Below are 419,120 nucleotides of genomic sequence, written 5' to 3'. Positions count from 1 at the left end.
ACATATACTCTGTACGTTGTCCCCTCCCTGACAAAACTCCCAAGTCCTTCCTTAGAGGGTCATCTACTCACTTTTCCCTCTTTCTATCCTCTCTTCTCCCGTCCACTTCCAGTTGAGAAGTATTGCAATAACCATAGCCACGTTGTTACTGTTATTGATAGGAATGTGGTCTGAGCAGAAAGATTTGTTGTTTGTGGGTGCTATGCACAGTAAGCTGTACTTTTTATTTAATTCTGTCAGTTACCCCCGAAAGACAGATAAAGATGGGGAAGCATAGCTTCAGAGAGAAGTAATTTCACCAAGGTCACAAGCTAGTCACTGGTATGGCTGGAATCTGAGCCCAGGTCCTCCTGGCTAGGAAATCAGTGCTCTTTCCAGCAAGCCATGCTGCTTCATTCCAAAAAAGAAAAAAAAAAAAAAAAGTTAAAAATAGACTTGTTAATTTCTCCAATACTGTACTTTAAATCTTTTAGTTACAATATTAAGAAAAAAGGTGCAAAAGATGTGTTGATTTATCAAGCAATTTTTCACCACAAAAATATGTATGCAGATGGTGTGTAGAGATGCAGAAAGCTTGCCTTATCTTAGCCTTTTTTTAAAATTCTTAATTTTTATTAGAGGGGCGGGGAGAAGGGTAGAGAGAGAGGGAGAAAGAGGGAGAGAATCCCAAGCCCCAGCACAGGGCTCAAACTCATGAACCACGAGATCATGACCTGAGCCAAAGTCAGATGCTTAATGGACTGAGCCACCCAGGTGCCCCATCAGCCTTATTTTTGACTGCAGGTTTGGGCTGAGAGTAATTATACCAGTTGCCCTACACCTGTGGGTAATAGAAACAAGCACTGCTTGAGTCTCAAATCTCCTTTGGTTTCAAACATCACTAACCAGGATTCTTTAAATTCTGCTATCAACTCTTCTGTAGTCTCTTCTTTTTCTTTCTGTGAGTCTTCAATCCTCCTCCTTTCCATTGTTTATTTAGAAGTTTTCTTTTTTTTCCTTTCATACTTTTGTTCCCTGTAAGGGAGGGCTTTTTTTTTTAAGTACTGCCAGTTCTATTTAAAATAATTTAGAAGATGGAAAAATGAGAGAGGAATCCAATCTCCAAGAAAGTAGCAATTAGTCCTGGCAGAAGAGACATGAAATAGCAAGGGAATGGGAAGTAGGAGAACTTCTTTTTAGTCTGGAAGATTCCATTGAATTGATAGTTAACAGTGTTTGTCCAGAGAAAAATCATTGCCTGAGGGAGTCATGAGTGATTTTTTTTTTTTTTTTTAAAGGAGCATGCTTTAGGCCTGGGAGTGCTGGTGAGTGCAGAGTTCTTGTGCAACTTGTGCCTCTTGCTTAGCAATCGCTGTATCCCGTGACACCTTCGCTGATTGGCAGCAGAGAACCGAGTGCAATAGGCTGGTACTGTGAGCAAGGTTTGAGGCATGTGTGGGTGAGAATAACATGAAAAAGGAAAAGAAAATGTACAGGGGTAGTTACAGAATGTATCAGTTTAGCAGCAGATGATTAAATCTCACTGCAGAATCTTTCCTCATTTTCTACCTCAGCAGCTCTCAGAGTTAGTTTTTCAAGGGTGACTCACAGTACAAAATAACATTTTCTACATCCTAATCAGCATACATATCCTTTAATACATAATTGTTCAGGAAACAATACTTAATCATTACTTCATATAGTACTCTCTGACATTCTTCTATTTTTTTAATGCTTATTTATTATTTTAATGCTTATTTTTGAGAGAGAGTGGGAGCAGGGGAGGGACAGAGAGAGAGAGAGGGACACAGAATCTGAAGCAGGCTCCAGGCTCTGAGCTGTCAACACAGAGCCCAACGGGAGGGGGATCAAACTCACGAGCTGTTGAGGTCGTGACCTGAGCCGAAGTCCGATGCTCAACCGACTGAGCCACACAGGCGCCCCTATTTATTTTTTAGAGAGAATGGAGGAGGGGCAGAGAGAGAGAGGGAGGATCTGTGCTGACAGCAGAGAGCCTGATGCAGAGCTTGAATTCACAAACTGTGAGATTATGACCTGAGCTGAAGTCGTACCTTTAACCAACCTGAGCCACCCAGGTGCCCCTATTCTTTTTTTTTTTTTTTTAGGTTGGTTTGTTTGTTTATTTATTTTCATGTTTATTTATTTTTGAGAGGGAGGGAGAGGGAGAGAGGGAGACAGTCTGAAGCAGGCTCCAGACTGAGCTGTCAGCACAGAGCCTGATTCAGTGCTTGAATCACAGACTGTGAGATCATGACCTGAGCCAAAGTCAGATACCTAACCGACTGAGCCATGCAGGCACCGCTAGAAGGAGAGTGCAAGAGTGAGAGAAAGAATGTGAGCACAAGTGGGGGAGAGGCAGTGAGAGAGCGTGTGCGAGAGAATCCCAAGCAGGCTCTACATTGCTAATGTGGAGCCCGAGGTGGGGATCATGACCTGAGCTGAAATCAAGTCTGATGCTCAACTGACTGAGGTATCCTGGTGCCCCACTTATTTATTTTTAAAAAGAAATGTTGGTCACAAGCCGCCAAATTGATTTCATGAACTGTGAATATGTTCTGACTCAGTTTGGAAAACTGTTCAGACTTACATATTTTAAGTAAAAATTAATGTGTTCTGAATCACTGTTTAAAAAATATATATTTTTATAGATAAAAAGCATATTTTTATAGATAAGCATATTTTCTATGCTATTTAAAAAGCATAATGTATTGTAACTAAGTTTTTCTTATCTACAACTGAAGTAAGCTTTGCTCTTAGGCCTAAGTTAAATACATTATTTTTAACGTAACACCTGCTACTTTTGACTATTGTAGACATATCCCCTGAGGAAAGTCAATTCATTGGGTAGTTCTTAAATTTCAGATCTTTGACCTGTTTCAGTAACACAGTAGCATCACACTTGGAGAAAAAGATTGTAAGAAAGTAGCCCAGGAATGGTATGTCAGCATGGTTAGTGCTGGGTTGTGGGATGTGTGTGATTTCTGTTTAATTTTTTCTATACTTTTCAATGTTTATACATTAAACCTGTATTAGTTTCATAATAAGAGAAAACTTAAACCTACAAATAATAAGTGATAGGTAATACTTGGGCTCTTGCTACACCAGGCAACTTTTAGAACACTCTACCTGCATTCACTCATTAAATGTTCCCAATAATGTTATGAGGTCAGTACTCTCATCCTCATTTTACAGATGAGGAAACTGAGGCAGAGAGATTTAAAAACTCAAATTCTGGCAAACTGGCTACTAATCTGAGGGTGAATTGATCCTTGGCTCTTCTAATTACAAACTTTTTTTTCCCCCTGATTTCCTGTTATTTTATGTTTTCTTGATTATCTGCTTTGGCTGATGCTACACTGATTTCTTTTGATTTCAGTTTATTTGTATTTGTGTTTGTCCATGTTATAATTTTTATGCCTTGTGTTATGTGTTAAACTTTCTCTTGTTTACCGTAGGGAATTTAAAACATTTGCATGGTCCTAACTGGCTTTATTTTTAGTTGATTTTCTTCTGTGAGGTTTTATGCTTTCTTATTTTGGTTTCTATTTTTGGTTTTCCTTTGTGGGCAATAATTCTTTGGTTTTATCCTCAGTAATGATTTGGAAGGCATGTATCTTTGTTTTTTTCCTTCTCTCAAACATAACAAACTAAAATTACTTTTGTAAATGTAAAGACTATTTAAAAATCTTTTGAAATAGTCTCATTTATAAAAATGGTATCAAATTTATAAGCAAGTACAGTATGAAGATCCTTTTTTCCCATGAACTATTTTAAGATTTATTTATTTATTTTGAGAGGCAGAGAGAGCATGCATGTGTGAACACATGCATACGGGAGAGGGTCAGAGAGAGAGGGAGAATCTCAAACAGACTCTGTGCTGTCAGAGCCCGACTCTGAGTTCTATCTCATGAACCGTGAGATCTTGACCTGAGCTGAGACCAAGAGTCAGATGCTTAACTGACTGAGCCACTGAACTGCCATTATAGTCCCTCATCTCATTCCCAAAACTTTCAGTGTGAGGGGTGCCTGGCTGGCTCAGTCAGTAGAGCCTGCAACTCCTGATCTTGGGATCATGAGTTTGAGCCCCACCTTGGCTGTAGAGATTACTTAAAAAAACAAAACAAAAAAAACCTTTCAGTATTTCAGGGTCAAACAAGGACATTGTCCTATGTAACCACAGTACTGCCATCAAAATCAGGAAAATAACATTGATAAATGACTAGTATCTAATCCTCAAACTGTTTAAATTTTGCCAGTTGTACCAATAGTGTTTCAGAGCAAAATGATCCAGTCCAGACTCATGGATTGCATTTAATTGTATTATCTCTTTAGTTTCCTCCAATCTGGAAGTTCTCAGTCTTTACTGAGAAAGGTTATGCATCTTTGGCAGAAATTGCCACTGAAGTCATGCTGTGTTCTAGTTGTAACTTAACAGTTCACACATGATTTGTATTTCCCAATAGTTTGATCACATTTTCTGCCAGGCTTCAATATAAAGTTACTGTTTTCCCTTTTGTAATTAATAATTTGTGGGGACATACTTGGAAATTGAAAATATCTTGTTCCTTATCAAACTTTCTATTTGTCTTTTTCAGTATGGACTTGGGGATTTTATTTTAAAGAACTTTATTAAGGTATAATTTACTGTAAAATTCACTGATTATGGATATACAATTCAGTTATTTTTAGGGAATTTAGAGAGTTGTGCAACCAACCATCAGTATAATCCAGTTTTAGAACATTTCAGTTATTCCCCCAAATTCTGTCTTTCCTTTGTAGTTAATCTCCCTTCACAACCTTAGATGTAGGTGTTAGTAGGAAAGTAGCTGTCTACTTTCTATATAAATTTGTTTTTTGGGATATTTCATACAAATGGAATTGTACAATCTATTGTCTTTTGAGCCTGACTTAGAGTGTTTTTGAGGTTCAACCATGTTATATAGCATATATTAGTAGTTCCTTTTTTATTACTGAATAATATTTGATTGTATGGATATATCACATTTTTTTTAATCTGTTCACCATTTTATGGACATTGTAGTTTACAGTTTTAGCTATTATAAATATTGCTGTGAACACTCGTATATAAGTCTTTGTGTGGACATATGTTTACATTTCTCTGAGTTAGATTTGTAGGGGGTGTGATTATTTGGTTATGTGATCAGTTTATGTTTTTTTTTTTTTTAAGTTCATTTTTTTTCAGTAATCTCTGCATACAACATGGAGCTCAAACTCAAAACCCTGAGAGCAAGAATTACTTGCCCTACTGACTGAGCCAGCAACATGCTTCTAGATGATCTCAATACAAGTCTTATCTGATTATATGATTTACAGGTTCTTCCCCCATTTGTATTTTATCTTTTTTTTCTTTATGGTCTTTTTTTTTTTTTTTTTTTTAATTGGGGTAGAGTACATATAACCTTTGCCACTCTAACCATTTTAGTTTTTAAGTAATCTCCACCCACAATATGGGGCTTGAACTTACAACCCCCAAGATCAAGAGCCACATGTTCTACCTACTGAGCCAGCGAGGCACCCTTTTTTTATGGTGTCTTTTAGTATATGTGCTGCCGAAGCGAGCACTATGGTGTCTTTTGAAGAGTAAAAGTTTTTAATTTTGATGAGATCTAGTATATCACTTTTTTCTTTTATGGATTATGATTTTGGTATTATATCTAAGGACTTTTTGTATAACCCCAAATCACAAAGATTTTTCTCCTATGTTTTCTTCCAGAAATTTCAGTTTTAGCTCTTTTATCTGGGCCATTTCAGTTAATTTCTGTGCATGGTGTGTGTGAGTAAAGGGTGTAAATCTTTTTTTGGCATGTGGACATTTCGTAGTCCCAGCACTACATGTTGAAAAGACCTCTCCATTCCCTATTGATTTGCCTGGGTGTGTCTTAAAAAAAAAAAAAAATCAGTGGACCTTAAATGTAAGGGTTTATTTCTGGATTCTCAGTTCCATTCCTTTGATCTCTTTTTCTGCCAGTACCACACTGTCTTGATTACTTTCACTTTTTAGTAAGTTTTGAAACTGGGTCCTGCAACTTGTTCAAAATTGTTTTGGCTATTCTAAGTCTTTTGTATTTCCATATAAATTTTAGGAATGGTTTATCAGTTTCTACAAAAAATCTTGCTGGGGTTAAGTATTTTTGAAGGAACAGTATCTAATATGTTTAAATATTTCAAGCATGTTCTATGCATGATGTTCCTGTGTCATTTGGAATTTATTGTGAAATCTAAGGCAAATTTGATACTTATTCTTTTGTAGGAGTCTTGTTTCTTGTTTTTCTGCTTTAATCTTGTTGGGATGTTCATTACACATGGACCACATACCTTTCAGTGTGGATCTGGGAAAGATTTTGTTTGCTTGTTTCTTTTTCTTTTCTTTTCTTTTTTTTAGTTTTTCTTTTTAATGTTTACTTACTTTTGAAAGAGAGAGAGAGAGACAGAGCAGGCAAGGGGCAGAGAGAGGGAGACACAGAATCCAAAGTAGGCTCCAGACTCCGAGCTGTCAGCACAGAGCCTGATGCAGGGCTCGAACCCATGAACCAGGAGATCATGACCTGAGCCAAAGTTGGATGCTTAACCAACTGAGCCACCCAGGTGCCTCTCTTTTTTCTTGTAAATTATATTGATGATTATTATTTCTGTTCTATTTGGCCAAATATATTTTATTTTTCTTTCTGTGCATTGTTTCTTTTCTGATTACTTTCATGTTTGTCTCAATCTGCCTGTTTTGTTGTTGTTGTCTGTTTTATCTTTCTCCTGTAATTTTCAATATGATAGTAAATGTAATATATTTTCTTTTGTGTGTGATTTAAATAAGATTAAACAAGTCAAATGCTCTAAACACTAACTCTTTTCACCTATAACCCTAAAAGTTATATTAAGGTTAGCTTTCATCTTGTCTTTAAAGAGCATCACTGTGCCAGTTGGGTTGAGAATTCCCATGGAGTCAGTGAACTCCTCAAGTGTCAGGCACCTTGTTTCAGCTATCTTTCTATCCCTAATGACTGGCATTGTAAATACTCAAGACATATTTCTTGAATTAATAGTTTCTTATTGTTCTTTTTGTCATTTTTATCTGCCTTTATGCTTTTACTATTTCTTAATGGTTTGCAACATTTTAAGTTTTTTAAAAAATGTTTATTTTTGAGAGAGAGAGAGAGTGCAAGCGAGCGCACAAGCAACGGAGGGGCAGAGAGAGGGGAGGACAGAGGATCCAAAGTGGCTCTGTGCAGACAGCAGAGAACCCAGTGTGGGGCTTGAGCTCACAAATCATAAGATCATGACCTGAGCTGAAGTCAGAGGCTTAACTGACAGAACCACCCAGGTACCCCAGTGGTTTGCAACATCTTAATAACTTGAAATAGATTATATTCATTTTCATTCTTTGAGTTGAAAATAAAGGATTTCATTAGCCTTTTAACTATGTCCATCTTCTACATTTAGTCTTCTACATTTAATAGTGACATTATTATTTGGATAGTTATTTAGTCTTTTTAAAATTTTTTAAGTTTATTTATTTTGAGGGAGAGAGAGAAAGTCATGCATGAGCTTGAGCAGGGGAGGGGCAGAGAGAGAGAATTCCAAGCAGTCTCAGCCTCATGTGAGGCTTTAACCCCTGAACAGTGACATCATGACCTCAGCTGAAATCAAGAGTCAGATGTTTAACTGACTGAGCCACCAGGCACCCCTGAATTTTTTTTTTAAGTTTATTTAAATCTTTACATCCAATGTGGGGCTTGAAATCACAACCCAGATATCAAGAGTTGGATGCTCTTCCGACTGAGCCATCCAGGCACCTCTCTTTAATTATATTCTTTACCCTGATGAGAAGTGTGCTTTGAATACACCTAAACTATTCAATCTTTGTTTGAAACATGTCCCTGGGCTCATTTTCCAGTCAAGTCAGTTCATCTCTAAATCTTTTGAATGTATTCTTTTAACAATTGTGCTTCTGGTTTTGTTAATCTTGACACTCTTCTATGCTTTATTGAGAGGATTAGCAATTTTATATCAGCTACCAAATCCTGCTGGTGTTATTGTTGTGTTCCTGTTTTCGTTTTTTAGTTTTTATGATAGCTGATTTTATTCTTTTATTTTTTTTTTCCTTCTATGTAATCAGGTGGCATGAGGGTAAATTCATGACTCATAGGCATTATCTTTTTGTCTGGGGAGATAATTTGCTTTATTAGTCATGTCCTTCCAGCATTGAGGGAATTTTTCACTGGAGTAGATGGTGGTAAATCATAGTGTTTACCTATGGGCCCAAATTATGATTTTTATAAATATGTATCTAACAATGGCTTGATAATCTTGATGTTGAGTGGTTTGTACTTATGTAACTTTTTGAATTTTTTTTGGTTGAAGTATTTCCTTCTATCTCTTATTTTTTCTTTTAGTAGCTAAACATACAACTTATACTTACTAAAAATGTCTTCCTGCCATTTGTAACAATGTGGATGGAACTGGGGGTATTACGCTAAGTGAAATAAGTCAGTCAGAGAAAGGCAGATATCCTATGTTTTTTCACTCATATGTGGAACTTGAGAAATTTAACAGAATACGGGGATGGGAAGGAGAAAAATAGTTTCAAACAGAGAGAGGCAAACCATAAAAGACTCTTAAATACAGAGAACAAACTGAGGGTTGATGGGGGCAGGGATGGGTGATGGGTATTGAAGAGGGCATTTGTTGGGATGAGCACTGGGATGTAGGAGATGTATCACGGCAATCTACCTCCAAAACCAAGAGCACACTATATACACTGTATGTTAGTTAACTTGACAATAAATTATATTTAAAAAAATGTCTTATTTGACAACTGACTTCTGTTTGTTTTTTTGTTTTTTTTTTTTTTTTTTTTTTTTTTACTAATTATTCCATTGGTTCCATTGGGTTGGCTTTTAGTTCTCTGTCCTTTTTATCTTCTTTTAGCATTTTACCTTCTCCTTTTTTTATTCAGCATTTTGGGGGCATTTCCTAACTTTATTCATCATTTAATTTTTTGCAATATCACATAGCTTTTTCTGTCCTTATAGCACATGGGTTTAATTTTCTGTACCAATTATCATTGCAGGTTTTACTATAGTTTTTTCTTTTGTGTTTTGGTGCATCCATCTTGCTACTTCTGTCTCTTGTTAACGTGAAAATAAAGAGCCACAGTAAAAGGCAAACTAATGTTTATTTGGAATCAGAGAATTGTAATTTGAGGAATACAGAATCAGGTAGAAAACCCAAATAGTATCCTGCTTCTAGGGTGAAATTAAGAGGCTTATAAGGAAAAAGAAGGCAGGGGGCAGTTACATGAGTTGAAAGGGGAAAAAAAGGCTAAACTCTTGGCTATACATTGATTTACTACAGACTCTATCTTTGGAAAGTCCATAACCTTCTGAACTTGTGATCAGGGTACCTGTTCTGCTGGCTTCTCAAGTAGTTGCTTAAAACATTTGCTGTTTTGCCTAGTCCAAAGGTTTTGGTTGAGTTCAAACAGACACGGATAAGGCAATTTCTCTGCAGTGGTTGCTTGCCTCCCTTTTAAAATGGCTCCATTCATGTCAATTTTTCACATTCTTCTTCACAAACTGCTCTCAGTTATAATGTAGTGCAGTATTTTTAATTAAAACCCACCTCTGAACTTTGAGAGAGAGCAAGTGGAAAACCCCCAAAGCATAGCAACTATCACATGGTCTCACTTTATCTTCCTTGTTTAGACTTGGAGTTACTTTGGTATTTTCAAGAACTTTCTTCAGTGGCACACTTTCCACACATACAGCCTTTGAAGCAATAGTGGTGTGTTTATTCTCTTTGGTTCTTTAGCATAGACTTGGGCATGTTTTAGCAGGAAGTGAAAGGAGTCTGCTCTTAAACCTTGCTGCTGTCTCACAAGTGGAGCCTTTTAACCACTGCCAAAATGTTTAGGCAAATTTAAAGTTGAATATAAGACAACTTCTGGTTTTGTTTTGTTTTTTAATTTTTAAATTTAACCTGCCTATTGAAAATCATGCCTTTTGGCATATGTATAGTATTTTCTTTTTGAGAGAGTGATTTGACTTTGGTAAAACCAAAATTAGATATTAATATTGAGGATTATTTATCTTTATATAAAATGTTTTTAGATTTTTTCTTAGACATTTTTAAAGATGTTTATTTATTTTGAGAGAGAGAGAGCACATGCATAATCAGGATAGGGGGGAGAGAGAATCCCAAGCAGGCTCCACATTGATTGTGGAGCCCCACACAGGGCTTGATCTCAGGACTGTGAGATCATGACTGGAGCCAGAATCGAGAATGGGATGCCTAACTGACTGAGCCACCCAGGAGCACCTTCGTAGGCATTTCTATATTGATTTATTCTTGGTCACTTACACAAAATGTCTGTTTTAATAATTAAATGTGCGATACTTGTTACAATAGCTTTGGAAAAGTTTGATGTGCTACAAAATGCTGCTAATGAGATGTATATCATTTGCTGCTATCATTTAGCAACCCCTAGCAACTCAAGAAATGTAAGAAACTTGGGGTGCCTGGGTGGCTCAGTCCCAACTCTTGATTTCAGCTCAGGTCATGATCTTACATTTGTGCGACAGCACAGAGTCTGCTTGGGATTCTCTCTCTCCCTCTTTCTCTACCCCTTCCCTATTCACACACACTCTCTCAAAATAAATAAACTTAAAAAAAAAATAAGAAATTTGCTTGAAATATATATCAGTAATGGATTTGATTATAACAGCTGTTAATTTTTTTTTTCTTAATACTGTCTTAAAGGTTTTGTTGTTGTTCTTCCATTAATTTTTGTCCAGATGACAGAAAATAATTTTGGGTTGAAGAAGATAGAAATTAGTGTTTCAGAAGCAGAAAAGCGAACTGGAAGAAATGCCATGAACATGCAAGAAACATATACTGCTTACCTCATTGAAACAAGGTGAGTGATGAGAATTAGGCCTAGATTTAGTTAGAAAAAGCTTTGTTTGGTAGCTGTTGATGCAAATTATGTTGTATAATGGAATTGTTTACAGGTCATTGTCTTTTTAGGTATTTGGTTTTTGTTTCTTTTTAACAGATAAAGTAAATAGGTATGTCTTTTACTATAGTCCACTTGGCAGCTATATACATATATATATGCATATATATATATATATTTTTTTTTTTTTTAAAGTTTATTACTTAGAGCGGGAGACAGAGGATCTGAAGTGGACTCTGTACTGACAGCAGAGAACCTGCAGGGCTTGAAGTGAGAGCATGACCTGAGCCAAAGTCAGATGCTTAACCAACTGAGCCACGCAGGCGCCCCAGTATCTATATTTTAATGTACTTATGTTGGAGGTAAAGAGCAGGTTATGGAATACTTGTGGGACCTGGAATGTTATTTGACATATGCTTTGGTGGAGTTTTTGGTGTTACTCATAATAATTCCCACGCACTTTTGAGAAAGGAGACCAGGTTCCCAGGGGTGTATGAAGTAGACTTAGGTAAATAAGAGAGGTATAGGAAGAGAGAATATGGTTTGAGTCAGTAAAAAGTTAACAGAATTGATTGAGACTAGAGCTTTAGACTTTGGGGTAAATTGAACAGATAAGAGTAAATCATGGAGTAAGAAATCAAAACTCACCAGAAAAATGTTCTTCTACCTCATAAGGAAAAGGTTAAAGGGATTAGACTATTTTGTCTAGAGAAAGACAAGGCAAGACTCTATTTTGCCAATTACAAACAATTTATATAAAGACAAAATACTGACCAGTTCTTTTCTCTCTGCAGAGACTGAGCAGAAGTGCTTTCAGTTAAAATAAAGATGGTGCGAGGGGCACCTGGGTGGCTCAGTCAGTTAAGCATCCAACTTCAGCCCGGGTCATGATCTTGCAGATTTATGGGTTTGGTCCCTGCCTCGGGCTCTGTGCTGACAGCTCAGAGCCTGGAGCCTGCTTTGGATTCTGTGTCTGCCTTTCTCTCTCTGCCCCTCCCCTGCTGATGCTCTGTCTCTCTCTGTCTCTCAAAAATAAATAAACGGTAAAGAAAAATTTTTTTAAAATAAAGATGTGGGAGATTTTTTGATAGTAAGTAAAATAAAATAATAGAACTACCAGACCTAGTTGATAAAGGGTTATAACCATATTTTAATGTGAATACATTTTTAAGGAAAAAACATTTTAACCCTTGCATTTTCATAGGTTTACCGAAAGTCACTGAGCTTGCCTTAAGGCTGAACCCTGTGACTTTTCAAGACTTCTCCAGGTCTGTGGTTCTACCCAAAATAAAAGTTAAAATCTTGGTAAATGTTGTTTAATGTATAGGCAATTCTGAAACCTTCTTTGTAAGTATAGTTTTCTTTCTTCCACCAAAAAGAGAAAAAAAGAAAAAAAAAAGAATCTTCCCCAAACCAGAGAAAATTTACATTACAGTAGGAACTTTAGGAACAGAAAGAGGTAAGGTTGGTCTTTTTAAAATAAGGTCATTTTGCTTTTGTTTTTGTTTTCTGTGTGTGTGTGTTTTAAGTTTTTATTTTAATTCCAGTTAGTAACAGAGTGTTGTATTAGTTTCAGATGTACCATGTAGTAATTCAACACTCCTATATATCACCCTGTTGCTCATCATGATAAGTGCACTCCTTAATCACCTATTTAACCCATCTCCCCACCAAAATTAGGTAATTTTGTGACCTGCATATCTACATATGTGTATCACAGAGATTTTTAAAACTTAGGTTCATTAGGCTTTACGCCCAATGTGGGGCTTGAACTCAGAACCCTGGGATCAAGAGTTGAATACCAACTGAGCCAGCCACGCACCCCTCACAGAGATTTTTAAAGTCATTAAAAAAAATATGGTCCCATCAGAGGGTTTTATTTCTGTTTTTTTTTTTAAGTTAGATCAGTGACTTAAAAAAATCATACTTTAGAAATTAGTGTTAACTGTAGCTTACCTTTACTTAAATTATTTTTTCCTGTGTTCTTGTTTTTTTTTTTTTTTTTTTTTTAATTTTTTTTTCAACGTTTTTATTTATTTTTGGGACAGAGAGAGACAGAGCATGAACGGGGGAGGGGCAGAGAGAGAGGGAGACACAGAACCAGAAACAGGCTCCAGGCTCTGAGCCATCAGCCCAGAGCCTGACGCGGGGCTCGAACTCACGGACCGCGAGATCGTGACCTGGCTGAAGTCGGACGCTTAACCGACTGCGCCACCCAGGCGCCCCTCCTGTGTTCTTGTTTTTGAGGTATAATGACCTATAACATCATATTAACTTCAGATATTGTAACGTTATGTTGCAATATTTGTATGTATTGTGAAGTGATTACAAGTCTGATTAACATCTGTCACTATACAGTTAACAAAATTTTTTTCTTTTAATGAGAACTTTTAAGATTTACTCTCTTAACAACTTTCAAGTATGCAGTACAGTATTAACCGTAGTCACTGTTGTAAATTCTTAAATTGAAAACTAAAAAGTATATTTTTATTTTTAGTATGTGAGTATTTTATCACTCAGTTGAGCAATGAAATTAACTGTTGATTACTTTTACTGCTAGAAGAGAATCTTGATTTGAATAATCTGGAATAATTTATAGTTTTTTATTTTTCTTTTTTTCTCTAAATTTTTTAAATTTTTAAAAATTTATTTTATTTTATTTTAGTGTTTAATTTGAAAGAGAGAGTGCGAGTGGGGAAGGGGCAGAGAGAGAGAGAGAGAGAGAGAGAGAGAGAGAGAGAGAGAATCCTAAGCAGGATCTGCGCTGTCAGCACAGAGCCTGATGCATGGCTTGATCCCACAAACTGAGATCATGACCTGAGCTGACATCAAGAGTTGGACACTTAACCGACTGAGCCACGCAGGTGCCCCATAGTTGTTTACTTTTGAGTTTGAACTGAATACAGTATCATAATATGAAACTAGGAGTTAAAATTGACCATACTTGAGTAAGGTAGCTATACTCTGAATAAATATTTAAGTGGATCATCATCAAATGTGCGGTACACAAAAGGATTATTGAGTTGACTTTCACAATTGTATTTTAATATAAATGTGTATTTATTTATCTACCCTAGTATTTTTCATGGACCTGTAAGTTTAATTTAAAACAGTGTTTCTTAGGTGGGAATGCAAGCTGGTGCAGCCACTCTGGAAAACAGTATGGAGGTTCCTCAAAAAACTAAAAATAGAACCACCCTACGACCCAGCAATTGCACTACTAGGCATTTATCCATGGGATACAGGAGTGCTGTTTCAAAAGGACACATGCACCCCCATGTTTATAGCAACACTATCAACAATAGCCAAAGTATGGAAAGAGCCCAAATGTCACATCAATGGATGAATGGATAAAGAAAATGTGGTGTATATATATACAATGGAGTATTTCTCGGCAATCAAAAAGAATGAAATCTTGCCATTTGCAACTACATGGATGGAACTGGAGGGTATTATGCTAAGTGAAATTAGTCAGAGAAAGACAAAAATCATATGAATTCATTCATATGAGGACTTTAAGACACAAAACAGATGAACATAAGGGAAGGGAAACAAAAATAATATAAAAACAGGGAGGGGAACAAAACAGAAGAGACTCGTAAATATGGAGAATGAACTGAGGGTTGCTGGAGGGGTTGTGGGAGGGGGGATGGGCTAAATGGGTAAGGGGCATTAAGGAATCTACTGAAATCATTGCTTCACTATATGCTAACTAATTTGGATGTAAATTTTAAAAAATAAAAAAGTTAAAAAAAATAAATGGATTTTACAATTAAAAACAAAACAAAACAGTGGTTCTTAGGGGTTCCTGGCTGGTTCAATTGGTGGAGCATGTGACTGTTGATCTCAAGGTTGTAAATTCAATCCCACATTGGGTGTAAAGATTACTTAAAAATAAAATCATAAAAAAAAAAAAAAAACACATACAAAAGAAAACCGCATGGTTTTTAAACTTTAAAGTACATAGGAATCACTTGCTACAGGGTTTTGGGTGAGGTCCAGGAATTTACATTTTTTTAAGCAAAGCTTCAGGTGTTTTTTTTGTTTTTGTTTTTTTAATTATTTTTAAATTTATATCCAAGTTAGCATATAGTGCAACAATGATTTCAGGAGTAGATTCCTTAATGCCCCTTACCCATTTAGCCCATCCCCCCTCCCTCAATCCCTCTAGCAACCCTCTGTTTGTTCTCTATATTAGAGTCTGTTATGTTTTGTCCCCCTCTGTTTTTGTATTATTTTTGCTTCCCTTCCCTTATGTTTGTTTCGTATCTTCAAGTCCTCATATGAGTGAAGTCGTATGATATTTGTCTTTCTCTGACTAATATCGCTTAGCATAATACCCTCTAGTTCCATCTACGTTGTTGCAAGTGGCAAGATTTCATTCCTTTTGTTTGCCAAATAATATTCCATTGTATATATATATATATATACACACACCACATCTTTTTTATGCATTCATCCATTGATGGACATTTGGGTTCTTTCATTCTTAGGCTATTGTCGATAGTGCTGCTATAAACATTGGAGTGCTGTGCTGCTTCGAAACAGCACACCTGTATCCTTTGGGTAAATACCTAGTAGTGCAATTGCTGGGTCATAGGGTAGTTTTATTTTTAATTTTTTGAGGAGCCTCCATACTGCTTTCCAGAGTGGCTACACCAGTTTGCATGCCCACCAGCAGTGCAAAAGGGTTCCTCTTTCTCTGCATCCTCGTCAACTTCTGTTGTTGACTGAGTTGTTGACTCAGTTGTTAATTTTAGCTATTCTGAAGGGTGTGAGGTAGTATCTCATTGTGGTCTTGATTTGTATTTCCTGATGATGAGTGATGTTGAGCATCTTTTCATGTGTCGGTTTGCCATCTGGATGTCTTCTTTGGAGAAGTGTCTATTCATGTCTCTTGCCCATTTCTTCACTGGATTATTTGTTTTTTGGGTGTTGAGTTTGATAAGTTCTTTATAAATTTTAGATACTAACTGTTTACCTGATGTGTCGTTTGCAAATATCTTTTCCCATTCTATTGGTTGCCTTTTAATTTTGCTGATTGTTTCCTTTGCTGTGCAGAAGCTTTTTATTTTGATGAGGTCCCAATAGTTTATTTTTGCTTTTGTTTCCCTTGCCTCTGGAGACATGTCCAGTAAGAAGTTGCTGCGGCCAAGGTCAAAGAGGTTTTTGCCTGCTTTCTCCTCTAGGATTTTGATGGCTTCCTGTCTTATGTTTAGGTCTTTCATCCATTTTGAGTTTGTGTACGGTGTAAGAAAGTGGTCCAGGTTCATTTTTCTGCATGTCACTGTCCAGTTTTCCCAATAACCATTTGCTGAAGAGACTGTCTTTATTCCATTGGTTTGTCAAAGATTAGGTGGCCATATGTTTGTGGGTCCATTTCTGGTTCTCTATTCTGTTCCACTGATCTGAGTGTCTGTTCTTGTGCCAGTACCATACTGTCTTGATTACAGCTTTGTAATACAGCTTGAAGTCCGGGATTGTGATGCTTCCAGCTTTGGTTTTCTTTTTCAGGATTGCTTTGGCTATTCGGGGTCTTTTCTGGTTTTGTACAAATTTTAGGATTGTTCTAGCTTTGTGAAGAATGCTGGTGTTATTATGATAGGGATTGCTAATCCAGATATATATATATATATTTTTTTTTAATACTGTTCTTTTTTTTAAGATTTTTTTTGTTTATTTATTATTTATTTATTTATTTATTTATTTTTTAAACGTTTATTTATTTTAGAGACAGAGACAGAGCATGAACGGGGGAGGGTCAGAGAGAGAGAGGGAGACACAGAATTGGAAACAGGCTCCAGGCTCTGAGCTGTCAGCACAGAGCCCGACGTGAGGCTTGAACTCATGAACTGCAAGATCATGACCTGAGCCAAAGTCGGACGCTTAACCGACTGAGCCACCCAGGCGCCCCAGATAGATATATTTTTGAATTTATTTTTTAAATTTATATCCAAGTTAGTTAGCATATTGTGCAACAGTGATTTCAGGGCTAGATTCCTTAGTGCCCTTTACCCATTTAGCCCATCCCCCTTCCCACAACCCCTCCAGTAGTTCTCTGTTTGTTCTCCATATTTAAGAGTCTCTTATGTTTTGTTCCCCTGTTTTTATATTATTTTTGCTTCCCTTCCCTTATGTTCATCTGTTTTGTATCTTAGTGTCCTCATTTGAGTGAAGTCGTATGATATTTGTCTTTCTCTGACTAATTTTGCTTAGCATAATACCCTCCAGTTTCATCCACGTAGTTGTAAATGACAAGATTTCATTCTTTTTGATTGCCGAGTAGCACTCCATTGTATATATGTACACCACATTTTCTTTATCCATTCATCCATTGATGGAAATTTGGGCTGTATTTGTATTTTTAATAAGTAATAGAGATCTTATTCTGTTCCTTTTCAGGTCAGTTGAACATACTGATGGTCAAAGTGTCCTAACAGATTCACTATGGAGGCGGTATAGTGAATTTGAATTGTTGAGAAACTACCTTTTAGTTTACTATCCACATATTGTTGTGCCACCTCTACCAGAGAAAAGGGTAAGAAATGAAACAGCAGTACAGTTCAAATTTATTTAGCATTGAGATTATGCTTCATGATTGTTTTGTTTACCTAGGCAGAATTTGTTTGGCATAAACTCTCTGCTGACAACATGGACCCGGATTTTGTGGAAAGACGACGGATTGGTTTAGAAAACTTTCTTTTGAGAGTTGCCTCACATCCCATCCTTTGTAGAGACAAAATCTTCTATTTGTTTTTAACACAGGTATTTTTCTTTAAGTCTTCAAAAAAAAAATTCATTTTATCTTTTTCTTTTAAACTGTAGAATGCTTATGCTTAAGAATCTTTTTGGAGCAGCTTTCTTAATATACATTCATTTAATTGTGTTTTTAAATTTGTTTTGATTTCAAAATTATTGGGTTATATCACTCTTTTGGCTAACATTTTTATACTTAAGGATACTAAAGATGGTACTTTCTGGCATCACTTAAATGATATCAAAGTTAGTGTTTAGTTTTTTGAGGCCCAGATCTATAAAATCTTGGGTCCATCTTTTGGTAATCTTTTGAAATCTGGATTGTATATTTAACTTAGAAATGAATTCTTTTTTTTAACCCTTCTCTGGTCTCCCCTGAAAGAATAACAGAATAGTAGATGCTTAATCTATTTTATTTGGAGTGTTCCTTACGTTTTTGTTTTTGTTTTTGTTTTTGTTTTTTTGCAATGATTTCTAAAATTAACTTTAATTTTTAGGAAGGTAACTGGAAGGAGACCGTGAATGAAACTGGGTTTCAACTGAAGGTAAGAAAATTTGTATGAAATAATTTGACAAGTTCCTTTACAATTCCTAGCATAGTGCCTTGCACTTCGTGCGTACTTGGTATTTATTGAATGAACGAATGTTGGAAATTGGCTTTGCATCTAATATCATTGGTAAGGTTTTCAAAGAAACACTGCGAATTCACTTTGGATTTGTGTAATTTTAGTTACTAGTAAGATTATAGAGGGCATATTTATGAATTTCATTCTATTGGGAAGGAGTATTTTGAAGCAGTAATTGAGACACACACTGTAGATTTTTCCTGCAGTATACTCATACACTTTGCATCTTTTTTTTTTTTTTTTAACTCCCGCTGTCTTTACCACTGCCACTCCAATTCTTGTGCACACACTTGCTCATTCTTTATCAGATATGAAAGACAGTTCTGAAGAATTGAGCTTGGGTTTCCCAGTCAGAGCAGACTAGAAGATGAGCCATGCGTCGTGCTGCTTCTGTCTGCTGGGATGTGGTGGTCATCTTTGAGCATAGGAGTCATTTTGAATTGGTATCCGTTAGTGACACAGCTTTTCAAATTTAGTAATTATAATTAGTGTTTGGGAATGAAATTGTTATCTAAAAGTTGAAAAATAAGGTATGGTGAGATGGCCACCCTAATTCCTGTCTACTCTCCCTGTCGTCCCCCAAAGTAATGTAATATTGGCAAATTTTTAAAGTTTTCATCTCTTCTGTAAACTGAATAGGTAAGTAGAAAAATGTAATGTAAATTTATATAATCTATAAATTTATAAAACAATTCATATGATAGTACAGTAACAAAAGTTCAGTAGGTCTTGGCAACAAGAACAAAATGTCTTTATAGTAGTTTTGAAAACACCCCTGGAGATTTATGTATTGGCACATAGGTATTTGAAATTTAGCACAAAAAACTAGAAAGAGAAAAATTTGTTTCTGCATGGAAAATATAATCAAGTATCTAATTCTGTCATAAGCTGATTCTAATTTATAAACATTTTGTTGGCAGGTTGCATGAAAACATTAGAATCATCTTGGCTATAATTCATTACTTTATGGCACTCAGAATACTTGAATTTAAAAAATTTTTTTTTTCAACGTTTATTTATTTTTTGGGGGACAGAGAGAGACAGAGCATGAACGGGGGAGGGGCAGAGAGAGAGGGAGACACAGAATCGGAAACAGGCTCCAGGCTCTGAGCCATCAGCCCAGAGCCTGACGCGGGGCTCGAACTCACAGACCGCGAGATGTGACCTGGCTGAAGTCGGACGCTTAACCGACTGCGCCACCCAGGTGCCCCCAGAATACTTGAATTTTAATTTAGAGTTGGATTTGAAATAACTCAAAACTTTGAAAAATATTTATATTTTGATAGGGTTTTCTGAGAACTAGTCCAAGATGTTAGCATCTGATATTAAGGAAAAGAGAAAAGTAAAACATAGTTGTTTTGGTGACTTCTCTTTATGTAATAGTCAAGATTTAGTCACTAGTTTAGAAATCAGCAATCATTTGTCCTTGCACCTAGGTTTTGGCCATGACTTTGGTGACCTTGAAAAAGCTCTGGAGTTTCTTCCATCTATATAGACTAAGCTGTTTACTGAGTGCATTGAATCTTGTGTATAGGTGTTATTTAAAATGTTTCATGTTTGGGTTGCCTTATGGTATAACCTCAGTTTCACTTTTAGAAAGTCTTTGAAAGGTAATACTTAATGTGCAGTATTAATAATTTGAAATCAGGCTTTTAAATGGAGCAGAAAATAAGATGTTATGAGGAGAGTTTAGAAATCCTTACATCCTGCTGTATTCCTTATTTTGTTGTGACTGTTTCTTATTTTAAGTTTTGTTGTAAGAGAATGTTTTTAGACCACCTCACACATATGTGTACGTGCGTACATGCATATACACAAACATGTATGTGAGGTTTGTATATATATATGTGTGTGTGTGCGTGTGTGTGTGTGTTATCCCATGTTACCTCTGTGTTTGGTTATAAATTTTGTAATTATGTAAAATTGGTTGGTAAAGGAAGTATTGGAAACTATTTCTGTGAAAAAAAGATTGTTCTGAATCAGACCAAATATTTATATTTTAACCTTGGCCTTTGGATTGTCATTCTCAGATTGAAATGTCACCTTACTTTAGTTTTCCTTTTCTCACACACGTTTAATTTAATATATAGTTTTGGCCTACTAGATTAATATTTTCTTAAAAATATTTAATTATTTTACCCAGCAAGATAATTATAAAAATCTACTGCCTTTTTATCAGTGCTGTATTTAATACAAACATGAGCACTAACTCTTCATCACTGCTCTGTGTTGGTGTTCTTTCTTTGTCTTGTGTATTTATATAAATATTCATGTTAACCAATTCAGTAAAAGGAGAGCAAAGAGTTTAGAGTAATGAACATATAAACTAGTTGATTTAGAATAAGGTGATATTGTTTTAACTCCATTAACTCAGTAAGTTACTGTCATGAAAGTGTCATCCATATGCCCAGATCTTAAATGAATTTAGGTTAACTCAGAAGAATCCAGGACCCTGTCTGTTGCTTGGAGTAGAGACTGCCAATGCCCATAGTCCAGACTTCGAAAATTTCTGCTAGAGGCACCTGGGTGGTTCAGTTGGTTGAGGCCTAGGTCCTGATCTCACAGTTGTGGGATTGAGCCCCTGCGTTGGGCTCCCTGCTGAGCGTGGAGCTGGCTTGAGATTCTCTTTTCTATCTGTTTCTCTCTCTCACCCTCCCTCCCCCTTTGCCCCTCTCCCCTGCTTGCTCGCTCACTGTCTCAAAATAAATAAACTTTAAAATTTCTGCTAATCTGTATATTGCACAGAAATTCTCAGAGAGCCACTGTGGCTGGGTGCCTACAGAGTGTCAGGTGCTCTTCTAGGTGCTGTGGAAACAGTAGTGAATGAGCTGAAAACATAAACTCCCTTATTCTTATCGAGCTTATATTGTAGTAGAGACATTAAATTAATGTTTAAATCAATAAGATACTTTAAAGGGTGTTGTTAAAGGGTATGATGGTACAGAATTTTTGTTTTCAAGGATTTTTTTGAGATAGGTGACCATAAGATTTATTATTCTAATGGGACTCTTTTGAGAGTAAAAAGGGGTCCTATTAATAATGAATTTAGGACAACAAGCATAAACCAGGACTTTCCTGGGTAAACTGGGTCACATGGTTGAAGAGATAACATTTGAGCTGAGACAGGAATAAAGAACCTTGCGGTGGAGTCAACTTGGGTGCCAGGGAAGAGGAACATTACAGAGGCCCAAGCTGGGTAGTGGCTTACTAGGCAAGGTGTGGGGGAAGAGAAGAATCAGAAAATGAAATAACAAAGGGAAGACAAGATCCAGCATAAGGAAAGTAAAATATTTAATAGGAACTGGAAAAGAAGAAGTGGGACTAACAGAGAACATGGGAAGGAAGATAGCCGGAGCTGTAGAATAGTTGGGGTTATTTTTTATTCAGTCGATACCTCCTGCATGATGGTCTTGTGTCACGCTTTGTGAGGCACTGGGATATAGCAATGAACAAAGCAGATTAAATAACGTATTGCCATGGCAGCCATTGTATAACTCCAGGAGCACCATTCATGTTGTGCTTTCTTACGGCTCTTCCAGTGGGCAGCTAAGAAACAAGTAAACAACTAAGGTGATTTCAAGTAGTACTGTTTTAAAGGAGATACAGTAAGGTGGAGTGAAACTGGGGCACCTAGGTGGTTCAGTCAGTTGAGTGTCTGATTCTTGATTTCAGCCTAGGTCATGATCCCAGGGTTGTGGGATTGAGCCCCATGTTGGACTCTGCACTGAATGCGGAGCCTACTTGGGATTCGCTCCCTCTCCCTCTGCCCCTCTCCCTTGCTCACGTTCTCTCTTAAAAAAAAATGGGGGCACCTGGGTGGCTCAGTCGGTTAAGCATCTGACTTTGGCTCAGGTCATGATCTCATGGCTCATGGGTTCATGCCTCGCATTGGGCTCTGTGCTGACAGCTCAGAGCCTGGAACCTGGTTCAGATTCTGTGTCTCCCTCTCTCTCTGCCTCTCTCTCTCTCTCTCTCTCTCTCTCTCTCTCTCTCTCTCTCTCTTAAAAATAAATAAAACGTTAAAAAAATTGATTCCTGATTGAACCACTTTTTATGTAGTTTCTGTGCCTGGTCAGAAACATAATTTAGTGTTTTTTTCTCCTTTTTCTTTTCTTTTCTTTTCTTTTCTTTTCTTTTCTTTTCTTTTCTTTTCTTTTCTTTTCTTTCTGTGTGTGTGTGTGTGTGTGTGTGTGAAGTTTGGCTATGACTTGGATATATTAAGTATAAATTTTATAGAATGCAATTATTATTTAGTGCTGATCCCTCTGTTCCTCCTTTGAGAGCAATTATCTAGAGTAAGTAAAGATAGTTAAAAAGTTTAAAAAAATAGTTAAAAAGTTGTGTTTTCTTGGGGTGCCTGGGTGGCTCAGTCAGTTAAGCGTCCGACTTGGGCTCAAGTCATGGTCTCACAGTTCGTGGGTTCGAGCCCTGCATCAGGCTCTGCACTGACAGCTCAGAGCCTGGAGCCTGCTATGGATTCTGTATCTCTGGCTCTTTCTGCCCCTCTCCCACTCATGTTCTGTCCCTCTCAAAAATAAACATTTAAAAAAATTTTTAAAAAAGGTTGTGTTGTAACATTTTCTGTCAGCTAGAAAGTAATTTGATTTCATCTCACATGTTTTACTTTATTTAGTATGTAGTATTTAGTATAGGCATTTCCATAGTTCTTTTGTTTAAAAACATTTTTTTTTTTATGTTTATTTATTTTTGAGAGAGCATGAGCAGGGGAGGGGCAGAGAGAGAGGGAGACACAGAACCCGAAGCAGGCTCCAGGCCCCAAGCTGTCAGCAGGAGCCCAGTGCAGGGCTTGAATTCACAAACTGCGAGATCATGACCTGAGCCGAAGTCAGGCACTTAACCTACTGAGCCATCCAGGTGCCTCAGTTCTTCCTTTTTTAAAATAGTGATCATGAAAATGAAAAAAAACCAATGTACATTTGGTGTGGATTCCTGGGAACTACCTGCAGTAATGTATATGCTTCAGAGCAGTCGTTTTATTTAGTTTATCATTCCTTTTCTTGATTTAGAGAAAGGTAAACTACTTCTTCCATGTGATTTATTCGGAGTTACAATAACGCAGAGCTGTGTGTGTGTATATATATATAGATAGATAGATAGATACTTGTTAATATAGTGATGTTTATAATTGTTTTACTTTGGTATCATTGAATGCCATGTTATTCAGTTTAATTTTTAACACTGTTTTTGTAGTGTTTTCAGAAATAACTACTTTGCTGTTTTTTTTTAGATATGTTTAATGTGTTTGACAAATGATATGAAGAAAACTGTATTTGAGCATCTTAATTCTAAAGGGAAAGTAAAACTGTTTGGATTTATATCCTGAAATGTAATTGTATTAAGTGAACAAATTATTTTTTCCAGGCAGACTCCAGGTTAAAAGCGCTTAATGCAACATTCAGAGTGAAAAACCCAGACAAGTAAGGTTTTGTTTTAATAACAGTTACAATGTTGTTTTGAATGATGTCTATCAATTTATTTAATTTTTCATTTCTGAATGTATGCACTTTATTTACTAATTTAAATAATAATTCACATTACTGAAATCCTTTTACAGTCTAAAACTGATTTTGAGATTTGGTAACTTCATTAGGTTTAAGGTTGCAAGTAACTGAAGTATCAGAAAATTAAACTGCTGTTTTTTCCTAGAAGGATTTATTAAAAATGTTGAAGATATCAGAAAAATGAGAGAAGTAATTTTTAATTTCATATGAAATAGTTTTCCTTATATGGCTTTGCTTATCAAATATGTACAAAGTTCAAGAAGATTATATGTATTATATATATTTAATAATAAACTACTTTGTACACCAAGAAAACTTGATAGATAAATGCATACTAGTGGAATAATTTCATGGAGATGTATCTGTATGACAATTACTTGAGTTCATTAATGTTAGGTGTTTGTGATGAGACCATTTCTGTATTTAAGGAAACCCATGCATTCACAATAAAATGTCCTTAGGGTGGTTCCTAGGCATTTCTTAAGATTTTGGTTTTACTCATTCTCTGAATTAGGTGGGTAATTCAGACTTTTCATTATATGGACCTTTACCTGGCCTTTGATTCAGCTGAACTTTTCAATTAGAAAGGTGTTTGAGCAGATTAGGCTTTTGCATTTTTGGCTGCCAAGTTCATGAGTTGTGTTAGAATTTCTCTAGTTAAGCCTTCAACATTAATTTCTATGTGGTGTAAATTCTTACCAAAGGCTGGGTTTGCATAGTCTGATAATATATTATGCCTGACTTTAGAAATTATGTATTTGGTTTTTAATATAAATTTTGAATATAAAATATAAATATTTAAAGTTTTGGTAAACAGGAAATTGTGATGGTAACCACTGAAGTTTTTTTTTTTTTACATAGACTTTTTTAGAGGAGTTCTATTTAGTTTTATAGAAAAATTGAATGGACAGCACCGAGCTCCCATATATATCCTCTGCCCCCACACATGCACAGTCACCCCCACTGTTAATATCCCCCACCAGAATGGTACATTTGTTATAATCGATGAACCTATATTAAGACACTGTTATCACCTGAAGACGTTACATTAGGGTTCACTCTTGGTGTTGTATATTATGACAAATGTATAATGGCATATGTACATCATTAATAGTATCATATAAGGTATTTTAACTGTCCTGGGGCTGGGGTGCCTGGTTGGCTCACTTGGTAGAGCACGTGACTCTTAATCTCAGGGTCATGAATTCAAGCCCCATGTTGGGCATGGAACCCACTTGAAATTTAAACAAAAAACAACACCAAGACCCTCCCACCCCCACCAAAAAATAAAAAATAAAAAACTCCAAAGTATTTTCAGTGTCCTAAAAATCCTCTGTGCTCTGCCTGTTTATCCCTCCATCCCAGCCCCTGGCAACCAGTAATCTCCATAGTTTTGCCTTTTATAGAATGTCATATATGGTATGTAGCCTTTTCAGATAGGCTTTTTTCACTTAGTAATATGCATTTAAGGTTCCACTGTAAGGGTTATAATGATGGGTATGGTATATAAGAGACGCTCTTTAGATAAAGAACTAAAATTTTAAGTCAACCTCTTTGAAAAACCTAGTAAGCTAGCTTTATGACTTTGGTGAATGTGCATTCACTAGAGGAGCATGTAGATGAGACTATTATTAATTAATATTGTCATATTAATATTTTGTCTTGAATGTTTTTCAATTTAATGAAAAATATTTTATCAATTGAATGTTTATCTTCCCTTTTCTGACCTAACTAGGTTTCTGGATTATAAAATTTTATTTAATAACCATATTATACATGGAATTTTAAATTTGATATGAACAGTAACATAACAATTACTGCCCGTTTTTGTTAAAGTGTGTAGTTAATGTATAATTAGTAATAGCAATTTTGCCCCTGTTCTTGTTAAAGTGTGTAGTTAATGTATAATTAGTAGTAGAATTTGTTTGCTTTAAGTTCTAGTTAAGAGAATTATCTATATTGTTTTTTTTTTTTTTTTAAGTTTTATTTATTTTTAAGTAATCTCTACACTCAACATGGGACTCAAACTAATGACGCGAGATCAAGAGTCACATACTCCTGGGGTGCTTGAATGGCTCAGTCTGTTGAGCAGCCGACTCTTGGTTTCGGCTCAGGTCATTATCTCATGGTTCATTAGTTTGAGCCTTGTGTTGCACTCTGGGCTGGCAACACAGATCCTGTTTAAGATCTTCTCTCTCTCCCTCCCTTCCTCCCTCCCTCCCTCCCTCTCTCTCTCTCTCTCTCTCTCGCCCTCCCTTTCTCACTCTCTCTGTCAGAATAAATAAATAAAATTAAAGAAAAAAACCCCAAAGAATCACATACTCCTTCTACTGAGCCAGCCAGGTGCCTTCATGCCATTCGTTGTTAAGCCAGATTCTTCACGTACAGAATCTCTGTTCTAGCTATATTATATATTACATGTATTTTATATAGTGGGTCTAGCTGGCCCAATATATAATTATTATTCATACTGTTACTAAAATAGTTTACAGCACTAAAATACTTTTATTCTGCCCTTTCTTAAAATGTAGAAAACCGGAAAGATTGTTGGGATTACCAAAATGATACTAGCTTCATGCATGTTTATATTTTTTCAAACTGGGGTGCCTGGCTGGCTCAGTCGGAAGAGCATGTGGCTCTTGATTGAGGTTGTAAGTTTACTCATATGTTGGGTGTAGAGATTACTAAAAAATAAATAAATAAATAAATAATTTTGAAATAAAATATATTTCTTCAAACTAGACTGCTAAGAGCAGTTTGGGGATGAACCTTCTACTTTTGGAGATGAGTCTTCTACTTTTATGTGGCAATATTTAGACAATATTTGGGCAATATTAGGAGGTGGACCAAGTGATTAGTAGAATGAATGGGGCAAAAGAGGGGCAGGAAATATAGGTGGCACCCAGGTTTTCTTCTTTAGAATGCTAGGGAACATAGGGAAGAGGGTTTTGGGAGGGACAGGGGAAGATAAGTTAAGCTCTAGATATGTAAAAGTACAAAGGTCTGGTGTTTAGGAGAGAGATTCGGGCAGGAGGTAGACATTTGGAATTCAGTAACACGTACGCCATAACTGTGAAGCTTTGTGAATGGTAAGTCACATGAAATGTATAGATTGAAAGATTGATTAAGATGGCTGAGGACCCAGGATTGGACCCTAAGGAGTGTCAGCGCCTTGAGGGTGTTTTCCAAAGTATAATATGAAGATTAGCACCATTTGAATTATTTGGGTTATACCTTCAGATTCTTGAGTCCCTCTAGGGCCTTTGTGTACAGTTTTGCTTGTTCACACACTTGTCCTACTGAGAGGCCCTCCTTAGTGTTTCTGACACTTTAGGACCTCTTTGCATGCTAAAGTTGGGAGGAGGGTGAGGTTAGCTGTTACCTTGCTGAAAGGATCAAGAAAGATGAGGACTAAAGTCTGTTGTTGGGTTTTAAGCAACATGAGAATAGTTAGTGAGTTTGTCAGGAGTATTTCTCTGCTGGTGTTAGAGGCAAAACTAGATTGCAGTGGGCCGCATGGTGCATGGAAAGTGACTGTTGCTATAGAGAGTACCTTGTTAAAGTGTGCCTGTGAAATGGCTGGGGATGAGAGTGTAAACAGTTGGATGTGTTGTCAAGGGAATATATGTATGTGTTTTAATATAGGAGAGTTAATTGATATGCTAATGAGAAGGAGCTTGCAGAGAGAGGAATTTAGAAAATAGGAATATGGGGTGTAGCTGGGATAGAGTCTAGAGTATTGATGGGAAGAAGGATCTTAGAGCGAAGGAAGAAATAATAGATGTAGATATGTTTACTGGCAGGAGGTAGAGGTGGAGGTGGTTCCTACTAATGGCTTGTGTTTAATTTGTGAAGCCTGGTTGGTGAGTGATAGGTGGTGGTATCAGAAATTTCAGGTCTTTTTGCAGAACTGTAGTTACTAGATTAGGGAAACAAAGATTATTGATCAGCATGAAGATTGAGGTTAGAGACCATGAGTTTATGGTTGCATCAGAACATTTTTTAACACCATAAGTTTTTGTCCTGTTTTTTTTTCAAGTAACTTTTCATATAACTTTTATCTTTATCTCAGTTCCACAGTATAAATTATGAAGTATTTTTCTTGTCTTTAGTAATACCAAAAGAAAATATGGTTGCTTTATTTTAGAATTTTTTGAATTTGTATTGGTGTGTGCATAAGGCCAGCATATGGTTAAATAGAATCAGTTTCATTATTCTCAAGAACTGCTGTTTTTGTCTTTCAGTTTTTGACGTGTTTCCATGAGAAAAAAAAAATGATGTTTCCCTTGTTTCCTGTTTCAGGAGATTTACTGAACTAAAACACTACAGTGATGAACTACAGTCTGTCATCTCACATCTTCTTCGAGTCAGAGCTGTAAGTGGTCCCCAGGAGCTTTTTGATGCACATTTATAAGGATGTGCTTCTCACCTAATCACGTTTTTAAGTAATGGATGGTATTTATGATAAATAGCAGATTCTTGCATTTAAATTTGGTGTGTTCATCATCCAAACTGCATTTAAAAAAATATATGAAATGTTCTCTGGTATAGACAGCTTGAAGCATTTTATTTGTTGTTTTCTCTGTAGTTTGTATATGGTTGTTTTGACTTCTTGTGAAAAGGCCTACCATTTCAGTGTTGGAATATAAATAAATAAGTGTGGGAGTTTAGATCTACATGTAATAATATCTTTGTACTTTCAAGGTTGTTTTAAAGGTCTGTGAAAAAGTTTATATATGTTAGGCCATCTTGTGTCTGTACTCTTAAATTGTCCTAAATAAACTTATTTGGGGTAATGGTTTGCCATGACAAACTAAAAATTGAGGCATAATCACTGTACTTAGCCCTATAGTTTGGCTGTGGTAGACATGGAACCCTTAGAACTTGCTAAAAACTTTGAAAGACCCTGGGTTACCAGGTCTAGGATCACATTTATGCTGATTGGAATCCTTGTGGAATATATTATCTGGGATTTGTTTTAATGAGAGTGGTGAAGAGTGGAAAGTGGGGGCAGTTTAAATGAAACTAGATTAGCCATATAATAATTGTTGAAGGTAGTAGGTGTTGCAAAATGGAAATATATTCTACTGTTCTCTGAAGATTACCATAGTAAAAAGTATTAAAATAAGGGGAAGAAAATCCTTCCTGAAGTCTTTATATTGGCCCAATTTCCTGTTTAACCGTTCAGAGTACCATTAGACCTCTTAAATAAATTATAAGATACTTTCTAATAAAAGGTCCATGTGAGAATTAGTAGGCTAGCGTCAAGAACTGGGTACTGGGAAACTGGGTTTATAAGGTAACTAGACACTGCTTCTTGTTGAAAGGTTGGGGAAGAGGACATGTGTCTAGACACCCCAGAAGACTGGAAGAATAATTCATACAGCTTTGACTTTTATGTTAGAAACCTTCGAGAATCTATTTATTTTTTAGAAAAAATGAGAAAAAAATTTTTTTAGTGTTTGTTTATTTTCAAGAGAGCATGAGCAGGGGAAGGGTTGACAGAGAGGGAGACACAGCATCCAAACCAGGCTACAGGCTCCAAGCTGTCAACACAGAGTCTGATGTGGGGCTCGAACTCACAAACCATGAGATCATGACCTGAGCCAAAGTTGGACGCTTAACCAACTGAACCACCCAGGCGCCCTGAGAATCTATTTAAATTAGAGGTCTGGCTGATTATGGAAGCTGTGTCTTTTTATTTCTTTATATCTTTAAAAATTTGTTTATTTAAAATTTATTAAATTTTTAAAAATTTACATCAGGTTAGTTAACATACAGTGCAGTGATGATTTCAGGAGTAGAATCCAGTGATTCATCACCTACATATAAAACCCAGTACTCATCCCAACTAGTGTCCTCCTTAATGCCCCTTGCCCAGTTAGGGCATCCCCCCACCCAAAATGCCTCCAGCAACCCTCAGTTTGTTCTCTGTATTTAAGAGTCTCTTATGGTTTATCCCCTTCCCTGTTTTTATATTATTTTTACTTCCGTTCCCTTATGTTCATCTGTTTTGTGTATTAGATTCCACATATGAATGAAGTCAAAGTGATATTTGTCTTTCTCTGACTAATTTCATTTAGCATAATACACCCTAGTTCTAGCCACGTTGTTGCAAAAGGCAAGATTTCATTCCTTTTGATTGCTGAGTAATATTGCATTGTGTGTGTGTGTGTGTGTGTGTGTGTATGTATATATATATATATATACATACACACACACCACATCATCTTTATTCAACCGTCAATGGACATTTGGGCTCTTTCCATACTTTGGCTATTGTCATTAATGCAGCTATAAACATTAGAGTGCTTTGCCTCTTTGAAATAGCACACCTGTATCCTTTGGATAAATACCTAGTAGTGCAATTGCTGGGTCATAAGGTAGTTTTATTTTTAATTTTTGAGGAACCTCCATACTGTGTTCCAGAGTGGCTGCACCAGTTTACATTCCCACCAGCAGTGCAAAAGAGATCCTCTTTCTCCACATACTCGCCAACATCTGTTGTTGCCTGAGTTGTTAATGCTAGCCATTCTGACAGGTGTGAGGTGATATCTCATTGTGGTTTTGATAGGTATTTTCCCTGATGATGAGTGATGTTGAGCATCTTTCATGTGTCAGTTTGCCATCTGGATGTCTTCTTTGGAGAAGTGTCTATTCATGTCTTTTGCCCATTTCTTCACTGGATTATTTGCTTTTTTGGGTGTTGAGTTTGATATGTTCTTTATAGATTTTGGATACTAACCCTTTATCTGCTATATCATTTGCAAAAATCTTCTCTCATTCCATTGGTTGCCTTTTAGTTTGATTGTTTCCTTCGCTATGCAGAAGCTTTTTATTTTGATGAGGTCCCAGTAGTTCATTTTTGCTTTTGTTTCCCTTGCCTCAGGAGACATGTCAAGTAAGAAGTTGTTACTGCCGAGGTCATAGAGGTTTCTGCCTGCTTTCTTCTTGAGGATTTTGATGGCTTCCTGTCTTACATTTAGGTCTTTCATCCATTTTGAGTTTATTTTTGTGTATGGGGTAAGAAAGTGATCCAGGTTCATTTTTCTGCATGTCACTGTCCAGTTTTCCCAATTACCGTTTGCTGAAGAGACTGTCGTTCCATTGGATATTTTTTCCTGCTTTGTCAAAGATTAGTTGGCCATATGTTTGTGGGTCCATTTCTGGGTTCTCTGTTCTGTTCCATTGATCTGAGTGTCTGTTCTTGTGCCAGTACCATACTGTCTTGATGATTACAGTTTTGTAATACAGCTTGAAGTCTGGGATTGTGATGCCTCCAGCTTTGGTTTTCTTTTTCAGGATTGCTTTGGCTATTTGGGGTCTTTTCTGGTTTCATACAAATTTTAGGATTGTTTGTTGTAGCTCTGTGAAGAATGGTGGTGTTACTTTGATAGAGATTGTTAACGCTGTTATCTTTTTAAAGGCCTTCAACCAAAAGGAAGGGCAGAGGGCGCTGTAGAAAGCTTTGTTTAACAGCAGGGTCAGCAGTTCTGAGAGTTGGAGTAGGCAGAGGTACACTATTACACAGTCACATGGCTAACCCCAAGTATTGAGAAGCTCTCAAACAGTGTTCAGACCCAGAAGAAACTAAAGGACAAAGCAGAAAAACCAGTTAGACTCAGATTTATCAGAAATCTCAGAGATGAGTGGTGAATTGAACAGAGTGTAACAGGTAAACACTCAGAAAATCCATGAAGCACAGGGAGTGCATTTAAGTGAGACCTTAAGGAGGGAGGCAGGACTGTTGTCAGATTGTGTCCTGAAGGGAGGTTTATGTGATTGCTTTCATAAAACGAGAAAATTGTCATAAGGCATGATACAATAGTGATTATGTCTGACTTTCTGCTGAAAGTATATTTTTAAAAGTGGTTAATATTTAATAACCTTTAAAGATTATGGGAAATTTTAACCATACCAAACTTGTTTCTGCCCTAGGACTTTTATTTGTTCTTCCCCATGCTTGTATCACTTTTCCCACATGCCCCACCTTCAAGAACCTCTCTTGGCTTGTTCTCTTTTGCCATTCATTTCTTGCCTTAGATGCCTCCTCAGAGAAATCTATCTTGGGAATCTTGCATGAAATAAGATGCAGTTTTCTATCATTTTCTGTCATTTTTCATATTCTGTCATTTCTCTGTCATATTCTGTCATTGCTATTTATAACAACACTATCTGACATTGTATTCTGGATTAATCTGTTAATTATCTCCCCTACTAGTGTATGTGAGCTCCACAAGAGCAGCTTTGTTTTCTCACTGCTAAATCCCTGGAACAATGCCCAACTCATAGTAGACATTCATTATCTAGTCATTGAATGAATGAACAAATGAATGTATATGCTGACATTTTTATGTTTAAAAATATCTGAAAAAACAGATAAATTGCTTATTTTATTTTAAAAAATTTAAGGTTTATTTATTTATTTATTTTTTGAGAGAGAGACAGAATGCCAGCAGGGGAGGGGCAGACACAAAATCTGAAGCAGCCTCCAGGCTCTGAACTGTCAGCACAGAGCCTGACACGGGGCTCGAACTCCCAAACTGTGAGATCATGACCGGAGACACTTTTATTTTATTTTAAATTCCAGTATAGTTAACTTGTAGTGTTATATTAGTTTCAGGTGTACAGTATAGTGATTCAGCAATTCTGTATGTCACCCAGTGCTCATCACGACAAGTACACTCCTTAATCCCATCACCTATTTTACCCATCCCCCCCATTCACCTCCCTTCTGGTAACCATCAGTTTGTTCTCTATAGTTAAGATAAATTGATTCTTGAATTTAATTATAACCAGCCTGGGAGAACTGGTTAATAATTTATATGTGAAAAGAATGTTTAAAGAAAACGGCTTTGTCATCAAAGACTTTGTAATACATAAGTAAGAGAATTCTGGGTATAGGTATTTATCCTAAACTTTTTTTATTTGTTTGTTTGAGATTTTAAGTAATCTCTACATCCAACATGGGGCTCGAACTCACAACCCTGAGATCAAGAGTCACATGCTCTACCAACTGAACCAGCCAGGTGCCCCTATTCTAAACTTGATGAAAACTTTAGAAACTTTATTGACATTAAAGATAGCTTGAGCTATTGAAAGAAAAGCAGCACTTGGTCTATAAGTCGAATTGAAATTCTGACTGAGTAAATGAGAGAAATGCTAGTGAACGATACAGGATGCTTTCTGATTGGCTAAAATTTCTTCTTTTTTAAAAAACTTTTTTGAATGTTTATTTAATTTTGAGAGAGAGAGAGCGCGCAATCATGGGAGGGGCAGAGAGGGAGAGAGGGAGACACAGAATCCAAAGCAGGCTCGGTGCTCAGAGCTTGTCAGCACAGACCCCGACGTGGGGCTCGAACCCATGAATTGTGAGATCATGACCTGAGCCGAAGTTGGATGCTTAACCAATTGAGCCATCCAGGTGCCCCTGATTGGCTAAAATTTCTCTGTTCTAAAATGGGGAGAAAGGCTATTTAGTCATGGACAGTAACAGAAAAGTAAAAATGAAAGGTGAAAGTCCTAACGCAGAGAGAAGCCTACAAACAACACAAAAAGCACCACAGGGAGGGCCTTTTGTAACATTCAGAGTGTCAAGAAGGCTTAGATGCTTCTTGAGACAGATGATGAATTGGGTTTTTTAAATTTATTTTTTATTTATTTTTTTGAGACAGATGATGAATTCTTAACAGATGAAAACAGAATTATTTGAGGGGCGCCTGGGTGGCTCAGTCGGTTAAGTGGCTGACCTCGGCTCAGGTCATGATCTCGCGGTCCGTGAGTTCAAGCCCCGCGTCGGGTTCTGTGCTGACAGCTCAGAGCCCGGAGCCTGTTTCAGATTCTGTGTCTCCCTCTCTCTGATCCTCCCCCGTTCATGCCCTGTTTCTCTCTGTCTCAAAAATAAATAAACGTTAAAAAAAAAAAAAATAGAATTATTTGATTGTCTTTTCTGTCAAGGAGAATTCTTTTCAAAGTAGAAAAGACAAAAAATAAGTTATAGATTGGTTAAAAACTTAAATATTTAAGACATCAAAACAGAACAACAGGAAAGGGTGGGTGGCCTTGGACCAAGAAGAGCTGGCTTTGGACCTGTCTCTGCCATTTACTGGGTCCTCCCGACAAATTCAGTAACCTTTCAGGGTTAGTTTCTTTGCTGGAAAATGGGAATATATGCGTGGCACATAGTAGGTACTAAATATTTGTTATATGAAGGTGCCTTATTCATAGAATTATGAGATTCAGATGAAATAATGTGTTTTGTAAACAACAACAAAAAGATAATACTGATTTCTAACATATATTTACCACTGTATATCAGCCAGTGCTCACACATAATATTCTTGCCCAGTTCCCACAATAGTCCTTAAAGATAGATATTATTGTTGTTCCCATTTTGTAGATTAGGAAACAGAGGCAAAAGAAATTAAAGTGGTACCACACTATAATAGATGTGTGGAGCCAGAATTTCCTCTTTTGTCTGTCTGACTCTAGAGCTCATGCTCTTAACTGCCTACAAACAGTTTATTGACAGAGGACATGAATTCAAGATTGAGAAGAGAACAGATTTTCATTGAGTCATCCTGCTTATAGCCAGGACCCTAACAAATGTCATTTGATCCTCACAAAGTCATGTGATGAAAGTCATTTCCACATTTCCAAAAGAAAGATATGATACCAAGGCTTGCATGGTTTAATAAATCTCCAAAGTTAAACCCTAAAGTGAGAAGGTGCTGGAATTTGAACTCCCCATTTGTTTGACTGCAAATCTCATATTTCCTATTACAATATCTGCTGCCTCTTTAGGGAAAAATCAAATTTAATTGTTAAAATGTTTAAGTTTGCTAATATTGTAAAAATGCAAATTATAGCTATTAAGATACCACTCAACATTTGATTTGTAGTCATAAAGATGGTAATGTCTAGTATTTGTGAACTATTTAGTGATGGTGGCAGTATAAAATATTAACGTGCAGCTCTTTGGAAACTGTTGTGGCAGTAAGTATCAAGAGTCTTAAATCCCATAATCTTGAATCCTTAGGAGATAGTTCAAAAGAAAGAAAGAAAAGAAAAGCTAGGCATGTCTAGATTTTCAACATAAGATCATCTAATAGAATGTCCCAAAAGTGTCCTTTTTCACATTTAATTAGCTACTACTTGAGTGAGGATAGAGTAGGCATTCTTACAGTTCCAAATGATTCCGAGCTGGGTAGAATGATTGAATGAGTCTGTTCCATTTTTTCTTTTGTCACTGAATATGCTAGGTGTCACTCTTTTCATGTCAGTTGTCAGATGGTCAGTTTTCAGAAAGAAAGATTTGTCAACAGAAATGAAATCGAATAGCAGTCTGGACTAAATCATTGGGTTCAGCCCCTTTTCCCTGGCACCAAAATTCTTGATTACCAATGACCGATGAATTAATATGGTTTTAGGTTTTAATTATTCCTGTTTTATTTCTGTGTCATTTTTCTTTTTTCCTTTTCTCTAGAAATGATAATTTTTGATTAGTAGTTTTTCTTTGGTTCTTCTTTCCCACTGCCTAATGATCTAGATAAAAGTCATTTCATGTTTTAGTTAGCTAGATCCATTTGTTTCCATGAATAGTTGATATCAGAAACATTGTTGGTCCCATAACAACTGCTAAGTGTCTATTGCCTAGTTCGTGGGTAGGTAATTCCTCATGTGGTTGCTCATCTTTTTTTTTTTTTTTTTTTTTTTAAATGTTTTTTTCAACGTTTATTTATTTTTGGGACAGAGAGAGACAGAGCATGAATGGGGGAGGGGCAGAGAGAGAGAGGGAGACACAGAATCGGAAACAGGCTCCAGGCTCCGAGCCATCAGCCCAGAGCCCGACGCGGGGCTCGAACTCACAGACCGCGAGATCGTGACCTGGCTGAAGTCGGACGCTTAACCGACTGCGCCACCCAGGCGCCCCTCATCTTTTTTAATATAGGAAGACTCTTGCCTCTTTTGGGCATACTCTGTGGACCAAAATACTTTCCAGAGTTCTAATTACTCTGGTAGAACCTCCTTTTATACCAGCTGCCAAGAGTGATACACTTTAAAGAAATAAGCTTTTAAGTAATTGGGATCCACAAACTTTATCTTTGAACATTTATTTTGGATCTGCATTTGTACTTAAGTTTCTTGCAGTTTGTTTTTACATGGTTGCTTATTAAGCTCTCTCCCTCTCTTCCATACTTAATATCTTCTGATAAAACACTCAGCTTTCAAGAAGAGGTTTGATCTTTAAAGAACCACCCCTCACCCCCCATCCCCCACCCCCTCCCTGGGTGGCTCAGTTGGTTGAAGTCCGACTTTGGCTCAGGTCACAGTCTCGCAGTTCATGCATTTGAAGCCCCACGTCGGGCTCTGTGCTGACAACTCAGAGCTTTGAGCCTGCTTCAGATTCTGTGTTTCCCTCGCTCTCTGCCCCTCCCCCACTTGTACTCTGTCTCTGTCTCTCAAAAATAAACATTAAAAATTTTTTTAAGTACAAGGATCTAGAAAAATTAGTGTCCTAGAATGGCATTTCCATTTTATATTCTCTAAAATGCCAGTCCTGTATTTTTTCTAGTGCAAACCATCTCTTTCTTGAATAGTTACGATTAATATATGGTATTAAAGGGCTAAAAAGTTCTATAGGAAGGAAAACTCTTACTGGTTAAATTTTATTACCTCAATGTTTCCCAAATTTACTTGATGATGGAATCACTTTAAAAAAGTAAACAACTGGGGCGCCCAGGTGGCTCATTCGATTAAGCGTCTGACTTTGGCTCAGGTCACTAGTTTGAGCCCCAGTCAGGCTCTGTGCTGGCAGCTCAGAGCCTGGAGCCTGCTTTGGATTCTGAATCTCCCTCTCTCTCTGCCCCTCCCCACTCATGCTCTGTTTCTCTCTGTTTCTCAAAAATGAATAAATATTAAAAAAAAATTTTTTAAGTAAACGACCTTTGACACTCTATAGGACTCAGAAATAATTGGGAAATAGCATCCTAGAGAAAGTAGTTGAGAGGTCTGGGGATGACTCTAGAATGTTTCAAGCAGAATGAAGACTACAAGCTTTGTCTTGAGTCGGGTGCAGAGGTGGGCAGACTAGAAGGCTAGATAGTAAATATTTTCAGCTTTTTGGGCCATACGATCCATGTCAAATCTATTCAGTTCTGCTATGAAAGCAGCCGTATACAATGGTAACCTGAATGTTCTAATACGACTACAGAAACAAGCTGCAGTCCTGTAGTGTATTGCTCTCTAGTCTGGTATGTACATGTTCCTTTAGAGCAAGCCAAGAAGAGATGGAAAACAGTTTATGTTCTTCTTACATCTGCTCCGTGTATTTATAATACTGGTTCATTCACTTTAAGCTGAGGTATTGAAAGGGTTAGGATTTGTTGTATGGTTAATGCCTAATTCCTCAGATGTTTGAGTAACAAATAAGGTAATTTATCCTCAGTGTTTACGTTTAGAAACTGTGTAACCAAGAATATTTTTTTGTATACTGAGAATTTTTTTTTTTTAGGGTTTAGGGTTTTATGTGGGATTACTTTTGGTCTTCAGTTCATGTCCGTGATAGTTTGCAGGAGAGTAAAGTATTAATTATCATATGTGGTGTTTTGTCTTTTGTAAAATTTGTGTGAATAGCTACACAGTGTATATTTCATCTTTATCTAATTATAATTAGATCTAAATTATAATTCTGTTATTAAAATATCTAATGTGTTAGAAAGCATTATGGTGATAAAGTAGCATAGAAGTATATTGTATGTGTTCAGCACTTATGTATAAAACTATCAATAAAATTGAAAATGTTTATATTTTTACCCTGGTAAATTCCACTTTGAGGACTTTTTCATAAGGAAACAATCTGAAATTTGGGAAAAGCTTTACTCTCAGAGGTGCTTATTACAAAATTATGTATACTACTGAAAAAATTAGGGATAACTAAATATCCAACAAGGAGTGGTTATATATTGTATACACTGCTAGGTGGAATTTTATGCAGCTATTTAAAGTCGTATTTATTAAATGTAATATTGACCTGCTGGATAAAAATATTGTCCCTTTTTTTTTTTTTTAAGTTTGTTTGTTTATTTTGAGACAGAGCAAGAGTGCATGAGAAGGGCAGAGGGAGAGGGTGAGAGAATCTCAAGCAGTGCAGAGCCCAAGGTGTGACTTGAATTCACGAATTGTGAGATCATGACCTGAGCTAAAACTAAGAGTCTGACCCTTAACCAAATGAGCCACCCAGATGCCCCTTACCACTTTTAACATAAGAAATTTTAAAGCAATAATTAAAACATATATCTTTATATGTTCTTTTTATATATATATAATAAATACACATATATATATATATATATATATATATATATATATATATATATATATATATATATGAAAGCAGTTACATAAATATGATGATAGAGCTAGTTCCTCCCCAACCTCATGATGAGCCTTTGGGAAATTTTTTTCTTTTTCATATTTTTCAAGTTTATTGTACTAAGCTTTTTTTTTTTTAAATGAAGATGACATCTTTTTAAAGAATAATCTGTATATAACTTTGACCTAATAGTAATCTCTTTTAAAAATTTATTCCAGAGAGTAGCAGATCGACTCTATGGTGTATATAAAGTGCATGGGAATTATGGGCGAGTTTTCAGGTAAGCATTATGTGACCTTTTAAAATAAATGATTAGCTCTGATTAGCTTTTTGCCTGACAACTATAATTCTTGACAATTTATGGGTCTGAAATGTAGATGTTAAGTTTTTATTTATTTTGTATGTTATGGCATAATTACTTAATTTTTTATTCAAGTATAATTAATATACAGTGTTATATTAGTTTCAGGTGTACAATATAATGATTCAACAATCCTATACATTTCTCAGTGCTCATCAAGATAAGTGTACCTCTTAACCCTCTTCACCTATTTCACCCATATTCTCCCCACCCCCCCGCCTTTGGCAACTACCAGTTTGTTCTCTGTATTTAACAGTTTGGGGGTTTTTTGTTTGTCTTTTTTCTCTTTGTTTTATTTCTTAAATTCCACATACAAGTGAAGTCATCGGGTATTTATTTTCCTCAGTCTGACTTCACTTAACGTTATATTCTCTCTATATATACACATATACTCACACACACACACACACACACGCATACACACAATGGATAGAGACGATATGAGATAGATATTTATATACTTATTTATAAACATTTATGTGTATTTATATATATATATCTATTTCACATCTTCTTTATCCATTTCTCTATGGATAGGCACTGGGTTGCTTTCATATCTTGGCTATTAATAATGCTGCAATATACATAGGGGTGCATATATCTTTTTTAATTAGTGTTTTTGTTTTCTTTGAGTAAATACCTAGTAGTGGAATTACTGGATCATATGGTAGTACTATTTTTTTAAGTTAATTAATTTATTTTGAGGAAGAGCATGCAAGCGGGGCAGGGGCAGAGTGAGAGCAAGACAGAGAATCCCAAGCAGGCTCTGTGCTCTCATTGCAGAGCCCATCATGGGGCTCAAACTCACGAACTGTGTGATCATGACCTGAGCTGAAAGCAAGAGTCAGATGCTTAACCTACTGAGCCACGCAGGTGCCCCATGGTAATACTATTTTTAATTTTTTTAGGAACCTCCATAGTGGTTGTACCAATTTGCAACCCAACAGTGCAGGAGGATTCCTTTTTCTCCACATCTTCACAAACCCTTGTTACTTCTTGCCATTCTGACAGACATGAGGGGATACCTCATTGTGGTTTTGATGTGCATGTCCCCGATGATCAGAGTGATATCGAGCATCTTTTCATTTGTCTGTTGTCCATCGATCGGTATGTCTTCTTTGGAAAAAATGTCTGTTCAGGTCCTCTGCCTACTTTTAATTGGATTATTTGTGTTTTTTTGCTGTTGGATTGTATAAGTTCTTTATATAGTATGAATATTAACCCCTATTGGATATATCATTTGCAGATATCTTCTCTCATTCAGTAGGTTGTGTTTTCATTTTGTTGATTGAGTCCTTCACTAGTCCTTCACTGTGCAAAAGCTTTTTATTTTGGTGTAGTCCCAATAGTTTATTTTAGCTTTTGTTGCTCTTACCTGAGGAGACAGATCTAGAAAACTGTTTCTTTGGCTGAAGTCAAAGAGGTTACTACCTATGTTTTCTTCTAGGAGTTTTATGATTTTAGGTCTCATATTTACATCTTTAGTCCATTTTGAGTTTATTTTTGTGGATGGTGAATAAAAGTAGTCCAATTTCATTCTTTTGCATGTAGCTGTCCCAACACTATTTGTTGAAGAGACTCTTTTTTCCATTGTATATTCTTGTTTCCTTTGTTGTAGAGTAATTGACCATACAAGTATATGTTTATTTTTGGACTCTGTATTCTGTTCCATTGATCTCTGTGTTTTTGTGCCAGTACCATAATACTGTTTTGATTACTACAGGTTTGTAGTGTATCTTGAAATCTGGGATTGTGATACCTCCAGCTTTGTTCTTGTTTCTCAAGATTGCTTTGGCTATTCAGGGTCTTCTATGGTTCCATACAGATTTTAGGATTTTTTGTTCTAGTTCTGTGAAAACTGCTCTTTGGTATTATAGGGATTATGTTAAATCTAGGTTGCTTTGGGTATTTTGGAACATTTTAATATTGATTCTTTCAATTCATGATCATGGAATATCTTTTTATTTGTGTCATCTTCAATTTCTTTCATTCATGTTTTAGTTTTCAGAGATGACAGCTCTTTCACCTCATTAAGTTTATTCCTAGATATTTTATTATTTTTGGTGCAGTTGCAAATGGAATTGTTTTCTTAATTTTTCTTTCTGCTACGTTATTAGCTTATAGAAATACAATAGTTTTCTGTATATTAATTTTGTGTCCTGTGACTTTACTGAATTCATTTATTAGTTCTAGTAGTTTTATGGTGGAGTCTTTAGGGTTTACTATATATAGTATCATGTCATTTGTAAATAGTGAAAGTTTACTTCTTCCTTACCAATTTGGATGGCTTTTATTTCTTTTTCTTGTCTGCTTGTCGTGGCTAGGACTTTCAGTACTCTAACAGTGCTGAGAGTTGACCTCTCTCTTCTGTTACTGATCTTAGAAGAAAAGCTCTGTTTTTCACCATAGAGTATGATGTTAGCTGTGCATTTTTTTGTATGTGGCCTTTATTATGTTGAGGTATGTTCCCTCTAAACCCACTTTCTTGAGAGTTTTTATCACGAATGGATGTTGTACTTTGTCAAATGCTTCTTCTGCATTTATGGAGATGATCATATGGTTTTTATCCTTTCCGTTGTTAATGTGATGTATCATGTTGATGGATTTGTGAATATTGAACCACCTTGCATCCCTAGAATAAACTCCACTTGACTGTGATGAAAGATCCTTTTAATGTATTGTTGGATTTGGTTTGCTAATATTTTGTTGGAGATTTTTGCACTTATATTCATCAGAGGTATGTATTGGCCTGTAGTTTTGCAGGGTTTTTGTTTTGTTTTGTTTTGTTTTGTTTTATTTTGGTAGTACCTGTCTGGTTTTGGTATCTGGTTTTGTATCCCTCCTTTTTTATTTTGGTACAGTTTGAGAAGAATAAGTACTAACTCTCTTTTTAAAAAAAATGTTCATTTGGAGAGAGAGTATGTGCATGTGTACGAGCCAGGGCAGGGGTAGAGAGAGAGAGGGAGAAAAAGTAGGTGCCCACTGTCAGTACAGAGCCTGACATGGAGCTCAATCTCACAACCTTGAGATCATGACCTGAGCTGAAATCAAGAGTCAGACACTTAACCTACTGAGCCACCCAGGCTTAAATATTTGGTAAAATTCACCTGTGCAGCCATCTGATCCTAGACTTTTGTTTCTTGGGAGTGTTTTTTTACTGATTCATTTTCATTGTGAGCAATCAGTCTGTTCAAATTTTCTATTTCTTCCTGATTCCATTTAATTTTACCCATTTCTTCTAGTTCAGTTTGTTGGCATAAAATTTTTCATAATATCTTATATAATTCTTTTTATGTCTGTGGTGTTGGTTTTTATTTCTCTTCCTTCATTTCTGATGTTATTTGATCTTTTTTTTTCTTGATTAGTACGGTTAAAGCCTTGTGTGTTTTGTTTATCCTCTCAGCTCCTTCAAATATCGAAGTTTTGTTTTTAATAGATGTCCTATAGTAGTTTTCGAAGTTTTTGTTTTAAAGTATTTCTTTCGATAAAAAATAGGAAGTCCAATATATTGAGCAGATAAAAATGAAACTACTCTGAAGCAGTGACCACTGCCCTTTACCTTGTTGGCAGAATGCCCAAGAAGATTCTATTTTAAATAATTAGTGACTTTCTCTTTTTTTTCTTTCTTGGTATTACTTTATAGTTTCTGAAGGATTTTGCAAGATGAATTTTTCAGTCTTGGGTAATTTTAGTGTAAATTAGAATATCTACTTATATACCGTATATTACATATTTTGGTTATTTTTGAACCTTTTGTGATTTTTTTTCCTGTGTATTATTTTGGTTCTTACATTTTAGAAATATTATCCGAAGCTCTTTATAAGAAAATGTCTTTGCTAATATTCCATTATAAGTCCTTTTGATTGAATTAATTTAAAAATAATTCATTTGGGGTGCCTGGGTGGCTCATTCGGTTGAGCATCTGACTCTTGATTTCACCTTAGTGATGATCCCAGGGTCATGGGATCCGAGCCCTGTCTCTCTGTCTCTCTCTGCCCCTCTCCCTGGCACTGTCTTTCTCTCTCTTTCTCTAAAGGAAGAAAAAAACAACAACATTCATTTTACATTTTTGAATAGGTAATACATTCCATATGGCACAAAATTCAACAGGGATAAAAGCTTATGCAGTGAAAAGTCTCCCTTGTCTGCTAACCATTCAGTTCTCCTCTGAGATAGCTAATACCAGTCTATTGGTTTCTTATGTATCCCCCTAGTAAAGTGTAATACTGTAATACATTAACATACAAACACAGGCATGTTCCCTCTGTTTTTAAACATGAAAAGGGAGCATGTTGTATACATCACTATGTTCACTTGTTTAACCTTTTTTCACTTAAGAGCTGCTCTTGGAGATAGATTGTTATCAGTAAATAACTGCATTGAGTTTTATTAAAGAAGAGGATCATAATTTATTTAATTTCTTCTTAATGATTTCTAGTCTTATTTTACTCATTGCTACAATAAATATTCTTGTTCATGTCATTTCACATGTGTGTGAATATGTTTGTAGGATAAAATTCTACAAGTGTTGTTACTGGCTCTAAGGATGATTGCATTTGTAGTTGCGGTAGATACTGCCAAATTGCCCTGTATAGAAGCTGTTAACTTCTCACCAAAAAAGTGTTAATATCTGTTTTCTTACACCATTACTCAGCAGTATGTTAGCAAACTTTTGTCTGTATCATACTGATGATGAGGAATGGTTTCTTTACTGCAGTTATAATTTACATTTTTAAAATTATAACTGATGTCAAATTATTTTTTCTTGTGATTAACAGCCCTTTTTTTTCCTACTTCATAATCTATTCATATCTTTTGTCCTTTTTTTTTTTCTTTTGGGCTGATTGGTTTCTTAATTGATATACAGGTGTTGTTTTTGAGAGAGAGAGAAAGAGAGAGTACAAGTGGGGAGGCAGAGAAAGAGGGACAGACACAGAACCCGAAACAGGCTCTCAGCTGTCCGCACAGAGCCCACCGTGGGGCTGGAATTCGTGAACCATGAGATAATGACCTGAGCCAAAGTTGGACACTTAACTGACTGAGTCACCCAGGCATCCCAAGACTGTACATGTTAAGAAGGCAACTGGCGAGACATACACTTACATGACTTATATATATATGTGTGTGTAAATATAAGGAAGAAATAAGCAGGAATGAGGTGCACAGAGAGGAAATAGGATGAATTTAGTAATATGTTCATGTCACATGTTGCTGTTCATTTCTTTCTTTTTTTAGTTTTTTTGGACGTCAGGAGTTTATTTTGTGCTCTTCTTGAGTTCCTGGGCTTTTTGCAGTTTCCACCTGCATTACAGCACTTGATCCAATATAGGGTAGGCCAAAGGGCCATTCCCATGTGTGCTTATAGAACTAGCTTATATTTTCACTAGTTTCAGACTGAGCTAGGAACTTTAGATCCACTTGTCCAGAATTGGACTGAATATATAGGTGGGATTCACTCTGCAAAAGACCTAGAAAAAAAAAGGAAAGAGTTGTCAGTACTAGTAACTGTGCATTTGAAGCTAATGAAAGCTTTCAGGAGCTCATAGCCTGAAATGGTTTATTCTGTTAATTTTTAAATATTCATCTTAATTTATAGATTATGAATCCATATAGAATCAACCAAGAAAAAAACATGTCTTTCAGATTCAATTGATGTGATTCCTTACGAGGAATTCCAGGAAAATACAGGAGCAACATTTCTTTCAAATTTATTTCATGGATACACAAAACTTGTCATGTACTCAGAGCTCACAGACACAGATCTACGTTTGTTTAATGATTCTGTAATTTTTTTTTTTTTTTGGTTATGTGCATAGTGGGAGTAAAGAGTTCTTTTGATTAAGAGAACAAAAAAGGAAGTGATGAAGTTTTGGGGTGATTGTGGAGTTTGTGGGGTCCAGAGCCGATGGCCAAGGAAGAATTCTTGAAGACGTCTTTGGTGCAAAAAAGATGATTTTATTAAACATGGGAACGGGACCCATGGGCAGCAAGACCTGCACTGGGGTTGTAGGGGGTGACCGTTTTTTATGGAGTCCAGGGAGATAAAGTCAAGAGGGAGTTTCCATAGAGACTTTCACATGCTAAAGCACTGCTGGAGGCCTAGCTATTGTCAAGCTAAGGTGGTTTTTCCCTCTAGCAAAGCATTAACCTTAAGACTGTAGGGAGTTCCTGGACTTTAGGCTTGATGGGATTGCCTTCTTCTGGTAAACTGAAGGACTCTTACAGTTTAACCATTTGGGTTTTGTCCTTTCCTGATTTTGGGTAGCTGGGAGTGTCCAAGGAATATCCTACATGTCCCACCTGGGGGTGGGGGTTGCTGTTACCCTGCACTTTGCCTTCAGTGTGCCCCACACTCCCTCATTAGAAGTGCCATAGTTTGGGATTAATAGAGCACACTAAGGGCAGTTGATTCTAGTCTCAGCTCTGTCTCTGAACAGCTACCTGACTTGGAGTAAGCAATGTTAGATCTCTGAACCTGATTTTAAGTATCTATTCAATATTAGGGTTAAATGGAGAGAGTGATTTCCAAACCCTTTCTTGACATGGAATTTTATATTTAAATGAAATCTTACATAGAACTATAAACATAAACCTATAACCACAGACCTGCTTGCGCTAGTGACTTTCTCTCTGTCTCTGTCCCTGATGAACATCAGATTGGGTGATGAGATTTTTCTCTAAACCTTTATTTTGTTATAATATTTTTAATACCCGTCCTAAATTTTGATGCTTGGGCATTCTTGGAATCTTTTACTTCCTTTCATTTACTGAAATTGTAAAATACTGAAGTAGGAAGGGCCTTAGTGGTTTTAAAGTTCATAGTTTTTGTTTTTTTTTTAAGATTTTATTTTTAAGTGATCTCTACACCAATTGTGGGGCTCAAATTTACAACCCTGACATCAAGAGTCATATGCTGTACTGACTGAGCCAGCTAGGTCCTCCTGTATTTCATCGTTCTTAATCCAAGAGGTGAAGATGGACTTCAGGTTGCCTGAAGCTTCTGAAATTACATGCAAAACTTTTATGTTTGTGATTTTCTTTTCCTTTCTTTTCCTTCTATCAGATGCTACAAAAGATCCAAGACCCTTTTTGATCTGGTTCATATGTGACAATTACCTACCCATTAAGTACTTTAAGATTCAGTTTTCTCTTACAATGCTGATGTTAAGTCGACTACCCTTTTATAAAGTTACTTGTATGTTAATAGTTTCCTCTTCTCCCCAGCAAACTGGTTAACATTTTCTATTTCCAATCCTAGGCATATCCTTGGGCCCCAGGTTAGAACCTTTTGTTTAGATAGTGCTTCTTAAATTTTAACGTGCATACAAATCACCTGGAGAACTATTAAAATGAGTATTTTGTTGCATATCTGGAATGGGTTCTATCATTCTGCATTTCTAATGAGATTCTAGGTGAAGCTGTTGCTAGACCAGCAAAGGGCTAGAGTATATGTACCTTGAGGGGAAAGGTCTTGTGTGTAGCAGTGGTTGATACACAGAATCCAGTACATGTTTGTCTCTTCATATTTATTAATTCACTTATTGATTTATTTTTTCACTTTACGTACAAACAGTAAATGCCACATCTTGGGGTGCCTGGGTGGCTCAGTTGGTTAAGTGTCCGACTCTTGATTTCAGCTCAAGTCATGATCTCAGTGTTGTGGGATTGAGCCCCACATCAGGCTCTGCACTGATGCAGCTTAAGATTCTTTCTCCATCTCTTTCTGCCCCCTCCCCACCTCACGTGCTCACTTGCACGCGTGCTCTCTCTCTCTCTCTCTCAAAATAAATAAACATTAAAAAAAAAAAACCCAGATATTTATCAGATTCTAAAGTACTTAATAGGAATATATATATAGTTGATTAAGGATAAGCTCTACCTTCCTTGAATTAGTTTTTATTGTTGTTTGCTAGACAAAGGAATTAAATTTGGTTATGTTAGCCTTGAATTGGTAGCACATAGTAAGGTGCTCAAAAATTAGGCAGATGAAGTGTTTTGGGCTATCCAATAGACAGTTGATCTGGACTATCCATTAACTCTGTTAGCATGACCTACAGTTACATTAACTGTGATTGTTATGTTATACATTTGGCTAGTTCTGCCCAAACCCCTAGATTTCCTTTTTCATGTGAAGAACAGAGCTTTGGATATATTGAAATTGAAGTGACAGAGGTATATAAGAGTAGAATTGCCCTGGAGGTATTAGAAATGTGGCTTTAGAGTTTAGATAATATAGAGATATTAAACATTGTTTTTTTGGTAAACAGCAAAACACTAAAAAGGGTTAACTTGCTGTTACTACTTTGAGAGTAGTTACAAACATCTAAGGAGAGAAGATTATTAGAGGGAGGCGTAGCTGTTTTGTTATTTAATCATAACCATAGTGTTGCATAGGTGATTTATAGGTTTGTTTTGCTTTGACAATATTAAAAATCATGTGAGGTCTTCTTCCTTCTTTTTTTTTTTTTTTTTTTCCAACATTTATTTATTTTTGGGACAGAGAGAGACAGAGCATGAACGGGGGAGGGGCAGAGAGAGAAGGAGACACAGAATCGGAAACAGGCTCCAGGCTTTGAGCCATCAGCCCAGAGCCCGATGTGGGGCTCGAACTCAGGGACCGCGAGATCGTGACCTGGCTGAAGTCGGACGCTTAACCGACTGTGCCACCCAGGCGCCCCTTTCCTTCTAATACTATAAGCATATGGTCTGGTATTTCAACAGAATGCCAGGTTTATTCTGTATAAAACAAAAGAATAGTGTTTAAATTTTTTTTTTTCTTTTATGATATGGTGAAAGTGGAGAGGCTTATACATTTTTTACCTAGGAGGAAAATTGCAAACAACCTGAATGGCCAGGACAATGGTTTAAAAAATTGAGTTGCAAAAAAATAAATAAATAAAATAAAAAATAAAAAATAAATAAAAAATAAAAGTAAAAAATTGAGTTGCCTAATGAAACAGTGCTTAAAACAAATTGTTTTAATAATATGGGAAAATGCTGAAGGAAAAAAAGCATGATACGAAATATATACCGTATGATCTCAGCCACATTAAAATGAGTAAATAAAAAGACTAGAAGAAAATATATCAAATTAGGTCATCTCTTGGTATTTGGGATTACAGACTTATTTTTTCAGTTTACTGTAATATAAATATATACTCGAACTCACGGACCGCGAGATCGTGACCTGAGCCGAAGTCGGCCGCTCAACCGACTGAGCCACCCAGGCGCCCCATTCCATGGAACTTTAAAGAGTATACCTGTCTCGGGGCACCCGGGTGGCTCAGTTGGTTGAGTCTTTTTTTTTTTTTTAATGATTATTTATTTTTTGAAAGAGAAACAGAGTGTGAGCGGGGGAGGGACAGAGAGAGGGAGGGAGACACAGAATGTGAATCAGGCTCCAGGCTCTGCAGTATCAGCACAGAGCCGGACATGGGGCTCGAACCCATGAAACATGAGATTATGACCTGAGCTGAAGTTGGACGTTTAAGCAACTGAGCCACCCAGGCGCCCCAAGTCTGAGTCCTGATTTCAGTTCAGGTCATGATCACAGTTGTGAGCTTGAGCCCCATATCAGGCTCCAAGCCCAGCTTGAGATTCTCTCTCCCTCTCTCCCTCTCTCCCTCTCTGCCCTCCACTTGTACATGCACTGTCTCTCAAAAAAATTAAAAGGTATATGTATATCTCACCTCTACCCTAGAGATTCTGATTAAGTAGATCAGGAGCAGGGCTAGCATCTGTAGTTTTTTAAAGCTCCACAATTAATGTGAAAAGGCACCCTAGCTGAGAAAGTTGTCTATAAGCAGAAGCTGTATTGTATGATACTTACTTTGCAGCAGCAGATAGCATTTCTGAACTAACATTTTAAAGTATTCACTTGCGTTTAGTTGTTAAACTTAAGAGGAAGGCAGCGTATTTGAATTAGAAAATAAATCCAAATACAGTACTGTGTTGTTTAAAAGCTAGCTAGAAAAAAAACCTTACATAATATTCCATTTAATAATATTCTATATCTAATTCATGATGTGTTTGATTTTATCTTTTTCTCCCTAGTGAGTGGAGTGCCATAGAAAAAGAAATGGGGGATGGACTGCAGAGTGCTGGTCACCATATGGATGTGTAAGTACCTAGAGCATTAAAGGTAAAATCCAAAGTGAAGTTTAGTGATGAAATGATAGTGATTCTTCTGTTCTGCTTTTATCAAGTTTGCTGGCTTTTATGTTATATGCTATGTATACAGATCTGACTTACACAAGCTTATTTCAGAAATGCAAGATTAATTTAAAACATTAAAAAATCAATCAGTCCAATTCATATGTTAGTAGAATAAAGAAAACTTGTATGTTTATTTCAATACATGTAGAAAAGGCATTTCAACATCCACTCACAATAAAAATTCTCATCAAACTGAGAATAAGAGGAGTTTCTTCAGTTTTAAAACTTACAGCTAATGTACTTAATAGTGAAGTATTAAAAACTTACAGCTAGTATTGTACTTAATAGTGAAATATTGATGCTTTTTCCTAACATCAAGGAATAAGGCAAGATTGTCTGCTTTCACCACTCCTGGTAAACATTGTAGTAGAGGCTCTAGTCCAGCAAGGAAGAGACAAGAAAATCAAATGTGAGGCATAAATCTTAGGAAGAAGTAAAACGATCTCTTTTTGTAGTTAACAGGATCTTTTACATAGAAAATCGTAATCAACTAAAAGTATTATAGAACTAACAACCAAATTTAACAAGGATGCAGAATACAAGCTCAATATATAAAAAACAAATGTTTTTATATACTAGCAACAACAATTAGATAAAAATTGAAAAACAATGCTTTTTATAATTGCGTCAAAACAAAATATAAATGAAATACCTCTACACTGAAAACTTTATATATAAACACTGCTGAGAAAAAAATTAAAAAAAATTTTTTTTCTTTATTTATTCTTGAGAAAGAGACAGGGTCCGAGCAGGAGAGGAGCACAGAGAGAGGGAGACACAGAATCTGAAGCAGGCTCCAGGCTCTGAGCTGTCAGCACAGAGCCCGATGTGGGGCTTGAACTCATGAATTGCGAGATCATGACCTGAGCCGAAGTTGGATGCTCAACTGACTGAGCCACCCAGGTGCCCCTGCTGAGAGAAAAATTTAAAGACCTAAATAAATGGAGAGATAAACTGTGTTCATGGATTGGAAGCGTCAGTAGTGTTAATATCTCCATTCTTCCCAAATTGCAGTCCCAGTCAAAATTCTGATATAAAATTTTAATAGTAATTGGTATTACTTAATTCCAAAATTTATATATAAATTTAAAGGACCTAGAGTAACCAAAACAGTCTTGAAAAAAGAACAAACCTGGAATATATTAACTGATTTCAAGACTTCTGTAAAGCTATATCCTGTAAATACAAGATAGGTATTGGCATAAAGGTAAACAGATCAATGGAACAGAAAAGAGTCCAGAAATAGACTGGGATTTAAATAGTCCATTTCAAGAAATGGTTCTGGAATAACTGGATATGTACATGGAAAAAAAATTAACTTTGAGCCATCTCTCACACCTTACATAAAAACAAATGCAATTTGGGTCATATACATAAATATAAAAGCTAAAATTACAACTTTTAGTAGAAAGCACATGAGAATATTGTTGCAACCTTCAAGTTAGCAAAAATTTCTTTTTATTTTTATTTAACGTTTATTCATTTTTTAGAGACAGCATGAGCAGGGAAGGGGCAGAGAGAAAGGGAGACAGAATCTGAAGCAGGCTCCAGGCTCTGAGCTGTCAGCACAGGGCCTGATGCAGGGCTCAAACTCACGAACTGCAAGATCATGACCTGAGCCGAAGTCGGACACTCAACCGACTGAGGCACCCAGGCGCCCTGTTAGCAAAAATTTCTTAAAGAAAACAGGAAAAAAACCCAAATTTTTAGTTTTTTCTATTTTCTTTCTTTTTTTTTTTTTTTTACTTAGAAGGACAAGGAATTTCAAAGAAATTTTTTAAATGGTAAAATGTTCTTTATCGAAATTAAACATTTTGCTTATTAAAAGATACGGCTCAGTCAGTTAAGCGTCCAACTCTAGGTTTTGGCTCAAGTCATGATCTCATGGTTCATGGGTTCAAGGTCCACATCAGTCTCCACACTGACCGTGCAGGGCCTGCTTGGGATTCTTTCTTTCCTTCTCTCTCCCTTTCTCTCAAGATAAATAAACTTAAGAAAAAGATAATGTTAGGGAAGGGAGAAATGGGGGAATTAGTGTTAGAGAAGATGAAAAAGTTCTGGAGACAGATGGTTTGGAGACAGATGGTCTGGAGATGTGGAGATGGCTGCACAGCAGGGTGAATACACTTAATGCCACTCCACTGGACACTTAAAATGATTAAAAGGTAAATTTCATGTTATGTTTATTTACTACACACACACACACACACACCATTAAAACAATGAAAAGGCTAGCTACTGACTGGGAGTAAACATTTCCAACCAGAATATGTAAAGAACTCTTACAAGTCAGTAACAAAAAGACAAAAAAATATTTTTTTCTAAGTATTTCTTCAGGCCATATTCAAGCTGACTGGCTACTTTTCAGCCTTAGAAAGTCTTCCAGCATTCTGTTGATTTAGCATTTTCAGTATTTTCAGGAATTTATGATTATCCCTTCAGGTGATTTAAAATGTTAAGTAAAGGGGCCGCCTGGGTGGCGCAGTCGGTTAAGCGTCCGACTTCAGCCAGGTCATGATCTCGCGGTCTGTGAGTTCGAGCCCCGCGTCGGGCTCTGGGCTGATGGCTCAGAGCCTGGAGCCTGTTTCCGATTCTGTGTCTCCTTCTCTCTCTGCCCCTCCCCCGTTCATGCTCTGTCTCTCTCTGTCCCAAAAATAAATAAACGTTGAAAAAAAAAATTTTTTTAAATGTTAAGTAAACAATTTCAGTACTGATAACTAAAAATCATTACCATTTAAATTTTTGTACCCAAGGATGTGCTATTTATCTTTATACTATGTTTCCTGTCTTCAAGCCACCAGCCCTGTTTTTTGTTTCCTTAACATTCTTTCTGAATCATAGATTTATGAATTAAAGGCAGTTTTTCTTGTTCTTAACAATGATTCTCAAGACTTTTTTCAGTCATGTAGAAGAAATTCCATCCATAGTCTAACAAATGTAAATTTGTAATTACAGAATATGTCCTTGCCTCTTTTAAAAACCCTATAAGCGCATAGTTTTTCAGAAGGTTTATTTTTTACAACTTCAGTAAATTTTGTTTGCTTGCCTACGTGAAGCAGGCCTGGAGACATAAATTATATTACTCTTTTATTCTCATGCTAGGTAATCAGAGTTAATTTGAAAAGTTATATACCATACAGAAGTAGTACATGACATAACCCACATCCTTATGGAATTCATAATGTGATTGGAGAAATAAAACTAACACACAAGACATTACTTTGATAAAATTTAATTTCTGAATTGTTGATAAAAGACCAGAAGTGGTGACTGGAGACTAAAGTAGTCTGGGAAGATCTCCTAGAGGTGCTGAGATCTGTGCTTGTAGTATTTGGAGAAGCAGTGTCAAGAGCGGTCAGTCAGGTCACATTTCTGTACAAGGAAAGACTCCTGTCCAGGAATGAGAATGGTATGGCAATAAGGGGCTTGTATGGGTCAAAGCAGAGGTTGCTGGGGCACCTGGGTGGCTCATTCAGTCGAGCATCTGACTTTGGCTCAGGTCACAATCTTACTTTTGAGTTCGAGCCCCACGTCAGGCTGTGTGCTAACAGCTTAGAGCCTGGAACCTGCTTTAGATTCTGTGTCTCCCTCTCTCTCTGCCTCTCCCCCACTCATTCTCTCTGTCTCTCTCTCTCTCAAAAAATAAACATTAAAAAAATAAAACATGTTAAAAAAAAAAAGAGATTGCTATTGACAATTAGTATAAAATAAACCTTCTAAAATTTTTTGTAATCTTTATTTACTCTAGTTTTCCTTTTGTAGCTTTTTGGCATTACTGTATGTAGTTGGTGCCAGGAATATTTGTGCACCAATTATACTAAACTCTTATTTTTTCTGCAGATTTTGTAGCCCTTTCATAAAATATCTTTGAACAAAAGATATTATAGTCTTATGGTGCTTCTTGTGTATTTTTTATTTTTAACATTTATTTATTTTTGAGAGAGCAAATGCATGTGCTCGTGGGTGGGGGAGGGGCAGAGAAAGGGAGACAGGATCTAAAGTAGGCTCTCTGCTGAGAGCACAGAGCCTGACATGGGGCTTGAACTCATGAATTGTTAAATCATGACCTGAACTGAAACCAAGACAGGCGCTCAACCGACTGAGTCACCCAGGAGCTGTCTTATGGTGCTTCTTAAGCTACCTGTAAGAAGGACCTTTTTGTTTGTTTTGTTTTTTATTTCCAAGCCATTGCTGATCAAAACATGTTGGTAAAATTCAATAAAATTTTCATGGTAATTAAAAATTGCTACAGGGGCGCCTGGGTGGCTCAGTCAGTTAAGCTTCTTGACTTCAGCTCAGGTCATGATCTCATAGTCCATGAGTTCAAGCCCACATCGGGCTCTGTGCTAACAGCTCAGAGCCTGGAGCCTGTTTCAGATTCTGTGTCTCCCTCTCACTCTGCCCCTCCCCTGCTCACATTCTGTCTCTCTTTCTCCCCAAAATAAATAAACATTAAAAAAAATTTTTTTAAATTGCTACAAATGTTTCTCAATACGTATTTTCACTCTGTGTACCTATTTTGTTACTGAAGGTAGCAAATGGTCTGTTGGACCATACATACTTTGAACAACACTTCTTTCTATCATTACTACTTTGTATCATGATAAAAGTTTGTATGCAATGTTTTTTAAACAGGTATGCATCTTCTATTGATGATATTTTAGAAGATGAAGAACATTATGCAGATCAGCTAAAGGAGTATCTGTTTTATGCAGAAGCACTGCGGTAAGTATAATAAATGTTCCAGATGCAGCCCTGTGGCTAGTCACCACTCTCTTCACTTCATATGTTGCCAGAAAGTAAAGATAGTAAGGTGATTTTTATTTATTTATTTAAAAACATTTTTTTTAATGTTATTTTATTTTTGAGAAAGAGAGAGACACAGAGTGTGAGTGGGGGAGGGGCAGAGAGAGAGGGAGACACAATCCAAAGCAGTCTCTAGGCTCCGATTTGTCAGCACAGAGCCCGGTGCACAGCTTGAACTCACAAGCTGCAAGATCATGACCTGAGCCGCAGTCGGACGCTTAACTGACTGAGCCACCCAGGCACCCCAAAGATAGTAAGGTGATTTTTAAATGAATTCATCCCCCAGGTATTGAATGAGGTCTCCTTGTATTCCTCTGTATTGCAGAGTGCTGGGTAGAGGTATTTAAGACCAGCCCTGTTCTTGAAATGTGGTATTGATAAAACTAGTCAGTCTCCAGCCACAGAACTGTTTGTATGTTGTTCTTTCTATTTGTTCAGTTTGAAGATTGGATGCAAAATACGAATTGAGTGTGTGTAGGTAGCCCTGTCACTAGGCAATATGTTGCCTTTTTCATTTTGTAATTTTTTCCACATCTGCTTATCTTCTTAGTAAGGTTGTGTAACTTCTTAATATCAGGACTTTGTCTTCTGTTTTTATGGTATCTCTTGCAGAGCCAAACAGAATTCTCTGGTATATAGTTCTGTTTTAGAAGAAATTAGCATAGGGGTGCCTGGGTGGTTCAAGTGGTTAAACATCTGACTTTGACTCAGGTCATGATCTCACAGTTCATGAGTTCAAGCCCCACATCGGGCCCTCTGCTCTCAGCACAGAGCCCGTTTCAGAACCTGTCTCCGTCTCTCTCTGCCCCTCCCCAGTTCACATGCTCACGCGCGCTCGCTCTCTCACTCTCTCTCTCTCTCTGTCAAAAATAAATATTAAAAAAAGGAGAAGAAATTAGTATATTTTTTCTGTCCAATTTAGAAAAATGAATCCATTTACCTGAAATAGGTGGCTTTTGGCTGTAGCCACTTTGGGTGTAGCCATTTTTAAAAGCAATATAAGAATTCTGTTAGTATAGAGGACCAGTGTTTCTTTAGCTGTTTAGTAGCTGATACAAAACATCTGTACATTTTTAACCTTGCTCCTTCTAGAGCTTTGAGTACTCAGGAGTTTCACCAGGTATTTTCATGTTACCAAGCAAAAGAAAGTTGCTGAACAGAGTAGAATTCTGTACAGTTCTTAAAAACTATAGAAAAGATGAATGTATATCGATATGTCCATGGTATATAGTTAGGTAAGATAATATGTAGAATCACTTGGGGCATGTGCATATGTGTATTTGTAAGTGCCTACCTAAGGTCTGGCAGAATATGCACCATCTATTAATATTAACATGGATTGTGTCTGGATAGTGGAGTTGGGAAGAGAAGGAGTTCTTGAAAGTTTTTTTATTTTGTACATTTCTGTGCTAGAATCTTAGTTTTGTTTTGTTTTTTACACTAAGCATGGGTCACTTATATGATAGTCAAAACTAAAACATTTCTATATAAAGATGAAAAATTTGAATTTAAGGAATACTCAGCTGCTTTGTGAGATTCCAGTATTAGTTTCTATGTTACACAAAAGATTTCATTAATGTATGTGATAATGGTATGTTTGTTGAGAAAAATGTTGCAAGTATCTTAAAAAAAAAACATCTTTTATTATGTATACTTTTTATGCTTAGGTTCTAACTTTAATTTTTTTTAATATTTATTTTGAGAGAGAGAGCATCAGCAGGGAAGAGGCAGAGGGAGGGGGAGAGAGAGAATCCTAATCTCACAAACCTTGAGATCATGACCTGAGTTGAAATCAAGAGTTAGACTTAACTGACTGAGCCACTCAGGCACCCCTGGTAGATTTCATTTTATATTGGGCTATTGGATTTTAAACTTGAAAATTCTAGGTACATATTGTAAATATTTCCTCTCTACCCCTGGGGAGAAAAAAAATTTTTTTCTTGAAAAAGAAAACACGTGTGTGCGCAACCGGGGGACAGGGACAGAGAAAGAGAATCCTAAGCATGTTCCACACCCAGCACAGAGCCCTACATGGGTGCTCGATCCCACAACTGTGAAGTCATAACCTGAGCTGAAATGAATAGTTGGATGCTTAACCGACTGAAGCACCCAGGTGCCCCTGAAAAATTTTAATATGTTAAAAGAGAAGCCATAAAAATTAAGTGGCAGCACTGTTTTTCATCCTTAGGGCTGTATGCAGGAAACATGAACTTATGCAGTATGACTTGGAGATGGCTGCTCAGGACTTAGCATCCAAAAAGCAGCAATGTGAGGAACTGGCAACTGGGGTGAGTGTGTTTCCATTTCAGTCTCTGGTATTAGTGCAGCAGGCCGTATAAGGAATAAGCTGCAGTTGTAATACCCAAGATGCCTGTAGCTTTTATAGGGGAATAATTTATGGGCAACTTTGTAATTCCTTGGTTTGTGATCTTGATATAAAAAGATATAAGCCATTAAAACATCATATTACATAGCAGTGTAAGAAATTCTGCCAACATTGCTCTGTATAGTGTCTTCTCATTTATATTCAGTACAAGTGAAAAAGCATTATTCTTTGTGATTGAAATAATGACTTTTACAAAGTAAATCATAGAAATTTTAGCTTATTTTGAAAAGCCTTGCCCAGTTTGAATCAGTTCATCTCTCATAAGAAGGAGCTTCTGGTATAGGGAATAATTGTGAAGAAAATTCTGTATCTTATTTTATGAACCTTAGATCATTTTTATAATCGGCTTTCTACTGTCTAGCCATTTTATTGGAATAAATTAGCTGTCGTAGTGAGAGTACACAATCTGGAAATAATGAAAGTGACAGTGCTACTACCATTTACCAGTCACTTCATACTTAACAAGTACTTTGTTATCTCTGAAAAGTCACAGATATATGTTGTAGGAAAAGACCATTTGACTATGAAACATGTATATACTAGGCTTGATTTCTTTCTTTCTTTCTTTCTTTCTTTCTTTCTTTCTTTCTTTCTTTCTTTCTACTTATTTATTTATTTTTAATGTTTATTTTTGAGAGAGAGAGAGAGAGAGACAGAGACAGAGACAGAGCATGAGCAGGGGAGGGGCAGAGAGAGAGAGGGAGACACAGAATCCGAAGAGGCTCCAGGCTCTGAGCTGTCAGCACAGAGCCCAATGCAGGGCTCGAACTCCTGGACCGCGAGATCCTGAACTGCGAGATCCTGACCTGAGCCAAAGTCGTAAGCTCAACCCACTGAGCCACCCAGGCACCCCTAGGCTTGATTTATTTTTAGAACTGAGGGGAAACTCCCAGGCCATTTTCAGGGAGCATGATTCTCTACTCCTACATGTGAAGGGAAAAGTGTTTCCCTTAGTAATCTCCAGAGAGTAAGGAAATGTTAAAGCAGTGATGCTTGACGCTACCCTCCAAGGGGAAGGCATCCTATTTAATTGATAACCAAGTTTCAGTGTGTATTGCGCAGATTTTAAATGTTTTTTGTTTTAGTTTGGCCTGTTTCCTTTGTCACCTGTTGGATTTTTTTATCTATTTTTTATGTCATAGAGAAATGTTTACAAAATGACCTCTAATCTAAAGAAATAACTTGTCTAATGCTTCACATAGAAGTTTTCCATTTGATTAAGAAGTTCAGTTAGAATTTTTTTCTTTTCGACTATTCCATATTATTCCAGTGTTAGGAATCACATTAGGAGCCCCCTGGTTGTAAGACTTATTGGTGCTTCTGTACTGAGCTAGGAGGAAATGGCAAAAGTTTTGTTTCCCTTTTTTTTTTAATTTTTTAAAAAATTTTAAAAAAATGTTTATTTTTAAGAGAGAGAGACAGAGCGAGCGAGCAGGGAAGGGGCAGAGAGAAGGAGACACAGAATCTGAAGCAAGCTCCAGGCTCTGGGCTGTCGGCACAGAGCCCTGTGCGGGGCTCGAACCCACGAACCGTGAGATCATGATCTGAGCCAAAGTCGGACACTTAACCGACTGAGCCACGCAGGTGCCCCTCTGTTTCCCTTTTTTAAAAAAATGTTTAATTGTGATTAAATATACCTAACAAAATTTATCATCTTAACCATTGTTTTTTTTACCTGTGGCTTATTTTTCTTTAAAAAAATTTTTTTTTTTACATTTATTTATTTTTGATAGAGACAGAGCACAAGTGGGGGAGGGGCAGAGAGAGACAGAGACACAGAATTCGAAGCAGGCTCCAGGCTCCAAGCTGTCAGCACAGAGCCCGACGCGGGGCTCGAACTCACAAACCGCAAGATCATGACCTGAGCCAAAGTTGGACGCTTAACCGACTGAGCCACCCAGGCGCCCCTTGTTTATTTTTCTTTTTAAAAAATATTTTAATTTTTACTCTTATTTCAAACTCAGAAAACAGTGGAAGAAATTAGTACAGCTATTGAATTTACATTGATATAAATTAAAAGCAGTTTTATGGAAGCATAGGTTAATGAAAGATTATACTAGGGATAATCTTAACCATTTTTAAGTGGTATACAGTTCAGTAGTAGTAAGTACATTCACATTGTTGTGTAACCAACCTCTAGAACTCTCTTCATCTTGCAAAATTGAAACTCTATACCATTGAACATCAACTATCAATTTCCCTCTCTCCTCAGCCCCTGAGAGTCACCATTCTACTTTCTGTCTCTATGACTTTGACTACCCTAGATACCTTACATTAAGTAGAATCATGTAGTATGTGTCCTTTCATGACTTGCTTATTTCCACTTAGCATAATGTTCTCAGGTTCATCCATGTTGTAGCATGTGTTGGAATTTCTTTCCTTTCTCAGGCTGAATAATAATAATTTCTTTATATGTATATGCCACATTTTGTTCATCCATTCACCTGTTTCTATTTCATTTTAGACTGTGAGAACATTTTCCTTGAAGGGAATGACTACCAAGCTCTTTGGCCAAGAAACTCCAGAGCAAAGAGAAGCCAGAATAAAGGTGCTAGAAGAACAAATAAATGAAGGAGAGCAACAGCTAAAGTCTAAAAATCTGGAAGGCAGGTAAAAATGCTGAGATGTTTAACAAAGCTAGACATGTGTACTACATGGCGGATTGTTGGTTTGTTTGTTTTTTTTTTATAACATTTCCCATCTTCATTAACATCCCTGAAATATAGTCTGTTCTTCAAGGGCATTTTTTTTTTTTAAGATTTTATTTTTAGGGGTGCCTGGGTGGCTCAGTTGGTTGAGCATCTGGCTTTAGCTCAGGTCATGATCACTTTGTGGGTTCGAGCCCCGCATTGGACTCCATGCTGACAGCTCAGCCTGGAGGCTGCTTCGGAATCTGTGTCTTACTCTGTGTTCTACCCCTCCTCTCGCACCCCCCCCCCCCCCCGTGTTCTGTCTTAAAAATAAATAAACGTTCAGGGAGCCTGGGTGGCTCAGTTGGTTGAGTGTCCAACTTCAGCTCAGGTCATGATCTCACAGTTCATGGGTTTGAACCCCATGTCAGGCTCTGTGCTGACAGCTCAGGGCCTGGAGCCTGCTTCGGATTCTGTGTCTCCCTCTCTCTCTGCTCCTTCCCTGCTCACACTCTGTCTCTCTGTTTCAAAAATAAATAAAGATTAAAAATAAATAAATGTTCAAAAAATTTTTTTAAAAAAAGATTTTATTTTTAAGTAATCTCTGGGGCACCTGGGTGGCTCAGTCAATTGAGTGTCTGACTCTTATTTTGGCTCAGGTCCTGATCCCAAGGTCATGGGATTGAGTCCTGCATTGGGCTCCATGCTGAGCCTGGAGCCTGCTTAAGATTTTCTCCCTCTCTCTCTCTCCGCCCCCCCTCTTTCTTTTACTCTCCCTCTCCCCATATTGCATTCTCTCTCTCTCTCAAAAAAAAAACAAAAAAACAAAAAAGAAACAGTAATCTCTACACCCAACATCAGGCTCAGACTTCCAACCCTGAGATCAAAGTCACAGGCTCCAATGACTGGGCCAACCAGACACCCCTATAACCTTTTCTTCTAACATGTAGTGATTGACTTCCTAAGAAATTTGAATGATCAAAAATCATGTTACAGAAACAGTTTTAGTATGGGGGAAAGAGAAAGAAGAATTTCAACTTTATAAAATTATTTTCCTGCACTTTTCCTGATTTCTGGCCTTTGCACATTCCCTTTGCCCTTTCTTCTCCATCACTTAACAAAAGCCTGATGATTCTTCAGTGCCCAGCTCTTGCGCTTTCTTTGTGAAGCTTACTCCTAGCCTTGCAGGCTGTCATAGCACTTAGCTCATGCCACAATAGCATGGCAGTTTTGTTTTGGGTGTTCAGGAGCCCTTCTAAGTCAATGACTGTGTATGTTTCATCTTTATGTTCCAACACCTTACATTGACTTGGCATGTGATTATTCCATAAGTATTTCTAGAAATTCAACTCTCAAAGGTCTTCCGTCACTGACTTATTTTCCTTATTGCTGTTTTTGTCCAATAGTACGTAGATCAAGGCAGACCAAGAGTGTATCATTGGTTTTGAGGTGTTTTTGTTAATTTTTAGAACTGGCACCAAATAAGTAAAAGTAAACTTTTATGAGTAGAGTTAAAAAGGTAAATGCCTCTCAGAATTTTGAAAACTCTAGTTGTCATTTAAAGCAAGTACATGATGATTGTGATACGGTATATCTTGTCAAAAGAGTGTATGTTTTCCAGTGACTCCAGGAGGGCAACTTCATGTGGAAAGAGCCATTTATAGCTGATTTATGGGAATAATTTGAAGCTGGAATTCTTGGGGCAAAAATATTGATTATTAAAATGAAGAAGAATGTATGACTGTCTCTGCTTTTTTTTTCTAGTATAATTTTTAGGAAGAAAAAAACTCATATATACAATAGTTTTTTCATCTATATAGACAAAAACCAATGCGAATGAGAACTGGTTATTAGAATTTATAATATAGTTTACATAATTTGAGTAAATAATAATGTTGACTACACATTTTATTTCAGAGAATTTGTGAAAAATGCTTGGGCTGATATTGAACGCTTCAAAGAACAAAAGAACCATGATTTAAAGGAAGCTCTCATAAGCTATGCAGTCATGCAGATCAGTATGTGCAAAAAGGTAGGTTTTGGTGTCAGGGAAGATACGGTATATTCAAAAGTGCTTATGAATTTCTTTAAAACTAATTTCTCTTCCTTGGACTAGAAAGCTTATTTTAATTTAATTTTTTTAATGTTTATTTATTTATTTTGAGAGAGAGAGAGACAGAGTGCAAGCAGGGGAGGGGCAGAGAGAAAGACACAGAATCTGAAGCAGGCTCTGAGCTACCAGCACAGAGGCCGACGCAGGGCTTGAACTCACAAACCATGAGATCATGACCTGAGCCAATGCTGGGTGCTTTAACTGACTGAGCCACCCAGGCGCCCCTATCATTTTCATTTTAAAGCCCATTCTTCTCCCCTTCTCCCCTTCCAGAATGTTTTCCAATTTCTTTACTTAATTTTGAAAGAAGTATTTTTTAATAACCAAAATGTCGATTACTGAGTCTTCAGTCACCTAAGGTACCAAATTTCTGTGCTCTATTTATATCCAGTATTTGCAAATATATACCAACAACTTTACTTGGATTATATGGTGTTCTTGGATGTGGTGGTAAAATACTGTTCCTAATAGTGATAGATAGTGCTTTGATTGGAAAATAGCTTAAACATTGGGGAAAATGTGGTCATGACATGGTTTGTTGTCATACTGAGTCTTCCATGTAGCTGATGTCCATAGTAGAAGATATGAACATGGAAGCTTCATTTTGGGGAGTTTTATTTTTTATTTGAAAAAAAAAAAATTTTTTTTTTTTTTTTTTACATTTTATTTTTAAGAGAGAGAGAGACAGAGCACAAGTGGGGGAGAGGCAGAGAGAGAGGGAGACACAGAATCTGAAGCAGGCTCCAGGCTCTGAGCTGTCAGCACAGAGCCCAGCGCGGGGCTCGAACTCACAAACTGTGAGATCATGTGACCTGAGCCAAAGTCAGACGCTCAACCGAATGAGCCACCCAGGGGCCCCAGGGGAGTGTTTTGACAATACCAAAATCTTTCTAAAATGCTATTGTAAGAACAAAATATGAAACATTCCTTCTTTTTTATAACCCAAGACCTGCCTATGTGTCTGTCAGCTACTATCAGTGCTTTACAATTTACCAGCACTTTGCAGTCTACCAAGCAACTTAACATGCATTGTCTCAGTAAATCATGTAAATAGCAAGATGAATTCTCAGTTATGAAGACCTTCTTGGAAAAACCATGCTCATATAAACAACTTATGCTTTAATTCATCTGAAATGTGTATTTTCTGGCTAGTCGCCATCACTTCCCTAGCCCTTTTCACTTGTATCACTAGCAGTAAGCATAGTAAACAAAGATAGTTTAAGATGTCAACACCAGACTCTAGCATTAGTCAAGTGGGCTTTTTTTGTATTGGGCAAATTCATATTTATGCCCCAGTTAAAGTGTAAGTTACTCCATGTTATAGATCTTTGGGGTCACTTAAGAGAAGTTAAAATCATGACCAAACCATCTGCAAATGCTGACAGTGGAGTATGATTACAGCTTGGTGGTGTTTTATCTATTGTTGTCATTGTGCCACATCCTACTGCTTTACAGGGTGCCTCACGTTTAGTCGTCTTTCTAGCCTGCCCTTTTTTAATCTCAGGAGGTCTGAAAGATCAGGTAACACACGTTTTTTTAGAGTTGGTTTTATTGTGTTTTCATAAAAGACTCATCAGTAAGCTCCTTGTGATCTTCTGTTTGCTGCTTTTCCAAAGGAAAATGCAGACTATATAATGGCTCAAAGGACTTTTCTCCCCATTTTACCTAGGGCGGGGTGGTTGAGGGTGCTAGAAATTAATCTCTGAATAAAAAGGATATCACTGTAGGTGTATTTGGACATACTGTTGGATAGCTTGTATGTCTACTCATGTTTCCTAAGAAAACCATTACAGTAAACAAGAGTTTACTACATGAGGTTTGAAAGATGTGTGTTCACTTTATTTCCCAGGAACAGTACTATAAAGTTTCATCATGTTTTATTTTCTTCCTTAAGTAGAATAATAGATTTTTGTATTTGAAAATCTACAGTATTTTTTTTTAAAAACTTAAAATTAAGTACGAGAAGTCAAGATTAATACTAGTTTTTTTTAGATAAATATGATTATATTTTATTTTAGTTGTATATTAACTTTTAAAATATACCATACCGTGTTATAGTGTCAGATATCCAAAGTGGTAATTGAATATAATCAAATGACTAAATTGAAGTAGTAGTAAACCAAAACAAAATAGTTTTATATAAAAAGCATTAATATTAGCATTTAAAAATCAACTATTCTAAGTATTATTTTGGTTAACCTTTTTTATAGTGAATTTTCTAATTTGTTGAATCAAGGACTGAGCTTTTACGAAATACTTGATTTGTTTTTTTTAACATTATTTATTTTTGAGATAGAGTGCAAGTGGGGAAGGGGCAGAGAGGGAGAGGGAGACACAGAATTCTGAGTAGGCTCCAGGCTCTGAGCTGTTAGCACAGAGCCTGACATGGGGCTTAAACCCATGAACTGTGAGATCATGACCTGAGCCTAAATCAGGTGCGTAACCAACTGAGCCATGCAGGCACCCCAATACTTGATTGATTTTTAAGCTACTTTATCTTTTCAAATTAAAAAAATGATCATATGGAAAAAGATATTCCATGCAAATAGAAGTAGGAAAAAAAGCTAAGGTGCAGTACTTAGACAAAATAGACTTTAAAACAAAGACTGTAACAGTAGACAAAGGGCATTACATACTGATAAAGGGGCCAATCCAGTAAGAGGATATAACAGTTGTAAATATCTACCCAACACTGGAACACCTAAATACATAAGGTAAATATTAACAGACATAAAGGGAGAAATTGATGGTAACACAATAATTGTAGGGGGTTTTAACACCCCACTCATATCAATGAATAGATCATCAAGGCAGAAAATCAATAAGGAAATAGTATCTTTGAGTGATGCTTTAGCCCACATGGCCTTAACAGATACATATAGAACATTCCATCCAAAAACAACAGAATACATGTTCTTTTCAAGTACACATGGAATATTCTCCAGGATAGATCACATGTTAGGCCACGAAACAAGTCTCAGTAAATTGAAGAAAACTGAAATAATATCATCTTTTCTGACCACAATTGCATGAAACCAGGAATCAGTCACAAGAAAAAAACTGGAAAAACACAAACTTGTGGAGGCTAACCAGTATGCTAACCAAACCTTCAATGAATTAATGGAGAAATCAAAGAGGCAATCAAAAAATACAAATGAAAATGAAAACACAATGGTTCAAAATCTTTGGGATGCAGCAAAAGCCGTTCAAAGAAGGAATTTATAGCAATACAAGAAACAAGAAAAATCTCGGGACACCTGGGTGGCTTAGTCAGTTGAGTATCTGACTCTTGATTTTGGCTCAGGTCATGATCTCGCAGTTCATGAGTTTGAGCTCTGCATTGGGCTCTGTGCTGACAGTGCGGAGCCTGCCTTGGGATTCTCCGTCTCTCCCTCTTTCTGTCCACCCCCTACGCCCCACGCCAAATAAATAAATAAACATACAGAAAAAAGAAGAAGAAAAGTCTCAATGTAACCTGCACCTAAAGGGTTTACAGAAAGAACAAAGCCAAGGTTAGTAGAAGGAAGGAAATGATAAAGGTCAGAGCAGAAAAACTATCATAAAAGTAACATACTCTCATTGCAAAAATTTTAAAAATCCAGAAGCATATTAAGTAAAAATTCTCTCCCTCCTCCCCCAAATCCCTTTTTAGAAACTTACCACTGTTACAGACTTCATGTGTATCCTTCCAGACATTCTTACACATTTACAATCATTAAGAAAATATACCCTTTCCTTTTCCCTGCACAAATGGGATTGCATTGTATGTGCTAGTGTGTAGTTTTTGTTTGCTCATTTGATGTCTCATAGATCTCTTACTGTGATAGTCCATATCTTATCCTTTCTAACAACCAGTACTCTATTAGATACTGCTTTATCCAGCCAAAGATATTTAAGATTTGAAGATATTTATCAAAGCTTCGAATATTGATAGATATTGGCATACTTAAATATTAAAGAAAATACTGCTTCTTCATAAAATATGTGTCTTGTTTGTTGAAAAAATACCTTTGTTTCTACCACTTCCTTAGATTTTACTGCTATATTTTTATATACATGCATTTTTGTTTAAGCATATTAGGTATATTATATTACCTTTGTGCTAAATAGCCTGCCAGAACACTAAGAAGGATCTGATAATTCAGCATATTATTGGTTTTTATCAAAACATGTGTTGTTAGACTAATAATTTAATAATCCATTAATTTTTAAATAATTAATTTTTATTTAACTGTTAAACTAATAAGGTATTTTTCTTTTGTTTTAAGTATTACATAGAACAATTTCCTGAAAACTTGTTTGGTTTACAAATAGAAATAATGCAAACGTGATATGAATAAATAAGTTTGTTATGAGCCTTGAAAACTCAGTTTTCCAAAAAGTTGTAGTAGCTCTTTCCCCATCTTGAAGATAGGCTATACAAGCGATTCTCTTTTTTCAGAAGCATTAGACATTCACTTATATTAGTCATTGCTAGAAATAGTGTCATATTTGCTGGACTTGACAGTTATTCCAAAAGGTGAAAGTAGCATACCAGTAAGCCAAACAGTTGGATTTTCAGAATCCTTCCAAGATTACATTTTAAAGTTTTTTTCTTTCTTGTTTTTGTTTTTAATAGGGAATTCAAGTTTGGACCAATGCTAAGGAATGCTTTAGCAAGATGTAATCCTGTGAAATGAATTTCTCTTCAATCAAAGTGCCCCAGAACAGAAGCACAAGTAAATAAAAAAAAAAAAAAATAAAGTTGCTATCCAGTATACACAAAAATATATATAAGTTGAGTAAATTCAACTGTCTTTAATTTGATTGTAGTTGTGTTAATATAGCACAAAAAGGATGTATTTTAATGAATATTAAATATTATAATTTGAGGTTTTGGGGACTGGTGCTGATTCCAAAATGTTAATTTGATAATATATACCAGTATATTGTTTGTCAGGCTTCTGAACCAGTGACTGAATGAAAGATGTTAGATAATATGTTTGTTTCAATGCTAGTTGTTTCAGATCTGTTTCTGTAGGGAATTTTTCCCTAAGATTGCATTCCTGTCTTTACTTAGTAAGACCCACTAATCTGTTATAGGGGGTTATTTTTTCTTGCCTTATAGTTGAGCTGTTTGGTTTGACAAAGCTCAGCAGAAACTTAGTGTGAACTCTAAGGTTTTCTCTCACATTCATTGATGCCCCCTATAACATTTGCATACACTAGAAAATGCCTTCAGTTTGTGTTTTACCAGAATTTTGATACTGGTCAGAAATTTTATACTGCCAACAAAGAAGACTCAACTTCTCAGATATATAGTGGAACGCATTGTTATGATCCAGGAATTGCTATATAGAAAGTTTTAATTGAATATGTTACATGTAAGCACTAAATTCTTCTCAAATAATTCTTAACCTCAGTGATGAGCCTAAATTTACTATGCTTGGCTCTCTACACATGGCATTTCAGGGTACAAGATGTAGCATTTCATTGTATAAGATACATGTAGTGAACATATGTGTTAGTATCTTCATTATTAACATCCTTCTTCTCTATTGCTTGGCTGTAATTTTTGTAAAGATAAATTATATTGTTTGTATGGTGTGTGTGTGTGTGCGTGGTATATGTTCAGAAGCCAAGTACCCTCATTTTGCTAGCTTTGCAGTATTTTAAATGTGTTCTCATTATTACTAATTAATGTAAAAAAAAAAAATCCCCAGTACTGTTCAGCATTTGACTTTTTTACATGTTTAAAATGTTGCTGGATTTTTGTGCTGTTTGCCAGACTTACAATAAATAAGTGAAGTATTGTGCTGATTTTCATATTTTTGTTATTTTAACAAGGTGATTTATACATATTAGTATCTGATGCCCTGTGAGAAAATAATAATAATACATGCCATATTATGTTTTGAAGTATTTAACTGTGTAAATTTATATTAGGCCAGAATTTGGATTAAAAAAAAATAAGATGCTGAAATGAGATATAACTTTTAAATTTTTACTTTTTTTTTTTAAAGATAAAATTGTCGGAAACAAAAGTCATTTGTATACTCACCTCATTCCATTGAATTGTATCATCTCTTGACTCATGAAATAAAACAGCTTTTCATTTGGCACTTAAAAATCAAAAGTCTTCTCTCCAAAACTAACCTTAAATTAAATGTAAAATGTATTAGATTTTTCCCTACTAGCTGACTTAGTTTGAGAAGGCCATTATTACCTTTTTTTTTTAATATTTATTTTTTAAGGTTTATTTATTTTGAGAGAGTGCAAACCAGGAAGAGGCAGAGAGAGAATCTCAAGCTGGCTCTGTGCTGAGAGCACAGAGTCCCACATGGAGCTCAGTCTCATGAACTGTGAGACCATGACCTGAACTGAAATCAAGAGTCGGACACTTAACCAACTGAGCCACCCAGGTTCCCTGTTACCTATGTTTTAAGAGATGAGTTTAGGAAAAATATTTTTCTAAAATATGCAGATATTCACTTGGTTGTGTGTATGTTTAGGAATATCTTGATTTGGGTTGACTTGTTAAGTTTAATTTGATAGCACAAATCATCCCTTTAAAAAAAAAAAAAACTCTTAAACTTTTTTTTTTTTTTTTTAAAGTAGACTGCATGCCCAACACGGGGCTTGAACTCACAACCCTGAGTTACATGCTCTGCCAACTAAGCCAGCCAGGCACCCCACCCCAGCCCCCCAAAATAAAACTCTTTAAAGGAATTTTGTGATGGAAATTATTTTTTGTATGATCTACAATAAGTATAAAGAAAGTAATCTGTGCAATAACCCTTTTCACTATTTAAAAATCAGAACTCTAAGATGAATTATTAAGGAGAGATGAAGTTTAAATTTTCAAAGCTAAATATAAAAATATAAGCAATGACTGAAGAAAAATGACTCATTACATTAATGTAAATAGTAATAGAGGAAGATTTCATCTTGACAGTGTACTAGTGATGCAGTTGATATAGTCAAAGCATTAAAATCAACTGAAGTCATACTTAACCTTCATTTACATCCAAAACTTAAGTATGTCTGAATGAGTCACTGGTAATTACAACATAGCATCCAAAACAGGAACTGCGGGTTCTTAAAATTCAAGCATCTTTAGAATAAACACACCCAGCTTGGAATGGAATGAAAAACCAAGAGTTATATAACAGGAATGCTAGGCTTTTTATATCTTTATAATCATTCTTTAGATTTATATTCATAGTCTCCCCCTGGGTAGAATTTACTGATTCTCATAAAAAGTTTTACCTAAAAAAAAGATTTAAGAATTTCTTTCAAGGGTGAGTAACCCAGAGAGGTCAAATCAGTAGAATTATATTTGCTTCCTAAATTATATAGCTTTTAATACTTATATTTAAAGGAAGGAATAAGCTGTTGAAAAAGATGAGCACATTAAATCCAAAATAAGTAGAAGAAAGGAAGCACAAAATTAATGATATTAAAAATAAAGTTACAAAGCCAAAAGTTGGTTCTTTGAAAAGATTAACAAAATTAAAGCTCTAGGAAACCTGGATGAGAAAAGAAAAAGCACAAATTCTTATCAGGAATGAGATGGGGGATGTTATTATAGATCTTACAGAAATTAAAAGCATAATAAGGAATATAATGGGCAACTTTTTTTTTTTTTTAATTATGGGCAATTTTAAACCAATAAATTAGATGAAGTCAACAAATTCCTTAAAAAATACAGCTTGCTAAAACTGATACAAGATGAAATAGAAAATCTGAGTAGCCTTATACCAAATAAATTTATTATAAAAAATATTCCTACAGAAGGAAACTCCAGGTCCATGTGGCTTTATTGATGAGTTTTCTCAAACACTTAAGAAAAAGCTTTCATTCTACATAAACTTTCAGAAAATAGGGAAAAGGGAATACTTGCTTCCCATTTTTTTTAAATGAGGGGCACCTAGGTGGCTTAGTTGGTTAACTTCAGCTCAGGTCATGATCTCACAGCTTGTGAGTTCAAGCCCTGCGTTGAGCTCTGGGCTGACAGCTCAGAGCCTGGAGCCTGCTTCAGATTCCCTGTCTCCTTTTCTCTCTCTCTGCCCCTCCCCAACTCGTGCTCGCTCTCTTTCTTGAAAATAAATAAACATTAAAAAAAATTTTTAATGAGAAAAGCATTATTACCACAGTACCAAAACCGGCCAAAGATACCTGGAGAAAAAGTGATATATCAATATACGTCATAAACATAGATGCAGAAATTGCTAAACTATTAGCTAATTTGACACAGCAATATGTAAAGAGCATAATATGTCATGATCAAGTCGTTTATCTCAGAATGCAAGGTTGGTTTAACATTAAAAGTTAATTACTGTAATCCATCATATTAACAGAATAAATAAAGACCATTTTCATACATGTAGAAAAAGCATTCGGCAAGATTCAACACTGATTTATTATTTAAAACTCTCAGCAAACTAAGTGCTCTCTTCGGCAGCACGTATACTAAAACTCTCAGCAAACTAGGAAAAGAAGGAAACTTAATTTGATAAAGGGCATCTGTGGAAACCTACAGCTAACATACCTAATGTTGGAAAAGTTAAGCCCATCACTGGACAACTGCCTGTCAGACAATATATGTTCCCATTTCTCCCTCTTCTACCTTTGCTGAGGTTCCTCCAGTTTTTACCCCAACCTTTCTGCAACTATCGCCATCCCCTGTTGCTTCCTGTGCTCATTGCCGAAGTCTTTCTCAGTATTTGAACTGTGAAGCAGATGAATGCCCCATCTGTGAAGCTCAGAGAGTATGTTCGCCAGGTAAGCAGTCCCAAGGTCAGAAGGTTTGGGGAATCTATTGATTCAGCAGATAATTATAAAATCCATCCCCAGATGAAGGTGAAACTAGTTGATTCAGCAGCAAAGAGCCCAAATGAATAAAATATTCCTTTCATGTACTTATGTGATAGAAACACCATTCAGCAGAAGACAAGGAGAAATTCAGTGCTAAAGCCTTCATTTTAGAGGATATAGCTTCAATTGCATCAAATCAGAGCTATCAGAGCTGAAACAGGCACAGTGCAGTGATGTGGCTTGCCCAAGATCCCACAGCTAGTAACTGGTAGAGGCAGAGTTTGACCTCACGTAGCATGCATCCAGAGCCTGGTACTTGTTGAGGCTTTTCCCTTTTGGAGGAGTAGGGGACTTTAGATGTCAACATACCTGGAAGAGAACCTCTGGGACAGACCCATGAGGGTGGGGGAGGGGTGGAAAAGGTAACTTTCATGATGCTCAAACTGCGAGATACTTGACAAGAAAATGTCTTGGGTACTACTGGGAATGGGAGAGGAAGAGAGAACATAATGAGGTGGGCTGTGGGGGAAATACTAGACTAGTTCTCCAACTTGAATGTGTTTGTGAATCACTTGGGAATCTAGCTAAAACACAGGCTCTGTTTCAGTAGTTTGGAGTGGAGCCTCACTGCATTTCTAACAAGCTCCCAGATAATGTCAGCGCTACAGGTCAGACTGAGTAGTGAGTGTTAAAGAATATATACATAAGTATAAAATATGAATCATAACTAGCTTTTAAGATAATGGCCTGGACAAACCAAGGGCCATTTATTTACAGTTATTTAGCAAATACAAAAATTTATACAAAAGTTGTACAAAAAATTAGGCAATACCAGTTTCTTAGTTCAGTTCCAAGTTTACAAGTTGATATCAGAAGCTAAATTTAAAACATGTGAAGCCTTAATAAAGATGAGTAGATGGGTAATGATCAAAAATTAAGACTGAAACAATAATATGGTAATAACAATAGTATTAATGAGGGTGAGAGACTTCTTGTTAAATACAGTCATTTAGACATGGGTCTATCTTTGTGCCTTTAAAAAATTCCTCTAAAATGACAATAAGGAGGTGTTTTTGTTTTTGTTTTTGTTTTTGTCTGTAAAGTACCATTCAGGACAAAGAGAACGGAAGAAAATAACAACTGTGTACAATAAGTGTTCACAAAATTTTGGAAGATAAAAAGATGGAGGAGGTGCTAATTGACTTAAAAAAAATGGTGGCTGCTGAAACTTACATGCCAGTGGCTGGGACTACTAATAAGAAGCAAGCTAATTGACACAGTCGAATCCCAGAAAGACTCAGGAATTAGACGAAACAGGCATACTGGTAAGAAGGAATAGGTGTGAGGTTAAAAAGGGTGGGGAAAGGATTGGTTGAAAGTCTGTACCAGGAAGAATTAGATTATATGTGGAATCTAAAAAACAAAGCAAACAAAAAATAGAAACAGACCCATATATACAGTGAACTGATTGATGGTTGTCAGAGGGGAGGCAAGTGGGGTGATGGGCAAGATGGGTGAAGGCGAGTGAGAGATACAGGCTTCCAGTTATGGAAAAAATAAGTCATAAATAGTAACAGGAAAACAGTTAATATACAAAGAATTGCCCTCACAATAGCATCAGGCTTCTCTGTAAAGCAAAATTTGTTAGATGCCAGAAAAAAATAGAGTGATGCATTCAGAATTCTGAAGAAAAATGGTAGCCAATTGGATGGCCAAACTGTCAATCATGTGTGAGGCAGAACAAAGACATTTTTGAATATGCAGTCTCAAAAAATTACTTTCCTGGGACGCCTGGGTGGCTCAGTTGGCTGAGTGTCCGACTTCAGCTAAGGTCCCGATCTCATGGTCTGTGAGTTTGAGCCCTGAGTTGGGCTGGTGCTAACAGCTCAAAGCCTGCAGCCTGCTTTGGATTCTGTGTCTCCCTCTCTGCCCCTCCCTCCACTCGTGCTCTGTCTCTTTCTGTCTCTCAAAAATGAATAAACATTAAAAATAATAAAAATTCCCTTCCTATGCACCCTTTCTCAAGAAGCTATTAGAAGATGTGCTTCCCCAAAACAGGAGCATAGAGCAAAAATCAGGAAGCCATGAGATACAGAAAACAGGAGATCCAACATAAAAGAGAGATGAAAGGTATGCCCAGTGTATGATGAAAAGGAATCCTGGGAAGGCACTGTCCAGAGTGGAGTCAAAGTCGGGGGCTCCCGGGGGAAGATCACCTGGAAAAAAGTCAGAATTGTAGGCTTAGGTAAAGAGTTGACAAATGTAGAATATTGTATTTGGAGGCTGTTTGAGTGGGACGATGTAGCCGTAGATAGAAAAGTAAGCAATAGGGGCTCCTGGGTGGCTTAGTCGGTTGAGCGTCCGACTTTGGCTCAGGTCACGATCTCACGTTCCGTGAGTTCGAGCCCTGCGTCGGGCTCTGTGCTGACAGCTCAGAGCCTGGAGCCTGCTTCAGATTCTGTGTCTCCCCCTCTCTCTGCCCCTCCCCTGCTCATGCTCTCTCTCTGTCTCCAAAATAAATTTAAAAAAAGAAAAATTAAAAAAAAAGCAATAAAAACACAAGGCTATTATAATATTCAAGAGAAAAGGAACTGTTTTACACAAAAAGAATTATAATCAGAATTTACTACATGGCTCTGCAGTTAAAAATATTTACATAACTATAATAATGGAAACATAACAATCACCTCATCCAAACACGCGATAACAACTGTAGTAGAGGGTTGGTCAGGGAGGCCCCTGAGTGGCTCAGTTGGTTGAGCCTCCGACTTTGGCTCAGGTCATGACTTTGTGGTCGTGGGTTCAAGCCCCACATTGGGTTCTGTGCTGACAGCTCAGAGCCTGGAGCCTGCTTCAGATTCTGTCTATCTCTCTGCCCCTACCCTGCTGGTGCTCTGTCTCTCTCTCTCTCAAAAATGAACAAATATTTAAAAATTTTAATTAAAAAAAATTCCAAATAGTGCTGTAGGCATGAAAAGTTGTGTCCTTCCTCTCTCATTTCCCATCCCTATGTCTCCCTGTTTTTCTCCACAGGGGTAACCACTGCTGTGGAAACGAGAGCCTACTGTACGTATTTAACATCTTGACGACTGTTCCATGTCAATACATATGCCTCCACCTCTTTTTTGGCCATATGGTATCCATAGAGACCATAATTTATGGTTTGAAGGATCCTTTTAAAAGGTTAGCACCCAGAAGTAAGTATGACCCACCAGAGGTCAGCCCAACGTGAGCAGGGCGCAGGAAGACTGCTCAGGGCTGGTGATTAGGCATCACTCACTTCCTGTCAGAAAGCTAAAGACCACTGTGTGAATCGGGGATCTTCACTGCTTCCCTTATACCTCAAAATTCTCCAGAGCCAAATAATTTGCCTTTGCTACACACACACACACACACACACACACACACACACACACGCACGAAGAGAGAAATCAGTGTTCTCTAGATCTGTATCTGTAGGTAGATTTATAGATATAGACACACACACACACACACACACACACACACACACACACACACACACACGGAGGATTGGCTTCTCACTGGGGCTTATTAGCATATCAAAATGTTGACCCAACCTGAGGGAAACAAACACTCTTGTGTTGATTAAGGAGGTGACTGAAGAACTCCCCTATTTCTTCCTGTCCCTGTGGCAGCCTCTTGTGACATCTCATTCCTGTTGCATATCCCACCTCTGTTTCCTTCCACCTCAGAGCAGCCCTGGAAAATCAATGGAAGGGACTATATCCTCTGATTAAGAACTTGCTTGCTTGACCCTTAACATAGACTCCGCTCTTTCTGTGATTGGATCCCAGATTCTTCAGTTAGAAATGAGCTTAGAGATGACTTCTTCTATTTTAAAAATGAGGAAACAGGACCAGAGAGGGGAAGTGACTTGCTCACAGTAACACAGCAAGTAAGTGCAGATAGCTGACTTCTGGACAGAGTCCTTCCTTTGAGTATTTTCTTTCCATATTTGTCTCCTGATCTAACGGGGCTGCGTGGCTTGCCCAAGCCTCTCTGGCTATCACATTTCATCACATGGTCAATGGCCAGAGGGTGGGTGGGGGACTGAAAAAGGGAGAAAATGAGCCCTTACACCAGTGGTTTTGGTGGGGAGCACAGGAAAGCATTTGGCTGAAATGAAGGTTTGGGATAGACTGCATTTCAGCCATCCAGGGACTTTGGACAGTTACTGTTGCAAACACTCTAGAGTTCCCTCCTGAACATGAGCCTGTGTATGTGACACCTTGGTGCAGGAAGCCAATGATACCCGTGTTTAACAGGTGACCTGAGCCCCAGGGAACTATATGCGAGCTGGATCACACAGCATGGCCTAGACCAGGCCTGGGAGTCCTGGATCCCACTTTGCTTGGCCCAACCTCCAGAGAGGTCCTCAAAGGCTTTTGAGGGGTACCCATAGAGGATGGGCAGAGGGTTTCTTTAGTTGTTGGCAGAGCCTCAGGAGTCCTGTGACCTTCCCACCTGCTGTGAGTCACCAAGCCTGTCTGACACTTGAGCTCCCGGTGGCTTCTTTTCGGGCCCAGCTCATGTTCCTCTCTGGGGGACATGCCCCAGCTTGGAGGTAACTGAAGACCCCTTTCTCCTATTAGAGATGGAAACTGAACCATAGCTTTTGGTGGGGCCCCTGGATATTCATGACAGGGTCACTACTTGGAAGCAGGCTAAGAGAACATGGTATTATGGAGAGCAAGGGATGCTTCTTGCAGTTCTCTAAAGTCAATTGTGTTTGTGTGCCTCAGAGCCCTTGGACCTGCTGCTTCTCCTGCCTGAGGTGGGCTCAGCTCCCAGCCCCATCTCCTTTATCTGGAGAACCATCCTCACAGACTCACTCATCTTAGCCATAATCTCCTCAGGGAGATCTTCTCTCTGAGCTTCTAACCAAAAAGCCTCTGGCTCCTAAAATTCCCCATTCCTCCCCTGTCTTAGAATTTAGCATCAGGTACTGAAATCACTGGTTTCAATATGTCTGTGGCCAAATTCTATAAATGACCCACGTGTGTTTGAAAAGAATACATCTTGTTTAGCTATAGTGTGCAGTGTGCCATGCAGGGCCATTATATTAAGGCTTCTAAATTGTGGGGCTCAAGCCTTTTTTTCCTTAATTTTGTTTTTGTCTGCTTGATCTATCAATTATGGAGAAAGGTGTATTAAAATCTCCTACTTCCATGTAGGACTTGGCAATTTATCCTTATAATTTTGTCAGTTTATGTATGATACAAGTTGAAATCTTTTATTAGATGTATGCAGTCTTTTAATTTTTATATCTCTTAAAGATTTAAAAATATTTTAGAGAGAGAAAGCATGAGTAGGGGATGGGGGCAGAGGGAGAGAGAGAGAATCTTCAGCAGGCTCCACACTCAGCACAGAGCCCAACACAGGGCTTGATCCCACAACCTTGGGATCATGACCTGAGCCAAAATCAAGAGTCAGACGCTCAACTGACTGAGCCCCCCGGGGGACCCAATTTTTATATCTTAATTGAAACCTTTATCAATATGTTATGATGCTCTGTTTTTAATTATATCCTGACTTGCCCCCCCCCCCACCACTTATGTAACGAGCATTTTTCCTTTGGAAACTTAAGGACACCTATAGATGCTACATATGGATAAACTATAATTTAATGAACTTGTCCTCTATTATTAGATATTTACTGTTTCCAATTTTTCACTTTTATAAATCACACTGTAGTTAGCATCTTCATATACAATTATTTCAGATTATTTCCTCTATTCCTCTATTCCTAGTAGTGGAATTACAAAGTCATGGTGTATGAACATTTTAATGGCATGTCATGTATGTTGTTTCTTCATAGCTGTTGGCCAAATTAAAATTTTCAACGCAAAGTCACCCAGTTGGCTCTCGTTGAACTATCTTTTCCTAAAATCCCTCAGTGTTTTTGGCTTCGTCTTTTTTGTCAATCAGGCATCCCCTATATTTGTGCACTTGGCAGACAATATATGTAATTGAGAACTTAAAATATCTCTGCTAAACATCGCCTGTTAGATTTGGCCCATCCCCTCCAACTTGCCAGTATCTCTTAGCCTCTGATTTGGCACTGACTGCCACCGACGTGGGGTCCATGTCTTCTGTAGCTTCACTCAAGTCCGGATGGAAGTGATGAAAACAGAACCCTATAAGGATATCGAGTTCTTTTCCAATAAGACTAATAGTTACAGTTTATTAAAGATTTACTAGGCACTAGGCACTACACATGTATTAATTCATTGGATCATCACAACCACCCCCCCCCCACCACCACCACCACATAGTAGGTATTATGGTCACCATTTTAAGATGTGGACACTGAAATTCAGAGAGAAGAACTCTAACTGGTCACCCTGCTCTAAGCTAGTGGAGCCAGGATACCCACCCTGAACTCGGGTTCTGGCCTGCGACCAAACTGCCACAGCCCTCCTTTAGAGGAATCTACCACCAGGTGGCAGTATAGCCAACGAACTCAGGAACTTCACTTGAGAGCTGAAATTAGCCACAAAACTGCATTTTTTCCCCATAAAAGCAGCACTGACTCTTATTGACATGCCTAAAACTAGATTATTCAATAAAATAAACATTAACCCAGCAAGCACATTCCTCGGGGTAAAAAGATAATAAAATAAACAGACCTTTGAACTTGGACCTTTCTAGCCTAGATTTCATCAATATAATTCCTTGGGGGAAAAGGTCTGTTCCTAACTCATCTGCACTTGGATGATTCTCTCTGATTTGCTGCCCACTCCATGCTGCCTTTACCCCTCCCCCCTCCTCCCCACCCGCAGTAGTGCAGCCCCGCAGTAATGGCGGCTACAGGGCAGTCCTCCATTGGGAGAGCCTATCAGAATCTGGCTTAGAGAGGAGGCGTTCTTGTCCGAGCCCTCCAGGGGGTTCAGATAGTCCCGGTTTGGGGGAAAATCCCCGACTCAGAAGGGCGTGCCTCTTTCTGATCTAAGAGTCCACAAACCCCTCGCATTTCTTCCATCCTCCAGTCACAGTCTGAGATGTTCTGCTTCCTTAAAAAAGTAATTAAATAAATAATTATTATTTTTTCTTTTTACAGTTCTTGAACAAGCATGAGGGTTTTTGCTCTCTGATTTCCCCCTTTTGATCAACAGCATATTTGAACACAAACACATGCTCATTTTGTCGAACTGTACTATATTTCAACAGAAATAGAACATAAATAGGATGTTGTTAACATTCCACTACACACTGGTTCTGCCTGGATGGTCCCGGGTTGAGCTCAAAGCCGCTCCCAGTGGAGTCCTTGGCTGTGAGCTGACGACCTCCTAGGGCTTGGGGAGGGTCTCTCTGCATCACCCCAGGCTGTACTGGAGTTAGGGACCTCCGGGAAGGGGTGGGAAGCTGGGGGGTGGGTGAACTAGGAGAAGCTGGGGTGGGGGGTGGGGGGAGGGAGGGCGGTTTGGGGGCCCTAGGCTGCAATCCAAGGGTTCTGAAGTGGAGTTTCAGGCCTGGTTTGACTCCTGGCTCCACCTTTAACAAGTTCTGTGATTTCTGGTAATTTATCTAAGTTTGCTGAACCTCAGTTTCTCAGTGCAAAGTGTGGGTACATATAGCACCTACTGTGCCGAAATGTTGTATTAGATAAAGTAATGCACATCAAGTGCTTAGCACAGTGCCCAGCTCGTGTTGTCCTAAGTGCTCAGTAATGTTGGCTATTGTTTGGTTTAAGTAAAGAATCAGAGACAGCTCCTGAAATCATGGACCACTACTGCTCATGGGCCCACAGACACCATCATAGTTTGTGCTATGGTCTGAATGTTTGTGTCCCCCCCAAATTTATATGTTGAAGTACTAATGCCCAGTGGGATGGTATTAGGAGGTGAGGCCTTTGGTCCCGAGGGTGGAGCCCTCATGAATGGGATTAGTGCTCCTATAAAAGACCCCACAGAGCTTCCTCCCCTGCTCTGCCAGGCAAGCACACAGTGAGAAGCTGGTAGTCTGCTATCCTGAAGGAAGAGGATCTTCACCAGAATCCAACCACTCTGGCCCCCAGAGCTGTAAGAAAAAAATTTCTGTTGTTTATAAGCCACCTAGTCTGTGGTATTTGTTATAACAGCTTGAAAGGAGTAGGAGAGTCTAATTTTCTTAAATAACTAGGTGTCTTGCTTTATCAGCTTGAATGAAAATAAGAAGCTATTTTTTAAGGTCTGAGTAAGTGATTCCAAGCAGCCACCATACTACTAACTAATGATGTTTTCCTATTATTTGTCAAATATACTTCAAATTTTTTTTAATGTTTATTTGTTTTGGGGAGAGAGAAAGAGAGAGATCATGAGCAGGGGAGGGTCAGAGAGAGAGGGAGACTCAGAATATGAAGCAGGCTTCAAAGCTGTCAGCACAGAGCCCAATGTGGGGCTTGAACCCATGAACCACGAGATCCATGACCTGAGCCGAAGTCGATGCTTAACTGACTGAGCCACCCAGGCGCCCCTGTCAAATATACCCAGTCAAATATACTTCAATAAAGCTTTTTAAAAATTGTTTAAATGTAGTTTTTGACTTTTAAAATTTATTATTTTTTAAAGAGAGAGCACAAGAAGGGGAGGGGCAGAGACAGGGAGAGAGAGAATCCCAAGCAGACTCCACACTCAGCACAGAGCCTGACGCGGGGCTCAAACTCACGAACCGTGAGTGGCCTGGGCTGAAACCAAGAGTTGGATGCTTAACCAACTGAGCTATCCCCAGGTACCCCCTTCAATAAAGCTTTTAAAAAATAAATTTTTAAGTTAAAAATTTTTAAAAAGCATCCAATCGATAATTAATCTAGAGACCCCTGGGTGCTTCCTAGTCATGGTCACTTCACCTCTGAGAAGATACAAATAGGTCAAAAGGGCCCTTCTTCATGTGGCTGCTGCTGAGAAAGCAGGTACCTAGCAGTGCAAGGCCGTGTCCACTCAGGAAGCTCCTGGGCGTCTGAGGCCTGCCTCCCATGCTGCAGTTGTGTCTCAGGGCTCAGGACTGGGTTGAAGACTCCTCTCTGTAGGGTTATAGTCAGCCTCCGGCCAACCTGGGCTCCCATGGAGATGGTGTTTTAGAGACTGAGCTCTTTGAACTTATCCACGTACAGACTCTCTTCAGCCTGTGCTAGTTTCCCCCATAGCTCATGAAGAGCAGCTCACCTTGAAGCTGGAGGCTGGGGCTCACTGCACTTGCTAGCAAAAAAAAAAAAGTCAGCCCAGTGATGCTATGAACCTTCCTCCCGCTCCTAGCCAGGATCAACTTGGCCTCATCATCAGAGATGCTCCCTGTCCTCCCAACACCCAAGTCTGGTCCCTAAAACTCCAGAGGAAGTCCTTTCTCTCCCAGTCCCTAGGGCCACCATCATTCCTGCCCATTTTCTTCAGGAGAAACTAGCATCCTGCTGCCCCTGTGTTTTGATGAGGAAACTGAAGCCTGAGAGAGGGGAGTGGCCCAGGACACACAGCTGGTCAGTGGGCTCAGCCCACGTGCCCTGACGCCCAGCTTAGAACCCTTTCCCCAAACCATAATGGGCCTAGGTTAGAATGGTGAAATTGGGAGGAAGAGAGAAGGGTCAGGGGTCAGGGGTCAGGAGCAGGTTAGTTAAGTCAGTACTACAGAGTGTTGTGCGGGCAGTTGAGTTTGCAGTTGGTGGGGTGGAAGTGACGAGGGACATGCTGGATGCTGGTTTTCATTTTTAGTAGGAACTTCCCTCAAGAGTTCCTCAAGAGTTGTGCAATTAGGTGCTTAATGAATCAGAAACACTTTTTTGAGGATTAGAAGGAAATACCCGGCACTGGTTTATGGGCTGTAGGGCTGTTTAAAAACCAAAACCAAAACCATGAAGTCTGGGGACTGTGAATTCCACTTATTTGCATATGAGCTGCCATTAACTTGTAGATTGAATTTGGGGCCCTAACAAGGCGCACATAAAATTAAATTAACTAATTAGTGCAAATGTCTACAACTGCTCTCAGGACAATTACTCAATGAGGGAGCAGTGAGAACCTAGAACCTTCGAAAAATCAGGCCCTTCTTTTCCCAGGCAGCTTTATAAATGCAGAGTTGCAAAAAGCACAGAGACAGAAAAGGCACCAACACCACCCCAGAAGCCCGCATGCTGTCGGGTGGGGTCAACACTTTGCCATCAGAAACCAGAGACCACCCTGTCCCGATCTGGTAAGGCCTGACCTCCCTACACTGCAGACCCTAGATCCCCTCCTCACGACACTCTTCTTTATTGAAGCTGGGAGCAGCTTGGCATCAAGGTGCTTGGGTACAGGTGGGCAGCCCACGGGGACATTGACTCCAGTTTGGAGCTTCTTGGGGTCAAAGCGTGAGGCATCCCAGCTGCTCGGAGCACTTCATCACAGACCTGTGAGAAGAAATCTGGGGAAGACAGCTGTTGCCCCTCCTTCCACATTAAGGCAGTGGATCCCAGTGTGGCCCCTGGACTGGTACCCTCCAGGTGAGTCTGAGGTGTGTTTGAGGTAAGGGGCTGGCCCTAAGACTTCCTGGGACCGTACTAGCTTTGTGGCTGAGCTTGTGGACGTTCCATAGACAGGCTTGCGCTCCAGTTCTGGCTTTGGGTGGATGGGACTAGGGTGAGGTCACTGGACACCTCTTGTAAGGCATAGATTGTAAGAAGGCCCTGCCTCTCTGGACCTTGCAAGCAGTTCAGCATCTGAGAAAGAGGTGCACCCTGGCACCAGTCCCCTTGATGGCCTCACCCTAGTCTCAGCCCGGTAGGTATGCAAATTTGAACCTTACAGAACCCGGTTCTGGTTCTTTTGGTCTGAGACGGAGCCTGGGAATATGCATTTGTGTCATTTATGGAGTTGAGTTAGTCTGACCATCAGCTGGACTTGGAGATTACTGGCTTCACTTCTCTGAACATCAATTTTCTGGTCAAACAGGGTAAGAGTATCCTTCCCACGGGGTTGTTGTGGGGAATAAACAAGATAATGCACGTAAAGAGCACTTCGCGTCAGCCTAGCATTCAGTAAGCACCCAACAATGGTGGTGAGGGAGGAGTTCCTTGGGGTGCCGGTGGGAGGGTGGGAGGGTTCACCCCAGCAATTGTGTGCCCTATCTCTCTCCTGACCGGAGTTCATCCATCCTGACTGGGGGACCTCCTCCTCCCTGAGGGGGAGGGGGTTGTGGTGCCTGTGTTAACCCCATCCTTGCCAGGAGTCTGGTTACAGACTGGCGATAGGACACAGGATGGTCTGGACACCCTCTGGAAGAGGAGCTTCGGGTTGTCCCATACAGTGACATTCTGCGGCAGCAGGCTCTCCCCTGAGTCCAGGGAGGAAAGGCAGTGTGACTGTTTACTTAAAGTAAACAGGAGTCAAAATGAAAGGAGAAAGGGAACAGACAGTTGTGGAAGACCAACTAAGTGCAGCTGCGCTTATAGTCTGTCTCATGAAATTGTCCCAAAAACCGGAGAGGTAGGTAGTATTATCTTCCACATTTACAGATGAAGAAACTGAGATGCAGAGAAGTTAAAGCTGTTCCAGACCTCAAGTTTTTTGCCTCATGTGGTGGTGTTCAAACTGTGCTCTGTGGAACCCAGGCCATTTATGTCACTTTGGGGGCCACTATAGGGGCAAGGAAGGGGCCCAGCCCCAGCTTGGACCCCCACTCTCTCTTCAGCTGTCGCATAGCCTTTAACTGGTTTGGGCCCTGAAATAAGATTCTTCCAGGATTTCCTGGCTGACAAACATGTTGAAAAGATCACTGCCCTGCACCATCCGTCGTCTTCCTGCAGACTTTCAGGTGTCAGTATATGCCCCAGGCAATCCCAGACTCAGTGCCACATGATCTGAACATGACGTTCTTCAGGCCTCAGCTTAAACTGGGGGAGTTAATGTGAAAGATACTAGACATCTAAGTGAATGTGAGACAGAATTCCCATATGTCTTGAATTTAAAAGAAATTTGAAGAACTAGTTCCACCTCTCTTGGACTCCTCAGACAGATCAGGGATATGAAAATGGTTTAGTGGGTGGGGAGAGAGGATGGTTTGCAAAGAGATTTCCTCAGAGAGCTCTGCTGTCACGCTGAATCCACCAACCTGACCACGTGGGAAGGAAAGGGGTGCCATCTACTTCACCTCCAACCTAGTTGGAAAGGCTTCTGTGGGGCTTACCAAGTGTTTCAGTTACCTATTGCTGTGAGAGAGACCACCACAAAAACCAGTGCCTTCAAACAACTATAATCATTGATTTGTTCAAAATTTTAGAATGTGGGCCAGGCTGAATGTGGACAGTTTGTCTGCTCTGAATGGTGTCAGCTCCAAAGTGACTCACTCATCTGGCTAGCAAGCTGGCACTGACTGATGACTGGGAGTTCAACTGGGATTGTTGGCCAAGGGGTATGGTTCTTCTCTATGTGGCTTCCTGGGCTTCCTCGTAGCATGGAGGCTAGGCGCCAACAGAGAGGAAGAGGAAGGTGCCAGTCCTCTTAAAGGATGGGCCCAGGACCAGCAGAGTCCCTTCCAGCACACACGGTTGGGTAAGCAGTCACAAGCTAGCTTAGATTCAAGGGGTAGAGTAATAGATTCCGCTTCTTGATAGCTGGGTGGGCGTGCATATAAAGGAAGGGCAGGAATGGATGGTGGTCATTTTCGGAGAGGGCAACCAAACCACAAGACCTCTGGAGTTGAGGGGGTGTGTGGAACCTGGTAGCTGTTGCCCTTTTCTGGAGTAGGATGGGCAGTTGCACTGATTCAGGGCTTTGGGGGCAGAGCCAGGAGCTTGCTGGTGTCTTAGGATCATTCTGGACTTCACTGGAGCCAAGGGAAGTGTGAGTGTTTCCCAAGGATCAGAAGTGGACTAAGCAGAGGAGTGAGCCCATGGGGCCCAAGCAAGAAGCTCGAAGTAAGATATCATGAGTGGCCACCCAGAAAACAGATGCATCATGTGGATCGAGGGAACTATGGGAGGAAGGTCCTAAGTGTGGGAGTCTTGAGCAATCCATAAAAGCATACATAACAGAAATTCTGCTCTAACCCTGTCTGCCCTGAGAGTACAAAGCTGCCATGTAACATGTGACTAGGCCCCTTACCTCCTCTCCTGCCCTTTCCCCTCATCTGGTGATGATGGGAACAGCCACTGTGAGGTGGGGACATGAGGGGAACTGGTTGAAGGAAGAAGCCTTTCCCAGAGACGCACCAGCTTCTGTGAGAGGGGAGAGACTCTGTTGTTATTTTTTTTAATGTTTATTTATTTATTTTGAGAGAGAGAGTGTGCACCAGTGGGGGAGGGGCAGAGAGAGAGAGGGAGAGAGAGAATCCCAAGCAGGCTCTGCTGTCAGGGCAGCAGAGCCCTACATGGGGCTTGATCCCAGGAGCCATGAGATCATGACCTGAGCCGAAATCCAGAGTGAGGCGCTTAACCAACTGAGCCACCCAGGTGCCCCGAGAAGACTCTATTTTATTTTATTTTATTTTATTTTATTTTTTCAACGTTTATTTATTTTTGGGACAGAGAGAGACAGAGCATGAACAGGGGAGGGGCAGAGAGAGAGGGAGACACAGAATCGGAAACAGGCTCCAGGCTCTGAGCCATCAGCCCAGAGCCCGACGCGGGGCTCGAACTCACGGACCGCGAGATCGTGACCTGGCTGAAGTCGGACGCTCAACCGACTGCGCCACCCAGGCGCCCCGAGAAGACTCTATTTTAAATGAAGACTGAAGAGTAACTAATATATAACCACTGAATGATGTTGCCTCTCACAACTAAAGTGACGATAACTGGGTACACAAAAATCATGAGGCCTGCTGAGTTTTCATCCTGTAGCAGAAGAAAAGCTTTCCCCACTGAATAAAGTTTAAAAGGTAGTAGGAAACCAAAAAAAAAAAAAAAAAAAAAGTTTATCTAGTCACGAACCATGCCTGTTCATCATACAGGTGCAGCCAATGAGTGCTGCCCCAGCAGATCCCAGCCCTGGGTCTGCCACTCCACAGCTGGAATGGGGCCATGGTCCCACAGTCCGAAGGCCATGGTGTGGAGCAGGGCAGAGAGCTAAGTGTTGTGCAGGTTGTTTGTCTTATTGACCGTGCTTTGCTTAGGGGGAGAGAGGCTCACTAGAAAGTTCACTCACATCCTGGGGAAGGCTTCCAAGGTGGAAAGGATTTTCATTTGTCTGCAAGGCCTCACATCCAGCAGATAGAGAAACTATCCCCAACGCTGTGGACCTTTTCCCCTGTCCTGGAGGTGTCCTCTGTCTCTTTCTGCCTTGAGTCTTGGGTCTAGAAATCACTGCACTCATCTCTCACAGATAGGTCATTGGGTATCTGCACCTAAAGATCTTAATAGTGCCTAGATGCCTGGGCTGCTCTGTGGAAGGCTCTAGTTGTGGAGTCAAACAGACTGGGAGTAGCTGGTAGTAAGGAAATGCCACATACATTGGTAAGATATGACCCTGAACTGCTATGTCCAGTCATGAGAGCAGACTCTCTTGTTGGCGAGAGAGCAGCTTGGAGCTGGAGCCCAACCTCTCCCCAGTCTCTCCTCAGCTACCCCTGCCTCCCACTCACTGCTCCCCCTTGATGCCCTGTGTCAAGTGTGGATACATCACCTTTCTCTTATGATCTGGACAGCTGAGATATGACTCACCTTTTTAAATAAGTTTTACCAAAAGCTTAGGACATACAAATGAGAAATGAACACAGAGAGGAATATGGAGGCAGCAATCTGGCTCACAAGGCAGGGTTTACTTTGTGACTCTCTCCAGGGGTTTGTCTCTGACCCGAGGCCTCCCAGCTCCATAGGGTAGATACCACCTTAGCCACCCCAAGGTCAGGACAATGAGGCTTGTGGAAAAAAGTGGATTCCTCACTCCTGCCTGCCTAGGGCCTCATTTAATAATTCATTTTCCTGAGTGAAGAACTTTTCACTCCAGAAGAGGGGATTAGCCCTGGGAATGACCTCACCTCAAGGAAGTGCGTATGTTTCAATTCATAATGTTCACATTATGTTTCAATACCATAACCCCAAGATTCATATAGTAGAGATTTCTATAAACACAACAGTAAAGCATGGATCTAGATTTTGTTTAACTCTTGAGTAACCAATAAAATCTCCTAGGATGCCTCCAGTCATTGGTACCATTCACCAAATGTTTGTACTTCATCTCCTGGCCATATTGTATGCTTTGAAGTTAGGTGCAGGCATGTGTGATGGTTTAAAAATATCCATATGTTCTTTGATACTCTTCCCTTCAGGAGGTGGGGCTTAGGTTTGCCTATACGGTATGTGCTGGGGTTAATGACTCACTTAGAATACGTAGAATATTCTGGAAGTGATGTTATATGACTCCTGAGACGAGGTCATAAAAGGTTTTCAGGCTTCCTTCTTGGGTTCTGTCTTGACTTGCTCATTCCGCGGGAAGCCAGCTGCCATGTCATGAGAACACTCAAGCAGCACTTTAGAGAGGCCCATGTGGCAAGGAATGGTGGCCTGCTGCCAACAACTAGTGTTAAATTGCCAGGCATGTTAGTGAGTCACCTTAGGTCCCCCAGCTCCTGTCAACCCTCCAAATACCTGCGGCCCTGGCATCTTGACTGCAGCCTCGTGAGAGACCCTAGGCCAGAAACACCCAGCTAAGCTGCTCCCAGATTCCTGAATCCCGAAACTGTGCGAGATCATAAATATTTATTGTTTTCCATTAAGTTTTGGGGTTATCTGTCATACAGCAACACATAACTAATATCTTATGACTTGCTTTGGCCTGTGACGATGGACAGAAGTATTATTTCCAGGGAGAAGCCTTAAGGACAAGGTATAATCCTCTGTGTTCTTGTTCTAGTCAGTTTGCAGCTGGTGGCTGTGTCATTAGCCTGACCCTGGAGTGAGGACTGTGTCTGGGTTAGGGGCCCAGCAAGGCAAAGATGACATGGCAGAAGAGACGTTGAGGAATGTTTAAAGACAGAACCATCCACAAGCCTGACATCCTGCTCACACTTAGCAGAAAGCAACAGGGGATGGTAAAACATCTCAGGCCAGTGTTAACACCCCAAATCTGAAGTGATGGGAGAGAGAGTAGTGGCCAGAATCAGGTGAGAGGTGTAGCTGTAGGAGAGGGCTACTTAACAGGACTGTAACCTTGGTAAAGAAACGCAGCTGCTGTCAGCTAAGAACCCTGTAGGGAGGGCCCTGGAGGCAGAACGCACCCCCCTCCCTTACCTCCTGCTGGTGCCTCCCACTGCCCAACCTGCGTAGTCTTAGGTCTTGGTGTTGCCACTATTTATATGACTCTTTAAAAATGGTACCAAACAACGGTTCAGTCTTTTAGCTTTTTAGGGATGCAATTTGTAGCTTATTCATTTTGATGGTTCATTGAAAGGAAATTTTTCTTAGAATAGTTGCACCACTGAGGCTATTCTGAAGTTCTTCCATGGAAGGAGTGGACAGTATCTGCTTTAGATACTTTTTCACAAAGAATTATTTTCTTCCTTGTGAGATGGAATGTCAAGATGCCTATTGGCCTCCTCTTGGCCTGCACTTTAAAAATCTTGCTCATGGAGATAGTGGCCTCCAATTTCAGAACAGTACATCTTTTCCCAAAAGGCCTTTCATCCTTCCATAAATACATATGATGGCCTGGCCCAGTCCTAAATCCAGTTAGAGGATTTGCACAGCAACCTCCCTCCCTCCAGAGCTGTGTTAGCTAATTCTAGGCTTTGAAGAGTCAGGAGTCTTTGCCAGAGAAAAGGCCAACTGAACAGGACTAAGTTTATAGGATAAATAAGTCAACTGCAAAGTCCTTGGGATTTGCTTGCTCTCACAGAGAACCTATGCCAGGTTGGAGTTCTCAAACCTCTCATTAGAGCCTTGTTATTCTAGAGAGGTCAGCCCTACCAAGTGTCCACCATCGAGGCATCCCTTCCTTGGAACTTCAGGTAGGTCATGATCAATCATGAATGCTGAAGATAAAATCCTTATTTCTTGAGAAATAATTATTGGCTCCTGCCTAATGTGGTCATTCTTGACGTTTGTACCTATGTGGAGCAGTAGCTTTCTCCGATGGTTGTATAGGAAGTCCAAGTCATAATAGTTGTGAGGTAACATCAATTCTCTTTTGGGAACTTTCTATGAAACTGTATTGAGAATTTGAGGACAGTTGATGGATTAGTTTCCTAGAGCTGCTGTAACAAAGTACTATAAACTGGATGGCTTAAAACAACAGAAATTTATTTTCTCACACTTCTGGTGGCTGGAAGTCCAAAATCCAGATCTTGGCAGGGCTGTGCTCCCTCTGAAGTCTCTAGAAGAGGATGCTTCCTTCCCTCTTCTAGCTTCTGGGAGCCTCAGGTGTTCCTTGGCTTGTAACAGCATCAATGCAATCTCTGCCTCCATCTTCGCATGGTTGTTTTCCCTCCGTGTGTGTGTGTGTGTCTGTCTTCTTATGAGGACACCAGTCATACTGGATTAGAGCCCAGCCTACTCCAGTATGACCTCATCATAACTACCTCATGCAGAACATCTGCAACAACCCTATTTCCAAATAAAATCACATTCTGAGAGGGTTGGTATTTCAACATATCTTTTTTTTTTTTTTTTTTAACGTGTATTTATTTTTGAGACAGAGGGAGACAGAGCATGAACGGGGGAGGGTCAGAGAGAGGGAGACACAGAATCTGAAACAGGTTCCAGGTCTGAGCTGTCAGCCCAGAGCCCGACACGGGGCTCGAACTCACAGACCGCGAGGTCATGACATGAGCCGAAGTTGGCCTCCTAACCGACTGAGCCACCCAGGCGCCCCTCAACATATCTTTTTGGTAGACACATTCAACCCTTAAGAGTAGACAAAATTTACAAGTACTGCATAGGCTTAGACCTGTCTTTTTTTTTTTTTTCTTTTAGAGGGAGGGAGGGGGAGAGAGACAGAGAGAGAGAGAAAGAGAGAGGGAGGAAGGGAGGGAGGGAGAGGGAGAGAATCTCAACCAGGCTCCATGCTCAGTGTGGAGCCTGATGCAGGGCTCAATCCCACAACGCTGGATCATGATCCGAGCTGAAATCGAGAGTTGGCTGCTCAAATGACTGAGCCACCCAGGAATCCCAGCTTAGACCTGTCTTTAGAGCTCCTTGTTTGTTTGTTTTTTCAATGTTAACTTAAAGAAAATACCTGTTGGGGTGCCTGGGTGGCTCACTCGGTCAAGTGTCTGACTCTTGATCTTAGCTCAGATCATGAATTCACGAGTTCGTGAGTTCAGGCCCCGTGTCAGCCTTAGTGCTGACAGCAGGGAGCCAGCTTGGGATTCTCTCTTTCCCTGTTTCTCTGTACCATTCCCTCCCAAAATAAATAGATAAACTTAAGAAAGGGAAAAAAAAAACCTGTTGAGCAGAACTTACACAGACCCTCTTTTCTGTAAGTTAGAAAAATATGTGATGTTCTGTTCTAAGACATCTAATATTGGAAAGAATCAGTTTACTAATGTAGACTCTGGAAGAACTGGCCCCACATCAAATTAAAATAAAGGTGTGTCTGTGGGGGGTGGGGAGCATGGTAAGGGCTACTCATACTAGGATAAATATAGCCCATCTTCCTGGAGCACCAATTTTGTTAGAACTTTTAAGGGGGAAACACATTTTTATGTATAACACATTATGAAACAGACTGTAAAATTCACATGGATTTTAAATATAAATTGCAAATCTTCAAAGAAATTTTAGCTTACAGCTGGCCTTTTTGGGCTACAACCTCTTCTCACCCGCCCCCAGCTCGTATTCACGTGAGGGTGCTTTCATGGCAAAGCTGAGGAAGCACGGGATCTGAAAGTGACTTGCTGGTGGTAGGGCTCCACATTTGAGAGGAAGACAGCAACATGACCAGAAGACAAAGTACCCAGACCCTGCCTTTCAGCTGTTTGCATAAGTACCTTCCCTAGGTTAGGAACAGCTAACTCGCCCTGTGCATTTATGGCAGGTTCACAGAGAGCTGCTTAGGCAAATGGGTTTGACAAAATTTCTTTATAAACTGTTTAGAGAAAATAAGGGATCTGAGCATCCAGTTCCAACGTGTGGGGAGTAGAGGATATGTTTCCCATACCAATAAGCCATTCTCCAACACCAGCTGAATGTGCTATGATTCAACTCAGTTCTGGCACTATCTACTTGGAGATAGTGTCATACCCCCCTAGGTTAAGGGCTCAGTCCCACAAGACTGTTCCCAATCCCACCACTTCAGAGGCCAGTCACTAGCCCAGGTTAAGCCCAGGCTATCACCTGTGCTTCTGACTGACAAGCTGTAAATTGGAGGTTCCAGCAACCCTTCCTTGCATTCAATTAATTTGCCAGAATGGCCCACAGAACTCAGGGAGAGCTTTTATTTGCTAGATTGCTGGTTTATTATGGAAGGCTATAACTCAGGAACAGGTGTAAGAGATGCATAAGACAAGGTATGGGAAGGGGCAAGGAGCCTCCATGCTCTCTGGGTGCACCACTCTCCCCTCCTCTCCATGTGTTCACTAACCCAGAAGCTCTCTGGACCCTGTCCTTTTGGGTTTTTATGGAGCGTTCATTACATAGACATGGTTGATTAAATCATTACCCATTGACAATTGATTTGCCCTCCATCCCTTCTCCTCTCTTCCAGGTCAGGACATACTAAAAGCTCTAATCACATGGTTGGTTCTTTTGGTAACCAGCCCCCCATCTTTAGGGACTTTCCAAAAGTCACCGCATTAACATAAAGTCAGTTGTGGTTGAAATGGATTTGTTACAAATAACGAAACACTCATTTCACTTCACAGCCCTGAGTAATTTCAGAAACTGAGGACAAGACCAAATATTACAACAAAAGATGCTCTTATTTCTCTTATAGTTCAGGAAATTCCAAAGGTTTGGACAGTTCTGTGCCAGAAATGGGGATGAAGACCAAACATGTACTTCCTATTATGAATCACAATATCACAGTCTTCAGTGTTCCTTGATGCCCTTTATATAAGGATTCACATAATCAATTCCTGCTTGATTTAAAACAATTTTTAATGTTTATTTTTGTGAGAGAGAGGGGGAGAGAGAGAGAGAGTGAGCAGGGGAGGGGCAGAGAGAGAGGGAGACACAGAATCTGAAGCAGGCTCTAGGCTCTAAGCTGTCAGCACAGAGCCCGATGCGGGGCTAGAACTCACGAACCGTGAGATCATGACCTGAGCCAAAATCGGACACTCGACCAACTAAGCCATGCAGGTGTCCCTGTTCCTGCTTGATTTTAGATCCCAGAAAAAGCTGCCTCCACAGAAGAATTAGTTAGAATTCTTTGTCTTATTGGACAATGAAAATTATGTAAGTGATTGTGTTTCTTTTTGCTTCATTGCCAGATACCTTAAAACCAAATTTCTGAGATCTTATAATACGTCAACTCTGATGCCAGAAAATGCCTGCTCCTTCTGCCACCTTCAGATGGACTCTGAGCTGTTTCTTTCCTATACGTCAAGTCTTGTTTGGTGTGGTAAACACCCACTCAGGTAGAGAGCAGGGCACAAATTATACTGAAAACATTTCTTCAATCAGCTTTTAAAGGATATGATCAGTTTACAACTAAAATTCAGATCTAAGACCAAAAAACTACTAATACGGACTAAAAGACAAGTCAAGTCCTAGAAAGGAACAGCTCCTGGATATTATTTTTTTAAAAGGAAAATCTATGTACATTCACATTGTTTTGCTATTATAAACAATGCTGCAATGAATACTTATGTGTATAATTCTCCGATTAGTTCTTTAAGGTATATTTCTAGAAATGAAATTATTGTCCTTTTGGTGTAATGATTTTCAAGAGCAAGTCAATTTGCTGTGTGTATTAGGATGTTTTGAGTCACATGAGAGGAAGTATAGCACAGTGGTTGAGACTGGACTCCAGAGTTTAAATTCTGGTTCCGCTGGCTTCTGCCTGGCTTCGAATTCTCATTTCACTACTGAGTAGAATTAAAAGTTTACTTTGAGAGATAATAGTAAACACAATGGTGTACTCAGCCAAAAAGCAGAATTAAAAAGAAATAGCAAGGGAACATAAAAACTAGAAAGCATAAAACAAAATGAAAGAAGCAAGCCCAAATAAAACCATTACGAAAATGAATGTAGATGAGTGAAGCTTGCCTTGAGTAAACGACAGTGATCCTCAAATTGGGTCAACTATCAAATGAGAGACTGACTGCTTCTCACCTGAAGCTTACTCTTTATGGTGAAATCTGGCCATCATATCCAACTCACCACTGTCTCTGTTCTTGTCATGAAATGTAGATGGTCACTCAATCCAATGGAGTATCTTCAGACCTTGTCTTTCTTAACCTCTTGGAAATATTTGGCGCTATTAGCCAAACCTGTACTCCTGACGTAGGCTTCTATAAAGCTGCATTTTTCCTGTCTCTCTGACTACTACTTCTAAGTGTCTTTTTCCTGTGCCCATCCCTTAAATGTTGGTACTGTTCTTCAGGGGACTGCCCTGGGTGCTTTTTTTCTCCTTCTTTCTGTAAGCACTCCCAGAGCTTTAGTTACAATTCACATGCTGATGGTTCCCAAATCTAGAATTCCAGTCCAGGTCTCACGAGAGATCCTGAGCTCCAGATCTGTATATCCAATTGCATATTGGATATTTCTATTTAGGAATTTTTTAGGAACCTCAAAATTCCACACTGCCCAACTGAACTTGTCATTTCTCCCATCTCTTTCTCCTGTTACTAGTAAATGGCACCACCTGGTTGCTAAAATCAGAAGCCTGGGATCCAGCTTTGAATCCCTCTCCCTTAACCGCCCACCTCAAATAGACCAGACTTTCCTAAATATTTTTCAAAGTCCACTTGCTTCCTGGCAAGCTCACCACCAACACCCTCTTCTGACCCACCATGCTCTCTTGCCTGGCTAACTGAATAGCTCCCCAAATGGCCTCCCTACCTTTGGCCGTGCCACCCTACAAGCTAGTGTCCACTGTGCTCCAGAATGCTGCTTCTCTCACAAAAACATTGACCATGACACTTCCATGCTTATCCTTCAGAGACAGTCCCTTTGGGACTGGCCACTGAATTTCTTTTGTCTGGAGTGTGCCTTGCTCTTCTCACACTCAGGCCTTTGCACAGCTGTTTTCTTTCTCTAAAATATGACTTGCAATTCTCTTCTTAGCTTACCTCCTCCTATTCTTTACATCTCAGATTCAATGTCACTTTTTCAGGAAAATCTAAAGTAGTTTAGGGTTCCTGGCCATGTGCTTTGTTAAATAAATCACCATACAATTTCTTTACCATTTACCGCAAAAGTGTTGAAATTTCGTAATTGTCCTGTTTCCCTGCAGGACTGCAAGGTCCATGAAGACAAAAACTGTGGCTAAGTTTTTCACCACCATGCACCCTAGCATACACCACTGTGCCCAGTAATCATTAGATTCTCAGTAAATAGTTATTGAATGCATAGGAAGACATACAAGGATGTGTCCTCTTCACATTGCACAAAATGGCAGAAAAACCTAGAAAATATAGCATTTTCTAATCTGAGGGGATAAGTTCAATGAACTTCCTATGCAGTGCAGTCGTTAGGACTGTCATGGTAAAAAAAATATTCAGTGACATATGGAAAGACGTTTCTCATACATTGTTAGGTGAAAATGACAGTGTTACTTATGTGTAGCCTGGTCGTGTTTTTGCTCTTGTGTTTTTAATTTTCCCTTAGAATTCTTTATTACATGCATTTACCTTTCTATTTATTTCGTTATTTTTCTTCTCAGCTTGTTTTCTTCCTGTGACTGTCGGCTCATGTTTTATGAAAGACATCTCTTCTTCCATTCTATCAAGGACACTAAACAATTTCCCGGTATTTTCTTCCTGTATCCTGCAGTAGCCTGCATTTTCAGGGATTTAGTCCCTTCCTCTTGTTATCTAGGGAGGAAGGGATTTGTCCTTCCTCTTATTCAGTAGCATTTTTTCATGGGCTCCATTTTTTTCTCTTTTTACTTACTTAGATTGAATGAAAGAATTATCTCCTGCTTGGGAGATAATAGCATCCTTTTCTTAGATCAACAGCTTGAGAGGAGGTTGGTGTGAATGGTTCCCAATGAAATTCTGAGTTCTAGCGGACTCTAGTACAGCTTTGCTCACTGAGGTGACGTCTTCTTCAACACCTACTGCCTGGCTCTTTGATTCTATGACCCCATATGGTACATGACAATTTCAATTCCTTTTCCATTAAAAGGAATCCAGGCTTCTAGGGGAAATGGAGGATTCCAGGTCTAGGTTGGAAATACGCAAAATAAACTTGAACATCTCATCATACCAGATAGTGAAGATTATGCATCAAAAGGATTCAGAGACCAATTTGAAGGGGCTTTCAATGCCAATGATGAATAATTTGAATATCAGTGAGGATAATTGCAATGGATCAAAACATATCACATAATTAAATCCATGCATTGACAATACTGCCGTCCCCTCAAGCCCTGATTGGTCTCTGTGGAAGGGTGCTAGAGACCAGCCCATTATTTTAAATAAAGGTAGGAAATCAAGCATTAATGTAGCCTTTCCTGTATGAACTGTATCACTGAGAAACCAAATACAGATTGTAGGGGAGTTACTTTTTATAGAAGTATCACAGTTGATAAATGAAGAAGGAAAGATAGAATTACAACCATTGGCAACCCGTAAGGTAATAATGGCTCTAGGCTTGAATCATCAACAGCTACTAACATCACAAAGAAAGAGTTGCAACCAGACATTAAGGGACTCCTGATGGAAGAACACAGCAACACCTATAAAGTAGACTTACCAAAAATATCTAACCTGACCAAGCCTCTAGGTTCAATTCCCTTTTACAGGAAATTCAGAGGATAGAGGAACATGCTAAACATTTTGCCTCCAACAACATGAGGATGCAATCATCGAAAGCCAGATTGCAGGAAACTCCACCTGCTTCCCTCAACAAACAATTTCCTAGGGGATATATAATGGTAGAGGGAGAATGTATGGAATCTAAAAAGATGTATCCCCAATGTACGGACCTTATTTGGATCCTGAGTCAAACAAACTGTCTTAAAAAGTCATGATATTTATCAAACAATTGAAAACTTGAGCACTGACTGGATTTCTTACAATATTAAGAAATTATATGAACAGATGAAATGATATGATATTGAGAGTCTGTTTCAAGTGGGGAGTGAATGGAATATAAAAGAAACAAGATTGGCCATGAGTTGATAATTATTGAACTGTGTGATAGGAACACCTTAGAGGCTATTACTCATTGTACCATTCTGTTGATTTTCCACATTTGACATTGTCTATAATAAAAAGTTTTAAAAATTGCAATAATCCCAAAACATTCAGTGAAATAACCTCTTAATACTTGACTCACCAGTAAACAGTGCCTCTGTCCTTATGGCACTTTGGAATCTTCTAGCACCGAGGGACCTGCAGTGGGTCCCATCCTGCCCCAGTTATATTCTCCACTCAGCATCTACTGCTAACATCAAGACAAGTCAAAATTATCTTGAAAATCCTTTAAATTTCCCATGAAGTAATTAAATAAGGTATTGTTCTTCGTAAGCCTTGTAGAGTGATTCTTATGTACATCAGCATTTGAAAAACAGATAAACAGGGGTGCCTGGGTGGCTCAGTCAGTTAAGCATTCAACTTTGGCTCAGGTCATGATCTCACAGCTAGTGAGTTGGAACCCCACATTGGGCTCCGTGCTGACAGCTCAGAGCCTGGAGCTTGCTTTGGGTTCTCTCTCTCTCTCTCTCTCTCTCTCTCTTTCTCTCACTCACTGTCTCTCTCTCACTGTCTCAAAAATAAATAATAAACATTTAGAAATTTAAAAAAAAAAAGAGAAAGAAAAACAGATGAACAAAAGGAAGATCCAAAAACTTGGCATACTTTCTTCACTTGTTTTCCTGAATACTGCTCTTTCTTGCTTTACCTCCTACCTAGCTAGTTTTTTGCGGCTTTCCTGTCACCCCCCTCTAAATGTTGGGGTGCCTTAGGGACCAGTTTTTGGATCTCTTTTCTATCTACTCTAACTTCCTAGTGAATTCATCAAGTCTTATTGCTTTAAATAATGTCTACAAACTGATGACTCCCATATTTCTATCTCTAGCCCAGAATCATTCCCCTGAATGCCAGATTAATTTATCCAATTGCCTGCTTGACATGTCCATCTGGATGTCTAGTAAGCATCTCAAATTAACATATTTGAAATAGAATTCTTGATTTCTAAATCCTTCCCATCTTGCTCCCTCTCCAGTGCTCCTCTTCCCTATAAATGGCACCAGTTGCTCAGGCCCAAAGATAGAGTTGTCCTTAATGCCCTCTTTTCTTCAATTCCTATATTCAATCTTTCATTAAATCCTATTTGTTCTTCTTTAAAATAAATCCAGAATCCAATCACTTCTCACCACTCTTGCCTGGTTTATTCCCATACTTTTGCAACTGGTCTCCTGGCTTCCACTCTTGCCCCGCTGACTGTTTCTTCTCAAACCTAGCAACCTAGTGGTCTTACGTAGATCATGTTACTGGTCTTCTCCAAATCTGACCCTCGTGTCCCATCTCAGAGGAAAATCCGAAGTCTTGAAGTGGGTTACAAAAGCTTTCAAAATATTGTGCGGTGAACTCCACTACTTTCCTCTACCCAACCAGCCCTCTGATCTTGTGTCTATTATCGGTTTCATTGACTTTGCCCCAGCTCTGTTGACTTCACTGCTATTCCTTGAACGTGCCAAGTGCCCCGCCACCCCAAGAGCTCTATCTTCCTTGGTTCTTTGCTCAGTTCTCACATTATAACTTCCCATAACACACACACACACACACACGCACGTGCGCTTCTTAGCACTACTTCCCCCACTTATTCAACTTTATTTTTTCTATAACACTTATCCTCTGGTACACTATATATTTCTTGTTTATTACCCATCTTCTCTATGGGAACGTAAACAATCTAAGAACTGGAAATGTATTTTGTTCACTGTTGTATTCCCACTACCTACAATAGTTCTTGGTACATGGAGAGAGCCCCACGGTATTACTTGAATGGATAAATCAGTGAAGGAAGGGACAAGAAGAAAATCTAGATGTAGACGGGTAGGCATGAGACATTTAAGATACCTTTCAAATCCCAGTAACGAGTGGGGGTGGATGGGGAATTTGGAGGTGCTTCTGCTTGTCACCAGGTTTACTCCATCTCATTTTAGTATACAAACTCCTCCAGGGGCACCTGGATGGCTCAGTGGGTTAAGCCTCCCAACTCTTGATTTTGGCTCAGGTCATAATTTCATGGTTTGTGTGTTCGAGCCCTGCGTGGGGCTGTGTGCTGACAGTATGGAGGCCTGCTTGAGATTCTCTCTCTCTCTCTCTCTCTCTCTCTCTCTCCCCCTCACCCTCTCCCTCTCCCTCTCTGCTCCCCCCTCTCAAAATAAATAAACTTAAAAAAAAACCCCAAAACTCCAAAGCTGCCATGTTGTGATACGCTCTATGGAGAAGCCTATATCCCAAGGAATGAAGGGATCCTCATTCCAACAACTACTGAGGAACCAAATCCCTCCAACAACCCCATGAGTGAGGAAGGACGTAGGTCCTTCCTTTTTGAGCCTTAAGATGACTATGGATGGCTTTGCGAGAAACCTATAGCCAGGGGACCCAGCTAAGCCATTCCTGGACTCCGACCCGCAGGAACTATGGGGAAAAAATGTTGTTTTAAGCCCCTATGTTTTGGGGTAGTTTGTTACACAGCAATAGTTAGCAAGACAGAATTTGGGTTGGTGACTAGACCAGAAATTCCTTGAAAGCAGTGACTGTTTACTCAGCGCTTGCCAGATGAATATTTTTTAAATGACTGGATGACTTGGAGTTTTAATCTTTTTCTGTGTCTGTGTGTATTTTAGGGGAGAGTTGGGGAAAGCTACATCAGGCGGCTGCTAACTAGATGCTACTTTAAATGTAGTGTCTCTCTCAGTCTTGTCTATTCCTCTCTAATCCTGCCATCCCCATTAAGTGAACCTCTCAGAGGTTGTGATGATGTGGACGGAGTGGGGTTTCCTAAACAAGTGATCACTTTCCACCCAGTGTAAGATGCATATTTCAGAGATAGACGTAAGCAGAGAGGGAACGATTATTATCAATGACAATGGCCCCTTGATTAGAAATTTGAATGCTGCTCTTCTTAGACCATAACCTGTAGTTAACACTCACAGGTTATTGTTACAGATCGAGTTGCTTGAATATCTCCCTCTTCAGTTAAGATGTACATCCCTAGAGGTGTGGTCCCTAGGGAACAATCTCCACAGTATAAATGATGCATCACAGAGGGGACATTTCTAGAGCCCATGATGCTAGTGCCCAGGTCGCCAGCATTTAATCCCTCATTTTGAATCTCAGCCAGAGAATGTGACAAATACAAGAGATTCAACACGTTAACTCTTAGGTCCAGGCATCTGATTTTTCCACATGCACATCAACACAGGCAATACCTACATTGAGACATAGTGAATTCCTTTCATCAGAGAGCTGACCGAGCCTCAAAGTAAAAATTCCTTATTGTACCAGTCAGAAGCTCAGGGAGAACTGCTCAGTTCTGCCAAGTCATGTGGTCTGTGGCCAAGCTGACAGGGAAACTAAAAAGCGTCGGATGTGAACATTTCCCTTTATACCCAGGTCTCTTCTAGGTGGATAATGGGAAAGCTCAGGAGAAAGATGGTTAGTTTGGAATCTTTTGACTAAGTCTCACATTCCATGTTCCAAGAAAGAATCTCTCTACTCTCTGTGGGGTGTGTTCTAGGGCCCTGGGGTTTGGGAGAATGCAGCTGCTTGGCTTTTTTTCTACTCAAATTTGTATGCTTCTCTAGCAGATGATTGCTAACACTGCCGGGGCTGGACAAGCCTAGTTCTAATTTTTCGAGGTACAAAAAAAAAAGATTTTCTCATCTGCTTTCTCTGAGGAGGGTTTGGTGATGCATCACCCAGCTGGGCAGGGCGGAGTGTTCTGTAATTGCTAAAACTAGGATTATGCAAGGGTGTGGGGGGATGGGCTTGAGGCCTGGGGCACAGGAAGTGGATTTGAGAGGGGCTACCCCTGGATAAGAGTGGATTAATTAGTATAACTAATAGCTGGGTGCCCCTGGGTTGGTGGAGGCAGCTCTGTGTAGGGGGATGGAGGCTAGGGAACTCTGACAATGGGAGAGTTTAGGCTGAGTGGTTAGTGGTAGATCCAAGGCTTCGTATATATAGACCTGTCTTTGTCCTGCTGCCCAGTCGCTCTCCAGGTTAACATGTGAAGTTGTTGAGGTCTTCCTCTGCTGGTGTCCGAGCATGTATATGAAGCTCTAGGGAAACCAGAATTTGGAAATCAATACTTTATTTATTTTCAAGTCATCTGGGTAGTTTCTGGTGTTCTGTCTGGGCCCTGGCTATCACCTGATTCATTTATTCACATATTCACCCACTGAATAAATTTCTTGAGCACCCGCTTTGCGGCAGATGCCATTCTACAAGAGTGGGGAAGAGCCATGAGGTCTGTATGTCTGTGGAGTTTACTTTTGTGTGGAGATGATATGGATTTAGCACCATCCAGAAGGATGGGTCCTGCTGGCTCATCAACTCCCATGGGCAGTTCTATTCCAATGTCAGCACAGATGTGATTTTCCGAGTGGATAGCTATTCTTGAATATAAACAGCTGTGCATCGGCGTGTCAAAAAGCTTCTTTAAAGGAATGCTTTCTCTTGTCTGAGACTTTGAGGCTTCAGAGAAAGACATTTTCATCCAGACATCAGGAAGCTCTGGGTTGACAAGGGCACCCAAGAGAAACGCTCAGAACACCTGCAGCTGAGTTTAGCTTGACTATAACCCCACCGATTTTGTCATTTGAGACGTAAAAACATCTCTCAACCTCCACCCCACCCTCACTCCACCATCATTGTTGGGTCTATTGGACTTGAGACACGAGGTCTATGGAGAACCAAACAACAGATTTAAGGAACTGATTCATTCCTGAATGGTGTTTTGGAAAATGACAGCATTGTTAATCTTCCAGAACCCAGGTAAACTGGTTTGATCTGAAATGGTGTCTGGGAGGAACATGGGGTCAAATGGCAGCTCTCGAACCTTCAAGAACAGCTTCTCACCTCTGGCTGTGCATTAGAGTGAGCCAGAGAACTTTAAAACTTACCCATACTAGAGTCCAATGCAGCCAAGTTAAATCAGTGGCTCTGAGTAGGGGGCCTGGGCATTTACTTCACTTTTTTTCTTTTTTTTTTTTAAAGCTCCCAGTGATGCTGATGTGCAGCCAGATTTGGGAACCACTCCTCTAGAGTGTTCTAGATGGCAAGCAGGCCTAATCTATCAGAGAGCAAAGGTAAGTTAAACAGGCTGCTTGTACATGCCGGAGGGACTTTCAAGCTCACCAGTAAGTCGGTCAATAGGTCTAAATTTCAAAAGCAAATTTCCAAAGTTCAAGTCACTTTTCCTGTGGCTAGAAACCTTTAAAAGTTTAGCAAACTTTTAGTTCCAAAGCAGATTTGAAGTTTAAAATTTAAAGCTGGCAAGCTGTGTCATCCCGCAGAAAGGAATATTTTAAATTCCTGGAGAGCATGTCAGAATTTCAAAGGATAATAATAATAGGTAAAAGCTGACTGATGTCTAGAGCCAAGCAGGCAGCAAGGTTTAACAGTCTTAGTTCCCCCAAACCTCCGGGCTCTCTCTCCATCTTCTTCGTAGAAATAAACAATGATGGGTTTGGAAGGCCAGCCCTCACCCAACAAAAGAATCCTGCCTGGAACATCTCTGCTGGAGGGCCAGCTAATCCTGCTAGTACAATTTAGATAAAGAGGCACTTATTGTGTCCTAGAACAGTCTGTACTGCTTTAGTATAGCTGGGTTTGTGTAAGAAATGTACATCTTTGGGTTGGGCTGAAAAGTACAAGTGTGCCTCATCAGTCCCCGTTCTGCCCTCTTCCAGGGCTGGACTACTTATGGCGGCCATGTCCATTCCCCACGTCCTCTCTTCTCTAGCCTGTGTCCTCACTTTCTCTGACCTTTCTAGGCATAAGATGATTTCTAGACCCCTTGCCACCTGGTTGTTCTCTCAGATCTGTCACTATGACACCCAGAGCCAAACGCTGGGTATGAAATCTCAGATGCATCAAGGAGTGCCGTGGCAAGATTCACACACAAAACCACTACAGTCTAATTTCTCCATAATGGCTGGAGCATGCCAGAGTGGGGACTCTGGAATGGTCTGAGCTAGGCCTGAGAGAGCCGTAGATCTGAAGTGATCATAACTGTGTGGTCAGAGGAGGACAGACAAGATTTAGCACCAATTTGTAACAAAAGATTAGACATAAACACCACTTTGTAGTTTTAGTACAATTACTCCTTTAATTTTTGTTAGTAAACATCTTGAAAACGTGTGGTCTGCTCTGTGTGTTGTCTTTGTAGTATGGAAAAGAGGGGCTTCATAGATGGAAAACAATGAAAAGGGAAGTAAGAAAGTGCTCCCTTTGTGATGGGCGGAAAGAATCCCCGTTGGTCCCTCTGCAATGCTGGCTGGTGTCTAACAAAAGTGATATTGGATGACTGGGTGGTCCCCAGCCAAAAGCTGCTAGAATAATCTAGAAGGCAGGAAGGGATTGAGACCAATAGCTGATGTTGGTATGAGTGCCTTGCTCCCCTGAAGAGAACATCAGCAGGCTCGGTGTTCTAGGAGAGCATAGTGGAGGCCGAGGTAATGCCCCAAATATGTTCATCAAAAGCCACTCCTCTTGAGGAAGGAAGAAGACAGTTGTCTTAGCTCCCTTACACACCTGTTTTTGTCTCGTGCCAGGGAGTCGGGGCTTTAACAGATACTTTAAAGAATGTCTTGTCTTAGAAAGAGGCAAGTTCAGAGAGATTTCCAAGGGGTAGAAGACCAGAGGCAGCTTTGTCCTTCAGAAGGTGAAGGCTGGTTGGAAAGCTGGCAGTCTGGAGGTGAGGATAAAAGCAGGCACACTGTTTCCTCGTGTTAGAGCCAGAAAGAGGAATTGTAATTAGAAATGATGTAATCATTCTGCTTGCTTGTAATTCCTGCAGTTGTAATAGTTTGAACCCGGAGAGTCTCCCTCTGCAGTGAAGATGTTCTGTGTCTCACCACAGAATGGGCTTGTTTCAGAAAGAGATTCAGGGGAGGGCCAAGGTCTCAAGCGGTCACGGGGCTGGGACCTTCCTACAGGAGGGGGCCACCAGGCCTATGTTGACACTGGCCCAGGGAGCAGCCACTAGCTCTTAGTCATTTTGTTTGTTTAGTTCTGAATACATCACCACATACAGTGACTTTATAATAAAAGGCTTTCTGATTTTGTGGGGTTTGCTGGCTGATAAGGTGACGTCTGATATGATTTTCTCCCTCTAACTTCATCATCTTCCTGGATATAATCTTCTGAAATACAAAGTAGAGACAAGAAATAATTAATACAGAAACTGAGGATGGGGGATTGAGGGGAGGTTGTTTCTCTGTCTGAAATATCTGGATTCCTGAGCTCTGTCATGGCTTGCCCGACATCTGAAACCTTGTGACAGATGGCATTTGGAAACAAATACACACAAAGAACTTCCCTCAATGGATATTTTCCTTTTAGGGAAAAAAACCCACCTATTATTGATGCTATTTCTTTAAACTAGAGGCAGTTAACATTTAACCTGAGTGGTTAAGCTCCTCTAATTACTCTAACAAAGGACCTAGATACTGCCCAATAAAACCCACAGCATCTCCAATATTCCAGGGATATAACATTCTCATGTTTTAGAGGAGATGGAAGCTGGTTTGGAAATGGCATCTGTTGAAACGAATGTCAGCCTGCAAGGAATTATACTGCCTGAAGAGGAATTTAAATGTCCTGAGCCTGTGCAAGTATCCGAAGTGACGGAATGCGAAAGGTGCTTGTTCGTTCACTCATTCATATATTCATTTATTCATTTACTTAACAAGTATTTATTGAGAGCCAACTGTGTCCACAGTGTGTATTTGGCTTCCCAGGTTAGAAGGAGCTCTGCCATCAGATTCTAACTTTGTAGGAGAGAGAGCGCATATTCACTAACCTCCTCCTGAGATGCAGGGTGGCCCCAGCTGATCGGATGCTGGTCTGGCAAATGGAGCACCACTCTTAGATGCTTGTGGGCTCCCAGCAGCCTTCACATTTGGAAACACAGTTATGGAGGCAGATGATGTCACCCACATGACTGGGTATTGGGGCCACCTGAACCCAAGCTTGTTCCACTTCCCTGCTCTCCACATTAAAATGTTTCTGTATCTTTACACATTGTCTTCTCCTTCCCTCTGGTTTCAGAGAAAGCAGTGTCCAAGGCTGACCTCTCCAGCTGTCCTCACCCTCTCCAGCATCTGGCCTTTCTTTCTCCCCTCTTGATTTTTTCTGTATTCCATTTAACATACCTAGTTCTCCCCCTCTTGTACAGACCATCTCCCTCTTCTGCTCTTCCTCCAAATACCATCATTTCCTCTATTTCCAGTGAGCACCAACCTTCTCACATGGTACTTCCTCCTCTCTGTGCACTCCATCCTCTCCCTGCAAACTCCCTACAGCCCCCTGGATGAAACTAACTGCAAAAATGACCAATGACCTCTATGACAGAGAGTTGTGTCCCAATGTCTGTTGATCTTTGTATTCCTTTAGAAATGGAACCCATCAGTTTTAGCTGAGTACCAGACTGCCCAGCCAACAGTGGCATTTTCCAGGTTCCCGTGCAGGTAGGTGTTGCCATGTATGTGACTTCTGGGTATTCCCTTGAAAGGATGGGGCATGCCATCCACTTTTCCTTTTTATCTTCATCCTGTGGAGGGATGACAGGAACTAGTAATTTTAGATCTGAGATAGAAACCTTAGGCTCAAGATGGCAGAACAAGACAAGACAGAAGGAGCATGGGTCCCCAATAAGATAGCATGGCCATATTAGTCCTGAAGTGTTTATGCTGGACGGTTGTGTGAGAGGAAATACACTTCACGCTACTGTTTTGGCCTTATTATTGAAGCCAAATCTGTTTTCTTACAGAATAACCAAATCTTATCAATGCAAGCTGCTTCAAATTGCCAATTCCAATGTCCATTTCTCAGCCCCTACTCTTCTAGATTTCTCTGCAGCACCGGGCACTGTAGATGCCCTTTCTTTCTGAAGCTTTCTCCTCCTTCTGCTCCCCTGCTATTGCACAAGCCTGATTCCCTCCCCACCCCTCTGATTGTTCTTTCTTTGTGGATCTCAGCAGCTTCCCACTCTCCCTCTGTCCTTTAACTGTGGCCCTTCTCCATTGATTTTTCCCCTCCTTTAGTAAGCTGATTCCAGCTCATAATTTCAACCCTTTCTTCAGACCTTACTAGCACTGCCTGGGTCTGCCTCCTGGACAGGTGCAGATACTGAGCACATAGCAGTATGGTGGGATGGTTAAGAGCACAGACTCTGGAGCCAGACTGTCCTCTTTGAATCCCAGCTCTGCCACTTTATACTGTGGGATCTTGGAAAAGTTACTTAACCTCTCTCTGCCTCAGTTTCCTCACAGAGGAAAGGAAGACAATAAGATGATTTCTCTCAAAGGGTTGTGGTGAGGATTAAATGGTTTATAGATGTTCAGTGCAGAGAGCCTAGCACCTGGAAAGAGCTCTGTGAGTGTTAACTCTTGTTATTGTTGGCATTCACACCTGAGGACACAGGTCTCAGTCCCGAAGCAAGCCATGGCTGGCCCAGACATTACCTCAGAGTCACAGTCCCTCGTGGAGGCTAGAAACGTGCTTGGATTTTCCTGCCTGCTGGGCTCTCATTTCCTCCCACTCTGGTCTCTGGAAATTATAAGATAGTTTTATTCCCCTCTGTGTCAATGATTTTTGGACACCCACACCCAGTCCTGACACTCCACTGGAGCCCCGGTACTGCCTCTGAAACAGTCCACGGCTGGGGCACCTGGAACCCATCCTTCTCATCACTGTCAAAGCTGCCTAGATGGGCCCTGCTTACTTGGTGGAATCACAGGCCTTGTGCTCTGGGGCTGATTGACTATAATTCCTATAACACTACTGAGCATTTTTACTAGGAAGTTTCTCTTTCTTTCCCCCTGGGTAATTACGGCACCAGACTTGTGTAGATTAGTAGGGAGACCCATTTCAAGAATCACACTGATCCTAATTCAAATCCACGCTACTCCACTAGAGTTGGAGAAATTCCTAACCTATTCAGAGTTGTAGAACACACAACTCATAAATATGTTAAGTAAAACTAGATGCGTTTGGGCGATGCTCATAGGGAACTTGGGCATAGGAAGGAGTCAATACATTTTTTTCTCTCGTATTTTACAAGCAATGCTTACTGCATTCACTTTTATTTATATTTTGCATTTATTTTCCTGTTCACCTGTGTGAGATAATGGAGCCCTTGAATTGGCTTGTGCCCTCTCTACAGGGGAGGCTTGCTATTGGTGAGTGTGGGAATAGTGCAATAACTCAAAAAGTTTAATGTTAAATTTACATCAAGCTGATTCCTAAAATGAATTTAAGTGACCTTTTAAGAGAGGTTGGCTCGCCTCCTTCCTAGCCATGCTGAGGCTAACAGGAGGGGTAGTCCGTTTTTCATCTGACTATACCCAAAGCCAGCCCAGAAGCAGCTTTGCTTTTCTGTTTCTTACAGGAATTGTTACTGAAAGGTAGGTCACTGCCACCTAGCTCTGGTGCTTTATGCTTCTGAAGTGTCATGACTGATGCAGGGCTGGGGAAAATAAGTAGTTGTTTATATACCCTGTGCCTGGGGAAAATACAAAACAGAAACAAACATAGGTTTAAAAATCAAATAGGTTCTTTTCTTTCTCCCCAAGTAAGAGCTTGATTTCCTTAATAAAAATAAGCTAACCTCTCCAACACTGGCGGTGAAGGAAGGCTTCAAATATCACATGGGATATACTTGTGCCAAAAATTATTTATTGTTTACCTGAAATTCAAATTTAACAACGGATCTTACAATTTCTCTGGTAAACCATAACTAGGAGGGCAAGGAAAACTGGAGGGGGTGACGGGGTCTATGTGCGAAGGAGGCAGAGGAAAATACAGACACTGTGGGTAGGCCGATGTCCACTTGGTGACATAGGCAGAATCCCTGTGGACCGATGATTTTAGTACGTGGAGCAGCTCTCGCTGTTGCTGGGTTTGAAGGCAGGACTCTGCGCCATCGTGGGCTGGTGGGTTTGGGTTTTCTTTGCTTTCCTGCTTAGAGAGAGCGCCCGATGGAGGTCTCTATCACCCCACCATCCTCAGAGAGCAAGACTCCTCATTCACTCCTACCCAGATCTGTTTGTTCTTTGAAGCGCCTTCTGAGGAAAGGAACATTGAGGGAGAAAGAAGAGATATGCAGCAAAATGCCTAAAGTATAACCTAATCTGGGCCAAATGTAGCCCACAGGATCCTAAAAATGAGACACGTGGGCACCTAGCCTCTAATTACACAGTAAGAATGACGCAGATTGGCCACAGCTCGAGGTTGCCAGAGAGTATCCAAAACCAGACGTTTCTTTTCTTATGGGAAACGAGGAAGCAGTCACTTTGGAGATGGTGGGGTGGAGAGAAGGCAGTATTCTTGTCAGTATGAACATGCTGTTTTGTTTCTACCTACCTAATATAGTTGTTGTGAGGTTTAAAGGATCCAAAATGGTCTGTATGTGGTAAAATGAAATCAAAACAAAGGAACTCAACATCACTAGTTATTAGGAAAAATGCAAATTAAAACCACGATACCACCCACCACCTACTTTCTAGGATGACAGAGATTAAATTACAAAACAAAACAAAAATCTGACAACACCAGGCGCTAGCTAGGTTGTAGAGGGTGTAGGTCAACGATGCTACATGGTACAGTCACTTTGGAAAGCAGTTTGGCGGTTTCTTACAAAGTTAAACATGCATTCACCATAGTACCCAGAAATCGCGCTCCTGGTGTTAAACTTGTTTATTCCAAGAGAAACAAAAGCATGTGTCCGCGCAAAGCCCTTTATGCTAATTTTTATAACGGCTTTATTCATAATAGCCCAACAACTGGAAACAACCAAATTTTGTGAATAAATGAACAGACTGTTGTACATATCAACTACGGAATACTACTCAGCAATAAAAAGGAGCAAAGCTACTGATGCATGCAAATCATAGTGAAATTGTGAAAGCATTATGAAAGTAAAGAAGCCAGACTCAAAGGCTACATGCTTTGCGATTCCATTTACATGACACTTTGAAAAGGCCAAAACAATGACAGGGACAGAAAGTAGATCAACGTGGTGGGGATTTTTCTACCAAAGGGTATGGGGGAATCTGGGGCATGATGAAACCGATACCCTGATTGTGTGTGGTTACACAGTTGCGCAGATTTGTCAAAACTCACTGAACTGTACATTTAAAAAGGATGATTTCACTCTATCTAAATTAACTCACTAAACCTGACTTTAAAGAAGCCCTAAGGTATTTTTATTAAGATATTATTATCACTTATGTTCATGTGAGCTAATATTTGAGTATTTAATATGTGCCAACCACTATGCTATACATTTTGTATATATGTATGTATATATACACATATATACGTGTATATACATGTATATATACATATATATATATATATATATATATATATATATATATATATATATGGTTAGAGGGTTATTAGATGAAGAAACTAAGGCTCAAAGAGGTTAAGAAACTTGCTCAAGTCCATAGAGGTGCTAAGAGGAGCTCAAGAGCTGAAGTTTGAACCCAGGTACATCTAATTCCAGAACCATCACATCTTCCTGCCCTAGTCCAAGATGTCAGCATAATCAACTCTCATATGTCTAGTTAGGACTTCTCAGCCTTGGCACAACTGACATCTGGATGCGGTTTTGTTTTGGAGGGCTGTTCTGTGCATTCTAGGATGTTTAGCAGTATCCCTGGTCTCTACCCACTAGCTGCCAGTAGTACCCCCTCAGTTGTAACAGCCAAAAATATCTCCAGACGGGGCCAAATGTACCCTGGTGGCAAAGTTTCCCCTACCCCATCCCAACTCCCCATTGAAAACACTGAGATTTCAGTGAGACTGTCCCAAAGAGAGTCCTGTGTGGAGCCCCTGGGAATGTTGATGATTCAGAGAAGATATCTGGCATGTTTTGGTAGCTGGGGCTTAGACTTAAGTGAAGAATTTGGGCAGTAGTAAATCCTCAAAAGGTAATTAATTCTACCTAAAGCTCATATGATGAAATACATATGGAGATGAACATAGGAACATCAAGATGAAACTGTGAAGTTTCATGACAAATATTTATGTCAAAATGCATGGTTTCCTTCCTATGCAGTCATCCTGGGAAGGTTTATGCTTGGGCCAGAAGTGCCCCACTATCTAGGTTGGTGCTGAGGCTGCCTTTGAGAACCGTCTCTGCTTTGAAATCTCTACTTATGCCAAGTCTTCATCTTTTGGAAACAACTAGCAGTTACCAAAGATGGTGGATAAGGTGAGTAATCAACCTGGGTGATTATGTTTTTTCTCAAAAAGAAGATGTGACCACAGAAGAGCTCTGTGGCCTATCACCATATATAAAAATTAACTCAAAATGGATCAACAACCCAAATGTAAGAGCTAAAACATATAGTTTTATAGCTAAAACTCTTTGAAAACATAGGTGTAAATTCTTGTGACCTTATATTAGGCAATGTTTTTAAAACTATCACACCAAAAGCACAAGCAATTCAAAAAAATAGATAATTTGGATTTCATCAAAATTAAAAGCTTTTGCGCTTCAAATAGCACTATCAAGAAAGTAAAAAGACAATCCACTGAATGGAAGATATTTGCAGGTCACATATCTGATAAAGGATTAATATCCAGTATATATAAAGAACCCTTACCCTGCAACAATAAAAAGGCAAATACTCCGATTTTAATTTTTTTTAATGTTAATTTATTATTTTGAGAGAGAGAGAGAGAGAGAGCACGAGCAGGGGAGGGGCAGAGAGAGGGAGACACAGAATCTGAAGCAGGCTCCAGGCTCTGAGCTGTCAGCACAGAGCCCTATGTGGAGCTCAAACCCACCAACTGTGAGATCATGACCTGAGTCAAAGACACCTAACTGACTGAGCCACCCAGCCACCCCACAAATACTCTGATTTTAAAATGGGCAAAGGAAACACACATTTCTTCAAAGAAGATATGCAAGTGGAAAATAAGCATGTGAAAAGATGCTCAACATTATTAGTTGTCAAGGACATGCAAATTAAAACCACAATGAGATACCATATTATCATACCCACTAGGATGGCTACACCAAATGTTGACAAAGATATGGAACAATTGGAGCCTTCATACATTGTTGATGGGAATGTAAAATAGTGCCGCTGCTGTAGAAAAGAATTTGACAATTCCTCAAAAAGTTAAACATAGAGTTAACATATGACTCAGCAATTTTTTTCAAATCAAAAAAAATTTTTAATGTTTACTCATTTTTGAAAGACAGAGTGAAGCAAAGGGTGGGGGCAGAGAAAGAGGGAGACACAAATCCGAAGCAGGCTCCAGGCTCTGAGCTGTCATCACAGAATCTGACGTGGGGCTCGTGCCCATGAACCACAAGATCATGACATGAGCTGAAATCATGACACTTAACCAACTGAACCACCCAAGCTCCCCATGACTCAGCAATTTGATTCTTAGATGTATAACCAAGAGAAATGAGAACACATGTCCACAACAAAAACTTGTACAGGAATGTTCATAGCAACAATATTAATAGTAGCAAAAATATGGGAACAACCCAAAAGTCTGCCAACTGATGAATGGATAAACAAATTGTGATACACTCATCCCATGGAGTATTATTTAGCCATAAAAAGGAATAAAGTACTGTTACATGTTATAACATGGATGAGCCTTGAAAATATTATATGATTCCACTTATATCAAATGTCCAGCTGGAATAGCCAAATTCGTAGAGGCAGAAAGCGGATTAGTGGTCCCTGGGGATTGGAAGGAAGGGGTAGAGGGGAATGACTGCTAATGCGTATAGGGCTTCTGTATGGGGTGATGAAACATTCTGGATTAGAAGTGGTGATGGTTGCACAACTTTGTGAATGCACCAAAAAATTGAATTATACACTTTAAAAGGGTGAATTTTGTGGTGAGTGAATTTTATCTCAATTATTTATTTCCTCAATAGTTTAAAAAAATAACTCTGTAAGGTGACTATTATCTCTGTTTTACATAAAAGAAAACTCAGGTTCAGAGGTAACAAATTATTCTAAGTTGCTGAATAAAATGTGAAAATTTGCCTTCGCACCTCCAAGCTCTAGCAAACTAGAAGCAGTATTTGCTTCTCAGTCCTTTTTTTATGTAGTCGTGTGTGTGTGTGTGTGTGTGTGTTTGTGATATAAATGTAATATAAATCATGTTATACTTATTGTTCTACACCTTGCTGGTTATTTTTATTTTATGTTTTACTTTAGTTATCAATCCATGCGTATATGGACACTATATATACAGAGACAGAGACAAAGACAGAGAGACAGAGACAATGAGAGAAAGGAGTTCTTAGTATTCATAGAATGAACATGCCAGAATTTCTTTTTTTTTTTTTTAATTTTTTTAACATTTTATTTATTTTTGAGACAGAGAGAGACAGAGCATGAACGGGGGAGGGTCAGAGAGAGGGAGACACAGAATCTGAAACAGGCTCCAGGCTCTGAGCTGTCAGCACAGAGCCCGACGCGGGGCTCGAACTCCCGGACCACGAGATCATGACCTGAGCCGAAGTCAGCCGCTTAACCGACTGAGCCACCCAGGCGCCCCCAGAATTTCTTTAATTACTTCCTCTCTTGGTGGATATTTCAGCCCATCTATTCTGTAAACAGTGTGTTTATTCCCCAGAGTTTCACCGTTTTAGCCCACTACTCTTCTCACTCCTACCCACTCTCCCTGGATTATCTCTCCTTCACTCTCATGTTACCCCCTATCCAATGAGATCTCCCCAGTACCTCCATTAGATAAGAGGATGCCACCCTAGATTGTGTACTTTTGAGGTCCCTGCACATGCAAACATACACAGTGTAAGTTGATTGAGGACTACCTAGGCACCACTGTCATTCAGGATCCAGTACAGGTACAACGTGACTCATGTGTTGAAACATCCCCTATACCAACTAGTGCTGTTCAGGTCCCTGGGGAAATACTTCTTCTCATCTCTTGCCCTGTGTTCCCCCCCCCCCCAAAAAAAAAAGCAACTGCCTCCAAATTTATGTTTCTGACATTGGAGATGGATACTGCTTCTGAGTTCAGAGAGGATTTGAGCAGAGTAAGTATTTAGACAATTAACTTGTCAACTCCTTCTTAGACTGTGTAATAGATTATTGCATAACAAAGTGTTTCCCAGTAGTGCTGAACATCATTTTCTTGCTTCTTTTCACAGTCTAAATTGTAATTCTCTTGGTATTCACAATAGTTGCACAGAGTGATGGAGAAACATTGTACTATATTAAACAATATTATTGTTAATCATACAAACTAGTTAATAGGATTATTTTAAATTTGTGTGTATGGTAAGGTCTAGGCATACATAAGTGAAGCTATGGAAATAACCAACCAGATGGCTTGTGGTAAATTGTTTGCAAAGACAGCTGTCAATAATTCTTCCCATCCCTGTCCACTCATGCCATTTCTCCCATCAAGAACTAGAGATTGGGGCACCAGGCTGGCTCAGTCAGTGGAGCATATGACTCTTGGTCTCAGGGTTATGAGTTCAAGTCCCATGTTGGGCATGGAGCCTAGTTAAAAAAAAAAAAAAAAGTAGGGTCTGTTTCTCTCCATTTGAATCTGGGATGACTTTATAACTTGCCTTGACCAGTAGATTGGGACAGAAGTGGCTGAGTCATTTCAGGGGCTGAGCCTTAGGCCTAGCAGCTTTCTGCTTTCCTGCTAGGATCCAGCCATAATGCAAGGAAGCCACATTCATTCAGACTACTGAATGATGAGAAAACCATGTAGAGAGAGAGAGATCCTAACCTCCTAGCTATTCCCTCAAAGGCCCCAGACATGTGAATGAGGTCATCTTAGACCTCCTAGCTCCCACTGAGCCACCCCATGACTACAGTCTCATGAATGAGCCCAAGGGAGACTGGTGGAACCGGCAGCCAACACATAGAATAAGAAATTAATAGATCATTATTTTTAACCACTAAGTTTTGAGGTACTTTGTCATGCAGCAAAAGATAACTAAAATCTGAACATCGCTAGAGTTGAGAATAATTCTATCTTAATAACAATATTCAATAAGATTTAAATTGTCAGAAAATTAAAGCTTTCAAATTTAAATAGTTTTGATTTAAATGGCTGAATACTAATTATAATTTGTATTTTGCTTTTTAATTTTAACAGTTTTGAATAGTTTAGAAGAAAATAACTTTGAAAAACTTACATGAAAGATAATTTTTAAATCCTTACATTTCTTTGATTTATATTTTCCATGACAATTTATGTAAAATTTTGTGTACTTTTAGTAGTTACATTTATTTTGTTAGCACTTTGAATCACTGTTATCCACTGAATACAAATTATGTGAAAATCTTCATTATAACATTACTGAAAATTTTGCTGAAATGAAGGCATGAAAAAATAAATTTCATGGAGTAAACAAACAGCAATTCATGAATTATGTGTATATTTTATGACTCATCCAACTGCCAACCCATCAAGAGAACTCCCAAGGTGTCTTTGTCATTTTGCCAGTGTTCAGTCATATCAAAGCCATTGCTTTATGCATGATTTAAAATTTTCATCATTATGTAGATATGTGTATCAAGGTAAATGGAGACAGTATTTTTACAGTAAGTTAGTTTGATTTATAACTCTTTAATATTTAGGTCTATGTTGTATGGTAACTTGTCCTCTTGTCTCAGGCCCTGCAAATGTTAGGGACAGGCTTGTCTCTGTCATGGCCTGTCCTTCAACCACCTGACACATATTTGTCTACTAGATAGTCCCACCTGTTTGCCTAAAAGAACTTCAGAATCCATCTTGTCCAAAACTAAATTCACCATCTTTCTCTACCGTACCTCCTTCTTCTTCTGGTGATTTCTCTGTCAGTCACCCAAGCTAGAATCCCAGAGGACATCCTGGGTTTCTGCACCCTGTTACTCTCCCTTAACTTTCTAAAGAATTCTGCCATCTGCCCCAGTTTGGACCTTGAGAGGCAGTATCACCCTGGACAGTGCTTGCTGCTCAAACTTCAGAGTTATCTGGAGGGTGAGTGTGTTCAAACACAAGTTACTGAGGCTCTACCCTCAGAGTTTCAGATTCACTAGGTCTGGGGTAGGACCCGCTCCTTTGCATTTCTAATAAGTTCCTGTCAGCTGTTACTGCTGGTCTGGGGCTGCACTTTGAGACCCATTGGCCTACAGGTTGATCTAAAATTTTACTCTTCTTATGTATCGTGTGACCTTAGGTGAGTTCCTTATTTTCTCCAAGCCTGTTTCTTGGTCTATATAATGGTGATAAAGGTCTTACCTTTGAGAGCTGAATTAAATGAGATAATATAGGTAAAGCACTCAATACAATAAGACTGTGCAAGTAAGGGCTTAATAAAAGATGTATGTAGAGAAGAAGAGAAGGTGGTTATTCAGTCCTTACCGTCTTCTCTTGGACTTACTACTGGCCTTCTCCATCCCTTATCGAACCATCTGCATGATTTGTCTCTGACCACAATCCTTTCCTTTCTACTCATGCCTGCCCCAAAACATTTAAATATGTTCAAATCTCCTTCAATTTTTAAAAAGCCTGTCATCCGGCTTTGACTCCATTCCTTCCTTCAGCCACCCTGTCTCTATCCTTTTCTTCATATCTAAGCATCTTGAAAGAATTGTTTAGGATGGCTCTCTCTACTTCTTCCATTCAAACTCACTTCTCAGTGTAGTATGGTCTGGACTTTGCTTCCACAGTCCCCTAAGCCTGTTCTTTCTGAAAAAACAAATGGGTCCTCCTTATTGCCAAATCTTCTGGATACTTGATACTCTTCGACACCTAACGCTGCAGACACATCTTCTATGGGAGGCAGTTTCAAAAATGGATCCTAGTGATCTCCACCTCCCGGTGTTCACTCCCTTTTATAATCCTCTCCCCTGGTGTGTAGACTGAGCCTGGAAACTTTGTTCTAATGAAGAGAGTCAGACAAAAGTGAGATGGGATGATGATGTGGCACTTTTGAGGCTAAGTTATGAAAGACTTGCTTGCACTTTTCCTCTGAATCTTCTTGTTCGTTTGCTCTGTTGAAGCAAACTCCCAGGTTGCAAGGTACCTGAGGAGGATCTGTGTGTGGCCTTCATCCTAACAGCTCTCGGAAAACTGAACCCTGCCAACAATTGGAACAGTTTGCTAACAGTTTGGAAGAGGATCACTTTCCAATCAGGCCTTCGGATGAGCCCACAGCCTTGGCTAACACCTTATTGCAGACTTGTAAGATATCCTAAAACTCTTCGTGACCCACAGGAAGAGTGAGATGTTAAACAGGAATTGTTTTCAGCCACTAAGTTTTGGGGTAATTGTTCCACAGCTATAGATAACTTATTTATCTTCCTTCTTAAAACTACTTTCCCATGGACTTTCACAACCCCTGGTTTTCCTCCCTGTTTCCTCTTTATCTCTGCTCCCTGGGTTCTTCTGACTATGCTCTCTTACCTCCTACTGTTTCTCAAGGTTCTTCTCTTCTTCTCTACATACATTTTCTTGCCCGTGACACCCATTCATATGCCATCCATAATCAAGTGATCCTCAAATTTATAATCCAGTGACCCTCTTTTAAGCAGCAGGCCCATAAATGCAACTGTGTAAAGGTCATTCTCACCTAGGTGTTGGTCTCAAAGACACTCAGACTCAGCATGTCCCAAACAGAACTTGTTGTTTCCCACCAAAGCCCTCAACTTCCTATGTTTCCTGCCTCAGTGAGCCACCTGATGGTTGGTCAAACCAGATGGTTGCAGTTGGTCAAACCAGAAAACTAAGAGTCATCTTTCATTTCTTTATTTAACAAATATTTAAAGAAACTTTTTTTAACTGTTTATTTATTTTTGAGAAATAGAGCACAAGTGGGGGAGGGGCAGAGAGAGATCAGGAGACACAGAATCCAAAGCCAGCTCCAGGCTCTGAGCTGTCAGCACAGAGCCCAATGCGGGGCTCAAACCCACAAACCGTGAGATCATGACCTGAGCCAAAGTCGGCCGCTTAACCGACTGAGCCACCCAGGCGCCCCTATTTAACAAGTATTTATGGGGCACCTACAGTGTGCCAAGCAGTGTTATAGGCTCTAGGAGAGTTTACAATCTTGTGGGGAGACAGACAATGAAGATAATAAATAAATTATGTACCATGTTAGAGTGAGATATATATCACAATAAATGCTATTGGGGGAAACTGAGCAGGCAGAGCAATGAATTTCATGGAGAGTGAATTCGTGGTATTAGATGGGGTGGTCAGAGTAGGTCTCACAAAGAAGGAGACACCTGCAGGTATGAGGACTGTGCTATGTGAGTACTGGGGAAAAGAGCATTTCAGGAAGAGAGGACAGCTAGTTCAAAGGCTTTGGCTGGGAATTTAACTGGGGCTTTGAGGAACAGCAAGGTGGCCAGTGTGGCTGGAATAGAGAGAACGAGGAGGAGATGATTAGAAACGAGGTCAGTGAGATACCCAGCCCAGATCAGGTACAGCCTTATTGCCATTGTAAGGATGTGGGGTTTTTCTCTGAGTACCATAGGAAGCCGTGGGAGGGTTTGAGTGCAGAAATCCCATGGTCAGTCTGGTTGCTATGTTTAGAATAGGCTATTGAGAAATTGTTCCTCTTCTTTTTATCTCTCAGCCCTTAAATCTATTTTGCACACTAAGCCCTGCGTATTTTATCTCTTAAATATAACTTGAACCCATCTGTTTCTCTTAATTTCTATTGTTACTCCTTAAGTTGAGCCAACCACATCTCTTGTTCGTTCATTCAAAGAATACTTTTTGAGCAGCTACTATGTTCCAGGCACTGTTCCTATTCTTGGGACACAGCAGTGAGAGACAGCCTGTATGGAGCTTACATTTCTCCCCTTGGATGTATTGCCTTTAAAAGTTTACCACCTCTTAAAGCGTCTTATTTACGTACTTGGTTACTCCCTTGTTGTGTCCTTTCCTCAGCAACATGTCAACCTTGTGAGATCAAGGACATTGTCTGTCGTGTTCACCAACTGTATTCTCAGTGCCTAGGACTGCACCTTGCATACAATACGTGTTTGGTACATACTAGTTGAATGACACTTTGTCGGTCAATGTACATTGTGTTATATGCGATGCCGTCTGGTATTCTTTATTCTATTCCATTATGTTAAACTGAAAAATCCCTGCCCCTTACAACTTATATATATATATATATATATATATAGTCAAATTGGTTTCCATAGAACACCCAGTGCTCATCCCAACAGGTGCCTTCCTCAATGCCCATCACCCACTTTCCCCTCTCCCCCATGCCCCATCAACCCTCAGTTTGTTCTCAGTATTTAAGTGTCTCTTATGGTTTGCCTCCTTCCCTCTCTGTAACTTTCCACTCCCCCTTCCCCTCCCCCCTGGTCTTCTGTTAAGTTTCTCAGGATCCACATATGAGTGAAAACATATGGTATCTGTCTTTCTCTGCCTGGCTTATTTCACTTAGCATAATGCTCTCCAGTTTTATCCACATGGCTACAAATGGCCAGATTTCATTCTTTCTCATTGCTAAGTAGTATTCCATTGTATATATAAACCACATCTTCTTTATGCATTCATCAGTTGATGGACAACTTTAAACTTGGTTTCAGAATCTGGACTTTTTTTTTTTTTTCAACGTTTATTTATTTTCGGGACAGAGAGAGACAGAGCATGAACGGGGGAGGGGCAGAGAGAGAGGGAGACACAGAATCGGAAACAGGCTCCAGGCTCTGAGCCATCAGCCCAGAGCCCGACGCGGGGCTCGAACTCACGGACCGCGATATCGTGACCTGGCTGAAGTCGGACGCTTAACGGACTGCACCACCCAGGCGCCCCGCAGAATCTGGACTTTAACTGGAAGTTCTACAAACGCTACTCTTGCATTCTCTACAACCAGTCTTCTTTCCAGCTTGGAAGTCGTGTCAGGTTACTTCCCTGCATGAAATCTTTCCATGCAACTCTGTTGGTCTTAGACTGTTTTCCCCAAACACCAGTCGCTTATGGTTGCTAGTGTACCAACTATCATATAATAATGCATTTAATATTTTTGTTTACAAATTGAATCACTTTTTCTCACTCAGCCTCATCTCAAGTGGTAACCTAAGAGAAATAATATATCAGATCAATGGGTTATATATTTTTCTAATGTATATTAAATCCATTAACTGCCCAAATAAAAAATGCTGGTTTGTGTACCATCTAAACTTCTGTTGCTTACCACCCAGCCACACTCTGGGGAAACCTGCTCTCAGGACAAAGGGCAGATGCCTTGGCTTGGCCTTCGAGGCACTTTGGAGCTTACTGGTGCTTTCCACTAGTGCAGTCTCTCTTTCTCTCTACCACTTCCTGCACTCATTCATTCTGAATAACTGGCCGGTCCCTGAATGCACTGAGTTCTCTCTGGCTCTAGGACTTTGTACTGCCATCTGCTTCCTCTTTTCTGAGCTCCACCAGCACCCCCACCTCCCCCCCTTTCAGGTCTAGCATAAATGTCACCTTGGGGAAGCTGGTGGGTCTGGGATCCCCTGCTTACCCCGTCTCAGAATGCATCCCCTGAAGCAAAGTGGCTTCTTCATATCTTGTACTCCAACTGAAGACTGCAAGTCCTTTTGGGGAGGAAGAGTATCTTATTTACCGTAGTATTTCTGGTTTTAAGTATAGTACCAGACATTCAGTAGCAATTTGGTTAATGAATAAAAAAAAAAAAGTACGGATTTCTCAAGGAAACAAATGCCACTAACACTCAGCACATTGTCTGACACATACTAGTCACTCAGAAAACATCTTTGAGGGGCTGAAAACAGTGAGGGCTGCTCTTTGACCTAGGGACATTACCTTTTGTTTCATTATTTGAGAGGTGGTCTCAAATTCTAATGTCTTTGCTCCACATGACATGATTCTCTTCTCTCTGCCCAGGAAGAGGTCAGAAATGAGGTAAAATATCTATCTGTGGCCTAAGAGGCTTTTGGTCCCTTGGTAAACTAGTGTATACTGACAGAGGGTGGGGTGTGTGGGGGTACATACCTGTATGAAGTGTGAAGTAGCTATAATGTAAATAGTAAACATTTGAATTAATATTAAAAAAATTTTAATGTTTATTTATTTTTGATAGAGACAGAGACAGAGCATGAGTGGGGGAGGGGCAGAGAGAGAGGGAGACACAGAATCTGAAGCAGCCTCCAGGCTCTGAGCTGTCAGCACAGAGCCTGATGCGGGGCTCAAACTCACGGCCTGTGAGATCATGACCTGAGCTGAATTTGGACGCTTAACTGAGTGAGCCACCGAGGTGCCCCAACATTTGAATTAATATTAAAATCCATACTCCATGCATGTTTTCAGTACATTTAATGTTATTTTATTACATATAGTTTCCCCCCACTATCTGAAAGTAGAGCATTCCTTTGAAAACTGATGTAAGCTGAAATGGCATACAGCAAAGAAACAATTACCGTGAATGCATATGAAAAAATGTTTGAGCATTTCCAGACCCCTAACATGACTTCTCTTAGGCTTTTCTGGAACCTTAGGACACAGCTTGCTAATGAATATGCAGGATAAATCACGATAAAGCACAGAGAGATGCTCACAGATGACACAGTTCGGAACTGTGATAGCTAGATACTGAGAGGCTGAGTGTGGTTCCCAGAGAAGGAGCTTGAGGGGGGGTCACCCTCACTGCTCCGGGTGCATGCTGCCTCTATGACATCTTCCTGCAGAACAAATGCTGAACATTTTGGTATAAAATCCTTTTTTTTTTTTTTTTTTTTTGGTAAAAGTGAAAATCCTCTTGGGATTTCTTTCCATCACTGAAAACAGGTACTAATGTAGGCCTTTCATAAAAGTGAAGAGGTATAACATGAACTTTGAAAAAGCACAGGTTACCTGTATCCAGAGTTTGATGCCATTATCCCTATTTTCTGAGATTCTACAACCTATGCAATGTTTAAGACTGATAGTTAAACATTAAAAAAAAAAAAAGGGTGCTTGGGTGGGTGGCTCAGTTGGTTAAGTGTCCAACTCTTGATTTCAGCTCAGGTCAGGCGGGATCAAGTGGTTTGTGAGATTGAGCCCTTGCTTTGGGCTCTGCGCTGACAGTGCAGAGTGTGCTTGGGATTCTCTCTCTCTCTCTCTCTCTCTCTCTCTTTTTTTCTCTCTCTCTTTGACCCTCCCCCACTTGCCACACACAGGCGCTTTCTCACTCTCTCAAAATAAATAAACATTTACATAAAAGACTGATAGTAACAATGTTTCTTACAACAATGTGTGCCATAGGTAATAAAGGTTTTACAGCAACTAAATTCTGCTCAAAGATTTTTATTTCTCTTTTCTGTAATGACTCCACTATCTGGCATCTTGGGGACTATGGTATTTGGTATAAATGGAACTTCCAAATAACTGATGTTTAGTCTTGTAAAACAACCAAAACATTAAAAAAAAAAAAAAAAAAAAAAAGATGGGAACTTTCCCAATATGCTGCACACTTCTCTGGCTTTTGAAACAAAATGCCCCAAATATTAACAGAGCCATGCTGACCAGGAGCTCTCCCTTTGGACTCCAGGTATTTGGACACCATGTCTGTCCATGCTAGAGGTCTAAGGAGCACACAGAGGGACTCGGATGATAGGGCACCTGGGGCTAAAGGGGTGATAACTTTAGCTCTGATGCTGAAACATTTTCTTGCAAACAAAAGTAAACCCCAATCGACTGATTTGAGCCATTCCCTTTCCCCTTTTTTCATAAGGGAAACATAAACCTTACATAGCTAAATAATTTCCTTCAGCAAAGTGTAAAATGGTTGACTTTATAAAATGTCAATTAGCGAATGAAACGATAAAAGTCTCTTCCCACCAGAAAATGATCTACTTTATCACCGATGCTGTCGTTTTTCTGTTCACCATCATTGCTATAGAGCGCTCTCACCTCATTTTCAACTTGCATTTGTTCTTCATCTTTACTTGTTCACATTTTGTTCATGCAGTATGGAGAATTATTCTGCAACCATTTCAAGGCGTGTATGTGTGTGTGTGTGCACGTGTGTATGTGAGTTGGAAAGGATTTGCTTCAAAGCTTACACTTCTTTATCAGGAAATAAACGCTTCTTAAAATGTGAAAGTCCTGCATAATGTTTGATATTCATACAGAATTTCACATGTACATTTTAAGTTGTATGAACAGAATGGAAACCATTGTTTTGGTATCAGACCGATATGCTAGTCCATAGGCTTCCTCGGTGAGGGAGCCCAGAGCACCCTCTGTATACCTCTGTGTTACCACAGCATGTTATGCTGAAATTATATCATTTATCTGTCTCCTCCATTAGTCTAAGAGCTTCTCATGAGCTTAGACCATGTCCTAGCCTTCTCTGAACCCCAGCGCTTGTGTTCTTATGTAGCAGCATAATCTTCAGGAAAGTGTAAAATGGCGACCTTTATGAACAATCAATTGGCAAATGAGAAGGTAACACGGCCTCCATCCCAGTACTTCACTCTTGTGTTCTTGTGCGTCTTGACTTTTCACTCATGTTTTCCTGTGATGTCGTCCAAACCATAGTTACCTCAGGGCTGATGAACTTTAGTGCAACCTGTACCTTTTTTACCTCCTGTTGAGTCCTGTGAGTTTGTAATAAATGTTTATAGTGAACGTTGGCAGGTAGGAAAATGGTCATTTTTCGGGAAATGAACTCTTTTCTTTGTGTTGATCTCCACGATTATTTGGCAACCGGGTAGGTTTTTTGATTTTTGTTTTTTTGTTTTTTTTAGATTTAATGTACATTTATTCTTAACACATGGAACATACAAAGATTTTATACGGAATAAATGATATTCATTAAGCCAAAAAAAAGGGAAGAAGGAATTTACATCAAGTTTTAGCTACATTGTTTGAAATACAAATATGCAGTTTTTGTTTTTTGTTTTGAGAGAGGGAGAGAGCACACTTGAGCAGGAGAGGGGCAGGAGGAGAGAGGGAGAGAATCTCAAGCAGGCTCCACACGCTGACCTGAGCGGAAATCAAGAGTCAGACACTTAACTGACTGAGCTACCCAGGCATGCCTAAATATGCAGATTTGATCACTGAAAAAAATCTCAGTGTGTTTCTTCATCAGGAACTTCAACTGAACCTAGGGCTTTTTTATACCTTGATTAGAAAGAAAACAAAACAAAACAAAAACCCAGAAAAAAAAATTCTAAGTTGTTTGGCTGCTGAGACAGCAAGGACTTTTTACACAGCCCTGTACAGCATTGCCCCAGGAAGGGTGATGTCAGGCAAGAGATTAAATAGCTGTGTGTCGCTTTGTGCAGGTCACCCACCAACTTAACTCATCATACTATCAAGGGGCAGCTGAGAAAGGGACCAAACTATGGGGGTCCAAGATTATGTGCAACACACAACATCATATACATACACACATGGCAATGCGGCCACTGCAGCTAAAGGTTAAAACCAGTTCTAAGAGGTGATCTCAGGGTTATTCATATAATCAGGGAGAGAAAGAGGTCAGGGTGTTGTAGGTTCACACATGACACTTTGGGGGGAGAGCCTTTTTTTTTTCTCCTCAAAGTTTAACTAAAAATAGTTTTAAAAACTGCAGCTTGAGGTGCCTGGGTGGCTCAGTTGATTGAGCACCTGACTCTCGATTTTGGCTCAGGTCACGATCTCACGGTTCCTGGGTTCAAGCCCTGCATCGGGTTCTGCGTGGACAGTGCGTAGCCTGCTTGGGATTCTCTCTCTCTTCCTCTCTCTCTCTGCCCTTCTCCCACTCTCTCTCTCTCTCTCTCTTGACATAAATAAATAAACTTAAAAAAATACCCTATTGCTTGCTGCTAACCCAGAATTTTCTCTTATTTCCATGTGAGACATTATCATCACAGTATGTTTATAGAATCAGGTATACAGTACATGAAAGGATCTGCACTCTACTGCACAGGCTCTCCAGTGAACAGGGTCTAGCAACAGCGTAGTTTTAATATTTCCTGGGAAGTCCACAATTCTGACGTGGTTTTAAATTATAAGACAACGGTAAAAACAGGAAAGAAAAATTCATCGGGGCATTATATTGCGCTATTTGGCAGTGCGAATGAAATGCAAATGTATGAAATCTTTGAAAACTCTAGAATAATAAAAATTTCCGATTGCCATTCTTTCTTTTTTTTATGGAAACCCACAGCTTTAACATATATAAGGGTAATTAACTTGTCTTCATTCTGCTTAAACTTTGAGAGAGAAGAGGTAGAAACTTGATTTACTGGTATTTACTGAGTAGAAAATAGCAAGTATCTTCACAATAGACCAATTTCATCAGCCTTGTAAATAAAATTATTCAGGCAAAGATTATGCTCCGAAATAAATTCTTCGAATAATGTTACAAATTTTCCCTGTAGTTTAATTGCCTAGTTTTTTCCTAGCTCCATCTAGCTATCATATAACCTTTTTATTCCCCATGCTAAGTATCCTGTAAAATACTTTTCCACTTAAATCATTTTTTTGGTACTTGTGTGGTTTCTTTTCCCTTGCCTCAATCTACTTGCAGGAACTGACTTTTTTCCCCTATTAAATTTTATTTTTAGGAAATTCGGTTCAGCACCATCCGTAAGTCCTTTTTAACAGTGACAATAACCATAACAAGAACAAGAACACGGATCTTCCTCAGTTTATGATGGGATTAATCCTGACGAACCCTTCGTGAGCTGAAAATATTGTAAGTTGAAAATGCATTTAATACCCTTAACCTAGTGAACATGATAGCTTAGCCTACCTTAGACATTCTCAGAACACTTCCATTAGTCTACGGAAGTTGGGCAAAGCCATGTAACACAACAGCCTCTTTTATAATAAAATGTTGACTATCGCATGTAATTTGTTGAATATGGTAGTGAAAGTGAGAAACAGAATGGTTGTGTGGGTGCAGAATGATGTGAGTGTACCTGTTGTTTACTCTCCTGGTCTTGTGGTTGACTGGGAGCTGCTGCCCAGCATCACAAGACAGCATCACGCTGCACACCGCTAGCCTGGGGAAAGGATCAAAATGCACAATTCAAAGTATGGTTTCTACTGAATACATATTGCTTTCACACCATCATAAAATCAAAGAATCATAAGCCGAACCATTGGAAGTCAGGAACCATCTGTGTTTGCAACATATAGAACATCTAACTATGTGCCAGAAATTGTTCTAAATACATGTATTAATATTTGCTATTCTTAACAACCCTAAGAGGAAGTTACTATTATTAGTCTCATTTTCTAGGTGGGGAACTTGACAGCACAGAGACATAAAGTAACTAAGGTTGCAAAGCTAGTAAATGGTAGCAAGGCAGGATTCAAACCCAGGAGGATTTAGTTGTGGCTGTGGACTTAACCTTTAGGTTCTAATAGGATATTATCCTCATAATGTTGTTTTATTTTACTTTCTTTTCATTTAATTTTTATTTTTTCCTTTCTCACTGATATGATTCCTGTACAAGGCCTTATTTTCATCAATTCTTGTGTTCTTGTGCATCTTGACTTTTCTCTCATGTCTTCCCACGAATCCCTCCACGCTATAGTTATCTCACAGCTGATGAAAGTTAGTGCAACTCAGTACTCGGATGCTCCAGGGAGGTGGAGGGCTGCTTGTCTTCCTCAACTCAAGAGTTTATTATCTAGGGGCACCTGGATGGCTCAGTTGGTTAAATGTCTGACTCTTGATTTCAGCTCAGGTCATGATCTCATGGTTCATGAGTTCGAACCCCACATCGGGCTCTGTGCTGACAGAGCAGAGCCTGCTTGGGATCCTCTCTCTCTGCCCCTTCCCTGCTCGTGGTCTCTTTCTCAAAAATGAACTTTAAAAAAAAAAACCCAGAATTTATTATCTACACTCTACATCCTAAGTAGGAGAGAGGGCATTCATTAATTTTTTAGAAAACAGCTTTACTGGGGACACCTGGGTGGCTCAGTCGGTTAAGTGTCTGGACTTTGGCTAAGGTCATGATCTCATGGTCCAGCTCCATGCTGACAGCTCAGAGACTGGAGCTGCTTCGGATTCTGTGTCTTCCTTTCTCTCTGCCCCTCCCTAGCTCATGTTCTGCGTCTCTTGCAAAAATAAATAAACATTAAAAATTTTCAAAAATGTAGGGGCGCCTGGGTGGCTCAGTCGGTTAAGCGTCCGACTTCGGCTCAGGTCATGATCTCACGGTCCGTGAGTTCGAGCCCCGCATCGGGCTCTGTGCTGACAGCTCAGAGCCTGGAGCCTGCTTCAGATTCTGTGTCTCCCTTTCTCTCTGACCCTCCCCCGTTCATGCTCTGTCTCAAAAATAAACATTAAAAAAATTTTTCAAAAATGTATAAAAAACACCTTTATTGAAATACAGTTAATATACAAAGAACTGCACATATTTAATGTGTACAATTTGCTGAGTTTGGACATATGCAAACCCTGTTGCTATCACCACAATCAAGACTGTAGACATATTCAACACCTCTCAGAGTTTCCTTGTATGGCTATCTGTCTGTCTTTTTTTGTGGTAAGAACACTTAAAATGAGATTTGTTTTTTTTTTAAGATTTATTTATTTATTTTTGAGAGAGAGAGAGAGAGAGAGAGAGAGAGAGAGAGAGAGAAAGAGAGCATGAGCTGAGGAGGAGCAGAGAGAGAAGGAGTGAGAGAGAATCTTAAGCAGGCTCTGCGCTCTTAGCATAGAGCCTGATATGGGGCTCGAACCCATGAACTGTGAGATCATGACCTGAGCCAAAGTAGGACACTTAACCAACTGAGCCATCCAGGTGCCCATGAGATTTAAGAAAACAAATTTTGAAGTGCACAATACCTTATTGTTAATTGCAGGTACAGTGTTGTACTGCAGATCTTTAGAACTTATCTTACATAACTGAAACTTTATTATACCCATTGAATAACAACTCTCTATTTCCCTTGCCCTCTAGCCCTTGTCAACCACTATTCTCTGCTTCAATGAGATTGACTATTTTAGATACCTGATATAGGTGAAATCATACAGTATTTGTCTTTCTGTGATTGACCGATTTCATTTAGTACAATGTCTTCTCGGTTCATTCATGTTGTCACAAATGGTAGGATTTCCTTTCTTTTAAAGACTGAATAAATATTCTGTTGCATATATACACATTTTCTTTACCTATTCACCTGTTAATGGGCACTTAACTTGTTTCCATATCTTGGTCATTAGTTTTAGAATATATCAATGATCTGGAAATGCCCTTCAGATCTGAGGGAGAAACTCAGGGGGAGGTGTCTCAGGCTGAGATGGCCCATGGGAACAGGAAAAGCCATGTTCTCCTGGGTCTTATAGGAATGACAAGATGTAGTGAGGGCAGGCTCCTGTGGACCAATCTCTGGCAAGGCTATGAAATTGGAGCTTTGCAAAAAGAAGCCACATTTCTCCTTAAGGTAGAACCAGCCTTGACAAACAGCTTGTGCTGCAGTCAACCATATGGGTAGAGATAGTCCTTCCACATACTTCTGAGCCTGAGACATCGAGGAAACTTGGAGGATGGTTAGTACAGGAGGTTTTGAAGATTTGGTGAAGTCTTTGGGGACAAGAGATGGTACGTTCCTCTCCTACAGAAGCGAGAGGGACAAGACTGAAAACCCATTCCAGAACCAGAGGAAAGGAAAGAGGCACCAGGAGGCACTGAAAATCCTGCCAGTCGGAGCAGTGCTGTCAGCCCTCCATGAGTTGAGTGCATCTCAGATAAGATAGAATGATGGCTGAATGCCACATCTGACCCACAGACATGTTTTGTCTGACATGCTTTCCTGTTTTAAAGAAAGGGAGTTAGTTGCCAACATTGATATTTGGGAGGGTTCACTGGATTCCTGATTTCTCTTCATTTCTTGGTCTTCAGGAAATCATCAGCTGGAAATGAGTAGTGGCTGTGCCCTTCAGATTGGTTTGAGCTCTCTGGTTCTTCATAGCCCCTTTCACTATCGATTGTCTTTGCACCTGCCCTTCTTCATCTATTCATGTTACCTGCTTGGCTTGTTGGGCATTTAAGTTTGCCACCTGTGAACTATATCCTGAGAAGCTTCGTCTTTAAAAAAAATTTTTTTTAAATCTTTATTTATTTTTGAGAGAGAGAGAGACAGAGTGCGAGTGGGTGAGGAACAGAGAGGGAGGGAGACACAGAATCTGAAGCAGGCTCCGGGCTGTCAGCATGGAGCCCGATGTGGGACTTGAACTCATGAACTGTGAGATCATGACCTGAGCCCAAGTCAGACACTTAACTGACTGAGCCACCCAGGCACCCCTTAAATTTTTTTTTTTTAATTAAAAAAAAATTTTTTTTAACGTTTTTATTTATTTTTGAGACAGAGAGAGAGACAGAGCATGAACGGGGGAGGAGCAGAGAGAGAGGGAGACACAGAATGGGAAGCAGGCTCCAGGCTCTGAGCCATCAGCCCAGAGCCCGATGCAGGGCTTGAACTCACGACCGCGAGATCGCGAGATCGTGACCTGAGCTGAAGTCAGACGCTTAACCGACTGAGCCACCCAGGCGCCCCACCCCTTAAATTTTTTAATGTTTATTTTTGAGAGAGACAGAGACAGAGAGAGACAGAGAGAGAGAAAGCACGCATGTGCAAGCGGGGGAGGTGCAGAGAGGGAGACACAGAATCTGAAGCAGGCTCCAGGATCTGAAGTATCAGCACAGAGCCCAATGCCGGGCTCAAACTCACAAGCAGTGAGATCATGACCTGAGCAGAAGTCTGATGCTTGGCACTCCCTGAGTAGCTTAGTCTAATGTAGATCATCTCTTAAAAGAAATTTCTAGGCCCACTTAACAGATATTTCCTGGAGCTATCTCAAAAAGGGTGTCAAAAAGAGACATTAGCTATATAAACTTAATATTTCAAGAAACTTTATAATTTACCCATAAGAATTATGTTTCTCTTCAGTGATATGTGATGAAATCCTTCAATGAAAGGGGCCTGTGAGCTTGTTTAAAAGCGCACCAAGGAAAGTAGGAGTTACAGATATATCTTGCATCTTATTCAGGAGCCAGTTTTGGGGAGAGAGAACTACATACCTATTAAAACAGCTGAAATAATAAAGAGTGATAACACAAAGTACTGGTGAAGATGAGGAGAAACTAGATCTCTCATACATTGGTAACAGGAATGTAAAATGATATAGCTACTCTGGAAAATAGTTTGGCAGTTTCTTAAAAAATTAAATACACATTTACTACATGACCCATCACTCATACTCTCAGGCATTTATGTGACGAAAATGAAAACTTAAGTTCATGCAAAAAACCTGTACACAGATTTATTTGTAATAGCAAAAAATAGTAAACAACCCAATACCTCATCTGGGGAATGAACACAACCTGATACATACAACAGAGTACTAGTCAGCAACAAAAAGGAATGAACATTTGATTCCTATGACAATCTGGCTGGTCCTCAAGGGCATTATGTTTAGGTAAAAACTTCAGTCTCAAAGTTTATATGCTGTTGGATTCCATTTATATAACATTCTTGAGATAACTATAGACATAAAAAGCAGATCAGTGGTTACTAGGGGACAGGGATGGAGTAGGGGGGTCAGAAGGGGAGGTGAATTTATGAATACAATAAGGCAGCATAAGGGAGTTCTTCTGCGGTTATAGAACAGTTCTGTATCTTGGTTGTAGTGGCGGTTACACAAATCTATACATAGAATAAGACTACACACACACACACACACACACACGCACAAATGCAGATTTAAAGCAAGTGGTAAAAACTAAGTAAGTTCTGTAGTGTAGTTAAAGGTAATGTACCATTGTCAATTTCCTGGTTTTGATATCTTATTAGAACTCTATACAATGTCACCACTGGGAGAAGCTGGGTGAAGGCTAAATGGGACTCTTTCTACTATTTTTGCAACTTCTTGTGAGTCTATAATTACTTCAAAACAAAAATTAGAAAAAAAGGAAGGAAAGTAAGCTGAATGCCTAGGGCTGGTGTTTGCGGAGGTGAGCAAGAGGAGTATGGAGAAGTAAATTGGGGCTGAGAAACATTTCTAGAAGTTTAACCTACAAAAGCCTTAAGCTTGCTCCCCATCATCTCTCCTGCTGTCATTACCTCTTTAGTGCTCTTTAGTCTGCCCTTGTTAGACAGTTGTTTCTCTATTGTTCCTGTTATGGTGCTGAGCAGAGAACTATGCTGAAAGGCACACTGATCAATCAATCAATCTCAACCCATTGAGTGGAATCACCAGTCCTTCAATTCTTTTCAGTTATTAGTTTTTCTACTACCTGATATTCAAGAGTCTGTTTCTTTGCTGCCAGAGGTGTTTTTTATTTTTAACACCTGAATTCGATGCCATTGCAGATGCTAGAAGTTGCCAGAAGGCTGTCCTCCAGGTAACTGTCTTATGCTCTAACTTGTATTACTGTTTTATTGCAATTAGCATTCAGAATATGCACTGTCATCTTATTAAAATTTATATTTTCTAATGGAGGAAGCACATGGAGAGTTGATTGTGGAGCTGTGGTTTATCCGTGCTCTTCTTAGTTACCTGTGTCTAAATTAAGCTGACCCTCTGGGCCTTAGCTATTTCTAAACAGGCATCACGTTAATGCCTGGGGGAACATTAACCTTGCAGACACTAATCTAACTCAGTGCCATCACAAGTGCATAATGCGGGAGTTTGGAGCTTTGCCAAAAAGCAGTATTCAAATGAACATTCAGTTGGCAAGGGGTGGGGAGGTGGGCGTGGACAAGGGAAGGAGAACACCAGAAATGGTTATATAGATATTGTAACGCCTTTCATTTCCCTCTCTCCTCAGAGGTTATGTTTACTGCAGAGAGATGCTAAATAAATCTTCAGACTGTTCTGAAGAAATCGTGATTAAGGTGCTTCATCCCTTGTTCATAACCACTCAACATTCACTGAGCATCTTTTACGTTACACGGCTGACCTTGTGCTAGGGTGGGGACACAAAGATGAGTAATTGTAAACCACTGCAGTATGCACAAGCACCTCACGGTGCTTAAAAAATGTTGGTTGAATAAAAGCATGTTTAAGGAGGTCACAATTTGGCTAAGGTCACTTAAAGGGCCTCCAACGGACGACACAACTGTAATTCTAGCTCTGTATATAGATCATTACCAAATCTTTGCCAGAAAGAGTGAGGTTTGGGCCCCAGGTGATGTCTTACAGGGGAAAACCTGTAAGACCTTGCGCAACAGGGTCCAGGATCTCCTGATCTTTCTTTAGACTCGCACTCTGCTTCTCAGTTTGCAGGCGCTAACAGGGTTTGCTGGTTTCAAGGGCTCTGGAGCGCCGTTTCCGGAAACGGTGGCATTTGGGGTGGTGAAGGCCAACGACTGGAGGCAGCGGGGGAGAGGGCAGGTAAGAGAGGAGAAATGGAAAAGCCAAGGCATTTTGGTCAGTAGGTCCTTCACCTAGGTCCCGCCCCTTCCTTTTCCTAGGGCCTGAAACGCACCCGACCCCCGAGCCCTCTCAGGGCGCTAGGCACGGATTATGGATGAAGGCTGACTCCCTATCAAAGAGATTTCCTCAGTGCCGACATTTCTCGAATTGCTTTCATCCGGGCCCAGCTCGGGAAACCTGAGGATTGGGGCCAGCTTCCCCGGCCATGCTGGGCCAGTGACACGCAGGCGCCGGAATCGGAGCCACGCTGGGTCGTCCCAATCTGGTCCCCGGGCCAGGAAGGGAGGGCGCCGCGGAGCGCTTCCCGTGTGCGGGGCTTCCCACAATCCACCGCGGCGGCAGTGGCGGCGACCGCGGCGGCGCTCTAGCCGCGGCATGTCTGCGTCTCGACTGCTCTGGGAGGAGGAAGAGAAGGAGGAAGAGGAGGAGGAGGAGGGGGAGGAAGAGGAGAAAGGCGCAGGGGTGGGAGCTGTTGCTGAAGCTGCCACAGCAAAAGTTCTCTCCCCTCCCCCCTTCCCCTTCTCTCAAGGCCTCTAGGAGGGTTGGAGCTGCCGCCGCCTGCAGTCGGTGACCGCGCGACTCGGCGCCCGCCCGCGGTAAAGCGCTGGGCCTGGCAGGCCCGGGCCCTGGGGAGGGTGGGGGAGGGGGAAGCGACGGCGCGCGGGGGTAGCGCGCGGCGGTAACGGCCTGACCCCGGAGAGGGGGGGAGCGAGCCGTGGCGAGGCTGGGGGTGGCCTGGGGAGCGGCCGAGGCCGAGCGAAGCGCAGGAGCTGGCTGGGGGACGGGAGGAAGGGCGCGGATGGTGGGTTGGGGGGTTGAGAAAGGATAATGACGGGGGTGGCGGAGGCGAGAAGGCGGCCTCCGAGGCCTGAGGCGGGTGTCAGAGGTAGGGAAGGAGGTGGGAGGTTTGCAGGGGGAGGCCGGAGGGTGCTGGGTGTGGGTGTGAAAAGGCTAGAGAAACACCAGGTCTCTGTCCGTCGTGCCTGGTGCAGTGCTTTATGCACCGCAGGCCTCAGTCACTGTTGCTGCCGGAGTGTTCTTTGGGAGAAGGGAAGGGAAGGGCAGGGGTTGGAGAAAAGGGAATCCTTGCGGGAAACATAGTGGGAGTGTGTTCAGGGAGAGCGGCCAGAGGGAAAGATGCCGGATAGGTGGAGGAATGCAGAGGGTGCCCGTGGAGGAGTATCCAGGAGTCCGGAGGGTGTTCATTGTGCAGATACATTAGGTATTTCGTTATGGAAAGAACTGAAGCGTTTCTAAGGAAAGGAAAGAACGGATACAAGGAGTTTCCGCGAATAGAAAGGATAGCGTTCGAAGCCAGAGGAAGTGCTAAATACTAGAGACTATGAAGAGAATGCATGATAGAATAGACAGATGTAGTAGAATTAATAAATGTTGGCCCAAGGACTAAAGAGTTATTCCAGATGGGCCGGGATGGCCTAGTTCTGAACCTGTTTGGGCTCTTCTGTAGATGACATCTGGTAAGTTTGGGTCCCGCAGTGGTTGGGGGTCACTGAGAATTAGACTTTAGTCTGTAGTTTGATCTGAGACCTTTTAAACCTGCACCAGTGAATATTAGAATCTCTGAAACAGACGGTGAAAAAAACGCCTGGCCTCCAGGGATTCCCTAGGCCGTGAGTTTAGATTTTAGCAAATTTAAAGTACTGTCATTTACTAGAGTCAGGGTGAACACTAATGCCGGAATGGAAATTACTGGACTTGGCGGTTTTCTTCCTCACTGCCCAGCTTATCTGGTCCAGGAGAACTGATGCCATATTATTCACCCCAGGGTTATAATTAATGGTGGGTGGGGGGAGTCCATGCACAGTGGCCTTTCTTTGGAGATTCCATTTGGAGCTCAAATTAGTCTGACTGGATTGGTTCCATAACTCTGGAGCTGGTGGGAGACTTTTTGCTATTCATGGTTCCTGAATGTATACTCTCACGGAGGCATTGTGGTATTGAAGAAAATGCATCAGTCTGCAAAGTATGGGCCTGCAGAATGGAGGATCTAGAATATCTGTTTTGGTCTTAGGTTCCAAGGAGGTCAGGACTGGTTGGGTTGAGGTTTAGGGGAACCTGAAGAGACTAGATGATTCTAGAGCCAAATTAGAGGGAATATTAGCATTTTCATATCAGGAAATGAACCAAGGCCTATTCGATTTCTCTAGCTCCCACCAGACTGGATTTCCAAGAGGGAAATCTAGGCTAGAACCATACTCTTAAGATTTGCCTGAAAATTATTCACTTTTTATTGTTAAGAAAGACTGTACACATAACATTGTAATATTAATTCAGCTGAAGAAAGGGTAGTATGAAATATCTTTTTATGGAAGTAGAGGGTGGAGGGATTGATGGGGAAGAAGTTTGGGAGAGGGACGGGAAAATTCAGTCTTTTATTCGTTTAGGAAATATATCTAAGGAGGATGAGAATTTAGCATTAGAGGTGAGAGAGGCTTTTATTAAAAATATTTTTTTTAATGGAAATAAGCCAGGATTACTTTTTTTAAATTTGGAAAACTTTTTATGTCAGTATATTTAAATTTACTTTTTTCAAGGGCTTCAGTATATTACATCGTAGGATGTACCCATTTTTATTGTCATCACAGAATGAGAGGGTCTGTTTTCTTTCCCCTCACCTGCACTGTATATTATCGTTTCTTTTAATTTTTGTAACTTTAATGGACTTAAATATAGAATGTCATCATTATTTTTCCCCCTTTTAAATTGTATGGAATTATACAGGTACATAATTAAAAAGTAAAATTGTCCTGAGAGAGCTTATAATGAAAAGCTCACAAGGGTGAGCCCTTGTCTCACCTGTCCATCACAATCCCACTTTCCAGAGGCTACTACTTGTAAGCATTAATTTTCGTAGTTCGTACCATGCTTTTCTTCAGGTCTCCAAGTAATATACATGTACTGTAATTTCTTGATTGATTAAAATGACATTATGAAGGAGTTGAAAGACCTCTGTGAATGAAAAGGATTCGTGTAGCTGATATTATCCCCTTTCTCCTCCTTTCAAACCTTGATAGTTATTATTTTAGCTTTTTTATTAACTGTATATCTTTATTTTTTTTTTTTTAATTTTTTTTTTCAACGTTTATTTATTTTTGGGACAGAGAGAGACAGAGCATGAACGGGGGAGGGGCAGAGAGAGAGGGAGACACAGAATCGGAAACAGGCTCCAGGCTCCGAGCCATCAGCCCAGAGCCTGACGCGGGGCTCGAACTCACGGACCGTGAGATCGTGACCTGGCTGAAGTCGGACGCCCAACCGACTGCGCCACCCAGGCGCCCCATGTATATCTTTAAATAATATGCTTAAATAGAAAGCATTTAAAATTATACTGGAAATAGACTGGGTGAGAAGGTAAAGGGAAGTTTGATGGATGGATCTGTAAGAAAAACTAGGTTGTAGGAGACATTTTTGCAGCAAAAGGGTTGCTGGTTAGTGATGAGGAAGATTTGCTTGGCAATGATAGTTATTCATCTTGGAATTAGTTATCAGGTCAACTGTGCAGTGTTCTTTGACAGTCTTCTGGAGAGTTTAGAGTGACGACTCTGGGAATGGATTAAATGACTCCTTATTGTTCTTTCCAGGCTTCTATGGCAATTCTTATAAGAGTTTTTAGGAAGGAGTGAATCGGTGTGGATAATGTGTTTCTTTTTTTGTGGAGGGAGGGAGGGATGGGGAAGTGTGATCGCAGGGGGAAGAGGATGAAGGTCAGGGTATGATGGAGGTGGTGGTAATTTTGTGGGAGGCTGAAGAAAGGGTAAAGAATTCTGAGGACATTTGGATATAGTGGATGTGAAGGGGATTTAAAATTATAGTGGTGAGATAGATTTGTGGCAGTTACAAGGAAATATGCATATTTAAGTCACTAATATGGTGGAAATATGGTGGGAAAAAGTATGCTGCTTATATATTAGGATAGATTCATAAAATATTGGGTTTTTGAAATTTGTATATGGGGCTTAACATCACCAAGTTAGTATGATGGATATGGAAAGAATAGAAAGAACTTGCTCCCCTTTTTGGAAGTCTTGTTTAAGTAACCTTACCTCTTGAGAATCTTCTTTGAGTAAGAAAGCATTCACATGTAGATTATATACTGCTAAATCTTGTGTTTGCTTATGGGAATTATTCTCTCTTTGTTTTGCAGAGGGTAGCTAGACTGTACCCTACTCTGGAGCTGAGACTTTCTTAATCTTTGGGGAAACTCAGAACAGTTTAAGTGCTTAGTAAATAACCTGTTGAATGACTGATAGAAAGTAGTGTTCACTGTCGTGATAATAGTGGGACTGTGTGAAATTGCTGAACACCATGGGAGTATTGTAGACTAAATTGTGTGTTTACAGAGTGAGGGATAAAACGGGTATCTGATTGGTGAAGCCTTTAGATTTAAGGGAAGAAGACAGAATGGATTAGAATGTGACTAGAACAATCCTGCAAAAACATTGAAGGGGTGGACCAAAGTTTCTCTTCTAATCTGAGGCTAGTTTAATCTGAATAAATTTTAAATCTGGAGTTGGTGGCTGATTTAATTTCTATTTTCTTACTTCAGATCTAAATGACTAGAGATTTTTTAGCTGTTTTAAGAATCTGATTTAATTCATCTTGGTATGGTAATAAAAAAGTGTTAGGTGCAATTTCTTGCCTGAAGGAATTTATAGTATTTATATTCATTTAGGGGAGAAGGACAGTTGTGAAGTAATTTAGTAATAGTGTAAGATTTCAGAAAGTTGATTTTTTAAAACAAGTATCAGCAGTATACCTCCAGGGGCGCCTGGGTGGCTCAGTCGTTTGAGCATCCAACTCTTGATTTTCGGTTTAGGTCATGATCCCAGGGTCATGGGATTGAGCCCTGAGCGTGGAGCCTACTTAAGATTCTCTCTCTTAAAAAAAAAAAAAAAAAAGTATACCTCCAGGTGAGAATTTTTGTATTTTGGTAGTCGTTTTCAGTAGTAGAGTTCAGAACTTTTTTGGATCACCTTTTCTGAATTCCCTTCTGAGCCTCTAGCACATTCTATACAATTTATCTAATTATTAAGTACCTATTGTGTGCTCTGGGGGGATGGAGCTTGTAAAGGTGGGTTAAACATGGTCCCTATCCTCAGAGTTCATAATCCCTTTAGAAGGGCACAGTTACAAACAATATGAGGCATAATGTTATTCTGAATAGCCTTATTGGTGACAAATCTTTTTAGTTTGAAAGATTTGATTTTTAGAAATGCTGAAGATATGTTGATAGCAAAGAGAGTGAATAAAGAATAGTTTTGGTTTAAATTCGGTTAGTCACAGATATAGGAATGATTTTTGTGGTTGACTTATTAACTGAGTTACTTTGGAAAACACTCCCAGTGAGGAAGTCAGAAATACTTTGAAGAGTGGTGATAACTTCACTTGGAGGTAGTTGAACACTAGATGTTAGCTAAGTGCATGAACTGGTTGGATGGATGGAGTGAATAAATGAGTAAGTGGTAGCCTCCCAAGGTAACTACTTTAAAGAGGACCTCATTGATTTTAATATGTAAATAAATTCTGGCTAAATTTGTTAATAAACACTTTCATTACTGGGAACAAGATGGTTTATGATTAAGCTCCCAAATGAGTTTTATGGATAGTGAATGCTGTAGGAGTTCAGGGAATGGAGAAATGAATATTGGCTAAGGTTTGGGGAAAGGATTTAAGTGTACCATACTTTAGCTAGATATTTGAAAGGATTCCTTAGGGATCTCAGGAGAGGAACTAAATTGCTCCAAATTTCTCTTGCAGCCCTAGAATGAACCTAGAGTCTGGATCTATTTTTGTCTTAATGCTTTCTGCCTATTTCATTTTAGCTACTCCTACTGGTTTGTTCCTTTTCAGATTCTTTGCTGGGTAGATTTTGAGCTCCCTGGAACAACGGGGAGGGGGGAAATCTGTTTCCATCTATGTCTAGTGTAACTTTTAGTTTTTCCTTTTATGAGCCTGTACCCCACAAATTACTTGGTCTCTGTGAGTGAAGAGCATGAGTCAACTTGGCTCTGCTATCCTGGCATTTTCCTGCATGCTTTTCTCAAAGCTGCTTTCTGAATTACAGAATAGAATAGACAGAATTGAGGGCATATGTCTAGTAGACACATGCTTGTTGAATAAATGAATGAATGAGAAAGTAAGTATCAGATAATTTAGAAGATCTAAATGATCTATTTCTGTTTGTTTCAATTCATTACGTGCCTTTTTTCCTTTTTCTTTCTTTATTTCTCTCTCACTCTCTCTTTTTTTTATGTTTACTTATTTTTGAGAGAGAGTTGGGGACAGAGGATCCGAAGTGGTCTTTCTGCTGATGGCAGTGAACCCAATTCAGGGTTCAAACTCATGAACCGTAAAATCATGACCTGTGCTGAAGCTGGACGCTTAACAGACTGAGCCACCCAGGCACCCCTACCTGCCCTTTTTCTACAAAGGATTTTATGGGGGCTGACAGAAATATGTACACTGTAAATGAATTGAAATAATTGAGGAGGTCTAGTTGAAGAGAAAATGAAAGAATCTGTTTAAAGATCATAAGGTCTATTATTATGAATGCTAGAGAACTAGGAATAGAGTGGAAGACAACCAGATGGAGAAGGAAAGGTTATCCTACAGAAAGTATGATTCTGAAAGAAGGAAAACATAATTGATATATGATAAGGTTGTGTTTAGAGGACAGCAAGAGAAGATTGAAGGTGTAGAGGATTACTCGAAATGGTTATTTTGGGGAGGAAGATTGTAAGACAATTTGAAGGATAAGAGTAAACAAGTTTAGAATGTAGCAGAAATTATTTATGATGTGGATTTATAACTGAGGTTTCAGAAAGTGGTGGGGTGCATTCTCTTTAGTCAACAGATAATGAACATTTGTTACATGCAAAAGCATTGTTAGAGGAGTCAGGAATAAATCCTTTGGGATTTATATTCTAGTAGTGGAGCTGAACTTGTGCACAAATAACTACATCATGACCAATGTATCATAAGAAAAACCAAATGTTACTGAAGTTAAAAGGTAGGAAAAAATATTTGGGGGAAAATCTGGGACTACCCTTAATGGCATGCAAGTGGCATTTCAGTTAGTTTTTGAAGGGATGGATAGGATTCTGGCTGATAGAAATGAATGGAAAGAGAGCATTCCAGTCTGAGGTATTAGCAAAAGCAAAGACTCGGAGTTGAGAAGCCATGGATATGTGGGGAATAGTGAGTTTTTAATTTTTTTTTTTTTTAACTGATCCACAGTAAGAAATACATGTCATATCCTCACCTGATATATGCATGTGTGAATGTTTGTGTGTATGTATAAAACAAAAAGCTTCAATAACCATAACCTTTACATGTTGGATGCACTCGTGTGTTTTCCATTCTATTCTGTTTGGCTAAGAAAAAAAGATGTCTGTCACTCATAAACTAATTTTGTGACTAAATAGTTGATCACAGCTTCTAGTTTGGAACACGGAGTTCATGAATAGGACATAATATGATAAAAGGTAGGAAGAGTCAGTGGGGTTGAGTAGAAAATGAATGGCCTTGAAAGCTAAGCTAAATAGTTTGTATTTGACATGATGTAGTGTTGTGCTGAGGAAGCAAAACAGAAGCTAGGTTTTAGTCTTGGCCCTTCTGTTTACCTGTGCTATGATTATGGAGAGAATTACTTCCTTTCTGAGACTCCGTTTTCCCATCAAGAAATTTTTAATTCTTACACCTTTTGGCAAGGGTTGTGGTGAAGATTTGAGGATGAAAATATATTAGCATAGGATTAAAGTATGTTAATGTATCATTAATGTATAGCTTCTGAACTTTTCTGAGTAGAGAATGGAAGCAAAGACTGTATATTAAATACCTTAACCTGCTGATAGCTATACTTGGCAGGATAAATTGGTGGCAATGTGATGGTAGAGTAAGATTGGGGGAGAGAAACTCAGTTATGAGGCTACTGGAGAAACTTAAGAAGGGCTTGAATTAGTTTGATAGCAGGATTAGAAATGAGGGGGTAGGATGTGATTGGATGGTGAGAGGAGGGGAGGATGACTGGGAATTTAGAGCTGTGGTAAGATTCAAAAGGCAACAGCTGAAACGAATACATGTTAGGGTAGTTCAGTGGGGGTACATTAGAATAGGTAGTTACAGTTTCTTGCATATAGTGGGTCCTCAATTATTTGTTTAATGATTAAATATGTAAATTGGGGAATTTGAATTCCAAGTAGAGACAGTCATGGTGGATAGGTTTGAGAAAGAGGGGTGAGATTGAAGGGTGCTTTTGAAGGACTGCCAGAATTTCAGGGAATATTTTTGTATACTTACTGTGTTCAAGATTCCGTGGTAGGCAATGTGAAGGACCCATGTTTAATATATGATGGAGTTCATTTTCTTCAGGAGTTTGACCAGGGACAGAAATGTCCCTGTCTGTCTATGACTGTCTATGACAGAAGTACTGTGGCTGATTTGACTTTGTGGAGGAGTTGGTGTGCAAATTAGGCCTTGAAGTATAAATATGGTTATAGTAGGCAAGATGGTGAGGATTGGTATTCCAAGAAGAGAGAGTGTGATACGAGTAACAGAAAAGTTCTGGATGTGTTTAGGGGTTCATGGTCTAGATTAGCTAGGGTTCATCTTATGAATGGAGGGAAATAAGGCTGTAAAATAGAAGAAACATCTAAAAATCTAGACTAAACAGGTGTTTTAAAAAGATAAAGTGCTCAAATCCTAAGGTTACAGGTCAATGAATTTTTGTGGGTAGACATTTCCAACACTCCAGAAGACTCCTTCATTTGTCACTCCAAGTTGATGTCTCCTTCAACCAAAAGTAACTACAGTGACCCTTGAACAACATGGGTTTGAACTGTGCAGATCCACTTATAAGTGGAATTTTTTTTGATAATTATGGTACAGTACTGTGTTTTTATGATTTTCGTAATAACCTTTTCTTTAGCTTACTTTATTATAAGAATGCAGTATATATTACATATAATCTACAAAATATGTGTTAATCTACAGTGTGCTATTAGTAAGGCTTCTGGTCAACAGTAGGCTACTGGTAGTTAAGTTTTTGGGAGTCAAAAGTTATACCCAGATTTTCGACCATGGGGTGAGAGGGAGGTTGGATTCCCCAGCCTCTGTGTTGTTCAGGGGTCAGCTGTACTATTCTGATCTTTATTGTAACAGGGTAGTTTTATGTTTTGGAATTTCTTATTAGTGGAATCATACATCCGTGTCTGGTTTCTTATGCTTAACACATGTTTGTGAGATTCATCCATGATGCGTATAGCAGTAGTTTATTCTTTTTCATTGTTCTGTGGGATTCCATTATGAACATATCACAGTGTATTTATTCATTTCATGATTGTTGGACTGTTGGCTAGTTTCTATTTTTTGGAAATCTAAGGACTTTTTTTTTTTTTAAGTTTATTTATATATTTTGAGAAGAGTGAGCACAAGCAGGGGAGGGGCAGAGAGAGGGAGAGAGAATTCCAATCAGGCTCCACAGTGTCAGCGCAAAGTCCTACACAGGGCTTGATCCCACGACCCTGGGATCATGACCTGAGCCGAAATCAAGAGCTGGATGCCCAACTGACTGAGCCACCCAGTCACCCCTGGAAGTCTAAGGACTTTTAATTTGACTCAGTATGCAGTGGGGGAACCATTGATGATTCTTGACTGGGGAAATGAGGTGATTTAAGAATAAAAATATGGTGACCTGTTTTTGTTTTGTTTTTGCAATGAAGAGAGAACCTAGTGATTAGAAGACAAAGTCAGAAGGCTCTGACAAAAGTGTGAAGTGTTGAGAGTCTAAGTTGTGATGGTGTTAGTGGTAATCAAAGAAAAGAGATATACAGAAGAAATACTTTAAAGAAAGAATTGAAGGGTTTGACGGCAAATGGGCTTTTGGGAAACTGGAGGAAAAGAAAAAGAAAAGGGAAACTTTGGGGCTTTTCTTGGGTAACTGAGAATGGTAGTGCCATTAACAAAAATTATTGGATCAGTTAACAGAACTGTTTTGGTGGGGAAGAATAATTACTTTCATTTTAAGATACATGGCCAGTGTGTGAAGCACCAAATGGAATTATGCAAGGGGAATTATTTAGCTAGAGTTAGAAATACTGGATTCAGCTGAGGAAGGAGGTCCAATAGAGATTTGGGAATATGTACCTAGAGTTGATAATTGAAGCTGCTAATTCTGGATTTGGTAGGGTGCTAATGGCATGAAATTTTTGTACTGATAATTGAGGTGTTAATTGAAGCAGTAATTGAAGAATCTAGTTAAAAAAATCATTATATATTCCAGTTCCTAAGGAATAAATTAGATTGTAGCAGAGGGTGATGGTTTAAAGATTATTTTTGGGAGCTGGGGGAAGATATCCATATGAGGAATGAAAATGTAGAAGCAGTATTAAGGGATGAGATCCTGAAGGGAGTGGAGAGAGAATGGTAGAAAGCTCCAGGATAGAACTGGAGAAAATACCCACTATTTGGGCTGAGAAGAGGACCAGTGGTCATTGGAGATAGAAGCAGCAACTGGAGAGACCACAGTAGAATCCTGCAGTACAGTGACATAACCCAGAGGAGGTAGTTCAAGTGTCATTGCCAAAGAGAGGATAAGGACTTGGGTGGTGGGTCATATGATTTGGTACATGGAATTGTTTTTATTTTGGTCTTCAGGAGAGCAGTTCAGAGACCAGAGTGCATGAGGGTAAAGGACTGAGTAGGTTGGGAGAATATGGAAACATTGAATGTAGGAATTGTATTAAGAAGTTTATTTTAAGAAGGAGGAACAGCTCTTTTTCCAAAACTGGAGGCAAGAAGTAGCAGATGGATGAAGATACAGCATTTTAGAAGCTGTAAAGAGGATTTCATTACAGGTGGAGAAGGTGTGATTTGAGGGAATTTTATGGAAGTTATTGAGTATTTGATGGGATTATAGACTTAAATATGAAAATGACTTGGAATTAGTCAATGACATAGAGAGTTGTATTTAGAATAAATCAGTTGTGGAAGATTTCATAGCTTTCTGGTGGTACTTAACACCCAGTGTGTGGGTGTGAAGAAAACAGATGGTGAAGATTGTCTGTCATTAGGGAGGTGCATGGTGAATATAATAGAAGGTCATGATGTTCCAGAGAGGGCAGTATTAAATGGCTGATGGACAGATTTCAATTGTGTGGGGAGACAAGTGAAGCCAAAGGACGTAAAGAGCAGGTGTAGAAGTATAAAATAAAGTCGTGGTTTAAAAAAAAAAAAAAGGGAGGTCTCTGAAGTTACAATCCTTGTGGTACAGCACTTCCAGTTGATGACCTATTTTCATTATATATGTGTGAGTGGCTGAAGTGCAGCTGAAGGTTTTAGGAGTTGAGGAAGGTCAGGGTGTAGAAAGTACTTCAGCATCGTTGTTGAAGTTACTGAGAATAATTGCTGAATGTGGGACAAAGTAGAATTGGTCTTTGGGGAAGGAAGATGGGAGTGTATTCTGGAGCTTGGTAGACGTTGCAAGTGGAATGGTTTAAGTAAGTAGTGTAAACTGCAAAGAGATATTTTAGTGATAGGAGTGGCCCTTGGGAGCAAGAAGCAGTTGGTCTTTTAGCAAGCTGAAGGAGTAGAAGAGTGGATAGTTAAGTCAGGAGAGAAGCAGGTTGTTCAGAAAAAGCCAAGCTTGAGATAAGATGCAGGGGTGGTCACAACAATCCAGGCAAGAGATGATAATACCTGACTTGTGGTGTGGGGATGGAGATAAATAGATTTGTTACATTCACCAGTTCTTTAAATTTCTTTAGAAATAAATTATACTTGCAAAATCGTAGCCATTCATGTGCAAGGGAAAAAAAGGTAAGGTGGAGGTATACTAATATGAAAGGCAAAAGACACAAGGTAGTTTGTTGTCAGTAGAACATGGATAAACTGATAGAAGCTAGTAAATGGGTAGAACAGAAATGAATGAGGAGATTGGGCTTGGCCTGAATCTGAATAAGATGAAAAGGAGAGTAAGTCTGTTGCAGCAGAGAAAATAGGGGGAAAACATAACGCTATCTAGGAAATAATGCCAGGAGCCTGTTCTTTCTTTGTGCATATAAGGACAGTCCTTGCCACCCATGATCTTATAAAGATAATAGTGCATATGTGTAAGTATTTTAAAAAATAGCATAATAATAGAGGTATTGAGATCTTTTGAACTCTACTTGAGTTCCTCAAAACCATATCAGTCTTTGCAGAAACTGTGTGGTGATAATTTGTATAGATAGAGAGGTTCAGGTAAAAACTAGAAAGAATGGGTGGATATTAGGAAGGAGACATCCTAAGCCGTCTAAAATGGCCTCTCTAGTTTTGTTGTTGTTGTTGTTGTTGCTGTTGTTGTTTTGTCTATAGTGACTTTTATCTCCAAATTTCTTATTGTTCTTAGGGTGGCTGCTTTGTTTTCTATATAGATGAGAAAATATCTATATAGAGATGAGCCTCAGAAATATAGTTCTAAATACACTGTCTTGTTTGTAGTTATTTGTCATTTATTGAACATGTCTAAAGGAGCTATATTGCCAACTCCAAAACCAAAATATAGTTTAACATTACTACTTATTTATTTATTATTTATTTTAAGATTTATTTATTTTTGAGAGAGTGAGTGTGCCAACAGGTGGGGGGCATAGAGAGGGAAAGAGAGAGAGAATCCCAAGCAGGCTTCGGGCTGTCTGAGCAGAGCCCGACACAGGGTAGTCCCACAAATCATGACCTGAGCTGAGAAATCAGGAGTTGGATGCTTAACTGAATGAACCACCAGGTTCCCCTTTTGATTTTTTTTTTTTTTAATCTCAGTGCTTGAAACCTTCATCATCTTCCATTGGTGATACTTAAGACCTAGACCAGGCCTCTAATGCTTTGGCTTTGCTCTCAAACTTTTGCTTTGTCCAGTTCTGCAGTTGTATTCATTTTTGTCAGTCTTTGTTGTCTGTCAATTTTTCCTTTGTATTATCAAAGGCTTGACTCTCAGGTGCTTACCTGACTGTGGTTTTTGAGATTCTCTCTCAGTGCCTTGCTGTGGTCCTGGAAGCTGACATTTTAAACTATTACCAGTCCAGTGCTGGTATCCTTCAGACCCTTTGTATTTGCATTACATTCCTTACATGATTAATTCACATGGCCATCCTCTGAACAAAGAATACTTTCTGATCTTCCCTGTTTAGAGCAGGGTTTTTGATGTTACTCCATGTTTCAGAGAGAGCATATTTAGTGGCAGTGAAAAGAATATGACAAGACATAAAATAGGTATTATTGGTGTTTGACCCAGGTGCAGCTTTGCTTCAGGATTACTTCCAGAATGCAGCCCCAGGTCATTCATTACGTTTCCCACCCTCCTTCTACATTTAGTCAGTCACCAAACTTAATAATGAAGGACCTGTGGAGACCCAGAGCTTTGAAAAGGCCTAACAGGGTTCAGGGAGGTCATTTTGCCCATCTCACTTTTCTGCTGTAAGCTGCCTGATTTGGTCTAGAGTTGTTTCCAGGACATACCTCAGACATAGCTAGGCCTTGGCAAGTGGGTGGTGTGGGTTAGACTGATTGATGGTGGACATCTTAAGGACGGTGTTGGGCATTATTGTAGTGGAAACAGAGAATGTTTAATGGTAATTATATTAATTTAACAGCTAAGTGACTTCACAAGATAGGGGTTGGATACCTGAAAATCTTGGTTGGCTTAAGGAGTTTTCCTTTTAAATTTGAGACAAGCTCATTTATAATGGCTAGAATGAAATACATACTTGATGTTTTGCAGGGTCCCATATATGTGTGTTTGTCAACATGTACACATTTAATGACATACTGTGTTAATTTGAATAGGCTCTATAATTAGAGTCTTTAGGGAAATGGGCATGGTAGTCTTGAGTTATGAGTGATTCCAGTGAATCAGTAGAGAATATTTGGAAAGATCATTGTCAAATTATTGGGAGTGTGCTTGGGAAATGAATTTTTTAGTGACTGCGGTGGCCATTCTGGAATAGGTTCACAAAATTTGAGGGCAATTTGGGGCAAATTTGTGTGTTAAGTTGGAGAGAGTTAGTTTGGAGGAAATGAGGGAACACAAAATGCAGTTTTGAGAAAGTTAGGGGAGTTGATTTGGTGGGAGCTGATCAAAATTGTAAGTTAGCTGTGGAGAGGTTTTGAATAGGTAAGTGGGAGATGTAATTTATGAGGAAGCTTGATATTAGAAAAGTAAATTCAAGAGTAAAATTGGAGAGATGGTTTAGGGGAGGTGATTTTTTGAGGGGAATACAGCTCTTAGGTTAAAAACAGGAAGGCAAGGGACAACTGCATCGAGTAAAGGTGTGGAGAAACAGTACGTGGAGGGGTTAAGGAAGAGGTTACTGAAAGATTTCTCATCGTGAGGAGTGCTTTGTTGGATATTACTTTTGAATAGTGGTTCGGTAACGTAGGGGGCATAAACGTCCCTCGGTCTGTAGGGGTGGGGACAGTTAGGCGGAAGAGTTACCTTTCTTGAGAAGCCGGGGCAGTCGGGAACCCGGGCCCGGATCCGACCCCCGCACTGGCGGGGTTTTGTCTGCGCTCGGCCGGGGGGCGGACGCAGCGGAGGCGAGGGGCTGCGCCGTGCTGGGCCCAAGAGCCGCCACGGCAGAGCACAGCCGGGAGGGCCACCGGCGCGGCGCTCCGCACAACCGGGCCTCTCCCAGGGCGCTTCAGTAAGTGAGCAGGCCGCGCGGGCTGTGCGGTGGGGGCCGGGAGGAGGAGCTTTCTGGAGCGCCCCCAGCGGACCTCCGCACGCGGCTCGCAAGGCTTCCTTTTGTTGTGTGTGTACGTGTGAGTGTGCGCGCGCGTGCGTGAGTGCGCCCGTGTGCAGGGAGGCGGCGGAGGAGCGCCGAGAAGCCGGGGCTTTGCCTGCCGGGGTGCCTCGGCGGGCGACGGGGCCTCCCAGACGCCCGTCTTCCGGGTCGGGCCCGCGGCGCAGCGAGATGGCGAACTTTGTGAGTGGCTTCTTGGCGGCCAACAAGTGTCTGCCTGTCAGCGGGGACCGCCGAATGCTAATTGACAGCCCCCCCCCTCCCCCTTTTCTCTCCTGCTTTTTTCAAATTTTCTGTTGGACTGGGTTGTGTTTACCGTCTTACGGTGTGCCGTAAGGTCAGATGGGTAATTTGGTCTGCTAGACGAATAGTTTTTTACTCGATATCAAGAACAGAAATGTACGCCGGGATACGTATATTGGTTGCGCTAGTAAAACCTGCATGTTTAGTGGTAAGAACCGTGCTAAGGCCTCTCCGTAATGAGGCTATGGGGTAAACTTTTGCTCTCCAGACTTTGTGAAGCACTTTTTACAGTGCCAGGAAAGAACTCTGCGTACAAGACTAAAAGCTAGATAAAGTTAGGAAATGCAAAAGTTAAAGCCCTTCCCAAGAGCTTGAATTAAAAACAGCTTTTTGTTTTGTTTTACATAATTATGATCTTGTAGTTCGTAGAGTTTTGCAAAATTGGGCATGGTGTGATCTAAAAAAAGAGCATTTCTTATTTTTATAGGGGGCAATGGTAAAGGCACCACACAGTTTTGAAATTTCAACTATGTTAAATGTTGCTATAAATAAAATCCTATTCAGATTTTTAGATTTAATATATCTAAAAATACGTTTGCAGTTGTCCTTTGGGTGCAGGAGGAAGTCCTGGGTTTCACGGTGCTTGTTTCTGGGCAGATTTTCAGTATTGTCAGCATGATACGGACGTAGAACCTTAACCTGAGTGAATAATTTGCTTGAGATTACCAGTCTGTTTTGCAACTGGGAATAGACTCTGGGTCTCCTATTCCCAGTCTGGTGACCTATCCAAGAATAGACTAAGGAAACTGGGTATTTTTCTGTTTGGTGGAAAATATGGCTGAGTTGATTTTGTAGTGAGTTTTAAAGGGCCAAAAAGTGAATGGGTGAACATTTATATTTTCTGTTGTAACATTTAAACGAAGTTTCTCCACATGCCTTTGGTCTTTCTTTGAATATATAAGGAACTTTAGGATATTCTTCAGTGTTACTTTTCATGGCATTTGTAGCACACTTAACACTTGATTAAAATAGATCGATGCTTATTGTAATTAACTGTGGGTAGTTGTGTTTTTCATGTGGATATTCTCCCTGGTTAGAGAATAGCAGGTAACTTGAGAATGTTTAGCCTTCTCACAAATGCTGGGGAGAATAGGCATTATGTTAACTTCATTAATCTCCGACTTAAAAACTTGGCTATTATTGAAGATACTTGAAAAGGTACGGATGGGGATACTTGTGGATTTTCTCCTCCTCAGCTTTATATACTCTTATTCTCACTACTATTATTACATTAGCTATACATAACGATATTTGATTATTAACATGTGTTTCGGTAGGCCTCACAGAAAAGAGTACCTTTTCTGTTTCTTTTCCTTTTTTTTTTTTTGAAAGAGTACCATTTCTTTTCATAGTATATGAGTTGCAATTGAACTTTTTTATTTTGTTCATTCCTAACCTGTCTTAGGCCTTTAAATCACAAAAACATTCTTTCTTCCTCCCATCTCCAAAAAACCCTGGACATTTATTAATGTAATGCAATAATTCTCCACCAGAAGTGATTTTGGCAATGTCTGGAGACATTTTTGGTTGCCATGCTGGGGGATTCTGTTGGTATCTAGTGGGTAGATGCTAAACATCCTACAGTGCACATGATAGCCCTACAACAAAGAATTATCCAGTGCAAAATGTCAGTAGTGTTGATGTTGAGAACCCTTGACCTCATATATTGAAAATAACATTCTCCCAAATTAAATATTACAAAAGTTATTTATAATGTAATTGACATGTCTGTGCCATATTGTTAGGAATCTTTTTCCAGAGTTGTCATTAGAATGATCATGGGTCAAAGGTTATGAAGTATACTTTAGGTCATCAATATATGTGATTTTGGAGCTGCAAAATTAACAAGTTTATTAAGGCTTTTTGTAGGTAGATAATGGAGTTTCAGAGGGATTGTGACTTCCAAGTTCTCACAGAGAACAGAGTTCAGGTCTCTTCTTTGTATTATAATTTAATTTACTTAGTTAAAATTAATTTTGATTATTACTGAGGGAAACAGTATTGATAATTTTTGCTTGATATACAAATACATTTAAATAATTGAATTAAGAAATAATTGCATTGTGAGAATCTCAGTATTTAGTGAATTACTGATAACTTTTTCAGATTCACATGAGTTTGTTGAATTCATCAGCATGGTTTGTAATGGTTGTAAACTTTTCAGCATGTGCTTTTTAAAAAAGTGTTTGAAAAATTGAAAAAGACCACATATACTTTTAAAACAAAAACATATTTAAAGTTAATTATGATACTTTAGGCAACATTGCAAATGCAAACCCAATTGGAGTTGTTCAGACATCTGTGGGTGTCTTGAACTTAGACATCTGTTTTGCAGAATTGTGTGAAGATCACCATAATGGTGAATTACTGTGCTAGCTGTAAATCGATTCTAGCAAGATCCTTTTGGTTTAATTTTAGAAAAAGATATTGGAACTTTCAGGTGAACTGTAATTGGGTGAAATATAAATTGAGTATTTAGATGAAAAAAATTTTTTTTGAGAGAGGGCACAAGTGAGTGAGGGGCACAGAGGTGGGGGGCGCAGAGAGAGAGAAGTGGGGCTCACTCAGTGCGGGGCACGAGCTCACCCAGGCGCCTAAGATGAAGTATTTTCAAATTAAGCAGTGTATTATTGTCGGAGGAAGAAGTATCAATGGGGTTCTTTTTATGTTTAAATTTTTTTTTCAGTAGAGGGGTGCCTGGGTGGCTCAGTCGGTTAAGTGTCTGACTGCCCTCAGGTCATGATCTCAGGGTTTGTGATTTCAAGCCCTGCGTGGGGCTCTGTACTGACAGGGGAGTCTGCCTGGGATTCACTTTCTCTCTCCCTCTCTCTCTGCCCCCTCTCCCCCCACTCTCTCAAAGTAAATAAATAAATAAACTCAAAAAAATTTTTTTTCGATAGTGTACTTTTTTGTAAATGAGTAAAACAAATGAAGACAAAGGATCGTATAAGCAAAGATTTCTTTAAATGGTTTAAGTAAAAAATTTATAGAAGAAATTTACAGTGCATATTAGCAAAAAACTCAACTGGAAAAGCTGCTGTTAATATTTTGATATATGGTCTTCTTATAATTTCATTAACTTTTTATTTTGGAAAAACTTAAATGGGTAAAAAATTGAATTGTACAATGAACCTCCATATACCTATGACCTAGCTTCAATAGTTAGCAATTAATGGCCATTCTTGTTTCATCTATACCTCTACCTCATTTCTCCCCTTTCATATTTTTAAAGAAACTTTATTTTGAAATAATTATAGACTCACAGGAAGTTGCAAAATTAGTACAGAGTCCTGTATATCCTTTGCCCAGCTTTTCCCAGTGGTGACAAATCGTATAAAGCTCTAGTAACATCAAAACCAGGAAATTGACATTGGTTCATTATTCTTAACTGAACTGCCGGAAATACTTACTTTGCACCATTAAAAAAAAATTTTTTTTTAATGTTTATTTATTTTTGACAGAGAGAGCATGAGTGGGGGAGGGGCAGAGAGAGAGGGAGACATAGCATCTGAAGCAGGTTCCAGGCTCTGAGCCGTCAGCACAGAGCCCGACTCAGGGCTCGGACTCAGGAACAGTGAGATCATGACCTGAGCCGAAGTCGAACGCTCAACCGACTGAGCCACTCATGCGCCCCTGCACCATTTTTTTTTAAACCTGAATTCATTTGTGTGTGTGTGTGTGTGTGTGTGTGTATGTGTGTATGGTTCTTTGCAATTTTCTCCCATACATAGTAAGTTTGTATAACTACTACCACAGTGAAGGTACAGAGCTGTTCCATCATCACAAAGAAAACCCCTCTTGCTAGGCCTTTGTATTTGCATTCCACCTCAAAACCCCTCCCTGTCTCTTGGCAATCTTATTTTCCATCCCTGTAGTTTTGTCATTTTAAGAATAATGTATTAATAACATACTTTTTTGTTTTTTTTTTATTTTTATTTTTTTATAAATTTTTTTTTCCAACATTTATTTATTTTTGGGACAGAGAGAGACAGAGCACGAACGGGGCAGGGGCAGAGAGAGAGGGAGACACAGAACGGGAAGCAGGCTCCAGGCTCTGAGCCACCAGCCCAGAGCCCGACGCGGGGCCCGAACTCACAGACCGCGAGACCGCGACCTGGCTGAAGTCGGACGCCCAACCGACTGCGCCACCCAGGCGCCCCAATAACATACTTTTTTGAATCAAAATTCATGTGTTGAACTTTGGGTATATTCAGTATTTTGCTATTAAGAAATAAAGTGGTTATGAGGGGCGCCTGGGTGGCTCAGTCGGTTAAATGTCTGAATTCAGCTCAGGTCATGATCTCACAGTTTGTGAGTTTGAGCCCCATGTCGGGCTCTGTGCTGACAGCTCAGAGCCTGGAGCCTTCTTCGGATTCTGCGTCTCCCTCTCTCTCTGCCTCTCCCCTGCTCATGTTCTGTCTCTCTCTCTCTGTCAAAAATAAGTAAACATTAAAAAAAATTAAAAAAAAAAGTGGTTATGAAAATTCATGTATAGCAATTTGTGTACAGTTGTCTGAGATAAATGCCCAAGAGTGAGCTTTTTAGGTTGTATGGCAAGGGCAAGTTTAGTTGTTGTTGTTGTTGTTGTTTTTATGTTTACTTCTGAAAGAGAGAGAGAGAGAGAGAGAGAGAGAGAGAGAGAGAGCAGGAGAGAGGAAGAGCAGGCTGATGCCTGCTCCGAGATGATGACCTGAGTCCAATTCGGATGCTTAACTGATTGAGCCACCCAGGCGCCCTGGGCAAGTTTAGTTTTATAAGAAAATTCCAAACTGTTTTTCCAGAGTGACTGTACCATTTTATGAGAGATCTACTTGTTCTAAATGCTTGGCAACATTTGTTACTATTTTTTATTTTAGCTGTTGTAATAAGTATATAGTGATATTTTATTGTAGTCTTAATTTGCATTTCCTTATTGACTAATGATATTGAACATCTTTATATGTATTTATTGGCTGTTTATGCCTTTTGCTTATTTTCTAATCTGAATATATGTGTATTTTTACTGTTAAGTTTTGAGAGTTCTTTATATAGTCCAGATAAGAATTCATCAGAAACATTGTTTGCAAACATTTTCTCACTCCACGGCTTATCTTTTCATTTTCTTCACAAGTTCTTTCACAGGGGAGATGTTTTCAGTTTTAATGAAGTCTGTTTCTTTTACGAATCATGCTTTGGTGCCAAATCCAGGAACCTTTTTCTTTAGTCCTGAAGGATGTCTCTGATAGTTCTGTAGTTTTATGTTTACGTTAAACTCATGATCCATTTAGTTTTTATATAAAGTTGTGAGGTTTAGGTCAAGACTTTTTTTTTTTTAATTTTTTTAATGTTTATTTATTTTGGGGAGACAGCACAAGCGGGGGAGGGGCAGAATGAGAGGGAGACACAGAATCTGAAGCAGGCTGCAGGCTCTGAGCTGTCAGCACAGAGCTGAATGCGGGGCTCGAACCCATGAAGCGCAGGATCATGACCTGGGCTGAAGTCGGATGCTTAACCGGCTGAGCTACCCAGGCACCCCTAGGACAAGACATTTTTTTTTTGCGGATGGATGGATGTCCAGTTGTTCCGGTACTATTTGTTGGAAAGACTATCTTTCCTCCATTGAATTGTATTATCTGTTGGGCATATTTGTGTTAGTCTAGTTAATTTTGGGTTCTTTGTTGCATTGATATAGGTGTCTATCCCTTTTGTCAGTCCACACTGTCTTGATTAATGTAACTGTATAAAAGTATTAAGATCAAGTAGATGATTCCTTCCACTTTGTCAAGATTGTTTTAGCTTTTGTAGTCTCTTTGCCTTTTTGTATATGTTTTAGAAGAATCTTGTTGATGTATACCAAAAAGTATTGCTGGGATTTTGATAGGAATTGAATAAATTTGTAATTAAATTTGGGAGAATTCCTTTATTATACGGAGATTTTCAATCCATGACTACAAATGTCTCATCATTTTTTTTTTTTTTTAATTTTTTTTTTTTTTCAACGTTTATTTTATTTTTGGGACAGAGAGAGAGCATGAACGGGGGAGGGGCAGAGAGAGAGAGGGAGACACAGAATCGGAAACAGGCTCCAGGCTCTGAGCCATCAGCCCAGAGCCCGACGCGGGGCTCGAACTCACAGACCACGAGATCGTGACCTGGCTGAAGTCGGACGCTTAACCGACTGCGCCATCCAGGCACCCCAAATGTCTCATCATTAATTTAGATCTTCCGTATTTTTTTTTTAAAAAATTTTTTTTTTTCAACGTTTATTTATTTTTGGGACAGAGAGAGACAGAGCATGAACGGGGGAGGGGCAGAGAGAGAGGGAGACACAGAATTGGAAACAGGCTCCAGGCTCTGAGCCATCAGCCCAGAGCCCGACGCGGGGCTCGAACTCACAGACCACGAGATCGTGACCTGGCTGAAGTCGGACGCTTAACCGACTGCGCCACCCAGGCGCCCCAATCTTCCATATTTTTTGAAGCAAATTCTAGGCATATAGTTTTCCTTAAACAGCTTTATTGAGATATAACTTTATGTACCATATAATTTATTCATTGAAAGTGTATATAATTCAGTTGTTTTTAGTGTATTCAAACAGTTGTGCAGCCATTACCATAATCAATTTTAGAACATTTCCATCGCCCTAAAAAGAAACTCTGCCCATTAACAAACAGTCGTCTTTCCCCCTTTGTCCTGGTCCCTGGCAACAACTAATTTATTTTCTGTCTATGGATTTATCTATTCTGAACATTTCAGATTAATGGAATCATACAATAGGTGATCTTTTATGTTTTGCTTGTTTCATGTAGCATAATGTTACACGATGTAGCATGTGTCAGGAGTTCATTCTGTTTATTGCTGAATAGTATTCTGTTGTATAGATATACCACATTTTTTAAATCCATCAGTTGACTGACATTTGGGTTGCTTCCACTTTTTAGCTATTATGAATAATAGATAATAATTGCTATGTACATTCATGTGCAAGTTTTTATGTGAATATTTGTTTTCACTTCTCTTGGGTATATACCTAGGAGTGGACTTGCTGAGTCATATTCAAGAAATCATTGCCAGGGCTAGTGTTATGAACTCTTCCCCCTTGTATTTTCTTTTAGGAGTTTTATAGTTTTAGACCCCATGCTCAAGTCTTTAATCCATTTTGAATTGATTTTTTGTGTATAGTATAAGGGTCCAATTTCATTCCTTTTGCATGTGGATATCCAGTTTTCCCAAAACCATTTGTTGAACAGGCTATCCTTTCCCCATTGTGTATTCTTGGTACCCTTGTTGAAGATCAGTCATCTGTGAACATGTGGGTTTATTTCAGGGCTCTGTTTTCTTCTGTTGGTCTGTATGTCTGTCTTTATGCTAATACTATTACTTTTTAGTTATTGTAGCTTTGTATTATGTTTTGAAATTAGGAAATGTGAGACCTCCAGCTTTGTTCTTTAAGATGTTTTGTCTATTTGGGGTTCTTTGTGTTTCCATATGAATTTTAGGATTTTTCTCCCCTACTTCTGTAAAATTGCTATTGGGATTTTGGTAGGGATTGCACTGTATCTGTAGATGTAGATCACTTTGGGTAGTATGGACATTTTAATAATCCATGGACATGGGATGTCTTTCTATTTATTTGTGTTTTAATTTTTTTCATCAGTGTTTTGTGTTTTTCAGTTTACAAGTCTTTTGCCTCCTTGGGTTAAGTTTTTCTAAGTACTTTATTCTAAGTAAAGTAATGTTACTATTATAAGTGACATTACTTTCTTAATTTCATATTTTGTTCACTGCTAGTATACCATTGAGTTTTGTATATTCTTGTACTGTACAACCTTGCTGAACTTATTTATTCTTGTAGTTTTTTAGTGTATTCTTTATGGTTTTATGTATATCGGATGCCATCTGTAAATAGGGGTACAGTTTACTGCTTCCTTTCCAATGTGAATGCTTTTTAATTTTCTTGCCTAATTTTCCTTGTTAGAACATCTAGTACAGTGTCGAATCAAAGTAGTGAGAGTAGACCTCTTTGTCTTGTTTCCGGTCATAGGGGGAAAGCATTCAGTATTTCATCATTAAGTATAACATTAGAATTTTTGTAGATGGCCTTTATCAGGTGGAGGAGAGTCTCTTCTGTGCCTAATTTCTTGAATGTTTTTGTTATTTAAGGATGTTGGATTTTGTCACATGCTTTTCTGCATCTGCTGAGATGATCTACAAAAAATAAAGGTTTTGTCCTCTATTCTGTTGGTAGGGTGTATTTACTTGATTTTCAGATCTTAAACCAATTTTGCATTTCTGAGATAAATCTACTTGGTTATTGTGCATATTCATTTTTCTGTGTTAGTGAATTCGGTCTGCTAGTATTTGTTGAGGATTTTAATGTCTATAATCAGAGATAATGGCTTGTCATTTTCTTTTTTAAAATTTAATGTTTATTTTGAGAGAGAGAGCACACATGCACAAGTTGGGGAGGGGCAGAGAGAGGGAAAAGAGAGGATCCCAAGCTGTCAGTGCAGAGCCCTACATGGGGCTCGATCCCATGAACCGTGAGATAGTGACTGAGCTACCCAGGCGCCCTGCCATTTTCTTTTCTTGTGACATCTTTATTTTGTTTTGGTATCAGTGATACTGATCTTATAAGATAAATTAAGAAATGTGCCTTCATCTATTTTTTGGGAGGAGTTTGTGAACAACTGGAATTTAATTCTTTATTAAATTTTTTTGGTAGAACTTCCCAGTGAAGCTGAGCTTGGAGTCTTCTTTTTGGGAGCTTTTAAATTAAGAATTCATTTTTCTTAAATGGTTATAGAACTATTTAGATTATTTCACCTTGGTTTAGTTTAGGTAGTGTAATTCTGAGAAATTGAGAAATTTCTTCAAAGTGATAAACTTCAGAATGTAAAGTTGTTTTGTAGTATTTTCCTTACTATATTTTAGTTGGTGCAAGTTCTGTAGTGATATCCACTTTTGAATCATTACATTAGTGATTTGTGTCTTCTCTGTTTTTTATTTGTTAGTCCTATTAAATACTTCTAAAATTTTTGCTTCACAGATTTTTTCTATTTTCCAGTTTTCAATTTCATTAATTTCTGTTCTATATTGTTTCCTTCCTACTGCTTGCTTTAGGTTTATATATATTTTGCTTTTTTTTTTTTTTTTTTAAGTTTCTTGTGGTAGGCAATTAGGGTTTTGATTTGAGATCAAATCAAATCATTTATTTTTATTTATTTATTTATTTATTTATTTATTTACTATGTATTTATTTTTTTTTTTTGAGAGGGAGGGACAGAGGAAGAGGGACAAAGACAACCTCAAGCAAGCTCCACAAGGGTCATGAGATCATGACCTGAGCTGAAATTGAGTCAGACACTCAACCAACTGAGCCACCCAGGGACCCCTGAGATCTTTCTTCATTTCTATTGTAAGCATTTAGTGCTATAGATTTCCTTTTAATTACTGCTTTAGCTGCATCTCACAAATTTTGGCATGTTGTGTTTTTATTTTCATTCATTTTTATGTGTCTGTATTTTAAAGTTTTCTTTGAAATTTCCACCTTGACCCATGCACTTTTTAGAATTGTGTTGTTTTTTCCTGATGTTTCTAGGTTTTGTTTTTTCTTTTAATTTTTTATTTTTGAGAGAGAGACCGTGTGAGTGGGGGAGGAGCAGAGAGAGAGGGAGACACAGAATCCAAAGCAGGCTGCAGGCTCTGAACTGTTGGCACAGAGCCCGACGCAGGGCTCGAACCCACTAACCGTGAGATCATGACCCGAGCCAAAGTCAGACGCTCAACCTACTGAGCCCTCAGGCGACCCTGTTGTCTTTCTGTTACTGATTTCTAGTTTAGGTCCATTATGGTGAGAGAATGCACTCTATTATTTTAATTCTTATAAATTTGTTGAGGTTTGTTTTGTGGCTCTGGATATGATCTGCCTTGGTGAATGTTCCATGGGTGCTTGAAAAGAAATGTGTGTTCTGCTGTCATTGGGTGGAGTATTTCATATACAGTTGACCTTCGAACCACATGGGTTTTGAATTGTGCTGGTCTACTTATATTTGGATTTTTTACAGTACAGGACTGTAAATGTGTTTTCCTTATTTTCTCAGTAACATTTTCTTTTATCTAACTTTAAGAATACAGTATATAATGTAATATACAAAATGTATGTTAATGGATTGTTTTTTATCTATAAAGTTTCTGGTCAGTAGTAGGCTTAGGAATTAAGTTTTTGGGGAGTCAGAAGTCATACATGGATTTTGTGTGAGGGAGTTGTTCAGGGTTCATCTGTATATCAATTCAATTCTGTTGGTTAAATGTGTTATTAATATAACCACTCTGCTTTTCTTAAAAAAAAAAAAAAAAGTATTGCTATAGCTTTAGCATTCTTTTCAACGTATGGTACCACATTTCTTGTTAGCAACATACGGGGCCATTTAAAAAAATTTGCTCTGCCAGTCTGTCTTTGATTGGTTTATTTAGACTATCTGCATTTGAGGTAATTAATGATCTGTCAGTCCTTATAGCTGCTATTTTATTATTTTTTGCTTATTTTCTCTGGCTTTTGGTTTTTGCTTCTCTTTTCTTGCCCTCCTGCAGATTATTGGAACATTTTTTAGGATTCCATCTTTTATAATTTGTAGAAGGTCTATTTATAATGTTTTGGAGTCTGTCTTGCTGTAGTTTTTGCGGTGGTTGTAGTTATTACAGTAGGCATATGTGATTTATAACAGTCTAGTATCCACATTTTATAGTTTCAACTCAAGTGTGTAAATTTCACTTCTGTTCTACCCTTTACCTTTCCAACTTTTATTTATTTATTATTATTATTTTTTAGTGTTTGTTTTTGAGAGAGAGAGAGAAGTGGGTGCTCAAGTCGGGGAGAAGCAGAGAGAGGGAGACAGATTCTGAAGCAGGCTCCAGGCTCTGAGTTGTCAGCACAGAGCCTGACACTGGGCTCCAGCCCACAAACCATGAGATCATGACCTGAGCCCAAGTTGGGTGCTTAACCGAGTGAGCCACCCAGGTGCCCCCTACCTTCTCAACTTTTAAACATAATTGTCTTGGGTATGAAATAGTGTCGTAATTTTTGCTTTCAGTCATCAAGTATGATTTATAAAGCTAATGATGGAAAAGATAATCTGTTGTGTATACCCATATTTCTTTTCTTCCTGTTGTTTGAAACATTTTCTTCAGCCAGTCTTTATGACACATTCTTTTAGTTTTTCTTCTTTTGGGAATGCTTTTTAAAAATGGCCCCTTTGTTCCTTGCTGTGGTCTGAATGTATTTCCCTAAAATTCATATGTTGAAATCCTATTAGGAGTTGGGGCCTTTGGAAGGTGATTAGGTATGAGGGAGGAGCCCTCATGAATGGGATCGGTACTGTTGTAAAAGAAGCCAGAAGAGCTCCCTTGGCCATTTCTGTCTTGTGAGGATACAGAAAGGAGTCTTTTACCTGGAAGTGAGCCCTCACCAAACCATATTGACATCCTGATCTTGGACTTCTAGCCTCCAGAACTGTGAGAAATAAATTTCTGTTGTTTATAAGGCACCCATTTTGTAGTATTTTGTTGCAGCAGTTAAAATGGATTAATTGTTAAATGGATATCTCAAAATTCCTGAAGAATAGTTTCACTGGATACAGAATTCTTGGTTGTCAGTTCTTTGTTTTTCTAGTATTCAAAAAGTGTTGTCCCACTTCTTGGCCTCTGTGGTTTTAGATGAGAAATCTGGGGTCATTTAAAGTTTCCATTATAAGTAATACGGTTGTTTCTGGTGCCTTCAAAGTTTCTTCTTTGGTTTTAATTTTGAACATTTAATTACTATGTGCCTTGGTGTAAATTTGTTTGTGTTTATTCTGTCTTGGGTTTGCTCAGTTTTTTGGATCCGTAAGTTTGTATTTGCCACATTTGAATTCAGCCACTGTTTCTTCAAATACTGTTTCAGCCCCTCTCCTTTCTGGGACTGCAGTGATAAGAATGTTGGATCCTTATGTTATTGGCCTGTAGTTCTCCAAGACTGTTAATTTTTTTTTCCCTGTTTTCTCTCTTGTTCAGATTGGGTGAGTTCTGTTTTTCTGTACTGACCTTCAGTGATTCTCTTCCCTATCATCTCTGTGTTTGTATTGAGTTTATGCAGTGAGTTCAAAATTTTTCTATTATTTTTTAGTTCTATAATTTTCTTTTGCTTTTATTTTTTAATAAATTCTGTGTCTTTGCTGAGATTTTCCATTTTCTCACTTGTTTTGGGAAAATTCTTAATGGCTGAAACATTTTTATTATTGTGTTTTAAATAAAAGATAATTTGTCAAATAATTCCAGTGTCTGATGCATCTCTGCATTGGCCTTAGTTGATTATCTTTTCTTAATCATGACTTCTTGAGTCCTTTCTATTTTATCTTTTAGTTAGGAAGTTCTGAGCCCTATTTATATTTTTCATTTTAGTGGACAGTCCGCCTATTTAGGTTTAGAATACAGATCTTGGCCCCCTTTTGTAGGCTGTGTTTCCAATGGCAGTTTTAATTTTCAGAGCCTTTGTGGTCACCTTAATTGATCTGATGCTGCTGGGTTGCCACTAGTCCTTGCTGGTGGTGACTGACGGAGCAAAAGGGTTTTCCCTATGTGGGGCTTCTTGTTATATCTAGATGAGAGATGATTTTGGTAGATCCTCCTATTATTCCTCCCGTGTCATTCTTCCCTGTCCCCCTGTCTCTGGGTGAGAGAGGAGAGTCTTAGCCCAAACTAGCTAGCGGCTTGTTGTGGTTGGGTCCCTCAGTTTGCCTACTTGTCTCTGTATCTCTAGGTGGAAAACAGGAGTCTCATGCCAAATGGGTAAGGAAGAATTTTTTACCTCGGTTTTGTTGTTGGTTGGGCTTCCAGTTAATCTTCCTTTTATGTTGCAGAGGGACTCCAGTGTAATTTGGGGGGAGGAATGTGACTGCCTGGTCTGCCTTCTGTTGCTAAGTTGGTGGTCAGGAAATGGCAGTCTGGGTTGCCTTTTTCTGTTGGGTGTGGGGACTAAAAACACCCTGCTGTTCTTTTGTTTCTCCATACTTGTAGTCCCAAACTGGTTCATTGCCTTACTATTTGCAGAGTTTACCTCTGGTTGTCTTTTGTGTTATTTCCATGGTTTATAATTGTGCTTAATGAGGAGGGGCAGGGGAACACAGCTCTGTGCCATCTTACCTAGACTGGAAATTCAAGTTCCTTAATTTTTGTCAACCATCATGATCTCCAGACAGTAGGTTATATCAGCTTTGAAAATAATAGCATACGGATATGTGCTTTGTGAGGTTTTAAGCACTATATAAATGTTTGCTTCAGTTACAAATCAGAATATCAGACACCTAAGTTTTGGGGAAGTCAATCATAACCAGTTCAAGAGGGTGGCAGGACTAGGCATCTGTCACATGAACAGAATCTTGTTATGTAGTTAATTAAAAATGAGGTTTTAAATTGAGTGCTTTCTTCAAGGATGTGTTTAATTATTTACACTTAAGATGTTTAGTAATTCCAGTGATACATTATAGTATTTTAATATTAACAAATATTTTTCAAAACAATACTGAAAATCTTGTGTTATGCAGCCAATGTAATCTGTTTCTAATTTATAGATTGAAATGGGCAGATAAAATGTCCTGCTTTTACATTTCCTGGTTTTCTAATTGAGGATAAATTGACCCAAATAAGAAAATGTCCATTCTATGTTAGTAGAAGCTTGTGTTTCTAAATGACGAGTTAACTTGCTACATCAACTTCTCCTATTTAGAAAAACAATCTCACAGACATATTTCATGAATTGTTCAAACTTAATATATTTACTGCATTTATCGGGAGAAATCACTGGAGTTCTTTGCAGCCTCTTTTTGAGGTATTCTCTTGAGCGACTCTGATGGCAAATCTCAATTTCCTAATCAGATTAAAAACCATTTGTTTTATTTGTGGGCACACCTCTACATTGTGTCTAGTGCTTAGTGTAATTCCATGCATGCATTCTAGACAGAGGAGAGAAGAGTGATTGACTCTTTTATTGAATAAGATGAAAATTGTCAAAAGATGAACTGACTTTAGTGGACCATTTATAAGTTATTAAGTGAGCGTTTTAAGTTATATTTCATATGAGAAGTAATAATTCTAGTTTTGTCTATGATTTGTAATAATATTTTAATAAGATGTTTTTGTTCACTTTGACACTTTAAAAAAATCAAATGTAAATGTTAAGTTTTTTTTAATGTTTACTTTTGAGAGAGAGTGCAGACGGGTGGGGGGGGGGAGGGGTAGAGAGAAGGGTGACAGAGGATCCAAAGTGGGCTCTGCCTCACAGCAGTGAGCCTGATGTGGAGCTCAAACCCACCAACCACGTGATCATGACCTGACCTGAAGTCGGATGCTCAATCAACTGAGCCACCCAGTGTCCCTAAACTTTAATTTTTAATTGGGTATTAAAATTTTTTAGGATTTCTTTAGTTATTAGAGTGGGATAATTTTTATGTTACAAAAAGCAGATGAATTTAATTTTCTGTTTATTTACGTGGTAACTATTGTAGATAGCATTTTATTTATTTTTATTTTTTTAAATGTTTATTCACTTTTGAAAGAGACAGAGGGCAAGTGGGGGAGGGGCAGAGACAGAGGGAGACACCATCTGAAGCAGGTTCCAGGCTCTGAGCTGTCAGCACCCTTAACGGACTGAGCCACCCAGGTGCCCCTGTAGATAGCATTTTAATTTAAAATTTTATGTTCATTGATAATATACTTCAAAATTTTTTTTGATTGCCAGGACATTAAGAGTAACATTAAGTATATTTTAATTTTGGGAAGACCTTTCCTGTGGTGGTGCTATGTTAGAGTAGACATTTATTAGGAGGCAGATGATCTGGTTGAAGTCTTTGACACTTATGTGTTGTGTAAACTTGGGTACTTAACCTGATGAATTTCAGAGATACTAATACCTGCTTAAGTAATTGTAGGAGGTCAGGTGAAATGGGACAAGTGAAAGCACTTTGTATACCATGCAATACTTTATTAGAGTATGCTTATATTGCCTGAGTCATCTTGATCATGATAGTATAAAATATTTACAAATTAATGTGTATTCAGTAAAAATTTATGTACAAGTAAAAGTAAAGCAGCTTTTCCTTGAGTTTAGTGGCTTACTAAATTTTTTTTTTTTTTTTACTTTTTTAAAATTTACATTCAAGTTATACGGTGCAACAGTGATTTCAGAGTGGTTTACTAATCTTAATAGTGAATTTCTGTTAGTAAAATTGGGGGAAGATTACATAGTTGCTTGATAGTTTGCCACAGTTTTGGGACGGTGTCTCCCCTCAACATGTAATTTAGATTTAAAAGTTAGTTTAGTCTAAGGAGTTTATAAAAATACTTGTGGTGGACAAGTTTCTTGTTTGACAAATGTTTATTGGCTAGGTGATTTGAAAAGGTCCAGGACAGGTGAAAGTTTTCAGTTCATGGGCTTATTTTACTCACTTTGGGCTGTTTTCTTTTAAGAATTTGATTACCACTTTGTAGGATTTTCATTCTCAACTAAGTGGATTAACTACATTAATTACAAAGTTTATAAGATTTTGGCCTGACTTTTGTTGAGAGTGGAAATGGAAGATGGTTGTAGAAAGACCTGGGCAGGAGACCCCTGGGTGGCTCAGTCAGTTAAAGTGTCTGTAAAGCGTCTGACTTTGGCTCAGCTCATGATCTCAAGGTTCCTGAGTTCCAGCCCCATGTCATGCTCTGTGCTGACAGTTCAGAGTCTGGAGCCTGCTTTGGATTCTGTGTCTCTCTGTCTCTCTCAAAAATAAATAAACATTAAAAAAATTTGGGGCGCCTGGGTGGCTCAGTCGGTTAAGCGTCCGACTTCAGCCAGGTCACGATCTCGCGGTCCGTGAGTTCGAGCCCCGCGTCAGGCTCTGGGCTGATGGCTCAGAGCCTGGAGCCTGTTTCCGATTCTGTGTCTCCCTCTCTCTCTGCCCCTCCCCCGTTCATGCTCTGTCTCTCTCTGTCCCAAAAATAAATAAACGTTGAAAAAAAAAATTAAAAAAAAAAATTTAAAAGGAAAAAGAAGAGAGACCTGGTCAGGGTAATTTCTGGGGTGGTTGGTTTGAATTTGTTAGGCTGTCTGTCATTCCTGCTTGCGATAGATCAGGTCATGAAAAATATACTGTTGGATGACCATCATTCAGATAGAGTTCTAATACCTTTTAACTTTCAAAGCAGCTGGTGTAAATTAAAGAACACGTATGTCTATGCATGTCTATGTATGTCTATTCATATAAATCACAAAAGTTAGAACTAATGTAAAACCAGAACTTGACTAATTAACCTTAAAGTGTGATGTAGTTAAAATATGCTAAAGGACTTTAAAAGATGCTAAAGCATTTTTTGTTTCAGATTCTTATACCATATATGCTATTATTCTTTTCATTGCTTTGTGCTTTTCTTGATTACATTTAAAGGGCAAGAGGTAGCCTTTTTATTTGGCAGTGCATAGAAGCATCAATAGTTAAAATTTTGTAAGCATACACATTTCAGTGAAACTAAAAATGACTTTGTGTTATATTTTAAATTTAAATCCAAGTTAACATATAGTGTAATAATGATTTCAGGAGTAGAAAGAATTTAGTGATCTTTCACTTACCTACAACACCAAGTGCTCATCCCAAGTCCCAAGCAAGTGCCCTCCCTAATGCCCATCATCCATTTAGCCCATTCCGCCACCCAGAATCCCTCTAGCAACCCTGTTTGTTCTCTGTATTCAAGTGTCTTTATGGTTTGCTTCCCTCTCTGTTTAAAATGACTCTTTAAAAGAGATAATCTTAATTAACCAAGAACTATGATTTTTATCAATGAATGGCTTTTCTACAGTGGTTATATTTGGAAGTAACATTAAGGTACATGATATAATGAAATACTTATAAAACAGCTAAGTTTTGGTTATATTCTTTTTTAATTTTTTTAAGAGTTTATTTTGAGAGAGAGAGACTATGTCCATGTGCCTGTGCATGCACATGCGTGCACGCACGCGCGCGCGCGCACACACACACACACACACACACACACACACGCAGGAGGGGCCGTGAGAGAGGGGAGAGAATCCCAAGCATCCTCAACCAATGTTCAGCGTGGAGCCCCGTCTTGGGGCTAGATTCCACTAACCATGAGATCATGACCTGAGCCGAAATCAAGAGTTGGACACTTACCTAACTGAACCACCCAGGTACCCACCCCTCTTTCATTTATTTATTTATTTTTATTTTAAAAAATTAAAAAAAAAATTATTTTTTATTTTTGAGAGAGACAGACAGACACAGGGTGCAAGCAGGAAAGGGGCAGAGAGAGAGGGAGATACAGAATCTGAAGCAGGTTCCAGGCTCTCAGCTGTCAGCACAGAGCCTGACATAGGGGCTTGAGCTCACAAACCATGAGATCATGACCTGAGCCAAAGTTGGAGGCATAACCGACTGAGCCACCCAGGCGCCCCACTTTAAAAAAATTTTTTTTATTGTCTTAGAACTCTATATTCTTGACAGTTTTTGTGGGAGTTTCTTATCTGAATTTCGATCATTAATTCATAAAACCTCATCTTTTGCAATCTTACTTTTCTGGACAAAGATGACAGCTGAAACATAATTTGGTAGACTGAATGCACTCTGGGCCAACAACATAAAGATACTTTGAAAATACTTAATGAAGTTGCTTAGGTTTCTTTAGGAGGGTGTGAAAAATTTGAAGGAACTGAAGAAGTTTCTTCCTGTCTGTTTTAATGTGCATGCCGTTTTGTAGCTTTTCTAACAGAGTACTTCTGAGATTCATTATTAACAGTCTTTTAAAACAAAGACTGGAAATTAGCTGGGATTAAATTATTCTTTACATTGCTCAGAATTATTTTCTATTTGATACAGTGTCTATATACATTGTATATACTATATACAATGTATATAGTAGACTCCTCAGTATGCTAATTTATTGTTAAAACCAACAAGCCTTTTTAGGGAAATTCCCAAGCTGAAGGGTAATGTTGCCAAATCCCCACTAGGCTGGTTTTGATACGAGGTTCTCTGCTGCATTAGGTTAATGTGACTTTTCTAGATGCTTCAATTTTGTTATCTGTGATTCCGTAATTGAGAGATAGTGTCGTGTGTGTGGTTAAGCTTCTGGAGCTTGATTTCTGTATTGGAGTTCAACTTTATTTAAAATCATTTAAAAAATACCAAGTATCTACTAGGTGCAATACATTGTTTTAGGGTCTTAAGATCATTGAACAAAACGAAATTCCTGCCCTTGTGGAGCTTATGTTATATAGTTAGGGGCAGAAAAAGGTAAACATCATAAGCAAGTAGATTACCTAGCATGTTAAGAGGTGGTAACTATTATGGAAAATGTATAACAGATAAAAGGGGGATTGGGTGTGAGTGCATGTGGGGACAGTTTTAAATCGCATAGCAGGAAAAAGCCTCATTAACAAGATGATGATTGAGCAAAGACTGAGAGTAGGTAAAGGATTTAGTTATAAGTATCTCTGGGAGAAAGTATACCAGGCCTAGAATAGCCAGTACAATAGGCCTAAGGCAATGGCATGCTAGAAGATACAGGGAGATAAGAAAGTCTGGTTACTGGACTCAAGTGGAGCAAGGGGGAAAGTATAGGAGATGAGGTCTGAAAGGTGGTGGTGGTGGATTGTGGAGGGCCTTGCAGACCATTATAAGGACTTTGGTTCTGCCAGTTACTAGTTTTGTAACCTTTGGTAAGTTATTTAACCCTTCAGTTTTTTTCTCTTGTAGTGCTACTCTCTTGAGTAGTTAATAGCACCACTCTCATAAGTTTGTTGTTTGGATTATGAGAGTTAATACCTGCAAAGTCCTAGGAACACTGCTAAGCAAAGTCTAAAGTATATGTTCATTGCATCTTTAAAGGTAAAGTGAACATTAAAAGGTTAATTCTTTTTCATTTGAAAAGGTAGCAGAGGAAGAAGTGAGTGCTCTTTGCTTTGATTTTTTCTATAATAAATTGCTTAAACTTTAATTATAGCCCTTACTACATAATGTTACTACTATTAACATTATTTGTTGTATGTGTACTTAGCATCTTTGCTACCTTATGAACTCCTATGGTCAGAGACCGTGGTATTTTATGCATGTCTTAGGAATCTTAGATAGCATGTTGTACATGCATATCAGGTGATCAGAACATTGACTCAAATTAATGACAAAAATGTTGGCTTAATTAATGAATCAGCCCACCTGCTGGGATGTATATTGGAATATTGCCAGTCTTTCAAAACTAAATAATGGGAGGACAGTAGCTAATGGTCCCTGAAAAATACTTCATTTATTTTCTTAATGTGCCGTAGTTATTAAAATTGGTATTGGTAGAAAATTGCCTTAATTATTAACTAAGTGTGAGAGTTTATACCATGTGAAATTAAAAGTCCATATTCACAGTATAGTATGGATCTGTTATATTAACATCTATCATTGGTTAAAAATATTTTTATTGACAGCATAAATATACTGCTACCTTAAAACAGTTTTAGTCTTAATTTCACTGTTTATATCTGCACAAGTGATATAATTAGGGAATATTTAGCTAGTAAAATCTTAAATCCTAGGAATTGCCAAGAAGGAATATTCACTATAACTCCTGAAGTGAGGGAGTGAAGCATGTTGAAAGAGGAAGATTATAATTGACCTTTGGGTGGTTCAGGAGCTTTGTACCTCTCTTTTTGTACTTGCAGGGTCTTCAGTTTCCAGCTTGGTAGGTCCTTTCCTTATTGTTGGCAGAGAGGAGTGGGAGATTTAAAGGAAGAATAGAGACTTGGAAGGAGAAGTGAAATTGGTAGATGATGCTAAATGAATTAGAGTTCCAGAGACAGAGACTGTGTGGCAAGTGAGTTAGGGAAAACTGTGTGTTTCCATGGTAGAGGAAACATTGTAATGGGAAATATATTCCAAAATTTCTGTTACAGGTTTAGACCTTGAGGTAATAATATTTTGTGCATGTGGGTGTGTATGTGTGTGTGTGGGGGCATGTTTCCTATTTCTTTTTGCTTTACTATTTTATTTTTTGTTTCTCTTTTAACATGTCTAGTTATGTTCTTTGATGTATGATAGCCTTAATTTAGGGCTTTGAATCAAAAGTGATGCAAGAAGATGAGTAGGCTTTTTGTGAAAATGTTTTCAACAGAATATTAACATTTCGAAAACATTTGTCCAGTCTGTAGATTTTATTTTACCATATTCCATGATGGCATATGAAATACTGTCTTGATTGCGGGGTAAATATACCCAGTCAACTTTCAAAAAGACTCATAATGTAATACTAAAATATATAATTAGAAGACATTTTTATTTCTTGTATGTAGACTTTGCTCTGCTTTTTCTGTTCAAGTTTACACTGTTCTATAGCTTTAGAAATTCTAAAAGTTGAGGACACCTGGGTGGCTCCATTGGTTAAGTGTCTGACTTCAGCTCAGGTCATGATCTCGCAGTTTGATAGTTCTAGCCCCATGTCAGGCTCTGTGCTGACAGCTCAGAGCCTGGAGCCTGCTTTGGATTCTGTCTCCCTCTCTCTCTCTCTCTCTGTCCCTCCCCTGCTTGCACTCTGTCTCCCTCTCAAAAATAAATAATAAACATTAAATTAAAAAAATTCTAAAAGTTGAACACAGTGAAGACCATAGATAGCAGTGTAGTGCAAATACAGTTTTGCTTTACTTTACCTGTTTTTAATAATGTCCACCACAATAGTACAGTTTTATGGCAAGTATGTATTCAAAAATTGTTTTACATAATTGAGAATGATGGCATATATGCTCTTCTGAGTGCTTGGAAACAAAGCTTTGAGGCAGGCAATTAAGAGCTTAGTAAAAAAAATTTTAAATAGATTTCTTGATTGGTAATTATTTTAGTAACGAAGCTACTGACTGGCTGAGGAATAGAAAATGCTGCATTATCAGAAAGGCTATAGTGTTTGTGATCCCTCGATAAAATTATATAAACATAATTTTGGATTAATATATTGGTTATTTCCTCAAGATTTAAAGTTTAATTGTTTTGCTTTTACGTTTATAGCTTTTATTGATTTGCAAGATATTTATTGAGCCCTGAAAATGTGTGTTAGGGCTGTTATATAAATGCTTTGTTATTTCTGAATAAAAAATTAAATTTGGCCTATTCTTTGTTTCTAATAAAGTTTCAGCTTTCAGTCTTCATTGTCTTTATTACCTCCCTTTCATATGCCAGCAAAAAATACCCCAGTTGCATAAAGGAAATTATATGTGTCCAGTATTAATGCAGTACCAACATAGGATATTAACTTTCTGTGTTAGTCTCTGTTAAAAGGTTGATTATAGCATAACACTTAAAAAATATGTACGGACCATATTGGTATTATTAAATACCTTTGCCTTGAAAAAAAAATGAAAATTTTTTTTAATGTTTATTTTTATTTATTTTTTTTTAATTTTTTAACATTTATTTATTTTTGAGACAGAGACAGCATGAACGGGGAGGAGCAGAGAGAGAGGGAGACACAGAATCTGAAACAGGCTCCAGGCTCTGAGCTGTCAGCACAGAGCCTGACGCGGGGCTCGAACTCATGGACCGTGAGATCATGACCTGAGCCGAAGTCGGACGCTTGACCGACCAAGCCACCCAGGCGCCCCTTAATGTTTATTTTTGACAGAGAGAGAGAGAGAAAGACAGAGAGGGAGCATGAGTGGGGGAGGGGCAGAGAGAGAGGGAGACACAGAATGTGAAGCAGGCTCTGAACTGTCAGCACAGAGTCCGACATGGGGCTTGAACTCACTAAACATGAGATTGTGACCTGAGCTGAAGTTGGATGCTCAGCCAACTGAGTCACCCAGGCGCCCCTGAAAAAAATTTTTAAATGGTTTTTTGAGAGAGACAGTATGTGCACGAGTGGGGGAGGGGCAGAGAAAGATGGGGGGGTGGTGAGGGAGAGAGAGAATCCCAAGCAGGTTCCTCAGTCAGTGCAGAGCCAGATGCAGGCTTAACTCATGAACTGAGAGATCATGACCTGAGCAGAAATGAAGAGTCAGATGCTTACCTGACTGAGCCGCCCAGGTGCCCCACCTTGAAAATTTTAAATACTTAATGTTTTTGTATTTTTAAAAGCTATATTGATGTAGCTAGACCTTTGAGCTGAGGGAAATGTTATTTTGGGGTTTCGTCAGGAAGTAGTACTCTTTGAATAATGGAGAGTATCAACATAAGATTTTAATGAAGCACATTTTGTGTTTACTTTTTTTATTTGAAAGTTGTTTAAGATAATTTTGGGTTATTGCTCTGATTTTAAAGAGATCTTAATCCTCAACTAGAAATTAGGCTTGAAAAAGTCCAATTAGGTTCTGGTCATTTCCTTGGAATATCATTTATCACTGATGGGTCATTAAGTATTAGTTGCTACTAATTCTATTTAATCCAACCATATCTATTAATCCAGTATCTGGCTTGGAAAGAATGTTGTTAGATTTAGCATATCTAGGTATAATTATTTTATCTGACTTTAAGAATATGTCTAATTCTGATTCTTTTGGGAGATAACCTGTATTTTTGTACTTTTATAGGATAGAGGGGAGGAATCGGGAGCTTGGAAATTCAGCCAAGTGATCTGGTGGGATGGGCATTTGCCTGACATACTATATAGAGGTAATCTAACACTGTTTTACTCAGTCTTTATTTTTACCTGTGATAGATGCCCATATGCTTGTATTATGAACAGCACTAATCACAACTATTGGATAGCACTCTGTATTTACTGGATGATCGTTTTTCCTTTTATACCCACTTACATATAAGCATGACACACACACACACACACACACACACACACACATATATATATATATATATATATATATATATATATAAAATATATACACACACATATATATGGCATGGTATTGCTGTATATAAATAACGAATGTCTATACATTGAAAAGAGTTAATGGTATTAGTTTTATAGGATGTAGATCATTATCTTTTCTCACTTAACTAGATTACTTGCATGTTTCTTTTTTAGGCCCAGTTCTGTTATTTTAGGAAGACAGATGATCCTCTCCTTTCTTGTTGGCTTATGTTGGTACATATGTTAGGCCTGTGCTTTATCCTTCAAACAAGTGAAAGAAAATTAAATATTTAACAGTTTTCAGGGTATTTACATATCTGTCAGTGGCACATACTCGCATGTCAGTTGTTAATGATTATAAAAATTCTGAAGATTCTCGTAAATTTAGTTTTGAGAATTCTTTAAAAATGAGTATGTGACAATATTAGTGGCTGTATTTTAAGATTTCCTTCTTTTTCCAAGTTTTCTGGTAATTGTCAAGTTCAACATTTCTCACTCCTTCAACATTTCCTTACCCAGGTTTGTTATGAGACACACTTAGGCATTAGAGAATGTTATAAGGTTAAAAAAAAAAAAGGTTTTCCTTGTTCCTTTTCACAGTTAATGTGTGTATTATGTCTGTAGTATGTGTGTATATGTATGTGTGTATTCTTTCAGACATTTTCTATATATATGCAGATATTTATATATATACCTGTATTTACATATTCTTTACACAATTGAGATCACACCATACATATTGTTTAGCAATATATCTTTTTTGTTGTTAATTTCTGCATTTTTGTATATCATTTCTTCTCTTTTCATTATGTGTAGTATTCCAGTATTTGGGTATACCATAATTTTATTAACTGCTTACTTATTAATGGCTGTTTAGGTTTTCAGGTGCTTTTGCTATAATAAATGGTAATATGGTAGATATTCTTGGACATGTCTTTGCATATATTTTAAAAAGTACATGCAGTATAAATCCCTAAGGGAAAAATTGTTGGGCCAGAGAGCATGTACATTTAATAATTAGGTGGATGAATTGCCTAAAAGGATTATTCCAATATCAGTAAGTCTAGGAAAATGGGAATCTCTAGCTCAGTGACCACGCTAGCTAGTGTCAAACTTTTTAATAATTTGTTAGTATTTTGTTGTTTAGTATTGCTTTCCAAAATTTCATTATGAGTGAGCTTCAGCATTTTTCCATTATTGGCTGTGTGTATATTTTCAGTGATCTCTTTGGTCCTGTGCTGAGTCCCTAGTCATTCATTAGGCAAATTATTTTCACTGAATTTTTCTTCTTCTGATCTTATGATTTTGATTTTACCTTATGGAAGTTTTCATTTTTTATGATTGAATTTAGTCTTTTCCTTTATGGCTGGGCATGGGGGGTTTCTGGATAAAGTTTAAAAGGTCTCCGTCGTTGATTGTAGGGCTCACTTTTTCCTCTGTGTTGTCACATCTCCGAAATGACATGAATTGCTGGTTTGTCATAATTTGACATTATTATTATTTTCTTTCTTAGTTAACACATAAAATAGTCATGTAGCTTAAGATTGGTAGTTTTAGATTCAGTGAATTATGGTACTTGAAAAAGTTATATGGGTTTTCTGTTATTTTTTTTTATGGTTTACTTCGCTTAAAATCTTCATTTAATGTTGAATATATTTGGCTTATAAACAGTAGATGTAGAGATTTAGCTTTCCTTTTTTTCCGGCAGGCTAACTAGTTGTCCCCATTCCAATTATTGAATGATGCATTTCTTTTTTACATTTTGAAATGCCACATTTCTCATATACTGAATTTCCGTGTTTTTGGAGAACATGTTTCTGAAATCATTTCTGTTCAGTTCATCTGCTTGTCTGTGTATTGATAGTATTAAGAGAATTCAGTAAAGGAACTGCTTATAAAAGTAATATACACAAATAATTTTTTATACAAATATAATAGGCATTAGGACTAATCGTGTAAGAAAAGGTATACATTCATAATAACTAAAAAGATAAAATGTCTGGGAGCAGTCTGAAGAAAATTTTGAAATTCTACTGAGGGATAAGAAAGAAAATTTGAACCAATTCAAATTAAAAAATATTTTTAATGTTTATATTTGAAGGAGAAAGAGACAGAGCGTGAGTGGGCGAGGAGCAGAGAGAGAGAGAGAGAGAGAGAGATCCAAAGCAGGCTCCAGGCTTTCAGCTGTCAACGTAGAGCCCAATGCAGGGCTCAAACCCACAGACTCAAACCCACAGACTCAAACCCACAGGGCTCAAACCCACAGAGATCATGACCTGAGTTGAAGTTGGAGCTTAACAGACCCTGGTGCCCCTGAATCAATTCAAATTTCTTTCCTTTCCTTTTCTTTTCTTTTCTTTTCTTTTCTTTTCTTTTCTTTTCTTTTCTTTTCTTTTCTTTTCTTTTCTTCCTTCCTTCCTTTCTGTCTTTCTGTCTTTCTGTCTTTCTTTCTTTTGAAAGAGAACATGTGCACGTCCACACCAGCAGGTGGTGGGGGAGGGGCAGAGAGAAAGGGGGACAGAAGATATGAAGTGGGTGGGCTCTGTGCTGACAGCAGGGAGTCTGATGCGGGGCTCAAACTAAGTGTTCAGTGAGATCGGGACCTGAGCTGGAAGGCTCAATGGCGCCCCATCAATTCAAATTTTTGATAGAACGTTATGATATCACTCTAAAAATAAAATTGATTTTATTTATTGATTTAATATTTTATGATCTTGTTTAACTCGTTAATGGTGACTTTGCTGAACTCATTTATTAGTTTCTCTTTCTAGTCTTAGTTTGTTGAGAGTTTTTATCATGAATAGGTGTTGAATTTTGTTGGGTGCTTTTTTTCTATTGAGGCTCCCATATGGGTTTTTCCTGTATTCTCTTAATATAGTGTATTATCTTACTTGATTTTCAGATGTTAAACTACGTTTGCATTCATGGGGTACATCTTACTTGGTCATGGTGTGTAGGCCTTTTTATATGTTGCTAGATTCAGTTTGCTAGTATTTTGTAAGAATTTTTTTTTTTTATCTAATTTTATAATTATAGGCATCGCTGAGTAGTTTTCATGTAATTTTCTTTGACTTTGGTATCAAGTTAACTCTGGCTTCACGGATTGAGTTTCAGAATGTACCGTTTTCCTGTTTTGTGAAGGAATTTGTGAAGGATTAATATTTCTTCCTTAAATATTTGGTGGAATTCATCAGTGAAGCCATTTTGGCCTGTTCTTTTCTTTGTGGGAAATTTAATTAAAAAAAAATTTTTTTAAATGTATGTTTATTTTTGAGAGAAAGAGCATGAACAAGGGAGGAGCAGATAAAGAGGGAGACACAGAATCCGAAGCAGGCTCCAGGCTCTGAGCTGCCAGCACAGAGCACGACGCGGAGCTCGAACTCACCAACCGTGAGATTGTGACCTGAGCCGAAGTCAGATATTAACCGACTGAGCCACCCAGGCGCTCCTCTTTGTGGGAAATTTTGAAATACTAATTCAGTTTGTTTAATTGTTACATTCAGATTTTTCTATTTCCTCTTTAGTCAGTTTTGATAATATGTGTCATTTTAGGAATTTGTTCATGTTACAAAGTTGTGTAATGTGTTGGCATAAATTTACTTATAATATTCCTTCCTTTATAATTCTTAAAAATTTTTTTGAGGTATTATTTACATATAACCTTGTATTTCCGTCTTATAACTTAATTTTTGTGAGGTCAGTATTACCATCCCCTCTTTCATTCCTGTTTTTGGTAATTGTGTTTTCTTTTTGTTCTTAGTCTGCCTAAAAGTTTGTCAGTTTTGTTGATCTTAAAGAATCAAGTTTTTTTCTGTTTTGAATTTCGTTAATTTCTGCTCTCTTTATTATTCCCTTTGCTTACTTTAGGGTTTAGTTAAATTTATAAATTTCCTTCTAAGTACTTTAGCTGCATCTCATAAATTTTGATGTTTTTGTTTTCATTCAGTTAAAAATATTCTCTAATTGTTCTTTTAATTTCTTTTTTGACTCCTAAATTATTTAGAAGTGTGAAGTTTAATTCCTGAACACATGTGGATTTTCCAGTTTCTAATTTAGTGGATATTTAATTCTGTTATGATTGAAGAACGTATTTTGTATGAGTTCCGTCCTTTTAAATTTATGAGACTTGTTATGTAGCCTACTTTTTGGTCTGACCTGGAGAATGTTCCTTGTGTGCTTGAAAACAACATGTATTCTGTTGTTTACGGAGGTTTTTTGTATAAGCCAGTTTAGTCTAGTTTGTTGTTAGTATGAGTCAGGTTTTCTGTATCTTTGCTAATTTTCTGTCTAGTTATTCTATCAATTATATAGAATGGAGAATTGAAATCTCCAACTATTGTTGAATTTTCTGTTTTTTCAATAATGTTATTGCTTCATTATTTTGGGGCTCTTTTTAGGTGCATATACATTTATAATTGTTAACAATATCTTCCTGATTTATTGATATTTTATCATCATGAAATACTTTTCTTTGTCATCAGTAATATTTGTCTTAAGGCAAATACTAATATATTTATGTTATCGATAGAACTATCCACTTCTTTACAGTTACTGTTTCCATAGAATATCCTTTCCCACTCATCTTTTAACTTTCAGTCTTGAATGTAAAGTGTGTCTCTTGTTGACAGAATATAGTTAAATCTTGTGGGCATTTTTGGTCCAATCTGACACCCTCTGGCCTTCGCATTGGGCTGTTTAGACCATTCACATTTAATTATGGACATGGCTGGGTTTACATTTGTCATTTTGCCACTTGTTTTATGTATGTCTCTTATTTTTGTTCCTCTGTGCCTCCTTTAGTGCCTCTTTTTATGTCAAGTATTTTTTAGTGTATCATATAATTACTCCATTGATTTTTTTTTCTTTATTAAATATAAATATAAAGATATATTCTTTTTTTTTTTAATATAAAGATATATTCTTTGTGGTTGCTTTAGGGTTTACATTATGCATTTTAACAGTCTGCTTAATATTAACTTTAATTCATTGTCAGTAAGATATGGAAACTTTGCTCCAGTATAGCTCCCATTTTTTTCCTTCCTCTATTGTGCCACTGTTATTGTATATATTTCACATTTATGTATGCTATAAAACCAGCAATATGATATTATAATCATTGCTTCATATATTCTTATGTCATTAAAAGATGCTGAGAGGGGCGCCTGGGTGGTGCAGTCGGTTAAGCGTCCGACTTCAGCCAGGTCACGATCTCACGGTCCGTGAGTTCGAGCCCCGCGTCAGGCTCTGGGCTGATGGCTCAGAGCCTGGAGCCTGTTTCCGATTCTGTGTCTCCCTCTCTCTCTGCCCCTCCCCCGTTCATGCTCTGTCTCTCTCTGTCCCAAAAATAAATAAACGTTGAAAAAAAAAAAAAAAAGATGCTGAGAGAAGAAATGAGAAAATATATTTATAGAGTCCTTTAGATTAACCTACATATTTTCCATTTTTGATGCTCTTCTGTTTTTCCTGTGTATCTGAATCTTCTGTCTTTTCCTTTCAGCTTGATGGACTTCCTTTAAAATTTCTTGTTAGGCAGGTTTGCTAGTAAAAAATTCTCTCATCCTTTCTTTGTCTGAGACACTTTATTTTGCCTTCATTATTGGATGATAATTCTGCTGCCATCTTGGTTGACAGCTTTTTTCTTTCAGCACTTTGAATATGTCATTCCACTGTTTTCTGGCCTCTATTGTTTATGATTGAAAGGTGTTAATCATGTTGAATTCCCTGCACAGTGCTGAGTGATTTTTCTTGTTATGGTTGCATTATTTTTCACTTAGTGTTTGCTTTCAGCAGTTTCACTATGATGTGTCTAGGTGTGGGTCTTTTTGTATTCTACCTGAGATTCATTGAATTCCTAAGACCTATAGATTTTATTTCTTTTTACTAAAAGTAAAATCTGGGAAGTTTTGTTAGATATTTTATTAAAAATGTTTCCCTCTGTTCTTTCCTCTCCAAAAGTGTTGATAAATTGGTCTCTGAGGTTCTGTTTAATCTTCTTCAACTTCTTTTCTCTCTGTTCTTCAGATTGGATAATTTCAGTAGATGTCTTCAAGGTCATTAATTTTTTTCTGCCATCTTGAATCTGCTGTTGAGCACTTCTAGGAAATATTTGTTTTAATTACTGTACTCTTTGACTTCAGAGTTTCCTGTGTGGTTCTTTTACATAATTTCTGTACATTTATTGAGAATCTGTTATTTGTTGATTATTTTCATAATTAAAGAAGTTTAAAGCATGGATTCTTTTAACACATGTATAATAGATGTTTTGAAACATTTGTTTGCTTAAACCAACGTCTGGAGATACTCAGATACTGTAGTGTTTGTTAATATAAATGTCATGCTTTCCATTTCCTTAGTAATCTTATAATTTATTGTTGGAAACTGGGCATCGTAGATAATATATTGAAGCAACTCCGTATTGTGACTCTCTCTTCCCCCTGCCTAGGTTATTGTTACTGTTGTCATTTCACTATCGTTTATATATTATACAATCCTATTGAAAGAAAATAAATTTTATTTTGGACAAAAGTTTATCTGGAAAAATCGACATGCATGAATATTAAGGAAATTTCTGAGATGGAAGGTTACTAAGGGATGAATAGCCCCATCAGAATTTAAACTTTTAATTTTATATTTGAGAAAGTGTGTGAGCACAGGAGAAGGGGCACAGGGAGAGAGAGAGAATCCGAGGCAGGCTTCACGCTCAGCACGGATGGTGCTCAAGTCCAAGGCCCTGAGATCATAACCCGAGCTGAAATGAGTTGGACTCTTAACTGACTGAGCCACCCAAGTGCTCAGAATTTAAACTAAAAAAATATGGATACAGGTGTGCCTGGATGGCTCATTTGTAAGAGCACACGACTCTTGATCTTGGGATCATGAATTTGAGTCCCACGTTGGGTGTAGAGATTAGTTAATAAACAAGTAAACTTCTGAAAAAATACGGATACAGCATTGAAATATTTTTAAAAAGTAAATTAGTATTATATTTTTTGGAAGTTCAAAGATGGAAATAATTACTTTGTTCTAGATGAGGAAGACCATTTTTCTTGCTTTTACACCACTGTAAAAATTGATATACAATCATATTATGTTTCATATATCACCTGGTCTCCTGTGGACTGTATATAAACTATTATTGATGGATAGGAATCTAATATTTTTAAAGACCTATGGTAGGGAATTCCATAAACTCTTCAGTCTTTACTCTGCCCAGAAGTACTGTCAGGCAGATTTATTGTGTACAGCTTATGTTCTTCATTTTTATTTGTATTTTTTGCATATGGTACACCGTCTTCCTATGATTAATTATTCTCATCTTATTGTCACCTTTTTCTGTCACAGATGACCTGGCTGATTATGTTTCTGTATCTAAATATTTTATAACATTTTACAACAATAATTGTTTCTGTTGTGAATAAATATTTATTCTGTACATGACTAGTTCTGTTTTCTTCTTTATCAAGCCTGGTATTGTATTTTCTTCCCTCTTCACTTAATAGACTTTACAAAGCAGTAAATAGTGCTATTAAGTGGTTTCTTAATCTTTGCTTAATCTTTTAAGTGGTTTCTTTGCGTTCTCTTTTCTAACTTTTTAGGTCTATAACCCTCTGAATTTCCTTCAACATCCCTTATCTCTGAAGTTGTAGATTCAGATTTAAGCAAATTGTTCTCTATAAGGCCAAGGTTATTTTACAGTTACTATTTACCACTATTTTATTCCCCTGGTTTCAGACTTAAAAGCAAGTCATTGTTCTGGTCATTCAGGCATAGTTTTCGTATTTACAAAGAATGATCACTTCATTATTCATACCAGTTTCTCCAGATTGTATTTATACAGTATTTTTCCCCCTTCCTAAGTAATTTTTTTTTTTTTTTTGTAGGACTTGGATGGCATAAGTGATTAAGGTGGTGTGGAGGGTATTTGAAGCTTACGAAAGGTAGAAACTCAACCATGATTTCTTTTTCAACTCTACAGCATTCCCTTCCTTGAAGTCTTCATTTTTATCTTAGTCTCAGGTAATGTCAACACTTGTGTTTTATAATCATGAATAAGTTAATTTTTTCAAACATGAAACCATTTTGGGTGATAGAATTTCATGTTGGTTTTTGTATTGTAGTTTGTTTTGGTGTTTATATCTGGTAGAAACCTGGGATTTTAATTTTTTCTTGAGAAAACAGTGTTAAGAGAAAATTGATAAGTAATGATATCATTTTTGATTTTAAGTTTTGTTTAACACAAAAATATGTGTAGCTTATTATGTAATAGTAAATGAAATTTAGATGGGAAGATATTTTCTCCTTTAACCCTTTTCTTAGAGTGTATTTTTTACCTGCCTATCATTAACACATATATATCCATGTTAAATTTTTCAGAATTTCCATGGAAACTCTGTGTTCATACATGGTAAAATGAGACCAATTGATGAAATTTAATGGTGTTTGGCATATAATTTTTGAAATGTGAAAAAACATCCCAGTTATTGTACATTTGTACATACATGCCTATACTAATATAAGGAAGCAGTCATGTAGATAATTCATTAATCATTTATATTAGAGATATTAGTTAAAATATAGACGTGACCACTGTGACAGACTTTAAAGATAGAAATATATTTATTTTCTAATTATTTATTTTTGAGAGTGAGAGTGTGAGTGGGGGAGGGGCAGAGAAAAAGGGAGACACAGAATCTAAAGCAGGCTCCAGGCTCTGAGCTGTCAGCCCAGAGCCCAGTGCGGGGCTCGAACTCATGAAGCACGAGATCATGACCTAAGCCAAAGTTGGATGCTTAACCGACTAAGCCACCCCAGGCACTGCTCTGTGAAAACAATCTTGAGATTTTGTAGAGGTTCCTGAGTCATCATGACCTGGGTGTCTTTGTCGTCCTTTGCTATTCTTAGTATGTGGCTTCTCTCTTGTTGTCCAAGATGGTTACCGTTATGCATGTCAATAGGAAGAAGAAAGGATATTTTTCTTCCCTTAAGAGGAGTTATGTATGTCATTTCTCCTTATATTCCAATGGCTATAACACTGTCACGTGACTACAGTCAGCTGTAAGGGAGGCTGGGAAATGAGTTTGTCTCACTTATTAGGCAAGAAGAAAAGAACAGATTCAGGGAGGGGGAGTTTATTGTCAGTTAGGGTTTGTGTCAGATTTACTTTCCATTTGTCTAGTTTGGATTAACATTAAAATACAATTTTTATTATCCAAGACATTAACTCTTGGCCTGGACATTCTGAGACAGTTCAAGTTCTGTGACTAGTTCTCAAATTTTTTGTGAATAAACACTGCTAGTCTTGGTATCATAAAATGGAATAAGGTATTAAAAGTTAAAATTGACTTGAGATAATTCCTCATCTTGTTTCACTATCAGTAGGTTGAAATGATTTATCTAATATTTTAGACTAACACAAGGGGGTGGAGGCCTTGGATAGGAGGATTTCTTTAGATATAAATAAAGCTAAATGATCTGTAGCTAGTTCCTTCTAATTCTAAAGAGTGTGTTATTCTAAATGTTTAGATAAGATCAGAAAAACTTTTTCTCAAAGATATTATATACTTCAATTAGTTATTATTAGATGAAAAATACTTCATCGTACATTGTATTTTATGATTTTTGTCCTGTTGTAAATACTGTGTTTTGAAACAAGTATCAAATATTATATATTCTATTATAGATTTTATTAAAGGGTTGGAAACTAGTTATCAGTTTTCCACCATGTTTTATGTCAACCTTTTAGCCTTGGTACCCTTTAGTTTTGATAAATTTATATATTTGTTATAATATAGTCGGCTGGTTGACTTTAGTTTATGATGGAATAGTATAAGACATTATAGATGTTCTTGGCATTGAAGGTGAAAATGCATCCTTAGTTCTGTGCTTCACAAATAGTGTTTGTATTATTAAAGTGAGAGTATTTAATGTTTAAAAAATGTCAGTTTTAATAGTTAATACTTATTTGTTCTGAAACGAGTTTTGGTTGCTATGTAGTACATATTAAAAATAACGTAGGTGTTTAATGTTCGTAGTGTAGAGAGAAGTTTGTTTTAACAAGTATTTTTGATATTCCTTTTCTTATACAAGCCTGTAGAAAACTCATAGTTTCCTAACAGAATAAGTATTTTTAACATTAATATTTGAATTGTTGATATTGGCATGAGGTGTGATGGATGAAACAAGTAGATCCAGCAGAAGTTAGGGTTCTGTTTTGCTTGGACTTTTTTTAAAACTTCTCTCCCCCTCTCCTTTTTAAGATAAATTATAGCTGTTTCTTAAACAGTATGAGTTGCTGAAAATTTTGTTTTAACATTCAAATATCACTATTTTTTTGTTACATTGTTTTAGAAGACTTTGGTGATGAGTATTTGGAATGCAGAATATGCTTAGATTCTGCTTTATTTGAGGGAGGTGCAGTATATAGAAATGCCCGTTAACTTTGACTTAAATATTTATGGATTATTTTTCTGTGGTTAGAAAATGGTCAAAGGTTTTTTTTGTTATATTGTATAAAATGATGGATTTTAGCCTATAATCTCTCTTATTTTGTGTCTTTTACCATTGCTAGCACTAGTCAGAAAGACCCATTTGTTCCTCTTAGCATGTTTTGAACTAAGTAGCAACTTAAAAATTGTCATGGGGCGTAGTTTATAAGCTTAGCTTTATAGATGCAAAATTGTAGTTGTACAAAGATATTTCTGAAGGGGTTTCTGAATGTAGAATATGCCTAGAAGAGAAGTAAACTTTGTCTTTGAACTAGAGGTGAAGCAGTTTTTGTTTAGATAAAACTATGCTTGTGAAGGATGAGAGAGAATAGGAAACTTCTTAAGAATGGCCAGTGGAAATTATTTAATTCCATATTGGTCATGGGTTTCTTTGTCTCTGGCTTTGTCTAACCATTTGATCTTGAAGCTGATTGATACTTGTGTTTCCAGTCCTGATATTGCTAAGTTGTAATTTCTCACTGACCCTACATAGGTTAGAAAAATTAATATCCGAATTAATGTAACTGGCATCCTCCAGACAACAAAGAGTTTACTGAAAATGCTTTGGGTGAGAAGTAAGTTGTAAAACCGAGTTTTTCTTTTTTATCTGTTTAAGAATAAGTTCTTTTCAGTACTTTTTTTCTGCCTACAAGTGAGGCTTATAGGTAGAATGGGTTCTGGTACAAGGCAGGGTATTGTTGATTTGGGAGAATATTTTGAGTTGGAAATTATTTTTCTTTATAGAAAAGGATGATGTTTATTTAAAAAAATTTTTTATTTCGTGTTTATTTTTTATGAGAAAGAGAGGCAGAGTGTGAGCGGGGGAGGGGCAGAGAGGGAGGCACAGAATGTGAAGCAGACTGAGCTGTCAGCACAGAGGCCAGTGTGGGGCTTGAACCCATGAACCCACGAGATCATGACTTGAGTCAAAGTCGGATACTCAACCAGCTGAGCCACCCAGGTGTCCTGAAAAAAGAATGATGTTTAATTCCTAAGCTTGCCCACTATAGTCTGTTTTGACTTTTATGGTTGGAAGTTCTACATTGTTCAGTAAAAGTTGGTGGAGAATAATATTACAACAAACTCAATAAATATACAGAAAATCATTGTCTTTAAGTGAGAGATACTTCTTTTGTGCTTGAATGCAGATTTAATTAAAAGCCATAAAATGGCAGATGAATATTCATGTACATTCTGAAAGGGAACTAGGTGTTTTCAAAACTTTTAGATGATTATGGCAGAAGTCTTCCAAAAAGTTACAGCTGTTTTTTCTTTGATACAGGTATGTCTTTAGAACTGCTCCTATATTTATTTGTCAGCCATATTTAGGATTATTTTGTTTGATTTTCAAGTGAAAATGGGGAGGTAAAAGAGGAAGTTTCCTGAAGTAATTTGGAAAAGGTTTGAAGGAAGAATGGAAGGATGAAGAAGGTATATATGTAAACCTATGAAAAAAAAAAAAAAGAATGACAGGAGATATTAACTAAGGTGTGAATAATAGATGGAAATGGGAAAATAACAAATGTAGGAAGTGTCCATTCTTTCCAAAGGAGAAAAAGGGATTTAGTGTCAACAGAGTTCTTCCATGATAGCCATGAGGTAGGAGAAGCCAACTGAGGAAACTTGGATTGCTGTAGCAACCCAAGCAGTGGTGATAGTGTGGCCTCTAAGGTGAGTGAGAAGAGGAGGTCACTGAGTTCTTAACGTGTTCAGAGCCTTTCAAGTTGGGAGGTTAGTATGGTGTGGCAAAAAGCGCACTAAACCAGCTAAGCCTGTTTTGAAATCCCAGTTTACCTCCAGCTGTGTGACTTAGAGTAAACCCAGTGTCTTTATCTGTTAGATGGGGATATACTGTTAGTGTCTTGAGTGTTCCTTAGTATAAATGTTAGGTGATTTAATATATGTAAATGTGCCCAGCACAGTGTCTTACATCTAGTAGATCCTAAACATATTAGTTGTCCTTCCTCTGCAAGTTATGAACTTTATCATATAGACCCAAACCTATTAATAAATTTGGAAAGATATTTTCCTTATTAATGCATAAAAAAAAAACAGTAGACATTTGCATACTTGATTAAAAATGAGTAGTAATGGCCAGCTTGTCCATATGTTATGCTTCTGTTAACTTTGTCTTGTGAAAGCAAGCCCAGACAGTCCCCTCAGCCTAGAAGTAATTATCGCAAATGCTTGTATTAAAAGTCCATGTGTTTAATTCCTTATTGAAAACCCTGACTCAAAGCTTATTTACTCTTATTTCATCTTATGAATCTATAAAGCTTTCTAATTGGTTGCACACAGTTGATTAGAAGCATTAAATTAGAAGGTGTTGACAAGGAGAGTCAGCTGTCTCTTGTGGAAGATAGGAGAAAGTGATGGCTAATAATTTATGTTCTCTTTGACTAGAGCATTGCCATTAGGCTTCAATGACTAGGGGTTACCTAATTGGCCACAATTTGGATTACCTTTGTACAGCTGAACCAAACATTTTTCAATAGGAAAGGATGGCGAGGAGTGTGCGGGAGAGGGATAATTGAATGGAGCAGGAAACTGTATTGTGACCTCCTAAATATCCCTTTTGCTGTACCTGTCAACTTTTTTGACAGAGAGATGGAGATGAGGGAAGAATAAAACTTGGAAAGGGGAAAAGAATACAGTTTGAAGTAATCTGCTAAAGGAAGATTTAGGAGAAATTGGCCTGAGGTGGGCTGGCTCCTTCCTTTTTTCCTCTCTTTTGCTCTGTTCTAGTTTTTAATGATCTGTTTTGGGTGGCCATTTCACCTTTAGCTGAATTAGCCCTAGAACATTATTGTCCGTGTTGTTTTGGCTCTTAATAGCTCTAGTGTTTTATACCCTTTGTCAGCTGCCCACCATCCCTTACAAAATAATGTGTCATCACAAGGGACTCAGGGTGGCTGGTTGCTTATTGTTACTTTACCTAGCCCTTCTTTTTTTCCCCAGTTGGACAGAGGCTCCTGGGAGCACAGAATAATTGTTTCTTTTTTTCTTCTAGAGCACTCTTTTATGTAAGCAACATGATTTAAAGGAAGCATCATTTCTTTCTTCCTCTTAGCTGTGTAATATCCCTAACAGCTGAATTTCCATTAATTGTGTAGCTATTTGGGTCAAAAAGCAGTTGGCTTTTTGATGGTTTAGTGGGAAGAGACATTTATAACTATTCACATTTTAACATGGATTGATTATATCAGTTTCCTTTCTTTATACTTGGCCGATCCTCCCTGGAAATACAGAAGTTAGAGAAGAGACCTTTTGAGCATGGGACCTTTTGTTGTATTTGGGTTGTTGAATGTGCAGTGAAGCGCAAGAGAGCTTTGACTGAGACCGTGCGGGAGTTAGAAGGGGGAAAGTTAAAGATAATAAGTACATGTAAGAGAGCTTCAGGGACAGTAAAAAATGTACTTTCCTTATCATTAAAAAAAATTTTTTTTAACATTTATTTATTATTGAGAGACAGAGCATGAGCATGGGAAGGGCAGAGAGAGGAGACACAGAATCTGAAGCAGGCTCCAGGCTCTGAGCTGTCAGCACGGAGCCCGATGCGGGGCTCGAACTCTCAAACCACGAGATCATGACCTGAGCTGAAGTCAGTCGCTTAACTGACTGAGCCATCCAGGCGCACCCCCCCCCCACCTTTTTTTTAAAGAGAGAGACAGCACGAGTAGGGGAGAGGGACAGAGAGAGAGAATCCCAAGTGGACTCCACACTGTCATCACAAAGCTTGGGATCCTGTCAGTACAGGACCGTGGGATCATGACCTGAGCTGAAACTAAGAGTCAGATGCTCAACCTCCTGAGCCACCCTGGGGCCCCTCCTTACCATTTTTCTTAGTGTAGTTTTGTCCTTTTTCTTGTACTATATGCAAGGTGAAATTAACTTTTTTGCTTGAGAGCCTTGTCTAATTTCCTGTCTGGCTTACTCTGCCCAGTTACTAGTTGAGATGTATGATATAAGCAGTGGCTCACTTTATTTGTGTATCTTCTCCTTGATTTTTTTCACTTAATGTATTGTGGAGAACTTTTCACCCAGCACATATAGCAGCCTCATTCCTTTTAATGATGGTGTGTATTCCATTGTAGGGTTGAATCATAATTTAAGAAATCTTATATCAGTGAATGCTTAGTTTCCAGTCTTTTTCCACTAAAGGGGTGCAGCAAACATCCTTGTACATGTATCTTTGGTTAATTTTGATGAATTACCTTATAGGATTGTGTATATTCCTAGCAGTGAGCTTGCCTGGGTCAAGGGTATATTGTAGCTGTAGCAACAAGGATGACTTGCAATAAAGGTTAGCTTTGGGTATCAAAATTCCCTTTCAAGTTAGGGGCTTTCCACATTCTTTAAGAAAACAGTAAATAGACTAGAAGAATATAATGATTTGGTAAGAACCTCCAAAGAAATGGCCAGAATAGGCAAATTTTAGTTAGCCCTGTAAGGCTTAAGTTTCATTTAGTTGTAGGATAGTTTATTTTCTAAGAAATGTGCTAAATAGAATATTAGAAGAGAATAGTTATTTGGTGATTTATTTAAAATCGTCCTGTAGATTTCAAGCTTGCTATTTAAAGATTTTGAAAAGTCTCCCTCTCTCTCTGCCCCTCCCCCGTTCATGCTCTGTCTCTCTCTGTTCCAAAAATAAATAAACGTTGAAAAAAAAAAATTTAAAGATTTTGAAAAGTAAAAATCAGATTCTTGGTACTTTGTTTTATGTATTCTAGACTGATAGTATCTTGTACCAGGGAAGATAGGATTAGCAAGTATGAATTATGTTTTTGTGTTTTTTTTACTTTGCTGTTTACAAGGTCTTTTTTTTTTTTGGAGCTGTTCATTTAAGTACAGGTTTCTCCCTAAGTGATAACCTTAGTAAGTGAAAGTGCATTTAAATTTCAGTAGTACATTTGAATTTAACTGATCATTTATTTTACCTTTGAAAGCTATGATCAAGGTAGCAGCTAGTACCTACCTGATTGATTTGGGAAAGAGGTGACTAAACTGAGACAAATAGTTAAATGCATTACTTTTGGACTTGTCCCTTTGCAGAGGGCATGTATGTTATTTTTACACAGTCTGATAGTAGAAATCAGTTTTGAAAAACAAACTTTGCACCAGTGCTTTCATGTTTTTTGAGATGAAGTTTCTTTAGCTTTCATGATCATTATGTTGGTTCTTGGAGTAACACAGTGGAATTTGAATTTACAGCAACCAAAGTTAGAAGGGCAGATTTAATATTGCCTATCTTTTCTACAATAATGGAGGAAATAATATAATTATTTGATAGTGTCTAGGTCTCATGACCTGTTAAATTTAATCATGTGTTATTTAAGAATATATTAGTGGGGCACCTGCGTGGCTCAGTTGGTTAAGTATCTGACTTTCACTCAGGTCATGATCTGCGTGGGTTCAAGCCCTGCATCAGGCTTTGTGCTGACAGCTCGGAGCCTGGAGCCTGCTTCACTTCTATGTCTCCCTCTTTCTCTGCTCTTTTCCCACTGTTGCTTTGTCCCTGTCTCACTAAAATAAATAAGTGTTAAAAAAAAAAAAAAAGTATTAGTAAGGAAAGTATCACCTTTATTTCATTTTAACAAATTTAAAAGCATGTATAAAAAGTAAAATTTTATTATAGTAAGTTTTCAAATTAGAGATAAATGTAAATATGGAAAAAACTTCTGGTAATTTCACCACCAGTGGTAATGTTAATGGTGTTAACATTTTACATAAACTTCTGTATCTTTTTTTTTTTTTTTTTCAACGTTTATTTATTTTTGGGACAGAGAGAGACAGAGCATGAACGGGGGAGGGGCAGAGAGAGAAGGAGACACAGAATCGGAAACAGGCTCCAGGCTCTGAGCCATCAGCCCAGAGCCCGACGCGGGGCTCGAACTCACGGACCGTGAGATCGTGACCTGGCTGAAGTCGGACGCTTAACCGACTGCGCCACCCAGGCGCCCCAACTTCTGTATCTTTAAATGCACACATACATTTCCTTTAATACTGGGATATTCCCCCACATTTCAAATATTTTTCAAGAATAATTTTATTACTGTTTTGTAGTGTCAGCAGATTTTTACTTTTTATTGAAGTGTAGTAACTGACAAAAACATGCATATTTTGCAGATGTACAACTTGAAATTTTACAAAGTGAGCATATCTGTCCAACCAGCATTCAACTCAAGAAAAAAATATTGCTAGCTCCCATACACTCCCCATTGCCTGCCTGTTGTTATCAGCAGCAAACCCCCCTAACCCCCAAGGGTAGCCATTATTCTGATTCTATTTTTGAGAAAAACTGTGAGATATAATTTACATATGATAAAATCCACCCATTTTAAGTGTTCAATTCAGGGATTTTTAGTAAATTTACTGAGTTGTATAGCTGTCACTATAGTTTTAAGACATATGTATGAATATATTTTAACCAGTTTTGTTTGTTGAATAGTGTATTTCCATTTTTTTGCTAATGTAAATTACTGTAGTGATTTTTCACGTATATATTTTGTTTCATTGGGATAGGTTCCTGTAAGTATAATTACCAGTTCAGAGAATATGTGTGTTTTTATGGCTTTTGATAGAAAGTACCAAATTGCCTTTGAAAGTAATTGAGCTAATTTATTCTCCTACTGTTCATAATGAGTGTCTTTTTTTTTTTTTAAACCTACCTCAACATTCGACGTATATTTAAAAAAAATTTTTTTTTTTTAACATTTATTTATTTTTGAGACAGAGACAGAGCATGAACGGGGGAGGGTCAGAGATAGAGGGAGACACAGAATCTGAAACAGGCTCCAGGCTCTGAGCAGTCAGCACAGAGCCCGACGCGGGGCTCGAACTCACGTACCGCGAGATCGTGACCTGAGCCGAAGTCGGACGCCTAACCGACTGAGCCACCCAGGCGCCCCAAGACGTATATTTTTTTAAAGAGTCACTACCAGTTTGGTGGATGAAATATGGTAGTTCTGTTTTAATTTTCATTTCTTTGATTACTACTGTAAGTGACTATTATTTTGTATATTTAGTGACTGTTTTCTAAGTTTTCTTTATGATTTGCCTGATAGTGGTTTGTCAGTTTATTTCTTTATATACCTTTAAAATTTTTTTGACATTTTAATATATTAAAGAACATGACTCCTTTGTTACAGATACTTCCCCCCAATTTCCTTTATGTCATACTCATTTTTCATAATGAAATAGATTACGATTTTTTGCCTTAATGTCAAAAATGAGAAGTTGCATTTTATTCCACCAGCCTTTGGAAACTTATCTTGATATTTTTAAAATTGGAGACAATACGAATTACATGAATAAAGTTTTTCTATTAAAGTGTGTACCTTTCATAATTGAAATTTAAAAAGGATCAAGTAGACATATAAAACTAATTTATTATGCTTTGTTGCCAAACTTGGTCTTTCTAGGCAGTTATACTTAAGCATGAACATTGACGACAAACTGGAAGGATTATTTCTTAAATGTGGCGGCATAGACGAAATGCAGTCTTCCAGGGCAATGGTTGTAATGGGTGGAGTGTCTGGCCAGTCTACCGTGTCTGGGGAACTGCAGGAGTCGGTACTTCAAGATCGGAGTATGCCTCACCAGGAGATCCTTGCTGCAGATGAAGTGTTACAAGAAAGCGAAATGAGACAACAGGATATGATATCACATGATGAACTCATGGTCCATGAGGAGACAGTGAAAAATGATGAAGAGCAGATGGAAACACATGAAAGACTTCCTCAAGGACTACAGTATGCACTTAATGTCCCTGTAAGTAATTCCTTTTTAAAATTAATGTAACTTATAGTTAGAAACATAATTAATTTTGTGTTAAGTAATGCTTCAAGTCATTGAAGAAATTTCAGAAAATGTTTAAAGTCTTAATAGTTAACTGGGTGTTATTAAATGGATACACTAAATGTTGACAGAAATCACATTTGAAAAAGGCAAAATCAAGTTTTTGTATTGTATACATTTAGTAACTTATCTTTTCCAGGATTACTGTGTATTAAATTTTAAGTGCTTAAATTTTAAAGATTTTGTTTCAACTTCGTGGTTTCCTTAAAGAGTAGAAAGATTGAATCTTGAGTATAACAAAAAAAGATCATACACCTGAAGGTTTTTCCTTCGGGTTCTGTAACTTGGCAATTCCTGGTGTCTGTATTTTTTTCATTACCTTTTCCAAAAGCATATCGACCTTTAGTTTTTCCTGTTTATCCTAAATGTCATTGTTTCTCACCTAAAATATTCTTTTGTAGGCACTCATAACTTTTTTGCCTTCTTGTTTTTCTTTTTACCTGATGACTGACCAACAAAACCATAACCATAACCATAATGTAATCCTCTTCTATCCTTTCTGTGATATTAGACTTGGATTTCTTTCAGTATATCTAATACACTGTACTTTTTCTTTTGCTTCAGAACCTTCATGCATCCTGCTTGTAATATTCCCTTTAGCCACACCCCATTGCTGTTTTTTAATCTAGTTAGTGGTTCATCATTATCAGCCTGCCACTTCTGTTTAGTCCAGGTTGAGTCTCTGCTATAGGGACTTGTGGTTACTTGTTCAGTGTCTGTCTAATAGATTGTAGGCTCTATGAGAGCATGAATTTTGTCTTATTTTCCATCGTATCCCAGGTATTGGCACATAGTGTAAATGAATGAATAATAGTTATAGTTGTATTCTAATACATGTGCCCACCAACTTTTCTAGCCCTTTGCAATAGCCTTACCTTTTTTTAGTCTGTTCATGTGATGGTTTACATTGATAGATTTTTGAATTCTGAACCACCCTTATATACCTCTAATATATCCCACTTGGTTGTTGTGTGTAATTCTTGTTATACATTGTTGGATTCAATTTGCTAATATGTTGTCGAGGATTTTTTGTATCTGTTTGTGAGTTATATTGGGCTAGTTTTTTTGTAATATCTTTGTTTCTGATTTTGATATTAGGGTAATCCTGGCCTTAGAGAATGAGCTAGGATTATTCCCTCTGCTTCTAACTTCTGAAAGAGATTGTAGAGAATTGGTATAATTTCTTTCATAAATGTAGGATAAAACTCAGTTGAGTACATAAAGCCTGGTACTTTTGGGAAGGTTGTTTGTTTGTTTTTAAAGGTTATTAATTACTCAGTTTCTTTAATAGATGTAGGACCTGTTCAGATTATTTATTTTCTCTTGTGTGAGTTTTTACAGATTGTGCCTTTCAAGGAATTGGTCCATTTCATCTAGATTTTGAAATTTGTGGGCATAGAGTTGCTCACAGTATTCCTTTGTTATCCTTTTAATATCCATTATTGTTCAGCAGGTCTCTACAGCTGTTTTTTCTTGCAAAACTGAATCTCATACCTACTGGACAATTCCTTGTTTTCTGCTAGACCCTAGTAGAGTCTTACCAAGTTTATTGATATTTTAGAAGAGTTAGTTTTTTATTTTCTCTGTTGATTTCTAGTTTTCAATTTCACTGATTTCTGCTCTAATTTTTATGATTTCTTCTGTTATTTTGGGTTTCATTTGGTCTTGTTTAGTTTTCTAAGTTGGAAGGTTAGATTGATTTTTAGATCTTCTTTTCTAATATATGCATTCAGTGATAGGAGTTTCCCTCTAAGCACTGCTTTCACTGCATCCCACAAATTTTGAATTGTTTTATTTTTCTTTAGTTCAATATATCTTTTAATTTCTCCTCAGATACCTTCTTTGATCTACATATCATTTAGAAGTGTGTTGTTTAATCTCTAAGTATTTGGGGATTTTCCAGCTATTTTTCTGTTATTAATTTTCAGTTTAAGTCCTTTGTGGTCTGAGAGCATATATTGTATAATTTCTGTTCTTTTAAATTTGTGAAGGAGTGTTTTATGAAAGTGGTCTGTGAGTGCTCCATGTGAGCTTCATACTTTAATTACTTTAGTTGCCCAGATCCACTGTGATTTTTTTTTTCCTGTTACTTCTGTACATGTTGTCTATATACCTGTAACATTCTTTGATTGGCAGTCTACTGGCTTTTCTCAGCTTAAAAGGTTTCTCTTTGTTTGCTTTTCATTTTGATAATTGACTTTTTTTTCTTGCAAGTTTTCAATACCTTGGCTATGGTAGGCAGTCAAATATATTTTGAGTGAAAAAAAAATTTTTTTTTTAATTGAGGAAAACTTTAAAGTGAATGCTCTCATCTCCTAATTTTAATTTTTTTTTTTTTAACGTTTATTTATTTTTGAGACAGAGAGAGAGAGACAGAGCATGAACGGGGGAGGGGCAGAGAGAGAGGGAGACACAGAATTGGAAGCAGGCTCCACGCTCTGGGCCATCAGCCCAGAGCCCGACGCGGGGCTCGAACTCAGGGACCGCGAGATCGTGACCTGAGCTGAAGTCGGATGCTTAACCGACTGAGCCACCCAGGCGCCCCTCTCAGCTCCTAATTTTTTTTATTTTTATTTATTTTTTTTTATTTAAAAAAAAAAAATTTTTTTAACATTTATTTATTTTTGAGACAGAGAGAGACAGAGCATGAACAGGGGAGGGGCAGAGAGAGAGGGAGACACAGAATCCGAAATGGGCTCCAGGCTTTGAGCCGTCAGCACAGAGCCTGATGCGGGGCTCGAACTCACGGATTGCGAGATTGTGACCTGAGCCGAAGTCAGGCCGCTTAACTGACTGAGCCACCCAGGCGCCCCTCTCAGCTCCTAATTTTAAAGTTCAGAGTTTGGACAACTGCATTGACTTGTATAAGCTACAGTCCAGACAGAATATTTCTGTCATCTTAGAGGGTTTCTTTGTGTTTCTTCCTAATCAGTCCTCTTGAGAACTTCATGCAAATGGCATCGTATGTAACTTATGTCTGGCTTCTTTTGCTCAGCATAATGTTTTTGGTTTATCCATGTTGGTTGAGTGGATCAGTAAGTAGTTCATTTCTTTTTATTGTTGATTAATACTCTATTATTAATACTCTGTTGCCTTATTATCCTAAAGTTTGGTTATTCATTTCCCCTGTTATGGTTGTATTATCTCTGTTTTTCAACCTTTATGGATAAAACTGCTATGAACATTTTTGTATGAATGTTTTTTTCATTTTTTGAGGGGGGGGGTGTGTCTTTCTAGAAGTTAAGCTGTTTCTCTTGTGTTTTCATTTTTTTGATCCAGTGTCTATTTCTTTGCATCAGTATTACACTGTCTTGACTGTTGAATCTTGTATAGTAAATCTTGAAATCAGGTAGTGTAGTCTCCCAGTTTTGTTATTCTCCTTGCAAGACTGTTTTGACCATTCTAGGTTGTTTGTATTTTCGTATAAAATGTGGAATCAACCTTTCAGTTTCTATAAAAAGAACCAGCTGGGTTTTTATTGGGATTATATTGATTCTATATGTTGACTTGATCAGCATCTAAACAATAGTGGTTTCTAGTCCGTGAACATGGCATATCACTTTGTTTAGGTTTTCTTTAATTTATCTTAGCATTGTTATGTAGTTTTAAGTGTGGAGTTATTGGAAATATTTACCCCTAAATATTTCATGTTTTGAATGCAATTGTATATGGTATTTTTAAAAATTTCAGTGTTTAATTGTTCATGACCAGTATATAGAAATGTGGTTGATTTTGTTTTTTCTTTTTCAAAAAAAATTTTTAACATTTATTTTTGAAAGAGCCAGAGTGTGAGCGGGGGTGGGGCAGAGAGAGAGGGAGACACAGAATCTGAAGCAGGCTCCAGGCCTTGAGCTGTTAGCACAGAACCCGATGCAGGGCTCAAGCCCACAAACTGTGAGATCATAACCTGAGCCAAAGTCAGAGACTTAACTGACTGAGCCACCCAGGCGCCCCAAATGCGGTTGATTCTTTTTACTTTGGCTGTGTATTTTGTGACTGTTACAGGTACGTAAAGGTTCAGAGTCAGAGTCAGACGTTAAACTGACTGAGCTACCCAGCCACCCCTGCTGAGATTATATTTTCATATAAATGAATGTGTAACTTAAATGCTTTTTCTGCATTTATTAGGTGATAATGATTTTTTTTTCTTCTTACTATCTTCATATGGTGAATTGCATTGATTGATTTTCAAGTATTAAACCAACCTTGTATTCCTAGGATAAGCTACACTTGGTCATGATGTGTCATCCTTTTTATACATTTCTGGATTCAGTTTACTAACCTTTTAAAGTAATTAAAAAAAATTTTTTTTAGCTTTTTATTCATTTTTGAGAGACAGAGTGACAGAGCACAATCCGGGGAGGGTCAGAGAGAGAGGGAGTCACAGATTCTGAAACAGGCTCAGGCTCTGAGCTGTCAGTGCAGAGCCTGATGTGGGCCTCGAATTCACGAACCGCAAAATCATGACCTTACCCAAAGTCGGATGCTTAACCAACTGAGCCACCCAGGTGGTTTTAAATTGTTTTTAAAACAATTTTTAAGTGTATATTTATGAGGAATATTAGTTTCCTTGCAATATCTTTGTTTTAGGTATACTGGCTTAATAAATGGGTTAGGAAGTATTTCCTCTTGTATTTTTTGAAAGAGTTTAAGATTTATTCATTTCTACTCTATGTCTTTTTGAAAGGCTTCACCACTGAAGCTAATCTGGGACTGAGTTTTCTTTGTGAGAAGTTTTAAATTTCGTGTTCAAATTTTAAAACATATATAAGGCTTCTCCAGATTTAAAATTTTTTTTCTTAAATCCGTTTTGGTAAGTTGTATTTTTTAAGGAATTCGTCCATTTCTTGTTTAATTGAACAAAATTTTTCATAATTTTTAAAATTCTTTTATTGTCTGATCTATAATTTTTTTCTTTCTCATTCCTGGTAGTGATAGTTTGTCCTTTTCTTGATTAGTCTGGGTAGAGATTTATCAATTTTATTGGTCTCTTGAGAGAATCAGGTTTTGGTTTTATAGATTGTTACCTTTGTGAATTTCATTTTTAACTCATTTTTATTATTTCCTTATTTCCTTCCTTCTACTTACTTTGTTCTTAATTTGCTCTTAGCTTTTTGTTTTTAAATTTTTTAATTTATTTTTGAGAGAAAGAGATAGTGTGTGAGTGGTGGAGGAGCAGAGAGAGAGAGGGAGACACAGAATCCAAAACAGGCTCCATGCTCTGAGCTGTCAACACAGAGCCTGACGCAGGGCTCAAACTCTCAAACTGTGAGATCATAACCTGAGCCAAAGTCGGATGCTTACCTGATGGAGCCACCCAGATGCCCCTTTTCTTAGCTTTTACATTGGGAGCCTAGATGACCGTTTTAGACCTTTCTTCATTTTTCACATAAGCATTTGAGCTATAAACTTCTCTTCCTTTGTGATTTCATTTTGATTCATGAATTAGAAGTGTTTTGCTTAACTTCTAATGTTTCGAAGTTTTCCAGGTATTTTTTTGTCATTGATCGTTTAATTACTATGGTCAGAGAAGGTGCAGTGGATAATTTCAATCCTTTTAAATTCATTGAGAGACTCTTTTAGCACTCAATATATGATTAGTCAGTGAATGGTCTATACTCACTTGAAAAGAATGTATTTTGGAAGTTATTGGGTGGGTTATTTTGTAAATGTCAGGTCAAGTTGGACTAGTTTTGGTCTTTGACACTTTAAAAAAAATTTTTTTATTTTAATTTAGTTCACATACAGTATTACATTAGTTTCGGTTGTACAATATAGTGATTAAACAATTCTGCATATCACCTAGTACTCATAACGACTCTCCTTAATCCCCATCATTTATTTAACCCATTCTTCTACTGCCCCTCCCTTCTGGTAACCATTTATAATTAAGAGTTTGTTTCTTGATTTGTGTGTGTCTCCGTCTTTAGTTCCCCTTTGTTTGTTTTGTTTCTTAAATTCCATATGAGTGAAAACACACGGTGTTTTTCTTTTTCTGACTGGCATATTTCATTTAGCATAATACTTTCTAGCTCCATCCGTGATGTTACAAATGGCAACCTTTCATTCTTTTTTTATGGCTGAATAATATTCTGCTGTATATGTATATACCACATCTTTCTTTATTCATCAATTGATGGACACTTTCCATATCTTGGTTATTGTAAATAATGCTGCTGTAAACACGGGGGGGGGGGGTGGCATGTATCCCTTTGAGTTAGTGTTTTTTAATTCTTTGGGTAAATCCCCAGTGGTGTGATTGTTGGGTCATAGGTTAGTTCTATTTTTAACTTTTTCAGGAATCTCCATACTATTTTCCATGGTGGTTGCACTAGTTTGCATTCCCACCAAGAGTGCATGAGTGTTCCTTTTTCTCTACATCCTTGCCAATATCTGTTTCTTGTATTGTTGATTTTAGCCATTGTGACAGGTGTGAGGTAGTATCTCATTGTAGTTTTGATTTGCACTTCCTGATGATAAATGATGATGAACATCTTTTCCTGTGTCTGTTGACCACCTGTTATGTCTTCTTTGGAGAAATGTCTGTTCATGTCTTCTGCACATTTTTAAATTGGATTATTTATTTTTGGGGTATTGAGCTTTTAAATTCTTTATATATTTTGGATTGGTCTTTGACACATATTCTTTACTGTTCTACTTGTCTTCCAATAGTTAATTTGAAAAAATTATATGTTGTATTATTTGACATGTCTCTTTAGTTTTCTTTTGTCTTGGTTCTTCACTTTATTTGTTTTTGTTTATTTATTTTGAGAGAGAGAGAGAGAGAATGAAGGCAGGGTAGGGGCAGAGAGAGAGAGAGGGAGAGAGAGAATCCCAGGCAGGATCCTGCTCAGTGCAGAGACCAACATAGGGCTCATTCTCATGACCATGGGATCATGACCTGAGCTGAAGCCAAGAGTCAGACAGTCAACTGACTGAGCCACCCAGGCACCTCTAGTTTCTCACTTTAAAATTTTGTGATCATAATACTTGAAAATTACCATATATTTTGTAGAATGTTTCTCGGTTTGGATTTATCTGGTTTTTACTCTAATGGTACTTAAGGTACTAACTTTGGGAGGGATATTGCAAAAAGTGATGCTGTGTCTTCTCCCTCATTGCACTCTTAACAGGAGGCACATGATTTTTATTTGCCCCATTCTGATAGTTCACTTTGATAAGTTGATTAAGGTGATGTCTGGCAGGTTTTGTCACTGTAATGTTAATCTCATTCCTCATTACATCTTTTAATTTGTTCATTTATTTATTCGTATCAGCATGGGCTTAGGAATTTTATTAACTGGGTTAAAATCTATTACTATGATTATTTTAATGCTTGGTTGAAGATTTGGCCAATTGGAGCCTCTTTAAGCTGACTTCTGTGTTCATTTTATATATCCCATCAATCTTTTTAACACATCCTTGCTTTCTGCCCCAAGATGTCTTGTATTTTCTTGTATTTTTCCTGCCTCACCCCTGGAATCAGCCATTTCTCTAAGGAGCCCTAGTTCATTTCAGTGGAAAATGACATTTAAAAGGCAAGATCTGGGTGCCTAATGTCATTGTTCTTGGGGTTTGGCTGCTTCCAGGGCTCTCAGTGGACAGAGCTAGGGAATGTATGTATATACATAATTACATACATTTATGTACCCACTTCCATCTATAACTGTCTCCTATATCTGCTTGTCAGTATTATAAAACTGAGTTCACACTAATCCCTCTGATTATGGTCCATTACCGCAGAGTATATTTCAGTTTTCTCCCTTCTGTCTTTTATTACTTTTATTTTATCTTATTTTATTTATTTTGTAATCTCTGTACCCAACTTGGAGCTCAAACTCATGACCCTGAGATTGACTTGCATGCTCGTCCACTGACCCAACCAGGCACCCTTCCCTTCTGTATTTTATAACTCCCTTCTTAGACAGTGAGAAACCTGGCTTCCATTATCATTAATATATTTACTTACTTGATTAGACCTCCCCTACCCCCCATGTGTAAAACCTTTTGTCACCCCATCTTCCTGTGCAGATGCCCTCTTCCCTCTACCCAGGCTTCTATACTCCATTGCAGTTCATACCCTCCCCTGCATGTGCTTTGACAACTTGTCCTGGGCCTCATCACCACATGGAGCCCTCCTTGTACGTGGTTCTGGTCCACACTCATACTTTGATACCTTCCGCACCCACTTAGCTTCTGACACGTTGCTCCAGGCTGCTCTTCCTGTATAATACAGACCCTTCCTTTTGCTGCTTGGGTTGTGACAACTCACCCTGACCTGTCTTATGTGAAGAACCTCCTCACCCTACGTACATTCTGACATCTTGATTTGTGCAGCAGATGACTGTTTATTTTGTCTGGGATCTTGTACCCTGTTATGCTACAGCATATGGCTTTAGGAGTGAATGATTCATGGAAAGCGGGTGAATAAGAAGGGGCAGGAAGGGGAAGGGACAAGATTTATTCTTTTACTTTTGTTGAAACTTAATTTGAAATTATACACAGTCATAGGAAGTTACAAAGTTAGTACAGAGAGGTCCTGTGTAGCATTCACCCAGTTTCCTCTAGTGGTTAAATTCTACATAATTATAGTACAGTCTCAAAATCAGGCAGTTGACAGTGCTATAATATGTCCAGTGTTGTATACTTTATCACACATGTAGATACTGTGTAACCACCATCGAAATCAAGATAACAGAATGAATCTATCATGAGGAGACCTCCCTGGTGCGACCCCTAGTCACACCGCTTCTTCCAACACCATTATTCCTAACCCCTGGCTATCCTACCCCTAATTTATTTTCTACCTCTATGTCGTCATTTTATGTGTTATATTAGTGGACTCCTACAGTATGCGACCTTTTGAGATTGACTTTTTTTCAATTAACAGAATGCCTTTGAGAGCCATGTGAGTAGTTGTGTGTATCAATAATTTGTTCCTTTTTATTATAGAGTAGTATTTCATGGTGTTGATGTACCACGGTTTAACCATTCATTTACTGAAGAACATTGTAGCTTTTTCCACATTTTGGCTACTACAAATAAAGCTGCTGTGAACACTCATGCATAGGTTTTTGTGTGAACATAGATGTACATATCTCCAGGGTAAATACCTTATTATATCCCTACCACCAGGTATAGTCACTCCTAACATTTTGGTATATGTACTCCTATGCTTTTTTCATATGCATACCAGGCATGGAATGATGTTGCTTATTTATCTACTGTTTTCATTTACCAGCATATTTTGAACTTTTTGTAACTTCTTATTCTAATACTTCTTAAATGTCTGTTACATATTCCGTATGTATGGGTAATTTGTAGTTGAGTCCTGTTACTCCTACTAGGTAATGATAAATTTGAGTCCATGCTGGGAATGAATCAATGAAAAGTTGTCTCATACTATATACACCAAAGGCAGAATTTAGGATTTGCGTAACATTGCTTTATAGTAGAACACAACAGACATGAGAAATCATATTCCTTTTTATTCATGCATTCCTGCTAATATGGCATGTGGTGAAGGGCAAATCTTGGGATCATGAATATACATTTTTGAATTAAAGAGAGGATAGTGATCTAGAACAGTATGACTCAGGTCCCCAAAAGTGTGAAAACTTAAGTTACCAGGCCTTGCATCCTTTTTAGATTGTGTTAATAAAGACTTTTAAAAATACACATTGAGCATATTAATGATTTTCTTTTATTTGTTCGTTTGGAAGACATAAAAAAACTTTATTTCATATTAACTTTTTATTTATTTTTTTGTTAATTCAAAACAAAAGTTGAGTTTTGAGTTCTTTTAGATTGTTAATAACGGTTCAGGTTCTGTAGCCTATGTAAACTCTCAAGTGTTTTGTGACAGTTGAATAAAAGTTCTTCATTTGTGATAACTGCTAATTTTCAGAATTTATCTTAACCTTACTATTCTGTATCAGTCACCCACCCTCAGTGGCCCTACATTTTCAGCTCCAGTCTACAGGTGAACTTTTGAATGTCTACAGTTTATTCACTTAGAGAACTTTGTTTTCTAAAAATTTTTTTTTTTCAACGTTTATTTATTTTTGGGACAGAGAGAGACAGAGCATGAACGGGGGAGGGGCAGAGAGAGAGGGAGACACAGAATCGGAAACAGGCTCCAGGCTCTGAGCCATCAGCCCAGAGCCCGACGCGGGGCTCGAACTCACGGACCGCGAGATCGTGACCTGGCTGAAGTCGGACGCTTAACCGACTGCGCCACCCAGGCGCCCTGAGAACTTCGTTTTCTAATTTATTAGAAACTTGAATTAAGGGGCACCTGGGTGGCTCATTTGGTTAAGCATCTGACTTTGGCTCAGGTTATGATCTCATAGTCTGTGAGTCCAAGCCTCACGTCAGGCTCTGTACTGACAGCTCAGAGCCTGGAGCCTGCTTCAAATTCTGTGTCTCCTCTCTCTGTGCACTTCCCCCACTCACACTTTATCTTTCTCTCTCTCTTAAAAATAAACATTAAAAAAATTAAAAAAAAAAGAAACGAATTAAAATTAAAATTAGTTTTTCATTTCATTGGTCTCATTAGCCACATTTCAGGTGGTTAAGTGGCTTCTGTTTTGGACAGCAAAGATAAAGAACATTTCCATCATTGCAAAAAGTTTTATTGGACACACTGAGTCAGAAAGCTTCTTCACTCAAAAACTAAATTTATTTTAGGAATGTGAAGAAAAGTATTTGGTTTATTCTTTTAATTCTTATATTCATTCAGTAGGATTTAAGAAACCATAACTCTGAATGGTCTTTATTTTTCCAGTTTGATGGCAAGCAAGCATGTTGAGGAGTAAAGACTTAATTTGTGTTGACAAAATGGAGCAAATTGTAATTCATAATCATATATGCCACATTTGTTTTTAGAAAACTGTTGGATTATATCACTTGAGCAAAAGGATTTTGTAAATTAGGAGCTATAAAAAATCACGTTCTAGTCATATGATGGTAAAATAAAATGTAAAGTTATTTCAGGTATTCATAACTCCTGAAAAAATATACTTCAGCATTTGTGTGGCATTTTATTTTAGCCATGAGTGTTTGTGCTGTAAAGCAGCATGAAGAAAATTGTAGGAATACTTGCATGCATTTTATATTTATGATTATTTTATTTGATGGCCTAAGGAACTCAAAATGTATTTGGCTATTGGTAAGACCTTTGTTTGATTTTTGAGTCTTAAAATTTTCTTAAATCCTGTTATTAACTTAAGGAGGATTATATAGATATATTCCCATATACCTCTTGCTCTGGTCGGTAAACACCTAACATACACTGATGCTAGTAATTTGAGTATATGTCTTATAATGGGTAACTTTTTTATTAAAAAAGAAAAAAAAACATTTTCCCCATTTCAGTGATTTTAAGATACTTTTTAGTTTTGCCACATATTTTGTACTCTGGTTTAATTACAGAATTGGATTGCCTTTTGGTAACAAAAGATCTTTCACAGTCATCCTGGAAGGTGATAATTCTGTTTGCCTTTGTATTTATTTGCTTTTAAATAGTCATTGGATAGGATTTGTTTCTTCTCTTTTTGGTTATCTCCCAACTTGTTATCCCCATTACATTGTAAGCTTTTTAAAAAAATTTATATATATAAATATAACAGAGTCATTTATTACTTGTAGCCAATTCTTATTACCATTACATTTCTTTTAAGTTCATGTGAGGGATTTTGAAATAGTTTTGTTAATGTTCATTGGCTGTTGAGGTCCTTGTCTTTGAGGTGAATGCACTGGCTGTTATTAGGGCTCTATGTTTTAAGAAGTGCTTTTATTTTTCCCATTCAAATACTTTTTACTTGAGCATACCCTTTGGAGATCATTTTTCAGAAATAGATTCATTAACTGAGCTTATTTTAAGGAGAAGAGATGGTAAAATGTATCAACAAGGTTTTTTTTGTTTTTGTTTTTAAACAAGACTTTACTCACATGCTATATAGATTCTAGTGTGGTATTTGATAGGAATCAATATTTGAGCAGAATACATAGAGTTAAGTAATTCTGCTTCATAGTTTGCCCTGGTATGAGTCATATTACTCCTTGTTTGTTATTTCAACTCACTTGATAAGCTGATGAATCAAGGTATTTCTTCTAGGAGATTATTTCAGGAAGCTAACACAGAATGATCTGTTTTTCAGTATCCTCCTACACTCTTAAAGTTGTTTGATTTAATTTATTGTTTTTCCTTTATGTGGACATAAATTGTTAGTAGACTTCTTTCTAGATGACTTTAATAACATAGCTAGTCTCTTAACACTTTTAATATAGTTCTGTCTGATCTTTGATGTGTAATTGATCCGGAATTGTGGGACAATAGTACTGAATGAGCATTGTACTCTTAGGACAGTAGAACACAAATTGAAAAATCATTATTGACAAGTCTAGCTATTATTGTCAGCCTAGCTAGATCAGTCTCAGATCATTTTTTTAAAATAATGGTATGATATTGTTTATTATAAAACGATTACACGGGGCACCTGGGTGGCGCAGTCGGTTAAGCATCCGACTTCAGCCAGGTCACGATCTCGCGGTCCGTGAGTTCGAGCCCCGCGTCGGGCTCTGGGCTGATGGCTCAGAGCCTGGAGCCTGTTTCCGATTCTGTGTCTCCCTCTCTCTCTGCCCCTCCCCCGTTCATGCTCTGTCTCTCTCTGTCCCAAAAATAAATAAACGTTGAAAAAAAAAAATTTAAAACGATTACATAGTAATTGTAAAGATTAAAATAGTTTAGAACAAAGTAAAAAGTTAAAGTTGTTTCCAGTACTTACTTTACTTCCAAAGAGATAACTACTAATATTAATAGCATTTTGGAAATTTTTAATTTACAAACATGCAGAGTGTGTATATCTCTATATAATGTTTTTAAAATATTTCCTTTGAAAATATCATATATTTTGGTTTACATAGATTATACTATTTGTATCATTTTGAAATTTGCTATATTCATTTAAAACACATCTTGTAGAGATTTTGTTATTGTATATAAAACTGGCATATTTTTTATTAAAAAAAATTTTTTTTAGTGTTTGTTTATTTTAGAGAGGTAGAGTGCAAAAGGGGGAGGGGCAGAGAGAGAGAGGGAGACACCGAATCCAAAGCAGGCTCCAGGCTCTGAGCTGTCAGCACAGAGCTGTGTGGGACTCAAACCCATAAACCGCAATATCATGACCTGAACCGAAGTCAGATGCTTTACTGACTGAGCCACCCAGGTGCCCCTGGCTTATTTATTTTAATGACTGATTAAATGGTGTGCTTTATTTAAGGCAATACTGATGGATATTTGTGTTGTTTCTAGATTTGTTTGAAGTAATCATGAAAGGATCATCCTTATATATGGGTATAGACATAGATGCCTATATATACAAGCATGTTCCTTGTATTTATCAATATGTACCTGCAGATTTGTAACACCCTTTCTCTAGTGGTATGTCTTTTTATTGAAATACAACATTTATACAGAAAACTTGTAAGGAATTTTCTTAAAACTGAACATACTTGTATAACACTGCCCCGATCTCTCAGAGGCTCTCTCCTTCTTAGTCACAACCTTTTTCTAATTCCTAAAGATAACTACTACCATAATACTTTTAGCAGGGCCTATTGGTTTTACCTGATTTTGCACTGAATATAAATAGAATCATATACTCTCTAGTATCTGATTTCTGTGGTTCAGATTGTGAGATATATCCATACATTATTGCATGTAATAGTGGTTAATTCTTATTTCTGTAGAAGCATCATTTGTACAAATATATCCAAATTTATTCATTCTAGTGTAATAGGCATTTAGATTGTTTCAAGATGTGGGCTATTATGAAAAGTATTGATGTGACTTCTTGGATGTGTCTTTTGGTGCATGTACATAGTCATTTTTGTTGGTTATATACTTAGGGTTGAATTTGATGGGTATGCATATGTTCAGCTTTAGTAGGTACTGGGAAAGTTTTTCTAAGTGATTCTGCCAGTTTATAGTAATTGCCCATATCCTTGGTATGTGAAACTGTCAGTCCTTTTAATTTTAGCCATTTTTGTTCAGTAGTAGTTTTGCAATGTGATTTTAGGTTGTGTTTCAGTGATAACTAACAAAATTGAGTTTTTCTGTTTAACTGTTTATACTTAACTGTCAGTTTGAATATTATTTTTTTTGTAAGGCATATGCTTATCTTTTGTCCATTTTTTGGCTAGATTATTTCTCTTACAGATTTGTGGTTTATTTGTTGGAGATCTATCTATGTGTCTATCTGATCTTTGTATGTATATCTTGTGTTTTCCAGTCTGATTTGCCATTTTACTCTTTTGATAAACAGAAGTTAATGTTAACATTCAGTTTAGAAGTCTTCCTTTCGGTTAGTGTTTTGTGTATCTTATTTAAGAGTTCTTTGCCTTCCTCAAAGTCACAAAGGTATTGACTAATATCAAAGATACTTTGTTAACTTCTAGAAGCTTTATGGTTTTCTCTCCCATTTAGATTAATAATCCATTTGCAGTTGATATTTGCTGATGATGTGAGATAGGGATCAAGGTTTATTTGTTGACTTTTTTCCCCCACTCACCCATAGACATTTTTCAGTTTCACTTTGCTGGCCTAATGTTTTAGTTCTTAGAGCAACTTAATATGTTAAGATAATGACCAACAGATTTCTCTTTGATTAATACCAAGGATTTATACTAATACTGGACTTAACATCTCTTTAAGATTATAAAGTAACATATTTGATAAAAAGGTAAAAATTCTATAAGTATAAAGAAGTTAGCAAAATTTTGCTTTAATGTCACTCCTCTAGGGTGATCACTACTAACATTTGGGTGTTAGCATTTTAGTGTTTCCTTTTTGTTTGTTTTTCTGTGTATGTATTTGTGTTTCTATACAATTTGCTGCATATGTATTTGTTTGTATAAAATTGTGAAATATATTTGCTTACATAATTATATATTTACCACTCAAACTACGAACATTTCACTACATCATTAATATTATCCAATACTAAGATTTTTCATAACTGTATAATGTCAAATAGGTGTAATTTATCTCAGTCTTTATTACTGGATATTTAGACTGCACTTTTTTTACTATCTTAAAGAATGTTCTTATATGTAAACATGTTGCCATGTGAAATTATTTCTTCAATATAGATTTCTTAAGGCTCTTGATATATCCTGGCCAATTTGCAGTCCACAAAGTTGACCAATTTCTTCTTCTTCTAGTAGTGTATGAGATTTCCAACTTAATATCTTTATAAATGATCTAGAATAGGAAATGGGAAATAGAATTTCTAGATTTGAATATGATGTGAGGAAAAGAAAACAGCTGTACTTGGTCTTAGGTTGGCAGTGGAGAAGTAAATTAAAACGTGTCTTCAGACAGGAGGCTGAGATAATTCAGCATATTGAAAGGTGGAGAATTTGGAACTTGAAAGTTTTCAAGGTGCTCTTTATATAATCTCATTTGGTTTTCTGTTGTGTATAAGCTGGATATTGTTATTACCACGATTAAGAGATGAAGAAATGATTATGATAATGAGTGGCATCAAGAACTATCTACTGCTATGTATCGTAGGCAATACTTTCCATATATAATCTCTTTCAACTCTGCAGAAATTCTGTGAGGATTATTTCCTCCATTTTATGCGTGAAGAAAGTTGTAAGTGATTAAATTTTAGTTTGGTCTCACACTGCTGGTAATACTTTTTGGAATTAGGTTTTATTTCCTTTAACACCCCACCTAAGCTTTTCTTGTTTTTCCATACTATTTCTGGAAACCGAGTTCAGCCAGATAGTAATTGGAAGAGGTGGGATTGAAACTCAAGTCTTATTCTTCACCTAAATATTGATGATGTTTTGTCCACTTTATTATTTGTTCAGTTATTTTCTTTCCCTTTTGTAGTTAGACATTCTAGAACCACTAGAATTTTTTTCCATATTCTGGCAGCAAGCATACTGTTGTTCGTAATTGGAGAAATAAAATGTTCATGCAAAAATTATTTTAAAAGAAGTTTTAATAATTCACATTTATTAAGAAGCTGTTAATAGTTATGGAAATAACGCTGAGCTAAAAGATACAAGATCTTGGTTTAAGTCCTAGTGTTTGAAATATAACATAGCTTGGGTAAGACACCTCCCTGAAGTTTTAGTTTTCTTATTTGTAACATGAAGGTAATAATTAATTCACAGATCACTGCAGTTAGAATTTCAGTTGCTAGATTTGGAAGACTTGGGTTTAAATTTTGATTTCTCCTCTTAAGAGGATTTTAGGGGCCCCTGGGTGGCTCAGTCGGTTGAGCGTCTGACTTCAGCTCAGGTCATGATCTCACAGCTCGTGAGTTCGAGCCCCGTGTCTCGCTCTGCGCTGACAGCTCAGAGCCTGGAGCCTGTTTCTGCTTCTGTGTCTCCCTCTCTCTCTGCCCCTAACCCACTCCCATTCTGTTTCTGTCTTTCTCAAAAATAAATAAACATTAAAAAAAATTTTTTTTTTAAAAGAGGATTTTAGATAAGTAACCATCCTGGGCCTTAGTTTTCTTATTTTGAACATGGGATAAAAATAGTGTTACTGTCAGATTAACTGCAGTAGACTGTACAGGCTAGATCATGTGCTGCCTCCCCCAACCCTGCTACCATTGTATCCTTAGCACCTAGGACAGTGCCTGGTACACAGTAGATGGTAGATAAATCTTTATTTATCATGCTGAGGAGGAGTCACAAATATATAGATGACCGTGTAAATGCTAACTTTTTTAAACCAGCATTATTGAGGTATAATTGATATGCAGAAGATCTTCACATATTTAATGTATACACTATGGTAAGTTTGGGATGCTAAGTATTTTTATATTTAGTGTTCTTAACTTTTTATTTTGTAATAATTTTACATTTATAAAAAGGTTGTAGAAATAATGTAAAGTGCATATAAACCCTAATGCAGTTATCAAGACCAGGAAGTTAATGTTGGTAAAAGTACAGAATTTCATTTGTTTATCCCCTAATGTCCTTTTTTTCCTTTTGAGGATTCAATTCAAGATCCTACACTGCATTTAGTTTTTGCATCTTCTTAAGTCTCCTCCATTCTGTGGCAATTGTCAGTCTTGTCTTCTAGGACCTTGACACTTGATTCGTTATTGGTCAGTTATTTTGTAGAACGTCTCTCAGTTTGAGTTTGATGTTTTCTTATGATTAGATCGAAGTGTTGAATTTTTGACAACCCCACAGAAGTGATGTCGGTACACAATGTGGCTATATCTTACTACTGGTGATACAAATCTTAATTCTTTTTTTTTTTTTTTTTTTAAACGTTTTTATTTATTTTTGAGACAGAGAGAGACAGAGCATGAATGGGGGAGGGGCAGAGAGAGAGGGAGACACAGAATCGGAAACAGGCTCCAGGCTCTGAGCCATCAGCCCAGAGCCCGACGCGGGGCTCGAACTCACGGACCGCGAGATCGTGACCTGGCTGAAGTCGGACGCTTAACCGACTGCGCCACCCAGGCGCCCCTACAAATCTTAATTCTTATTTAAGGTGGTATCTTCCAGTTTTCCCCATTGTAAGGTCACTACTTTTCCCTTTGTAATTAACAAAGGGAATGCCAGTGCTGGCATTATTGATTTTGTTGCTCAAGTTGTTCCAGGTTTGTCCATTAAGAGCTCCTCCAGACTGGTTCTTATGTCCTTTTGACATGTGCTGTTCCTTTTTCTGGCTCTTTAGTTTATGGTACCACAAGATGTTACAGGGTCATCTTATATTTTTCCCTGGCCCACCTCTGAAATTAGTCACTTTTCCACTGAGCCCCAGTTGCTTTTATTTGGATAATGGCATTTAGAAATGAAGTTCTGGGTGCTAGGTGTGTTAAACACCATTGCCCCTTGGTAATCTCAACGGACAGAACTAGGAAATACATGTATGTCTACCAACTCACACATGTACACACATCTATACTAATTTCTTTGTTAGTGAAGTCCAGGCATCTGTATTACAAGAGATTGAATGGAGAAGAGGAAGGGAATGCAAACTGTAGTTAAGATGTATCTAGGTCAGCAGCTCTCAAAACTTCTGGTCTTATGACCCTTTTACTCTTTTAAAAAATTATTTTTTTTAATGTTTATTTACTTTTTGAGCGAGAAAGAAACAGTGTGAGCGGGGCAGGGGCAGAGAGAGAGAGAGAGAGAGAGGGAGATACAGAATCTGAAGCATGCTCCAGGCTCTGCATTATCAGCACAGAGCCCGACATGGGGCTCGAACCCATGAACCGTGAGATCATGACTTGAGCTGAAGTTGGACATTTAACCAACTGAGCCACCCAGGCACCCCATGACCTTACTCTTAAAAAATTTTTGAGTGCTCCCAGTAACTCTTGTTTATTTGGTTACTTATACCATATTTTGCCATTTTAGAAATTAAAACTGAGAAATAAAATTTTATTTATTTATAAAAAATCGAGTTGCAAAGTTAATGTAGAACATATTTTTAAAAAATTATATGGGCAGATCATTAGCTAACTGTTCCCCATCAATTGCAGTATTTTTTCTGTCTCCTAAACAGAGGCTGTCTTTCTTTTTTAATTGTTTTTTTTGAAGTGTAGTTGGCACACAATGTCACATTAATTTCAGGTGTATAACATAGTGATTCTTAACTCTGTATGTTACATTATGCTTACCACAAGTGTAGCTGTCATCTGTCACCATACAATGATATTATAACACCACTGACTATATTCCCTATGCTGTACCCTTTATCCCTGTTACTTATTTCATAACTGGAGCCTGTACCTCCCACTCGCCATCACCTATTTTGCCCAGTCCCCCACCTCTCTTCCTGCTGTCAGTCACCATTTTTGTCTCTGATTTATGGATCTGTTTCTGCTTTTTTGGGTTTGTTTGTACATTTGTTGTTTAGATTTCACATAGAAATGGAATCATGTGATATTTTTCTTTGATATATTTCAGTTAGCATAGTACTCTATAGGTCTATCCATGTTGTTGCAAATGGTACAATCTTATTCTTTTTTATGGCTGAGTAATACTCCATTGTGTATGCGTGTAGCACATCTTCTTTATCCATTTATGTATGGTTACTTCTGTATGTTGGCTACTGTAAATAATGCTGCGGTAAACATAGGGGTGCATATATCTTTTCAAGTTAGTGTTTTTGCTTTCTTTGGGTAAATAGCCAGTAGTAGAATTACTGGATTGTAAGGTATTTCAGGGTTTTTTTTTTCTTTTTTGTTTTTAGTTTTTAATTTTTTTTAAATTTTTTTAATGTTTATTCATTTTTGAAAGACAGAGAGAGACAGAGTACAGCAGGGGTGGGGCGGAGAGAGAGGGGGAGCACAGAATCAGAAGCAGGCTCCAGGCTCTGAGCTGTCAGCACAGAGCCCGACGCGGGGCTCGAACTCACGGAGCATGAGATCATGACCTGAGCCGAAGTCGGATGCTCAACTGACTGAGCCACCCAGGCGCCCCTAGTTTTTAATTTTTTGAGGAACCTCCATACTCTCCCACAGTGGCCACACCAATTTATATTTGACCAACAGTACACGGGAGTTTTTTTCTCTCCACATCCTTACCAGCACTTGTTATTTCTTATCTTTTTGATTCTAGCCAGTCTGACAGATGGAGGTGATATTTCCTGGTGATTATGATTTGTATTTCCCTGATGATGAGTGAGCATCTTTTTGTGTCTGTTGGCCATCTGTATGTCTTAATTGGAAAAATGTTTATTCAGATCCTCTGCCCACTTTCTAATTATTTATTTTTCGTTCTTGTTTTTATGGTATTGAGTTGTAGAAGTTCTTTATATACTTTGGATATTAATCCCTTATCAGAAAGATCTTTTGTAGATGTGTTCTCCCATTCCATAGATTGCCTTTTCATTTTGTTGATAATTTCTTTTGTTGTGTAAAAGATAATTTCTTTTGGTGTCATCCTAATAGTTTATTTTTGCTTTTATCTTCCTTGCCTGAGGAGACATATCTAGAAAAATGTTCCTTTGGCCAACTGATGTCACAAAGGTTACTGCCTTTCTTGTATGAGTTTTACAGTTTCACCTCTTACATTTAGGTCTTTCATCCCTTTTGAGTTTATTTTTGTGTATGGTGTAAGAAAGTTGTCCAGTTTCATTCTTTTGCATGTAGCTATCCAGTTTTCCCAGCACCATTTGTTAAAGAGACCGTATCTCCTCCATTGTATATTCTTGTCTCCTTTGTCCTAGATTAATTGACTATATGAGTGTGGGTTTATTTCTGGGCTCTATTCTCTTCGATGGATTTATGTGTCTGTTTTTGTGCCAGCACCATACTGTTTTGATTACTACAGCTTTGTAGTATATCTTGAAATCTGGGATGGTGATGTCCCTAGCGTTGTTCTTCTTTCCCAATGTTGCTTTTCATAGTCAGGGTCTTTTGTGGTTCTGTATACATTTTATTTTATTTTATTTTATTTTATTTTATTTTATTTATTTATTTATTTATTTATTTTTTAATATATGAAATTTATTGTCAAATTGGTTTCCATACAACACCCAGTGCTCATCCCAAAAGGTGCCCTCCTCAATACCCATCACCCACCCTCTCCTCCCTCCCACCCACATTTTAGAATTATATGTTCTAGTTCTGTGAAATTAGAATTTGTTTTACAGTTAGATAAATCTGTATATTATCTGGCTTATTGTAACGTAACTGGATTCTCATATTTGCTAATACATTCAGTCTGTAGTGACATCACATGTTAGCTTCTGGAAAATGCCACTCTGTACTCAGGAAAGCAAAAAAGAAAAAAAAAAGGTATTATTATAAAAGTATTTTTGATCTCATGACCACCTGAATGAAAGGGTGTCAAGGACCTTCAGGAGTCCCTGGACCACACTTTGAAAATCATTGGTAAAGATTTACTGAAATTCTTACAAAATGAAGGTACATATATACTGGAAGGATGGATTCGGAAGAACTTCCATGAAGAACAGGAGAGAACTTAAATCATGATGTTATGGTAGTTGAAAGAACGGAATGTCCAGGTAGGATGGGGGTGGGTCAGCACTGTTTCAGGTAAGATAGTTTGATTGGAGCACTTCATCTACTTCATCTTATAGTTATCTCTAATTTATAAATTGCTAGTTTACCAGCCAAAATACAGATTTACAGTAAGAAATACAGAGAAACAGACTACAGTGTTTGCTGTAAACTGGATCCCTGAACCTTTCAAAACCAGAAGATAACTGTGGACTTCCTCAAAACCCTGGCAAATGTAGCTCCTTAAAAATTTTTGAATGCAATCGTGGGTCAGGCAGAAGGAAGAGTTAAGAGTTCATGACTCACACAAAGGCCTATTCCTTCAGTGCACCGCTTCTCCTCCTTGACCTAATCTGTGACTCCGTGAGCTTGGAATTAGAAATACTCCTGTTGACCAGTTACATTGAACTGTTCTTGCCAAAACTATCCTGGAAATAGACACAATACATACATCCATACACACAGAAACACTCTTGGTCTTAACTTTCTCTTTTTCTGGACTCCATGAATATTCCCCCTCAATATTGCTAGCATTCTTTCTTTTTTTTTTTTTTTCAACGTTTATTTATTTTTGGGACAGAGAGAGACAGAGCATGAACGGGGGAGGGGCAGAGAGAGAGGGAGACACAGAATTGGAAACAGGCTCCAGGCTCTGAGCCATCAGCCCAGAGCCCGACGCGGGGCTCGAACTCGTGGACCGCGAGATCGTGACCTGGCTGAAGTCGGACGCTTAACCGACTGCGCCACCCAGGCGCCCCCTAGTATTCTTTCTTTAGGCAGTATGTTTGCAGTTTAGTTAATTGTGATTTCATTTTCCTTCATTCAAACACTTGTTATATTTGTAGTCACCTTGATTTAATTTGTTTCCTAGGCAATACTTTGGAACAGTTCCCTTCCAGTGATAAACACATCCTTTTTATATGGATATGTACTACTTTTACTCTCAGAATAATCATCTCTCTAAATTTTGGAGCAGTTATTTTGCCTATATTCTTTCTTTTTTTTTAAGTTTATTTATTTTTGAGCGAGAGAGCACATGAGTGGGTGAGGGGCAGAGAGCGAATCCCAAGCAGGCTCCACACTGCCAGCGTGGAACCTGATGCAGGGCTTGAACCCATGAACCACAAGATCATGACCTGAGCTGAAACCAAGAGTCGGATGCTTAACTGACTGAGCCACCCAGGTGCCCCTATTTTGTCAATATTCTTATCACAGATTATTCTTTGTAAAAATTTGTCCATAAGAAGAAGGAAATTGTTAGAAAAATTTTGGTTTACAAGAAATGACTTTATAGGGGAACTATAAGTGTGCTTTTAGGCAGAGAAAACACAGCTGGTGGAATAAGGAAAATTATTTTAGAGAGGCAGTGAAGCAGTAGAGCCTTGGAGATGGATAGGAACAGAGTCAGCACAGAGTAGAGAGGAAATTGAAAATTGAACATATGGCTCCAGAAATGGAGAGGAGGGGTGGTAAGGACAGATACTTCTGCCAAGTGACCTACATCTTTTCTGTAAAGTAGATCATCTAGAATCTAGAAAGCTGAGCTGGGGAGATTATAATTGATGCCACCGGCAACAAGGGGCTATTATAGATTCCTCACTAGGGATATGACAAGAAAACAGTTTTATATTAATTTTTTCATGGGAGACTATATGGGGAGATGATAATATCCTAAAGTAGCAAATTTGATAAAGTTAATTAGAGTGAAATGGATGTTGCTGGATAAGGATGGTAAGATACGGAGAATAAGGAGAAGGAAGAGTCCAAAATGATAGTAAGGGACTCACCTTCTTTCCTGGGAGCTGTGGGTATTGGGTAGACTAAAATAGGCAACCAAATGAAATATTTGCTCATTGTATACTCTGTCTGGTAACATTATTTTAGTAAATTTCACATTTGTCATATTAACTTATTAGCATTATTGAGTCTGGAAGAAAGAAGTTGGGAAGGGTAGCAGGTTTGGAAGGAAAAAAAATAAAAGGGGGATACATAGATAAACCTGCAGCTCTGATTAAGTCTTTCATTTCATCCATGAAGCCTTTTGCAGTTATTTCCAATCTCATTAAGTTTTCCCTTTGATTCTTGCCTTTATTCCCTGTACCATTCATTTAGGTTGAGCCTGACATGTGCTGTCTTGAATTGCTAGGTTGTTTTTTTATTTTTTTATTTTTTTATAATGCATCAAAACTCCCCATGTACATTTTTAAGGAGTAAAAATGGAGAAGGAGACCTTACGCTTAGAATATATTCTCAATATCTAGAATTATGTTATGTACACATTAGAATTTTAGTAAATTTAAAGCTTTTGCTATTTTATTTTATTTTATTTTATTTTATTTTATTTTATTTTATTTTATTTTATTATATTTTATTTTATTTTTTTAATATATGAAATTTATTGTCAAATTGGTTTCCATACAACACCCAGTACTCATCCCAAAAGGTGCCCTCCTCAATACCCGTCACCCACCCTCCCCTCCCTCCCACCCCCCATCAACCCTCAGTTTGTTCTCAGTTTTTAACAGTCTCTTATGTTTTGGCTCTCTCCCACTCTAACCTCTTTTTTTTTTTTTTTTTTTTCCTTCCCTTCACCCATGGGTTTCTGTTAAATTTCTTAGGATCCACGTAAGAGTGAAACCATATGGTATCTGTCTTTCTCTGTATGGCTTGTTTCACTTAGCACCCCACTCTCCAGTTCCATCCACGTTGCTACAAAAGGCCATATTTCATTCTTTCTCATTGCCACGTAGTATTCCATTGTGTATATAAACCACAATTTCTTTATCCATTCATCAGTTGATGGACATTTAGGCTCTTTCCATAATTTGGCTATTGTTGAGAGTGCTGCTATAAACATTGGGGTACAAGTGCCCTGTTGTATTATTTTAGACTGAGTTTAGCACACAACAAGCACTTAATAGCTGTTGCATGAGTAAGTAAAGCTATTATGAGAAATACCGAAGAAGAATATCTTACTTGCAGATATCAAGATAAGATACAAGAGCATGAAATAGTTAAATATGTAAGTAGGATCATTTGTTTATTTTTGGGCCAGGAATGAAATAAGTTTTGAAAAAGAGTGGTTCTGGATTCTGGTGTTACTAGTGATCATGGGAATCAAAGGAAGGATTTTTTCAGTGTACAGAGACCTCTTTATATTTAAGGTTAGGAGAATGAAATGAGAAAGATCAAAAGATGAGGAAAACAAGGTAATTAAGGGATACATTTTAGAAGTAGTAATAAAGAACCAGCTTTGAGCTGTGGCAAGGGGTTGGAATCATGACACTATAGGACTCTACCTCTTCTAAGGGTGTTGTGGAAGAAGTTAGAAGAGTATGGAAGTAGATAGGGTAGTCCTGAGTCTCAGAGTGGGAGGCCTAGAGAGGGCTTCAAGTTTAGGTAGAGAAATGCCTGGATTTAGTTCTATCTTTTGAAAGAAGGATAGTTAGGCTGATTGATGGTTTGATGCTATTTCTGGATTGGTAGTGAGGACAGCATTGAAATTCAGGTCTCAAATGCAGGTATGAAGTTGTACATGGGACAAGGTAGAATGGTAAAGCTTAAGTGACGAGGAAGAAACCAGAGTTTTTATTTTTTTTTATCTGACATATTTCTCAGTTCGTTGATTTTCTTGATGCTTTAATGAATATATCTGAAAAATCCAGCAAACTATTCTCTTTATATATCATGTATTTGCTGATGCTTGCTTTGATTAATTATACTTTGGTTTATTTTAGATGAAAAATAACACTAAAAGTTTGATTTTCTTGTAAAGACAGTTCTCAAGGAAAGAATAGACAACTTAGGGATGATTATTGTCTCTTTTGTCTTGCTTAAGAAAGTTTCATGTTTTTATTGATTATGGTTGTCTTACAAAGAAGACTTAACTTTTCTCAGATTTTTGTGCAACTGACTTTTAGCTGACTTACCAGCATCATATACATTTCCTTATGGTTTGGAGTTACCTCCATCTTTTCCCAGCACCTTAGGCTGGATCAGTATACTTTTTAGTGTGTTATTATGTTATATATAGAGGAGATTACTTTATTCCATTAATGAGTAATAAGCCTGTTGGTGCACTCTAAAAATGTAATTTCCTGTGTGCCTGACATTCACAATGTTTTGATCCATTGATACTTCTAGGTTTGAGTCTGCTTTCATATATTAAAACTGTTCCTTATAATAAAAAAAAAATGCTAGTACAAATACCATTTTCTATATATGTGGAAATAACTGAAAGGCTTAGATACATTTATTAATCTTTTTCACTCTTTGGTTTGTGAATATCTGGTAATTACAGGATTTATTTGTGAATTTGTCTTCTACTCTACTTGGCAATTTGGCTAAAAAGGATTCCTGTTTCTTATGCTGCATGCTACATTTTCATGGTTTCTTTGCAGTGTAGAAACTGACAGAAATGTTGGAACTACTTTTTCGTGCCCCTGCAAAATGGGACAGAGCCATTCAACAACTGGTTACATAGTCTGTAATCATTCTTCTGTCTCACACCGAACCCAAGTTGTTAGTTATAGACAGAACCCAAGTTGTTAGTTATATTCAGTACACATCACTTCAGTGGTGGGAACATGTTTGTATTCCAAAGACTTGTTGGTGGTGATTTTACCATTTTATTTTATGTTCCAAATAATGATACCAAAATAAGCCCTAAGAATGTTCACTACTACTATTCTATAACCTGATAGAAGGAATTATTAACTAATCATTAACCTCCTGTTTTTGTGCCGAGCTTCTCCTTGATTTATGATTTTCATACTGCCTGCACTTCAGGAATTTATGAAAGCTTCCAATTCCTTATTTCGTCAGCCTGAACCCTAGCTTATGTTGCATTTTCCTCATGAACCCTTTCTACCTAGCTATATTTTCCAACTTTCCACTGACTCTGTAAGATGTTTATAATCTTGTGCACCATTTTTTTAGTGTATTTTTTGAAAAATGTAGCCACTAGTACATTGAATTTCCTGGATTATTATTAAGGAGTTGTTGTTTTACTTTAGCTTATAAAGAACAGAAGTTTATTTCTCCTGATCATGGAGGCTGTAAGTCCAGGATCAGGGTGCTAGCCTGGTAGGGTAGGGGCCCTCTTCCAGGTTGTGCATTTATTGGACATTTATGGTTGTACATTTGTTGTAATGGTTGTACAATTTGTTGTAATGGTTGTACATTTATTGTAAGGACACTTCTTGTGTCCTTACATGGTGGAAAGGTCAGGATGTGTAATATATTTCAGAGGCTGTTGAGTTGAGCGGTTTTTAGTTTTAAGATTCTGTTTTCATTTCAAGGATAGATTGAAAATGTAGTACTAAAGAATGGATGACTGAGGATCATCAGTTGTGATGAGAATTGACATTACCATTATTGATCTAAGAACCTTGGTGCGTTTTTGTTTTAGAACAAGCACCTCTTTTCATATCTGTGAAAACAGAGCTGAAGATGGAATAATGTTGACATCTTAATGTTTCTTGTAGCATTTATTTGTTGTGTAATTAGTATCCTGTCTTATACGTAGCAGTGACCTAAAGTTATATGCAGTTCTTTTTTTTTTTTTTTTTTTTTTTTAATTTTTTTTTTTTTTTCAACCTTTATTTATTTTTGGGACAGAAAGAGACAGAGCATGAACAGGGGAGGGGCAGAGAGAGAGGGAGACACAGAATCAGAAACAGGCTCCAGGCTCTGAGCCATCAGCCCAGAGCCCGACGCGGGGCTCGAACTCACGGACCGTGAGATCGTGACCTGGCTGAAGTCGGACGCTTAACCGACTGCTCCACCCAGGCGCCCCTATATGCAGTTCTATAAACATCTTTATTTGGTGATGATTTAATGTACAGGTCAGGAAAATACAGGCTAAGCTAAGATACTGTCAGTGTTGAGTTTACAGATAATTAAGTTTTCATTTTTTGACCTTTCTTTTGATGTGGATTATCTTTTTTTTTTTTTAATTTTTTTTTTTTTAACGTTTATTTATTGTTGAGAGACAGAGAGACACAGAGCGTGAGCAGTGGAGGTGCAGAGAGAGAGGGAGACGCAGAATCCGAAGCAGGCTCCAGGCTCTGAGCTGTCAGCACAGAGCCCGACGCGGGGCTCGAACTCACGAGCCGCGAGATCATGACCTGAGCCGAAGTCGGTCACTTAACCAACTGAGCCACCCAGGTGCCCCTGATGTGGATTATCTTTTAGGATTTTTGTGTTGTTTTCATATTTTGTATATCGAGAGAAAGCCTCCTGTGAAGTCTAAACACTCCCTTCGTCCTCCAGTATTTTACTGAATTTTCGAATTAGGCCCCTTTTTGTGCTTTTAATTAACTTCATCAGTTTCCTTAAATATGGGAATGAAATTGATGTTAGTTTGTCCTGACTTCTGCTTTATTCTGTGGTCTGATAATCTTTTCCCAGAATGTCTTTAATATTCTATTCCAGATAGATTTTTGTAAAATCTTGGTTTATTTTTCAGTTTGTATACTCTTGATTCTTATTACTGTATTGCCTGTTAATGAACTCTTCAACACATTATTTACTTACACACACACACACACACACACACAATCATTTTGGAAGCACCTATATGTAGGCTTAGTAAAGGATTAACCATGCAGTGGCTTTGTCACAGTGGACTTTTTGTTTATTTGTAAAATTGACTCTTTTTTTTTTTTTTAACAGATAAGTGTAAAGCAGGAAATTACTTTTACTGATGTGTCTGAGCAACTGATGAGAGACAAAAAACAAATCAGAGAGCCAGTAGACTTACAGAAAAAGAAGAAACGGAAACAACGTTCTCCTGCAAAAGTAAGAGAATATATTAAGGTGGTGGTCCCTAACCTATTGATTCCAAACTGTTGGTTAATCTTATGGGCAGGAACCTAGCTGGATCATAAAGCAGACATAAAAATTTCACGTGGCTTCGTACAGTTGGAATGTTGTATCAGGAGAATGGGATGCATGTCTGCATGGAGGTGGTGGGCGATTGGTTTCAATTTTTCCACTTTTTTCACCTTATCTTTTATTCTAAAAACAAACTTTTCTTTTTCCATGTCTCTCTTTTCTGCCCTTGCTGCTCATTCATATTAATATTACAATTTCAAGAAAATTAACCAGTTATTCATCAGGGAAATGTGGGATACCTGTACTACAATGTAAACTCCATGCCTGGAATAGTAAGCGTATTAGACCCTTAATAAATACTTGATGGGTAAATGATGGATTGGTAAATAAGTGACCTAGTAAATACTAGTCGTAATTGTCTGCTCTTTTTCCTCTTCAGTACAGTAATAGTTGACTATAGGTGACATTTTGGTATTCCTAAGAAGTATCTGAACTTTGAGCAGTATGTTTATATCTTTATAGTTAACTTTCCAAATTCTGTTTTCCTCATACAGTGAAGAAGGATTTTTTAATAAGGTCATGTTATAATATGACCTAGTTTTGATGGCTACTTGCTTTTGCATTTGTGATTTAGGTAATCATTATTTATATATTTTGTCTATTTTTGGACTCCGTGATATGCTAGAGCCAGCTTTGTATATAAAGATTAATAGATTGAACTTCCTGATTTTTTAACTGTGTAAGTGATTTTTACATTAAAGTTCTTAATGGTTTTTGTAAAGATGTCTTTTGATACATCATACTATATTCGGGGATTGCTGTGTTGTTGGAAGTTGTGTTCTCATTGCCTTCATTTTAAATCATGCCGCACTTAAAATATTTGGGTATAGATCTTTGTGTGTTACTGAGTCAGAGGGCATGAATTTTTAAAAAGGGTTCTTCACAGTATCACTCCTTCCAGAAATGTTGTGCCAGTTACATTGCTACCTACAGTGGACCTGATGTGTGTCTGTCTTTACTCTCAAGTGTGAGACCTTTCTTTTTTGTAGCTTAAAGTGGACATCTCATTATAGTTTAAATTTTGGTTTATTACTGGCCATACTAAACTTTTTTCCTGCCATAATTATTGGCATTTTGTATGTTTTCATGTTTTGTGAAATCCCTCCTGTTTACCTTCCCCTTCTTTTCTGGGGGTTAATTTTCCCCCCAGTGATTTATATGATACTTTTTTCCCCCACATTAATGAATGAATCAATTTCTTCATGTATAGAACAATACAGGGTTTTGAGAAAAAATTAATTTATAAAATTGCAATAGAGATTATGTTACTTTGGGTTCACTGCCACTCTATGGGGAATAAAGTCTTTTTAAAAAACATGATTTGTGTAAGTTCTACATTCTCCTTGACATTGCCATTTTTTTTCCTGGTGCTATTATGGAGTGTAATGTATTCTGAAATTCTGACTAAAACTCAGATTGTTATCTTCTAGTAGGATGTTATTTGGAATCTTTATTTGGTGATATGTTCTAGGTGTTTGTAAATACAGATCAGAGTTTTAGAGGTTTTAAGCTATTTTGCTTGTCTAATTTGTAGATAAACTCATTTATAATGTATTGTAAGTATATGTGTATGTACTTGCTAGATAAAGGATTTGGCCTATTTTACACATATTACATACAAGAAAACGTTTTGGAAAGGTCTTTTTTTTTTTTTTTTTTTTTTTTTAATTTTTTTTTTTCAACGTTTATTTATTTTTGGGACAGAGAGAGACAGAGCATGAACGGGGGAGGGGCAGAGAGAGAGGGAGACACAGAATCGGAAACAGGCTCCAGGCTCTGAGCCATCAGCCCAGAGCCTGACGCGGGGCTCGAACTCACGGACCGCGAGATCGTGACCTGGCTGAAGTCGGACGCTCAACCGACTGCGCCACCCAGGCGCCCCTGGAAAGGTCTTTTTAGGGAATTCTTAGGAGAGTGAAATAACCAGGAATAATACATGGGAGATGAGGGTTTGAGAATAACAAAAACAATAAGAAAAACAGTAATTTTTTATTTTTATTTTTTTAAACATTTTTTAAAGTTTATTTATTTATTTTGAGAGAGAGAGGGGAAGGGCAAGTGGGGAGAATTGTCTTGACACGTTACATGTAACAGAGAATGGTTTTGGATGGTTTTTAACATTGGTCTGAAGTCTCCAGGTGAATAATTTTTGCATCTGGAGTCTTAGAACTTTGAGCTGAGGCAGAACCAGTGTGTTATTTTACATTTTCTCAAGTTTGTTTTAAAAAATTTGCACATAATATTTTTCATTAAAGTAACTGTTTCTGCCTTTTTATAAGAAGAGAAAGAAAAGGTTATCTCGTGTTTATAAGTGAAAGTGTTGTTTGTTTTAAATTCCTTAAAAACAGTTTTAAGTTTCTCAAAGAACTATAACTTGTTGTGCTTAGAGGACTCCACTTTCCCCTAAAACCTTTCCCAGATCTTGAATTTTGTTATTATGAATATTTTGAGTGTGTGCCACCATTGTGTCATACTAGGTTGGGGATCTTGTATAGGAAATATAACTAATGTGGTAGACTTTTAGTTAAAATATTAGAGCTTCTACATCCCTATAATTGTGGCTCCTTTCAAGATAAGCTTTGTAGTGAGAAGTACTGTATTGTTATGTCATGTTTAGCTGCTGTGGATTTGAAGCAATAATTGCTTTCTAAGCCTTTATCATATGGCAAAGCATTGTCATCTTAAAAATTGAAAATTGCTAAAATGCACTTGGCAACATCTCTGAAGAAGAAGAGGGTAGTCAAACTAAGGAATGTTAGCTAGGTCAAGTTATTTGGTACTATCCTGGATTAAGCTGTTTTATGAAAGTTCCCTACATAATAAAATCTTGCCCCTTTTAAATGCCAAATTTTTTTTTTTTTCAACGTTTATTTATTTTTGGGACAGAGAGAGACAGAGCATGAACGGGGGAGGGGCAGAGAGAGAGGGAGACACAGAATCGGAAACAGGCTCCAGGCTCTGAGCCATCAGCCCAGAGCCCGACGCGGGGCTCGAACTCACGGACCGCGAGATTGTGACCTGGCTGAAGTCGGACGCTTAACCGACTGCGCCACCCAGGCGCCCCTGCCAAATTTAATTTTAACCACTTCATTGGAAATTTTTAATGTGTTTTCTTTTTAAATATAATGCATTTGAACTATAATGTCTAGTCTAATGTCTATGTTGATGATATAAATGTTTACAAAACTGGTATTTTTCTAACGAAGCCCTTTGGGAGGACTTGAGATATTAGGGCTTTTTCCCCCTTACCCTGAAAACTCCTGGCTGGTAGACTTTAAGTATTTTTTGACTGCTTATACTTGCTCGTTGTCTCATTTTTTTAATGACATGCTATTCATTTTTACATTGCTATACTTAGTTCCATTGCCCCTTTGAATCTCTTTCTGTTTTGTTGTGGATTAGGACTATGGAGAACTGAAGTTATTAGAAATGTGTGAAAAGTCTTAGTAAACTTAATTCATTCTCAGTACATTCATGTTAGTGGGTGTCCTCCTGGCTGTCATTAGAATCCCCTATAGGGCTTTTCCAGTTAAAAACTTTTTTTCTTAAGTTTATTTATTTTGAGAGACAGTGGGGGAGGGGTAGAGAGAGAGGGAGAGAGAGATCCTAAGCAGGCTCCACACTGTTAGCACAGAGCCTGTTGCGGGGCTTGAATTTACAAACTGTGAGATCATGACCTGAGCTGAAACCAAGAGTCGGATGCTCACCCAGCTGAGCCACCCAGGCACCCTGCCCTGGCTTTTCCAGGTTTAAATACCCAGGCCTCATCCCTGGGGATTCTTGTTGTGGGGCTTTCCATTTGTACTTTAAAAGAGCCCAAGGCAATTGTGATTTATGTTTAAGCTTGGGAATCTCAAGTCTTAATACTAGAAGTTTCTGAACAAATGAGATATTACTTTGATACTGACTTGTTATGTGAATCAGGAAGTAACATTTCACACCACAAAGTTTTTATGAGGATTATTGAGTTAACATCAATGAACTCTAAAAATCTTAATTTAAAAAAAATTTTTTGACGTTTATTTTGAAAGCGAGTGAGAGCAGGGGAGGGGACACGGAGAGAGGGAGAATCTCAAGCAGATTCCACCTGGTCAGTGCACAGAGCCCAACGTGGGGCTTAAACCCATGAAACCGTGAGATTATGACCTGAGCCAAAATCAAGAGTCAAATACTTAACTGACTGAGCCACCCAGGCACCCCTATTTATTTGTTTTTGAGAGGGAGAGCACAAAGGTGGTTGGGGCAGATAGAGAGGGAGACAGAATCCCAAGCAGGCTCTGTGCTGTGCCCAAAGTGGGGCTCTAACACACGAATTGTGAGATTATGACCTGAGCTGAAATCAAGATTGGAAACTTAATGGACTAAGCCACCCAGCTGCCCCTAAGAATCTTTTTCAGTAAAATATAACAATATTATCTTAATTCAGTATTGTATACATTTTATAGGTCTTTTCAAATGTCTTACTAATTGAATGAGATAGAGCAGAGTACTTTTAATTGCTTCTTTATTCTGAAATGTATCTCCTTTTTCATTCATTCTCTCAGCAAACAATTTGGTTGCCTATTATATGCCAGAATCTCTTACCAAGTGCTGAAGAAGGGAACTATGTTTGTTACAATACTTTAGGTGGTCTGCGTAGAAATTGATTATTCAAAGTTATGGTGAACTCAGAAAGCATAGAATATTCCACAAATCACATAGATTGTAAATATAGAGAATCCTTTCTCAGCAATTTATTATAAACCATTGGTTCCCAGAAAAGATTTGTGATTTTGGTATCAAAAAGATCTTAAATTATATAAAATTGAGAAAACTTAATTAAAGGGGACAGAGAAATAGATATTACCAGGCATTTGTCATACTTTCTCCTACGCGTTAACTTGATTGTGGAAGAAGTGGTGTTGAAGCTGAAGAACTGCTTATAAGACCAGGAGTAGAAGTACAGAATAGTATTTAAGAGAAAAATGAAGAGGAACATTAGTAAAAGAAGTATTAATATTTTATTTCTCTCATTTCCCAGGGAGTTCCGTATTCTGGATAAATAATTTTCCCATAAAACGAAACCCCCCTAACTTTAAAAAATATTTTGATGTAAACCTTTCTTTAAAAACTGTTGCACATTTTTTTTTTGCCTAGTATTTAGGAAACCTGAGAGAAATGACTCTTTCTAAAACTCATGGTTATTATGCTGAACATTAGTTATTGTACCATGCTTACAAGATAGTGAATTTCATGTTCTGGCACTATCAGAAGCTTGTCATTTTAAATTATTGTTTATTTTTTTATTTTAGAGAAAGAGAATCTTTTTTTTTTTTTTAATGTTAACTTATTTTTGAGAGAGAGAGCAGGGAAGGGGCGGGGCGGGGGGCAGAGGATCCAAAGCTGGTTCTGTGCTGACAGCAGTGATGCCAATTCGGGGCTCAAACTCATGGACCGTGAGATCATGATCTGAGCTGAAGTTGGATGTTTAACTGAGCCACCCAGGTGCCGCCCCGAAAGAGAGAATCTTAAGCAGACTCCATACTCAGTATAAATCCTGACACAGGGCTTGATCCCATGACATGGCCTGAAAAGCTTTTCATTTTAAAATGAAATTTGTAATATATAAAATCTAGTATGGAGAGATAGTAAAAATCTGAAGAATCAAAGTGACAGTGTGAGGGTGGGATATCAGAGATAACCAGGATGGTCAAGATGTTGTGGTGGTTATTGCTGTGTTATTTTGTCATATGTCTTTGAAATTGCACTATTCTTTTATTTCTAATAGGATTTGAAGAATAAAGAGATTTTTTAATTAATTAATTTATTATTTTTAATGTTCTGTTTTATTTTTGAGAGAGAGTGTGAGCAAGGTAGGGGCAGAGAGAGACACACACAGAGTCGAAAGTAGGCTCCAGGCTCCGAGCTGTCAGCACAGAGCCTGATGTGGGGCTCAAACTCATGAGACATGAGATCATGACCTGAGCCGAAGTCGGACGCCTAACCAACTGAACCACGCAGGCATCCCAGAATAAAGAGAATTTTAGAAGATCTCATTGTCCACCCCCATTTGCAGTGAACTGACTCACAGCAGATGAGAAACTTAAACTATCACCTCTACATTGTCTTTTGGTTTTTGTTGGTGTAGAAGATGGTTTACATTGATTTAAGAATGTATGATGGGGCACCTGGGTAGCTCAGGGCTGAAGTCATGATCTCAAGATTTGTTTTGTGGTTTCAAGCCCTGCATCAGGCTCTGTGCAGACAGCATGGAGCCTGTTTGGGATTTTCTGTCCTTCCCCTGCTCTCTCACTTGCTCTCTCTTTCAAAAATAAACATTTAAAAAAAAAATGTATGATAAAACTTACAATCATTAGCTTAAAATATGCCTTAATACTTTTAATAGTACGTAGCAGATAGAGAATGGAGAAAATCATGTCTGTCTTTTCGGACAGTAAAACTTTTTTTCACTGAGGGGTGTCTATATCTACTAATGGACCATGAGATTAAGAAAGTGGATTAATTGAGGAGTTCCATTCAGTTTTGAAATTTTTTACTGAGAAATTCTCTCTTAAATTTATAAACAGCTAAGAAAATCAAATATGTTGAGTATTGTTTGGACTCTTACTAATTTCTCTATTCATGATAAAGCCCAATTGCTTGGTCCATATAATATGCTATATTTCTCCAAAAGCGGGGGTGACAGGAAGCACGATAAAGCATGTGGCGATATTATAGGAGGCATTTTAGGACTTACACCTTGAAATCTAAAATCTTTGGTTGTAATCGTGTTCATATGTTGAGGGGGAAAAGAAAAGCAAAAATATTTTATGGTACTGGGTTAGTAGCAAATGGGACTGCCAATCTCTAAGGCAGACACATTTAACTGGTAGATCGCCTTCTACGAAAAGATCTTGAAAGATTGTGAACAAGAACAGAAGCCACATTTATACCAAGGAAGAAAATTTTTCGTATATTAATGTGCCATTTCTTTTCACTAAGGGACTTTTGTTCTTGGCATACTCACCTCTCTGGCGCTGTTCAGTAACTTTGAAAAATTGAAAGGCATCACTTTTGGCAGAAATTTTTAAAAAGAATAAAGTGGTGAGGTGTGAGGATGTTTTGTATGGGTAGCAGGTAGCCACGTCATTAGACATTTATAGTCTCACTATGTTCCAGACACCATTTTGGATACTGGGGCTATAGTGATGAGTAAAACAACAAAATTACATGGTTTTATTTAAAACAGATTACAAATTGGAAGAGCCACTGGAGTTCTGAGGCAAGATGAATTTTACTCAGTATCTTTTATACAAATATGTTTGTTATTCTGGCCTAAAAAAAGAAAAAAAATTAAATATAAAATGTCCAAGAATTTTTCTTTGAATTTAAAAATGTGCTAGATTTTTCAGTCTTCTTATTCACAAGTCAGTGTTAGCTGTTTCATCCATAAAATCCACCTTAATAAAAGGCAGCACTACCTCCAATGCCAGAAAACAATGACCTGGGACTCCTTAACTCTTCATAAAAGGGCTTTGTACAGTCAGGGATGACATCCGTTTCACATTAAGTAACTTGGGCCAGATTGGTTCCTTACAGAGCCTTTCCTTGCAGTTGCTATGCCACAGAAAGCTATTGAGCTGCCATGGGTTTTGGCACTTGGATCTTTGTATTTGTTATCAACATATGTGGAAAAATACCTGGTGCTATCTTGTTTTTGGTTATGTTTTATATAAAGTGCTTAACATCTTTTTGTTATTTATTTTATGTTCGAGATATTTTGAATCTTGTTTTAAAAGATTTTGTGTGGGGTTTTTTTTGTTTTTGTTTTGTTTTGTTTTGCCCAGTGTTAACTTGCATATTATTTTGTGACTTGGAGGGGTCAAAAAATTTTAAACTGGCCAGAGATGAAGCTTTCTCTTCTCACTGACTCTCATCAGGAAGCTGTGACGCCCACTTCCATTTTTGTGCCAAATGTTTCTCTTTATGACTCTGGTGCATAAGACTTTGAAGCTTTGTTGACCACATTGGCAGTTTGCCCAGAACCCAAATATCCTGTGTAATTTGCATGATAATTACCATTGATTTACATACAGTACAGGCTGAGTTGTCTTCCTGAATTTAAAGTAAAAAAATGTTTTAAAAAATTAAAGCCTTTCCCCTCTTACCTCTCCTGTTTTCTAGGTTTGAGAAAGGGTCATAGCTGTGTTTACAGGCCCTAATCAGTTTCCACAGGCCTTTGTATTTCCTAAGATGTTACATAGATTGTTGTACCCTATGTGGGACACAGTTTCATAGTTCCCACTCTATATGCCCCCACCTCCAGTATTGTTTCCCTCTTGCTGTGCTTCTCCTGATCTGATCTCCTACTAGTTTTCTTTGTTATCTTCACGTCATATTCTGCTATCTCATTTCTTCTCTCCTCAATAATGAAAAAAAAAAAAAAGATTATTTATTTTTACTCTGCTGTGTGTCCGATGAGTCAGTTTAATGTTGCATGTGGAACAAATGATTGATAAATTGGAATACATGAAACCCAAAGGTGAGCTGCTCTCTGGCCCTGCCCAAACCAGGCCCGTAATAGTCTCAACCTCATGAAGCCCAGGAAGATAAGGTTGATTTCTTTGTCACTCATCTTCCTTCTCCATAGCCATTCTGATTTATTTATCCAATAAATGTTTTTAGGAATGTGCTCAACAGTAGCTTAGTAGTCTTAGAATAAATAACCTTAGACATCCTAGACTGCACCAGACTCGAAATTCTATGCTGGATGACTTGAAAACTTAGATTGCTCTTTTTCTCTTCTTTAGAAAAAGGGGGGGGGGGGGGAGAGGGGGGAATGCAACAGGTAGCATTTATATAGTTCAGAAAAGTGTTTAAGTATAAACAGTGTAGAGTCCCCCTCCCACTCTATCTCCTCTCTGCCAAGTTCCCGCCATCACAACCAAGGCTACTATACATGTTTTATGTGTACCCTTCTTAAATATTATGCATATACAAATATATATCCTTGTATGTACTTTTTTATATACAAAAATATGCAGAATTGTGTACACAATTCTAAACCTTGAATATTTTACTTAATAAATCCTGGAGCTTTTTCCATATAAATATATAGAGAGTTTTCTCATTTTATGTTAAAACCACATAACATTAAACTGTATTCATTTTCCATGATTTATTTAACCAGTCCTATGCTGATTGATATTTATGCCATATGTATCTAAAACATAAAACTTTTGTCCTATGTTTGTGACAGTTTGAAATTGAAAATAAAGTTATACTCACCCTAGCAGAGAGCACTTAGGGACTCTGTTAGACATCAGCTTTGGAGAAGGGACAGAGTGCTGAGATCTTATTTAACCAAGTTCCAAGGTTTTACTAATAATTTTTACCATTCTGAGTCACATTGTACCTTCCTACAATTAGTGATAACATTATTCTAATAACCTTTTCAAGTTTGGGGGAAAAATGTCATAATTTCTGGTGACCATTGTTTGCATTAAAAGGCATTACCTTGGGACGCCTGGGTGGCTCAGTTGGTTAAGCATCGGACTCCGACTCAGATCTTGATCTCACAGTTCGTGGGTTTGAGCCCTGCATCAGGTTCTGTGCTGACAGCTCAGAGCCTAGAGCCTGGAGCCTGCTTTGGATTCTGTGTCTCTTTCTCTCTCTGCTCCTCCCCCATTCATGCTCTGTCTCTCAAAAATAACTAAACACTTAAAAAACAAATAAAAAAATTAAAAGCGTTACCTTTGTGAGTATTATGTTTTTAAGACTTATTTTGTTTTTATCTTTTTTTGTTTTTAACTAGATCCTTACAATAAATGAGGATGGATCACTTGGTTTGAAAACCCCTAAATCTCACGTTTGTGAGCACTGCAATGCTGCCTTTAGAACGAACTATCACTTACAGAGACATGTGTTCATTCATACAGGTATTTCTTGAATTAAAATGGGCCTATGGCCATTAAGAGATTATTATTTTTACTATTTTCATCTTTGTGTAAATGTCATTCATTTCTAAGACTGTAACTAACCAGGTATTTATTTCAAATCAGAGATTTCATAGGCCAGAATATCAGAAGGAAACCAGGAAAACTTTAAATGAGAAAACAATGGGCACGGATGTGCATAATTAATTAATTATAATTATAATATAATTATATATAATATAATTAAACACTTATCTGGCTTTATGTGTTCTTTTCATTTAGAGAAACTGTTAAAGAATGTATTATTAAAAGCCTATCAACATTTATTTTTCTCTGCAAGACATCCAGATGGAGTTTGAAATATGAATTTGGGAATCAGATATTAAAAAATGATAATTAAGAACATGACATTATAGAGAGCAGAACTAAAGACTAATCACAGATCCTTGGGGAAACACACTGGACACATAGGTTAAATTAAAGGATATGGGGTGGGAAGATAGAGTAGTAAGGTACGTTTGATGAACTAGGAAATTACAGTATCCCAGAAGCTAAAAGAAGAGACAGTTCCAAGGAGGGTATAATCAGCAATGGCACAACCTTCATAGAGGATAGAGAGGAATAGAGAACTGAAGAAGAGCTATTAGAATAAATAGCAAAGAGAGCACGAGTAGCTTTTAAGAAAGCAGGGTATAAGGGTTAAAGCACAAGTGGGTGGTGGAGGATTTGAGACATGGGGTAAACTATTCTATTAAGAAGAAATGGTGAAAAGGAATGAGAGAAAGTAATAAGGTTGGAGTGTTTCAGGATTTCTGGAAAGTTTGTTTGCAAAGGACAGACCTGAAGAATACTTACTAGGAAAGGTTCCAGCAGAGAAGGAATGATTGAAGAGACAAGATTAAAAAAAAAAAAAAAGGAAAAAGATGTTTGAAAGTTCCCAAAGTCTTGGAGAAAATAATTGAAAGGGCATAAAGTGGTAGTTAGCCACAGAGAACAAGGTGGGTGGATCTTCTTTTGGATAAAAAGGAGGAAGAGATGTTTAAGATACCATAGATAACCTGTAGAGTTCTTTCTAGTCTTCTGATTTTTCGATTGTTTTCTCCTTCCCTCTCTTTCTTCTTTTCCTTTTCCTTTCCTTCTCTCTCTCCCTTTCCTTTCCTTTTCCTTTTTTTCAGATATAGAGCAGATTTGATCTCATCTTTCTATGATTGTGAGAATGTGTATTTTCTAATTGTGGGGGGAAAATTGAGGAAATAAAATTCTGTTAAATTAATAGTATAAAAATATTTTATGGATAATTTGGAATTTTCAAGAATTTGGGCTTTCAAGGTTTATCTTTCCTCAGAAATAGTAACTATGAACTGTGTTTTATCCAGTAACTAATTTGTGGATGTGAAATTATTTTAAGGTGAAAAACCATTTCAATGTAGTCAATGTGACATGCGTTTCATACAGAAGTACCTGCTACAGAGACATGAGAAGATTCATACTGGTGAGTGTTGCCACCCTTCTTAGGGTCATTAAGTTTATCATTCCAATTATGGGGAAAAATTTTTAACAGATAGCAACTGCTTGCCACTTTTCATCAGTTTTGTTTCTTAAGAGTGTATATCATAGTTTAGATTTTTCCTTTCAATAAATCAATCTTAACTGTTAAGACTTGGCTTTAATGTCCAAGCCCAATAAATTACTTTGAAATAGAATTTCATAATAAAATATATTTAAAAGGATGTAAGAAGATTTTTGTGAAATAGCTTTTTCCTAAGATGTTTCAAAAGTTTAGGGTTAGGTAATTATCGTTCATATTAATTAGTGGCAAGAAGCAAAATGCCTGAGCCCTAAGATACCACACTTTTTTTCCCTTACTAGTTTATGTATATAGCTTACTGTGTCAAGAGAGTTGTAATCCTAATAAATTGGAGATTTCCAGTTTTTTGGGTTAAGTTGTCAATGATTTAGAAACAAATATGTCAGATCACTTATAAAGGAACCCATACCTTAAAAAGTTAAGTCTTATTTTAGAGCAGGTGTTTATTTGCTTTTATTTTATTTTATTTTATTTTATTTTATTTTATTTTATTTTATTTTATTTTATTTTATTTTTTGACAAATGTAAAACCAAGTTTTATATATAACCTTGACTGTTAGCTTTTGACTTTGATGTCTATAAGCATGGTGAAAAGTGTTTCTTTAGAATTTGTTTCTAGTGTTTTGCCTTTTTGTGATGGAACAAAAGCAGAGTTGGTGAATTGGTATCACTTTGATTCTTACATTTAAACAGATTTGGGAATGTTGGTGATATATGAATATTGAAAATACTAATGTTCTTCATATTTTTCTATATTAAGTAATTAAGCAAGTATCTGCCCAGTGTTATTATTTCGATGTTTTCTCAAGGTACCTGTAGTACCTATGAAAGGGCATCCTGGACAGGTTGTCATATAAAAGAAGCAACTTCTTCTGCCTAATAACTGCCCTTTCTTTTTGCCCCTAACAAAGAAGCATGAATGTGGCCGGTCTCCTTAAATAAAACTTCCAACTGTGCAGCACATGTATATACTTTAAAGTTCTACTTTTCAGAGATCATTATGCACAACATCCATTTCAGTTTCTTTTCTTTTTTTTTTTTTTTTTTTTAATTTTTTTTTTCAACGTTTATTTATTTTTGGGACAGAGAGAGACAGAGCATGAACGGGGGAGGGGCAGAGAGAGAGGGAGACACAGAATCGGAAACAGGCTCCAGGCTCTGAGCCATCAGCCCAGAGCCCGACGCGGGGCTGGAACTCACGGACCGCGAGATCGTGACCTGGCTGAAGTCGGACGCTTAACCAACTGCGCCACCCAGGCGCCCCCCATTTCAGTTTCTTAAGTAAACATGTATTCATCACTTCCAGATGGAAGGGAGTGTAATAGGCACTTTGGGAGAAAGAACAACTTTATTGATTTTATACAACTTGTAGCCAAATTTATATTTCTGTACAGTAATAAAACCTGATCAGGTAATGACAAACTGCTTAAATAATTTTGTATGTTCTTAATACCTATTAGGTTTTGATGATTTACTCATTCATTCAACAAAAATTTACTGAGCCTTCAGTATTTTTCAGGTATCAGAAATACACAGGCAATATAAGGTAGTTTCCATGAAATTTATATTCTAATGGGAGAGACATACATATAAACAAGCACAGTGTGAGAAGTGTTGTAGAGTTTTATACAACATGCTGTTGTGCCCTTGAGCAAGAGTCAGATGTGTTAGCTATTAAGGGTATATAGGGAAGGGAACACAGAAAAACTGCAGGAGGCTCAGTTGAGAGGGGGTGGGGGGAGAGAGGGGAGTGTGTGTGTGTGTGTGTGTGTGTGTGTGTGTGTGTGTGTGTGTCTGACAAAAAGATTTTTGAAACAGTACTTTCTGTTACTGCACTCTGCTATTTTCTGTTCTGTTCTAGTAAATTTTTCTTTAATGTGCTGGTCACAACTCTGTAATCTCACTGGAAAAACAACTGTGCTAGGCCAGGAAGGGTATCTTGGATTTAAACAGGTTATAATGGGTAGTTAATATTTATTGATAATTTACTAAGATCAGATATTGTGCTAATAAATATTTTGTTAAATAGCTCATTTAGTTCTCACATTAATCTTGAAAGAGGAGCTATTACTGTCCACATTTTTTGTTGAGGAAGTAAGATGAAGCACACAGAAGAAGTTAAGAAATTTTTCTAAATTTATATAATCTGGTAAATATATGATGGCGCTAAGATTCCAACTTAACTCTGTGACTCCAGAGTTAACTGGAGAATGGGACTAGAAGCAGAACAATATCTTTGGACTTTTTTGAGTTTTTCTTGCTATGACACTAAGCCACTTACAGCTTAGCCTTCCTAAGTTATTTAGTAAATATCTTCCTAAGATATTTAGTAATACCTAAAAAGGACGGAAGCAAAGGCTGGGGTTCTCATGTTATAGAGTATACAGTTAGAAAAAGATAAGAAATTGAGAGGAACAACCAGAGCAAACCAGTAACTATGGTTCCTTAACAGAGAAAAGTTTCTTTTGAAGAGAGACTCAGTTTGCTTCACTGTTCACCCCACCTTAACCCCCCAGATGGAACTGACAAAAAGGGAATTGCTTTTCCTTCTTCATTTTCTTGGTTCTTTTTATGGACTCTTTCTGAAGACAGTAAGGTATTTTTGTCTTGTAATCGAGATACCTGTAAGCTATACCTATCTGGGAATATATATTTAGAACCACAAATGTGTTCTCCAACATGTATTATTCTGTCCTTACTGTTCTTCTTTCATGTTTTAAATGGCTTTTAGTTTTGGGGAGGGGGGCAGTGCCCTAAAATTTGCCCATGTCAAGGCTTTCTCTCTCTAGGTTCTTAATTTAGAAGAATGCATCGAAGTAGTTATGGCAGTAAAGAAATTTTGTGTATTTTTTATCCATTTTTAAATTGTCTAGAAGGTAATGAGTCATTTATCAACTGATCCTCAAAGGTCATGTCGTGAGAAGAACTGCTAGTTCCTACAGGCTCAGTTTTCCTTATGGTCTCCCTCATTCCTCTAGGCCTCATTCTACTGACTCCTCTAGCTTTCCCAGCCTCCAAGCCTGTACTCTGCTCTATTTGCAACACGATTGAAAATCATTACCTGCTTGACTGCTTTTGTCACCAATCAAGAAATCTGTGGCTTTTAAAAACCAAAAGCTTGATTTGCTTTTCAAATAGAAAATTGTAAAACTCAGCTTGGACAGGTTATCACTTAATAATGTTTCCAGAATGTGGCTTAACCTATGAAATATCATTTTTAGGGGGAGTACTGTTTCATCTAGAGGCTGATCCATGAAATTCTGGTTAAAGCTGTAGCCTAAAGCATTGAAAAGGGCAAATATTCTTGGGACTGCTATTTTTGGCATTTATGGGAGATTTCTATCTTCTTTGTGAATGTGTTCTATACCCTTTGCTTACGGTATGTTTGGGAATATGGGAGAGAAGGTGTGGACTTGAAGCCAAGATTGAACATAAACATCTTAATTGATCATTTTGTTTAGGGTCACGTACATACCAAAGTTAAGCATTCATTGTCACTGGCAGATTTACGATGTCATCATGTACTTTTATTTTATCTACGGTGTCTTTTCCTTTGCATTTTCAAATGCATATATAGACTAAATTTTCAAATAACATATATCCAGTTATGTTCTTCTCTAGGCACCTTGTCACACTTTTACTCTAAGGAAGTGGCAGTCTTACTGCCATGGAGAAGGGGGTATGGGTTTGATGTGTAAAGAACTTAATATAATTTTCAATATTTTATTTTATTTTATTTGTTTTGGGAGGGGGAGAGGGGGAGAGAGAGAATGAATATGAATCCCAAGCAGGCTCCATGCTGTAGTGCAGAGCCTGATGCAGAGCTGGATCTCACGAACCTTGAGATATCATGACTGAGCTGAAATCAAGTCGGATGCTTAACTGACTGAACCACCCAGCTGCCCCTCAATATTTTATTTTAATTTTGTATTAGTTCTCTAAATTCCAATAAATAGTAAACCACAGAATACCTATCTTGATATTCTGCCTGTTTTAGCAAATCATGGTTATTTTTATAGTATGGCAGTTTTCATAATTTATTTTTATCTCATTAGTAAGATGTCAGGAGCCATTTTTGTATGTGGGGAAGTTTTTATAGAATGTTCTTCCTCCCTAAAATAAAAAGGATTTTGAAAATAAACCAAATCATTCAGAGTTAAGCATTTTCATTAGTTTCTTTTCCTTTTTTTTTTTTTAAGGCTTTGGGGGCGCCTGGGTGGCTCGGTTGGTCAAGTGTCCGACTCTGGCTCAGATCGTGGTCATGAGTTTGTGAGTTCGAGCCCCACTTTGGGCTCTGTGTTGACAGCTCTCCGCCTGGAGCCGGCTTCAGATTCTGTCTCCCTCTCTCTCTGCCCCTCCCCCGCTCACACTTGTCCGTCTCTCTCTTAAAAATAAACATTAAGAAAAAGCTCTTTTAAAGCTTTAGTTCTTCATACAAACAATTGTATAGATGAAACATAAGAACCTGGAAAACCTGTCACCTAAGTTAGCACTCTTTACACCTGAAACATGTTGAGCTGCTTTTCCTTTTGACTCTTTTATTCCCAACCGTGTTAAAAGGCTGAACGATAGCATTTTCTTTTTTTAAAAACCAGTTGGGCTAGTGGGGTGGAGTAAGAATGTTGATTCACCCTTGACTAAATTAACTCAACACTTTGTACTTCCTTCATTATAGTTCAGTTATTAATAAAACATACAATTTTTTTCTCTTATTTGAATCCCCAATCTGTAGTTTATTAGCTATAATAGAGAGAGGTCTCATTAAAGGAAAATGTTACAGACCTAGTTAGAGTTTAACTCTTGTTTGTGGAGATGAAGGAACTGAATACTGTTTTTGCTACTGAGGATGTTGCCTGCATTACTTGCTGCTGGCACTATGATTGCTGAAGCTAGATACTAGCACTGGCATGGGCAGAGCCTGCCAAGAAAGATTAAGCAGGGAAATAACTACAGATTGCTGTGACTGACATTTCTTTGGTTTAACAAAGCCAGAAACTAGGTTTTTTCCCTCTGTAAAACTGTTGATAGTTCACACTAAAAGATTTGATTACACATAAAATACATATAAAGCTTTAACACTATAAAACCAAGTATCTCAGTAAAGATGTAAAAGAAATCATACACACACCCACATATATACATGTGTATACACACACATACGTACATAAATAAAACTATGTCATACTTTTAAAGTTTTTTATTTGTTCAGAGAAGTCATTCTGAAAATTAACTCCATTTTAACATTATGCATTAGTACCAAAATATGGAGAACCAGAGGCTGTATAATGAAAGTTGCCTAGTTTTCAATTGTGTATAGTTTGTGTATGTGAGTCCCTTCCCCTCAAATCCATGTGAAATGTTCTTTGTTAGTTCATAGTGTCTGTAGTTAAAAAAAAAAAAAAAGTTTATCGTTTGTTTTGACAGTCTCTAGTTTAACAAATTGGGAATCTCAAAGCAGTCTCTTTTATTTGTATCATTATTGAATGAGTGAACATGTGAGTGGGATGACTCACAATTTGACAAGTCCTGTACAAGCAAGTACAGACAACATGTGCTTGAAGTGTTTAGGCCAGTGAAGATTCAGATTGGTGGCTTCGTGGAAGATGTTAGAGTTTTCCATGTGTTACATGGCAGTTAGGTGTCATCACGGGAACTATAGGTAGTAGAGCAGAAGCATGATGAAGCCAGGACCAGGAGAAAAATCTGGTGTATTGAAGTTGGGAATGTTTGGGCAAAGATAGGTAAGCAGATAATAAGTTCAGAAACACAGAGAGAGTGACAGACATTTTGAAAGACATCAGGACAATTGGAGATGCCACATAACAGGACAAGCAGTGTGTCCTGCTAGGTATGGTAAATGTGCTAGGTTAAAAGAACCGAAAAGAGGCAGGTACTTTAAGATAGTTAAAAAGCTAGAAATTCCTAAGAATTCAGATCATGACCCTAATAATAATGTCAAATAAATTTATTGAGTACCTGTTCTCTGCCAAGAACTGAATTAAACAGTACATAAGTTATCTCACTTTATCCTCACAGCAGTCCTTCAAGGAGAGGCTACTATTCTTCCCTTTTTTTTTTTTTTTTTTTTTTTTACAGGTAAGGAACAGGTAAGGAAACTGAGGGTCAAAATGATTAAATAGTAACTTGCCTCAGTGTGCGCAGTTGGTTAACAACACAGTCCAGGTCTTCAGAATTCATTCTCTTAACCAGTATGCTATTCAAAGGGTAGATCAAGCACCAAGAAAATTTTGGGTTGACAAAAACTTTTGATTTTAAACATGGAGGTTTTTATTTTGTTTGGGTAAGAGCAGAGCCACTCACAGACCTGGCCTTAAAGCTTGCAGGTAACTGGGTGTGCCTGCCTGAAATGAAGTCGTGGATGTAGGAGTAAGAGCAGGTCCCACCTGATATGGAGTAAACAAAAGCAAGATGGACAGTGTATAAGTGGCCATTCTGAATAGAGCAGAAAAGGGGATGGTGTAGAGTGGGGGTGAAGAGCTAAGACTAGAAAGCTTGATTTTAGAACTGTATTGTCAAATCTTGATGCCAGGCTAAGGAGTGACAAATTTATTATCCTGTAAGCATTATAAAATATCAGGGCATTTAAATTCCATGTTGGAAGTATATTATTGGTCTGTGAAGAAAAGTGGAAATTTAGTGTTACTTTTTTTGTTAACTGTTTAGAACTAAACGAATAATTTATTCAGATAATTGCAAATGTATTAATCAAGTTTATTTTCAGGTATTAAAGGTTTTTAAACAAATGAAACAACATTGTTAAGCTTTAAGGAATGTAATATTACTTCAGTTTTGTGACCAAGTTGTGAGAAGTAGGCAAAATTTGGAAACCAGTGGAGTATTGCAGTGAAACAGAGTTATGTATTTTGGACTTTAGATCCTCTTCATTGTTGTTTTTAATATTTAAATTTATGTACTTTGAGAGAGAGAGCAAGTGGGGAAGGGGCAGAGAGAGAGTAGAGAGAGAACCCCAAGCAGTCTCCGTGCTGTCTATGCAGAGCCTGGCGCAGGACTCGATCTCATGAACCCTGAGATCATGGCCTGAGCTAAAACCAAGAGTCAGATGCTTAATCAACTGAGTCACTGAGGTGCCCAAGATTCTCTTCATTTTTGGACAGTATAGAATGCACTAATTCTCAGGAAAAGAGCTAAAAAAGGACTCCCCACATTTAACTTAACACATAGAACTTCTAAATTTTTTGAAAGTTACTTCTGGGCAGCAGTTTCTCAGTTTTGATGGTTTTAAAATCATTTTTAGTTACTTTAGAAAATGTGGTTAGTCTAGAACAAGATAAGTTACTTTAATATGGGTCTTTCCCTGACTCCCCCCTACCCCTTATTATTTCATACTCCACAGAAGATGAAGCATTAAGACGGTTGAATCTAAATCTGATGGTTTCTTGTACACAATCTTTTGGAAGAATACACAGTTACTTCCTTGAATTCAAATACCTGAAGACCTTCAGTACTTGAAGCTTTTTGACAACTACTACTTATTATTCCAGAATTCATTTGAGTGGATTACCAACATTCATGCTTTTCACATCTAGAATTCGTTTCAGATGTTTGGATTGGCTGATAAAAAAAAAAAATCATTGGTTGAAAAAGTTTTTCATTTGACAACTCTTAATGACAATTTCGGGATTCATATATTTTATCAGGGTCTTTGATGGAAGAGTGGCTGACAAAATGTACTGTCTGGTTTGGACAAAAGATGAAGAAATAGGATATAGAGTAAGGCGATCTGATTTTACTTATCAAGGTTATTTGTTCTTATTTTCCTGGGTACTTTAATTCTTTTTAATGTTTATTTTTTATTAAAAAATTTTTTTTCAATGTTTATTTATTTTTGAGAGACAGAGACAGAGTGTGAGTAGGGAAGGGGCAGAGAGAGAGGGAGACACAGAATTCAAAGCAGGCTCCAGGCTCTGAGCTGTCAGCACAGAGCCCGGTGCAGGGCTCAAGCCCACGAACTGTGAGATCATGACCTGGGCCGAAGTCGGACGCCCAACTGACTGAGCCACCCAGGTGCCTCTAATGTTTATTTATTTATTTTTGAGAGAATGGATATGAGGCAGAGAGAGAGGGAGACACAGAATCGGAAGCAGGCTCCAGGCTCTGAGCTGTCAACACAGAGCCTGGTGTGGGGCTTCAACTCACGAACCATGGGATCATGACCTGAGCCAAAGCTGGACATTTAACTGACTTGAGCCACCCAGGCACCCCTCCTGGATACTTTTAAGTTCCTTAGACGTTATCTCTGAAGAGTTTCTGATTTTTCACAAGTTCTTAAATGTTATCATTTTCAACTCTTAATTTGAATTTTATGGAAGTGTCTTAACATTCTTTGAAAGCAGCCACAATAATAGGAACTGCTTCTACATATTTTATAACTTTTTTGCTCTCCTATAGATCTTTTGGAGAGAGTCACATGAACTTCATGATACTGTTAGGAAGCAAATATGTCATAGGACTGACATCCTAATGTAGTAGTAGGTAGTTAATTTATCTCTTCAGCTCCATCTCCTGTGCTGCTTTTATGCTGTTTGCATTATTGGTCATTGATGGAAATACTTCCTACTCTTTATTTTCTACAGGACATAGAAAATAAATCAACTAGAAGTTTATTGATTCCCCCTCCCCATATATTTTCATCCATCTGTAAATTCTCTCCAAGGCTTAACTGATTCTTCTTTACTTACATTTCATTATCTATTTTGATTTTGACTTTCTAAGGGCATATAAAGAATAACTGCTGAGCGAGAAGTTTCAGTGTGCATTTTTAATTATTCTAGAAAGTATATTCAGTCAACTCTTAATTACCTTGGGGAGCTGACAAGATTATAGATTATTTAAAATTTAAAAAGACGCAATTGTGAAAAAATAAATACTGGCACACAAAAAAATAGCATATATTGCTATTGTTTGAAGCTACAATAGTATTCTCATATATAGTCCTGTTCTGCTTATATAATGGAAGAGTGGTCTTCATCCTTAAAATTCAGTCAGGTGTGTTCTTACCTACTTCATCTACTTTTTAGTTATGTATCATTGGATAGAGGGGAGGGACATGAAGTCTGATCAGCAGTAACTCTAGAGTCTTAAGAAGGTAGCTTTATATCTATAGACAGATCTTCCTGTTAAGACATTTTATTTTTCTAATGCCAGAATTGGGAGGAAATGGAGGATGGACTCATGGGAACCTGGAACTGAAAGGTATTCTTTTAAATTGTTAGGATTCAGTGAAAAATACCAGGATTTCCTTATGCTAAAGCCATGGGCATAAATGATTAGGGACCAGGAGATATTTGAGGGGCTGTTATTAAGGAGATGAAATGCGAAGCAGGGGTGGAGAAGAGAACTATCGTTACAAGAAGGGGTAGAGGCCACCTACCAAAAACATTGCTTGATGCTGCACTTAACCGTTGAGACTTCTATTATTTAATAGGAGAATTTGCTCAGTGGCTAACTGATGTTGTGTAGGTTTTTTATTTTTATTTTTATTTTTTTTTTTCAACGTTTATTTATTTTTGGGACAGAGAGAGACAGAGCATGAACGGGGGAGGGGCAGAGAGAGAGGGAGACACAGAATCGGAAACAGGCTCCAGGCTCTGAGCCATCAGCCCAGAGCCCGACGCGGGGCTCGAACTCCCGGACCGCGAGATCGTGACCTGGCTGAAGTCGGACGCTCAACCGACTGCGCCACCCAGGCGCCCCAAGGTTTTTTATTATATTAAAAAGAATTAGATTGTAGCCAAGAAATAGACAATGGTAACAGACTGTTCTAGCAGAATAATAGCAGTTTTGGTCATTTTTCCCTTTGTATTTCATGTGATATTTTGTATTTCTAAGCTGTTAACATTTGCATTATTTTAACATTTTGGATGACAGTTCTTGAATGATAAATATGTTCCTGAATATTGTGTATAAACAAAGTTTACATTAAATCATTACAGTGGTGAATTGAAAGTTGAAGCCATTGTTCTTTAACAATCAGGATTTATTTGGTCAGGAGTGTTTGAGTTTTAGATTGACTAATCAGCTATTAAAGTTTTTTTGTTTTTGTTTTTTTTTTCCCCCTGGGACGCCTAGGTGGCTCAGTCAGTTAAGCGTCCAACTTCAGCTCAGGTCATGATCTCATGGTCCCTGGGTTTGAGCTCCATATTGGACTCTGTGCTGACAAGCTTGGAGCCTGGAGCCTGCTTCAGATTCTGTGTCTCCTTCTCTCTCTGCCCCTCTCTGCCCCTCTCTGCTCGCTCGCTCTCTCTCTCTCTCTCTCTCTCTCTCTCAAAAATAAATGATAAAAAAATTTTTTTAAGTTTTTTTTTTTCTACTGAAAGTAACTTCTGAAATGAATCCCAATCTTTCTTTTTCTCTCTCATTGCAACAATTGTTTTTATGAGGTTTCTTAGGAATGCCACTATCATACTCTTGCAAAGTAATGAGGATCTGAATTTATGAACAAGACATTAAGACCAGAAATGGAATGAGATTGATGTGAGAGATATTTTAAAGGAAGAATAAGTATAGATGAAATTTAATAGCAGTGTAAACAGAAGTAACTAATGGAGTGAAGGCAGTATAGGCCAATTGGTTCTCAGCCTTTATTGTGGAACCCTGGGTTTCAAATGAAATCCTACATGGAGCAACATCAATAGTCAATTAAAAAATAAGGGAAATGATTTCAGGTGGTTTCCTTGGCTCTTGATTAGTTGACAGATGTTACCAGTACTACTCAATTGTTACTTATTCAAGGAGACTGTGCCAGGTTTGAAGTGACTGAAGAATTAGCCTCTGTGGAACAACTGTAGGCAAGAATATTTTCAAAATGGAATGATACACTTTAAATGGTTAAATTAAATCTCAATAAAGGTGGTTTTATTTTCTTAAAAAGAATACACAAGAAAACATTATTTCATTATAATCCAAAGTGGACTCCATTAAGATGTGTTACAACTGATTGTGGGAGAAATATGTGTGGAGCTGAAAAAGTTTAGTTGAACTAATTTACAGAGCTTGAGAAAATGTAAAGCATTTAAAGCTTGTTCATTGTATTACCTGAGTGGTACTTTGTGGAAACATTTGAATTTATTATGTGTCATTGAACCAGTAGTTATCAACTGCAATCTTCATTTGCTCTAATGGATTTAACCCTTATTGCTCCCATGAATTTTCCTCTGAAACAGAAGCGAATATCCTGACTTATTCTAATAGCAGTTTAATATGTTAGAATTGGTAAAGTTTCATTGGGAGGTTGTTGTTCTTTTTTTTTTTTTAATGTTTATTTTTGAGAGAGAGAGGGAGAAAGAAAGGGAGAGAGAGAATCCCAAGCAGGCTCTACACTGTCAGCACAGAGCCCATTGTGGGGCTTGTACTTGCAAACTGTGAGATCATGACCTGAGCTAAAATCAAGGGTCAGACAACTTGACTGACTGAGCCACCCAGGCACCCCTGGGAGTTTCCGAATATAGATGTAACGTTAGAATTTTTCTGAATGAGAACTACTCCCAACCACTATTATATAGAACAATGGAAAATGGCTCTGAAAATTAGGTTTTGCTGAAGACTTGAAAATGTTTCTTAGTAAGTTAAACCTAATGCTACAAGGGGAAAACAGTGTTGATAGTGAAACTTCTGTGGTAAAGTTGTTTTGAAAGCTGCTAATGTTGAATCACAAAATGCTGCTTTATACACTTCCCCTATTGTTACCAGTTACAAGAGGCAAAATCTCCATTCCCACATAAATATGGGGTAGATACATTTTCCAGCCTCAAATTACATTTTCATTAGATTTTAGACCTTGATGCAAGTGCAAAAGAAATTTTTGTATTTCACAAACCATTCAACTGTAACGCCACCTCCTCCTTTAGTTGCAAGTAATTCATCTCCAACGTAATAGCATGCTAAAAGGCAAATATCAAGAAAAGAATCTAACAGAATTCTGTAAATGCCTTCCAAGTGATGAATAATTCTTAATTAAAATTCTATTTTCATGGATTAATGTCAGTATCTTTGTGACTTTTAAAAGAGTTTTAAAGAATACATAAAATCTCATTACAGATCAGCATTAGCAGATAAACATTTGCAATCAACTTTGATGATAAGGAACATTAACTTCCAACCCCAATTCAGTGAAACACAACATCCTCCCATAAAAAATTATCCCAGTCTTCTCATTCTCATTAGTACATCTGTATGGTCAGAAATTATATTCTATTATTACTTTGCTATTCTGTTATTATCACCCTTATTATTATTATATGTTGAATTTCATCAATAAAATATACATGGAAGTTCTTTTTTCCTTATAGAAGTATGTATACAATATCCTTGATTTTTACCTCTTTGCCCACAAAACTTAATATATTTACTATCTGACTCTTTATAGGGTAAGTTTGCCAACCAGTGTCAAAGTTTATTCTTTGACTGTCCTACTCTGTCAGTTCTTAGACCTCTGCTTTATTGATGATCTTGTCATTCATTCTACCTCACTCTTGGTCATACCTTAGGCTAGTGGTTACCAAACCTTAATCTCTTCATGATTTCAGTTTCTCATTTTCTAAGCACTATCTCCTGTCATTGCTGCTGATGCTTTCTGGTACTTAGGTTTCAACAATCTTTTATCTCTACTAGGACCTACAGTCCAGTCATTATACCTCCTTTTCACTAGCGCTCCTTTTCCTCAGCATCTCTTTCCTTTCCAGTTTAAATTCTGTTGTCATCGTAATCACTACTTTGCTTAACTCATACTTTTTGTTCTCTCTCATACATAGTACTCACTTGGCTAAATTACAACTTTGGGAAATTTAACTCTTGCCGTTTCTGAAATAAAACAAAGCTGTGCTGAATTAGGGTCACATTAAACATTAAGTGGGGCCCTTAATGCCTTTTGGAAATCGTGTATTCCCTCACAGTCCATTCAGTCTACCACTCATCTGGATGGGGTCCATATTTCAGCCCATGAGCCAGTTCCACCTGTTGCCTGTTAGGGTAATTAAACTTTTATTGGAACATAGCCATATCCATTCCTTTATGGAATGTCAGTGGCTGTTTTCTCCCTCCAGTACCAGAGTTGAGTAACTGTGACAGAGATTGTATGACTCTGAAAATCTAAAATATTCACTGTCTGATCTTTTATAGAAAAAGCTTGCCAGCCTTTCTCCCAAATATTTCATACCTTCTCCTTTTCATAAACCTCCAACATTTCCTCCTACCCTCTCACTTTGAGCTGATTGTCTGTTTCCTATTTCACTGAGAAAATCAAAATAATCAAAAGAGAACTTTAGTTCCTAGTACTGTATGTATTCCTCTGTGAGTTGGAAAGCTTTCGATCTTTTGGAGGAAGATGGGCTAATAGTGATTTATTTTATTTTGCAAAATAGCTGGGGATTTTTCTGGTGTTTTGTATACGTATACATTTAGATAGTTTAAATTTTCGTTACCTTTTTCTTCTTAAGGGAAATATATTTTCTTGGCTTTAAACTTATTTTTTTCATTATTTTAAACTGAGGTTTAATATACATACAATAAGCTTTACTATTTTTAGTGTATACACTGTGTATACAAATGTATAAAATTTATACATTTGTGTAACCACCACCACAGTCAAGATAGAGAACAGTTGTCACTCCCTCAAATTCCTCTCCAATTCCCATCCTTTGCCTCTTTCAGGATATCCTATAAATTAAACCATGTGGTTTGTATCCTTTGAGTCTAGCTTCTTCCACTTATCATAGTGCCTTTGAGAGTCATCCATGCTGTTGATGCATCGGTTATTTCATTCTTTTTTACTTCCGAGCATTGTTCTATTGTATGGATATACCACATTTGGTTCACCCTTTCTCCAGTTGAGGTATATTTGGGTTGTTTCCAGTTTTGGGTGATTATGAGTGAAGCTTCTATAAACATTTGCTTTTAAAATTTGCATATAGCTTTTTTGTGAACACATTTTCATTTTGCTTAGGAAACTACCTAGAAGTGGAATTGCTGGGTCATATTTTAAGTGTATGTTTAACTTTATAAGAAACCACCAAACTGTTTTCCCAAGTGGCTATACCATTTTGCCTTCTATAGTAGTTTGTAAGCAGTCCATTTGATCTGTATCCTTGACAATACTTGGTATTGTCATACTTCTTTTTTTTTAGCCATTCTAATAGGCATGTACTTGTCTTTCATTGTTTTAATTTGCATTTTCTTAAGGACCAAACATGTTGATTATCTTTTCATGTGCTTATTTGCCATATGTATGCAAATACAGATATTTGAGGGATGGTTAAAAGTATCAAAGAATGTGTTTGGTAGCAGATATGTGATTTGCAGTTTTTTCTCCTATAGACTTATTTTTTCAAATTGATAGAAAAACATGATTTTCATGAAAGACCTCTTTGTGTTTTCCAAAATAATGTTACATTTAATTTCTGTTTTATGTACAATATTAACTTCCTATTTCTAAATGTAATACAAAATAAAAAGTAAGATAGTAATGAATCTAAATTAATTATTTTCTGAAATATGCAGAAACCCAAAACTAAAAATTTGGCAAAAATATTAGGCTTCATTTTTCTCCTTGTTAATATGGACGATAAGTTTTATTTTATATTTCAAATAATTTTTTATATTCAATGGATAATATAAGACTTCTTATATAACATCTGTTATCTAAAAAACGGGTTAAACTGTGAGTCAGTGTTTAGTACCAGAGTGATGAAGCACTAAAAGAATTTAATTTACATCATATGGAAAATAGATTACCTTTGGAAAGTATTTTTAACCTGTAACTTGTTTGTTTTTATTCTAATTATATACAATGTAATTCGTCAGATTTGTGCTTTGCTTGCAGCAATTAAAATGCTGTTACTGCATCATATATTGAATTAATGGCACAATCTCAGTAAGCAAAGATTCTCATTCACAGTGAATAGTCTTAAGAGTCCATAATGAAATTCATAAAGACTTGGTACCATCAAAATAGATTATATAAAATTTTAGAAATTCCACTGTAAAAGCATTGAAGTTGGTACTAAGTACTAAGTTTTAAAGTAGTAAGGCGGTTTGTTTGTCACTGACCATTTTTTTGGAAGTAGAAGATGGGGAGAAAGTAGACAGAAGATATTGGACTTGCTGTAAAACAACCCAGTCTCAGGTTGCCCTAATCCATTTGGAGATTTAGGTTATCAGTCCCTACACTGAGTGCTTAGAAGAAAGGGTGAACTCTCTTTAAAAGACATTAACATCATCCAGAGCCTCTACAAATTTTCATATGTAGTGCTTTGCATTCAGCCAAAAATTACAGTGCATACCAGGTGATAGGACAGAATCACAAAAAAGTAAGAGGAAAAATACAGATAATAAAAAACAGTCTTTAGTGTGGCTAAGATGATAGAATTATTTGGGAAAGACTTTAAATCATAGAAAGAAAATCGTAGAAAGGTATAGAAAATAGGTAAAAAGATGGAGAATTTTACCAGAGAATTGCAGTCTGTAAAAAAAAGAAAATGAAAATTCTAGAACTGAAAAATAAAATATTTGATATACAGAGTATATATATATATATAACATAGGCTTAACAGAAGAATAGAGATAATGAAAGAGAAGGTTAGTGAAAAGTAGTTTGATGTCACTAGAAAATATCACAGAGAGAAAAAAATGAAAACAGAAAAAGAGACGTAAAGGATGTAACCTTTTCCACTGGGATATAGAAAGTGCTAGTTATGATAGAAAAAAAATTGATAAATTGGGTTACGTTAACGTTAAGACTAGGTTCGTTAAAGACTCTGTTAAGAAAGTGAAAACTAAACCTGATGATTATGTACAGAATTCCTACTAATTTGTTATGGAGAAGACAAGCTAATATGAGCAGTCACTTAACACACAAAAAGGATATCCAGATGATTAGCAAACCTGTGAAAGGGCATTCAATTTCATTAGCCATGAGGAAAATTGCTTAAGATTGCAATCCAATACCACTTGAACACACCCCAGAATGGCTAAAATGGAAAATACACACCCTACAAAGTACTTAGAAGGATGTGGATCACTCAGAACTCTTATATACTGCTGTCAGGTATGTGAATTGGGACATCCACTTTAGTAAACTTTATCTGCCAAGGCTGCACATGTTGTGTTTATATAGTACACGTATATTCACCAAAAGGCATGTATAAGAATGTTAAAGCAACATTGTTATTAATAGCCCAAAACTGAGAACATCCCAGATTTCCATAAAGAGTTGAGTCAATAAATCCTAGTACGCTCATGTGATAGAATACCAAACACGATGTTGTGATAAATCTTAAAAGCATGACGTTGAGTATAGGAAGCCAGACACAAAAGAATACATACTGTATGACTCCATTCAGTTTAAGTTCATAAAAAGGCAAAATGAATTATGTGTCAGAAATCAGGATAGTGAATACTGATGGAGAGAGGGTAGAAGTGCATCTGTGTGCATAGCATTCTGTTTCTTGGATAGGATACTGTTCACACAGGTGTATTATTCACTTTGAGAAAATTCAGTAAACTGCATTTATGTTTTGTATACTTTTGTGTAAGTATATTACACCTCAATCCATCTGTTTTTAGAATATGATAAAGGTATCGTCTGTGTACTTTTTTGTATGCTTAAAATTTCCATAACAGTTTATTAAAAGGCAAAACTAATCTCTAGTGTCAGGAGTGATTATCTTTGAGAGATTAGTGACCAAGTGAGGCTTCATGAAGTGCTTAGAAGATGCTAGTGATGTTCTTTTTCTTGATTGTGGGTGCTGGTTAAATGAGTCAGTGGACTTTGTAAAAATTGAGTGAACTATGATTATGATTTGTTTACTTTCTCTATGACTCTTACACTCCAATAAAAAGTTTGCTTGCTTAAAATGAAGGAAAAAAGAAATAATGGGAAGCATTAGGTAAAATAAAATTGACTGTTGATAATTATTAAAGCTGAGTGATGGGTACAAGTACTCTTTATATTGTTTTGTGTGTGTTTGAAAATATAATAATAATATAAACTATAGGGACAGACAGCAGATAATAAGTTGCCTGGAGAAGGGGGAATAGAACGAGAAAGGGTGAGAGGAAGGGATTATATAGTTGAATTCATTGTCTTGAATGTGGTGATGTTTTCAAAGGTGTATTCATTTGTGAAAACTTATCAAACAGTCAAATAGTATGAAAAAAAAAAAACACAAGAAAACCTAGGTTTCATCTATTCCACTCTTGTTCTTTTCTTGTCATTTCCAGACACTGACAGGCACTTAATACTTGTTAATGAATTGATGAAAGCCTGGTGTGCATTGGTCCACAGTTTGGGATTGCTCTGAGATAAACCATGAGGTAGATAGATGAATTTGCTGCTGATATGATTTTTCTGGAGATGAAAGAATGCCACCAGTGTTTTTGTTCCTGGGCCTGATTATATTAGTACCATGACTTTGGGCAAAGGTTTCCTAGCCTGGCAACTGGGGATAATGTACTTAATTGATAAGAATAGAGTTGATTCAACTGTAAGAGTGCCCAGCAAGTGCTTGGCACATGGTAGGTGCTCAGTAAAATGTTAAGATTAAAAACATAAACCAGACAGGTGTTCTAGGTGGAATGCATATTTCACCCGCATTTTTAAGATGACACTTTAAAAAATAGAATACTTGACTACTTCATGCTATGTTCCTAGAACTGTTGTGCTTGTTTATTATCTTTAACTGACAGCTGAATTCAGAAAAATATAGCTGCTTGAAATTGTTACTAATTCTGAGTCCCATTGTCTGAATTCTTCGCTAAAAGTTCTCTTATGCTACTTGCCCATGTTAGGTTATCTATACCATCCTTCTTAGATGCACTATATATGAAATAAAAGTGTTGGCTGCAATTAATGTAAAAAGGCAAATCATTTTTATTGTGACAATAATAGAGACAGTGGGCAAAAAATCAAAAGACCCTGATTAGGGCTCAGATTAGGAAAAAATATTTTAGTGATTAAAAAAAACTATGTTTTGAGAGAATGCTTCTTCATCCTTTGATGCCCTAGTTAATTTTTTTTTTTAATTTTTTTTTTTTAACGTTTATTTATTTTTGAGACAGAGACAGAGCATGAACAGGGGAGGGGCAGAGAGAGAGGGAGACACAGAATCTGAAACAGGCTCCAGGCTCTGAGCTGTCAGCACAGAGCCCGACACGGGGCTCGAACTCACGGACCGTGAGATCATGACCTGAGCCGAAGTCAGACGCTTAACCGACCGAGCCACCCAGGCGCCCCAATTTTTTTTTTTTTTAATAAAAGAAAGCTGATGTGCATTTGCCCAATCTTATATGAGGATGGTGTCATAAATAAGAAAGATAAGCTGATGATGGGTTTCTTTCTTTTTATGGAATGCAGTATAGAATACTGCATAGAATAGAGTTCAGTATAGAATAGAGTCTGTTGATTTGGTAACCTCTTTATGTGGTTAGTATAATCTTAATTGTTTTCTAGAGCACTTGTTTTCAAGAGGTAGCCGGAAAATGGGGTTTTATATTAAGTTCAAAATCAGACTAAAATGTTTACAAGTCAAGGTAGTGCTTACTTAGCTCATTGTTTAAAATTTACATTTGAGATTCTAACTTAAATTTCCTTTTGTTATTATTTTAATTTTGATCTTGTACTGCCTAGGTGTTATCATTAGGACATCAATCACTTAGTGTTAACATGCTTAGATATTGTTACACGTTGTGTATTGGATGCATGTGTTGGCCCATTAGAGAAATAAGATGTGGAAATTGCCATAATTGTATGATGTTCAGTTTAATTTTAGACTTAGGACAGTGTTTGTTTGTGTTCCACATGTGAGTCCTAGACCAACTCTCAAATCTTTAAAATTGTGAATAAGGTCTGCCTGGGATATTGCTCTTAACTGGAGGTGACTGATAATTTTTTACTGTTGTCTGTCTCATAAAGCGAAGTCTAAAACCTAAACCAAAAACAGCTCCCCACCCGCCATTTGCTGTTTCATCTTAAGAAGACTAGACCACTTAAAAAATTACAATGTAAATGTATAATTTCATAGCCCCGCAAAAGAAAAAAGCCAAAGGAAACGAACTCTTTCTTCATTTTCTTTTGTGGGAGGAGGTGGTGACCCCAACCGGTTACTTTTTTAAGTGGGCAAATATTATCAATGTTTCTAAAGTTTAAAATGGCAGGAGTTGGAAGTTTCTCCCTGACCTCAATTCTAGGGAAAGAAAGCCATTCTATTGTACTGGAAAGGTGGGCTTTAAAATTTGGTACCTGGAAAAATTACTTTCCTTTAGTTAACTTAAAACCTTTTGGGGTTTTTGTGGTCAGTATTGATTTAACCGATATGTCTTAATGTTACTGTGGCATCTTCACAGTTTTTATTACTGACCTAATTTATACTTCATTGGTTGTAGTTTAGTCTCAGATTATTTCCTATAGAAGATAGTTTTTTGCATAGTGCAAGCATACCTTATTCTATTGTGCTTTACAGATACTGCTTTTTTTTTTCTTCAAATTTAAGGTTTGTGGCAACTCTGCGTCAAGCATGTCTATTAGTGCCATTTTTTGGATAGTATTTGCTCACTTTGTGTTTCTGTCACATTTTGGTAATTCTTGCAGTATTTCAAACTTTTCATTATTTGTTACGGTGATCAGTGATCAGAGATTACAGCTTGCTGAAAGCTTAGATTTTTTAATTATGAGAATGTGCTTTTTTAAGACATGCTGTTGCACACTTAATAGATTATAGTAGAGTGTAAACATAACTTTTATTTGCACTGGGAAATTTAAAAATTCATTTGACTCCTGTCATTGCAATATTTGCTTTATTGTGGTAGTCTGGAACTGAATCCCTCAATATCTCTGAGGTATACCTTTTATGCATTCTTCTTAGACTGATAAATGATCTTTCGAACCTCCTGGAAGGACTATAGGCAAAAGATACATTTTCTAAAGTTTTAAGCAAATAACTGAATATGTGATTACTAGCCCATGTATTTATTTCAGTAATCCTCCCTGTTTCCCTTTAACAAAACTTATTATTAAAGTTAAGGGTGTTTGCATTTGGGATATTATAGTCTAACCATTGGGTTTATAACTATAATCAATATGTAAATATAATGATAATCATTTATTATTAACCTCTTCATTTCTTTTTTTTAATAACTAACATTTATTGAACTATTAAAGTACATCAGGCTTCATTTTTAAATTAGTTCACACAGGTTATCTAATTTATTACTTTACAGATAAGAATATCAAGCCTTAAGAGTTTAAATAACATGCTCAGTTTCTCACAGTTAAGAAATACTGAGCCCAGCATTAAAATCCAGCCGGTCTGGCTCTAGAACCTTAAGAATACTTAAGTATTTACAGTGCTTCTCATAATAGTGCCTGATCTTTTTTGGTTAGTGTAATATTGGTTATTCTTGTAAATTTTGTCATACCTACCTGTTTTTTATGATTTGCTGAAGATGGACCGTCCTTTTGTTGTGAACTATGTATTACTGGATAGGCCATGTGAATTTTGTCATAGGTTTAGTATTACCATAAATATTTTTGACCTAGATTTTAAGAAGACTTCGTTAAATATATTCACTATCATAGAATTGGTTTGGGGGAGGAATTTTAGGAGAAAATGATCCTAGAGGAGAGAAAAAAACATGGTAAGTTTATAGGAATTGGAAGAAGGCAACTTTGATTAGAACTCAGAAAGTAAAGGAGGGAATTGTGAAGAAACATCAGACATGCAGGGGCCAGTTGATAGAGCACCCAATTGTTGTTGTTGTTGTTGTTGTTGTTGTTGTTGTTGTTGTTTTAAATTCTAAGAACAGTGGTAAGGCCATGGATAGGATTTAAAGGTGATCAGATGTACTTACATTAACAAAATCTGGGAGTGGTATGGAATTGTAAGGAGATGAGAGCGGATCCCAGAGAGACTGCTATAAAAAGGTTATTATATAAATAGTCCAGTCCAGGGCATGATAGTGTCTTGAACTTGGGTGATGACAGTGGGAAATGAAAAGAAGTGGGGGGATTTGGCAGGAACTTAATAGGTGGAACCTGTTAATCAGTTGCATATGGAGAGAGGGGATAAAGAAAAGTTGTGTGGGCCTTTGGGGTGCAAAACTAGATGAATGGGAGTGCCATCCATATGAATCAGGAATCAAGAGAAGGACTAAGCTGTGGGTTGAAGATCACAAGGTTAGTGTGGGATATGATGTATTTGAGATCCCCAGGTGTTCTGGAAGTAGATATGTTTGTTGAGTATGCAGTTTGGATGTATGGGTTTGCAACTCAGATTTAAGTGTAATTAAAGCGATGGAAGTAGATGAGTTTCCCTTCTTGCCAAATAAAAAGAAAGAAAAAACTTAGGAGGAAACCTTAAAGAACTAAAACATTTCATAGTTGGAGGGAAGAAGGTGAGCTGGGAGCAGGTGAAGATGCCTAAGGAGCATGGCTGCCATAGAAGGAAGCCAAAGAGAAAGCTAATTTAAAAAAAAAAGGGGGGGGGGATCACTTGAGTTGAATGCTGTTGAGAGGTCTACTAAGTTAACTGAAAAGATTTGATTGAATTTGATAACTTGAAGGTGATGTGCAAGAACCATTTGATGAAATAAGTGCAAAAGCTAGATTGGAATGGTTTGAAGAGGAAGAAGAGGCATAGTTGAAACTGCTAACAATCAGATTAATATATCAGTCCACAGTGAGCTACTTTATGCATAAAGTTTATGTCCTTGATACTTGTATATCATTTGGCCCAATAATTACTCATATATTAGAGTAAGAATTCTTACCCGTAAGTAGCTCAATGTGTGCAGTGTTAAAGTTACCAGGGAGAAACACCACAGTGCGAAGAATTTGTGGTCTCAGTGGATAACCATTAGAAGAGAAACCCGAGGCTTCTTGGGTATTGGAGATTACCATTAGCAGAACACCTTGTTTTTTCCTCCCCATGTTACAGCTTTCCTGAATTGAAAATAGTATTTATAAACTTCTTATTTTTTAAGTAAGCTTTTTCACCTAATCTTGAAATTACTCAAATGCTGTATAAATTGTCTTTTCTAGTAGAGGGGCCCTGGCTTTCAAGGGGAAAAGCAGTAAAAGGATTTTCTATGTGTTAATTTTATTCTTAGAGAAATTATGTATCAGTCATTTTATTTTTTATTTCCTTTCAAAAGACATAACAAAGTACCAAAGTCGGGAGTAAGATACAGAGCACATTATCACCATTACTTCCCCCCCCACACCTGATCCTCCTGTTAAAATAACCCTGTTACCATTACTTTTTAATATAATATTTGAGAATAATAGCCAGCAAAAGTACATACACACAAAATATATTACAGGCCAAAAACCAATTTTTGCAACCAATATTATTGCATACTTGAAAAACCCATGAGTGTCAATGAAAAATTATTGCAAACTAGTAAATTCAGTAAAATAGAAAACCATACACTTTGTATATACACACCCACAGTAGAAGATATTATAACAGAAGAAAACACCCTTTTTTACAGTATCAACAATAAGAAATGTGGGATATCCCACATGAAGAAATCACTAAAACACTGTTGACGCAAAACAAAACTTGATGAAATGGAAGGACATATTTCCCCTTACCTGTCCCCCCCCCCCCCCCGCCCCGGGTTGGTTGGTTGGTTATTTATTTATTTATTTAGTGGTAAGAAAGGTCAACATCATAAAAGATACCAATTAAAAAAAATTTTTTTTTAACGTTTATTCATTTTTGAGAGAGAGTGAGGGAGAGACAGAGTGCAAGTGGGGGAGGGGCAGAGAGCGAGGGAGACACAGAATCTGAAGCAGGCTCCAGGCTCCAAGCTCCAAGCTCCAAGCTGTCAGCACTGAGCTAGACGCGGGGCTCAAACTCACTGCGAGATCATGACCTGAGCTGAAGTCATACATCTAACCAACTGAGCCACCCAGGTACCCAGGGATACCAATTTTTTAATAAGTTAACGTAAACATTTCAGGCAGCTCTCCCTTTCCTACTGCAGTTACTAGACAAGATAATTTTGAAGTAATATGGAAAGTGGATAAACCAGAACAACAACGAGGGGGATTAGCCCTACCAGATGATAAAATGTATTATAAAGTCATAAAACATTTTCTTTCTGGCTTATGAACAGTCAGACCAATGGAACAGAATAGAAGGTTTAGAAATAGACCCATGGAACTTACTAGTATATGATTTTGATTAAAAAAGTGATCTAAAAAAGTGCATCTTTTCAGTAAATGGTGTTGGGAAAACTAGATAGTCATCTGGACCTCAGGATGAACCCCAGATAAATCAGATTTAATGTAAAAGATGAAACTACAAATATGTCTTGAAAATATGGGCAGATTCTCTACATCCATGCTAACATTTGTGATTGTCTTTTTTATTTTATTTTTTTTTAAAAAAATTTTTTTTTTCAACGTTTATTTATTTTTGGGACAGAGAGAGACAGAGCATGAACGGGGGAGGGGCAGAGAGAGAGGGAGACACAGAATCGGAAACAGGCTCCAGGCTCCGAGCCATCAGCCCAGAGCCCGACGCGGGGCTCGAACTCACTGACCGCGAGATCGTGACCTGGCTGAAGTCGGACGCCTAACCGACTGCGCCACCCAGGCGCCCCTATTTTAACTTTCCTATTGGGTGTGAAGTATCTCATTGTGGTCTTGATTTGCATTACCCTAATGAACAATGATGAACATCTTTTCAAGTACTTATTGACTGTTTGCATATCTTTGGAGAACTGTCTATTCAGATCTATTGCCTATTCTTAGATTGTCTTTTTAACTGTTGAGTTGTAAGTGTTCATTTCATATACTGGATGCATATCCCTTATCCAGTACATAATTTACAAATATTTTACCCCATTCCAGAAGTTATCTTTTCACTTAAAAAAAAAAAAAAACACAACATGAAGTTGTGCATTTTAATCATTTTTAAGCATACAATTTAGTGGCATGAAGTACATTTAAAATATTATGTGACCAAATGAAAACCTCTAACCATTAAGCAGTACAACTCTCCTTTCCTCCCTATCCCAGGCCTTGGTAATCTCTATTCTACTTTTGTCTCTGTGAATTTGCCTATTCTAGATAACCTCATCTATGTGGAATCATTCAATACTTGTCTTTTTTGTGTCTGGCTTCTTTCATTTAGCATAATTTCTTTAAGGTTCATCCATGTTGTAGCATGTATCAGAATTTCATTTCTTCTTATGGCTGAATAATATATCATGGTATGTATATATCACATATTGCTAATCCATTCATCTGCTGATGGACACTTGGGTTGTTTCCATCTTTTGGCAGTTCTTAATACTGTTTCTGTGAGCATTGGGGTACAAGCATCTGAGTGAGTCGTTGTTTTCTATTTCTTTGGGTATGTACATAGGAGTAGAATTGTCTGTGTTTAACATTTTGAGGGGTTGCTAGACTGTTTCCCACAGGAGCTACACCTTTTTTTCTTTTTACCTTCTTGATAGTGTTTTTTGAAGAATTAAACATTTTTTATGAAGTTCATTGTATTTTTTGTTTAGTTGATTGGACTTTTGGTGTCATATCTAAGAAATTATTACCTATGATATTTCTATGTTTTCCTCTGAGTGTTTTATAGTTTTCATTCTCACATTTAGGCCTATGATCTATTTTGAGTTAAGTTTTGTATATGATGCGAGGTAGGGGTCCAACTCTATTCTTTATGTGAGTGTCAAATTGGTCCACCATCATTGTTGAAAAAAAAAAACAAAACGATTTTTTCCCTGTTGAGGTGTATTGGCACCTATGTTGAGAATCAGTTGACCATAAATGTAAAGATCTATTTCTGGACTCTCAATTCTGTTCCTTGATCTATGTCTATCCTTATGCCATTACCACACTATCTTATTACTGTAGGTTTGTAGTAGGTTTTGAAATTAGGAGGTGTAAGTCTCCCTGCTTAGTTTTTCTTTTTCAAGATTGTTTTGGCTATTCTGGATCCCTTGCATTTCCAAATGAATGTTAGGATCAGGTTCTCAATTTCTGCTTTGAATTTGTAGATCTGCTTGGAGAATATTAACCGTCTTAAACAGTATTAAGTCTGCCAGTCCATGAATATCGTGCAGCATTAAATGAATTCTTATCAGTCCACTAATTTTCTCTTTTATCCTTTCTCACTTTTGAGAAGTGACTTTCACTTGTGAGCTCAATAAACTCCATCATCTACATTCTCTGTGTCAAAATATGCAACTGTTTTTTTCTTTTATTCTAAAATATAATCTGCACTCTCCTTCCCTTTTCATCTTAAGTCCTCTGAGATCTTGTTCTTTTGATTATTAATGATAATATTTCATTTTAATCTTAGTTCAGTATTCCATTTCTCTCCTTCACTGGCTCTTTCCCTTCTGCCTTCAAATAAATTAATTTCAGTCTCTAACACTACTTGCTCTTAAATAGATTGCCTCCTAATTATTACTTCTCATCTCCTTTTCCTCATTTCTTTCACTTCCAAACTTTCTTAATAAGTTATCCTCTCTCCCAGCTTCGATTATTTCTTTGTTTTGTGGAATAAGTGAATTGGTCTTGATTACTTGTGTTAATCTTAATCTAGCCTCTGAACCGTTGAAGTCCGTACTCAAAACCCTATTATATAGAAGTGGAACTATTCTGTCTTGAAATCTGAATGGCACTCTTAGAGCCATTTGCCACAACAGCATCAGCCTTGGGGGGTCTCTGTGGAGCCCCCAATGGCAGAGTTTGAAAGCTACCACAAGGTCCCTTCGGCCCTAAAATTTGGTAACTCCATAGCAATTACAGAAGTTGCATTCTTGAAAGTTTCAAATAATTTACTTGTCACCAAATTAAATTATATTCTTAGGCACCATTTCTCCTAGACGTTTTATAGTAACTAAACCCTGAGTTTCTCTGTTGTTTCCCACTACATTTTCTTTCTTTGGCTTTAATTACATACACAGTCTCTTTAAGTGCTATTCACTTTAAATTCTAACACCGGCAAGAAGCTTTTCCAAATCATACCAGCTCAGTAACATTTTTCCCACTAGTAATCCACTATAATAATCATTTATGCCATTCATTTGACACTTAAGTGCACAAAATATTTTGAGCTACATAAAGATAATTTAGGCTCAGATTCTGCCCTTAAATGTGATCTTGTAGAATAGAGATGTACAAAATAATTATTGAGATGAATTAATGAGTGCCATAGGAGAGCCACAGATGAAGTTCTATGGAAATTTAAAGAAGACCAAGGTACTTTTCCTTGAAAGAATAGGGCAAAGGATCTCAGAAGATTTGGGTTGGAACTTGAAGGGAATGTAGCGCCTGAACACACAGGGGTAGGCATTCTTGACTAAAGGAGCAGTGTGAATTGTAGCAGAGGTAGAAAAGCACAAGATGGTAGGTATTTTGATTTGGCTGGAGGAAAAGTTTTAAGAAGAAAGGTAGTGAGATAAAACGTTGTAAAAGTAAACTGGAGCTGGACATAGTTTTATTAGTTAGTTGTCTGTCTAATGTGTGCGTCTTGTTTTCCCAAGCTCTATGAAGACAAGTAATGAATCTTACACTTTTAATCACCTGCAGCAGGGTTATGGGTTAGAGTGCAAGTATTCCAGAAGATTTTGTCTAATGTATGAAAGATAGAAACAGTTGCTTCCCAAAAACATACTATTCAAGGTAACTTATTATCACACCCTTCTGTTTACTGTGGTTTTATCAGTAAAAACTATTTTAGATCTCCATAGTAATGGTTCCTTACAGCCAAAAAGTCCTTATGACACTTTAAAACATAAAATGGAGGGGGTGGAAGCCAGGGTTATGTGTCTGATGACCAGTACTTGGTTTGATTCATTCCCCGCCAAAAAAAGGACCTGAGAAATTCTGGTTTGAGTTGAGAAAAGTGATCAGTTATAAACAAACCTTTTGAAATTTAGTCTGTAATTTAAGTTCTTTTTATGTTTTAATGAATTAGATTTTTAAGACTATTTCCTAGGATTCAGATTTCATTTAACCACAAATATTTGTTGAAAAGAAATGAAGAATTGAAAAGGTGTATCCAAGCATTGTGTTGGACTATGTATGGGTAACATTTCCTTTTTTCAAAAAATTTTCTAAAATAGTATTTTGTATGATTGAATAAAAAAGATTAAAAGCTTCAACTACTCTTACTAGAACCATGTCCATCTTGCTGTAAGTTCCTGGTACTGTTTGTCTCCACAGAGAGTGTGTTATGTACACACATAATAGAAAGGCAGGGAAATTGAGTATGCCTGCTTTCAGTCTTTTCTTCCCAATGGCACATGCCAATCTTTTATTTTTATAAAGCACAATATTTTTCAATGTTTATTTATTTTGAGAGAGAGAGGAAGAGTATGCACAAGCACGCATGCTGGGGAGGGGCAGAGAGGGAGGAGAGGACCCCAAGCCGGCTCCATGCTGTCAGCGCAGAGCCTGACTCAGGGCTCCATCTCACAAACAGATTATGACCTGAGCTGAAATCAAGAGCCGGATGCTTAACCAACTGAACCACCCAGGCACCCCAAATTTGTAAAATATTTTTTACAAATTAAATTGGAAGGTATATTTAATATAGGGGTAGAGTTTTTGTCATAACACTTGTTTTGTTTTAAACTTTCTATATCATGTACTAGGTGAAAAACCATTTCGCTGTGATGAATGTGGTATGAGATTCATACAAAAATATCACATGGAAAGGCATAAGAGAACTCATAGTGGAGAAAAACCTTACCAGTGTGAATACTGTTTACAGGTAAGGGGTGGTTTAAAATGTTTGTTTTTTTAACCATTTTGCTGAGGTATGATGGACATTGAAATTCTTCTATCCTAAATTAAATTATAAAATCATTCTAGTAAATTAGAAAATGTCACTACTAGAACTGTTTGAAGAACCTCCCAACTGCTGTTGATTAGATTTATAATTGGCAAACGGCTCAACAAATTCATTTGGATTTGCTTATATTATTCTGCTTCTATTTTTATATTAATTACTTTTTTCTTTTCTTTTCTTGCTTGACGAAAAACACAAACTAAAACAAAAACTCACTGCTGAAATCTGAATTTGACAGTATTTTTCCAGAACAGATCGTGTATTGAAACATAAACGTATGTGCCATGAAAATCATGACAAAAAGCTAAACAGATGTGCCATCAAAGGTGGCCTTCTGACATCTGAGGAAGATTCTGGCTTTTCTACATCACCAAAAGATAACTCACTGCCAAAAAAGAAAAGGCAGAAAACTGAGAAAAAATCATCTGGGATGGACAAAGAAAGTGCTTTGGACAAATCTGACCTGAAGAAAGACAAAAATGATTACCTACCCCTTTATTCTTCAAGTACTAAAGTAAAAGATGAGTATATGGTAGCAGAGTATGCTGTTGAAATGCCACATTCTTCAGTTGGGGGATCACATTTAGAAGATGCATCAGGAGAAATACATCCACCTAAGTTGGTTCTCAAAAAAATTAATAGTAAGAGAAGTCTGAAGCAGCCATTGGAGCAGAATCAAACAATTTCTCCCTTATCCACATATGAAGAGAGCAAAGTTTCAAAGTATGCTTTTGAACTTGTGGATAAACAAACTTTACTGGACTCGGAGGGCAATGCTGATATTGATCAGGTCGATAATTTGCAGGAGGGGCCCAGTAAACCTGTGCACAGTAGTACTAATTATGATGATGCCATGCAGTTTTTGAAGAAGAAACGATACCTTCAAGCAGCAAGTAACAATAGTAGGGAGTATGCGCTGAATGTGGGCACCATAGCTTCTCAGCCTTCTGTAACACAAGCAGCTGTGGCAAGTGTCATTGATGAAAGTACTACGGCATCCATATTAGATTCACAGGCACTGAATGTGGAGATTAAGAGTAACCATGACAAAAATGTTATTCCAGATGAGGTACTGCAGACTCTCTTGGATCATTACTCTCATAAAGCTAATGGACAGCATGAGATATCATTCAGTGTTGCAGACACTGAGGTGACTTCTAGCATATCAATAAATTCTTCAGAAGTACCTGAGGTCACCCAGGCAGAGAATGTTGGATCAAGCTCCCAAGCATCCTCATCAGATAAAGCCAACATGTTGCAGGAATACTCAAAGTTTCTGCAGCAGGCTTTGGACAGAACTAGCCAAAATGATGCCTATTTGAATAGCCCGAGCCTTAACTTTGTGACTGATAACCAGACCCTTCCAAATCAGCCAGCATTCTCTTCCATAGACAAGCAAGTCTATGCAGCCATGCCCATCAATAGCTTTCGATCAGGAATGAATTCTCCACTAAGAACAACTCCAGATAAGTCCCACTTTGGACTAATAGTTGGTGATTCACAGCACTCATTTCCCTTTTCAGGTGATGAGACAAACCATGCTTCTGCCACATCAACACAGGACTTTTTGGATCAAGTGACTTCTCAGAAAAAAGCTGAGGCTCAGCCTGTCCACCAAGCTTACCAAATGAGCTCCTTTGAACAGCCCTTCCGCGCTCCATATCATGGATCAAGAGCTGGAATAGCTACTCAGTTTAGCACTGCCAATGGACAGGTGAACCTTCGGGGACCAGGGACAAGTGCTGAATTTCCAGAATTTCCCTTGGTGAATGTAAATGATAATAGAGCTGGGATGACATCTTCACCTGATGCTACAACTGGCCAGACCTTTGGCTAAAAAAAAGTGTAAATAATACTGGCACTTTAGAACAGATTAATCAAGAGTGGGGTTACTCTGTGTAAATGGAGTGCTGTACAGATTTAAGAGCAATGCGTTATAACAAGTTAAGCTGATATGAATAGCAAGATAATCCAATAACTGCATTTTGTTTGGTTAGTCAGCATTCTTTGAACTGCCTTACATGTTGTCACCTTTATAGAAGCAATGCATTACTTGTTTTAGAACAGAAACTTGCTATTCCACCTACACCGAGTTTAAAAGGAAAAAAAAAAAAGACTTTCGCACAATTGTTTCCTAATTGATAACATTGTACATTCTTAGGAGATTAGTAATTGTGTGAAATTTACTCATACTGTTTCTGAGTTTTTCAGCATAGTCATTGCACTTCAGCAGGGAATCTGAGTATACTTTACAGACAGAGTGAACTTCAGAGTTTAAATGTCAAGAGATTATGGCTTAAATAAATTAGTGTGTCCTATAGGAGGAAAAAAAGAAACCAAGAAACCACCGTTTAAAAAGAATGATATGCCATATACCCTTGATTTTCATTTTGCATTATATTGACATGTTTTTTTTTTGAGAAAAGAAAGTAATAAAAATCTGATAGTCTAAGACTCCACTATTTAAAAGCCTAATTACTTTTAAAATATGCATACTTTCAAAACTTTTACCAAAATACGTAACTGTTGAAGCATTCACTTCTCAATGGAAGTATGCATATTGGTGTCAGTTTCTTTGTACAGTTGTACTTAGATATTTTTTATGATTTTTCATGTGCAGGTATCAAGGTTTTGAAGTTTTAGTAAAAAGATATTCTGTAGATTACATTCCCAAGAACATAATGCTTACACAAAATGTATATTCCACGTTTTAAAGCTTAATTGTATTTTACTTTACATATACACTTCAGTTAACATAGAGCACTTAGAATCTATTTGGTATTTTTGATTTCTCAAAGTAAAAAAAAAATTAGATTTTTAGGTTTGATATGGTTGTGTCATAATCATCTCATAATTGACAATTTTAATTTTTGGCAATAAAAGGAAATTGGATATCTTTGGAACTGTAAAACCTGGTTTAATCCTTCTCTTTCTAGAATCTCGATAGATTGGATAATTAAACAGTATCCAGAGAAACTAAAGAAATGGGCATTTTAATTGCTTATTTTATCTTGAATTACTTTTTAATGAACACTGCTCATTACAATTTTACAAACCAAAAGTGTTTACTAATTCTAGTAACTACAATTTCTTTTTCAGCTAGATGAGTGATCGGAAACTTTTTGTTGCATTTCAAAATCTAAATAAACTACAGACTTTATCCTTATACCACGAATGTTTTTTTTTTTTTAATATATATATATATATATATATATACTTTGTCTTAAAATAATACAGCATGGTACCATAAATAGTGCTTTTATATATACACATATGTATACTTTTCTAAAGAATGATGGTTTGAGTTACACATTGGACAGTTTTAATTTTTGGAAAATAACATTACTTCTATTGATTTTATTATCCTCTTTAATTTGTTCCAACTTTTTTGCTTATTTTAATTTCCACCATCTTTGTCACAATGCACATACTGATGTAGCACCAGTGATACTCTAAAATTAATATTCTTGGAAGGTGAAACTTTATTGTTGCTAATTTCCACTTTAACTTTTATATTGGCCCTATAGATCTGCAGTCTTTGTTTCAGTATAGAATGTTACACATTTAAATTATTGTTTCTTTTATTTAATGTTATCCCAAGACTGTTCTCATAAAGGGAACAAAGAAAATATCAACCCTTAACATCTTTTACATTTATTTTGAATATTTTGGTGTTTTATGATAATGAATATAAATTATGTTTAATGTGGTTTCCTCTGTACGTTGGTTATTAAGCTTTGCTTGAAATATTAATTTTCCTATTTGACAGCTTTCTTTGCTGCCAAACTTTTCAAGAATTTTAGACTTCTCTGAGGTAGATGTTTAAGTTCTGCCATTACTGACTTTGAAGAATATTGTGTGTTGTGTTATACATCATGCAATTGCAAGAAGGCTCTATTCAGGTGAGATGTGAAAAATGGAACTGTGCTCACGCTATATAGGTGTTTATATTTTTCTCATACTGTTATTTGATAATAGGCATTTATTTCCTGAGTTGATTTCTTTTTCTTTTTTCTTTCTTTCTTTTTCTTTTTCTTTTCCTTTTTCTTTTCCTTTTCCTTTTTCTTTTTCTTTTTCTTTTTCTTTTTCTTTTTCTTTTTCTTTTTTCTTTTTCTTTTTCTTTTTCTTTCTGTTTCTCTTTCTCTCTTTCTCTTTCTCTTTCTCTTTCTCTTTCTCTTTCTCTTTCTCTTTCTCTTTCCTTTTTCCTTTTTCCTTTTTCCTTTTTCCTTTTTCCTTTTTTCCTTTTTCCTTTTTCCTTTTTTCTTTTTTCTTTTTTCTTGTTCTTTTTTTGAGCCTGGTCAAAAATTTTGTTCTTCAACAACTTGTTCAGGCCTGGTATAGTATACAGTTTTTGTTTGCTTTAATATCACCAGCACAGTTTTTTTAGAGTGTGACTCTACTGCTGAGCAGTTAGGGTAAGCCAAGGAAGGCAGGCCTTTGAAAATGGTAGTTACGCAAGCAAAATTTCAGGTGTTGCATTCCTGTCTTCGGCACATTTCTTTAAATATACATAATGGCAGACTTTTCTACCACATTGTAAGCATTTGATACTTTGACATAAGTTATTGACGTACCATTTAAGTATAGTAGTTGTGGCTCTCTTACTGTGAAATTCTAAATGCCTACCAGAATTAGCTTGTATTATCATCATAGGATAAACATCTCAACAGTTTGGGTTTCCCCACTTTGCTTTAGAAAGTTACTTAATTTGTATCTGGGCATTAATAGTAAAAAGTAAGTAGCCTTTATGTGCTGCTGTAGATCAGAATATTGAGGATATGAGATAATCCTTCTGCAATTTGTGTTTTTCATTTCAGTTAGCAAAGTGTTCCATTAAAACATGCTCTTATACCATTAAACTTTTGGTCAATGTGAGTGAGGTATGCTTTTGCACTTAGGACCTACTCTCCTGTTTGAAGATTGGAAGCAGATCAGGTTAGATGAGGTAATCTCTGTTGAACATCTTGTAAAGCTTTTTTTTTTTTTTTTTTTTGACTTCTTATTGTACACATATTCATTTGGTTCAGAATATTTGAGTGGCTCTTAAATCTTTTGGATGTACTTGCAGATTTTCTGTTTGATACCATACAAATCCATCCTTTTAGCTCTGGCTGAGGACTGTCAGTGGTCGGGTAATTTTCCCTTTCTGACAGGCAAAAGAGGTCTTGTGCTCAGGGTAGGCTTTCATTACCACAGGGGAGAGAAACTTGCAAAGTGCCAGCTAGGTTAGATCTTTTGCCACTTCTTTCATTTTATCAATTTGGGTTTTTAAAGGGCTGTTTAAAAAAAAAAAAGCCGGGAAACTTTAAAAGTAGGCATTACTGTAGTACCGCATTTCTTAGACATAGAACATCTTAAACTAGAACTTGTTTTTTCACAGTATAATTACTTGAAGAAGCACTATTATAATCAATGAGAAACTTTTTGACACTGCAATTTAATTTAAACTTTTTCCGTTTCAAATTGCTTTATTTCAGGGAAATAATTTTCCAGTTGTTTTGCTATATTCTGCAAATAAAACCGTGTTTCCTTTTTTCACTTAAACGTTGGTAGGAAACAAACTAAAGCAGACAAACATTTCTTGTTGTGTTTGTTGCTTTCTTTAATCCAATGGATAAAAAAGTAAAACCCTGTAAACATTATTTTATTTTTTTATGCAATACCATGCTGTAAATACGGTTCATCAAATAAGGATGTACCTATGATTGAATCTTTAATTCTGCACAGTTAGAGTTTATATATAAACGTGTCTTGACAATCAAGGACTTTTATGTGAGTCTTCCTTTATGATGTTTATTAATGTTATGCATTCCATTTGTTTTGAAGTGAGTACCAATGTGCTAATTTGTATTGTCTGAAAGTATGTAATGTTTTTACAGCTTGTTTTTAAGAATCTGTAAATATGTACAAACAAATCACAGTACTGCTTTATGTTAGAAGGCATATGATGTTGTACTGTACGTAAGCAATAATACATAGCAGTGCTAACTGTACAAGTAGCATCAGGAAAGTTCTAAAAACATTTCAGAGTTAATTCTCCTTATTTCATTTAATAATGATTATCTTTAATCAGTTTTTATAAGTAAATTCCATTGTTCCTCCTACTGGAACATAACACTGTTTACACAGCATAATTGAAGTTGCAGGGGAGACAGGCTAAATCTGACTTCATCTGTACTCACTTTCACTAAGCATTGAATGGCCTTACCACTCTTCTGCAAGATGGAGGAAGACCGCAAAACTTAGTGCCCATCACACTGAAGGAAGGGGGTGTGGTTTTTTTTTTTGTTTGTTTGTTTGTTTCCTGCTTCTGTACTGCTACCTAACTTTGTGGTTTGCTTTGGATTTAATATTTGTTTCTGTTTTAGATTCAAGCCCATAAGTTTTGAGGTGACTTCAGCTCCATTGTGACATAGTTCTCTTCATATTTCATAGCTACATTTCAGTAATTCTAAACTTTCTACTTTGATTTTTAGATATGTATTTTTCAAGCTTGATTTCTCAGCTGAACAGATGAATTTATTCAACTTCAATACAAAGAAAGACAAACCTATTGTAGTTTGAATTGAGTAGATATTATACTGTACAGAACAGCTAACTATTTGAACACACACATCACTGCTTTAGAAATAAAACCGCCAATTTATAAATGTATATGACCTACATTTTATAGGAGAAATGTTTTTAAATGCTAGTCATTTATATAATGTGCTTTGAAGGATTTGCTAGTTCACTTCTGTCACTTTTTAGTACACTGGTATCTTTTATATGTAATGTATGCTTTTTATTATTGTAGCAAAGCATTTCAGTAGAATGAATTTTGCAACAATATGGGGGGAATTTTTCATTGTTGGATTTGAATTATACTGGATTTTATCTGTGTAGTCTTGTCTTTATTTTAATGCTGTCTGGAAGGGAACTTGGTATCCAAATAAAGCAGGTAACCTCATTTTACTTCAAGGGCATACTGTGTAGTGCTGAATTTAATCTGGAAATCTGACGATTTTGAAAAGAAAAACACATTTATAAAAATTGTACAGAAGAAATTAAATGTGTGATGGAAATCCTGATGGTGGAGCACGTTGAATTTTCTGATATATAGTGTTATTTTCCTGGGATCCCCTATGCCTTCTTTGTATTTCAACTAATAAAGGAAAAACCCTGTCATTAAAACTGGTAGGATAATAGGATATTCTGATTATACAGTATTACTTTTCCTATCCCGTTTTCTGACCCTTTCTCACTGTAAATTTTTATTTTCTATTTCCTATTCATAATTAAACCTGTACATATTATAGACACTGTTGTATAAAACTGAATTGGGTTGCTATGCTTGAATGGGTAACTAAGTGGAAATATTATGGATACTGAGAATTCGTAATATCAGAACAAATTTCCAGGAGAAAGGGGCATCATGTGTCCTGGGAAGGTCACAGCAGATGTTTCTTCAACCCTCTGGGCTATCTATGTGAAGGAATCCACTATAAACTTAGTATCTTGGACAAGTGGGTCTTTCCTTCCCCACCTCCCCCCAAATATATGAGCACTAAATTTCAAAATCTACTCAGGTGAAAATTACTTTGCAATGAAACTTACCACATTGAAATTTTCACTGTTAGAGATATTTGTGATATTTTTAAATACAAATTTTTGCTCAGTAGTCAGCAGCCTGACAATTGAAATTTGGTAAGTCAGTGTGTTTTAAAATATATTTTACCCTCCAAAGAGAATTGCTTTCAAACAATTGGGAGGACTTCTGTTTGTTTAAATGCATTTTTTAATTGTCATTGTAAAAATAAAATCTTGCTTGACCCCGTATTATGCCATGAATGAATTGCTGAGCCTTTATAATACAATGAAAGCTTGTTTCATGCATAGTCATGGAACATAGAAATGTTCTTTAAACTGACCTATTCATTAAGTGGTTTAATGAGTTTCACAGCTTCTGGCATTGTTGTCATGTAGTTAACCTTGCCACTTGGAGTTTATAATACCATTTTATGTATTGTGATACTAAAGGAAGCTGTTTTGTTTTATTTTTAATTGAATTATTAGACTAATTTATATTTGCAAATTCTGCATTTTAAATGTGGACACTTGCTGTTTGAAAAATAAAAAAAAAATACAGAATACAGTTTTATGAATAATTTCCTAGCTGACTTTTTCACAATATTCTGAACCAAATAACTAAAGGTAAATATTTAAAAACTGGTGCATAGATTAATATTAAAAAGAGAAGGATGTCTGTATGGAATTCACAGTTTTTGTACAAATTGAGTAACCATCAGCAGGAACTTTACTTTTGTGTAGAATGTATAGGCAGTTCTAAAATTTAGGAGTCAAATGTTACTGTCCAATATTGTAGACTTGAAATATGTTTAACATAGGTTTAAAAATTATGTGTTGTTGTTTTTTCTTTATGGATAAGAGTCTGTAAACCCATCATATGTGGGTTTTTACCCCCTATTAATGAAGATAGTTTTGTTTTTATCCATTTACCACCTTGCCAGTCCCCTGTCTTGTGACACATTGTAAGAAAGCTGTCTGCAGTTAGGAGTGCAGTCCAGGTCCTTGGAACAATATAAACTAATGGCCTTTGCAGAGATTAATCCTAGGACCCTGGCTTTATTAGCATGGTGCTTTAAGTAACCATACATAATAATACCACTGATAGTCTATTAATCCATTTCCTAGATCTCAGTTTTTCTTGAATGGTTAGAAATGGTAGGTAGAGGGGTGGGGAGATATATACATGACACTTCTACCTTCTGAAGATTACAAGAAAAACTGAAATCGAAGTCACTTGAATTAATGTTATCATAGAGTCTTACTTGACAATTTGTCATGCACAAAAGGAGTATGAAGATTTCTATGATTATGTTTGGATAGAAGTTTACTTTTTTGCAGACTGCTGGCTGTCCTGTCTCTCTTTCCCTCCCACCCCCAGCCTGAAAAGGTATTAGGATAAACTATATCCATTTGATGGCTTATAGTCAATGGAGCAGAAGAGTTTAAGTGCACTAAAGGTAAAATTTTAGTTCCTCTTGTCATTTTCAAATGTCTTTAAAAGGACATTTATAGTAAAACATCATGCACACACCCATGCAGATGTGCATATGTGTAAGAGCTAGGATGTGAGATGTGATCCTATAAATGAGAATGACCATTTTCAAAGTGATTTTCAAACTACTGGAAAAACCCAAGTTTAGAAATGGACCTGAATGGAAAAATGGAGAACATTTTGAGTTTTTGCATATTTACGCATTCAGGTGAACTCTTAAAATCATAACTTAATTTTCCCTAGCTGCTCCCGTTCATAGTAAGATTCTGAAATTCATGCTTGTGTTAAGGTGACCAAGGGAGCCAAAGAAATGTATTATTACCTGTGATGGTACTTATGTTTCTAATGATTTGAATTCTTACTTGCTGGGGCCTAGTATTCAGGATCCATCGCCTGCTAAGGAACAAGCATTGTGCTAGATGCACATAAATGGTTAAGTCTATTAACATCTTTATTTGGGCATCTGAGAGGTTTTTGAGGTGGTGGTAGTTGCAGGGTGTGGTACTGTACATTAGATTATTAAAGCATAAGATGTATTGGATGCTGTGCTGTGTAGCTAAATACCTCAGGCCTCATCAAATGGGTAAGTAGTAGATTTCTTTAGGACAGTTTTCTAGAGAACATAATTTATTAAATTGGTTGCTGAAGATAGAAAATATATACAGGCCAAATAAAGTGGAAATAACGTTAAAAATACTGCCTAATTAAAATACCAAACTCACGGATAAAATTCAAACCTGGACTGTGGAAATGAGACTAGCCTTTGTTCGGAAGGAATGTACCTGTTACAGGAGTGGGAAATGAATGTGCTCTAGGGATTCGTGAACCTGAGGGGTACCTATATCTTAGTGGGGAGTTGGAAATGGATGCTGGAGGATGCTTTCCTGGAAATAGGAGAGCTAACTGAACCGGTGCTAATTAGTCATTCGAGCACAGTCTTCATGGAGTGGTATTAATACTAGTTTAAATCATTCAAGTCACACATGAGTCCGTACTCCCAGCTATGATTATGTTTATGATGCTCTTTAAGTCAAATAACTTCCACTAACCCCTAATTATCTTACATTCTCCTTTCCTTGACTGTTTCCTTCAAGGTGTTTGGACCACCATGAAATTTACCCTTAAACCTCCTGAATAACACTTTTCCTGTTATTTCTTTATGGGAATTCCAGCACTGTCCCACAAACTGTTGTCGTGTTGATAATTAGAGTTAAGACTGATTGCTAGAGCACAAAATGAAATGGCAGAAAGAGGATACAACTGAGCAAACACATTCAGAACCACTCTCGGCTTCGCTGGCAACATGCACTGAGAGAAGTTGTGCTGTGCAGTTTGCTGAGTTGGCCCTCACGATCTGAGAGCAGATGGTGGTGCTCAGAGGTGGCATAACCAGTGCTGCAAGGGACAGCTTTAAATGACCTTTATGTGATCTTGAGTATTGTGAGACTGCAGGGGTGTAGGGTCGAGATTCTACAAGCTGCATGGGCAGGTTAAGAAGCAGAATGAGCAAGAGAGAATCAAAAAGACAAGTGGTGGTTCTCCCTTGGTCTGTCTGTGTAACATTGTTCATGTCACTTACCCTTCCTGAGCCTCGATGTTTTATCTGTAAGGAGATAATAAAAGTTCTTTCGGAATTGCTGTCAATATCAAGTCATTTGAGGTGATTTGTAAACTATAAAGCACTAAACATTTCCTAGTTCATATTTTAGAAGTGGCACAAAGGGGAGCTAGAGCAGAATTGGACAAGTGTTGGAAGCTTCATTTCTTATAAAGCAGAGCATGTGATAAATTCCTGACTTGATGACAATATCCTCTTTCAAAAAAATTGGGAGGTATGAGTGGGTTTGTCTGGATTTTATTGACCCGCAAGGAAAAGCTAGTTAGTGAGGTGGGTGGAAGAGATTCCATTTTCAGAGACCCTGGAAGGGATGCAACGTTTTTGAGAGTGATGTATATTGCAGTGAATTTTTAAAAGTCAGTAAGCTTTCAGGGGGGAAAAAGAGGCAAAAATATCCTACAAAAGTAAGAACATATTGAACTACTCCATTCCAAGCTATTGGTTAATCAGGAACAAGAACCTGACTGCCCATGAGGCAAAAAGCCAACAGTAAGGTTGGAATTTTGCAGCCAGCTTCGCCAGGCAGGAGGAAGGGACACAGGTCTGTGTGGTGGGCCTGGCCTGCTCATTCACCTTTTTCTCTTACATTTATTTTTTTACCATTTCTCTCCAGTTATTGCTATCTCCTTTGATTTCCTCCTTAGTGACTATATGGTGTGTGCCATAGTGAGTATACACCAAACGGGAACAGCTGCTTGATGGTATGTGATGTTTGGCCTTTCATGCAAGTTAGATTTATTTACCTTAAGTGTTTGTAGTAATATTTCAGAAAAATTCAAAATTAATTGCTCATCAGGAAAAGATTCTTGGTGGTGTTTTGTTCACAGTATAGAACAGTGCCTTACCCATAAGCAGGAATGAATGAATGAAGAATTTTAAATGTGGTAAAAGGCACAAACAGTGAAGGTATTAGAAATGATGGTGGTGCCTTTTTTTTTTTTTTTTTAATGTTTATTTTTGAGAGAGAGTGGGAGCAGGGGAGGGGCAGAGAGAGAGGGAGACACAGAATCTGGAAAAGGCTCCAGGCTCTGAGCTGTCAGCACAGAGCCTGACACGGGGCTCAAACTCATGGACTGCGAGATCATGACCTGAGCTGAAGTCGTATGATTAACCGACTGAGCCACCCAGGCACCCCTGATGGTGGAGTTTTTATGGTACTAAGATGATGCTGTGATCAAGGAGCCTGAGAATACTGGATGTCTACGCTCAGCCACAAACTTCTAAACGAGATTCCCACTGGAGACACATGCGAGCATCAGTGGCTAGTGAGAAACATGGCATCTGATGTGTTGGACCTGTTTCCCAAACCCTAGTGTAGAAATGGGCCAGAAGATGTGGCCAGGACTACATGTCTCTAGGGCCATTTACTTCCCTCTAGGCTCCTTACTACTCTCTGGCTGCAGAGAAATGAGAGCTTCTCTATATATGACAACAAGTGAAGAACAGGAGGCTAGGGTTCCATAAATGAACAAACGGTCCCAGCACTTTCCCCTGCTCAGTAGCATGGGAATAAAAGGAAGAAGCCAGCAAACAAAGGCCATGTCCACATGTGAGGACATGCTTACTGCTGGGTGTGACTCAGTAAATATTCTATGATCAGATCAATCAGATTGACAGCTCACAGTAGGCAGGTCTTGTGACTTTCTCGAATCCCTTCGAACCCTTCATCCCTTTATCATAACCACAGGCCAAGCCACCTTCAAGTCTTGCTTGGGCTCCTACAAGTTTCTACCCATTATCTCTTAATGGCCTCCAGTCCTTTCTACAGGTAACAACCATGCAAAAACCCTTCAGAAGCTTCTCAGTTGCTATTTAATAAACACTAAGCACCTTGCCTTGGCCCTGGTGACCGCCACTGCCTACAGCCCCAGCCTTCCCCACAGTGAGTTCACCCTCTGCTCTTCCACTTCCGAATTGCTCTCAGATTCTCACACTCGGTCATGCCCCTTCTGCCACAAAGACTGTTTTCTCTGCACTCTACCTATTAACTCCCCACCCTGATTTCAGCCCCAGCATCACTTCCTCAGAAGAGCTTATCCTGATCCTCGTTAGGTCATAACTACCCTCCCCCTCTGCACGTCCCCACCCAACCACAGACTCCTTGCCCTCCATACAGTTGCTTTCAGCATAGATGGCTATTTGTCATGATCTGATTATTAGTGTGAGAATCTGATTTCCTGCCTGTCCAGAGCCATCATGTCCCTCATCGTGTGCCAGTGTTGGGCTCAGTGCTTGGGGAGGAACAGATACCTGGTGAATATGGTTGAAAGAGAGCAGCCAGGCCCTGTGAGTCACATCTGAGGGTGCAAAGAGCTCGTGGGTGCAACAGAAGAAGCACTGCCTGGGAGTTTGAGGCCCTGTGGATAGCAGCAGTGGGACCACGAAACTGCCCCTGTGAGTTTCAAAATGAGAGGAAAGATGGTGTATTTGGAAAACAGCAGAGCTGGATTTCAGTCCTCATCAAAATTCTGGAATGTTCATAACAACTCTGTCACATAGGCTTGGCAGGCTTTATCATTAACTCCATGTTGTAAATGAGAAATGAAGGCTCAGACACATGAAAGAGCATGGTGGGAAGAAAGAACTGGGACCCAAATGCAGGTCTGACTTCTCTCATCTGTCCATGGGTCTTCCATATCGGGTATTTAAGCAAGTGCTGAAGGCTAATTGTGTTGTTGTCACGGTCCATTAAGGCTGCCACTGTCATTCATGAACTGGACCCGGTTCATTAGGCTTCTCTCTGCATCTCCTGTGTTCTCTGGTCCCAATAGGTCCTGGCTCAAACTAGATGCCACGTGGCTGCTAGAGGGAGAATGACTTCCTCCTGTCAGAGGGCAAACTCCCAGAATCAACAAACAGTATAGATCCTGGAGGAGAAACAGGATCTCAGCAGGAGCTGGAGACACCTGACAGCAGGGAAGTGGCAGCCCCTCCCTCTCCACTCAGCCCTACCCCAGATAGGCAAGGCGAAACTCTTCTTCCTGGGGTCTTGCCCCCACCTCTCTGGGAACTAGGAGATCTCAGCCTGTGTGAGGGGTTTGTATTTATGTCCGGTTTGCAGCTCTCGAGTCGCCCCTTCCAACTCCCAGTAATGCCTGCCGGCCCTTCAAACAAATGTCATTCTTGCCTCTGGGACTTCTGGGAACACATCTCAACCTTTTTCTGTCTTATCTCTTCACCTGGATTAGAGAGGCCGTTTTGTGTACAGGAGAGAGCCTAATACTGGAACCAGATGTACGTTCAAATCCCAACTCCACCCTCAAAGCCAGCAAACTTTTCTGAATGTGTACAGAAGTCTTGTGATTTTTTTTTTTTTTAAATAGGCATGTCCCAGGGAGGTGTATCACAATGACCAGCTACAAAGAGAGAGATGGATAGTAAATTACTTGTGCTCCCTGAGTAATATATTTCACAACTTCTCTTTGTCATTGAAAGTTATAACTGGAGTAAGACACCACTGTGGATAGGGTATATTCTATCCCTTAAGCATTTTAAGAGAGAGGCAAAAACTGCCCCCAAAATTACTGGGCTAGAAATTCCATGGGTTTCAACCTTGACTGCATCTTAGAATCACCTGAGAACTTAAGAGAAAATACTGATGCCCCGACTCCACCCCAGACCTGGGTAAAACCACCCCCAAGTGACTGTAAAGTCCAGCCTAGGGAGAGGACCAGCTGACCCACCTCTTGTGACCCTTCTGACTCTGGTTCCAGTGCCTAGGCTGTGAGGTAATTTTGTATATATACATATTTACATCATGATTTAATGTTCTCAACCTGTTTTTACATTTCTGTTTTGGTTGAATGTCTCTAAGCTCTGATCTTTCCTCAGAGTTCAGACTTTATGACCAATGAGGTCATTTCTCAAGACATGGTTTCTTCTGCCTTCACACAGAGGGCAATTCTTAGCACCAATCACTGGAAGGGAAAGAGGTGAAGGAGCTTTCGTCAGCGGCTAAGTGGGGGTAAGGCCCACAGAACAACAACTTCAATGTTACAAACTTCAACTTGAACTGGAGTTGTTACTGAGTGGAAAACAAGTGAGTTTAAAAACAATATTATGACTTTTTTTATTTAACAGGGCTGCAATACTAGTAAGTCCAAACAATGAAATGAATAAAAATCCCCCCCCCCTTTTTTTTTTACCTTGGCTGGATGCATTATGTATTCACTATCGCTGAATAACAAAGTACCCCCACAACTTTGTGGCTTAAAACAGCAACAATTTGTTGTGTCTCGTGGTTTCTGTGGTCAAGAATTCACACAGCACAGTCAGGACAGCTTGTCCTTACTATAATGTCTGGGGCCTCAGCTGGAAGAACTTAAAGCTGGGGACTGGAATCATTTGAAGGCTTATCTCACATGTCTGGCAGTCGATGCTGGCTATAGGTGGGAACACCCACTTGTGTCCTCCCCATGTGGCCCAGGCTTCCTCACAACATGGTGGCTGAATTCCAAGCACAAGTGATCTGAGAGCAAGGAAGCCAGATGGACTGCCTACTGCTTTTATATTCTATCCTAGGAAGTCAAGCAGTGTCATTTCTTCCATTCCTACCGTTGGTTAAGGCACTCACAAAGGTCTGTTCAGGCTCAAGCATAGGGAACATAGACCCATCTCTTTTTGAAGGAACATTAATGTCATATTGCAAGAAGACCATAAGAGATGGGATACGTTAGTGTAACCATCTTCAGAAAATACAATATGCCCCACATTGTCTTCTAATTTTCTTATTTAGTTTTTAGACTCCAAAAGTAATGTGCTGATCATAAAAAAAAAAAAAACATTAAAAATCCAGAATTTGTACACCAGAGTAGATTTCCTCTCCCACTATCTCAATCCCACTCCTTAGAGATAATCACTATTAACAGATTGATGTGTTTTTCCATACAAACTACATATATGTATACATTGCATTATAAAAAATAATTACACATTATTCTGCAACTTGATGTTTTTACTTATTATGTGATGAACAGAGTTCCATGTTAGTACATATAAAAACACCTAATTCTTTCCAATACTGGTTGCCAGAGCATGGCTGTACCATAACTTATTTAATAATCTTCTGTTAATGGATATTTTGCTTCTAATTTTTTTTAACTATTACAGATTAATGATGCAATTAACATCCTTATACTAGGTCAGATAGGGTAGTTTGTTAAAAATGGAATTGTTCTATTCAAAGGATATACAAGGGTAGTGTTTTTAAATATTGCAAATGTGGGTTTTTTAAAAAAATATATCATTGTTATAAATCTACATTAAGCAAGATGGGTAGGTTTCTCTTGCTTTAACATAAGGAAAATAAACAAACATTTGTTCTTGGGTTTGAAGATGTTTATAAGCTTTGAAGGGAACTTCTCATTTAGAAAGTAATGAGTAACAAAAAAGGTGGTTATGAACAGCAGTGTGGATTTCCTTTTCTAATGTTTTTAGCTCAGGCTGAAATGGAAGTGAATGTGTATTGTTCAAAATTCACACAGACACTTAGAGGGAGGCTCATCAGAAAATGATAGCAAACAGGAAACCAACCTTTTATTTTTAAGGCAAAAAATAAAAGTGTCATGTGTGACCCCAAACTGAATAATAAAAATGAGTCTACTGGCCATGTAGATGTAGTATACGGATATACAGTCAATTCCAATAAAACGACAGTGTTATCCTGCCCACCTATCTATCCATTGTTTACAGACGGCTAATGTGTAATTTATTCGGGGAGTCTTTCCTCTTGCAGAGATGGGTAATTAAAAACTTCTTTGCTGGGAATGAAGTTCCACCACACGCTACAACATGAATGAACCTTGAGGACATGCTAACTGAAATAAGCCAGACACAGAAGGGCAAATATTGTCTGATTCTGCTTATGTGAAATACCTTGAAGAAGCAAATTCATAGAGACAAAAAGTAGATTAGAGGTGACCATGGGCTGAGGAAGGAAGGGGGAGATGGAGAATTATTGCTTAATGGGTGCAGAGTTTCTGTTTGGGGTGATGAAAAAAGAGCAGTGATGGTTGCACAACATAGTGAATGTAATTAATGCCACTGAATTGTACATTTAAAAATGATCAAAACAGCACACTTTATGCTATGTATCTTTCCATACCAAAAAAGCCTTTACTGGAGCAGGAGATGTTGGGACTCTTGTCAGCGTTCCCATGGTTTTGCCTTCCCTTTTGTTTTTAAAAGAACAACCTCTATTTTTAGGGATTTTCACACAAAGGCTCATGTGGGCGTGGGAAGTACTCCCAGCTGCCCTCCTGTTTTCAGAAGCCCACATGGAAGCCTAGCAAGTTATTTAAGGATTAGGAAATATGCCAGATTGGAAATGGAGATAATTTAATCCTCTGTATGTTAATTCAGTCCCCCCCGCCCCCCCCCCCCCCCCCCCACCTCCCCTGCAAGCTGGAGTCCTGGAAATCTTATTTCACTCCCTGGGGAAGTCGGTTCTCAGTCTTGGTGAAGGTGGTGAAGGGCAAAAGAGTTGCACTTCTTTCGAGTTGAGGGTCAGCTGGTGGGGTAGCCAGCCGCACGGGGGGACCTCTGGAGCGCAGTCTCCTCTCCTGCCCAGAGGCTTCTGCACCCGCCCAGGGGGGCCACGGGGCCGGTGTGGGAGTTGTGGGCCCTCGGGCTCCCCGCCCTTTCTCACTCTGGTGTGCAAGGTCGGACAATTTCTCAGAACTGCAGTGAGTAGGATCGCGCCGCGTCCTATTTCCCAGGGCTGGCCACCTCAGCTGGTGGCACTGAACTGGCCGAGGACTGCAGCGGCAGTGGCTGGTCCGGTCACGTCTGAGAGCTAGCAGAGTCCCCACTTCCCCTCCCGGTAACTCGGCCGGGGCTCCAGATTCCCGTCCCCTCCTCCCAGGCCTGGCAGCTCGGTCGCGTAGAGCGGAGCCCTCCTGGGAGGCGCTAGGTGTGCGGGCCCCACCCTTGGGGAGGGGAAATCTCAGCAGCCCCTCCCTCTCCACCTGGCACCGAGGTTCCCGAATGAAGGCGTGGCTGGGGTGACCGAGCCCGGACGAGACCCGCCTCTCCAGCTGGACAGGGGGACCCGCGCAGAGCACACCTGGTCAGCCACGTGGCGGGGGCTAGGGGAGCGGGGACAAGGCGGGCCCCGCGCTAGAGCTCGCTGACCCTGCGGCAGGTGAGGGTGGACGGGGCTGGTGGGTGGGGAGTGCACAGGGTGGTCTTGGGGACGACTCCTCTCCCCGGAGGAGCTCTGTCCGGTAGTAAGGGAACCCGGCGTTGCCACCCGCTCAGGTAATCCCCGCCCCGCCCCCGCGTCACGGGGCGCGCGTGTGCACCTGAGCGTTTGCACGCGGACACTCGGACGCGCGCGTGCCTGCCCCGCGCCCAGAAGAGGAATGGTGGGTTCTCCCCAGGATCTAGAGGCGGGTGTGGGCTGCTCCATCTGGGATTCGCAGAAGTGGGGATGCTGACTGAGACGCGCGGGAGCCAGGGCTGCGGAACCGGAACGTCTCTCCGGAAACCTGGGTCCTTTTTCGCAGACCGAGGGCCCGAGCGGCGGGGGTCAAGCCAGGCCCAGCGCGCCTCGCTCCAGACTCGCCTGGCTGTGCGTTGGCAGCGGGGCCGAGAGCCGCGGGGACCTTTCTGGGGTCTCCCTCACACCCAGCTCGTCTCCGCAGCCCGCCAAATCCTCGCAGTCTCCCGGCCCCCAGCTCCCAGCTCTTTTCTTGGAATACTCGGGGCGCTTTCCCTTCTCGCCTTCTCTGGCTGCTGTCATTGATCGTGTTCTTCTCACATGACAAACTCTGCCCCCATACCCCCCTCTCATTCTCCCTTTTCTCCTTCCAAAATGTCTTGAGCCCTGTCTCTGTCCCATCCCCGTGCTAGGGAAAGGGGGCGAACAGGCAGGGCGCAAAGTCCCTGCTCCAGGGAAAGCTGGTTCCGGTACAAAGGGGAAGACTGCCCGTCTGAAGAGAACCAAGCTCTTATAATGATGCTCAGTCCTCTTTTGCTTACCTGCTGTCTCCACTCCCCTACCCTTTCTGGCACTGCTCCAGAGGGGACCTTCAAAGAACCACCTAAACTCCTCTGTCGCCCTCCGCCCATGGACCAATCTGTATTCACTCACTACCTACAACCAGTTCTAGGGAGCCAGTGCTGCCTTTGCTGTGGACAGAGGGGTTGACAAGGATGAGAGGGGAGTGTCAGACTGTGTCCTCTGGGGCTGGGTAAACTGGCAGCTGGCTCTGACCCCCATACTGAAGGAGCTCAGGGAAGAAAGCTCTGGGGGCAAGTGTGGCTCCAGGACAGCAAGGTGTGAGCACAGGGAGGTTCTGAAAGATGTGTGGAATAGATTTGGGTACCAAAGAGAGGAAAAGGATGTTTCCAGATGAGGTAGAACAAGGTCCCTTCCTTGGTCAGGGCTGTGTGTGGTGTGTGCAGGAAGGATGGATGCTACGGATGGAGGGAAGAAGAGCCAGCCTGACCAAAGATGGTGTTTACCTTCCAGAGGGGTCTCCCCACCCAGACCACCAGGACCCCATTTCCAGGAGAACAGCCCAGATGTCTCAAGTGCAGGAACTCTTCCATGAGGCAGCCCAACAGGTAGGCTTGTGCCGTGCGGGGGTCTGAGATCCAACAAGGGGCACCCAGACAAGAAGCTGAATGGAAACTTTATGGTAGACTATTTTAAAAGTAATTATCTCAGAAGTTTATTTTGGTATTCTCGCTTAATCAAGAAAATATTAAGCCAACTCTTAATCATCTGTGTGCAGAAAACCTTCTTTGATATTATTTGTAGTGGGTTTTGAATCCTGAGCATTCCTTCTTGCCCCATGGAGGTTTTCCATGAACAGAGTGAGGACTCAGATAATATGAACTCCTTTTACTTTTGAATCAAACCCGTGCAAGAAGGTAAATTTATTTCTGAAAAACTCATATATGCTGAAGCCAAATGGATTTCTGGATTTCTTGATGTCTGCAGGTCTTTTTTTTTTTTTTTTTTTTTTCTTTCCCTGTTGATCATTAGTTGTAGTAAATATTCAACATAGCTATGGAACTGAAGGAGTTCTCTGCAGAAATACAGTTAATTCCTTTAAAAAATAAAAAGCCATGCTTAGGTGTTAATCAGGAAACTACCTGCAGTGGTCTTGCTGTTTAATGATCACTCAACCTTGAAGTTTTCACCATCCCTTGGATTTCTCTCATGCTTTGTAGAGAAGGGCAGGAGGGGTTCTGGCATTATAATGGGGTGTGGGGAATAAGCCTGCCATGAAGGGAGAGGATCAACTCAAGCCCTCAAACAATAGCAAGAGAGCAGGCTCCAGAACCTGGGGGTCTTGAGACAAAGAGCAGATGAGGCAGGAGGTGTTGTAAGTTGGTGGGGGAATCCAAACTGGCCAGTTACCCCCTCTTCAGGTTCATGGGTACATGTGAAAAATGCAGCATGGTGGCTGACAGATGGTGAGTACTCAGCACAGGGTACTGCTCCTCTCCCCCTGGCAGGTCCAGGGCTGTACCCCACACCCTCGTACTTAGCTCCTGACATTCAACTCTGCCAGTTTTCATGCTGCTGAGAAGTGAGAGACTGGAGACTCGGCAGAATGCCTGCCCAGAGCTGTTCTTTCCTGGATGGAAAGGCCTGTGGCCATGCTCTTAGTGTGGCCGAGGACCATTAGAGAGACCTTGATTTGTCAGGGGTCTTCACATTTATTTAGCTTGACCAGCTTCTCATGTGTTTTCTTTAGCTATGTAAGACTATACGTGAGTGTTAACACATTTCACATGTATTAGTGGACCACTTCTGAAATAATGGCTGCCATGTTGGGCATGAGAAAGATGCCTACACGAAAAATATGAGGCTCTTGTCCACAGGGATTCCAAAAAAAGGACAAGATATTCTTGATTCATCTTTGTGAGAAGGATCTGTTGAAGCTCACCTGTACCCCTCTCTCCCCTGTTAAAAATCTTCAGTGGCTCCATGTATCCACCACTCAGGAGCTCAAACTCCTTAGCTTAGGTCCTGCACGGGCTGATCCTGCTGGAGTTTCAAGCCTGGTCCCTTGAATCTTCTTTGTACCCCACATGCCAGCCAAAACTCACCATTCCCCAGGCTCTGTGCTTGTGTCTTTCCCCTTTGGTGGTCTTCGCTGATACTTCTCTCTTAACTGACTTGTCACCGGAACCCTCCAAGTACCTGAGGCAGTGCCTGGCATTTAAGTGGATGATGAATGTTAGTTGGTTGAGCAAATAAACAAGCAATAGATGCCCACAATGCAAATTAAATTGTCATAAGTGCACCAAGAGAGAGTTCTTTTTATTTTTATTTACTTATTTCTAATATTTTAATGTTTATTTATTTTTTGGGAGAGAGAGAAAGAGAGAGAGGGGGAGAGAGAGGGAGAGGGGGAGGGGACAGAGAGAGAGGGAGACACAGAATCTGAAGCAGGCTCCAGGCCCTGAACTCTCAGCACCAAGCCTGATGCGGGGCTTGAACTCACAAACCACGAGATCATAACCTGAGCCGAAGTTGGATGCTCAACCAACTGAGCCACCCAGGTGCCCCAAAAGAGTTGCTTTTAAAAATGTGGTAGATACAAAGGGCTTTGTATTCCCTCTCTCCATCTCCCTCTCCCTCAATCTTCAAATATTGAGGGACTGGACAGTGTTCAGTGTCAAGGCCTTTGGTGTTCACTTGATGCTTGAAATTCATCCTTTTTCTCTGTCTCCGTTGCACTGTCTTGTCCTGAGCACCATTTCTTTTTTTTTTTTTTTCTTTTTTTTTTTCAACGTTTATTTATTTTTGGGACAGAGAGAGACAGAGCATGAACGGGGGAGGGGCAGAGAGAGAGGGAGACACAGAATCGGAAACAGGCTCCAGGCTCTGAGCCATCAGCCCAGAGCCTGACGCAGGGCTCGAACTCACGGACCGTGAGATCGTGACCTGACTGAAGTCGGACGCTTAACCGACTGCGCCACCCAGGCGCCCCCTGAGCACCATTTCTGAATTGGATTATTCATACTCTCCTAACCTCTTTCTCCACATTGCTCCTTTCTACAGCAGAAATCTATACATTCGACTGCTTTGCTAAAGGCCTTTCAATGGCTTCTTACTGCCTTCAGAATTCAGCTCAAACTCTTGGCCCCCAAAGCCTTCCATGATCTGACTCTGCTCCCTTGCTCCAGGCACATGCTCTATCACTGCACTTACTGTGTAGCTTTGAAACAAGCTGTTCCTTTCCTATCTCCCTTATGGTTGTGAACCCCTGATTCATTGTTGCATCCTCAATACCTGTCATTAGTGTTTAGCATATAGAAAATGTTCAGTTAGTGCTGGTTCTACTTAACTGAACTGAGCTCACTAGAGGTTGAGGGAGCTGCCATCTGCATTAGGTGTCAAAGTATTGGTGGCAGTAGAACATATATGGTGAAGCCAGGTAACACATCCCAGGCTGAACAGGTAGGAAAATGATACTACCGATTGGTGGGTGCTTATTATGTAATGAACATTTCATACGCATTACTTAATTTAATCTTCATAACACATTCTGGAAGAAATATGATTATTTTGGTTTGACAGATGAGAAAAACAGAGGCACTTAGAACCCAAGCGTGCTTATTGCCAAGGCCTTTCTTCTCTTTGCCTCTTGCCCTAGTGGTGAAACAGAGCCACTCAGATGGCAACCCAGAGGCCTGTGTGGAGAGCAGGTAGCCGGTTGGGTAGCTAACATGTGAAGCTGAACTCTGGGAGTGGCTGGCCCTCCAAGTTTCCTATGAACCTTTTTCTACCTTCACTCCAGCCTTGGTAGTCAGGAATTCTGCTAGGAGCTTTGGAGTTTGAAGGACAGAGGAATAAGAAGGCAGCACCCTGTGCCAAATCCTTCAGTTCAGATCTGCTCTTCTCTTGGTCACTGTGACTAGAAAGTAGCTCTTAGGATATTTGGCCACAGTGGGGATGCTTGTGAGTTAGGTGGAGAGGTGAATTAATGGACGCTTAGTTTTGCTTTAATTATCTCAAGACCAGGTGGTATAGCTGTGTGTGTGTGAGTGTGTGTGTGTGTGTGTGTGTGTGTGTGTGTGTGTGTGTGTGTGTGTGTTGGTCAGTAGTAAGTGGACCAGCTGGGACCTGAGGCTGTAGATCAGGTTAATAGTATGGCGGTCAAGCATACATGGGCTGCCTGGATTCAAGTACTGACTAATACTTTGTGATTTGTGACCTTGGACAAGTTACTTAGCTAAGTCTCTGTTTCCTCACCTATAAAATGGCTACAATGAAGAGAGTTACAAAGATTAAAAGAGATAATTCATGTAAATATTTAGTGTAGTGCTTGGTTCAATAGTGAGCAGCCAGTAAATGTTGGCTAATAATAAAACTAGGGTGAGGAGTATGTATTTGTTCCAGAATGTAGTGATAATAAGTAATCAGAAGGTTCAGTTGGGGAATTAATGCAGAACTCAGCACAGCAAAGACTTGAATCCCAAATCCAGAATTATTCCAGTGGCTGAAACCAGAATGTGGGGCATTGTCCAGGATAGCCGGCTGGGTGGGCTGGGTGAGCTGAGGAAGATGGGACACTTTCTAGACCCAGATGGGTGTGGAGTGGCTTGAGATTGTGTGTGAGTATGTGTGTATGTGTGCATGTTTGGGAACCTAGTGAATCTCTGGCAGGTACAGGTCTTGTTCTGGCAACCTCTGTCCTCAGGTGCTTCACTAACATGACTTGAACCTGAGAAGCTGGGTTCCAAATTCTGACTTTGTCACTGGTTGTGCTGGACCTTTGGGCAAGTTATTCAGGGCTCCAAGTCTGCTTCCACAACTGTGAGATGGGGTGGGAGTACCTGATTTTCAGGGCTTTTATGCCATATGTGGGAAGATCTGGCCCAGAGCCCGTCACATGGTGAGCACTAAATACAGTGTGTGTTCAGTGACTGGATGAAGCAGATTTCACACTGAAACCCAGTAGAGTACACTGTTTGTGAAACATGGGCCTGGGAAGTTAAGGAACAGCTGGAGCCAGAGGGAGGAGAATGGAAGGCTAAAAACCATATATTCCATGCTTGTCTCTGCCAGTCCCTGGACAGAGAGGACTGTGGTGGACATGATATGTCAGGAAGATCAAGCTGGCAGGGGAAAGCAGGTGGCCTGAGACAGGGACAGATAGCAAATAGACATGCTCAGTGAGGTCTGAAGTTTAGCAGGATCAAAAGCTTTTAGCATTGGGAATAGTGAGAACATTGAGCTCAGCTTACCGTGGATTTATTGAGTGCATATTATTGCCAGGATCTCCAGTAATAGCTATTGCTGGAGATGTCAAAACTGAAATCCCTTAACTGCTATGGAATAAGGAGTGCCTCCAATGAATCTGAGGTTCTTGTCTTCCTTCTCCCAGGGTTAGATGGTCTCCAGAGAAACTTAAAGGGGACCTGTGTTACACTATGGGATGCAAACAAGTCACCAAACGCTGCAGATTAGCTAGTATGAGTGATTTGTGTTCTTTCCTCCCCATCTAGCTTTCTTCCAAGAGATTTGGCTCCTGTAGGAATAGTCTATGAGGACCCTTCTTTAGGAAATCTGGTTGCTAAAGTCTGGCTGACCTGAGCTTATCACCCTGGAAAAGAGCCTGATGCAGACCCAGGAAGTAGGTGCCCTGGTAGAGCCATGGCATCTGGCCTATGTGTAGGAGGAGGTGTTTCCAGGTTGACTTCCGGGGGGTGAGCCGTGTCTGACCCTGAACATGCCCCATCCAGCATTGCCTGACTTCCTTGCCCTCCCTTTCCTTTCTCTATCCTCTCATCCTGTGCTCTCTCCCTGTTTTCTCTGCCTCAATTCAGTGGCATACCCAGGTTAGCTTAGGATGGTAAGGGTAAAAAAGAGAGTGTGGTCATATTGTGGGACACTGGAGAGCAATGAGGTAGCACCAACAAGAGAGGCAGATAGAAGCAAACATTTTAAGAGGCAGAGGGGTTCTCAGAGACCACTGGCCCAGTCCCCTTCCTCAGCATGTCAAGAAACAAGGCCAGAGGTGTTGAATGACTTGTCAGAAGACATGTGCAACGAGTGGCAGAGATAGGCTAGAACCACAAGTGCTAACCCGTACCACAGCTCTGGATTTAGCGTGATGCATCCTGTCTTTAGGTTATAGTATAATTTTGAGCATTGGTGTCAGGCTTCATTGCGAAAGCTTTGCTTTGGTTTTCTGTGCACCCATCAGCCAGTGTACAGTGAAGAACTGGCTTGTGTTTTTGCCGTGTGTTTACCAGGCCTGTTTTGGAATCTTTAAAACACCAATATTCAGAGTGAGCCTTGGGAGACACATGTGAGGTTCTAGGGTATTGCTTTGTTAGTATGTAGAGAAATGAATATAACTAAGGAGAAAGGAAAAGGGAACTTAAGACAGAACTGCTCTGTTTGCCCCTCCTTTTACGGATAAAGAAACTGAGGCCCCAAATAGTTGGGCAGAAGAGAAGGGCTCACATCAGGGGTCTCGGGGGTCCTTGGAGCCATGACCCCTCTTGCCCTCCCAGTTTTTGTAGAGCATGAAGCTTGTCTGATTTTAGACATTGTCTTAAGATACGAATCACAAATACAAACTTAGGTATAATCTTTGGAAGGGACTCCATGCACATGAAGCCTTGAAGCTTCAGCTGGTAGCTTCACTGCCAAGCCACCAAAGGTACCCGGACAGAATGAACTTTTGGAGATGGCAGAAGAAAAGAGGCTCACAGTCCTGGAATCTGGGAGAGAAGAAGGGACAGAACTGGTTCTCAGTGTTGAGTCTGAGGCTTTCATGTGGGCACTGTCACCCTTCCTGCTCTCTCCTCTTTGTTGCTCTCTCTTTCCATTTTATAGCCCTGTTTGCTACTTAGCCTAGAAGGTCAACCCCCAAAATGACATTTGAGCCAAAAAACCTGCATATTTGTACAAAGGGGAATGGAGACATTTTATGAATGAAGGTTCCCTAGAGACTGTGATGGAAGTGATTCTTCACTGAAATGAATTAAGTACAATCCTGTCTCATTTGTACCCACAGCATCTTCATTTATGGAGGGGATTGAGTGATGACATGAAGAGGTCAATAACATTGAATTTTTACTATTTTCATTTCCCAAAAGAAGGAGGTGAGGATCCCATGCCATGCATGGCCACAGGGGAAGCATCAGGCTTTGGCTAGGAGGCAGAAGCAGGAGCTAGGGGAGAGCCTGGACCACAGCCTTTTTCATGGGAAAATCACGGCAAGGCAGTTTAGAATTGGCTAGTTGAAATACTTCTGGTGGGCTTTGGGCTATGGGGTGTTCCCTAGTTGCCTAGTGCCTGGCCCTGGGGTGGGTTAGGCCAGGGGAAATATTCACTTGGTGTATGAAGGTTAGATAAAAAGGGGTGATTTGGGAGACAGACTCAGAGTTGGTTGGTTTGCATAGGAAAGGCATGCTCCTGACCAGCCCTCTGCTATCTCTAAGAATTGGTCAGCCCTGGGAGGGTCAATCTTTCCTCGGTCAGCAAGATTTTTAAGATGTTATAATGTCATAAGATATAGGAAAGGAAAAAGATGATTCCTACATTCTGCCTAGCTGTGAATGGACAGACTAGGAGATTTTAAAACTTCTTACTTCCTTAGGGTACATTTTATTCATGGCCAGATATGGAAAAAACACAGTCCTTGTCATCTTTTAATAGGCTGGGGCTTGTAAGGAGAATCCTACTAACTCTGAAATACTATTCTTGTAATTTGAGTAAGGTGCCACTAGGTGGTGCTTACTCCCTGGTGTGGCCTGATTGAACATTGTGACTTCCTATGGGGTGGATATTTTTCCATTAATTTTATCCTTTCTCTAACCAAAATATATCTCTTCAGGAAAGCAGTTGAAACACCAGATACTTCTACATTCACAGAACAGTATTAAATAATTGTAGTAAGATTTAAAGAAATATACATACCCGAGTATAATTCAATATCTCTTTCTGCTCCTCAATCATTACCGAGTGTAACTGAAACTAATTCTTAATTTTTTTCTTTCTGAGTTTTAATACCTAATCAAAGGACTATGGTGGTATGCTTTAGAATAGTTTGACAAAATTCTTCAGAGGTGGCACCTATATAGGCTCTGATGCATTTCCAAGAAAATAATGCTTGGCATTTCTATTTCTCAGGAGAAAGGTCCTATTTTCATTTCTTTTGTTCTTATTTTGGTGTGTGCATGTTTTTTTCTTTACAGGCATAAAGAGAAAAATATAGTGGTGTAAAAAACCCTGGTCTGTGTAAAAAAACCTGTGATGTTCTTTACTAAACAGTCCCTGTCAGCAGTTACAGGACTTAGGTGCTTTCTGATAAACGGGAGGCACTGGTGGCCTTAGCAACCCTCACTCTGGCAAAAATAGTTATGTCTGGTGCAGGTGATAAATTTGCTCTAATGTGAATCCCAGTGTCTGTAAAATTTAACCTAAAACTGAAAACCATGTCTCATTTTGAGTAAGCTTCACTTTTTATTTTAGGCAGTTACAGTAAAGAACAACACATAGCAAAACCACATTATAATTTCTCTTAAAAGATACACAGATTTTAAGAACAGACATCAATTTTACAAAAGACTTCACTCTAAGTATCCTGTCCATCTGACACATTTAAAATGTGACTCAGAGGCACCGTGGTGGCTGGATTCGTTGTCTGATTCTTGATTTTGGCTCAGGTCATGATCCCAGGGTCGTGGGATCGAGTCCTGTGTCAGGTTCCATGCTGACAGCGTGGAGCCTGCTCTGGATTCTCTCTCTGCCCCTCCTCTGCTCTCTCTCAAAATAATTAAATAAACATTACAAAAATATGAATAAATAAAATGTGATTCAAAACACAGGTATCTTTTGGTGCTGCAAAAAATGAGGTTGAGTTAAAAACAGGATTACTGGGGAACCTGTGTGGCTCAGTGGTTAAGGGTCCAATTCTTGATTTTGGCTCAGGTCATGAGCTCACTGTTCATGAGATGGAGCCCCATGTGGGGCTCTGTACTGACAGTGTGGAACCTGCCTGGGATTCTCTCTCTCTCTCCCTCTCTCTCTGCCCCTCACCTGCTCGCTCACACATGTGTGCATGTGTGTGCTTTCTCTCTCTCTCAAAAATAAATAAACATAAATAAAGTATAGGAAATTTACCTGGGTGGCTCAGTCAGTTAAGCACCCACCTGCCTCAGGTCATAAACTTATGGTTGGTGAGTTTGAGCCCCGTGTCAGGCTCTGTGCTGACAGCTCAGAGCCTGGAGCCTGCTTCAGATTCTGGGTCTCCCTCTCTCTCTGCCCTCCCCTGCTCTCTCTCTCTCTCTCTCTCAAAAATAAATAAACATTAAAAAAATTGTTTTAAATACGAGAAATTTAACTAAATCCCCATGAACTAACAGATTAGACTATAGAAGGCCAATTATGAGATTTCTTTCTTTCACTCTTCTCCCTACATTTTCTCTATCCATCTATATCTCAGTTCCCTAAACAGCCTTAATATCCAGTCAAGTGTAAGTAAAGAACTATGTATGACACTTTCCGCAAAGGAGATTTACTGTTGTTTAAGAACAACAAGGGGTGCCTGGGTGGCTCAGTTGGTTAAGCATCTGACTCTTGATTTCTGCTCAAGTCATGATCTCACAGTTTGTGAGATTGAGTCCTGTGCTGGGCTCTGTGCTGACAGTGAGGAACCTGCTGGGGATTCTCTCTCTCCCTCTTTGTACTTGTGCACACACACTCTATCTCAAAATAAATAAGTAAACATTTTTTAAAAAGTACTGCATGCATGTAATAAGAAAACAATTCAAACAATAGAGAATGATATAAAAAGTTAAAAGTCTTCTGCCCTTTTTCCTTCGCCCACACTTTCCAGAGACATCCACTGCTTATGCTTATGGTTTCTCATTTTTATTTTCCACGGTGGTTATCATTGTACCTTTAAGTAATATATTTATACCTTAATTTCTTGACCAAGTTATCAGTTTATTAAAAAAAATTTTTTAATGTTTATTTTTGAGAAAGAGACAGAGCATGAGTGGGGGAGTGGTAGAGAGAGAAGGAGACACAGAATCTGAAGCAGGCTCCAGGTTCTGAGCTGTCAGCACAGAGCCCGATGCAGGGCTCAAACTCATGAGCCATGAGATCATGACCTGAGCCGAAGTCAGACACTTAACCGACTGAGCCACCCAGGCGCCCCAAGTTATCAATTTATTAATCATTTACTTATTGCTTCCTGATCTAACAAAAAGAGGCATTGGAACATTTATTCTTCCATCCCTTTACCCCATTTCCTTTCTGATTTTTTGTTAGTTGGATTATTATTTTTACATTGTCAAGGTTTATAAAATTTATATATTTCTTCCTGTAATTATAATGAACATTTCCACATTTTTATAGTTGGTTATAAAAATTTTAAACCTAGAAATGGCATTTACGGGGCAACTGGGTGGCTCAGTTGGTTAAGTGCCCGACTTCAGCTCAGGTCATGATTTCACATTTCGTGAGTTTGTCCCGCCTCCCCCACCCTCGCCCGTGGGACTCACTACTGTCAGTGCAGACCCAGCCTCTGTTTCCCTCTCTTTGCCCCTTCCCGGCTTGTGCACTCTCTCTCTCTCTCTCTCTCTCTCTCTCTCTCTCTCTCTTTCTCTCTCTCTCTCTCTCTATGTGTCTCTCTCAAAAATAAGTAAACATTAAAAAAATTTAGAATGGCATTTACAATAGTGAGGGGTGTGTGTATGTTTAACTGGATAACCAAGTGATATTCTTGGACTCATGGGGAAGAAAACATGATATTAAGTTATTAAAGCTTTGCTGCCTCTGAGCAACAGGATCTTCATTTCTTTCAAGTTTCCTTTCATTCTCCTGGCCCTGTGTGGCTACAGCTGTTTCTTATATAGTATGTCACTCTGTTTTATAATTCTCTTTTCTTCTGGGGGACGGTAATTTTTTTCACGTAGGGATCAGTGGTACTAATTACTCTTTCCTTGTCTAAGTATAGAACTGTGGGAGGCCAAATTGTTTGCATGTATTTCAAAAACATTTTACAACAGATTGAACGCAGAAGTAGATATGAGAATCCAGCTGTGTTGTGTCAGACCAGACATTAAGATGATAGGCAAAATGTATAACAAGGCCTCTTTTCATTAAACTTTTTTGTTTTGGAAAGTAGTTATTTTTCATGAGAGTAGGTAATTTATTTTAACAGATAGTGAGCTTATTATTACTGTTATATTGAAATGATTAATAAATATTTAAAAATATCTTCCTGTAAGTTTCTAATATGGTAAATTGTGATAGATATAACACACCTAAACAAAAAGCTCTCTCTGGAGTCCTTGATAATTTTTAAGAATGTAAAGCGGCCTTGAGACCAAAAAGTTTGAGAACGGCTGTTCTAGGGATTAAGTGTACAAATCAAACTTTTCATGGTTTATTTAGAGTTAAGACTGTACCATGTCAATGTAAAATGTAGGAACTTGGCAAGCACCTAGGCCCTTTACCAACCCTGTCTTCAATGTTGTAAGTGCCATACACATGTTACTTCCATACACACGACAAAGACTTCAAGATAAAGTCATGGCCAGTGATTGCCCTGTCTGTGTCCATGCCCAGGGATGGCCAGCTCTGCACTTGGAGCTTCTCAGGTGCTTTGGAAGGCAGCCTTTCTCTCAGCTGCCCTGCTTCTCCTTCTTTTGCTTCTTCTTACCCCTCTAAGTCCATCTGTAGAATTTCCTCAAATGTCTAATCTGCTGCTGGCACTTGTTTCTTTTCCCCTTCTAGTTATAAGTATAGTTTTACACTTAAAAAAAAACACAACACATCTTTTCTGTCATTTTCATAGTAATTTGGAAGGCACAGCAGTGCTTTATCTGCCATTTTGAAAGAGGTGTCTAATGTTACTTTCTAAAGCACATTCATTCATTCATTCATTCATCTAACTCACAGGTAGTAAAAATCTGTTTCATGTTGGGCACAAGAATATACAAGCTTTTTTTTTTTATAAGTGTCTGGGCTCCTTGTATAAATATAGCTTTTGTTGAACTTACTATTTATTTATTTTTAAACTTTAACATTTTGATAAGATTTCATAGTCATAGAAAGTTGCAGTAGCACAAAGAATGCTCATATACTCTTGACTCAGATTTTACCAGTTGTTAACATTTTGTCCTTTTGCTTTATCATTAGTATGCCCTCTGTTTCTATTCCATTTATGTATATATATATATATATATATATATATATATATATATATACACACACACACATATATATATGTCTACATATTCTAATATATATTATATTCTATATTTTTCCCTAAACCATTTGCGAGTAATTTGTATATACCATGTACCTCTATCCATGAATTCTTCAGTGTGTGTTTCCTAAGAACAAGAATTTTCTTTTGCCTAACCACAGTGTATTTATCAAGATCAGGAAATGTAATATTGGTAATCCTATTATCTAATCCATCATTCCACATTCCAGAATTCCAGTTTTGCCAGTTATCCCCCTAATATCCTATAACATTTCTTCCCTGGCCCAGAGTCCAGTCCAGGATTACACATTGCACATAGTTGCCACGTCTCTACCTTTTTTAAAATAATTTTTTTATTAAGTTTATTTATTTTGAGAGAAGGCAAGGAGGGGCAGAAAGAGTGGGAGAGAGAGAGAATCCCAAGCAGGCTCCACACTGTCAGTGCAGAGACTGACGTGGGGCTCAAACTCACAAACTGCGATGGGGCTCAAACTCACAAACTGAGATCATGACCTGAGCCCAAATCAAGAGCCGAATGCTCAACCAACTGAGGTACCCAGGCACCCATACTATTCTTTAATCTAGAACTGTTACTTAGACTTTCTTGGTCTTTCATGACCTTGACATTTTTTGAAGAACACAAGTCAGTTATTTTGTAGAACATCTCTCACTTTGAGACATGACCCCTCACAATAGGATATAGGTTTTGTATTTTTGGCAGGAATGTTCTAGAGTGATAGTTGTGTTCCTCTCTAAGATGTACAGGACTTCTGTTCGTCTCATTTTTGGTGATGTTCACTTTGGTTACTTATTTAAAGTGGTGTCTGCTAAGTTAATCCACTCTAAAGTTACTGATTTTCCTTTTGTAATTAATAAACAATTTGTTGGGGATACTTTGAGACTGTGGAAATATCCTGTTCCTCATTAGTCTTTTACCCACTGACATCGGTATCCATGGATGATTCTCTTTTTTTTTTTTTTTTAAGTTTATTTCTTTATTTTGGGAGAGAGAGAGCATGCACATGCATGTGTGAGTGGGAGAGGGGCAGAGAGTGGGAGAGAGAGAGAGAATCCCAAGCAGGCTCTGTGCTGTCAACATAGAGCTGGAAGCAGGGCTTGATCTCACAAACCGTGAGATCATGACCGGAGCTGAAATCAAGAGTCAGACACTTAACTGACTGAGCCACCCAGGCACCCCAGTCATGGATGATTCTTGACAGAGTCAGTTGTCACTGTCATGATTACAAAATGGTGACATTTGTAATGCCATCACTCCTTCTACAGATGCCAGTCTTCTACTGTAATGAAGGACTTTCCCTTCTTCCTCATATTTTAATTTATTCATTTATTTACATCTGCATGGACTCAGATTCTTATTTTATTACATAAATATTCTCCTGCTGTTATTATTTTGGTGCTCAAATTATTCCCGAGTTGGCCAGTTCCCTTCAGGCTAGTTCCTATGTCCTTTTAACATATCCTTTTCTTTTTAATTGCTTTCTTGCTTTCTGGCACAAAATATTCCAGGCTCATTTTGTACTTTCTCTTTCTTAGCCTTGAATCAACCATTTCTCCAAAGAGTCTTGGTTACTTAAAGCAAGGAATGGGGGGACCTGAGGGGCTCAGTCAGTTGAGCATTCGACTTTGGCTCAGGTCATGATGTCGTGGTTTGTGAGTTTGAGCCCCACATTGGGCTTGCTCTGTCAATGCAGAGCCCAATTAGGATCCTCTGTCACCTTCCCTCCACCCCTCCCTGACTTGTGGTCTCTCAAAAATAAATAAATATTTTTTTTAAAAATAAAAAAAAATTTAAAAATTAAAAAAAAAGAAAGTGAGGAATGGTATTTAAAGACCAAGATCTGGGTGCTAGGTATGTTCATTGCTACTGGGGTGTTTCTGCTTATAGAGCCTTCAGGTGGACAGAGAGAAGGAATACATGCACACACACACACACACACACACACACACACACACATCCAGCTCTATATTTTTCTATCTATATTAAAAACCACAAATTCAAACTGATCCTTCTCATTCCAGTCCATCACCCAGGGTTCATTCTTCTGTTCATTCCTCTTTCTTTTGTTGTAATTCCCTTCTTCAACTGTGAGAAACTTAACTCCCATATATATTTACTTATTTGCTCAACCCTACAATTCATAGAAAGTAGATTCAGAATCGAATCTAGTTGTCAAAAACAACCTTTGTATCTAGAATTTAATATTTGTACTTATTTTTGTCTTTAGACTGAGAGCACATAGTCAAAGAACCAGTTATTCTGGTGAGTTTCTTTCCCACCTTCAGCGTGGTTACGTTCCTTGCCTGAAATACAGTCAGGCTAACTTATTTCTCTGTGTTCTAATTTTTCTCTCATCCTTATTGATTTGATTTGATTTGATTTTGAGTATGTAAAACATTAATGTGATTCCAAATGTCAGAACTACTCATCACATAACAATTCTTAAATAGGTATAATATCTGTTGATCCACTGATGTCCTCAAGAATAAACCTTTTGCAGTTAATATTTAGCTGGTTTGCCTATTACTGAGGGAGGGCGTTAGGACCTATGTTGCTCTGTGATGTTAAACTCAAGTAGACTTTCTAGTGGTGGCCTGAGTCCTGCAAGAAAGGCTCTGCCCTTTTGCCAAGGAGGCTGGGAAGAGCAAGGGAAGCTCCTGTTAAGTGGCCATGGCATTGCTGCTGTGGGCTCCTGCCATTTGTGGGATGGTATCAGGTGTCCCAGGCACTGTGCCTTTGGGCTCTGAGTTCAGCGGGCAGAAGTGGCTATTCTGGGGAAGAATCTGCCGTGTGGTTCTAGGAGGCAGAACCACCAGCATCAGTGTTTTCATGGCATATGAGGGTCTTGCTCCTCCTGGGGCTGTGCAGTTGTGGGACCAGGTTGTGCCTTTGGAGATTATCAGCCTTGGACAAGGATTAGGATGCACAGGCATGGAAAAACCACAGATCAAGCTTGCAGAAACTACTGTATACAGACTCTGGCTTTCAAACTAGTTCTGTGGCAGAGGAGACCCACATTACCACGAAGATCTCGCGTTTCTAGCAATGCTTAAATCAATATTGACCAAGGGTGCTGCCCAGATTCGAATCCAGGGAAATCAGACTTTGACCACTCCATGTGGATCCTGACCTCCCCTGCCACAGAGCCATTTCCATTTCTAGCATCAGTTGGGCTGACAGAACACTCACTGGGTGTCCATTCTAGAACTAGTGCAGTACAGAAAGGGGCTAATTTTTCCAATGCTGGTCCTGGGCGTGGGTTCGGAAGGCAGCTTTCAGGGCTGAGCTACAGAGCGAGGATTTACCCGAAACATGAGGACAAGTTAGGTGGGGAAAATGGAAAATACATGGTCAGTAAGACCTCTTTTCTAACTCTTCTTCCTGACTTCCCTGAGGTGACCTTCACCCACATTTAAAATTGTCTGTCATGCCTCATGCTTGCAAAAGCTGTCACAATTATCATCACATCTGAACTGCACAGAACCCCTACAAAGCAAGTATGTGGCTGTCTGCATCTCAAACAGGTACCACAGGTGGGCCCCGGCCCCTGGAGCCCCTGCCCAGCTCCTGCACATGGCGGTGCCTGTTCCGAGCCATAGGAGGGGGACTGCGTCTTCACATTTCAGCAACTTGGCATATTCTCTGATGTGTAATTAATAAATAATTAGCTTTCTGAAAGCAAACTTCTGGCTCATGTGTGTATATTCCAGGCACAATCAGTCTCTGTGGGGAAGGGACAGGCTGTGTCTTGCTCTGACCCTCTCCTGACCTGAGTGGGCAGAAGTAGTTTCTCACCTGGTTTCTTTTCCTCCAGCTGCCATTAGAGAGAAAAGGTACCATCTCACATGTCATGTGTGTTCCTTAAGGCCTGGCAGGTGGTCTGCTGGCGGTGGCTGCAAAAGGCTCCTGGGCATGAGCACATATCATTGCCTACCAAAGAACTTTTCTCTCTCACTCCTCTCAGTTTACTGGGTGCAGGAAGCTGAGTGTTTCCTTCTCTGGGCACATTTTATGTACAATTTTCTTGCCTTTCTAGATACCCTGCTCAAGTGTAGAGATTCTCTAGTCACAGGAGAAAGACTTCTATCTCTGACCTACAGTACCCAGCACACAGGCATAGTGTTTCCAGTGTGGGTGCAGGCCCCTGGGCCCTGAGGACAAACCCTGGCTTCTTTCTAGTCCTGGGAGCTGGGGAAGGAAAACCCTTGCAACAAGCATGAAGGTAGATGTGCCCCCTGGAATCTGTCAAACTTGTTCTAGCAGGCTGAGGGTCCTCAAGACAGAGAGAAACTCATCTTTGAGCTTGGGTGGCCTTTTTTTTTTAAGTTTATTTATTTTTTAGAGAGAGAGAGATTGAGGGATGGGCAGGGAGAGAGGAGAGAGAGAGAATCCCAAGCAGGCTCCCTGCTGTCAGTGCAGAGCCCGACATGGGGTTTGCATTCACAAACTGTGAGATCATGACATGAGCCAAAGTCATGAGTTGGACACTTAACCAACTGAGCCACCCAGGTGCCCCTTAAGCATGCTTATGGTGCCCATTCTGAGGGGTTTTGTTTCTCACTCTTTTTTGTCTTATTTCTTAGTGTCCACCTCTGCTTCCCAGTAGGCTCCATATCAGATACTGCCACTTCCCTTCCTCACAGCCTGTTATGTCATGGAATGTGGAATGAGACTTATATTATTCTGGAATTGATGCCTGGGGCCCAGATCTGAGGACGATGAGGTTCTAGGAGAGTTATCAATAGCTGGGACCAGACCTCTCCCCTGGATAGTTCCCTGAGATAGCTTAGAACTGGAGCTGCTCAAAAGTGAGCCAGGCAGCCCTGGCTGTCATGATGTACCTTGGCCCAGCCTGGTCATAGCATCTGGCTGTCTCAGGTGATGGTTGGGATTTAGGCTGTCACCTGTGTCACTCACAGTGGGAAGAAATGGGGAAGACTGTTGTCTTCTTGCAGAGACCTGTAAAGACTGAGTGGAATACCCAGTGTGTTCTTTTCACCTGTTTCCAGGGGGACATTGGCAGCATAGTGGTTGAACACTTCTCTACAGCTCTGAGTGATGTCAGTAGCCCCCAGGGATTGAGCCCCTTGAGCCAGAGTGAAGATGTGATTCTGAGGAGTGATAGTGACCTGCCTCCAAATCAGTGGCATTTCTCTTCTCAGTAGACAAAGCCATAGACAGAGTATCTTTTGCATATGGTACCACCAACTGCAGCTTGAATGGGCCTGGTCTTGGCTGTGGATTGGTATCCAGTGTCCTGGGCAGGGAGCCCCTCCGTTCAGTCTGGTGAGCTGTGACATTTCCCCTCCCTAACCAGGCCCAGCTTGCCGGAGCCTGGCTAATCTCACACCTTCTCCACTGGGCACATGGTGCCAGAGCCCCAGCCTGATGAATACAATGAGCCCTTCCTAAGTCTCTTCCAGGAAGCCAGATACCTAGCTAGCCCATCCTCAGGAATCTGCAGTGTGGGCGGATTGCAGCTCTGCCCAGATTGCTAGAAGACAGGATTGCTTTTCAGTCTGCCTCCCAGCTCAGCTCTGTAAGGAAATCTATTTCCCCCCTGAGCATGGACCTGCCTGTGCCAGTCTTGCAAGTGAAAAAAAAAAAAAAAAGCCAGTCTACAGAGAGAACAAATCTGTTCTTCTATTGAACTTCAGTTTGTAGAGGAGAATACTTTTTTTCTAAACCTGCTCATGATTCTCTACTGTGACTCTGGAGGGTCTAGAGACTGTCCTTTTCTCTTTCCTCCATGAAAGAGGACTGTGTGAGGAGCAAGTTTCTGTTTCCCTTCCTTAGCACCTATGTCCCCTGGAAGGGGTTTTCAAACTAAGTGAATCCTCAGCATCTGAAATGGTTAAAAGAGCGGTTCAGGGATGGGGACCATAGAGGCCCACCTGCTTGCTCGTTTCACCCACCCTGCACCCACTGCCCTCCCACTTAGAACTCACTCCTCGTAACCCTCTACCCCACAGGGTCTTGCAAACTGAGACTGACCGCGTGGTGTCCTTTGGGGTTGTCTCATTTTGCCAACTGAATGGAGACACCAGGAACAGCCTGAAGCTTTCTAGCCTTACCCAGATGGTGGTCAACGTCACTCCTGCCTCTACCAAAACCAAAATGAAAGTGGGGTGGGCAAGACCCCTTGAGACAGGGTTGAGACTGGACATTCCTTGCATCCTCCAAGTCTGGAAGGAAGCTGAAAGTCTCAGAAGGCCCTCACAAACCAAATGCTTACACTTGGAAATTTTAATTCTTTGGTTCTAAAAAAGTGATTCCAAATGGAATTGCTGACAAATCTGAGGTCAAACTTTTTGAAAGTTAGTTAGTTAGCAAACTGCCCCATCCTAAGCTGAGCCTACAGTAAGTTCTGAGATGCATGGGTTTCTGTCTGCCCTCACTCTGAGGATGAGGCCTGTGGCATCTGACACCCTACAGGTGTTCATCTGGACCTTGGCAACACCTCACAGCCTTCCACAGGGGCCCAGCTGGCTTCTGCAAACAACATGACCTTTCCTTTAGCTATCTAACTGTTAGTGACATCTGGGAACTCTTGGCTAATTTTCTGGGACACAGCCGTTGGGGCCACCCATGTGGATCCCCACAGCATCTTAGACAAATTGGACATGAAAGACAAGACTTGGTCCATGACATGGCAGCAGGACCTCCCTGCAAATGGTTCCAGATAAAATGACAAATTTCTCCAAGTCATTCATCTCCCCGCTCTGGTAGACAGCCTTGTGTCCGGTGTGAGCATGGCACTTAGCCCAGGGCCACCATAGAAGCCCTCGCTGTTGTTGTTCCCCACTGTACCACCCAACTGGCTCTGGCATAGTAGCTCAGAGGGTGAATAATAAAACCACTTTTCTGGATTTTTTAAATTTTTAAAATTTATTTTATTTTATATTTTTAAATGTTTATTTTTGAGAAAGAGAGACAGAGTGTGAGTGGGGCAGGGGCAGAGAGAGAGGGAGACACAGAATCTGAAGCAGGCTCCAGGCTCTGAGCTGTCAGCACGAAGCCCGATGCAGGGCTCAAACCCACAAACCGCGAGAACGTGACCTGAGCCGAAGTTGGATGCTTTAGCCACCCAGGTGCCCCTGGATGTTTTTGAAAAAGGTAGCTCAGAACTGGTCCAACTGTCACCTACCATCACCCCAGCTGTCCTCCCTCCTCCTGCCCCCAGTGATAGTAATGACTGGGTAGAGGCGCAGAGGGAGAATCTGTGAGCCATAGCCTTCATGGCAGGGCATATCTGAAATATGAGGGGATTCCTTACCCTCCCATAAAGGATGGAGTTGGGTGTGAGGTTCCAGAGTGTGGGGGAGAAGCTGATATTCCCTTCTCCTGTTGGATGTCTGCTTGGGTGCAGATCCATGGCTCTGCCCTTGGCCTGAGCAGGAGTGAAGGGGAATTGGAAGAAGCTGGCAGGGCAGAGAGAGAGTAAGGTTGTGGAGTAGCCAGTCATGATATTGTGATTTATAATAAGAAATAAATGTTTGGTTTTTATCCCCAACCCTGGCACAGAGCTCCTAAAACCCTTGGAATTTTCTAAGTGATAAGAGTGATAAGGGTATCTGGATATTCATAACCATCCCTTTTCAACCACAACTGGATTTATGTTAATAAGGTGAGTTTTGGAAAGCACCTAAGGATGGGGGCTGGTTGCCTGGGGCACCAACCATGATTAGAGGGTTGGAACTTTCAGGGAGAGAGGTGGGGGCTGGAGAGTGTGAGTCAAATCCCAATGGCTGGTGATTGAATCAACTATGCCTATGTATGAAGCATCCATAAAACCCCCAAAGAACGAGGTTTGAAGAGCTTCCAGGCTGGTAGACACATAGACATTTGGGGAGCGTCGTGTGCCTGGAGAGAGCATGGAAGCTACACACTTCTCCCCCATGGGCATCTCCCATGGGCTGTTCCGGGGTTATATGCTTTTATAATAGCGGTAATCTAGTAAGTGAAGTGTTTCTCTGAATTCCTTGAGATGTTCTAGCAAACTAATGGAACTCAAGGCGAGTGTCATGAGAACCTCTGATTTAGAGCCAGTCTTTCAGAAGCACAGGTGACAATTTACACTTATGACCACCATCTGAATTAGGGGGTTGACCAGTCTTATGACTATTTCCAGATAAAAAATATCATAATTAAATTGGATTATAGGACACCCAGCTGGTGCTGGAGAAATGCTTGGTATGGGGGGAAAACCCACACATCAGAATTGGTGTCAGAGTCATACCAGCCGTGGGCCATCTGACTGGTCACTCTGCAAGGTCACTGGTTTGAGTCGTCTAGCTGGCAGACTCCTAAAAAGTCAGCTGTGGGGCAGTGGCAGAGGCTGGGGGCATCCTGGAAGCGGTGCAGCTGCAGGACATGATGGAGAAGGGAGAGGTGTGAGGAATGGGCACCCAGTGGTGCTTCTATGCTGATGCCTAGAGACAGCATGTCAGTGCAGGGGGTGGGGGGCTGGGAAATGCCGTTGTGGTCTCTAGAATACCTACTTAGCATTTTATTCTAGGGTTCTCTGTTTCATCCTCTTTCCCTTTTTCCTGTGCTTCTGTATCTTCTTCTCTCTCTCCCTGAGCTTATGCTGGTCTCTCTCTCTCAAGAACATCAGGATTGCAGCTTTGGAGTTAAACGCAGGCTCTTCCTATTGGCCTCTGATGAGCAAATGCAGGTGCTGGGAAGACTTAGTTATATTCTTTTGTCACTTGGTAAAAAAAAAAAAAAAAAAAAAGAAGAAGAAGAAGAAAATAAGCACATTCCCCTCAGCATCCTGAGATAAGCTGTCATGACCTGGTCCCCAAGCTCATTTTAAACCATTTATACTTTTATTCTCAGGGTACGGAGTCTCCTTAAGTTTCTGCCTCCTTTGGGAAGCCTCTTTAAGGCTGATTTAGCCCAACGAGATCCAGGGAGTGAAAGCTTCTCATAAGCCATTAGGTAAACACATAAAGCAGCCTTCAGAGTGGACATGCGAAGGCTGGGATGGAAGAGGAATACAATTTCTAAATTCATGATGGGAGATCCATGGGTAAGACAGACGTCTTCATAATTTAGCAAAGTTCAGGATGTTACAAATGGGAACCTACAGAATTGGCTGTTAGGAAAGCAAAGGGCAAATAACCGGAGGTGCAGGGCCAAGTACAGATTTTATAGTCTGGCGTGGACTTGGGGCCATCCTGTCTCTCCTCCCAGCCTCCTTCCTCTGCTCTAACAGGGGCCCTCTCCCTGCCTGCCTCCCAGGGGCATTGTGAGGATCAAAGGAGAAGATTGATTTGGAAGGTGAAAGCCACTCTCTGAATTATTGCTCTTCATTGCTGAGAGCTGCTATTGTTACTGCTGTTTCTAATAAATAACAGACCTATAACAGGCCTTGGTAGGAAAATGTAGGCTTGTGAAAGACAGATGAACAGAAATCTACACAGATGAAAGGAGCTCTGACTGGAGTCAGGGACTGGCGGGTTATGCCATCCCATGGGGTGCTTAAGGCTTAACTGACTGCCCTGATGGTTTTTTTAGGACCTTTCTAGGTCTGTGGGTGCATGTTACAAGAGGAGAAGAGGAGCTGGGCTCCTCTCCTTTTGTTTTGACTGAGGCCGGTTGGCCTCAGCTTTGGGTCCTCGATCATGGGCACATCCTTTGCTCTCAGCCATTCAGAAGCTCTGACCTTAGATTTTATTTCCTGTAGTCTTGACTTTTCTGCCTTCTCACTGTGCTTATAGATCACATACATGCTCCAGGTAGACTGCTTGTCCACACTGGTCCATAGTTGGGGCTTCCTAGTCCCTGTAAGATGAGAACCCCTGATCACTGCTATGGTAGTTTGAGGTACTGGAAGACTAGTGATGTGTGAAGTTAGACTACTATCCTGTGCAAGAGCAGCTCACAACATGAGCTGCTACTAGTTTTCTGCAAGTCATTTTAGTATTTCCACAAGGTTTAGTCTTTTTAGTAAAGAGTTTCCATTTGAGTGTTTTGTTAAAGTGCCTTTGTTATTTTTGAATTAGAAAAATAAGGTGGGCATCTGTTTAACTGCTTATAAATAAGCCTCTGGTTCTAAACAGCTGCCAAAGGATGCCTTAGAATCCTGGGGTGTGGGATGGAATGGAGCTTAGAGATCACCGTAACACTGGTGTTCAGGCAAGAGAACAGAGACCGCTCCAGGCGTTAAAAAAAAACTTTAAAAATGTTTAATTATTTGAGAGAGAGGGAGAGAGCAAGCATGAGCAGGGGAGGGGCAGAGAGAGGGAGACACAGAATCCGAAGCAGGCTCCAGGCTCTGAGCTGTCAGCACAGAGCCTGATATGGGGTTCGAACCCACAAACTGGGAGATCATGACCTGAGCCAAAGTTGGACACTTAAATGACTGAGCCACCCAGGTGCCCCAGGCATTTTAAACAGAAGTAATTTAATATGCAGATTTCATTACAGCAGTATTAGGGACGGAGGCTCAAAAAGCATAAAGGAAGTCTACACGAAGATTAGTAACTGCTGGAAGCTGCTATCCCGGTGGGATGGGGATACTGGGAGGGAAAGTGGCCTTATCCAGAAAGCTGGAACTTAGAATCCCACACTCACCTAGAAGTGACACACAACACTTCTACCTAGTTTCCAGAGGCCAGAACTCAGTCACATGGCCATGCCTACCTGCAGCCGTGCTGGGAGTGGTCTACTGAGTGGCCAGAAGGGAACCGACCTGCTGGGCAACCAGTCTGTGCCTGTGTGGGTACAGGGATCACTGTCAGGAGAGAACAGCAACGCTTTTGCAGAAACAATCTTCAAGACTGTGCACACATTCACACCTGCCCTGGCATAGTAGGGTGGATGTATGTCAGAGTGGAGTTCTCCTACCCACCTCCTGTTCTACTTCCCTTCCCTTCCCCTTGCTGGCCCTCTGAAGCGCTGCATGCTGAATTCTGTGTGCTCTGTTTTCAGGGGGCGCTGGCCCAGCCCCAGCCCTGGTGGAAGAGCCAGCTGTTTGTGTGGGAGCCAGTGCTGTTTGGGACCTGGGACGGTGTGTTCACATCCTGCATGATCAACATTTTTGGGGTTGTCCTTTTCCTGAGGACTGGCTGGTTAGTGGTGAGTGATGAGCTGGTGGCCCTGGAGTTTCTTGTGAGCTCGTGACACGGAAAGGTCTGCACTCTTGGGCATTCCACAGGGCAGGCAACAGATTCCTGAAGCACGGATGCTCCAGAAACATGAAACAAGAAGCAAGTACATATAGCTAGCATTGCTATTTAAATGAGAATCCTGAGAACCTAGGCCTCAGACAAAGCCTCCAATGGGAGCCTCGCCATGGATTTAAGTTATATGAGCACAGAAATATGAGCAATGTGAGTCAGGGCACATCATGGATGGGACTAGAGGTGGATCAGAGAGAGCAGACTGGTGGCAGTTTTGCCTCCGGTTTGTGACCCTCTCCTGCTTTCCTGGTATTTTTCAACTTGTCTGGTGCCCTCCTGGTGGCACTGGTTGCCTTGTCCCACCACACACAGATCCTGTGTGAGAGGCTGCACGTGGCAGTGCTTGATCACAGGTGCATGAGATCATGGGGGTACGTTTGCTTCCTCCATGGAGAAACCAAAGGCCTCTTCTTTGTGTCTTTTCTGAAGGCATCCTGGGAGCTTCCAAGCAGATGTGTGTCCTGAGCAGGGGTTCTGAACCCCTTACATGGCACCTTCTTCCTGGGACACCAGTAAACTAAACAGGCTGCTCGAAACAAAAGGCTAGCCAGTCAGGACTCATTGATGAGCACCTAATGTGTTCCAGGCACCACGAGGTACCAATGGGATTATGAAACAGAAGGCCCTGTTCTTCCCTCTGGTGAGCTAACAGTCCTGGGTAGATTTCACATCAGGAAACCAAGTGGTTTCTCAAAGCAGTATTAAATACCTCAGGAGTGGAATAGGCTATGAACATATGGTGGCTAAGTGTCCAGGAAAGCTTCCTGGAAGAGGTGTGGTTCAGCCAGGCTTTGAGAGGTGAGCTGGGTTGCACAGATGAAAGAGAGAGGGGGTCATTCAAGGTGTGGAATGTACTAGTCAGGGTTCTTCAGGGGAACACAGGCAGAACCAATAGGAGCTATATATCTATAAGAGATATATAGGATGTCCTATATATATGACTGGGGGGTCTGGTGAGTCCAAGTGAGACTCAGGTAAGAATTGATGTTGCAGGCTTGAATCCAAAGACTGGGAGCACAGGCGGAATTTCTGTGTTGCAGTCTGGCTACAGAATTCTTTCTTCTTTGGGAAACCTCAGTCTTTGCTGTTTAAGGCCTTCCAACAGATTGGATGAGGCCCTTTGGCAGTATAGACGGTAATCTCTTCTTTAACAAAAAATTTTCTTTTTTAACATTTATTTATTTTCAAGAGACAGAGAGAGACAGAGTGCGAGTGGTGGAGGGGCAGAGAGAGAGAGAGGGAGACACAGAATCCGAAGCAGGCTCCAGGCTCTGAGTTGTCAGCACAGAGCCCGACGTGGGGCTTGAACCCACTAACCTGAGCTGAAGTTGGACACTTAACTGACTGAGCCACCCAGGTGCCCCTAGACAGTAATCTCTTTTACTTAAAGTCTACTGACTGTAAATGTTAAGCACAGCTAAAACAAAAACAAACAAACAAAAAAACTACATTTACAGCAACATCTAGATTATTGTTTGACTAAATATATGGTCACCATATTCTATCCAAGTTAATACAGAAAATTAACCATCGCATGGGCAAATTTTGGGGGAAGAAAGCTGAGCTGTGACAAGGCGTATGGGGTTCTTAGCCCCTCAGAAGGCCTAGGTGAGGCCAGACCTTCCTGAGCTCTTTTACCTAGGTCATTAGCTCAGGGTTCAGCTTTAATCATGGCCTGGGTTACGCCTGGGTGGCTCACTCGGTTAAGCGTCCGACTTCAGCTTGGGTCATGATCTCACGTTTAGTGGGTTCGAGCCCTGCTTTGGGCTTTGCAGTCCGGAGCCTACTTCAGATTCTGGGTCTCCCTCTCTCTCTGCCCCTCCCCCACTCACACTCTGTCTCTGTCTCTTGAAAATAAATAAATGTTAAAAAATTTTTTTAAAAAATCAGACCCACCCAGGGGTGGGTGACTTTTTTTTTTTTTTAATTAACATGTGAAAGCTTAGAGTAGGGTCAGCCAAACTCCCTAGTGTAGCTATAAGAATTTATGCCTCCTACACCCTTCCCAGACTTACAGGGCCTTCTGCTTACAAAAACACAAAGCCTTCATCTCAGACTCCTTGTTGTGCAGGCAGATTTAGGCTTCTGGGATCCACCTCTGTTTTTAACCTCTTCCTAAGGGCCACCTCACTGCCCAGCACCTCTCCAGCCTGTGTCCAAGGGAGGCCCATCAGTCTGACTGCTGTGTGGCAGAGGAAGGTGTAGCCAGTGACAGCTGGGTCCCTGGGCTCTGCTTCACACAAGGTAGTTATGGAATTGTAGAAAGGAGAAAAAGGTAAGCTTTCTCTATTTTTTTAAGTAGGCTCTATGCTCATCATGGGGCTCAAACTTACAACCCCAAGATCAAGATTCACATGCTCTGCTGACTGAGCCAGCCAGCTAGGTGCACCCCAGCTCTCTTTATTTTGATTCTTTTTTTTTTTTTAAGTTTATTTATTTATTTTGGGAAAGAGAGAGCAGCAGAGGGGCAGAGAGAGAGGGAGAGAGAATCCCAAGCAAGCTCCACACTGTCAGAGCAGAGCCCAATGCAGTGCTCAAACCCATGAACTATGAGATCATGACCTGAGCTGAGATCAAGAGTTGGATGCTTAATGGACTGAGCCACCCAGGCGCCCCTCTATTTTGTTTCTTAAGTCTGTAAGGGCTTCTTCTGAACCCTCCCACTGGGTTATTTTTTGGAGAAATGACTATCCAGAGGTGTCAGTTCCCTCTGCAAAGTGAAGATACAAGTTGTATTCATTTTCTCTTGCTGTGTAACAAATTAGTCCAGTACCTAGCAGCATGAGGCAAATACGTGTATTATCTTATGTATTATCTTACAGTTTCTGTGGTCCAGGTATCCAAGTGCAGCCTAGCTGGCTCAGAGTCTCTCCCAGGGTCACAGGCAGGCTCTCAGTCAGGACTGCATTCCCACCTGAAGGCTCTACCAGAGGAGGAGCTGTTTCCAAGATCACTTGCGCAGTTGTTGGCTGGCCTTGTTATGTGGGCCTCTTCCTAGGGCTGCCTCCTTACATGCAGCTCACTTACCCGGGGACCAGCAGTCTAAGGGAGAGAGAGAGAGAGAGAGAGAGTGAGAGAGAGAGCGCACCCGAGATGAAAGCCACGGCCTTTTTCTATCCTCATCTCAGAAGTGATCTCCTGCAGAGTTCTGTTCATTAGAAGTGAGTCACCAGGTCCAACCCCAACTCAAGGGGAGGAGATTACACAGGGCATGTGTGCCAGGGGCTGGGGGTCATGGGGGGGCTGCCTTTGAAGCTGCCTGCCACACAAATGCATCCTTTTGCCCTGAAATGATCTCTTGTTTTTCAGCTTTGACATTAGTTTTACCTGAAACATCATATTTGATCATGGGAAAAAAAGGCAAATGTGAAATGGCAAAGAAAAGATAGAGCTTCTAGGAGGTGGCATAAAGCTGGAGTGAGTAGAGGTCATGCTCAGAGTCTCAAATAGACCATGTGAACTCTAAAGAATAATTTGATAGCACACTTATAATTTTGAAGATGTTAAAGTGGCAGTTTTGGCCTGAAAACCTAAAGATTGGTGCAAGATATTTTATTATCACATGCAAACAATTTGAAAACACAAACAAAGGAAGAAAAGAGTAATTCTATAATTTCATTAAAAATATAAAATCAGCAAAATAAGAAACTGTCTGAATAAAGCATAACTGGATAAAACATCATCCTGCTCTCTTGGCACTCACAGCCCGGAGGTAAAGATGGGCTTGGAAGCAGTACTTGACAAGTACTGTGGAAAGTACTAAGCCCGGGCACTGTACAAACCAGAGGAGGGTTCCAGGGACAGTTTTCCGGAGGAGGTGGCCCCTAACCTAAAAGGATGAGATGGAGTGAGGCTGTCTAGGAGATGGAGTGAGCAGGAAAGGCATGCCCAGGAGGGTGGTGGGGAAGAGCATGTGACTTCCTGCTAGGGCACAGGGATGAGACAGACTGGAGGGCAGGGAGGGGATGGATGCGGAGGGGCCTCATGAGGGTATCCAGTTGCTTTGACTTTACCCTATTGGCAGTGGGAAGTCAGTGAAGAGTCTGAAGCAAAGATGTTTCCCTTCATCTGGAATTTCTTTCAGGCCCTACGCTTGTGGGCTGCCTCTGTCCTTTTTCAGGTACTCAGCTCTTCCTCCCCGACCCCTGTTGCAGCTCTGGAGGTGTCGGGGGAGGTGGTTAGTGCTCCTGGGAGGGGCCTGACTGGCAGGGCCTCCCTGTCCTAACCCCTGACCTTGCTTCTTGCTGTTCTGCTGCAGGGAAATACAGGAGTGCTCATGGGCATGTTTCTGGTGTCCTTCGTCATCCTGGTGGCCCTCATCACTGTGCTGTCTGGCATCGGTGTTGGGGAGCACTGTGGTGTTGGCAGCGGTGGTGTCTACTCGATGATCTCCTCGGTCCTTGGTGGGCAGACCGGTGGCACGATTGGGCTACTGTACGTGTTTGGACAGGTGAGCCTGGGGGCTGGGGGAGGGGAGTTGTGCCCGGAGGCCATCAGCATATGGGATCTGTTCCCTCGCTTGGCTGTTTGCCACCATCTTCTCATCCACGTTCCCATTTGATCTGAGGAGAGGCAAGTTGGGGTAATTGGGCCCATTTTATAGATGGGCAGACTGGGGCTCTGAGAGGGAGCTCAGAGGCATAGCTTAGCCCACTGTCCAGGACCCTGACCCAGAGTCCAGGGCTCCTTCCTCTCTACCTCTGGTGCCTTGTGGCATCCTGATCTGCCCAGGAATGCAGGGCTTGGGCTGGAACTATTCTTGATGCCCATTGTAGGGAGGGGAGTGCATGACAGTGGCCAGAGCCCAGGTGGCAGCTGGGTGGCCCTGTCCCTGGGGCACTTTAGTGCTGAAGAAGGGACATTTTACCTGTGCCAAAAGACTTTCCTGGACGCGGGCACTTCTCAAATGAGCTGGAGCTCCAGGCTCGTTGACAGCTTGAAGGCCTTGCCGAGGAGGCCAGAGCCGTGTGTGGACGCCCTGTGTGAGAAGGAGGGGGCGGTGCAGCAGGGTGGACACAGGCTCTCAGAAAACCAGTGAGCAGGGAGAAGTACTGGGACTTACTTAGCTAAAACACAGGGATGGTGACCTAATGAGGACGAAACAAAGACAGACATTAAGAAGCAGCTCTTTGTAAGCACTTCTTGGCTTGAGAAAGGCTTTTATGATGGTGCAAAGGGTGGTGGGTGGTTGAAAACACAGTTTCAAAAAAAGAATTTGTCTAAGGGTACAAGAGTCTCCTCAAAGAAAAGGATACGTTTGTTCTTTTCTTTTTCAGCAGGGTTATTTTAGTATAACTACATCTGATTCTCCAACAGCGCAAAGGGTGTGTGTGTGTGTGTGTGTGTGTGTGTGTGTGTGACATGCATGAAAGGCAGAGAGATTGTCACTGCACTCTTAAAGCCACTTGCCTTTACTGGAGAAAGATCTTTAAGCTCCGTAGCTTGGGAGTGAGAAATAAATGGTTAGTTTACTTTATTACCCTGGGGATTTGTCTGTCGATGTTTTACTTCTGCGCTGTCTCCTAGCCAGGTTGCAGCCCTGCTCTCTGGGTAGGCAAGCTTACCTGCAGCAGCAAATACCATGACAGGGACCAGTGCCAAACCGAGGGCCAGCGAAGGGCCCCTGTAGAGGGGAAGCTGGGATGTCGTGTCTCCTGTGTGTGGGTTGCTTCAGAGGAAGGGTGTTCACAGAAAAAGTGTTTTCTGCACACTGGCAGCTGCTGCTGAACAGCCACCCCATCTACACCCTCGGTTGCTTAGCTTGCTCTCTGTTCGGGTCTCGGTGAGAAACACTGGAGCCCCTCTGGCCGGCGTGTTCAGTACGCCTCTCCTTTGCCTGCTGCTGACCTGGGCTGGCTTCTCTGATCGGGGTGTGGGTGCTGCATAACCCTTTTTATATGCTATTGGATTCACTCTACTAGGATTTTGTTGAGGATTTGGGGTATGTATTCATGAGGGATATTGGTCTGTAGTGTTCTTGTGATCTCTTTGTCTAGTTTTGGTCTCATGATAAAGCTGGCCCGATAGAATGAGTTGGGAGGTGTTCCCTCCTCTTGTATTTTTTAGAAGAGTTTCTAAAGGATTAGTGTTAATCCTTCTTTAAATGTTTGGTAAAACTTAGTGGTGAAACCATCTGGTCCCTGGCTTTTCTTTGTAGGAAGTGTTTTGATAACTAATTCAATCACTTATATAGGCATAATCTGATTTTCTATTTCTTCTTGAGTCAGTTTTGGTAGTTTGTGTCTTTCTAGGAATCTGTCCATTTTATCTCTGTTATTTAATTTATTGGTGTAAAATCATTCATAGATTCCTTATAATCTTTTTAGTGTTTGTAAGATTGGTAGTAATGGCTTCCCTTCCATTCCTGATTTTAATCATTTGAGACCTTGCTCCTTTTTTTTTTTTTTTCTTCTGTCAGTCTAGTTAAAGAAAGTTTTGGTTTTGTTGGTTTTTCTTTTTTTTTTTTTTTTTCTGGTCTCCAATTTATTCCTACTCCAGTCTTTAGTATTTCCTTCCTCTTGCTTCCTTTGGGTTTAGTTTGCTCTTCTTTTTCTAGTTTCTTAAGGTGGCAGGTTAGGTCACTGACTCGAGACCCTTCTTTCAGGGTGTAATTGGGGTTTCTGAGGGTCCCTATTCCTGGGTCTTACTGACCTGTAACCCCGTCATTCCAGGGCATGAATACACTCATTTATTTTTAATGACTGCTGAGCAGATTGCCTGCTTGCCCTAGAGCAGGGGTCAGCAGACTTCCACTATAAAGGTCCAGATAGTAAATATCTTAGTTTTTATGAGTCATATATCTCTGTCACAACTATTCAATTCTGCTGTTGTAATTCAAAAGCTGCCATAGTCAATATGAAAAACTGAGCTTAGCTGTGTTCCTATAAAACTTTTTTACCAAAACAGGCAGCAAGCAGGATTTGGCCAGCATGTTAAAGTTTGCTAACACTTGTTTCAGGCATAAAAATTCAGATGATATAAGGGTACCTGGCTGGCTGAGTCAGGGAGCATGCAAGCTCTTGATCTCAGGGTTGTGGGTTTAAGCCTCATATTGGGTGTACAGATTACTTAAAAATAAAATCTTTAAAAAATAGAGAGACTATAAACACTTAAAATAATCATTTTAAAGCTTGCAAATATTTTCATAACCCTGCATCCTCCCAAATCCTTCCCCATCATCTCTCTGAGTTGTTGGTGACCCCTTGGCCAGTGGAGGAAACAGTGAACTGGAGCCCCTCCTCACTCTATGCCCCACTCACTTTTAAAAATTTTTCAATGTTTTATTTATTTTTGAGGGGTGGGGGAGAGAGAGAGAGAGAGAGAGAGAGAGAGAGAGAGAATGGGAGAGGGGCAAGAGAGAGACAGAGACAGAATCTGAAGCAGGTTCCAGGCTCTGAGCTGTCAACACAGAGCTCAACACGGGGCTCAAACCCACAAACTGTGAGACATGACCTGAGCTGAAGTCAGATGCTTAATTGACTGAGTCATCCAGGCTCCCTCTGCCCCACTCACTTTTGGGTCTGAGGGCTTCTTTGAGGTTGCTTACCCTAGATACCAAAATATACGGCTTTCACCTGCATGGTTGTGTCTGTAATTACTGCTTTACATGGTCTTTGCTGGACTGTGCAAAAACCATGGGGAACTGGAAAACTTTCGTAGACCTGATATGGGCTGGAGTTTTGTTGTGGGAGTTAACGCAGTCAAGCAGCTTGAACCTTAAACAAGGATTTCATGTCAGAAAGGAGGGGTGTGGAGGGCAGCTCTGGTCTGTTAGGTAGGTACCCAGAGATGAAAAACAAAATGCCCATGATTGTGAGGTGCAGTTGTTGTAACATAAACACGTTGGAGTGGAAGTGTTCTGCCCTGAAAGTAGGTCACTTTCTCTCTATGAAATGGTGGGTGACGCCCCCAGCTCCCTGCAGCAGAAGATTAGAAAGAAAAGGGAAAAGGAATGTCTGTGATTATAAACTTTAAGAGGTGATAAAAATACTGAAAAACTATAATAGGGGTGCCTGAGAGGCTCAATTGGTTAAGTGTCTGACTCTTGATTTCTGCTCAGGTCATGATCTCACGGTTTCGTGAGTTCGAGCCCCACACTGGGATTCTCTCTCTCCCTCTCTCTGTCCTTTCCCCGCTTGTGTGCTCGCTCTCTCTCTCTCTCTCTCTCTCTCTCTCTCAAAATAAATAAATAAATTTAAAAAATATATACATAATAAACTCTGGGGGTGTTTATGCATTAAACAAGTCGACAGGGATGTTTTCCAGTGAAGAGGTGTATTCATGGTTGGAGGGGAGGGTAGCTGGACTTCTCTGGGGAGGGGTCTGTGGTGTTGTCCATACCTCTGGGGTGGGGGTGTCAAGCTCAGTAGGCAGAGAGGTGTGGGGGGAGCTTTGCTTCCTAGACACACCGTGCTCTCCATACCTAAGTGTAGCATTTGCATAAAGTCTGCAAATCTTAATATATTTGTTTTTATTTTTCCTTTATAAAATTCTTTTAAAGTTACAAAATGATGTTCATTGTAACTAGTTAACATATCAGCGATAATGTAAAGAAAAAGTTTATTTCCCTCCCCATCCTAAGGTGTCCATTGTGAATACCCACCATCCTTTTCTGCCACCTTCCCTGTGTTTATGTATGTGAATTTATGATTGTTGAAGTGCTTGCTTGTTTTTACAAAAATGGGGACAGAGTTTATACTCTATTCCATGGTTTGTGTTTCTCACTTAACAATAAGTTATAGATATTCCTCAAGGTCAGTGTTTCAGAAAAGCCTGTGCTTTTTTGAAAAAACTATTTATTTTGAGAGAGAGTGCATCTGTGGAAGCTCATGCAAGCTCACACAAGTGGGAAAGGGGCAGAGAGAGAGTGAGAGAGAGAGAATCCCAAGCAGGCTCCATACTGCCAGTGCAGAGCCCCATGCGGGGCTTGAACTCACAAACCATGAGATCATGACTTGATCCAAAATCAAGAGTCAGATGCTCAACCGACTGAGCCACCCAGGTTCCCCTAAACCTGTGCTTTTTAACTAGTAGCTTAGCATTGCCTAATATGAATGTACGATAATTCATGGCACATTTGTCTTCTGTATTTATCACTTTACTCTCTTCTATAAGAGTAGTTGTATTTCTTTTCTCATTCCTAAAATCTGTAATTTTTTCTTTTCTTAATCAGACTGCTAGGTGTGTATGTATTTTATTTATCTCTTAAAGGATCAGCTGTTATTTTTATTTTAAATATCTTATTTTTAAGTAATCTCTATACCCAACATGGGGCTCAAACTCACAACCCTGAGATCAAGAGTCACACATTCCACAGACAGGGACAGCCAGGCTTCTCTTAAAGGATCAGCTTTTATTCTCTGAATTCTTTCTTTTGTTATTTTTCTTTTATTAATTTCATATTTCCTTTTATTAAATACCTCTTCCTACTATCTTTTTATTTATATTGGTCTTTTTTATCATGTCTTAAGTTAAATATTTTATTTTTTTTCTGCCCTTTTTAACTAATAAAAATATTTAGGGTTATACTTTTTTTTTTCCTTCTGAATGCAGGATTAGTGTGCCTCTCAAGTTTTAGGATATAATATTCTGCTTTTCATTACTTTCTAGATCATTTGAAATTTAAAAAACTCATTATTTTGCCAACATGGCTCAAATTTATTTCTATTGTATGTTTTCCCCTTGCTGATTTGGAAGCTCTACTGTGCTTTTTGTTCTGAGAAGAGTTATAGTCCACCCTTAGAAAAGCCATAATTATACTTTTCCTATAGTTCTCAATCGAGCAGCATTGCTTACTATGTTCATCCGCCTACCAAGTATGAAATCTCTATGACACTTTGACTCCCCCACATTCCATAAATACCCTCACCTCTTACCCCAAAGCTCTTAGATTTTGAGAAGACAGTTTAATTTGTGGTTGTTATTGGTTTCCTTCATAGTAAGTCTTTTCAGTTTTAAGAATCCTTATTTATAAGTTACATTGCAAATTTCCAGTGACAATACCATCATCTATTTAACATTAACAAAGTATTTTATGAAATTCATGGCTAACTACTGTTTCTTCTTTTTCAGTAGCTAATAATAGTACAGTAAAAATGATAAGGCCAATAGCTAGTATCTCTATAACTCAAACTATGAGCCAGATACTGTTCTAAGAACTTACATAAATTATCTCATTTCACCGTTACAGTAACTTCTCTTTTCCTTGACTTTATTTATTTTGAAAGAGAGAGAGTGCGAGTGGGGGAGGGGCAGAGAGAGAGGGAGAGAAACCCAAGCAGGCTACACACTGTCAATGTGGAGCCCAATGCGGGGCTCGAACTTGAGAACCATGAGGTCACAACCTGAGCCAAAACCAAGAGCCGGACGCTCAACCAACTAAGCCAGCCAGGTGCCCCCTCACAATAACTTTTGAAGCAAGTACTATTATTATTATTTGTATTTCACAGATGAGGAAATGAGGCACAGAGAGCTTAAAACACTTTCCCAAGTTACACAGCTAAGCCTGGGAGCCACAGCATTTGGCCCCGGTCTGATTTCACAGTCCATGCTCCTAACCACCATGTCCTTTCACACAGCCTCCACAGGCTTCTCCTTTATGTTTTGTTCCTAGCATCTTCGGGCTAAAAAGTGATTTTAGCTATGAATTGGAGAGAGGGACTCTACTGGAGCCACTGGAGACAAAGGCAGTCTTTACTGCTTGGCCCACTTCATGTGAGCAAATTCTGTTCACCAGCTAGAAAAGGAAAATGGTGGGTTTGGAAGCTCCAGATGCAAATGGTTGCATTCCAGTTCTGGTGTCACCCTCTGCACATGTGAGGTGTCAGACACCTGGGAAGGTGATGATCATCACTGCATTGTTACCATTTGTTTTTTTAAATTCTGATATATCTGGCCATGCAGAGTCCTGTTGACCTGGCCAGATAGTGACAGAATAGCAGCATCCTTATGCCTGTCACACTCTTGTTATTTAGCCAAGTGTAAGTTTGAGTCATGAGGTGATGTTTCTCTCTCATCTCTCTCTCTCTCAAGGATGACTTTCCTTCTGCTTACATTTACTGGGCTCCCCCCTCCCCACTCCAATATAGACAGAAATGCCTAGTGTAAGTTTGGGGAACATTGACAATGATGGTATATGTCTAGTAGCAAAATGAGCTGATCTCAGTGAAGAATGGGACCTCCTTCCTGAGCTCCTCTCCAGTACAGAAATTATATCGCCCTTCTGGTCTTTACCTAAAAAAGCAGGAAATTAATGGTACCTGCTTCCCAGAACTCTTTTCATACAGTCAACATATCACAAAATATCTGTTGAATGTTTGCAACATAGTTAGCAAATGTAGGGGCTTTGAAGAGGTATGATCAGCATAAACATTTTTGTTTTTTAGGATGTTTGCATTCTTGGTGGCTTGGGGTAGGGGATAAGCTTATATGCATGAACTAAGAATAGACTAGTGACCCAGATAATTAATTGCATTACTTACTGGCAGTAAGCATAATATTTATTCAGAAAAGGAGGATGAGGAAAGGCTTCATGGAGGAGGAACTTGACTGAGGCCCAAGAAGAATTTGTTTCCTGAGAGAACAATGGGAACAGAGCACAGTGATGACCATGACCCAGTGGCCTGGGGGTGGGGAAGGATCAAGCCTGATGGAGAGAAGGGTGCTGAGGAATTATGAAAAGTGAGGTTGGTGTTATTTTCAAATATTTATTTGAAGTTGAGATTTAAATATATTCTCTTGAGACAGAGCACGAGCAGAGAGAGAGAGGGAGACACAGGATCCTAAGTAGGCTCCAGGCTCTGAGCTGTCAGCACAGAGCCCCACATGGGGCTCAAACTCATGAGCCACGAGATCATGACCCAAGTCAAAGTCAGATGCTTAACCCACTGAACCACCCAGGTGCCCCTTAAATATTTTTTTCAAAGATAAAATCATGACTTTCAGGCAAATATAAAATATACATGGACCAAAGATTTTTTTTTTTAACTAATTAATTAATGGAGGAGCCAGTAAGATGTACCTAGTTCCTGGTGAAGCAATTTCATAAATAAATGTAAGGATAAGATTGCTGATACAAAATTGGTTAATGCCTTACAGGATAAGAAACCGAATCTTTTGGATTGTCTGTTCCACTGGACAGAAGCTATTTGCATCTCTGCTGGGAAAAAAAATCTATAAATGGACAGTAACTTCATAAAGTCTGGGACATTTAACACGCTTAATCAATAGTAAACAATGAGTAGAACTAAGTACATTCACCTAGCCAGTCCTTGGGTAGCCTTTGTTCCATACGACATTGAAAGGATTTGCTGCCCACTTTTTTTTCTTATTCTAAGTTTCAGGTAATTTTTTTTTTTTTTTAAATAATAGTGACCTACAAAGAAGTGGAGAAAAAACTGGGGTTTGATTTAGTGCCTTTCTTAGGCTCTGCGAGGGGACCCCCTGTGTGCTTCTATTCTGTTTAGCTCTTTTTTTTTTTTTTGACAAAATGGAGAATAATTTTATTTCAAAAAAGAGTTATGTAAAAAAAAACCTCCACAAACCTTAAGAGACTCTTTTTTTTTTATAATATATGAAATTTATTGTCCAAATTGGTTTCCATAAAACACCCAGTGCTCATCCCAAAAGGTGCCCTCCTCAATACCCATCACCCACCCTCTCCTCCCTCCCACCCCCCATCAACCCTCAGTTTGTTCTCAGTTTTTAACAGTCTCTTATGCTTTGGCTCTCTCCCACTCTAACCTCTTTTTTTTTTTTTTTTCTTTTTTCCTCCCCCTCCCCCATGGGTTCCTGTTACGTTTCTCAGGATCCACATAAGAGTGAAACCATATGGTATCTGTCTTTCTCTGTATGGCTTATTTCACTTAGCATCACACTCTCCAGTTCCATCCACGTTGCTACAAAAGGCCATATTTCATTTTTTCTCATTGCCACGTAGTATTCCATTGTGTATATAAACCACAATTTCTTTATCCATTCATCAGTTGATGGACATTTAGGCTCTTTCCATAATTTGGCTATTGTTGAGAGTGCTGCTATGAACATTGGGGTACAAGTGCCCCTATGCATCAGTACTCCTGTATCCCTTGGATAGATTCCTAGCAGTGCTATTGCTGGGTCATAGGGTAGGTCTATTTTTAATTTTCTGAGGAACCTCCACACTGCTTTCCAGAGCGGCTGCACCAATTTGCATTCCCACCAACAGTGCAAGAGGGTTCCCGTTTCTCCACATCCTCTCCAGCATCTATAGTCTCCTGATTTGTTCATTTTGGCCACTCTGACTGGCGTGAGGTGATACCTGAGTGTGGTTTTGATTTGTATTTCCCTGATAAGGAGCGACGCTGAACATCTTTTCATGTGCCTGTTGGCCATCCGGATGTCTTCTTTAGAGAAGTGTCTTTTCATGTTTTCTGCCCATTTCTTCACTGGATTATTTGTTTTTCGGGTGTGGAGTTTGGTGAGCTCTTTATAGATTTTGGATACTAGCCCTTTGTCTGATATGTCATTTGCAAATATCTTTTCCCATTCCGTTGGTTGCCTTTTAGTTTTGTTGGTTGTTTCCTTTGCTGTGCAGAAGGTTTTTATCTTCATAAGGTCCCAGTAATTCACTTTTGCTTTTAATTCCCTTGCCTTTGGGGATGTGTCGAGTAAGAGATTGCTACGGCTGAGGTCAGAGAGGTCTTTTCCTGCTTTCTCCTCTAAGGTTTTGATGGTTTCCTGTCTCACATTCAGGTCCTTTATCCATTTTGAGTTTATTTTTGTGAATGGTGTGAGAAAGTGGTCTAGTTTCAACCTTCTGCATATTGCTGTCCAGTTCTCCCAGCACCATTTGTTAAAGAGGCTGTCTTTTTTCCATTGGATGTTCTTTCCTGCTTTGTCAAAGATGAGTTGGCCATACGTTTGTGGGTCTAGTTCTGGGGTTTCTATTCTATTCCATTGGTCTATGTGTCTGTTTTTGTGCCATCTGTTTAGCTCTTGAATAACTCAGACAGAGAAGTCCAGAGTGCTCTTTGGCCCAGAGTCCCATCTCCCTCCTCATCTTAGTCACTACTGACTGGCATTTGTGCTCCCCTCTGGGTGATGGTAGAGACGTAGATGAGAAGAAATGGGGCCAGAGGCAGAGGGCATGGCCAGGAAGGGCTCGCTGACCCCTCCCCCATGTTGGTTCCCAGGTGCTGAGCCCTGATGAGGGTGGGTGCAGCCCTCAGTGCTGGGCGGGTCTGACCCACGGGTTCCTGATTCTCTGTTCTCTTGCCAACTCTTCCCACCTTGCTCGCCTGTCAGTGTGTCGCAGGGGCCATGTACATCACCGGCTTTGCTGAGTCCATCTCCGATTTGCTGAGCCTCAGGAGTATCTGGGCCGTGCGAGGAATTTCGGTGGCGGTGCATCTGGCCTTGCTGGGGATTAACCTAGCAGGTGTCAAATGGATAATCCGCCTCCAGCTGCTGCTGCTGTTCCTGCTGGCCGTGTCCACACTGGACTTCGTGGTGGGCTCTTTCACACACCTGGACCCAGGTAAGCCTTTGGGAATTGAGTGGATGGGGTCTTCTAGGGGTCTGCACTCCTTTCTAGATGTGTGTAGGTGTGAGTTTGTAGGACTAACTTCCCATAAGCTTTGCCTACCGGGAGTGTGCTGTTCCTGGAGCAGGTGAGTGGGTGTATCTTGGCTGCAGAGGCCCGAAAGCCCCTTCTCACATAGGCATTTTCATTTAGCATATTTTCCACATTCCTTTTTATTTTCTTTCTGTTAAAAGAAAATAGGAACATTTAAAACAAAGAATAAAGTAGAACTGGACTAGATAAAGATTAAATTCATTAACAGTGATTGGGAGACTGGGCAGGAAATAGATTTTAATAGAAGATAGATTTCAATTTTGTGTGTCATATTTTATTTCTTTTGTTTCACTTATTTATTTATTTAAAAAAATTTTTTTAACGTTTATTTGTTATTTTTGAGACAGAGAGAGACAGAGCATGAACAGGGGAGGGGCAGAGAGAGAGGGAGACACAGAATCTGAAACGGGCTCCAGGCTCTGAGCCGTCAGCACAGAGCCCGACGCGGGGCTCGAACTCACAGACCGTGAGATCATGACCTGAGCTGAAGTCGGACGCTTAACCGACTGAGCCACCCAGGCGCCCCTATTTTTTATTTTAGAGACAGAGAGAGAGAGCTCACACATGCATACATGTGTGCTGGTGGGGGAGGGGCAGAGGGAGAGGGAGAGAGAGAGAATCTCCAGTAGGCTTTATGCCCAGCATGGAGCTCGACATGGGGCTCGAGCCCACAAACCGTGAGATCATGACCTGAGCTGAAGTCAGGAGTCGGACGCTTAACTGACTGTGCCACCCAGGCGTCCCTCTTTTGTGTTAAAAGGACTTGATGCAAATGTTACAAATGCTACCAACTGTCATTTGTAGGAGATGGGAACAGATATAGGTTGATCACCTACAGTTTCTTTAATAGTACATTTTCTTTCAAAATAAGAACATAAGTCCATTAACTAAGCTTAAAGAAGGAGAATAAACAGCAGGTGTATTCTGGACCATTTGGAAATGGTGTCACATGTTGGTAACGGATGGACCACTGTTTAACCCTGGCTTTTCCTGGGCCTGGAGGATGCTTGGCAGCTATAATCCTCAATCCTTATGCTTTGAGTGGGATGCTGTTGCCCACAGTGTCTGTAAGGGTATAGCTTTGTGGTCTGGGTTGGTTTGGCATCAGAAGTCTTTGTTCCTCTCCAGAGTAGAGGGCTGTTCATGGGTGCCTTAGAAAAAAGATAACTGCCTGATATTTCACACTTCGGGGACTCTGGCTTTTTATGGCAACAGTGGCCAGGCATCTACATTGGAATCTGGATAGGGAAAGGGAAATGGGGCCATCCTCTATGATAGAAAAGAGAAGAAAAGAAAAAGACCTGCAGCACAAGTGCCTTTGATGGTGGGGGCGAGCGCCTGCTTTGTGCCAGGCCTGGTGCTTAGCACTGCACATGACTTAGCTCGTGGCATCCTTACCATAACCCATGAGAGAAGAACAGTTATACCCATTTTACAGATGAGGAAACTGGGGATTATATCACTCATGGTGATCCGTGGCAGAGCTGGGAATGAAACTGGATCTATTCACATATGTAGTCGCGCTGTTTCCTAGGTAGGAAGCGATGTCTGTCTTTACACCACCAGCTGCCTTTTGGTGATAATAGCTCTGCTTTCCCCCATGAAGGCTGTCCTGAGCCTAAATAGTCTTGTCTCTCATAAAGATGTTGGTTGCAGGAAGATCAGAATTCAGTTGGTACATGCTACTCTGGCCTTATTTTTCATATGTTCAAATTCTTCTGTTGGAAAATAGTCTCTCCCCTGAGCTCCCTGAGTGCCCCCTGCACTCTGACATCCTGATCCCTGCCCCAGAACCTCCAGACTGCCCATGACCCAGCATCTAAAGGGTTAAGCCCTGTGCAGGAGGGCTGCCCCAGGACCCGCTCCAATGTTAAGAGCCAATGCAGTGTCCAAACGGATCACTTGGCGCCTGGGCCTTGCAGCTTGCTAAACACTTGGAGCATCTCCATCGCAGGGGAGGAATGATTTGTTTCCTGGCCTTGCACCAACTGCAGAGACAAGCCCACATCCGGAGGGAGACCTGCTGGCTGTTTGGCTGTAAAGCTAACTGTCAGTGGGGGCGAGGGGGTCCACTCCAGTCTCCCATTCCTGGGTGCTTTCTCCCTCCATCAGCGTGGTTGCTGAAAAAGCTTAATTAATTAAATTGCAGGTTGATGCTTCTAGCCTCTTTGAAACCTCACTAGGCTGATGTGTTTTCCTTCTTCTCGATTAGAAGCTATCTTGGCTGCTCTTCTGTTACTCCAAGTATTTCTCCTTCTTTCTGGTCAGTGCATTAGCAGGGTGTAGTGTGAAGTGAAATTTATTTTCAATCATTTCCATGGCAACTGGCCCCTCTCAAATCTGTTTTTGGTATCACTGATGTTTTATATGGGCTACTTTCTTTGCAGTTAAAAATCCAAACTAAAACTAGATCATAAACCTTCAGAATGCATTTAGCAGAATGATTTCAGCCCTTTGGAAAAATGACATGCACATAGACATTTGAAAAAAGGCTGGAAAAAGGACTGGAAGGAACTATACCTAAGTGTCAGCAGTGGCTGTCTTTCTGCTGAGGTTATGGGTGGCGGCATTACGTTATTTCTCCTTTTCCATCAATTGGTTAGTGCTACTTAAAAAATTAATAGACTATTTTTTTAAGTTTGTTTGTTTGTTTGTTTGTTTGTTTATTTATTTATTTATTTACTTTGAGAAAGGGGTGTGCAGAGAGAGAAAGGGAGACAGAATCCCAAGCAGGCTCCACACTGTCAGCACAGAGCCTATCACGGGGCTCAATCTCATGAACTGTGAGATCACAACCTGAGCCAAAACCAAGAGTCAGATGCTTAACTGACTGAGCCACCCAGGTGCCCCTAATAGACTGAATTTTTTAGGGCAGTTTTAGGTTTATGGAAAATTGAGCAGATGGTGCAGAGGTCCCCATATCTTTTCCCTCTCCTTTCCCCACTTCCGTTCCCCCTCTTATCAATATCGGTCATTACTGTGGCATGTTCATTACAAGTGATGAACCAATGTTGATACCTTATTGGTACCTGAAGTCCATGGTTTAGAGTAAGATTCACCCTTTGTGTTGTGCAGTTCTGTGAGCTCATACAATAATAATGTGTATCCACCATTACAGTGTCGTAGAGAATAGTTTTAAGGTGTCAGAAATTCCTGTGCTCCACTTGTTCATTCCTCCTTCCTCCCACCCTTGAACTCTTGACAACCACTGATCTTACTCTTTCCCTCTCTTGTTTTGCCTTTCCTAGAGTTGGAATCATATGGTATGTAGCCTTTTCAGACTCACTTCTTTCACTAAGCAAATGCATTCAAGGGTTCTCTGTGCCTTTTTGTGACTCGCTAGTTCATGCCTTTTTGTCACTGAATATTTCATTGTGTAGTTGTAACTCGGTTTTTTTTTTAATCCATTCACCTAATTAAAGGACATTTTGGTTGATTCCAACTTTTGGCAATTATGAATAAAATGTCTGTAAATATTTGTATGCAGGTTTTGTTGAAGATACAACTTTTTAACCCATTTGAATAAATACCTAGGAGCATGAATGCTGGGTCATACAGTAAGACTATGTTTACCTCTCTAAGAAACTGCCAAACTGCCTTCCCAAATGGCTGTGCCATTTTGTATCCCCACCAGCAGCTGGTGAGAGTTCCTGTTGCTCCACATTGTCACCAGTGTTTGGTGTTGTCAGTGTGTTGGATGTTAAACACTCTGATATGTATCTCTCTCTAATAGTAGCATCTCGTTATTTGAATTTGAAATTCAGTAATCACATATAATATTAAGCATCTTTTCATATGTTTTTTGATATCTGTATGTCATCTTTGGTGAGGTGTCTGTTCAGGTCTTTTGACCATTTTTTAATCTGGTTGTTTTCTTATTGCTGAGTTTTAAGAATTCTGTGTATATTTTGGACACAAACCCTTTATCACATGTAGGTCTTGTAAATATTTTCTCCCGGTCCATGGCTTATCTTTTTATTCTTAAAATAAATTTTTTTAATGCTTATTTTTGAGAGGCAGAAAGAGCACAAGCTGCGGGAGGGGCAGAGAGAGAGGGAGACACAGAATCCAAAGCAGACTCCAGGCGCTGAGCTGTCAGCATGGAGCCTAATGTGGGGCTTAAACTCACAAGCTGTGAGATCATGACCTGAGCCAGAGTCGGACACTTAACTGACTGAGCCAGGACTTTCCTTATATATAATTCTTTTTTTTTTTTAAATAATTTATTAATTTTTTAACGTTTATTTATTTTTGAGACAGAGACAGAGCATGAACGGGGGACGGACAGAGAGAGGGAGACACAGAATCTGAAACAGGCTCCAGGTTCTGAGCAGTCAGCACAGAGCCCGACGCGGGGCTCGAACTCACGGACTGCGAGATCATGACCTGAGCTGAAGTCGGACGCTTAACCGACCGGGCCACCCAGGCGCCCCTATATAATTCTATATTGATAGATATAGAGTTCTATATTGATAGTCTTTTTACGTTTAATACTTTATTTTTATAAAGTTTTTATTAATATATATATATATATATAATTCTATATTGATAGTCTTTTTACATTTAATACTTTATTTTTTTTTAAGTTTTTATTAATTTATTTTGAGAGAGAGAGCAGGGGAGGGGCAGAGAGAGAGAGGAAGAGAGGGGGAGAATCCTAAGCAGACTCAGCGCTGTCAGCCTGGAGCCCCACGTGGGGCTCGAACTCACAAATTGTAAGATCATTACCTGAGCCAAAATCAAGAGTCAGACGCTTAACCGACTGAGCCACCCAGGTGCCCCATCTTTTTATTCTTTTAACAATGTCTTTTGCTGAGCTGAAGTTTTTAATTGTCATGAAATCTAACATCAATATTTTTCTTTCATGGACCATGCGTTTGGTGTTGTACCTAAAAAACTCATGATTAAATCAAAGGTCATGTAGATTGTCTCCTATGTTATCTTCTAGACTTTTTACAGTTTTGTGTTTTACGTTTAAGTCTGTAATCTGTTTTGAGTCAATTTTGTGTACCGTGTAAGGTCAATGTCCAGATTTGCTTTTGCATGTGCCTGCCCTGGTGTTGCACCATTTTTTTAAAAGACCACGCTGCCTTTGCTCCTTTGTCAGAGATCTGTTGACTGTATCTGTGTGTGTCTATTTCTGGGCTCCCTGCTCTGTTCTAGTGCTCTTTGCTTGTTCTCCAATACCATACTGGCTTGGTTATTGCTACTTTCTAGGGAGGGCTGGGGTTGGCTGGTGTCAGACCTGCAACTTTGTCCATTTTCTTTTGTGTTATGTTTAAAATCAGGGAAGGAATGTTTTAAAAATACACTTAAGCCTAACTTTATTTCTGTCCCTTTATTTAAATATAAAAGACTAACTAGAAAAAAATCTAAACAGTCCTGGAATGTATAAAGTAAGAACGTGGAAAGTAAGACCACACTTCATTTTCACACCTCTGCCCTCCCCAGGGAGCTTGGTACAGGCATTCCTTATATACTGCTGTCAAATACATCACCCCAAAAGTTAGTGGCATAAGACAACAATAAACATTTATTATTTCTTGCCTTTTCTGTGGGCTAGGAATTTAGCTATGGCATTGCTGGTGGTTCTGGCTCAAGGTTTCTCATGAGGCTCAGTCAGATGTCAGCAGGGGCGGCAGCTGCCTAAAAGCTTGACCAGGGCTGGAGGAACTGGCTGGCAAGTTGGGGTTGGTTTTTGGAGGGAGGCCTCCCTCCTCCTCCATGTTGTCCTTTCCTGAAAGCTGCTTACGTGTCCCCAAGTCATGCAGTGGCCAGCCTCCCTGAGAGCAAACAATCAGAGGGAACAAGAAGGAGAGAGAGCGCACGCTCTGTCCTTCACATGATCTAGCTTCAGAAGTCACAGAGCCCTACTTCCGCCATAGTCTCTTTGTTAGAAGTGAATCACTTAGTTCGGTCCTCTTCAAAGGGAGGGAAATTAGTTTCTATAATTTTGAATGGAGATGTGTCAAAGAATTTGAAGACACACTTTAAACCATAACAGTTCATTTTAAAATCAGAAAAAAAAATTTTAAGTACACTTAAGTGAAATTATATTTCCCCTTTATTTCAGAGACAAATGTTTTATAAGAATTTTAAAAATATTGAAATATAAAATAAAAAGTGGAAGTTCCCTCCCCTACTCTCTTCTGCTCCTGCTCCCCAGAGGGAGATTGGTAAATATCTTTCCAGTCTATTTTCAAGTGCATGTGCATGTACATAAACACATATAACATAGTTCTTTGTAAAAATGTGCTTAAATTCTGTTGTTCTACTATTTTTCCTCTTTTTTTTTTTAATGTTTATTTATTTTTGATAGAGACAGAGACAGAATGCGAGTGGGTTAGGGGCAGAGTGAGAGGGAGACACAGAATCCAAAGCAGGCTCCAGGCTCTGAGCTGTCAGCACAGAGCCCGACGAGGGGCTCAAACTCACGAGCCGTGAGATCATGACCTGAGCCGAAGTTGAATGCTTAATTGACTGAGCCACCCAGGCGCCCTGCTATTTTTCCTCTTGTACTCAATAATATATTATGGACATCATGACTGTAATGTCAGTACATTTGGGATTCCCTCATTCTTTTTTTGACACTTAAATAGTATTCCATATAACAAGCTGAAAATACTTTATATTTAAATATTTGTTTATTGATGGATATTTAGTTTTTTTCTAGTTCGTTGCTATTAGAAGTATTGCTGACATGAATATCGTTGTGCAAAATTTAAAGCTTATTTCTATAGGATCAAGGGTTGTAAATAGAATTAATAGGACAAAGGTCAAGAATATTTCAAATTTTGATAGGTTCTGGGGCGCCTGGGTGGCTCAGTCAGTTAAGTGTCCAACTTTGGCTCAGGTCATGATCTCGTAGTCTGTGAGTTTGAGCCCTGTGTAGGGCTCTGTGCTGACAGCTCAGAGCCTGGAGCCTGCTTTGGATTCTGTATCTCCCTCTGTCTCTGTCCCTCCCCCATTCTGTCTCTCTCTCAAAAATAAACATTAAAAGATTTTTTAAAAATTTTATTTTGTGCTACCAAACTGCCTTCTCATAAAGTTGTTCCATTTTGAACTCTCACTGACAGTGTGTAAGAGTTATTGATTCCCCATACCCTGAACAATATTGGATATGTTCATTTTTTTTAATTTCTGGCAAGAAATGATGGGCAAAAATTGTGCTCCTTTAAAAAAAATTAATTTTTCTGAAATCATTAATGAGAATTATTTTATTCATATTTTTATTGCCATTTATATTTATTTTCTTTGAGTTATTTATAATCTTTCCCTATTGTTCCTTTGTGCTGTCTTCCTTTTCAATGATTTGTAACTCTTCTACCTTCACAATTAATTCAAAATAAAACAAATACCTGGTTAGCTTTTATTAGTGTTAGACAGTGTTTGTTGTATATGTTGAAAAATTTTCTTCTAATATGTCATTTGTTCTTTTAAAATTAATTTTTATGTGTAGTTAAAGTAATACATATACATAAAGATACTCATTTTTGAGCCAAATTGCATACTCTGATTGCTTTCTTGTTTGTATATCTTCAGCTTCTCCTGAAACTAAGCTTACTCTATGTCTTAGTTCCTGGGGCTGCCTTAACAAACCACGGCAAACTGGGTGGCTTAAAGCAACAGAAATATAGCAGCTCATGGTTCTTGAGGCCAGAGGTGGGAGAGCGAGGTGTTGGAGGGGCACACCCCCTCCCAAGTCTCTAGAGGAGAACACTTCCTAGTCTCTTCCATCTTCTGGTGGCTCCTGGTGTTCCTTGGCTGGTGGCCACATTGCTCCCACCTTTGCCTCTGTGGTCACATGGCCTTCTCCTCCTCTTGCCTCTCCTCTGTGAGAAACTCAGGAGGACAACTTGTCACTGGAAATGGTCCAGTTTGGATAATCCGAGATGATCCCATCTGGAGATCCTTAACTTAATTATATCTGCAAAGACCTATTTCCCAAATAAGGCCACATTCACAAGTTTCTAGGGTTAGTGTGTGGGCATATCTTGTTAGGGTCCACAATTCAATCCACTATGCTCTATTTTTTTCATTTGCTTTATTTTCTAGCTTAAAAAAATTTTTTTTAGTGTTTATTTATTTTTGAGAGAAAGAGAGAGAGAGAAGTAGACAGATAGACCATGAGTGTGGTAAGGGCAGAGAGAGAGGGAGACACAGAATCCGAAGCAGGCTCCAGGCTCCATGCTGTCAGCACAGAGCCTGACATGGGGTCGAACCTATGAACCATGAGATCATGATGTGAGCCGAAGTCAGATGCTTAACCAACTGAGCCACCCAGGCACCTCTCTAGTTTTTTTAAATCACTGTTATAAAAATATCCATAGAGTTTTATTTTTATTTTATTTTTTATTTTTTTAATGTTTGTTTATTTTTGAGAAAGAGAGGGAGACAGAGCACAAGTGGGGGGGGGGGGGGCAGAGAGAGAGGGAGACACAGAATCTGAAGCAGGCTCCAGGCTCTGAGCTGTCAGCACAGAGCCCGATGAGGAGCTTGAACCCACAAACTGTGAGATCATGACCTGAACTAGAGATGAACACCTAATCGACTAAGCCACCCAGGAGCCCCATCCATAGAGCTTTTAAATATGTATAAGCATTTTCCCCAGTTCTCCCTATGTTACATTTTCTCTTGGAAACCCCATCCTCACCTTCCTTCTGGATGGATGATATCAGGCCAGGATCACAGCTGTTGTTTGGTACTTGCCCTCACTTCTCCCAGGTGCTGTCCCTACTGTCTGGATCCCAAATCATCCTCTTCTGTCTAGGATGGAAAATGTCACTTTGGTAGGAGTGATTGGTAGGAGATATAAAAATCTAGGCTGAAAATCACTTCCCATAGAATTTTGAAGTCATTGCTCTACCTTCTGGCATTCAGCAGCATCCAGGAGTTTGGTGCTATTTGGATTTCTGCTCCTGGTAAGTGACCTCTTTCTCTTCTTCAAGTGCTTCAGAACCTTCCCTTTTCCCTTGAGGTTCTAAGATTTCATGATGAAAATTGCTATTTGTTGACCTGGGGCACTTTCGATCTGGAATTTTCAAATTATTTCTTTGACAATTTCTTCCCCTTTGTTTTTTCTCTTTTTTAATTTTTAATTTTTTCCTTGAATTCTGAATACTTGGATATTAGAGCTCCTGGCTTGAACCTCCTGTTATTATTATTATTTTCATCTTCTCTCTTCTCTAGCATATTCCTTTTTTCCATCTCTGTGGGAGAGTTCTTCAACTTTATTTCTAATGTAGTAAATTTTTTGTTTTGACTAGCCTTAATTTCCAAGAGCTCTTTGTTGTTCTTTGATAATTTGAGAATCTTGTTTCATGAATATAATATCTCATTTTGATTCTTTTAGGCTATAACTTATAGGAGTTTTTTTTTTCTTGTCAAATTTTCTTCTGCTCTCAACATTATCTGTTTTTTTCTGCATTTCCTTATTTCTATTATCTTGTTTTGTTCTCTGTGTTAAGTGATGCAAGCTTTCTTCAATGTCTAGTAGTCCCTGGCTGTTCATTCTTTTTTTTTCTTTTTTAAAGTTTATTTATTTTGAGAGAGAGAGACAGAGACAGAGAGAGAATGAGTGGGGAAGGGGCAGGGAGGGACTCCGAAGCAGGCTTAGTGCCCAGTGTGGAGCCTGACACAGGGCTCAATCCTATAACTGGGAGATCATGACCTGAGTGAAATCAAGAGTCTGACACTCAACCAGCTAAGCCACCCAGGTGCCCCTGTTCATTCATTCATTTATATTTATTTATTTATTTATTTATTTATTTATTTATTTATTTATTTTTAAAGTTTATTTATTTGTTTTGAGAGAGAGTGCGCACAATGTTGGGGAAGGGTGAGGGGCAGAGAGAGAAGGAGAGAGAGAATCCCAGGCAGACTCCTTACTGTCAACACGGAGCCCGTCTTGGGGCTCTCATGAACCATGAGAACATGACCTGAGCCAAAACCAAGAGTTGGGATGCTCAACTGACCGACTGAGCCACCCAGGTGCCCCCATTCATTTTTAATAAGGAGGCACTGGTCAGCCATTGGAAGGTCTATGTAGCGGAGGTGGCAGTTGTGGTGGGAGGCTTCACTGTGGGGTGATGGTGTGGCACACTGGGCTGTTTCACCCAAGTCTCCCAAATGTGAGTTTCTGTAGGTCTTTCCTCTGGTACAGTTAGTGTCTTCCAGAGAACTCTCCAGTCTCCTGCCTCGGACAAGCCTGGCTGCCACAGTGCTAGGAACAGGGCAGAGGAACAGGGCTGGCAGACTCATGGTCAGGGTGCAGACTTTCATTTAGTCTGGTGTCTTTCACCTGGTGCATCCTTCCCTGCACTCAGGCTCCTATGTCACACCTCATCCTGCATCTCAAGCCACTATGTCATGTCTCTCATTTCGTCTCCATGCTGCCTATAAAAATGGATCTTACTCTTCATCTCCATTTCCTTACTTCTTGACTCCTTGGCCTGCAAGCAGTCAGCACAGGCCCCTCTCTCTCTCCCCATCTCCCATCCTGTCTCTTCCAAAACAGCATCCTTGCACAAGGCTCTGTGGAGACACAGCTACATTACTGTAAAAAGCTAAATAGCACGGCAACTTAATTTAAACAAGGCCCTCTCAAACATTTGTTTGGCTTAAGGCTCCTAAAATGCCATTTTGTTGGATTATATTTTCATTTATGTAAGATGTGTGTCATGCCAAAATGATTTTATTGCCATAGAAGTCAGGCAAATATAGATAAAATACATTTTAGAAAATAAAGTGACATGTGGCACATTTTAATTCTATGTTCTGCATTTAAAAATGAAATTATGCATCTCCAAGCTTAACTTTTTGGTTATCTAGGAAGATGGCTGCTTTGCATGGGTCTGTAGTCTCCTCCAGTCCACTTCTCATGCTCTGCTCTGCCTGGGTACACTGCCATCCGTGGGAGGGGGCTATTGCTCAGTGCACGGCTTGGGCAGGCACAGCTTCATGTGCTGAGTCTGGCGGGTGGGATCCGGGTCTGCCTATGCCCAGCTGTAAGGCCAGCTTGCTGTTAGGAGCTATTAAAAGATCAAGGGTCAGGCATGGCTGACTCTGCCATCTGCTGAAAATGCTGTACTTGAGGTCCCAATGACCTCTTGGTCTTTAAATCCAGAACCTTTGCTCATTTCTTGTACCTGACCCCCTTGCACCACTGACCACTGTCTCAGTCCACTCAGGCTGCTATAACAAAATACCCTAGACCGGGTGGCTTATAAACAATGGACGTTTATTTTTCACAGTTCTGAAGACTGGAAATCCAAAATCAAGGCACTGGCAGGCGTAATGTCTTGCAAGGGCCTGCTTCCTAGTTTGTAGAAGGCTGTCCTCTCACTGTGTCCTCATGTGACCAGAGGGCAAGGAAACTTTCTGAGGCCTCCTTTATAAGGGCACTGATCCCATTCAAGAAGACTCCACCCTAATGACCTAATCACATCCCAAAGGCCCACCTCCACATACCATCGCACTGAGGATTAGGCTTCAACATATGAATTTGGAGGGGAGGGTACACAAACCTTCAGACTATGGCAACCACCTGTGCTGACTGGAATCAGTCTCTTCCCATTTCTTCTTCAACACAATGCTGCCTTGACTCTTTTCTGAGTCTTCTTGTCCTGGACACAGGCAGGGGACCACGGGTCAGTTGTCAGCGCTGCTTTTCTCTGTGCTGTCTTCTTCAGAGGGATCCTGCCAGCACCACTGCTGCTGTCGTCTGCTTCTTCAGCTTTCTTGGATGGAGCTCCCATGTCACCAACTGCCGTTCCATTTCTCCCTGGATGTCTGAGCATCACCTTGAATTAGAAGCAAAACTGAAGTCTTGCATTTTTTCCTCTTCCCTTTATTTATCTTCTCCTCCTCACCCCCTAGCCAAAAAAAACAAAACAAAACAAAACAAAAGAAAACACCTGAAAAAAACTCAATAAGCAAATAATTAGGTTATCTCCCAAATGTCTACACAATTTCCCCATGCCCGGAAAGCTGGAGTGAACTTTTACTTCTCTGTGTAGCTTAAACCTTCCTACCCTTTTCAACCCAACAATTCTCCCCTTAGATCAGCAGAGGCCACTTCTTATGTGGGGCACTTAGATGATTTCCAGATCTGAATTTATCCTTCCAGGAACTTCCTTTTGGTTGATTCTACCCATCTCCTATGGGTAGATTACTTTTCCTAAAACCATGCTTTGCTTAGTTACTCTCCAGCTTAAACATTTCCAGCAGCCTTCTATTGCCTATAGGACAGGGTCCAAACCTAGTGGGTTTGTATTAACTGAGTTTCACGGGCTAGCCCCAAATTACTTGTTTGGTTGCATCTCCAACTCTGCACCTTCCTGCACCCTCTTCTTCCCAGAAATGTCTCCACTCACTGGGTCATAAATACTTGTGAATACAGCCCTGTTCCTACATCTAGAATTCTTTCTACATACTCCGTTTGACATAGGTGCTCTCTCTTGGATGAAATAGTAGGAATTGTATACGAAGAATATGGTCTGAAATCTGGAAGCCTCTGGTGGTCTTGAGCAAGGTTACCTGTTCTGAGCCTTGGTTTTCTCATTGGCAAAAGTGAGGATAAAAGTGTTTACGACACCGGATTGCATTTTTGATTGTGTGGTGGGGCGGGCAGCCACAGCGGTGTGCTCAGGCCCCCCGGGATGTTAACGAGGGCATTGGAGACTCTGGTTCCTCATTAAAAGTTTTAAAAAATGTACTGATGAAATATTTCAAATATACAGGAAATAATGTAACAGATTCTCATCTACCCATCCCCCAAATTTAATGGGTGATATTTTGCCAGTTTTGTTTCAGATCTCTCTTAAAAATAAAAACGTGTAAAGTGTTACAGGTACAATTTAAGTAGTACTTTGCTCCACTCCCTTTTCTCCCCCCGGCGACCACCATCCTGAGTCTGATATTTGTCCCTCCCGTGTGTTTTTATTTTTCTAACATACGTAGATACCACCGTTGATCTCTATTATTGTTTAGTGTTTGAAAGTTTTACACACATTTTATCATACCGTATGGACCCACTCACCTAGTAAATATTTAAATAGTGTGGATGATTGAATGATTTTGCAGTTTGCTTTTCCCATATTTTTGAGATTTGTTCACGGTAGGTCATGCCTTGCCATTTCTTTCATTTTAACTCTTACGGCGTCCCTGGAGACCCAGACAAGTAAACGGTTATTAAGTGACCAAGTCCTGTGACAAGGATTTTGGGGTGGGGGGACTCCCAGTCCAGCCTGAGTCAGGGAAGGTTTTCCAGAGCAGATTCCTGCTGAGCTCTGAGTGCTAAAGGAGTACAGGATTTAGCCAGAGGAAGAAGAGAAGGAAGCACATCTTGCAGTTCATGCAAAGACCCAGGAGCCTGGTGTGCTTGGGAAAATGAGAGAGTCCCGAGTGGCACGTGTGAAGAGGAGCCTGCAGAGCATGTGGAGCCAGCTCCTGAAAGCCTGGGCTGTCGCGCTTAGGGGCCTGGGCTTTGTCTTGGGGCAGTGGGAAATGTGACATAAGTTTTCCATTTTAGAAAACTGCTCTGGCCACGGTATGGAAAACCAGTGGCTTGGGGTAGGGGTGGAGGACGGAGGCAGGAAACTTATTTGAGAGGCTGTTGCAGTGATCTGGGAAAGCAGTGATGCTCCAGAGCCTCTGGAGACAGGAAAGGGGGCAGGTTAAAGACAGATGAGATGGCAGGGTGGGATGTAGGGATGAGGCAGAGTGGAGTGACGTGGCTGACACGAGGCTGACTGGCTGATGGCTTCGTGCTACTGGGATCTGGGAGGAATCTGGCAGGAATAGATGTCGGGGAGAGGGAGAGGTCAGCATAAGAGTTCAAGTGAGGTCCAAGTGGAGACGACTAGAAGGCAGCGATGTGTGGTGGCCGAGGGCTCCCAGGGGCAGTCAGGCCTGGAGATGAAGCACCGGGATGGGCTGGTGCTTGGGGACAGCATGCCGATTTTGAAGCCAATAGCACCACACTTATACTAAGATGGAATTTAATTCACAGAAGAGGCTTTTTTTTTTTTTTTTTCACTTTTCCGTATTAAACAACAACAAATCCTCTCTGATAGAATTCCTAACATACAAAGCAGGTATCCTAAAGATTAATATTCTTTACCAAAGAACATACCCCATAATCTCTTCCGACGACTGATTCCTGGTCCATTCAGGATATAACAAACACATGAATGTTTTGGCTGCTTCCCTGGAGCTTGCAATCAGCCTGCACTTGGGGTACTGAGGATAAGGCTTGTGGTGTCCCTGGGATGCACAGTGCCCGGCATATAGTAGTTCAGTAAATATTTGTGCAGGAATGCGCACACTAAGGGAAAGATGGTGATGCAGACTGCGACCTCTTCTGGTGCCAGCAGGCGCAGATGGCACATCTGTGCCCCCACTCTGGAACATCTTCCCTAGGGCCCCTTTTTCTTCCTGAGATGAAGACAGTGGCCCAGCTACCATCATGACTCTGTAGCATCATCTTCCCAGCCACGTGTCTTCCTGAGCCTTCCTTGTGGGCTCCTTTCCCCCTGTGGTGGGAGGGCATCTCTGTATAGCTTTGCTGGGAAGGGTTTTCCAAAACCTGGGAGCAAGGCCTGCCTGGAAGGCCTTGCAGTGCCCCAGGTGGCCTCTGTGTGGAGTCGTGATTCTGGCTGTTTGTTTTCTGGCCTCTGAGGGCCAGGGAGCCTTGTCCCAGGGTAGCTCGCTCAGTCTTTCCTCTCTGCCCACAGAGGTACTAGGAGGAAGCACGACTCCTTTGTGTAGAATGGTCTATGGTATTCTGGCATTGGCATTTTACTTACACGGTGGTCAAGTAGGTGATGCTGTACTGAAAGCTTTCACACCCACCATCTCATGAGACCCTCACAGATAAGGAGGCTGGGCCGGGTTATTTTCTCCATCTCACAGATGCAAGAACCCAGAGAAGTGAAGTAAGTTCTGAGAAGCCAGGCCTCGGAACTCAGCCCTCCCTGGTCCAGCAGAGTGGAATAGAGTCTTCTTGGAATAACCGATGACCCAGCCTCTATCCCTGGGGGTCTCAACGCTGCCTGCACATTAGAAGTGACAGGGGAGCCCCACCCCAGACCAAGTCACCCAGCACCGATGGGCGGGACCTATTGGGCTGTATTTTCTAACTTTCCAGGTGATTCTACTGTATACCCAGGGTCAAGAACCCCTGTCTGGCCCCCTGCTCATATAGCATCTGCTTTGCTGTCTAACACAAACTCAGTGGAGTAAGAGCCAGACAGTGGTGAGGCCATGCGTCATACTGCTCAGACTGGCAGAATCCTGGAGACAAGACCAAAGAATTCATTGCCCTAAGAGGGGGCTCAGGACAGAGACTGGCTCCTCCTTCCTCTGCCTGTCTCATTTGGCTAGCACTCAGCTAAGGGCCCTATGTGTCACAAAACCTGCTTATTCGTGTGTATGGATGTATGTGGGAAAATTATAATGAGTGCCAACTTTATGTCAGGCACTTTACATATATTATTCTTTAAAAAATTTTTTTCTTAATGTTTGTTTATCTTTGAGAGAGAGAGAGAGAGAGGGAGGAGTGTGAGCGGGGGAGGGGCAGAGAGAAGAAGACATAGAATCCGAAGCAGGCTCCAGGCTCTGAGCTGACAGCATAGAGCCCGATGTGGGGCTCGAACTCGCAAACTATGAGATCATGACCTGAGCCAAAGTCAGACACTCAACCGACTGAGCCACCCAGGTGTTCCCATATATCGTTCTAATTAAACCTTAAAGCAACCTAGTGATATGGGTGGGATGGTTATTCCCATTTTACAGACAAGAACATTGAAGCCCTGAGATGTTATGCAACTTTCCTAAGATTGCATAGTAAGTGGCTTAGCCAAAATTGGAACCCAGAGCTCCTGACTCTAAAGCACTATTCCATGGTGGTCTGGCATGCCCTTGAACAAGGGTGATGGAGCCATTCTCCTCCACCAAATCCTTTACTGCTCACCTTCTCCTTTAGATCAAGGGCATCTGAGAACCTGTTAGTCTCGGCTGGGCCTTCCCATACATGATCAGAGATATTATGGGTCAGCGCTTGAAGGGGAAGCAGGAACGAGACAGAGGACTATGAGGCTAGGTGAGGAGCCAGAACCAGGTACTGAAGTGGCTAAAACATGGTTCCCGAATCCCTCCAGCACTATGGGAATAGACAAGGTCAGCTGACCAGGATCCAATACAGGGCAGGGCATGATGTCAATCAGGATAGGACCTGGTGCTCCTTCCTGGGTCCTCAGGCCCCATTCCTCTTCCTGGAGAATGCAGGGGTGAGGCCTGGCTCCCAGACTGCTCAGCCCTCAGTCCTCCATATTGTTGGTCTCAGGCAGTCTGACCCCAGCAGAGGTGAGAGTTTCTTTACTTTCTTAGGTGACTCCTTGGAAAGTTTTGCTAATTCAGAAAGGAACAGGACCACAGGACCCCTAGTGGGGACAGCCGACCATCTGCTGGAATTTGTGGCCATGGTAAAAGGGATGGGAAGCAGCCCTCTTTTAGATTTTTCCTATCTTCTTTTCCTTTCTTTTCATTTCTCTCCATCCCTTTCTGACTCCTTCCCCCCCACCCCCTTCATATCCTGGTTTCCTACTCTGAACTTCTCTCTTTCCCTCTACCGCTATTCATGGCTGGATCCTTTGAATGGGCTACTATACTGGGGTTTCTGGCTCAGCCTGGGGTCCTCATTACTGCCCTAATCCCCTTTTGCAAAACACAGATTTTGCCATGATGGATAAAAGTTAGTTGCTATCCAGTTAAAGACTTGCTCCATTGTAGACTGGTAATGAGCAGGCTTTTGAAGGCTTTTTGCAGACTCAGGCGGTGTTGATGATTTAGGCTTGAAAGGTTTATTCACGCACCAGATCAGAGCCCAACAGGTATGCCAATTAGCACGGCCAACCTTCCAACTGGTTGTGACAAGATGTGTCCTTGGGACCAGAAAGTGGACCTAATTTCTGGAAGCCATATTGTTGTGCTCAGGGAGAGATGAGGCCCAGGAGGTGGGGCTGGGGCTGCATCATCTACTGCCCAGTCCCCTACCCAAACCCTCCGTTGCCTTGTTTGTTATGTTATCTTCGGGACTTTACTGGTGGGAGTGCAGAGAGGTGGTTTCGCCGGGGGCTCCTGAGAAGTCCAAGGTGTCCAGGGCTGCCCCTACACCAAGAGGCCTGTCACAGCAACATTGGTGCCCCTGGAGACAGACAGACATCTCAATCCCCTTTTGTCCCCAGCTCCAGAACAGGGCTTTATATCAGCAGGTGCTCAGTATGTTTGCTGAGTGAATGAATGAAGAATGAATCAGATAGACTGAGGGTACAAGGGAAAGGCTCTGGAATGTGACTGGAGGTGTGGAAAGCCCTGGCCCCTTCATCTCTTATCTGTAGTCACCTAGGAGACGGATACTCCCCAGGCCTCCCTTCTGAGAGGCGCCGACCTTCCTGTTTTGGCAGCAGTTCCCAGGTATTCTGTCTGCACAGGCTGCAGCTGGCAAGAGAAGCCACAATGCCTGTGTGGAGGGCCCAGCCCAGGGTGGGGTCAGGTTGTGAGTTCAGTCAGACAGTCTTGGGAAGGAGGAAGGAAGGAAGGGTTGCAGCTGAGAAGAAACTGGCTTTGAAAGTTTTCCTCCTGGATTTTTTGTTTGCAAGGAGTGGAGATGCTTGGAGAGGCATTAAGTGCTCGACAAAAGAGTGTAGATGAATCACTGGTAAAATCAGAGTGCAGATCTTACCTGCAGCAGGTCAGCCCGGATGGTTTTGTCTGGGAATGTCTGTGTGCTGGAAGGATGCCACAGGCTCTGTTAATAACAGCTCTGTATCCCTTAGGAAAAAAAAAATTTTTTTGAGAAAGCACATGTGCTTCATATTATGCATATCCACTGAGCATGTGTGTCCAGATGGCTGGGACAGGAGTCTCCTGACCCGTTCTTTCCGACTGTGCAGGTTTGAGAGAAAGACCAGGGATCTGGCAATGTTGGCTAGAAATTCCTGTAGGTCAGCTGGAATCCGGCTGGGGATTTGCTGATGTGAAACATGCATGGACAGTCAAACGCACAACAAAGGAGTCAAAGAGCAAAGCCAACTTGACCTTGAACAAAATCTTCCTTTGCTCCTGAACCACACACCAAGCAAGGCAAATTAAAGGAGATGGGAATATGGATTCCTATTTGTTAAAAAATAGACAATTGTTTTTCATTAGGCTTTTCCAGTTATAGCACATAGGATTGTGGTGACCTCATTTTTGACCAATGGCCAATGCATTCAACTGTCTGGTGGAATAATCTATTAATTGGGCACCTGCCAATTGTCTGCAATAGGAACTAGTTTAGATGTATGTTTTAAAAAGTGATAACGTTGTTATGGGCTCTGCCTAGACATGGGAATGGAAGCCCAAGCAGGTCACCACCAGCACTGCAGTCAGTTTTGGATGATGGGCTGTGTTTTCAGAAGCCTCACTGTCCTATGAGTGTCTTCTCTTACCCCTACACTAATTATATGGTGTTGAAGGGAAAGCTGACATGTGCCTAGATTCCTTGAACTTCAGTATGTTGAATCTGGGTGATGTGCCTGATCCTGTGGGTGAGGAAACTTAGGCACAGAGAGGTTGAGTGACCTTTGCTGGGTCACACAGAGCCACAGTTGCAAGCCAGTTCTCCCAGCGCCCCATCCAATGCTGTTTGCCCTATACTCCACTGGGGCTGAGGCCCATGTGTGACTCATGTTTACAGCAAAGTGGTTGCTCACCCCTGTGTGCTGGCTGATGCTAGTTGGTGAAGGAGGCAGCTATGCTGTTTGACAGCCCACCTGCAAGCCAAGTTTGCCATTTTTAGGGAACCATGTCCCAGTCCCAAGTGTGAAAAGGCTTGGACAGTTTGTTGCAAAGGCCACCTGCTTCATCCAACCTGCATCTTCGAGCAGCCACTGACTAGAAGATGGTGGTAGTTGTGGAACACCAGGAGGCCATGAGGAGAAGGGCTGACCACAGTGAGTCCCCACACTCATGGATTTCTTCGATGGAAATAACTTCTTCTGTAGAAAGATAGTTGCCATGCATAGTAAGACAGTTGCTTATCTATATAATAGTAATAAAACTGAGCACTTAGTATATGTCAGGCATTGTTTCATGTGTTGTACATGTGTTAATTTATTTACTTCTTACAGTGAGAGGTAGGTACTATGATTATTCCCATTTTACAAGTGGGGAAACTGAGGCTGTGCATGGTAAGTACCTGCTGGAGGTTGCCTTGTTGGTCGAGGTAGGAATCAAACCCAGATAGTCCACCCAGAGCCCAGGCTCTCAGTCCTTAACTTTTATGCCTCCTAAGACTCTCATGACTCTAGACTTAGGCCTGCAGTCAGAGATGGGGGACCTTCTAGTTCCCGACTTAATTTCATCTGGTCTTCACGCCACTTTTTACGAGGTAATATAATTTTTGCCTGACACTGTGAAAGTGCAAACGAAGATTCTCAAAGTTTTTACAGAAGGCATACCCACATCTCACAAAATGTATATTACTTTATAAATATAAACAGTTATGATTTTCTCTGTAAAATGAAGTACATCACTTTGCAGAGAAAGAACATGGAAGGGGAGGTCTCTAAACAGGAGGAAAAACATTAATGTTTCCAATATTTGTATTACAATTACTTTCTTAAGTTATTTCATTCTAAAACATATATTGTGTATAGAAGAGTGTCTGAGACATCCATGCTGGTTAAAGAACAGCAGAATGTCATCTAGTGCCCAGGTTAGGAAATAGAAGGTTGCTCCCTCAAGGGCTCCCTGTGCTCTCCGCCAGGGGCTTCTCCTTCCTTCCTCACCAGAGTAATCTGACTTTCGGTTATTCAGGTCCCTGACTTTCCCAGGGTTGTAATATGTATCAGGTACTAAACATCTGGAGGGGTGTGTTGGCGGACAGAACTGCTGTCTGTTTTTACGTCTGAGGTCCTCATTACCATCCTTAGCCCTTGGCAGTCGGTCGAATAGAATAGTTCTATGGGGTGACGAGTAGGCTGAAGACGTGAGGGCAGCAATTTCATGGTCAAGTTCATGGTCAAGATGAACCAAGTACATGAGATTCTGAGATAGGCTCAGGCCAGTGTTCTGATGTCAGGTTAAAAACTAGGTGTGGTGGGCTCCAGAGAGCTTGGTGATGAGGGCCCTCAGCATGTCCTTGGTCCCATTGTTCCAGTCTGGGAGGTCATCCCATATGCATGTGCAGAGTTGTTCACCCAGGATCTCTGTTCACCCTCCTTTATCTCCCCTCTCTGTTGGATCTCCGTCAGAAATGTCATTCTGACTTGCTCTCTCATCTTTAAAAAAAAAATTCTTAAATGTTTACTTTGTTTTTGAGACAGAGAGAGAAAGACAGAGTGCGAGTGGGAGAGGGACAGAGAGAGGGGGAGACACAGAATCCGAAGCAGGCTCCAGGCTCCGAGCTATCAGCACAGAGCCTGATGCGGGACTCGAACTCCCGGGACTGATGCTTAACTGACTAGGCCACCCAGGTGCCCTTGCTGTCTCATCTTGATGGAGGTTATCTTCCAGTAACTTCTTGAGAAAGAGCTCATGGGAGAGAAGTGGTTTGAGACTTTTTGGTCTGAAAATTCTTTTTTCTGTGCTCACACTCGGCCCATAGTTTGGCTGAATGTCAAATTCTAGGTTGCAAACTATTTTCTTTTAAACTTCTGATTGCTTGTCTCCTGGCTTCTAGTATTGCTGGTAAGCAGTCCATTCTGATTCATAATCTTTTACATGTAACTATAAACTAGTAGGAAGTTCTTTTCATCCCCGGTTTTCTGAAATTTCAAAACGATACATGAACATGAGGTTCTCTTTATATTATGCTGGGCACTGGGTGAGCCGTTTCTGGTCTGGTAATGTATCTTTCAGTTTTGAGAAATCATCTTGAATTATTTCAGTGGTGATATTTTTCTACACTTTCTGTTCTCTCTGGTACTTTTACTATTTGGATATTGGATTTTTTTTATTACCTATTTTTATTTTCACTTTCTGAGGATTCCCTTAACTCAGTCTTGTATGCCTTCAATCAATTTTCTTATTTTGCTAAACTGTTTTTAATAATCAAGACCTTTTTCTTAGTTTTTTGATTGTTACATTTCATTTTATTGTTTTAATGACATCCTTTTTTTTTTTTTTTTTTTTTTTGGTTTGCTTCAAGGATGCAATACTTTCTTGTAGCCCTCGGAGTATTTGTTGATATATTTTTCAGAGTTTTCTTATCTTTGCAAAGTTTCTGTTTCCTTTAAGCTGCCCTTTTCCTTTTGTTTGGGTCTTTATCATCCCTATCAGAGGGACTTATCAGATATCTGGTCATTCTTGGCTTTCTGCTCCAGAGTAAGAGTAGGGAGAAAAGGCCGATTGGAAGTCTGAGCTCATAGCTGAGTCCGGTCAGTTCAGTCTGGGTACACTAGCTATTGGGGACCCTCTCCCAGGATCATCTTTTTAGGTGCTTCATGAAATGTTTCACTTTCTTCAAAGAGGCATCTTCCAGTCTGCCTGAAGGATGAGTCAAGCCACCCTTGTTGTGAGAGCTGAGTTGGGGGAAAGGGGTGGGGACCACTGCTTCAGTATTCAGTAAACATGGACTCGATTTTTCTCAGCTGGGCCTGGCACTCCAGTCAAAGTCCTTGGTTTGCCATCTCCAGAGAATGAATACGCTGCAGACTTCTGTTGGCCAGAGAGCACCAGGTGCCTGACTTCCCAGAGAGTCTGCCTTGGACTTCTGGTTTTAATGCACCTCCTCTCCCATGGCCAGACGCCTGGTGCCATCCATCTGAGACTTTGGAGAATTTTGTGGGGTAAATCAGGTTGGTTTTCAGCTTCCCTTTGCTGGTTTGAGACTCCATTTTCTCAGGTCTGATCTCAGGACCACCGGACCACCCAGCGTGTTTCAGCTTCCAAAATGTTGTTGCCGTTTTCCCCATACTTAGGGATTTAGATACTAAAAACAAAACAAAACAAAACAAAAAAACCCTCTTTACTATGTATTAGTGGGATTTGTGGAAGGAACAAAATTAGGTACAGATATTCAGTCTGCCATCTTACCCCAAAGGTCTGGTGTTAATATTTTTAAATGACAAACTGACCATGTTTAAACATTTTTTTAAATTAGAGATTTTTTTCTCTAGAAAAAAGAAATTATCTCTCTTGCTCTGGCAGCCTCTGAGGTCTTGTCCTTAAGACTATAATTACTGTGTGGATTGTACCTCTAATTTGGGGAGCCACTTGTGAAAACCTTAATAATATTTTTTAAACATAAGGTTTCTGAGTGTTTATGAAGTTGCTTGGGATGATACTGTAGAAGAGATATGAAGAAGGCATTTTCTCTTGGTGGATTGCCACAATGTGATTTGTGACCTAGGGTCACAATAAATACTTGTGACTACTTGTTATCTCCAGTACGTGTGACCTTAGGTGGTGGTACTTCATCATCCCAGTCAGAAGCTGTGAATTAGCATCGTGGAAACCCTCCCAAGTGACTGTACCTGTACGAGCGAGCTTTCCTCCCCCATTTTGGAGAGTTTGCAGCCTATAGGGAAACAAGTTTTAGGTATTGCTCTGAGGAAAATAGGACTCTGTGCTTGAAATATGTGGGAATAGTGACTAAGGAAAAAGCTTCAGTTGTCTAAAGAGGGTTCTATAATGGGCATTGGGGCTCACTAGGACTGAAAATAAACAGAGAAATAGTTTGCTTAGAAATGAAACCTTAGCTTGGGGCGCCTGGGTGGCTCCGTTGGTTAAGTGTCCAACTTTGGCTCAGGTCATGATCTTGCAGTTTGTGAGTTTGAGCCCCATGTGGGACTCTGTGCTGTCAACCCAGAGCCTAAAGCCTGCTTCAGATTCTGTCTCTCTCTCTCTCTCTCTGCCCCTCCCCTGCTTGCTCTCTCTTTCTCTCTCTCACAAAAATAAGTAAACATTAAAAAAAAAAAAAAAAAAGAAATGAAACCTTAGCTTGAAATAGGAAAATGCATTTATTCCTGAAAAGATTTTTCACTGTTCATTTTAAAGTTGTGTCTTGCTGACGCCTTGTCTTTCCCTGACTCCTTTATTGCCACTTTGTCCTTCCTTTGTCCTTTGTCTCTTTGTCTCTGTCTCTCTCCCACCCAAGCTTTATTTCCCTCTCTGTAATCAATTCCCTGCAATCAGTTAATCAAAAACCTTTTCTGAGCACTGCTATGTGCAGACCCAATGCTAGAAGTTTAGTTTATACACAGGGATAAGGTACAGTCTCTCCCCTAACCAAATAATCACCAGATGTGGGGTACGTGTTGTAAAGGAAAACACACTGGTAGGGGGTGGTGGAAGACCTTTACCTTGGAGTGTCAGAGAAGTCTTCAAGGAGAGGGCGACGTTTGAATGGACTGTGGAGGTTACTCGGCAGTTCATCTGGTGGCAAACTGGGCAGGGTGATCCCAAGGAAAGGGAACAGTATACATGAAGACATGGGGATGAAAAATGTATAAAAAATTTGAGAAAGCGCAGGAAGTTAGGTGTGCTGGAGCATAGGACCACGGGGTGGAGAGGGGTAGCTAGAAGGAAATAAGGTTCCTTAGGTTCAAGGAAGAGCCATGTCCTGAGGAGACAGAGGGAAGCTCAGGAAACTCAGGGCTACTGTGTAACCCCTGTGGATCCCAGTGCTCCAGAGATCTGCCTTGGTGAGAAATAGAATATTAGCTGGTCTCTCTGTTGAGATTACAGTGGTAGCTGATACCTGCTGTCCCCTGCTGCCTTCTCTCAGAGTCTCCCTGTACATTCTTGCCAAGACAACACCTGGTTGGATAGGATCTCCTGGGGAATCTCTTGGACGGTGGACTCCTTCAGGACTAGGCTGTGGAGTCACCTTTGGCTCATACTGCCATATCTGGTTCAGAGACGTGTCCAGGAAATCAGGGCTGTAGGTTCCAAGGAAATCTTGGGGCAGAAATAAATTCTCATGACTCATATTCTCAAAAGACATAAGTATGACAGGTATCAAGGGTTTCCTGGATTGTCCAGTACAGAGCGGCCAGGATTCATCCATTGGCTAAGAGGAGCTAGCCAATTTAAAAACTGGGGCTTAAACAACAGAAGTTAATTTTCTCACAGTTCTAGAGGCTAGAAGTCCAATATTAAGGTTCCAGCTGATTTGGTTCCTGATGAAGAATGTCTTCCTGGCTTGTAGACGGTCACCTTCTTTCTGTATCCTCACATGGTCTTCCCTCATTGTGCCTGTGTGTGTGTGTATGTGTGTGTGTGTACACATGTGCAGGTTGGAAGAGGATAGGGAGAGAGGAAGAGAGAGAGAGAGGTAGGGAGTTTGGGAAAGAGTGTATGCAGTCACTAGCTCTCTGGTGTCTCTTCTTTTTTTTTATTTTTATTTAAAAAAATTTTTTTTTTAATGTTTATTTATTTTTGAGACAGAGAGAGACAGAGCATGAATGGGGGAGGGGCAGAGAGAGAGGGAGACACAGAATCGGAAGCAGGCTCCAGGCTCTGAGCCATCAGCCCAGAGCCTGACGTGGGGCTCGAACTCACAAACCGTGAGATCGTGACCTGAGCTGAAGTCGGACGCTCAACCGACTGAGCCACCCAGGCGCCCCACTGGTGTTTCTTCTGATAAGGACACTAATCCTATCTGCTCAGTGCCCCACCCTTATGACCTTATTAACACCAATTACTTCCTTAGAGGCTCTGTCTCCAAATATAGCCATTCTAGAGCTTCAACATATGGATTTGGTGGGGGGAGGGTGTGGGTTAGGTGGGGATGCAAGCATTCAGTCCATAATAGATAGTATATACTAAATTATAGTGTTCATTTATTTTTATTAAGAATAACATATTTAATTTTAAAATATGAAGTATGAAGTTTATTTCCTTATAGCCTTTTTTCTATCCCCCTTTTTGTTACATAATTGGGCTCACACCATATATAGTATTTTTTAAAGTTAAAATTAATGTAGCAACATTCAGAAGCCCCAGATGGAATGTGATATAAACATAGGCTTGATGACATGTCTTATCTTGAGGATTTTCTTAGTCCTTCTAGTTAGAAAAGCAAACAGATAAACAAACAAAATAACTAGGAATAACTTTAGAACTCCACAGGAGGTTTAAAGATACAGAAATCCTAAACATGGAGCAAGGTCAGTGGGTTTTTCCTTTGAGTGGGGAAGTGACAGACTCCCAGTGGCTCTTTGAGAGCCCTGCCTGGGGTCAGTGTGGGTACACAGGGGGAGAGCCTAAAGGCAGGGGACTGGGCCTCAAGCGTCCAGCTTACACTTCCAGGAGCCGTGGGGTAGAGAGGAAGACCAGATGCAATTTGGGAAAACAGCTTTGTGATCTCATTCTCTTGTTTCTAAATACCACTTCATTGTTTCCATCCCCTCCCTCCACCCCCCACCCCTCACTCTCTGTACACTCCACCACCACCACCACCATCAGGAACACACACTCCTTAAACACAAGCAAATAAAATTTATTTTAACCACGAGAGCCATGATTGTTTTGTTTCTTGTTAGTCTATGATCCAAAATAATAAGAAAATGCCCCAGATTCTGCCGTAAGTATTTGCTTTACCCCACACCACTGGCTGTGTGAATGCACGCACACATAAAAGCCACGCGGTGACTGCGCTGCTAACCTGGCCACCTGAGATGCTTTGTAGAAAGCACCCGGCCGCAGCACCCGGCACCCGAACCCACGCACTTGACTTCCTCCCCTGAGTGTTGACCTGCTCCATCCACGAGTCAGTGACTAATGCTTTCTCCGAACTGAGCTCATTTGCGCGGTTTCACGTGCGTGGTGTTTTGAGTCTCTCTCACACACATCCTCTCCTGGTGGATGGTAGGCTCCCTAATCAGGCACCAGGCGAGAAACCTGGGCGGGGCTGGGGTCCCTGCTTGCCCCCAGGCCCACATTAGTGCTCTAGATGACTATCATTCGCATGTGCAAATAAGGTCTGCCTCACAAGTCTGTAGCCCAGAACATAGTCTCTTTCACCCTGAACACTGGATCTAGAGATGTGAAGGGAAAAACTTCCTGGGCTACTCCAAGAATTGATGTTACTTTTCTGAAGAAGTGAAAATACTGCATTATGAAGGTATTTTGTTTTTGTTTTTGTTTTTGTTTTTTTGCAGGAGAAAACCTAATGATGAAGTGGTTCCCAAACTGTTACCCCACTCTTACTACTTCCAAACTTGTTTCTAATAGGCCATCAGATTTTAATGTCGCACGTGTGTATCAGTTGGTACATTAGAAATCTCATACCTGTACCCTTGCCTGACTTTCTTTACTGAATGGCCCAGAAACAATTAATACTTTTGGAAACACTAAGTATATTTCTGCTTGTAAGTAGAGAAAAAAAAAATAAAGTGAAATAATTTATTAAGAGAAAAAAAGTGTGGGTCAAACCGCTTGCCACAGATATCTTGAATATAAAATCTGAAGAGAGCATAGTGACCAAGGAAGGTCATAGTAGCTAATGTTTATCAAATACTCCCCACGTGCCGGCACTCTACTGGGCATCATCAATCTCAATTTATCCTTACAGTGTCTGTGGGGTCAATGCGCTGTTATTGTCCTTGCCGTAAAGATAAGAAAACTGAGGTTCAGAGAGGTTGTCTTGCTCCTGACCATGCAGGTAGTAAGCCATGAAGCCAGAGTCTGACCTGAAGGTCCATGTCCTTCTTAACCCTCAAACTCATGCTGCTCCTAGCCATGCTGTTGACTGAATTGTTAAATAAGCAGCACACTTACAGTGTGATGTTTAAAATGCACCTGGGAAGTTGTTCAGTAGTCGAGTGGATTGGGAACCATGGTTGCAGCGTTTGGCACTGGGAGATCTCTGGCCAGGGTCCCCTCAACCACTGCCTGTGCACTCTGGGCCAGGACCCTACCTCAGTTGCCTCATGAAAGAACTTGATTTTAGATTCATCATTCATTAGAACTCAGCAGGCTGTGGTCCCTTTCCGAACCAACCCCTCATCTACTGGTATGCATGGTAGGTGTCACGGAAGGACACTGGCAAGAGCAGCAGGCTCCACTAGCGATTGGGGTGGGCCGTGTACCTTCTGTTTCCTCACCTGTAAGACAGGGGGCTTCTTTCACTCCCGAGGTGGCTCCTTCCGGTCATACCCATCTCAGAACTCAACAGAACTTTGTATGATGCTGCCTGCCAGCACGTGAAACATAGCCTAAGTGAAAAAGTACAAGAACACGCTAACAGACAGAGAGTAGAATCACAACTGGGCCCTCCTTCTATGTCTGCAAAAATAACAAAACAAAGCATCAGAAATAGCAGGGGCGCCTGGGTGGCTCAGTTGGTTGAGCGTCCGACTTCGGTTTAGGTCGTGATCTCGCAGTTTGTGATTTCGAGCCCCGCGTCGGGCTCTGTGCTGACAGCTCGGAGCCTGGAGCCTGCTTTGGATTCTGTGTTTCCCCCTGTCTGTCTCTCCCTCCCATGCTCATACTCTCTCTGTGCCTCTCAATAGTAAATGAAGGTTAAAAAAATTTTTTTTAATTTATAAAAAAAACCAAAAGAAATAGCAGAAGTGCTGGTGGAGGCCAAGAGAGTTTGGCAGGTAGTTGCAGAAAGTGCTGAGGGACGCAGAGCTCAGCAGAGAGTACAGAGGTCACTCTTTCAGGCTGGAAGAGCCCCAAGGACAGGAAGCGCACCTTACCCCATTTTCTATCCAGCACCTTAGAAAGGACCTGGCACATGGCTGGCTGTCAGTTACTCTTTGCTGAGCGACTGACTGGGAAAGGAACCAGAATAGATCAGGCTCCAATAAGGAGATGGACAAAGTTCTAGAGAACACAAATCAGAGCAGCTTGTGGAAGTGTGATACCAGTTGTAGAGAATGAAGCCGATCAAACAGATTGTCAGAGCACAGACTCCAGACAAGTGGAATGGAAGGGTGGAAGGAGCGCCTGCCTGGGGGGCCAGCACACTGCACACTTACTCCATTCGGCCTCCCTCTGTCTTCCTTCCATCCACCCACCAGGCAGTAGCTGTGGAAGCCTATTGGGTGACAGGAGTCAGGCTCCAGCATACAGTGGAGAATAAAATAGGTATGGTCCCTACCTCATGAACTATGGAGATGATTAGGGAAGGTCATTGTTAATGGCAATAATATGTGCTCTTATTTATTTATTTATTATTATCATTTTTAATGTTTACTTATTTCTGAGAAAGAGAAAGCACGAGCTGGGGAGGGGCAGAGAGAGAGGGGGACAGAGGATCTGAGGCAGGCTCTGTGCTGTAGCACAGAGCCCGATGTGGGGCTGGAACTCAGGAACCACGAGATCATGACCTGAGCTGAAGTTGGATACTTAACCGACTGAGCCACCCAGGTGCCCCTGTGTTTTTATGATTAGTGCTACCAGAACCCAGGCTTCTTACAAGCTATGCGATGGCAGGCGAGTCACTGAAACCCTCTGAGTCTGCTCATCTGAAAAATGGAAATAAATGCCTCCCTGGAAGGGCATTTCTTAAGAATTAGAAATAATATTATATGTCAATAGTGGCTGTGGTTTTCTTTGAATTTATGTATGTGTGTATATGGGGGAGGGTTCTCTCCCCACCCACCTCCCTGCTGCTTTCAAGAAAATGAGCACTTCCTGAATATTATGGAGAACAACATTTTGGTTTTATTGTTTTGATGATGATTTATTCTGTTAAATTTTTTCCTGCTCCTCACAAGCTGACAGAAAATGCTAGATATCTTAAGGTACAACACCTTAAAATCCTGATTGCCAAAAATCATTAGAAACATTCAAAAGTAAATAAAATAGTAAATTCAAGCAGGAAATTGATAATTGTTGTTCCATTGAGGACCATTTTAAATTAAACATGCCAGATGTGATCATTATAAGAATAGTTCTCTGGGGATACCTGGGTGGCTCAGTCTGTTAAACGTCCAACTTCGGCTCAGGTCATGATCTTGTAGTTCTTAGGTTTGAGCCCCGTGCACGGCTCTGTGCTGACAGCTCAGAGCCTAGAGCCTGCCTCAGATTCTGTGTCTCCCTCTCTCTGCCCCGCCCCTCCAGCCCCCTTCGTGCTCTTTCTTTCTTAAAAAAATAAATAAACATTAAAAAAAAAAAAAAAAAGGGAATAGTTCTCTATATGGTGCAGTCTTAAGTTCCTAAAGTCGTAAAGAAACTTCAGTTATGGTCTAAAATAAACAATAGCAACCAAACAAACCCTATCCATTTTTCCATTTTTTTCTCCAAGTTCTATTTGAAGTCAGAGGAAAATCACTTTTTGCTTTCTTGCACTGCAGTAACTCGGGTGGAAGCCATTTTTCAGACCCTTAAATGTGCTCACAGAATGTTGGGAAGGAGGCACGAAAGACTGGGTTCCAGTCCTGGCCCTGTCGCTCCCTCGCTCTGTGAACTCTGTCTGCGCTTCAGTTTCCTCATCTGGAAAAAAGAGAATAATGATACCTGCCTCACAGCTTGCTTCAGGGTTAAATGAGGTGATAAACCTAATTTCCTCAATTTTAAAACACCATCAAGTTTGAGACACACTAAATTTTCAGGTGGAAAAAACCATCACCTTAAGTCTACATGTTGATTGTAAGACATCCAAGTTTCAGGAAATCAAAATGAAAAAAAAAAAAAATCAGAGTCAAATTGAGGAAATACAGTAAAAAGGAGTACCTGGCCATTAGGGGGATTCTAGACAAGGGTGGGGCTGTCTCACTGCCACGATGTCCTGTCCGAGGGTGGAGGAGCTGCAGCGTGTTGTGCGGGGACCTCCCTGTCCAGCAGTCTGAAACGGGGCCGTCTTTGCAGCATTTCTCTGGATGCCTCCTCCCAACCCCCAATCACATGCCAAGCCTGGTGTGGATCAGTTTGGACACATGATGGTTTCCTTCCTATGTGGAAGTTCCACCTTGTAAAGATCAGAAAATGCTTCAGCATTGTCTTCTGGACCAAAGAGGATACTCTCTCCCTGTATGAGTTTCTTTGACACGGACCTAGTGCCTCCCAGCCATTTTCATGTCACTGCACAGCCAGAAAATGATAATATTTGTATAGTACTCCAGGGTAAGGGAGGGACAGGCCAAGAGGCCAAAATCTTCATCTGGAACCCATTCTGGGCATTTAGCGTGGCCCACCTCCTCTAGTTGGTTTCCCCCCTGAAAAAGAAGGTGGAGGGGGAGGAGGAAAAGAAAAAGAGACAAGAAGGAAACCCTGGTAATGTTCACTGTTCTTTGCTGGAGAATTTTGAGGGCATTTTAGTGTTTCAAAGCATTTTTGCAATAATTGTCTTGTATAATGGTCTTGTATCTTGATCAACATACCCTTGGGCCTATGGATACCATAAACAAGAAAGTTTCCATACCTGTATGTGTGTCAGAACAACTAGGGAATCTTGTTACTGGTATAAATGTATATTTCCTAGTAGCCCGAGACCTGAGAATCTGAATTGTAAGAAGTATACTCCAGGTGATTCTTCATGTGCCCACAGATCTAGGAACCACTGCCATAAGGCCCTTGGAGAGTTTCACCTGGCACTATACTTTTTATGTCCTGCCTTATTCATATCCTTTCTTACCCTGTAAAGGTAGCCTTTCTGATGCAGTGGTCAAAACCTAGTCACATAGTAAGTTCCCTTGCATATGTGCTTAGTCCTGCCCCTGGTATATGAGGGCACTACAATGAGCAGGGAATCTGCTTATCTGCTGGCCCAGAAACCCATCCTCCCAGGCTTGCAATTTTTAAAGAACAGTGTGTCAGTTTGGTTTGGGGACTGCTTGCATCAGAATCACCTAGGAGCTTATTAGAAAAACACTCTGAATCAGACTATCAAATTTTGAACTAATAATCTGCATTTTAAATCAGCACAAGGGTAATTTTTTCTTTAACGTTTATTTATTTTTGAGACAGAGAGAGACAGAGCATGAATGGGGGAGGGTCAGAGAGAGAGGGAGACACAGAATCCGAAACAGGCTCCAGGCTCTGAGCTGTCAGCACAGAGCCCGACGCAGGACTCGAACTCACAGACCGCGAGATCATGACCTGAGTCGAAGTCGGACGCCTAACTCACTGAGCCACCCAGGCGCCCCAGCACAAGGGTAATTTTTAATGCACGTTCAGATTTGGGACCTACTGCCTGTGGGTAATTTAATAATCCCATTGATCTCTAAAAGGTTAATTTCCAGGCAAATAAAGAGATTGTTACCTCCATCAAAGGCAGACCTTTTAACCATCCAAACACACAGCTAGCCCCTTCAAGTAACCAGCCTTGCTTCTAGTACCATTATTGGGGTGGTAACCAGGGAAGGATGTTAAGGTCCAAGGAGCCAATGGTATTCTTAAAAGCTTGATATGATGGCTTGTATACGCATAAGATTCAACACATCCTGCCCTTGTTTGAGTTTAATCTGGCAGTTGGGATGTTTTCTCTCTGGCTGTTACGGGTCTCCCAATCAAAGTGGACCTTTCAGAGGAAGCAGTTGTAACTTAGGGTCCACAAGCCCCTGAAATTGCATGCAAAATCTTATATAAAAAATATATTTTTCTAGGAGAGGGTCCAGAACTAGTGCCAGATTCTTAAAGGCATGGTTAGCCCAGAAAGGGGAAAGATTAAGGATTCAAACAGAGGAATTTTTAACGGTTAGAACTGGGGAGAATTGTAAACAAAGGCTCATGTCCTGGTAAGGATTTCTGAACTTGAGCACTCCGAGCCAACAACAAACCGTGACCTTCAGCATTTCTCAAAACTTACCTAGTTTGTCTCCTCTTTCCTTCCTGCCTCACTCCTTCTTTTAGGCTTGTATCTCTCTGGTTTTCTTCCCCAGTGTTCTTTTTTCTTTCTTGAACTCTCTGCCCTGTCTGGATTTTGTGCCATCCCTCCTCCTGCCCATTCCTTCTCTCCTCCTCTCCCTTGCTGCCCTAATTAGGAAGAGAGCATATGCTCTTTTATTTGTTCTACCTATAGAATAACATTTCATGTTGGTGGTTCTTGGTTTTAAAACTAGATGAATTGAATACTTAAGATTTCTTTGGAAGGGGGAGAAAATTATACCTTAGGTACCCGAATTCCTGGCTTTTTGGATCCGGCCTTTGATGTATTGAAGGTTTTCTGTGGGCAGAAGTACTTACTCATCCTTGGCTGGAGGAGGGCAGGAGCAGACATGCCGCAGGCCTTCCTCTTGTTCTGAGTTGAAGAGTGATTGACCAGAATCCTGGGTACTCCCGCCCAGCTCCCACTGGTGATTATTTTCATTTGTTGGCTTTGACTGTGGAAGGCAGAGAAGCAACCTTTAGACTGAGGAGGCCATGGGAACACAGTCAAGGCTGCAGAAGGAAGTGAGAGCTAACACTGTCCAGCTCTACCCTTGTGTCTGCTCTGGCTCTGTGAGCAGGAGGGGGTTTGGCCTGCTGGGCTCCCTGGCCAGTTCTGGGGATAAATGCCTGAAGCATGAAATCACTGGCTTGGGAGGGCTCTTTCACACTGACGGGCCTGCCTGCCTCAGCCCTGAACAGCTGGGAGTTCCAAGGAAGTGGAAGGTGACACCCTGAGGGATGGGCTAGTATGTGTGTCCTGCCTGTGCCCCCAGCTCCTCTCCCTGCACAAGGAAGTGTCCTCTGGCTGTGGGGAGTGGGCAGAATACCCTGCGTGGTTCTGTAGAAGAGCTAATAATGGCACTTCCTAGCTCAGGCATTTGGGGGGCACCTGCTGGATTGTGGTGGGTCTGTGAGAGACTAAGTCAGGGAGATGTGCCCTCACGTCGCTCACATTCGGGTGGGGAATGAGGCGACCACCTATATAGACACAGAACCAGACAGACGGTCCCAGGCTGAGGGTAGGTGGTGCAGAGAGGACCCGCTGAGAGCCGGGGACTGTGACTGGGCCTGGCTTTGTGGCCTGGGGAGCCTCTGAACGCTGGCTGGAGGGGAGTGTGGGGTTTGCCACGGGAGCAGTTGGCAGGAAGGTGCTGCCTCCTGGGGGCTGGCAGTAGATGAAGCCGTAAATCAGACATCTGAAGATTATAGAATGGGGCCCTGTGTGAACCTCCCCTTTACCCTCACTCTGGCCCCGGCGAGGTCAGTGCTAGAAGTTGCTGAGCTTGTGGCAGAAGTGGCCCCAGGCCTGCTTACCATCTAATTTATTTGTCACTCCAGTCACAGATCTTAACGCTCACTGGGGGCTGGGCCATGCGTGTTCATCTTCAGAGACTGTTTCCGAAGACATAGTGAGCCCTCTGGCACGGCGTTGGCCCAACCCCAGCACACAGGTGCTCGGGCCAGCACCGGGCAATGGAACAGCCCCTGGAGTTCATTGCACTTGCCAGTGGATTTCTAGGCCCTGTAGAGAGTTGACAAGTGGCTGTAACTGCTGGCCCAATTTGAAACACCGCACCATACTTACAACAGTTGTCAGAGCCGTGGCTTTCGAATCAGACCCGGTGTTCAGAGTCCAGCTAGCCTATAATTTGTGGCATGGACTTTCTGCCTGCCTGCCTCATTTCTGAAGAGCAGGTCACAATGCCTACCTTGCTGGATTGTCAAAGCATAAAATACAATAACGTACGAGTGTCGTAGCTGGCGCAAAGTGGTAAGAGGTCCGGTGTGGTAGCTGGAACCAAGTGGGTGCTCGGTACGTTATTATCACTATCATTGTTTTTCCTGGACACGTATGTCCCTGGGGGCCCCTGGGTTATATTCCATGACTCCAAGCTTCTCTAGCTTCAAGATCTGGGGATCTTGTCAAAATGAAGATTCTGATTCTGCAGGGGTGGGGGTGGGGAGGGGAGAGGAGAGAGCTGAGATTCTGCATTTGTAACAGGCTCCAACCTAGTCCTGCCTAGAGGAGTGTCCTCTTTTCCTCCCTTGTCTTGGCCCTCTGCCCTATCGTGCCTCCCCTGCCCCCCAGGTCAACCGGTCATCAGAACACTTCCTGGGCTCTACTGAAAAATACTCGCAGGCAACAGGTGTGAGCTGGGACCGGCCCAGGCAGGATATATGGTTGCCCCTTCCCACTGAGCACCCCCAGTTATTGCATCCATCTGGGGATGAGGACAGGATCCTGAGAGAGGAGGGAACTTGTCCCTGATTTTGAGGAGCTCCTAATCTGTTGGGGGGACTGTATGAACACACCTTACTGTCCCTGCAGAAAGGCATGCAAAGGCTTACAAAGGAACACGCAGACCAAGAAACCTGCCATCAAGGAACACACTCAAACCAAACTGCATCCTCTCTGAGGCTTCAGCAACCTGGGAGGTGGCAGGTGCCCTGCCCCGCTTGCCCTTCTCAGAGCCAGAAGACTGAGGGGCTGAGAGGAGAGCATCCCTGGCAGCTGCCCTGGAGGGAGGTGTGTACACAGCATGGGCACTAGCCCAGGGCAGCCCTGGGTAAAGGCATATCCATTTAAGGCCAGTTCTCATTAAGTGGGACCTGTGTCAACTGCTCCCAGGCCTGGGGTCATAGTGACTGTGAGGTTCTTGAAAGTGGGATCATGTGCTAAAAGCAAGGCTGGGATAACAGTGCCCTTGACTTTACTGTAGTTTTGGGTGGGAGCTGGATATGGGTGTTATTGAGAAACTGCATTCTGTGCATCTTGACAGCTTTGCCTCAAATCCCCGCCCCCGTCCCCCATCCTACTCCCCACCGTTGGCGAATAAAACTCCATAGGTTCTCGATGTCAGCAAAGGGAGCCCTGATTTCTGCCGAAGCTCCTGAGAATATGGTGCTTTCTCCTAAAATCTGCCCATAGGAATGGCGATGAGATGGCTCACTGAGTGGCTCCACTCGGCAATAGCTGAGCTCCCATACCTTTGCCAGAGGCGTCCACCGCTAGGAATAGTTCGTACCTGGGGCTTTGCCCCTCACTTTCTGAAAGGCTGCAGCCAGGAAGCTCCCATTATTCTCTATTTCTGCATCTGCAAAGCAGAGAGGAGCCCAGGCCAGAAACAGGGATACAATGATGGTCCCTGCAGGGGGCACGGTGGAAACAAGTGACTTGTTTATGTTTTATTGAGGTTAAACATATGTGACATAAAATTTGCCATTTCAACCATTTTTTAAATGTACAATCCAGTGGCATTTATTACATTCCTCACGTTGTGCAACCATGATGACTTTCTGCTTCTAAGAAACTGTGTCTTTTAAGCAATAACTACCCATCCCTCCCCCACAGCCCCTGGTGACCTCTATTCTATTTTCTGTCTTTATGAATTTGCCTGTTCTAGATGTTTTGTGTAAGTGGAACCTTACCATATTTGTCCTTTTGTATTTTTTTCACTTAGCATAATGTTTTTGAGGTTCACCCATGTCGCAGTATGTGTCAGTATTTCATTCCTTTGTATGGTTGAATGATATTATGTTGTATGGACATACTACATTCTGTTTATCCATTCATCTGTTGGTGAGCATTTGGGTTGTTTCCATTGTTAATTATTAATATTTTATGGGTTTTGTATGTTTCCTGGGTCTAGACACTGGAGACACACCAGGAAATAAGACAGCATGGTTCTTGCCCCCACCTGGTAGGTAGCCAGGCAGGGACAACAGAGAGATGAGTGCCGTCACAGGACCTGTGAGGACCTACCGGACACACTGGTTGGGGGGTTGGCCACACTGGGTCCTGGTCTGGCCTGACCAGCCGTTAACTGTGCGGGGTTCTTTTTCAGGCCTCAGCCTTCCCATCTGTAAAATGGATTTGAGGCTAAAGGCCTCTGTGGCACTATCATTTCATGGTCCTATGATGCTGAATCTTCTGCTATGGAATTCTAAGAGAACATTTGCTTCCTTTCTTTTTTGGGTAGGGCGTGTGGTGGGAAAGAGGTACCTATGGCTGTAGAAGTGGGGAGAGGAAGGGGTGTCTGGGAATTTGAGTATTTCCAGCAGAGTGCCTGGCAGGAGGGTGGGCTTGCTGACACAACTGTGATTGTCTTGCTGACAACCCCCTGCAGGAGGCCACTTAACCTCTTACCCCCCACCCCCCTTCTCAGTTGCCAGCCTCGAGAGGGTGTCCAGGCAAGACTAGGGAAGGTCAGAACTCTTGACGGCCAAAGGGGCTAGAGTTGTGTAGGAACAGCCCATTTGGGGGACTACCAGTTGGGTTAGGATTATTTCGGGGTCTCTGGGCCTGGAGTTTAAGCAGGATGGGACTTGGGATGTCAGAGGCCAGGACGGCCAGAAGGAGTAAGTGGTGGCTGGGTGGAACCCACAGCCAGGGTGGAGATTTCCTGTCAAAACAGCCACTTATCCTGGCGGGAGAGTGCATTCCTTTACCCTAGGAGATAAGAAGGCCCGATTTTCCTCTCAGGGTTCCTTTGAGCTGTGAGCTGCCACTGGAGACTCTGTAGCCCCCTCAGTCGGGGCCCCAGCCTGACCAGCTCATGCTCCTGGCTCCCCTCCCAGGCTCCCTGCATCCTTGAGTGAGCACTGACCCCAGCAGTGGCAGCCAAGGGTTGAATCTAGCCTCCTCTGTGCTTTGATTTCTTTACCTGAAAAATGCACCTATCTTGTGGGATCGTTCTGAGCTAATATACTTAAAGGGCTTAGAATAGTGACTGGGATAAAGCCTTACTCAGGGTGTGTGGCAATTGCTAGTCTTATCCCAAGATACCTCTTTGTTTCCTGGGCCCAGGAAAAGTTCCCACCAAAGTCAGGCCCTTTCATGTTCTGGGGCATTTGACAGTTCTTTTCTCTGTAGGCATCTCCAGGCAAAAATTTCTTATCTCAGCTGGCTGACCCCAAGGCAAGAAAAGATTCATTAAGCATTTAAAATAGAGTCCATTTCAGCAGACTGAACAATTTCTTGGGTATTAGAAATCATTCTTTGTCAAGACAAGGTTCTTCCTCCCTTTCACAAGTGAGGACTCCTTTGCTCAGAAAGAATCTCTGAACAGTCCATCCTAGATTGTAGGGATTGTAAGGGTTGGCAGGAGCCTCTCTTGTTATGGGAAACTTTCAGCCACCTCCTTCCAAGGGGGCACCCCTAACCTCTCCCCGCAGACCCTTCATCCCTTGGGTTGCCCAGCCTTGGGGGCTTTCCGGCACTGTTCCCGCCAGCCAGTTGTCCTTCAGGGTGGAGGCCATCCCCAGGGGCCTCGAGGCTCCAGACTGCTCCTCCCTGTGCCCTCTGGGCAGGCACAGCCCCACTTTAGACTTCCCTTCTGGCCACTGCTGGAATGCCCAGCCCTCCCTCTGTGTATTTTCTCTCTGGGTGGGGGCCTGGGAGCTGGAAACCCTGCTCACATCCTCTCCCCACCCTCTCTTTGGAGGACCAAACTCCAAAGAGGCCAAAGCCAGAGAGGAGACTGTGGTGTGGGGAAGGCTAGCAGTTCGCCGCCCAGAACTCCCATGGGGAAGGAAAGCTGTGCTGTGGGTGGGCATCTTGGGAGCCTCTTCCAAACCTATCATCATTTCCCTTCTGTCTCTCCAGTCTGTGGTCAACACAGCCCCAACCAATACAGCCTGACCCAGTTCAAGTTCAGAGCACTTCTGTGGAGTACCTGTAATGGACTGAGATTGTTATGACCCAGTTTAATGAGATAGCCCTGCAGACTGGGGCTCGGTACTCTGTGAGCTCCGGGCTGGACTCCAAGCTAGGGCCACAGTTCTGCTTCCAGCTCTCATGCTTTGCATAGCTGGTTTGCATCTCTGAGCTCAGTTGTCAAAATGGGTCCACAGATTAGACCGTGAAGGTTCGTTATCTGCACTAATGGAGGGCACCCAAGATGCTGTAATAACCAACAGGAGACCTAGTAGCAGTATTTGTAATCCATAATTGCTTTGTTTCCTTAACATATTCAGGAATGTGACGGCAAGCTGATGTCACAGTTCTGTAGCACATGTTGTATCACCACCACAGGGAAGGGAGGGGGCATCAGGGAGGTAGGGGGTGGTGCTCTGATGTTCTAGAAGCTAGTTTGGGATTTTAGGTCTGCTGCTGGAAATCAGTGGTATAATTGGACTCTGGGTACTGAGTGTTAAGAATGAGCTTCTTGGGGGGCGCCTGGGTGGCTTAGCTTGTTAAGCGTCCGACTTCGGCTTAGGTCATGATCTCACGGTTCATGAGTTCGAGCTCCACATCAGATTCTCTGCTATTAGCACAGAGCCTGCTTCAGATCTTCTGTCCCCCCTGCCCCCACGGCTTCTCCGCCCCTCCCCTGCTCCTGCTTTCTCTCTCAAAAATAAACATTAAAAAAAAAAAAGAGTGGGCTTCTGGCTGGGCCACTTTCAGAATTAGAAGGGATCTAAAACATCACCTGGTAGGCCCTGCACCTGCACCTGGGTGTGTGGTCTGCATCACCTGGGCGCTCAGTAGGGGTGCGGAACCTTGGGCTCATCCCAGAGTGACAGTCAGAATTTGCATTTCAAAGGGAAAAAGGACTCACTCACTGTCCCCCAGGAACCAGGGCACCAACCCCTGTATCTAGACTCTTGGTTCTCTTCTCCCAAATCCATGCTCTTTGGGCCCAAGTTGACCGCCCCGCCCCTTTGCAGCTCCCGGGAGCTAACACCACAGCCCAGAGGAGGAAAAACTCCACTGGCCAGTGCAAGCAGGCAGAGGCATGCAGGTTGAACTGCCCATCTTTGTCCACCTTGGACTGTCTGGGGTTGGGCAGTGTCTGAGTAAATTGGGGGGCTGCTTGGGCAAGAACTCTGCGAGGCACTTAGTAGCAGGATGGGGCCCTGGACACTCTCTTTCTTCCCTTTTTCACTGACCTATCTTTGTGAGGCTATTTCAGACCTGTTCTCTCCCTTAAGCTGCAGATCTCTCCCCACAGGGCGACAACCTAGAGTGGTCACAACAGCCCCGGAGGTTGGGCGGACCCTCAGGCCACCATTCCAGCACCACCATCAGGGAGGGCCTGAGGGGAGGGGTGTGTGTGCAGCATGATGCTGGGCTCCTGGGAGAGGCACCCAATTCGTGTTTCCCCTACTGCAGGCCTACTGTACTTCCTCCTCGACTGGGAGCCTCTGCGGGCCTCTCTCCTCGTGGCCTTGTCCCCATCCCTCCCCCACTCCTCCACCACGTTGTTTTGGTGTGTGTCCCTTCCCAGAACCTCGGCCTCTCCTTTCCTTTTCCTTGCAGAGTTGCTCTTCCTGTGATCCCTCAGGCCCCAGCCCGTCCTCTGGGGCCCTCCCTGCCTTCCTCTCTCCCAGGCCCTTCCTCCGCTCTTTCTATTCCTGGTTGGACCAACCTCTCCCATTGTCCATTCCCAGGAAAGGGCTGTCTTGCTGGTCGGGGTTGGGGGCGGAGTGAGGGACCTGAGCCAAGAAGAAAGCCGGTGCCGGTGCCGGAAGCCCCTGCCTGCCCCCACACCCCCCCCAGCTCTACTCACAGCAAGGTGCCCCCCACCCCTGCCCCATTGCCAGTGTCATTTTTAGAAATCTCACTTTCTAAGTTAGTCAGCAGCAGCAATCTGACACCCACATGTGGGGGCTGATGACTTCCTGACTGCCTCTCCTAATTTCAGCAGACCCCAGAGGTGGGGCCGGCAGGAGTGGGGGAGCGACAGGTGCCACAGGAAGCTTCCCAGCAGCCACCTGACCAGAGGGCTTGGGAGCTGCGGTTTGTCACAACTTGTGACCAGGGCGGACAGCCTTGGGCCAGGGCAAGGTGGCTGGGTTCCCATGAGTACTCCTTGGGAGCAGACAGCAGACCCTGCAGAATCAGGGCCCACTCATGGCAACCAGAGGAGCTGTGTTACCAGATTCTGGGAAGAAAGGCCAGGGCTTTCTGTAGATGACCTTCAAGCATCTTCCCTCTGCCCGTTCCTGCCTGGACTTTGTCTTGATTTATTTTCTCCCTCTATGTCTCCCCACTCCACCCCCACTCTGTTTTTGTTGTTCCTAAAAGCACATAGCTCAAATGGGGCCAAAGTATTTTTGGTAAATACAGAAACAGATGTTTGGGTCAAACCCAGATACATTCACATGTGGCAGGTGCAGGCACTGAGCATCCCGGGCCTTTCAGAGTTGGAAGATGTCAGCTGAGAATGCCCCAGATTGGCTCCCTGTTTAACCAGCAGAGGAACTGAGAGGTTTACAGGGGCAAAAATACAAGCCTTAGAGATCTCTGGGGAAACAGCTCGGGATGAATTACAGAGAGACAGTGTGGTAGATGGAAAACTTTGAATTCAGACAGATCTGGGTCCAAGTTAGGCTCTGCCTTCTTCTAGCTATTCAAGCCTCAGCCAGTCATATACCCCTTGGTACATGTGGCATTCCACAGGGGAGACCCTCTGTTAGCCCCTTGCAGATGGAGAGAGGGAGATCCTGTGATCTTTGGGGGGGGTGGGTTTCAGGGGTTGATGAGAATCTATGCTGTATGCCTTAGCACTATTCCCCTGGGGAAAAGATGTCCCCAGAAGAGTTTGTCCCACAGACCACAGGCCTGCCCAGGACCAAAGCTGGCTCCCTCTTGGTGGGGAGGGCAGTGCTGGGGATCTGGGAACTGGTCTCCTACAGGAGAGGCAATAGCTGTAATACAGGCAGGTCTGACTGTGTGACCTTGGACAAGATTCTGTGCCTTCCTGAGCCAACTGTCCTTATATCTGATCTTGCAGGGTAGTTATGGGAATCGGGGATGACATTGTAGAGGACTTACTTCCCAGTAATTGGTGCATAGGAGGTGCTCAATAAAGGGCTGCACGTCAGTGTGTTCAGAAGAGAGGTTGCCCTGTGATGTCCTTGAAGATGGAACCTGCACAATCCTGTGCACAGAGAGACTCCTCACTGCCTGGCAAGGACTGCGGTATGAAACTTTGCTGGCTGTGTCACCCGGGGCTGCTGCCGCTGCGAGGCAGGGCATGGTAGCAGTCAGGGCATGGGACGCTGTAAGGGTGCACGGCCTGGTGGAAGTCTCAGGTGCAGAAGCAGCCCTAGTGTGGAAGTCCTGAACTTCGGGGTACATGTCCCTCAAAGAGACTTCAAAGGCCTGGGAACCTCCAAATGATGTGTAAAATGTGCTGTCCGTGGGGACAGCTTTCAACAGATTCTCAAATGGGGCCAAAACTAGCCAAATTAAGAACCTTTGTTCTGGATGTCAGTACATCAGGCTTGAGGACGCACTGTAAGAGGACATGGCAGGTGGGGTCCTCTCAGCCCTGTGCCCTGGATATGACCAGCTGATCTCACCCTATGCCTCAGCCAGCAAGTACAAGCCAGGCAGGGACATCAGTGCCTGAACTGGGCACCCACCCTGCCATAAGCTTGAGGTTCAGCTTGACTTGGCTTGGGGTGTGGGATAGAGACTGGGTCCCCAGAAGTTGAGGTGGGGACGAGTAGGGCCAAACCTCGTTGGGGGCTGGCTCAGGACTGGGGGCCTGAGGTGGTGAGGTTGTAAGGGGGTGGGAGTCATAAGGGCCTGGGAAGGTAAAGGCAGAGGAAATGAAGCAGGTCCATTATGCAAGCTTTTGGAGCTCCTTCTCATCCATTGGAAAGTGGCACTTGTGCCTGAGGTCTGTCCCTGCCTGAGTGGGCTTGACCAAATAGTCATCAAATGATCTCTCTGGGCCTTGGATTCTAGTCTGAGGGTGATCACTGCAGGATCTTACCTCAGAGCCTTATTTGGAGACCTCAGGCGTGTCTCATGGAGGTGTGGCTGAGTTAATTTTAGTTTATTCACAGGTGGGATCTGCTCAGCCCTGTGCTCTCTCTTTCATTTTCTTCCTTCCTTCCTTCCTTCCTTCCTTCCTTCCTTCCTTCCTTCCTTTCCTTCCTCTCTCCCTCCCTCTCTCCCTCCCTCCCTCCCTTTCCTTCCTCCCTTCCTTCCTTCCTTCCTCACCCTCCCCGCCCTCCTCTCCCTCCCTCCTTTTCTTTCTTTCTTTCTTTCTTTCTTTCTTTCTTTCTTTCTTTCTTTCCTTCCTTCCTTCCTTCCTTCCTTCCTTCCTCTCCCTCCCCACCCTCCTCTCCCTCCCTCCTTTCCTCTTTCTTTCTTTCTTTCTTCCTTCCTTTCTTTTTCTTTTTTTATCTGCCCCATCTTTTATTTTTTCTCATAAATCACTTAAATCATTTCTAGAAGCAGATAGAGTATAAATAGAAAAAAAGAAAGAAAGAAAGAAAGAAAGAAAAGAAAGAAAAGATACTTGTTTACAAAGAAGTTGTCTAGAGAAGGTAGGCTTTCAGTCCTGGGATGTTTTGTTTGTTTTTCTGAAAGATATAGTTGTTTTTTTGGTAAGTCGATTTTAACTTGTGAAAGACAATGTGGAACACTTGTAAAAAGAAAAGAGAAATTGCTCATAATTGCATTATATAGATATCCATAGTTAATATGTTGTATGTTTCCTTCTAGTCTTTTCTTACACGTGTATGTTGAAACTCTTTTGGTATTTGTACTGTAAATTGTATCTACGTTTCTTGCTTCACCATGTATCATACATAACATGGACAATTTTCTGTGGTGCTAAAAGCCCTTTATAAACATTTAAAATACTTCAGTTCCCCATAGTTAGACATTTAGACTCCCCATTTTACATCATTATAAGTAAAGCATTGAAATGTTTCTGTCCATAAAGTTCTTTTCAAAGTTAAGATGATTTCCTTGAGAAAGATTCAGAAGCACATCTGAAGGGAGAGGGCTGTCTCAGCAGCATGTCGGCGTGAGCGTGTGCTGGGGAATGCGTGGGGCCGCATCTGTCATAGGCCCTGCAGAGGCAGGGGATGAGGCAGGCCTCCTCACAGACCCCCATGAGAGCCAAGTGACTTAGGCTCTCAATCTGTGGTTCTTGGTGGGGTGGAGGGAGAGAAGACTCATCCATGGGGCCTGGGCAAAGCCTTCATATACCCCTCTCTGACTGAGCTCCCATGGGCCTCCTCTGCAGGGATCAGTGAAGCCTGATGAGGTGTTTCTGTCCTGCATGGCTGGCCCGCCCAGCATGCCCACAGCCCTGCGTTCAGATGGGCCTTCAGACCTGTGCAGCATTCCAGCTTGGCTGAACTCTGTTCCAAGGCAGGCTGGGCTTGGTGTTCACCTCAGAAAGGCTAGTCAGTGGGGTCAGCCAGCGGATAAACTAAAGTTAACTCAGCCATTATTGCTTTTTTGTTAATGAGGGGAAGACCAGCTGTGAAGATGCCAAACCATTCAGAAATGTTGCACAGTACTTGGGATTTAATGTCTCAGGACAAATTCCGCATTCAGGCAGAAGAAAGCAATCGACAGTGATTTTAAGTCCTGACCGGACTCCCAAGGGTCCCTTGTGCTTCACTGAGCTTTCATTCTATTATTTTTTTAAAAAATATTTTTCCTATTAAGTTATGAATCTTGGAAGCTGTGAAAAGCGCTGGTGATCTCACTGGGCTCATGAGTGAGCAGGAGCTCTTTTGTGGATTGAGGCCCAGGGGGAAGCTAAGCCCCGAGGTAGGTGGAGGACAGTCGGGCAGGAAATTCTGTCACCACAGCTCCAGGGGTCGGCTGGAGTGGTGGCTAGACGCCCATCCTATGTGGTTGTGGGGGTTGCGGGAAGGAGGGCAGGACTGGCTTCTCTTAGGCTATAGTTAACAGGAACAAACTAACTCATTCTCAGAGATGAGATTCAAAAGCAGAGGCTGGATATCCTGGATGTTCCTGAGCCTAAGAATACTTGATCTGGATCTTAAACTTCCACAGCCCACTAACATGTCACAGATGCTCTTCAAAGTGACCTCCTTTGACAAAGAAACAAAATAGGCTTAAAACCACCTGAAAAATTTTATTGAAGTCAGTGTACAAATGTTTAAAATGCTTTGAAGAAATCGGATCTGAGATGTTCTTGCTAAAAAGCAGCCTATGAACAAGTCAAAGTGAAAGCATGGATTCGAGATGTGCCCATAGCCAAGATCTAAGAGAAAGATTCTTCTTAATGTGACCCATATTTGCCACCTACCTCTTGTGTGACAGGCACAGTGCTTGACTCTTGAGGGCAGACATTTGTGAGACTGGATTTCTCGCCCCAAGGAGTCTAGTTGGGGTAAGATCTAATATGGCCAGTCACAGTATGAGGGCACTTAGGAGGAATTGATTCTGATCAGGAGTTGATGTAAAAGCCAAAGGAAGTAGCATTTGAGATGGGCTTTAAAAGTGAGCATGGCGGGGCGCCTGGGTGGCTCAGTCGGTTAAGCGTCCGACTTCGGCTCAGGTCATGATCTTGCAGTTTGTGAGTTCGAGCCGCGCATCGGGCTCTGTGCTGACAGCTCAGAGCCTGGAGCCTGCTTTGGATTCTGTGTCTCCCTCTCCCTCTCTCTGCCCCTCCCCCACTCATACTCAGTCTCTCTTTCTCTCTCAAAAATAAATAAACATTTAAAAAAATTAAAAAAAAAAAAAAAAAAGAGTGAGCATGGCAGTGGGGCACCTGAGTGGCTCAGTCAGTTGAGCATCAGACTATGGCTCAGGTCATGATCTCACAGTTCATGAGTTTGAGCCCCTCATTAGGCTCTCTGCTGTCAGCGTAGAATCCGCTTCACATCCTCTGTCCTCCTCTCTCTATGTCCCTCCCCCCTCTCACAAATCAATAACTTTATGTTTTTGCCAAGTGAGCATGGCATTGATGCTTAGAGATGTGGGAGAAGGGTCTGGAAGGCAGGGACACAGGAATGGGTATTACTGGTGTTCTTGGGGAGAGTCATTTTGTGACTTCTGGGCAGAGGAAAGGCAGGAAATGGTGGCATGTTGCCTGGTTGTAGAGGGCTTTGATATTCATCTTAAGGAGTTTGGACTATATTCTGCAGCTAACAGGGACCCGTGGAAAGGTTTTTGAAGAGGGAAGGTAGCTTAATTTTTTCAATTAACAGAAAATACATAGATACACGCTCAGTGAAAGATTCCAGCTATATGGAAATCTGTAAAGAAAAAAGAAGAAAAGGAAAAAAGAAAATGCTCCCTTTCCCAGAGGTAACTATTGTTCTCCTTCAAGTCATTTTATCTACCTATATCTGTAGATAAAGACATACAAAATCCAGCCCTGGAAGTGTTAAGGCCGATTCTGTCAGACTTCTTCCTTTTCCTTTCTCTCACAGACACGCCCCTACCTTTTTTTTTTTTTTTAAGTTTATTTATGTATTTTGAGAGAGAGAGAGGAGAGAGAGAGAGCGGGGAAGGGGTAGAGAGAGAGGGAGAGAGAGAATCTCAAGCAGGCCCTGTGCTGTCAGCGCAGAGCCTGACCCTGGGCTCTATCCCATGACCCTGGGATCATGACCTGAGCCAAAATCAAGAGTCAGACGCTCAACCAACTGAACCACCCAGGCACCTCAGACCCCTACCTTTTAATATTTAAATTTATATAAGCTAGGACTGTAATCTAGGGAAGCCTGCATGCTGTATCTTCTCACTTGACTCATTTTGCTCTCCTTTGTATTATTTCAGAGCACGGTTTTATTGGGTATTCACCAGAACTGCTACAGAACAACACTCTGCCAGATTACAGCCCCGGAGAGTCTTTTTTCACTGTTTTTGGGGTGTTCTTCCCAGCGGCTACAGGTATAGTAATTTGGATCCTTTCTCACTCCCGCATTAGGGGTATAAATGCTTGGTTTCTAAAACTCAGTATTATAAATGGCCTCATATGCTCCTAGGATGTCTATCTGACTTTGATGGCCTTAGCTTTGACTAAAAAGCTATTAACAGAGAGTTTACTTGTCCATAATTCCTGAAGGCTCCAGCATTATTTATTCTTCCTTACCCTCCATACCTATCTATTGAAACCTCTTGGCCCAGTCAGTAGAGGAGACATATTTCTCTTAGGGCTGAGCAGGATGGATTCCTTAGCAGGGCAAGCTGCCCCTTCCACCACAGAATGGGTGCAAACTTGGTCTAGAAACTCCCCTCCTCCCTACCCCAACCTGTGAGTCTTCTCCAGGGGTCAGAGAAATGCCATTGTCTTCTCCCTGTACTGGGTGTGGGTGAGATCAGGACCCTTGGACAATGAATGACTCTCCCTGCCCTACCTTCCCCATTTTTCTGCTCTACAGTGGCCAGGGAGGAGCGTTACAAAGCTGAGATCCCTCTAGAACTTTTGTCTTAGGCTCCAGGCCTTGGCCCGGAGGGTGGTAAGCAAACATGTGGATGGAATGATCATAAGAAATAACCATTTGCTAGAGACTGGACTTGTCCCATGGCACAGACTCAGAGAAGCATTTTACTCTTGATCAGGCCGCATCAGTGGCCTGGAGTGTGGCTGATCTTGTCTCCGTGTCCTTCTCCCCTCTTCCCTCTGCCTGCCTTCATGTGGCTATTTCCTTGCTCATGATCCTCTCCTCAAATAACATAGGGATAGAAAAAGGAGGAGAAGCTACTAGGATGTTGAAACTTTAAAAGGCTGCCCGTGACAAATGCTGGCAGGGATGTGGAAAAACTGGAACTCTCATACACTGTGCAACCATTTTGGAAAACAGTAGGATGATTTCTTAAAAACTGAACAGTCTATGGCCATAGCACCGTAAATGTGTCTGATCTTGGAAGGTAAGCAGGGCTGTGCCTGGTTAGTGTGTGGATGGGCGACTGCCTGAGAATACCAGGTACTATATAGGCTTAAAAGAAAGAAACCTAAATATACACCCAGCCATTCCCTCCTGGTTATCCGCTGCAGAGAAGTGAAAACATGTAAAGACTTGTGCATGACTGTTAAAAGCAGTTTAATTTGTAATAGTCATGAACTAGAAATAATTCAAATATTCATCAACTGACAAATAAATTATGGTATAGCCATCCATGTAAAACTACTCAACAATAAAAAGGAATGAGCTATTGATACCTGCAACAGTACAGATGGACCTCAAAATAACAGTGCTGCACAGGGCACCTGGGTGGCTCAGTTGGTTAAGCGTCCCACTTCAGGTCAGGTCCTGATCTTACGGTTCGTGAGTTCGAGCCCTGCATTGGGTTGTGTGCTGACAGCTCAGAGCCTGGAGCCTGCTTGTGAGCCCCTCCCCTGCTTGCGCTCTCTCTCTCTCACTCTCTCTCTCTCTCTCAAAAATAAACATTAAAAGAAATTAATGGTGCTGCAAGAAAGAAGTCAGACAAAAACAAGTACTTTTTTTAAAAGATAAAATTATACAAAACTCCATTTATATAAAATTCTAGAAAATGCAGACTATAGTAACAGAAGGGAGATCAGTGGATGGGGAATAGGGGTGTGGGGAGCAGGAGGGAGGGACAAGGAAATTTGAGGGTATGAAACACTATTCTGGACTGTGGCGATAGGTTCACAGGTGTATCCCTATGTCACAACTTTCCAGATTATGACACTTTAAACGTGTGCAGCTTATCATATATTAGTTACACCTCAGTAAAGCTGTGCAAATGAAAAAAGTGAACAATGTTAATCGCCTTTAATCAGCTTTCCTGAATCCCACTCTGGCCTCCAGCAATGCATGTTTTCTCTGCTTTTCACAATCAAGCACTGGGGCTTTGTGCTCCTGTCTCCATTTCCTGCCTCCTATTGCCTTTGTCCATGCTCTTCTTTTGGAATTCCGAGCCTGCCTCTCTACTGAAATGGCCTTTCCAGAGTCTTCAGTGGCTGCCATGCTATTCAGTTCAACTATCATCTCTAGTTTCTCAGTGCATTTGACTGGCAACCTCCACTTCCTCCTTTTCTCTTGCCTTCTCTGACGTAGCACCTCCTGGTCTGCCCCCTGCCTCTCTGACTTTCCTATTTGGGTACATCCTCTTCTGCCTGCCCATTAAATTTTGGGGTTTTTCTCTTCTTTCTCTACTGTTTTCCTTAGAATCTCATCCATGCCTACTGTTCAATGACCACTCACAAGGCTGATGACTCCCAGACTTGTACCTCTAGCCCAGATTTCTCTAAGCTTCATATCATATATTTAGTTGCTTACCTGGCATCATCCACTGGGTATCTCAGACCCAACATGTTCAGAACCAAGCCCATCCCACCTATCCCCCAACTGGTTCTTCTCCCTTACTCTTGATCTCAGGAAATGGCATCTCCATCCAAACAATTGCTCATGCCAGTAATGGGGAGTTATTCATGATAACGTCCTCTTTCTCACCAGTACCCTCCAAGTCCTCCTAAAGGAGCTTCTCCTTTACTTCCTACTTCTTTCCACCTCTACCACCTGACCACTCTGGTCCAAGCCTCATCTCTCAATAGATCACCACAGCAGTCTCCTACCTGACCCACCGCCCTGACCCTCACCCCCCAGGCTGACCACGGAAGTGAGCTTGGAGCTAGGCCTCAGGAGCGGCAGGTAGAATCTTGGTCCACAAATCCAGATGTGCCAGAAGTAATGCATCTCTTTCATTTTTATGAAATGAAAAGAGTCAGTCTCTGACTCAGTCTTCATTCTGCCAGGATGTTTAAAAATGGATGTCAGTCATTCATCAACGCCTCTACATTGCCCTGCCATCTTGTTCCAGGGTCTTAGGGTCTTACCAAGTCCCAAGGCATGTCTGGCTTTTCATCATTGTACACACAGCCAGATGTCCTGTCTGTACATCTGTTCAAGTACATGCTCAAGTACATAGGGAGCCCTATGCTTTAGAGTCTATGCACTTTCCAGGCCCTCCTTCCAGGGGTCTTGTGGGGCTCCTGCTGTGCTGACCAGGAGTGGGTCGCACATCCACATGGCTCCAGATCTTATGAGCCTTTATCTCCTTGCCTTCAGCTCCAGGGGCAATCTTCTGTAATAATATGGCAGACCCTTTAGTCCAGGGCCAGCTTTATGGGCATGAACCTATGCATTCACACTGGGTCCCACGCTCAGAAAGGCCCCCTGCTCGGTGTAATGATTTACTTTTGCTAAAACTCTTAATAATTTTTGAACAAGGGATCTTATATTTTTATTTACACTGGACCCAGCAAACTATGTACCAAACTATGTCCACGCCGCCTCCCCCCACTGCCCGCCCCCGCCCCTGCCACGCTTTCCCCCACCTATTTTGCGGTTCCTTTTCTCTAAAATCTCCTAAGGGCTCAGGCTTTTGAGAAACGGAACCCAAAACAGGGTGCAGGCAAATTCTGCTTCCTTCTGGCACGTATCTCCCTCAAGGCAATGAAATATATGTCAACTTCCTCTTGAATGGGCAGAAAATGCAAGGGGGAAAATGAATAGAGGAAATTTTTTTTTTTAAGTTGACATTTGAAAATATTGACTTGCCCTCCCTCCCCCACACAGGCAGAGCACACCTTCAAGAGACTTCCCACCTGAGCGTTTCCTTGGACCCCTGCCTGGGTGTCAGGGCCACAGTTACACCTGAGGCAGGGCTGTGGACCTCTTTGGCTGGCCGCACTCCAGGGGGCGTCCTCAGGCACCCACAAGAGCTTGTGTCAATAATGTGACCCTGCTGGGCCCCCTCCACGCTGCTCCACACTTCCCCTCCTTTGCCTCTCTAGGCCCTGTGTCTTAGAAGAGAGGGGATGCCTGGTCTGACGGGGGGCAGGGAGTGGTGCCCCCCTCTTCAGTACTTCTCCCTCCAGCAAGAAATTAGCAGCAGCCTGAGGTTTGAAGAGCCACACAGTGGCCCAGAGTCTGAGCGGGACTAACATTTGAGATCTGCTAGTTCAGCAGCTCTCAATTCTTTCTTTCTTTTTCCTTCCTTCCTTCCTTCCTTCCTTCCTTCCTTCCTTCCTTCCTTCCCCCCTTCCTTCCTTCCTTCCTCTTTTCTTTCTTTCTTTCTTTCTTTCTTTCTTTCTTTCTTTCTCGTTCGTTTTATTTATTCCTGTTGAGAGAGAGAGAGAGAGAAAGAGAGCATGCGTGAATGTGAATAGGGGAGGGGCAGAGAGAGAGAGAAAGAGAGAGAGTCCCAAGCAGGCTCTGCACTGACAGCGAGGAGCCGGACGCAGGGCTCAGTCTCACAAACCATGAGATCATGACCTGAGCTGAAATCAAGAGTCAGATGCTTAACCAACTGAACCACCCAGGTGCCCCTCAACTTTTTCTTTTTAATCCATATTCACTTTTGATAATGATACTGAAACCCTCACCTACACTAGAAATTCTGATATGCCTCGCTGGACCAGAGAGGGGTATATTTGTCCTTCCTTTGAGAAAGATTGCTACCTAAGAATATTAGTCGAGCTTTATATTCTGCAGCTTAAATTATGAAAATATTGTTTTGTAAAAGTCCAAATATGAAATTATAATATTGAAGAAACTATCTATACAGGCCTTTTGTTTTACCTCACGCTTCTCCGGAGATGGGCTTCCCCGTCTCTCCCACCGCCCCTTGGCCCAACCAGGTTGAGAAGGACTGATCTTTTATGTGACCAGCTGGGGAAGGAGGAGCACAGAGGGGCTTATGAAGGATTGCTAAAGGTCACCCGGCTAATTAGTGACCAGAGTTGGGCCACCATCCTGCTATGGAACATTGCCTCTCTGGCTCTCTCACTGTTTTCCAGGGGCCCCAGTGTAAACACGGTAGGCAGGACGAACAATTTGTATCACTTGGCTTTCCCCTGGCAGATGTTCTGTTAAGCTATGAAAAGCATGGATGATTGGCAGTTTCCATGGTGACGGATTTGCCAAGGATTAGCTCTGAGTGAGTCATGGCTGGGGCTCCCTCCAACGCCATCCTCTTCTGGAACAAGAGAACCTCCAGGCTGTGGAGAGGAGAGAGGAGTTTGGAAGAACAAACAAAAGTCCCTCCACCTTGTGTCCCCATCTCCAGTCAGACATATGATTTAAATTACTTCAGATATTTTATCTCAAGGGCAGGACACTTCCTGAGGGGAGCAGCTGAAGTCTAGGTTTCAGTGGCTTCTCTGGATTTATGAAGCATGTCCTTTTGTCCTTCTGTCCTTCTCCCCGAAGTCCACCACACCCTGCAGTACTGGCTGCAGGGTGGGGCTGGGACCTTGGAATAGATTCTGCATTTGCTTTGTTTCTTAAAGCACTTTCCTTCTCCAAGCTACACAACCAAACTTGCCCTGAGAAACAAATATCCACCCCACAGAATGCTTTTTCTCTCTCTCTGTTTCTTTGTCTCTCTCTTTCCCTCTCTCCTCTCTCTCTCTCTCTCTCTCTCTCTCTCTCTCTCTCTCACACACACACACACACACACACACACACACACACAGCACTCCAGGGATTAGGGACCACAGTACATGGAGGAACTAGGAAATGGAAACTCCCAGAGAATGGGGTCCACAGGTTTAAGGAAGAGAGAGCCTCAAGTAAGGACAAGCTGGAGTGGGGCTCACTCCACTGCATTCTGATGAGTAGGATAGGAACAAGAGAAAAGAAGAAAGCTTTATAATTATTGTCATGTTTCTTTTTATAATTTTATTTATGGAATTAACATATAATTTTATCAAAATTGTTATAAATATCTGTAATAATCATTAGCATTATAATAGCCTACTACATGTGGAGCTATGCTGAGCACTTTACATATAGTCTTTCACTTAAACCCCACCACAGCCCCACTGCTTCGATTAAGCACAGATTTACCCTGAAGGTAATGAACCCTAGACTTCAGGGTCCCTCACTTGAGTAAGCTCCTGCTTACGCCCTGTTCTTAATTTCATATTCATAAGTCTGTGTTGTTTTTAAAGTGTCAGACCCCATAGAACCTGGACCCTTCCATGGGTTCTGTTATTATTCCATTTTATGGATGAGGGAACAATAACAAAGAGAGGTTATTTCCCCAAGGTGCTGAACCCCATTGCTTCTCACCTACTTTGGAGAGGATGCTGGAAGAGAGAATGCACGCTTGTCTGGAGCTGCCCCCAACCCAGAAGCCAACAAATCTGGCATTTAATTGAATTGAATTGAATCCTGGGATTTAAACATTCCATTATTTGACACTGTCTCAGCAGAAACTCTAAGGCACCGAGAGGGTGGGGCCTGACAGGTTCTGTCTCAGAGAATGGAGCCAAGAGGGGATGAAAGGTTCCTTCGGGAACAGCTGAAAAACCAACCAATAGGTTTGGAGAAGGAGTGGGTTTGGAGTTCAGGCGGAAGGTAAGGAGAAACCACCAGGGTCCTTAGGAACCCAAGGATCTCTGAGTGAGGGACGGAGCCCGTCTCTCCTGAGTGGACATTTCTTTAGCACCTCCTAGGTGCCAGGCACTGTGCTGAGTGCCTTATAAATGCTCATTCTAACTTTAACAACAGTTCTGTCAGATAAATAATCATATCCCCATTTGTAGACGAGGAAACTGAGGCTCAGAGCCACACTGCCTCCAAACAGTAACAGACTGCTTCCTTCAGCACAAAAGGCAGCAGAGAAGACATGGGAACTTTAGTGCATGGATCTTCTGCCTTAATGATAGAGAAAAATAAACTCATGAACTTAAAAGAAGAAAGAAAATAGGCACCAGAGATACAATTAAGCTAAAGCTGAAGGAGAAAATTAAAGGTTTCTAAGAACACAGATTTGGATCGAAAAGCACCCAGGAGGAAGCTTGGAACCTCCTTGAGAAAGAGTCGTTCTTTAATGAACAACTAACAGAAACCAGAAAAGCCTAGAAAAACTATTAGGCTTTTTTCCCCCTTACGAATTCTCATTTTCAGTAACAAATAAGAAAGTAGGGTGGGGAGTGGGATTGTGATGGCAGGCAACAAATGAAGTGTGTGTGCTGTGGTTGACTCCCCCCACCCTCCAAAAGGACATGGCCATTGTCTTGCAAATGTTGTAAGCAAGGTTACTGGTTCTTTTAACCACAGCTTATTTTTGAGATGTAGAGGGGATGAGTTCCTCCCCTAGCTATCCATGCCTGTTTTTAGGTCAGATATTTGAACTGGGGCATTAAGCCCAAGCACCATATTCACCTGGTGACACCCACCCCAGCTATAGGCATAATGTCAATGCCCAGAAGACTGGATGGCTCTGGATGTTTAGCCTCATAAACCTAAGCTGGTAAGATGATGGCCAACACCAGCTCACATATATACAAAAGCTGAGACAATAACATGCTAAAAGTCTGTAGAACTAGGGTGCAAGACCAAATCAGAAGGCATATGAAGGAAACCATATGAAGGAAGCTGTTTACCAAAGTCACATGTGCACAGACTACATTGTCATCCTGATGCAGGGAGAAATGTGGTTTCAGGTAAAGCAATTAACTGCTTCCTGGAACTGGCAGTTTAAGACCTACCAGGAGGGGAAATGCCCTGGTCCAGGCACAGACTAGTGATTTGGGACTGGTGATGAAAGTACCTGTGGGTAAACCAATGTATAGTGCTGATCATAACTGATAAATTCAGCCTTCTTGTGGGGGAGGTAACCCCAAATTAATCATACAGTTACTTGGTTATAAAAGGGAAATCCAAGAAAAGCATGGGTGTTAGAAATCAAGAAACTGTATTACATAGTGGAAAGAACACTGACTTGAGATCAGGAAACTTGAAGATAGTACTGCAGTTAGTCTGAAACTTGGGCAAAATCACTTCTCCTCTTTGGGCCTCAGTTTCCTCATATGTAAAATAAGAGGTAGGAGTAGATAACCTATAGGACACGTCTAGCTTTAAGAATTGTTGATTCTACGTAGCCATTTTAAGCAGTTTTAGGAAGCCTCCCAAGAAAAGTATAAAGATTAAATAGTAATTATAAAATGGACACAAGTGTTTCCCAAACTGTCTTCCATGGAACACTAGTAATGAATAGTTTTTCTTTAAAAAATAATGTAAAATTGTTAAGTGAGTTTTGGGAAACACTGTGTTACATTTCTCTTCTTAGCGATGGATGATGAAAATTAGCATATTGTACGCACTGGTAAGTCCAGCAGTAAAAAACTTTCTAACCTTATTTATCAAGATTTTCCCAAGCTTTTTTTCCCTTTAATATCTGTAAAACATCTGTACACCAATGCTCTCGGAAATAGTATTTGTTCTTCTACAGCCACCCTAAATTCAGCTCTAACATTAACAGTGATATCTTAAAATGGTTGCAGAAGCAGACAGAAAGCCAAACTAGAGAATCTCTACAATACTTGACAAGCATGGGCAAAAAATTACTAAATCAAAATAATTTTTCTAGATCCAGCTGGCAAGCGAGAAATTTCTAATTCACCAGAACTAGTGCTCATCTGCTTGGGAATTGTGTAGTCACGCAAGGGTGAAATTCTGGAAGTGACAGTGTCAGTGTGCAAGCCAGTCTAACAGGTGTGCATAGATCACTACAGTAGCCTGGCAGGAATGACCTGCCTAGCAGGTACTTCCCTGTCGTTGATGCTTTGTGTCTGTCCTACCGACTACCTACCCTTTGGCTTCTCTGTTTTGTCTCAAAAGCCAACTTCTGGCTGTCTGTGTTCCTGAGGGTGGCCTTGTCCATGTCTATCCTCTCTGTTCCCACTGACCAGGATCCCAGGACATCCCACACCAGGCCAGCTATCAAGAACTGTGATCAAAGGTTGGGTCATGGACTGTAAGGGATTCTGGGTGAAGAAAAGGGCTTTTGTTATGAATATAGAACCTGGTTGGAAGCAGGAAGCAATTAGGCTTAATCAATCACTTTCCTAGACAGAGCATACATATCAGTGAAGTCCTTGTGGGTCTTTGTAAATGATCTGATGGAAGGTGCACAAAATGATGTGACAAATTGTAGGAGGTACTAAAGTGGCAGAATAATTAATGGTATGTAATCTTACAATGCTGAATGAATGGGCATAAAATTGCTAGGGGCTAGGAGCTAGAGTGAGGAGGCCATTGTAGATGTTGGGAGGCAATGTGGCCAGGCAGGTGAGTTACCAGGGAACCTGGTGACAGTTGGGAACCTTTGCAGAGGTCAGAATTTAGGAGGTCCAGGAAGGGCTGGTATTAGTGGATGAAGTTAGTGGGGTCTGGGAGTCAGGTGAACATGGATATTTGCCCAGGGATGCCCTTGACACCAGGTAGTTCTGGCAGTGAGCTGTGAGCCCGTAGCCTTTGAACAGAGCCTCCGTGACAGATCTGGTCTCAGGAACACTGGTCAGAGTGAGGCAGGTTGTGGGTATCCTTTTTTGATACAAATAAGACCTACACATGACAAAAAGGAAAATCCTACAGAAGTGCTTATAATATAAAGCAATAGTGTCCCACTCTACCCGTTACCACCCCAGATACCCCTCCATGGGAGCAACCACTTTTAATTATTTTTAGCACTTTGGGAGCTAGCTGCATATTTACCAAACAATAAGCTTGAATCTGTAACTTGATGAATCAAAGACATAATCTATTGAATCCGTGTTCAGAAATAGAGTTTAGCTTACTTACATGCTCCTTCATTCACTTCCTAAATTTTGATGGTTAACGTTGCTTTTTTTCTTAAATTAACTTTTTAACTTTAAATAATATTCTTAAATCTCTGTTATTTTATCAATTTTGGGCTACATCCCTTCATTCTTTATTGTTGGTGTGGGAAATTGAGATTATGTGTTGTGTTTTAAGATTAATGTATTACAGTCATATTTATTTTTATGTGTAAAATATTTTTACAAGAAATACTTCATTTATCTCAAGGGAATCCCTAATTGCAAGGGAATCTGTATAATCTTTTTGTATTTGTGCTTTTTTTTTTTCTTTTTTAGCAGCAGGCAAAAGTTTATTAGAGTATAAGATTAGAAAGTAAGAGTAGTAGCTAACTTCGGCTCAGGTCATGATCTCACAGTTTGTGGGTTCGAGCCTCGCGTCAGGTTCTGTGCTGACAGCTGAAAGCCTACAGCCTGCTTCGGATCCTGTGTCTCCCTCTCTCTCTGCTCCTCCCCCGCTCATGCTCTCTCTCTCTCTCTCTCTCAAAAAATAAACATAAAAAAATAAAAAAGAGAGAAAGTAATAGTAGTAGGAAAAGCTCTGTTTCAGAGAGAGGACATTTGAAAGTGAATGCCCATGTATCTGTGCTTTAGAGCAGTATCAGGGAAGCCATAACAAGTTGATTATTAGCAGGTGAATGGGCAACATCCTCTGAAAACTGTAGTCTACCACTTTAAGTGAACAGACACAGTTTCATATACACACAGACACACAGACACACAGAGGCTCAAATCTATTAAAAAACATTTTGGTCTTAAGTTTACAAGTCAACAATCTTTGTAACTTCAAAGGCAAACTGCTCAGTATTAGAAATTTCTTTGTTCTTTTTAGCAAACACTAGAAATTCTCCTTTATGATAACAAGATACAGAATAAGTTTAGAATTAGCTTAAAATTAGTTGCAACTGGTATAAAAATATTCACTAGCCTTTTCCTTATTTACCTACCAAATTTAATGGCTAGCTCAAAAGGCTAGATTCATTGCTAGAATCTTCCAAGTTTTCTTTTCCTTTCTTTCTTTTCTTTTCTTTTCTTTTCTTTTCTTTTCTTTTCTTTTCTTTTCTTTTTTTTAGAGAGAGGGGGCAGAGATAGAGAGGGGGAGAGAGAGAAGTGGGGCTCACCTGAAGTGGGGCACAAGCTCACCCAATGCAGGGCTCACGCTCACCTAATGTGGTGCTCAAGCTTGCCCGATGGGGGACTCGAACTCACAAACCATGAGATCGTGACCTGAGCTGAAGTCAGATGTTTAACCCACTGAAGGTGCCCCTCAAGTATTTTATTAAATGCATTGAAGCTTGTAACAGTTAAGCTGACTTGAGTGAAAGATCATGGGACTTATATTTTTGTTTTTCAACAGTACTATGATGAAATTATTAGTGCTTTTTGTCTTCTACTTCTCTCTCTGTCTCTTTTTAAAATGAGTTCCTAATATCAGTTAGTCATAGCTTTACTTTTATATTGTCAAGGTAGATAATATTCATTTTCCATTTTGTAACTAGAGTTATGTCCTCTGTGCTTGTCTATAGGTCAATTTTTAGACGTCAGAAAACAGTAAACATGTATCCTATTGTGACTATGTAACTGTTGTTCATTGAAGAGTGAAGCAGCAGCTAGAATTCCATTTCCTTTGCTGTGATTCTGATGAGGTCCTTGTGCCATTTAGGGGAGAATATTCCTAATATCGTGGCCAAATGACTTACTTTGTTCTTACATTTTATCAGTTGTGTAAAATCATGTCATGACATGTTAGCTTGAATCCTATTTAGACATGGACTTTCTTCCTCCCTTTTCCTGGAGTTTCAATAAGCTTTCTTTTCTCTTGTTGCCAAAATATACAGTCAGCATGTCCTTAAAATCATTCAGTTTGTTAGTCCAGTTTGTTCATTGTGTTGAATCCAGTTCCTATTCAGAGGCCTCTCTCTTGGGGCCTCAATCCTTCTGCTCAATATCTTCTGGTTTCTCTGCAGTACAACTGTTATTTCTGGGACTCTACTCCATTTCCGAGTCAAACAGAATCTTGTGTTTTCCTCCTTCATGGTTTACATCCTCATTTTGCTGGAGTACATGCTTTAGTATCTTCCTCAGAAATGATATGTGGGAGGTCAGTTTTTTGAGCTCTTCTCTACTAAACTTTGCTTTCACTTAATTGGTAATCTGGCTAAAATTCTTGTTTCAAAATAATTTTTCCTCAGAATTTTAAAATCAGTACTCCATTGTTTTCTAGCATTCACTGTTGCCAAAGAGAAGTCTAATTTTTTTCCTTTATAAGTGTTCAGTTTTTACCTTTGGAAATATTTAGGGTTTTTCCTGAAGTTGCACAACGATGCATTTGGGTATGGACTTTTTATATTTTGATCTTTGTGTTGTCTACTTTATGGGATATTTCAACCTGTAGACTTGTGTCTTCTCCAGTTTGGAGACATTTACTTCTGGTTATCTATTATTTACTTCTCACTTATTTATCTGGTTATTTCTTGTGTTTTCTCTGTTCTCTCTGCATCTCCTGTTAGCTGGATGTTGTAGCTATAAGATATTTCCTCTATTTCTTCTCTTCTTTCCTCAAATTTTGTACCCCTTCATCTTTCTGTTCTCAATTCTGGGATACTTACTTTATCTTTCAAATCTTCTGCATTTTTAATTTTAGTGATCATTTCTGTAATTTCCAAAAGTTCTTTTTTGTTCTTGCACTATTTTTGTTTTTCATTGCATCTTGCTTTATAGATAGAATATTCTTCTTGGGTGTGTCTGGAGCTACTCATTACTATTTTCTTCAAAATTCTCTTCTGTGTCCTGATTTATACTTTTATTCCAGCCCAGGTTGTTCTATTTTTATCATGCATGTATTTGCGTATTTGTTGCTGGTTTTCATCACACCCCTGGCAATCTTTGGTTGCTGGCGTGGATTCCTGGCTGTAGTGTGTGTAGGTCTGTTTCCCTAAAGGGGCTCTTCCTTCACAGGCAACTTGACAGCAATAGATTTGTGAGAACAGTTAGTTCTTGAAGAGGGCTTCCTTTGGGTGTAAACATCCACACTAACAGCCCTGGTTTTCCTCGGGTTTATTCAGATCCTCTAGAGAAGTTTTCTAAGGCTTTCTTTTCCTTCCCTTTCACTCTGTGTCATTTTCGCCATTCTCTGTGTTCCAGACATCTGTAGCAACCTTTCGTCTACTTATGGCTGATGCCCCATCCCAATCCTCCTCTTAGAGGCATGTATGCATTTCCCCCTTTCCTACCCTTTTAATAAGATTTTGGGAAGAAGAGAAACAGGAGGAAAGAAGAGGTGCCTAATGTGTGGTTTGAAAACAAAAAGCCCTTTAAAAATTAGTTTTCCCCAGTTTCAAAATGATCACTGTAGAAAATTGAGAAATATATATATGTATAAGCAATAATATAAAAAATGATCTGTTTTCTATCACCCAGAAATAACATTGTTAACATTTTTAAAACATGTCCTGGTTTCTTTTTTTTTATCCCTATGCATAAATTTATCTGTTGCCTTTTTTTTTTTTTACAACAATGGGATCATGCCATATATGTTTTCTAATATGCGTCTGAAAATGAAACAATAGCTTTTGAATATCTTTCCATGTCACAACATGTCTCTGATAACACAGAGCCCTGGTATTTACTGAAAGACATATCATCACTTATTGAACCAATCCCTTACTTGTAGACATTAGGTTCCTTCTCATTTTCACTATTATAGACAAGCATTTATAAACATTTTTGGCTACATCTGTACTCATATCCTTGACCATTTACTGAGGATAAAGTCCCAGTTGTGGAATTAATTGCTGGTCAACCCATGTTCAGTCCCAGTGTGGGGCCCCCATTCAGGGCACCCTTTGAAATAGGCCCTCATTAGCTCCCTGGTTCCATACCTTCACCTCACTCCATTTCACCTGAGCTCCCCCAACAAGCATTATAGAGGGTGGGGGGTGGGTAAGAGCATAATTGTCAGAGTCAGAGTGACTGAGGTTGAATCCTAGCTTTCCCACTTACTAAATGTGTGACCTCTGGCTATTTTAATTAACCTCTCTGATCACTAGTTTCCTTTCCTATAAAATGGGGGATATAATTCTACTTTTCTGATGTGATTGTTGTGAGGATAAAGCAAAATAAAAAATGCATGGAAAGCATTAGGACAGGCACTGGCAGGTTGAAAGTGTTCATAAATCCATAATGATGGGGTTAGACCCAGCTCTGTCCCTAAGCCCATGTAAATCTTCCTGCAAGGCCACATTGGAGATGCACCCACCCCTCTGTGAAACTTTCCTGACCAGGACTTATAGAGCACTTGTGGGCTGGACCTACTTTTGATGTTCACAACACATCATCTGTTGCATTCTTCTGTGTGTGAGCATGGACAGAGGCGATGTCCCCCCCTCCCCATCCCACACTGCCCTCCCTCCCCATCATGACTAATTTATGACTTCTCATGAGTGTGGTTGGGGAATAGAAGCAATAATAAAGAGGAGTTTGTGACTCAGTTCTTTAGACTGTTCTCAGGATTATTCTTTAGAACTTGCTTAGAGCCCTTTGGTCTCTGGCTCTGGCTGTTGGATGCAACCTGCCCCCCAGGACACCTGAACCCCAGTGTAGTCAGTGGGAAGCAGAAGCAAGGAACTCTGCTGAAGAGGGGAAAGCAGGTGCTTTGCTAAGGCTGAGTCTCCCCAGGGAATTGGCGGGGGGGGGGGGGCGGGTGGGTAGAGGCAGAGCTCAGTATGTGGCCACAGGACCTTTGTGCAGCCTGCCAGCTGCCTCACTCACCCTCATTACTTTGCACTGCACCACAAGATGCTTTTGTGGCCAGCAGGGCTTTCCTCCCAAGCATCATCCAATCCACAAAGGTCCCATTCATGCCCCACGGATGCCTCCCTAGTTGCCAGGGGAGATTGAGAAGCTCAGTTGCCAGAACTGCAGATGGATGGGCTTGCCGTGGGATAGCTTCCAGGAGAGGGCCCTGATGAAGAGAAGGCGATTCATGGAGTGGAGTTCGCTGCTCACCCCTCTCCCCTGTCTGGGTGTCTTTCAGGAGTCATGGCTGGTTTCAACATGGGGGGTGACCTCAGGGAGCCCGCTGCCAGCATCCCCCTGGGCTCCATAGCAGCTGTTGGCATCTCGTAAGTAAGTTCCCCTCATGGCAATCAGCTGGAGAGAGGGAGAGAAAACCCCAGGCAAAAGAGGGGATTGCCCCTTTTGTTCTGAGAGTGCCCCAACTGTGGCCAATCTATTTCATATTCCAGTTCTCCTTTTAACACTCAGCGGGCTGGAAAATTCACGTCTGGTGGGTTCAGACGCTTGCCCTTTCATACCCCCTGCCTGGGAATGCGGGAGGAGGAGGAATCCTTTCTTTCCTTTCTCCTCAGCCTCCTGCCCCTCCTCCTCCCCCACTTCCATTTTGAACTTGGGGATTTTTTTAACCATTGGTTTTCCAGGATCGTTGGGAGGAATTTAAAGGTGAAGAGTTTTGCAATCAGACATGTTGGGATTTCTGTCCCAGCTCTGCTGCTGGGGGGCTGTGTGATTTTGAGCATTTTACTTGGTTCCCTGAGCCTCTGTTTCCTTTCTTAGAAAGTAGAGATAATGAGAATATGTGTGCCCCAGAGACTGTGGAGCAGATACTGTGTGTAAAGACACATAGCAGGCTCTCCTTACCAACCACCCCCCCCCCCGACTGTCCTCACCCGGCCTGCCTCCCCTGCACCTCTCCAAGGCTGTCAGGCTCCCTGGGTTTTAATTCACACTGTGCCACCCACAGGAGCAAACTGAGTGGCCTCGGGTCTGCTTCTGACCTTCTAGAATCTTCTGTTTTATTCTCAGTACTACGGAAAGAAGCTTCTCTGCCTTCACTGGGTAGACATGACAATGTCTTGAGAAGTTAAAAGTGCCCGTATTGTTTCAACCATGATATTGTTAAAATATTCACAAATGCTGACTGTGCTCTTAGCTTATTATAGTGGCACCATCACTTCAGTCTATTTTGTGCTCAATATGGCTGTGCGTGGGGAAGAGAATGGAGACAACAGAGCATACATGGGGTGTTGGGAAGGAAAGAGAAGAAAGAACCCTGCCTCATTTGGAGGTCATAGCTGGGAGGCCCCTGGAGAAACCTTTGGCCCATCCTCTCACTGCCCAGATGGGAATGAGGCTGCGGGGATCATGTGACTTTTTCAAGGTCACAGGGTGCCTGGGGGCAGAGCCAGGTCACTGCTGCCCTTTTCACACTTGGCTCGGCTCTCTATCATCTGGGATCCAAGGAACAGCAGGACCGAGAAGCCTGAAAGATCATGTACTTACTTGTTCTTCAGGGGTACGAAGGGGGGTTGGGGGGTTGCCCGTCAACCCTGCCTCAGTCCCGGCAACCTAGAGGTCAGTGGGGCCTCTCACTCCCCACTCCCAATACACTTTGTGTGTTTTTCTTCTTTGATGTCAGAGACAAAACAGTGATACACTTTTTTGGCAAGAGATGCTAGAGGAGAAAGAGTACTGAAAGCCCCCTCAGACAAGCGAGGGAGGCTTTATGACTGGCCTTTCTCTTTCCTTCTGAGACAAGTCCCCACGGGACCCAGGGGCTGAGTGGGGTGGGTTGGGCTGGGGTTGGCCGAAGTCAGGGATGTAACTCTGCTCCACTCTTGGGGTTTTTTGCAGGTGGTTTCTGTACATCGTATTTGTCTTCCTGCTGGGCGCTGTCTGCACCCGAGAGGCCCTTCGCTATGACTTCCTGATAGCGGAAAAGGTGGGTGAGTCCAGCACTGCTGAAGGGCTCAGTCTGCTGGTTCGTTTATTTGCTCCCATAACAAATGGCTACCTCCCTCTTGCAGCCCTGCCTAGGAATCCAGAGAGTCTTGGGCCCAGGGCTGAAGTAGCAGGGGAAGAAGGGCAAAAATATGGAAAAGGTAGAGGTTTTTCTTATAGATCCCTAGAAACAGATAACAGCCCTTGGAAAGGCACTTACACGCAGGTGACTAAACAATAGAACACAACCATCTCTTCCTGTCAGAGATCGGGACAGAAACAAAGGATACCATCAGCAAAAATCCCTCGTTCAACCAGTCCTTCATTTTTGCCAAAAGCCTCACCTCCTACCATGAGCAGAAAGTGCTGCTCTAAGGAAGCCGGTAAAAGGAGGAGGCTGATGGACAGAAAAGAGGCAGCTAAGTGGATGGAGTCCAGAACACCAGGGTGAGGCCCGCCTTGCCCTCTGAGGACCTTGACTCTGTGTTCTCTCCCAGGGGTGGGCTGGGGTTCATCTGGCCGTAATATCTTTGTTTCAAGAGCTGTACACGCTGCCTGCCAGAAGGTTAGCAAATTCTTCACGTTCCACAGCTGCCCTTTACAGGATAGAGGTCGTGTGGCAGTCAAGGACATTCATTTGGCATCTCTAGAACCTAGGAGAATAAGATTCCCATATGCTTTTCTGGAAATCCCCAAAAACTCCTACCTTCCCTTAAGTTCCTAGAGGATGAGTGGACCCTGAGATTCCTGTTAGTTATCAGAGAAATGTAGTAGGCTAGGAAAGTTATCTTAATTAACTTCTGAGTGTTTCTGCTCCTATTTTGGGAGAAAGTACCATTTTCTTCTGGTGTGAGGCTCGGCAAAAGCTACTTTGCTGGTCTTCATGGAGGGCCACTGGCCACTCCTTGGGGCAGCCTGGGGCAGAAAACTCTGAACTTTCTCTTCTGAGCTGCTTTTGGGCTTGGTTTCCACATTAGCACATGTTTCTTTTTAAGATATGTAGGCCACGATGTAAAGATGACTTATGTTTTCAGGGGTTTTGACTTTACTATGAAAGCAGGTTTTAAAAGAGGGGAGCTGCTCAGGTAATGAGAGGACTGTCACCCCACTTCCAGGGACCAAGGTCTTAAACCCCCAGAGAGAGGTTTGCTCTCAGGGAAGGAATCTACAGCCCTCATGTTTAACTATATGCATGCTTCTATCTTGAATTTCACCTCCAAGGGGCCTTTTCTCTAATTGTGGAATAAAAAGCTTGGCTGCATCAGAGGAATTAAAGGCCTCAGGGAACAGCTGATCCTTTGACCTGGGGAATCTGCCTGCTGCTGTCTGCAACTTGCCAGTGGCTAGCTAGCTGGCTAGCTCCACCTGCCTCTAAAGCTGGTTTCTTTCTAGTAGATTCCCTCACAGAGGTCCTTTCAACCATTTGAGGCTCTTACCTGGATGGAACACAGCAAATTATCCCCTGGTCTGGGGCTCCTCTCTCTCCCTCCTTCCCCTCCTTTGCAGAAAGAACTAAAAACTGGGATGGGAGGCAGCCTGTATCCAAGGAAGGCTACAATGAGAAAGTAAAAACATCTCCATGGACAGCACGGGAAAGCCTTTGTGGGTGGAAATTCCACTGTTAATCATAGACACATGAACTGGGGGAGCTTGCTTGGAATGCCACCTGTCCCAGACATTGAACAGGTAGGCAAGCATTTAGCCAGCTGGAGGCACCTGCTAAACCATGCTTGGCAACGATCTGTGGGAATGACATTGTGCACACATCAGGATGAGAGGTGGAGAGTTCATTTTTTGGAGAGGAATAGACTGTGTCTTAGAATAGACAGTTGTAAAACCTAAAAGAAAGGAAAGATACTGTTCTTGGTTCTCAGCAGCAAACAGGGGCTGGCACAGCAAGTAGGTCAACAGGGACAGAACCCACCAGGGCAACTCTAAAGTGGCAGCACTCTGGTGTGCTGCTGCTCCCCAAAGCACCCCCCCCCCACAAAGGGGATCACACAGGACTTCCCCCCCTCGAAGCCTTGAACCTTGGCTTTCCTCCTTTTGGCTTTTGGTGTTCCTCCTTGGGACTGACTCAGCTGCAGTAGCAGGCACATACTCAGGCAGTGAGCTGGGCCACAAACAACTTTATTAGCACTGCCTGGAGAATGGAAGGGTATAAGTGTACAGTGTCCCACGTGGTTATTTGGCCCAGCTCACCACCCTCACCTGGTTTTAGTAAACTGTTCATCCGGTTTCGTGTCTTAGCTATGGCCTGGGTTCTGAGCCAGCCCATCTCTGAGCTCTTCTGGCCCCTGCGGAAGCAAATCCTCCTCAGTCTGGTCTGTGTGTCCTGAGGGTCTCCCCTTCGGGCACAGACCAGGCAGGGCAGGCCTCCAGGATGCTCCCCTTGGTGCTGGTTCTCTCAAAGCTCCTCAGGGCACGTCTCTGTCTTTCTGTCGGGTGCTTTCTGCCAGAACTCTTACCTTCAATGGCTGCTGGCTGCCCCGGCCTTCTTTCTGCAGCTGGTCAGTTCATCTGTTTCTTTTTGGGTTTCCGGCATCTTCTCAGATCTATTTCTAATTATTTGGCTTCCCAGCCTACAGTTTCTCTAAGAAGTTTCTTTTTTGTTTTATATCCATGCCCCACCGAAACTTTTCCCTGGCTTTTGGGTGTTAGTCTCTGTAGTGTTACACTTTCTAAAAAACCTTTAGTACGTTGTGGTGGCTCTGAGGTAATCTATGTAAAGCACAATACTTGGTACATAGTAGGTGCTTATTAAATTTGGACTCCTCTGTACACTACTTATGGGGATAACCTTATAGATGGGGCATATTTTTCCCCCTACAAATCCAGCATATTTAGCAAGATAGGAAAAAAAAAAAAGTCAGTCCTAATATCAATCCCAATATTATTCAGTTATAGAAAAGGAGCTGTATAAAGATCAGTTATTAGTAGGGGTAAAACTGAACAGATTAAATAATTGTTTCAGAATAAACTTGTATACAGTTCAGGAAAAAAAAATGTTTATTAACATCCAAAAGACCAAGTACTTTAGGAAGCCTGGAGCTTGCTATCTAGCAAAATAAGAACAAACTAAGTAGGAAAAGTACCCCAAAAGTATCTTTGTTAAAAATGAGGTATCCATGGGGCGCCTGGGTGGCGCAGTCGGTTAAGCATCCGACTTCAGCCAGGTCATGATCTCGCGGTCCGTGAGTTCGAGCCCTGCGTCAGGCTCTGGGCTGATGGCTCAGAGCCTGGAGCCTGTTTCCGATTCTGTGTCTCCCTCTCTCTCTGCCCCTCCCCCGTTCATGCTCTGTCTCTCTCTGTCCCAAAAAAAAAAAAAAAAAAAAATTAAAAATGAGGTATCCATAGATTTGGCAGTCATGGTTTCATGTATTCAAGAGGGACCTTGAGTGCCCAGGGTACAGGCTGTGCTTGGCAAGATGGGGTGGGGTGGGGCAGGGCCCTCGGCTGGTGAAGGAGCCTTGCCAGCTGTTGAGTATCCACCATCCAGCCCATCCTGGCTGCCCTCTGCTCCCCATCACGGACACGGAACTGCCTCTCAGGAAGCGAAGCCATCTTTATTTCCTGATGGAAAATGGCTATGAAGCGAGAGACAAAACTTGACTGAAAGTTGAGTTGTTGGTCATTTTGTGGTGTAGGGTCTGTATTAGAAAACTCATGTCTGATGTGAGAGAAAACTAGGGGACTGTGAGGCAATTTGGGATTATAAAGGGTTTCAGGATATACTCCTGAGTATATCAAGGGCACATAGGAATTGGATGAGGCAGAATGAGCACCCTGCAAATGACTTTGAATCCAATCCTTCAGGAGAAGGGAGCAGCCAGTGGATAGATGGGATTTCTTAGTGAAGCTCCAATGGGAGTTGGGATATAATATGAAAAGCAGAGAGATGGAATTATGATTTTTATCAGTAGTTACTGAGGAAAGAAATTAGGGTAGTTCCCACCTCGGATAATATGTTGGAAAGACAGAATTTTTTGTGATGGCTCAAACAGGTGTATGACAGAGGGGTGATTTTTTTCCCCCATAAAGAACTGTTGACACAGATCTGCTCAAATAAATGCTCACTTCCATCTCCACTGGCACAGTTAGCAAGTCTGTAGTTCTGTATGAATAGAGACAGTGATTAAATTCTCCAAGGGCTGGGAGCAAAGCTGTGTGGTTTCCTGCTGTGCCTCAAAAGTCTTACCCTGTGCCCAGCACTGTGCCAGGTACATAACCTGTCCTCAGTGAATGCTTCCAAGGATGGATGGATGGCAGATAGAGAGGACAAAATAGGATGCACATGGGAGAGAGAAATAGAATGGAGTTTTTATAATTCATCCAGACATGAGACATTTCATTTTTCAGCAAAATTGACAGAATAATCAGAATAATAGTTTTTTTTTGTTGTTTTAAATATTTATTTATTTTTGAGAGAGAGAGCAAACCGGGGAGAAGCAGAGAGAGAGGGGGACAGAGGATCCAAAGTGGGCTCCATACTGACAGCAGAGAGCCTGATGCGGGGCTCAAACTCCGGAACTGTGAGATCATGAGCCGAAGTCAGACGCTTAACCAACTGGGCCACCTAGGCACCCCAATAAAAATTTTATATAAAAGGATTATCAAGTGAACAGACCATTGTAAACACAATTGATACACTGGACATAACAAGTCACTATACCTGGACAGTCCCCTTTCCTACCCCTAGCCCAAAGGTCCTAAAGGAATCCCAGGGAATGTTTGTGGGAAGGCTGGCCAAAGATGGGCATCCTGGTGCCAGAGACTCCAGCTCCTGGGTCAGCCCCACACTAGGAGGAAGCCAGATTAGGGAATCTCATTTCCAATCTGAGTAAATGGACAGGCTTTCAATTAAAAAAAATTTTTTTTTTAACATAAATATATATAATCTTTTGGATAAGAAGCAATACGGTTTCTGCAAGGAGATACCATGCCTACGTCTCCTGGAGAATTCTCTGAAAGGACAGCGTGGTGGGTACAATGCACCTTGCCCAGTGGTTCTCCACCCTGGCTGTGCATTAGAATCACCTGGAGGGTTTCAGAAACATCAAGGATGTCTGTGCCCCACCCTACACTCATAAAGCAAAACTTCTGCAGTGATTCTTAGGTATAGCCAGATCAGAGAACTACTAATTAGATTTTCTATAAAGCTTTTGATAAAATTTCATCATGGAGTTTATGTATTTTTAAAACCAGCAAATATAGAATGCATTTGGTCAAGAAGACAGAAACAAAGGTTAGAGGTGAAGGATTGCATCTCAGAATGGATCAGAGATTGATAATGGAGCCAGTTTATCTGCCAATTTTGTGAGGCATCCAGGGCACGAGTCACAGTGAAGTCGTGAAGCTTCATGAATTCCATGGGCATGTGCTGAGCCTGTTTGCCAGACTGTTAGGTGTGGTGGGGCAGGGGCAGGGGCAAGATGCATGAGACACAGGAGCTTATGTTACACTGCAAGATAAGCCATGAGTGTAATGGACTACAACCCAGGGTGGAAATTACAAATGCTGTCAGAATATACAAATAGAGTGATGGGAGGGGCGCCTGGGTGGCTCAGTTGGTTAAGCATCTGACTTGGTTTTGGCTCAGGTCATGATCTTGCGGTTTTGTGAGTTCAAGTCCCACGTTGGGCTCTGCGCTGACAGCATGCAGCCTGCTTGGGATTCTCTCTTTCCTACTCTCTCTGACCCTCGCCCAGTCCCTCTGTCTCTCTGTCTCTCTAAAAATAAATAAACTTAAAAAAAAGGAATAAACATTAGATGATATTAATTTCTTCTAGTTATAAAATGATAAGAAGAGCAGGGGTAGAACAGACATAGACACCTGTGATAATGAAGAAAATAGACATGAGAGATTCTGGGGATAAGATGAAGTAACACATTTAGGGAAAAGTAATCCACACTGAAATGAAGTTCAAGTTAGGCTCTGCAGTGGACCTGAGTTATGTTCATCAGGCTCCTGGCATCCCTGACCATTTGGGGGTTATTCCACCTATATGTGATCTTGGAGGGAGTGATGAGCCCCACTTAATATTAATAGTACAGGGGCGCCTGGGTGGCGCAGTCGGTTAAGCGTCCGACTTCAGCCAGGTCATGATCTCGCGGTCCGTGAGTTCGAGCCCCGCGTCGGGCTCTGGGCTGATGGCTCGGAGCCTGGAGCCTGTTTCCGATTCTGTGTCTCCCTCTCTCTCTGCCCCTCCCCCGTTCATGCTCTGCCTCTCTCTGTCCCAAAAATAAATAAACGTTGAAAAAAAAAAATTAAAAAAAAAAAAATAGTACAGAAGCCTGAAGGACAAGATGCTCTCTTGCCTGCCCCTTTGTGGCCTAAGTAGGGCATGTGACCTAGCTTAGACCCATCAGATGCTCCAAGTGTAATGAATGGGACAACAGTGAAGGGATAGTGGGAATTCATCTGCAGGGAAACAGGGTGCTGGTAGCATCCTGGTCAAACTGTTCCCATCCCAGAGTCCAGCTTGTGCCTCCAGGCTTCGGTCTTGCCCTTTCTGAGCATGATCTTTCAGCTTCGTGATGATTCTGTGAACCTCCAGTGTCCTACAAATATATTCTTTTAAAAGTATTTGGTTTCTAATCAGGAATCCTGGCTGATGCAGGTTTCCTGTGATAATTTATGAGCCAGGAAAGAGGTCTAGCCACGGACTAGTATTCCATGTAGCTTGATGCCACTGACCCAGTGAACTGACAAGGCAAGGACATAAAAAGTGAGGTGGAGAATCTTCATCACGAAGGGTGTGACAAAACCATGCAAATTAAGATGACCCCATCTGTGATCTTTGGACAAATGAGCATTTGGAACATACAGTTCTGGCCACCATGCCTATGGTAAAGTAGAATGGAGATGGGCATCTCAAATAATCAGAAAACAGACTTCCCGCTGGGTATAGATGAGGTCCAGCTCAGGGCAGGGATGGGGAGCGGGGGGGGGGGGGGGGCAGTTCCTGACAGCCTGTGACACAGCTGCATGGCCAGTAGCACTGATCTTTGCAAGTCAACATCCAGCAGAACAACTGTGCCCTCTCTTAGTCTATCTGTTGGTGATTTGTGGGCCACGTGGGTCATGGAGCTCATTCATTCCTTCAGCGTTCAAAGCTCTGTGTTGGCACCGATACTAGGATGAACAAGATAGGGGCCCTGCAGAAATGAGACCTCTGGGACAACTTGTGTGGGAGGGTGCTACTCACCTTACACTGAGGTGCTACGGGGTCCTGAGGAGCAGCCGCTGCTGTGAGGGGCTTGGGGAAGGCCTCATGGAGGAAAGGAGGTTTGTGCTGAGTCTTGAAGCACAACTGGGTTTAACAGACAGACAATGAGTAGATTAGGAGTGGACAGAGGGTGTTAGCTGGCAGGGAAACATTCTGACAAAGACTCTGAGTGTGGGGGGTATGGGGCTACAGAGGTCACAGACCAGGAAGGGGCCGAGAATGTCAGGGTGTTGGGAAGCCATTGATATTTTTATGGCAGTGACATTATGATTGAGTTTGAGTTTAGAGACATCACTCTGGCAGAGGCTTGGGGATAATTCAGAGTGGACAGAAAGTAGAGGCAGGAGGCCAGTTGGCCAGTGGTTCTCAAAGTGTGGTCCCCAGACCCTCAGCATCAGCATCAACTGGGAACTTTTTAGAAATCCAAATTCTTGGGCTCTTTCCTAGAACTGCTTAATCAGAAACTCTGAGGTGGGGATCAAAAATCCGTATTTTAACAAGCCCTCTAGCTGAGACTGATGCACGCTCAATTTGAGAACCTCTATGTTGTCCATACAAGAGGTGATGGTGAGCCAAACTGAAATAGTGGCGGTATGAATGAAATGGGATGGAGTTGGGAATATTGGAAATATATCCGAGAGGCTGAATCTAGAGGACTAATGATCGATGGGGTGCAGATGGTGCTAGGGAACAGAAAGGGACAAGCATATTCTGGCATTGGGTAATGAAATTGCTTCCTTATATAGGTGTCCCTGGTGGGCTTCCTGTTCCTTTTGGGCTTATACATCTCATCTCTGGCCTCCTGTATGGGAGGACTCTATGGAGCCCCCAGGATCCTGCAGTGCATTGCCCAGGAGAAAGTGATTCCTACACTGGCCTGTCTGGGGAAAGGGGTGAGTGATCCTTTTTTTGAGAAATGTACATTTTGCTGCGAACCAGATTATCAGCCAATAAATTGCTTAAGTCTCTCCGATTAGTCTCTCCACTCCAGTGGTCAAGTTCTCCAGAGTGGGAGAAATGAGAATGCACAGTTGTTCTCTCCTGTCCTCCGGCAGCCTTAGGGCGGAGCCAGTTGGACAAACCATCTGTCAATGTCATAGCCACCAGAACCCCTTGGCACTGGGTTAGCTAATTGACAGAATGGCATCTTGGACCCTGAGCAACAGGGAAAGGGAGTGTCACATCCTTTAATAAAAATAAATTTGGGATCCTCTCAGTTCAGCATAGAAGAAAAAATCTCTTGGTGAGGAGGGGAGCTGGACCTTGCAGCTCAAACTCTGCCCTTGATTTTTGCCTTTCCTTTGGGGTTGCTGTATGATGATTTCCCATACCTCGGGCCTCTAGGCCTCCTGTCAGTCTTCATGGCTCAAACTCTCACCGACAGAATATAGCTTGGTTGAGTCACGAAATGATAGAATGAGACATTCCTAAAACCTAAGCGATGACAAAAGAGAAATAGAGAGAGAGAGTTAGAGAGAGAGAACCCCACTTCCCAATAATGTGGTTTACTGAGAAAGAGTTCATTTCTGTCTTATTGGAGCACCACAGAGACCCTCCCTCAACCCCTTCCCACCCCAGACCCCTCTCAGGTAGGGTCACCAGCCCTCCCTTACCATCCTCCACTTCTGACCCATCAGCCAGCATGGGCTGGGTGGGAGCACTGACTCTCATCTCTGTACCTTCTATGTGGCATATGCCTTTTCTTTTACTTTAATTTCATGTATTTTTATTAGGTAATGTATACACAGGGCTCAAAACTAAGAAAGATATAAAAGGTATACATTGAGAATTTTTGCTCCTATCATGACTCTTTTATTATCTCTTTCTTCGCCAGCACCCATGCCCTATCAGTAGCTGTTTTTATTAGTTTTTTTTTTTATGAATCCTCTCTATTTTTTTTATACAACTATAGTGTTCTAACATGTGGTTTTATACCTTGCTTTTCTTCATTTAATATAACTTGGAAGTCCAACTTTTCATATGTATGTCAAGAAAACTTTTTCATTCTTTTTCCATTGGGTGGATAGACCATAGTTTTTATCTGGTTTCCTATGGATTGACCCATGTGTGGCTTTCAGTAAACAGTGCTACAAGGAATAATGTTGTGTATGTGTGTGTAATTATTTAATGTGCAGGTATATTTGTAGGATAAAGTTTCATAAGTAGGTTTGCTGCAACAAAATGTATTTTTAATTTTAATAGATATTGTCAAGACACCTTTCATAGAATTTGTATGATTTTTGTATTTCTACCAGGAATGTATAACAGTTCCTGCTTCCTGACAGTCAGCATCACTCTTAGATTCAGGCCAAAAGACCCTGCTTTATAGACTCTGTTCTGGGTTCTGGTCCTTGATAAGGAGTTCATGAGATCAAGGGGACATGCCCACTGGATCCCAGACCCCTCTTCTGGATGGTGTACATGTGCTGCACTGGACCATTTGCTCTCTTGCCTGGAATTCTCTGCCCGGATGTCCCACAACCCACATCCAGGGTCTGCGAGGGCCCCTTCCCTGGGCCTGTCCTTTTAGGACCTGGGTATGGGCAGGAGTCCACATGTAGGTGTGAGGCCCCCACAGTATGGTCTGGGAAGGGTAGGAGGTGGGCTAGGAGCTGGCGGCTGTATGTGGCCATCCTCTACTGAAGAACCCTGAAGAGAACAACGATTCTAAACTTGAACCTGGTCTTCCCCATTGCCCTAAAGGTGTGTTTGCAAAGGAAGGAAGATAGAACATATTTGCTTTAACTGTTTGTTAGCTTGGTTTATACTTATACATATTTGGACATCATGTGTGAGGACTGCCATTTGCACTCTGGTCCCAGGTACCACATTATTAGCAATCACAGTTCATTGTCAAATGTGACTTTTTGCTAGTTGTATAGTGAGAAATGGCATCTCAGGATCCTTGTGATTTACATTACTCTCTCTCTTTTTTTTAAATGTTCATTTTGGGAGGCAGAGGGACAGAGAGAGAGGGGGACAGAAGATCCAAAATGGGCTCTAGGCTGACAGCAGAGAGCCCGATGCGGGGCTCAAACTCACAAACTGTGAGATCATGAGCTGAGCTGAAGTCAGACACTTAATTGAGCCACCCAGGCGCCCCTGTGATTTGCACTACTCTTATATGAATGAGGTTGGAGATCGTTTCCTCTTAGAGTCATATATATATCCTGTGATTGTCGGTCTTTTTCTTCTCAATTGCTAGAAGCTCTTCTTTTGTTGGGGAAGTTAACTCCTTGTGATATATATTACAAATGTTTTCTCTAGTTTGTCACTTGCCTTTTAACTTTGAAGTTTTTTTCTCCCCAAAGCTTCTTTACATATGATTAAATTTTATTAGCACATTTTCTTTTTTAATGGGGGAGAGAATAAACTTTAAAAAAAATTTTGAGAGCTATTCAACATATAGAAAAGAGCATAAAACCAATATGAACAGGTTTTTTTTTTTTAATTTTGTATGTTTAGTTTTGAGAGAGACAGAGTGCAAGTGGGGGAAGGGCAGAGAGAGACAGAGACACAGAATCTGAAGCAGGCTCCAAGCTCTGAGCTGTCAGCACAGAGCCCGACTTGGGGCTTCAACCCATGAACCATGAGATCATGACCTGAGCTGAAGTTGGACACTTAACTGACTGAGCCACCCAGACACCCCAATATGAAGTTTTGAAGAATAACTGAAATGAATGTTCCAGCCTCCACATGCCTTCTCTGGTCAGAGCCCCATCCCTCTCTGTATCTGTAGTCTTCTGTGATAATAATTTCCTTGCTTTCTTCAAGGCTTTACTCAGGAGTCAGCAAACTTCTTCTGAGAAGGGCCAAATAGTAAATACTTTAGACTTTGCAGGCCCTATGGTCTCTGTCACAACTACTCAACTCTGCAATTGTAGCTCAAAAGTAGCCACAGACACAGACATGTCTATTGGGGGATAGGTGTAGCTGTTTTCTAGTCAAACTTTTTCATGGACACTGAAATTCAAATTTCATGTAATTTTTGTGTGTCATGAAATCTTCCTCTTCTTTTGATTTTTTTTCCCCCCAACTGTTTAAAAGTGTAAAACCGTTCTTAGCTCATGGGCATACATAAACAGATGGTGGCCAGATGGCCCATGAGCCATAGTTTGCTGACCCCTGGTTTGCTTCCTACATATGCATCTCTAAACAAAATTGTTTAATTTTGCCTGTTTTTAAACTTTGTATAAATGTGGCATGCCTCTTTCCCTCAACATTATGTTTACGAGATTTGTCTACATTTTTGCTTGAAGCAGCAGCTTGTTTATTATCATCCCTATATAGCATTTCCTCACTTGCTAGAATTTATTTATCCATTCTGCTGTTGATGGACATTTGGGTTGTTTCCAATTTGGGACTGTTACAAACAGTACAATAAACATTCTTATATTAGTAGAAAGGTTCACATGTAAAGGTCTTCCAGACTATATACCCGTTATTGGAATTGCTAAGCTATAAGGTATGTCTATTTTCACTTACTAGACAACAAACTCTTTTCCCAAAGTACTTGTACTAATTGACCCCTATCAGCAGCAGATAAGCATTCCTATCCCTCTGTGTTTGTGCCAGTGCTTGACACTATCAGACTTTTTAGTTCTTGCCAATCTGGTGGGTGTTTAATGGGATCTTCCTATGGTTTCAATTTGCATTTCCTTGATTACTTAATGAAGTTGGGTACCTTTCATATGCTTAACAGACATTCTTTTGCTCACTTCCTTTTTTAGTGGGTTGTCTGACTTCTAATTATTTTGTAAAGATTCTTTGATATTTTGGATTGCTCTTCATCAGTTAAATGTGTTACAAATATCTTTTCCCATTCTGTGGCTTGTTTTTTTGTTTTTTTTTTTCATTTCTTTATGGTGTCTTTTGGTAGGAGAAGTTCATATTCCACCCTTAAAACACTTTACAACCTGCCCTCATCAAAATCTTGGCCTGGACCATTAGCATTTCCTTCAACCCACCTAGCACCCTCCTTTTACATTCTCTTTAGTTTCTAAGTACTTACTTTATTCTTAGTAGTTTTATTGTTAGAGTATGCTAAATAGCTGTAGCAAATTTACCCAAAAATGTAATTGTCAAAGACAGTAAAAGCATACTTTTACTTCTTATTTTTCCCCCCAGAATTTTACACTAAAGCTCTTGGGCAGGTGTTTCAGGTCAACAGGGGCTTTGGCCCTCTGAGAGTCAGGCTGATGACTTTGCTGTCTTCATCCTGTGACTTCGAAGGCTGCACTCTATTCTGACCGTCAGAAAAGGGAAATGAACCTGAAAGAACACATGTGGGAGGTTCACAGGTCAGGTCTGGAAATGGCTTATGTGTCTGCCCCTCCCCTTGCAGACTGCTGGCTGTAAAGGAGGTGGGACCAGTGTATAGATCCTGTGTATATCTGAGGGTGAAGCTGACAGAATGAGAGAATGAGAAGAGACATGAAGAATTTTGCTGGATTGAGCAGCTGTTTTCTGAGACAGAGACTACAAAAGGAGTAGATTTGATGGTGGGAGATTAGGGGGTCAGCAGTTTGGTTTGGGACATTTGAGATCCTTTTAGACATCAACTGGAAATGTTGAGTAGACAGTTGAATATTTAAGTCTGGATTGCAGGGGGACATTTCAGGCTGGAGATTCAAATATGGGAGTTAAGAGCACAAAGCTAGTATTTAAATTTAGGATTCTGGGTACCTGGGTGGCTCAGTGGGTTAAGCATCTGACTTCGGCTCAGGTCATGATCTCACAGTGTGTGGGTTTGAGCCCCACATTGGGCTCTGTGCTGACAGCTCAGAGCCTGGAGCCTGCTTTGGATTCTGTATCTCCCTCTGTCTCTGCTCCTCCCCTACTCACACTCTGTCTCTCAAAAATAAAAATTAAAAAAATTAAAAAAAAAAATTTAGGATTCTGGTTGAAATCACCTAGGAAGGGAGTATAGATAGAGAAAAGAAAGGGTCTGAGGATAGAGCTCTGTAGATGTCAGAGAGAGGTCCCTGGGTGGCTCATTTGGTTAAGCATTGAGCTTTGGTTCAGGTCATGATCTCATGGTTTGTGGGTCCAAGCCCCACATCGGGCTCTGTGCTGACAGCCCAGAGCCTCCTTGGGATTCCCTCTCTCTCCTTGCCCCTCCCCCACTCACGCTTTCTCTCCCCAAATAAATAAACCAAATAAACCAAATAAATAAATAAATAAATAAATATTTCAGAGATGTAGAGGAGTTAGCTACAGAGACTAAGAAGGAGCAGACAATGAGGGAGGCAAGTCAGGAAAAGGTAGGCAAAGGAAGTCTTTCAAAGAACAGGAAGTGATCAGCTGGGTCAAATATAGTTCTTAGGGCAAGGAAGATGGGGACCAAGAAGTGTCCAGTGCTTTTGGCTGAAGAACCATGTCAGTGACTGTGTGATGAACAGCTTCTGTGGAGTGACAAATTATATGGAGTTAGCACATATTTTCTACTCCTGTTCTCCTGAAGGTCACCATACCCACCTCCATTAATAACAGATATGTATAAAATAAGTGTGTGTGTGAGCATGTGTAGGTTTAGTTTCAGAATTTCTTCACCACAGCCACAAGAGATTCTGTTGTATCTTTCAGGGTCTGCCACTCCCTTCAGCTCATTTTCTCCATTATAGCCTGGGAACTTTGCACCACTTTGATTTCTAAGACTGATGTTAAAATCCAAAGAGGGTTGCCTGGGTAGCTCAGTCACTTGAGTGTCTGACTCTTGATTTCAGCTCAGGCAATGATCATAAGATTGAGCCCCATATTGGAGAGGGACTCCATGCTCAGTGTGGAGTCTGCTTAAGATCCCCCCACCCCACTACCCCTCTCCCCCACTCACTCTCTTTCTCTAAAAAAAAAAATAACAAAACAAAAAACAAAACAAAACTCCCCAAACCCCCCAATAAAAGCCAAAGGAGAAATATTTGGGAAGTCCAAGTTCTATATAGCCATACTCCATATTAATAATTCTGAATACAACCAATACCCATGGTGTATTGACCTACTGTGTGTCAATGCTGTGTCAAGCATTTTATGTGCATTAGCTCTGTACTCACAATAACCCCATGGGAATGAGTTGGATATTATTATCCCAAGTTTATAGACAATCAGTTATTTACTGATTGGTAGAACATGGTACAAGTGGTTGAACCATTATGAATTGTGTTTCTATCATATAATGTGATTTTCTTCTGAAATTTCATAGTCTTGCATGTTATTTTTCTTTCTGCAGAAAGGGCCAAATAAAACACCTATAGCTGCCATCTTCCTGACCAGCTTAGTGACCATGGCCTTTGTCCTTGTGGGCCAGGTGAATGTTCTAGCCCCCATTGTCACCATCAATTTCATGCTGACATACATTGCAGTGGACTACTCTTACTTCTCTCTGTCCATGGGTCCCTGCAGCCTTCCCCAGGTGCCTGAGTCAGTGCACAGGGAGGGCACAGGAGCTCTCCACTGCTCTGAGCACCTGCTCTTGCAGAAGGCTCCCAGCTATGGCTCTGAGGGCACTGCCCGAAGCCTATCTGAGGGGACTCTGCTAGAATTCACCAAAGACATGGATCAACTCCTCCAGCTAACCAGGAAGCTTGAGAATAGCCAACCTAGGCAAGGAGACAGTGACGGGATCCCAGAAAGTAAGAAGGGGAAAAGCAAGAAGGCCACAAAGTCAACCTTACAAGATAGCTTCCTTTTGGACCTCAAATCCCCAGCTTCCTTACCTGCTGAGGGCTCTGACAGATTGCCTACTGCCTCATGGGAGGGGCAGGAAGCCTACTGGAACAAACAGAGTGCCAGGAGTGAAAGAGTTTGGTCTAGAGGAGCATGTGGAGAACAACTTGTCCCTGAGCCAAGTTACCAGCCTGGCCCAAGTGGAGAAGGTGAGTGCTTTGGAATCACATTAGGGCCTCCTAATTTGGGGTGACCTCACCTACCCAGTTATCAAAACCCCTTTTCAAGTCCTCAGCCAGTTTACTTTATAGCTGGGTTTAAAATCCTTGTTAATTTTGTGTGATATTTATTTTTTAAAGTTATATTCAAGTATCAGCTGAATTTGTAACTCTACTCTGTTATAGTGATTTTAAACAGAAATTTCTGTTTACTTTTGTATGGTAGATCTTGGAGCCATGGCTAATAATTGAACATTATTTCATTTTACTCAAAACTCAGCTGAGATATAATATAAACATGAAGGGCACCTGCATGCCTTGGTTGGTTGAGTGTCTGACTCTTGATTTCAGCTCAGGTCATGATCTCGTAATCTCATGGTCATGATCTCATAGTCATGATCTCATGGTTGTGGGATCAAGCCCCACGTTGGGGTCTATGCTGAATATGGAGCCTGCTTGGGATTCTCTCTCTCCTTCACTGTCTGTCCCTCACTCGCACATGTACTCTCTCTCCCTCTCAAAATAAATAAACTTCAATATCAACACAAATGAGACCAATTTTTCCTTTCAAAAGAAGTGGAAATGTAACAAACTGTCTGCCTTAGGAGGTTTTGTCTGTGGACAAAAGACAAAAGATAAATCTCCCAAACCAGGCAAGAGGGGGTGGAAGAAAGATGGCCAAAGGAGCACAGCTTTGCTTTACTCTCTCAAATCTACAAACATGGTAACACACAGGGAGATTCTCAGAGAGAGGCTTACAGGGCATGAGAAATTCTGAGAGAAAGAAAGAACTTATAATTTTGAGTCTTCCACATTCTAGGTACTTTCCATATGTTATTTCATGTAATAAAATAGATATTATATTTTTCCATTTTACAAATGAAGACACTGGGCCCCAGTGAGGTCACAGAGAAGTCTCAGAGCTCATACTTTGCACAGCCAGATGTCACACCCAGGTCCATTGCCTGTATTTGAAGTTCATTACTTTTCTTTACGTTATCCTGCCTTTTGAGATCTGTATAGACAAATGTGAGCAAAGAGGAGAAGACAGACAGATGTAGAAAGAGATGTCTAAAAACAAATGCTTTACATTCTTCCATACACTTGCTTTTCCTTCTTTGCCTCTGAATTGGTGGGAGATTTTTAATGATAGGAGCATTATTAAATTTTAAGAATTATTTTATTTTTATCAAAATAATAAGTGTACAGTTTAATATGCCAAGTAGACTTAAAAGTAACATAATCAGAAATAGTAGTTCTCACTCTTCCATACCATCCCTTGTACCCTAGTCCCACTCCCACTTTCAACCAAAAAGTTGCTTCTTTTATTAACCTTCATGTGACTAAATAATATATTTGTATTTCTATTTTTTGATATGTCAGTTTCAGATATCCTCATTTGACTTTCTATGGTAAATGAAGTTTTAACACATTTATGCCACTCTGACTTCTCATCCAGTATCCCCAGTGTACTTATATCACAGTTTTGATTAACTTAATAGCTAGTATTCATATTATTATGATTAAGTAAATATTGCTTAACTCTGAGCCATATTACATACACTATGATTACATTTCCTTTTTTGTACAACTTTTTCTGTTTCCTAGAGTTAATAATTGCCTTACTTTTTATTTGCTTGGTTTTCTGTCATCATTTTTCTCTAAATGCTCTGGCAGATATGTCAAATGCCTCTTAATGTTATTTTCCAAATGCTTGAATTCTTCAGAAATCTAACATATTCATTTCTTTTTTTGTCTTTGTCTAATGGCTGTCATCCTGTTCCATTCTAGACTATCTGTTCTCTAAGCCTGCTATAAAACTCCTGGAATTTCTCTTTATCACACTCTATGTCAGATCCAGGGAACAAAGATTTTCTGGATACAATATTACAGTGGATTTTTTTTTTTTTTTTTTTTTTTTTTTTTTTTTTTTTTTTTTTGCCTACCCAGCGTTGAATGACCTCCCTATGTTTGAAGAATTTCCGGTGTTACAAGTCTTGGTGAGAGGAAAAGCAAGCCTTTCACACTCAAAACTGAAGATGTCAGATACACAGTTTTCCAGCCTCTCCTATATCCAAGAGTTCAGGCATGAGGCTGAGGCTCTGCTGATCAGATGAGCCCTCCTTATACCTGGAACTGGGAACTGGAAACCTGAAGAAGTGGTGACTTCTAGGAACTCTCTAAAAGCCTTATGGTAGCAGCAGGATGGCTGCATTCCTGGCTCCAGTGTCCAGCGCTTTCAGAGTCAGTGGGCAGGATTCAGCATCTAGACTTTGGTGCCTGCTGCAGGAGTGTCCCCTCCTAGACTGCTCTGACATACAATATTGAGAGTTGTTCCTAGCTGTATAGACTTGAACTTAATTTGCTAGCCTTTCCAGATACTCTCAGAGGGAAGGCTAGGAAATATATTTTTACCTGATCATTTTGCTGCTTCATATGAAATGGTGTGGATTTTTTCCTAAGAAAGAAGGGGGAGATTGGGTAATGACAATCAGTCAGTGCCACAATTATCATGGTTTTAATTTCTAAGAGCTTTTGGTTTAACCCAATTTTTCCTTATCCTTTTTTTTTTTATTTGAACGTCATCTCATTCTTGTTTTATGGATACAATGGCTTATCTTATCTCTCTGGTAATATTACTTATTCTCCCTTTAAAGTCTTTTTCTGTTCTTTTTACTGACTTGTGTTCTCTAGATCTTTTTCTCTTTGGCTTGGTCTCTCTCTCTCTCTCTCTCTCTCTCTCTCTCTCTCAGAGCCTTTACTAAAATGTCTGTTGAACTTTTGATTTCTTTTCCTACTTAGAAGTGAAGTACTAAAAAGTTGTTTAGAAGATCTGTATACCGGTCAGGGCCTGTTGATTAGGGCACCTCACTATATAATGATTAGGTTGTAGGCTAGCTTTTGCACAGGAGGATCCCAAAAAGTGACTATCTAGAGGTTTTCAAAACCTCTAGACTCTTTAGTTCCTCCAGAGGAGAATCCTTTAATCTCTTGTCTTACCCAGATGGCTGCATGCATTCAGGGAGCAGGGGGAAGTAGGGGAGTTAGGGTGTCTCATTGTTTAGGATACAGACTTAAATTCAATTCCCCAGTTTCTAGCTCCATTTACCCATTCTTGCTGTGCCTGGTGTCCCAAGTCCAGGCACTCACTGGTTTTATTTCTTCAGAGGAAAGGGGTCAGGCAAAGGAGTTATTACCTAGCTGTGTGGGGAGAAGAAAGGATCTTGATTTCCAGCTATTTCAGATAAAGTATTGGAACCAAATGCCTTTACCTTACCACTTCCCAGGGACATGGCACTGCCTAGTCTTGAACTTTGCTGGGGCCTGCCAGGGTGCATTGGGCTGCTCCTTGCTGGTACCCTGTCTGTAGGGCCTAGAATTCATCCTTCTCTGCTCTGCTCACTCTGTTACCATTCCCCTGTCACCTTTCCATCTTCCAAGATCTGTTTTTATCTTTCCTCCCTCATTCTCCTTATGCTTGTGGGTTTATGCCTATCTAATTCCTTTTCTGTTTTCTCAGTGGGTTTCCAGGAGAGATGTGCAATCAGTTTGCAATCTTTCGTCAATGAAGTGCTTGCTGCCCAGTTGCCCAATCATAGAAATGTCATAGCTGTTGACCACTCCCTGTCCTTCATCCTTGCTGCCTGTACCTTGGTGCAGACCCTTCCTATATAGCACCCAGACTCTTGTTAAGTCTGCAAACCAGTGTCCTGCCTCCAGATTCTCCCACATCCTGTTTCTCCTTCCCATTGTCCACTGAATGATTTTCTAAAATAAAACTCTTATCATGTCTCTCTTACTTAAAAACCTTCACTAGAATCAAATCTCTTCCATCTAAAGTCCAAGATCCTTGGTGGGATTTGCAAGGTTCTTTACAATCCTGCTCTGTACTACCTTCTTGGCCATTTTCCTCATGACGGCCCATACTCTGTATGTTCCAGTTAGACCTAAATGAATGCCCTAAACACATCTTGTTCTTCATCCCTTCCCGCCTTTGCATATGCTGCTCTGTCTTCACAGCTGCTTCACCTCCCGCTTCTCCATCTGGAAAACTCCAACGTATAGTTTAAAATCCATCCAACTATTCATACGCATTTACACTCCCTCTAAGAAGGCTTTCCTGATTTTCTCTCCTGTGCAAGTATAACATTTGATTTATGCTAGCAGTATAGAGAATTAACACATTGTTTTATACATTTATATCGAATTTTTTACACATTTGTCTTCAGGCCCATGTCTGTCTGTCTTGAGGAAAAGAAATATTAGTTTTATTCCTTCGCCCCTAGACTGTGGGCTTCCTTTAGTCACAAGCCATGTCTTTCCACCTTATATTTATCACAGTATTCCCACACAGTACACAGCATGCAGCAAACACTCAGTAAAGGCTAAATTGATGCACAATTGAGCAAATATTAACTTCAAAAAAATGAAACATTGATCAGTAAAGTAGAATAGAAAGAATTACACTATGATAAGAACCTAATCTGTGACAAACCAGATGTCATACAATAATAAGAATCAAATCACTATTGAGTAAACATTGTTGAAATCAAATGGATCAAAAAGATTAACTTGGGCTGTATTCTTTACCTTATATAGCCATGAATTCCTTATTTATAACAGCTGTGCGAGAGAGATATTTCTGACTATTGAAGACTATCATCAAAGACAAAAAGGATCTGATTAAATAGAAATAAAAAACATTTGTACAACACAGTGTCACAGAAGGAAACAATTATTCTGACAAGCACGGCCGATAAAAGCATACCTTCCAATGCATATTATTTTTAAAAATAGGAAGGTCAAAATCCAGATTCTACTAAAAAGAAGCATGCAGATGAATATGCAGTTTACATTTGAAAAATCAATGCCCGGATTCATTCATTGCTCATTCAACAAACTAACTTTTATTGTTAAGTGTAAAATATTGTTAGTAGTTAAAAATAGCCAGTGTTTTTCAAACATGTCCCATGTTCTTGGCACTGAGATAAGCACCTAACAGATTATCTCATCTAAGCTCAGACTTAGGCATTGTTATTGTCATTTTACAGAGGCATAGAGAAGTTAAACATTTGCTCAGGATATGAGACAGCCAGAATCTGAACACAGGTCCTTTCACTTTAGAACTTGTGTTCTGAACCACTATACAAGGTGTATGCTGCTAGCCGTTAGTATCTGTTATAAACTAGGCCATCGTATTAATTCAATAAATACAAATTAAACCACCTTCAAAATATCATTGCACATCTATTAAGCCATCAAAAAATTAAATAAAATAGGTCTGTGGTTATCAGGTATATGAACACATTGCTGAAAGCAATTCCAGTGGATTTATTCCTTCTAGATCTGTTGATTAAAGTTTTTCATCAAATTTGGGAGCCATTATTTCTTCAAATATTTTTTCTGCTCTTCTCTTTCTCTCCCATCTCTATGGGACTCCCACTACACATTAATTAGTATACTTTACATTCCCCCTCCCCACCCCCGCCCCGGTTTCTGAGGCTCTGTTCTTTTTTCTTCTACCTTTTCCTCTCTGTTCTTCAGTTTGGATAATTTCTACTGATCTATCTTCATGTTCACTGATACTTTCTTCTGCCATCTCAAATCTGCTGTTGAGCCCATAGAGTAAATTTTTTATTTCTGTTATTGTACATTTTAACTATAGAATTTTCATTTTTGTAATGTTTGTATGTTTTTGTTGATATTCCCTATTTTGAAAGTCATTGCCATCATATTTCTCTTAAGTCACTGACATTGTATTTTTATTTAATTCTTTGAACATATTTATTATACTAGTGCTTTGAAGTCTTTGTCTGCTAAACTCAGTGCAGGCCCACTCAGAGTCAGTTTCTTTTGATTGCTTTTTTTTCCAGAGCATGGGTCAGTTTCCTGTTTTTATATTTTTTAAGTTTATTTATTTTGAGAGAGATAGAGACAGTGCAAGTGGGGGGAGGGGCAGAGAGAGGGATACAGAGAATCCCAAGCAGGCTCCAGACTGTCAGCTTGGAGCCCGATGTAGGGCTCGAACCTACGAAACCATAAGATCATGACCTGAGCTGAAACCAAGAGTCGGATACCTAATCGACTGAGCCCCCCCAGGTGCCCCAGTTTCCTGTTTCTTTGCATGTCTTGTAATTTTGGGATGAAAACCAGACAATTTAGATAATATAGTGTGGCAACTCCTGATTCTGATATATGTTTCCATGTTTTTGTTTGTTTTAGTAAATTTCCTGGATTTGAACTTTGGAATCTGTCTCCTCTGTGGTTGTGGATTCTGATGTCTCTACTCAGTTTTTTATTCTTATTTTTAACTTTTAGCCTGGCTTCTAAGGAGTTTGCCTTGTGCCTACGTGGCCCATAAGGCTCCACCCTTTGCCAGTGGATCTGTGTATAGGTTGGGAAGCAGTCAAAGTTGCAGCTAGTTTTCCAGTCTTTCCTGGTTTTGCCAGTCTCAGTTTGGCCTCCCCAGGCAGGAGCATAGTTTTTCAGTCATCCAGGGAAATGTGGGGAGATATAGTCCTTCCATAGTCTTTCTGTGACTCTCTCATTTCTAGATCTTCCCATTAAGTTTCTGATGGTCCACTGCTTGCCCTAGCTGGGTCTGCAACCTCAGGCTAGCAAAACTGAGGACTTTTCCTTTTCAGTTTTCTACTATACTCACCATGTTTAGCTTATAAAGGCACAACTCACAAGTCCTCCCCCTCTGGCAGCGAAACTGCTGGTTTCTGACCAGCTCCATGCTGGTAAGAACGGGAATGAGGATGGGAGATCAAGCCATAGGCTTTCACTGTTCAGACCCTCAGCTCCATCAGTTTTTGAAAAATAAATACTTCTTAATTTTTGTCTCCATTTGGTAACTTCTAGAGCTGAATGATTACTTTTTTATTATTTTGACCAGTTTTATACTTATTTCTTGTGGAGAGGATTCACTGACCACTTCACATTGCCATCGCTGAAAGTCCCTCTGGTTCATTCTCCTCCTCCTCCTCCTTCTTCTTTTTAAATTTTTGTTATTGAAGTATAGTTGACATAACATCTTTGGTTAATTCTCTCTGGAGAATTATCTTTCATGATATAACAAGAAATATAAAACTATTTCATTGCCCTAACTTTGTAAATCTGTTTGGGGGAATTGCATATCAAGGAAACAACTCAAAATCAAATAATAAACCATAAAATGTGTTCAAGATGGTCATAGCTGCATGGTTTGTGCTAGTAGCAAATTAGAAATAAATGTGCAATGTTTGGAAAGTGGTTAAAAGAATTATATTATCAACTTAATAAAATACCATATGGACTTGAAACATGATCCTTTGTGGACTATAGCAATGCACATTCTTGGTTTGTACAGGTTAACTAAAACCATGTGTTTATTTATTCTGATAAAGATATGGAGTGCATTTTCAGAGATGGTTTAATATTTATTTATTTATTTATTTATTTATTTATTTATTTTTAATATAGTTTATTGTCAGATTGGTTTACATACAACACCTAGTGCTCATCCCAACAAGTACCCTCCTCCATGCCCATCACCCACTTCCCCTCCCCCCCCCCATCAAGTCACTCATCGTCAGGGAAATATAAATCAAAGCCACACTGAGTCAGAGTGGCTAAAATGAACAAATCAGGTTTAATATTTATTTTAAATAACTTCTATCAAATTACTTAATTTGTTATTTTAAAAATTGACATAATTATGTTTATTATATTTGATACATATTTTAATTTTTGTTTATTTGAAAGAGAGAAAGAACAAGTGGGAGAGGGGCAGAGAGAGGGAGACACAGAATCCGAAGCAGGATCCAGGCTCTAAGCTGTCAGCACAGAGTGCAACATGGGGCTCGAACTCACAAACAGAGATCATTACCTGAGCCGAAGTCCAATGCTCAACCGACTGAGCCACCCAGGTGCCCCTATATTTGATATTTTTAACATGTCTAATGCATAACTTTGTCTACCTGTTTGTTTTGCAACTAAGGTGTGATAAAGTAAAGTTGCTTTCTCTTTTTTAAAGTTTATTTATTATTTATTTTGAGAGAGAGAGAGCATGAGAGAGAGTGGGGGAGGAGCAGAGAGAGGAGAGAGAGAAGCCTAAGCAGGCTCTGTGCTAAGAGCACAGAGCCTGATGTGGGGCTCAGTCTCACAAAACATGAGATCATGACCTGAGCCGAGGTCAAGAGTTGGATGCTTAACTGACTGAGCCACCCAGGCACCCCTTTGGTTATTATTGGTTATTGCTTTCTTGGTTATTATTTTAGAATCTATAACATGAGAGACTGTCCTCTCCCACCACTAGTCTGTAAGACCTGCTTCTTCTAGCAAAATCCTTGACAAGAGAAAAACATTTTTTTAGTCATTTTGGAAGGGTTTTGAAACCATACCTGTTGAGAATTCAGAAAAATTGTCTGCCTGCTTTGTTGTACCTATTCAAGTTAGTTAGGTTAGTTGAGAATCCTTGCATGAATTTTCCCTCACATTGCTGACATATAAAACTGCACTGTGCTTGCTTGGAGAGCACACCCCTTCCTTTTGTTTCCCCTCAGAGCCCTTAGAAAACATACACACATGGGGCGCCTGGGTGGCGCAGTCGGTTAAGCATCCAACTTCAGCCAGGTCACGATCTCGCGGTCCGTGAGTTCGAGCCCCGCGTCAGGCTCTGGGCTGATGGCTCAGAGCCTGGAGCCTGTTTCCGATTCTGTGTCTCCCTCTCTCTCTGCCCCTCCCCCATTCATGCTCTGTCTCTCTCTGTCCCAAAAATAAATAAACGTTGAAAAAAAAAATAAAAAAAAAAAATAAAAAAAAAAAAAGAAAAGATATCTCTGAGAAGAGGATATTTTAATGGAGAACTGAATTGTATAAAAGAGAGAGCCATGCAGAGATATTGGGGAAGAGTTCTAGGCAGAGGAAATGGTGTGTATGAAGGTACAGGTGGGAATAGGATTGGCAAATTCCAAGAACAGCAGAGGTCCAGCAGCAACTGGAGAGGAATGAGCCAGGGGAGAGGGATAGGATGAGTACAGTGAGGAAAGGGCCATGCAGGTCAGGGTTGTGATATGATCAGATTTAGGCTTTAGGGAGATAACTAAAACCAAACCAAACCCTGTTGAAGATATATAAAGGTAGGCTAAACTGCCGTAACAATAACCAAAAACATAGTGACTCAAACACAATGGAAATTTATTTCTCACTTGCACTAATAGTCTAGGAAGGCTCTCCTCCATGTATTGATTCGGGGACTCAGGGTCCTTCTATTCTTTTGACTTTACTATCCCTTAGTACCTTGTCATACAAAGTCAAGACTCAGTTACCATATTCATATTTCAGGCACAAACAAGAGGCATACCTATTCTCCTAAAGACCTTGGTGCAGAAGTGACATTTATCACTTTTGTTCACATTCCAGTGGTGAGAACCTAGTCATCTGGCCACACCTAGATGTGAGAGATCCTGGATATACTCTGACTGTGGTTTCTACTACAGGAACACAATACAGTAAATCAGATGAAAGATAAAAGTGACTTGGACTAGGATGGGAGAGCAATGGAGTGGTCATATTTTGGATACATTTTGGTGGTAGGATCAACAAGAATTACTGATGGAATAGATGTAGGTATGTGAAAAAGAGGAGTCCAGGATAAATCTTTGATATTTGAGTGAATGGTAGTGTCATTTATTCAGATCAAGAAGACCTGGGGAAAAATAGATTTCTGCTTTAACCATGTTAAAGTTTGAAGTGTTTGTTAGCCATGTAAGGGGAGATATTAAGAAGACAACTAAATATTCAAGATTTCAGTTCAAGGGAGAGGTCGATGATGATATAAACTTGGAACATCAGTGCGTGGATAGTATTTAAAGCCATTTGAGACTAGATGAGATCTCCTAGGAGTGAATATATATGGAAATAAGAAGATTGCTGGGGACTAAATAAATGCTGGGATACTCCAATATTCGGAAGCTGGAAGGAGGTGGTAAGCCAGCAAAGGAGACTGACAAGAAGTGGCCAGTGAGATAGGAGGAAAACAAGGGGAGCAAGTCATCTTAGAAACCAAGAGGAGGTAGTGTTTCAACATGTAGAAAGAGATCACTTGTGTCAGATGCTGTCTGAAAGGTCCAGTAGGATGAGGACTGTGAGTTGACCATTGAATTTGAAGTTTCACATCATTGGCAACTGTAGGAAGGGAAATTTAAGTGTTGTTTACAATCTTAAGAGTGGGCTGAAGAAATAGTGGGAGGTAGAAACTGTATAGGCAATTCTTTTGAGAAATTTAGCTCTAAGGAAGATAAAGAAATAGAGCAGTAGCTGAGGGATGACTGGGAAATATTTGTTTAGGTGGGAGAAATTACAGTCTATTTGTATTTGGTGGAAAAAAGTGATGATGCAAAAGCAAAGCCCTTGAGCAGGGCACTAGGGAGGGATGTGCCTTATGTATGAGCCAGGGATATTCATCCACTGTAGAAGGAGGGAGGGCAGAAGAGAGGATACAGATGCAAGTGGCTTGGTAGCTTTGGTGATGAGAGAATATAAAATCTGTCTTTTGAGAGAAGAGGTCATAAGTTTGTTACATCAGAGAGTAGGAGAATGAGTTGACTAGGTGTAAGACCACTGAGGAGTGGAAGTGTGGAAGTGTGGAAGCAGGTAATGTAAGCAAGGGAACGCTCTTAGTCTTTGATCATAGAATCTTAGCTGGATAAGAGGGTACTGAAAAGAGGAGGTAAGTAATAGAAAGCAAAAACATACCAGGGCAAATTGACTGGAGATCCCTCTGTAGGCTATGAACAGTTGAGGCGGGAGACAGCAGAGTAAATGAGAAGAAAGAAGTGATAAGCAGGGGTAGATAGATTGAAATCGTGATTTAAGAGATGTAAAGTTACTAGCCTCATGTGTGGTCAAGGGAGTTAATAGTTGAGGTGAATGGAGATTGTTTTTGGCTGAGTTACAAAACTGGAGAGGAAGAATTCATAGATATTTTCTCTTAAAAATAGAAAAGGGTTTGGTAACAAATTGGTAACCAAGGATTCGGCTCATTTATTTTTTAGAGTTCTTCCTGAAGTCTAGGCTCCAGGACCAAGATATCCAGAGGAGACCAATTTCTTTCTACACCCACATGTGCAACCCCTGGGTCTCCCTGTTAGGGGTGAGTTACCTCATTTTTATCTCAATTGTCCTTGAGAAAGAATTCAGGTAGAGATGTTGATCTAGGGAGCTGCAGAGGGGAGAGGAAAAAGGACACCCTTAATTAGGAGCAATGTGATTTAAGTGTGTTACATTAGACTTTAGATGGGATTACAAATGGCAAGATTATATTTAATGAACCACTTATTTCAATCAGTGGTTTACTTTAAAAAATAATTAATCATCTGTGATAACCTCTGGGTCACTAAATTTCTAGGTATACCAAATTAGCATAATTTCACTCTAATTTGTTTCTTCTAGGGAGAAGTAGGACAAGGAGCTAGGGTAGGATATTTATTGATAGTTTTGATTACAGGGTACTTTTGGGTGGGTGTCTTCTCAACTATCTGCTTAAGTGCAGTTTTTTGAATTATGTGTGAACTTCTATTTAGAATTTATAGTGATCAGAGGTAGATTAGAGGGACTGTTGTTTCTTGAAGTCTTTACCTTGTGACTTGCTTACCACGTGATAAACTATTAGGTGACTTGCCTTCGTATTCTGTTTCCACAGGCTGTTGGGTCCCTTCTCATCATGTTTGTGATCCAGTGGGTCTATACCCTCATTAACATGGGTGTTGCTGCCATTGTGTATTTCTATATCGGTCGGGCCAGTCCAGGGCTTCACCTTGGTAAGCCATTTTGCTGCCATCTTCCTTCATCTCGTTTAGCTTTCATTGAAAAACTGCATTTTGAGCACCTATTAAATGCCAACTAATTCAGATTCTAATCTCATTTTCAAGTAGCTTATTATAGTCTAGGAGGAAAAATATAACATGCATATAAATGGTAACAAAAAATAATAACAACTTGTAAGGTTTATAAGACGTGTGGAAGTAAAATCGATGACAACAGCAGCACAAGGGAGGAGGAAAGAAATGGGAACATACTGCTTTAGGTTTCTGACACTAATGTGAAATACTATAACATCACTTAAAGGTAGACCACGATAGGGGCACCTGGGTGGCGCACTCAGTTAAGCGACTGACTCTTGATTTTGGCTCAGGTCCTGATCTCACAGTTCATGGGGTTGAGCACTGACAGTGTGGAGCCTGCTTAAGATTTTTGCTCTCTCTGCCCCTCCCCTACTCACACTCTCTCTCTCTCTCAAAATAAATAAATAAATAAACATTTTTAAAAAGGTAGGCCATGATAAGTTACAAAGGTATACTACAAGTCCTAAAGCAACCACTAAAATAATACAACAAAGAGTTATAGCTAATAAGCCAATAAAGAAGATAAAATTGAATTTAAGAAAGGCTCAAATAGAAATAAAGCAGGAAAAAGGAAAATGATCATAAAGGACATATAAGACAAACAAAAAACAGAAGGGTGGTTTACAGCTATATCAATAAACCTAGCTATACCTATATACCTATATAGTTATATCAGTAAACACACTAAATATAAATAGTCTAAATATTCACAATTCAAAGGTATAAACTCTGAGATTGTCAGATTCAATAAAAAAGCAGCTATATGCTGCCTATAGGGAATCTACTTTAAATATAAAGACACATGGGTTACATGGGTGGCTCAGTTGGTTAAGGGTCTGACTCTTGACTTTGGCTCAGGTCATGATCTCATAGTTGTGAGATCAAGCCCCACACAGGGCTCCATGCTGAGCATGGGGTCTGCTTGGGACTCTCCCTCTCTCTCTCTGCCCCTCCCCAGCTAGCACACACGCACACACTTGCACTCTCCCCCCGCCTAAATAAATAAACATGAAAAAAAAATAATAAAGGCACAAATAAGTTAAAAGTAAAGGGGTGGGAAAAGATAATATCATGATAACATGAATCAAAACAAAGCTGGACTGATTATACTAACACCAGACAAAACAGATTTCAGAGAAAAGAATCTTATCAGAGATATAAAGAGGGTCATTTCATAAAGGTAAAGGATAAAGAGGGTCATTTCATAAAAATAAAGGGAAAAATTCATCAAGAGGATATAACAAACCTTAACATTTATGTACTTAGAACAGAGCTTTGAGGAGTGCCTGGGTGTCTCATTTGGTTAAGTGTCCAACTCTTGATTTCTGCTCTGGTCATGATCTCACAGTTCATGAGATCAAGCCCCACATCAGGCTGTGTGCTGGCAGGGTGGAGCCTGCTTGGGACTCTCTCTCTCCCTCTCTCTCTGCCCCTCCTTTACTCATGTTCTCTTTCTCTCTCAAAATAAATAAGCATTAAAGAAAAAAAAAGAAACAGAGCTTTAAAATAACATGATGCAAAACCTGACAGAACTGCAAAAAGAAATAGAAAAGTTTATAATTATAGTCAGAGATTCCAACACCTCTCTCTCAATAATTGCTAAAATAAGTAGGCATAAAATCAGTAACACTTTATTTATTTATTTTTAAATGTTTATTTTGAGCAGAGAGAGAGAGAGAGAGAGAGAGAGCACTAGTGGGGGAGGGGCAGAGAGAGAGGGAAAGAGAGAGAATTCTAAGCAGGCTCCGAGCTAACAGAGCCTGACATGGAGCTCAGTCTCCTAAATCGTGAGATCATGACCTGAGTCAAAATCAAGAGTCAGATACTTAACCAACTGAGCCACCCAAGTGCTCCAAATCAGTAAGACTTTAGAAGACTTGAATAACATTGCCAACAAACCCAAGCAAATTGACATTTATAGAACATGACACCTAACAACAACAGAATATACATTTTCTTCAAGTATATATGAACTTGCCAGGATAAACCATATTCTCGGATTTAAAAAAAAAAGTCACAACAAATTTAAAAGCATTCAGGTAAATTCAAGAACAAAGTATGTTCTTTGACTAAAGGGGAATTAGAAATAAGTAATAGAATAATATTCTGGTTATCAAAATATTTAGAAACCAAAGAACACTAAATAACACTAAATGACTAAGAATACTAAGGAAACTAAATAACTTGTCGTCCAAAGTGAAATTACAGGGGTATTTGGGTGGTTCAGTCAGTTAAGCATCTGATCCTTGATTTTGGCTCAGGTCATGATCTCATGGTTTGTGAGCTCAAGCCCCATGTCAGGCTCTGTGCTGATGATGCAGAGCCTGCTTTAGATTCTTTCTCCCTCTGTCTCTGCCTCTCCCCTGCTTGCATGCTCTCTTTCTCTCTCAAAATAAAGAAGAAAAACATTTAAAAAAGTGGAATTACAAAATATTTTGAACTGAACAAAAATGAAAATGTAACATTTCAAAATTATGGGATGAAGCTAATTCAGTAGTTGGAAGGAAATTTATAGCATCAAATGCTTATATTAGAAATGAAGAAATGTCTGAAATCAATGACCTCAGACTCCAATTTAAGAAACTGGAGAAAGAAGAGCAAATTAATCCCAAATACGAAGAAAAAAAAGAAACAATAAATATCAAAGTAGAAATCAATAAAAATTTTACATAGGGAGAATGCCAGTGAAACAAAAATCTGGTTACGTGACATCAGTAAAATTGAGAAATCTTTAGCCATACTGATGAGTATAAAAGGAGAGAAGTTATAAAACTATCAATACCAGAAGTGAGAGAGATGGCATTACTAGAGTCTACAGATATTAAAAGAAAAACAAAGAAATACTATAAACAGTTACGTGCCAATAAGTGTGGCAACTTAGATAAATTGGACAAATTCCTTGAAAGATATAAACTACCAAAGTTCTCTCTAGAAGAAACGTAGGACTATTTAGGTCATGTAAATGCCTTGTCATTAAAAACCTTCCCACAGAGAAAACTCTAGGCCCAGATGGCTTCACTAATGCAAACTACCAAATATTTAAGGAAGAGAAGAATATTAATTCCATAGAAACTCTTTGGAAAACTGCACACCAATATCCTTCATGAATGTAGATGCAAAAGATCATAACAAAACATTAACAAGTTGAATATAACCATATGCAGCATAGGGACCAATGCAGGGCTTTAACTCACGACTCTAAGATCAAGACCTGAGCTGAGATCAAGAGTCAGATGCTTTACCGACTGAGCTACTGAGGCACCCAATTCAGTATTCTTAATGCCGGCTCTCCCCAAATTGTTCCATAAATTCAACACAATCCTAATAAAAATCTCAGCTACCTTTTGTGTAGCAACTGGCAAATGGATTCCAAGATATTTATATGGAAATGCAAAAAACCTAGAGTAGTCCAACCAGCTTTGTAAAAGAACTAAGTTGGAGAACTTACATTACCTGATTTCGAGACTGATTATAAGCTAAAGCAATCGAGATGGTGTGGTATTGGCATCAAGATAGACAAATAAATCAGTAGCCAAAATAGAGACTCCAAAAATTAGCCCACACATACATGGTCAGTTGATTTTCAAAAAAGGTGCAAAGGCAATTCAGTGAATGAAAAGTCTTTTCAGCAATTGGTGCTGTAACAACTGGAAATCCATATTCAATGCATACATCATACAATATAAAAATAACTCAAAATAGATCATAGAACTAAATGTAAAACCCCAAATTATAAAGTTTCTAAAATAAAATATGAGAAACTGTGACTGTGAGTGAAGCAAAGATTTCTTAGACATAACACTCAATACAGGAAAAGAGTTGAAAAATTGGACTTCATCAAAACTGAGAACTCTGATCTTCCAAATATACTGGCAAGACATAGGCTGTGAGAGAATATTAGCAATTCACATATCTTATAAAGGACTTGTATGTAGAACATATAAAAACTCTCAATATTCAATATTCAATATGACAACAGAAATGGGCAAGAATTTTAAATAGATTTCGCTAAAGAACATAAATGGATGGCAAATAAGCACATGAAGATGCTCAACATGAGTGGTTATTAGGAAATGCAATTAAAATCATAACATATTACTATATACCTATTTATAAGACTAAAATTAAAAGTACTGACCATGTCATATGTTGGTGAAGATATTCCAAGGAGAACTATCATACACTGCAGGTGGGAGTGTAAAAGTGATACAATCATTTTGTATAACAGTTTGGCAATTTATTAAAAAATTAAACAGGGGAGGGGCACCTGGGTGGCTCAGTTGGTTGAACGTCTGACTTCGGCTCAGGTCATGATCTTGCATTCATGAGTTCAAGCCCCGCATCGGGCTCTGTGCTGACAGCTCAGAGCCTGGAGCCTGCTTCAGATTCTGTGTCTCCTCCTCTCTCTGCCCCTCCCATGCTCATGCTCTGTCTCCCAATAATAAATAAATGTTAAAAAAATTTTTAAAAATTAAACAGGGGAGATGAGGGTATGTGTGTGAAATAGGTGATGGGGATTAAGGAGTACACTTGTTGTGATGAGTGCTGGTGATGAAGGGAATTGAATCACTATATTATATGCCTGAAACTAATATAATGCTGTATATTAACTACACTGGAATTAAAATTAAAAAAATATATAAATAAATAAAATCCCCCCAAAAAAAGTTAAATCTATACCTGCTATATGAACCAGCTATCGTACTTCTAGTTATTTACCCAAGACGAATGAAAGAATGGCCATTAAAAACATGACATGGGGTGCGTAGGTGACTCAGTCAGTTGGGCTACTAACTCTAGATTTTGGCCCAGGTCATGATCTTACAGTTGTGAGATTGAACTCCACGTCAGGCTCCACGTTGAGTGTGGAGCCTGCTTGGGATTTTCTCTCCCTCTCTCTCTGCCCCTCTCTCCCACTCTCTCTCTCAAAAAAAGTACATGAATATTCATAGCAGCTTAATTTGTAAGTAGCCCCAAACTAGAAACAACCCATATGTCCAACAACAAGTGAGGTGACTCTATAAATAAATTGTAGTACAGCCATACAATGGACTACTACTCAGCAGTAAAAAGAATGAACTTACTTTTTTTAAAGAATGGACTATTGATACATGCAGTAACATGGATGAATCTTAAAATAATGATGATGAGTGAAAGAAACCAGACAAAAGAGTACACAGTATATTATTTCATATATCTATAATTATTGAAAATGCAAACTAATCTATAATGACAGCAGATCTGTGGTTGCTTTTGGATGGGGTTTGTGGGTTGGGGGAATGTGTGGGAGAGAGGTCTTATGAAGTGACTTGAGGAAACTATTGGAGGTAATAGATTTGTTCATTATTTTGTTTGTGGTAATGGTTTCACAGTACATACATGTGTCAATACTTACCAAATTTTACACTTTAAACACATGTAGTTTGTTCTAAAAATGTACCCAGGATTTGTTTTAATTAGTAAGATTAAACACAGGCACAGAAATGGTAAGATACACACACACACACACACACACACACACACACACACACACACAAGTGATTGTCAAGAAGGAAGAAGTTTATACTGACAGACCCCTAGAAAGAGGAAGCATGGCATACCACTCAGGGCCACATGGGGAAGGACCAGGTTGGTCAGGAGGCAGAAGAAGAAGAGAAGAGAACAAGGCTCAGAGCCATAATTGGAGTTTTAATGGGAAGGAATGGGTGAGGCAGGTAGGTAGCTGAGTGAGTTTAGGTTTGGATAGTTTGAATAATTTCAGTGGGATCTGGGCTCGAGGAGTGGTCACTAGCTGTCCCTGGCCCTGGAGTCACTAGCTGTCCCCTGGCAGGGGAGTATCTCAGTGTGTGGGAGTTTAACAAAGGAGGAGATTGGGGGTAAGGGCTCTGGATTGGTTGGTTTGTATATCAAAAGTATGCTCACAGGGGAGTTGGCTATCTCTAGGAATTAGCTCCACCTCCAGGATCAAGGCCACAAATTCCAGAGTGGCAATAATAAAGAAAGTAAGAAAACACAGTCAGTACTCTGATTATATGTCAGTTATTCCTCCGTAATAAAGCTGTTTAAAAAATACAGTTGAGGAGTGCCAGGGTGGCCCAGTCAGTTAAATGTCTGAATCTTGATTTTGACTCAGGTCATGAGCTCACGGTTCATGAGATCCAGCTCCACTATGGGGTTGATGCTGACAGTACAGAGCCTGCTTGGGATTCTCTCTCTCCCCCTCTCCCTCTGCCCCTCCTCCAACTGCTCTCCCCACCATGAGCGTGTGCTTTCTCTCTCTCTCAAAATAAATAAACTTAAAAATATATATACAGTTGAGAGCACTTTTAAACAAAATTCTATGATGCCCCAATTTAAAATGAAGCAATTAGTTTCAAGTTCTAACTAAATCAAACCATAACAATCTAGGCAAACTGAAAAGAAAAAAAAAAGTTCTTCAGAATTAGAATAGTTTGATGTATAGAGGTTTACTTGTTTGTTTGTTTGTTTGTTTGTTTGTTTAGGTAGGCTTCACACCCAGTCTGGAGCCCAACACAGGGCTTGAACTCAAGACCCTGAGATCAAAACCTGAGCTGAGATCAAGAGTCAGACACTCAACTGACTCAGCCACCCAGGCACCCCTGATGTAGAGTTTTGAAAGAAAAGCACTGCAAACATTTTAAGTCCCACTTATGTGAAAAATAATGCTTTAGAAAAAGTCATGCTAAGGAGAGGTCCTAGTATCAGCTAGTTTAATGGATACAATATATTTTGATTAACATAGGGATTACATTGGTGATTGCTTCTAAATTTCTTAGAAATTAGTTTGATATTAAGAAATTTAAATATTTCCCAGAAATTTATTCACAGGAAAACATGAAATAAAATTTCAGGCCAATCTACATCTGAAATTTAGATAATTTAGAACCTAAGTGATCACACATAAGAAGGGTCAGTAAAATGTTTATTTTCTTTCTTCTGAGAGTATCAAAATATATTAGGAACTTTCTCTTCCAATTGTAGAATTAATGCAGATCTAAAATGTGTCCTCCCATTAACCATAAGAACCCTAAATGAAACTGAGGAAATAAATGTTATTAGGGGCATACTGTTGACATTAGCCAAGATTCTAATGTAAGCCCCATAATGCTAACATTCTGATTATATATTGAATATTATCTTATTAACCAATTTTATGTATATATATGTATATATGTGTGTTTGGTGTATATGGTAGATATATATTCACTGTACCATATACATACATACATACATATACACATATATGTATGCATATGTAAGCATATACATGTATAGGTATACATATATACATATACATATATATAAAATTTGGAGAAGCATTTTAAAAAAATTACGTTTGATTTGATTTCCTTCCAATTTTAGTATATGTGCTGCCAAAGCGAGCACCATTTGATTTGATTTCCTAAAGTTTTATATATATATAATTTATTATGTGAGATTTTTAAAAAACCCACATCAAAGGAGGGATGGATTAAAAAAAAAAGTTGATAAGTCCTATTCTAATCAGTATGTCTGATGTCAAGATATTTGGGTAGTATCACAACAGTCTCACTTCAAACTTCAGCTCTGACGTTTCTACATATTGAGGTATGTGAGTCACTTAACACCTATTGAAACATCCTAAGTGCCAGGTTCTGTGGGTGTTGTACTGTGAGTGTTCCAAGATGAAAAAGACATCCTTTCTATCCTTAAAGAGTGAATGGTCTAGTAGGGGATTTTATACTATGTATTTAACGTATTATCAATTTGAATCTAAGAGATTATCAAAATAATTTTAAATTCCTAAGACTGAAGTTAGCAAACCCTCTGCCTTTTCCTGTATAGCACTGTATTTAGTTTCTTTCTTGGGATTTTGAATTTTAGAAATTTTTGAAATATACTACATTTGGGTACAAAGTCCTTAGCTGGTTGCTGTCGGAGTATTACCATGAATAAAGTATAGTTAAACTGAAAAATGAAAAAAAAAAACAAAACTGTGCTAATTCTGTGTGTGTATCAGAGGTGTATAATCACACTATTAAAACTGAGCTCCTGGATGCATACATAGAGCCTTTAATCAATATTTGTGTATATGTCTTCCCTGTAGGATCAGCCTCCAACTTCAGCTTCCTCAGGTGGATGAAGTCTCTTCTGATCCCCTCCTGCAGGTCTGTGCTACTCTGGGGCCCTGAGAGGTATGGTACTAAGGGTGTCTAGCCCCTGGCTAGGTTTAAGCGAACTGTGGAATGGGAACCTGGCATTTGACAACCTCAAGGACACTAAGTCTCTGCTCCTCGCTGCCCCCCCCCCAACCCTGCCCCCCAGCCTCAGCTCATCAGAAGCTTCCTCTGGCTCAGGCTTCTTCCCTTCTTACCCTCTGGAATCACGAATAGAGGCTTTATTTAGAATGTGATCGCTGGGTGATGAGTCAAGAGAGCTGCTGTCAGTGTGCAGTCTAAGACACACCAGCATCAATACACAATCATACACAAGATTAAGGCCTGAAACACCACCCATCTGCCATCTCAAATCAGAGGTAGCTGACATGATTGTACTGGTGAAAACGAGTACAGAAACAGAGCAGAGATGCTGGAGGATTTCTGTGGGCCCTCCATGTTCAAATACACAGGGAAAGGGAAGAACAAACTGTCTTGAGAAGCAGGAGGAGGGCTCATGTAGAAGGTAAGGTTTCAGGAGTGCTCCCATCTCTCTCCTCTTTTTCCAACATCCTTCCAGTAGCAATGCTTCCTCAACTTTGAAGGCCTTGGGATTCTGGAAAATCACTTCGTTCCCCTTTCAATACCAGTGCAGAGTCGAAGCGGCAGGCTGGGCAAATCCAGTCAGGACCCAACCAAGTGTTTATTTCGTTTCATTTTGTCGGTTTGTTTCTGAAACTATAGATATCTGCGTCGTACTTAATAGTATTTGCACCTTCCATGCCCTGACATTGCTAATGGATAATGGGAGCCTTTCCCATTGATCCCAGATGTAAGTTCAGAATCCTCTTGCCCCGGTTTTTTTTATTGTGGTAAAATACACATATCATAAACCTTGCCATCTTAGCCATTTTTAAGCATACAGTTCAGTGGCATTAAGTCCATTCACATCGTCATGCAACCATCCGCACCATCCATCTCCAGAACTCTCCATCTACAAAACAGAAGGCCTATACCCATTAAACTAACTCCCCATTCTTCCCTCCTAAGAATTCTTTTAAAGACAACTCTTTAGAAGCACTAGCAATCCGTTCAAGTTGGTGAAGAGATGAAACCTAGGTGTTAGAGCCTAGGATGATGAACAAAAAGGAGCAGGGGCCATGGAAACCAACAGGGAAAGGGCTGGGAGGAGGTGGTGTGTGTGTGGAGAACCCCTGTCTGCCTGGAAGCTGGGCTAACATCCTTTGCCTAGCTATAGAAGGGGACGGGTCACCTCTTGGCCTCTCTTCCAGTCTGAGGCACCAGGTTGGATGACATGTCACAACACACTGGCATTTTCCCCTAACACCTAGTCCTAGGGGAAAGTAGAGTTTGAGTGGACATAGATTCTGTGTAGAAGTCACCTACAGAATCTGGAGCTAGCTGCAAGTGATGTGTGATTGACGGTATTTGGCCTTATCTGATTCGCAGGAATATTTTTAGGCATGTCTGGGTTTAAAGCCTATAAATGACCATGAGAGGTCACTACTCCTTAAGCTGCACTCTCAACTCAAGGAATGTCACCTCTGAGGTCACTGTAGTACCATGTAGAAAAAGCAGTGTTCTAGGAGGAGATTATTCCTCCTAGAAAAGGATAGTGCTTTGGTTGGAATGGAACCCAGTGCACACTATTGAAAGCTCTGTGGGCTTGTAAAGTGGGTGGTGGAGGCCTCAGCTAAGTGTCAACATCACACTTGCTGGCCTCACATGGCTACAGGGTGAGGTACCCTGGTGGTTATTCAGGAGGGTGAAAGGACCAAGACATGGTGATTCATTTAAAAGTAGAAATTGCTAGCTGTGTTTTCTGTTTTGTAGTTTGGAAGGTTTTGTTCCATCCACCCACCACAACTATAGTCCTAGAGGCTCTTCAAAACCAAAGAAGAATAATATTGTAGAATGTGTTTGGGCAAAGGACTTTGGCTATGTTATTTCCTCTGTTACACATATAATTCCCAGAATTATGTGAAATTGGCCTGACCTTGCCTTGAGAGAACTTTCTTTTAGAAGTCCTAGCAACTGCCCAGGTGAGAATTCTCAGGCCATTCTGCTGTAAAAGTGAAGCATATTATTTCCCCAAACTCAGAAGAATGCAATGGTTTCAGCTAAAAAAAAAAAAAAAAAAAAAAAAAAAAAGTCATTAACAAAAAATACATCAGCAAAAACACTTGTATGTTGACTGGCATGGCATTTTTGTCACCTCCTAACCTCACTTCCTGGAGATCCAACCTTTAGAGAAATTAACTCATTTCTCAGAAAACCTCCCATCTTTCTGATTTGGGTATGTTCTCAGCAAGCAGCTGCAAGCTGTAGTCCTGTGATGTGAACTTCTGTAACAGCACATCTTGCAGCCGACAGCTGGAGCTTTCTGCTGACGTTCCACAAGCTTAGAACCTTTTAAAAATAATTGTCAAATATATTCTTTATTTATTTATTTATTTATTTATTTTAACGTTTATTTATTTTTGAGACAGAGAGAGACAGAGCATGAACAGGGGAGGGTCAGAGAGAGAGGGAGACACAGAATCTGAAACAGGCTCCAGGCTCTGAGCTGTCAGCGCAGAGCCCGACACGGGGCTCGAACTCACGGACCGTGAGATCATGACCTGAGCCGAAGTCGGCCGCTTAACAACTGAGCCACCCAGGCGCCCCTCAAATATATTCTTTAAACAACTCGCACATTACTATTCATGAAGTAGATGATTCTTTTTAAGTAAAATTTTAACAAGGAAATCCATGCTTAAGGTATGACTTAAGGACCTAACACAGACTGACGGAATTGATAGGACCTGAAAGATGAGAAAAATAGAGGCACCGGAGGTGAAGAGGTTTGCCTGGGGCCGTGAGGCTAACTAGTGGCAGAGCTGTGACTATCCATCTTCTATAGGTACCCTGACTGCCCCCGTCTGATCTTTCCTTACTGCATTCTGCCTCTAGCACTTTCCTCTTGTATCCCAGACATTTTCCCTTACCGGATTATTTTAACTCCAACTGTATGTAGACACTTCAGTGACAATGGAATCCATATCAGGACTTGCTTTTTGTCTTCAGGCCGACAAAGTGTCAAAAGCCTTTGCAGTTCCCATCGTAGCTGGTTCCTATGTAAACCTTAGCCCTGGGAACCATTCCTCATTCAACTTCCTTTCCAAAGAACCAAAGAGGGAGTTTCTCTTCCTACTCTTCTCAGTTTTCCAGCCTCTCCATTCCATGATTTCACTTGACAGAAAAACAAAGCAAAGCTGTAGAGCCCCAACTTGATACCATTTGGGTGGTTATCTTTGTGGGTTGCCTCCTATTGGGTGGATGCAGTTTTACCTGTTTCTACTAAAGAGAGAGAAATCTCACTCTCTCCCCTTATTTTGATATATATTTATTACAGTTTGGGTTCATAAACTATTATACACATAGTGTTCCGCAGTTATTTTATTTAAATCCATATTAAATAATAAGTACAAAATAATAGCACAATGACATTTTTGTAAAGTGTTACTCTATCCCAGAGGAGACTCATCTCTGCTGTTACAGTACTTCGTCTTTCTGACTGCCCTCTGTGTTTCTCTCACTGAAGGAGCTTGAGATCTCCCCAAGAGCAGATAATTTTGGCGCCATCCCTGGCTAGGGTTGACATGGAAATGACTCAGCTCACCCAGGAGAACGCAGACTTCGCTACTCGGGATCGCTACCACCATTCTTCCTTTGTGAGTCGGGAACAGCTGATGTCTCAGTACTAGGGTACTGAGTGCTTAGTAGTAGGCAGCCCAAGGGCCCTCCTTTCTTGGAGCTGTCCTGTGCACAATGGATCTGAATCTCAGAACCTTCATGATGCTGATTCTGCTCAGTAAGAAACTCAAAGACCGGTCCTCCCACTGTTGTTCTGGAAAATGGACATCTGTATTCTGGTCTGGAGCACCACATCTCACCAGGGTAACCACTGGAGTGGCTGTGGCCTCCTCAACATGCACCCAGTTTGAAGAGCTCCACGACAAACATCAAGACTTGTAGGTGTGGAGAATCAGCCCAGGTTGCTTGTTCTGAAGGCCACAATAAATGGTTATTTTAAATTGTATTGTATTATTTATTTTTTGAATAAATAATACACTCATATGGTTATAAACCCCAAAGGATAATCACATAGAGTGAAAACTCTCCCTCCCATCCTCGTTTCCCGTGTTCACCCCCTGTCCCAGACGTAGTCACTGTTCTTATATATACTTCCAGCATGTCTTTATGAATACACAAGTAAATAGGAATGTGGATTCCTACTACTCCTTTTTTATCCACAAAAGGTAAAATGTTATATATATGTTCTGTACCTTGCTTTTCCCCTTAACTTGGAGACATTTCCACATCAATGCATATACGGTTTCCTCATCATTTTTCATTGTATGAAAGTGGTATAATTTATTTCATCAGTTCCACAATGATGACATTTGGATTGTTTCCAATCTTACGCTGCTATAATCAGTTCTGCAGTGAATAATATTGTACATATGTACAAGCATAAAGTGTATGTGTAGGATACATTCCCAGAAGTGGAATTGCAAGGTCAAAGGGCACATGCATTTGTAAGCCATTATTGTTTAGGGAAGGTCTTTTTAATTAAAAAGTTAAATTACCATGAAATACCTAATGGTGACTCACGTTCTCAAAAGCCTTTGTGGTCCCCAGCTCTGTGGACACCTTTGCAGATGTTTTGCAGGATGAACGCATGAGGGGACAAGACTCTTTTGGTTCCTCTGTGAGCTCAGGGTGGCACTCATCACAAGCACGCAATCCTGGAGGCCAGGGCAGTACCTTCCCCTGGTAAATTCAGCACCTGGCCCAGAGTCGGTGGTTTCACCACTGAGCCAGAGGGACATGCCATAGGGTCCGTTCTGACCCCTTTCTTCTGTAGTAGATGTTCTCAAGCCAGTGTGCTGAGACTCACCTGGGAGGCCTGTTAAATGTGCAGATTTCTGCACCTCATCCATAGGGTTTTTTGTTCAGTAGGTTTGGGGCAGAGTCCTGGTCTTTACATTTTTAATAAGTGTCCCAGTGATTCCACATGAGCCATCCTCGGGCCCTGTGTTGAGGAGCACTGGCCCGCTGGATGGAATGGGTTAAAGCAAGCAGGGATGGGAAGGTCATGATGAGAAGCCAGTTGGATCTCATTCTCTCCTAGAAAATGAGGCCACGTTTATGATTACTGTTCAGGCACCATTTGGATTAAAGAAAACAAACTCAATAGGCATGTGGGAAATAGCAACACCATAATGCAATGGACTATATTCATGAAGGCCTGAGCTGGTGATCTCTGAGGGCCCTTTTCAAGAAGAAACTGCCCTCGTTTCTGAAATGTCTTCTCTCACTGTTCAAAGTCAGTCACTGAAATTAAGGTGTTAGCAGGGCTGTGCTCCCTCCAGGGGCTCTGATTACTGGGGAGGATGCCATCCTTGCCTCTTCCAGCTGCTGGTGGCTGCAGGCTGTCTTTGCCCTGTGGCCACATTACTCCTGTCTTCACAGCCAACATCTTCAAATCTCTCTGCTCCATGGTCACACCGCATCTCCTCTGTGTCAGCCTCTGCCTCACTCATAAGGATACATGTGGTTGCATTCAGGGTCCACGCAATCCAGGATCATCTCCTCGTCTCAAGAGCCTTAAGGATTGGGATGTGGCTATCTTTGGGGGTACCCCTTTTCAGCCTACCACAGAAGCCTTTAACAATTCTGCGTTTTACTCTTGGATTCTGCATAACAAGCTAAAAAAGTAATGCCTCTGAAAAAGGTGGTACTGAGCTTAAAAACCACACACAGCAGAGGATTCAAGTATCCAGGGTGAGAACTTTGCCAATCTGATTCATGTTATAGAAAAGAGTAAGAGAAGGACAGGGTATAGAATTTCAGCATTCCCCTCAGTGTTGGGGATACCTAAACGAATAGCTCACAGTCTGGTGTGGGAGGCAGATGCTAAACACACCGAACCATCTTATTAGGTCCAAAAATCTTGTGTTTCACCCAAACCATATTGTGTAAATGGTCATAGTAACCAGTACAACAATAATCAGATGATAGCCTGGGATCCGCAGGAAGCAGAAGTTCCCTGGTGTGCCCAGGGAAGCAGGAGCGAAAGGAAACAGGACTGAAGCAGGGAAAGAGGCTCCACATTGAATGAGCAACGCTTTAGCATCAGGGGCGGCTAAACGCTCCATCTCGAAGGACCCTTCTGAGAGACTGTGGGGACACATGCATCTCAGGACCTTCTTGCAGAGGGAGAAAAGGACGAGAGTTCAGCCACTGGTTTTTGTTTCCCACAAAGTTTAGCCATGAGACTTAAACCACCTCCCCGCTTCAGTCCTGACCATACTTGTGATTTGCACTCTGTGAGCACCTAGCAAGTTCTGCAGGAAGCAGCAACCTTATTCTGTGGGAAATTGGCTGGAGCCTAGCAGAACTGGTCACTACGGTGGTGGCTGAGATGGAACAAGTGGCCTTGGCCCCAGAGACGGGTGGGTCAGAGAGGATCTGAGGTGGCACATAAGGGATGTTGCCAGAAGTAAGTACAGTTGTCAGAAAAATGAGACACAGATGTCACTGGATCATTCAGACAGTTTGCTTATCCAAAGGCTGCTCAAAACTGTCAGCGTAGTCGGGGTTTATGGCAGTGAGACTAGGAGCATTTTCTAAAATAGGTGGAGGGGAAGGTTCTGGCCTAAAGATTTTACCAAGGGGTACACTGTCATGGATGAGAATGTGAATGAGTGAGGGTCATATGACACCTTCTAGGACCATGACTGTCACCTTTCAGGCCATGCTGTCTATTGATTAATCTATCCAATGGTCTATCCTTCCCCCATCTATCTATCCACCTACCCACTCATGTATTGATCTAGCCATTTATCTACCCACCGCCCCCACCCACCCATCCATTGACCTTCCCATCCATCTATCCATCCATGGCTGGAGCCACTGTATACATGCCCAAGACCACCTCACCTGAGCCAGGTACCCCTCACCAATCTCAGAGCTTTATAATGTAAAAATATGACTACAGGCCATTTAAACAGAGATGAACTCAGCCACCACCTTCACACTTCCAGGGTGAGTACAGCCCCATTCTAGAACATTCTTGAGTTCAGGGCTGGGAACCAGAACAGTGGTCATTTCTCAGATGTCTCTGGGAGTCATGCTAACAAGTCCTCTGACCTACACAATAGAGTATATCCTGTATAAACAATTATAAATTAATGTGGAAGTTCGAGGTTCAGGATTCCATCTGCCTTCCTCCTCTCCAGGTTTCTGAATGAGGATGTATATTTAAGGATGGGAAACAATGTTCCAATTTATGTATTAATACCTGGACAGAGGTGTAAGAGCCGTAGTGGAGAATGCGGCTGAGGTCAGAAGGTCGAAGCGAGGCCTGTGGTGTCTAACTTTGTTCCTTTTGAATATATATCACTTCTCCCAAAGACTCTGGGATGAGGAGCTGGAATTAAGAGAGAGAATGACCAGCTAACCTCATCACCCAGTAACAGATGAGCAGAGATCATAAGGTGACCACACATTGCCTTTCGATTCTGGGTCCTGTTCGCCAATGAAACGTGGTCCCAGCTTTGACCAATCAGATTGGCCTCCTGCTCCCATGGGGAGGAGCAAATATAAGAAGCCAGGTGGGGTGGGGCCAGAAATGTTCCTTGCTTCTGCAGTGGTGTGGAAGAGGGAGCTTGGGTGGTAGCTCCATCCTCTCCATGGGCAGAGGAGGAAAGTGAGGAGAAATGAAGGGACCCCAGAAGCAGTAAGAGCAGTGACAGAGGCAGACACAGGGATTGTGAATAGGCAGAGAAGCCCTAAGCCACCCTTGATAGCAGTCAGGGGGGGCTCCCTAGAGGAGGAGATATCTGACCTGCATCCAAGCACTTGCCGAAGAGAGGAGAGGCGAGACATTCCCAACAGAGGGGACAGCGTGATGAAAAGTGTTTGCGGTAATTCAAGATTTCAGAGGCAAAAGAGTGAGGCAGTGTGAGGCAAGAGAATTACAAGGCAAGGGCCAGGTCCTGAAGGGGCTTGTAGCCCACTCTGTGTGCTAGGAGAAGGGAAGGCTGAGAAATGATAACAAAAACCCATCTTCAATATTTTATGGGACTTTATCAGAAGATCCTTATAGGAATTAAGCATGATCCAGGAACACTCCAGCTTCAGCTCCACTCCTACCTGGACACGTGTTGGCCTTCTGCACTGGAAAGGGAAGGGGGGCGAGTGGTGGGCTTTCACTCCTGAGGTCAGAGCAAGTGGAGGAAGAGGCCGCAGAACCAGCCCCGAACTCTGCAGGGGCAGGGACCAATCACCCGAGGTTCCCAGAAGGCCTGCTGTGTGCTGAGTACCAGCCGCACTAGTAGCTGGTGAGGATGGGCTGTCAGGGCAGGAGGAGGTGCAGGGTAAGAAGAGAACAGAGTCCTCCGTCCTGTTGTGTTACTTTCCTATCCCCTGCTGTAACAATTACCACAGAGTTAGTGGCTTAGAGCAACACAAATATATTCTCTAACGTATGGTTCTAGGAGTGGGTCTCACTGGGCTAAAAAGGCATCAGCAAGGCCACGTTCCTTCCAGAAGGTCTACAGATTTCCTTGCTTTTTGCAGCTTCTAGAGGCTGCCTGCGGGCCTCGGTGGTGGGCCCGTCCATCTCCCAAGCCAGCAACCAGCCATCATTTGTGCTCTGGCCTCTGCTTCTGTTACCACATCTTCTCCAACTCCACTGTCTCCCTCTCCTGCTTTTAAGAGCTTGTTTGGAGATCCTAGCAGGAGAGAGCAGCTACCCCTATACACTTGGCTGAAGAACGGTCCACCTGTATCAGGGAAGGTCATCCTCTTCCACCAAGCACGCAGCTTCTGGAGGGACACACATAGAACCGTGAGGGAGGAAGGGGACACACCCGCCTAGCCAGCCAGATCAGCCAAATCAACCCTGGCTATCAACGGGGTGACAGATGTCGCAGCTAGATCACCTTCACATCCCTTCTGCCTTCAAGGACCCGTGCGATGACATTGGGCTCACTGGATAATCCGGCATATTCTCCCCATCTCAGGGTCCTTAGCTGAACTCCATCTGCAAAGTTCCTTTGACCATATAAGAAATGTTTCATAGGTTCAGGGCCATCTTTGGGGGCTGAGGACCAGGGAGACAATGGAGGTTCACAGCCACACAGCAGTGCAGCATACAGTCAAATGACACTCTACAAGTTGAATTCACACATGCTGAGGAGACATGGAGGGAGGAAGACATCCAGGAGACTTTTTGGGGAAGTGGGTTTTGAACCAGGTTGGGCAGAGGATATGGAAAGGCTTGTGAAACAGCAGAATGAAGTTCAAGGACAAATGAGACAGAAGGACCAAAGCAAGAGAATGCAAGGTCTTCCCTTCAGCCTAATGACTCTTCTTCCTACCTTTGACTCTTAAGTGGATTCACTTGGAGGGAGTTTGGTGTAGTTGCAAATTCATGGGATTTGGGGAAGCAAATCTCCATTTGAATCCTGGCTCTACCACTTATCAGCTCTGCGATCTTAGGGAGGCTTTTTAGCCTCTCTGATCCTTGATGTCCTTCTCTGTGGAATGGGAATTATAAGTCCTCCCTGACTCCAAGTGGCATTGTGAGTACTAAGATGAGATGCACATTTTGGGGGGGGAGGAAATAAAGGTGGAGGAGGTGTCATAAAAGGGTTCTTCTACCAGCGCTGCTGATTCCATGTCACTTAACTGGGGGGGGGGACACAGAAAGAAAAAAAAAATCCACGAATCATTGCACTGATTCTTGGCGTCTACTAGCCTGAAATTTCATAGCAGAGTGGAGTCCTACTGCTTCAGCCGCAGACATAGTGGGACACACCTTCGTTAGCCGGCAGCAGGAAATCTGCGCATGCGCAAGAGCGAGGCGAGCCGGCAGAGTTGCCTCCTGCCATTTCAATCTGCGCTTCCCCATCACCCCCTCAGCTTATCAGATTCTTTGGCCACATTCCTATACCACTTCTCCTCTCAAGCTTCTCCCTTCCCTTCCCTTCCCAGAGCCTTGGGTGTTTTTCTTAAATATCAAAAAACCTACTCACCAGTTTATTTGAACCAAGAATTACTCTAGAGCAAATAACCCACTTTCTTGCTATGTCTTATCCCCTCGGTGTCCACATAGAGCCCAGGAGAAGATCAGATAGTGGTTACATGGGTTGTGGGGGGTTGGAAGGGCAGTAATTCTGTACTGTTTGCACTTTTCCACAGACAGGGGAATGCCAAAGTATGTACTCATCACACACTGCTCAGCATCCCTGCATCTGGGAGATGTGCCTGGGCTCCTTTGAGGGGCCTCGTAAGCAGAAATAGATGCCAGTTTGTCAGTTTGAGGCAGTGAGTGGAGACATAAGCCCCTGACTCTTGACAAGGTACTCTTCTTGGGGAGAAGGTCACACTCAAGTAAAAGGCAAAGCAGATGGCAAGAAAGGCCCACCAGCATCAGGGGGTCCCCAGTTGGCTGTGCTCCTGGGCAGGCAGCCCATCTTGCAGCATTGAGGCTGGTACCCTTTCTCTGTTCCCTAGTCTGATGGGCTGGGAGTGAGTGGAGGTTGGATAGCAGTTGACCCTCACCACCAATCACTGAGGCGAGGGTGGCCACAGCCTTCTTCCAAAAGAGGCAGAAGGAGTTCTATAAATGAGTCTCTAATGGAGAGCCTGGGCTTTTCCCTGTTTCATTTTTTGTTTGAAAACACAAGTGTGTATGTGTGTGTGTGTGTGTGTGTGTGTGTCTGTGTGTCTGTATCTGTGTGTATATGCACTTTCCTGTCTGTTAGAGAAGTCACCATATAAAAGAAGCTGGACTCACCAAATGTGAAACCTGGCTTAAAATAGGGGCCATGTGGTCTACATCAGATTCACTTTGGGAAGCCTTGAGGGTGAGTGGCATTTCAAAGGATTAGTAGCTATCCCCCAGCAGCCAGCAGAAGGGCTTGATGAACACTGATCTTTGTGATGTGACCTGCAGCATATGTGATAATAGGTCGAAGATGGAGAAAACAGCCCTTTTATGTTTATGAACCCCAAACTGAAAGTCACAAGGGCAGATGCTCCAAATGGCAGTGTCGGCTTCTAACTGAGCTGCTTATCAGATGGGCTATTCTGTGTAACTATGTGTGTTTGTATCAGTCAGGGTAGACTTGCTGCTGCAACAAATAGCCCTCAAATCTCATTGACTTGACACTTTACACATTTATTTCTGGCTCATGTCCCAGTCTGATATAAGTGAGAAGGGGATGAGAGTTCTCTTCACTGTAATTCAGGGACCTAGGTTCCTTCTGTTTAGTAGTCAAACATTGTCTAGGCAGGCAGGGTCTTCCCCTGAATTCTCAACATCCAGCTGGTAGGTGGAAGAAGAAAGGGACACGTGGAGGATGCCATAGAAGTTTTCGGGCCCAGGGCTAAAAGGGCTCATGTCACTTCCTCCTATGCTCCATTGGCCAGAACTAGACATATAGACTGTCTAAAGGAAAGACTGACTGGGAAATACAGAGTGGCTGTGTGTTCAGGAAGGAGAGGAACCAGGTTTGGTGGGCCTCTGGCTGCTGTCTGCCACCCTCTGCCACTGTGCTCAGGATGTAAACAGCTGGAGTGGGTTCCTTATTGATGGCAAATGAGTGAATCTCCTAATCTGTTCCATGTTGTTTCACCACACTTGATCCAATGGTTCTGCCATTCCTTAAATTGTGCATAGAATTCCATGTTTAGTATTCTCTTCAGAGCCTGTGAATATTCTAATGAATGGCAAGTTTTTATTCCTTGAGGGTTCATTTGAATTCTGGAAGCACCCCCAAATCACTAGGAACCCAGTCTGGGAATAAGGGGACCAATCAAGCTAAATTTTCTTTTTTGGGTCAAAAATGAAGTGTGAGCACAGAGCCAACTGACTCTTGAGGCAATTTCCAAAGTTGAGATCCCAACACAACACATTTTGATGACTGACAGGACCTCTCAAAGGGCTAACTTGAAAGAAATTCATGTATTTATTTTTAAGTTTTTTAAAAGTCTATTTATTTTGAGAGTGGGGAGGGGCAGGGGGAGAGGGAGAGAGAGAATCCCAAGCAGGCTTTGCACAGTCAGCATGGAGCCCGACGTGGGGCTGCAACTCACGAAACCCTAAGATCATGACCTGAGCCAAAATCAAGAATCAGACGCTTAACCAATTCAGCCACTTAGGCACCCCAAAAGAATGGCATTTATTGAGATAAATTGTGTGGGTTTGCATGCATGCATATGTGTGTATGTGTGTGCAGTGACAGCGATTATGGTTCAGGCGCTCTTTTATTCATGACCTGTGGTCTTTTTGGCCTAACCAGATTGAAAGACCTTCAGTTATAAATCATCCCAATTTGTGGTTTTAAATCTTTTTTATGTGCTCTGTCAACTTATCCAACCTATCATGGATTTGTTCAGTCACTCACTTGGTAAGTATTTATTGAAGTCTATATGTGCAAAACTCGAAAGAAAGAAAGAAAGAAAGAAAGAAAGAAAGAAAGGAAGAAAGAAACTGTGAAACCAGATGATAGCAGTTGCTTTGTAGCTCAGTCTGTAGGTGCTGGAAGCAGAGTGTTCTAGGATGAAGAAGCAATAATTGGGCACAGACTTCTTGGATGGCCAGGAAGAGAGGAACTGGGCTTGGAATAGACTGCACTTGGATGTTTCAACCAAAGTGTTCTGAGAAGAGTAATTATCTGCAATATTTTCCAATCGACTGAAGAGATTAGATCAGTTCTTCTCTGGGCTGAAGTTTTACTTTTCTGGGGAAACCCAGTGCCCTGGAAAATCTTCACGTCTGTTTTAGAATTAGTCATGTTACCCCAAGACACCCAGCCTGAGCTTATCTTTTCCCCACAAGCAGTAGCTAGAAGCATAAGAGATAGGGGTGGATCATGCTCTCTGGCTGCAGTTCCAGGAACGAATTTGGGGATCCCATCATTCTATCATACAGCTGTGTTCAGAGATGAGGGGGCAAAGCCTTATTTCTGAAAGTGTGGTTCTCGGATCACTAAGGTAAGAAATCACCTGGGATTTTTTGCTAAATCGAGATTCCTGGGCCCTTGCCAGACCTACTAAATCAGATCTACTGAATCAGCCTAAGCAACTTCTTCCCCAGGCGATTCTCTCAAGTTTGAGAAGTACAGGTGGAAAGGCTTTGGGCTGACCCGAATCTGAGATTAGTTGTCTTTATTATCTCCAGCCTCTGGCATTAGCACTCCCAGACCAGAGCTTTATGTGATGTGTGCTGGCGAGGTAAGCTGGTCTGTGCCGGGGTCCAGACCTGGCAGGGAGGCACTTCCCCATGGGCCACACTGATTAGCCAGAGACAAAGCATCTCACAACCTCACTCCACTAAGAACAGTGGAGTTGGGTTGTATCACCTTGGTGTGCATGTGAGTGCACAGGTGTGTGTGTGTGTGTGTTTGCTTGCAGCTGTGGGTCTATTTATCTGTAGACCTGGATATATATGTTTTGTTCTCTCTGCCATTAGCTAGTGCAACCCTCCCCTTGCTTTCTGCCCCAGCCCCCAAATCCTCCCTTCTTTCCAGTCCCACCCCTTAGGTTGCTAGGGCTCCAGGGTCATAGTACTCAACTGCAGCTGGGGTCCTGCAA

General features: G+C 40.2%; 3 protein-coding genes and 3 long non-coding RNA genes across 17 annotated transcripts in view; 4 read left to right on the top strand and 2 right to left on the bottom strand.

Moving 5' to 3' along the window:
• The window catches only part of SNX4 (sorting nexin 4), a 69,997-nt gene extending 3,440 nt beyond the window's left edge, over nt 1-66,557 (top strand). Inside the window, exons 2-15 of one of the 2 annotated variants that reach the window (XM_045502367.1) lie at nt 1,278-1,304; nt 10,809-10,930; nt 17,372-17,507; nt 17,585-17,734; nt 18,223-18,270; nt 23,734-23,789; nt 28,176-28,248; nt 38,466-38,527; nt 48,662-48,727; nt 53,459-53,548; nt 55,818-55,917; nt 58,480-58,625; nt 60,563-60,677; nt 65,377-66,557. In XM_045502367.1, coding sequence (XP_045358323.1) covers nt 1,278-1,304; nt 10,809-10,930; nt 17,372-17,507; nt 17,585-17,734; nt 18,223-18,270; nt 23,734-23,789; nt 28,176-28,248; nt 38,466-38,527; nt 48,662-48,727; nt 53,459-53,548; nt 55,818-55,917; nt 58,480-58,625; nt 60,563-60,677; nt 65,377-65,424 — 1,239 coding nt within the window. In that variant the 3' untranslated portion in view covers nt 65,425-66,557. The remainder of the gene's footprint in view (nt 1-1,277; nt 1,305-10,808; nt 10,931-17,371; nt 17,508-17,584; nt 17,735-18,222; nt 18,271-23,733; nt 23,790-28,175; nt 28,249-38,465; nt 38,528-48,661; nt 48,728-53,458; nt 53,549-55,817; nt 55,918-58,479; nt 58,626-60,562; nt 60,678-65,376) is intronic. The other variant, XM_045502368.1, reaches the window with a different exon arrangement.
• A 32,068-nt stretch (nt 66,558-98,625) lies between these two features.
• On the top strand, nt 98,626-102,974 carry LOC123611002. Its single transcript, XR_006718379.1, has 3 exons — nt 98,626-98,884; nt 101,310-101,439; nt 102,195-102,974. It is a non-coding gene; the product is annotated as an uncharacterized LOC123611002 (long non-coding RNA).
• A 25,517-nt stretch (nt 102,975-128,491) lies between these two features.
• On the top strand, nt 128,492-258,781 carry ZNF148 (zinc finger protein 148). 7 transcript variants are annotated; one of them, XM_045502364.1, is made up of 9 exons: nt 128,541-128,753; nt 165,823-165,904; nt 174,079-174,119; nt 184,009-184,357; nt 212,134-212,259; nt 222,149-222,272; nt 223,678-223,761; nt 251,515-251,633; nt 251,950-258,781. In XM_045502364.1, exons 4-9 carry the CDS (start codon nt 184,025-184,027, stop codon nt 253,546-253,548), a joined length of 2,385 nt encoding a protein of 794 aa, XP_045358320.1. In that variant the 5' UTR covers nt 128,541-128,753; nt 165,823-165,904; nt 174,079-174,119; nt 184,009-184,024; the 3' UTR covers nt 253,549-258,781. The 7 variants fall into 7 exon arrangements, with proteins under 7 accessions (XP_045358315.1, XP_045358322.1, XP_045358320.1 ...); XM_045502360.1 differs by having other exon boundaries at nt 173,984-174,119; XM_045502362.1 differs by lacking the exon at nt 128,541-128,753 and adding an exon at nt 129,057-129,635 and having other exon boundaries at nt 173,984-174,119.
• Nucleotides 258,782-269,260: 10,479 nt separating this feature from the next.
• Nucleotides 269,261-409,548, top strand: SLC12A8 (solute carrier family 12 member 8). 4 transcript variants are annotated; one of them, XM_045502355.1, is made up of 14 exons: nt 269,264-269,531; nt 270,864-270,958; nt 293,549-293,695; nt 298,058-298,249; nt 308,083-308,314; nt 353,733-353,846; nt 368,591-368,678; nt 370,207-370,294; nt 378,269-378,415; nt 384,748-385,393; nt 396,442-396,539; nt 397,089-397,206; nt 405,398-405,485; nt 409,051-409,548. In XM_045502355.1, exons 2-14 carry the CDS (start codon nt 270,917-270,919, stop codon nt 409,211-409,213), a joined length of 2,163 nt encoding a protein of 720 aa, XP_045358311.1. In that variant the 5' UTR covers nt 269,264-269,531; nt 270,864-270,916; the 3' UTR covers nt 409,214-409,548. The 4 variants fall into 4 exon arrangements, with proteins under 4 accessions (XP_045358313.1, XP_045358314.1, XP_045358311.1 ...); XM_045502356.1 differs by having other exon boundaries at nt 269,267-269,531; nt 405,398-405,458; XM_045502357.1 differs by lacking the exons at nt 396,442-396,539; nt 397,089-397,206 and having other exon boundaries at nt 269,261-269,531.
• On the bottom strand, nt 319,632-328,034 carry LOC123611000. The gene is made up of 2 exons (XR_006718378.1): nt 326,157-328,034; nt 319,632-320,214 (listed from the first exon to the last, which is right to left on the bottom strand). It is a non-coding gene; the product is annotated as an uncharacterized LOC123611000 (long non-coding RNA).
• On the bottom strand, nt 328,045-340,797 carry LOC123610999. Of its 2 annotated transcripts, XR_006718376.1 has the most exons (4): nt 340,538-340,797; nt 335,509-335,619; nt 331,762-331,845; nt 328,890-330,389 (listed from the first exon to the last, which is right to left on the bottom strand). It is a non-coding gene; the product is annotated as an uncharacterized LOC123610999 (long non-coding RNA). The 2 variants fall into 2 exon arrangements; XR_006718377.1 differs by lacking the exon at nt 331,762-331,845 and having other exon boundaries at nt 328,045-330,389.
• Nucleotides 409,549-419,120: the final 9,572 nt, after the last annotated feature.

Source organism: Leopardus geoffroyi, chromosome C2 (assembly GCF_018350155.1).
Source record: "Leopardus geoffroyi isolate Oge1 chromosome C2, O.geoffroyi_Oge1_pat1.0, whole genome shotgun sequence".
In the NCBI taxonomy this organism is placed as follows: Eukaryota; Metazoa; Chordata; class Mammalia; order Carnivora; family Felidae; genus Leopardus; species Leopardus geoffroyi.
This window is presented reverse-complemented; position numbering and strand designations above follow the sequence as displayed.

Coding starts and splice junctions, on each gene's coding strand:
- ZNF148 (XM_045502359.1), top strand. CDS start 184,025: ATGAACATTGACGACAAACTGGAAGGATTATTTCTTAAATGTGGCGGC. Junction 212,260..222,148: donor AACAACGTTCTCCTGCAAAA/GTAAGAGAATAT, acceptor GTTTTTAACTAG/ATCCTTACAATAAATGAGGA. Junction 222,273..223,677: donor ACATGTGTTCATTCATACAG/GTATTTCTTGAA, acceptor AATTATTTTAAG/GTGAAAAACCATTTCAATGT.
- SLC12A8 (XM_045502355.1), top strand. CDS start 270,917: ATGTCTCAAGTGCAGGAACTCTTCCATGAGGCAGCCCAACAG. Junction 368,679..370,206: donor ATAGCAGCTGTTGGCATCTC/GTAAGTAAGTTC, acceptor GGTTTTTTGCAG/GTGGTTTCTGTACATCGTAT. Junction 405,486..409,050: donor CTACTCTGGGGCCCTGAGAG/GTATGGTACTAA, acceptor CTCTCACTGAAG/GAGCTTGAGATCTCCCCAAG.